The following is a 576,716-nucleotide window of genomic DNA, read 5'->3' as shown; positions in this document are numbered from 1 at the left end:
AAAGAATGTGATTTTGCAGAGAAATTGCATTATTTATTTTTTAAATCACACTGTTCTTTAGCTAAAATTAGAAGGGGGAGAGCATTTCAAGCTTAAGAATCACATACATGTCACAGAGTAGTTGAAAGATTTTCAATGGATGTGCAATATTGCCCAGCAATGTGGGATCAGTTGATTAGCAGATCAAGCCCTGATCTCCAGTGTGAGCTTTACATGCAGATTGTTATTCGTCCACTACAACCCTTTGGCCTATGCTTTCTTCAAGGCATCTTCAGTATTACTACAGGCACTTAGGCCCAGATTTTCACACAGTTGGAACGACTCCAGAACCAACTTAAAATGGTGGCTGGGAGCCGATTCCAGGATTCCTGCCTCCATTCCCAATGCCCCCTGCACTCCTGACCCGGCCGGCTCTATTTCAAGGGTAGGTATCTCCTGGCCGTCCACAATTTTAGTGGAGCGGGACCAGCTTTTCCACGACTGGTGATTCACTGCTCCTCAGAGAAGGTGTGAACCATAATCTGGATTCATGTTTTGAAAGGTAAGTTCAAAAAATCTTACCCATGCACCTCCCATTCCCACCATTCCCCTTCCATGCTAACTCAATGCCAACTCATGCCACCTAGCTACTCCCCATGGCTCCTGATACTGTCTATGCCAACTCAATGTCAACTTATGCCCATTCCATGTCCATTCATGCAGTATGCATTATGTAGATAACCAATGAGCCATATAATAACAATGAGCAATATAATAACATATAATAACAATGGCAAGCGTGGAACTGCTGAGTGGAAAAAAAACACCAATTCACAAATCGCCTTTAAAAAAATTGCTATTCCTAAAACCCTATAAAAGTATCAATCAGACAGAACATTAAAATATCAATAACAGAGGCTTTGACCACTTCACACTTCTTAATCATATTCAAATAAACACTGAGACATTGACAAAATAAATCATAGAAAGAATAAGTTATTTTAACCATTAACATACAAACATACCCATTAGGGCAGGAGTAGGCCAAATGGCCCCTTGAGCCTGCTCTGTCATTCAATAAGATCATGGTTGATCTGATTGTAGCCTCAACTCCAGATTTCCAGCTACCCCTGATAACCTTTGACTCCCTTGTTAGTCAAGAATCTAAGATATTAAAGATTTCAATCAAGCAAAGTCAAGAATTCACTTCAGTTGTCAAAACAGAACTCCCTGCTGAGCTAATGCTTTTAGTGGTCCGGGCTCACAGCCAAGCATGCACCTTACATGAAAGACTACCATTAAAATGTCACATGTTAAACCATTAAATCTATTTCAGCTAAATTCACTTCAGTGCGTTATTGAGACAATGTGTCATTGCTGGTCATGCTGCCTTTCAGATTGGGCATTAAATCAAGGTCCTGTTGACCTTATTAGGTTGACGTAAGAGATTCCATGGCACTATTTGAAGAGGAGTAAAGAATTCTTTTGAAGCCTCAACCCCAGGTGGCTGTGGATGCTCCTAAATTGGCTATATTTAAGGCTGGGATAAACAGACTTTTGGTCTCTCAGCAAATCAAGGGATATGGGGAGCAGATGTTAAAGTGGAGTTAAAACCCAAGATCAGCCATGATCGTATTGAATGGAGGGGCAGGCTTGATGGGTCATATGGTCTGCTCCTACTCTGATATCTTATGTCCCAGCCAATCCACACTGCTGAGCCAATTCCACACCACCCCACCCCCCCGCCCCCCCACCCCAAAGTTAGATTAATTGGTTAATTATCTTGTTTTCTGGTTTTAGGACCTTGCTACATGCAACATCTATGATGTATGCAAACGGTGAAGGAACTGCAAAGAGATTCTCTTTGTTTTTTGAAGTTACATCATGAAATCCACAATTTCCCACCCAATACAAGGAAAGGGCTACAGGTGTATGGGAAAAGCTTCACACCCAAGTTCCTCTCAAAGCCACACACAACTTTCTGACTTGGAAGAGTATTGATGTCACTTCATTGTGGCTAGATCAAAAGCTCAGAACTCCCTCGCAGATAGTACTGTGGAGCTACCTCGTGTAGCATTCAAGAGAAAAGCCTATCATCGCCTTCTGAAGGGCAACTAAAAATGAGTAATAAATGCTGGCCTTGCCAGCAAAACCAGTAACTAAATCATGGGGCAGAATGTTACGGCCCCATCGTGATGGGGACGGGGCAGGGGCCAGAAAATGCAGCAAGCCATTCAAAACTCCAGTGACTTTGCTGGGACTGGAAGATCTCACCAGCGGGAGGGGCTGTAAAATTCCACCCAAGGGTTTTGAAAAATTATTAATCTATCATTAAGAGTTTTACGTGTTAACCTCTTGCCAAATGTCAGCTGACGCCATTATCTCTTACTACCTGCTGTAGGAACATAGGAATTTCCAGGATTTTGAGCCGGTGACGATGAAAAAATGACAACGGATCTTTGCGTTTGACCTGGAAGGCAACTTGAAACCGATGGTGTTCCCATGCATTTGCCACTCTTGCACTTCTCGGTCACAGAGGTCACGGGTTTGGAAGGTGCTGTTGAAGGAGCCTTGGTGAGTTGCTGCAGTGCAAGTTGTAGACGGTACACACAGCTGCCACTGTGCGCCATGGTGGAGGGAGTGCATGCTTAGGTCATAGATGGGCTGCCCGCTAAGTGGGCTGCTTTGCCCTGGATGGTGTTGAGCTTCTTGTGTGTGTTAGAGTTGCACTCAGACAGGCAAACGGACAGGCTTTGGGGAATCAAGAGAAGAGTGACTCAGTGCAGAATTCCCAGTTTCTGACCTGCTCTTGTAGCCACACTATTTATGTTACTTGTCCAGTTAAGTTTAAGTTGCTGTTCCTGTGTAGTCATTTCAACAATCAACTTTATCACCCTTTCACACTGCTTCTGACGAACATTCATGAACAATGTGTCTGCTTTACATAGATAAAAAAAACAAAACTTGAAAAATGAAACATTTTGTATAATAACAAATGGGTGGTTGGAATGGGAAGCTTTAGTTCATTCAGCTAAATTATAAACTCCTCAAATTTCACTCAAACATGAATATGTTCCCCTTTGAATAGGAAGAAAGCAATATAAAGAATTTGCATTTATATAGCTCCCTTCATCTCCTCAAGATATACCAAATTGGATCACAGCAATGGATTAACTTTGAATTGTCACTCCTGTGAGCATTCTAGTAAACCTTTTCTGCATCCTCTGAGACATTGACATCCTTCCAAATATGGGATGCCCAGAATTGTGCAAAATATTCCAGCTAAGGCCTAACCAGAGGTTTATGAATATTTAGCATAAATTCCTTGCTTTTGAAGGTTATGCTTCCTCCCTTTAAAAAGCCTGGGATCCTGCAGGATTTTTTATACAACCCGTGAATGCATATGAACTTTCTGCAGGGATGATAGGGAAGTAATAAGGAGCGGGAACCCTCTGTTAAGAACTCAAAGAGTACAATGCTCTTAGTGTAATGTTTTTATTAGAACTGAATGTAACATGGCTGCCCCAGCCTGTGCCTCATGGCAGAGGTCACATGGCTACAGCAAGTCCAGTAGGACCTTTAGTACATGACTGCATTTCAATTGCAAACATCTTCCTTTTCATAATGAACAAAAAACAAATTTGCATGCACTATCATATATAACTGTGAGTTACCCAAGTTACTCACTGTTCTCATGCAATAACAAACCTTTCATTATTCTTGTCAGTCTCTGAGCATGCATTGGATACATAGTCATTAAATCATGCATGTCTCTTAATGGTAATGTTGTCATTGGCTGTTCACCTGGGTGATGTTCCCTCCCCGGGCAATGTTGTTCCTGTGGTACTTTTTGTTCCCTTGATAACTGTTGTTGATGTTCCATTTCCATTGTTGTGGACCTATGGAGCTCTGGGAGTGATGGTCGTTCTGTACGCTGGGCATCTGGTGAGATTCCATCTTCCTGGTCAGCTGCCTGCAGTGATGGAACAGCTTCTCTAGTTGTGCGTATATGACTGCGGTTGCACTGGTATGTTTGGTCGTTCACATCCACCATGTATAATCGAGGTGACAACTGCTCTACGCACGTCCCAAGTCTCCACGTGGGCTAATTCCTGTTGAGAGCATTGGAAGTTTGTACCCTGACTGGATCTCCAAAGCTCACCTCTGGCAGTGGTTTGGCAGTTTTGTCAAAATTAAATTTGGCATTCTGCCATTTCACCTTGATGTTTTCACTCATGCCTGTTACTGCTTCTGGCTTCAGTAGCTTTTTTGCTATTGGAAGAGTAGTTTGGGTGCGGCGTGACATTAGTCTTTGGACTGGACTGCTTTCAGTGCCTTCAGTCGGTGTTGTTAGGAAAACCCAAAAACATACCTTAGCTTTAGATCAGCAATCGGAGGCTGGAAACTCCAGATCCCAGCAGGCCTCAGGCCTTCTGCACATGCGCCAGCCGGTAAGTGGCCGCACATGCGCAGCTGGTGACTTGCACCGTCTTTAGGTCGGGAACTTGGGTCTCCTGTATATGCGCCGGCCAGGAAGTAGCCACGCACGTGGAGTTCATTTGTTTTTATGTCTTCAGGCCGGAAACTGGCCCTGCACAAATGCGCAGAGGAAAAGAAGTGAAATGGCACGAAGCTGCAGATAAGGTGGCCTGGGCCAAAGTGCCATTCGAGAGGTGTCCCAGGGAGCAGGACACTGGGAAGGGGAATAGGGAGAAGGTCCCAAACCAAGAAGATGGCCCCAAACCAGGGAGTGGGATAGAAAGAGGTCCCAGAGGAAAACCCCTGGCAGGGACAAAGTCAGTGATCGATCCCATTGAGTCAAGATAAGGAGTAGAGAAAAAAGCTCCAAGTTAAAGAAAGAGTTGCGGGGAGCAAAATTGATGCAAAGTGGGCTCGAGAGAAGCCCAGAAGATCAGAGAGGGCAGCCAAAGTTTGGTGACTCCATGCTGCAGCTGTTGGGGAAAAAAAAAAAACCCTTTGGGGCAGTGAGGATCTGAAAGCGTATTTGGAAGGTGAAATATGAGTGTACTCAGAGATCTCGGAAGGCGAGATTGAAACCTGGAGGTGGATTATTGTTGAAACGGTCCAAGTGGGGGTGACATTTGGAGACAGTTCTACAAATGGGGAGACTGGAAACCCTCATGAGAAAGACAGAATTTCAGTGAGACCGGTTGGCTCACGGTGTGACAAGAGCCGGGGTGGATTGCTCAGAAATCCATAGAATCTGCTTTGGCCGCATCTCTCATTTACTTTCGAGTGTGGTGTGTCTGACCACAGTTGACCAGTTGGTTCACATGCACCACATACTTACCCTGATTAGTAAAGTACAAGATAGATATGGTAAATAATTTTATCTTTCCAAATTTGTATGTGTCTGTAAAGATACAGCTGGGGTGAAGGAATCGTGAATCATTTTCTTGTGTTTGTATTGAGGTCTTTCCAACCTTTTTGTCTGGCGTAATATAGTTCATTTTTTCTTATATATCTATAATAGATATTTTATTATTTGTGTTAAAAGTTTATCAGCAGACTCCTGTGAATTTGTTTAGTAACTATTCTCCCTGGTTTCAAAAAAAAGTTAGGATCTATCAAGCCAGGTTCCCCTCTGGTATCTGACTTGTGCAGTAGTAACATCAGTTGGGATTGTAACAGTGTATTTCTCCACTCAAGGATTGCCTTGTATACATCTGTACCAGACCTGCTTGATTTTTTGATGATTCCTTTGGCAATTTGCACACCCACATCAGCCTTTCCATTTGACTGGGGATAGTGTGGGGATAATGTATAATGCTGACTTTCCTAATCCTTTGTGAAGCGGCAGAATTCTTGACTTGTGAACTGAAGGCCATTGTCGCCCACCATAATGTCTGAAATGCCGTAATGACTGAAGTGTGCTTTCAGGCATTCTATGATCTCACCGGTAGTTGTTGAAGTCAGCTTGTCTAACTCCCAGTAGTCAGAATAGTAGTCGACGGTGATAAGATAATCAGTTCACGCTAGAGTGAAGAGGTTTACTCCCAGCTTCATCCATGTCTGTTTGGGATGTCCTGCATCATCAGTGGCTCTCTAGCTTGCTTAGCTCGGTATTCGTTACAAGCACTGCACTGGCTGATGTGGTCCTTAATTTCATTGCTCATATTTGGCTAGTGGAGCACTTCTCTTTCAATTCCTTGATGACTTGGATGGTTGCACTTCAGCATGCCCCCTCTTGTCTCCTTTGGGACAATGACTCTATTTCCTTTGTACAAGATGCCATCTTGGGCTGTCTGTTCATCCCTATATGCCCAATATGCTCTTGTGACCATAAGTGTGTCCTTGATGCTCTCAAGTCATACTTTCATCGCTACGTCCTGTAGCACTTGGAGAGTTGCATCTTGTTGGATGGTTTACTTGGTTTGAGTAAGGCGCTGTCTGTCAGCTTCAATGTTTCTGTAGGTTTAATGACTTCCAAAACATGTCGAGCTACTGCTTCACATTGAATCTGGAAGATTTCACATTCTGTTTTAGCATCCTCAACTTTCTTTACAGGGAATGTTGCCCTCAACAGCATGTCAGAAATGTACATCTGTTTCACTTGCTTGTACGTCATGTCCGGATGATATCTCTGTAAGCGAAGTAACACTCTTTGCAGCAGACACTTTGGAGCAGATTTGGAGTGGTTTGAGGAAAATGCTTTTTAAGTGGCTTGAGGTCAGACTCCACTGTCACTTTGTCTCTCCCAAGCAGATATTGATGAAAATGCTCACAAGCAAAGGCGATAGCTAGGTGCTATTTCTTGCTACTGAGCGTAACGTCATTCAGTTTGCGTTAACGTCCTGGATGCAAATGCAACTGGTTGTCCTTGCCGCATTAGGGTTGCTCCGAGACCTGCCTCTCTGGTGTCACACTGCAAGGTGAATTCATCATTGATGTCATAGTACTTCAGCACTGGCATTGCTGTCACTAGTTGTTTGGTTTTAGTGAATGCTGCTTCTTGTTCTTTGCCCCAATTCCACTGTACCTCCTTGGCAGTGAGCTGGCGTAATGGTTCACATTCTGACAACAAATTAAGCAAACATTTCTCCAAATAGTTCACAAATCCAACAATTTGTTGCCCTGCTTTCGCATTTGTTGGTCGCTGCATCACTGCTACAGCTCTCACGATTTCAGAATCCAAGCTAAGACCTATTTTTCTTGACCTATGTACTTGACTTCTGGCATCTTCAATTGCAAGTTTTTCTTGGTCAGCTTCAGGTTCATCTGGCAAGTTCTCTCTAGCAGTCACACTAGATTCTGATCATGGTCAGCAATGGCTTCCTCCATTGTGGTCTCCACATTCATAGAGTAGTAGATCATCCACTATGGCTTTCACTCCAGGAAGGTCACTGGCTATTTCATGCTGCATTGATACTCTTCTGGAGCCATGGAAATGCCAAACAGCATGCACAAGCATCTGTATCTCCTGAACAGCATCCAGAATGTCGTTAGGAAACTGCTGCTTTCATCCAGTTTCACTTGCCAGCAGCCATCCTTCGCGTCAAGGGCAGTAAAGGCCTTTGCCTTGGCAAGTTGTAGCAAAATTCCTTCGATGGTTGGCATGGGGTAGTGAGATCTCTTCAGCATTTTAGTTAGATCTTTTGGGTCTATGCATACTCTCTGCTTTCCTGATTGTTTCACTGCTCCTATGCTACTAATCCAGTCTGTAGGAGTTGTTACTTTCTTGATTACTCCATTCTTTTCCAGCTCTTGCATCTTGTTCTTTAGGTTCGACTTGAGGGCAGCTGGAACTCTTATCGACAGATGCTGAATTGGTCTTACACTCTCATTTACTTTGAGATGCTATTCACCAGGAAGGTATCCAAACCCTATAAACACATCTTTGTACACCTCTAGGATTTGTCCGGTGGTCAATGATTTAGTGAGCTGCGACATGTTGTAAAATCTCTTTTGGCATGCTTAGGGTTACCACTCCAAGCTTTAGGCTTGTTCCAGCTGAGATGAGTCGCTTTTTCTTACCGTCTATGAACTGGGACTCTAGATCTTCATTTGTGCCTTTGCCTTGGGCTCTCAGATTAATTTGTCCTCTCGGTATGAGTATCATGCTATCATATAACTTCAACCTTACTTTTGAGGGCTTCATTTTTGGAGCACCATGTTAAGCCACTTCACACAGGTATGTGAAGGTCATGATGTTGCATAATGCACCAGTGTATATCTGACATTTCATGTTCACTTGATGCTCTCCTTCTGCAATCATCATTCTAACAGTCACAAACCACTTATCACCTTTAGACTTGATGGAGCCAATCTATCCCATGGTGTATAGTACTTCATCAGAGTCTTCAATTGATATCTCTCCAGTTGCCATCTGTATAGGCTTGTTTTGCTTCTTTTTAGCCAAACAATTGTGCGCAAAATGATTTGGCTTCTTGTATTTAGAATATTGCTTTCCCCATGGTGGACAATCCTTCTTTTCCTTTGCGTGATGTTCTCTTCAGTATTTGCAACCTGCCCTTTGTCCGTGTTGTTCTGCTCTTTCAGCCTGGAATGTCTATCAGCATAATTTAACTCCTGATCTGTTCTGCCAAAATATGTTCTAGCTGATGTTTTACAACCTCTGTGCTTTTGCACATGTCTATCAGTTTCTTGAGAGTAAGTTTCTCCTTTCTCAGTAGACTTGCTCTCACTGCAGGTTGTCTTATGTCAAAGACAAACCTATATTTAATGAGATCATTTTTTAGCCACCTGAATTCACGGGGTTCTGCATGCTGTGCTATTGCCATCACATGCTGATCAATAGACTCTTTTTCAACTTGAGCGCTAGTGTTGAATACATAACACTCATAAGTTACAGTCACTTGGGCTTAAAAGTGTACTTTCAAGGCTTTCAAGATCTCTTCCATCTGTTTTTGTTTCTTCTAAGAGATTTGGGGCGAAATACAATTTGTAGCAGTGTCTCCCCAGCAGTGTTAAAAGTGTTGCTACTTGTATTGGCTGTGGCCTACTAATTAAATCTGTTGCAATCTTGTGGTTTTGCCATTGCAAGTGGAAAAACTGTCAGTTCAGCCTCACATCACCTTTCATTTTGACAGGAGCTGGGAGAAGAAAATTAACAGCCATTTTGACTCAGTGATTTATTTGCAGTTTGTTTGCTTTCCTTTACAGTGGCTTTTGTTAAAGTAGCTTTCTGCAGCTCTGAGCATTTCTGTACTCCTCTTTCAGTAGTTGTGTCTTCACTCCACCTCTTCTAAACTCAATCTCAGCTCCACTTCTGTCACCATGTTATGAACTCAAAGGGTACAGTGCTTCTAGTACAATGTCTTTATTACAACTGAATGTAACATGGCTGCCCCCAGCCTGTGCATCATGGCAAAGGTCACATGAATACAGCAAGCCAGGTAGGACATTTAGTACATGATTGCATTTCAATCCCAAACAGCCTCGATGATTTGTCTTTTCCTTAACCAGGAGCATCAAAACTAAATATGCTATTATTATGGACTGCAGCTTAACCTCAGCACAAGCCAGGAATCAAACACGGAATCTTGCACAACTACAAAGCCCAGTTATTCACAACTGAACATCGCTGAGGTGGTAGAGGAGCCCTTGCCTCATCTTGCAAGGTTTTGAAATGCTGAACTAAATGCCAATGAACCTTCATAACAAATGTCCATTCTTTTCTTTAAAATTTGCGAGGCTTATGCCAGCCACAGAATCATTGAAGAAATAGGCATTTTGTTTCAAACCTGACAAGCCAGTGTAAGGATCAGCTTGTTACTCTGACTTGGCGCTATGTATTCAGTGAGCAGGAGTTAAATTGGTGGAATATCCGTACAATTAGGTCAGGTGATTTATCAAGGTGCAATATCCCATGACGAATTCCGCAATCGTTCACACATAGCCCGATTTGCTGTCCTGGTGCTGCACTATTGTAAAATAAGCCCTGGAGGTAGAAAATGCCAGTGCCCGAGAAATAACATATCACTCATCCTAATTGTTAGATAAGGGCCATCTTCAACATGGTTTGTGCAAGCAAAAGCCTCTGACCAGTATTGCGTGTTTTAAATCTTAAATTTACTTGTGCTCAGTCAGGATTGTTGTTTCTTTAGCTGGCTGGTACTATTCTCCTTTGTGGGTTTTTTTTTTCCCCAGCCATATCTGAATCCATTTCCAGAACCTTCTTACACAGCTAAAAATATCCTGCAGGACCATTTTGTGATTTATCACAGATTCACTTTATGGTTCCCCAGAGTCATGAGCGAGATGACGTAAGTCCTTACAACACATTATTTATTGGACATACTCAAAAGTATTAATGTCTTCCTTTTAAAATTTTTCTTTCTGTTAAGAATAGACCATTCATTGGTTCTGCACCCCAGGATGTGCAAACAATATCTAAAAAACATTTTCTGATCTCGTGCCTGCTATGCTTGAATGCTATTTTGACCACGTGATTAATGTTTTGACTACTCTGAATAAAGCCCCCAATGGGCAGGATTTTCCAGCCCCTCCTACCAGCGGGATCTTCTGGTCCCGCCGAAGACAACCGAATGGCTTGCCGCATCCATCGGGTTGGGGTGGAAAATCTCGGCCAATAATGCTGTCAGACCCCTCTTGGGCAGAGAGAAAAAAGAAACTAGCCGCTTATTTTAATCTCACTTTCCAGCACCTGGTCCATAGCCTTGCAGGTTAGAGCACTTCAGATGCAGATCCAGGCACCTTTTAAATGAGTTGAGCGTGTCAGCCTCAACCACAAACTTGGACAGTGAATTCACCACCACCCTCTGGGTGAAAACGTTTTTCCTCATGTCTCCTCTAATCCTTCTACCAATCACCTTAAATCTAATCCCCCTGATAATTGACCCCTCAGCTAGGGGAAACAAGTCATTCCTGTCTACCCTTCTGTCTATCAATTGATCACATAAAAACACTCCTCTGTTAAATTAATCTCTAAGAGGAAGCAAGTAAATGCAGATAAAACTTCCAAAGTAAGAAACCTTACACAAAAATTATTCATGACCTGTAAGATTCTAAGGTATCACTTTTATATTACAAATAAGAGTATATGAAACTGAATGTGATAGAGGCTTGAAGTTTCCACTAGATAGTGTTGCTTTTTTCTGTACCAGTCACTAAAAATCAATGAAGGGCAGCGTAAAAGATCATGACATTTTGGTGCAAGGACACTAATAGGCATATTTCAAAGGCTTTTTACGTCTGTCTTTAATTTTATAAGAAATCGACGATGGTACCCCAATATATCTAGCAAATGTGATATCAAGAAATAGCTGAAAGCATTGGATACAGCAAAACCTAAGGGCTCCAACAACATCCCGGCTATAGTGCTCAAAGGCTTGCACTCCACAAGTAGCTGTGCCCTGAGCCAAGCTGTTCCAGTGTTGCTACAGCACTGGCATTGACCTGACAAAGCGGAAAGTTTCCCAGGTATGAAAGGCAGGACAAATTCAATCTGGCCAATTAATTTCCCATCAGTTACTCTCAATCATCAGCAAAATGATCGCAAGTATCACTGGGGGGGAGGTGGTGGTGATGGTGTAGTGGTAATTTCAGCAAACTAGTAATTCAGAAGCCCAGACAAATGCTCTGGACACACAGGTTTAAATCTCACCATAGCAACTCGTGGAATTTAATTTAAGTTAATAAATCTGGAATTTAAAAAGCTAGACATAGTGACCATAGAACCATTGTTGTGAAAACCCTTCTGTTTCACTAATGCCCTTAGGAGAAGGGAAATCTGCTATCTGGCCTACATGTGACTCCAAACCCACAGCAATGTGGTTAACTCTTAAATGGCCTAGCAAGGCTGCTACAAAGCCAGATGAATCACCTGGCACTGGAAACAATGACGACAAACCCAGCCCTGTCCACCCTGCAAAGCCCTCTTGCTAACACCTGGGGGCTTGCCCAAAAATTGGGAGAGCTGTCTCACAGACTTGTCATGTTACAGCCTGACATAGTCATACTCACGGAATCATACCTTCCATTATTACAATGTCCCAACTACCACAATCACCATCCCTGGGTATGTCCCACTAGAGGTGGTAGCACAGTGACGGTGATGTACAATCAGGAGGGAGTTGCCCTGGGAGTTCTCAATATTGACTCTGGACCTCATGGTATGAGGTCAAACATGGGCAAGGAAACTATCTGCTGATTCATCTACTGCATCCCACACCCCACCTCAGCTGATGAATCAGTGCTCCTCCATGTTGAACATCACTTGGAGGAAGCACTGAGGGTGGCAAGGGCACAGAATGTACTCTGGGTGGGAGACGTCAATGTGCATCACCAAGATGCGCAATAGCACCACCACTGACTAAACTGGCTGAGTCCTAATGTGAGACTGGGTCTTGTTAGGAAATAGAGACAGTTTAAGTAAGTTATATTTGTATTTTTGGGTGTTAGGAATGTGTTTTGGCTTTGAAGTTTAAATTTTATTTGTATTGCTGTATTTGTGTGCTAAGAAAAGATCAAGTTGAGTTTTAGTTTCACACATGCACAGAAACTAAAAAAAACCCAGCAGTTTTGAGTTCAGTTGGGAGAAGGTGCCAGGACAGGCAGGGCATGAAAAGGGACAGATAGCAGGTACCAAACAAAAGAAGAAAGTCTCCATAGTCCAGGGGAGTGGAACAGGAGAAAGTCCTAAGAAGACCATTACCACCAAGCCAGGTTCAATGAAGAGTGCAGGAGCGCATGCCAGGAGCAGCATCAGGCATACCTAAACAAGAGGTTAAACCTGGTGAAACTACAACATTGGACTACTTACATGCCAAACAGTGAAAGCAGCACACGATTGACAGAGCTAAGTGATCGCACAAATATCCCCATCCTCAATGTCAGGGGAGTCCAGCACATCAGTGCAAAAGACAAGGCTGAAGTATTTGCAGCAGCCTTCAGCTAGAAGTGCCGAGTGGATGGTCCATCTCAGCCTCTACGGAGGTCCCCAGCATCACAGGTGCTACTCTTCAGCCAATTCGATTCACACCAGTGATATCAAGAAACGGCTGAGGACACTGTATAGTGCAAAGACTATGCCCCCCTCCCCAGCCAGGCTGTTTCAGTGCAACTACAACACTGGCATCTACCTAGCTATGTGGAAAGCTTCTCAGGTATGTCCTGTACACAAAAAGCAAGACAAATCCAACACGGCATATTTCCGTCCCTTCAGTCTACTCTCGATCATCAGCAAAGTGATGGAAGGTATCATCAACAGCGCTATAAAGCAGCACTTACTCAGAAACAGCCTGCTCACTGATGTTCAGTTTGGATTCACCAGGACCACTCAGCTCCTGACCTCATTACAGCACACGTCCAAAAATGGACAAAGAGCTGAACTCCAGGGCTGAGGTGAGAGTGACTGCCCTTGACATCAAGGCTGCATTTGACCGAGTGTGGTATCAAGGGGCCCTAGCAAATCTGAAATTAATGGGAATCAAGGGAAAAGTCTCCACTGTTTGGAGTCATACCTAGCACAAAGGAAGATGGTTGTGGTTGCTGAGGTCAATCATCTGAATCCCAGGACATCACTGCAGAAGTTCCTCAGGGTAGTGTCCTAGGCCCAACCATCTTCAGCTGCTTCATCAATGACCTTCCCTCTACCATAAGGTCAGAAGTGGGGAGGTTTGATGATGATTGCACAATGTTCAGCACCATTCACAATTTCTCAGATAATGAAGCAGTCTGTGCTTGTATGCAGCAAGACCTAAACAACATTCAGGCTTGGGCTGATAAGTAGCAAGTGTCAGGAACAATGTATAGCTTTAAGTTTAATTTATATTTTATTGGGTGTTAAGGAAAGTGAGCTGGGTGCTGGGACTCTGTATGCAAGCATTTTTTTAATAAGGTTTTACAACTTGCAGTGAAGAGATGGATTACCAAGGGGTTAGTAATTAAGTGAAGTTAAAAAAGAGCTTAAAGTAGGAAAAACTGTGCTGTTGCCAAGCGACAAAGGTCCAGAGATACACTGAGGGACAGGGAAACACAGAAGGTCCGTTAGTGTGTGCGTACCAGAGAGTGCAAGCAGAAGATCTAATCTCTCTAATAAAAAATCCTGTAAGCCTATTGGGGAACTGAACTTAGGGAACTCATGTTTGCTCTGAAATTGAAGTAATAGTGAGTTTAGATTGTGGTTTTTTGATGTCCCAGAGAGATACCAGCTGAAGAAAAGCATCTCATGAATACTCAAAGTCCACTGGAAGAAAACTGTTTGAAGCTGAGCTAACAGAAACCTTGGTGTTGAGACAGTGGTAAATCTTCACTGGGAATTTGTCTCCAAAGGTTTGCTGGGATAAAAAACAATTGTGTGAGTTTGAATCATTTTTTGGTACCTGTATTGAAATCTTTCCAACCTTTTAGTCTAGTGTAATATAATTAATTTTTTCTTGTTTAATAAACATTTTATTCTTTGTGTTAAAAGTATACTGGCAGACTCTTGTGAATGTGTTCAATAACTGGCCCTCACAGTTTCTAAAAAAACAAAATTAGGATCTACCAGCCAGGTTTCACTCTGGGATCTGAATCATCCTGTATTAACATCAGCTGGGATCATAACACAAGTAACATTCATGCCACCTAAGTGCCAGACAATGACTTTCTCCAATAAGAGAGAATCCAACCATCTCCCCTTGACATTCAATGGCATTACCATCAATTAATCCGCTGCTATCAACATCCTGCGGGGTTACCATTGACCAGAAGATGAACTGAACCAGCCATACACATACTGTGGCTACAGGAGCAGGTCAGAGGCTGGGAATTATGTGGCGTGGAACTCACCTCCTGACTCCCCAAAGTCTATCCATCATCTTCAAGGCACAAGTCAGCAGTGTGATGGAATATTCCCCACTTGCCTGGTGAGTGCAGCTCCATCAAGCTGAATGCTTGAAGAAACTCAACGCCTTCCGGGACAAAGCAGCCCACTTTTGGCACCCCATTCACCACCTCCAACATTTACTCTGCACGACCAGTGCACGGTGGAGCAGTGTGTACCATCTACAAGATGCACTGCAGCAACTCATCAATGTTCCTTCGACAGCAACTTCAAAACCATGCGACCTCTACCACCTAGAAGGACAAGGGCAGGAGGTGCATGGGAAGACCACCACCTGCAAGTTTTGCACCAAGCCATACACCATCCTGACTTGGAACTATGTCGCCGTTCCTTCACCATCACTGGGTCAAAATCCTGGAACTCCCTCGCAAATAGCACTGTGGGTGTACCTGTGCCCATGGACTGCAGCAGTTCAACCACCACCTACTCAAGGGCAATTGGGGATGGGCAATAAAAATGTTGGCCTAGCCAGTGGCACCCATGTCCTATGAAAGAATTTTCAAAAATTGACAGTCCTATTAAGTAGCACTGACTCAGCAATAACCTGCTCAATGGTGCTCAGTTTGGGTTCCACCAGTGCCAATCAGTTCCAGGTCTCATTACAGTCTTGGCCCAAATATAGACAAAAGAGCTGAATTCCAGATATGAGGTAAGAGTGACTGCCCTTTGTCTCAAGGCAGCACTTGACTGAATGCGGCATCAAGAATCCCTAGCAAAGTTTAGGTCAATGAAAATCAAGAGGCAAACTGTCCACTGGTTGGATTCATACCCAGCACAAAGGAAGATGGTTGTGATTGTTGGAGGCCAATTATTAGAGCCCCAAATCAGTATTGCAGGAATTGCTCAGGACAGCATCCTAAACACAAATCATCTTCAGCTGCTTCGCCAATGACCTTCCCTCAACCATAATGTCAGGAGTGAGGATGTTCGCTGATGATTACACATCAGCACCATTCGCAACTCCTCACGTCCTAAAGCAGTCCATGCCCGCATGCAGCAAAACCTGAATAACTCCCCCACCACTGGTACACAGTGGCAGAATATGTGTACCATACCTACAAAATGTGCTGCAGCATCTCCTCAAGACTTCTTTGACTGCACCTTCAGCCACCTCTACCGCCTAGAAGGTCAAGGGCAGCTGACGCATGGGAACAACGCCACCTGCAAGTTCCCCTGCAAATCACTCACTATCCTGATTTGAAAATATTTTGCCGTTCCTTCACTGTCTTGAGTCAATGTCCTGTATCTCCCTCACTAACAGTGCTGTGGCTGTACATACACCACATGAACTGCAACAGTTTGAGAAGGTGGCTCACCACTGTAAGAGTATGCTTAAGAATTTCTGTACAAGTTTGCTTAAAATAATGATGAGATTCACTATTAAAAAGTTATTGCTGATGAAGGAGCTTGCTGTGTTTGGTGTTCACATTTTTTCCATGATTCAAGGGCGAATGACATGACTCACGGGTAGTCGTACAACCACTTGCAAAAATAAATAAGGTCTTGAAGCAATAACAGATGGAAGGCCAGGCATCCTGTGGCTAAACAGCTACATGTAGGAGGGTCACTTGAGAAAACAAACCATATGGTCTAAATGCAGTGGGACATGGATCAATCAAAGACTGATCATGTACCCTGGAAATGAATGGCTCAGAAGGATCAGGCATGAGGGCAGTTACTGTGTAGCCAAAGTATCAAATCAGGCTGAAAACCTTCATCAGCATGGTGTCATCGGGAGCAAGACCATCAAGTGGAAAACTCTTACTGGAAATGTATCGGTTCTAGGCAGATTGGATCCAATTGACCTACAGTCAACCTAGTCTGACTAACTAGGGGGTAACTTTTTAAAGTCACTCTGCACTGTTTTCAAGTTTAAACTTTTGGAAATAAAGCTATTGGATTTGCCGTGAAATTGTGTCAGTTATGATTCTCAATCTCACAGACATTATACCATCACCTTCGCATATGAAGGAATATCGATATAAACTTTTATCTATTATCTTTTATAACTATTGTCAATTCACATAAGATAATCAATCACAGAAATAACTGGTGCATTCTCCATGGCAATGCCTTTACCAATCAGAGTTCACTTCCCAGCCAATCAGCATGCTCTTCTCATACAGTATAAAGTTGTTGCTTCCCCTGACATTGGTATTCATGTGATTGTCCTGATAAGTGCAAGACGAAAAGCTTTGACAAAATGTCTTCTTTCAGCAATAATCAAAGAAGTGGAACATTAAACATCACCTTTACAAAAGAACAGGTGCTATAGGTAAGTAGCCCCTGGTTAAACCATATATATTTATATATATGTATAAAAAATATATATAAACCTCTGGTTGAACTAGAGGAAATGAAATGACCATTTGTTAACCACTCTTTGTAAAAACTTAAAAACCTTTCTAAATATAAGATACAAATTATAACATTAAAAAACAAGTAAACAGAAGTTATAGCGCTTGTCACTGTAAGACATTACAAACATTTTTGACCAGATAAAAGCTCACAACTTCCTGATAAGAAAATTCTCGACAATTAAATAATTTACTAATAATCATGAATGATATAGCCCTATAATGAAAAGGGGATGAACCTACACAGAGAGTTAACACCTTAATCAGGTTAGAAACGGCATAAAAATAGGAACTTTGCCATTGAAAATTCAGAAGTATTGCAGTCCTCACTTTGCATTGGCACCTTTACCTTGAGAAGCGTTAATCAGATACTTCTCCTAATTGAGGAGAGATATCAAGCTAAGCAGATAGCATGTTACTCAGGAACTTTAAGGTAACACTGAAGATTTTGATGGATATTCTAAGATATTTTACTGTAACTTTGTTGAGGTTGAACTTTTGGATCCTGTATTCAAAATAAGATTCTGTTTTCCATCTGTTAATAATCTTTAATGTTGCAATATACTTAGCCATATAAAGTGTATTGCATGTTCTGTTCTTTAATAGATTCTTAAATAAGTTATTAAATATATCATCACACATAGAATTCTGTATAAAATTCCAAGAACCCCTCTTCGTATACTCCAAAGTGGGGAGATACATTATTGAAGCGAGATTCCTGGACCCTTATCACATCCAGGATATTTATAACCTAGCTGAAGCTTATTAAAGGCAGCTATATGGAAGAAGGTAATATTATTTTCTGATTCCTTTCCTTAAGAGAGATAGATCAGTTCTTCAGACCCAAACAAGTGTCTGTGAGATCTGGCTAGCTTAAACTTGGGTGAGAGTAATTATTGGAGAAATCCTCCCTATCTGGAATAGCCCCATAAGGGGTTAAGGTTACAAACCATTTCACTGAAGAAGAATTAGGGATGGGCAATAAATAAATGCTGGCCTTGCAAACAACACTCACATCCCATAACTGAATAGATAAAAGTTTATAAACTCTTTATCAGTTATTTAAGTTTCAATTATTCAGTTATTTAAAGTCAGGTTACTCAAGATAGTGGATTGACAATGTGATTTAAAATACTGGTTTACTGTGATAAACCAGTTTTTAGCCACAGTAATCAACTATATCAACATATCACTCTTAATTATATCAAGGAATATTTTTAAAGCAAATTTATTTTTTTGAAATCTTTAAAGAATTTACTAATGTTGTCTGATTGTACTGGTTCATTGCAGAAGTTGCATTCAGCAATTTGCAAAAGAAATTTGAGGAACTAAAAAGCACTTCTTAAAATTAATGTAAATTTGGGTGAAATTTGTGCTAAGGTCATCGATTATGCCCAAAGTTGAAAATCTACCCTAGTGTGTCAACCTGCCAACCTTTCACTCTGGATTCTGGGTTTGAATCCACCCTAGTCTCATGAGTTCAAAGTTTCTTTGTAAGGACTGTACCCCATCTCAACCCAGTTCCCAACACTTCCAGTCAACAGTACACAGTATAAATACTTGTTATTATTAAGCATCGACAAACACTAAAATAGGTTGAGCTGATAACTCATTATCAACTCAGGTACTTGCTCAATTCCCTCAGTTAAGATATGAATTGTATCCAAAAGCTACTGACCATGCATTCTGTTTCATGTTTGGCAGTAATTAAAATTGAACCGATTAGAGTTAGATGTCAATTTTAAATGGAAAGTATGTGTAAATTGAGATTTATTCTATTTCTGTCTTTATTCCTTCAAAGTCCAGTCAGTTTTTCATGGAAATTAATATTGTATGTCCTATGATATATACGTGCATATGTAGCAACCTAGATGTAACAATCCCATCAACCATAACTGTGGTATTCCATTGACCGTATAAACATTTACTCTTCTAAGTGTTTAGGTGGGAAAGTGCATTTGAGGTAATAAAAACAGTCATGGTCTTATTAAATGTCTCGAGGGGTCATATGACCTACTCCTGCTCCTATTGCTAATATTGTTATGTGTTAGCTCAAACATCTCTGACTGCATATTTATCCAAATTCAATTTAAGGAAGTTAATTATAATCGAAGAAATTCCAAAACTTCCATTATGACTTTTAATTTCTTTACAAATATTTTGATGTGTATTTTCAGACACCTTGTCAACTGGTGAAGCAGAGTTTATAAGGCAAGAATGTGGCTATTTGACAGCAGAAGTTCTAAAGTTGTTTTGCAACTGTAAACAGGCTAATTGCTCATTACCAATGCCAGATGTTCAAGTATTTAGGCAAGGTTGGCAATTTTTAGCAAGTTTTTTAAAATTTATTTATTTTTTCATGGGATGTGGGCGTCATTGGCAAGGCCAGCATTTGTTGCCCATCCCCAATTGCCCTTGAACCGAGTGGCTTGCCCTGCCATTTCAGAGGGCGGTTAAGAGTTAGCCACATTGTTGTGGGTCTGAAGTCACGTGACCAGGCCAGGTAAGGATCGCAGATTTCCTTCCTTAAAGGACATTAGAGGACCAGTTGGGTTTTTATGTCAATTGGCAATGGTTTCATGGTCATCTTTAATGAGTTGGATTCTTTAAAGCTTTTTTTTTAACCGCAATACACTGGAAAGCGGAGACACTTGCCCAAGATGTTGCATTTTAGTATTCATTTTACAAAAGGTTTCAAATATTAAACTTTGGGGGGCATGTATATTGCAGGGCTATGCTGTTGTAGTTCATTTAATGGAGGCCTGTGAGAATGGATGTTAATTTTTAAAATATTTTGGGAAATATTGTGTTATTCTGTAAAGCAGGCTGGGTGTGTGTGTATGTTTGTGGTTTAATTAAGCTGGGGCAGAGATTAATAGGAGTCAGCTTGTCTGGGCCTTTAAAACATGGAAAGGATCGTGTTAGGCTGAGGTACAAGTAAATAGGTTAGATCTAACATTTGTATTTTTAAATAAGTTGAGAGTTTGTTTGAATATCAAAGGGGAATCAGAGGTAGAAAGAAACATGTTTGCATCTTGCAGGAGTTCCACAGGTAAATAGTAATGGGGATAGTATATTTTATTGACCTGAAAGCAAAGACCAGATAGTGACATAAAAGATTTTATATTTGGAAGGACTTGAGTTTCAAAGAGGCGTGAGAACAATGGAACTGGAGATGAAAGGGGGAAAAAATGGTATTTCAGAGCTACTGTAGAGAGCTTAACAAGAGATAGCTGTAGCCGAGCTGGGAGCTGCTGGGTTTGGGCTGGGAGGAGGTGCAGTTTGAATCTACCATCCAGTCAAGCCAGAAAAGTCTTGGGCAGCATTGAGCAGTTTTATTCTGATGTTTGAATTCCATCACAGAATAGAAGAGGGTAGAGGTCATGTGGTATGCCTTTATTGAAGCTACAGAAGTTTGCCTTGGGTAATGTTACTGGATTTCTCTTTACAGTTAGCATCTATAAGGGAGCATTGCTTGGAGGTGTTTGCTTATGGATTTGTCCAAATATAAAGTTTTTTGGAGGGGAATGTTTTGTAAGACTAACCTTAACTGTGCAACTATAATCTTGTGTGCTTAAGTTTTCTTTTATTCTTGTTATTAAAACTTTTACTTTTAATTTTTTAAATCCCAAAAGTGTTACTGGACCTCTTACTGCTGAGATCGGTATGTCATTTTCTTGTTTTCAGAATACAAAGAAAGGGTATGACCCGTAAGCCAAATTTCCCTCTGGGCTTTGATTTGTGCAGAAATTAACACTGGCTGTGGTTATAACATGGCCCAAAAGAGATCCTTGTGAGTTGGGGAAATAAATTGCAAATTTACAAAAGTAAAGTTTGACAAGAACATTAAACCAGGAAGGAAGACTACAATTTGTTGAATCAGCATGTCACAGAGGAAGACAGATCTGTTTCCCCTTGCGCTATCAGGTCTTATGTTAAAGAACCAACTTTGTCAATCTTGTATGATAATCCCCAATGCTGTACAATATTAATATGCTGTATTAATTTGAATTCAGCCAAATTACAATGCTACTAGTCTGAACTATGTCCCATTCTGTGCTTTTGAGCTGGCCTCCCACCTCCATAATCTTCAGCTCCTGTGAAGTTCCTTGGGATGTTTCACTAGATGAGAGGCGCTATAGAAACTCTTGAACCAAAAGTGTTAAACTGGAAATAGTTAATGCTGAAGGTGAATCAGCAAGGAAATCTAACACTTTTGATTGTCCATATAACATTATACTACAAAGAAGCTTTAAAAGAAGTGGCTAATGAGATTGTTGATGCATTGGTTTTAATTTTCCAAAATTCACTCAATTCAGGGAAGGTTCCATTAGATTGGAAAATAGCCTATGTAACTCCTTTATTCAAAAAGGGAGAGACACAGAAAGCAGGAAACTACTAGCCAATTAGCTTAACATCTGTCATAGGGAAAATGTTAGAAGCTGTTATTAAAGATTTTATAGCAGGGCACTTAGATAAATTCAAGATGGTCAGCTAAAGGCAACATGGTTTTTTGAAAGGGAAATCATTGGTTAATTTATTAGAATTTTTTGAGGCAGTAACATGTGCTGTGGATAAGGGCGAACTGGTGGATGTGCTGTACTTGGATTACAAGAAGGGATTTGATAAGGTGCCACATCAAAGGATATTGCAGAAAAAAAAAGCTCATGGTGTAGTGGTAACATATTGGCACAGATAGAAGATTGACTCGCTAACAGGAAACAGAGCATAGGCATAAATGGGTCATTTTATGGTTGGCAAGATGTAACTAGTAGTGTACAACATGGATCAATGGTGGGGCCTCAACTTTTTACAATTTATATAAACAATTTTGATTAAGGGACAGAAAGTATGGTTGCTAAATTTGCTGATGATACAAAGATAGGTAGGAAAGTAAGCTGAGAAGAAGACATGTGGGGGATCCATAGGATATAGATAGGTTAAGTGAGTGGGCAAAGATCTGATAAATGGAGTATAATGTGAGAAAATGTGAAATTGTCCATTTTTTAATTCATTCATAGGATGTGGGCATCGCTGGCTAGGCCAGTATTTATTGTCCATCACTAATTACCCTCAAGAAGGTGGTGATGAGCTGCCTTCTTGAACCAATGCAGTCCATGAGGTGTAGGTACACCCACAGTTGTTGGAGAGGGAGACCCAGAACTTTGACCTAATGACAGTGAAGGAACGGCAATTTTTTCCCAAGTCTGAGTGGTGAGAGGCTTGGAGCGGAACCTCTGGGTGATGGTGTTCCCATGTGACTGCTGCCTTTGTTCTTCTAGATGGTAGTGGTCATGGGTTTGGAAGGTGCTGCCTGGGGAGCCTTGGTGAATTCCTGCAGTGCATCTTGCTGCTGCCATTGTGCATTGGTGGTGGAGGGAGTGAATGTTTGTGGATGGGGTGTCAATCAAGCAGACTGTTTTGTCCTGGACGGTGTCAAGCCTCTTGAGTGTTGTTGTAGCTGCACTCATCCAAGCAAGTGAAGAGTATTCTATCACACTTCTGACTTGTGCCATGTAGATGGAGGACAGGCTTTGGGGAGTCAAGAGATGAGCTCCCTGCCACAGGATTCCTAGCCTCTGACCTGCTCTTGTAGCCACAGTATTTATATGGCTAGTCTAGTTGAATTTCTGGTCAATGGTAACCCTCAGGATATTGGTAGTGGGGGATTCAGCAATGGTAATGCCATTGAATGTCAAGGGGCGATGGTTAGGTTCTCTCTTGTTGGAGATAGCCATTGTCTGGCATTTGTGTGGCACGAATGTTACGTGCCACTTGTCAACCCAAGTCTGGATGTGTCCAAGTCTTGCTGCATTTGAAAATAGATTGCTTTAGTATCTGAGGAGTCACAAATGGTGCTGAACATTGTGCAATCATCAGTGAACATCCCACTTCTGACCTTATGATGGAAGGAAGACCATTGATGAAGCAGCCGAAGATGGTTTGGCCTAGGACATTACCCTGAGTAACTCCTGCAGTGATGGCCTGGAACTGAGATGATTGATCTCCAACAACCACAGCCATCTTCCTTCGTGATAGTATGACTCCAGGAAGAATGAAAAAGAAGCATATTATCTAAATGGTGAGAGAGTGCAGAGCACTGAGATGCAGAGAGATCTGGCTGTTCTCGTGCATGAATCACACGATTAGTATGCATGTACAGCAGGTGATTAGGAAAGCAAATAGAATGTTATTATGTATTGCGAGGAGAATTGAATACAAAAATAGAGAGGTTATGCTTCAGTTATACAGGGCATTGGTGAGACCATATCTGGAGTATTGTGTACAATATTAGCTTCCTTATTTAAGGAAGGATGGAAATTGTAATGACTTGACAGACTGGACAGGTTTCAACAAGAAACATAAACTTTATTACAGAGAACTTTTCAGAGGCTGCATGTTTGACCAGGATTTTCATCAGGAAGCCCCCCCACCAAACCCTCACCCCAGATTACCCGCACTTAGGGCTTAACATTCGGAGCCTCCAAGAACATCACGTGACCCCCGATAGCCAACAGTACAAACTATGCCTTCAGTTACTACCTTTCCTCCCCCTTTAGTTTTTTTTACAGTTTCTATTTACAGAGAATATTTGAATATCCAACAACATGTATATACAGCTTCAGGTGATTAAAGATTAAGTCTTTACTCGGTTAGAGCGGCATAGCTCTACCACTTTAAGTTCCCCACAGGATCGACATGATCAGGAAATGCAGCACGAGATACTTCATTAGAAAGTGGCAGTTCAGGGTTTGGGAATTCTACAGAGACAACGGGCATGTCTATTCTAGGTCAATCTGTTACTTCAGGAATTGATGGTTTGACGTTAATCACAGGTGGAATAGTTGGTTGTTGGAATGTCTCTCTGTCACAAATATAGTCCATGTGTTTATGAACAATTCTATCTTCCACTTCCACCTGGAAGGATAAGGTACCAGTCTCTGAGTCAACGGTTCCAGTAACCCAACAAATTCCATATGAATACTGTGTTTCCTGCAGCGAATCTGCGGGCTTTGCTATGAATATTGTGATTCAATTTTTGATTACTCTGATTCTTCTCTACCTTCCCCTCCAAGTTTGGAAACATCAGGCTTAACCTTGTACATAGGCGGCATTTTATCAATAATTCAGACGATGTTGAACCTGTAGTTGAATGTGGCATTGTGCGATAACGGAGAAGAAAGTGGGAAAGTCGAGATTCTAGAGAACCTTCTGATAGCCTCTTCATTTCAGACGTGAAAGTTTGCACAGCTCTCTCAGCTAAGCCATTTGATGAGGGATGGCAAGGAGCTATTTTAATATGTCTGATTCCATTTAAATTCATGAATCTCTGAAACTCTGCGCTGGTAAAGATTGTAAGGATGATTTCCGGTAGGCCATGTATGCTAAACCAATGACGCAACTTCTCGATAGTTGCGCTCGACGTTGGTGACCTGGCTTTGTATAGTTCCATCCATTTACAATATGCATCTATGACCAACAACAGGGTACCTAAGAATGGTCCTACATAATCAATATGTAGTCTAACCCAGGGTCAACCAGACCACTCCCACGGATGCAGTGGAGCTGAAACAGGCAACTTCTGTTGTTGCTGACAATGGAGACAGTGCTTGACCATGCTTTCAATGTCACTGTCAATGCCTGGCCACCAACATAGCTTTCTGCACGCATTTTCACCTTTGATAGGCCTGGATGCACACTGTGAAGCTCTGTCAAGGGTGGTTCTCTTCCTTGTGAAGGGATGGCATCTCTTGATCCCCAAAACAAAATTCCATCTTGACAACCTAACACTTTTTTGGGCATGGAATGGTCTCATCTCTTCAGATATAGGTGAATTTGACCACCTTTGCAAAACAAGGTCTCTGACTTTCAACAAAATTGGATCTCTGTTCATCCAATTTCTAATTTGCTTTGCACACACAGGCTATGATTCCAAATAATTCAGTACTAGCACAACCTCTTGTGGCACTGGAGCATGTATAATGCTATCTGGTAGCGGAAGACAATTGAGTTCATCGGCATTTGCAACATGTAAGCCAGGAATGTACATAAAGGTACACTCATATGCAGATAATATCAAAGCCCAACATTGTATTCTTGCTGATGCTATTGGCGGAATGGTCTTATCCTCACTGAATAAACCCATTAATGGTTTATGGCATGTTTGTGGCATCCAATAAGCTTCATTCTAGCTCCTTGAGCTCCAGTGTCGGGATGGCCATTCCTAATCTTATTTCTGTCTTTTATTTTTCTGTTTGCCGCAGAGTTTTCCCTTGTCCTTCATCTTGATTTCACAGCCAGCCATGTTTCTCTCTGGTGAAATCTTAGCTTGGTACAGTTTGGTAGTTGAGCTACCCGTGTCTTCATTATCCACTCGCATCTTGGAAAGTTCTACGATTTTTCCTTCAATGCCTCTTTGGTCTCATTCAGCTGATTCTTCAGCTCTTCAGTATCTTTCTTGTATCTCTTGGCTTCCTTATGTAACACTGATCATTGTTGAGTCTTCTCTGCCAACTATTTCTTCAGTTTGTTCAAAGTGGCAATAAATTCATTTTGTTTCCCTTCAAGACTTTCCAGAGGAATCAACTCTGATCTGAGGGATCCTTGCAGCATTCGATGGTCCTTCAATTCTCCTAACTCATTTCGAAATATACTGTTGTATTCCCTCAGCTGTTCAGGAACTCTTCCTGTTTTCAGGTGAAATACTTCAGACCAGTTAAGCTTGATTTTCCATAACCAGTCTCGGCCCAGAAGACTGGGTCCTTCTCCTTTCACTATTATCACTAGAAGTTGGGCTGTCTGTTGCCTATAAGACACAGGTACTGTGGCGATGCCCTTTACCTGTATAGATTCTCCAGTGTATGTCTTCAATTTAGCAGTTATCTGCTTTAGATTCAGTGGCTGGGTACTTTCATTTAGGTATTTAAATGTGTGCTGTCCCACCACTGTGGCTGAGGCTCCCATATCTACCTCCATTATTAGAGGCTTCCCATTAACTTGAATTGTGACAGTGATAGGTTCAGTTTTTACAGCAGTGACGTTATACAGGGAATAGATCTTGGTATCGGCAGCTTCAGGTTCTGCTGTAGTTTTCAATTCAATCAAGTTGGTTTGCTGCTTTATGGGCTGTTTCAACTTTGCCCTGCATTGCCTTACTATATGTCCTTCCTTATGGAAGTAATGGCATTCTGCCTCCTTGAATCTGCAGGTGTCTGGTCCATGGTCACCTCCACATCTATAACAGATTAACCTTGGAGTCACTGTTGAAGTGTTTCTGCAAGGTCTTTTCATGTTTCTAACAGCGCACAACGGCTGTTGCTTCGATGTTGTGTCTCTGGTTTACGCGCCATGCTTGGCGGTAGGTTCCTGCTCCACGTGAAGAACGGCGCCATGTTGTATGTGTTGTGAAGCCTGCGAGTCTCTTGCAGCACTTTCCATGGGGAGGGATATTTCTAGGGTGCGCTTCAAGTCGATGTCGACCTCAGCGAGTAAACAGCGCTGAATGGCATCGTCATGAACTCCACAAACTAATCAGTCCCGCAGCGTATCATTTAGTGTGTCTCCGAAGTTGCAATGTTCTGTCAACTGCTTCAGCTTCGCTGCATATGTTGTGATGGATTCTCCTGGGGCCCTAAATCTGGAATTAAATTTAAACTGCTGCATTATTATGGATGGCTTCAGCTGGAAATGTGTTTTGAAGAGGTCCACTAATTCATTGAAGGACTTAGAGTTGGGCACATTTGGGCCCTCAGACTGCAGATGAGATTGCATGTCTTGCTACTTACCACATACACTCAAACGGATTGCTTTCTGCTTTTCCTTTGGGGTAATTTTGTTCACTACAAAGTAAAAACCAAGGCGCTCTACATACTGGCTCCAGTCATCCATAGTTGCATTATAAGGATCTATTCTGCCAAAGAGTGGCATAACTGGTGAGCAGACTTTTCTTTTTTCTTATGATTCGATGTACTCACAGTAACAGGGCAGGAGCTATTTTACGCTCGCCGCCAAATGTAATGACTTGACAGAGCAGACAGGTTTCAACAAGAAACAGATAAACTTTTTTACAGAGAGCTTTTCATAGGCTACATGCTCAATCAGGACTTTCATCAGGAAACCCTGCACCGCCCCTTTGGATTACCCACGCTTAGGGCTCATTGGTGAGAGCCTCCAAAAACATCAAGTAACCCCTGAAAGACAGCAGGAGAGCCCATATACCTTCAGTTACTACAGAAATGTGTTGGAAGAATTTCAGAAAAGGTTTATTAGACTTATACCTGGAATGGACGGATTGTCTTATGAGGAGATATTGGACAGGATAGGCTTGTGTCCGCTGGAGTTTAGAAGAGTAAGAGTTGACTTGATTAAAATGTATAAGATCCTGAGCGGTCTTGTCAGGGTGGGTGTGGAGAGGAAGTTTCCTCTTGTGGGAGAATCTAGAACTAGGGGTCATGGTTTAAAAATAAGGGGTTGCTCATTTAGGACAAAGGTGAGGAGAATTTTTTTTCTCTGAGAGGGTGGTGAATCTTTGGAACTCACTACCTCAAAGGTGGTTGAAGCACAGTCTTTGAACATTTTTAAGGCAGAGGTAGATAGATTACTGATAAGCAAGGAGGTGAAAGGTTATCAGTGGTAGGTGGGAACGTGGAGTGAGGTTGCAATCAGATCAGCCATGATCTTATTGATTGGCGGAGCAGGCTCGAGGGGCCAAGTGGCCTACTCCTGCTCCTAATCCATATGTTTGTAAGTATGTTTGTATGAAATCACTCATTTCAATATTTTGATAGAGAACTATGGTTTAAGCGTAATTATTTCTTTCCATCATATTATTCAATTGTACTCATGCCATACCCATTGCAGATTGATATTCACTATAAGATTTCTAAACCCCATGTTTGAACTGCGTTCATCCTGCGCTACATACTGGTGCTGACCCAGAAGATGATACAGATTGGCTGGCACTTTAGTCTCTCAAGAAGCATCCCATAGTTTAATTGTGAGCAGCTACAAATTATAAATTGTTGCTTCCTTTGAAATTTGGTATTCTTGCATCTGTCTTGATGAGTGCAAAATTAAAAGTTTTGACAGCATGTCGCTTTTTTCAGCAATACTTAAAAATCTTATTTTTTTTAAAACAAAGCTGGTAACAGTAACAGTGATCATGAAACTACTACTAGATTGTAATAAAAATCTATCAGGTTCACTAATGTAATATAGGGAAGAAAATCTGCCATCCTTACCCAATCTGGCTTATAAGAGACTCCAGACCCACAGGGATGCACTGGACTCTTAACTACCCTTCTGAAACTACCCTATAAGCCACTCATTTGTATTCATCTCCTTCTCAAGTGCAATTAAGAATGGACAATAGATGCAGGCAATGCCTACATCCTCTGAATTAATAAAAACAAACTCTTGCCAAAGCAAAAGCAAAATATTGCGGATACTGGAAATCTGAAAAATTAATAAAATGCTGGAAATACTCAGCAGGTCAAGCAGCATCTGTGGATAGAAGTAGAGGTAATTTTTCAGGTTGAGATGAGCTTTCACCAGGACTCAAATTAAAGGTTCTGATAAAAGGTCACCTTGACCTGGAACATTGACTCTGTTTCTCTCCACAGACGCTGCCTGATTTGCTGAGTATTTGTAGCATTTTTTTTTGTTTTTAGCTTGCCAAACCAACTCTAATTTATTGCATGATCCAGTGAATTAGTCAACAGTAAATTTCCTATTTCATGGTGGTGGCTTTCTGAAACAATCACTGAGAATTTTGCTTGAGGCATTCTGAAAGCTTTGTTTTATGGGAAAAGCGAAGTTCAAAACTGCTCTTCCTGCTAGGCTGACAGACAGCAAATCACACTGCATCAATTCCTTCATCAAACATTAATAACCTTGCACTGGGACTTTGTGTGGAAAGTGCACGGTCTGTTCCCTGAGACTTTGACCTTGATTTTACCCTGGAGACAAATTCTGTACCGTATGAGGAGGGAGGCTGTAATGAGGTCAGGAAACCTGGAAGAATGAGTTCCCCAAATATCCTGCAGAATTTAACTGCAAGTCTCCTTTCAGTGGGCTCACATCCACAGGCAGCTTGATTGATAGTGTGGGAGGCCTTTAACGTGGGAAGTCTGCTCTTTGCAAGGCTGAAGCAGGTACAAATGCAAATAGATGTATTAGGGAAATGAGAGAGAGTGGGATAGTTACACAAATTGTGTAAATATGCATTCCTATAAAAGCACATTTTTGAGGGAAACACACTTTTTATTGGTCTGCAGAACAATGCAGCCTAACATAATTTGCTTTGTAATTCCTATGGACTTCCCTCTGGCAAAAAAAGTTTTAGGCAGTAATAGGCATTGCAATTTGTAAAATTTATAATCTCTATGCATGATGTTTGGCCGATTACATGAAGAAATTCCCTGGAGCCAATTTGGAAACACTGATTATACAAATTGGTAAAGCTGAAATTTATATTACCAGATATGCCTCATTGCTGCTGGATACATAACTTGCCTTGGTCTAACGATAACATACAAATAGTGGTTACAGCTATCTTCCTGTTTGTAACAGATAGATCCAGGGAATTAGGAAATCTCCAAGTGATTTCAAATCTCTAGTCTGTAAATGAGATCGAGAATTTGGAAATCAATAAATCATTCACACTTTCATTATCACAGCAATGGGCTCAACTAACTCAACTAACTAGGATGCAGTCCATTTTCCCAGTCAGCCTCTTGTTCCAAGTTTGACAGATAAAACAAAGATACCTGCTGTAGAAGCTTTTCATCTTGCATTCACCAAGACAGATGCAAGAATACCAAATTTCAAAGGGAACAACCATTTATAATGCATGAGAAAAACGGTGCTGATTGGTAGTTAAGTAGACTCTGATTGGTTGAGGCATTGCCATGAGGAATGCATTACGGAACAGCTATCTGTCAAACTTTTGTTCAAAATCAAAAAAGGCCAGTCAACTCTGATTATTCTAGGCGTTGCTATGGGGAATGCACCAGGGAACAGTTGTCCCCCAAGTTTTTGTTTAATTGAAAAATGTGCAATGCCTGAACATGTTTTTTTTCTGCTTGCAAAGAACAGGGCCCTGCGTATGAATATATGTAGCTTCTAGCAAGCATAAGTGATCCATACTGCAAGCCAAACTGATAATCTTAAAATGATTGTTAGTGCAATTTTTAGCACTCAGGGTTGTTCAGTAAGTACTGTCCAATCATGGAATCACACCTGATTTCGGACACTATGTTCTGAGTTTTGCAAGCACGGGTTTGTTGAGTATGGTCAGTACTTTGCCTGTTGTGAACAGTTGAAGGGACATGCTTTTTGATCTGATCCATCAGTCATTGGACGTACAGCTACACACCTAGCATCATACCAACACTAAAATTCATATATCACATTATTCATTTGTGTGGTCAACAGAAGGTATTTTTGGCTTGACAGCAGCATCCTGTTAGTGGAGAATACCACTCATGTTGTTACTGCCTAGTAGCAGCATGTAATGGCTAGCTTCACCTGTTGCTCAAATTTTTGAGATGCCTAGGTTAATCTAAGATAGGCTCGGCACCTTTCAGGGCCAAAAGTGTTGGCTTTAGGCCCATTCATGAGTTTGCTTGATTGGTTAATCAACAGCACCAACTGCCTGATTGATTATCAGGTTGCTGAGTCTGTCACAAGTGAACTCCAGGTTCATCATCTTAGAGCACAATTTGATCCTATGTAGATGCACTCACCTCATTCTCCATTAAACAAAGGACAGCAGTCACTACCTGACACACTAGACAATTGATAAGCATCAATATGAGTACTGACTAGATGGGCGGGAATATCCAAGCATCACAACATGAAATGTGTGAGTGCATTCAACCATCTAATTGGCAAGGTTTCACACCACATCCACCAGTTGCAGAACCTCAGCAGTGATCACTTTGGTGCTTTGCAATACACTCACAATACCTATGGTCACGAGTGTATGTTTTCATCTTATTCATCCTTTGAGGTGAAGACATCTATATCTATCACCTGGGATGTTTGGTAGGGTTCCAGTGGGTACGTAGGTGACGACTAAGGCCAATTTGCACGCAGAAGATTCTGCTGCAGATGGGATAGGATACTGCAGGTGATTGAGTTTTGGATGAGTTGCTGGGTCAGTTTTTCCTCTCCTTGTGTTTTCTCTCTGCCTCTGATATGTTCTTGCTTTCAAAGGAGGCCACAACATTTTTTATTTGGTTGTGCCATGTGCAGCAATCCTCGGCAAGCTTCTCCAAGGAGTTGAATTGATATCAAAACTCTTAAGTGAAGCCTTCAGAGTGTCCTTGCAGCATTTGGTTTGGCCACCATGACAGCACATCCCAGACTCAACCTCTCCATACAAGATTCACTTTGGTAAGTGAGTGTCAGGCAGTCTGGCTACATGACCAGATCAACTCAGTTGTGATTGTCTTGTATGGTGTGGATGTTGGCATGCCAGCTCAGGTGAGCACCTTAGTGTCTGGTGTTTTGTTCTGCCAGCTGATCTTCAGAAGCTTCCGAAGGCAGGTCAAGGAAAGTTGTTGAGTTTCTTGGCATGGTGCTGGTGCACGGTCCACCTGCATTGAGCAGAGTGGGCAGGGCTATTGCTCTATAGTCATTCAGTTTGGTAGGCAAGTTTACTCATCTTCATTCCCAGACTGATGTTCGACTATGCTTGCTTTTGTAATTCTTGCATGTGTCTCATCACCAATATAGACACCTCCAGAGACTGCGCTGCTGAGATCAGTGAACTTATCTACTATCGACAGATTCTGGTCATGGACTTAAACCTTGGGCTCGAGATAGGGTTTCCCTGGAGCAGGGTGGTACATTACTTCAGTTTTCTTTCGTGCTGATTATAAGGCCGAAGTTGTTGCTTGCATTGGAGAGCAAGTTCATGCTACAGTGCAAGACCAGTTCTGCACTGGCAGCTAGTACACAGTCATCGGCAAACAGGAAATTGTGATGTATGCCCTTGGAAATCCCAGGAATGGATATGTTTTTACTCTGGCAGCAGCCAGCTTGACAGATTGATCAGTCGCTGGGTGGGAAAGTTGGTGGTCAAAGAATGTAGCCAAGGACTGTCGGGCACGATGCCTGGCGAACAGAAAAGAATGGGGCTTGGTGGGGAAGGGGGTCTAAGATTGCAATGGTGAGGAGGGAAGATCTTGCCCTATTGGGGGAGAGAAAGGGACCGGACGATCGCAGGAGTGAGGGGAGGCCATGATTAGCACAATATTTGCTTGAGTGGCTGCGGAGAGGGAGAAGCGTTCTGACTCATAAGCAGTGCTCTTAAAAAAAAATTACCCACTGAATTTGGTTGCTTCTGTCACCATTTAGCTGCTGGGTTTCTTGAGCTCTGGGAAACCCAGCCATTAAGCATTAAATTTAAATCAGGATCTCAACTTCACTGGGGGAACCTGATTTAAATATTATGATGAGGTTTCCTACCTTTCAAGAATAAGACTCAGACACGCAATATAACCTGTGACGTTAAAATTGTGACAGGTGCGTACCAATGGGTTGGAGTTGCCCTGGAGAATTTTACATTTTCAACCTCCCCCTAACCCACTCCCACTTGTTGTTGTGGGGATGGGATGGAGGGTACGGTGGTGTGTTAGAGTTCACTCAGGGACTCTGAGTTGCTGTGGCAGCGTGTATTTTTACATGCCTGTTGTAATCTGGAGTTATGGTTGTAATGGCAGAGGCTCCAATGTTCTTTCCATGATATGGAGGACCAGGAATCTCTACCACTCTTACCACCTGCCATTGGCCTGCATTGGAAGGATTTGGAAGTAGATCCTCAGCCTGTTTGGCTGCATAATGAGGTGAGGTGAGGTGTAATTGCCCTTGACACCAACGTAACATTTGACCAAGTGTGGCATCGGGGAGCCCTAGCAAAACTGGAGAAAATGGGAATCAGGGGGAAAACTCTCCACTGGTTGGAGTCATACCTAGCACAAAGGAATATGGCTGTGGTTGTTGGAGGTCAATCATCTAAGCTCCAGGACATCACTGCAGGAGTTCCCCAGGATGGTGTCGTCACCCCAACCATCTTCAGCTGCTTCATCAATGACCTTCCTTCCACCATAAGGCCAGAAGCGGGAATGTTTTCTGATGATTGCATAATGTTCAGCACCATTCTCTATTCCTCAGACACTGGAACAGCCCATGCCCAAATGCAAGAAGACCCGGTCAATATCCAGGCTTGGGCTGACATGTGGTAAGTAACATTTGTACCGCACAAGTGCCAGGCAATGATCATTTCCAACAAGAGAGAATTGAACCGTCACCCCTTGACATTCAATGGCATTACCATCGCTGAATCCCCCGCTTTCAACATCCTGGGGATTACCATTGACCAGAAACTGAACTGGACTAGCCATATAAATGCTGTGGCTACTAGAGCAGGTCAGGCACTAGGAATCCTGCAGTGAGTAGCTCACCTTCTGACTCCCCAAAACCTGATCACCATCTCAAACACAAGTCAGGAGTGTGATGGAATACTTCCCACTTGCCTGGATGAGTGCAGCTCCAATAACACTCAAGAAGCTTGACACCATCCAGGACAAAGCAGCCTGCTTGATTGGCACCACATCCACAAACATTCACCCCCCTCCACCACCGATGCACAGTGGCTTGTGTGGGTATTAGGTAAATATTGGATCAGAATTGGTTGTAATTTACCCCCATGGGGGAAATAAAAGGGCCAGTTAGGTGCGCATATGAAAAATACCCAATGATTAAACTAATAATCCAAACCACAGGCTATTGGAGAGGTGTAAAAAAAAATTAAAATAGCTAATGGAATGTTGGCCTTTACCTCTAGGGTGCTGGAAGTTATGCTCGAGTTACATAAAGCTCAGGTTAAATCCCATTTAGATTACAGGATTCTGGACATGGCTTTGGAGAGGGTGCACCGCAGATTCATCACGATAATACCAGGCCTAAAAGGGCTAAATTATGATGACTGTTTTCACAGGGCTTGCATTCCCCTGAGTACAGAAGATTAAGAGGCGATTTAATTGAGGTGTTGAAGATGATTAAACAAATTGATATGGTGGAACTATTTCCTCTAGTGGAAGCGTCCTGAATAAGAAAGTATTACCTTAAAGCTGGAGCTAAGCTGTTCAGGAGTAATGACAGGAAGGTCTTCTTCACACAAAGAGTAGTAGAAATCTGGAGCCTCTTTCCTCCAGAAAGCTGGTGAGACTCAGGGTCAATTGAACATTTCAAAACTGAGATTGATAGATTTTTTTTCGGACGAAGGTGGTAAAGGTTGCAGAACCAAGGCTCAAGGGGTTGAATGGCCTACTCCTGTTCCTATGTTCCCTTCTATGACATGGTTGCTCTTGTGGACCCAAATTCTAGCATGTCAAGAGAGAGTTAGGCGAGGAAAACAAAAATAACTCAGTCACATTTGTAATAAATTATGGTCATCGTCTACTTTGTCTAGAAATTGAGTCCTACTCATAGGTGTAATTTTGCTCTCACATTTAGTGTTACTTTTCAAATTCCAAGAGCAAGCATTGCTGCTACAGCCAACTGTTGAAGTTTTGCTAATTTATTTTTCAAGTGGCTGAACTCATAGTGTATGTTTTTTAATTGACCGTAGCTGTGGTCAAAGTATACAATTATCTTGCATGCGGTAAATACAGCAGATCTTAATCCTACAATCAAAGAAACTTACAGCACAGGAGGAGGCCATTAAGCTCATTTTGCCCATGCTGGCTTTTTAAAGAGCTATCTAATTAGTCCTACGTCCCTGCACTTCTCCCATTACCCTGTATATCTTTTTTTCATTTTGAATAATTTATCCAATTCCTTATTCAAAGTTACAATTGAATCTGATTTCATCACCCTCTCAACAGTGGCTTCCAAATTATAACAACTCGCTGCATAAAATAAAAAAAAAATCCTCATCTCTGATTGCTTTGCCAATCACCTTCATCTTGGTGACATTACAGTTATAGTAAGCTACAATCAGCAAGAGCTCCAACATCTCACTGCTTTGCATTATTATTATTGAACCTTTTCTCTCTGTAACACCACAGCTTTGACTGGGACAGGGCTGCTAACAGTGGTGTAAATCACCAGCCCCTGCATGGTTATTCCTGACCTTAATAGGCCGTTTACATTCTGGCTAGCGTGCAGCCAACTCCGGCACGCGCCTGCCGAATGAAACATATTTGCTCAGCACGATGATGTCGCGACACACACCTGACGTCATTGTGCATCATTTTACGTGTCGGCATGTCAGGCCCGCCCCCGCACACCGACTAAAAAATTCTGCCCATTGAGTGACATAGCGGGTATGAGGGGGCATGAGGTGGCATTGAGTTGGCATGGGGGTATGAGGGGGCATGGGATGTGGGTGGGGTGCATGAGTTGGGGTTGAGTTGGTATAGATAGTATGAGGGGCCATGGGACTGGTGCATGAATTGGCATTGGGAACATGGGGTGGGTGGGGGACATGAGTTGACATGGTACATGAGGGGGCATTGGGTGTGGGTAAGAACATGGGTTGGTATGGAGTGCATAAGAGGACATGGGGTGTGGGTGGGTGCATGATTTAGCATTGAGTTGGCATGGATGGTATGAGAGGCCATGTGGTGTGGGTGGGGGGCATGAGTTAGGAACATAGGAACAGGAGTAAGCCATTCAGCCCATTGAGCCTGCTCTGCCATTTAATTAGACCATGGCTGATCATCTACCTCAACATCACTTTTCCACACTATCTCCACATCATCTGATGTCAGGTAAGAGACAATTTGGCAACACCTGCTTAGTGACTGGGGAATTCTCATCCATTTTGTTGATCAGTGATAACTAAAAAACACTGGTTTGCATGGCCCCTACTTTAAGTGGCATTGTAATTGATTTTCCTCCAGTGCTGTCTGCCTGCCTTTCAAAACCACCAACATGACGATGGATAGTTTTGGCAGACCCAACTAGTGACTGGAGAATGTCCCACTGGGCTGCTGATCACTCAGTGCAGCTTTGGTGCAGTGTCATGCTCACCATGAATCCTTAAGCTTCAGAAATTCTTTCTGTATCTATAGGATCTCGGTGCCATCTTACGCTCGGAAACTTGCATAAAGGAATGATGATATATATCCAGTTCAGGATGGGATGTGACTTGGAGGGAAACGTAAAGGTGAAGGATTTCCTATTTAATTACTCCTGCACTTCACCCCATACAGGCGTTTCCTTCTGGTTCCTTCCTTGTCCACCCCTCTACACCCCTGCACCCCCTCATCCTTTTCCCTGTGCCTACCTTTGCTTAAAAGCTATTCATCTCCACCATTTTCCATCTCTGACAAAAGGTCATCAGCCTGGAATGTTAACTCTTTCCGCAGATGCTGCCTAAGCTTTTCCAGGATTTTCTGTTCTTATACCAAAAGCAGATGATCTGGTTGTCTATCTCGTCTGATGTTTGTGGGATCTTGCTTTGTGCAGAACAGCTGTCATGTCTGCCTGCAAAGTGGCAGTAAGGCACTTCAAAGCAATTCATTGTGCAATTCTTTGGAGAGGTTTCTGAAGGATGCGATAAGACAGCATTTGAACACAAGCTTGCTTTTTTTCAGTTATTAAGATTGTTATCTTCCATGAAGAACTGTTCACAGAAACAAATAAAAGACAACAGTTGGGGTACAAATGTAATCCATGAACCCCTTGAGATTTTGCCTCAGGGAAGGTGATGCCACTCAAATCCCTGAGGGTAAAAGATTTATTTCCTCCCTCCCAAACATTTATAATTGTTTTTCTGTTCCTGTAGTCCTTGAGGGGTTAAGGGATTTATTTGTGAAAATCTCAAGGTTAGATGTATGGCAATGCTGAACACGCCACTGAGGGTTTTCAATGGTCTGTTAAGATATCGCTGATTCTCCTCCTTCATGCCTTTCTCTTCCCTCATGTGGTGCAATGGGAAGTAACTGAACGAAAGTGCACAAGAGCTAAACAGAGAAATAGCTGGCTGAAGGAAAATAATTCTTTTTGTTCTTTTGTCAGGGCACACTCGTATAAAAGCTTCCTAACTCAAGCCCTTGACACGGAGATGAGATGCAGAAAAGTCTGTGCCCCTGTTTGTTCAATAGGTGCCCAAAGCCAGCATTGGTCACAATTTCTTTTATTATCCAAAACCAATCCTTATCGTTCACAGAAAAAATAATTAATAATTCTTATTTAAGCAACAATTAATCGCTGCTCCCCAATGGTTTCGTGGTCAAGCATCAAGCCTGAAGGCTCCAGATTTAGTGACTCTGCGTTGAATTAGCTGATGTTAGTCAGAGTCCAACAATTCTCTTTGCCATCGTTGGCATTGGGATTGTTCTACTGACATTTTAGATTGCTTTCCAGCTTCCCTTTCCTGAAAATTCCATATGTATGAACAATGACAGCACTGGACAGGATTATCATGACCACCCACCACCGTGTGAAGAACTGGAGCCTGTTGTTACTGCACCCCAACATAAGTATCAAGATGAGGGAGGGAAACCTTCCCTTGATAGTTGCATATGTACAAAATTACAAGGGGTCTTGATAGAGTACATAGGGAGAAACTGTTTCCACTGGTCGGAGGGTCAGTAGTGAGAGGAAAAAGATTTAAGATCATCGGCAAGAAAGCCAGAGGGGAATTGACAAGAAATAGTTTTTCTCAATGAGTTTTTATTGTCTGGAATCTATTGCCTGAAAGGGTGGTGGAAGCAGGTTCAATAGTAATTTTCAGAAGGGAATTACTATCCTTAAAAAGGAAAACAGTGTTATGGGGAAAGAGCAAGGTAGCGGGACTAATAGGTGGCTCTCTCGGGGAGCCAACACAAGCATGATTGACTGATTGGCCTCCTTCAGTGCTGCATGGCTCTATGATTCTACTTAACTGAATAACATCACTAAGTAAAAGGCTGTCATCAAGGATACCACTTCAAGGCAACTAAATAAATTAAAGACCTTCATGTGCCACTGGATTTCAGGATTTTAGGATCACTTTTCACAACTTAAGTTTGCTTTTCGGTAAATTTTTAAATCCTTTGTCAGCCTTCCACTTCATGAAATGATGGTTTGTGCCGTGGTGGTGAACTCAGAGTTAAACATTGCCTGGTGTGGCTCAGGAGCCCCACTCTGGCACGGAGGTCTCTGCTGCATTTTCTGGTGATGAAGACAATGGGCTGAGCAGTTTCAAGGTTCGTTGGTCTCTGTTTTCTCTGAGCTCCTCTTCGGCCTCTTCCAATGCCCTTCCAAGCTGTCAGCCTCCAGAGGTCATGGCCACCAGTGACTGTCTGCCAGTTGTCAGTGTCAACGTCTACCACCTTCATATCTCACTTGCAGGTGCCCTTGTCCAGCAGGTTATGCCCAAGGAGTCAGTTCACTGTACAGAAAGCCTTTGGGCTTTCAGTACTGTACAGAAAGCAGTTGTCATCCATCTGACGAAGGTGGCTGTGCCAAAGCAGCCATTGTTGGATTAGCAATGACTGTATGCGGGCAGAATTAGCATGCTCTAGCACCTCTGAGTTGGTGACCTTGTTCTGCCAAGAAAGGCTGAGGTTACATCTGAGATGGAAACTGTTTAGCCTTTTCTCCTGCTTAGTATATGTTGTTCAAGTTTCACAACTGTAGAGGAGTGTGCTGAGGATGCAGGCTTGATAGACTCGCAGTTTGGTGTTTTTGGTCATGTCTCAGCTTGGACATAACAGCTGTAGCTTTTGCAATGTATGTGCTGATTTCAGCACTAAGTGACAGATTGCTGGAGCCTAGATATGTGAAGCTATCAGTAACCTCCAGTGTGACACTGTCAATGTTGTTGGATGGTGATAATGCAACATCCTGGGCCTGACATCTGTCTTCCTGATGCTGATGGCCAAATCAACTCTTTACAGGCCTGATAGAGACTGTCCATTTGCTGCTGAAGGTGTTCCCCTCGTCAGCATAAAGCAACTCTCCAATGAAGACTTGGTCTTGGACCTCAGGCGGGTAAGGCGAAACATCTTCCCATCCATTCTGGTATGTAAGTAAACACCTTTTGTAGATGCACTGATGGCACGTGACAGCAGCAAAGAGAAGAATATGCCAAAGAGTGTCGGCACCAGAATGAAACCCTGTTTGACCCCACCATTGATCTCATAGCATTTCGATGCTGCCCCATCATAGCTGGCCTTACCCATCATGTTGTCCTGGAAAGAGATCACACTGAGCCATTTTGGAGGGCAGCCAATTTTCTCCAGAAGCTTAAATAGACTGCCTTAATTCACGCAGTTGAATGCATTAATGCAATCAATGAAGACAATATATAGTGGTCTCCTTTGCTCGTGGTATTTCTCTTGCATCTATTGGACTGAGAAGATCATATCAATTGTGGATCTCTCAGTTCTGAAACCACACTGGGGTTTGCGATAGATGTGTTCAGCCTAGATCTGCAATCTAACAAAGGCAACTTGAGCAAATACAACCCATTGGCCTCAAGTATAACCGTATCCAATATTCTATAAATTGTAAAACTAAAGTACACAAAGATGCCACATTGTAAACTGCCAATTTTTTGAGTGGACAACCATTTTTTTAACCCTTGTTTGTGCATTGCATGTAGTGCCTATTAAAATTGCCTTACTAACTCTGTTTGCCTCTTGGTTTCTGGTATGTGAGGAATTGTGGATAATAGGGTCCAACATTGTTCTCCATTTTAAAGAAAGGGAAAACATTTTTAAATGGCTGTCGGAACCCTCTAGCCCTCTGAGGGTGGCAATTAAATTGAGCCATGGGTGTGCTTCTTTGACCAATAGAGTGTGAGGCAAAGGGGAGCTTGGACAGATGAAGGCATCCAGGAGCTGAAGGACTATCTGGGAAAACACAGAGCTTGCCACGTCTGTCTCACAGTTAAAAAAACAAGACAGAACAATGCATTTATCAGCCTCTGGGACATATAGACCAGATAGGAATGTCTCTGACTGTGTCCCACAGCCCATTACACGCTGATCTGCCCCAGAGGCTACGCTTAAATGCCTTGCTCCCTTTCTCCCCAGATGGCCCCACCAGCTCGCAGGATTGGAGGATTCTGGTTGCCCTTCAGTGGTTGTCATTTTAAAATGGAGACTAATGGCGGCTCGTGCTATTCTAATCCACCATGTGCCAGAAGCCCCTTTATCCATGAGTCAGACAGAGCTAAAAGAGCCACTGTAGCTGAGCAGTGCAAGGGAGGGTTGAGAAAGCTTGGCTTTCTGCTCAAAATCCAGATTGCTGGCAACGATGAAAGTTCTGTTTCAATTTTAATTACAATATTAGTTTGGTATTAGTAGTTCTTTTTCTCACCTGCAGCTGGAGATACTCACTTGTGTAATTGTGAAATGGCTATAGTGGGAATGAAAAAGCCCACTGCAGACAGTCCAAACTACACCGTGATGCATGGAGAAAGACTGGAGTAGTTTAAAGCACTTTAGTGCAGTCAAACGATCAATGCCAAAGAGAACTGGAATCTTGGCCTGGCCTAGTAACAACTGAGTAGGTATCAGTACCACTGACTCTGTGATGCTGAGGCAAAGCTTCACCAGTACAGTGCAAAACGTATGAAAGTACAAAGCTGTGCCAATACATATTAAGAGAGTTTGAATATTTCTCAAGAATCCTTTAAGTTAGAAGGCTGTGGGTTCTAGGCTGACACTCCACCCCACTGAGGGAGTGCTGCACTGTCAGAAGTTGTGTCTTTCAGGTGAGATGTTAAAACGAGGCCCGGTGTGCCCTCTCATTTCATTCAATGGCACTATTTTGAAGAAGAGCAGAGGAGCTTTCCCCAGTATCCTGACCAATATTAATCCCTCAACCAATACTGCTAAAACAGATTATCTGATCTTTATTACATTGTTGTTTACAGGAGTTTGCTGTACCTAAATTGACTGTGTGTCTCCAACATTACAATAGTGACTACACTTTAAAAGTGCTTCCTTGGTTGTAAAGCAGTTTGGGGTGTCACAGTATCACAGTGTTATAGAACTGATCTTCAGACAACTTTTCTTAGTGGAAACATTTAACTTTATTTGTAAGACAGCAGCAGTAACTTCACATGAGCACCAAACTCCGTAACTAAAGAAGAACACCATCGTAGAGGTTCCCCGTGCTGCTAACACATTGGTTTACACAGATCTTGTAACACAGGATTATTCTTAAAGCTATAGTCCAACATTTCCTCAAACCATAATTATTATGCACAGCATCTTTGTAGTGCAGAACATAAGAACATAAGAAATAGGAGCAGGAATAGGCCATTCGACCCCTCAAGCCTGCCCCACCATGCAATAAGATCATGGCTGATCTGCCCCAGGCCTCAACTCCTCTTTCATGCCAGCTCCTCATAGCCCTCAACTTCCCTATATTTCAAAAATTTATCGACCTCCTCTTCAAACACTTTCAGTGATCTGACCTCCACAATTCTCTGGGGTAGAGAATTCCAGACATTCACTACCCTCTGACAGAAGAAGTTCCTCCGCATCTCAGTTTTAAATGAGCGTCCTCTTATTCTGTAACTATGTCCCCTAGTTCGAGATTCCCCCACTAGTGGAAACATCTTCTCAACGTCTACCCTGTCAAGCCCCCTCAGGATCTTATACATTTCAATAAGATCACCCCTCATTCTTATAAACTCTAATGAATAAAGGCCTAACCTGTTTAGCCATTCTTGATAAGTCAACCCCTCCATCCCAGGAATCAACTTAGGGAATCTCTTTTGAACTGCTTCTAATGCCAGCATATCCTTTCTTAAATACGGGAACCAAAACTGTACACAGTACTCCAAGTGTGGCCTCACCAACACCCTATAGTTGTAACAAGTCTTCCCTATTTTTAAACTTCAAGCTCCTAGCAATACAGGCCAAAATTCCATTTGTCTTCTTAATTACTTGCTGCACCTGCATGTTAACTTTATGTGCTTCATGCAGAAGAACACCCAGATCCCTCTGTGCTGCATTTTTTTGGAATCTCTCTCCATTTAAATAATAGTCTGCCTTTTGATTCTTCCTGCCAAAATGCATGACCTAACACTTTCCTACATTAAACCCGCTCTTCCAAATTTTTGCCCGCTCACTCAACCTATCTATACCCCCTTGCAAATTCCTTATGTCCTCATCACAACATGCCTTCCCATCTATTTTTGTATCATCAGCAAATTTGGATACATTACTTTCTGCCCCCTCTTCCAATTCATTAATACAGATAGTAAATAATTGAGGCCCTAGGACTGATCGTTGTGGCACTCCACTAGCTATGTCTTTCCAACCTGAAAAAGACCCATTAATCCTGACTCTCTGTCTTCTCTGTGTTAACCAATCCTCAATCCATGCCAATACATTATCCCCAATACCGTGAGCTCCTTTCTTGTGCTTTTATGTGGCACCTTATCGAACATCTTCTGGAAATCCAAATACACTGCATCTACCGGTTCCGCTTTATCAATTCTGCTTGTTATATCCTCAAAGAAATTTAGCAAATTTGTCAAACATGATTTCCCTTTCACAAAACCATGTTGACTCTGTTTGATTGTGTTAAGCTTTTCTAAATGTCCTGCTATTTCTTTCTTAATAATGGACTCTAACATTTTCCCAACGACAGATGTTAGGCTGTCTGGCCTATAGTTTCCTACTTTTTGTCTCCCTCCCTCCCTACTTGAACAGGGACATCACATTAGCAGTTTTCCAATCTGCTGGGACTCTCCCGGAATCCACCGAGTTCTGGAATATTTCGACCAATGCCTCCACTATCTCTGCAACCACTTCCTTTAAAACCCTTGCATGCAGGCCATCAGGTCCTGGTGACTTGTCTGCCTTTAGTCCTATTAGTTTGTCAAATACTTCGTCCCTCATGATAGAGACTGTTATAAGGTCTTTCCCCCCATTAGGTCCTTGCTTATCGGATATTTTTGGGATGTTTATAGTGTCTTTCACCGTGAAGACCGATGCAAAATATTGGTTTAAATTATCTGCCATTTCTCATTATCAAATCTTCAGTTGCATCCTCAAAAGATCCCATACTCACTTGAGCTACTCTCTTTTTATATACTCTTAGAAGCTCTTACTGTTTGTTTTTATATTTCTTGACAATTTACTTCCAGAATCAACTTTCTCCGTCTTTAATAACTTTTTAGTCATCCGCTGTAGGTTCCTAAAAAATTTTCAATCCACTGACCTACCACTAGTTTTCACCGCTTTGTATGCCTTAGTTTTTAATTGGATACCCTCCTTGACCACCTTTGTTAACCATGGGTGGTTCATCCTTCTCATCGAGTCCTTCTTTTTGAGTGGTATACATTTTTGCTGAGCTTTATGAAATATCTGCTTAAATGTCTGCCACTGCTCATTCACTGACCTTCCCCTTAGTCTATTTTCCCAGCCTGCTTTAGACAACTCTTCCTTCATACCTCTGTAATTGCCCTTATTTAAGTTGAGGGCATTAGTTTGAGACCCGAGTTGCTCGCCCTCAAACTGAAATTGAAATTCTACCATGTTGTGATTGCTAAGCCCTAGAGGATTCTTAACTATGAGACCACTTATTAATCTTACCTCATTACACGTTACTAGATCTAAAATAGTCTGTTCCTGGACCACGATAACGGGATCCTTTTCCTCCCACTCCAAGTTCCTCTCCAGCCCAGAAGAGATGTCCTTAACCTTGGCACCAGGTAGGCAACACAGCCTTCAGGACTCTCTGTCATTGCTGCAGAGAACAGTATCTATTCACCTAACTATGCTATCTCCTATTATGACTACATTTCTCTTTTTTCCCCCTACTTGAATGGCACTCTACCATGGTGCTTTGGTCAGTTCGCTCATCCTTCTGTGGCCTCATCCACACTGGGAGCAAGAACCTCATACCTATTGGACAAGGGCACTGGCTCAGGATGCTCCAAAGCTAGGTTCTGGATCCCCCATACCTACCTCACTCACAGTCACACCTCCCTATCCTTGACCATTGCCCAAATTTGATATAATTACACTAAGGGGTGTGACTATCTCCTGAAACACAAGAGATATCCAGGTAACTCTCCTTCTCCTTGATGTGTCGCAGCGCCTGCAGCTCAGACTCCAGCTCATCAACTCTCAGCCGAACTTCCTTAAGTAGCCAACATATGCTGCAGATGTGGTCATTGTGGATCTCACTGGCATCCACCAGCACCCACATTCTACAGCTGCAACACGTCGCCTGCCCAGCCATCTCTATTCTATTTAATTAATTAATTTGGATGTTAAATATTTTAAACATGCATTTCTTAACTGTAATCTTCAGCTTTAATAATGTCTCCTGATTTAGACCATTTGGCCAATTAAAAGAGACACGGAAGAGATACCCACCAATCAGCTACCTGTTTTCCTGTGACGTCACACTTTGGCCCTGAGAGGTAGAAACAGGTTGAAGGGGCTCTTTGCTGATGGTTTTTATCTCCCGCCACCGCTGCCCTTCTCAGGCAGGTCAGGTCTCCTCGCGCTCTTTTATCCTATATCTCCGCTCTCCTCATGCTCTTTTATCCTGTGTCTCCGCCACTCTCCTCATGCTCTTTTATCCTGTGTCTCCGCTCTCCTCATGCTCTTTTACCCTGTGTCTCCGCCACTCTCCTCGCGCTCTTTTGTCCTGTGTCTCTGCTCACCTCATGCTCTTTTATCCTGTGTCTCCACTCTCCTTGTGCTCTTTTATCCATTTGGCCCATCAAGTCTGCACTGGCTCCCTGAAAGAGCATTCCAACTGGTCCCACCCCCCCTGCCTTATCCCCGTAATCTTTTTTCAGGTAGCAATCAAATTACCTTTTGAATACCTCGATCAAACCTGCCTCCAACACCCTTTCCGGAAGTTTGTTCAGACTCCAAACACTCTCTGGGTGAAAAAATTTTCCTCACATCACAGTTACTCCTTAAGCCAATTATTTTGAACCTGTGCTGTCTAGTTCTTGATGTTCTCTTGAGTGGGAACAGTTTCTCACTTTTTACCTCGTGCATACCCCTCAGAATCTTGAACACCTCTAGCAAGTTTCCTCTCAGCCTTCTATTCTCCAAGGAAAACAGCCCCAACCTCTCTAATCTATCTTCATAGCTACAGTTCTTCATCCCAGGAATCATTCTTGTGAATAGCCGCCATACTCTCTCCAGTGCCTTCACATCCTTCCTGAAGTATGGTGCCCTGAACTGGATGCAGTACTCCAAATGAGGTCTAACTAGTGTCTTATACAATTCAACATGACCTCCTTACTCTTGTACTCAATGCCCCTATTAATAAAGCTTAAGATACTATATGCTTTATTAACTACTCTCTCAACATGCCCTGCCATCTTCAATGACCTATGTATGTATACACTGAGGTTCTCTTTGTTCCTGCACCTCCTTTAGAGGCTCTCCTTTTATTTAATAACGTATCACATATCTTTCCTGTCAAAATGAATCATCTCACACTGCTCTGCATTGAACTTCATTTGCCATTTGTCTGTCCAATCCACCAACATGTCTAAGTCCCTTTTGAAGTTCAAGACTATCCCCATCACAGCTGACAACATTTCCAATCTTTGTATCATCTGTAAATTTTGAAATCATGCCCTGCGTACCAGTCTCTCTCTCTCTCTCTCTCTCTCTCTATATATATATATATATTTAGAGAGAGAGAGAGAGAGAACACTGACATGTTGGTGGAATTTAAATTCAATTCAATTGAAAACTGGATTCACTAATGGTGACCATAAAACTATCATCAATTGTTGTAAAAACCCATCTGGTTTACTAGTGTCCTTTAGGAAAGGTCATCTGCTTTCCTTATATGATCTGGCCTACATGTGACACTAGATCTACAGTAATGTGGTTGACTCTTAATTGCTCTCTGAATTGACCTAGCAAGCTACTCAGTTAAAAGGCAGTTAGGGATGGGTAACAAATGCTGACCTTGCCAACAATGCCCACATCCCATGAAAGAATATATAAGAAAAAAACACATGGAATTTATCTCTATCAGTACCCTTTGAAAGGAACCTTTATGGAACAAAAGCACTTTTATATAAAAAAGTTATATAGGACTATAAGAATGTCCCAAATGCTTTACAGCCAATTAAATACTTTTAAAGTGTAATCACTGCTCTAATGTATGAAACAGTGTTTCTTCAATTTGTGAAGCAATTGACATCTGAGGACATGTTCCACTTTGTCCTGTGTTTGTCAACCAGCAAGTATCATGTTAATTTTAAGAATATAAGAAGGCATGGATCAATAAAGTGCCATTAGATCAATCAAGCCTCTTCCTTCCATAGGCTGTGCATAATTTTGTCTTCTATGGACTCCATTTAACGCTGGCCTGAAAGGGCTCATATATAAAACCAATGCTAGCTGGACTATTAGGACATCAGACACAAGGCCATCCCCAGCTTACAGGGAATCTGTCAAAGATTCTCTACTAGGCTCCTGAGTAATTGGACACTGATCAATTTATTAGGAATCAGAAGCTGCTTTTATATTGTACTTTGGGTCTGGGTAGACTGAATTGATGAAGCTTCTCTCCTACAATTAGTTTTGAACTGGTCAGCCAGTCTTCCTGTGAATTAAGTGCATTGTGGGGCCTGACATGTGTAGCCCTGGCCATGCCTTCATATGAAGTAGTCATGTGCCATGCTCATCATTACGGTGTTAATGGAAATGTTCATGGTTGATCATGACAATGATTATCGTCTTTGACGATGCAACATAATGATGTCACCACGCAATGTGTTGTTACCATGGCAACATAATATGCACTCATTGCTAGTAAAACTGGCAGCAACCAGCAAGTGAAAAATTGGTCTCCTCCTACAATGTTTCTAAAATAGAGTGTCGATCAACCAGTTTTACATTGGCATGGCCACCCATTGTTGCCTACCCATGCAATGGAAGCATGTAGCCTACTTACAATACAAAAGCAGCTATAAACACTCAGTTCTCACAGGGAATCAAAAAGTCACCGATTAATATGGCAGAAGTTTGTCCCTCACTCTTGGCCATCGATGTATTTGTTTTAAAGGGGGCAGCCAGAACCAAATACAAACCATAAATGTCTGCATTTGGTGTGTTTTTGAGTATTCAGTGAATTGACTTAAATGGTCATTTTGCAGTTACTTGCAGTTGGGAAATTGGATTGTTATCCCTGCCCAAAGTCAGAGCTACTCATTAACCTTTTGATATGAACAGTGACTTGTTTGTAACCAATCTCATAGACCTTCCATGAATGGTTTGAAATTACACTGTGCACTATCAATTACAAACCTGTCGTTGTAACAGAGCTGATAAACCATTTATCTTAAGTGAGTTAATACCTTTACTTAATTAGCAAACAAAGCAATTTCAGATGAACAGATTTATGGATTTGTCATTGATGTCAGATATCACAGTTTCAACCCATGTGCTTATTTTCTTTTGAAACCTTTCCCTCTCCATCCCATGTCAGGAAAGAATATGCAACACATTACCTGTAAGAGGTTGTGACAGAAAAATACAAAGCTTTCCAGTACATATAAGCACTAGTAATCCACATGCTTTATTGGGTTGACTTTCAAAGGAATATCTTTGTGACACCATGAAATAATTAGTGTGCACTCCTTTAGGAAGGATCATTGGGGGAGAAATGTCCAAAATGAGTAAAATAGATTTAAGAATAAAATTATAGAACCGTTTCAAATATTTTACAAAATCTAGTTATACGAACTTTCTGTTTATCTTCACGTTCACATTACAATGGTAACAACTCTATAGGAGGGGCTCTCTTCCAGAAGGGAGAGAACATGATCTGTGTAACTGATTCATAACACTGGCACTGCCTTTACAATGTTTCTAAAATAGAGTGTCGGCTCATGAAAGCTTTATCATCAGAATCAATCAAAAAGAACAGCAGCATTTTAATCTTCATATTTCATAAAAGCACAACAATCCCTCAGCATACTTTTCACAAAGAGCGTGCCAGTAACAACTTCAACTTGCATTTATATAGCACCTTCAAATTGGTAAAATATCTCAAGGTGCCTCACAGAAGCATTAACCGATTGTTAATTTTATTAGTTTTAGTGGGTGCTTCATCATCAGCATAGTGGAACCAGCAGCTCCAGTTGTGCCGACAAGTAACCAGTGAAAAACCTTCCCAAGTCCTGAAATGGGGATGGTTTCGAGGGACCATTTCTGGAAGCTTCTAAGTTTTGTTTTTGTGAACAAACTACACAACTGTTCAATATCAACAGAAGGATTGTGAAACAGAATTGACACCAAGATGCATAAGGCAATATTAGGACATGTCAAAGCTTGGTCAAAGATGAAGGTTTTAAGGTCCATTTTAAAGGAGGAAAGACAGATGGAGAGATTGAGGAAGGGATTTCCAGAACTTAGGCCCTAGGCAGCTGAAGACATGGCTGCCAATGTTAGAGTGGTGAAAATTGGGGATGTGCAATAATCCAGAATTGGAGGAGACTGCACAGAGATCTCAGAGGGTTGTAAAGATGGAAGAGTTTACAGAGAGAGGGGTGAAGCCCATGAAATGATTTGAAAACAAGGATGTAAATTTTAAAATTTTCAAGCAACATTTCTTCGTTATCCTGTGGAAACTGGAATTAACGTAAAATTATTGATGTATTATCGATTGCTAACTCACACCCCTATGGGCATGGATAATGCCTGAGAAGTTTCTATTCACCCTCCCCCCACAGTGCCCTGCAAATGATCAAGGTGAGCCAACAATGACACAAAATCTAAACAGTTGTGATCCTCACAACATCCAAACAGCTGCGACCCCCACAGCCACATCTTGAACATGTCCAACCATAGAAAACACTTCCAAGTCATCTACAACTATATGCCACAGTTCGCTAACTGCTTCTATGGAGAGCCTCATCCATTTTAAATGCTCCTCTTCAGTTCTGACCCAGTGGACCCTTTCCCCCTAAAGTGATCTTCAGCAAAGAGTCCTGCAACTGTGTGGCCTCACCTAGTAGTTATACTGCTTTTCCCTTAGAACTGAGAAAGGCAGGTCACATAGCAAGTCCTAAGTTCCTGCTCTCTTGATTGGTGTAGCAAAGTGCTCATTATTTCAACACCAGCAATGTTCCACTTGAAAGGCTGATATTTTTATGAAGCTTCAAGATAAAACCAGGATTGGAGCTTTTCTGGAGGAAGGATGTCAGGATGGAAGAGTGCTAAGCTAGTGTTCCACAAGGATCATCATTGAGATTCTTACTATTTCTATGTTACACTACAGAAGACTTGGTACTTAACATGTCCAAACAAAGATGATATTGTGCTGTTAATAAATCATCTAGGGAACTAATGTTCTTGATTCACCATCTTGAAGAAAGGGCGAAAAAGGTTGTAAAGGTTGTAAAGATCTGCCCTGCAATTACAGACCAATCAGTTTAACTTCGGTGGTGGGGAGACTTCTAGAAACAGTTATTCGGGATAGAATTAATAGTCACATGGAAAGATGCGGATTGATTCGGAAGAGTCAGCATGAGTTTGTTAAAGGAAAATCGTGTCTAACTAACTTGCTGCAGTTTTTCAAAGAAGCAACAGAGATTGTTGATGAGGGCAATGCTGTTGATGTGGTGTATATGGAATTCCAAAAGGTGTTAAATACAGTGCCACACAACAGACTTTTGAGGAAAGTTATAGCTCATGGAATAAAAGGGACAGTAGCAACATGGATCCAAAATTGGCTGAGGGATAGGAAACAGAGAGTGATGGTTAATGGGTATTTTTTGGGCTGGAAGAAGGTTTGTAGTGGCATTCCCCAGGGGTCCATATTGGGACCCTTGCTTTTCCATATATATGTAAATGACCTAGATCTTGGTGTGCAGGGGACAATTTCAAAGTTTGCGGACGACACAAAATTTGGGAGAATTGTAAACTTTGAGGAGGACACTGTAGAACTTCAAAAGGGCATTGACACATTGGTAGAGTGGGCAGATAGGTGGCAGATGAAGTTCAATGCAGAGAAGTGTGAGGTGATGCACTTTGGTACAAAGAACATGGAGAGATAGTACAAAATAAAGGATACCATTCTGAAGGGTGTGCAGGAGCAGAGAGATCTGGGTGGATACGTACATAGGTCAATTAACGATGGCAGGGCATACAGGTAAAGAGAGCTGTTTCTAAAGTTTACAGTATTCTAGGCTTCAGTAATAGGGGCATAGAGTACAAGAGCAGGGAGATTACGATGAACTTATATAGGACACTGGTTAGACCTCAGCTGGAGTATTGTGTACATTTCTGGGCACCACACTATAGGAAGGATGTGAATGCATTGGAGAGCGTGCAGAAGATATTTACGAGAATGGTTCCAGGGTTGAGACACTTCAGTTGTGAGGAAAGATTGGAGAAGTTGGGACTGTTTTCCTTGGAGAGGAGAAGGCTAAGAGGAGACTTGATAGACGTTTTCAAAAGCATGAGGGGTCTGGACAGAGTAGGTAGGGAGAAACTGTTACCACTCATAAATGGATCGGGAACCAGGGGGCATAGTTTTAAAGTATTTTGCAAAAGAAGCAAATGCAAGGTGAGAAAAAACTTTTTCACACAGCGAGTAGTTAGGGTTTGGAATGCACTGCCTGGAAGCGTGGTGGATGCAGGTTCAACTGAGGCATTCAAGAGGGCATCGGATGATTATTTAAGTAGAAACAATGTGCAGGGTCACAGGGAAAAGGCAGGAGATTGGCACTAAGTTAAAATGCTTGGAGAGCCTGTGCAGACATGATGGGCTGGTTGGCCTCCTTCTACACCGTAACAATTTTGTGATTCTGTGATATGGTAGTAGGTATCCACAGGTGTGACATTATGATCTTGCCCAGTTCAAGAGGGGGCCCTGAAGGTATTGAGAAACACAAGAGGCACAAGGGCCTGATCTTCCTTTAAAATTCCAGTGCAGGTTCATCTTCTGATGAAACAGGCAGGTGTCCAAACAATTCTGTTTGATAGGTTAGGACTTCTAGGCACACACTTCCAAACTTCATCTGCCCTATGTGCCGGATCTGGGACTGAGCTGCTGGCAAACAGAATTGGCTGTTGTATCGCTGATGGAGAAACACTGAGACTGCACTGAGACTTGCAGCAACAACTGCTAAAAGGCGTTGCCTGGAGGCCAGTCAGGAGAATGTCACTTATACGCCCAGCCCTTAACAGTCTATCATGATTGGCTTGCAGACAGGGAGGCAAATGCTCCTGAAGCTTTGCACCTCCAACTGGTGGAACCACCATTCAAAGGGATAAGCAGTATGTCCCTCCTGTGGTCAGGAGGTTCATGCATCTTATGGTGAGTTGTTTTGCACACCTTGACCTGCACTCCTAACATCTATTGTCTCGCCCAATGAGCAAATATTGACTCTGCTTCTTGGGGGCGGTAGGTAAACGAGGTCCCCTTGGGATCTAGGTGACACACTTGATGATATAATTTCAGAATCAAGTCAATCTTCAGTCATGAGCCAGCAACCAAATACCTGAACCATGAAGGACCATGGTACTCCAGGGCACTGTTAAGGATTCAACAGTCAGTAAGACTCGCTCATGTAAAGTTGACCTCAGATTTGGACTCATCCTATTGGTTCCAGCTCCCCCAGCAAAAGAATGGGAAGCTAAGATGTGACCTGTACTGCTAAGGTATAGAGCATTATTTGGTTAAACTCCAGCAATATCACTCCACATAAACTCTTTAGATTTAGGTCCGTAATATGCTTCTGTACATGGGGAGAGTGTTCACTCCAAATTTGGCAAACAAAAAGCCCACAGATACATGCAGATTTCTCAGTATCCTGATCTGGAGATGACTAAAGCATGGTGATGGATTTGTGTCTGAGTCAGGGACCCATCTGATCGAACAAAATGTGCAATTACTTCAGAGCAGCTATCTTAAAAGCAAAGGGAATGCTCATTGTACAGTCAAATCAGCAGGGCATAAGTCACAGTAATTCATGTCAAACCACTTAATGGTCTCATCAACACACCTCAAATGCCGAGTTTTACTCATCAAGATATAACAGATTTCCAAATCGGCGGTGGCTGAGGTGGTGAAGCAGGGAAAAAGCACAAGATTAATCCTTGCATCAGAGAACAGAATTATAAAGAATGACTGAAGAAACTAGGGCTGTTCAGTTTTAAAGAAAGTGACTGAGAGGGGATCTCGTAGAGTAATGTAAGATAGTAAATTGTACAAAGGGTAGCATTTATTCAAATTAAAAAAAGCCTTTCATGACATCCCAAAGCACATTTAATTAAATACTTTTGAAGTGTAGCCACTCTTACAATGTCGGAAACACAGCAATTTACAAACAGCAAAATCTCACAAAGAACAATGAAATAATGATCAGAAAGTCCCTTCACTTTAGTGATATTATTGGAGAGATAGTGCATTGGGCTTTTTTGCATCATGAAGTGGACAGAAAGCCCTTAGTTTAATGTCTCATATGAGAGATGGCACCTCTGACAACGCAGTACTCCTTCAATACTGCACTGGAGCGTCAGCATACTCAAGTCTAAAGTGGGACTTGAACACACTAGCCTTCTAACTTAGAGGTAACCACTGAAACACAGCTGTCAGTGACACTGGTATTGGAGGAAACATTCATGTCACTGAAAGAAAAAAATGGGATGCTGGATCATCGGAGTTTCAGTTTTTTTTCTAGATGATTGAGCGCAAGAGGCCATATATTGTGAATACAATTTCCAACAGGAGTAAGTAAATCCCTTAAGAAGTTGAAACGTTCAACATGGCACAATTTAATTGGAATCCAGCCACTTATTAATGGTCTTAATTGGTGTTTTTTTCTCTCACTGCTATGCAAACTTGCCATAACTTTGGTATTGTAATCAGAACAGACAGCTATGTTGGAATGCATTTACCAAACTGTCAGAAACATTAGCAGCACCTAGTAATTCAACCCAAAATCATTACATCAGGTGTTGCAGCAGAGGTCAGGTGTAGGACGCCCCAGCCCAATTTTTACTCTCCTAGCCTTGGAAACCCTAAGTCCAATGTAGAGCCTTTGCTATTCCCTAGCCGAGACAGAATAGAGCTGACACATAGATCTTTTTAGTCTAATGGCACAGCACTGTGGTACAGGGTACAGTTAGCCATGGAATGTCTCCCTATGATTTTTGTGTTGAAGAAGTTTAGGCTAATAAAAATTAGTAGTGCGTGCCTTTTGGTACTACCTAAAGAAAGAGTGCTACAACTTTGCCTGGTGGCATCATTTTGCTTTTGAAATGCAGAAAATATTGATTTATAAACTGGGATACAAGTTGTTCAACCTTGATACAACCAATATAAAAGAAACTCGGATTAGATTAGTATTAAACTAGCGAATTTAAAGAAAATGGAAAGTGCAAGCTGTTTTAGTTTGGGTATGAAGTACTGCCATCAGATAAATGCTGTGAGGAGAGTTGGACATGCGGAGAACTGGAACTTTTGAACCATTCCAGAAAATATACCAAAATATACCATTAAACCTGCATGTGGTACCCAAGTGACACCTTGGACAGGGTGGTGGGCTGTGAGGCGGAGAGGTGGGGGAGAAGGAAAATTAGCAGGGGAGCTGTATTGACATGACTCTCCAGTACAATCCCCCTGCTGGAGAAGCTCCCTAGCAGTGGGACCAAATACAGATCGACTGCCTGCTAAACGGAGGTGGGCAGCCAATTTAGATATTTATTGCCACTGTTAGGAATCGACGCCTTGGGCTTGCTGACATTTTTGTCCGTGGTCCAAGGAATCTCAATGGCCACTCATTGTTGGGGAAGCTGCCGGCTTCACAGAGGTGACCTGCCTGCAGCTGTCCAGTGAGCCATTGGAGCTGGAGGCTTCATGCCTCAAAGAGAGGGATGTGGGCAGGGAAAGTTTTACTCTGGCCTGGAACTGAACGCAGCACACCCAGCCCTGCAGCTCTGATGTCCTCAAGCATTCAGTCCATGAATATCTGTTCACATACGCCTAGAATTAATAGGCTTGCACAATCCCTTACGAGTGACTGGTGTTTTTATATCATTATAATGCATGCAACATGGTGTGCAGCAGTGGTTCCTTCTAAATGACATAACGCTCAACTTGGCAGTAAGATTCAGTACAGGTACGACTTGGTGAGCAGTCTTAGATTGTGCTACATGGCATGAGCGACCCTCGACATTCTGGTCAGACCACAATGAAGCCACAGCGTTAGAGAGTGTTGGAACCACAGAGTGGTGACTGCATAGCAAAGCATTGAAGACAGTGCGACTGCGCTCAAATAAAGAGCTGGTAAGCAGACAGCTCCCTGATGGTGAGATTGCAGCACATAGCCTGTCAGTTCAGTGAGTGGGACAGTGCGCTTAGAGGACCAGCACCAGGAAAGGTGAGTGACCAGGGTGTGGGCCAGATTAATGGTAAGTGAAGGAGAGTCAACCAAACAAAAAAGCATTGAAAATCAGGCCAGAGAAGGTTGCGATTATAACGGGTGGAGCTTCAGAAAAGCATGCGAAAGTGACCACAACAGCATCTCATCCCAGGTACTATAGGAGAAGGAAGATCAAAAGTTTAATTTATGTCACCCCCTCCAAGGCCGCCTCCACATTGAGGCAGCCTCCCATTCTCTTACCTACCTGAGCAGTGCCCACTTCTCTCAATGGGATTTCTGAGGCTCTGGAGCTGCCGGCCCTGTGATTGGGCGGGCAGTATGAGGAGATGGCCTGTCATCCTTAATTGGACAGCGAACCTCAAGGCGGCTAAAATTGCTGAGCCAGTCCTGCTGCTGTCCAGTGCGGCTTGGGGGCCCCATTTCATCCTGATGTTGCGTTCTAAAGCCTGTGGTACAATCCTGTCTTTTGCTATAAAGCTGGAACCTTATCTTTGGTGAGAACCTGAATGCTCTGAAACATTTTCATGACTTTTCTGTTACCCCTGCCTTTCCTTACATGACTTTGACATTGAATTTAAACTATTTTGTTTCCCGTCGATGAAAGTTTTCATGTTTTCACACTGATTTCCTCGGTTTGGACACTTCAGTGCAGCGATTCATGTCTGTTCCTGCAATTGACTGAACAGCTTATTACACACAAACGCTGATATCAATCTGTAGTGTTCTTCTGTGGTGAGCAAAATGGATATTAAAAAAGAGAGAAAAATACAGTCAAAGGTAAACTTACAATGCCACATCTATGGGCGGAATTTTCTGTGCCTGTTGGCGGCGGGTGTGTTTGGCGGTGTGAGCGAACAATATGGCAAAAAAGCCAAAAATCAGTTTCGCAATGTCATGAAATCAGTTTGCAATCGTCCGCTCTGCCCGTCAATGGCGTCTGTGTTTCTCGTTGTCGGACATTGGGAACTACATTGTAATACACCCGCATGTCATTGTAAGCCCAGCTCACCAGAATCATCCCCTCACGCTGGATCATCCGAGCATGTCAGTGTGTGTTTCACAACTGCGCATAAGTGACGTGCACCTGGTGAGCTGTAATTCGCTCAGGACTTCAAGGTTTGTTTGCTTACGTTGTTTTGGGCCGGACTCGCAGTCATCAGCACCAGGCTTCACAGGCAGCACCACATCACTTTCAGGGGGGGCTCACAGGCAGGTCTCTACCTACCAGGCCAACCATAAGGCGGGGAAGGCTTTTCAATGGTTGCAGGGCTAGGGCTTGCTTAGGGAAGGGGGAGAAGTGGCTTCAGGCATGGGAAGAGGCTGCAGGGTGAGGGCTGTACTGGGTAAGGGGGGTATTCCAGAGTATGTGTGGGGCACAAGATGATCTGTGCGAGTAGCCGCAAGATGGTGAGGAAATGAGGCCAGATGGAGGTGTGAGGGTGTGTGTGAGAGAGTGAGTGGTGATGACCCTTGAGCTGGCAGTGAATGAAATTCCAGTGAATTTGTGATGGTCTTGTGAGTTTAGAGTGATGAGATGGTTGCCTTACCCTGGCGGCACAGATGAGATCATTCATCCTCTTTCTACATTGGATGGCCAACGTCTTCTGTGGAGCATTGGCACTGACTACCATTGCCATCGCCTCCCAAGCCAGAGAGGTGGGATTTCTGGATTTCCTGCAGCCAGAGAGGGGGTAGAGGACTTCACGGCAGTGCTCCATGGCGTCAAAAAGGTGTTCCAGTGATGCATCACTGAATCGGACGGACTGCAGTCTTCTTGTCTTTTGGAGCCATGTCTTCTGTGCTGCAGCCCTGGGTTGGGAGCACTGAGAGGTGTGCGTGCAGCTGCACTTTAAATATGGCGCCCAGCATTAGGAAGCGACGAGGTGATGGCATTGTGGGCAAATGAGAGTCCGCCAGCGAAACGGCATATTACCTGGGAATGCATGATTAATGGGCGGGATTGGGACGATATGGTGTGAAAAGCTGTCCTTGTGGCCGGTGGGTAAAGCATTCTTTTTCCTGTCTGCTACTGCATTTAGTGTAAACCTGGGATGATTCTGCCCTATGTTTCATGCTTACAAATGGTTTTAGTATCCCAAGACCTGGGATGTTGTTTCAACATCAATACCACAGGCTGTAACTGCCGAGCTCTGGGCCATTGTAACTGGGAAAGGGGTACTCCAAAGATGCGCTGGTGTACCCACCCACCCACCCCCATGTCCTCAGGTAAAGTTGCATGGCAATTTCCTGGGAAGGTCAAATATCCGTTGGGCAATTGTCCTGCAATCAGAATCATTCGAAAGTATGATATAAATCGCAAACTTCAGATGGTCCGACTGTCCTACCAGAATAGTTACCCAGGAAAGGTTAGAATAATTAAAACCGCTTCTAACTCCGGGGTAACTAAAGTATTGCACCCCATCTCACACCCCGCTCAACCTCCCAACATGAACCCCCCATGACAACCTGGCTGCCCCCCACAACTGGCCACCCCTCCCTACTGACCACCACCCAACCATCTGACCCACTGACTGACCCCCACAACCAAGCCCTCACCCTTGCCCACCCAATACCCCCCACTCACCACCTGACTCCCACCCCCAAATAACCACCCGACACCCCCTACCCACTGATCACCCGACCCCCACCAATGACCCACCATAAAAATACTGCCATAAAAAAAGGGGGCATGGCTTCCTTACCTCTAACTCTCCAGCCCTCGACACAAGGCCTCAGGCACGGGCTGCACTAGACAGTTCTCGCTCGGCCTGAGTTGGGAAAGGGGTGGCTGGAAGTTTAGGCCCTACAAGTCATTCTGTCTACATGAGCCTCCTCCCACTCCGATTAGAGTTCCCCACTCTCTCCATCTATTCCCTACCCCCTCATGTAGACGGACAGGGTTCTTCTACTTTCTCACATGAAACAGGAAGAGCCAGCCCACTGGGACTGTGACTAACTTCTTAATCTATCGGCCAGTTTAGAGTATCCATCATTTTGTTTATACAACTGGAGCTGACTTAAAACAAAGCAGTTCCCAAAGTCAGGGCAGAATTTTCCCCATGAAAATTGAGGGTGAATGGTTTGCATTTGGGCCAGGATGAATAATCCAGAGGGCGTGAGCTCAAATCTCGCCATGGACAGTGGGAATTTAAATTCCTTTGGGAAATAGAACTGTTATCAGGAAATGTGGCCATGAAACTGTAAAATTATTGTAGCAATCCAACCAGTTCTCTAACGTGCTTGAGGGAAGGAAACCCAACCTTGGCTGAATGCGATTCCAGTCTCACATAAATGTCGTTGGCTCTCAGCTGCCTCCTAAAGGGGCCCAGCATGTCACATCGTTGTATCAAATGCTTCTAACAATTCAAGAAGTAAATCCGCCACCAGCTTCTCAGAGCATCTAGGGATGGGCATAAATGCCAGCTTTGCCAATGGTGAAATTTTAAACAAATGATCTTGCTTCTGAATTGATGAAAAAAAAGTCCTCTTATTTGCAACTAAGGTCAGATCGTAGTATCAAAATACGGAAAGCGTCAAAGATAGCGTGTGTTACTCAAAAGACAAGACTTCAGGGAGGACCTATATTCTGATCTCCCTTGTAGCATCGCGGAGGACTCTTCTGAAAACGATAGTCTGATTCTTTGAGTTCTGGCTTTAACTGAGCAAGGCACTTGATCAGCCAGGTCAAAGTTCAAATCTTCCCGAAGTGCGCAGCTGTGAAGAACACTGCAGACAATTACAATTCTTGAAACCCAATCCGAAGCATACGTCAGTCACCATCCCAATCAGTCCAGGCAGTGAAAGCATACCAACTGCACTCTGATGACTTTCTTGATGACCAGTCATTGTAGAACTCCCCTGCTGCTGTTTGAGTTACTCTTGTTAGGGTCATTAGCCACATGACCAGGAACAATGGCAATTAGTAGGCATTTGTTGATTTCTCTGAAGAGAAAAGAAGTAGAAAGGAATGACTAGCATTTATGTAGCACCTTTCACAGCCACCAGAAGCCCCAAGGTGCTTTATAGCCAATGAAGTGCTTTTGAAGCCTAGTCAATGTTGAAATGTAGGAAACACAGAAGCAAATTTGCTCTCAAAACACTCCCACAAACAACAATGTGATAATGATCAGTTAATCAATTTTCCTGGCTGATTAAGGGGTAAATATTGGCCAGGACACTGGGAAAAGCTCCCCTGCTTTTCTTCTTAATAGTGCCATGGGGTCTTTGACAGCTACCTCCGATGGCACCTCGAACAGTGCAGCAATCCAAAAATACTGCACTGGAGTGTCAGGCTAGATTGCTGTGCCCAGTTCCTGGAGTGGGACTTGAACCCACAATCATTACAACTTGGAAGTCAAGGATGGCTGAAAGCATCATGACAATTTCCTGCATATTGGGTGTTGATATGGAGGATTGCCTAATTGTTGATAAATGCAATCTGGACACTGAGAGAAATCCTTACTGTGCTTGTAATTGAACGAGCATCCTCAGAGCAATGTGGAGGCTTTTAATTGCATCCTGAACTTTGTGGAAGCCAGCAAAACTCCATAAAAACCGCACAGTTCAATCTTGCGGCTGCCTTGCAGTGATGCCAAAGGTGTCAAATTGGGCCAAAAATGTGCAGGTGGGTTGATGTTGTCAGAAACAGGTATTAGAGTTGAAAATTTTTTTTAGAAATCGAAAACGAAGTCTAGACTTGGAGATGGTACAGAGGAGAATTAATAAAATAGTTCTCAGGGATCGGGGCTTCAGTTATGCAGAGGCACTAGAGAAGCTGGGGTTGTTGTCCTTTAAGCAGAGAAGTTTCAGTGGGAGGTTCAATAGAGATGTTCAAATTATGAAGAGTTCTGATGGAGCAAATGAAGAGAAACTGTTTCAACTGATAAGAGGGTCAGTAACCTGAGGACAGAGATTTTAGGTAATTGGCAAAAGAAGCAGAGGGGAGGATGAGGAAAACATTTTCTTCAGTTGTGAGCTGTTATGATCTGGAATGCACTGTCTGAAAAAGTGATGGAAGCAGATTCAATAGTAACTTTCAAAAGGGAGTTGTGTATATACTGATAAAGGAAAACATTTGTAATGCTATGAGGAAACTGCAGGATAGTGGGACTAATTAGCAGCTCTTCCAAAGAACTGGCATGGGCATGATTGGCTGACCAGCCTCCTACTGTGCTATGTGAATAGGAACATAGGAAATAGGAGCAGGGATAGGCCATTTGGTCCATCAATGTGCTCCGCCATTCAAACAGATCATGGCTGATCATCTAGCTCTACTCCATTTTTCCCCACTACTCCCGTGTCCCTTGGTTTCATTAGTATCCAGGAATCTATCGATTTCTGTCATGACCATGCACAATGATTGAGCTTCCATAGCCCTTTGGGGTACAGAATTCCAAAGATTCGCCACTCTCTGAGTGAAGAAATTCCTCCTCATCTCAGTCTTAAATAACCGGCCATTCAATACTCTGGGATGTAGCTCATCTGGTCCAGGGGATTTATCAACCTTCAATTAATTTTTTTGAGTGCCATATCTTTATTAATACAAATTTCTTTCTGTTCCTCAGTTTCACAAGCCCCTTGATTCTCTACTATTTCTGGGAGATTTTCTGTACCTTCCTCCATGAAGACAAAGTAATTGTTTAGTTTCTCCACCATTTCCCTATTCTCCATAATAAATTCTCATGCCTCCACCTGTAATGGACCCACATTTGTCTTTGCTAATCTTTTCCTTTTCACATACTTAAAGAAGCTTTCACAGTCTGCCTTTATGTTACTTGGTGGCTTGCATTCATATTCTCTTTTCCCTTTTTTATCAGTTTCCCAATCTTCGGCCTTATCACTTTTTCTGGCAACCCTATAAGCCATCTTTGATTATCTGCTCCTATCACTGTTTGCTTATCTCCACAATCATCCCACCCTCAACTTCTCTCTCCCCCCGCCCCCCCCACCTTAGACCAGCTTATATTTTACCTTTCTCCTAACTATACTCAGTTCTGCCGAAGGGTCATGAAGACTCGAAACGTTAACTGAATTCTTCTCCACCGATGCTGCCAGACCTGCTGAGTTTTTCCAGGTAATTCTGTTTTTGTTTTCTATAAGCCATTTCCTTTGATCTAATACAACCTTTAACTTCTTTTGTTAGCAGCAGTTGATTCACCTTTCCTGTTGGGTTTTTGGGTCTTAGAGGAGTGTATATTTCAAATATACTCAAATATATTTGAAATGTTTCAAAAAAGTGTTTGCCAACTGCTGAAATCAGTGTATAAATTCTCCAAACTCTTCAGGCTCAAAGACTCTTCACTAGTGCCTTGATCAAGTGGTCCTGTCACTAGCTCCACCCCAGGCATCTCAGTCTCACTTACCGAATGCATATTAACAATGGAAATCCAGGACACTGCTATGTTTCTGGCCTCATACTGATCAATGAAAATTAGGTCAACGGAAAACTGCCAGGCAGATTGCAGGACAGCTGAAAAGGCCTGATGGATGATGGAAACATTTTAATGATGGAAATTGGGTGGCAGGAGTGGAGGAATGCCTTCCACCAAATTTTCTTGTAAACAAAGATTTCCTGTGCCGTTTTATGCAGTGCTAATGCACTGACAACGGTAAGAAAATTGCATCTCTATATGGAAAGTTTTAATCTTAACACAGGGGAATACAGGTAAGTGGGCAGTTAAAATGGTCACGACCACTTAACCTCATTTCGGAGGAGGCGATGGCATAGTGGTATTGTCGCTGGACTAGTAACCCAGAGACCCAGGATAATGCTCTGGGGGCCTGGGTTCAAATCTCACCACAGCAGTAGGTGGGACTTGAATTCAATAAAAATCTGGAATTAAATGTCCAGTGATGACCATGAAACCATTGTCGATTATTGTAAAAAACCATCTGGTTCACTAATGTCCTTTAAGCAAGGAAATCTGCTGTCCTTACCTGGTCTGGCCTATATGTGACTCCAGGCCCACAGGGATAAGATTGACTCTTAAATGCCCTCTGAACTAGGGGGAAAGTAGGGATGGGCAATAAATGCTGGCCTGCCCAGTGACACACACATCCCATGAATGAATAAAAAAAAATCAATCTACCTTCCCTGATTTCAAGCTGATATTTGCTACAGGCAAGAGGAACACATGCTGGAATATATCAGAGTCCTTCTTTAAATACACTGATTGGGCACTGACAATCTCATTGGGCTTGGCTGCAGTTTTTATCTGGAGTCTTCGTGTGGAAAGTGCCATGGTGTTCCCATCAAGCCAACTGAACATAAATAGGAACCAAGCCCTAGAGAGAGTAGTTAATTATGTTTTTGTTTGCTCCTTGAGTCCAGGAGGAGCATGAGTGCTCTACCGAGCCCTACACAGAAACCTTGGATACATGCTACCCACTCCTTCCCCAACTGTAATATATTGGAAGATCTGAGCATTTTGTTATATTGCCCTCTCTGCTGCCCTCTCTGTTAGGGGCATGTAAATAAAGTTAGTTCACTAATGCCTGCCTGCAGTTGAGCAGGTGCAGTGGAAAGGAGAGAGCACCTTGTTTTGGTCAAGAGCTATATCAAGTGGATAAATGTTGAGCCTATGCCCAATAACACAAGTGCCAAAATTATTGAGGTTTTGAGAAGTTGGTTTGCAGTTTATGGGTTGCCAGGAGTGTTACATAATGGTCCACAGCTTACATCAGAAGAGTTTGAAATATTCCCAAGGAAGAGTGGAGTCAAACACACTGCAATACCTCCATATCACCCAGTATCGAATGGTGCTGCAGAAAGAAGCATACAGATTGTGAAGAGGTCTTTGCAGAAGCATTTGTTAGGTGACAAGCTAGGCAGTAATTCCCATGTTTCTCTTCGGCACAGACTGAGCAATTCTCTGTTCTCTTACAGAACAACCCCACAGTCTACAAAAGGTTGACCACCTTAAGAATTAACTGTTTAAATACGCTCCTAGGCAAAGGTTTAGTTTGCTTAACAAAAACAAATACCTGGAAAAACTCAGCAGGTCTCATAGCATCTGCGGAGAGGAATACAGTTAACGTTTCGAGTCCGTATGACTCTTCAACAGAGCTAAGGCAAAATAGAAGAGAGGTGAAATATAAGCTGGTTTAAGCGAGGGTGGGATAGGTAACAATGCAAAAGAGAGAGGCGGAAATCCTGTCAGAGAGAAGAGCAATACTTCTTCAAGTTAGGCATTCCTTGAAGAGAAGTGGCAGTCAATTAAACACTAAGATAAAAGCAAAAAACTGTGGATGCTGGAAATCCAAAACAAAAACAAAAATAAAAATACCTGGAAAAGCTCAGCAGGTCTGACAGCATCTGTGGAGAGGAATGCAGTTAATGTTCGTATGACTCTTCAACAGAGTTTGCTTAACCCTGACATCAAAAGCCAAGTCAGAGAAAAGCAAGACAAAGTGAAGATGAGTCGTGATACAATAGGCATGAAACTTAGAGAATCCAGTGCTGGTCAGAAGGTCATGGTAAAAAACCATCAAGGTGATAAGGAGAGCATGTGATTAGAGAAATTGATAAAGAGACCAGGTGCATTCACATATCTAGTGAACATTGGAGTGAGACTCCGCCAGTATCATGTAGATCATTTGATTGAAAGAGAAAATCTGACAAAGGGAAAACAGGAGGGACCTCCCCTAGTCCGAATTCCTCCCACAGCCCAAAGTGAAAGAAAATGAAAGTCAAAAAGTAATTGAAAGTTTGTCGGTGTTACAGAATACACCGGTTGAGCAAAGTAAGTCAGGGTCTTTGATAAATCAATCAATATCTCAGTCTTGTCTATTAAGTGGAGTTGGTAGTCAAAGTCAAAGTTCAGGGTTGACACAGTCAGAGATGTTGGACAGCAGTGTCAAGCAAATGGAAATGGAAGGAGATATCCAAACAGAAAGAGAAAGAAGTCAGATAGGTTAATTGAAAGTATGTAGGAGAGAAGAAGGAAAGAAGTTGTTATTTTCATTATTTCTTGTCAAATGATATTTTTGTTAAATACATACTGGTGTTAAGCAAAGTCAATTTGTTTTTAAATGGAAATTACTCAGAAAGCATCGGTCATATATGTTTCAAGTATTGATGAAAAAAGAGACAGGTCTAAGCTTTTTGCCTTGCACTCATCAGGACACTTTGCAAGATGAGTGCAAGACAAAAAACTTCAACATGTCTCTTTTTGCATCAATATTCAAATTCTGTACTACCAGGTGACCATATATATGTTTTGCTTGTGATTACAGTAAAAACAAGAATGCAAACCAACCTGTTAAATTTTCAGGTACTGTTGATGCTGGTTTAGTCCTATTGTATTCCGGGAACTTCCATAAATATACCAGTTTACATTTTAATGTATAAGTTCTTTTAAATGGGGAGGGAGTGTAGCATGGTGCAATATTTGACCATTTTGTTACGTTGCCCCCTCTGCTGCCCTATCTGCTGGAGAGGTGTAAATAAAGTTAGTTAAATAATAGCTGCCTGCAATTGAGCATGTGTTAGTCTTACTCAGTGCAATGCACAACATCGACCTCAATACTCTTCCAACTCTCCTCCCCACCCCCCACAATTGTCTGATTGCAAAGGACTGTTCCTTTGGGTCCATGACAGTGGCCTCTCACCACTTGCAATCCTATGACTTCTCCTGGGTTCAGTTACGAGATCCTGGCCTCACATAAGAATATAAGAAATTTGAACAGGGGTAGGTGTCTCTGTCCTTTCTGCTGCTGAAGTGTCTTCTGCAGTCAGCACTTAAAGATTAAATAGGGAGACCAACGTGGCTTTTGTAGCTTCTCCCTTTTCCCAATATAGTCTTGGGTTTAAGTTCATTGGCTGCAACCTGGGTTATGGTTTGCAGACACTCACTCTTTTCAACAGAGGTGGTGTAGGGACAATCACCATCTTTGTTTCAGAATAACCCATTCAAATCAGGAAATACCTTTTGGATGGTCTCAGGAGATGGGTTGTGACACTTCTTGTTCTGGAATGTGTCCTTGTGTCCTTTCGAGACAATGTGGCAGTTTTGAATCCACAGACTATGTCAGATGACCCTTGGAAGCCATATTTTGCAGCATTTTATTTCCCATTTTTGAAAGAAGTCAGTTCCAGAATATTCCACACTGAGTATCGTTCATGTTTCAAAAGCTATGAATAGGACATGCCTTTACTGACACGGCCACTCAGAGCAGCTCCACCATTCAATAAGATCATGGCTGATCAGATCTCTACTTTCCTGACTGTTCCCTGTAACCCTTGACATTCCTATAGTTCAAAAATCTGTCTAAATCAGACTTGATGATATTCAGTGACTCAGCCTCCACCACTCCTTGGGGTAGAGAATTCCAAAGATTCCTGACTCCTGAGAGGAGAAACTCCTCCTCATCTCTGTCTCAAATGAGTGATTCCTCATTCTGAAGCTATGCCCTCTAGTTCTAAAACCCCAGTGAAGGGAAACACCCTCTCAACATCTACCCTGCCAAAGCCCCCTCAGAATCTATAACCTAGTGAACTTTCTTTCAGCTGTCTCCAGTGCAAGAATATTCCTCCTTAAAAACGGAGACCAAAACAGTATACCCTTCTCTAATTGTGGTCTTGCTAATGCCCTATACAGTTGTAGCAAGACTTCTCTACTTTTATATTCCATTCCCCTTTGTAATAAAGGCCAACATTCTATTTGCTTTCCTAGTTATGCACTGTTCCTGCATGCTAACCTTTTATGTCTCATCTATGGGGACACCCAGATCCCTCTGCACCACAACATTCTGTAGTCTTTATCCAAATAAATAATATTTTTCTTTTCCAATCTTCTACCAAAGTGGACAACCATACATTTTCTCACATTATACTCACACCAGGAAAGGCCAGACAGTTGCTTTCCCTATCCACCCCAATCTGCATGATTCCCACTGGGAGTTAAAATCCACCCTATTTGTTTTGGTGCAGGTAATGGCATTACACCATATAATTAGAAAAACATTACCAAAGGCCTTCAATTCTCCTTTATGTCTGTAACCTTGCTCAATTAACCAGCTTTCAGCAAACACTCGAGGACTTAGTAGGCACATATTTATCACAGAATTCTTTAAATGTTTACCATTGAGTGCAACCAGGAGATAGGCTGGGAAAGGCGGTGCTGTGTGCTAATAATATAACAAGATCCTTGAGGATAACCTTTGATGATTTACTTCTCTCTCAAGGCCATTGTACATTGAACCATACAGTTACAGATAAATGCACTGTTCTTATTTCTTTTCTCAATATTTACTTCCTATGGAATTAATTTGAACTGTTTTAGCTTCATACAGCACTACAGCTCTCCATTAACCTTTGAAGTAATAAATATGTGCAATCGAACAACATGTATAACTCAGAAATTCAGCAGTAACCCTCAACAGATAAGGGCATGTTTCTAATTAAAACTCAAGGTGATATTTCCACTATTGCAGGGGTGATAGCTATAAATCTGTTTTCAAATTTAAAAAAAAAATATATGCCTTCATGGGATATGAGTGTTGCTGACTAGGCCAACATTTGTTGCTTGTCTCTAATTGCCCTTGAGAAGGTGGTGGATGGCGAAGGAGAGGTAGAGTTCACAGGTTTGGAAGGTGCTGTCGAAGGAAACTTGATGAGTTTCTGCAGTGCATCTTGTAGAAGGTGCACACTGCTGCCACTGTGTGTCAGTGTTAGAGGGAGTAAGTGTTTAATTTGGTGGATGAAGTCGCTAATCAAGCTGGCTGCTTTGCCCTGGATAGTGACAAAATTCTTGAATATTGTTGGAGCTGCACTCATACGGGCAAGTGGAGATTATTCCATCATACTCTTGACTCCAAGAGTCTCTTGCCAACCAATCAGCACTCTTGTTGTGCAGTATAAATTGTTGTTCCCATTAGATTTGGGTATTCTTGCAAAACTGTCCTGATGAGTGCAAGACAAAAAGCTTTGATAATACATCTCTTTCTTCAGCAATTAATGACTATCTTATGTTATTGGCTCCTGGATTTGGACACCCCTCAAGGTTGTCTCTACATCTTTCCGTCAAAACTCTTCCCAATTCTTAAAGGCCTCTGTTAGGTCACATCTCAGTCTTCACTTGCCTGTTAAAAAGAGCCCCAGCCTGTTCAGTCTTTTCTGATAGTTATCACCCTTCAGTTTTGGTATCATTCCTGAATTGCAAGAAGGTTGGCAATGGATGGAGCATGTTTGGACACTAGAGTTGACGTGGATCTCCTATGAAATGGCAAGCCTTTGGATGGTGGTAGGGGAAAATTTTAGTTTACGAAGCAACAAAAAACTACCTGATAGTAAGTCAGGATGGCAAAATAAACTATCACTAAGGAAGCAAGCTGCAGCTAGCATGATATGTGATGATTGACAGAGTAATTAATCATGTATGTTATGGAGTTGTGGTTTTCAATGCACTTAACCATCCTAATGAAAAGATGAAAATCCGATTGTTCCAATTCATTATGAGTGTTTTTGCAAGAAGTAAAATAAAAAGAGAGTAAAATAGAATATTTTGTCCCATGTGTCCCATGAGATTCAACAACAGTGTTATATATTTACAACATTGGCACTCCTTGTTAAACTACAAATTCTGTAACCATGTCAGCCTTCGCTCAATGGGTAGCACTCTCTCACTCAGAAAGCTATGGTTTCGGGTCCCATTCCGAGATTTGAGCACAAATTTTAGGTTGACACTCCAGTGCAGTTCTCAGGGAGTGCTGCCTTGTCAGAGGTGGGCATAAAGGATCGCATAGCATGATTTTGAAAAAGAACAGGGGAGATCTTCCCAATTTCCTGACCAATACTTAACCAATAGGTTATCTGGTTGCTACCATATTGTTTGTTGTGCTCTAACTGGCTGATGTGATTCTTACATTAGAATGGTGAATACATTTCAAAATCACTTCATTGGCTGTAAAGCACTTTAGGATGTCTTGGTGTTGAGAAAGGCACTATACAAATGCAATTACTTCTTTCTTTAGCCCTGTATCAGTAGAGTCACTTTCAGTCAGTTCCTCACTACCTTGCTCGAACTATAAGTTGGTTAGCCCCCGCTAGATGGGTGTGAACATCCAATGCACGATTAAACCATGCCTGTAGCGTGGAATGTAGCCAACATGTTAATTTTGTGTTGCCTGTTATTTATAATGATTTCTGCATGCAGCCAGCACATGACACACTGGTCATTGGTTGCTCATATCAGCAGGGGGCCCAACATTGTTAATAACTTGCACTTCTTAAAGATAGCTTGCCCCTCTTAAAGGGGAGGTATATTGTGGCTGAAGCAGGTCCTAGGTGTTGTTCCGCAAATGATTCTGATCTGGGAAAGAGAGAAGATTGGCTGACCATGGGAGAATGAGGGCTGTGGGTGTTCGGAGCAAGACGGGATACCTTGGCGATGGAAGTGGAAAGGAGGAGAGATGTCCATCAGCTGCACGATGAGAAGGTAGTGGGAACAGAAATTCATGGCGCTCATAACCAGGAATGCAAGCACAAGGAGTTGGATGCAGTATCGGAAGAAATTTAATGACCTCACTCAAGTGGTCAAGGTCAGGGTCAGAGATTTGCACTAAGTGTGGTATCGGACGGGAAAAAGAATATTTTATCCGCCAGCCGCAATGGCGGCTTTTCACGCTGTATCATCCCAATCCCGCCTCATTAATCACACATTCCCAGTAAAGACACCATTTCAATGGTGAGCGGACTCTCAGTCACCTGCCACACCATCAGCTCACCGCTTCATCACATCAGGCACCATATTTGAAGTGCAGCCGCGCGCACACCACTCAGTGCTTCCAGCCCAGGACTGCTGCACAGAAGACATGGCCCCGAAAGGCAAGAAGACTGAGGCCTCCCCAATCAGTGGCGCATCCCTGGGATGACTTCTGGACACCGGTGGAGTGCACCGCAATGTTCTCTACCCCCGCTCTGGCCAAAGGAGGCCCATCAGTCTCACCACTCTGGCTTGGGAGGCGGTGGCAGAGGTGGTCAGTGTCAACGCTGTACAAAAGAGGTTGCAGAAGGAAACCCCTATTCCCCCTTTCCCAGTAAAGCCATTGCCCTGCAGCCTCTTCCCTTGCCTGATATCACTTCACCCACTTCTCCAGGCAAGCCATAGTCCTGCAGTTGTTGAAAAGCCACTCCCACCTTACGGTTGGTCTGATAGGTAGAGACCTGCCTGTGAGTCCTCCTAAGAGAGATGTAGAGCTGCCTGTGAAGCCTGGCACTGATGACAGTGAGTGTTGCCCAAAGCAAGAGGCAAACAAGCCTCAAAGTCCTGAGTGAAGTGCAGCTCGCCAAGTGCACGTTGCTTATGATCAGTTGTGCAATCATGCCGAGGTGCCTGGATGATCCTGTGTTGGGCGGGGTGGGGGGGGCAGGGTGATTCCGGTGAGCTGGCTTATAATGATATGAAGATGTATTACAATAAAGTTCCCGATGTGCGATGGCGGGGAACGCAGCCCGCCATCGATGGGTGGAGTGGACTGTTGCAAACATGTTTCCCAACAGCGTGAAACCAATTTTTGGTCTTCCCGCCATATTGTCCACTCATGCCTGCTGTGGTGCCCGATGCCAGTGGGCACAGAAAATTCCACCCTAGATGTTTACGTAAAACCTGAACAGAAAGGGCCTGTCTAGGTTGCAACCTCCCTTCCTCTTCTACTTCTTCCTCTTCCATCTCTTCTTCCTCCTCATGCTTCTCGATGTGCTCCTGCTCCTCAACCACTTGCAGGATAGGTGATGACACGGGCTGTTTGGTCATGATGACCAGGTTGTTCAGCATGCAGCATACCATGGCAAAGCTTTGAGACCCGCTCAGCCAAGTACTGCAGAGCTCCCCTAGTGTGGTCTCGGCAGCAGAATCATTTCTTCATGACAGAAACATGTCTGCTTTATTAGAATTCTTGTGGCAGCATGGCTCTTATTATATTCTTGCTGCACAAGTGTGTGGGTTGTGCACCAGAATCATGATACATGTCATTAGTGGATGACCTTTGTTGTTCAGGAGCCACCCTCTGGTTTGCTGTGGTGGTTGAAATACAGCTGACACAGTGGACTGCCACAGACTGTATGCATCATTGCTGCTACCAGGATAATAAGCATTGGCCTGCTTGATGTGACGTCTGTGAAAATGCATCAGCTGCACGTTGAGGGAGCGGAATCCCTTTCGATTCAGGTACATGGTAGAGTTAATATGACCAGCATGTAGTACAATGTATGGAGAGTCAGAGGCACCCTGCACCATGGGTAATTCTGTAAACCTTTCAAGGCCTTGTGCTCAGTCCACTTACTTTTCTCTGTTGGAGGGAATGAAATAAAGTTCTGTCTCCTCATATTGAGAGGCTCAGTCATCTTCCTTATGTAGCAGTGACCTGCAAAGTGAGGGGTGGTCCTATTATCTCCAGTGGCAGTTTGGAAGGGGCCAGAAGCATAAAAGCTCATGTCCACAGTTACCTTCACAGCCACTGACAACGCTGTTCTTGCCCTGTTCTAGGGTTGATGTTATGGCTGCAGCAGGTGGCGGATTTCAGTCATGACCTCTTTAGTGAAGCTCAAACATCTTAAACTTTGGCCGTTGCTAATGTTGAGCTCAGAGAATTGTGCTCTGAACACCTTGGACAGATATGACCTCCTGCAGAGATATGACTTCCTCTTCCTCCTTTCCCTCTCCTCCTCCTTCTTCCAGTACCTTGCCCTGCTCTATCTGGCCTCTGTTCATTTTCTCATCAAGATAAAGACCTACTGGGGCACCTGTGTCTAGGAGCAAATGGTTATGTTCAGAAGCCTTTAAAGTGGAAAAAAATGATGGTGGGCGCAGGTTGGTGGTGATCATGTCATTGAACATGTGTTCAGTTTTGGGAGGTTAAGAGAGGGCTTCAGTTGGAACATGGAGCTATAAAATCTCAGCGTTGCACCCTGACTAATGTCATGATCTGCCTGCTCTGCATACTTCAGCGGAGTTGCACATGCTAACTCCTTTACCAATATGGTGCCTGGTGCACTTCACATCAGAAGTGTGCACACAAACCATAGAAGCCATTTTGGATCCTAAAAAATTAGGCACTGGTGAGTGCATCTTTGGCCCCCTCAGCTCTATCTCAAAAGTCATAGGTAATCAATCGAGTCACTTGTGGATTATTGAGATAAATTTAGCTCAGCTTAAATGTCATAAGAGACAAACATAATTGCTTCAAAACAACTTTTAAGTTACCTAAGATAATTTGATCTTGCTTGTTGCACCTGCTCCATGATTCAGAAGGTGACCAAATCTATACAGTTCTTAAGTCAGATGTTAAAATACGGAAGTATTTTGTGTTGGGCTCTTCTCTGAAACTCATTTTGCAACATCTCTGTCCTTCTATTGATATGTTCATTATCAGTGTGGCAGAAATTGGGAACTAACTCATGTGGGAGATTCTGATGCATGGATAGGAATCAAGGACTTGGTTAAATGGCTGTTGCCAAGTTGGAAAAGGGTTGTAAGTGATATAATCCAGAGGTTAATAGTAGGTCCAGATATTTTCTCAGTATATATAAATAATTCGAACAGGCATTTTACTGATGATTCACAAAAAGGTGTTTGGTAATCAATGAGGAAGACTTTCTTGAAGACTTCAGGAAACTATAGTCTAATAGGTAATCAGACTAAATTTAATGTAAATAGGTGTGAGGTTAATATATCATGAGATAAAAAAAACATGGAATTGGAGTGTAAATTCAATGGAAAGACACTGAAGTGTCTGGATCAACAGAGACCAAGGGAGTCAAATGCAGAATTCTCTGAAGGTGTGAATGCAGGAAGACAATTTAGTAAAAAAAAATGCAAGGAGATTATGGCCCATAACTTCCGATCTCCGGGGGTGGCAACAGCAAAGTACCCCAGAGAACTACGCTGGCCACTGCCCCCCACTGGAAGTCCCTAGGCAAGGACTGCATGGGAAATGCTCATGAAGTTCAAACTTCTGATGCGCAATTACCCTGCACTGGGAACCATCTGAAACTCTGATTTAAGTCAAAGACTTTGGGTGGTTCTGATTGTACTACCAGAATAAGAACATAAGAACATAAGAAATAGGAACATGAGTAGGCCATTTGGTCCCTCGAGCCTGATCTGCCATTCAATAATATCATGTTCAATTTCTACACTCCCATCTAACCCCGATAACCTTTGATTCCCTTGCCTAACAAGAGTCTATCTTCCTCTGCCTGAAAAGTATTCAGTGACCCTGCCTCTACCACTTCCTGAGGCAGAGAATTCCAAAGTCGCACAACCCTCTGATAGAAAAAAATTTTCCTCACCTCTGTCCTAAAAGTGTGACCCCTAATTTTAAAACAGTGCCTCCTTGTTCTGGACTCACCCACAAGAGGAAACATCCTTTCCACGTCCACCTTGCCAAAGCCGTTCATGGCCTTGTATACTTCAATCAAATCACCCCTCATTCTTCTAAACTCCAGTTTGTCTAACCTTTCCTCATAAGACAGCCCCACTCATTCCAGGTATCAATCTAGTAAACCTCCTTTGAACCGCCTCCAATGCATTTACATCCTTCCTTAAATAAGGAGACCAAAACTGCACATAGTATTCGAGGTGTGGTCGAACCAATGCCCTGTATGACTGAAGCATAACATCCTCACTTTTATGTTCAATCCCTCTCGTAATAAAGGATAACATTCCATTAGCCTTCTTAGTTACCCAGGAAAAGTTAGAAGAATAAAAACCAGTTCTAACTCCTGGGTAACTATAGCACTACCCTGCCACCCCTCACAGGACCCCCTGACTACCTCTCCCACCACTAGATACCCATTCCCAATTAACCCCCACCACTCCGACTACCCTCCCGACCCCCGATTACAGCCCCCTGATTTCCCCCAACCCGATTACGCTCCTGACTCCCTGACTACCCTCCTGAACCCCCCCACCCCACTGACCACCCGACCACACCGACCCACTCAAACCCCTCACTGAGCACCCAATTCTTCCACCCATCCTACCCAATCCCACAGACCACCCGACACCGCCCCCCAACCCATCCTAACACCCCAATGACCATCTGACCTGCAACCCCCACCACCCCCCCACAACACTGACCGCCTGACCCCCTTCCCCTCCATCCTACCCACTTACCTTATACACTTAAGTTCTCCCAGGTTTCTCAAAGTGGCTGGACCTTTAAACCTACCTGCTCTACAGCAGCTAGTGTTGTAAAAAGGGGGTGCGGCTTCACTTCCCTCGACTCTGCTGCACTCGACTGAAGACCTCGGGTAGCCGCTGCACTGCGTATTTCTCACTCGGCCCAAGCCAGAAGGTCAGGCGAGAAAGGTGTAACTGCATTCCAGGGTAAGTAAATAGGAGTGAATTGGCAATTCAACTGTGATTGCCGCTCCTGGCAAGTTCTGGCCCTATAATGTGTTTTATAGATAAGATTATAGAGTACAAGAATAAGTAGAGAATGACTAAACCAAACGAAACACACCCAAATCAGGAGGCCTGAGGTGGGCTCAAAACTGTTTTGTCCTCCAAGGTCATCTGCCTAACTTTCAGTGAGCTGCTGGTGGCTGTACAGCCAGCTCTCCTGGCTGGTGAATCAAATGGTGGGCTGCCTCCCTCACTGGCAACAATCCACAACCCTCAGATGAGACCCAATGGTAGAGGGAGGCTCAGTTGTGGGCTGGCACAATCCCCCAGGAGGGTTGTGGCGTTAAAAGGAGCACTTCTATTCCTCTTGGCTCAATGGGAACATTATTAAAAATTAACCTTCCATTGCGGTAGCTGAATAATCCTGAGTGGGGTACACCTGATGTCTGCCTCCCCCATTGTGGACTAATTTTTGACAGGCCCGCAAAATATTATTTTGCTGACTTATTTATGTAAGGAGCCTAACACCTGTACTAAGCAGTTGCAAGGATGCCTGTCAAGTGGCCCAACCCAATATTGAATAGGACCTTTTCCAGGCATCCTAAAGAAGCAGGACATTGGTCCCTGCAATTGGGACGACCCTTTACCCCCACCAGTCTCCATGTTCAGACCATAAAGAGGTTATACTGTCAGACCCCTGGGTTGTGTTGTTTTATAGTTAGACATTGGGAACTCTCCTGAACATAAGACAGGTTGGCAACTTACAGAAGTGGCAACTACCGTTGTACCTGCAAAATGTCGAAGGAAAGCTCAAAACAGACAACAAGCACACTGTATGGATTTGCCAGCGCTGGAAATCTTACAAGGAGAAATTTGCCACACTGAGGCTATTTCCACTGACATAGAAAAGGGCAAGACAAGACTTAATAGTGTTTTTTTTTAAACTTATGAAAGGTATTGATGAAGTGAAAAGGAAAGATTATTTCCTCTGGTTAAGCAGTCAGTGACAAGGGGTCATCAATTTGAGTATAGGGAGAGAGATTAGGAGTAATTTCTTTCTACAAGGGGTTGTTGGAGCATGAAATTCTTTCCCAAAGTGAATGCCTGAAACAGAGACCATTGCATCTATTAAGGGAAAATTGGATAAATATTTGAAGCAGAGGATGATATTGGCTTTGTGGAGAGAATGTGAGAGTGTGTTTAGCTTTGGTCCTTTCAAAGGGCTGGCAAGGCACAATGGCCGCTTTTGTGCTAGACACCTCTAGGGTTCGAGGTATCCTATGCATATATATATATATATTTAAAAAATCGGGTGTAAGTTTCCAGATGACATTAATAAACTTATTGTGCTTGTTAAAACATGATGCAGCCTTTTGCTATTCACTCCTTCCTATTCCATTGTATGCACCAAGATAGGGAATAAGCTGCAAAATGATTCTCTTTGGTCAATCATGTGGTCTGTGCCATTAATATATGTCAACATAGGACCATGATATTGTCACACAATAAAGCATAAATGTAAGACATTCAAATAAAGATACAATATATTAGAAAACAGAAAGATTTGCATTTACATAGTGCCTTTCAAGGCCTCAACTTCTCCCATAATGCTTTACATCAAATGACATGCTGTCGAAGTGCAGTCACTGTTCTACTACAGGAAAGATGCCAGCCAATTTTCACACAGCAGAATCCCACAAACAGCAAGATGGTAATGACCAGATAATCTGCTTTTGTGATGTTCATTGAGGGGTCATTATTGACCAAGGTACTGGGATAACTGCTTTTCTTCATGGGATCTTTTACATTCACCTCAGAGAGCAGACAGAGTTTCAATTTATCTAATCTAAATATGGCATATCCAACATTTCAGCGCTATTGAGAGCATTGCACTCAAATGTCAGCCAGATTTTGTGCTCAAACCTCTGTAGTGGGACTTGAACCAATGATCATCTGACTCAAAGACAAGAATGCAACCCATTGAGCCATAGCTGACACAATGCAAGATTGGCATTGATGCATGGTAGGAGGCCATTTGGCCCATCAGGCCTGGGCCAGCTCTTTCAAAAAGCCATCCAATTTAATACCACACCCCTGTCCAATTTCTTCAGGAATCTGATTCAGGAAATGTTAGACTGAAAAAAACATGTCCAACTCCTGGGTAACTATACAATTAAGCCACCCCCACCCTGCTCCCAACTCCACTGACTCCCCATTGACCCTCTCCAACAAGTCCCGCTGACCCTTCAGCTCCCTCGTGACCCTCCAACTCCCCCGACCCTCCAACTCCCCCCACATCTCTTCAATACCTGACCGACCCTCCTGATCCTCTGACACCCTGAACGCCCACACCCTCCCCACCCCACCCCCTCCATCTCCCCTGACCCTTCGACTCCCACCAACCCTCCGGCTCCCCACCCCCTGATCTCACCACCCTGACTGCCCTGACACCTTCAACCATGCCACCCTACCCAATATAGGTCTTGTATACCTTAAAATGGAACACCAGTGAAAACTGGGAAATAAGAGAACTGGTCGAAACTGTTTTTTCCTTCTGGGTACGGGAAGGAAATGTCAAAGAGAAGCAAGCAAGAGTTGTCTGAGGCTGCTCTCACACAGCTCCCACCAGTCAGCTCAGAGACAGTCAGGCACAAAGCAGAATCCAATAGCTCGTTATCTGTCTTTCATCCTGACTGTGGATCACTTCGCAAGAAAGGAGATGTGATAGAGGGAGAGGATCTTTAAAAATTATTTCCAATAAATCTCACTTGGCCATCACTCCAGCATGTTAAGGATATCAGCTAATGAATGGAAGTGCTGCATTACTTCTGCCACTGTTCTGTGAGCTCATATTTTAATTCCTATGTGACAGTGCTACTGATACTTTCAGGCCATCATTAATTAGTGCAGCAGCGTAGAACTATCAAGGTTCTCCTGGCATCACAATTCTCATTTTTTCAAAATCAAAACTCTACGAGAGCAGTTGAATTCTACAGTGTTTTAAAGGGTAGAATAGCCTGCAAGGAAAATATTGGTCAAATGTTTTATTCTTCTCACAGCCACGTGCATACATTGAAAATAACATCAAGACACTTTCCTTGCAGGTATTGTTACAATGAACAAAATGAGACATGGGGAATGTAACGTATGCAATGTTTTTCAGCTATTTACTCGTGACAATTTTGCTCAATTGCAGTTTGTGGATTAAATGTTTTACCGAATTGTGAAATGTGCTTATTACAGATGAAACCTGGACGTGGTAATTTAGAGTGTAGAGTTTGACAAAGGGTGGTGGTAGAAGTTGACAGATTGAAGAGGCTGTTAAACACGATGGAAAAATTGACAATATTGTAATGGTGCAGAGTGAACTGGTTCGAGAAAAGGTTAATGGGTGACCTCTGTCTGTACAACCCTGTGGCACAAGGACTGCAGAAGCGATAAACTGATTATCAAACAGGTGCTGTGACTGGAGAAGGGAAAGGTGATTAACTTTAATTGATTAAAAAAATAAGTCAAGGAGAACAATCACAGGAGTTCAACCTTTGGCTCGAAATATGATTTTGTCCACTATTGTGTCAAGATAAAGTTGCAAAGGAACCACAGCAAAGACACAAGGCTATGTCAGCAGTGTTAACTATGTCAGCTAAATAATGACATTTTGAAGAAGACATGTGCCAGCTGACGAGATGTACAGCCAAGTGTGTACTTGAAGACAACAGACGCTGTAGTCGGGAAGAGAGTGGACTGGTCAGTGACTAAAGACATGAAGAGAACTCGGTCGGCGGACCAACCAACTGGGGATAGACACATGCACGCGAGGTTCCCACCTACCAGTATAGTGAGCGTATCTGTCGTTTTGAAACAGGATAAATAAACCAGATTGTGAGAAAAAATATGTGTTATGTGCTATTGATATCAAGAGTAAGGTAAGATCCTGGGATAAAGGGGTGAAGGAGCTACACATGGCATTTCTGGTTCTTGTGGAAAAAAAAGTTTTACCCAGTGACTTTTCCTGAAGGCAATGTCCCTTTAAGTTGAACATATAAGAAATACACTCATACAAGTTGGCAAATGTGATAGAAGGAAGATAATTGTTGGATGGAGCTGAACTACAGAGCTGTAATTCAATCAAGGAATCCTAATAATCTCATAAATCACAACAGTGGGGCCTGGGCAGCTTTTAAATGCCAGCAGTGCAATGATGTTGAGTTGCTGTTTAAGTTCACTGCCAGTAATGTGTTTTAATATAGGTGAAATAAAGAAAAAATAAATCTTCAGTTTGTTTAATCATTATCCACACTTTCAGCACAGTGTAGATGGCATTGTGTGCATGAAATAGGAATGAAAGGAGCATTGAAGAAGGCATTCAGGATGGACTCTTTACTTTGGATACAATCAGGAAACTGTAGTCTAAACGCACATAAAATTGTGCTGGTTAGTTTCCTGCTAAAATTCACTTGCGTAGCTACAACCATTAAGTCTTCCATCAGCCAATGCAATCAAACAGCATTAAAAATGTAAACACTTCTTTGCTTTCTTTCAATTAAAAACAATTTCTTGATGTATCTAAGAGGGTTAATCTGGTGGAGTTTTATTCATGCCGCTGAAAGTGGTCGGAATTTTTTGGCCCCGCCACAAGGCGGTGAGCCATTCAAATCTCCGCTGACTTCAGCGGGACTGGAAGATCCCGCCAATTGGAGGGGCCATAAAATCCTGTCCAATGTGTTCATCACCAAAAAAGGTGCTTGTGTAATAAGAGTGTCCAGTCCTCCACCTGTGTGCAAACTGATATCACTAAAAATGGCTTAAAAAAACCTATTAATAGTTTCATAAACTATGGGCCAAATGCTGGTAAATGGGATTAGGTAGGTAGGTCAGGTGTTTCTCACATGTCGGTGCAGACTCGATGGGCTGAAGGGCCTCTTCGGCACTGTGATTCTGTGATTGGTGCACACTAGTCAGCCTTAGTTCTCAGTATTTTTTGACGTGAATAAACCTCTAAAATATGCCCACTCGTGTCTGTGCAGCTAAGAAAATTAGCATAATTTGAAGAGCCTTCCCGACTAGTGCAATCAGTAGAATTTCACAATTTTGACCTGAAGGGCAAGGCCAGCTTTGTGGACGGGGCCTTATTTGGATGAATTAAATCTTGAATCAATGCAAAGGACCATGGAAGTATGACATTAATTGGTTCTAGTCGTAACTCATGGAAGAAATAGGAACCTTTAAAAAATGGTAATTCTTAGAATTGAATAGAACGCTAATGGGATTTGTTGCCTCAGCATTAATTCTCTCTCTCTGAGAAAAAAACATGAATGATTCTAAGGAGTCAGGGAGCAAGTCAACGTAGAGATAAAGGTCACAAAGATTGCGCTCCTCACATTGGAGTCACTGGACTCTACAACCATTCCTGAACCAATAGCAGGAAGCCTTCTGGCACCCTGCATTTCCCCTTTACCTAGCAAATTCCCTCCAGCATGAGGTAAATAAAAAAGTGACCTCAACCAAAATGATGAACAGGAGCAGGAGGATGACCACCCTGACATCTTGGGTATCTGTCTCATATTCATTGGTCAGAAGGGTTTGGAATTGGTCATTGACATAGGGTAAACTACCAGTCCCTAGAAATAAAGTATATTAATGAGTGCTTGGAAAACAGGGGCAGGCCTGATCAGGCAGCCACTTGCTTCAGATGGAAGATGGACAACGGAAGATGGAGGAATACTGAGGGAACACTTCAGTTAGAGATCAGAATGCTGCCATTACAACTTACTGAGAATAACCATCCGTTCATCCTCTGGGATCAGTGAACCGGTCTTATCTGTCATAGGTCAAATACTTATCCTGTCTATTTGGTCAATGAGTCATATCTAAACCGTTGCTTCTTAATGAACTACCTTAAAATTACTTACAAATACTCGACTGCCCATCTGTGGCTCCCTAACTCAAAATCTTACACTCATTTACTTTTAAAATTCCTTGACTTTAGTGCTGGCTTGGTGGATTACAGGTATATAATTAGTGGAGACAGATGGAAACACAGCTCCTTGGTGTCCATGATATCACCATAGTGCACCTTTGTTTCTTACAGCCCAACATAGGAGTTCAAGGTTTTTTACTATCAGCTGCTAAAAATACCACCAACACTGAAAATCAGAAGAACAGAAATTTCTGAAAATGCAATGAAGGTTAATATGGACACACTGGTCAATATTCCCGCTCCAGGTGGTAATTGGACAGATGTGCATTTTCAGCAGTTGCTGTTTTTGGATAAGATTAGATCACAAATATATTGTGGATTGTATAGTATATGCTGCCTGGATAACTGGCCAATAATCATCTCTTATTTAGTATTCAGTGAAGTTGCAGTGATTATGTACAATCGCTAGTCCTTATGTGTGTATATCATTGTACATCAGAAACATACAGCAAATATCTACTCCATGAAACTAATGAAGATTGCAAGGTTATTTGAGGCCCTTAGCTGTTAACTCCTTTTGGTAATAGCCTTTGTTAAATAGGTTAGGTTGACTATATTCTATATTTTTTCTATAGAGAATATATATGATGAGGGATTTGAATACTCAACACAGTGTTCCACAGTATTCAATGGAGGTCATACTCATTATTGAATTCCAGATCCTCCAAAGAACCTTTGTGAACAAAAGAGCAACTCCATCTCTGCATAGTCAGAAAGCAGAAAGCTATACATCAGTTAATCTAAGGTCTAACATTGGGGAAAAAAGCTGGAATCCATTACTAAAGACAAAGTAGGACATTTAGAAAATCATAATACAATCAGGCAGAGTCAAAATGGTTTCATGAAAGGGAAATCATGCTTGACACATTTATTAGATTCCTTTGGGGATGTATCAAGCAGAGTAGATAAAGGGGAACCAGAAGATGTAGTGTATTTGGATTTCCAAAAGGCATTCCATAAAGTACTACATAAAAATAAGAGCTTAAGGTGTTGGATGTGATATACTTGCATGCTTAGAGAATGGGCTAACTAACAGGAAACCGACAGTCAGGGTAAATGGGTCATTTTCAAATGCCAAGCTCAGACTAGTGAAGTGGCTCAGGGATCAGTGCTGGGACCTCAAACATTTATGATCTATATTAATGACTTGGATGAAAGGACCGACTGTATTGTAGCCAAATTTGCTGACAATACAAAGATAGGTAGGAAAGCAAGGTGTGAGGAGGATACAAAGAGTCTGCAAAGGGATTTGGATAGGTTAAGTGAGCGGGCAAAAAACTGGCAGATAGAGTATGAAGTGCGAAACTGTGAGATTGTCCATTTTGACAGGAAGAATAGAAAAGCGGAATATTATTTAAATGGAGCGAGACTACAGAATGGTGCAGTACAGAGGAACCTGGGTACCCATGTAGATGAATCTCAAAAAGTCAACATGCAGGTGCAACAAGTAATTAGGAAAGCAAATGGAATGTTAGCCTTTATTGTAAGGCAGATGGAGAATGAAAGTAGGGCAGTCTTACTACAACTGTACAGGGCATTGATGAGACCACACCAAGGGTACTGTGTACAGTTTACATCACCTTACTTAAAGAGGGACATACTTGCATTGGAAACAGTTCAGAGAAAGTTCATTAGGCTGATTCCTGGGATGATGGGGTAGTCATATGAGGAAAGTTAGAGCTGGTTGGGCCTGTACCCATTGGAGTTTATAAGAATGGGAGGTGAGCTTGACATGGTAGATGATATCAGGACGTTTCCTCTCATGGGGAATCTAGAAATAGGAGAGACCATTTAATAATAAGGGATCTCCCATTTAGGACAGAGATGAGAAGGAGTCTCTTCTATCAAAAAGTCATTAGTATTTAGAATTCTCTTCCACAGAGGGCAGTGGAGGCTGGGTCAGTGAATATATTCAAAGCTGAGTTAGGTCTTTGATTGGCAAAGGAGTTGAAGATTATGGGGTGTGGGAGACAGGAAAGTGGAGTTAAGGCCTCAACCAGATCAGACATGATCTTGGTGAATGGCAGGACAGGCTCAAGGGACCATATGGCCTATGCCTACTCCTATTACTTAAATTCTTATATTTTGGAAACAAGAATTTTGGAACATAAATGCTACGACCCCTGCTTAGGATTTAAAATTCCAGAGGTATTCTTTTAACTCCACTTCACTAATTTCTGGGGGAAGGTAGGGAAAAGGAGCTTAGTGTCTTTAGAGTAGGAGATTAAGGGCTGAATTTTCACTTTGGGGGCAGAAAATGGAGCTGGGACTGTTTCTGGGTTCTGAACCCCCTTCCTAGGGGGGGGAAGGGTAACAATCACCCGTCGGAATTTTGACTGGGGCGCCCCCTTAATGGGCATTGAGGCAGGCTCCCTGTCCAATTAAGGGTGACAGGCTGGCTCTCAAAACTGGAGGGCCAATCAGAGGCCTTTGAGCTTCAGAGGAACAGCTGACTGTAGTAAAGGGTAAGCAACTGAGGGAGCACTTCAACATGAAGGTGCCCTCTCAGCAGCCAAAAAATGTTATTTCAAAATACGAAAAGCAGCCAGGCCTTAGCACTGTGGGCGGAGCAGGAGTGGGGGAGGGAGGGCGACCTTTGGCTGCACTCAAACCCAGGCAGTCAGGGAGCCACCTAAGCCTGTTTGGAGCGCTGGCACCTCAGTTAACTGCTGGGGATTGAACCGCTGCTGCCTGATATATTGAGAAACTGGAGGCTGACTGGAAAATCCTGCCCTTATTGTAGGTGGTGATCAAGAAAAATAATGTTTAAGAATAAGATGGACTTGGCCACTGAGTCTGTTATGTAAAGGCGAGCATTTCCGTTATCGGTGATACCTGTCAATTTTTTTCACTTTCAAATACCATCAGAATACTCAGGAGTGACAGCTGATGGTCTCTTTGATGTGTGTCACTCTCCCTTTCATTACAATTTCTACATAGAAGTTTGGTTAAAAGCTTATACAAGTGGGTACATCTTTGTCAAAATATATTAGTGTTTCAACAGCTGTGACATGGGATGACGGGGCATACATTTTGCATTGACAGATCCCTGCTATCCAATCTGAATCATGACAGGGATGTGTCAAACAACTTACTGGCTACAGGGAGGAAGGGAACTCAGGTAATCCAATCTATATTTCATTGCATACCCTTTTTGAGGTTTGTCACGCAATTCTGTTCCCAGAACTCAGGGAAAGGTCATCCAACCTGGTTCCTGTGTGGCAGAATTGTGAAGCCATGAAAGGGAGGACCTGAAGATGAGGGAAACAGGTATATTATAATATAGAAAATCTCACTCAAGATTTCACATTTTACTTACTGTCCAAGGACGCAACCTGAGCACTATCTCTCGTGTGGTTCGCGTGTAATTAGTATTTAATGTCTGTGAGAAAAATGGGCAAGTGAATTCTGCCATGGTTGCAGTGTGCTTATAATTACTCTGGCTGAAAATATGTCAGAAATGGTAAAGGCCAGAAGATTCCCATGAATATAATTTTCCATGCATCAGCCTTTGCTCGCCCGCTGTACTAATTATTGTTCCAACATTTTGAATGAATTCTAATACATTTTGAAGTGTATTTCTATATAATGGACCTGATGGTGATATTTTCAGGACAAGTATTGAGTATGTTTCATAGAAATGAATACAATTGAATCAAAATGGTATTTTGTGTAACTGGTAAATATTAAAATGCTGAAGAGTAATTTATGTCATCTATGTCTCAATTGGTAGCACTCTTGCCTCTGAGTCAGGAGGTTGTTGGTTCAAGTCCCATTCCAGGACTTGAGCTCCAAAATTTCAGCTAACATTCAATTGCAGTAGTGAGGGAGTGCCTCACTGCTGGAGATGCTGTCATTCAGATTTTTTAAAAAATCATTTAGGGGATGTGGGCGTCGCTGGATAGGCCAGCATTGATTGCCCAACCCTAATTGGTGGTAGTGAGCTGCCTTCTTGAACAGCTGCAGTCCATGTGGTGTAGGTACACCCACTGTGCTGTTGGGAGGGAAGTTCCAGGATTTTGACCCAACGACAGTGAAGAAACCATGATATAGTTCCAAGTCAGGATGAGACCCTCTCAAGTGAATGTACATGATCTCATAGCTTTATCTTGAAGAACAAGAGGGGAGTTACCCCCAATGCTCCGGCCAATGTTTATCTATTAATCAACATCACAAAACAAGTTAGTCAGTTGTTTTTGCATTGTTATTTGTAGGAGCTTGCTATGTGCAAATTGGCTATCACGTTTCCTACACGGCACCAATTGCTACTCTTTAAAGGTACTTCACTGACTGCAAAGCACTATGGAATATATGATGGTTGTGAAAGATGCTACCTAAATGCAAGTCTTTCATTTTTGCTTTCTATTTTCCATGAAAGGTGCACATATATTTAGTTTGTTAGCTATCTCCACCTATTGTACTGGGATGGTAGAATAGAAGTGAGTGCAAGTTTGGGAACTACATTTAAAGAGTTTTCTCCTACTTTGAAAAACAGAAATGAAAGACCAAGGCTCACAATGCAGGATAGCACCCAGACTAAAACTAAAGTAAAATGACGACAATGGCTTATGTTTCAAAAACCTGTGGATTGGAGGAGGAGGAGGAGATATTGAGGGAGATCATAGCTTGTATTTTTCTCTCAGCAGTGAAGGAACAGTGCTCACTATTCACCTTTCTGACAGCTTCCTACGTACTTTAACTGGCCTGTCAGCAGGAATTTCCACTCATCCAGCGACGATGCTGGAGCAGTGACATCTTCCGGGGGTCTGTTGCATGAGCAGAAAAATAGCAGGGATCTTCAACCAATTTTTAAAAAATGGTTTAATTTTTTGAAATTGAAATTTAAAAATAAAAAAAAACTTCACCAATTCCCATAGAATTCAAACCAGGTAGTATGAAAGGGGAAATAGAAATTGTATTTAAATGATGTACCAAGAGTGAATTAACAATTGCTAAATACAGATAGGACTCAGAGACTGTTAAAGAGGCAGACAGAAAAGGAAGAAACAGAGTTATTTTAATTTAATTGATTTTAAATCTCTGACTTTCTTCTGAGGGAATGTGATTCCACAATTGTAAAAAAAATATTTTTACAGTCAGAGAGGTTGTTCTGCAGTAAACATCACTTATGTCACCATTGAAAACTCACTTGCTCCTGGATATATTGGCCCAACTTTTTCAGCTGTTTTTACTGTGGAATGATTGGTAAGTAAAGCAAATTCACTCCCCTGCAATCATTTCCGTGTTGAGTCTATTGGCGAGGACTGTAACAGTACACCCTGTGGAGGAGTAGTGTATCACTGACAGCAATTTGTGGATTTCTGTGTTTAACTGGGCATGTGCATACTCCAGAAGTTGCTGTCAAATTATAACGTGAGCACTGAGAGCTTTATTAAACTGCTCATCGCAGTTTCCAGACCCTTGACATTGTGCGATAGTGAAAAATGGCTGACAGCAAGTCAGCATCCCACTTTACATCCCTTAGGAACATAGAAACAGAAGTACAGCATTCAGTCATTGGAGCCTATTCTGCCAATCAATTTGATCATGATGATCTGTATTCTAACTCCATCCACTTGCCTTGGCTCCATATTCCTTAATGCCCTCGACTAGTATAAACAACCTTAGATTTTAAACTATTGATCAAATTAGTATTTACTGCTTTTTGTGAGGGGGAGTTTCCATATGACCATCACCTTTAGTGTGAAGAAGTGTTTTCTAAAGGCCTGGCTCCTGTCTTTTTGTGCTAGACTCCCATGCCAGGAGAACCAGTTTCTCTATCCAACCCTATCAATTCCTCCCAAAATCCTAAAGAAAACTCAAACCACTCCCCATTTGTATTTCTGCTGAAGCCCACAGAAATTGGATGGCTGGTGAATGTCCATCATTGAAATATAAGCTAAATACGGTTGATGCCGGAAATCTGAAATAGAAACAGGAAGTGCTGGAAATACTCAGCAGGTCTGGCAGCATCAATGGGGAGAGAAACAGTGTTAGTGTTTTGAGTCAAATAAGACTCTTCTTCAGAATGTCTATTGCTATCTCTTCATTCATCTCATTCCTATTTGTCAGATCTTGGCTGCTGTATTTGCCTAAACATCAGAAGCCATTACAATTTGAATGTAATCCACTCTGTAAAATACTTTGAGGTGGGATAAGTTATTTGATATTTAAACCCCTCTTGTTTCACTTAAATTACCTTTGTGTCACACACCACCATTAAGCCAAGGAACGGGCCAGTTTACTTGCGTTAATATCATTGCCAATGCCAATTTGTAATTGGCTCCTGGTTGAGCACCATAGTGATTCTGTTTCTAATCATTTTCCCCCTAACTTCTGAAGTGCTTCTGAATGTAGACGAGGCATGTTCCCCACGTAGAGACAACTGATGGCTTACTGCCCAGAAATCACACATTCAAAACTACATCATGCCTTGCTCAATTAAGCATTGTTTGTCAGAAAAATCCTTCAAGGCTAGAAAGGCAATAGAACCTTTCACATCAAAGTATTGTAGTAAAGACATTTAATATTCAATTACTTCCACTGACTGATCACATTCAGATAATTATGCCAGAAAAAAATACTACAATTCCTGGCTTAAAATTAGCCTTCCATTAATGGCGCCTTACTTTAATTCATTACCGCCCTTGGTGAATTTGAGTGCAGTGGCTCGGCAAAGTGCCATTGATATGGGTAGGGACAAATACATAAATGTTGGTGAAGGCAATGCTGGGATTGAACCACAGTTAGATTTCCATTTCTCCATCTTGCTGCCATTTGAAAGCATTTGTAATCCTCCCCATCATTGGAAACAAAACACTGATGTGAGTGACTCCCTATCATCAACAGCATCGACTGAAGTATGAGGGACAACACTCGCCTCACCTTGTCTCACATCCTTTTGGTTCATTAGGCTTCAACAATGAAGTCCATGATACAACAACAGCAGGTAAGCACTGGTGGGAGACTCAGTGCAGCCATGCCATAAACTAAGACGTGCCACATTTAAATGATGAAAAGAAAATACCTGGGGTTACTTTCTTTAAACATGTTCTCCATTACAGTCCAGTCATTAAAATATAACTTCATTTTTAAATTAAAAAACTTACCTCAATATAGACCAATCATGTCAGACCTTCTTGTCACCGGGCAACCCCAGAAGGCCCCATGCATCCTAGAATATCTATCATAATTGCAGTGGGGTTGTGAATTCAGAGCAGCCTGAAAGTTAATGTGGAACCGCCTGATATCTGGAGTATCTTTCCTCTTCAAGAACCAGAATACATAGAAAATATAGGCTGTAATGTTTTGGAAAACTATGCTGCAGAACACTTGAAACAACCTCGTCTACTTTGACTGCGAAAGACAAGCAATCATGTGTATATTAATTAAATGTTTGTACAGGAACAGCACTGCTTGAAAACTATACCCCACAATACCAACTTCATTGTTATCTTAAACAAAAAAGCCTTCAATAGAGTACATACTTACACTCGGATAAACTTGACACTGTGTACAGTCATCAGGAACAGATTAACATCATTAAGAAACTCTAGAGTGGAATGTTATGTTAAAGTAGAGCATAGGAGGACAAAGAGATTTGAAATAAAGACTTGTGTCTGGCAAGAATGTTCCTGCTCCTGTTACTTGAGCAGGACCCAAGCAAAGTGAAGGACGATAACAATGGACCCAGATGCAATGACAACAAGCACTTGGCAATTTCGATTTTCTGAATGATACAGCAGAAACGGGGCAAGGGGAAGAAGAAATGGAAATAAAAATAAGCTCCTCGTGCCTCTGGACTAAAATCTTCGGTGACAGGTCTCTCTGCATATCAGCACCACCAGGCATCTGAATTCATTTAAGTGGAATCATTTCACTTGAACAGAAAGAATAAAGATATGCTCTGAGTATTCTTGTGGTAGTCATCTAGTAATACCCCAAAGCAGCTAATGAGTCTAAAAGACTGCATCTGCATGGCTAACCGATGGTGGGCAGGTCTGATATGAAATGGAAACATCAACTACTTTTGTATTTACACACTTAAATATGTAAGTGTAGTTCAAAACGCAGTCACATTCTATTCCTTTTAATTTTTTTCTAAGGAAGTGACATTCCAAGTGGATGATAGCCCTAGAGTTCAGTGCATCTGGATTCCAAGAGGCATTTGACAAAGTTCCATATGAAAGGATACTAGTTAAGCACATAGTACCACATCATAGAGTAGTTAGCATAAGAACACAAGAACAAAAGAAATAGGGACCAGAGCAAGCCTGCTCCGCCATTCAATAAGATCATTACTGATCATTGGCCTCAACTCCACTTTCCTGCCCGTTTCCTATAACCCTTGACTCCCCTATAGTTCAAGAATCTATCTACCCCTGCCTTTGAATATATTCAATGGCTCAGTCTCCACAGCTTTGTGGGTTAGAGAATTTGCAAGATTCATGACCCTCTGAGAGAAGAAATTCCTCCTCATCTCTATCTCAAATAGGTGATCCTTCTGAAACTATAGGTGGAATCATCCCATTGCCAGATGTGAAAAAAGACATTTTACCTGCTGGCTGCAAGGGCAGGATTTCGCGCCCAATTGCCCCCACCCCGCCTCATTAATTATGCAGTCACAGGAAACACGGCATCTCACAACTGTGCGGCCTCTGATTTGCCCGCCATGCCGTTACCTCGGCACTTCCTCAAGCCGAGCGCCATATTTAAACTGTACGGGGGTAGGGGACATCTTGGCTTGCCTCCACGGCATCCAGAAGGCATCCCAGGGTTGCATCACTGAATTGGGAGGCTGCACTCTTCTTGGCTTTTGGGATCATGCCGCGCATACAGTTCCCAAAACTTGCAGCCCAGGACTGCTCTGGTGGCAACATGATCCCAAAAGCCAAGAAGGGTGCAGCCCCCCAATTCAGTAATGCAACCCTGCGATGCCTTCTGGATGCCGTGGAGGCACGCCACAATGACCTCTACCCCAGCACTGGCCGCAGGAGGCCCATCAATCTCATCACTCCAACCTGGGAGGTGGTGGCAGAAGTGGTCAGTGCCAACGCTGCACAACAAGAGGTCGGCCATACAGTACAGAAAATGGATGAATGATCTCATCCATGCCACCAGGGTTAAGTCAAGCATCTCATCACTCTAAACTCACACACTCACAAGGCCATCACACATTCACTGGCGTCTCACTCACCACCAGCTCAAGGGACATCACTACTCACTTCCTTACACATACCCTCACATCTCCATCTGGCCTCATCTCCTCTGGAGACTGCCTCCTCAGCCCTCACCATCTTGAGACCACTTTCACAGATCAACATGTGCCCCACCATACACCCTGGGATACCACCCTTTCCCCAGTACAGCCCCCACCCAGCAGCCTCTTCTCTTGCCTGAGGCCACTTCTCACCCTTCCTCAAGCAAGCCTTAGCCCTTCAGCTGTTGAAAAGCCATCCCCACCTTACGGCTGGTCTGGTAGGTGGAGACCTGCCCATGAGCCTCCCTAAAAGTGATGTGGGTGCTGCCTGTGAATCCTGGTGCTGATGACTGTGAGTGCTGCCCAAAGCAAGGTAGGCAAACAAACCTCGAAGTCCCGAGCGAAGTGAAGCTCGCCAGGTGCACGTCGCTTATGTGCTGTTGTGAGATAGCTCGAATTGTTTTCCTTATAGCTGAGAATGTTAAGAGGAGATTTGATAAAGGTATTCAAAATGATGAATGGTTTTGATGGACTACATAAGGAAAATTTGTTTCCAGTTACAGATAGACCAGTAACCAGAAGACACAATTTAACTTCATTGGCAAAAGAACCAGAGGCGACGTGAGGAAACACTTTCTACACAGTGAGTTGTTATGATCTGATATGCACTGTCTGAAAGAGTAGTGAAAACATTCAATAGTGACTTTTTTAAAATAGGACAAATACTTGAAAGGAAAAAAAATACAGGGCTATGGGGAGAGAGCAGGAGAGTAGGATTAATTGAATAGATACACCACTTAAACAACATGCATGATGGACCAAATCCCCTCCCTCTATGCTGCATCATTCCATGATTCTATAAAAGTGGCGGTGCTTCAGGTAAATAGAAAAGAAATTGGCTAATGGATACTTACAAAAGGAATTATGTTGGGAGGGAAGGAATGTTGAGTTGGATATCCCAAGGCACAGTTTTCAGCCATTATTGTTTCTCATTTATGTCAATGATTAGTATTCGAAGACAATAACTTGGAGACACATTTGCAGTTGATTTGGGGAATCTTGGTTTGGCATCTCAACACTTGAAGTCCTGGCACACCACTATATCAATTCCTGTCCAGTCATTGCACCCACATCCTGCCCAGTCATCACATCAAGTGCTGCCCGGTCATCACATCATGCTCCTGAACCACTGAGACTACAAATTGTACAGTACAGAACCCATGTCTTTGTGTTTAAATTCTTCTGCATCCTTGCGTAATGTTATCTGTGAAATCTCTTTGAGTTCTACATCTTCTCACAAGTGCTCCATTGTTTTGATTCCAGCTCAGGGTAAATTCTCCTTTTGCCATTTCACCCTTACATTATACTCAACAATCATATGAATCTACAATTTGACATTGCCTGTCTGAACCACTCTGCCATTCTCTCCACCTTTTTGTCACCACTCCTAATCCCTGACTTCTGTTTTTCATTCCTCACACTTATTTGTGAGACACCCTGGAGCATATTGTCACCGAAACGCCAGTTGTTGTTCTTGGAAGCAGCTCAGGAAATGCAAAATAGAAAAATAAACAAAGTACAATACATGTCTGTCAGCAAAGCAGCAGGGAAAATCAAAATGAATAAGTGTTAAGTGCTGCCAATAGGAAGAAAAATTGAAAATTAAACTCCAAGGATGGTGTTCAAATAGCCAAGGATGAAATTGTGAGAGTCCAGGAAGTCTTAGCTGACTCAACATTCAACATGCCCAAAGGCTGCAGAGCAATGATCAGCATAGCAAATAGAATGCTGAGCAAAAAGGTAAAAGGGCAGGCCTCTGATCAGATCACGCCTTCATGGAGTACTGTGTCCATTTCTGGCCACTAAGACATAAGCAAGACATTTATGCACAGGAGGAGAATCACGGGGCTAATTCCTAGTTTTTGTAGGCTGGAGAAACCTAGATTTTTCTGTATTAATATAAGAGCATCAGAATTAGAGTAAGCCACTCAACTGCTCAAGTCTGTTCCACCATTCAATTCGATCCTGGCTATTTGTTTCTCAACCTCCTTTATCTTTGGAAGGAAGATTCTGAGAGATGGGCCGAAATTTTACAGCCCCGTCATGGCGGGGATGGGCCGTAAAATGCGGCGAGCATTCTAAACACCATTGACTTCGGCGGGGCTGTAAAATCCCGCCATCGTAAATTTCCACCCATGGTCTTATACCAGCATCTAAGATAACCTTGCATCTACTAAGAATGAACGCAAAGCCAAAGAAAGAGCTATTAGTTGGCATGACCATAAAGCTAGGGCAAAGAGATGGGTTTCTGAGGAGGGTCTAAAAAGAGGAAGGGGAGGTGGAGCGGTGAGAGGTTTAAGGAGAGAATTTCAAGTGGCTGAAAGCATGACTGCCAATGGTGGAACGGTGGGTAAAGTGAGGTAGAAACATAAGATGTCAGAGTTGGGGGAATGGAGAGTTCTAGGGGAATTTGAGGACTTGAGAAGGTTACAGAGATAAGGAGGGTCATGGCCATTGAATGGTTTTGACCAAGAAGATGAGAATTTAAATTGGATGCATGGGCGGGATTTTGGTGTGAGTCAATGTAGATTAGTAAGTACATGGATAATGGATGAGCAGGAATTGGTGCAAGCTAAGCTATGAGTTGAAGAGTTTTAAATGAGCTTATAAAGTATGGAGGACTAGAGGCTGACTAGGATAATGCTAGAACAGTCAAGTCTGGCAGTGATGAAGGCAGTATGTAGGCAAAGTTAGGTGATGCTCCAGAGGTGGGAAATGGAGACAATATAGGGTTAGAAGCTCAGCTCAAGGTAAAATAGGATACTGAGGTTACTGTAGCAGGGCTTAGACCTCACAATATATTTGTATGAAATATATATATATTATACATATATATGTATCATCATGACTAATTCCTAAAATTTAAAAACTGGACATTTAAAGTCATTTTAAAATGACTGATGCCACGTCTGGCTGTGATCTTTGAAAAATAGGAGCCAATCTGGCAGTATCGAAGAAATTTGTGCCTCACTTCTCTGAAGGGATGCTAATGGCCCCTGTGGGCTGCAGAGACCAAATTCAAACAGAATTACATAAACACCATCTACATTTGATAAGCCGGGCCTGGCCAACTGGAAACTACTAGTCTGCTAGGTCAAAGAGCCCTGCCACCTTTCTTTCAAATTTGAATGGTTGGAACATTAACAATCTCAGGAACCCACGCAAAGGAATATAGACCCTTTGTTAAAGCCAAAGTGGAGAGGTGGGAGTCATGTGACATCACCCCTCCCCTAGCTGGGAGAACTAGTTATATTGTCTCGCTGTACTGCAAATCAGTCTGCTATCTTCCATCTACCAAGCAGAAGCTCAGAAAAGGGCCTCTGTCCAAGTTTGAATACCTTCCCACATCTACACTGTTTCTACTGGAACTTCTGAACTTCTATATCATCACCTTTAACACTAATTAATCTCTGTATGCCCATCTCATCATGGAAGTCACCTCTACGGGAAAAGTGAATTATCCAGCATCAGTTTTTAGCCTGCCAGCCTCTGCAAAGGAATACACAATTGGACTTTGATTCCGGACTCTGGACTCACATGAAACAATTATTATTTGCTCTGTGCTCTTTGCCCTGTAAATCTTTATTTCTCTATCCCTCATTTATTGTATGAATACAATGGGGGCTACGTAGCAACGCCCCCTCCAACATTTTGAGTGGGTGCAAATAAACTAACCCCCTAACTTCACCCTATCTTGAGTTTGCTGTGGGGTTATTGATAGAAATTGGACTGCACCAAAACTGAGGCGTTCAGAAATATGCCACTGCTTATAAAGGAGGAAACCAAAATCAAAACACCTTTCTGTTTGCGGACTGGTGGTGAAAGGAGAAATCAGGGCTGTTTAAATTAAACCCCTCCTGTCCGTAACATTGTAAAAAGACTGGTTCAGTCTGAGACAGTGGTCAAGTAGAGGGATGGAATCAATGGAAAAAAGCTATGGCAAAGATTAAGTTATTTTAAACTGACTTACAATAAGAGGATAAAGGATATTGGATCGAACTAATAAATGAGTAATTTACAACTGATGCCTGGAAGGATTATTTTGAACAAAAAATTGATTTGCACAGAGAGCAATAAAAGAAAAATCGCTGGATTTATTTAAGGAACAATCGGATGTTGTAACGGAAAATCTTTCTGGATAGTTATGTTTATTTTACTTATTATTCTTTTAACACAGAGACGCCACTTCTAAGAGTATAGTTAAGGTTCATTGTTGGGTGGCATAAAGTAAACTTAACTGTGCTTCAGCCCATGCCACACTTGAAGCCTGGGGATGATTGAAATGGGATGCAAAGTAAAACCTTTTTGTTTAACTGTTATTGACATTGTCCACTTTGATCAGCTTAAATGCAGGTATTTTGGCGCTGGTAATCATTCCTACGGAAATGATAAACATAGCAAAAATGCTATCACTCTCATGCTCTCTTTCACTATGTATGAAGGATACCCATGAAATTTATAACACATTAATACTACTCTTTAAACATTTGCTGTTAATTTTCTGTTAATAGTGCACAGTTCAATTCCAAAGCAAAAAAGTCTCTGTGACTGCAAAGAAGAAGCCAGTGATTCCGGAGTCACTCGAGGACTAGCACTTTACGCTTAAATAAGGGCAATTATGAGGACACCAAAGCAGAGCTAGCTAAAGTGAACTGGCAAATGAGGTTAAGGGATATGTCAATAGAAGTTCAGTGGCAAACATTTAAAGGGCCTTGTAGATGGTGGACAGGCTTTGGGGAGTCAGGAGGTGAGTTAATCATCGCAGGATTCCTAACCTCTGACCTGCTTTTGTAGCCACAGTATTTATATGGCCAGATTCTGATCAATGGTAACCCCCAGGATGCTGATAGTGGGGGATTCAGTGATGGTAATGCCATTGAACATCAAGGGGCGATGGTTGGATTCTCTCTTGTTGGAGATGGTCATTGCCTGGCATTTGTGTGATGCCAATGTTACTTGCAACTTGTCAGCCCAAGCATGGATATTTTCCAGGTCTTGCTGCATTTGGACATGGGCTGCTTCAGTATCTGAGGAGTCCCGAATGTTGCTGAACATTGTGCAATCATCAGTGAACATCCCCACTTCTGACCCTATGATGGAAGGAAGGTTATTGATGAAGTAGCTAAAGATGGTTGGGCTGAGGACACTACCCTGAGGAACTCCTGCAGTGATGTCCTGGAGCTGAGATGACTGGCCTCCAACAACCACAACCATCTTCCTTTGTGCTAGGTATGATTCCAACCAGTGGAGAGTTTTCCCTCTGATTCCCATTGAGTCCAGTTTTGTTTGGGCTCCTTGATGCCATACTCGGTCAAATGCGGCCTTAACGTCAAGGGCAGTCACTCTCACCTCACCTCAGGAGTTCAGCTCTTTTGTCCATGTTTGAACCAATGCTGGAATGAGGTCAGGAGTTGAGTGGCCCTTACAGGACACAAACTGGGCATCAATGAGCAGGTTATTGCTAAGAAAGTGCCACTTGATAGCACTGTTGATGACTCCTTCCATTACTTTACTGATGATCAAGAATAGACTGGTGGAGCGGTAATTGGCCAGGTTGGATTTGTCCTGCTTTTTGTGTACAGGACATACCTGGGCAATTTTCCACATAGCCGGGTAGATGCCAGTGTAGTAGCTGTACTGGAACAGCTTGGCTAGGTGTGCGGCAAGTTCTGGAGCACAAGTCTTCAGTACTATTACCGGAATATTGACAGGCCCCATAGTCTTTGCACTATTCAATGCCTTCAGCCATTTCTTGATATCACGTGGAGTGAATTGCATTGGCTGAAGACAGGCATCTGTGATGTTGGGGACCTCCAGAGGAGGCTGAGATGGATCATCTGTTCGGCACTTCTGACTAAAGATTGCAGCAAATGCTTCAGCCTTATCTTTTGCACTGATATGCCAGGCTCCTCCATCATTGAGGATGGGGATATAGGTAGAGCCTCCTCCTCCAGAGAGTTGTTTAATTGTCCACTGCCATTCATGACTGGGTGTGGCAGGACTGCAGAGCTTAGATCTGATCTGCTGGCTATGGGATCACTTAGCTCTGTCTATCACTTGCTGCTTACGCTGTTTGGCACACAAGTAGTCCTGTGTTGTAGCTTCACCAGGTTGGCACCTCATTTTTTAGGTATGTCTGGTGTTGCTCCTGGCATGCCCTCCTGCACACTTCATTGAGCCATGATTAATCCCCTTGATTGATGGTAATGGTTGTGTGGGGGATATGCCGGGCCATGAGGTTACAGATTGTGTTTGAATACAATTCTGCTGCTGCTGATGGCCCACAGCACCTCCTAGATGCCTAGTCTTGAGTTACCAGATCTGTTCGAAATCTATCCCATTTAGCATGGTGGTAGTGCCACACAACACAATGGAGGGTATCCTCAATGTGAAGGCGGAACTTCATCTCCACAACAACTGTGTAGTGGTCACTCCTACCAATACTGTCATGGACAGTTCCATCTGTGGCAGGCAGGTTGGTGAGGATGAAGCCAAGTATGTTTTTCCCTCTTGTTGGTTCCCTCATCACGTGCCGCAGACTCAGTCTAGCAGGTATGTCCTTTAGGACTCGGTCAGTATCGGTGCTACCGAGCCACTCTTGGTGATGGACATTGAAGTCGCTCACACAGAGTACATTCTGCGCCCTTGCCACCCTCAGTGCTTCCTCCAAGTGGTGTTCAACATGCAGGAGCACTGATTCATCAGCTGAGGGAGGGCGGTACATGGTAATTAGCAGGAGGTTTCCTTGCCCATGTTTGACCTGATGCCATGAGACTTCTGGAGTCGATGTTGAGGACTCCCAGGGCAACTCCCTCCTGAATGTATACCACTGTGCCGCCACCTCTGTTGGGTCTGTCCTGCCGGTGAGATGGTGTTGTGTTGTTTGGGACATTATCTGTAAGATATGATTCCGTGAGGATGACTATGTCAGGCTGTTTCTTGACTAGCCAATGAGACAGCTCTCCCAATGTTGGCACGAGTCCCCAGATGTTAATAAGGAGGACTTTGCCGGGTCAACAGGGCTGAGTTTGCCGTTGTCATTTCTGGTGCCTTGGTTGATGCTGGGTGGGCCGTCCAGTTTCATTCCTTTTTTGAGGCTTTATAGCAGTTTGATACAACTGAGTGGCTTCCTAGGCCATTTCATAATCAATCACATTGCTGTGGGTTTGGAGTCATATGTAGGCCAGACCAGGTAAGGATGGCAGATTTCCTTCCCTAAAGGACATTAGTGAACCAGATAGGTGTTTACAACAATGTTGTCACTGTCATCATTAGACTTTTAGTTCCAGATTTTTATTGAATTCAAATCCATCATCTGCCGTGGCAGGATTCGAACCCTGGTCGCTTGGGTCTCTGGATTACTAGTCCAGCAACAATAACACTGCACCATCACCTTGGGAAAGGGGAAAAGCAAAGGAAAAATGAAAAACTATGTACAGTTCAGGGAGAAAAAAAATCAAGCAGGGCTCGAAGAGTCTCTTGCTACCAATGAGTTAAACTTGCAATGCCATCATTTGGAAATCAAGTAGAACTAGGAACCTGATAGAGGTGTGCCTGTACAATCTGTGCCAGATAGAAAATAGCATTACCTCTAACAGACGCATTAATCATCAACCTCTTTCCTTTTGTTGTTCTTGCATCATGCAACATGCAAGCGCAAGCCAGCTGAGTATGTGGAACAGACTTTATTTGTGCAGTATAAACGATCAGCCCATGTAATAGAAGGGTAGCACTTTGTGTTTCTTCCTGCCTCCATCTAACTGGTTTAGTTCTGCATCTTTTCCCCTATATGTATACTGGTTGTTTACCAGAAAGAATGCAAGGAGAGGAAATCCTGAACCAGCAACTCATCCAAAGCTCAATCGTCTGTGGTATCCTGTCCTATTTGCAGAAGAACCTTCCAGGTAGCCAATTAAGTACCCACTGGAACATTATCAAACATGCCATATGATGAACATGGTCATCTTCACCTTAAAGGACGAACAAGACCAGAAAGATGGTATGTCATGCGTAGACAGAGCTTCATACTACTAGCTCCTTTATGAGGTCACACTGCTTGTTTATTTCAATGCCATGGATTACAGTGCTCCATTAAGCACTCATGGTTGATGTCTACTCCAGACGGCACTTCTCCTGCCTGCCAATTAATGAGCAGGCATCTGGCATGGAATTGAACCCATCTATTCATGTTCTCTTCTTGTGTTTCCCAGGCAACCAACCAGTCCACTGACCAATGTGTTTGCTATAGGGCATTATAGTGATTATAGTTCAAGTTAATTATTAATTCACAACTTGCCATCATGCCCAACACAAAGCCTCTAATCCTTGTTATTATCATTGCCCTCTGTATCCCAACACACACAAAAAAGTCAAACCACACAATTAATGATTGAATTTGCTGGGAAGATGGGAGATAGAATGATGGACAGATTTTCTCAAGTTGTCTGTTCCCTTTCAACCTTTTGTTTTTTTGGAACATCTGTTATCGATTTACTGTTGAATAAAGTTAAAAGAATAAAGTTGCTTCTCTGAGCAGTTTTAAAGCAGGGCAGGGAAGTACAATTACTTACATTCTGCTTTAATTTGTAGGTAATCGCGTCTGAACAGTTTATTTTCTAGGACACCTTATGCTTATACTTGTGATACATTTTCAATGCATAAAAGGGAACAGCTGTACACGATACTGTCATGGAGATAGCTTGCGTGAGTAAGATTTAGCAGACAACAGAGTGTCTGACAGGCTTAACACAGAATCCATTTAGTATAGCTCTTGCAAATAGCATTTCAGAAGGGATTTTATTTATAGCACAGTATAAGGAACCTTATAGCTGATTGATGGGATCTTTGAATTTTATAATGCTTTCTTTTAATTCTGATATATTTAGAACAACAGAATATTCGTACCCAGTGGAAATAAAAGGAGGCAATGCCCTCAGATAAAGGGCATGTTATAACTGAATCTCACTAAACACAGTGATGATTCTGTAAAATCCTTTCCAGGGCAATTAGGTCCATCCCATTGTACAAGCTTCTTGATAACAGTTAAAGCACCTGCCAGTCATTCAGGCTAGAGAGAGACAAGTCATCCTCTTCAGTGTTTGAAATTGTCTTCACTACAACACACACGTGCATCGCTGATCACTGTAACTGGCTTGAAGAAGGAAGAAACTAAAATCAGTTGCCAATCATTAGATGTCATTCCTAATGGCATTCTTGGCATCACAAACAGTGTAAGGTTTATGTATTTAGTTTGTTCAGAGGATTCAGGTAGAGCAATGCAACTCTACAACTGGAGGTTTTTCTTCCATTGGATCGACTTGAACAGGAGATGCAGCATCAGGGACATCCTTAGACAACGGCAGTTCAGAATTATTTACTTTAACAGAGACATCCGATATGTCTTTTCTTTGTCAATCTAGCACCTCAGGAGTGGAAGTTTCAATTTCGATTTCAGGTGGATTAACCGGTTGTTGGAGGGTTTCTCGACTTCTGAGGTGATCCAAGTGTTTCCTAATAATCCTGTTTTCCACTTCTACTTGATAAGATAAAGGTCCTGTTTCAGAAACGATTGTACCAGGGACCTATCTCGGTCCAGTTGCAAAATTTCGTACAAAAACTGTCTCTCCCATTGCAAACTCGCGACTTTTATTGTGAACATCATGGTTCACTTTCTGACTACCCTGGTTTCTCTCCACCTTCCCCTCTGAATTAGGGAATACTAGACTCAATTTTGTACGAAGTTAGCGCTTCATTAACAATTCTGAAGGTGTTAAACCAGGGATCGCATGAGGAGTTGTGGGATAGCTGAACAGAAATCTTGAAATTTGTGTTTACAATGTTTCCTCTGTTGGTTTCTTCATGGCTGTTATAAAGGTTTGGACTGCTACTTCTGCTAACCCATTGGACGAGGCATGATACGGTGCTGTTCTGATGTGTTTAATCCCATTTCAGTTTATGAATCTTTGGAATTCAGTGCTAGTGAAAGCCGTAACATTGTCTGGTACAATAACTTCAGGTAAACCATGAACACTGAAACTCTGGCACAGTTTTTCAATGGCTGCAGATGAAGTAGGTGATCTCACTTCAAACACGCCCATTCTTTTGGAATGTGCGTCGATAATCACAAGAAACACAGCCCCTAGAAATGGACCTACATGGTCTATATGTAGTCTGACCCAGGGCCGACCAGGCCACTCCCATGGATGCAGTGGAGCTGAAACAGGAACTTCTGCTGTTGTTGGCACTGGAGACAGTGTTTCACCATTTTTTCTATATCACTATCTATACCTGGCCACCAGGTATAACTTTGCGCGAGTATCTTCATTTTCGAAATACCAGGATGTGCACTATGAAGTTCTTCCAATAATGGTTCTCTTCCTTGCACAGGGATTATGGCTCTTGCTCCCCATAACAGGATACAATCTTGACAACTCAGCTCAGATCTACTTACAAAAATTGGTTTTAATTCTTCAGAGACTTGTGCATTTGACCGTCCTTGCAATACTTGTTCACGGACTCTTGCTAAAATTGGATCCCGATTTGTCCAATTCTTTATCTGTCTCACACAGACTGGTGAGGAGTCCAGGGAATTCAATGCAAGTACCACCTCTTGAGGTACAGGGACACAAGTAATACTTTCTGGCAAAGGGAGATGACTGAGGGCATCTGTATTTGCTATACGTACACACGGTGCATAAAAGTGTATTCATATGCCGACAAAATTAAAGCCCATATTTGAATTATAATAGAGGCTATTGGTGGGGATTGCCTTATCTTCATTAAACAAACCTAACAGTGGCTTGTGATCTGACACAATGGTGAAGTGTTGACCGTGCAAATATTGATAGAACTTTTTTACTCCAAATAAGTCCTCTTTTTTAATTTGTGAGTAACCCTTCTTGGATGCAGAAAAGGTTCTGCGTTACATAATCCGACTGGCTTTTCAGCTTTGATTTCTGTTTCTTCTTCTCGAGTTTTCCGCAGAATCCTGTCTCATCCTTCAGTTTGATTTCACAGCCGACAAAATTTTTCTCAGGTGAAATCTTAAATTGGTTCAGTTCGGGGTTTGAGCTACCCATTCGCATCTCGGCAAGTTTGATGGCTTTTCCTTCTAATGCCTCTTTTGCCTCAATCAACTGATTCTTCAGTTCTTCTGTCTCTTTTTTGCCTTCCTTCTTGGAACACTGAACATTGTTGGGTTTTTTTTTCCAACTGTTTCTTCAGTTGGTTCAGAGTGGCACTGTATTCGTTTCGCCTTTTTTTCCCAAGGAACCAACTCTGACCTGAGGGACCCTTGCTTCCTGTGAAGGTCCTTCGGTTCTTTGATCTCATTCCAAAGGACAACATCATATTCCCTTGTCAACTCAGGATTTCTTCCTGCTCGGACTTGAAAAACTTCTGACCAGTTTAGTTTGATTTCTTTCAACCAATCACAGACCAGAAGGCTAGGTCCTTCACCAGTTACAACAATTATTGGCAGCTGAGCTGTCTGTTGCCTGTATGGCACAGGTACAGAGGTGATGCCTTTCACCTGTATTGCTTCCCCTGTATACGTTTTTAACTGAGCAGTGGTTTTTTCCAATCTCAATGGCGGGGTACCCTCTCAGGTATTTAAAGATATGTTCTCCCATCACTGTGGTCAATGCTCCTGTGTCCACCTCCATGGGCAGAGGCTTTCCATTTTCTTGAAGAGTAACAGTGATTGGTTCAGTTTTCCTGACCTGCAGATTGTGTAGGGAATAAACGTCAGCTTCAGTAGCTTCTGGCTCTTCTATATTGTGCACTTCATTTACCTTGACCTGATGTCTGAATGGCTGCCTTGATCAAGCACTTCACTGTTTAACAACATGCCTTTTTTGTGGCAGTAGTGGTATTCTATCTCTTCAAATATGCAGACTTTGGGTGCATGATTTTCCCCACAACGGTAACACTTTAACTTCTGGATTACCGGTGAGCTGCTTACAGTATTTCTTTTTAATTTTCTAGTAGTAGGGACCGCATCCCGCTTCGTGGTAGCCTCCCTGATCTTCATGCCACGCCCAGGGGCCAGTTCCCATCCTAGTTGCAGAATGGAGCCATGTTGCACTCTCTGCAAAGCCTGCGAATCCTCTCAGTACCCTCCATTGCTAGCACTACCTCCATGGCGCGCTTCAGGTCTATCTCAACTTCTGCAAGCAAAAGGCGCGGAATAGCATCGTCGTTTATGCCGCAAACCAAATGATCTCGTAACATGTTGTTTAAAGTATCACCGAAGTCAAAATGCTCCGTTAACTGTTTCAACTTCGCAATATACATTGCGATCAACTCACTGGGGGCCCTTACTCGAGAGTTAAGTTTGAATCTTCTCTCATAGTTTGTTATTACCAATTGTGTCTCACAAAAGGAAACTATACCATTACACTACTGGGTGTATTCTATAAACCACCAACTCATGAAAAAGATGTAAAGGAGAACCTTTAAGTAGCAACAGCTACTTAAATGGAAGAGGCCACTTAAAAGTAAGTCATCAAATGTGACAGGAAAAAATATATTCGGCAAACTAATCAGTCACTAGCAATGAAAATGAGGAGATATACAATGGAGTCCTCCAATGATGGGGCAGTACAATATCCAAAGGCCCCTCCACATTTTGATCAATAGAGAAAAGACAGTGCTGCTGCATACAATGCAGCAATGCCCCATTTGGCATTTAGTAGGAGGGCAGAGAAGTGTGCCAGGCAGGTGATCACATCCAAGCTCAATGCTGTATAAGAGTTGGAAACAGATGTGGAAAAAGATGACTAACTTATGAATCTAACAAGGCAAGTCTACCCAAAAGAGGCACAAACTGGGTACTTGGCTTCGATCTTTATTACATGCCACAAGTGCTCCCTTGCAACTTGCTGCACATAGTGCTATCTCATGCCAGACATTGATCTTGCTTTTTCATTGCTTATCATGCATTTCCACAGTCCAGCAGGGCATGTAATCAAGCTGAAATTCATAATTGATGCCCTTGGAAAACTGACATCTTGATAGGACTTCACACAGCAAATTATTTTGACACAGCCCAGTCCTAATGCACAGAATGGGTGTACCCTGAATGTGCATTCTCATCCCAATTAATCCCTATTTCTTTATGAATAATATAGCAGTATAACAATGGGCTCCTAATTGGACACAAGTCTGTCACTTAACATGCTTTTAAAATTTGCAATGTCAAGTCGATTCTCTGCTTTTAGGGCACACAACAGACCCAAGCTGTCTGTTGGCCCAGGGGTGATTTTGATGAGGTCACAACTGGTATCTGTGCCGATTTAAGAACTGAGGAACAATGAAACCTCGGCGTTGCCCCAAACTCAGGGCTGCTGCCATCCTACTTTTTCTGTACCTTGTTTCTCTTCTCAGCCACTGATGCACAAGGCATACCGCACAACCATAAAATCATTGCACATTGTCAAGGTCCATCTGAAGATATACCTTGAAGCCAGCGTTGTTAATACACGTTCCACTTCTCTCATTGTAGATGTGTAAGAACAACTTTCCAGCATTGCCGATGCCCAGAACAAGGCAGCCCCTCGCCGCACTCTGTGCCCCTCTCATCACACGTCGGCACATAGCAACTTTGTTACACATTCCTTGAAGGATATAGATAATGAGGTTGAATGTTTGGTGCTGCATGATTCTTGATGATACCAGAGGGCTATCAGCAGCTGGCTGCCCAGATGGCGACATGATTGGCATCACTGATTCCTTCTATTTTAGATAACCTCTCCTTTGTGGACCTGTCTGAGATAAGCAGTCTTATAAATGCTTCGTTTTCAGTTATCTCTTCAATGATTTTGGGGAGAATATTCAGCAATTTTCTATTACGTTAAACATTTCTTTATAGAATCTGATTTAAAGCCACAGATCTAAAAGGAAATCCATCAGAACATAAGTAAACTGATAAAAAAAACATCCTCAGATCCTTTATATTTTTAAGAACTTCTTTCTGTATGGTCTTTTCTTTTTTCCTTACTATATACGAGCTCTTTCCATGCACAGTGCTATTCTAGTAAAAGGAATGATAAATTGTGTGAAGAAATGTGGAGAAGCTTGACTCCAGAGACCAGGCTCAAAATATAGGCTGACTCTATAGTGCAGTGCTGACGGAGTGCTGCACTGAACAAACTACAGTCTGTCAATTGAGACATTAAACCGAAGCCCGTCTGCCCTTTAATGTGGATGTAAAAGATCCCATGCCCTAATCTGGAGATTGGCAGTAGAGCTCTGAAAAATATTTAACATTGAGCAAACTTCACTGAAACATTGGGCGAGATTTGTTTGGTCAAATTCCCGCCCAAAGTCAACGGAATTTTGGCTGCTCTCCAAATTTTCCAGTCCCGCCTGCGCCATGGGCAGGACCAGAAATCCCAGCCATTATCAGGTCATTATCACATTGTTTGGGTTTGTGGGAGCTCGTTTTGTGCAGATTGGCTGTCACTTTTTCTACAGCGACTAAAGCTCAATTGCATTTCATTGGCTGTAAAGCATTTTGGGATGTCCTGAGGTCATGAAAGGCACTGCATACATTAAAACTTTGTTATATGTCTACATAAGATTGCATATGTTAATAGAGCTCCCACACAAAGTGCAAGAGCACTTTACGCTAGCCTGAAAGCCATAAATTGTGCAGGCACACTTTTATCAGCCTTTAAATGTTCTGCAATTTTAGAAAGGAAACATGGAGTTCCCAATTCATGCACAGCAATTTAGTATTCCCACTGACTGGAAAATCTGCCTCAGGGAATAAAGCCTTGTACTATTTTATTATCCCTTGCTATTTTTTAATGATTGATTGTCATTCCACTGCATATTCCTGGTTCTGTTCCTTTTGTTTCATGTCTTATTGATGTGCAATTGTCTCTCCATCTTCTCTCCAGTAATTGGTAATGCCAATTTGGCACACTAGTGGAAAATATACCATTATGCTAGTGGATGTATTCTATAAACCGCCACTGAGTTGGAAAGATAGAGGAGAACATTTGCAGGGAAAGATAGAGGAGAACATTTGCAGGGAAATTACAGAGTGGTGCAAAAACCCTAGTGAAGTGATAATGTGGTCTTCAATTATCCTAAGATAGAGATGGGAACAGTAATAGTATAAAGGGTAAAGAAGGCGAAGAGTTTCTGAGTTTCAGTTCAGGAGAACTTTCTCGATCGGTATGTTTCTGTTCCAGTTTGGAAGAAGGCATTGCTGCATTTGGTTCGGGGAATGAAGTAGATCAAGTGGATCAAGTGTCTGTAGGAGAATATTTAAGGAAGTGATCATTGTATGAAAAGGTTTTGGGTTAGCTATGGAAGGGGACAACGAGCAACGTACAGGGAAAAAAAAGCAAATGGAGAAGGGCCAATTTCAGTGATATGAGAATGGATCTCGAGAAGATGCTGCCCAAGTCCTAGCGAAAGAAGAGGTAGTTGGGATACTGGATGTACTAAAAATTGATAAAGAGGAAGCATTAGAAAGGCTTCCTGTACTTAAGGTTGTTAAATCGCTAGGAATTGATGGGATACATCCAAGGCTACTGAAGAATGTAAGGGTGGAGATTACAGAGGCATTGGCCATCTTCCATTCCTCCTTAGATATAGGAGTGGCGCCAGAGGACTGGAAAATGAAAAGTGATACACCATGCTCAAAATATGGTGTAAGGAAATACGCAGCAACTACAGACCAGTCAGTTTAACCTCAGCGGTAGGAAAGCTTTTAGACACTATAATCCAGGACAAAATTAATGTTTTCTTAGAGAAGTGTGGATTAATTAAAGAAAGCCAACATGGATTTGTTAAAGGCCAATATATTCAGTTATCTTGTTTGAGTTTTGTAATGAGGTAACAGTGAGGCTTGATGAGGATACTGTGGCTGATGTGGTGTAAATGGGCTTCCAAAATGCATTTGACAAAATGCCACATGACAGGCTTGCCAGCAAAGTGAAAGCCCATGGAATAAAATGGGCACAGCAGCATGGATATGAAGTTGGCTGTGTGACAGGAAACGAAGAGTAGTGTTGAATGGTTGTTTTTAGAACTGGAGGAAGGCATGCAGTTGGGTTTCCCCAGGTTGTATTCAGTGTGCTATTCGTGAAAGCCAGTTGGTGAAGGATAGAAATGGAGCTAATCTTTATCTATTTCTCTATTTATTTGTAGAGTTAAACATTGTAAGCACACACCTCCTAACCCAGCCAGTACAGTTTTAGTCTGCTCCCATTCATAGAGGGCCAAGTGAATCCCCAATTAATGCCCACCACCTGGATACAATAAAGCACAATTAATATGCAATTAACAGACTCCCTTCTCCCTCTTCTTAAAAAAAGTGTTAAAACGTACAAACAAAATTTCAAAACAAATTTAATCAAAAACCACTACATTCCATGCAAAGCTACATTGTGAAATGCCCCTCCTCTAGGACCTTTCACAATTGGTTTATGCATGCATTTCATTTTGTAAAGTAATCAGACAGTGAATGAATTGTATCCACCCATTTAGTTTTAGAGATTTCTTTTCTCTCCAGCATTTGTTTCAAGCCAGCAAAGTCAATCTGTAACATTTTCTCACTTAAACATATCAGATTCTGAGACACTTAACAGGTGAGAGGATGAGTGGAATTTTCCGTTCTGGGGACTATGTGCAGTGGCTGGTGGGAAATTCGGCTTGATTCCCGCTGGGCAGCAGGGCGGGTAAACACGTGCGATCTGCCAGTCTTCAGCTCATTAATTATTCATTAGAGAGGAGCTCGGCAAATTTCATGGCAGGGCGGACAGGACATCACCCGCCTCATTGTTACCTCCTGCAGTTGAAGTCCTGGCACAATATTCAAAGGGCACCCACACACACATTCACTCATTGCAGGCTAGGAGCTTCTCATTATTCCTCAAGGGTCCTTGTGTCTGCAGCTCGTACTGGAGAAGCTTGTAGACATGAGCAACCACATCCTGGGACATATAAGGGCACCCCTGCATTGTGCTTATCTCTGGACAAGAGCACTGCTGGCGATACACCCATGGTTTGGCCAATGCTCACGGTTACAGTGGTCCATGTTCACCAGTCTCTTGGCCTTATAGGGACCCTCCTGACTCTTGCTGCTCAGGCCCTTGCTCCTCATGGACCTGTGCTAACCAGCAACAGGCCCTCCATCTCCTCATCCGGAGACAGCCATTACCAAGGCAGGGTTGCCCGCAGTCTGCATCATCGACACCTCAGTGGATGTGTGAACAAATTAAAGTGATAAATTTAGTGTGCATGTCTTTTACAGGTTTCCCTCCATCTCCAAGCCAACTGACAAGTGCTAAGTCCTTCACCTGGCCTCTGCCTAGACACAGCATCCCCACCCCCACCCCTTCCAGGTAAAGGATATCCTGGAGGACCAGAGAAAGGTATTCCTCCCATTCATACATGTAGCTTATGAAGACATTCCTCTTTGAAAAAGGTGATGAGGGCCATGAGCAGGAAGCCTTATGCGGACACTTTTCTGCTTGTCTCCACTACCCTCGAAACTCTATGGAGAGACCATTGCCTTGGCAGCACAGAAAGACTAACTGCATGATTCTTTGTCAGCCATAACCATTCATCCAGGAAGATTCCAGAGTTGTGAACTGGTTGCCCTCTATCAGCCATGTCCCTTGGAGGCATCCACCTCCCTCCCTCCCTTCATCCCTCTCTCCGACTGCAGCCAGTGGCAAATGACACAGAATGAATGGCAACTTGCTGGGATCTCAATGTTATGAGACCCATGAGTAGGGAACAACCTGCTGCAATGCAGCCTTCACCACCGAGAGGAGAACACAACTGAGCATATTTGACATCCAGTTGCCTCTTCATTATTAGGGTGTCCCTTTAGCCGGATACTTATGCTGACTTTGTACTCCACCCGCCCGAAAAGACCCTCCTTCCATTTCAAGGATCCACATGTACAAAGCAACTGTGTTGTCGGGTGCAGCCATGAGAAAACGGGGTGAGCAAATATTAATACACGCTCCTCCTCCTTCCACCCTCCCACTGTCACCCACCAAATTCTAGCCACCACCATAGACCAACCCAATATCAGCATTCCTCTCTGTTCTGTCACACTTGAACCTCCTGCCGATTCCCTGGACCATACAACTATCCATTTCCACCTGCCATTCCTCCCCTCAAACCCAACACCTGTTATGTCACCATGACCAGCCCTGCTCTGGCCCCCTCCTGTCATCCGAGCCACCTGTCTTGTCCCCGTTTGAGAGCCACCTGATGACCTAATTCCTGGGAGTTGGGCTTTTAATGAGCATTTAATGAGATGGAAATGAATGCAAATGTGGTTCCCGACATAGGTCAGTGGGAAACTTGACCTGTCTTCAACCTGCCAACAAAGTCAGGAGAAAAAATTTCCAAACGGCTTATCCCCTGTCATAAAACTGACTTTTTCCATCACACCAAATTTAGTGCCCCCACCCACCACGATTCCCACGGCTTTTGGGAGTGGGAAATTCCATCTGATATTTCCTCTCACTGGGGAATCAAGAACTAGAGGACACACTTTCAAAATGAGGGGTCTCCCATTTAAGACAGAGATTAGGAGAAATTTCTTCTCTCAGAGGGTGGTTAGTATTTGGAATTCTCTTCCACAGAAAGTAATGGAGGCTGGGACATTGAATATATTCAAGGCTGAGTTTGATTTAATGCTAGACCTACAATGCTTAACATCTGAATCCTTATGTATATAAAAGCTCTACAAGTCTGACGCTAATTTTTAGATTCTGCTCTAATCTTATTAATAACACATTTCTCAAATTCTGCAGTGCCACCCTGAATGAAATCATGAACATGCATCATGAAGGTGTCTGAAAGTTTTCCTTTATGATACCAATAAAACATTTTGGCATCTGCTTTTAGCTGAACACAGCCTATTTCCAGCAACAAGATCTTGGTCGAAAGCATCACACCCTGGCTGTGTCATTCAGCCCGTCGATGCATTTCTTTAGTTTCTATTGCTTATCTTTTGCATCTGCTGCCACTTTAACTGATTTCAGAACCACACCCTGCAGAACTGCAGCTTTTGTGTCAATTGCTGTACACTCCCATGAATTTGCAGCAAAATGAGCTTAAAAGACGTTCAAGATTACTTCTCCAGGTGGGGAGACTCCACTCTAACATCTGTGACACCCAGTCGCTCTTTAAAACCACGAGCAACTAGACTCACTTTAGCCTTATAAAACACATTTGCAAGGAAGTGAAGCCAAGGCCACAATCAGATCAGCCATGATCTTATTGAGTGGCGGATCAGGTTCGATGGGCCAAATGGCCTACTCCTGCTCCCATTTCTTATGGTCTATATATCGAGTCATACCTCAATTGCCTATTAATTTCCTCCGGCATTTCTGGGATTCATTCACCAATTGTTGCTTTTCCAATTTTGCCTTCCATTATGTCATTATAATCATATAACACCATGGGCTTATTTACGGTACAAGACACAAGGCAACAATCACTCATAAGGAATTAGGTAAACACTTTGTCAGTTCATTTATTAAAACTAGGCACATGGGAACAGTAAAACTTGGGTATAAAACTTGAAGCATCAGGCCTGTGTGGCTGTGCTCTGCTCAAAGCAAAAATGAAGCTAAGACTGTATCACATGACACACTACCTTTCTATTGATGTCATACTTATATACCTTAAAGGCATATTACAACACCTTCTGCTGTGACAGATACTCTGTCCTTTGTTCTCAGGTGTTAAACCTGGCATGTGGACTTCAATAGAACTTGACCTTGGCTCCCTGTTTCCATGGTTACCAGGCCACACAGGTTTGTTATTAGGCAGAACTAGTGAGAGATCACATACTCCCTTTTTGTCTTAAATTAAAAGAGACAATTAAAACATAACAATCTTATAAAACCTCGCATTTGTAACACACTTAATTCTTCCCACCGATCATATGGCTCATGGCCCGGCAATTTACATCTACTTTCTGCCATTTTCCTCAAGGCTCAAGCTCTGAAATTCTCTCCCTGTACCACTCTGCCCTTCAACCTCTCTTTCTTCCTTTAAGACACTCCTTAAAACCCACCTCTTTGACTAAACTGATCACCTGACCTAATGTCTCCTTATATGGCTTGGTTTCACATAAGGACACTAAAGAAATCATAGTTGTTGTTGTTGTTGTAAGACTGAGAGGAGATTTCATATAAGTATTCAAAATCACGAGTGGGTTGAGACAGAATATAGAGAGAGGAACTGTTCTTATTGGCGGAACTGTCAAGGATTGGAGGACATCGATTTGACGTTATTGGCAAAAGGACAAATGACGACATGAGGAAAAAAGAAACTCTTTATGCGGCCAATGGGTTAGGATCTGGAATGCATGGTCTGAGAGTGTGGTGGATTCAATCACAGCTTTCAAAAGGGAATTGGATAAGCGCCTGAAGAGGAAAATATTGCAGGGCTACAGGGAAAGGGTGGAGTGTGAGACTAGCTGAGTTGCTTTTGCAGAAAGACAGCATGGACACAACAGGCTGAATGGCATCCTTATGTGCTGTAACCTTTCTATGATTCTGTAAGAGATAATGAGCTCTATATTAATTCAAGCATTTGGCGGAGGGGTGGGGGGAGAAGGGATTGGGAGAGGGGGTTGGCGTGGGTTCCCGTGTGCCTAGTCTTAATAAATGAACCCACAGATGCTGCGTTGAGTGAGTTAAAATCTCACCCAATAAAATTGTGAGCAGCGCAATAGTAGCCTCTCAATTTTTTTGTTGGGGGAATGCTAAGTTCACATAAAACAAATAAAATATTAACTTTCAGCAACAGGTTTCCAAGCAAACAGAAATGCCGTCGGTTTCCCAGTGGAATTACAGAATTACGGCCTCTCTGGGCTATGACATTTAAGAGGTAAAAACAAAAAACTACTGCGGATGCTGGAAATCCAAAACAAAAACAAAAACAGAACTACCTGGAAAAACTCAGCAGGTCTGGCAGCATCGGTGGAGAAGAAAAGAGTTGACGTTTCGAGTCCAATGACCCTTCAACAGAACTGAGTGTAGTTAGGAGAGGGGTGAAATATAAGCTGGTTTAAGGTGGGGGGTGGGGTGGGAGGAGAGAAGTTGAGGGTGGGGTGGTTGTACCTACAACCACCCCACCCTCAACTTCTCTCCCCCCGCCCCCCACCTTAAACCAGCTTATATTTCACCCCTCTCCTAACTACACTCAGTTCTGTTGAAGGGTCATTGGACTCGAAACGTCAACTCTTTTCTTCTCCACCGATGCTGCCAGACCTGCTGAGTTTTTCCAGGTAATTCTGTTTTTGTTTTTGTATGACATTTAAGTCCCATTCCAGGAAATGGAGCACAAGTTTAAAGCTGGAACTCCAATGCAGTATTGAGGGAGCGATGCATAGTCAGAGAGGGTGAGATATTTCATCATGCGGAAAGACTTCCTCTCTGAGCCCTATGCAAGTGAACCTTTTCAAATGGATCTTCATTTTTTTTTTACAATATAAGGGCAGAAGGATAATCTTTTCCCATTGCTTCTTAAAGATTAACCTTTTCTCCGTTAGAAAAGAGGTCAGAGTTGAGGGTGGGGGGGGGGAGGGTGGGTTGGGGGAGGAGGGTTAATTTACTTTTGTGCAATATTATAGAATGGGTTAGACAGAATTGGAAGCCCAATTTAAAACTCTCCTCCCATTGGCTGCAATCAGGAGAAATGTAAAATGGGCTACTTACTTCTTATAACTCATCTTACATTATTACATACAATCAAAATTACCCTTGTTTTTTAAATTTCTACATTTTCTGTGCTTGCTAATTTTTATTTTATAATTTCTGTATTGAGTTATTTTTCTACGCCATCCAGTTATGACGGTAGAGGGAACTACTACTAACCTAGAAACTGTCTAAGGTGCTACCTGCGTGGATTAACCAAACTGAATATTCAGAGTAAACTTAAATGTTAGTGAGAGGGGAGGAGAGATAAACTGAAACCCCAAGGAAAACAGAAAATGCTAGAAAAACTCAGCAGGTCTGACAGCATCTGCGGAGAGAAAAACAGAGTTGATGATTTGAGCCCATATGACCCTTCTTCAGAGCTACAGAGGAGTAGAAATGTGGTGAAATTTATACTACTTAAGGTGGGTGGAGCAGGTGAAGCAGGATAGAAAGGCCAGCGATAGGTGGGGGCAAAGGAAAGGTTGACAAAGATACCATGAAAAAAAGGGCAAAGGCAGTGTTAATGGTAGTGGTAAAGGCTAAACAATGGTGCTTGTAGTGGCATAAAGGTACAAAAGCAGAATGTGATAATAGCAGAACAAGGGTAAGCACTCTGGAAAGAACAACATGAACAAGTAACAGATGGCCCTAGTGGGGGTGGGGTGGGAGGAGGGGCAGTGGTGGGAGAAAAAAGGGTTGAAAATGGGATAAAAAGGAGGGATAAAAAGGGGGAATACAGCCTTTACGGCCTTCCGGAGTTAGCATTAAGTTCAACAACTTCAGATCATGAACTTTCACCTCCATCTTCACCCCTTTTTTATCTCTTTTTTCAAATTCATTTTTTATCCACTTATTTTTATTTTTATTCATTTATTCATTGTTTCATCCCCTTTTTTATCCCTCCTTTTTATCCCTTTTTTCCCCTCCACCACCCCTCCCCACCCCCACAAGGGCCATCTGTTACTTGTTCATATTGCTCGTTTCAGAATGCTTACCTCTGCTATTATCACATTCTGTTTTCTTACCTTTATGCCACTACCAGCACCTTTTTTAGCCCTTACCACTACCATTAACACTCCCTTTATCCTTTTTTTTCATGATATCTTTGTCAATCTCTCCTTTGCCCCCACCTATTGCTGGCTTTCTATCCTGCTTTATCTGCTCCTCCCACCTTAAGCCACCCTGGTGGTGGGGGGAGGGGGGTATTGCACATGGGTAGTATGGGTATTAGAAGATTAGCAGCCCATCACCCACCAGCAACAATCTTCTTTTCTCTGACTTAATTGAAATGGAAAACCGGACCAGTTAATGTTGAATTTCACTCCCACAGCTGTTATTAATCTATAAAAAAAAATGACCACACACAATTTCAATGAAATAAACGCTTTCAGATACTTCTGAATGACTCCATTATGGAACCGTGGGACTTTACAGCACAGAATAAAGCCATTCAGCCCATCAAGCCTGAGGCCAGCTCTTCTGAAAAAGTTAGCCCCTCCCTGGTCCCCTTTCCAACATCCTTTTTTTTTTCTTCTTCAAATAGTTATCCACTTCCTTTTTAAATGTTATTATTGTAGATTATGCTCAGACAAGAGGGAGCTGTTCATACTTAACTTCAACCCATTAGGCTCCTGAATTTCTCCTGTGTAAGTACTAGGGAAAGACAGTTTTTGGAGAGCATGCAAGATAAGTTCTCTAATGAGCCACTGCATTGGCACAACTCTTCAAAATTGACACAGTAGCTCAAGGGGCTGAGAAATTCATATAAACAATATGAGGGTGATGTAAAGGATTTTGGACTTTCAATATGAACTTTTAATACTTGCTTTTAAAGAAGATTAAATGATGGACTTGAAACTTGAGCAAAATTGGAATGCTGGGCAAATAGACCATCGAGATGTCCTGTACTGGACCATGGATGTATTTACCACAGTACTGACAGGATGCCGTTTTGCTGAGACAGTAGGTAGGCTGTATCAGCAAGTCTGACCTTGAAGGAAGCAACAATGCTAACAGTTACAAAACCAGAAAACAAGACGTGGAATCGATAAGAGATTATTTCTAGTTAGAATTGGGAAAAAAATCTAAACATGGTACAATGGCCAATGATAGACTCTGAAGGGAAACCAAATAAAACAGCCCATTCTACAAGAGTTCTCAAGAGAATCACAGGTGCCCTCAGGACAAGATGACAAAGGAGAGGAATGTTTCTATTCTCCCAAGAACAAAGAACTTGATCAATCCTTTATCATGAGTTGTCCCCGCTGCAAAATGGTTGTATAAGAATCTGCAGGTTAAAAGCTGTCATGTTTATTTGGTATCTCAATTCTTTACATGCAGGAAATAACTGAAGTGTCTTCCTTGATCCTTGACCTTCTGCATTCTGGGCAAGAGAGAAGAGAAATTCTACAAAGTAAGCTGATGACACGTTTTATAAAGGATCGCCAATACGTGAGAATTATTTTTTGTGAGTGATGACGCCGGAATAACAGAAATCCGCTTTTCCTGTCTGTTGCAAACTCTAACAACTGTAGGTCTTCTGGCAACTCTCAAGCTTCTCAACATCAAGAGTCTGCGCTTGTACTTAGCAACAGCACAGTATGATGACAACCCGCTGAAACGTGGTTTTCACCCATGTTTTGTTACTTTCTTCAGCTCGGCAATGTTCTCCAGGTTCGGAAACAGCATATCGCGTGCAATGTGCAAAGGGATGCATTAAAATTGTTACAGGTCCCTAAGTGACCATAAAGTATTCATGGGCTGCGTAAAATGGAGCTAAAGACATTTTCGCAGAGCAAAGCAGCTGTCCTGTGTTGACTGACGTATTTGCTTGACAAGTAACAGCTCATGGACAGACTCTGAGAAGAGTTAGCCATGATTTAAACAATGCAAATCACATACTATGGCAGTCTGGCTGAACAAATTTGTGGCAAATACTGATATTAAGTAGACATCAGTTTATAGTGCCATAGGTGACTACAAATGTTTTTATTCATTTCTGGGATGTGGACATCACTGGCTAGACCATCATTTATTGGCCATCCTTGTTCAGAGTGCATTTAAGAGTTGCTGTGGGTCTGGAGTCATATGTCAGCCAGACCAGGTAAGGACGGCAGATTTCCTTCCCCAAAGGGACATTACTGAACCCGAAGGGATTTTACAACAATCGGTAATGGTTTTGGGGTCATCATCAGACATGTAATTCCAAATTTTTTTGAATTCAAAGTTCACCATCTGCTGTGGTGGAATTTGAACCCAGGTCCCCAGAGCATTACCCTGGGTCTCTGGAATACTAGCCCAGTGACAATACCACTATGCCATCGCCTCCCCCACAAATAAAAACGACTGATATGTGTTTTTCAATGAATTGATGTTGGAGCCCAGCCACTGGTGCAGGCAAGTCAGCAAGTGTCAATGCTGATCCCCAGCATGGATAAATGAGGAGGGTTAGTGGCAGGAAGGGCACCTCGCTGTAAAAACACCTGCCAAATCCAAAAGCTGATGGTTCATATGAAGGTGATCTACCAGCATCGTGGCGACACCTTTAACATGTGAAAAGCTGTAAGGGGAATGAATCTCAATGGTCACCATTAGAGGATAGACACTTTCAGTTGCCAATTGCATTTAGAAACTTTACTGCTTCTCAACTATGAAAGAATTTTCACCCACCGATAAAAGTGCGAACAGAATTGTGATGTTTGTTTCCTGTCAAGTGAAGGTTGGTTGGAACGCATTTGGTACAAATAGTCACCTTAATTCTGCAGCATTATAGACCATTATAGAGCAATATTTTAAACCTTATCTTCAAGTGCTATAGGTCACCAAATTACATTACAAATGTGGTATTGTTTGTTTTTTTTTTCGCTGGTGCACAACATCCTTCTCAGGGAACAGTAACGTCATAGTGCTCAGTAAATCTAATAGCGAGCTGGCACATCTAGAATCCCCAAAACACCTGTACCATAATATCTACTGTTACTTAAGCCATTCGGGCTACTTTGAGAATACGTAGTGACGGTTTTGCTATTAATAAGTCTGAACTGCAGTTTCAATCATAGTGAAAGAGAACCTTGTGAATATTATGAGGGAGAAGCAGGTGTTGGAATGTGAGTCACATCACATGGCAGAAAGAACCGGGTAGTTAGCTGAGGCTTGTTGCTGCACAATTTGTGCCTCTCAACAGAAGCATGCCATGAGCCGTCAGAGAGAAAGGCTAAAGGATTTTCCCCCTTTGACAGGGATGTAACAGCATTTGACAATATATTTGGCAGAGTATTGGTGTTTAATATCAAGTGCCAAGCTGACATGGATCACATTTTTACTCAACATGGTTGTACCAGTGCAACAGCCTGAATTGATTATCATTGTATTTAGCAATATTGAAAACCTGTACCAATTGTTTGAATCATGTTATATGTTGAAGGGTAAGGAGGAAGTACCCCTTATTAGAATCATTCTGATTTAGGTTAACAACAGAAACAACCTGCATTTATATAGTGCCTTTAACAGAATAAAACATCTCAAGACATTCTTTGGAAGGTTATTGTTGCGGTAAACCTTTAAGTGAATGTTTTCTGTATGCGTAACTAGTGGGAAATGATGCAATATATCATATAATTCAGACTTTGCCTGAATTTTCACACAGACAGAGAGGCACTCTGGCTTTGTGAAACCAGCGGACCCCTGTTCTTCCTCATGTAAAAGATCCCAAGGCACTATTTGAAGAAGAGCTGAGGAGTTGGCCTGCCCAATATTCATTTCTCAATCAACAACAGGAAAACAGAATGCAAAACCTAGGCTGATACTTGAGTACAGAGTCAAAAGAGTGCTGCATTGCGGAAGGTGTCACCTTTCAGATGAGCCACTGAAACTGAAGCCTTGTCTGCCTCTCAGATAGACATAGAAGGTGCCATCGCCCCCTTTCAAAAAAGACTTATGATACAGCCAATATTTAACCATCACCCAGCGTCACTGAAACAGGTTTTCTAATCACTTACATTGTTACTGTTTTTGAGATCTTGCTGCATGCTAATTGGTTGCTACATTTCCCTTCATTACAACACTGCCGAAACTTTAAACTCAATTGGCCATCGAGGGCTTTAGAATATCCTCAATGTGTTTTGTGCCTCGGAGATTTACAGGGATGATACACTCCAGGTTGTATATGTGCAACAGGAGTTTCATTCAATTCTTTAAAATGTCTGCTCTCATGCTTACAGCAGCTTGCCTCAGTTTAGATTATTTTTTCTAAGTGCCTGCCCACAGGCTTATCTAATCAGACACAGTGAACAGAGAACAGATACCAGATACACATAATCAAACATTGAACAATTGAACACTACACTGAGGATACAAATGAAAAATAATTTTCTTCCTAAGAATTTGTTATCTGGTTAAACAGTAATTGCCTAATGTAATAAAATATAAGTGGCTGAAGAAACAAGAGAAGGATTAGGCCATGCGGCCTCTCAATCCTGCACTGCCATTCAATATGATTATGGCTGATCTTTTTCAACTCCACTTTTTCACCCTATCCCTCAATTCCATTACCACTGAATCTACTCTCACCACAATGCATTCCAGATCACAACAATGCACTGCTTTCAAAAAAAAATTCTCCTCATCTTCCATCTGTATCTTAAATCTGTCCTCTGGTTACTGATCCTCCTTCCAATGGAAACGTTTTCTCTCTACCTAATCCAATCAAAACCCCTCATCATTTTGAAAACTTATATTAATTCATTGCAAATTAAGGCTTTAGGCATTTCTGCAATCTGTGATTAAACAGCTGGTTACATGAAACAATATGTTTCCATGTTCTAATTTCTATGTATTTTCAGTAACAGAAATGCTCTTTGTTCCCTGCTCTTTCCAGCTTTTTCTTTCAAACCATTTTTCCTGATTAAACTCAATAATTTCTGAAATCAAATATTATCCTAGTCAATACCACAGATGCACATTTTCAGGTCGCCATTTTGAGGCCTTGGGAGGCCATGTTGCACCTGAAAAATGTGTGCTATTTGACCCAATTTCAAGGCCAAGGAACCTAGTGATCAATCCAGCTATTTGTAACTTCTGTTGTTATATTGTTCATCTGTCAGTGTCAGAAAAAACATTCAATTATGACCGAAGGAAATGCAGTAGCAGCTCAATGAACTGTTGCCACAGACTAAATAATGATAGACTAACTTTTGTTTGATCCTTCAGTATTTGGCCTTCTGTTCTGGCTGCTGTGACAGTCACAATATGTAGTTAACATACATCTTACACAAGGTAAATAAAAAAAAATAGACTGAATATTTGACACGATACTGATTGTTGAGCGGGTGGGAGTGATTACACAGGTAATGGCCAAATGGGCTCAGGGGTTGATCTATACAATGGGAGTTAAACTCCTAAGGCTGAGATGAGATCATACACATTATCTGTCAGGCATGACTCAGTTCTTGCTGCTGACTCTTAAGGTTGTGTGTTCAAGTCCCAGTCAGGGTTTAAATACAAATATCAAAGTTGATTCTTTTGTGTCGTACTGAGTGCTGCACAGTTGCAGATGCCGCCTTTGGATGACATGTTAAACTGAGACCCTGTCTATTGTCTCAGGTGGCCGTGAAAATTCCGATTGCAATATTTTGAAGGAGAGTAGGTGAGTTCTTCCCAATGTCCTCGCTAATATTTATCCCTCAGTCAACATCACAATAATCATTGTCTGACCATTGTCACATTGCTGTTTGTGGGAGTTTGCTATGTACAAATCGGTTGATACGTTTCCTACATTACAACAGTGACTAAACTCCAAAATAGTTCCACATTGGCTGTAACGCACTTTGAGACATCTGGTGGTTCTGAAAGGCCCCACATGAATGCAAGTCTTTCTTTTTGTTATTGTAGTGCGTCTTGCTTAACCCTTATGTTGGTTCCAGCAATGTTACAACAGTGGTTACACTCCATAAGGACAGTGATTATAAAACACTCGGGTGTCCTGGGGTTTGGATGGCACAATAAAAATGTAAGTCTGTCTTTTATTATGATCCCAGCTGATGTTAACACTAGAGAAGTCAGGTCCCAGAGTGAAACCCAGCTGATGATCCCAACTTTTTTATTTTTTTTAGAGGAGGAAAGTTACTGAACAAATTCACAGGAGTCTGCTGATAAGCTTGTAGCATAAAGAATAAAATATTTATGAAAGTAGGAAAATGAACTATATTACACCAGGCAAAAAGTTGGAAAAAAATCCCAATACCAACACAAGAAGATGATTCAAGTATTCACTGGCCAGGATTTTTCATTGGTCGGGCGGGCTCGGTGGGAGCGAGCGGGGGCAGTCATGGTGCCACCCGCGATCAGCTCTGCAACGTGGAATGTGAGCGGTAGCACTGAGTGCTACCTGTGCGGGCGGGGGGAGGAGGGAGAGTCGGGTCTAGCGCTCTTTTGTGCGTAAGCACGCGAAAGAGTGCTTCAATCTCCCTGAGGCACAGAGCTGCCTCAGAGATATTAAAGCGATTGTTAGAAAAAAACTGAAAACATTAAAAATTAAAGAAACATGTCCCCTCATGCGGCTGTGTCACATGAGATGGGACACATTTTTATTTTTCAAAGAAACTTTTCATTTAAGTTTTAAAAGCTTTAGGAAACCTCATCCCGCTTTTGGACGAGGTTTCCTAAAAAAAAGTAAAGGCTGCTTGGCCTTTTTGCCTGTCCGCCAAGTGTTAGGTTGGACGGGCAGCATAAATATGAAATTAATTAGTTCGTTAATGGCCTTTCAATTATCGGCCGGCATGCACCCGCCGAATGAAATATCGCGAGACAGTGCGATGACATCGGGACGCAAGCCTGACGTCATCATGCATCATTTTACGTTCCAGCATGTCGGGCCCGTCCGCGTGTGCTGAATGTAAAATTCTGTCCACTTTTCCTTCACCCCTGCAATATTTTTACAGGCACAAACAAATTCAGAAAGGTAAAACAATTTACAATATCTATCTTATGCTCTACTATTTAGGATAAGTATGAGGTACACGTAAATTAACATGCAAACTGGTCAGACACACCACACTCCAAATGACAGATGCGACCAAATCAGATTCCATGGATTTCTCAACAACCCACCCACACATGTTGGCCAACTAGTCTCTATGAAACTTTGCTTTCTCATAAGGGTTTCCAATCTCCACATTTGATGAGTTTGCCTTGAAATTCTCTTCAAACTTTGCTCCTAACTCAGGCGGCTTCAACAAGGAGCCACCTCCAGGGATTCAATCTCACCTTCCAAGATTCCTTTCCACTGGATCTCCAAATACACACAAGCGTCACCTTCCAAGCACGCTTTCAGATCTTCAGCCGTGCAAACAGAACACCACTACTCCAAAAGCTCATAGTATGGAGTCACCAACTATGGGTTGCCTCTTCGGATCTTCAGGGCCTCTCTCAAGTCCATTTCACTTCAAATCTGCTCCCCGCAGCTCTTGATTTAACTTGGAGCCTTTCTTTCTGCTCCTGTCATGTATCTTGATTCAATGGGATCCATCTCTGATCCCTGTTCTTGTCTCTGCCTAGGACTTTCTTCTGAGATCTCTTTCTGTGCCACTCCCTGGTTTGGGACCTTTTCCTTGGTTTGGCACTTTCTCACTGTCCCCTTCCCTGTGTTCTGCTCCCTCGGACACCTTCTCTCTAATGTCACCTGACCTGCAGCTTCACACCGTTTCACTTTTCTTCTTTTCCTTCTGTGCAGGCACACAGTGCTAGTTCCCATCCTTAAGAAGGTAAAAACGCTAACTGCACATGGGCCAGCTCCTGGCCTAAAGAAGGTGAAACCAACGAACTGCACATGTGCGATAATTTCCCAGCCAGCGCATGTGCAGGGGGCACAAGACCCACTGGGAACTGGAGATCCTGGCCTCCAAACTCCCAATCTCCGACTTCCGCCTCAATTTAAGGTAATTTTTTAACAAGTTTAATCACACCTTCTCCTCAGAAAAAAGCAAGCTTCGCTACAGTGAAGGTTTCTTTACAATGGCTTTACACACTTTCTTTACAAGAACTTATCATAAATTTCTAACAAATAGCTTATTACACACTAAACAGATAATCTGTTCATTTTATTTCACAACTACGCTTCATACTACAAAGTTAAAAAGGTTGAACCAAAACATAGATCAATACATGTAATAAGTATGGTTAGCAGAACGTAAACAGCATAGAATTATCATACCTCAGAGTCTGCCTTTTCCCCCACACTCTTTCTAGGAACTCTGAAAAGAACACCAGCAATTACATGGTTTTTCACCATAATACTTTCATGGTCAACCAAATATAGTGAATATACATTAAAGTTTTCTTTAGCAACATATTAACCAGTTTGTATTTCTATTTTGTACTAGGGTTTCAACCTTGACCAAAACCAACACTCTGGTCTTTCCCTCTTCAAATATGATTGATACGCATCAAACACGATTGACATACATCTATATTTATGTGATACAAATGACTTTTGCCTAGGTTTCTCAACTTTAAAATGGAAGAACATGAGATTTTTCTTACTCTTCTTCTCGGTTAATGGAAACATGCCTTCAATAGGCCCTTGATATTTGCAACGCAAACCGTGTAAGTCTGGTTGGCAACCAAGTTCAAAATTATTTTCCTCACTCATTTCTTCCATAACAGATTTTCCCATTTCATTGTTTTGTCGACACCAGATGAATAAACTTGCACCAAGGGACTTTTCCTCTCTTTACTCAAACCATTTTCTGGCTTATCCAAAAGAGTACCAGTCTTTTTTTTTATTCACTCATGGGACATAGGTGTTGCTGGCTAGGCCACCATTTATTGCCCATCTCTAACTGCTCCTGAGAAGGTGGTGGTGAGCTACCTTCTTGAACCGCTGCCCTCTTGAACCGCTACAGTCCATGTGTTAGTCCAGTGCTGTTAGGGATGGAGTTCCAGGAGTTTGGCCCAGCGGCAGTGAAGGAACAGTGATAAATTTCCAAATCAGGATGGTGAGTGGCTTGAAGGGGAAATTCTAGGTGGTGGTGTTCCCATGTGTCTGCTGCACTTGTTCTTCTAGGTTTTTTAAAATTATTCGTTCATGGGATGTGGGCATCACTGGCTAGGTCAGAATATATTGCCCATCCCTGCTTACCTTGTTCAGAGGGCATTTAAGAGTCAGCGTCATTTCTGTGGGTCTTGAGTTTCATGTAGGACAGACCAGTTAAGGGCAGCAGATTTCCTTCCCTTTAGACATTAGTGAACCAGATGAATTTTCACAACAATTGCTCATCATCAGACTTCTAATTTCAGGTTTTTATTGAATTCAAATTTCATCATCTGCTGTGGTGGGATTCAAACCCGTGTTGCCAAAGAATTACCCTGGGTCTTCTGGAATACTAGTCCAGTGATAATACCATTATGCCACCACCTCCCCATATCTAGCAGTCGTGGGTTTGGAAGCTGAACATATTCATATTCTTCCCGTTGATGTTTCAAAAATGGGACCTTCATTTCCACTTTCACAGTTTTATCTAAGTAGTTGTTTACTCTTTTCTTTTCCAATTCTTTCCCAAGCTTGTTAATCTTTCCATTCAGCTCAGAAACTACTCTGGTGATTTTAATTGTCTTTATTTCAGAGTCATTTGTGGAAACCGTAAACAAGGTTAACAACATCACATGGACATTCAGTTCATTTCAGAATCTTTCTTCCATGGTCACTGACTTCTTTAGACTCCTTCAATTCACTCATTAGATCCTCAATCTGTTTCTTAATATTTTCCTTGTCTGCTTTTAAATTCTGGATCTGCTTTTCCAAAACCAGACATCCCATCTTTCATATTCTCCAGGTTACATCCACCTTGAAGAATCCCATTGCTCTTTTCATAACATAGTTCTAACAGTTCATCAGTTATGGTTTTTAATTCTGCTTTCAATCAACTGTTCTGATTCATCAGCAATTCCTTTTCCTGTTCAAGACATTTTTCACAATACTTCATAGAGACTTCTGCTGCTTGAAGTTCATCAAGTTTTAACTGAAAATCTATTTTTGTTGAATGTGCTTCTGCAAGTTTATCATTTAGACGTTTCACATCCTCAAGCAAGTGTTCTACTTCCTGTGACTGGTGCTCAATTGTTCTCAACAATTCTTATTTTTCATTCACAAACTCATCCTTCTTGCATGAAAGTTCATTCTCCACATTGTTCAAGTTTTCTCTCAATGGCTTATTATCAGCAATAAGCTTCTCATATTTGGCTGCAGTAATTTTTTGGAGCTTGGAAAGATCAGCACGATCAAATGCCTGCTGCCACACAGTAATTGCCAAGTAACTGTCTCCGCTAACCAAATAATTACCCAGAATAAAATTTTCCATGTCAAAAGATAACTTAGGTACAACTCCCACCATCACAGTTCCATTTACTAAGTCATTTTGTAAATTTATTTTACACAAAGCAACAGGTTTATAAAGTCCATAATTATCTCCAATTAATACCTTTTCCTTCATCAAGTTATCAGGAACACAAATTGTATCATTAGATACCATTAAGGGCTGATCTGCCCCAGTGCCTATCAAAATTTTAATTTGTTTACTTATTTTGTTGGAGGAGTTAGGGAACACTTCTCCCTTCGACATAAAGCATACAGAACTTCCAGTAGCCTGACTCCCTTTACCAGTAGTCAAAGAAAAATTCTCTTGACTAGCTTGAGCCATATCCCTCTTTCTAACAGGTTCTGAGGGAACACATTTCACCCGTACCACTGCTACAGTTTTAAAGCCTTTTCTGAGGATTCCATAAGCATTTCTATGACTGCCACCGGTTTAGCATTCAGCTTCCAACAATGGGCTTTGAGCTGTCCTGTCTTCTGGCAATAAAAGCATTCTGGTTTATTTTCACCACTTTTATTCTCTACATTATCATTTTTCTTGACTGGAACATCTTTTGTCCTCTCTATAAAGCTAGACTCTTTCCTCTTCCTCCAGTTTCCCTGTGGATTCCCATCTAACCATTTCTGCACATAAAACTGCCCCTCTTGGATCTTCACTACTTGCCACTCATCATAAGTCTTAATGGTTACTGGAATGCCATTTTGGAATTTTTCCATAATCATAATTTCTCTCACTTTCTCATTTTTTTTTCTAATTTCAGTGACCAAAACCACTGATCCCACAGCATTCATTTCTCCCTAGCAAATTCTACAAATGTCTGATTAGGTTTTTTCCTTACCATCCTAAATGTTATTGATAAGCTTCAGGGACAAGCCCCACAGTATTGCCCTTTTAACCACTTCACAGTCTGCAGATTGCTCTTCTGACAGACTAGTACACACATTCATAGCTGTACTTGTCAGGACACTTTGTAACATTAAGGTCCAAGCACCCTTTGGCCATTTCAACCTCACAGCTATCTTTTCAAATGAGGTGAAATATCTTTGAACTCCATCTTCTGTAAACTTAGGCACTGAACAAAGATTTTTCTTTGAATATCTAGCCAGTTCATAATGTCTGATTTACTTCTCTCTTTGAAACTTGAGCTTTCACATTTCCAAACCCACAACTTCTACCACCTAGGAAACCATGGGCCGCAGGCACATGGGAACACCACCATCTGCAAGTTCCCCTCCAAGTCACACACTAACCTGACATGGAAATATACCACCATTCCTTCATTCTCGCTGAGTCAATATCCCCTAACAATACTGAGGGTAAACCTACACCACATCATTGCAGCAATTCAAGAAGGCAGCTGAATTTCTCAAGGGCAATTAGGGCTGGGTAATAAACCATGGCTTGCTAATGATGCTAACATCCATGGAGGCAGTTCAGGGAATGTTGATTAGGCTGATTCCTGGAATGCCTTATGAGGAAAGATCATGCAGTTTAGGCCTATCTATGCTCATTGCAGTTTAGAAGAATGCAAGGTATTCATATTGAAACATTTAAGATTCTGAGGACGCTTGATAGGGTAGATGCTGGGAGGAAGTTTCTCTCTTTGGAGAGAACCTAGAACTAGGGAGAATAGTTTCAGAATAATTCACCCACCTCAGCTTGAGATGAGGAGGAATTTCTTCTCTTAGTGGGTCGTGAACCTTTGGAATTCTCTACCCAGAGACCTGTGGAGGCTGAGACATCGAATATATTCAAGGCTGGGATGGCCAGGTTCTTCAAATATAGGGGAGTCAAAGGGTTACGGGGGAAAGGCAGGAAAATTGAGTTGAGACCAAGGTCAGATCAGGTATGATCTTACTGAATGGTGGAGCAAAGTCGAAGAGCCCATATGGTCTAGTCTACTCATATTTCTTATGTCCCTATGAATGAATGTGTTTCTGATACTCTTTCCATGCCTCTCTGGATTTACCCAGTATGTAGCTGAATGAAATAAACCAGGTAGATCTTGGGTTCAGACTCTGTTGTAAATTATCCCATCTCTATTAGATCACCAAAATAAAAACACAAAATGTTGGAAATGGCCAGCATTTTGTTTCTTCACTTGTCCCATTGCCATTTCCTTTTGCCTTGCAACGTCATTCCTTTTGTAATTTAATCTCTCCTGGCTTTCCAACCCATCACAGAGCTTCCCTTTTGTTCATTCCTTCCCTCCCCACCTCACCACTAACCACCACCCCCCCCACCCCTTTCCCTTTTCCCTGTCTCCGACCCCTTTCCCTTTTCCCTGTCTCCGTACTTGCTTAAAATCCTTTCCGCTGCTAGAGAAAGGTAATTGACCTGACGTTAAATCTCCACAGACCTATTGATTATTTCTAGCATTTTCTGTTTTTAGTTTAAATTTCCAGCATCTAAAATATTTTGCTTTTGGTGTCAAGTACTGTAGCTGAACTCAGTATCCTTAGATGTGAGAGAGGAAAATCAGTCAGGATTCACACTAATGATTGTTGTTCAGTGATTCCTACAAGTTTGCATGTAAGATCGTTTATTGGGAATCAGACTTGTTTGTGATATCTTATTAAAAAAATTGGGAAGATCTATAGGAGGACCTCAGGAGCCACGTGGAGGTGAAAAAAAAATGTATCTTTAACTTTTTAAGAGAGCTTTCACTTACACATTTGACAGTAAAAAACAATCTATCATGAAACACATACAAAAAAATTAAATACCCTCAAGTGGTCAACCTGATGTAAAAACAAACTTATTTTCAGTAACCACATCAAAGGCTCTTAAAACAGTCAATAAAAATGTGAGGCCAGCAACCCCTCCACCACCCCCAACCCCATTCAGATAAGTAGTTTTGGAGCTTTTGAAACTCAAGCATTCAGTTGTAATAACAACAATGAAGTCAATTGAAGCTGCAGGAACTGGTGCCTAATGTTTTTTTCAAGCTACACCTTGGTCTGTAAATAGATGCAATCCAGCAGCGGGTGTTTTTTTTTAACTCTAACTGAAAGCTGCAGTCTGTCTTTTTTCATTTTAAAGGGCTGGGGATTTAAATTACTTCAGATAAAGACAGTTAAATAAACTTTATCCATCCTTCAAGAGCGTTTACACCACCTCCATAAAATGGTGGTTCCTACACTGCAGGTTAAGGCCCTTGAAGCAGTGAAATGGGGTCTGTTTGATCTCAGTACTAATTTCAAATGGCCTTGCTGAGTTTCTGCCTTTGTGATTCATATCCCACCCACTTCCCGATGCTGGCAAAAATGGGATCTGCCAGAAATGGGGGTGGGACTCCGTATATGGGCCCTGCCCACCATTTTTAAAAGTCTCCAGAGCCAGCCTGACTCCACAAAAATCCACCCTCAGTGTCAATGCTCGTGCTTAAATAATGGCCATTTGGGAGAGGTGTTAGAAATTGATGCATGCCAGTGGAATTGGACATCAAGAATGAGTCAATAGGTCGCAAGGGCCAAAGAAGTATTGGGACTAATTGGATAGCTCTTTCAAGAAGCCAGCACAGGCAACAATGGCCTCCATCTGCACTGTTAACATTATATGATTCTATGAATTCTAGATACTTGACACTGAAGTAGGAAATGTAAATGACACCTGGCCTATCACATAGAAACTACTGGTTGTGCAAACATTTGCATCTGCTTCATAAAAGATGCTCATTAACTACATGGCCATCCTCTACATTCTTTTAAATTGACCTGATTTCACTTAATTCACGTTCAAGTGATAATGTCAATGTATACGCATTATACACTGTAATAATAATAATAATCACATAGATTAAATACAGAAACTGCACTTAACAAATTAATTTTAAGACCATCATATATTAAAAATTATATCCTGTACAAATTCAACTATTTCTGACCCATCAGGCCCACGCCATCTATTATAGATCCCCCCTCAACCAGTTCCATTTCCAAGCTTCCTAATTAAACCAGTCCCATTTCCTAGCTCCCTAATTTAAAGAAAACAAATGTAGTTATTAATATTTCTAAAACACTGAATCTCCTTACACAACAGAAATGATCCAGTCCTGTTCAAAGGTCCAATTAAACACAAATTATCTTTTGTTAGAGTCTATTCCACATATTCACTATCCTGTACAAGGAACATTCCAGTCTTGGAGACTGAGGCTTGCATATATTGCATTTTATTCTTTTATTTCAAAGCTCCTTTGTCAAATTAAATTTCTTTTTTACTTAATGTACATCGTTCATTATTTTAAAATCCTATTGAGAACTGCAATATTGTTAGTTCCATCCATCAACATATTTTCTAGTAATTCAGCAGTCGTTCTACAGCCTAAATGCCGCCTGACCCTCACATATGGACCAGAAAAGGAAAATTCTGCCTTTAATGTCTAGTAAATCCAACTCTCAATTTACAGAAGAAAGTTTTGCAGACAGTGAAACATTAAAAAGTTGCCAGCAATTCAGAGTGCTTACTCCTTGGAAGCTCCAGCCTTCAAGTAGGACAGTAGTTAGCTGATGAAGGAGCGTTTGTCATGGATGTAATGCAAGGGTGGTTTGGGCAGAACAAGGATTAATATGGAACTGGGGAAACACCCACAGTATGATGCAGAGTCACATGATGGTAGACTTGTGTAATGGAGTCTGAAACCTAGGAGCCAGCACGGAGGCAGCGCCCATGCGTGGCAGTACCTTGGATATGTATATAGTTATGAGTTGTTAATAAACACTAGATGTGCAACCATACAAGCTTCTAGACCTCCTAGTGAGACACAAGACAACCATACAACAACAGGCTTTACAAATGCTGAACATCAACCTCAGGATCATGATGGCCTAGAATTTGCTGGAGCAGCGCATCTCACAGCATACTCCATTAAAAGGCATTTTCCCTAACTCTCCGGCTTGGAAACCTTTTGTGTTGCACGCTTTAAGTACCAGCCCTAATGTAAGGCAACATTGCTTGATTGGCAATTATTGTGCAAATACAGCAATTGATTGAAACGCACAATAACAAGAGTAGTTGACAGGGGACATCACTAAATATCAACCACATGGATCCATCCAGATTGCTGTAAATGTAACATAATCACAAAGTATCAGCTTTCATAAAGTACAACGCATAATAATGCTGCAACAAGGTGTGGCGAACTTGTGTCTAATGCTGGGAGTTATTAAATAGAGACCTAACAATAAGTGAGCCACCGATGAAAGACTTAACCATTTTAAAGAAATCTATGAGAACTGAAGGATGTTTTCAAAGAGAAACTTGCATGAGAGATTATTAAGTATTCATAGAAGGCTAAATAATATTGTTCGTTATTGTCAAATAGCATCCAGAACTGAAATTTTAAAAATGGTTTGAAATATTTTTTTCTTCAATAAATAGCTAAAATATTTGTCACTGTAGGTTATTAGCTTTAAGTTTAGATTTGACTAAGTAAGCCATTGCACTTCATTTTATAGGTGTTTTAAAGATAGTAGCCCCCATCATTGTTTGCTATTATGTTGCGTATTGTTTGCAGCACTTTATGTGTATCACTTTTGATAGAGTTACAGAAAGAAGGGTGGAAGGAGGCTCATGTGGAGGCTCCCTTGTTTCTGTGTTGTAACACAAAATATTCCATGTAACATGCAATTAGAGTGGAATTTAACAATGTCAAATCAGAAGGTGTTCAAAAAGGTACATGCACCCAAACTGTTCTTATCCTGAAGTATTAAAGCATAAGGCACAGTCATAAAGAGAGACCGATTCAATAAAATGGTAAATTTGGCCTTGCTGAACAGGATCTGAGATTGAGATAAGACTATTTACACTGCTGCCTGACTAGCAATTACATTCAGCAAGACTCCCTGCTGGGAGTACAAGATCTGTAAATAAAACCTAGAGTTCCTTGCAAATTCTTTCTTTCTCCCTCTTGCATACATACACAAATATGGCCTGGCAGGTATCCTACTGCAAATTTGCAATATGTCAATTTGCACAGAGAAATGGCATTTTTAAACTGCAACTGTTCACATTTAAGATGCTTGTTTTTGGATTTTGAAAATGGTTCCCGGCAGAAGTTTAAAGAACTTCAAATTAATATGTAAACTAAAAGACCAATGGTGCAGATTGCACCCCAGGTGTTCCTCTGTCCAATTTGCCTTGTCTTGGTTTGCTTTGCTCCTCTGTGTTGCTTTCTTTTGGCAAAAGCTGCTTTTGGGCCTCCTTCTTTTCCTGTGACCCGTTGCTTTTCCTCTCTGTTGTCTTTCTTCCTGTTACCCTGGCTTCCCTGATTTGATCTTCATCTGGCCACTGTTTTGTTCATTTACTTCAGGCTCCTTCTCCTCCTCCACCTCAAGTTTTTTCCTTCTCAATGATGCCTTGTTCCCTCTCACGTAGTCAGTACAATCCTCTTCAAGATAAAGACTTGCATTTATATAAAAACCTTTAATTACCTCAAGAACTCCCAAAGCGCTTTACAACCAATGAATTAGTTGCTTTTGAAGTGCAGTTACTTTTATAACATACGATGTACAGCACCCAATTTGCACACAGCAAGGTCCTACAGGTACCATTGAAATAAATGCCCAGTCAGTCCTTTTCTTTCAGCAATGTTATGATTGAGGGATAATTATGGGCCAAAGTACCAGAGAGAACTCTCCTACTTTTCTTTGAATGATGTTGTGGGGTCTTTTACATCTAATTGAGAGCTCAGTTTAACATCTCATTGGGAAAGCAACACCCGTGTCAGTGCAGAAATCCCTCAGTACCTCAGAGAGTATCAGTTTAGATCATGATAATGCAGATATACACAAATAAAGCAACCTAATTGAGAAGCTGCTTCTTAATAAAGAGAGAGAATTAGCAACCATCTTTTTCTGAGGGCTCAGACTTGCTATTAAGCATTGCAGATAAAGCTCAATGCATCAGTACAAAGGGATGGATTTTTTTCTTCAGTGCTTGGGTGCAAGAGATCAATGGGTCTAAAGAGCTTATTGCACACTGCACATAATCTTTCCATTAAAATGAATGGAAGGAAATCATATGAGAGTATGTGCCTAAATTTACCATGAATCTTTATGTCACACTCAGTTCTTAGAGTTTGAGGCTGAAAAGGAAAATTCACACCACTACTTTATGATTACACTTCCATTCTAAACATGGCGCTATGTCCAAACATGACAACAAGGTCAGGTAAACCGTGCAAACACATTTCAACATCGCACCTCTGGAGGCAACCAAATCACTCTCACCAAGAGTAACCTATTTAGAACAAAAACAAAAATACCTGGAAAAACTCAGCAGGTCTGACAGCATCTGCGGAGAGGAATACAGTTAATGTTTCGAATCCGAATGACTCTTCATCAGAACTAAGGAAAAATAGAAAGGAGGTGAAATATAAGCTGGTTTGGGGGGGCGGGGGGGAAGGTGGGACAGGTAGAGCTGGATAGAGGCCCAGTGGTAGGTGGAGATTGCCAAAAGATGTCATAGACAAAAGGACAAAGAGGTGTTGACGGTGGTGATATTAGCTAAGAAATGTGCGAATGATGACATTAAAGGTAGAAAGCAGGACGAGCAAGGTACTGATGGCCCTAGTGGAGGTGGGGTGGTGGGAAGGGATCGAAATAGGCTAAAAGGTAGAGATAAGACAATGGATGGAAATACATTTACAAATAATGGAAATAGGTGGGAAAAGAAAAATATATATAAATTATTGGGAAAAGGGGGATCGGAAAGGGGATGGGGATCGGGGAGAGAGTTCATGATCTAAAGTTGTTGAATTCAATATTCAGTCCGGAAGGCTGTAAAGTGCTTAATCGGAAGATGAGGTGCTGTTCCTCCAGTTTGCGTTGAGCTTCACTGGAACATTGCAACAGGCCAAGGGTGGACATGTGGGCAGGAGAGCAGGGTGTTGTGTTGAAATGGCAAGAGACAGGGAGGTCTGGATCAAACTTGCAGACAGACCGAAGGTGTTCCACAAAGCAGTCACCCGGTCTGCGTTTGGTCTCTCCAATGTAGAGGAAACCACATTGGGAGCAGCGAATGCAGTAGACTAAATTGAGGGAAGTGCAAGTGAAATGCTGCTTCACTTGAAAGGAGTGTTTACTAAGCTACTTAGGTTGGGTCTGCTTGATTACAATGAAATATTGGGGGGAATTTTAACCTGACCTGTCTATGGGTGCAGCATTGGTTTTATGCTGTAAACAATTTTACTCACCACTGAAATCAACAGAGAGCAATATTGGTCAGGGTGTAACATTGGTGTTCTACCCAATTTCATTGGCTTCCCACTTGAAAAATTAGGTTAAAATTTCCCCATATATATCTTGGTCTGTTTTCCTTTTACACACTTCTGTTTTTCCTTGCACGCTAATCTCAATTTCCTCAGCTTTCTCCACACACTTTGCCCCCACTGCTCAAATAGGTTTCCAATTCCTTTTTATAAACTTGGACACTGTAGCATTCTGCAATAATTCCTCCACTTCCCAAAAGAGCAGGTTTGATTGAATTTGCTTTTCTTTAACCAGTTCAATTTGAGTCATAAGGTTCTGGCCTCTTGGTCTGGATTTCCCATTGCAGCAACAACAACAACAACAACTTATATATACTAATTTTGGCAGAGGTCAAGTGAATTGGTGGCTTTGTCATCATCGTCTGATTTTTGGGGAGAGGGTTAATAAACTGGATATATAGCTCTTTGTCTTTCCTTGGTACGGCCGATAATTAACCCTAGGATTTCTGAGTTTGGAACGGTGTTAGGATCGGTCTGTCAATCGAGGGGAGTTCTGCACTCCTTCCACTGATGTACTTATTCTGTTGCATTCTAGTTCACACCTTCAGCAGCGGATATCAGCCCATTAAAATGTTATTAGCGAAGCTGCTTGTCTTGCCAATAGCTTATGAAAAATTTGAACCCTGGTAGCAAAGCTCAAACGTTCGCCGAGATTTCTCTGTGGCCATCAAAATTGCAAAATCACATTTCTTGATCTGCTTATTTTTGTAAACATCGAGCAGTTTGTTCAGGCAAGCCAGATGAAAAGAAAGCAGCTAAAATCAAGACAAATGAACAACATCTCAGCTGGGTTCAGTTAGTTAAGTTGAAAGATGTTACACTTGAAAACGATTGCTGCATCTTTATCTATTACAGTCCCTACAAAATAACAGAGTGAGGACTCTTTATGATTGCATCACCCCTTTTAAACTGGTTCTATACATGTTTAGATTGAATTCCAGGAGAATGGCAACCATGCTCCCAATGCTTCCACACTACGAACATCAGCTATTTGCTGAAAAGAGAGGCATGTTGTTGAAACTTTCTGTCTCGCACTCATCGGGACAAATGCAAGAATGCCAAATTTCGAATGATCACAACAATTTATACAACTAGAGAAAAAAGTGTTGATTTGTTAGCAAGTCAATTCGGGCCAGTTGAAGTGTTGCCTTGGAGAAGGCACAGGGAACATTGGCTCCTCAAGCTTCAGGTAATTCAATGATCTCCTGCACCCGGGAAGGGTGAGTACCATGTTGCCTCAAGTCACTTAATGCAGCCATCACCCTTTCTCCTTTACCCCCCCGCCAACTCTGAGTACAGTAACGTCTTTGAATCCCTCACGGTATGTATCCCTCGCTGGATGTGACAGCAGATATTGCCCATGCCCAGTTCACCTTCAGAGGGTTGAGCTAGGATGCGTTCCGCATCCGCAGCATGTGTGACACTGACACCCAAAGTATAGGATGGGGTTGAAAGTCAAGGGTCTGCACCTAGGCAGAGTGTTGGAACTGTGAAGCATGTCAAAGTCAGGGTGCTAACGTGCTGGGAGGGGAGCTTCCAGTTGGCGGGGCACCAATCCATTTCTGGTGTTTGTGCTCCACGTGCTTGTGCCTCCTTGCTTAGCAAAGTGGCACCTTGTGGTGCCACATGTGAAGGAAGCAGCATTTGGCCAATGAGGGAGGGGGGTGTTGGTCAGCCCTGGCTTGTATGTGTGAGTGTGCGGCAGCTGCAGGGTGACGAAGAACTGGAGCCCTGCAATGTCCAACTCTGGCTGGGTTGGCGGGGATGTGATGGGAATTCAGGTGCAGGCTGGACTAATCAATGCTCCTCTCTCCTTATCAGGAAAAGACTGCGCACAATGCGTCGGAACGAACGTAGACTGGCAGAGTGCAGGCCCAGTTGGCCATTCCTATGGCTTTTGAGCAGCAGGCCATGGATGTTAAGAGGCGCCATGCCCCCAGGTTCACTGGTGGTGGTGAGGCTGGGGAGCCATGGGGAGGTATGTTTGGCGAGCACTCATGTCACCATGTGTGTCATAGAAGCTATGGCAGTGCTGAATGCTCAGTGATTGAACTTAGCAACATGGGTTTACCCTTGATTATGGAAGGATGAGCGTATAATGATCTGGGGGAGCGGCATGCAAGTTGACATTGTCTGCATTGTAACTAATCAAATGTCCTTTTCCTTCCTTTCAGCATCACCGGAGCAGGGCTGGGAGGAGGAGGCAGAGGGCCCACCTCTCACCCCTGAAGCCCCCGAGCAAATGCACTCACCAGCATCATACCATCTCAGCCAGGCAGGAACCAGCGCAGACACTAGCACCTCGGTGGGAATTAGATCTGCAGCTAGTGTCCCAGAGCATGGGGATGAGGGTGCTCCACACTTGCTTGAGGTGCGGGCAGAGACAGAGAGTGCCCAGGGTGCCGTCAGTCAGAGAACTTCAGGGGACCAGGTACTTGCTCGGTCGGTGGCTGATGATGTGCCTCTGGAATCGTCTGTGAGGCAGCAAACGCTGGAAGTGCAGCAAGGTATGCGCGATGATCTGGCGGAGATACATGAGGCTATGGATGGCATGGTGCCCATGCTGGAGGAGTCCACGTGGAGCATCACCAATGCAATGAGCCTCATGGCTGAGCGTCATGCTTCCTCCATGGAGAGAGTGGCGACTCTCGTGGAGAGGCTCCTCCAGGACCTCCTCAGGGCCTCCTGGTGTTGCACTCAGACCTGCAAGCCCTCCCAGCGGCATTGGCCACAGCTGGTCAGTGCCAATGTGGGAGATGGTCTGGGCACCAAGTTCCCCAGCTCGGTGCCCATCCATCGACGGTGAGCAGGGAGGTCTGAAGCGACCTCACGTGGGTGCAGCAGCTACCTGTCGTCTCTGTGGGCTCCTGTCAGGGCACTCCAGATGAGGGCAGCAGCTCCTCTGCCCCTTTCCCAGTGACCATGGCACCCGATGAGGCTGCGGCGACTGGGGAGATGCCAGCTGTGGAACTGGCCGCTCCCTCCCAGCCGGAGCCATCAGTCCAGCGGACATCTGCCAAGGTCATCGAGGCAGGCTGTCTCAGATGCCAGAGCCAGCGAGGGGTCAGCACCCAGACGTATCACCCGTAAGCATAAATTTAAGGCACCTTAGGCACACCACGGGTTTCTCACTGATGCACATAATACTTAGTCGAAGACTTGGTGTGATGTCCAACAACGTTTTTGTTTTGCCTTATGAATTTACTTTTGTTCGCTCAATAAATTTTGACATGTTGCCGTGCCTCAGGGTGATTCCATTACTTCTGCATGTGTACATGATGTTATGAGTGTGCTGTTTGACATTGAGCTTTATTGACAAGGGCCTTAGTTAATGTTATTATCCAGGCTGATTTAGCACTCAGGTATCGAATGTGGAGCCTGCAGCCATGGCGTGTGTTGAAGGTCCATCTGTGGCGTTCTAGCTGAAAGTTCTTTGGATTAAAGCCTCCCAGGTCTCCCTGCCTCTCTGGAGTATGCCCGGGTCAGTGTCTACCCCCTCAGCGTTCTCCTGTGTGTGCTCATCCTTGGACTCACTGCTGGATTCATCGTGTGCATCCGGAGCAACTGCGTCCACATCTTCCTCATCCACTGCGTTGCCCCTTTTCAGCATCAGATTGTGGAGAGCGCAGCATGCAACCACTACCAGCGACACATAATCTGGGGGGTATTGCAGTGAGCCCCTGAGCGGTCGAGGGATCAGAAGCGCATCTTAAGAAGACTGATGGCTCTCTCTACCACAGCCCTTGTAGAGCCGTGGCTCCTATTGTACCGCTGCTCAGCTTCTGTTCTTGGATGGTGGAGAGGCGTCATGAGCCACCTTTTCAGGGGATAGCCCTTGTCACCCAGCAGCCATCCATCCAGCCGGGCTGGAGCACTGAAGAGCCCCGGCACCTGGGAGTGTCTGAGTATGTAAGCGTCATGGGAGCTGCTTGGGTACCTTGCACAGTTTTGTAGAATCTGCATCCTGTGATCACACACAATCTGCATGTTCATGGAGTGGAAGCTCTTCCTGTTGGCGAAGGCACCAGGCTCACCTCCTGGTGCCTTGATGGCCACAGGTGTACAGTCTATTGCACCCTGGACACAGGGGAAGACAGCAATGGCTGCAAAGCCTCTGGCCTGCTCTGTCTGACTGGCATCGTCCCAGCTGTAGTGGATGAAAGTCAATGCCTGAATAGGGCATCTGTCACCTGCTTGACACAAGTGTGGACAGCTGACTGGGAGACTCCGCAGAGATCACCCACCAGCCCTTGGAAGGAGCTGGAGGCATAGAAGTTGAGGGCAGGTGAGACCTTTAGATCCATTGGCATGGGGTGTCCACCCACACAGTTAGCGGAGATCTCAGGCCCTATCATCTGACAGATATAGTTGACTGTCTCCCTTGAGAGACGAAGCCTCCTTCAGCACTGCACCTCAGACATATTGAGGTAGCTGCTTCACCACCTGTAAACCCTGGCAGCAGGATATTGGCATCTTCTGTGGCCCCTTCCCCCTTGCACTTCCTGTTGGCCCTGTGCCCCTTGTGGCTGCGCCTCTCCTCCCGAAGGTGGCTCCCCTGGAGGCTGAATGTGCTCTCCTGTCCTCCTCCCCCTTCTGGCCCTCTCTTCCTCCTCAGAGGAGGTGCCTCCAGTGGGCAGTTCAGCTCCCATTCCCAGGCTAAGGGAAGGCTTCCTGAAAGCTGCAGGCCCCAGAAATGATCTTTATTGTAGAGTCCTGACCAAGGCTTTTTCTCCTGTCCTAGCAGCTGGTAAGAGTTTTGAAGTCTTCCTGCTCACTCAGGCAAGTATAAGTTACTTTCACACCTAAATCCCTCAAACATCACATTCGCGACCCCACTCACCCCTCTTACCCCGCCCGTGGATGAGGTTTATACAAATGTCTCCTACCCGCCTGCCTGTTGCGCCCGTGCGATGTCCTGAAGATCGCACGGGCTGCAAAAAATCAAGATCAATTGCTGCCTCAAGGGCCTTAACTGGCCCATTAATTGATGGTGGGCACGCATCTGAACTTATAGCACACCCGCCTTCCGAAATATTGCGATGGCGCGTGGTGATGTCGGGAAGCTCGCCCGACATCACCGCGCGTCATTTTACGTGGGGGCGTGCGGGGCCTGCCCCCACAGCCAACAGGAAAATTCTGGCCAAAAGGCATCTTCCAGCTGAAAAGGTGCTAATTACACACATCCTGAAATGAAATCAAAAGACATTCCTGAATTGAATGGGTCCATTGAAAACGAGTAATTGTTTTAACCCATCAAGGATGTCTTAATCGATGGGACAGTAATCCAGCAACAATGGGCAGAATCGTCCCAGATTTGCACTAAGTGCAGTAGCGGGCCTGCAAAAAGACGCTTTACCCGCTGGCCGCAAGGGCAGGTTTTCGCGCCATATCATCTACTTCCCGCCGCGTTAATTGAGCATCTGCAGGAAATACGCTGGTGGGCAGCCTCTGAATCGCCCGCCACATCATTGCCTGGCCGTTTCCTCACTCTGGGTGTCATATCTAAACTGCAGCCGCGCACATAGTTCTCAATGCTTACAGCCCAGGGCTGCTCCAGTGAAGCCATGGCCCTGAAAGCAGGAAGAGTTCAGTGACCCATCACTGGAATGCATTTTGGAGGCCCCCCCCACCCATGATGACCTCTGCCCCGGCTCCGGCCACAGGAGGTCCAGTAATTTCACCACTCCGGCTTGGGAGGCGGTGACAGGGGTGGTCACTGACAATGCTACATAGAAGAAGTTGGCCATCCAATGCAGTAAGAAGATGAATGATCTCATCAGTGCCGCCAGGGTAAGGCAGCCATCTCATCACTCTAAACTCACACACTCAAGCCCATCGCACATTCACTGGCATCTCACTCACTGCCAGCTCGAGGGTCATCACTACCCATTCTCACACACACACACCCTCACATGTTCACCTGGCCTCAACTCCTCTGGAGACAGCCTCCTCAGGCATCACCATCTTGAGGCCACTTGCACGGATCAACATGTGCCCCCAAACATGCCCTGGGATACCCCCCTTCTCCAATACAGCCCTCGTCCTACAGCCTCTTCTCTTGCCTGAGGCCACTTCTCTTCCTTCCGCAAGGAAGCCCTTGCCCTGCAGCCATTGAAAAGACACCCTCCGTCTTACAGCTAATATGGCTGGTTGACCTGACCGTGAGCCCACCTAACAGTGATGTACCTGCCGAATTCTGGCGCTGGTGACTGCGAGTGCTGCCCGAAGCAAGGTAGGCAAACAAACCTTGAAGTCCCGAATGAAGTGCAGATTGCCAGGTACACCTCTCTTATGTACAGTTGTGAAACATGTCAGGCAAACGTATCCAGGTGACCCAGCATGGCGGTTGATTCCAGCGATCAGGGCTTATAATGAGATGCTAAAGTAATTAAATTAGGGCCAAGATTTTGCCCTCGTTGGGCAGGATCGGCGGGGGTGAACGGGAGAAATCGTAAAGCCGACTGCCGCCCGCGATCAGGTCCCAACCGCGGTTTCATGCTTGCGGGCCAATTACGCGCCCAGCGCTGCCTGTGGGGGGAGTGATGGGGTTGGGGGGGGGGGGGGGGGTGCGGGCGAGTGCACAGTGACCACAGAGCTGCCTCAGGGAGTTAAAGATTTTGAAAACTTAAAAATAAAGACTTTTAAAATGTTAAAAAAAACCTGTTGCCTCATATCACATGAGCAGGGACATGTTATTAATGAAATTTAAACATTTTTATTTAATTTGTATTTGCTGTTGGAAACCTCATCCCACCCACAGATGAGGTTTCCTGAAAAATCTAAAGGCCGCTTGGCCTTTTCGCCTGCCCGCCAACCATAAGGTTGGATGGGCAGCGAAACATTGACCTTAATTATTACTTACTGACCATAATAGGCCTTTTAATTGTTGGCGGGCGCGCTGCCAGCTCCCACATGTGCCAGCCGATCAAAATATCGCACGTCATTTTACACTCGAGGGGGTTGGGCATACGCCTGCCAACTTTTTGGCCTTCTCACCATATTGTCTGCTCACGCCTGCAAACATGCCAGCCACCAACAGGAGAGGAAAATTCCACCCAATAATGTGGCTCATACCACATTTTGTGAAGAAATCACAATTGTGAGGAGTCACATAGAGGAACAGCCATGTTTGCCCTTATGAATCGTTAAATAAGAAATGCTGTCGGCCGAAAAAAGACTCACAGGGAAGACAGGAACAACTGGGGGTAACATCGAACCCCTAACCCAAGCCTGTGCTTTCTCTAACCAGCAGATCTCAGTCCCAGGACATCACTGCTAGAGTTCCTCAGGGTAGTGCCCTAGCTTCAACTGCATCAATGAACTTCCTTAGCTCCATCATAAGGTCAGAAGTGCGATGTTTGCTGATGATCACACAATGTTCAGCACCATTTTCAACTCCTCAGATACTGAAGCAGTCCATGTCCATATGCAGCAAGACCTGGACAACATTCAGGCTTGGACTGATAAGTGGCGAGTAATTGTTATGAAGCCATGTCGTATAAAAAAATATATTTTTTAAAAAAGCTACTGTCTGTAAACACTTAATTATTTTTAAAAAAATTCAGGCCACATTCCACTGACTTGAAATTGCAGTCTCAAAGATGGCTGAACATTTGCAACCTTCTACATTCCAAAGCCATTGAAATCAAGATGACCTGTCTGCAAAGCCTCACCAGGAATAATTACCTTGAAAGAGTATGAATAGGGGCCCTCTCCCACCCCATCATCAAAGCATCCCAACAATCAGCTGGATATTCAACTAGGTGGGGAAAATGATTAGGCGTAATCAGTTGGACAGTGGGATTCTGAAAGGAATGTGCCCATAAGTAATCTAATCATGTAAGCCAGGCAACTGGAATCCACTATCCATGAACATATTTGGGTCACTGGGCAGTTGGGGAGAGAGAGAGAGTCATGTGACAAGCCAGCTAACTCTTTGTGCGTTTCAGCATCTGTTTTCTCTGCAGACCAGGACACACACAGATGCTAAAAAAGCAAGATCATGAGTGTGTTCCATCTCTCTATCTCTCTTTCTCCATTCAACTTGCAAGTTCTAAACCCTGTCTGCTGTTTGACTATCCATGTGTCACAGGCAGAGAGCAAAGAGGCAACCTAGCAGCTGCTGTCTTTGGAAGAAGAGATAAATCCACCATCAACATCTTTACCACCTTGGTATGACAAACCTAGAATGATCATCGAGTTCAGCTTGAAGCCAGCCAAGTCACCAACCTTCAGAACCTGTATACCCAAGTTAACTTTACTAGACTTTAAATTGCTTAAGCAATCCTCCCACCCTGTAATCTATTTGTACATATGTGAATTTCAGGTGTGTGTGTGTGTATGTAAACATGTGAAAATTGGAGCATTTTATTGTTATTATATTTAGACTGGGTTAAGTGCAAAACATACGAGTCCCCTTTCTTTAAAAAAACACAAGGAAACCTATCTCTGTGTGTCTTTTACAGTTGCGGCACATAAGCAGTTAAACATTCATTGAATTGGCAAGCATATCCTTCTTTAAAAAAAAACCCTGTTGCAGTTAAACAAGGAGTGGGAAAAGAGGGAAGCCACCCTAACCCTCCTCACCTAGTCATAAGACTAAAGATTTAGCATGGAGGCAGATTATCCCAATGACCAATAGGAAGTCATCAATGATGAGTGGTGATTTTCCATCCTGAAGGGGTTGGATGGTGAATTATGTTAAGTAACATGAGAATTACTGAGTGAGATGAAGGGATATTGGAATTGTGCGAAAGTGCGTGTGAATTTGACGGCATTTTCTGATTATGCATGTTTCAGAGGTTACCCAATTTCTCTTGTTTAAAAGTCTGTCCTTAAAAGTGATATTAATTTGATTGTCAATGCTGCCCATTGTACTGTGTACAGAACTAAAAGCTTATTGACCCTCTGTAGACCTATCTTTAATGTTAGAAGTGTACAGGTCTGTGCTGCTTTAAGTTGTTTTATTTGCTGTCTCTATGTGTGTATGCACATTTGCGCCACACAAGTGCCAGGCAATGACTACCTCCAACAAGACAGAATCCAACCATCTCCCCTTGGCATTCAATGGCATTACCATCACTGTATTCCCCACTATCAACATCCTGGGGGCTTACCATTGACCAGAAACTGAACTGTATCAGCCATATAAATATTGTGGCTACAAGAGCAGGTCAGAAACTGGGAATTCTACGGACAGTAACTCACCTCCTGACTCCCCAGAGCCTGCCCACCACCTACAAGGCAGAAGTCTGAAGTGTGAGGGAATACTCTCCCCTTGCCTGGAGTGCAGCTCCAACAACACTCAAGAAGCTTGACACCATCTTAGACAAAGCAGCCTGTTTGATTGACACCCCATCCTCCACCTTCAAAATCAACTCCCTTTACCACTGATGTACTGTGACAGCAGCGTGTATAATCTACAACATGCACTGCAGCAACTCATGAAGGATCTTTCAACAGCACCTTACAAACCCACAATATCTACCACCTAGAAGGACAAAGGCAGCAGATGCGTGGGAATACCACCACCTTCAAGTTCCCATCCAAGTCACACAGCATCCTGACTTGGAACTATATCACTGTTCCTACACTGTCGCTGGGTCAAAATCCTGGAACTCCCTTCCTAACAGCACTACTTACACCACATGGACTGCAGCAGTTCAAGAACATGGCTCACCACTACCTTCTCAAGGGATTTTAGGGATGGGAAATAAAAATGTTGGCCTAGCCAATGACGCCCACACCCCATGAAAGAATAGAAAACGCATATTATTGGTAAGAACATTGAGTCAGGTCTTTAGTGTTGAACTGGTTGAAACTTAGTGAATTTTCTTTAGGCTTGAGACCTGGGATTATCATATACCATTTGGCACTTTGAGTTCATAACATATTACAAGGTTCAACATTTCTTATGTCTTGGTACAGGGGCATGTTTTCTGGTACAACAAAAAAGGGGCCAGAGAAGGGGTCAGTGGTCAAAAAATAGATGATAAGCAAGGAGGTTTGAACATTAGTAAGCTAAGACATTGTATATGTGGCACCTTTTATAATTGGATAACAGGATTTGGTTGTAAACTAGTGATAGGTTTAGTGGGTTTTTGATCCACAGTAAGCGTATGAAAAAATGATTGCGTGTGAGAGAGAGAGATTCGGCAATCGCTTAGCCTATGCATATGCCTATGCATGGTATGTAGGCTCTGTACCTTCTGCCTGAGAAAGAAAGAATTGTGTATGTAACTACTTTCAACATGTTCATCCTGGCAACGGAGGGGTTTATCGACCGACAACACCAATTCTCCAGGATTGCCATACGGCCATCAGGAATTGAAGATTAATCTCCAGGACGCTGTGTGAACAATCCTGGAGATAAAAACATAGCCACAATAAAAAGTAATCCTTTCTTTCTCATTTTCTTTGAACACATAAGCTTATTAGTTATAAAAATATTGGAGATGGAATAAATGGCTCCTTGGCTAAGATCGAGAATTGTCCGCTCACTTTCAAATAGGCTGGGAAAGCTGAGTGGGTGAGAATGGGCACGTCAGGCAACCAATGATAGAGACGCAGGTAGAGGGTTATTGGATGCAGGACCTCATGTGAGGAAACCTCCAAGGTCAAGTCCAGCCAGAGTTGCTGACACCTGCTTAGAACAAGCCTTGTTACTTTGTCAATGGGCCTTTAACTTACGGGGTTTACAGCAGCTAGTGCCGTAAAAAAGGGGGCATGGCCTCCCTCCCTTCGACTCAGCTACACTTCGATTCTAGGCCCTGGGGGCACGCCGCACTGTCTGGATCTCGCCCAGCCTAAGTCAGAAGGTTGAGCAAGATAGGGTCGAAAAATAATTAAGCTAAGAATTGGGCAGGGTGGCAATTCGACACCGATCGCCAATCTGGGGATGTTCAGACCCATTATATTTTGCCTTTCTAAAAAGTTTCAGTCATCTCAGAATTTCACATTATGGAATCAAGATGTTCATCAAGAAGGAAGGAACTTACATTTACATAGCGCCTTTCATAATCTCAGAAGTCCCAAAGCATTTCACAGCTTAGTCATACAGGAAACACAGTAGCCTATTTGCAAACAGCAAGTTCCTTCAAATAGCAATGAGCAGTTAATGCTGATATTGATTGAGGAATAAATATTGGCCAAGACACAAGGAAGAACTCCCCTGCTCTTCTTTGAAATAGCGACATGGGATCTTTTAGGTCCACCTGAAAGGAAAGACAAGGCCCCCGGTTTAAAGTCTCATCTGAAAGGCAGCACTTCGGACAGTGTAGCACTTCCTCAGTACTACACTGGGATGTCAGTTTCGGTCTTTAGACTCAAATCTTTGGAGTGGGATTTGAACCCACAACACTCTGAATCAGCAAATAAAATGCTCCCAACTGAGCCACAGTTGCTACTTAAAGTACAAACAAGGTTCGTGCTAAAAACTGCAGAGTAAACATTTAGTTAATTAGATGATTCTTTCAAGTTGACAGTTTTCTTTTGAAAGACATGACTGGCAAATATAGCAGTCAAGAAAGATTAATATTGAGGCACACAGGGAAGCAATGAAACTCCCTTTGTAAAGCATCCAGAAACTTGCATAATTGTTGTGTGACCATTGCGCTGCTTGGAAACCTGGGTACTCTGGCTTCAGGGAAATCTGTTTCTCCAGATTTTTCCTTTTTAAATTCACATTTACATTGCCTTTTTAAAGCAATGTGTACAAACACACAGAAGGTGTAGATAATACGATGGATAAAGCTTAGAAAACTTTGTTAAATAAGGAATGGATACAGATTGTGAATAATAAATGGGGTGTGAATAAATATGGAAAAGCTGGGTAAACTACAGAATGGGGGATTATGACACAGAAGGGAAAGATTTGGATAATACACAGATGTTTAGGTAAGGGTTCCAAATACCATTCTGGGATTGTAAAATGTTGAGGGTGTGAACAATATAAAGGATGTAGGGAATGTACAAGATGTGTAACCGGAAATAGGATATGGATAATACACAGGAGATAGAAAGTGTGCACAATGTAGAAAATGTACACAATATTGATAAATTAAGGGTATGGAAAATATACAGCATGTCGATAAAATAAGGATGTAGATAATGTACGGACAATCAATAATGCACAGGGCAAGCAGAAGAGATCAGGGTGTGGAAAAGTAAGCAGATTGTGGAAAGTGTGAAAAATATAAAGGAAGTGAAACTGTACAGAGTGCGAAGCGTTTTTACAGGAGGCTGCGAGCAGATAATGTAAGTGTGGATTGCGTGCAATATGTGAAAAAGAACGGTTGTAATAAACTTGGATTACCAGGCAGGTTTCTTATAAGAAACAGCAAAGTTTATTTACAGACTGCTGATGAGGCTATATGCTCGTTCCAAGGCCAAGGCTAAAATGTTTTGCCCTAAGATTCCGCATGCTTAGGGCTGATTTGTCTGTACAGTCACATGATTCCCACAACAGTAAGAAATGATTTAACTTACAATGACTACATTCCTCCCCTTTTAACTTTGCTTTACCCTCATATTTACAAAAATATCTTAAACCACATTATATACAGTTCATGCCAGTATAAATTTAGTCTTTGAGGAGGTTTTTGGATTCGGGTACAGCGATGCAACTCCACAACTGGAGGTTCTTCTATTGGAACGACTTGCACAGGAACTGCAGCATCAGGGACATCCCTAGACAATGGCAGTTCAGAATTATTTCCTTCAACAGAGACATCAGAGGTCATATCTGGCCAATTTGATTGAATTTTTCGAAGAGGTGACCAGGTGTACAAATGAGGGCAACGCATTTGACATAGTGTACTTGGACTTCAGCAAGGCTTTTGATCAGGTCCCGCATGGGAGACTGATAACGAAGATAAGAGCCCATGGGATGCAAGGCAATTTGACAAATTGGATCCAGAATTGGCTGAGTGGCAGGAAGCAGAAGATGATGGTTGAGGGGTGTTTTTGTGACTGGATGCCTGTGTCCAGTGGCATTCCACAGGGATCGGTGTTGGATCCTTGCTGTTTGTGGTATATATAAACGATTTAGACTTGAATGTAGGAGGGTTGATCAGTGAGTTCGCGGATGAAACAAAAATTGGTGGGGTGGTAAATAGTGAGGAGGATAGCCTTTGATTACAGGAGGATATAGACGACCTGGTCAGATGGGCTGATCAGTGGCAAATGGAATTTATTCTGGACAAGTGTGAGGTGATGCACCTGGGCAGGACAAACAAGGCATGGGAATACACAATGAATGGTAGGACTCTGGGGACTACTGGGGATCAGAGGAACCTTGGTGTGCATGTCCACCTTAAGGTAGCGGGACAAGTAGATAAGGTGGCTAAGAAGGCATATGGGATACTTGCCTTTATTAGCCAAGGCATAGAATATAAGAGCAGGGATGTTATGCTGGAGCTGTATGAAACACTGGTTAGGTCACAAGTAGTGTATTGCGTGCAGTTCTGGAATCCGCATTATAAGAAGGAGAGTGCAGAGGAGATTTACCAGGATGGGATGGAGAGTTTTAGTTATGTGGGGAGATTGGATAGACTGGGGTTATTTTCCCTGGGGCAGAGGATATTGAGGGGGGACATGATTGAGGTGTATAAAATTATGAGGGGCATAGATAGGGTAGACAGGAAAGAACTTTTCCCCTTGGTGGAGGGATCAATAACCAAGGGGCATAGATTTAAGGTAAGGGGCAGGAGGTTTAGAGGGGATATGAGAAAAAACGTTTTCACCCAGAGGGTGGTGGGGATCTGGAACTCACTGCCTGAAAGGGTGGTAGAGGTAAACCCTCATAACATTTAAGAGGTATTTGGATGCGCACTTGCGATGCCATGGCATACAAGGCTGTGGGCCTAGTGCTGGGAAATGAGATTGGAATAGTTAGGTACTTGTTTGACTGGTGCAGATTCGATGGGCCAATGGGCCTTTTTCTGTGCTGTAGGCCTCTATGACTCCATGACATCTGGTTTGTCAATTGTTTGTCGATCTGGCACCTCAGGGGTCAAAGTTTCGACGTTGATTTTGGGTGGATTAACTGGCTGTTGGAGGGTTTCTCAACTTCTGAGATGATCCACGTGTTTCCTAACAATCATGTTTCCACTTCTACCTGATAAGATAAATGTCCTGTTTCAGAGACAATTGTACCAGGGACCCATCTCGGTCCAGTTGCAGAATTTCATACAAAAACTGGCTCTCCCACAGTAAACTCTCGGCCTTTATTGTGAACATCATGGTTCACTAACTGACTACTCTGGTTTCTCTCCACCTTCCCCTCTAAATTAGGGAATACTAGACTCAATCTTGTACAAAGTTAGTGCTTCATTAACAATTCTGAAGGTGTTAAACCAGTGGTTGCACGGGGAGTTGTGCGATAGTTGAACAGAAGTCTTGAAATTTGTGTTTCTAATATTCCCTCTGATAGTTTCTTCATGCTTGTTTTAAAGGTTTGTACTGCTCTTTCTGCTAACCCATTGGACGAGGGATGATACAGTGCTGTTCTGACTTGTTTAATTCCATTTAGGTTCACAAATCTTTGGAATTCAGTACTGGGGAAAGCGGTACCATTACCTGACACAGTCACTTTGGGCAAACCATGAACACTGAAACTCTGGTGCAGTTTTTCAATGGTTGCAGATGAAGTAGGTGATCCCATTTCAAACACATCCATCCAATTGAGTGCCGATAATCACAAGAAAGATGGTACCTAGAAGTGGACCTACATAGTCTATATGTGGTCTAACCCAGGGTTGACCAGGCAACTCCCATGGATGTAATGGAGCTGAAATGGGTAACTCCTGCTGTTGTTGGCACTGGAGACAGTGTTTCACCATTTTTCTCTATCACTGTCTGTACCTGGCCACCAGATATAACTTAGCGCGAGCATCTTCATTTTCGAAATAGCTGGGTGTGCACTATGAAGTTCTTCCAATAATGGTTCTCTTCCTTACGCAGGGATAACAACTCTTGCTCCCCATAACAAGGTACCATCTTGACAACTCAGTTCAGATCTATGTACAAAGAACGGTTTTAATTCTTCAGAGGCTTGTGCATTTGACCATTCTTGCAATACCTGTTCACAGGCTCTTACTAAAATTAGATCCCGAATTATCCAGTTCTTTATCTGTCTCGCGCAGACTGGTGAGGAGTTCAGGAAAATCAATGCAAGTGCTACCTCTTGAGGTACTGGAACATGCGTAATACTATCTGGAAAAAGGGGACGACTGAGGGTGTCTGCATTTGCTATAGGCACACCCGGACAGTGCATAAAAGTATACTTGTATGCCAACAAAATTAAAGCCCATCTTTGAATTGTAGCAGAGGCTATTGGTGGGATTGCCTTATCTTCACTAAACTAACAATGGTTTCTGATCTGACACTGTGGCGCAGTGTCAACCATGCAAATATTAATGGAACTTCTTTGCTCCAAATATGATAGATGAGCCTCCTTTTCCAATTTGTGAGTAACCCTTCTTGGATGCAGAAAGGTTTCTGGATACATATCCCAACAGCTTTTCAGATTTGATTTCCGTCTTTTCTTCTTGTCTCTGCCACAGAATCTTGTCTCGTCCTTCATTTTGATTTCACAGTCGACAAAATTTTTCTCAGGTGAAGTCTTAAATTGGTTCAGTTCGGGGGTTGAGCTACCCATTCGCATCTTGGAAAGTTCGATGGCTTTTCCTTCTAATGCCTCCTTTGTCTCAACCAACTGATTCTTCAGTTCTTCTGTCCCTCTTTTGTACCTTTTGGTTTCCTCTTGGAACACTGAACATTGTTGAGTTTTTTTCTTCCATCTGTTTCTTCAGTTGGTTCAGAGTGGCACAGTATTCATTTCGCTTTTTTTCATGATTTTCCCGAGGAATCAACTCTGACCTGAGGGATCCTTGCTTCCTGTGAAGGTCCTTTGGTTCTTCGATCTCATTCCAAAGGACAACATCATATTCCCTTGTCAACTCAGGATTTCTTCCTGCTCAGACTTGAAAACCTTCTGACCAGTTTAGTTTGATTCCTTTCAACCAATCACAGCTCAGAAGGCTCGATCCTTCTCCAGTTACAATTACTGGCAGCTGTGCCGTCTGTTGCCTGTATGGTACAGGTACAGAGGTGATGCCTTTTAACTGTATTGCTTCTCCTATGTATGTTTTTAACTGGGCAGCTGTTTACTCCAAACTCAATGGCTGGGTACCTTCTCTGAGGTATTTAAAGATGTGTTCTCTGACCACTGTGGTCAATGCTCCTGTGTCAACCTCTATGACCAGAGGCTATCCACTTACTTGAAGGGTAACAACGATTGGTTCAGTTTTCCTCGCCTTCAGATTGTGTAGGGGATAGGTTTCAGTATCAGCAGTTTCTGATTCATCCGTAGTGTGCACTTCATTTAACTTGGCCTGCTATCTGAATGGCTGCTTTGATCTTGTCTTGTGTTATTTAACAACATGCCCTTTTTTATGACAGTAGTGCCATTCTGCCTCTTTAAATTTGTAGGTTTTGGGTACATGATTACCCTCACATTAGTAACACTTTAACTCCTGGATTACTGGTGAGCTGCTTCCAGCAATTCTTTTTGTTTTTATAGTGGTAGGGATTGTGTCCTGCTTTGTGGTAGCCTCCCTGGTCTTTGCGCCATGCCCGGTGGCAGATTCCCAACCCAACTACAAAGCAGCGCCATGTTGCACACTCTGCAAAGCCTGCGAATCCATTTCCACACTCTCCATTGCTAGCACTATCTCTATGGCGCGTTTCAGGTCTATCTCAACTTCTGCAAGCAAACGGCATCGTCGTTTATGCTGCAAACCAAATGATCTCGTAACATGTTGTTTAAAGTATCACCGAGGTCACAGTGCACCGTTAACTGTTTTAACTTCGTCATGTAGGTTGCGATCGACTCACCAGGGGCCCCTTGCTCGAGAGTTAAACTTGAATCTTTGCATGGTCACTGAGGGTTTAGGCTGAAATTGTCCTTTCACGAGATCTACTTCGGAGAATTGTCTGTTTCTCCTCCGCCGTTATTTTGTTAGTCACAAAGTAGAAACCTAATCGCTCAACGTACTGACTCCAGTCCTCTACGGATGAGTTGGACGGGTCAATTGTGCCAAAGAGATGCATTGCTGGTGAGTACACAGCTTTTATTTCTTCCCTTAAAAAATCAAAATACTCACAGTTGCCAGGTGAGGTGCTGCTTCGGAGCTATTTATCCTCATCGCCAATTGTAATAAACTTGGATTACCGGGCAGGTTTCTTGTAAGAAACAGTAAACTTTATTTACAGACTCCAGATGAGGCTACATGCTTGTTCCAAGACCAAGGTTAGAAAGCTCCGCCCCTGAGATTCCCCGCGCTTAGGGCTGATTCGCCTCCTGCACAATCACATGATTCCCATAAAAGTAAGAAATGGTTTAACTTACAATTACTACAGTAGTTGTGAAAATGTCATAATTCTATTCCATATTTTTTGCAGATCCTTCGATAACCGATTCCATAGTCCTGGATCTGTCTCCTGACCAAATCTGAACCTCCATCTGCACTGCTGTCTCTGGCAGATTGTTGGGTTTGTAACTTTTCTGGGTGGTGCAGCAGTTGAGCGGGTGCCAGTAAACATGTTAAGTAGCTCTTCTCTCTTCTTACTTGTCCTCCTCCATTAAATCAAATTGGCATTAAAAGTAATCCCCATTGAAAGCACTTTCCACCTGCATAAACTGTGTGGAATTGTTCCAGTTCCCTTGTGATTCCAGACATGAGATTCTGCCTGAGCTGTAGCTCCAGCTCAATAAGGGAAGAATTAAGCATTACAGAAGCACCACATGAGAGATGGGGTTTTCTGTGATTACCCTCCTTCAACCCGCCCTTCTGAGCATGATTATAAACTTAGTAGTGGCATAGTTGTCAGCACTTTCACCTCTGAGTAAGAGGGTTATTAGCTCTTGAACTCACTCCAGAGACTTAAGCACATAATCGAGGCAGACACTCATTGTAGTACTGGCATCTTTTGGATCAGACATTAAATAAAGGGTCACATAAAAGATCCCCTGGCACAATTTTGAAGAAGTGCAAGACAGTGCACCCTGTGTCCTGGTAACTCTCAACCAGTACCAGAAACAGGTGATCTTGTATTTATTTCATTGCTGTTTGTGGGACCACTTCCTCAATTACAACAGTGACCACATCTCAAAAGTACTTGATGATAGGTTGTAAAGTGCTTTGGGGTGTCCTGAGGTTCTGAAAGTCACAATCATAATTCAACTCTCTCAGTTAATGGGTATAACTATTGTATAGCATTGGTGCTATAACACATCATAACCTTCAAACATTTCAGCGATTTCATGACAGGCATGTAATGGGTAGGAATGGCGTGAGGAGGAATTGAATAGATTAGACCTATATTCCCTATAGTTCAGAAGAATGAAACACCTAAAGCTCTTAGAGCTCTTGACAGGATAAGTGCTGAGGCTGATGTTTGCCCTGGCCGGCAAATCTAGAACTAGGGTTGACAGTCTCAGAATTGGGAGCTGGGCATTTAGGACTGAGATGAGGAGAATTTTTTCAATCAAAGCGTTTTGAGCCTTTGGAATTCTCTACTCCAAAGGGCTCTAGGTGCTCAGTCCTTGAGCATGTTCAAGGCAGAGATTGATAGATTTTTGGATACTAAGGGCAGAATTTTACATTCTGCATGCAGGGATGGGCCCAATAGGCCGGAATGTAAAATGACGCACAATGATGTCAGGCTTGCATCCTGACGTCATCGTGCTGTCTCACTATATATATTAAGGCCATTAACGTATTAATTAACTCCAAATTTATACTGCCGTCCAACCTAACGGTTGGCGGGCAGGCGAAAAGGCCAAGCGGCCTTTACGTTTTTTAGGAAACCTCATCCACGAATGGGATGAGGTTTCGCAAAGCTAATACTGATTATATAAAAACTTCATTTTGAAAATAAAAACATGTCCCATCTCATGTGATACAGTCACATGAGGGGACACGTTTCGTTAAATTTTTAATGTTTTTAATAATGTCTTTAAAAAACGCTTCAATCACCCTGAGGCAGCTCCTTGCCTCAGGGAGACTGAAGTGCTCTTTTGCGCACATGCGCGAAAGAGCGCTGGACCCGACTCTCCCTCCTCCCGCAACCGCACATGTAGCCCTCAGGGCTACCGCTCGCGATCCATGCTGGGCGGGCCTTAATTGGTCCACCCGCGTGAAATTGCGGTGCCGTGCTGATCGCGGGCAGCGGTCGGCTCTGCAACCGCTCATACCCACTCCCGCTGAGCCCACCTAACGCATGGAAAATCTTGGCCCAAGAGAATCGATGGATATGAGAAGAGTGCAAGCAGGTATAACTGAGTAGAAGATCGGCCATGATCTTATTGAATGGTAGGTATGAGGGACAGAATGTCCTACACTTATTTCTTATGTACTTAAGAACAGACTCACCAAATTGCTGGCTAAAAATGCTGAAGTTCTGCTGGCACATATCTTTATGGCAGAGCAATTTCAAGTTTTAGGTGTCCACAAGCGATGTAGCATACCCCAGCTGATTGAACAGGCCCACGGCTTGCTCAAGAGCTTCTGGCAGTGCTGCACTGTCAGTAGATGCTTTGACCCGATCCCACAGGCTGAGGCCAGGTGGCAGTGGCACGACAACAGTCATGAACCTATCCCACACCACTTTACTAAGGCAAGTGATACAAAGAGGATGTGACAGGACTGTGAAGTTTTACAGTGCTTTATAATACCCAACAGTAGAAGATGATGTGCACTTGAACTTTGACAGCTACATCTGACTTTGGTTGGTTACTGAAAATTTCTGTCATTTGAACGAAAGAAACACCCCAGGTTTATTCGAGTATAAGTCATGGTGCACAGGCTTGGGGGTCGTTAGGTTAAACCCTTTCCACACTGCAGAAACCGCTAGGTAAATAGTTTACTTAACGGTTCAGAATGCAAACTTTTCATGCCATACATTCCTGATTTTAACCTCAAGGGTTAAATGAGGTGGCTACCTACATTCATGGAAATTGTGTTTCTGTTTTACATCAATAGGACATTGATTGGATTTCCACTGGGGCCTGTGTGCAGGGGGAAGAGTTTTCTCAGTTAGGCTAAAGCAGATCTGTAGCTAATCTGTGATGAAGCCCTGAAAGGTAGGTGTGGAGTCTTTCCTTTGTGGGTCAGGAGGAGCAGAAGTGCCACTTGGTCTGTGCCAGCCTTTCTGTCCCTTCTAAATGGGAAGTGGATCAGGCAGCATTCAAAATGAGGCCTGAGATTTAAAATATTCTGCCTCAAATTTAACCCAGTGAGTGTCTTCTAAGAGAAAGGTTGGCATTTATAGAGCACCTTTCAAAACCTCAGGACATGCCAAACTATTTCACAGCCAATGGTGTACTTTTGAATTACAGTCACTGTTGTAATGTAGGAAGCATGGTACCAATTTGCATACAGCAAGCTCCCACAAACAGTAATGTGTAACGGTCAGATAATCTGTTTTTTTTTTAATCATGTTGTTTGAATGCTCAGTATTGGGAAGGGATAATTCTCACTCTAAATAGTGTCATGGGGTCATTTGTATTCCCAGAGTGTGGAAGTAAGCCTGGGGGTAAGGTCTCAGCTGAAAGACAAGGCTTTCAATAGTTTAGCACACCCTCCACTGGAGTGTCAACTTGGACGTTGTGCTCAAATCACTGCCCCAAATGCTGCCTCACTTATGCACAGGTGGCCAAAACTAAAGAGGGGGAAGCAGATGAAATGTTTAGTGTCACTACCACCGAGGACACTTGCAACCCTCCAACCACCAAGGCCTCCAACGAGCACAATGGGACAGAGGAGGACACAGAGAGAGAGAGACAAGACGAAGGAAAAGATTGAGGCAGCCGACAGCCAAACAACTGCACTGCCCCCTGATCCTCCCACTCCTCAGCAGAGTGAATCAACGGAGGAGGAACCAGCAGAACATCAATCGGGGGAGTGGCAGCTGGTGAAGAGGGCCTAAAAGAAGAAGGGGCTAAGAAGGGACCAAGCCACTTCCCAGACAAGTGGCAAGAGGCATCTCCCATCCGACATGGATGACAAGGGCTGCTGCTCTTCGGATGAAGAGGGGCAAGGGCCCCTACAGAAGAAGCGGCAAAACTCTAGGGAGGTGGAGGAGGAGACACCCGTGCTCCAGAACATTGGAGAGAATGAAGAGACCAACACACACCAACTTCACCCTAAACTTGAAGAGGCCAGCGCACCCCAGCCCCAGGAAGCTGGGAGCAGCAAAGTGTTCAGTGAACCCCAGCTCCGGGATGCTAGGAGCAGCAACACCCCAGACGGAGAATGGATCTGAGAGATTTCTCCAACAGAGGACAATTCAAACCTCGCTCCTTGCACAAACCCCTGATGCCACCTGAGCAGAACATCTCCAATGGGGTGGTTCAGGACAGTTTCCTCAGCCCATCCTAAGTGAGACAATTTGTGAACGCCATGGGCATGTATGAGCAGACCAAAGGTCAGCAACTCTCAAAGACAACAGGTTTGGTAAGCGACAAAATATTTTTAAAATGGGGATAAAGATTGTATCCATAAATGTGCATGGCATTAAATCTACTACGTGATGTGTTGCGACCTTGGATTACCTTGCCAAGGTCAAAGCTATTTCTGCAAGAGTGTGCGATACCGCATCTCAGCTCCTACAGGCAATGGTCACGATGGTGGTCCCATGGGCCATCGATCTGGTCGGGAGGAAATGACTCACATTCCTCCGGCCTGGATATTCTGCTGCGGGGAGGCAACTTCACCGTCTCCGAGGTTAAGGAGGTGGTGGACGAGCGCCTCCTCGTAGCAGTCGTAATGTACAAGAATGCTGCGCTCCGGTTAATTAACGTGTATGCCCCAGCACAAAAGGCCGAGTGGCTGGCAATCTTTCAGCAGCTCCCACTGCTGCTGGCGACCTCCAGGCTGGTCATTCAGGGTGATGACTTCAACTGCATCATCAATGCGGCTGGACGATCCGGCAGGGCCGTCAGCAGATTGGACGCCATGTCCAGATCCCTGATGGAAACAGTAAAAGATGCCAAGCTGCACGACATCTTCAGCAACCCTGCAGACGGAGTGCAGCATAGATACACCTGGTCACGGCCAGACGGGTCCATCCGTTCCAGGATAGACTTCCTGTTTGTGTCCCGTGCATTCGCAGTCAGATCCACCGAAGTCGAGCAGGTGTTCTTCTCTGACCACTGCCTCCTACTGGCTGACTGTCATTTACAGGAAGACCAGAGGGTTGGCAGGGGGACATGGAAGCTGAACATGCAACTTCTGACCCCAGAGAACATTGAAGAGCTCAAGAGGGATTACAAAGTTTGGAGAACCATGAAGCCCCTTTTTGGGTCCTGGACACACTGGTGGGAAGCGATCAAGGGAAACATCAAGAAGTTTTTCATCTTCAAGGGCATCCAGGAAGCTTGAAAGGGACAGAGGAAAATGCCTTGACTCCAGAAAAACATGCAGAACCTGCTCCAGCTGCAGTCAATGGGGGTCAATGTCAAGGAGGACCTCCAAGAGGTGAAGAGCCAGCAAGCCTTGCTCTTTGCCTCAGAAGCCTCCAAGATCATCTTCCGGTCCAAAGTCCACTCCGTGGAGCAGGATGAGATGTGCTCATGTTTCTTCTTCCAGAAGGTACACAGAGAGAGCTCTGTGATCAGCAGCCTGAAGCAAGGCTGTTAGAGATCTTCCTGCCCGGTGCAGCGCAGGTCTGGTCAGGGTGGATCACCAACTCCAGAGCAGACTTGACCCGATTGGCGATGACCTTGGACAGAATCTTATAGTCCACATAAGGCGGCTCAGTAAATGTCGCAGTCTGACATTTTGAGGATCAGAAAATCCTTTTATGTCGGATTATATGACGTGAAGTCCACAGACAGCGCGGCCTCCCAGTCCTTCCTGTCGTCTATCATGGAGGTCTTAGATGACAGTACATGGGAGAGTGTGGACAAACTTGTAACTCCTGATGAACTGACTAAGGCCCTTGAGTCCTTCGAGAAGAGTAAGACTCCCGGAAGCGACGGCTTGCCGACGGAGTTGTATTCGGCTCTGTGGGATTGGATTGGCCCAGACCTGCAAGAAGTGTACGAGAGTATGCTTCTGGCCGACAGCATGTCAGAATCCATGAGGAAAGGCATCATCACCGTCATCTACAAGCGAAAAGGGGAAAGGGAGGAAATTAGAAATTGGTGACTCATTTCACTGTTGAATGTGGACTCTAAGATTCTGTCCAAGGTTATCACCAATCGGGTCAAGTCTGCTCTGGAGTTGGTGATCCACCCTGACCAGACCTGCGCTGTACCCGGCAGGAAGATCTCTGACAGCCTCGTGCTACTCAGGGATACGATTGCCTACGTACGGGACAGGGGTGTGGACACCTGCCTCATCAGCCTTTGACAGAATATCACACACCTACATGGTGGATGTGACCTCCAAAATTGTGTTTGGGGAGGAAATCCAACTGCTCTACACTAACAACAGTAGCGCAGTCTCAATCAATGGGTGGGAATCAGAAAGCTTTCCAATTAAATCTGGAGTCAGGCAGGGCTGCCCTCTCTCCCGTCCTGTTTGTGTGTTGCATAGAACCCTTTGCAGAGTCCATCAGGAAGGATCCGGGCATGAGGAGTGACGATCCCAGGCAGTGGAGGCACTCAGGTCAAAGTCTCACTGTACGTGGACAATGTTGCCGTCTTCTGCTCAGATCCGCTGTCAGTGCGCAGACTGATCCACATCTGTGACCAGTTTGAACTGGCCTCAGGAGCCAAGGTAAATTGTGGCAAGAGTGAGGCCATGTTCTTTGGGAACTGGGCTGACCGATTCTTTGTCCCCTTCACCATCAGGTCTGATGGCCTGAAGGTGCTGGGGATATGGTTTGGAGGGACCGGGGCATGTGTTAGAAACTGGAAGGAGCGAGTGGCTATGGTGGAAAGAAAACTGGGCATGTGGGAGAGAGGCTCCCTCTCCATTGCGGGTAAGAACCTGGTCATCAAGTGTGAGGCACTCTCAGTGTTGCTCTATGTGGTGCAGGTGTGGCCCATTCCTCACTCCTGCTTGATGGTGCTCATCCAAGCCATCTTTCGCTTTATCTGGAGGTCGAAAATGGATAGGTGTTCGCAGGGACATGATGTACAAGCCTCTAGATAAAGGGGGAAAAAACGTGCCCAATATCGTCCTCATTCTGATGGCCACCTTTGTGTGCGGCTGCATCAAGCTGTGCGTAGACCCTCGGTACGCAAACACGAAGTGTCACTATGTGCTGAGGTTCCACCTGTCCCCGGCATTGCGAAGGATGGGTCTGGCCACGCTGCCACAGAATTCTCCAAGTAGTTGGACCGTGCTGTACCACCTGTCGCTCATGGAAACACTTATGCAGAGAAACACCTTTGACCACAAACCCATCAGGCAGTGGTTGGCACGTAATGTCCTAGAGGCCCTAAAGGAAATGGTGATGGTGGATCCTGTCAGATGGTTCCCCAAGCAGACTGTCAAGGTCATTTGGCAGAATGCCTCATTGCCAGAACTTTTCAACAAGCACCAAGATATAGCTTGGCTGGTGGTGAGAAAGGCCCTCCCCGTCAGATCCTTCCTAAATGCCAGGAGTCTCACCCCCTCTGCACGTTGCCCTCAAGGAGGCTGTGGTGGGGAAGAGACTGTTGTTCACCTCCTTGTGGAATGTGCCTTTGCAAAGAAGGTCTGGAGAGAGAAGCAATGGTTTTTGTCGAGGTTCATCCCGAGCAGTTCTGACACGTCGGACTCTGTGCTCTACGGGCTGTTCCCAGGGACACACACCGAGACAAACATCAACTGCAGCTGGAGGATCACCAACTCAGTGAAAGGCACTCTTTGGTCTGCCTGAACCTTGTTGGTCTTCCAGTGCAAAGAGTTGTCCCCGACCGAGTGTTGCAGACTGGCGCATTCCAAGGTCCAGGACTACGCGCTGATAGACGGACTAAAGCTTGGGGCAGCTGCCGCAAAGGCGCAATGGGGAAAGGTCGCTGTCTAAGACCTTTCTGCCATAGTGCACCAAGTGGCTGGGAACTCTATAGATGCTTCGGGCTGTATGACTCACAATGAATGTAGGCAGTGAATGCTAAATGTATTATAATTATATTGAAGCACCTCAGAGTGCAACATGATGTATGTCGATAACTCCAATACCATTGCACTGTCTGACTGCCTGTAATGACCATGTTGAAATGACTGTCATATTCATTGATTGTATTGAAGCACCTCGTGATCCATGTGTAAGAGTTGAATCTGATTGCACTTTTTGTGATGGCCATTTAGAAATATTTTGTAATGTTCTTTCAGATATTTTATGAATAAAATATATTTTTCCAAAAAATAGGAGTGGGATTTGAACCCACGTTCTGCTGACTCTGAGATGAGAGTGCTATCACTGAGCCACAGCAGTCGTTACTCTCCCTGTCCAGGTTTTCCTGAAGCCCAGACAGGGTTAACATCCACCCCATTTTCCCAACCCAGGCTCCTACACAACATTGCTAATTCCCTAGTGTTCTAATTAGGCTCACTGTTGTACAGGAGAGCAGCCCTTGATTAGTTCACAGCAATCCAGTTCAAGTCTAATGTACAATTGGGCCTAAGGGGTTAAATACCTATTCATTCGAATAAAAAATAAGCAAGTATTAACAATCTGAGTCACTTGCTAGCTGTCGTAAAATATTAATCTTCTTAAATCATTAGAGAGTAGCTTTAGAACCAGGTTTGAGAGTTTTGGAAGCATGCTTAATTTTTTACTATATATTCTTTCCCATTTCACTATCATATACACAAGGAGTTGGCGATGTAAAAACAATTAGAATTCTGATAACAAAATGATTTGATGGTTTAAAGACAGCATGTGTAATCTCAGTTGAGAAGACTCAAAACAGATAGGTAAGAGCTGATAATCTTGTGATACTGCCCTCTCTGCTGGGAGTGTGAATAAAGTGTATGGCAACATGGTCAATTAACTAGAGTCTCCATGGAAGATATTTCCAGTCTAAAACACTACAACGTGACAGGGTGTCAAACTGTCCAAACCCCAACTACTTGCTGTAGTTTCTATATAAAAAATAAACCTACCATATATGTTTGTCTCACATCTCTTTTTTCTTCAATTTTCCCTTCTTTATCCAGCCAAGCTCTCCTGGGTTCACTGCTCCAATTCTGTCATACACTAGCCTCACAACCCCATTACTGCAAGACCCCAGTACACCCATTTCAACTTTCAGGCCCTGGGACTACTTTTCCAGTACTTCTAAAACCCTGAGCTTCAATAAGTTAAAAACAAAGGTTAATAGGTAATGGTAAGGGCTTAGAACCTTAGATCTTCTTCAGTATTCAAAGTGTCTACTCACATCACCCCACTACTCCCCTCTCAATGTTGTCAGATGTTGGACTACTCCTGAATGTTACTTAAGATCCCACCATCAAGTTTTCACGAACTCTTGCATTCAACTTCTCACTCCTCTCAGGCCTTGGGATCCACCTCTTCATGCTTCCAGATCACAAGATGTTCCTTCGCATGGTTCAAGGTGACATGCATCCCTTCTTAATGCCTCCAGGTGCAGACCCATCTTTCTGTATTATTGCAAGGTATAGGACTTCAATTCCTGAATTGTCATACTTCATGACTCTGTCCCTCTCAGAATATGCACACCAGGGATTTTTCCTTCCCCAATCCCCAGTATTTCAAACTCCACCAACCTAACCTCACCCATTGCTGCCATACCCTGGGAACCTCTGTCCATGGTTACTGACAGACCCAGAATGCTACAAAAACACTGACGCCCCTTTCCTGGAAGTACAGCCATTCAGTACATTAGTAAAAGAAAGTACAAGTGTCGTATTCAATCCCCCCAAAGCACAAGTTAATAAAAGTACATTGACCTATTCAGTTACTTTAAACCAGTGGCCCTGGTAACATATTGTGCACTGTGTGACGTAACAGCCCTATTGTTAGAAAGCCTTGTTCCCTTAAGTAAGCACAGCTCAAGAGATCTGCATTCAAATCAAAAATGCTGCAACAGTGAGCTCAGATGTCATTCTCCTGACATAATTTAATCTTTTTTAAAAAATTGCCAGTCACCTTACTGCTGGTAGCTATTGACCCGCACCTAATATAAATGCACCGCTTTGTAATCTACAAAATTGCCTCACTTCAGCTTCTGTTTGTTTCACAGTAAGAGTTGTGACCTGAATTTTTTTAGACCAAGAACGGAAATTGGAAACAATCAGGAACCACAACCTGACCAGGGATAACAGAAAGCACTTGCACCTGTTAGTCTTATGTTCTTACAAAAGCATTGCAACATTAATACATTACAACAGGGGCTACACTTCAAAAGTACTTTATCATTTGTAACACACTTTAGGATGTCCCAAGGTTGTGAAAGGCACTACGTGAATGCAAGTCCTTATTTCTTAGGACATAGCAGAAAACTCAGACTTACTGTGGGAAGTGTCCTGACAGATCTGTTAGTAATATAGTGCATCCATCACACCTATCTATATGCAAATTTGTTTTCAGTGTCACATTGAAAACTACTTATTTTTATAAAAAGAGCCAACTTAATGTTTAATTGACTCGTACGTTGAATTCAAGATAATACCTTAGCAACTTTAAAGGGACACACGTGTACATTGCAAAAACAAAACAATACATTGAATATTACATATTATATTCCTCTGATTCACCATGGCAAATCCATTAGAATTTATGATTTTGATGTAATTTTAAGATTGTTGATTCTTTATTCCGGTTCTGTATCACTTTTCCTTCACAATGTTAATTGACATGTATTACATATTGAATTCATGACATTCATGTATCATGTTGGCAAAGGGCTATATGAGTTTTCAATATGCTATTGATCATTATAATTTACTATACAACAGCGACTACACTTCAAAAGTATATCATTCACTTGAAAGTGCATAAGGACATGTTGACGTTGTCAAAGGCACTATATTTTCAATTGATACATATACAGCGAGGAATAGAAACGTGCAAGTGATTACAAGCAAATAATCTCAGAGGACATCCATTGATATTATAAGCCACAGGAGCTCAAACTGTTTGTGTTATTTGGAATCTGAAATGAGTTCACCTTAGTATTAAATTATCTATTATTCTTGTATTGTATATTTAGGAGATGGTAGGTAGGACATTTCTGTTTCTTGTTTGTTTACTTCCTTAGTGGTTGATATAGTGAGAGTAATACTCTACAGAGTTGATGCACAAAACAATCTAATTATCAGAATTTAATTTAAAGTTGATTACTAGGAAAGAGCTTTCCAGATTATCCCATCATGTGTTAATAATCCATTGCTAACAGCAACCTTGTGTTAGGTGATAAGAGAATATAAAATTGGCTCATTGGGCTGTACTGCAGGAGATTATGCACAATGTGTGTAGATCGTTATGCCAGTTTACTTCTCTTTAATGTTAAACATGTTATTAACACCCGTTGTTAAAAAAATCCCAATAGTTTGTTGATTCTCACTGTTGCTTTTTATCAAAAGGAATTTACACCTAGTTGCCAATCTAATGAAGAAGCAGTTGTAACGATATCCTAGAGTGCATCAAACTCCCAGTTTGATGAATCTGCATTGTGCAATACTGGTAGAAATGCATTTGTCAGTAATATCATGCAGCACTCTTTTAGCCTATGAATTGTTCCTTTGGCTGTACCCCGTTTGGAGTGCATGAGGGCTACACAGCCAAATGTTACCTTACATGAATATTACCACAAGAGGTCTACTGCCTATCTGAACCCTTATAGATTTAAACTTATTCATGAAATGTCAACACTGGCATCTAAATAAGAAACAAAATACAAATACAAAATTTTAAAACAAAGGTGAACTTTTAGACTCATCAAGATGGGAAATGCCAATGTTTGGAAATGAAAGAGATTTCCATTTTTGACATCTATTGTCCGCACTCCTAGAACAAGTACAACCACATTAACAAAGCAGCTTCTACTGTGCTTCAACAATGTGACAGAACCGCAAAGGTACAAAGAAAGGAAATTTAAAAAGCTGAAAGACTGAAATAAAATCAGAGCTTGCTTGACATGCTGGAGGTGCTTCTCCAAGAATATAGTGCCTTAATTCAAGTTTGTAAAGTAGAGCCCGAAGTGAAATCCATTTCACACACTAGTCATTCCTATTTGTCTGAGATTGTCAGGTTAATGCCAGCTAGCATTGAATTCTAATCAGGTTTGTGGAGTGATGTTGCCTTGTTATGAATTTGGAGCTGCAGTAAATACCTTCCCAGTCCTGTGGCATCTATCTTTTCTGTAAATGATTTGAGTGTGTTACTTTGGTAGAGCCATTCAAACTACCCTAGGCTTGTACAATGACAGAGGCGCACCTCTTGTGATCTGAAATGGATCTCCATGTCTTTGGCATATGTACTTATTCAATCTTTCCAAAACGCCCCAAAGCCAACACCGGACGAGGAAAAGTTTGCTTCAAAATGTAAGCTGCTTTATTCCACTGTTAGCAAACTGTGCAGGGCATTAGGTCTGATCAGAATCAAGTAATGTTACAAAATAAAGAAACTACACTGTTACCCCCTCCCCCTCCCCAACTCCACCCCCCAAGCTAGTGGGTCATCTTACTTAACTTAATAATCTTTCCGTATTCTGTTCAACAGTTATGGGCACAAATAACCTTCCACAGCTTTTGATCTCTGAGTGTTACATGGCCAGGATTTTATAGCCCCCCCCCACCGTGGGATATTATGGTCCCGCCGAACTGAATGGAGAGTTAAATGGCTCGCTTCGTTTACCGGGGGAAGGCACGCCACGACGGGGCTGTAAAATCCTGGCCATCATTCTCGCTATTGTTAGATTAATACAAAATACCTAATGGACCAGAACTTCTGAGGAGTGGCAATCATAATTGGGGTAAGATAAGTTGGGTTAGGGTAGGTTGTGGAGGGGGAAGGGTGGTCAATCAGAGAGGGGGATAGGATGGGTCAGGGGTGGGCAGGGGAGGATGGGTCAGGAGATTGGGTGATCAGTAGAGGGTGGGGGCTAATCAGGGTTCAGTAAGGAAGTCGGGGTGGTAGGTGGTAGTCGTTGGGTGGAGGGGTAGTCGTGGGTGGGGTGGGGTTAGTCAGAGGATGGGGTTTGTAGTCAGGGGGTCAGGAGGGTATTCGGGGGGGTAGGAATGTAGTCGGGGGTATTCGGGGCTGTCAGGACGGTAGTCGGGGGGATGGGGAGTAGTTGGGGGATGGGGTAGTTTGGGGTAACTAGAGGATGGGGGCAGTCAGAGGAATGGGGAGCAGGAAGGTAGTCAGGAGGGTGGGGGACTGGTCAAGGGGTAATTGGGTGCTGGGGAGGGTAGCCGAGGTGAGTAGCCTGGGGGTTGGGGGTGTAGTCGGGGTGTCCAGTGGGAGTTCCAGTACTGTAGTTACCCAGGAGCTAGAAGTGGGTTCTAATCCTTCTAACGTTCCTTGGTAACTATTCTGCTAAGAGAGTTGAAACCATCCAGAGTCTCTGATTTAAATCAGAATATCGGATGGTTCCCAGTGCAAGGTCTATTGAAAGTTTGAACTTCCCAGTGGGTCCCCAGTGCATCTGGATACCTCACAGGTACAATACACTGGAGGTTGGAAGTTCTGGGCCAATGAGGCCAATAAGTCTACAGAGGCAAATGAAACAGGAGCTTTACTGGAATACACCCTACTGCTCTGATTACATCTTCCACGAGGCTGTACGAGAGACCAAATCATGTGGTGTGGCATCACTGACTGTGATGATGTACACAGCATATGATTAGCATATTAAATAATTAGAATTCACCCATTAACAACCCAAGATCCAATATAAGACATTACGCTAAAAGCGTGAGAGCAATTCCGGGGAGTCTTTTACGGTGTTTGTGTTTAAAGAAAAGGCTTGACTGAAGTGTTAAACTTTAGACCTAATCATCTACTTCCACATCAAGAGTGGTGTCCATCACCAGCCAATTGGGCAATGAGAATGGCCGAATTCAAATGTCTCAGGTTGTCCTGTATGAATGAATATGAATGTCCATCTATCTCTCAATGTCCCCAAGCTAATGGATTTAGATAGCCCATCTGAAGCCCAATACACACCTACTAGCCTGGGTTGCCTGTGGGTTTGATCCCTTCAGAACCAAGTTTCAGCTTAAAATACATCGAACAAATCGTATCCAACTCATTGTCATTTTAAAGACCTTTATCAGGTCATCCCCTTGGCCTTCTCTTTTTTGGAGAAAAGAGAACTGACTCGATCAGTCTTTCATTATAGCTACAACCGCTCATCTCTGTTTGGAGTTCTATCCCTCTAAAAGTAGCCAAACATCCCAAAATGTGAAATGAGTTGAAGATTTTCCAATTGTTACAGTTATCAAGGAGAACTGGCTCCATTTCTCTTAGGTAGGATTTGTATTCGAGTCCCAGGAGTTGAATCGTAATATTCCAATTCACTTATCCCCTCTTGAACTTGGATCAGGGGGTTCCATGGTGTTGTTTGATATAACAGTTATGCATTCACATTTTCAGGCTTCATTCAGAAGCGATAGCAGAATATTAGAAGATGTAGTCATTTTTGTTAAGAGATATGCTATGTCCCATTAATGGGAAACTGGATTGAGCATTACTATTATCTTGCTTATCACCCTGTCTGAAATAAGATTGATGAAATGTAAAATAATTTGATTTACTGGATATCCTTTTCTTTCTGTTCATTGGGTTATAGCAGCTGGGGAATTTTCCATTTCCCAACACAATCAAACCTCTTCCAGTCAGATACAGCAGGCTGTACGTTGGTTGTGAATGACAACAATTCTTTTACAATATGATGTGATCCCCCCGCCCCCCCGGCCATAAACCTTAAAGAATCCCAACCTCCTCCCTACTGTGACATTGTAGCCTTAATATTTGAAAACTTATCTTTCAGAGCCACATCACCAAGTGAAATGCCTGTGATTTTACTGGTAGTTGTGCTCTGTAACGTAACTCCCCTTCCTTCTAAGCAGAACCTGCAGCACAGCTGTTAGTGAATAAAGACTTTCACCCCATCTGCTTGCACTGGACGTGAGCCCATGTGTAACACATGAATGAGCAATGTTGTGATAAATATATAACACCCACTCCCCTGGTTATTAATCCAATGAGTTCTTTTCAATGGATATTTTTTGGATTATTTGACTGCGGTATGACTGAATAAAGTACCGAGTGAGTACCTGCAGTTGCCTACCAGTCTCAGCAAGAACTCAGTTTAGCTGTTGGCACCGGGTTCTCTATGGGATGAATAAAACAGAAAATGCTGGAAATACTCAGCAGGTCAGGCAACATCTGTGGAGAGAAAAACAGAGTTAACATTTCAGGTTGATGTCATCCAGTTTTGACAAAGGGTCACTGATCTAAAATGTTAGCTCCATTTATCTCATGAGATTGCCAAGTATTGGCAATCTGCCAAGTATTTCTCACATTCTCCATTTTTATTTCTGTTTTCCAGTATCAACGGTATTTTGCTTTTATATTCTCCCAAAGTAAAATTGTTAACACAACCAACCCAAATAAAAGGAGTGCCTGCTCCAAATATTGAAATTCTAATGTACAAAACTACTTGCCAATGTTGTCCTTTCTAAACACTTGCTGATCTTAGCTTAACATACAACTGCGATGGCTTTCAAATTAAGTACAGTAAATATATCCAGATCATCTACCAAATATCATCTGAAGACCTTGGTGGCAGAAACACATCTTAGACAGAAGCACAAAATGAGTGACATTGCATTGCCCCCCCCTCCGACATACACCGCAGACGCCATGTTATATTATATCAACTTCAATGGAACTAAATATTGGCCGGGGCTTACTGTTTTACAATAATAACCCAAAGAAATTTCTATTCCCAGGAATCAACTTCTGGGGCGAAACATTTGTTTTTGTGATTAATTAATTCACACCGCTGAACCAATAACTAAATGGGTCAGTAGTATAAAGATGTCCATGAAAGGCAAAAAGGCTACAGTCCCCAGGTTTAATGACGTGTCACTGGAATGCCTTTTGGATGCCGTGGTGGCCTGCCGCCATGTCCTCTAGCCCCGCTCTGGGCGTAGCATGGGCAGCAGCGTGATCAACCAGGCTTGGGAGGCAGTGATAGTGGTGATCTGTGCCAATGCTGCACAGATGTGGTTGGCCATCCAATGCAGCTAGAGGATGAATAATTTCATCCATGCAGCCAGGGTATGGCAACCATCTCACCACTCCAAACTCACACACTCACGCCCATCACACATTCATTGGCCTCTCACTCACTGTCAGCTCAAGGAACATCACTACCCATTCTCACACATATACCCTCACATGACCATCTGGCCTCATCTCGCCTGGGGACCGCCTCCTCCCACCATCTTGAGGCCCCTTGCACAGATCAACTTGTGCCCCCACATACACCCTGGGATACCCTCCTTGCCCAGTGCAGCTCTCATCCTGAAGCCTCTTCCCTTGCCTGAGGCCACTTCTCCCCCTTCCCCAAGCAAGACCTTGTCCTGCAGCCATTGAAAAGCCTCCCACATATGGCTGATCTTATAGGTAGAGACCTATCTGTGAGCCCCCCTAAAAGTGATGTGGTGCTGTCTGTGAAGCCTGGCGCTAATGACTGAGAATGCTGACTGAAGCAAGGTAGGCAAACAAACCTTGAAGTCCTGAGCGAAGTGCAACCTGCCAGATGCATGTCACTTATGTGCTGCTGTGAAACACATCAGCATGTTTTCCTGCCGACGTGGGCGGATGATCCGGCGGGAGGGATGATTCCGGCGGGCAGGTGGCATAATGATATGCTGAGCTATTACAATGAGGTTCCCGATGTCCGGTGGCGGAGAACATGGCCCGCCATTGGTGGGCTGAGCGGACGGTTGCGAACAGGTTTCAGGCTGTCGTGAAGCCGATTGGGTCACATTGCCTGTTCATGCCACCGAGCATGCCCGAAGCCGGCAGGCACAGAAAATCTCGGCCACTCTGTGTGCAGAGCAGTTGAGCACTTTGAAAATATTTAAAATCACATTTTACAGTTGTAATTTTGTGGCACCACTATTGATCAAGCAGTCCGAGTCCTTAAAGATATAACTGTCAGACTTTGCCTGTTTCCAGTGGTGAAAGAACCAATACAAGAGGAAAACACATTTTACTTTGTCCTCACCAACCTACCTGTTGTAGATGCATCTGTCAATGACAGTATGGAAAGGAGTGACCACTGCACAGTCCTAGTGGAGACAAAGTCCTGTCTTCATTTTAAAGGTATGTAACCCTTCATTATATTGCAGGGCTCTACCATTGTGCTAAGTGAAACAGATTCAGAACAGATCTACCAGCTCAAAACTGGGCATCCACGAGGTGCTGTGGGCCATCAGCAGTAACACAATCGAATTCCATCATAATCTGTAACCTCATGGCCCAGCACATCTCTCACTCTACCATTACCATCAAGCTTGGCCTTCAACCCTGGATCAATTAACACTGCCAAGTGACATGTTAGAAGCAGCACCAGATACATCTAAAAATGAGGTGCCAACATCGTGAAGCTATAACATAGAACCATATGCACGCTAAGCAGCATAAGCACTGTACTATAGACAGAGTGAAGTGATCCCACAATTAACAAATCAGATCAAAGCTTTGCACTCCTGCCATCCAATCATGAATGGTTTTGGACAATTAAGCAACTAATAGGAGGAGGAGGCTCCTTGAAAATCTCCATCCTCAATAATGGTGGAGCCCAGCATGTCAGTGCAAAAGACAAGGTGGTAACCACCTTTAATCAGAAGTGCTGATGGGTGATCCATGTCAGCCATCCCTCAAGGTCCCCACCACCACAAATGCTTCATGATAATAAAACACTGCTGAGCACAATGGATACAAGGTAAAGACTATGGGCCCTGACAGCATCCCAACTGTAGCGCTGAAGACTTGTGCTCCAGAATGAGCCATGCCCCGAGTCAAGTTGTTGCACTACAGCTACAGCTCTGTCACATGCTCAACAAAGTACAAAATTGCCCAAGCATGAGCTGTGCGCAAAAGCAGGACAAATCCAATTTGGCCAATTAACGCTCCAGGAATCTACTCTCAATTGTCAGCAAAGTAATAGAAGATGTCATCAACAGTACTGTCGAGATGGACTTGCTCACCGACAGTCTGTCTGGGCTCCCCTGGGATTACTTGGCTCCAGGCCTCATTACAGCCTTGGCCAAAACGTGGACAAAAGAGCTGAATTCCAGAGGTGAGGTGAGTGTCTGCCCGAGATATCATGGAAACGTCAAGCAGTCCTAGTAAAATTGAAGTCAATGGAGAAAACTGTCTGCTGCCTGGAACCATAGCTCATGTAAAGATGGTTGTGGTTGCTGGAGGCCAAGCATCTCAGTCCCAGGACATCACTGCAGGAGTTCCTCAGGGTTGTGTCCTAGGCCCAACCATCTTCAGCCGCTTCATTAATAACCATCCCTCCACCCTAAGATCAGAAATGGAAATCTTCGCTGATGATTGCACTGTAGTTCAATTTGCAACTCCTCAGACAATGAAGCAGGATGCCTCCATGCAGCAAGACCTGAACAGTATTCAGGCTTGGACTAAAAAATAACAAGTAATATTTGTGCCACTCAAGTGCCAGGCAATGACCATCTTGAACAAGAGAGAATATAACCACCTCCCTTTGACATTCAACAGCATTGCCATTGCTAAATCCCCCACAGTCTGTATGTGGGAGTTACTAGTGACTCGAAACTTAACTAGGCCAGCCATATAAATACTGTGGCTTTAAGAGTAAGTCAGGGGCTTGGATTTCTGTGGCAAATAACTCACCTCCTGACTCTCCAAAGCATTTATATCATCTACAAGACACAATTCAAAAGTGTGATGAAATACTTTCCATTTGCCTGGATGAGTGCAGCTCCAACAATCCTAAAGAAGCACAATACCATCCAGGACAAAGCTGTCTACTTGATTGGCATCCTATATACCACCTTAAATATTCACTCTCTCCACCACTGGTGCAATGTGGCAGCAATGTCTACTATCAACAAGTTGCATGTGCTATTCACCAAGGTTCGGTCGGGAGCTCTTTCCAAACATGTGACATCCACCACTCAGAACAAGAGCAGCAGATGCATGGGAACATGATTGCCTGCATATCCCCCTCCAAGTTACACACTCTCCTGCATTGTAAAAACACCAAAACATCAAAATCTTGAATCTCCCTTCCTAACAGCACTGTGGGTATGCCTACACCACATGGAGTCCACTGGTTCAAGAAAATGGTTCACCACCCCCTTCTTAAGGGCAATTAGTAATGGACAGTAAATGCTGGCCTTGCCAGTGATGCTCACATCCCATGAATGATTTTTTTTTAAAATTGGTGTTGCTCAGTATTGCCATTCCTTTTGTGAGTCAGGGAGTTATAGGTTCAAGAGTCCCATTCCCGATAATTGAATAGAGAATCTATGTTGACACTTCAGTGCAGTATCCTGGGAGCATTGCACAGCTGGAGGTGCTGTTCTTTGGATGGAACAATAAACAAAGATCCCACCTGTCCTCTCAGGTGAACATAAAAAAATGACATTGCACTATTTCAAAGTGCCGGTGCAGTGATCCCAAGTGTCCTCACCAATATTTATCCATTAACTATCTTCACTGAAACAGGTTATGTGATCACTATCTCATTGCTGTTTGTGGAACCTTATGGGCAAATTGAGTGCTGCATTTCCAACATTGCAACAGTGACAACACTTCAAGAGAACTTCATTGGCTGAAAGATGTTTTAAGGTATATCCTGAGATTGTAAACTACAATATAGATGCAAGTGTTCTTATCCGTCCTTTTGTGTCCTCCCTATCCTAAAGGCAGCAATTTATTCTGTGCTATGGTTCATAGGTGCTGGCAACCGAGAACAAATGTCACTTCTTATTTAAAAAGCTAGATGATTGGTTTTGGCTCATTATTGGAACAGGGAGATTGGCATTATGAAGATGCATTTGACCCGCGGAAGGAGCTATTGTTTAGTGCTTAATAGGAATCTTAACAGTTATCTTTCTCTCCTCTCTAGCCCAAGGTTTTGAAGCCAATTTTGTGGCTGTCACTGCTGAGAATGATGAATTCATGCCAGACCTGGGGTTGAAACTGGGAAATGTTTCAGCACCAATGCATGCACCTTGACTTCTTTGAACTATGGACATATAAAATTTCTTGGTCACCAAAGGGTTCAATTTGCACATTAAATTAAAAATCATTGTGTTCTTTCACTTCTGTGAGCTCACTTGCAGGAAGCTCACAGAATTATTCAAAACACACAGCTGAGAGTAAAAGTGTTACAAATCGAATTACTACCTTGTGGCCAATCAGAACAAAAATACAATCATGGTGCTACATTGCTTATTAACACCTTTAATAGGCAAATAAATGCTACAAATGATGCTAACTGTTAATCCAGCTGTGGAATACACAAACATATGTGATGATGGATGAGATAAGATGGATAAAGGCCCACATTACCGATTATGATCTATAGGGGATTGTGACTGGCAAAATGGAACAGAAAATAAAGATCTCTGAATAGTTGAATGGGCAGCCACCCACTAATCAGATTGCCTGGCAGACATGGCATGACAGGTTCTCATATACCTTCCCTCCTTGATAAGGCGTGATTTCCTTGCTGAGGCACAGATGGGTATCATATCAGCTGGACTCAAAATGCTGTGGGTTATAGAAAGACCTCTATATATCACTCTGTTATATCCTGGAATTTCCTTGTAATGACTCGACGGAGTGGACAGGTTTCAACAAGAAACAGCTAAACTTTATTACAGAGAGTTTTTCAAGTGCTACACGCTCGACCAGGACTCTTGTCAGGAGGTTCCACCCCCCAGATTGCCTGCGCTTAGGGCTCATTGTTCAGAGCCTCCACAGAACATCACGTGACCCCGATAGACAGTAGTCTTTTTTTTTCCTGAAGCTGCATTTTATTCAGATAAATCCACTGGCAAAGATTTGTCTCCCAAGAGGCAATGTTCTGTTCAAAGGATCATGCCAGTTGATGAAAGTACAACAAAAGACAATTGATTTTTTAAAATCAGTATACAGTTTTCAATAAATGAGTTTAAAACAAAAGACCAGTTTTCTTTCAAAGAGTCTTGAAATAAGTTACATGAAAACGTTGCTGCGAAGGGGGATCTTTCATTACTTTCCAGCGGCAAGGAAAATGACTCAAAAGGAATCGGGCACATTGCTGGCAACATTCAAATTAAGGTTTCCCCAACAAAAAATAAGTTCCTAGAAGTCCCATGCCAATTTTCCAAGTGAAGATGTTTAAATTCATTCAAAGCCACAGGGCTTAATTATTTTTTTTAGAAATGTTCAATCCTCATAATGAGTTCATTTGAGTCAACAAGTGGATAGAACGGATTCAATGAAAATCAGTTGATTAAAAGAAAAATAACTCGAGTGATCGTATTCTTGGAGACCAGTCAGTCATCTTAAGAATGGCAGTCCGGGTTCCCAAAGATAAGATGGTGCCGAAGGACGGGCCAGACAGTGGGAGTGAAGTGCTTTTCCGCGCTCTTTCATTCTTTGCACCGCATGGAATTGCGGAAAAATCTCACCAGAAAGCAAAACGATTTCGACAAATTCCAAAAGGAGCTGACGAAAGGAAACTCAGTGGCGATTTAAGTCGCCAATATAAAGTCCAAATGAACATCGGTCTTATTTTAAAATAATATAGAAAACGACATGGTATTTGAGGTTCAGAGTCGAAAGCCCCGACAAAAGGCAGTACTCCAGGCTAAACAACAGGAAACAAGATTAAATCATGACAATGGTGAAAATGGGTTTCTAGCATTTTAACATAACAGGCAAATCAAATTCATCAGATACTGCTTTCTGCGGTTCCAAGACAGTAGTCTCCCTCAGTTACTATATTCCTGTACTATTCTCCTGCTAATGCACTTTCTCTTGCAACGTGTTGTAGCATCAAGCAGGCACTCACCTGACAGATGTGCTGTAGAATTCACTTAAAGGTTCTTAATTACTTATATTTCCTGTTCAATTTACCAATGGAACACTGCTGAATCCTTCTAGTGTTTTAAAGCCAGCTTTAAATGGGAAAATGTATACAATGGGGAATTAAATAAATACTGACTAAATTTGCATATGATGTTAACTGCAGTTTCATAAGTAATAAACAAACACAAACATGAAGGGTTTATGTGCTAATGCATCTTAAGAATGTTTATTATTTTTCAGCCATGGCTCAATGAGTATCATTCTCAACTTTGAAGCAGAAAGTGGTGGGTTCAAGTCCCATTCCAGAAACCTGAGCATCGAAATCTAGGACTTCTATCGCGGGAGTGCTGCACTGTCAAAGTGGTGTCCGAGGCATTTAGCAGAGGCCCTGGTTTCCCTTTCAGGTGGACGTGAAAGATCCTGTGGTACTATTCAAAAAAGAGCAGGGTAGTTCTTCCTTGTGCTCAATATTTATCCCTCAGCCAATATCACTAAAACAGGTTATCTGATCATTATCACACTGCTGTTTGTGGGAGCTTGTGTGTGCAAATTGGCTGCTGTGTTGCCTATGTTACAACATTGACTACATTTTTAATGTACTCCATTGGCTGCAAGGGCCTTTGGGATGTCCTGAGGTCATAAAAAGTACCATATACATGTAAATCCACTCTTCCTTTAGGAACTGATGGGCTTTTATTTTGCACAGTAAGATTGCATATTCAGTTGTGATTTGTTATTGTTGCTTTATAGTGAAGTATAGACTCAAGAGATTAAAGGGAATGAAGAAAGGGTGCAAAACCATAATTCCATCATGTCCGCGTCGGTCATCAAGCCCCTCTTTACTCTAATCCCATTTTCCAGGACTTAGCCCGTAGCCTTGTATGCTATGGCATTTGAAATGTTCATCTAAATACTTCTTAAATGATGTGAGGTTTCCTTCCCCTACCACCCTTTCAGGCAGTGAGTTCCAGATAACCCCCACCCTCTTGGTGAAAAAATGTTTCCTTAAATCCCCTCTAAACCTCCTGCCCCTTTACCTTAAATCTATGCCCCCGGCTATTGACCCCTCGTAATTTTGTACACTTCAGTCAGGTCCCCCATCAGCCTACTCTGCTCCAAGGAAAACAACCCTAGCCTATCCAGTCTCTCTTCATAGCTGAAATGCCCAAGCCCAGGCAACATCCTGGTGAATCTCCTCTGCACTTTCTCCCGTGCAATCACAGCCTTCCTATGGTGTGACAACCAGAACTGCACACAGTACTTCAGCTGTGGCCTAACTAGTATTTTATACAGCTCCATCATAACCTCCATGTTCTTGTATTCAACATCTCGACTGATAAAGGCAAGTATCTCACATGCCTTCTTAAAAAAAAACCTCTGAAGGGTCTCTTTCCTTGCTGTAAACTCTATGACACCTCCCTAGAATTTGACAGCACAGAAAGAGGCCATTTGGCCCAACAGATCTATAGTGCTTATGCTTATGCTCCAAAAGTGCCTCCTCTCAATTCATTTTGACAAAAAGATAAAAACATAAATAGATGCTGTGCTAATAAGGCATGCCTGTTTGAAAGTATAGCTTTAACACCCAATTTTGGTTCTAACTGCTGATAGCCACAAGCTGTACATGCCTGGAGGCAGTAAACAGACACCTGTAGCTTTAGCATTAAAGTGCTGATTAGCTGCAAGTTTCATGGAGCAGCTTATTTGAGCTACACATCCACTGAAGGTGTGGAGTATTCTGGTTGATACGCAGCATCACATTGCAGGGTGGCTCAGGGACTGAGGGAGAGGGTGCACAGGTTCTCAGATGCACCACTGGAGGTCCTGGTGGAGGAGAAGGAGCAGGAATGTCCTGTGCCTACAGGAGGAAGGAGTCCATCTCACCACTCACCTACAGTTCTGCCTGGTCTCATCTCCACCTTAAATCCTCCTTCAGACCAAGCAGAACCCCAAAGAAGATACTGATGGCTAAGTTCTCCCTTCAGCTCGGCAAATCCTATAAGGTATCCAATAATATAGAGTAGCACAGCACAAAATCCTTTTAGGTGATGTCGTCAGAGACTTTCTAGAATAGATGTTGCTCGAGCGTGAGCCAAGTCTTGATAAAATATCTCAAAAAGTCTCCTGATGTGTTTCAAAAATCTTCTTCAAACCTCCAGCAGCAAGCGTTCCTCAACAGGTGATAAACCTTCAAGTGGCACTCAGGATCCTCTGCACCAACTCATCTGCTCACATGTACTGTACTTGTTAGGAAGAGAGCATCAGGTCAAGTGCTCTTCATCAAAATGGTGTGCAACCTCCTTAATGAGAAGGCAGTTTAAGTGCCTATCAGCCCCTTAACAATTCACCAGGCAGCCATTCCTAGCACAGGCTTCAACTCCTTTACCAAGATAGTGCCATGTGTTAAATGAGAGCTAAACCAATATTTCAGCTTCAGAGCCTATCTTGGCCATTTCAAAGGCTCTTCAGTACCTACAATGTCCAGGGAAAATCACCCCCTATATACTTATTATTCTCATCCAGGAAAGTGACAAGCATGGTGAATGCAGGAAATAAAAGTTCTCAGGGAATTTCTGGAATAGGTATTGATAGAATATTGATGAAGTCTTGACAAAGTATCTAGGATACTTCAGGTTTCAAAAGTCCTCTTTAATCTTCCAGCAGCAAGTGAGCAGTAAAAGGTAATGTATCTTTAAGTAACAATCAAAATCCTGCTAAACAATTTGTTTGCTTGCTTAAAAGCATTGTAATAATTTTAAGACGTTGGGGTTGAGGTATATTATTAAGGAGTAGCGAGTGTTTCACTCTGCAACCGACAGTGCTACACCTAACCCAAGATTGTGTGATACGTCTTTGCCCTTGTTGAACACAGATTTCAAATCTCACGAAAATCATTTCTGGAAAAAAAGTAGTGTTTTTTCCATCCAGCTAAACTATTAAACAACAGGATGCACTATATTACTGCCTTTAACGTAGGGAAACATCCCAGACAGTTCACAGAGACATAATCATACAAAGAAGGATACCTGACAAAGAAAGAGGTATTATGATTGACGATCAATAACCTGGCCAAGGAGGTAGCTTTGAAGGATAAGGAGGGGGTGGCAAGGTGGTAGGGTATCAAGAGAGAATTCAGAATAGTGTTCAGAAGGTATGGGTTGGGGGCGAGGGCAGGGCAGATGGCTGAAGGCACTGCGGCAGTTTGTAAATTTTTCCATTCATATTCGAGATGTGGGTTCCACATTTATTGCCCATCCCTAATTGCCCTTGAGAAGGTGATGGTGAGCTGCCTTCTTGAACTGTTGCAGTCTGTGTGGTGTACTTCCACAGTGCTCTTAGGTAGGTATCCTGGATTTTGACCCAGTGACAATGGAAGAATGGTGATGTACTTCCAAGCCCGAATCATTTGTGATTTGGAGGGGAACTTGCAGGTGGTGGAGTTCCTATGCAACTTGTTCTGCTCGGCTATAGAGGCCACGGGTTTGGGAGGTGCTTCGAAAGATCCGTTGGCAAGATGCTGCAGTCCACCTTCTAGATGATACTCATTGGAGTTATGGTGCACTGGTGGTGGAGGGAGTCATTGTATAAGGTGGTGAATAGGGTTCCAATCAAGTGAACTGCTTTGTCCAGGATGATGTTGAGCTTCTTGGTGTTGTTAAAGCTGCACTCATTCAGGCAAGTGAAGAATATTCTATAACACTCATTGTGCTATGTAGATTGTGTAACGGCAGTCAGGAGTGAGGAAGTGAGTTACTCTTGGCATAATTCCCAAACTCCAACTTGCTTTTGAAGTCACAAAGTTTATGTGACTGACCTAGTCAGGTTTCTGGTCAGTGGTAACCTCCAGGATGTTGATGATGGGGAATTCAGCAATGGTAATGTTATTGCATATAAAGAGGAGATAATTAGATTCTCTCTTGTTGGAGATAGTCATTGATGTGGTTGACCACATCAAAGCAGAGAGGTAGAGAATAACAGGATGGGATATTTTCATTTGTAACTTTGATTTAGACTGTTTCAGTGTTACAGTTGGAATATTTTTGGAGTTATTTTAGAAAGTAAATTTACAAAATCCATGAAGGGATATGTAAATTGCACATCAGGGTATGTTTGAGATTGCCACAAGTTTAAACCAAGGCGTAAGCTTTTAAGAGCAACGGTGTCCTGCTAGTCTAGATTTAAGTACATTACTCTGATGTTGATGGTTGCATACAATAGATTCCACAGGGACGTAGGTACGAAGGGAGAATGATATTGTTATTGGAGAGTGGCCATGAGGGGGAATTAGAGGAATGTTTTTGGGAACAGCGAGATGGAAAATAGAGCCCTTTCCTGTTTCTTTTCTTTATTTTCCCATCTTCCGAAATGCAGTTTGTCATTTCAGAAATTAGAAATAAATTTAGGTACAATGCAGGGTATTGCTATTGAAAAGGACAAGAAAGGACTCAAAGTAAATCTAATCTCAGGGTTAAACACTGCGAAGCATGGCTTTTAAAAGCCCAAAGATCATACAGGAAAGGAAAGGGTTGCTACCTTCTGAACACTATACTTGTATCCTTTATCCTCAAGAACGTATATGGTTATCCTGCCTTAAATTGCTGTGTCTCTTTCAATATAACCTAATGTTCCACAGTGTAGAGCTCCTTTCACTTTTACAAATTGTGCCCGTCTTCAAACTGATTTATTTTGCTAAGATTTTCAATTCACAGTTACACATCCTGAATGAATTTATTCACCTCCTGCTAGGTGCAATTTCCTTTATGATAGAGACGAATGTACACCAGTTTTTTTCTTGGGATATTATAGTCCTATAATTTTGTCTGAATAAAATCTAATCTCTTCAAACAAAATAAAATTGCTGTTTGATTTAAAACTGGGAAGAGTGGGTGGGGATACACTGTTTGATCTCACCAGAAGGATCATGCCGTCATTAGAAGTGTGGCATCTATAGGCTACAATTTGCATTTCTAGTGTGTTAACTCCAAGGCGAGAATTAAACCCCCTCCTAGCGGAGGGTTTGGAGTTGGGGGCGGGGGCGGGGGTGGGGGGGGGGTGCATTTAATCAGGCATCTTCCCACATCTGCCCAAATATGTCCAGGACGGGAAGGCTCAGGGAGGCAAGGGAAAGGAGTGTGGCTTTCAGTGGAACCCACCTCCCAATGCCTGGTCCCTAGATTAGGCACTAAGTGACTTTGAACAAAGGAACACCCCAACCCATCTGGCCACAAGTCGTGTGGCGATTCCCATGCCAGCTGCTGGCCACATAAATACAGCAACAGGTCAGAGGCAGGGAGCTCTGAGGTGAGTAACTCGCCTCCTGACTCCCCAAAGCCTGTCAACCATCTACCACTCTCCACTTGACTGAATGGGTTTGGCTCCAACAACACTCAAGAAGCTTGACACCATCCAGGACAAAGCCACCTGCTTGATCGGCACCCCATCCATCATCCTATAGATTCACTCCCTCCACCAATGCACATTGGTAGCAGTGAGTATTATATTTAAGGTGCACACAATTCACCAAGACTCTTCCGACAGCAATTTCCAAACCCATGACCTCTACCACCTAGAATTACAAAGGCAAGAGACATATGGGAGCCCCACCACCTGCAAATTCCCCTCCAAGCCATCACCATCCTGACTTGGAACTATATCACCATTCCTTCATTGTCGCTCTGTCAAAATCTTGGGACTCCCTTCCTAACAGCACTGTGGGTGGACTGCAGTGGTTCAAGATGGCAGCTCACCACTACCTTCTTAAGGGCAACTAGGAATGATAGTAAATGCTGGCCTTGCCAGTGATGCCCACATTCCATGAAAGAATATTTTTTTTAAAAAGCTATGTTTAGACCCCATTTAGAGCAATACATGCAATTTTAAGAACTGCACTTCAGGGAGGATATCTTGGCCTTGGAGTATCAGCTCTGTAGCACAGAGTCACCAGAAAGAGACTGGTGTCAACAGGATTAAGTTATGAGGACATGTTCAATAAACTTCCCTTTGGAATAAAGAGTCAGTGTCTAAAATGATGAACTGATTCAATCGGCTGGATAAACAGGAGCTATTTCCTCTGATTGAGGAATCCTGAATAAGGGATCATAATCTTAAAATTAGATCTAAGCCATTCAGCAGTGAAATCAAGAAATACTTCTTCACACCACAGGGTGGAAGTCTGGAACGCTGCCCTCCAAAAGACTGTGGATGTCAGGGATCAAGTGAGGCTTGATTTCTGTTACGTAAGGATATCAAGGGATTTGGGAATTAAGTGATTTTGGGGTGCAGATCATTGATGATCTAATTGAATGGCAGGACAGGCTTGAAGAGCTGAATGGCCTATTCCTGATCCCATGCAGCAAGAATCCAGGGGATAAAATGCATAAAATGGTACATAAATTAGAAACAAAAAGGGAGACTACAGTGATAGGACTGTGCTCCATTTGGTACAATCGCCTGTGTGTGCCTCAAATGTTGACATCAGTTTGAAGTCCATTAGTTACAATTCTCCACATGATAAAGTAGAACTGATGGGTGGTACTACACAATTCCATTAACACTGTAACATTGTATTGCGAATGAATACGCACATCAACAGATTAGCGCATTATAAACAGGACTGCCAATTCGGACTAAAAGTACTGACATTCAGCCTGCCCTTGACATAAGTGGAATTGTGAATGAGATGCAGGGATTCAATTTCAGGTCACAAAAGCAACGCCTGATCCCCGATACATTTACAGGTTGTGACTTTTTCTGAAGTGAAAACAGATGTAGTTGTATTTTGTGAAATGTGCGTGGAAGGAAATTGGTGTCAAAATCGGCATGCATCGCACCTGACTCCTGACCACAAAATCAGGGCAGTGGAACCAGTTTCGGGGCAGTGCTATCCTGTGCCTGATTTAGTCTCTCTCCCTGCACCTTCTGCTGGAGGCTAGCAACTTCAGAGTGCCAATCGTGGACCTAATGCCTGTTTCAGAAACCAGTGCCAAGCTGGGCACTGAGGGGAACACACTCAGTTTTTCCCTTTTGATGACCACCTAATCGATGATGCTTAAAGGTACTGCTGGGGGCTGCTGAAAAAAAAGAGGTAAGTTTTCTTTTTATTTGGCTAAACATGGGTCCAAGGGGAGCTAGAGGTCTCCTTCTGGCTTCATCATACTACACTGAGTCAACACTGCAGAAGCCAGGATTATCCACTCACTCAGTCATTTGCTTTGAATTGGGTTCCCATAAATGTCTGCATTCTAAAGTTCTCAAATTCGCACAAGTTCCATTGGATGAAATGATAAACTGAACTGTGCCAGATATACCTTGCAAAGTTCAAACATGATTTACACTTTCCCCAAATTTAGCCGACAACGAGGAAAGTAAATGGACTATAGTCTTGAACACTGCTTGAAGTCAACATGCTAACCAAGTAAGTTAGTTTTATTTCTGTGAAACTACCAGTAAAATATTTGATGCTCAACAACATGCAGTATTATACTCTTCACTTTCCATGAAACCTGTCACAGAATAACATTAGAAACGTCATTGAGACTAATTAAATAATAATAATAATATAGTTGATTCAAATGTAAGAACATTGCTGTGCATCTTGAAAATAGCCCTCTTGGGTGGCATGTCACCCAGATGGCATGTCAGTGTCCCGATGTTTTGGGGATGTGCTGGTACTTTCAGTGTAATAGTGGGAAAGTGGGAGTGTGGGGGGAATGAGCCAGGAACCTGCTTCTCTCCACTCAATGGCCCGTTAACCTTTTTGAGGAGCTTGATAACAGGCCGGGGAGGGCCGGAAGTTGGTTTTCAATTTGTAAATGGCCAAACCCACACATTAATGCACAACTGTCAGGTTCAATGCAGGCAGAAGTTAAGGGTTTCTTCCACATGCTGAAAAGTTTTGGGGCCTGAGGTATTTTGCTCCAGATCTGGTGCATCACCTTTCACTTGGCCATTTGTTCACTTTTTTTTGCATTGAGGCTGCTGGCTCTTCAAAGCGATGCCTTCTCTCCCCCACATCATGGCTGCCATCTGCCCTGGCCGCAGGTAGCTCTCATGTCCTTCTAATGCTCAGTGCCACTAACTAGGTGCCAGGCTCACCATCTGCCCAATTAGGACATTTATATTTGATGATTGCATCACCCAAGCAACATAGATGCAGCACAGGTTAGGAGGCTCAGGAATTATCTGACCGTCAGATTCCTGATGCCTGAAGTGCGACTGGCATTTGCAAAATCCTGAAGGAAGTAGAAAATTCACAAATTTTTCAGTTTGCCTAGGTGTATTAGTCAGATTTTCTTTGGGGTCTTAAATGCCAATTGTGAGATCTGTCAAAATGTGAGCATTCCCACTTTGAAAACGCACGCTAAAAATTTAGTCAAAAGCATTGGTTAATGATATATATGTTATAAATAATAATGCATCTTCACCCCAGCACTTTTTGAAGGTCATGAACACTTTGACTCATGTTGATATTTTGATGTCATACATAATGAATGAATCATTGTAGTTTGCATGGGCTAAAATGTTAGCATAGCACTCTTGGTATGTGAATGATATTAGCAAACAAAAGATTGTATATAACTCATTTCGGCAGAATTTTGCCCTCATCGGGCGGGCTCGGTGGAGGGGGTGGGCGCCGTCGGGAATCCAACCCCCGCCCGGGATCAGAGCCGGGCCATGGTTTCAAGCCGGCAGGCCGATTAAGGTCCACCCGGCGGTGCCTGTGCAGGCAGGGGAGATGGGTGAGCGGGGCGAGCAGGAACTCAGCGCATGCGCACGAGTGAGCGCTTGAAAATCTCCCTGAGGCATAGAGCTGCCTCAGGGAGATGAAGAAATTTAAAAATTAGAAATAAAGATTTTAAAATGTTATAAAACATGTCGCCTCATGTGACGGGAAATGTTATAAATTAAGCTTTTTAAAAATTATTTTATTTTTATTCCCATCCGTGGATGAGGTTTCCAAAGAAAACCTTTTCGCCTGCCCGCCAACCATAAGTTTGGACGGGCAGTGAAAAATTCAAGTTAATTAATACTTTATTGGCCTTAATAGGCCTTCTAATTGTCGGTGGGTGTGCTGCCAATCCCCGCGCGCGCCCACCGACCAACACCCGCCCGCCAGCCAACCGAGGTGAAAATTCTGCCCTTTATGTTTTAAACTGAAGAGCTATTCCGTTTATTTTAATCTAGGAGTCAGATGAATTTTACATGAACAGAATGATGTTTGTACACTGAAATCATACAATGCATTTCATCTTACAAGATATAAATTTTATATATTAAATACATACTAAATTATATACAAGATCTTGAAGAAGTAACCACTTTATAATTTAATTTGTGCAATATTATATCAATAGACTTGACTATTACTATTTGCTTTCAGCAATGTCGTTTTTGGAGTTCACCAATTATTCAAGTTAGATACTGAAACACATTTTCCTGGCTTGAGTTTAACTGTTACATACTAGCTCAGTGGGTAGCACTCTTGCCTCTGAATCAGAAGGCTGTGGATTTAAACCTCACACTAGAGATTTGAGCACATAATACAGACAGACACATCAGTGCGAACATTATCTTCATCGGTGCCATCTTTCAGATGAGATGCTAAACCAACATACCACTACTCTCTTGGTGGGCATAAAAGACCCCAAGTCATTCTTCGGAGCAAAGCTGGGAAATTCTCCATGTGTCCTGCCCAACATTTATCCATTAACCGACACTTAAGACAGATGATCTGCCTATTTAATTTGTTGCTTTTGTGGGATCCTCACGTGACTGAATTGGGCTGTGGTACGTAAGGGAGAATTTTCTCCCCGTTGGGCGGGCTGGGCGGGAGCAGGCGGGCACGCAGCCAATTACCGCCCGCGATCGGCTGCATGCCACCCTTTTACGTGACGTGCACCTGGAAGCTCTCAGCACTACCTGTGCAGGTGGGTGGAGGAGGGAGAGGCGGGGCCTGCACTCTTTCGCGCATGCACGCGAAAGAGCGCAGAAATCTCCCTGAGGCAGCTCCTTGCCTCAGGGAGATTAATTGATTTTGAAAACTTTTTTTAAAGTTATAATAAAAATTTGTTCAGACGTGTCCCCTCATGTGACACTGTTACATGAGCTGGGATATGTCAATGAATTTTAATAAACATTTTTATTACAGTTATAAACCCTTCATGAAACCTCATCCCATCCGTGGATGAGGTTCCATGAAAAATGCAAAGGCTGCCTGGGCTCTTCGCCTGCTGCCAACCTTAAGGTTGGACGGGCAGCCCTGACAAATACTTCAATGAGTTGATTAATGGCCTTCATAGGCCTTTGACAGTTCAGCGGACGCGCAGCCGGCTCCGGTGTGCATCCGCCGAATTGAAGATCGGTGCGGCGTGCAGTGACGTCGGGACGCGCGCCCAACATCACCGCAGGTCATTTTACGCGTCGGCGTGCGGGGCCCACCTCCGCGCACCAACCAGAAGATTCTGCCCATAGTGTTATTCCCACTGGAATGGTAATCCAGAGGGTTTGACTGATAATCCAGAGATGTGACTTCTTAATCCCACCATGGTAATTGTGGAATTTAAATTCAGTTAATTAACTAAATCTGGAATGATAAAGTTAATTTTAATAATAAAGTCATAAAACTACCAGATTGTTGTAAAAACACAACTGCTTCTCTCATGTCCTCATATGTGATTCTAGACTCACGGCGATGTTGACTTTTAAGTGTCCATTTTGGCATTGGGGACACCCTTCCATGGCACTGCCATAGTGTTAAATGGGAGAGATTCATGACAGGCCTGATAGGACAGTCGATACCTGCCTCTCGCCTCTTATTTTTTGACATGCTGTCCAGAAGCATGTGTAGCCTGCTGAAAGCTCTGAAAGAAAGCTAGCCCTCCGCTCATGGGTGAGCTTTGCTTAAGGCAGCAACGTCTATATTGTATCATGATAGCTCCCTGCCAACCAGAGCAAGGAGGCCGGGAGCAGTTGTTTTTATCAAGTAGAATTTGAGAGTAAAGTTCCCATTTGTTCTTCTTCTCATCTTGCCCACAAAATACTTATCAAGTGTGGGTGAAAACTGAAGGAGTGAATTTTTGGAGATAACAGGATGTGTATGAGCGGGTTGGTCAGGTGTGCACATAAGAAACTTCTGCGCGTGAGTTGAGCACAGTGGAGTTGGATTGCGTTTGGCCAGACCCAGACTTTTGCACAATGGTTCCTGTTGGCTTGACAAGTCAAGGGAACTGGAGATGTGGTCGACTGTGATCTGCAGCACTTTCTGTGCCCATGCTGATGAACTTTACAGCTGTCCACAAAGCTGTGCTAGGCTGCTTTCAGTACAATGAGAGAATACCATTACCTTTGCTACATCCATCAAGACAGTTTAGGTTTTTGCACTGAACAATACACACACACACACACACACAGACACACACACACACGCACACACACGGGGCATCAGCTCCAAGTTCCCCTCAAAGTCACATACCATCCTTTACTGATGTTTTTGTGACTTAGCACCATTCCTTCTTCATCACAAGGTCAAATCCTTCAAACACCCACTGCCACCGCCCACTTCCTAACAGCACTGTGGGTGTACCTACCTCACACAGACAGCAATGGTTCAACAAGGTGGCTCCTGCCACATTCTCAAGGGCAATTAGGAATGGGCAATAAATGCTGGTATTATCCATACTTCATGAATGAATAAATAATAAAACTAATCTGCTGCATTTAGTACATTACAAGCGCGTTTACACTTCTGAAATACTTAATTGACTTTAAAGCACTCTGGGATATCTTGAGGTTGTCAAAGGGACAATCTAGGGCAGAATCTTCTGTTTGGCAAGCAGGGGGCGGGGCCCGCTCGTTGATGCGTAAAATGATGCGGGGAGACATCGGGCATGTGTCCCAACGTCGCTCCGCGTCATTTAGATTTTCAGTTTGGCGGGTGCGCAGCCGAATCGACTGTGTGCCTGCCAAACTGTCATAGGCCTAGTTAGGCCATTAATAAAGTAATTAACATGATTAATGGACCTGCCTGTTCAACCTTAAGGTTGGCGGGCAGGCTGGGAGCCCAGGCGGGCTTCTGATAAAACATGAAACCTCATCCATGGCGGGATGAGGTTTCATGAGAGTATTAAAATTTTTATAAAATGTTTAAATAAAAGAAATTGACATGTCCCAGCTCATGTGACAGTAGCATGAGTGGACATGTCAGTAATTTTTTCCCCCTTCTTTATTGAAATTTTCAAGCCAGAGCCGATCTCCCCGAGGCAGCACTTTGCCTCAGAGAGATCTGTGCGCTCTTTCATGCACACACGTGAAAGAGCGCATTGCCGGCTTAGGGAATCTACCCCCCACCCCCACCCCACCTGCACTGGGAGCACATAGAGCTTCCTGGCGGACGTTACACTTGGCGGGCCTTAATTGGCCCACCCACATAAATTGGTGGCGCCGATCGGGAACCCGCCCGCTCACGCCCGCTCCTGCACCTCCATGACAGGGTGGGGGAAAATGTTGCCCCTAAATTTCTTTTTGAAGTCAAGAAAGAATGTCTTCAAAGTTACTATTAGTGCCTATGCATTGATGCCCAGGCATTTATTTGCTCGAATGGGTTAGAAAATAAGAAGGAGGAGCATATTTTGACTGGTAGTGAAGGGACATGTTCACAGTGCTCAGGCTTCATAGTGATCACCAGCCATTGAGGAAAACTATGCTGTCATATTCATGGAAGTTTCCAATACTGAAGTATTTCCCTCAGTCAAAATATTTTGCATAGGGACAGGTTGATATATTACCATGGAAAGACATGGTGATTATATTAACATCAAACTTCAAAAGGTATCTGTGTGATATGTTATATCTAGTGATCAAATATTGGTTGCCTGTGTTGCTATTTTGACGTAGGAGAAGAGGTAGGCCATTCGAGCCCTCGAGCCTGTTCTGTCAGTCAGATAGATCATGACTAATCTGTGCCTCAGCTCCATATTCCTTACTACCTGTAACAAATAAAAATCTATCAACCTCCACCTTCAAAGCTTCAGCCATAGTCTTTTGGGGGAAACGGTATCAGATTTCCATTAAACTCTGCGCGCAAAAGTGCTTTCTGAGTTGACTCCGATTTAATAAGCCTACCACTATTTTGTTATTTCTATTACATTTAAAAAGAACATGTGTTTACATAGTCTCTTTCACAAACTCAGTATGTCCTAAAGTACTGCCAAGGCAGCAACAATGCATTTTCGAAGTGTAACCACTCTTGGAATGCAGGGAAATGTAGAAAGCATCACGTTAAACATAGTATAATATATGGTTAGCAATGAGTTACTTACGGATTTGGATACAGTTTGCATACCTAATGTTGCAGTAATATTGCTACCTCTCGTTACACGAATACTTCACAGAATACAAATGGCTCCTTTGTTGCTGAGAGCAAGATTTCAGCTTTGGAACAAAGTTGAATTATTGTGAAATGGAGATTGATGGATATAGTTTTGCTTAAATATCTTTTAAAATCAGAGAAAAAATGCCTCATTAAATTGGTAAACATGATGTTGACATAGATTAATACAAACCAGTTAATATTCCATGTGTTTAGTGGCAAAACGTAACTGCTTTTCTCCCCTCGCTCTCTAATCTTTCTGTTTTTCTTGTTTTTCCTTCTCCTCATCTTCTGTTATCCTTTTTCACATTACTGCTGTTTCTAGGTAGACCTCTTGGTGACGCTGCCTCCTCAACCTCTTCCTCACTGTCTGTGTCCAGACATTGTCTCAATGCCATTGACTGCAAAACAATACCCTTTATTCCTCTTTAATAGTGTTATGATGCCTGTGGAGATGGATAACTTTTTTAAAAAGATGTATTTCCCAGTGACCAATGGAAATTACTGAGGGATAAGATTTCACATTTGAAGACCTTTACTGTAACAAACAAACTAAAAGCAACAGAGGTCAAACATTTAAAGGCAACTAATACATCAAACTAAAGAAAAGGTTCTTTCTCACTAAGTAACAGAACTGCATGATGTCTTATGAAACTCGTTTACTGTGTGCTGTGCTCCTGGCAGATGTGTACTATTAACGGAACAGTTGCACAGTCACTCCCAGCTCCCCAGCAGAGGTTCACTTCTTCTTGACATGACAAGTCAAAACTTCCAGTGTTATTCAATAACCATTCTACTCAAACTGGGTTTTCCCATATATGATTATCACCAGCAAGGCACACCTCGATGATTCCTCATTCCTTAAATCTTCAAGACGCCTGTCAGTTCTGAGCCCTTTCTTTTGGACAGAAACTAAACTCTGACACCATGTTGCTTGATTGTTAATGCAAAAACCATTCTCCCTGCTTTCCCACAGCAGGTGCTCCTTTGTTTCTCTGGATCTCAAACAGCAGCTGTCCCTTTCCTATTAGATTTTGCAAAAAAGATGTTAAAACTGTCACCCTCCACCTCAATGGGTTTCCGTTTGAGTTTCTCCCCCATGTCAACCAGATCATATGGACATGTCTCCAAACTGAGGTGTTTGTGCAACATTCTCTTTTTTACTTTGAGTTAAAGGTACATTTCAAAACATAACCTTCTTGTAAAGTTCAGCATTCATGACAACAACAAACCTCATGAAGCACACACCAAATCTGTTTATCATTGTGCAATTTACCCTTTCTGTGCCGTACTAGTGTCTCCCATCTATCCCTTTATGTCTAACTCCTATGTATTTCCCTCTCCTGATCAAGTTGACTCATACTTCCATTAAACCCTATAGGGAGTGGCTTATACACTGAGGTCCCAGCAAAAGAACTGCTAGGTTCTGAAACACTATCCACTATTACCAGACCCTGAGGCCATTTTCATGTGCTCTCAGAATACAGTTATGCATCCAATTTTTATTATTAAGAGTCCATGATAATATTATTTGTAATAACAACATGACTTACCATGAGCGCTGCACCATGATATCAGCTAACATATGTATCATATGTATCACACTTCAAAAAAGAGAGTATGTATGATTTGCAAAATAGAGAATCTCCACAAACAGCAAAAAAATAATCTTATTGGCATGGTGCATTGGCACCCTCTGACAAATCTTAGCAATTGTACTTAAATAAAGAGACAATAAATCATTTCATCCTGGATTCTGGCATTTACAGGAAGATGTCAACTTGCAAATGTGCCTCACTAAAAGTCGATGGAACTCTGAATTTCTCCTGTGTTTACTTCTTAGCAATTAGACTTTGGAGCCTTAAAAGGATACAGCATAAAATTAGCAATGAAATGATGCAAAACTCCATTCTTATGGAACAGCTAATCATTTACCTTAGATGTCAACTGTGGCTCAGTGCATAGAATTTTTGCTGTTGATTTGGGAGGTTGTAGGTTCAAGTCCAACTCCAGAGACCTGAGGAAAATATTAGGCTGGTTGTCCAGTGCAGAACTAAGGAATTGCTGTATGTGTTATCTTTCAGATGAAATGCTAAATGGAGACCCCATCTACACTCGCAAGTGGACATAAAATATCCCATGGCACCATTTTGAAGAAGAGCGGAGGAGTTTGTCCCAGTGTCCTGGCCCATATTTATCCCTCAACCAAAACGTAAAAGACAAATCATCCAGCCACTCTGACACTGCTGTTTGTGGGTGCTTGCTGTGCGCAAATTAGCTGCCAGGTTTCCTCCCTTCCAACCACTTCAAAAAAGTACTTAGTTGGCTGTAAAGTACTTTGGGGTATTCTGAGATCATGAGAGATGCTATATAAATGCAAATGTTTCTTTACCATGAGCAGTGTGTGGGAAACCCACATGTGCGGCACTTTATATTGTGCATTGAGTCTATCACACCAGACCTCACATAATAGTGTCACACCAGTTGTTTGATCCAAGTTCATATTCATAAAAAGGACAGCTCACAAAATTCAGCAGACAGAAAATGCATCAAGTAGCAAGTAGGGATGGAAATCACCAATTACAAGGAAAAAAATAATCCAAATGGATCATCTAGCAAGGAACAAAAGGAGAAGGCTAATCACTCAAAATATTTTTTCTGAAAAGTCTTTTGGCTGTCATCTTGAATTGTCATGGACTAATAAGTTTGGATTGGAAGCAAGGTTTGTGTTGTGTATTAAAAATTGTATCATTGTGCATTTTGAGGCTACCATATAAATATGTACCAGCAGAGGGAGTCTGCCAGGAAGCAATAATAAAAGAGCAAAGAGGGGATATGAGAAAGCTCTGGCTGGTAGAAGTAGGAAAAATCGCAAGATATTCTATAAGTATATCAATGGGAAAAGGATAACCAGGGAAAGAGTAGGGCCCACAAGGGGGCAATCTACGGGTGGAGCCAGAGGACATCGCCAGAGCGTTGAATGAATACTTCACATCCGTCTTCACCCAAGAGAATGAGGATGAAGGTATCGAACTCAGGGAGAGAGACTGCGAGGTTCTAAGCAAATTGATATAGGGAGTGACAAGGTATTGGAGGTGTTGGCAACCTTAAAAGTGGACAAATCTCCAGGTCCAGGTGATTTGTGTCCCAGACTGCTGAGGGAGGCAAGGGAGGAGATCGCAGGGGCTCTGACGCAAATTTTTAATTCCTCTCTGGCCACGGGGAAGGTGTCAGAGGACTGGAGAACAGCTAATGTGGTTCCGCTATTTAAGAAGGGTTGTACAGATAAGCCAGGGAACTACAGGCCAGTGAGTCTCACGTCAGTGGTAGGGAAACTATTGGAGAAAATTCTGAAGGAGAGAATCTATCTCCACTTGGAGAGGCAAGGTTTAATCAGGGATAATCAGCATGGCTTTGTCAGCGGGAGTTCATGCCTAACAACTTTGATTGAATTTTTTGAGGAGGTGACCAGGTGCGTAGATGAGGGTAGTGCAGTTGATATAGTTTATATGGATTTCAGCAAAGCCTTTGACAAGGTCCTACATGGTAGACATATAAAGAAGGCAAATGGCACATGGGATACAGGGTAATTTGATAAGGTGGATTCAAAATTGGCTTAGTTGTAGGAGACAGAGGGTGATGACAGAAGAATGCTTTAATGACTGGAAGCCAGTGTCCAGTGGCGTACCACAGGGATCTGTGCTCAGTCTCCTATTATTTGTCATTTATATAAATGACGTAGATGACTATGTGCGGGGTAGGATTAGTAAGTTTGCGGATGACACAAAGGTTGGCCAGGTGGTTAATAGTGAGGTTGAGTGTCTTAGGCTACAGAAAGATATAGTCGGGATGGTCAAATGGGCAGATAAGTGGTAGATGGAATTTAACCCTGAAAAGTGTGAGGTAATACACTTTGGAAGGAGTAATTTGACAAGGAAGTACTCAATGAGCGGCATGACACTAGGAAGTTCGGAGGAACAAAGGGACTTTGGCATGTGTGTACATAGATCTCTGAAGGCGGAGGGGCACATTAGCGGCGTGGTGAAAAAGGCATATGGGAGACATGCCTTTATCAATCGAGGCATAGATTACAAAAGTAGGGACGTCATGTTGGAGTTGTATAGAACCTTGGTGAGGCCACTGCTGGAGTGCTGTGTGAAGTTCTGGTCACCACATTATAGGAAGGATGTGATTGCACTGGATGGGGTGCTGAGGAGATTCACCAGGCTGTTGCCTGGGATGAAACATTTAAGTTATTAAGAGAGGTTAGATATACTTGGGTTGTTTTCGTTGGAGCAAAGAAGACTGAGGGGCGCCCTGATCGAGGTGTACAAGGTTATGAGGGACATGGACAGGGTGGATAGGGAGCAGCTGTTCCCCTTAGTTGAAGGGTCAATCACAAGGGGACATAAGTTCAAGGTGAGGGGCAGGAGGTTTAGGGGGGATGTGAGGAAAAACCTTTTTACCCAGAGGGTGGTGACGGTCTGGAATGCACTGCCTAGGAGGGTGGTGGAAGTGGGTTGCCTCACATCCTTTAAAAAGTACCTGGATGAGCACTTGGCACGTCATAACATTCAAGGCTATGGGCCAAGTGCTGGTAAATGGGACTAGGTAGGTAGGTCAGGTGTTTCTCACATGTCAGTGCAGACTCGATAGGCCGAAGGGCCTCTTCTGCACTGTGTGATTCTGTGATAATAGCTTGAGCAGTTCTAACTCTAAATGCGTCTGCTTGAATATATAACTGGTTCTGTCCCAAGAACTTCACAGTTTGCAATATAAAATATTAATTATTACAGAATACATACAGAAGTGATTAATTTAACTATAAAATATCATTTTCTGTGTTTATAATGTGTCTAATAAAGTTCTTAATTCAAGGCTATGCATCTTGATGAAGCCTAGGGCTTGGGTTCATAGTTTTCCTGGAGCCATTAGCTAAAGAGGCAACAACCACAATTTTCAACATGCACCTGTTACCCACAATTTCTTGTCTCCTGGATCAGAACTGAGGTCAAATCTTCCAGTATTCATTAATGTGATTTTCTACAAAGGATCTGTAGAGTACAAGTTGAAGCCTGAAGATGGCTCATAACAATACTTCTGAGCATGCTATTCCTAAAGACTTCAGAACAGGTAAAACACCAAAGGCGTTAAAATTGAACAGGCGGTGGAGAAACAAAGCAGTTGAGGTTGCATTGGTTATACACCCTACCCTATACATTATATATTCAATTGACTGGAATCGAGTTGAATGTCAGGCCTGTTGTGTGATGGTTAGCAAAATGTGATTCCGCCTGTTTTGGGTCTCTGCCCGTGTCCAATGTTGAGCTAAGTTTTGACAAGAACGCTATTTATAAAGGTATTGGCTCAGATTGTGTGGTGTGTTGATGGCAAACTACCAGGTAGAATACCATTTCATGACGATATAGCTGAAATCCTCACCAGAGAGATCACCAGGTCTCTCAGTGAGGATAACTTTGTGGCTTTGAGTTCAGCAACAAGTACCCCTCCCTCATTGCTGACGACAAAATCTGGGCCATTATTTTTTATGGACACAGGCAATACTTGATTCAGTGTGAAACATGGTCAGCTGGTTATCACACAACAGCCTGACATTCAGCTCTATTCAAATCGATATTGGACTAGTGTATGGCAGGCAACCAAAAACAGGCAAGTGAGAAGTTATATGAAGGGCAGTGAACTGGACATAACAAAAGAAAAACATGCATACAAAGAGAAAAAAAGGAAGGAAAGAGGAAAAAGGAAAAGGTAAGGGAAGGAAGGAACTATGTGAAAAAAGAAGGGAGGAGATAGAACTTAAAAGAGGTTAGCACTAAGGTAGGATCAGAGGCAGACCTAATTTTAACCCTATTTTATAATGTGTTGCACCACTCTCAGCTGACCTAACTTTGAAATAGCTGTCCAGGTGGTTACTGCAACAGCTGGCCGTAGAGTTGGCAAATACTAGGCTCAAAGGCCCTCATGCAAATTAGATCTAGATCAGATTGTTGGAATGCAAAGCATATGTCAACTGTACAGCTAGCTGTCACTTGAATTACCTAGAAAATGTCTTCACCCTTGGGCAGGCTGAAAGGCACTTTCATGCATAAGTCTGTGAATTACATCTATTGCTACTAAATGATGAACTCTTGCTATATAACTGAATAAACTCTGAATAGATACACCAATAAAATGTAAGGCATTTATATGAACAAACAAAGGAACAAGAGAAGACCATTCAGCCCCTTGAGCATTCTCCATATTTCAATTAAACTGCGATTGATCTGTATCTCAACTCCATCTGCCATCTTGTTCATTAATCTTACAAAAATCAATCTATCTCAGTTTTGACATATTTAATTGCCCAAGCCTTGTCTATTTTCTCAGTTACGTAGGGTATGAAAGTTGGCAGCTTCATCTGGTAAGATGTTGCTTGTTTGTACTATGTTTCTGAGAAGTTGCAAAATTTCTTCCAGATTCAACATGTAAGGGGTGTGTTCAAGGTTTCTCATGGGAGGGATTGGATAAGCTCAACCTGCAACTCAGCTACACTGTCACTGCTCAGATATACAAGGCACTAAATGATGGGAATCTGAGAGGTCACTTAACTAAGATGGTCGCATTTAGGGATAAGTATCTTCACTCATGAGTAAAGAGACTTAAGTTTTTCCATAGGCTTCAGGACACTGATATCTGGTCAAATCAGGGTTCTGAGCCAGCAGAAAAACCAGCTCAGCAGTCTTCTAATGGAGGACTTCAGGTGAACTCTCAATGCTGCAGGCCCAAACAGAGGTCTAGCAGCCACACCAGGAGAGGGGGAGAGGGGGGATGGGGGTGCTGCTGAAGCAGGTTGAGGACCACGAGGGCACCACAACATGGGTGCTCCCTTTCCAAACTGTGCAGCAGCGAGGAAATAAACAATATCTAGGCCAGCAGGTCCATCAGAATGGAGGGGAAACCATCCTCTGGGTTGGGCTTGGTCAAATTTGCAATATTTTGTGCTTATGGCCCTGTACTTGGGCCATGGAGCACATGGCGACGGTGGTGGTTGGCATCTGCCAGTGGCAAAAAAACCAGTGAAGCCACAAAATCACCATACAGTGGGGCCTTAACCAGTGTAATTGGCTGCCTAACTCCATGGCATTGTCTTGTTAGCACAAAACATGAAAGCAGGAGCTGTGAATTAAGGCAACTGAAATAACTGGCTGTTAAAACAATCTGCTTTTGAAAGTTGAAGAAAAGCTCTGCATTTGCTCCTCTCTATTGATTGACAGGCATTTGCTTGGAAATGAAAACGGAACATCATTCTGTTCTGTCAGTTTCAGGCAATGTAGCTGGAATATTTTGTTATGACACTTGCATCCATTATGATGCTTGGCTGGGTTTCAAAACCTGTAAAAACTTCAGCTCAGCACGTGATCTATTGATCAAAGGGCAATTGAAACATTTAAGAGTTTTAATAACATAATTTGCCTTTTATGTGGTTTACAAACCTAATAGGCAGTTATAGGAATACTTTTTGTTTGCACTGGAATTTGTTTTCTTTCCAGTATCAATGATGGTGTGTTTGAATTCAAGGTTTTATTAGATTGTTAGAAGTTTCTTTTCCTGAAGATTTTAAAATAATTCCCATTGCTATTGTATGACTCCTGAGGGCTGTACATAATGCATACAATGTGAGCGGCTATGGAGTTTACATAGGAGAAGAGGGGGCATGGAGGTAGCATGGGACATTTGAAAGGATGGGGGGTGGGGTGAATAGGGGATGATGGGTGAGGTTTAGGGGTCATTAAACAGCATTGGGATAAAAGCAAAGTACTGCAGATGCTGGAAATCTGAAACAAAAACAGAAAATGCTGGAAAAACTCAGGTCTAGCAGCATCTGTATGGAGAGAAACAGAATTAACGCTTCGAGTCTGTATGACCCTTCTTCAGAGCTGGAGAAGTGGAAATGTGGTGAAATTTATACTGTTGGGGGGGGTGGGGTGGGGTGGGGCAGGTGGAGCTGGATCGAAGGCCAGTGCTAGGTGGGGACAAAGGAGGGATTCACAAAGATGTCATGAACTAATGGACAAAGTGAGTATGAATGGTAGTGGTTAGTACTAAAAAAAAGCGCTGATAGTGGCATAAAGGTATAAAAGCAGAATGTGATAATAGCAGAACAAGGGTAGTATTGCGTGAAAGAACAACATGGAACAAGTAACAGATGGCCCTGAGGGGGATGGGATTGGGGGGAGGGGCAGTTGTGGGGGGAAAAAAGGATAGAAAATAGGATAGAAGGGGGATAAGAAAGGGGATAAAACTACAGATAAATGAATGAAAATAAAATAAAAATGGATTTAAAAAATGTATGTAGAAGAAAGGGGATAATAAAAGGGGGTGAGAGTTCATCGTCTGAAGTTGTTGAACTCGAATGTTGAACAATGCTGGGAGCTTGGCCACTGTGTTGCAGAACTGGGTTGGACCTTCTAACTGGCCTGCCTCTGTACCCACATGCCAGAGGAACTCCATAATGGCACACAAAATGCATTGCGTTCCCGGCCCTGTGTGTAAAGACAAACATCCCAGGTGAAGTCACATGTGGCTCCAGTATGCATTTTGGAAGGCACAAAAATGCACAGGTCAGAAGGAAAGTTTGACTGCACATTTTAAGTTTCTATAGTAGAGTTTCTATAGACATTTACATAAGAAAAGAGTTACCAAAGTGAGCTTTGGTCCGATAGAGAGTGCATCCGGAGAATTGATAATGGAAAGTAGGGAGATGGCAGATGAATTAAGCAGGTATTTTGCTTCGATCTTCACTCTAGAGGACACAAGTAACATTCCAGAAATAGCTGTAAATCAGGAAATGGAAGGGAGGGAGGAACTCAGGGAAAATTACAATCACCAGGGTAGTGATACTTGGCAAATTGTTGGGGCTGCAGGCTGACAAATCCCCAGGTCTGGATGAACTTTACATTGTCTTGAAAGAAGGGGCTAGTGAGATAGTTGATGCACTGGTTTTAATTTTCCAGAATTCCCTAGATTCGGGGAAGGTTCCATTAGTTTGGAAAATAGCAAATATTCAAAAAGTGAGGGAGACAGAAAACAGGAAATTATAAGCCAGTTAACCTAACACCTGTCATAGGGAAAATGTTAGAAACTATTATTAAAGTTGTTATGGCAGGGCACTTTGAAAATTCAAGGTAATCAGGCAGAGTCAACATGGCTTTGTAAAAGGCAAATCAAGTTTAACCAATTTATTGGAATTCTTTGAGAGAGTCAAAGTTCATGTGCTGTGGATAAAGGGGAACCGGTGGATGTACTGTACTTAGATTTCCAGAAGGCATTTGACAAAGTGCCACATCAAAGGTTATTGCAGAAAGTAAAAAAAAAACTTATGGTGTAGGGCTAACATATTGGCATGGGTAGAAGATTGGCTAGCTGACAGGAAGCAGAGAGTTGGCATAAATGGGTCTTTTTCTGGTGGGCAGGATGTGACAAGTGGTGTGCCACAGAGATCACTGCTAGGGCCTCAGCTTTTTACAATTTATATAAATGACTTGGATGAAGGGGCCGAAGGAATAATTGTTAAATTTGCTAATGACACAAAGATAGGTAGTAAAGTAAATTGTGAAGAGGAGGTAAGGAGGTTACAAAGTGACATAGATGGGTTACGTGATGGGCAAAGATTTGACAAATGGATTATAATGTGGGCAGATGTGGAATCATTCCTTTTGGCAGGAAGAACAAAAAAGAAGTTTATTATCTAAACGGTGAGAGATTGCAGAGCTCTGGGATTCAGAAGGATCTGGGTGTTCCAGTGCATGAATCACAAAAGGTTAGTATGCAGTTACAGCAGGTAATTAGGAAAGCTAATAGAATGTTATCATTTATTGTGAGGGGAACTGATTGCAAAAGTAGAGAGATTATGCTTAAGTTGTACAGGGCATTAGTGAGACCACATCTTGAGTATTGTGTACGGTACTGGTCTCTTTATTTAAAGAAAGATGTAAACATGTTAGAAGCAGTTTAGAGAAGGTTTACCAGACTAATACCAGGAATGGGCAGGTTGTCTTATGAGGAAAGGCTGGACAGGATAGGCTTGTATCCACTGGAATATAGAAGAGTAAGAGGCAACTGAATTGAAACCTTTAAGATCCTGAGGAGTCTTGATGGGGTGGATGTGGAAAGGATGTTTCCTCTTATGGGAGAATCTAGAATTAGGGGTCACTGTTAAAAATAAGGGGTCGCTCATTTAAGAGAGAGATGAGAAGAAATATTTTCTCTCAGAGGGTTGAGTCTTTGAACTCTCTTCCTCAAAAGGCAGTGGAAGCAGTCTCTGAATATTTTTAAGGCAGAGCTAGATAGATTCTTGATTAACAAGGGGGTGAAGGGTTATCGGGAGTAGGCAAGGATGTGGAGTTGAGGTTACATTCAGATCAGCCATGATCTTATTGAATAGCGGAGCAGGCTCAAGGGGCCGAGTGGCCTACACCAGCTCCTAATTCATATGTTCGTATGCAGCATCTTCCCTGTTTTTATAATCTAAGGATTTCAGGGGATTAAATGTTCTCATTGTGCAAATTATGCATTTGTCATGCAGATATTTTACATAAATAAGTGACTTATTGTTCCAAAATCCATAACTTATGGCATAGCCAGATCAGTCTGCCTTCCAGAAATGAGAATTCACAAGACTTGTTATGGTCCGTGGATCAAGCTAATATTTATCTAATTACGTAGGAGAGAAATTGCAATTCGGATTACATGGTTTTTACCGACAGGAGTGAGGCTCAACTCAAAATAATATCCAATATTAAAAAAGTCAATGATATCAGTTCTGCCTCTTTGCACGTGAATACCATCTAGCAAGAATAAGTCCATTGATTAAATGCAGATTTTAACTGGCTGTCTGCTGGTATTGCGATTGTCCAAAAGCTCCTTGAACTGGGCATTGCAAGTTCCCTGAATACACTATGCTGGCTGAGTAATGCCTGCGTGTTTATAGGCATCTCTTCAAATTCCTACATGGTCTCACTCCTTCCTGCCCCAGGGACGTCCTCCAATACCAAAGATCTCTGCACTCTCCAGTTCCAGCCTCTTGCACATCCCCAATTTTTATCGCTCCACCGCTCACGCTGTTCTTTCAGCTGTATAGGCCTGAAGCTCTGAAAATGCCTCCATAAACCTTTACACTCTCTCAGTCTCTCCACATTTGAGGCACTCCTTAAAACACTTCATTTTGACCAAGATTTTGGATGCCTGTCCAAATATCTCCTTATGTGGCTCAGTGTCAAATTTTGCTTCATCAAGTAAGTGCCTTGGGTTTTTTAATATGTTAAAAGATGTTGGTGTGTTACGGATCCCTCAGGGAGTCCAAGTTGCTGCGGCAACATGCAATTTTACAAGCAAATTGTAGTCTGGAGCAAAGGGTAGTGATGGTAGAGGCTTCAATTTTCTGTCCATCACATGGCTGACCAGGAATCGCTCCTGCTCTTACCACCTGCCATTGGCACATGTTGGGACGATTTGCAGGTGGATACTCAACCTGTTTGGCTGCATTATAAATGCACCTTCCTTGGTCATCAAGTCCTTGGAACTTGAATATGGAACTTCTGACTCAGAGACACATTGCGCCACAAGACCTCCTTTGTAAGAGAAGCAATTGTAGTTGCCACTGTTGCTACTTCCTCCCAGGTTTCTCCCAGGTTAGGATCCCTTTCCTATAAAATATACTTCCTGCAGCTGAAATGAGCAATAATCCCATCAGTTATGGCACCTCTGAGTCAAGATTGTCTGTTGTTGTGTGCCTGCTCTGGCTTGACTTCTTGCAAAATGATTTTTAGTGCTTGGTCAGTAAACAGGCTCATTTTACTCTACAAATGCCTTAGTTTACAGCAATTTTGTTGAATAGACATCTAGCTTTGCCTTTGCAGAGTTATTTATGTTGCACACCTGTCTCCTAATTTCAGTTTGTGGCTCATTAAGCAGATTGGAACTCCTTCATTTTCATCACACAGGCAATAGGAATCTGCAATTTTAACTGAAAACAACTAAATCGTGAGTAAACCAGCAGGTTTAAAATCTCTCGGTGAGCCATAGTTAACCTTTGAGTGGCAGGCCAACAGCAATTTCCCTGCGCAGGTGGATCATTTTTGAAAAAAAAACTGGGCTAAATAAAATTGTTACAGGTCGAGTATCCTTTATCAGTAAATCCAAAAAACAAACACGTCCAAAAACTATACTTTTTTTGAACCTCATCGATCTTTAGCGCAGGAAGTCTGTGGCTGAGTGGACACCACCCAAGCCGACACAAAACTCACCGACTGCACCAAACCTTTAGGGCAGGAAGTCTCTGACCCGGGCCAACACGAACCTCGCCGACCACACCCAACCTTTAGAGTGAGAAATCTAGTTGTTTGTCTGCACTGTTTACCTTGCAAACCCTCTCCTACAAGCGGAATTGCAGATGGCGCCACGGGCTGGAACTTATTACACGTACCCTGTATTTATTATTCAGTGATACACCTTGCTTTTGTTTTTGGCAATTTTTCTGACTTTAGACTATAGCTGGCCAAGACTTCAGCCATTGCGACATAAGTAGGTCTAGACCTATTTGCTGTATACGTAAACCAAAATTATCTGAAATCCGAAAGGCAATCGGCCCTGAGAGTTTCCGATAAAGGATACTTGACCTGTAGGAGATGGACTGATGAAAGCAGCAAGTGAAACAAAGAAAGAACTTACAGTTTCATAGTTCCTTTCAAAACCTAAGGCTATCTCCAAAGCACCTTATGGCTAATGTAGTTCCTTTTGAAGTGTCATTATTGTTGTAATGTAGGAAACAGGGCATCCAATTTTCACACAGCAAGATCACACAAACAACAATGTAATAATGGTCAAATAATCTGTTTTTGTGATGTAGGTTAAGGGATAAATATTGGCCAGGACAGCAATGCATATATATATCAGATCATGCTACATGATAAGAAAATGATTAGAGTTTATTCAGGGAGATGGCGGTGTAGTGGTAATGTCACTGGACTAGTAATCTGGAGGCTCAGGCTAATGTTCTGGGAATATAGATCCAACATGGCAGCTGGCAAAATTCAAATTCAATTAATAAATCTGGAATGTAAAATTCATCTCAGTAATGGCAAGCCTGACAAATATCATCGATTGTTGTAAAACCCATCTAATGTTCTTTAGAGAAGGAAATCTGCCTTGCTTACACAGCCTGGCCTACATGTGACTACAGCAATGTGGTTAACTCTTAACTGCCCTCTGAAAGTCTAGCAAGCCACTTAGTTCAAGGACAATTCGACAAGGGCAACAAATGCTGGCCTTGCCAGTGACGCCCACATCTAATGAAAGAATATTAAAAATTTGATAAAAGACGAAGCTTATTACATAGCACTGTGCCTCAAACTGAAATACCGGAGTCTTGTTTCTGACTCACGGTATCCATATAACAACGCACAATCATTTGATACCAACATTGTCCAAGAACAGATTTAGTTTTCTCTAATGTTGGTAGAAGAGTTCCCCTGTTTTCTCTGCATTGGCGACACTGTGACCATTTCCTTTGCCATTTCTACTTATATTGAAAATCCATCCCTTCAGAAAGCTTTTAAGATTTTCCAAATGATCCTTCTCCCCACCCTTATTTACCTAACCTTATTAGCATCTCCCTCTATTCCTTTTTCCATTATATGTTTTTCTGGATTCCCTGCAAATGCATCTATGCTATTTACCTCAACTGCTCTTTGTGAGTTCCATATTCTAGCCATTCTGTAGGAAAATAAATTCCTCATGAATTCTCTGTTGGGTTTATATGACTGTCATATATCTAGTTGTCCTAGTTTTGATCTCCTCCACAAATGGAAGCACCCTCTCTCTCTGTCTACACTGTCACCCCTTCCATAATCTTATCTGTCATGTCCCTCATGTCCCTTTCCTACGTCAAATTGAAGTTTGACAGTACACTTTCAAGGAATTGGGCATGATGGATACCAGCTTACCCCAATATTACCTAATGCAGCATCAATGTCAGTGTCTGAGAGAAAAAAAAAACATTTCTATTCTTAGACCCAAGGCTGCCATTGCTGTACTACGTACAAGTGTGCAGTGGGGCACAAAGCTGGTCTAAAGACACAGAACTCATTTCATTTATGACCCTTCATAGCTAATGGTGAGAGATTAATCTATGGCTGGGTTACTCCAGGGTGGATGTAAAATTGATTTCCCCACAAGGGTGAGGCACAAAGCAAAGACACAGAGTAGACATGATCTTTTCTTAAGGACTAACTCCTCTGATGTGTGAGGGTGTAATAGGTGTCTATGGTTTACAATTTAGATACACTGGAGCTGACATTCAGACAAGCACTGGCTGCAAGTTCCCAGGTGTCAGTAAATTGCCAGCATGTTACACCGTGTTCTGTACCTAAACCGTTTATTTATTGAATAGGAGTAGGTGCTGTGGAATTCACAAACAAAAGTCAACAATAAGATGCTGCCTTTTCATTCACATTAGTTACATTTGACACAAATTTCCAAAATACTCATTCTTAATAAAGCCCCCTTTCCTTAGAAAAAAACTCTTTCAACAAAAGATGGGGCAATTAATTATTTTGGAGACATCTCCTGCAGAGAACATTACCTCTTGTGCTTCAGAATAGTCATGAAAGGAGCTGACCTCTGAATAAAATCCAAGCTGACAGCAGTTCCGAGTGAAGTTCAAACACAGGGGACCTACCCGCCACTCACAGGGTGAGGAAATGACAGTGTTAATGGCTTGTTATTGGGCCTGTGAAACCACTGCATCCTCCTGCTGGTGGTTAGTTACACAAAGAAGCAGCTTCAGCATGCCATGTCTCCGCAGTGAGGCAAGTCAGGCCCACAACCTCAAAGCTCCGCACCTAGATTTTGCCATCAGAGGCAAATGAATAGTGGTTGGTGCTCATTACGCTTACAGTAAATTGTGGAAGATTGGCTGGCTGTTATATCAACAACAAGGAATCATGGACTCACTATAGGAGTAAATGTGGGAAAATGGGGTGGGGGGCTGCATGGAGGATGTATCCTTCACACAGAGCTTATTAGATTTGAACTTCTTAACCACAAATGGCTAACATTTCAAAAGGGATTAGATAGATACTTGAAAAGGGAGAATATGAATTTGAAGGAAGAAGGTGAATCTTGAGGCAAAGCAGAGAAATGGTATCAGAAAGGTCCATCTGAAGTGCAGTTCGCTGTGGCTCAGTGGGTAGAACTCTTTGCCTTTCAGTTACTAAGGTGGTGGACTAAAGTTTTACTGCAAGGGCATAAACACAAAAATCTAGGCTCACACTCCAGTGTTGTACTGCAGGAGTGCTGCACTGTCAGAGGTGTTATTTTTGGATGATATGTTAAACCCTGTCTACTGTCTCAGGTAGGTGTAAAGGATGTTCCCTCAAGGTAGTCTTGAAGAAGTGCTGTAGCGTTATCCCTATGATCCTGGCCAAATTGATTCCTCAATCAATATCATAAAAAGAAACAAAGCATTATCAAATGACAGTTTGTGGAACTTGCTTGGCTGGATTTAATGTTCCTGATGCAGGTCCCACCTATCGGTTGCTGAGCCGGTGGAAGACTCACATCGTTTCGATGGGGGAGGCCTGACATTTAAGTGCTTGTCAGGCATGTAAGTGGCCAGCTTCGGGCCCTCCTTCGGATTTATGGCTCTGGCAGCAATTAGAGGCCAGCAGCTCTCCAGTGCAGGCAGCACAATTGGAAGTGGTGGCTGCTGCCGGTGCTATACTAAGCCCCACACTTGAAATCATCATGTGATCCCTGAAGAGAGGTGAGAGTCTCTCAGTGGGCTCCCAGGTCTCTCAATCAGGCACTAAGTGCCTTTGAAAGGCACGCCCCCACCAACCCCTCAACCCCCCCCACCCCCACCCCCCCACCCCCAACTCCCGACATAGCCTTCTCAGGGAAATCCCTGAGCCGCCACTAAATCCCAATGGGCTATGGGATAATGACCGTTAAGGGTCTCGTTAAAATGAGACTAATTAGCCAGCGAATGGGTTCCCCGGGTCAGTCCATTCTCAATGATTGCTTAATGGTGTAAGTTATCCTGCCGATGTGAATGGGATGCACGGCTTCCCCTGTGATTGTGCGGGTCCACCCACCACCTAGCCCACTCCGATGAGCTCCATTAAATCCAGTCCACTGTGTGCACATTGACTGCTTTCCTACATTACGCCAGCGACTACACGTCAAATAAAAGTATCTAATTGGCTGTAATGCACATTGGGAAATTTGGGATGTCTTAATGTTGTGAAAGGCTCTTACCAATTGTTGGGAGAGTGGTCCAGAAACTTGGGATAACTATGCCTTTAATTTTTCTTCTCTCCCTCTCCCTATTGTTGTAGGATGTTGGATACTGTTTGGTAGGTCTTAGTGAAGTCTTTGTAGTCTGAAATAGGTTAACTGTATGTATTTATTAAGTACAAGGACTATGTACATACAGTAAAGAGTTCAAGCCAGGAGATATCTCCATGCTTGCTTGTACACATGGCTCTGTTCAACACTAGACTGACCCCTGGGTGTAGGTCATGCGTTTGCATACATTACTGTGTGGGCAGTACTGTACTCAGCCTCACATTAACCCTATATGTGCCTATATATAACCCTTATATGACACCAATAATTATGAATAAGGCTGGGTAGATTGGTGCACGAGAGAGAGAGGGAGATTGTGTTCCCTGCATTCTTTTGAAAGAGGATCTCCTTGTTGCTTAGTCGGAAGATGAAAATCAAGTCTTGAATTCACAGGAAAATGTAGACACTTCACGTGTCAGTATTGGATCTCTCGATATTGCTCTATGAAAAACTGTCACCAAATATAACTTCTGTTCCAACATCATCTCAGAGCAAGAGGGTGACCCGAGTGCTGAACAACATTTGCAAATTGAACACATTCTGTCAGAAAGCTGGAAGTTCTCAATATCTCAACTGTCAAAGGACACAATCTTATCAAACTCGGGCTTGACAAAGCTTCTTCTCTGTACTTATAGACGAACGCACAAGATTTTGGTACAAACCATATTGAAATGCATCAGTTACATGTGTTAGGAAATAGAGATGGTTTAATTAAGTTATATTTGTATTTGTAGGTTTTAGGAATGAGTTTTAGCTTCACTGCTTAAATTTGGTTTGTTTTTCTGTATCTGAGTGTTAAGAAAGGTCAAATTGAGTTTTAGTTTCACTTTAAAAGGGTGCCTGCATTTCTAATGAAAGGTTTATGACTGTTGCAGCTAAGTTAAGTGAACAAGAATAGAAGAATTGGGCTGTTACCTAGCAACAGGGGTCCAGAGAGGCAGGTCCCTCCCATAGACACACACACACAAAAGCTAGAAAGCAGCAAATTGTTTTGGAAGCTGTTGGAGTTCAGCTGGTTTTGGAGATAGCTGCCAGAGAAACAGCCTAGAAAGAGGAAAGATAGCCAGTTCCAAGCTAAAGAAAAGACCAGGGGAGAAACAGGGGAAAGTCCCAAGCAGACCTTCTAGTCAGAGAGAGGGACCTGAAAAAGATCCTGTTAATGAAGTTAAGAGCGAGGGGCAGAGGGATAGGCTTCAAGCTTCAGGTTTAAAGAGACAAAAGCTGTAGAAAGCAGATTTAAAGTGAAAACAGCTTGCAAGGGGCAAAAAGGTCCAAAGAGATAACTGAACATCTGTAACTCTTTACTATTGGCATGTGATGCAGTGGTACACTGTTGACGGCTGAGTCGGTGAGAGACTGTGTGTGAAAGACAAAATGAATGCATGTGGTGACCCAGGGAAGAGAAACATCAGGAGAGCTTGAAACCCTGGGGGTGAACCCTTGCAGAAGGCATCTGAGAGAAAGTGTTGGTTCAGGAGAAGATTCCAAAATGAGATCTTGGAGAGTGGAGATTGGAAATCTTCATGTGAAAGAAGGAATGCAGTGAGCCCAGTTGGTTCACAGTGTGACAAGCACCTGGGGGGAGTTGAGGAGAGATCCATAGCATTTGGTTGAGGCGGCATCTGTCAGTTGGTTTCAGAGTATCTGACCACAGGGTGCCTATTGGTTTACATAGACTGTGTATTTACTGTGAACATTAGAGTATAAGATAGCTTTTGTAACTTGTGTTATCCTTACAAATCTGTATTAATCTGTAAAGATATAGTTGTGGATGAAGGAGCATTGTAATATAGTTCATCTTTGCTTGTTTAATAAATGTTTTATGTTTTTGTTAAAAGTGCATTAATTGACCCCAGTGACTCTGTTCAGTAGCCACTCTCCACGTGTCTAAACAAACAAATACATTTAGGATCTATCAAGCTGGGTTCCACCCTGGGACCAGACTTGTCCAGGGGTAATCTCAGCTGGGATCATAACACATGCATGCATAGCTTTCCCTCACAAACTTGCAAATATTAGTAGAGCACTATTTCCCCTTTAGAATTATGTATATTTTTGGAGGGGGGCGGAGGTCAGATGTGTCCAAAAGCCCCCAGATATGTTATCTATATGTAGACTAACCAACCGTCCTTAAAGTGACTATTGGAAACACCCAACAGTTATTCATTTCCGAATATGGAGCCCATTGGATCAGGAAGTGTGGTTCCTGGGTCCACTGCAGTGATAAAGACTCCCATGCATCTGCTGTCCTTGTCCTTCTAGATGGTAGCGGGTTTGGAAGGTTCTGTTCAAGGAGCCTTGGTGAGTTCCTGCAGTGCATCGTGTAGGTGGTACACACTGCTGCCACTGTGCATCAGTGGTGGAGACAGTGAATGTTTGTGGATGGGGTGTCAATCAAGCGGGCTGCTTTGTCCTGGATGGTGTCGAACTTAAGTGTTGTTGGAGCAGCACTCATCCAGGCAAGTGGAGAGCATTCCATCACATACCTGACTTGTGCCTTGTAAATGGTGGACAGGCTTTGGGAAGTCAGGAGGTGAGTTACTCATCACAGGATTCCTAGCCTCTGACCCACTCTTGTTACCACAGTATTTAAAAGGCTAGTCCAGTTCAGTTTCTGGTAATGCCCAGGATGTTGATGGTTGGGGGATTCAGCAATGGTAATGCCATTGAATGTCAAGGGATGATGGTTAGATTCTCTCTTGTTGGAGATGGTCATTGCCTGGCACTTTTGTGGCACGAATGTTACTTGTCACTTGTCAGCCCAAGCCTGGGTATTATCCAGGTCTTGCTGCATTTGGACATGGACTGCTTCAGTATCTGAGGAGTTGTGACTGGTGCTGAAAATTAAACATAGAAACATAGAAAATAAGAGCAGGAGTAGATCCTTTGGCCCTTCGAGGCTGCTCCATCATTCAATATGATCATGGCTGATCCTCTATCTCAACACCATACTCCCGCTCTCTCCCCATAGCCCTTGACATCTTTTGAGCTGAGAAACCTATCTATTTCCTTCTTTAATATACTCAGTGACTTGGCCTCCACAGCCTTCTGTGGTAGTGAATTTCACACATTCACCACCCTCTGAGTGATGAAATTTCTCCTCATCTCAGTCCTAAATAGCCTATCCTGTCTCCTGAGATTGTGACCCCTTGTTCTAGACACCCCAGCCAGAGGAAACAACATCCCTGCATCCAGTCTGTCCGGCATTGTCAGAATTTTATACATTTCAATAAGATCCCCTCTCATTCTTTTAAACTCCAGTGAATACAGGCTCAGTCGGCCAAATCTCTCCTCATATGACAATCCTGCCATCCCAGTAATCAGTCTGGTGAACCTTTGTTGCACTCCCTCTATGGCAAGTGTATCCTTTCTTAGGTAAGGAGACCAAAACTGCACACAATACTCCAGGTGTGGTCTCACCAAGACCCTGTACAGCTGCAGTAAGACACCCTTGCTCCTGTACTCAAGTCCTCTTGCAGGGAATAGGCCAACATACCACCTGCCTTCCTAACTGCTTGATGCACCTGCATGCTTGCTTTTGATAATTGTACAAGGATATCCAGGTCCCTTTGTACATCAACATTTCCCAATCTATCACTATTTAAATAATACTCAGCCATTCTGGTTTTCCTACCAAAGTGGGTAACTTTATACTGCATCTGCCATGTATTTGCCCACTCACTCAACTTGCCTAAATTGCTTTAAAGCCTCTTAATATCCTCCTCACCACTCGTATTTCTACCTACTTTTGTCTCATCAGCAAACTTGGACTCAAAACGTTAACTGTATTCCTCTCCGCAGATGCTGTCAGACCTGCTGAGTTTTTCCAGGTATTTTTGTTTTTGTTTCAGATTTCCAGCATCCGTAGTATTTTGCTTTTATCTTGGAAATATTACATTTGGTTCCCTCATCCAATGGACGGGAGTGCCACTTTGTGAGTGCATACTATAGATTTTGGATGGCATGGTAACAGGTTTAAGTTTTAATAATTTGGAAGAAGTATAATTAGAGGATGGTATGCACTCTTGTTAATTAAGGCCAGTGAAAGCTAATGAACACTTACCTGAAGGGCTTCTGCTGGAAAAAAATTGTGTCTGAGCTCTGGCTTTCTCTTAAAACTCAGGAGGGTGGGAGTGTGGATTTGAGCCTTACATGATGAAAGTCAATTCTTTCTGTTTGCTGCAAGGGTACTAGCTGAGCTTGGGAATACAGAAAAAAAAACCTCACAATTCAGCACTAAATTTGTCAGAGCCACTTAGGAAACGTGACAGGATGACTGGTTTGTGAAATGTTAACAGGGAAGTAGTTGGGGCGTCCTATTGGGCTGAGATGTTATGGGTCAACTCTGAATGTTGATGTGGTGCATTTATTGAAGAAGTATTAATACTCTGAGGACCCTTCACCTTGATGACACAGCCTACCGTGCACACACACGCCCGTGCACACACACGCACACACGCCTAACAAATGAAACGCAAACTTGCACCAAAAGTTAAAAAGAAACACTTGTCATGCAATGTTCGTTTCTACCACAATTAACACCTTTCATTTATAGACCCCCCTTGTGTGTGTGTGTGTGTGTGTGTGTGTGTGGGGCTTTAGGTTCAGTAAGAAATATCATCTGTCAGTCTGTCATAGATCTGCAGATGTTTTAATGCAGCCTGCCCACACAGACAGAAGCAATTCCTTTTCCCACCAGTGCAATGATAACGGCGAGGCGGATGTCACATTGGCACTTTACATCTATAATGTATTTCACTATGTAGGCAGACAACTTGATAGCAATTATGTGGAATTATTGTACTGTGGAAAGACAGAATGCCACCTGTGCACACATTTCTCTTCTGTTAAACACTGATGATGACAGATGTACGTTAGGATACCGCACATAGCAAGGCTCTGAAGGGTTTGGATTCAGAAGAAGAGGACCAGTTTAAAGCAAGGGTAAAAGAGAAAGAATGTTGTCACTGTGCATGTTTGTGCAACATGGGTCTGTGTGTATAATATGCACATCTGCTGGAGTTTATCTCAGGGGTCACGCACAATACAAAGGGTACATGAATCACATAAGAGTACAATCCATGCGTACTGATGCTTTGTTAATGAACACTTATGTTAAAATTATAATGCAGGTCTACTATTGTCTGTAAAGTGTCTTTCAACCAGGGCATGTTTTAATCACGTTTCACCTCTGTTTTATCATGGCCTCTCCTCTGCCGTTCACTGTTATACTCATATAGATTGTTAAAAGATGAAAAAAAGCATTTTGTTGTAATTCGGGGACAAGTAAATGCTTCCCATGGTATGGACCCAGCCATTCAGTCACCCATGCAAGGCATATCATCCCCACAACACACATTCCTGGCACTTCAGCATCTGTACTTCTATAAGCAGCAAAGCTCTATTCCAGCAATTGACCTCTCATGTACCCCATAAAAATAGAATCTTAATCAGATCCATTTACACAAGGTGACATGTGCCTGAAACTCATACCTCTTACATGCTTTTAACTAGACAGAACTAACCCTCTCATTCTAGTGTGCATGATGAAGAAAAGAAAGAGCTTGTTTTTTTTAATCTGGCACCTTTCAGGTACCTGAAATGTCCCAAAGTGCTTTACCATCAGTGAAATACTTTTGAAATCTAGTCAGTGTCGTAATGTAGGAAACGCAGTAGCCAGTTTGCGTACACCAAGTTCCCACTAATGTGATAATGACAAGACAGGCCATTTCTTCTAGTAATATCATTTGCAAGAAAAATGCTGGCCAGGGCAATGGGGAGTCTTCAGAAATATTGCCATATGACCTACTACGTCCATCCGAGAGGGCAGACAGGCCTTGGTTTAAGAACGTCCCCTGGTACTAGACTGGAGTGTCAGCCTAGATTTTATGCTTTAGTCTCTGGAGTGGAATTTGAACCTTCTGATTCAGACGTGAGAATGCTCCCACTGAGCTATAGCTAACACCTCTAGACTATGGCATAACTCTAAAATGGTATAAGCTAGCACAGGTCATTAGAAGTAGCTCAGAATGTCTTGATAATTTTGGTTCCAATGACCAAACCAGGTTAGTTTTTCAGACAATGCAGTTTACAGAGCATCAAAATCTTAGGCAATCACAGACATGGGGAAATCACTGGAATCTTAGTCACAGCTTCGGACATAATTCATTTCTCCCAAATTACTATTTGCACAAAAGGCAATATCAAACATTAATATTTCTGTAGGTAAATATGGTTGGCTGCAGAAAACTAGAGCAGTGCAATATTGCCCTGTGGATGATAAGTTTTCAATCATGACCTGGTTTCCAGGCTGTCGGCACAATAACTTGAAGTAAGCCCCTTTTGCCCAATTAAGATGGGGAGCATGGGTGGGTTGGGGGGAAGGTGAGTGTGGGGTGGGGGGGGAGGGGGGGGGGGCGGGGTGATGGGGCGATGGTTTACAATGGAGGCAACAACTTGCCACCTGGCTTAGCACTGCATTCAGGTTGGCTGCTATTTTAACTCCCAGGATGATTATGGAGGTTTTTTTGAGGTCTTCAATGCAGGTACATGAGGGCTTCACATAAATGCAAATGGCTGGGTCTGATCACATAACTCAGCTGCTGATGATATTTTAACCTGTGCTCCGGCTATCACAGAGCAGAACCGCAAGAAGGTGAATTCAATATTGTTGAAGTTTTTCTGTGGGCTACAAGGAACAGGAGTGGCCCCACAAGGAAACTTAGGTCTCTACTGTCCAAGGTTTCTCTTCCCTTCCCCAACAGCCACCCCATCTGGTATCCACTTCCACTGTAGACTCAGTGGAAAACCCTAAACTGCCAGTGCTGGAAGAGAGAAAGAAAGAAGACAGGTAGGTTGGTGCAAGCATTGTCTTTGGATGATGGATTCAAATGTCAATTGGTCGCTTTGCCAAGGAACCAGTGACCTTGCACATTGACAAGAACAACAAGAAAGCTGAAACGATGACATGCATCCAATGTCACCTACGCTTATGCTCTTTATGCACACACATAGGTTGTTCATTCCCTTTCAGGATTCTAGTTCTAGAGAGGAGAAACATATCTCTATAAACAGACCAATATGAATGAGGATAGACTCTCAGTTCACCCTATTTTTGTCACCTCGGTTCTGTTATGTGCAGTCCCTCCCACACCCAACCTCAACCACCAGCTTAGGTTCCTGTTAATTGATGAGACATTGTTGCTTGACGTTTTTTCCACACGTTTAAAATGAGCCTTGTTGCCTTTGTTTGATGGAGTAGCTGTCATTCAGCTTTCTGACTCAAATGCTTCTTCTCTGTTACTCATGGAGACACTGCATCAGCAGTTTTCTTTTGCCAAAGCAGTCTACAATTATAAATTTAACTTACAATTTAAAGTTTTCGCCTTTTTAGATCTTTCTTCTGGTGAATTTGGTGCTCATTAGTTGTAGGATGTTAGTTTTAGGGGATGCAACATTTTTTTTCTCCACTTGTCACTCAGCATCAGCTCCCATGTCAGCTTCAGTGCATGTTAGAGAGCAGCCACCCTACCACTCTGCCCTGACCTCAATCTCAAAAATACTCTCCACTATATAGTCTGACATTTTAATTTCTATAATATCACTTGGGATTCAAATTACTACTTCTGGGTCCAATTAGAGGCAGTGTTACAGTGATCTAAGAATGCAGAGGCAATTTACCAGGGGTGTGGGACTTCAGTTACGTGGAGAGACTAGAGAAGCTGGGTTTGTTCTCTTTAGAGCAGAGAATGTTACATGGAGATTTGATAGGTGTTATGATCCCAGCTGATGTTAATACTGGAGAAGTCAGATCCCAGAGTGAAATCTGGCTTGATAGATCCTAACTTATTTTTTGCAAACCGTGGAGGAAAATTACTGAACAAATTCACAGGAGTCTGCTGATGAACTTTTAACACAAAGAATAAAACGTTATTAAAACAAGAAAAATGAATTATATTACGCCAGGCAAAAAGGTTCGAAAGATCTCAATGCAAACACAAAAAATCACTTCAAATTCACACTATTCTTCTACCCCAGCAATATCTTTACACGTATATAAACCAATGAAGAGTTACCACTAGCTTCTCGCGAATGGTTGCAAATCGTTTTCTTCCAGTAAATTCCTGAGCATTCATTCGATGCTTTTCATCCAACTTGTATCTCTCCCCAAGACACCCAACAACCGCACTCCAAACTCACTGTTTCTTCAACTGCAGGTCAAACAAGTGAATTCCCTAAACTCAATCTTCCAGCAGCACCTCTGCTAATCTGATCACTTTACTGAGTTCTATAGCTGACTATTCAGTCAACTACTGTCCCCAGTAGCCTTGTAGTCTTTCTCATCAGAAAGCTGAACATTACTGTCCCTCTCTCCGACACAAACTGAACTCTCTCCATCTCAACTCCTGTCTTGTTTGTGTCTGCACCTGTACCACTGTTGCTAGGCAAGAGTAAAGGTTTTTCTACTTTGTGGTTCCTCACCACAATCACTAAACTTTTAACCCCTTTTGACCCATTTCTTTAACTTCAGGGGTTGTAAAACCTCATTATAGATGTATATGTACAAACAAACACAAAATACCTGATCTTTAGTCAGGAGTCTATCCAGACTCCCAGCACCAAGGCTCACAGACAACCTAAATTAAACTAAAACCATTTTACCTTTCTTAACACACAAATATACATGCATTCAACTTAAATATTATACATTGTTCATAACATAGGGCATTCAAAATTATGAGGGATTTTTACATAATAAATAAGGAGAAACTGATGCCACTGGCAGGAGGGTCGGTAGCCAAATTACTTAGATTTAAGTTAAACGGCAGAAGAACCAGAGGAGGGAAGGGAAGATAGTTTTTTTTTATTATTATTACTTATGCAGTGGGTTGTTATGACCTGGAATGGACTGCCTGAAGGGATGGTGCAAGTAGATTCAGTAGCATCCTTCTAAAGGGAATTGGATGTATACTTGAAAAGTAAAAATGTGCAGGGTGTCACGACAATGGGGAATTGTGACTGAGTGGTATCTACCTATAGCTTCACCAGCTAACCAAAAACATACTGAACTGTTTAAAAAGGACATTTTTTTTAAAGATAAGAAAATGCATTGACTAAAGATGGCTGCTATGAGTCACCTGATGTCTGGAATTGTACGTCGACATTTTCTGGAAAGTTACTATATGGATCGCACTGCAGACATATCCTGACATGTTGCTCATGGAATTCCACACCTGGGGATGTCAAGGTCTACTTCAAAAAGGATGATTCAAATGAATGCTCATGTAATTTGCATCTTTATGAGCTTACTGTCCAACAGAGACTGAGAGTCCATCAACACAATGGTGAACTGCTAGTCAGCCAGGATATACAACTAATAGACACTCAACCCCCTGTGGGGGATGAAAGAACCCTCTCTCCTGTTGGTTCCTGCTATCTTGAAATGTGTCAAAAGTTTCTGAGATGAAATATTGAAATGTAATTACTTGTTCTACAACAATGACTAAAGTAGGCATGTTAATCGAAATTGTTTGGAATATACAGCAAGCAGGATTTTAAGAATTGGGTTTACCAAGCAGAGGCAGAGGAATTTGGAGAAGCTGCTAATGAAGCAGTAAGGAATCTCTCTCTCACTCTCTTAAGTTATGTAAAGCTCTAGCTCTACAGTCTAAAAATCAAACAAACAAGAGAGAGTGAATCGATTTCACCTGGAAAAATTTATTAATTTTGCTTCCAATCTCCACCCCGCCATCATTTTCACATGGTCCATCTCTGACACGTCCCTTCCCTTCCTTGACCTCTCTGTCTCAATTTCTGGTGATAGACTGTCCACCAATATCCATTACAAGCCTACCGACTCCCACAGCTACCTCTACTACAGCTCCTCACACCCCACTTCCTGTAAGGACTTCATCCCATTCTCTCAGTTCCTTCGCCTCCGTCGCATCTGTTCTGATGATGCTACCTTCAAAAACAGCTCCTCTGACATGTCCTCCTTCTTCCTTAACCGAGGTTTTCCACCCACGGTCGTTGACAGGGCCCTCAACTGTGTCCGGCCCATCTCCCGCGCATCCGCCCTCACGCCTTCTCCTCCCTCCCAGAAACATGATAGGGTCCCCCTTGTCCTCACTTATCACCCCACCAGCCTCCGCATTCAAAGGATCATCCTCCGCCATTTCCGCCAAATCCAGCATGATGACACCACCAAACACATCTTCCCTTCACCCCTGCTGGCGGCATTCCGTAGGGATCGTTCCCTCCAGGACACCCTAGTCCATTCCTCCATCACCCCCTACTCCTCAACCCCCACCTATGGCACCTCCCCATGCCTACGCAGAAGATGCAACACCTGCCCCTTCACTTCCTCTCTCCTCACCGTCCAAGGGCCCAAACACTCCTTTCAAGTGAAGCAGCATTTCACTTGCATTTCCCCTAACTTAGTCTACTGCATTCGTTGCTCCCAATGCGGTCTTCTCTACATTGGAGAGACCAAACGCAAACTGGGCGACCGCTTTGCAGAACACCTGCAGTCTGTCCGCAAGAAAGACCCAAACCTCCCTGTCGCTTGCCATTTTAACACTCCACCCTGCTCTCTTGCCCACATGTCTGTCCTTGGCTTGCTGCATTGTTCCAGTGAAGCCCAACGCAAACTTAAGGAACAGCACCTCATCTTCCGACTAGGCACTTTACAGCCTTCCGGACTGAATATTGAATTCAACAACTTTAGATCTTAAACTCCCTCCCCTATCCCCACCCCCTTTCCGTTTCTTCCCCCTCCCTTTTGTTTTTTCCAATAATTTATATAGATTTTTCTTTTCCCACCTATTTCCATTATTTTTAAATCTATAACTGTAATACCTTGTCAGTCTTTCCACCCCATCCCCTCTAGAGCTGTACCTTGAGTGTCCTGCCATCCATTCTTAATTAGCACATTTTCTTAGATAATATCACCACCTTCAACACCTCTTTGTCCTTTTGTCTGTGACATCTTTTGATTATCTGCTCCTATCACTGCTTGCTTGTCCCTACAACCACCTCCCCCACAAACTTCTCTCCCCCCACCTCCACCACCTTAAACCAGCTTATATTTCACCCCTCTCCTAACTTTACTCAGTTCTGCTGAAGGGTCGTGAGGACTCAAAACGTCAACTCTTTTCTTCTCCACCGATGCTGCCAGACCTGCTGAGTTTTTCCAGGTAATTCTGTTTTTGTTTTGGATTTCCAGCATCTGCAGTAGTTTTTTGTTTTTATCAAGAGAGAGCGAATGTCCATCGAGACACCATCAGGAGAGTTTGGAAAAAGGATGGCAGCAGAGAAACAGGCTGAAGATCTCTGTCCCCCTCTCACTCTCTCTGGGAATAAGAACAGCAACCAGTTCAAGAAATCGATATAACCAAGATCTACCAACGAGCCAAAATCTTGTAAGAATTGCGATATCTTCTACATCTACCTGCTCCAAATGTTACAATCCCACCTAGTAGTAGTCAGATCCCAGAGTGAAACCTGGCTTGATGGATCCTAACTTTTTTTTAAGAAACCGTGGAAGTAAGTTAGTAAACAAATTCTAAACAGGAGTCTGTTGACTTTTAACACAAAGAATAAAACAATTATTAAACAAGAAAAATGAACTATATTACTCCAGGCAAAAAGGTTGTAAAAAATCTCAATACAAACACAAGGAAATGATTCAAGCATTCACCATTCCTTCACCTCAGCTATATCTGTACAGACACATACAAATTCAGAAGACAAAACAATTTACTATATCTATCTTATGTACTGCATACTTAGCCTGAATATTAGAGTATGTGAACCAAATAGCAAACTGTGGTCAGACACACCACACTCCAAAGTAAATGACAGATGTGACCAAAGCAGATGCTGTGGATTTCTGAACAACCCATCCAGATGTTTGTCACAATGTGAGCCAACTCACTGAAACTCTGGCCTGAATTTTTCAGGCGGCAGGTGGGCTCAATGGGAGCGGTTGTAGAGCCGATCGCCGCCCGCGATCAGCTCCACGCCGCCATTTTATGTGGACGGGCCAATTAAGGCCCACCCAGCGTAAGACGCAAGCCGTAGCGCTCAGTGCTTCATGTGCAGGCGGAGGGAGGAGGGAGAGTCGGGGCCAGCACACGAAAGAGCGCTTCATTCAACCTGAAGCACAGAGCTATTGTAATTATTAAATAACTGGATGTAAAATTCAATTAAACATGATGGGACATGTTTTGAATTTGCAGAAAAAATATTTATTTATTTAATAAAAGCTTTAGGAAACCTTATCCCGCTCATGGATGAGGTTTCCTAAAAAATACAAAGGCCACTTGGACTTTTCACCTTTTTGTTAGATGGGCAGCGTTAACATTTTAATCAGTTACTCCCTTAATGGCCTTAATAGGCCATTTTAATATCGTTGGGTGCACAACCGACTCCGGTGCACGCCCGCCGAACGAAATATCGCGGGACTACGTGATGACGTCGGGATGCACGGCCGACATCATTGTGTCATTTTACGCGTCGGAGTGTCAGGCCCACCCCCGCACGCTGACCGAAAAATCCTGCCCTCTGTCTTTCTCATCAGGGCTTCCAATCTCCACAGTTGAAGATCTCATCTGGGAATGCTCTCCCAATGTCACGCCCACGCGGACAGCTTCAACAAGGATCCACCTCCAGGGTTTCAATCTCGCCTTCTGAGATTCCTTTCCTCTGGATCTCCATGTACACTCACTCTTCACCTTCCAATCGCAATTTCAGATCTTCGGCCATGCTCCAAAAGGATACCTTTGCCCTTAAGGCCAGCAGCATGGAGTCACCAACCTTTGACCACCCTCTCAATCTTCCAGGCTTCTCTCAAGCCCATTTTTCTTCGAGTCTGTTCCTCACAGCTCTCTCTTTAACTTGGAACCTTTTTCTCTGCTCCTTTCATTTATCTTGACTCAATGTGATCTATCCCTGACCTCTGCCTTTGTCCTTCCCCGATTTGGGACCTTCTTCCTGCTCCCCTCCCCGTGTCCCGCTCCCTGGGACATTTCCTCTTGAATTGCACGCCTGTTCTGGTCACCTGACCTCCAGTTTTGCACCCTTTCACTTCTTTTCTTCTGCGCATGTGTAAAGGGCCAGTTCTCAGTCTAAAGAACGTAAGAAGGGCCAAGTGTGTGTGTGTAACAGTCCGAGGCCTGCCAGGAACTGTAGTTCCCAAACTGCAACTTTGATTTAAACTCAAGGTAGGTATCAGAGTTCATTACACAAGGAACTAGGTAACTTCAATCAGCTGCAACGCTTAACAATCTACGCCTCAAAGATAAGCAAAGGACTTCTAACCGTATATTATTTTAACTTTTATTTGGACTCTAACTTTCCTTACTTTTGAAATCTGTGTGTGTGATGTCACGTCTTTTATTATTTTAACCCTCGGGCCTAGTAGCAAATAAACTTGCTTTTTCTTTGACTCAAGAAAACCTCGTGATTGGCTCCTTATCGTTCACTGCATAGATAGTAAAAAATACATTTGGATGTACCTTTGTTGTGACCAGCCGAGGAGGCTGAATAGAGGGGAGCCAGTTCACTCCTCCTCACCTGATCACACCAAGGGCTAAGGCGAAAGAGTGGCGGAGTAGGACTAATTGGATAGCTCTTTCAAAGAGGGCCAACAGGCAAGATGGGCTGAATAGTCTTCATCTGTGCTTGCTGATTCTATAATTCTGTGAATCTATGAACGCTGTAATGCGGATTTCTTGTGTAATTGTGGAAGATTCAATTTCCCTTTATATCTCAGAGTATCGGTTAACCACAGGTCACACGTAATACAGCTGTTTCACAACCTGTTTAAAATGAACTGGGGAGTACAACGCAGGAAGAATCAAAACTTTCAAAACAATTTTTCCAATCACATTATAGAACTGTAGAACGAAATACAATGGAGACCATTCAGCCCATTGTGCCTATGCTGGCTCTTTAAAAGACACATCTAATTGACCCCGACTCTTTCCATGTAGCCTGACAAGTTATTTTTTCCCCTTCAAGTATTCGTTCAATTTTCTGTTAGAAAATTAACATTGAATCTGCTTTCACCATAACCTCAGATGGTGCATTCCACATCACAATAACTTGCTATAAGCAATAATAATAGCCTTACTGAAGGTGCTGAACACAGTTCCACAAACTCACTCCGGAGGCTCAAGGGGTAACCATTTTTCATCTGTGAGGGCGTCACAGAACAACCTGATTTTGCTCTCAGTCAATTGCACTTTCAAGCAGTTCATAAACCATCATAGACAGAAGCCTGGTTGTTATTTCCTTGCTGAACCCAAGGCACGAAAGGAAACTGTAATTCCTTTGATACTGCCCCAGAAATGCTCATCTAAGCTTGTGAAGACCATAATATCGAATCATAATATATTCCGGCAGGATTATTACAGTGTATTATCTACTGGCAAATCTGTTTGATGGTGAAACATACTGGCACTGTTATCAGAATGTAATCAGTGATTGCAATGGAATTGGAATGCAATGAAAGCTGATAATTTTATTATATGCGTATACTAGCAATGCTACTGAAATGTAATATGTACTGGCAATGCTATTAGGCTGACGTTAGCAATGTCATTAGAGTATAAGGTACTCTGGCAATGCTACTGAAACGTGATATAATGTGACAAAAAAAAAACACTGTACGGTATTCCGGCAATGCTATTAGACTGATATATGCTGCCGCTGTGAGTAGTTTGTGATACATATTGGAATACCAATCAAATATGACATATACTTTCAATCTTATTCATATGTAATGCTAATGAAGTGTAATGCACACTGGCTGTGCTATTGAAATGTTATATATGTTATTTGAATGTTGTACACAATTGCAGTGATATATAATGGGAATGTTAATGGGAATTGGCATAAAATAAAGGTTATTATGCATTCACAACCTCAGGGCATTGCAAAGTGCTTTTGAACAGTACAATAAAGTGCTTCTGAAGTGTAGTCACTGTTGTAACACAGGAAACACGGCAGCCAATTTGCACTCAGCAAGGTCCCACAAACAGCAATGTGATAATGACCAGATTATCTTTCTTTAAGCAGTATTGGTTGAGGCAATGGTAATGTTAATAGAGAGTGGTGTAAAATAGGGATGGTAATGGTAATATTAACAGGGAGTGGTATATTTGGCAATGTTATTAGAAAGAGCTATATGCAGGTGAGCTATTAAAGTGTGATGCAACATACACTACCAAAATGAATCGGAATGTTTTGTATATAAGTAACATACAATGTTATTAGGCTATGATACATACTTGTAATACTTCTAAAATGTGACTTAAATAGGAAGTGGCATTGGAATGTTTTATATACCGTCAGTTATAGGATTGTGATGTATATTCGCTATGTTATTAATTTCCATGCATTTTGTCAATGTTATTTGATTGTGATACCTGCTAGCAATGTGTTTAAAACATGATATGTCCTGGAAAAGCTGCTAGAATATAATAAGTACTGACAACACTATTAGGCTTATGTTGGCAATGAGATTAGACAACGAGGTAAGCTGGCAACGTTATTAAAATCCAATATTTGTGATTAAAATTGTATATATGCTCCCACCAGGAGTAGAATGTGATAAAAATTGATAACATTAATCAAATCTGATATATACTTGCAATCTCATTAGTGTGTGATTCTATTAGAATGCTATGCATGCTGGCTGTGCTATTGAAATATTATATACATTATTTAAATATAGTTTGTCATGGCAATGTTAGTTAAACTTGCCCTCACATGTTTCGGCTTGTACATGTTTTTGCTGGTATGTTGTGAGCTGATAACATCACAGCAAAGGAAAGAGGGTATCTGGAACAAGAGTGGACTGAGAAACCAGTTGTGTGTCTCCATAGCCAAACAGATTGAAGGATTAGGAAATTTATGGTACATAGACTGAGAAGGAAGTTTAAATTAGAGTGGACAAATTCAGTGACAAATCAAATGGAGAAAGGGAAATAAAAAGAGAGAAATAAAGATTGTATAGTAACAAAGAGACAATAAAATTAAATAAAAGCTAATTCAATTTTACAACTAAAACTTGAAGGAATGAGACTCCACACTTGTAATATTTAACTTTCATTGTCAGAGAGGTAGTAATTAACACTTATCAAATTGTTAAAAAGGATCCTTAGGATAAAATGGACAGACTTAACTTTCCGTGGTGAGTTTAATTTGTAACTACTGCATAAATTACTCAAGTTGCTCAATTCATTTCATGATGAGGTAGGCAGCAAGATGCCATTTTCACAAAGCTAACAGCAGAACACAAGTTTTTTTTCATGGAAAGCAACTTATGAATTTCCACATTTAATCTTGCACCTGACCTCACATGAAATTGCTGTAACATTTATGCATAAATAACAGGGAGTGCCATCAGCTTCACTGTTATTTTGACCATTTTTATTATGAAGTTAGTAATTCAGAGGCCTACAATAATAATTTTGAGACTTGAGTTCAAAGTCCACCTTGGCAGCTGAGGAAATTAAATTCTATTAATTAAATACATCTGGAATAAAAAGCTATTATCAGTAATGGTGACCATGACAGGATTGCCTTGACATTAAAATCCATTTGGTTCACTGGTGTCTTTTAGGGCAGGACATCTGTCACTCATACCCATTCTGACATATATGTGACTCCAACCCACAACAGCCGCTCAGTTGTATTCAAGAAGGCAGCTCAGCACCGCCTTCTCAATGACAAATCAGGGATGGGCAATAAATGCTGGCCTTACCAGCAATGCCCACATGCTGTGAATGATTAAAATAAGTGTGATTGCTCATAGCACAAGGGTTACATCATGCACATTTTGGAAGATCAGGGAGAAATTGTGGACGCCATCTTCTCTTTGATCAACCCGCACATTATTTAGATACTGGGCAGATTAAGGCATTCTCTGAGTCATGGTGGATGAACACTTATCCATGGAAAGGGCCTAAGATGCTGAACCAGAGAGAAATAACTTGAGCAAATGCCAAAATATATAACGATGTTATTTACCATCAATATAGATCTACAGGAGGACAATTACAATATAGAATAACAAAGCATTGTATCTTGAAACCCTCAGTGTATGACAGCATCCAAAACTCCTGCTATTATTCTTGCTTCCTAACTCTTCACCTAATTAGCTTGGCAAAAGCCAATATTCGATCTGTTAAACATGTGTAAATCCTCCCTCCCTGCCTTTCCAACATTAATAAGCCTTGGTGTCCAAACTACATCTGTGCAGTAATTATTTTGGGGGTTATTGAATTGCCTCTATTTCATTTGTAATGCTGGTGATAGAACCCCATCGAAATAGGAAATATTGATTGTGCAATGATGATGAACAGCAACAAAAGTTGAAGTCCAGACAACCTGATGAACAGGGATAACTGAGTGACTTTGGAAATAGAATTAATAGCAAAAAAGATAAAATAGAAAGAAAGAAGAATTGATTTTTTTTCTTATTCACCTCCCCCTACAACCGTTCCCATTTGTTTAGGTAATGGAAAAATCTCATGACAGGATTAAGGGTGTACGCGTGTGTCTCTGTGCAAGTGTGTGCGTGCATGTGTGCATATGCATGTGTGCACATGTGCATGCATGTGTGCACACGTGTGTATGTGTGTGCATGTATGTGCATGTGTGTGCATGTATGTGTTCAGGTGTGTGCACATGTACGCATGCAATGTGTGTGCATGTGCGTGTTTGTGCATGATGAATTAATTTATGTAAATTAACATGATTGCTGAAGGATGAGGTTAACAGCTTTAACCACTGATGTTAATTTAACTCTCCGTCAACTCCAGAATCCATTGAAGATCAGCTTCATTTTGTATCATTAGCACTTGCTGTTTAGAGAACAAAACTTAAAAACCCAATTGTTTCCCGCTCGTTAACTTCTGTTTTCTTTCCTCCACGTCACTCCCTTCAGAGTGCTGAGATATGGAAACAAGGGTGCCAGGCATGCTCTCTTGCTCTTCCTAAATGACTGCTTTCAAGTTAAAGTCCAGGCGGGAACTGTGGGAAAGCTAATTGCTCAGGAAAGCATCACAGCCCAGTGTTTCGCTGACCTTTGACATTTATAACAGTATGCTCTCCTGCAGGAGTCATAGGTTAGCATTAAGCAGGGACAGAAATCACAGCTAATGTCCCCCCCACTTCCCCTCACTCTGGTCCATTCTAGCAATATTCATTCCAGCTCTGACCAGTTAATTCATCACATTGTATACGTCAAACCTGTAACCTTTATGGTCTATTTGTCTCAATCACAAAGCATGCAGCATAGTTACCAACTGAGCCATCAGGGATCTTAACTGGCTCATTTTTAAAATGTGCAATCACCTCAGCCCTCTTCTTTGACGTGCTACTTTAGATTTAGCAGGCAGCATTTAGTTGTATCCCAGCACACACAGATGTACATGAAGGGTTAACATAATGAAAGAGCATGGCATGGTAATAAAAAAAGAAATGCAGATACATACCACTGCAAACTGAGACCATTCTTGATTCAGGTGTTGTTCAGTATTCTCAGAGTGGACACCATCTTCTATCTGCTCTGGCCAAAACAGAGAATTGAAGAATAAATCTGTGTTGCTGATATTATCCAATTAGTCCCTTCTTTAACCATCAGCAATATTTGGAGTGCAAGATTTCTACCTTCTTTAAAACACTATGCTTGCTGCTGATTCCATCTGACACTCTCTTCTATGAGAGATTCATCAGTGTCTGAGCACTGCCGATGTGGGTTTATACTTGTTAAATTATAACAAGTGGCAGCCTCTGTTTTTCCAACCCATTCGTTGAACTTCAGGTATGAATTATTTTTCACAGTACATGGTGTCTACTGTTTTATTTATCTTTCCCTCTGTACAATTGGCAGCTTCAGACTGCACATAGGCAGAAAAGTCTCCTGTTAGATGGCAAACTGAGGCTTTTAGTCGAGCATCCGTTTGAATGTTTCCTGCCAATCAGATTAACAGAAGAGTGTTAAATATGGGCAGGCAAAAGAGTCAGGAGCAGGAGTGTTATGTTGGAAAAATAAAATAATACCAATCAAACCTTTTTGACACAAAGTGCTTTTTGGATCGAGTACAACGCCAGATTTTGTAAACTCTGATATTCTTGTAACATTGGCTGCAAAACTGTCAATAGATGTAGAAGGAGAACAAAAATGCTACAGAAATGTGTTGATTATTTTCTGAAGGTTTTGAAAAGCTATATATTTTATATATATATATATATAATATATACATTTGAATTTTGTGACATTCCCTATTGTGGTTAATAGTTGCTATAGCAACAATCATTGCAGCAGCTGCTGACTCAAATATACAAAAATGTTGACTCTAATCCAACAAGCTGCTTTGTGTATCTGCGACATTTATTACAAGGTAGGGGTAAAAATGTTGCTATAACGCCTTTGTATTTTCTGTAGTGCCGGCATTGCAATGGAAAGATCTCTTTCCATTCCCTCGTGTTAACCCATCTACATGTTCACATCACCTCCCCTTCGTGCCCGTGGCACACCAGTTCACAGCTTTTCCAAATCAAATATTTCCTGGTGGAGCCTTTGAGATCACTAGTTTAAAACAAAGAGGAGAGAATTGCTAACCTACTGTTTAGCTTCCTGACAGGCATTCCATGTGGCAGGTAGCTCTGTAAAATGTTGCTGCAACTTTGGCTAAAGAATTAGCTGCAGCCATTGCAACACTGTGCTCTTTCAAAACTTGCAATCTGCAGCTAGGGAGGAAGATGGACAATGTGTTGAACCAGATTTGTTGCTGGCCCTGTCATCATCGTCACCACAAGAAAGAAACAGTTACACTGAATTGCATAGAACTTAAAGCACAGAAATAAGTCCACTGGCCTAACAGGGCAATGTTGGTGTTTATGCTTCACGCAGGCCTTCTCTAACCCTATCATCATACCTTATATTTCCTCTTACATCATGGCCTTTTCGATCTACTTAAAGGTTTCCATGTTATTTGCCTCAACTGCTTCATGTGATAGCAAGTTCCACATTCTCATCACTCTCTGGGCAAAGACATTTCTCCTGAATTCCTTATTGGGTTAAGTTGTGACTATTGTATATTGATGAGTCTTAGCTTTGGACACCCAACAAGTGGAAGCACGTTCTCTGAATCCATCCTATCAAAGCCCTTCATAATTAATGACTGCAGGTGTGTGTAACACAATTAAGCTAAGCTTTATGCATACTATTATCTCCTAGGACTCAACTATTAATTCTGGCTAAATTACCAATTGTTACTCATGAACAAGTAGATTAACAGAAGAGTGCAGTGGTCATTAGCATCATGCCTCATGTTCCCTGAAGGTAATAGGAGGGAACCAAACAAAATACATTTCCAAACCCTGACAGCATATATTTTACTAATAAAATGGCAATATAGCCATGCTTTCAAGGCTTTAACTTAAACTCTGAATTTAAGAAGGAGGTACAAAATCAGTCATTCTTTTCATATTTTTGCTTTCAGTCAGAGTGGCTCATTATTCTGCCATTCACACTCACTCTGGACACATGCTTTGTTTCTTATTACTTCCTTTGCTTTTTGTTCTATAACATCTTTGTTATTTAATCTCCGTACCCTTTACCCTATCCCAGACCTTTCCTTTTGTACTTCCTCCCACCTCCCCTCTGCTCTTTCGATGCCAGAAAACCCATCACGTTTCTATCTCCCTTCAGTTCTGAAGAAGTCATACTCGATTTGAAACGCTAACTCAGTTTCTCGCTCCACAGATGCTGCCTGACTTGCTGAGTATTTCCAGCATTTTCTGTTTCTATTTCAATCTCATTCATATTATCTTTCTCATGCTCAAGTTTTAATTTTCAGCCATCTGTTCGTTCTCTGCTTGCCATGTTTTCTGTAAATAATGCAAGGCACATTGTACATCAACCAGCCATTTTTTGAAAATTCTGTTAATTGTTAGGGAAGTACTTTTGAGAGATTTACCACAAAAAAGTTAGCTCCTGTGAGCAACAGTCGACTGTACCTTCACGAGCCAGTCACTTTGCACATGGAAAAAGTTTCAGTGATAGAATCTTGTTAAATGAGAGGTAATTTTCTGTTGTGGAATGTGTCATGTCCCAAGGAACCTGATTTACGATTCACTAGCATCTGTGTTATTTTTAGCATGTAGGTTGACAGACGTCTTTGTGAATTTCTAGTACTTGGAAATTGTTCTTGCTCTACACATGTTGAAAGATAATGGTATAGGCAATTCCAGTGCATGACAGGTGTGCAGCAGGATTGATCCACTTCTCAGGAGGGTGGATTTAATTCATGTATACTGAGGTTGTCTCAAAAGAGTTACGTTTTATACTGAGGTTGGATACAATTTTATTTCAGAAAATTCTGTTTTGCACTTACACCAATGGATTACTATAGAAGTGCTAAAAGAGCTCTGCATTTGATTTTTTACAGCAGTAGTTCTCCATTACACAGATCAATATTCTTCATTAGCTTTTCGTTGAATGATGCAATTCCGAATTGTGTCTTACTTGAGGGTAGTTCTCATGGAAGCTTAAGCACGCAACATGACGGAGTGATTGGGCATTCCAATCCACAGTATTGATTATAGAATATTAAGGGGTCACCTAATTGAAGTATTTAAGATGATTAAAAGAGTTGATGGGGTGGACAGAAAGAAATAATTTCCTCTGGTTGGGGGAGTCCAGAACAAAGTGGCATAGCCTTAGAATTAAAGCTAGGCCCTTCCAGGGTGATGTCAGGTAGCAGTTGGGTGTAATCTCTCCTCTGAAAAGTTGTTGAGGCTGGGGGTGGTGGGGGCGGTGGGCAACTTGTGGTAATTATGGTTTTATGTAATGTGTGGTATACCTTTAAGAGGGATGTTATAAAGGAAGGTCACATGATCTTATGTAACCAATAGAGGAGTAGTGCGGGCTATCTCTGTACTCATAAGTCTGAGTTAGTAGTCAGAAGTATGGAGACAGGGTTTGAGTTGAAAGCGCACAAGTGTGGCTGCTAAGTACCTTTGTAAATAAACAGAATGTGTTCCCCCTAAGAACTATCTGCTGATCAACTCTGTCTATTGCACCAACTTGGCCATCCCAAAACAAGAATGCAACCCAGATCCATAAGCCCCAACAAACTGGTGACCAGGATCCAACACAACTGAAAGTTTCAAACTGAGATTGATAGGATTTTGTTAAGCATGTGTATTAGGGGTTACAGAATCAAGGCGGGTAGATGGAATAAGGATACAGATCATTCCTGATCTTATGAAATGGTGCAACAGGTTCGAGGGGCTGAATGACCTGCTTTTGTTCCTATGTTCCAGCATGCTTCTGTTGACCTTGACTGAGTTAAGTCAAGTACTTTCCTAGTGGAAGAGGAAGAAATGCTACAGGTCCTTTAGTTTTAATAGGCCTTTGCCTTTCTTTGTGGATGTTAGGACAATCCTGCTCCCAGTAACATGCCTGAGCATGGAGCCGCAGGTCTATCAAGAGTCAAACAGGTGATGGGAAAGTGGTTTGTGAGTGACCAGTATGCTGATTTATGAGTGACAACGAGTAACTAGTCAAGCAGAGCTTGCAATAGTGTGCAGAAATACGCTGCAAACATGCAAAAATGATGCACAGGTACATCGTGACTGCTCCACAGAGAGGGAGGCCAGCCAGGCGAGTATTGCAATATCTGAATTTGAAGCTGACAAAGGCACGGATGAGGGATTCAGTTGCAGATAAGCTGAGGCAAGGATGATGGCAGAGATGTTACAGAGGTGGAGGTGGTTATCTTTTTGATGGAAAATATGTGGCACTGGAACCCCAGCTTGGAACCTCGCGGTCATTCCATAGCTTCCATCCACCCTTATCTACCTCTGCATTTGTGTTAAGCCCTCTGATTTAGAACACAACCTCAATTCTATCCATCATATGCCATCTAAGCCCAACACCATCTCCCACCCCCCAATCCACAGTATTATCGGCAGTAACGGCATCTGTCACTGTGCCTCAGCACTCTTAAATTTTAATGTCTAGTATCCATCTGCAGTATCACCTCCAAAAGTGCCGTCTAAGCTTACCTGGTTGGCAAAATTTTTAAGTGACCACATTTGATATTATCCTTACTTGCTGCGTGATGTCCTTACCCACTCTGAAGTGAATCTCGGGATATTTTATGACTTGAAAGAGGCTATAGAAATACAAATTGCCACTCCTGCAATAAATGCACTGAACAATGAATTATAACAAGAAGATATCATGCCAATTAATAACAGGGGAATATTTCTATGATCAGTCATACAGCACTGAAATGGAGGTAATGAATTTGCCCACTACATCACAATTACAATTCAGATCCAATGAACAGTAAAATGGGAGGAATGATTTTGATAATCAATCAGAGACACGATAGCAGAGTGGCTACATTACTCGACTAGGAATTGAGAGGCCTAGGCTAATGATCTGAGTTCAAATCGCACCACAGAAGCTGGGGAATTTAAATGCCGTTTACTAAAGACACATTTGGAATTTAAAAAGCTAGTATTAGTAATGGTGATCATTAAGCTACTGGGTTGTAAAAACTCATCTGCAATGTGGTTGGCTCTGAACTGCCCTTTGAAACAGACTAGCAAGTTGCTGTATCAACATTACTACAAAAATTACTGTAATAAACATAAAATTGAATGGACAATCCAACATCAAACTAGGTATCGGATTCAGACACGGCAAAGGCGCACCCAGCCCCGTTGACCTTGCAAAATCTTACTCACTAACATCTGCAGATGTGTACCAAGATTTGGAGAGTTTACCTGAAGCAACCGCCTGTTTATACTCACAGGATCGTGCCTTTGAGCCACTATCAAGCCATCAGCTATGGGCCATGAGCAGCAACAGAATTGTATTCCACCACAATCTGTAAACTTAAGGCTAACATATCTCTCATTCTACCATAACAATCAGGCCAAGGGGCCAAAGCTGGTGCATATAGAATATAGAAGAGCTTGGCAGGAGCAGCACCAGGTGTATCTACAGAAGAGAATCTAGTGAAGCTACAACAGCGATCTGCATGCATGCTAAACAGCAGAAGCACCATGCTACAGACACAGAGTTAAGTGACCTCACAGCCAACAGATCAGATCAAATCCTGCCATAATCATTTGTGAACGGTGGTATGAACTATTGGGAGGAGACAACTCCATGAATATCCCCATTCTCAATGTTGGGGGAGTCCAGCCATGAGTTCAAATGACTGAAGAATTTGTGATTATCTTCAGCCAGAAATTTTGAGTGACAGATCCATCATCCCCTCCTGAGGTCCCCACCATCATGGAAACCAATTCGATTCATTCCACGTATTATCAAGAAATGGCTGAGAACAGTGGATTAAAAAAAGAATATGGGTCCCAACAACACCCTAGCTGTAGTGATCAAAACTGTGCTCCAGAACTAGCCAAGGTGTCTGTTACAGCTACAACGCTGGGGAAGTTCAGGAGCAGGCGCGTGGAGGTGCGCCTCCAATCGGCGCCCCCGATTGGGGGCGCACCGCCATTTTACGTGGGCGGGCCAATTAAGGCCCACCCAGCGTGATGTCCACAGGAAGTGCTATGCGCTCCCTGTGCGGGCTGGGGGGGCTTCCTTGAGCCGAGAGTGCACTCTTTCGCGCATGCGCCTGGAAGAACACACTCATCTCCCTGAGACTAAGTGCTGCCTCAGGGAGTTCGGCTCCACATTAAAATTGTTAAAAACAGAAAAAAAAAATCCCTGACATGTCCCCTCCTGTGACACTGTCACACGAGTTGGGACATGTCCATCACTTTTAGTTACACTTTTATTAAATTTTTCAAAACCTACATGAAACCTCATCCCGCCCATGGAGCCTGCTCGCCATGGATGAGGTTTCAGGCTTTTTCTAATGCCCGCCAGGGCTCCCGGCCTGCCCGCCAATCTTAAGGTTGGACGGGCAGGACCATTAATTACGTTAATGACTTTGTCAATGGCCTCATTTGGCCATTGACAGGTTGGCGGACGCACAGCTGATTCGTCTGTGCCCCCGCCGACCTGAAAATCGAAATGAGGCGGGGTGATATCGGGAGTTCCGCCCGATTTCATCCCGCGTCATTTTACACGTCGGCGAGCGGGCCCCGACCCCCGACTGGGAAATCCTGGTCCTGAGCTAAGGGATGGAAGGAGTGTCAGCAGTGCTATCAAGCAGCACTTTATCATCAATAACCTGCTTAGCTTTGGTTCTGTCAGGACTGCTTGGTTCCAGACCTCATTACAACCTTAATCCAAACATGGATAAAATAACTTAATTCCAGAAGTGACTGTCCTTGATATTAAGGCAGCATTTTATTGAATGTGGCAACAGGGATTCTGAATAAAATTGAAATAAATGCAAAACGAGGCGAATAACTCTCCATTGGTTGGAGTCATACCTAGCACTAAGACAGATGGTTGTGGTTGTTGGAGGGACAATCATCTCAGTCCGCGCTATTGTTGCAGAAGTTCCTCAGACATCTTTCTAGGCCCTACCATCTTTGGTTGCCTATCAATGGCCTTCCCTCCATCAACAGGTCAGAAGTGGGAATGTTTGCTGATCTTTGTACAGTGTTCAGTTCCAATCGCAACTCCTCAGATACTGAAGCAGTCCCTGTCTGCATGCAGCAGGACCTGGACAACATTCAGGTTTGGGCTGCTATGTGACACGTAACATGCACACCGCATAATGGCCAGGCAATGACCATATCCAACATGATAGAGTCTACCCATCGGTCCTTGGTATTCAATGGAAATACCATCACTGAATATCCCACCATCAAAATTCTGGGGTTACCATCGACCAGAAACTTAACTAGGCCAGCCACATAAATATTGTGGCAACAAGAACAGGTCTGAGGCTGTGAATTTTGGTTTGAATAATTTACCTCCTGACTCCTGAAATCATTCCACCATCTTACAAGGTCTCCAACTCTGGCGCATCTGGAGGTTTCATCAAATGACCTAAACCTTCCAACCAGCCAAATAGCATTCTACCCGAGCTCCAATGTTTCGATAGCTAATAATTAAAAGTGTTCTATGATTAAAAAAGAGCAATTTTTTAATGCCCCTTGTTTTTTTTTTGCTGTGGCAAGATTAGAACCCATGTCCATAGAGCATTAGCCTGACCCTCTGGAGTAATATGGTGCTGCTTCCAATTTCCATCCCTCCATCACTTTCACATGGTCCATCTCCGACATTTCCCTTCCTTGACCTCTCTGTCTCAATTTCTGGTGATTGACTGTCCACCAATATTCATTACAAACCCACCGACTCCCATAGATACCTCGACTACAGCTCCTCACACCCTGACTCCTGTAAGGACTCCATCCCATTCTCTCAGTTCCTTCACCTCCGTCACTTTCCAAAACAGTGTTTCTCACATGATTTCCTTCTTCCTTAACTGAGGTTTCCCACCCATGGTGGTTGACAGGGCCCTCAAACGTGTCTGACCTATCTCCTGCACCTCTGCCCTCATACCTTCCTCTCCCTCCAAGAACCATGATAGGGTCCCCCTTGTCCTCACTTTTCACCCCACCAGCCTCCGCATTCAAAGGATCATCCTCCACCATTTCTGCCAACTCCAGCATGATGCCAACACCAAACACATCTTCCCTTCACCCTCCCCTGTCGGCATTCCATAGGGACCATTCCCTCCGGGACACCCTGGTCCACTCCTCCATCACCCCCAACACCTCATCCCCTTCCCACAGTACCTTCCCATGCATTCGCAGAAGGTGCAACACCTGCCCCATTACTTCCCCCCTCCTCACTGTCCAAGGCCCCAAACACTCCTTTCAAGTGAAGCAGCGCTTCACTTGCACTTCCCTCAATTTAGTCTAATGCATTCACTGCTCCCAATGCTACATTGGAGAGACCAAACGCAGACTGGGTGACCAATTTGCGGAATACCTTCGGTCTGTCAGCAAGCATGACCCAGACCTTCCTGTTATTGCCATTTCAACACTTTTTTTCCACTTATTTTCATTACCATTTAAAAAAAAATTATATCCATTTTCATTCATTGTTTTATCCCCAGCTTTTAGCCTATTTTTGATCTTTTTCCCCCCACCCCACCCCCACTAGGGCCATCTGTCACTTTCCAGAGTGCTCACCCTGGTCTGGCCATTATCACATTTTGTTTTCTTAATGTTACCATTAGCACCTCCTTTAGCCAGTATCACCACCATTAACAACTCTTTGACCTTTCGTTTATGACATCTTTTGCCATCTCTCTTTTGCCTCCACCTTCTGGCTGGCCTTCTATCCAGCTTCACGGGTTCCACCCCACTTAATCAGCATATATTTCACCGCATCTCTTCCTCCCTTTAGACCTGAAGAAGTCATACGGACTCAAAATGTTATCTCTGTCTCTCTCTCCACAGATGCTGCCAGACCTGCTGAGTTTTTCCAGTATTTCTTGTTTTTGCCTCTGGAGTAATAGCCCAGTGACATTACCACTGCACCACCATCTCCCCAATTGCATCCACAACTGCTGTGCCTTCAGTTGCCAAGGGCCTAAGCTCTGGAATTCTCTCCCTAAATCTCTCCTCTCTTTCGTCCTTTAAGTTACTCGTTAAAATTTACCTCTTTAACAAAGCATTTGGTCCTCTGGTCCAGGTACATGGCTCAGTGTCCACTTTTGTTTCATAATTCTTTGGACCACTTATTACTCTAAAGGCATTATATGAAGGTGTGCTGTTGCTGTTGTTGTTGTTGTTGGAGACTCCCTGGACAATCCTATTCTCAATCCCAATGAGGAACAACAGTAGGCAGCCTGCTCCCTATCTCTGTCAACACAATTTCTGCCGCTCTTGACATTACTACCAGGTGCAGGGTGGTGATCCACTGTCCTCCTGACTTTGATTTCTCCTCCAGTTCTAGGTGAAAAGTACTGAGAGCTTGCTCTGCACCTCTGTGCCCTGCCAGGATTGCATAGCCCTTGGCAGCTCTATATACAGGGAAGTATGGGTATGGATCCATACCCTTCCATCCTGGCTGAGCTGGGCTCTAGGATTTCTAGTGTGAAGAACACTCTGCAAAAAATGTTGAGAAAACAGTCTTGGCAAAGTGGGTATTCCTAATTGTTCTAAGGTGCATCGGTTAATCATTAGTGCTTTCATGCTCTATGCACTCACATCATAAGGTGCCAAAGTCTGTAGTCTTCCCCATGAGGTAAAGAAACATGAACTGGTGGCCAGATAGGTTCTTTCTAGCATATCATAGATTCATACAACACATGAGCACTTGCCAGCTCTTTGAAAGAGCTATTAGTCGCGACTGTCTGCTCTTTAACAACAGGCTATGGCATCCATCATAAATACAAAAATAAACAAGCAATTGTGCACAATAAACTCCCAAGATTCTAGCTGCACCATTCTAATTCTTCCCGAAAAGGACATTGTAGCCAGGTGACCTTGACCTTTACTTGCTAAGTAACACGTGACCTTTCCTGTGGGGCACCTTTTTTAAACATATGGAATAAGCCCATTACTGATGCAAAATTTACATCAAACATTAGGTTTCTAATAAAGAGTGAAAACTTGGCAGATCAAGTTGCAATTTTGCTTTCAATTACCTTTGTTGCATTAATTGTGGGTCACCAAGTTCAGGGCTCAAGTCCCACTCCAAGACTTGGAACATAAAGATCAAGGCTGGCACTCCAGTGTAGTATTGAGGCTCCCTCAATACTGCACTGTCAGAGGTGCTGTATTATGGATGAGACATTATACTAAGGACCCATCGGCCTTCTCTGGTGGATGTATAAGGTCCCATGGTGCTATTGAAGAAGAGCAAGGGGGAGTTATCCCCAGTGTCTTGGCCTATGTTTATCCTTCAATCAACATTACAAAAATGAGATTATCTGGTCATTGTCACATTGCTGTTTGTGAGAGTTTGCTACATATAAAATTGGCTGTAGTATTTCCAACATTACAACAGTGACTACGGGCAGGATTTTCTGGCCCTACCCGCCACCAGAATTGTCCAGTCCTGCCGAAAGTCAATGGACTTTTGGCTGGGCCGCTGAATCTCCCACAGCGGGTCCCACCATGACGGGGCCAGAAAATACGGCCTACAATTCAAAATTATTTCACTGGCTTAAAGTGCTTTGATATGTCTAGTGGCCATGAAAAGAATTATAGAAGTGCAAGTCTTTCATCCTTCTTTTATAAGACCATGGAATGCTACCACAAGAAAGAGGGCTGTCTTGCCTCTCAATTCATTGTAGTTCCCCACATAAGCTGCCTAGTTACATTCCACCTGCAGGACACACCAGTGAAAATAGCTTCACTTTAGCATGAAATTAAATTTAGACTTTTTTTGACCAACACACACTAAATTGGTTCAAATGGCAGATGCTTGTCGTCAAGCCCAACAGCAGAGTTGACAAGCAGCTACATCCATTTGTGTGGCCATAAAATTGGTGCACCTGCATTCAATTTTAAATCTGCAGTCCTTTTTGTTCTTCACCCCTTCGGTTAAATGTCAGCACAATATTGCAATGTTGAGCAGTTGTTTCAGAGAATTGGCCAATCTCCATTTGCGAGCTGGAAGTGTACATTGGCAGGCTCTTAAGCTGTGCCGGGAGGCACAGCTGAGATCAGTGCTATCATCACTGAAGAGCCACAAATGCAATCTCCAGCAGATGTCAATGATTAAAAGATTTTTCCCTTTTCCAGTACAGGTCCCAGTGAATTCTCAGTCAATTGTGAGGCCCCTCCACCTTTACCACTGACTGAAATCAGATAAGGCGGCTCAGCTCATAGGGACTAAACCATTGACTTTCCTATTCTATTTGAATCAGCTCCTCACCAGACAGTGCACTTAACTGCTGAAGAAAAGAAAGGACTTGCAATTTTACCATCACAATCTCAGGATGTTCCAAAGCACGTTACAGCTAATGAAATAATGTGGGAAATACAGCAGTCAGTTTGCACACAGCAAAATCCCACAAACATCAATGTGATAATGATCATATAATTTGTTCTCAGCGATATCTGTTGAGGGATAAATGTTGGTCAGGACATTGGGAGGAACTTCCTTACTCTTCTTCATATCTTGTCTTTTACATCGAGCCAAGGGCGAATACGGGGTTTCGGTTTAACAACTCATGCAAAAGGCTGCTCCTCCATCAATGCAGCACTCCCTCAGTAATGCACTGTAGCATCAGCCTATATTTTGTGCTCAAGTCTCTGAAGTGAGAGTTGGATCGGCGCACAGCCCTCTGACTCAGAGGTGTGAATGCTACGCACCAAGAAAGCTGACGCTTGGACACTGAGTAAGCATTCCCATTGGATTTTCAATGAGTGAGATGTTTGTCGCAATCACAGTTATAAATTAATTACTCCTGTCACATGTCTAGATCTGTCCAGTGAATGAATCCTAGAGCAGACAATGTGTGTTGACGATTGATTTCATGCAACAGTGCATAATTTGGTAGCAGAATCAAGAGTTCACATTTTATTGGAGCCCAGTGGTTGTGAGTGTAAGAGCATGTGGTATTTTGAGGGTTTCTTCAACGAATATAATAAAGGATAACTGTTTTGAAGATTTGGGCAAATATGAATATGAATGTAGTGATCAAAAATTTAAACACTTCAACAGCAAACATGTAATCCAGATTTTCAGGTAATTCCAGCTCCAGTCCGTTACCCAGGCATAAACTGAACAAGTCAGTTGTCAGGAATTTGCTCAAAGCTTCTCCAGCTTTTTAAAAAATTCATTCATTCAAGGTCTGTGGGCTTAGCTGGCTGAGCCAGCATTTATTGTCCATCCCTAGTTGCCCTTGAGAAGGTGGTGGTGAGCTGCCTTCTCGAACCACTGCAGTCCATGTGGTGTAGGTACACCCACGGTGCTGTTAGGAAGGGAGTTCCAAAGAAGAGTCAATTTAGACTCAAAAACTTGACTCTGTTTCTCTCTCCACAGGTGCTACCAGACCTGCTGAGTTTTTCCAGCATTTTCTGTTTTTATTTTGGATTTCCAGCATTGGCAGTATTTTGCTTTTATTCTCCAGTTCCCGCTGCTATAACTTTGATGGAACCTCGGTGGACTCCCCATGTCACACGTAAACAGGGTTTCTCTTATAGTTGCAGTGGCAGAGCCCAAGGTAATTTCCAGTGCACAATTCGTATCCTGTCATCATTCACATTAGTGAGGAGCACAGACTTGAGCAGAAATCCTTGTGCGGTCTGTGAGCCAGGAATCCAAGGTAATTCAACTGTTCTGGTCCTCAATATTGCACTGATGTTTGTGTGGTAGGTTGAAAAACCAAAGTACTGGAGGTTCGCATTTGTAACCAGGTGCCCCTTCAGTGTGGTCATGAACTGGTGAGGCTGACAATAGCCTTTACTACAGGATTTGGAGTACAAGCAGCTGCCATTAGAACTTCCTTGCAATATTCTTATCCGCACAGGTGACAGACAATCGAAATTCAGTTTGGAGGATACAGATTTTGGACTTGAGTAAATTCAAACTCGATGCTGAACTTACCCAAACATTTCTCTCTACTTACCCTTCATAACAACACAGGTTACCTTTTAGATTTACTTATTTATTCTGATGTGGTTGAGATCAATCTTAAAATGATAACTCTTATGCTGATCTAGACTGTTGGGTTATCCGTTGGTATTTTCCATTGTGACTTGGAGATATATCGTCATTCTATTACCATTGCTCAGCCAAATTCCGGCAACTCTGTACCCAACAGCGCAGTGGGAGTAACTCCATCACATGAACAGCAGCAGTTCAAGGCGACGGCCCACCTCCACCTTCTCAAGGGCCACTTGAATGGGCAATAAATGATGGCTTTGCCAGCGATGCCCATCATCCAAGAATGGATTTATTTTAAAAAATGAATTAGAGGTGTGGAAATCATTATAGTGTACAGGCACATGATTTGGTTTTGAAATCTGTAAGATTAAATTAGTGTCATTATCCAACATGCTTTGGACAAAGAGGTTAAGTTAGGAGAGAAAGTGGTCCTAGAATTGCTTATGACTAAAAGCAGCCAATATGGCACTTTGAAACTGCCATCCTGGGAGCTTATACAAGGGGTAACTGAGGTCTGTTGTGCTATCAATTTAAGGCCCACTCTCTGAAACCTAGTTCAATCACTACCGTTTGTGACAGCAGGCTCTGTGGATGTAAAGGATCCATTTGGTTGGTGAGATTATTATACCTTCAGAAACGGTACACCAAATTCCAGATAAGAATTGGGAGAATAGTCTCCGTAGCAAGCCTGCTGTTGAGGAGAATGAAAGGGGTTGTTGACAACTGTGCAGTTGGGCAGAAAAAGACATTAAGGAAAATCAAGCATACCAGTCAGGGTGAGCTCTCAGTCCCATCTGTGATGCTAGCGCCATGAACAGGAGAGACACTGATCACATTTGCTTTAGGGCACAGGTGAGCCTTGAGGTTGTACTGTTTATATCTGTGTAGGTTAAATATTTCTTGTAATTGATAATATTCATGCTTAAGTAGGCCAATAAAACTGACACTATTGAGTTCAGGGGCTGAACTCTTAATGTAATCGATAATAAATAGTCAAGTAAGTTTAAACCATTCCCACATTAGTTTTTTTAAAAATTATGATCAGTGCTGTTTCCTTTATACTACGACATGATGTTGAATTGGATATGTTTATTTTCCACGTCACCCACACATCAGATGAGGTTCTGCCCTGAAACACTCAGGTCAACAAAAAAGAACAAACATAGCTAGGCCTGTGCTTGTTTTCGTTGATGCTTCTATAACAACTTTCACATGAGATGTTAAACCAAAGCTCTGATTGGCGGCTCAGGCAGACATAAAAAGCCCGGTGGCACTATTCAAAGGAGAAGAGGGGAGTTGTCCCCACAATGTCCTGGCCAATGTTTATACCTCAACCAGCACATAAAAAAAGATATCCTAGTCATTGTCTCAGTGCCGTCTGTGGGGGCTTGCTGTTGTAAATTGGTTGCCACGTTTCCTACGTTACAACAGTGACAACACCTCAAGAAGCGTTTCATTGGTTGCAAAGCACTTTGGGGCATCCTGACGTCATGCAAGATGCTATTTATGAGCAAGTCACTGCTTCTTTCCCTCATGATGTACTTCAAATGAAATATTCACCCAGAATCACTTCTGAATTGAAGTTGCTGGACTAATTCAGATGTATTGTGGACTTTTTTCAAATTCACCTCGCTCAGAATCCAGGTGTTGTCCACACCCTTCAAACGGACTGTGGAAACAGGTCAGCTCATTGTGGAGGGAATGTTGGACCTTTGTAGAAAAGGAATCTGATTCAGCCCAAGACCACATTGGATGTTTTAAAAGGATGCTGTATCATAGAAAAAAATTCCGCTCTAACTCCTACCAATGCTGCAAAGTATGGTCTGCACACACGCAAAGTTTACGCATGTGCACATTGAGCACCGTGTCATCAGGAACGCACCTGCACCCTTTTTTGCCAGTATCCGTCCTGCACACTTGTGCAATAATGTCATCATGTGCCATGTAACATCAGAAGCAAAGGGAGCGGAGGGGGGCAGTGAAGAGAGCAGGGGAGGTGGCAAAGGGAGTGAGGAGGAGGGGGGAGCACTGCATGGAGTAGGAGGAAATGAGGGGAAACAGCAAAGGGAGCAGGGAGAAACAGGGCAGCTTGTGTTTTTCCACTGTTTTTCAGACATTGCGCAAACTGGGCTTTGCCAAGGCAGAGTTTTTTTCTCTCTTCCATGTTTGTTTGGGCTGTGCCATCTTAAATGTGGATAGTTGCATGGGACATCACTGGCAATGACATCACAGGTACTGAGGCTGCATGTGGGCATGCGCGGGGCCTGCCCCCTCAGTGCTTGCAGTGTCAACAAACGCAGCCAAAAATATTTGCAAACAGAGGGGGCATAAATGACTCCCGTCAGGTCAAGACATATTCAAATGATGTGTTGATATGTTTTGAACAAAGATATGTACCTTTACATTGCATAATTGTAGATATATATGCCAAACATATTTCATGATGAGCAGAACCATTTCACTATCAAAATGGGTAATAATTTTTTTACAACAGTTAATGAACAGTGGCGGTAACGATCGCCATGCTAACAATTATTGCTAATCAAGTTATGAAGCTACAACTTGAACTGTAGCTTTAGGATCACATATTTGCCATGTTTTTTTTTGCTAAGAAGTTCGAGGCAAAAATAGACAAGAACGGAAAATGATAATAGATGCATTTCAAAGTTTAGACCAGAGTGTGAGCCGCAGTCGTGCTGAATTCTCATAACCTGTGATGTGCTGAAAACTGCCTTGTTTAATTCCTTTTCATATTGTCCCTCCATTTCTGCCTTTCGATTTTTACTTCATTGTCAATCGAGGCCAGAGTTAGTTCTGTTGTGGGCTGATAACGTCATCAAAGATTTTAGGATGGCCTTCAAATGTGTTCAACGTGGCCTGATACAATCATGTCTGCCAGATAACAAAGGGTGTCTAAAAATGACAGCAGAGTTGCCGATTTTTACTTTTTTGAAAATAATCTTGATTTCTTGAACAGCAAGTAGATGCTAATCTAATTTGACAAACTCCTGCTTAACTCTTGTCTTTCTAGCCACACTGTCAGACTGATCGACATTAGTAAGGGAACTTCCCTGACATCCTTCAAATTGGCATCATTAACAGCATTTTATCATTTTTACTTAAAACACAAACAGAAATTTTATACCTTGTGTGAACGTCTGCACTGGTTTACAGCATAGTTACTGTGCCATATAAACTTCTTGTTCACTGTTGTTTGATAAAATATATTTCCTGACCTAAAGAATGTAACATTTTAGGATACATTGGATGAGTAATTTGAGACTCGACACACATGTAGCACGTTTGCAACAAGTGACTCTAAACCTGTGGTTATTCTAAGATCTGTTGGAGTTTTCCCCACGTCGTTTCTGGTTCTGTTGTAGGCTAATTGATTGATTGCCATGATTAGTCAACAACTCCTTTACCATTGTACCATGTGACTACTAGAATGAAAGAAGGCAAACTAAATTAAATGAACCATAGCCATTTTGCATCTAACAATTCCTAAGTTACACATGTTTGCTCACAATTCAACAACAATTATGCAGTTGTTGGAAGCAAGCAATGTAAATAAAGCAACACACACAACTGTACTTGCTCTATCATTACAGACAGCTAATACCAAATGGATTACACAACTCTCACATTTATAAGACAGAGGTCAATTTTAGCAAGTGTGCATTGCCTGATATAAACTCTTCAGTTTTCAGTAAATTTGCTGTTAGAATCATAGAGACTTACAGCACAGAAGGAGGCCATGCAGCCCATCTTGACTAAACTGAGTCCCTGAAAGAGCAGCCGTGCTTAGTCCCACATCCCCACTTATTGTCCATAGCTGAAGCAGTCCGTGTCGATATACAGTAAGACCTGAACAACATTCAGACTTGGGCTGATATGTGGCAAGTTACATTCATGCCACTCAAGTGCCAAGCAATGACCATCTCCAAAAAGAGAGGATCCAACAATTTCCCTTTGACATTCAATGGCATTACCATCTCTGAATCCACCACTATCAACTTGCTGGGGGCTACCGTTAACCAGAAACTGAACTGAGCCAGCTGTATAAATTCTGTGGCTACATGAGTAGGTCAGAGACTGGGAATTCTGAGGAGAGTAACTCACCTCCTGACTCCCCAAAGCCTGTCGAGCATCTACAATGAACATATCAGGGGTGTGAAGGAATACTCTCCATTTGTTTGGATGAGTGCAGCTCCAAAAGCACTCAAGTAGCTCAGCACCAGGGCAGACAGTAGCATAGCGGTAGTGTCACTTGACCAGTGATCAAGAGGCTCAGGTTAATGCCCTGGGCCACTGGCTGATTCAAATCCCACCAGAGCAGCTGGTGGACTTTAAATCCAATTAAAACATATGGAATTGAAAGCTAGTCTCAGTAATGGTGACCATAAAACTATAATCAATTGTCATAAAAACCCATCTGGTTCACAAATGCCTTTTTGGGAAGGATATCTGCCGTCCTTACCTGCTCTGGACACATGAGACTCAAGATCCACAGTAACTCTTAACTACCCTCTGAAATGGTCTGGTAAACTACTCAGTTCAAGGGCCATTAGGGATAGACAACAAATGCTGGCCTTGCCAGTGACACTCACATCCCATTAAAGAATAATGAATAAAAACATCCAGAAAAAAACAGGCTGCTTGATTGGCACCCCATCCATCACCTTAAAGATTCACTCCTTCCACCATCAATGCACAGTGGTAGCAGTGTGTACCATCTACAAGATGCACTCCAGGAATTCACCAAGGCTCCTTCGACAGCAACCTCCAAACACACAACCTCTACCACCTAGAAGGACAAGGGCAGAAGATGCATGGGAACACCACCACCTGCAAGCTCTCCTCCAAGCCATACACCATCCTAACTTGGAACGATATCACCATTCCTTCACTGTCGTCAGATCAAAATCCGGGAACTCCTTCCCTAACAGCACTGTGGGTGTACCTACACCACATGTGCAGCGGTTCAAGAAGACAACTCACCTCCAGCTTCTCAAGGGCCATTAAGAATGGACAATAAATGCTGGCCTATCCAGCGATGCCTACACCCTGTGAACAAATAAGTAACTCTGTAAGTCGCCATCCTCAACTACCTGTCTAATTACGGAATCAGTTTGCACCTTTACAACATCTTTTCAGGGAGTGTTCCAGCTCCTGACAAATCTCTGAGTGAAAAAGTTCTCTTCAACTCCCCTCTGGATCTTTTGCTAATGATGTTGAATCTAAAATCTTTCATTATTGACCCACTCCCAGGGGGAGTAATTCTTTCTTCTCCTATCAAAACCTCTCATCTTGAAAACTTCTATTAGGCCACCTCTTAGCCTTGTTCCATGGAGAACAGCCCTAATTATTCCAACCTCTCTTCATAACTGAAGTCTCTCATCCCTGGGAGCATCCTGGCAAACCTCCTCTGTATGCTCGCTAAGGCCCTTACATCTTTCCTGAGGTGTGGTGCTCAGAATTGTCCACAATACTCCAGCTGAGGCCTAAGCAATTATTAATAAAATCCTGATCACATTGCTTTAATATTTGATTCCTGTGTTTACAAACCCGTAATCCATACACTTTTCTTAAATCACCTTATCGATTTGCCCTGTCACCTTTCTGCAATTGTGCAGATGATCATCAAGGGATTTTTGCTCTGCTACAACCTTTCAAAATCGTACCATTTATACTATACTGTCTGATCAAAGGATAAAATGTTCATGTTAATATGCTTTCCATTTTAGTCATCAATTGTCAGCGTCACACACATGTACCTTAGTATCTTTCAAGGGAAAGTAGAACTCTCTCCACTTTAGCCCAGCAATTGCCTTCTAATTCCCGTGTGGCAGGGATATAAAGTGAGGACTTGCTTCGCAGATTTGTGCTTTTGCTTCCAAATGGAATCCAAATGAAATCATCCATGTTTTCTGCTGGGAGTGATCCTTTGGTGTTAACTGGAAGTCTTGTCACTCCTCACTTACCTGCAGTGAAACTGGCTATACATGTCTCAAGTGGATAAGCAGTCAAGGTAGCTGGTGTGTGTATCATCTGGTGGCATTAAACCAGCTACAGTTCTGGCACTGCTATTCTCAGTTGCACGCGACTAATAAACTTGCAGATGTAGTGCAGGGAAAGGAGAGAGGCTTTTCTTGAGACAGTGAGTGTTAATGCTGCCAATACTGCCACACTGCCACGCTTCTTAAAGTGCAGTGTCATAAAGAGATTAATGTCTATAATGTTATTGGAAATTATTTTTTTAAATAGAGTTTAGTGGAGTCTGTATCTATGTATGTGTGTGTGTCTTAATTGGATTAAAACCAGCTGGTCTGGGTGCTTTGATGTTTTGTAGTTTGAGATGTTAATTAGATAAACATGAGGAGGAAAAGGTAAAGTGTTAATTTGCATTTGTTGAATAAACCATTCAAAAGAACGGGTAAAATATTGCACCTAACTGGGAGACGCCAAACAATGTGTTTATATTACTAATAAAATTAGAAAATTAGTGGGATAAAAATGTTATTGCTAGAAGATGTGATGTTAAAAGCCTAGAATACAATGGGAAATTTACTTTCAAAGGAAAAGCTAGGTATAAACAGAAAGGAGTTTGTGTGTGTAAGTCAGAGGCATTTAAGATCTAACCAGCCTGCAAGCCCTACAACCTTGTCTGCAAAGGAACCACATTGAAAGGAACCTCATTTTTGAATTCATAAGGTAAAATGTGCTTTGCCTGGTACCTGTTTAAAGTCCATAGGTTACTGTTGCCTTGATGAAGATTTACCTGGGAGTGATTAATTTGGGAATTTGTTTAAAAGTTATTATGGTAGTAATTTGTAGACATGGGGAAAATCTTTCCCCCCATTGGGGGGGGGAGTGTGGGAGCGGGTGTGGGCAGGCATGCCTCCAGTCGGCGCCCCCAATCCGGGGTGGGGGAGATTCCTTTAGCCGAGTGTGTGCTCTTTTGCGCATGTGCGTGAAAGAGCACACTGATCTCCCTGAGGCAAAGTGCTGCCTCAGGGAGATCGGCTCCAAATTAAAAATTGTTAAACAATTGTTTAACAAAAATTGTTAAACAAATGATAAAGATTTCTCTGACATGTCCCCCCCATGTGACACTGTCACATGAGTTGGGACATGTCCATAACTTTTGTTGAAACATTTATTAAATATTTAACTATCCTCATGAAACCTCATCCCACCAATGGATGAGGTTTCTAACTTTTTCTGAAGCGGGCTCCCGGCCAGCCCGCCAACCTTACAGTTGGACGGGCAGGTCCATTAATGATGTTAATTGTTTTGTCAATGGCCCCAATAAGCCGTTGACAGATTGGCGGGTCCACAGCTGACTTAGCTGCACCCCCGCTGACCTGAAAATGGAAATGACGCAGGGTGACGTCGGGAGTTCCTCCCGACTTCATCCCGCGTCATTTTACGCATCGGTGAGCGGGCCCCGCCCCTGCTCGCCAACTGGAAGATCCTTCCCATGTGTTTAATTTTTTGTTAAATTAATAAATGTTTAATTTAGTTTTATATAAAAAAAACCCTTTCAAGGCTCGGTGGTCTTGCTCCTGAATTCAGAGCTGCATCTCAAACATACCAATTGAAAATATAGGTCATGACAGTTGTTCTAGTTTCCTTGTGGGATTTAAACAACTCATCCTTTGCCAAATGCTGTGGCATAACAACAGGTAATGGAATTACCTGTGATGGTTACTCTCCACTTTCCTGGACGAGTGCACCTCCAACAACTCAAGAAGCTGGACACCATCCAGGACAAAGCAGCCCACATGATTGGCACCCCATTCACCAAATCCAACATTTCTTTGCTGCATCACCGATGCACAGTGGCCACAATGTGCACCATCTACAAGTTGCACTGCAGCAACATACCAAGGTTCCTTTGACAGCACCTTCCAAACCTGCAACCTCTAGCACCTGGAAAGACAAGGGCAGTAGATGCATGGGAACACCACCACCTGCAAGTTCCTCTTCAAGTCACACGCCATCCTGACTTGGGACTATATTGCCGTACCTTCACTGTGGCTAGGTCAAAATCCTGGAACTCCCTTCCTAACGGCATTGGATGTTCCTAAAATACATGGACTGCAGCAGTTCAAGAAGGTAGCACACCGCCACCTTCTCAATGGCAATGCGAGCAATAATCGCAGGCTTAGCCAGTGACACCCACATCCCAAGAAAGAATAAAATAATTAGAATTGTTGCAGCACACGAGGCCATTCAGCCCATCGTATCTGCACTAGCTCTCTGAATGAGCCATGCACCTAGTGCCACTCCCCACCATCTCCCTGTAACCCTGCACGTTCTTCCTTTTCAAATGATAATCCAATTCCCTCTTGAATGCCTTGATTGAACCTCAACCACACTCTCAGGCAGTGCATTCCAGACCTTAACCACTCGCTACATGAAAAAGTTTCTCCTCATGTCTCTATTGCTTCTTGTGCCAAACTTCTTAAAGCTGTACCCTCTGGTTCTCGATCCTCCCACCAGTGGGAACAGTTTCTCCCTATCCACTCTGTCCTGACCCCTCAATGATTTTGAATACCTTGATCAAATCTCCTCTCAATCTTCCCTTCTCAGAGGAAAACAGTCCTCACTTCTCCAATCTACCTAAGCAAGTTTAGATCTTCATCCCTGGAACTATTCATGTGAATCTTTTCCTGCACTCTCTCTAACGCCTTCATATTTTTTTCAGAAAGTGTGGCACCCAGGATGGGACAAAATACTCCAGTTGTGGGTGAACTAGTGTTATGTAATGACCAACTGCTTCCCCTCACCCCTCCCCTCCAGCCACAGTCACTATTCTCTGACCCATGATGCATCTGGTGTGACACACTCAATGTCATTAACTGCATCCTCCAGAATGTATGTAACAGTGCTGATGCTTGCAAAAGAGGTAAAGGAAACCTGCCCCCAACCCCTGTTCTGAAACACTGGAAGCGGTGAAGAGCATTGAAGGGCCCAATGCTCCTCAGCTCAGGCGTCAATGAGGGATCCAGCACACCCCAACTCCACGAAGCCAGGAGAAGCAGCATCCTCATTGAGGAGCAGAGCAAAAAGAAAGAACTAACTAGAGGCACCTCAAATTACATCCCATTGCCCCCAGCCCAATGTCACCCCGGCAGAATAACCCTCCCCGTGGGTGACCAGGACAATTTTCTCGACTGGGTGATAGTGCAACAGTTAACAAACTCTAATTGTATGTAGGGACATGCCCAAGGAGTGGGGCCATCATCAACAATCAGATTGGTGAACTATACAGTTTAAATGGGATTAAAAAGTGCCTCCATTAATACACGCAGTGTAAAAGCCACTGGGTGATGTGTTTCCACATTTGAGTTTCTTCCCAAGGTCAAATTCAACCTGCTGTTTCTGCAAGAATGAGGAATACTTTGTGTGCAGCGGTCTCAGGCTGTGTGGAAACCCTCAGTGCGCAAATACCAAGGTGAAATTTAACGTGCCCGTTGGCATCGGGTGTCATGGCGGGCGTGAGCAGACAATATGGGGGGCAAGGCCAAAAATCAGTTTTACAACGTCGTGAAACCAGTTTGCAATTGTACTTTCCCACCACTGGATGTTTAATGCATCTGCATAAGCCCTGCTCAACAGAATCATTCCCCCCACGCTGGATCATCCAGTCACATCAGCATGATTGCACGTCAACGTGTTTCACACCTGAACATAAGCGACATGCACCTGGCGAGCTGCACTTCATTCAGGACTTTGAGGCTTGTTTGCCTACCTTGCTTCAGGCAGCACTCGTAGTCATCAGCAGCACCAGGCTTCACAGGCAGCACCACATCACTTTTATGGGGGCTCATGGACAGATCTCTACTTACGAGACCAGCTGTATGGCAGGGCTGGCTTTTCAATGGCTGCAGGGCTAGGGCTTGCTTGGGGAAGGAGCAGAAGTGGCCTCAAGCAAGGTAAGAGGCTGCATGGCTAGGGCATCCCTGAGGAAGGATGGTGTCACAGGGTGTGTGTGGGGGCACATGCGGATCTGTGCAAGTGGCCTCAAGAGTGTGAGGACTGAGAAGGCAGTCTCCAGAGGAGATGAGGTCAGATGGAGATGTGAGGGTGTGTTAAAGGCAGTAAGTGGTGATGTCCTTTGAGCTGGCAGTGAGTGAGATGCCAATGAATGTATGATGAGCTTGTGAGTGTGTGAGTTTAGAGCAATGAGATGGTTGCCTTACCCTGGCAGCACGGATGAGATCATTCATCCTCTTTCTGCGCTGGATGACTGACCTCTTCTGTGCAGCGTTGACACTGACTGCCCCTGCCACCGCCTCCCAAGCCAGAGTGGTGACACTGATGGGCCTCCTGTGGCCAGAATGGAAGTAAAGGACATCGGGGTGGGCCCCAACGGTGTCTAGAAAGCGTTCCAGGGAGGCATCACTAAAATGGGGGGGGCTGCAGTCTTCTTGCTTTTCAGGGCAATGTCTTATATGCAGCAGTCCTGGGTTGGAAGCACTGAGGGGTGTGCACACCGCTGCACTATAAATATAGCACCGATCCTGAGGAAGCAGCGAGTGATGGCGTGGTGGGCGAATCGGAGGCCACCTGCTAGTGAAACAGCCTATTTCCTGGGAATGCTCGATTAATGAGGCAGGACTGGGATGATATGGCGCGAAAACCCACCACTGCCATCAGTGGGTAAAACGTCCTTCTTCCCGCACGCCACTGCACTTTGTGCAAATCTCGGACGATTCTGCCCTGCGTGCTGAGGTTCTATCACTGGTGTTGCGAAGGATGGGTTTGGCCACATTGCCTAGGAACGCTCCATTCAGCTGGACAGTGCTGTACCACCTGTCTCTCTGGAAAAGTTTGTGCAGAAATCACCTTTGACCACTAGTCCATCAGGCAGTGGTCTGCATGTAACGTCCTCAAGGCCATGTGGGAAACGAAGATCGTGGACTCTTGTCAGCTGGTTCCTGGAGAAGACTGCCAAAGTCATATGGCAGAATGCCTCATTGCCAGAACCTTTAAACAAGCACTAAAACATAGCTTGGCTGGTGGTGAGAAGGACCCACCCTGTCAGAATCTTCATGCGCACCCAGAGTCCCAAAGCTACTGCAGTGGGAAAGAGAGCAGCAACCACCTCCTTCTGACTTCCGCCTTTACAAAGGAGGTCTGGAAAAAGATGCAACGGTTTTATTAAAGGTTTACCCCGAGCAACTCCATAATGCAAGACCCTGTGCTTTACAGGCTGTTCCCGAGGGTACGCATCAAGGCAATTATCAACTGTTGCTGGAGAACCATCAGCTTGGTGAAAGATGCTGTTTGATCTGCCTGAAATTTGTTGGCCTTCTAGTGCAATGAGCTGTCCACGCCTGGGTGCTGCAGACTGGCACATTCCAAGGTCCAGGACTGTGTGCTAAGGAATACACTACTGCAAAGGCTCAATGGGGGAAGGACAAAGTCTAAGGCCATCATACATCGAGACGCTGGAACTCATGCATCAGAGAATGTTTGATATGAAATCTATATTGTAAATATAACCTGTAATTGTAAGCGTAGTGAGGCATCCCAAAGAGCCACACACTGTATTGAACGATAAATTAAACTATATTGCACTTTATGCAATGTTAAATTTGAACATTTATGTTATGCACTTTTACAAAATTTCAGGAATAAAGTATATTTTTTGAATAAAAAATGTCCATAAATTTGCATGGGTATAAATGAGAAGGAAGCAAAAGCAATACAGTTGGAAACAGCTCAAAGCTTGGGGGAGGCCTCACATTCTTTATCTCCAAGGTGGCCTTTAGACTAGATTGTCCAGGGCGAGCACCTCAAAGGCAGTCAAGAGTTTGCAAATTCAGATTCCTCTTCCTCCTACTCAAGTTGGTTGTCTTGATTTGATTTCACCTTGTACACATTGAAAGAGAACATATACAGTGACAGGCATGTGTCAAAGCTGCTGCCCATTTTGAATGTTATTAAGGCACCATGCACCATACAGTTAGGTTGTCTTACAGCACTTTGTAAGCGAATGCCCTTTACAGATGTGAATGTGACCAGGCTTTCAGTTCCAACTTACATCAGTGATGTGCGCCTATGAGTATCCAGGGGTCGCATTGATTAGTTACGTTGATATCTTACACAAAGTTATAATGGGTGTTTTGTATTATTTATATGCGCTCACTATTTTTCCTTCCTCTGTGGTCTCTTTCTCCCTCTCCTTCCCATGGGAGTCAGACTTGTTTAACTCACCTGAGTAATTTCATCAGTTTGACCAAGCTATGATTACCGAATAAATATAGTGAGAAAATCAGTATTAGGAAATGGATTTAAGAAAGGTGAATAGAAATTATAACATCCCAGAAATTCTTGGAATAACTATCTCTTGAATCAAGCTTTTGATCACCTGACCAAATATCTCTTTATGTGGCTCAATGTCATGTTTGATAACGTTCCGGTGAAGTGGAATGTTTTCTTACGTTAAAGGTGCTATATAAATGCAAGTTGCTATCTTGTTGCATTTTTCCCATGGTTATTTTGCCCAGTGCAGTAGAACTTATGACTTATAGGTCTAAGGCGCAGACCCCATCCCAAACTACAAGGCCTTGTGCCATTTGCATGGCTGTGGCAGGCCAATCACACCTGTAAGGGCAGTTCACTCATGCCCGACCTGCACTACCAGTCAAAATGTCATGTGGCACGAAGCTGCTCCTCAACTGTAGAGGAGGTCCAGCAAACATCCATTGAAAATCTTCCAGTTCTTCAAATCTCCTACTCCTAATGTAATCTTTGAGGCCACTGCTAGCCTTACTCAACCGCACATGTGTGCACTCCCAACAGGAGTCTTTGGATATCAGTCATGAGTAGGAACAATGGTTGATTTTGATCCCCCTTATTGAGGCCACAAGGGCAACCCAGCTGTTCTCCCAGCTGAGTTTAGCTACTTAGAAACACAATCAGGGTTTCAAAATGACAGTTTCTGGCCTGTATGCTTCAGCAACTCACCTTCTTTAACATTTGGGCAAATCTTAGAAGAAATGCCAAAAATATTCTGACCCTTCGTTAACCCTGTAATATTGAGTGGGTACACAGGAGAGGAATTGAAGTCCAAAGTTTTTTTTGGAATCCATGCCAAGAGTCTAATTAGCTTTGCTGAACTGGCTCCAAGCTAGTTAACTACAGTCAACAGACCCAACCTTTTTTAAGTCTTTAAATTTAAGCTACTCAGCAGGCTGGTGGCATTGTGCCCCTTTCTACCTTTGTAACTGAGTAACCAGAGAGAAAAGAGAACTATAGTGATCAATATTGCATATTCATTTTGTTTTTTATAGCCAACACATCTGTAATCATCTCAGCTCCACTTAAAGCGTTGAGTTGATAAAGCCCTTTGGCACACATCTAGGAGCCAAACAGTGAGAGTGGTTGGCTTCAGTTAATGCCTGGATACTTTGCTTGGAGCCAACTCTGGCACCTGTTTGGCACCAAGAACCGTTCTGTTTACCCAATGCAGCATGTTGCATGTAATTAATCCTTTCATTCATGGAGAAAATGTAGGAATAAGTGACCAGAGGGACAGAGATGCAGAACACATCTGTGGGGAACAGTAATAAGAAAAAAATACAACAAATGCAAAGAGAGGGAAGAATTAAGTACAATATAACTCATAGCCTGAGGTTCATGAGGAACATTGTTTGGCAAGCTGGCAGGGTCTCCAGCATCACAGATGTCAGTCTTCACACAATTCAATTGACCCCGCGCGATATCAAGCAACGGCTGAAGGCACTGGATACGGCAAAGGCTATCGGCCCTGACAACATTCTGGCAATAGTACTGAAGGCTTGGGTTCCAGAAGTAGGTGAGGCCCTAGCCAAGCTGTTCCAGTACAGCTTCAACACTGGTATCTACGTAGCAATGTGGAAAATTGCCCAGGTATGTCCTTACACAAAAAGCAGGACAAACCTAACCCGGCCAATTACCACTCCATCAGTCTACTATCAGCAAAGTGATGGAAAGTGTCGTCGGCAGTTCTATCAAGCAGCACTTACACAGCAATAACCTGCCCACTGACGCTCAGTTTGGGTTCCGCCAAGGCCACTCAGCTCTTGGCCTCATTGTAGACTTGGTCCAAACATGGACAAAAGAGCTCCGCTCAAGAGGTGAGGTGAGAGTGACTGCCCTTGGCATTTGGTCAAGTGTGGCATCAAGCAACCCAAGCACAACTGGAGTCAATGAGAATCAGGGGGAAATTTCTCCACCGGTTGGGGGTCATGCCTAGCACAAAGCAAGATGGTTGTAGTTGTTGGAGGCTAATAATCTCAGTTCTGCACGTTGCTGCAGGAGTTCCTCAGGGTAGTGCCTTAGGCCCAACCATCTTCAGCTACATCATCAATGACCTTCCTTGCATCATCAGGTCAGAAGTGGGGATGTTCGCTGATGATTGCACAATGTTCAGCACCATTCGCAACTCCACAGATACTGAAGCAGTCTGAGTCCATATTTGGACAATATTCAGGCTTAGGATGATAAGGTGCAAGTAACATTTACACCACACAAGTACCAGGCAATGACCATCTCCAACAAAAGAGAATCTAACCATCACCCCTTGACATTCAATGGCATTACCATCACTGAATCCCCCACTATCAACATCCTGGGGGTTACCATTGGCCAGAAACTCAGCTGGACCAGCCAACTATATAAATACTGTGGCTACAACAACAGATCAGAGGTTAGGAATTCTGCAGAGAATAATCCAGCTCCTGACTCCCCAAAGCCTGTCCACCATCCACATGGCACAAGTTGGAGAAATTGTTTCAACTCGTGAATGGATCAAGAACGAAAGGACAAAGGTTTAAAATAATCGGCAAAAGAAGCAAAAGTGATAAGAGGAGAAACCTTTTTACACAGTGAGTTGTTTAGGGTTTGGAATGCACTGCCCAAGAGTGTGGTAGAGGCAGGTACAATTAAAGCATTCAGAAGGGAATTGGACTGTTGACTGAAAAGGAAGATTGTGCAGTGTTACGGGGAGAATGCTGGGGAATGGTACTAGGTGAGTTGCTCATTTGGACAGCTAATACAGACATGATGGGACAAATTGCCTCTTTCTGCGCTGTAACATTTCTGTGGTTCTCTGAAGGCAGGAGTGTGATGGAAGACTTTTCACTTGCCTGGATGAGTGCAGCCCCAACAACACCCATGAAGCTCGACACCGTCCAGGACAAAGCAGCCTGCTTGATTGGCACCCCATCCACCACCTTAAACATTCACTGCCTCTATCACCGATGCACAGCGGCAGCAGAGTGTACCATCTACAAGATGCACTGCAGCAACTCACTAATGGTCCTTCAACAGCACCTTCCAAACTCGTAACCTCTACCATCTAGAAGGACAAGCGCAGCAGATGCATGGGAGCATCACCACCTGTAAGTGTCCTTCCAAGCCACTCACCATACTGATTTGCAAATATATCGCCGTTCCTTCCCTGTCACCGGGTCAAAATCCTGGAACTCCCTCCCTAACAACACTGTGGGTATATCCACACCACGTGGACTGCAGTGGTTCAAGAAGGCAGCTCACCACCACCTTCTCAAGGGAAATTAGGGATGGACAATAAATGCTGTCTTAGCCAGCGAAGCCCACATCAAAGGAATGAATAAATAGAAACAAATTTGTGTAATGGGCTATTTTGTCATGAATGTAATTATCTCTGCTTTTTGAGGTTATTGGTCTATTCAGGTGCTTGCACCTACTACAGGAAGATATTTTATAAAGAGGCTATAGCAAAATTATTAATTCAATTATGTTTTTCTTTCAATCAAACAATGATAGTTTGCAATGCTATGAATAAAGCTTTGATACCTTAAAGGAAATGTTAATTAGATGTTGAGTAAATTAATTAAAGTTGCTCATTATCCACCTACTTTCCGCCCACCATTGCATATTCCTGTGGAATTTACTTGTAAGATTCAAAATCTTTGCTGTCTGTATAGAATGATAGAACCTACAAAAAAATGCAGGTGTAGATAAACTGGGCAAAAGTGTTTGTAAACCTAAAATATAAAATTGAAAATTTTGCCAATGAATAACAGATTGAGCAATGTCTGGTTAAATGTACCTGCATTTATTGCCTTATCACAACTTTGAAATGCACCTTGAAACACCATACAGTTCATGTTCTGTGTCACTCTGCTTAAATAAAAAGGCATAAAAAGACTTCTGTTTATATAGCACCAACCATGACCCCAGAACATCCCAAAGCTTGTTACAGGCGATTTCAATACTTCAGAAGGGTAATCACTGTTACAATGCATTTTGTGTGTGACTTTCATCACAAATGACCAGAACTAATGAAGGTCGGAACCAATGAAGCATTGGCAAATCTTTCTGTTCCAGGTGTTGGTAGACCTGCTGAGTTCTGTTTTTGTTAAGAGTCTTAGATAAATCTGATAAATATGTAATATCTGCTGAAAGCATTTTTGCTTACTTCAGGATTCTGATAGATTGTTGGTGAATAAAGAAAAATCAATGTTCACCTGTAATATCAGTGCCTCATCCTCTACATTCACTCATACTACAAATAGGTACCTGTACTAAAAGCCAGTGCTGCCGATACTTGATGAAGAGTTGTGCCTGAAATGTCACTTCTCTCCATAGATGCTGTGCCTGATTTGCTGAGTATTTCCAGGATTTTCTGATTTCACTGCAGACCGTCAAACACTATCTGCCATGACCCAAAACCGTACAAATTCATCATGATTATTTGAAAATGCCTATAACTTGACAAAGAAATTATGATGGTTTAGCTGTTAACCATGGCTTTATGTGTAGCATTCCCACCTCTGGGTCAGAAGCTTGTGGTTTCAAGTTCCATTCCAGAGACCTGGGCACAAAGTCTCGGCTAATATTCCAGTGCAATACTGAGGGAGTGCTGCACTGGTGGTGGTGCTATCTCTCGGATAAGACATTAAATAAAGGCACAGTCTGCCATCTCATGTAGATATTAAAGATTCCACGACATTTCTATCGAGTGAGGCAGTGCATTTTGGTCAGATAAATAAGGGGCTACTTACTCCTTGGAGAATTTAAAAAAAAAACAGGGTAAGGGCAGCAAAGGGCTTTAGGGGCACTAACACATAGGGGAGAATTTTCTCCCCGTCAGGTGGGGTTGTGCGTGGGCGGGCACAAAGCTGTTCGGCGCCCCCAATCGGCTGGGCGCCGCCATTTTACGTGGGCAGGCCAATTAAGGCCCGCCCGGCATGATGCGCACCCGGAAGCGCTGACCGCTCCCTGTGTGGGGCGGGGGGGGGGGGGGGGGGGGGGGGGGCGGGCAAGTCAGTAGTCACATGCGCTCGAAAGAGCACAGAAATCTCCCGGAGGCACAGAAGTGCCTCAGGAGGATTAGTTTTAAGTTTAAACAGTCTAATAAAGTGTTGTAAAAAAATTTATGACATGTCCCCTCATGTGAAACTGTCACACAAACTGGAACATGTGCATTAATTTTAATTAAAACATTTCTGAAAATTTTAAATCATTCATGAAACCTCATCCCACTCGTGAACGAGGTTCCATGAAAAATGCGAAGGCCGCCTGGACTCTTCGCCTGCCCGTCCAACCTTAAGGTTGGACGGGCAGCTCAACTGATTGCCTTAATTGCTATTTAAATGGCCTTAATAGACCGTTGACAATTCGGCGGGCATGTAGCTGCGAACTGAAAATCTAAATGACGCGCGGTGACGTCGGGACGTATGCCCGACGCCACCCCGCGTCCTTTTACGCCTCGGCGAGCAGACCCCACCCCCGCTCACCGAGCTGAAGCTTCTGCCCATAAATCCGTAAAATCCGAGACACAGGTTAATAAGGCCATAAAAAAAAAACAAATCACTGATGGTCATTGCTGGAGGAGTCGAATTGAAAAGCAGGTTATGTTAATTGTGCGTACAATCTTAGTAAAATCACATTTTGATTACTGCGCACAATTCTGATCTCCATATTAAAGAGATGATTGAGGCACAGCAGAAGGCACAAAAAGGAACATGGAAGGATCAGGTCACAACTGGGAGGAATTGGGACTCTTTTTTAAATTGCGTTTCCTACATTTCTGAGCTTCGTGTCATCTACAAGCTTCTAAAGGTCATGAAAAGCTTTGTATAAACGCAAGTTAATTTTAAGAAGACAGCTAAGATGTAAAAACTGTTACTGATAAATTTTATTGGAAACAGATGACCGTGCAACGTCTAGAAATTGGACCAATTAAGAGGTTGCGTAGCTAGGATTTTGTTAAGAAAAAAAATGAAGTTTTGTACAAAACCCATTTTATGTTCAACTACCTTCATTTATGCCAAGGAAATTTGATTCCAAGTTCCCACTTGTAATATTTCCACAAATGGAAGTAAAAGCTGGAGTAATATGTAATGGATAATGTCTGTTTATGTACAAAATGAATGGTCTCAAGAACTGTAAGGGAGGCACCAGAGAAAGTGCCTCACATAAAACAATAGCAACTTATTATACTCTCAGCCCAGTTTTTAATTGTGTACATAGCAAAATAAAAAGGCATTGTGGAGAATATGTATAAATACAGTAAAATTCAAGTTTTATATTTTAGCTACCTTGCTACCATTTGTGGCAGTGGGAATGAAGTTATAATTTTCCAGAATTTAAATGGGGTTAAATTACCACATCTGTTTATGTGTGGTCAGATTTTGATTTGCATATGAAAAGGATTTCTCTTCCGCCAACAATCCGAACTTATTTTAAAGGCACAATCTAAGCAATTGCAGGCAGACACTCTCGTCCAACAGTCACCCATTAAATCATCACGTGGCTCAGTCAGGCAAGAGGTGGCAAAGTTGTCCTTTTTTCATCTACCTACCTTGAACTAAGCAGAAATTTTACATGGTTGGTTGGAGATCTGAACATGACAGCTAGGAAGATTCAAAGCAGGGCACATTTCTACCTGCTTCGAGAACTTGCTAAGAGGCATTTACTGAGAACATGGGCATTTTCCAGAGTTGCACGCTAGTGCAGATCAACCCTCTCGCCCCACCACCGCTGATCCTCCCCCCACATGCAATTGTGGAAAGCTATTTCCGAGATGTACTGAAAATATCCCATAGATTGTTTAATCGAAACAGATTTTCCCAATTGCACTCAACTTGTTTATGAGCGTGACAGCACTGGGAATGCCCATGGTAAAGAAGATGGAGGGCTGCAATGAAACTAGTTACTGTGCTGTTTTGCACAAGATGGTAGATCATGTACTTTGGGCTAAGTGTAGGCACATTCTTTATTCTGTACATCCCATTGCAGATTTATTTTTCATTTTCTGCTGTGGGCGATTTAATATTTTTCCTTTTCTAAACAACCTAACAACGTATTTCTTTTTCTTTTCTAACTGCCTGCCATTTCTAAACCCCAAGATGATTGCACAGCCATCATCTTGATACTTGTTGGGACTTTAAAGTGTCAAGTCACCTTTGGTCGCCGCTGACAGCATTTTAAAATTTTATTTTTCCACCAGAAATGCAGAAAGCAAAGAAAAATGCAACCACATTTTTGGCCTCATTTTGCATGGAGTTTCTATCATTTTGGTGTACGGGTCAATATAACAAGAACAAGAGTGATGCCAACTTCAGCGGGTGGCAGGAATAGAATCAATAGAGAGAGTGAATGAATCGAACATGGGTAATAGGACTACACTTATTTGGCTTGCTCGATATCTGCAGGTGGGGAACACTGACCAAGAGATAAGAATGAGAAGAGGGAAACACTGGGCAGGATTTGGGCGGGCACGGCGGGCGGGCCCGGGAGCTTTCGTGAAACGCACCGCTGCCCTCGATCAGGCCCTGGCCGTGATTTCACACTGTTGGCCAATTAATAGCCCACCAGCGTGAATCGTGCGCTGAGAATCCTCAGCACTGCCGGGGAGGAGTGCGAGCACTGAAGTCTGTGCATGTGCAGGGGAGTGCGCACTGAAAGCTCCCTGAAGGCACAGAGCTGTCTCAGAGAGCTGAAGAATTTTACAATGAAAAATAAAGATTTTAAAAATAAGGAAAACATGCCCCCCATATGTGACTCAGTCACATGAACGGGGATATATTAAAAATGATGTTTCAAAATTATTAATTTTTTAAAAATGACTGTTGGAAACCTCATCCCACCCATGGATGAGTTTTCCCAAAAAATGCAAAGGCCACCTGGCCTATTCACCCATTCGCCAACCGCAAGGCTGGACAGGCAGCGAAAAATACAAATCAATTGCTAGTTTAATGGCCTCTTAATTGTCGGCAGGTGAGCTGCCGACTCGGGCGCATGCCCGCCGACAAAAATATCGCGCGACGCTCGCCTGACGTCAGCACGCACTATTTTACTCCTGGTCGGGTCGGGCACACGCCCGCCCATGGGATGTAAAATTCTGCCCAGTAAGCGCATTCCAGTCACTGGGGAAAAAATGTGGAAGGGGCAGGATACCAGTGTCAAAGTAAAACCGAAAAACTTACACATGAATCATCAATAATGACTGAGTTGGAATTAAAGCTACATCATTAACCAGGCATTTCGTTATGGACTTTTTGCAGTGATAACAGCAATCAAAAAGAAACGAGCAAAGATTTAATGGTGACCATTTTAATTTTAAGTAATAGTTCAAGATAAGCATTACTGGATAGCTGCCCACTATAAACCTCTCTCTATTTTCCTTCGCATTGAGTTCATCTATGTTATACTATCACCAAAAGTCAAAATCACCTTGATGTTTAAATAATGTGTGTGCATCATATCCCATGGAGAAACAGTAAGTTCTTGTAAAAGGTTGTGATGATGACTAAGAGATCAGTAAAGTTGGCTGCCCTCACATGCAGGTAGAGAATCACTGAATCATAGAATCTAAGAGCACAAAAGCAATTCAGCCTTTTGTGCTTCTGCTGGCTCTTTGAGAGCTGCCCAATTTAGTCCTACGTCCCAGGTTTTTCCACATAACCCTTCAAATTAATCCTCTTGAAACACATAAGCTTTTCAGGAGTGATCAACACAAATCAACAAGATCAGAAGCTAAGGATGAGATACAGCCAGATTCCATTGTTAAGGCTTCATTTCTAAGCCTAATATGGGGAGCGAGCTTGCAATCAATTCTTAATGGGACCTGACTCTGTAAATGCTGGACACCATCCCTACTGGTTGCTGATGAATCTTGTGCTAGTTGTGAGGATAATTGACCCATAGCATCTTATGATACCTCTTAGAAATGGTCAAAGCATTGAATAAACAATGAAAATGTCAAACCTGTTATATAGGCACTCAGATTAGCCATTTTTTGCATAGCAAGTTCTATGTCGTGTCCTGGGTCCAACCATCTTCAGTTGCTTCATCAATGACCTTCCTTCCATCATAAGGTCAGAAATGGGGATGTTTGCTGATGATTGGACAATGTTCAGCACCATTCGAGACTCCTCAGATACTGAAGCAGCTCATGCCAAAATACAGCAAGACCTGGGCAATATCCAGGCTTGGACTAGCAAGTGGCAAGTAACATTTGTGCCACACAAGTGCCGTATCCAAAAAGAGAGAATCTAACCATCGCCTCTTGACATTCAATGGGATTACCATCGCTGAATCCCCCCAGGATGTTGATAGTGAGGTTACCATTGACCAGAAATTTAACTTGGCTAACCACATAAATACTGTGGCTACAAGAGCAGGCCAGAAGCCAGAATCCTGCAGTGAGTCACTCACCTCCTGACGCCCCCAAAGCCTGTCCACCATCTATAAGTCAGGAGTGTGATGGAATACTCTCCACTTGTCTGGATGAGTGCAGCTCCAACAACACTCAAGAAGCTTGATACCATCCAGGACAAAGCAGCCTGCTTGATTGGCACCACATCCACAAACATTCACTCCCTCCACCACTGATGAACAGTGGCAGCAGTGTGTACCATCTACAAGGTGCATTGCAGCAACTCACCAAAGCTCCTTAGACAGCATCTTCCAAACCCACGACCACTACTGTCTAGAAGAACAAGGGCAGCAAATAAATGGGCACACCGCCACCTGGAAGTTCCCCTCCAAGCCACTCACCATCCTGATTTGGAAATATATCGCCATTCATTCACTGTCGCTGAGTCAAAATCCTGGAACTCCTTCCCTAACAGCACTGTGGGTGCACCTACACCACAGGGACTGCAGTGGTTCAAGAAGGCAGCTCACCACCACCTTCTTTTAGGGGTGGCCAATAAATGCTGGCCCAGCCAGCGATGCCCACATCCTGTAAATTAATAATAATAAAAAAGAACAGCCATGACAGAGAATATCGAAATGAATATATTAATACTGCTACAGGTTCTTCTAGCCTTCAAGGTTTCCTTCTAACTGTTTCTGGAAGGATTGATAAATTATGCTTTTAGTTCATTCTGCTAAAGGGAGATTAGGTAGGTGCTTGATGGCCAGCACAGACATGATGGGCCAAAGGGCCTGTTTCTGTGCTTTATAACTCTATGATCTTGACCCAAACATCAGGAGAACTTTCGGATTTGTTTAGAACAGTGTTGAGGGATTCCTTATAACCTGAACCTCTCCAGAATGGGCAGATAGTTACCTCCCTGAAGAAAAGCACCTTTTAACAATGTAGAACTTCCTTGTGAGTAGTTGGTATAAGGTACGGCATCAAACGCCATGATACTGAGCTAAAGTTTAGACTTGAGGCCAAAGTGCAACAACTGGTGCCAACTGAGACGTGCTGACACACAAAATAATAAAAAAAAAATCAGTGCTTAGCCAGGATTCCTTAATGTTTAATACATTTGAAAGTAGTAGAGGGAGTAATTTAGCTCTCCACATTCTGAAATAAATGGAATTTAAAATATTCTGGCAGCTCTTCTGGAGAAAAATAACTCCTCATAAAAAATGCAGTGCGGTAACTGTCAGGAGCTGAGTTCAAATTTCATTGTGAAGCCATGTTTCAAACTTTTAAGGTTGAGGAAACAGAAGACAAAAAACATCAGAAAACATGGAATTGGGAGAAGCCCATTCAGCCCATCAAACCCACTGAATCCACAAACCATGTACAATTTTTGCAGCTCATGTTTTGATGGATTTGACCCAAGGAATGCTCTGCAAAGTTTCACCCTGGCCCCCAGAGAGAAACTAGCAAATCTCCAGAATGTCCAATCTTCTGTTCTTAATTGTTCTTTCAAAGTCTGTTGGCCATTCCTTGGGCGATTGTATAGCCAGTTCCCTATATTTAAACTGTTCAAAATCATTGGGGATAGGAATAAACCAAAGATTGTTATTTTCCATAACGCTGTAAATCCTTGTTTAAAAAATGGTGACATGCACATTGTACATAACAGAGATGCAGCTCCCATATTTAGTTAATGTTTCTATGCTTCTGAGGGGACCAAAAGAAGCACAAAGAGAGAAGCGGAAAGCATGCCCGTCTGTTTGCAGTCTACTTTAGTAAGGACTCTGCATGGGCCTAGATTGAATATCTGGCACACTAATCCTAGAATAGAAACTTAGCATAAACTATAGTTTTCATGTTTGACTCTTTTTTTCTGATTTCTGCTTGTGAAGCTCCCCATCACATTTCCATATTCCAGAATATACTTTTTGCCCACTGATTTTGTGGAATGATTTGCAATTAGTAATCACATTCCAATTCTATTTTGAGTTTTTGTTCTTTTTTTTTAGATATGCCAATCTACAAATGCCAGTCCTCTGATGCTACATACTGATTGAGGACTGTTCCCATCGAAGCCATTTAGTTGCCAGTTATTCAATGGCAGATGCATTGTAAAAACCGAGCCCGTTTAGCTGATCATCTCTCATCATTGCTGCCTATTGTGAGACTGCAATGCAGGCATAGAGAAAGGAGAGCCCAGATTGTTATCAAATACACATTTTTGAAGCAGTGCAGCTAACTTTCAAGGCAACTATGAGCCTTACCTGTTGCATTCAAATTCTGTGACTAAGATGGGAAGGGTTTTTATCCAAAATTGCAACACAATGAATTCAGTGAATTGAATGGATTCAATTTACATCAGTCCAGAAACATTCAGAAGGAAGCTTTGCAGGCTGGAAGAACCTATAAAAGTATCAACGTATTCATTTCAATGTTCTCCCTCACTGGGTGAGTGAGTGGTTGGGTGGGTGTGTTGGGTGCACAGGTGAGTGGGTGGTGGATTTTGGAGTAGGTCGTCGGGTTGCGGTGGGGGGCGTAGTCTGGTCGGGTCAGGGGGGATTAGTTGGTTTGGGGAGGTCAAGTTTGGGGCTTAGTCAAGTCAGGGGTTGTTGTGGGAGAGAGTCGGGTTGGGAAAGTGTAGTCGGGTTGGGGAGTCAGTGCGGGGGGTAATCAGGTCAGGTCGTTGGAAGTAGTCAGGGGGTCTTTTTTCATTCTTTCACAGGATGTGGATGTCGCTGGCTCAACCAGCATTTATTTCCCACTCCTCGTTGCCCTCGGGAAGGTGGTGTTGAGCTGCCTTCTTGAACCACTGGAGCCCATGTGGTGTAGGCACACCCACAGTGCTGTTAGGGAGGGAGTTCCATGGTTTTCGTCCAGCGATAGCGAAGGAACGGTGATATAGTTCCAAGTCACGATCATATGTGGCCGAATGGGAACTTCCAGGTGGTGGTGTTGCTATGCATCTGCTGCCCTTGTCCTTCTAGGTGGTAGAGGTTGCGGGTTTGGAATGTGCTGGAAGGAGCCTTGATGAATTATTGCAGTGCATATTGTAGATGGTACACACTGCTGCCACTGTGTATACATGGAGGAGGGAGTGAATATTTAAGGTGGCGGATGGGTGCAAAGCAAGTGGACTACCTGGATGGTGTTGAGCTTCTTGAGTGTTGCTGGAACTACACTATCCAGTAAGTGGAGAGTATTCCATCACAATCCTGACTTGTGCCTTGTTGATTGTGGACAAGTTTTTGGGAGTTAGGAGGTGAGTTACTCACCGCAGAATTCCCAGCCTCTGACCTGCTCTAGGAGCCACCATATTTATATGGCTAGTCCAGTTCAGATTCTGGTCAATGGTAACCCTCAGGATGTTGATAGTGGGGGATTCATTGATGGTAATACCATTGAATGTCAAGGGGTGATGGTTAGATTCTCTCGTGTTGAAGCTGGTCATTGCCTGACACTTGTGTAGTGTGAATATTACATGCCACTTGTCAGCCCAAGCATGGAGGTTGCCAAAAGGTCTTGCTGCATTTGGACATGGACTGCTTCAGTATCTGAGGAGTTGCAAATGGTGCTGAACATTGTACAATCATCAGTGCACACCTCCACTTCTGACCTTATGATGGAAAAAAGGTCATTGATGAAGCAGCTGAAGCTGGTTGGGCCTAAGATAATACCCTGAGGAACTCCTGCAGTGATGTCCTGGATCTGAGATGATTAACCTCTAACAACCACAACCATCTTCCTTTGTGCTAGGTATGACTCCAACCAGTGGGGAGTTTTCCCCCTGATTCCCATGGACTCCAAGTTTGCTAGGGCTCCTTGATGCCAAACGTGGTCAAGAGCTGCCTTGATGTCAAGGCCAGTCACTCTCTGGAGTTCAGCTCTTTTGTCCATGTTTGGACCAAGGCTGTAATGAGGTCAGGAGCTAAGTGACCCTGGTGGAACCTAAACTGATAGTCTGTAAGCAGGTTATTGCTAAGTAAGTGCCGCTTGATGGCACTGTTGATGACCCCTTCCATCACGTTACTGATGACCGAGAGTAGACTGATGGGCTGGTAATTGTTTGGGTTGGATTTGTCCTGCTTTTTGTGTACAGGTCATACCTGGGCAATTTTCTTCACTGCCAGGTAGATGCCAGTGTTGTAGTTGTACTGGAACAGCTTGGCTAGGGGTGCAGCAAGTTCTGGAGCACAGGTCTTCAGTACAATTGCTGAATATTGTCAGGGCCAATAACCTTTGCAGTATCTGGTGCCTTCAGCTGTTTTTTGATATCAAATGGAGTGAATCAAATTGGCTGAAGACTGGCATCTGCGATGCTGGGGACCTCCGGAGGAGGCTGAGATGGATCATCCACTCGGCATTTCTGCTGAAGATTGTGCAAATGCTTCAACCTTATCTTTTGCACTGATGTCCTGGGCTCCTCGGTCATTGAGGATGGGGATATTTGTGGAGCCTCCTCCTCCAGTGAGTTGTTTAATTCACCATTCATGACTTGATGTGGCAGGACTGCAGAGCTTGGATCTGATCCATTGGTTGCACATTCACTTAGTCTATAAATTGCTGCTTATGCTGTTTGGCATGCAAGTAGTCCTGTGTTGTGGCTTGACCAGGTTGACACCTCATTCTTAGATATGCCCAGTGCTACCCCTGGCATGCTCTCCTGCACTCTTCATTGAACCAGTGTTGATCCCCTGGTTTGGTGGTAATGGTAGAGTGGGAGGATATGCCGGGCCACTAGGTGACAGATTGTCATTGAGTACAATTCTGCTGCTGCTGATAGTCCACAGCCCCTCGTTGTTGCTCAGTTTTGAGTTGCTTAGAATTATGCAGGATGACCCTGAAAGTGACACCCTGCGTGGACAAAACATGATTCTCCAATGCATGTTTTAGTGAGAGAACACATTAGATTTTTAACACAAAAACTGCGAGTGATAATAGCACAGTTCATATTTCATGTAATCAGAACCCCATTGTTGTTTGGTATCAATTAATTACAGTGGCGTCCCTGAAAACAGTTATTTATTTATCAGACGGTTGCCATTTAAGATTGTATTTAGATTCAACTGATTGGCGCTTGGGTTTCATGTGGACTCCAGCAAACAGGAAACTATTCAAGGTCTTCAATGCAGAACCATTTTTAGGTAGGGGAATTGTATCGTGAATTTTTAACTCGTCAGCTCAGATTGAAACGCGCGTGTATTTAGAGGAGACGGGAGCAGCTGGTAAACAGGGGAAATGGGTTACGAGTTTGCCTTGCCTCTGTGAAATCAAATCCTCACAGCTGCTTACAACGCTGATGATAAGAATTCCTCTCAGGAGCCGTATCCTGACTGGTTAGATTGAAATCAGGAAAGCCTAGGAGCTTTTCAGAAAGCACTGCCATGGTGGCTGTTTTTTATTTTTTATTCTTTTGCAGATCGTGAGAAGGCAGAACTATCTTCAGCTCCCAAAAGTTCATTTCAAATTACCAACAGTTAGGAGAAAATAGGGGTCACTGTGGTGGAGAGCTGAAGGAAATTGTATCGAATTTCATTGGCGATGTACCTTTTTGGATTTGGCGAAGAGTCATTTTGTTTGTGCTGAAATAATGTCATGAAGTTGATGGGTTTTGTTTGTAGAAAGTAGTCACTATTTTTTACATAGCAAGAAGCAACACTATTTCTGACAAATCAGAATGGAAAGGAAGCTCTTGAGTATATGGAGTATGAAACACATTGTGGGAAGCTCACTGTCAACTTACGGTATGTACAAGCAGAACTGGACGATGTAATGAACCGCAATGATGTTTTCTCCCAATTGGGATGTCATTCCAAGCTTAACCTGAGGATGAGATAAAGAAAGCCTCGAGTCCTTGTTGGTTAAAAGGATCTTACTAAACAAAAGAAATCTGGGTGTCTCAACCTGCTTACTGGTGAATACAAGTACCCAGGGAAGAGACCTTTAATACTCTTTCGAGTTATCAACAGTCACAGATTGCAACTCTTTTCGAGTACAATCACAGTTCTTGGTTTCCGGGAGTGGGACATGAACCCACAACCCTCTGATTCAAAGGCAAGGGTGCTATGAACTGAGCCACAGCTGACACCTCAAGAGACCTTTAATGTTGGACTGACATTACCAGTTTCAATCATGAGACCAAATGAATAAGGTTAATGCTGGCATGATAGTGACTTATTAATGAAGCACACTGTCATTAATGCATAAATTGGCTAGCAGGTTTGGGTGATGAAGAGATAATCTGAAACAACAACAACTTATATTTATGTAGCACCTTTATGAATAGTCCCAAAGCATTTCACAGGAGCTTTAAAAAACATGACACCAAGCCACAAACCAGATATTAGGTCAAAGGACCAAAAGCTTGGTCAAAAAGATAGGTTTTAAGAAGTGTCTTAAAGTGGGAAAGCAAGGTAGACAGGCAGAGGGGTGCAGGGAGGGAATTCCAGAGCTTGGGGCCTGTGCAACTAAAGGCACAGTCACCAATGGTGGAACCATTATGTTTGGGAATGTACAAGAGGCCAGAATTAGAGGAGCACAGGTATCTCAGAGGGTTGTGGGGTTGGAGAAAATTGCAGGGAGGGTTTTGAAAACAAAGATTTAGAATTTTAAAATCAAGACATTGCTTGACCAGGAGCCGATGTTGACCATCAAACACAGGGGTGATGGGGGAAGGGGACTTGCTGTGAGTTAAGACATGGGCAGCAGAATTTTGGGTGACCCAAGTTTAGCACGGTAGAATGTAGAAGGCCATCCAGAAGTGTGTTGGAATAGCCGAGTCTAGAGGTAACTCAGGCATGGATGAGGGTTTCGCAGCAGGTGAGCTGAGACAGAAGCAAAGTTGAGCAATATTATGGAGGTGGAATAGATGGCATGAATATGAGGTTGGAAGCTCACCTCAGGATCAAATATGACACCAAGGTTGCAAACAGACTAGGAGTTGTAAATCTCCAGAATTTGCTGGTTGACTTATGCCACTCTGCTATTTGCTTTGTGCAAACAGCATCTCCCCCTTAGGGCGGGAGTTTCCAAGCATCGTTGTGGGCGGGGGAAGGAAAATTTGGAGAGCGGCCAATAAAATGTTCCTGTCCCGCCCACAATGTTGCTTGCTGCTGGCAGGGCCGGATACTCCCGCCCTGAGGGCGAGATGCTGTTTGCACAAAGCAAGTAGCAGAGTGGTAGAAATCAACCAGCAAATTCTAGAGATTTGCAACTAATGCCTACTAAGGCCTTCAGTCTTCCTGTTATTTTTAAAAACGTGCTGAGTTTTCATATTAATTGTCCATTAGCTGCAGAAATTTGCAGCTGGTAATTAAGAGCTTAAATACACTTGCATAGAGATATATAACACAGAAACAGGCCATTCAGCCCAACTAGTCCATGCTGGCATTTGTGCTCCACTTGAGCCTCATCCCATCTTTTTTCATCTAAACCTACAAATGTAGCCATCTATTCCCTCAAATGCTTATTTGACTTCCCCTGAAACGCAACTATACTCCTCCTCCTTCAGGTACCATCCCCTAAGGGGGCATTGGTGACCATGGACTAAATTGGATTGGTCCATAATTAAGCTTGGCAAAGTGTAACAGTGGTTTGCTATTGCCTTCTGCAGTATGGCTGACCAGGAAACTCCTGCTCTTTCCTGCCTGTCATCAGGCGTATCGGAAGGATTTACAGGCTGATAGTCAACCTGTTTGGTCAGGTTAAGAACTGTGGCCATCAAGTCCTGAATTGGGACTTGAACCTGGAGCTTCTGACCCAGAGGTAAGAACGCTACCATTGTGCCACAAGATCTCCTTTTTGCATCTGTACTATTTGCTTCAAACACTCCCTCTGGTAGCGAGTTTCACATTCTTACCACTATTTGGATAAAACCGTTTCTTCTGAATTCACTATTAGATTTCTTATTGACTATCTTATGTTGATGGTCACTAGTTATGCTCTTACCCGCAAGAGAAAACATTCTCTCTGTATCCATTCTATCCAAACCTTTAATTTTAAAAGCCTCTATTAGGCCACTCTTCAGCCTTCTTTCTTCAAGAAAAAAGTGACCCAGCCTGTTGATCCTTTCCTGATATGTATACCTGCAGATTTCTAAGATCATCCTTATAAATCTTCTCTGCACCCTCTCCAGAGTCTGTGTATCATTTTTATAATATGGCAACATGGTAGATGTTAATATTAATGACAGGGTCAACATTAAAGCAATGCCAATCAACTTCTCTGGCCCAGAAAGAGAACAAATTTGGTTGTCGATTAATTTTTGCATGCAGTCAATTCTTCTCAGAGATTATAGATTTTTAAAAATGTTTCTTTTCTATCTTGTTATTTTCTCTCTCTTTTAATCCAATCTCTTGTTCCCTCTATTTTTGCACCTGCTTTGGCTCCAATTCTCCCACTTTAATTCAGAAAGGATAATTTTGCTCTTGACCCTTGTTTCTTCAATTAGTTCTGTTACATATTATTGTCAGCTCATTCAATCCCTTGAGGGCAATTGAATAACCAAAGGTAGCATTTCCAAGATAAATCCCGGTCTGATCTCTCCCTGACCCCCTGAGGTAATCAAGAAAACCTGCAGGAGATCAGTCTAATGTTTCAATCTGTTCAGATTGAAGAGCGCTCAGCTCATACATGCTTGTTTTCTATATATGACAGATATCTTAATGCTCCAAGGAATGCAATAAAGTGCTCCACAGAGGATTTGATCACCTATATCAGTCTTTATCCTGCAGTCTTCAATTCTGTTCTTAACCAAACATTCATCCAGCTCGTCTTTAAAGGACTGTTTGACTTAGCATCAAGTGCTACTGCTGGGAGAGTGTTTTATATATCCAATCCTCTGTTGGGAGAACATTTGCTGCTAATATTTAGTTTCATTTCCAGATTGTTGATTTTGTCTTGCCATTCTGAGGTTACAGTCAAAGGTAAATAATCCTTGTTAAATACACTCCTCGGCATTTGAAAGATTGGAATCATGTGGCCTATTTTTTTTCTCCCATAAAGCTGATAAATTAATTTCTGTCAACCTCACTTCAAAAGTCAGGAACCCTACAAGAGGTCCTCCATCTCCTCTCTGACTCCCTCTGAACCCAGCTTCTAATTATTCGAATAATGCTCCTCAATGCTGTGCTAGCTAGCATCATCAAATGCCCTCTTCAAAACTACTGGGATCATTCCTTCCTTAAAAAGCTCACCCTTGACTCTTTCATTCTCACTAACTATCCTCACCCAATCTCTAACCTATCCTTCTTATCGATGGTTCTCAAATGTGTTGTTGCCTACAAGTCAATGCCAACCACACCCTGTGCAAATCCCTTCAGGCTGATTTCTGTTACACTTGTAGCACCAAGATCTCTGTGGTCAAATTTACCAACAATATCTTATAGCACGTTATCCTTCCTTTACTCCTTTGGCAACCGTTAATATGGTTTGTCACGTCACTTCCTCCCAATTCCCCCCTATATTCCAGCTCCATGGCATAATTCCTTTGTGGCGCTGTTGCCTGCCCTAACATAGCCAGTATGTTTCCTGCAATGGTCACTTCCATACCTGCGTGCTTCTATCAGGCCAAGCTCCATGGCTTCATCCCTGGACCCAACTTATTTCTCATTACATGCTAACTCTTGGCAACATTATCTGTGAAGGTAGAGTTAGTTTCCAGCTGTACACAGTACCTTGAGTCCAAGGGGGAATTTTAAAGACTTAAAAATCAGATTGCTGTCCCCACCCTGGCTCCAACCGTTCACTTCTGGCTTCAACTGAGGCTGGTAGGTGAACAGGCAGCCAATCTGATTCAAGGAGGCAGACTGGTGCTTTAAACATATTAATGTGGTTTTGTGCCTTATTGTCTTTCAGTTTTTCAACTTGAGCTCTGGTAATGAACCTCAGGGAACCCAGCAGCTGTATCCAGGCAGAGTCAGTGGATTAAGGAGGTGAGAGCTTTACGCATACATCCTAGATTCAGCGTGTCTGTCTGAGGATCCTCTGTGATCAGGAACCCATGAGGCTCCCAATTGCCTCTCCTCATACCTTCAACCTCCCTACTCACCAGGCCTCAGACTTCCTCTGCCACCAGGCTTCTGATCTTTCCCCTCCACCACCAGGCTTCCGATCTCCTTGCCCCCCCAACTCCCTCCTGCTTCGCCCACCATGAGAACCCAGGATTGGTAGTCCACTCACTCCAACACAACCAGATCTGCACTGCTCGCATCTTAACCCATCTCAGGTCCTATTCATTCATCACCCGACTTTGCTAACTTGTGCTGTGATAAGTTGTCATAAACCACCAAGCAAAACTAAAGCATCTGAACCCTTTTTTTTTCACATGCTTAAGTTTTGTTAAAGCATGGTTTTCATTCTTGTTAGAATCAGAGTACCACACGGAAGGCAACCATTCGACTCATTGATTCCATGCTGGCTCTCAGCAAGTGCAACTCAGCTAGCCCCACTGCCCTGCCCTTTCCAGAGTAAATTTTTAAAAAATCTCTTCAGATGATTATCCAATAACCTTTTGAAAGCCACCATGGAATTTGCCTCCTCCACACCCTCAGGTAGTACATTCCAGATTCTAAACACTTGCTGAATAAAAAATAAATTCCTCATGTCGATTTTGGTTCTTTTGCCAACACCTTACATCAATGTCCTCTGTTTCTGGACATTTTGTCAATGGGAACAGTTTCTCTCTACCTTCTCTGCCCAGGCTCCTGATTTAGAATACTGGAAGCTTAGAAGCTTCCAACAACAACAGCACCATTGCAATACCTTAGGCATGGCAAAATATTCCAAAAGTAATCCTAATAAGACAACTATTACCTATATGTTTTGCTGTTGTCTGCGATTTAGTAGGCGTCACTAAAACAATTAAAATTACTATAAAGAAAAATTCTAAAGGGAGGACCCATGGTCCGTGATTAACTAAGGAAATTAAGAAAAGCATCAAACGTAAGGGGAAAGCGTATAATGGTGTAAAGATGAGTGGCAGGTCAGATGATTAGTCAGAATATAAAGAATGGCAGAGAATAACCAAAAGGTTAATAAAAAGGAATAAGAAATTAGAGTATGAGAGGAAGCTAGAAATTAAAAATGGATAGCAAGGGTTTCTACAGGCATTTAAAAAGGAAAAGAGTAAGTAAAGTGAGTGTTGGTCCTCTAGAGAATGACAATGGGGAGTTAATAGTAGATAATAAGGAAATGACAGGTGAAATTAACAAATATTTTGCTTCTCTCTTCACTATAGAAATGCAAAAAACATTCCAGTAATAGCTATAAATCAGGAGGTGGGAGGGAGAGGGGAACTTCGTGAAATTACAATCACTAGGGAAGCGGTACTGAACAAATTGATGGAGCTGTGGGCTGACAAGTTTTCTGGTCCCGATGGGCTACATCCTAGGGCCTAAAAATAGGTGCCTAATGAAGTAGCAGATGCATTGGTGTTACTGATCCAAAAATTCCTAGATTCTGGAAAGTTTCCATTAGACTAGAAAGTAGCAAATATAACCCGTCTATTCAAGAAGGGAGGGAGGCAGAAAACAGGAAACTATAGGACGGTTAGTTTGACGTCTGTCATGGGGAGGGTGTTAGAATCAATCATTAAGGAGGTTATTGCTGGGCACTTAGAGAAACGCAAATTAATCAGGAAGAGTCAACATGGTTTTGTGAAAGGGAAATCATGTTTAACCAATTTATTGGAGTTCTTTGAAGGAGTAACAGGTAACGTGGATAAAGGGGAGCCCATAGACGTGCTGTATTTGGATTTACAAAAGGCATTTGATAAGGTGTCACATCAAAGGTTATTGCAGAAAATAAAGGCGCATGGTTTAGGAGGTAGCATATTAGCTTGGATAGAAGATTGGCTGGCAGAGAACAGAGAGTATGCAAAATGGGTCTTTTTCTGATTGGCAGGATATGACGAGTGGAGTCCCGCAGGGGTCTGTGCTTGAGCTTCAACTTCTTACAATTTATATCAATGACTTAGATGAGGGGAGTGAAGGCATGATAGCTAAATTTGTAGATGACACAAAGATAGGTAGGAAAGTATGTTGTGAAGAGGACATAAGGAGGTTGCAGATGGATATAGATAGGTTGAGTGAGTGGGCAAAAATATGGCAGATGGAGTATAATGTGGGAAAATGTGAAGTTGTTCACTTTGGCAGGAAGAATAAAAAAACAGAGTATTACTTAAATGGAGAACAGCTGCAGAATTCTGAGCTGCAGATGGATCTAGATGTTCTCGTGCACGAGTCACAAAAAGTTAGTATGCAGGTACAGAAAGTAATTAAGAAGGCTAATGGTATGCTATCCTTTATTATGAGAGGGATTGAACATAAAAGTTAGGATGTTATGCTTCAATTATACAGGGTATTGGTGAAACCACATCTCAAATATTATGTGCAGTTTTGGTCTCCTTATTTAAGGAAGGATGTAAATGTGTTGGAGGCGGTTCAGAGGAGGTTTACTAGATTTGTACCTGGAATGAGAGGATATGTCTTATGAGGAAAGGTTAGACAGACTGGGCTTGATTCCACTGGAGTGTAGGAGAGTGAGAGGTGAATTTATTGAAATTTATAAGATCCTGAACAGTATTGACAAGGTGGACGTGGAAAGGATGTTTCCTCTTGTGGGTGAGTCCAGACCTAGGAGGCACTGTTTTAAAATTAGGGGTTGCCCTTTTAGGACAGGGTTGAGGAGAATTTTTTTCTGTCAGAGGATTGTGCGACTTTGGAACTCTCTGCCATAGAAGGTGGTGGAAGTGGGATTATTGAATATTTTTAAGGTGAAGGTAGATAGATTCTTGTTAGGCAAGGGAATCAAAGGTTATCAGGGGTAGATGGGGATGTGAAATTCGCAACACAAACAGATTAGCCATGATCTTAATGAATGGTGGAGCAGGCTCGAGCAGCCGAATTGCCTAGTTCAGTCCTATTTCTTATGTTCACATGTCCATACGTAACTGCTGTTGATCAATGCTGGGTTCAAAGATTAAGGCGAGACAGGCATTTGTTAAGTTACTTGGTTCTGCTGCTAATATTCTAGCCTGTGTCTGACAGGTTACTGGGATTGGCATTAAGTAAAACACTGTTACATATCCTTGTCACCTCGTCAGTCATTGTATCAGATAAGACCAATTGCAGTAAGTAAAACATCATTACATGTCCGACTAATCTGACATTTTCCTCACATTTTAATAAATCACTGCTGTACCCCTGCATATTGCGTATTCAGAGAGAGTGCCCAGAGTCACAAAACCATCAAAGGCTTGTCACGCATTATTGCTTCATTAAAACCTGCGTGCATGCTGGCACTTTCAATTCAGGGCTGACAGGATGCTTGAGGCAGTCAGGAGTATTCTCCAAACTCGCTTGCTCAACGGCCTGCACACGGATTAGCAGATAAACTTCGAGACTGGCTGAACATTTGTTTTTTTCTAAGTGTAAAAATGTACCCTTAATTCTTTGTTCCTTGGATTTTCTTGGATTTAATGGACAGCTTGTGTTTTCAATCCTGGGAGGAGAGAGGAAGAGGATAGGAGGGTTACTGTTTGCGGACACTGACAAAGTAGTAAGGACTGGAATATCCGGATATCTGGGATTGAAATTGGAAGTTTTGTTTTTGTTCGTTCATGGGATGTGGGCGTCACTGGTTAAGCCAACATTTATTGCCCTTGAGAAGGTGGTGGTGAGCAGCCTTCTTGAACCACTGCAGTCCATCTTTTGTAGGAACGCCCACAGTAATGTTAGGAACAGAGCTCCAGGATTTTGACCGAGCGATAGTGAAGAAATCATATGATATTAGTAAGAAACCCATTATTTATTTTGTGCTCTGCTGCTACTATTTTAATAAAAGTATTAGTCCATGAGTTAGCAACTTGTTGTGTGGTTGACAGAAATTTCGTAGAAACAAGTTCGCACATTCATTATGAATATTGTACTGTGTGATTCAAACCCTTTGTTTTAAACATGAAGCTGGAAAATTTAATAGCTGCTGTCTTCCAAATGATACGTGTTAATTTTCAACATGTCATGATGTTGTCATGTAAGCGCAAGTAACTTCAGTGTAATCCGGAGGGAATGCTGTCCTTTGGAGGTGCTATAAAATGGAGCCTTATCTGACTGCTCAGCGAATGCGAGGGATCCTAAGAATATTAGATATTTGGAATTCTGTCCAGCAAAAGATTTTGGATGCTGGGACAGCTGGAGTTTTCAAGATTGAGTTTTTTTGTTAGGTAAGGGATAGGGGGCTACAATAGGTAAATGGAGTTGAAATAGAGATGAGCCATGATCTGCTTTAATGGCAGAGCAAGCTCAATGTCTAAATGACCTAGGCTTTTCTTATGTTCCCAGCACCTTTCAAAGAATACTGGAGTTTTCTCCTGGAGTCCTCAACAGTTTTTCTCCCTCAATCATTGCTACCAAAAGCAGATTATCTGATGATTTATTCATTTGCTGTTGGTGAGATGGTTGCTGCGCAAAAATGCCTGCCACATTTACTCGCTTAACAATCATCATTACTTTTGTAATATGCCTTTAAGGGGTTGCAGCATGCCATCACTAGAAGGGAAGTGTGTCATGTGATCCAGCCTCAGTTTCACTTTGGCTTGTGAGCAGAACACAGCACACACAGCTCTGCTGCTGATGCCTTCAAAATTTCAGTCTTTGTGTAAATGTTCCTATGTGCATAGTCTTAACAAAGAAACCCATAATGTGTTTACACAACCCTTTATGAGTGATTGATGACTTTATATCATTATGAAAACACAACGTGCTGTTTAGCAATGCCAAACAGCTGGCAGCAGGGTTAAATACAGGTACGGCATGGTGTGCAACCTTAGAAAAAGCTACATGGCATGAACCAACCCTTGACATTTTGGTCAGACTACAAAGATTTTGCAGCATCGAAGAGTGTTGAAATCACAGAACAGCTTTGAAGACACGGTGCTGGGATAATACTCAAGGGAAGAGCTGGTAAGTGGACGGATCCCTGGTGGTGCAATTGCAGTGCATAGCCTGTCAGTTTAGTGAGTGGGACAGTGCATTGAGAGGACCAGCACAGAGTTAGCTCAGTCAAGAAAGGCGAGTGAGGGAGAGTCAAATAAAAACAAAAAAAAATCGGGTGAGAGAAGTTTGTGCTTATAACAGGTGGAGCTTCGGAGTGACACTCATCCCAGATACTATAGGAGAATGAAGGTCAAAGGGATATTGTCAAAACATCCACAAATTTCCCCAGTTTGAACTGGGATACAGCTGGCCTATTATCTGTATTCAAATTGTTTAACAATGTACAGAGCTATGGTTTCCTGATTTTCCTGATTCATGTATGTCTGAACCAGACATGCAAGCCATAAAATTTCACCTAGCAACAGGGAATGAAGGTGTACACAGGCTGAACACATCAGGATTAACAAAAGAAGAGCTAAACGGTCCCCTAATGTGGACTACATTGGAAAAATTATTAATTTTTGACTAAAGTGAGGCCATGTGAGACAGAAGTGGCTGAATAACAGGGAAAGTGTTACACATGTTCTCACCTTTTTACCTCCTCCCCTGTTCACGCTGCAAGCATGACCCCTAGCTTCTAGTGGCCTGTCACTTTATTTCTCCACCTTGCTCTCATGCTGACATTTCCATCCTTGGCCTGCTACGCTGTTGCAGTGAAGCTCAATTTAAGCTGAAGGACCAGCACCTCATCTTTTTCAATTAGGCACGTTACAACCTTCCAGGCTCCACATTGAGTTCAACACATTGACTGTAAACTCTGTTCTCTCTTTTTGTTTCCTTTTCTTTGCACGTTTTGGTTTTTTTCTTCTTTTCGCTTTCAGAGAGTAGCACACCTGCTCTTGCCCTATCCTCATTCCCTTTGGCTCTGTAGGACAAATTCTTCTGTCATTCAATCTCTCCTGTCTTCCATCCTATCACAGACGTTTTGCCCTTGTCCCTCCCACTCCTTGCTCAAAACATATTACATCTCTAGCTTTTTCCGAGTTCTGATGAAAGGTCATCGATCTGAAAAGGTAACTCTGTTTTTCTCTCCATTGATGCCTGCCTGATTTACTGATAAATATTTCCAGCATTTTCCGTTTTTATTCCATATTTCCAACATCCACACTATTCTGCTTTTCCACTTTCTCAACAGGCCATTAAAACATCTAAACTAAGCAATGGGCCATGCATTGCTGCAGAAGAACAAATTGAGAGCAGATCTGCCACCATTCGACTTCACACAAATACTGATGGGATTTTTCTTTCTGAACTCACTATTAATTATCCTGATGGTCATAAGAAATTCAGACGAGCTTAGTCCTCTGGCAGAACTAGTTAAACTTTTTCACAACAACTGATTGGCTTTCAGTGTCGTATGACCAAATTACGTAGGTCTCACATTAAGTTGCCATTTGGCTAAATTATTATTGAATTTTTTCCTTAGCGCGAGAAAAAAAAGTGAAGCAGTGTCTGTGGCTTGAAAAACTTATGTTGCCAGCTTTATGATTCTTCATATGATCCTATTAATGTGGAGAGAAGATTCGGTGGTAATGATTGTATATTGACTTTTTCTATCCACAATTCCACATTTAAAAAGGCAGTTTATTAAAAGAAAAGGGCCAAATGGCATTTCAGTACTTTACAGCCAAGAAAGAGTAAAATAATGGTTATCAGACAAGCTCATAATTTGGTCCTTAGAATGATGTATCATTTTGCGGAGAATTTCTATAGCTCAAAGAAAATGTGACAAAACAACATGAAATTGTTTATAGGTGTTCCCTCTGTTGTCCAAAAGTTTGAAATGGTATTGGAACAGCTAGAAGTCAATGCCACAACACTGATTTCAGTAACATAGATGGTACTGAGGCATTTTGCAATAAATCCACTATTATTGCAACTGGAGAAGGTCGGGGAGAGTGTGTATATCAAGTTGCACTAGCCCAAGACCACAATGAGGTCTGGAGGGTATCGCCATCACTTTATTGGTGTAGCTGAAGTGTAAGCTACAAAAAGTACATGCAGGTTATCTGAACTTCTTTCTCTTGTTCTTCCTAAATTTTAACTAAGCCACTCTACACATTCATCCTCTGTTTTGTTTCCAAGTACGACAGAAACACAACTGATTTTTTTTCTAGAATCTTAAAATTTGTGGAACCCTTCACTTTTTCCCACCGGTCTGCCCTTCCTCCTCCAACTAATGATCTTGAAAACTCAATGTTTCACAGCACCTGAGAGAGGCAGCTGTTGCTAAGTGGGTAGCACACTTCCCTCTGTATTACAAGGTTCCAGTACAGAATTGAGGGAATGTTGCAGGTACTGTCTTTTGGCTGAGGTATGAAACCAAAGAACAGTCTGCCTTCTGAGGTGGGTATAAAAGTTGTTTGAAGTTCGCCCTGGTTTTTCCTAGTCAATATTTAGCACTCAACCAACACCACAGCTTTACCTAGTCATTGTTTCATTGCTGTTTGTGTGAGCTTGCTGTGAGAAATTTGGTTGCCATGCCTCCTACATTAAAACAATTACTACACTTTGCAGACAGCAGATGTCATGATTCTGCCATTCGCACCTCCTCTAGACACATCTTTGGTTTCTTTACTTGACCCATAACCACTTCCTTTGGCTTAGCACCATGAAAGCTTTTGTCATTTAATCTCTCCCACCCCTCCACACCATCATGTACTTTCCCTTTTGCTCTTCATCCCACCCTCCAACTCTCCTCTTCCACTTGCTGGAAACTTGTTACATTCCTAACTTTTCCCAGCTCTGATGAAAGTTCACCGGCCTGAAATATTAACTGCTTTTCTCTCTCTGCATACGCTGCCGGACCTGCTGAGTGGCTCCAGCATTTCACTTTTTACTTCAAAGGTAGTTCAATGGATACAAATCTTCCCAAAGTTGGGAAAGGTGCCATGTAAATGCAAACCTTTCTTTCTTTAACCTCAGTTGTGATGAAGAATTTCTGGCACCTGCTCCCTTCGGAGAGGTGTCATAACTCATTGGAGAATGAATTTGGCTGTGTGTTCTGTGCTAGTGTCAATGAAAGCCCCAGTAAATATATGGACTATTCATGAAGGGCGACACTCCTAGGCTCTGACCTTTTGAAGGATTACTTACATAGGTCTCACAGATAGAACAAAGCATGTGTTCTCTTCATTTAATATATTCACACCTAGCATCAGAAGCTACTTGCATAGCCAGAGAGTGGAACTTTGAAGGCAAAAAATACACTGAAATGTCTAGACATCTAAAAGACCAAATGGACATGTGGATTTAAGCCTCACACAAATTGAATTCTGCTTGATCTTTAAAAAAAGACATTTATGGTTGATGTTGTGTTCAATCAGCGCAATGTGCAAATAATCAGATTGACACAACCTTCTCAGTAAATAGAATGGAAGTTGGATGGTTTATACAGATTCTTTTTCACGGCTTCTCTTCCTCCCACCTAAGTGTGATTACAGTCTCAGACTGAGGCTGGCAAAGAACTGCCAAAACTTTCTGGGCAGGATTTTCCACTCATGGTGCGGGTGCCTGCCTGACACCCTCGAGCGTGAAATAGCACACGGTGATGTCGGCAAGCGTCCCGATGTCACAGGGCACTCACGCGATATTTCGCTCGGCAGGCGCATGCAAGAGCTGGCAGCGCACCGGCGGACAGTTAAGAGGCCTATTAGGGCCATTAATCAATTAATTAAGCTGTATTTTCTGCTGCCCGTCCAACGTTACAGTTGGTGGGCGGGCGAATCGGCCAGGCGGCCTTTGGACTTTTGAGGAAACCTCATCCACGGGCGGAATGAAGTTTCCGTAATCAAATTTCAAAAAGGATAAAAATGTTTTGACACAATTTTTATTATGTTTATGTTCCTGTGAGTGAGTCCTATGCGGGGACATTTTTTTTCAGATTTTCAAGATCTTTATTTTTGATGTTAAAGTGCTTCAGCTCCCTCAGGAAGCTCTCGGCCTTCAGGGAGCTTTCAGTGCGTGATCCCCCTGCCCCTGCACTGACTTCAGCGCCCGCCCTCCTCCAGCCCACCCGGGCACTGCTGAGCTACTCAGCGCGCCTTTCACGCTGGCTTGCCGTTAATTGGCCAGCCAGCGTGAAATCGCGGTCGGGGGCCGATAGCGGGAGGTGGGCCATTTCCTGCCCGCTCCCTGGCCCGCCCGCCCGCCAAACTGAAATTCCTGCCCTACGAATGAAAACAGGGGCAGAATCTTCCGGTTGGTGTGCGGGGACGGGCCCAACTTGCCGACATGTAAAATGATGTCCGATAACGTCGGGCATGTTTCCCGATGCCATCGCAATATTTCCTTTAGTGGGTGCACGCCAGAATCGGCTGCGCATCCACCGAAATGTTAAGGGCCTGTTAAGGCCATTGAGAAATTAATTGAAGTACTTTAGGGCGAAAAGCCCAAGCGGCCTTCGCGTTTTTCAGGAAACCTCATCCATGGGCGGGATGAGGTTTCCTGAAGCTTTTATAAAATAAATAAAAAAAATTTCCCACCTTCACAAACATGTCCCAACTCATGTGACACTGTCACATGAGGAGCCATATTTCAATAAATTTTTACATCATTTACTCCATTACTGTTTTATTCTCCATTCAATCTCTCCGAGGCGTCTCTGTGCCTCAGGGAGATTGCTGCACTCTTGCGCACGCATGCGCTAAAGAGCACTGGCCCTGACTCTCCCTCCTCCCCCCACCCGCACAGGTAGCGCTGAGCGCTACTGGCCGCACTTTACGCTGGGCAGGCCTTAATTGGCTCACCCGCGTAAAATGGCAGCGCACAGCCGATCGCGGGCGGCGATTGGTTCTGCGCCCGCCCCAGCCCGCCCGCCATAGGAAACATCCAGACCCAGGTGAACTCAAAACTTCAGTATATTGGAGTTTGACCCCTCAACCTCCTGGAAGTGTTGTGGGGAGAAGACAACACACAGGCAGCACACACTAACAACACTTGAGCTTGAGATTTTCGTATCAGAAAGTCGGCACGTGAATTCCCTCATGAAGTGAGTTTTTTTACAGCACTCCTCCTGGGCTTTAAGTAGAGCACATCACAACACTGGCACACTCTATTTGAATGAAAATTTTAAAAAGTAGAAATAAGTGCAATTATTTCTTACAAAGGTAAATTCCTAATAGACAATAATCACAGACAGGAAGGTTCAATGACCACAGCCTATAAGATCACAGGAACATAAGAAATAGGAGGAATAGATCACTTGGCTCATCGAGTCAGCTGCACCATTCAATAAGGTCATGGCTAACCTGATAGTGACCATAACTCCACTTTCCTACCTTCCCCCCATAACGCTTGACTCCCTTGTCAAACAAAAATCTGTCTAACTCTACCTTTCATACATTCAATAACCCAACTTCCACTGTTCTCTGGGGAAGAGAATGCAAAAGACGAACAACCACACAGAAAATAAATTCCTCCTCAGCTCCATCTTAAATGGGAGACCCCTTATTTTTAAACTGTGATCCCTAGTTCTAGATTCAAAAGGAAACATCCTCCCAACACCTACCTTGTCACAGCCCCTCAGAATCTCATGTTTCATCTCATGAGATGACCTCTCATTCTTCTAAACTCCAATGAGAATAAGCTCAATCTGCTCAACCTTTCCTCATAAAACAACATCTTCATCCCAGGAATCAGCGAATGAACCTTCTCTGGACTGCCTCCAATGCAAGTATGTTCCTCCTTAAATCGGGTGACCAAAACTGTACAGAGTGCTGTAGGTGTGGTCTTACCAATGTCCTGTACAGCTGTAGTAAGACTTCCCTGCTTTTATAGTCCATCCCCTTTGCAATATAGGCCAATATTCAGTTTGTCTTCTTAATTACTTGCTATACCTGCATGCTGACGTTTTGTGATTCATATACAAGAGTACCTGGTGGTACCTGGTCCCTCTGTACTGACGCATTCAGCAGTCTAACTCCATTTAAAATAATATTCTGCTTCTCTATTCTTCTTGTCAAAGTGGACAACCTTGCATTTTCCTACATTATACTCCACCTGCCAAATGTTTGCCCACTAACTTCATATATCTATGTCCATTTGTAGACTCTTTGTACCATCCTCACAACTTGCTGTCCTATCTCACTTTGCATCATCAGCAAATTTGGCGACAATACAGTTGATCCCTTCTTCCAAGTCACTAGTATAGATTGTAATAGTTGAGACCCCAGCACTGATCCCTGCGGCACTCCACTAGTTAGTTTGCCAACCTGAAAATGACCCATTTATCCCAAGTCTTTGCTTCCTGTTAGTTAGCCAGTCCTCTATCCATGCTAATATATCATCCCCAACATCCTATGCTCTTATCTTGTATAGTTATCTTTTATACCTTATTGAATGCCTCTTGGAAATCCAAATATATCACATCCACTAGTTCTCTTTTATCCACCCTATTTGGTACATCCTTAAAGAACTCTAACAAATTTGTCAAACATGGTTTCCCTTTCACAAAACCATGCTGACTCTGCCAGGTTGTATTATAATTTTCTAAATATCTCTGCTACTACTTCATTAATAATGGATTCTATCACTTTCCCTATGGCAGATGTTAGGCTACCTGGCCTAAAGGTTTCTCTGTCTCCCTCCTTTCTTGAATAGAGGTGTTACATTTGCAGTTTTCCAATCTGCAGGGATCTTTCCAGAATATAGGGAATTTTGGAAGATTACAACCAATGCATCCACTACCTTTGTTGCCATTTTTTTTTAAACCTTAGGATGAACCTTCAGGGAACCTGTCAGCCTTAAGTTCCATTCGTATTCTCTTTATTTTTTTTTTCTCTAGCGCTAGTTATTGCTCTAAGTTTCTCCCTCCCTTTTGCCTCTCGATTTTCAACTATTTTCAGGATGTCTTCTACAATAAAGACGGACATAAAATATTTGTTGAAATAGTTTGCCATTTCCTCATTTCCCGTTATTAATTCCCCAGTCTCAACCTCTACTTTCGCAACTCGTTTCCTTTTTATATACTTGTAGAAGCTTTTGCTCTTTGTTCTTGACTTTTTTGCTAGTTTTCTCCAATTCTCCCCCTTTAGTATTTTTTTAGCCGCCCTTTGCTGGTTTCTAAACTTTTCCAATCTTCTGTTCTAGCACTAATCTTTCAAGCATTTTTCCCTGCTCAACAACCAGATGGGCTCAAAATAATGGGGACGGTATGCAGTTGAATGTGAGAATATTGGGAAAAGGATCAAAGCACCATGGATGGCTAAGTTAATAACCTCACTGTTCCATCTGGAATATAAATTATAGGGCAGGAAGATCCAAGGTTTGGTCTGTATGGATCTCAAATGCATTCCATGCTACTAGGCCAGGGAGTGAGAAATCAGCCAACGTTTCTTCCTTCTGGTGATTCTTTTGTCACCTCAAACATTTATGTGAATAAGCAATGAGGACAGAATGGGACTTGACTGTAATGTTCCTCCTTTACTCCTTATGGTAGACTCTCAATTTCATAGATTATACATAAATAAAGGCCTGATGGATAACATATGGAAGGATGCTCAGTGCCTGTGAAACCTATACCTCTTCAAGAGTCCACTTCAAGAGAATATTAAAAAAACTTATATTTATATAGCTGTTACATAGCACTTTTCACAACCACCAGATGTCTCAAAGCACTTTACAGTCAATGAAGTATTTTTAAAGAATTGTCACTGTTGTAATGTAGCAAACACAGCAGCCAATTTGCACACATCAAGCTCCGACAAACAGCAATGCGCTTAATGACGGATAATCTGTTTCTTTGTGATGTTGATTGAGGGGTAAATATTAGCCAATGCAGTGGAAGAGGAAGTCTTGTGGCACAGTAGGTAGCGTTCCTACCTCCAAGCCAGGAGCTCTGGGTTCAAGTCCCACTCCAGGACTAGATGGTCAGGGAAGGTGCGTTTATAATGTAGCCAAACAGGTTGAGGTTCAACTTGTAAATCCTTCCAACATATGCCAATAGTAAACATTAAGACCAGGAGACATTCCTGTGATGGAAAGAAAATTGGAGCCTCAGCCATCACTATTCATAGCTTCAGACTATATCATGATCATAAAAGTGCATGTTGCCACAGGAACTGGGACTCCTTGGGGGCTCAGTTAGCTGGATGACCAGTGTGGATCAGATTGGTGCAAACAACAAAGATTTTCCCTGTGATTGATTCAGGACCTGTCTCCTTTCCCTACCCCTGGGGGAGGTCAGGGTCCTGTGGGTCAGACCTGCTATCGCAAGGAACTGGTCTTCTTCAAAATAGTGCTGCGGGCCATTTTATATCCACCCGAGCCCTTGTTTTAACATTTCATGTAAAAGATGGCACCCCCGACAGTGCAGCACTCCCTTCATACTGCACTGGAACGTCAGCCTGGACTTTTGCACTCAAGCCCTAGAGTTGGACTTGAACTTGGAGATTTGCGATTTAGAGGTGTGAGTGCTATTAATTGAGCCAGGGCTGATACTTAAAGTGAGATAATTGGGACCTAAAATAAAATCCAAATATTGCTTCCTCAGAAAGAGATAATACTCTTTATTATCCGTATTATCAACGGGTAAAACTTGCAAATTATCTGACCTGAAACAGATCCTGCTCCCTGCCCCATTTAAGTAAAAGTTAAGCATTGGCTACTTAGCGCACCATACTTACTTTGTAGAAGAGATAAAAACAAGCTGAATGAAATATTCACTGTAGAGTGCATTCCAGAACCACTGAAGCTGTAAAACTTGTTAGCCTGAACACTCATCTCTTCAAAATATAGTGATTCTTCTAATGTTAAAATAAAACTCATTTATAATTAATAATCATTTTCATGCCCACTCTGCTTCAGAAGATGCTATGATTTATTTAGTGTCTTATTCAGATCTTTCACTGCACATACCATCTGAAGGGCAATCTTTTCCACAGAGAAATGTCCCTGAAATGCCTCAAAAGTTTGACACCTATTTCTAATGTTTACTTTAGCATCTGCCAGGGCCTGAACTTTAATCTCTGCAGAAAGTAAGCATAATGACAATTAATGCCTCCTTCCTGCACTGCTTGTGTTCAACAAAGCATTTCTCTCCCTGGTATGGCCCAGATGTATAAAATGCACCACAGACCTGTTTAAAATATAATCTATAATGTCCTGTGCATAAAAAAGTGGTATTTTATGTAATATTTTAATGCAGAAAAGAGAGATATGCTGCTGGAACTTTTCATCTTGCACTCATCAGGACAAACTCAAGAATGCCAAATTTCAAACGATCACGACAAATTATACTGCAGGAGAAAAGGGTACTGATTGGTTGGGAAGTTGACTCTGATTGGCCAAGGCATTGCCATGGAGAAAGCATGGGGGAACTATGGGCTCCCTGAGCTCCTGGGCTGTTTAAAGAAAAAAAGGGTGCAATGTAGACCAAAGGAGGCCAATTAGCAAAGGAGGCCTCAAACAGCTTTCAGACCCGCTGTTTGCATATCCAAAGGGCTCAAAGCCTATTTCAGGCATGGGCCCTAAAGCCCGATGTTTCTGCCTTTGTCAATATGTCAGGCAGTTCATTTCCAGTGCAAAATTTGTGCGTGCATCCCCCCCGCCATGTTTTAGCTCAGGCGCCTATTTCATTTCTGAAAATCCAATTCTAGGATGTAGATCCCATTTTCACCTTGGCTACTTAAAGAGCTTCAGAAAAGTTAGAGATATTTAACTTTCAACAGATCCGATGTCAAAGTATGATCATGTTCTCATCCATGATGAGAAAATAGACAGCAAGCGAATCTTTTTTCTGTGTAGTGTTTCCATCAGTGCAGCTGACCATGTCATGTTAATGACATAGCTTAGGCTACAGATAGCACAGACCCAGCAATAACACTTTGTTTTGGGATTGGATGTTCTATGAGCTTTGATTCACAATCCACAATTAGTCTTAAAACTACAAGACTAATAAATCTTTTCTTTGTAATAACTTCTGTTTAAACCTAAGGTAGCTCAGGATACATCTTCCCTTTGGGAGGATGGTGTAAAATGGATGATTGTGTGTAAGCAGCCTGTTTCACATCTCTTCTGATAGGAAAAAGGAGCAGGAGCAGGTCACTTGGACCTTTGAGTCTGCTCTGCCATTCAATGTGATTATGGCCAATCCTCTATCTCAATGCTGTTCTCCCGCGCTCTCCCCACACCACTTGATGCCTTTAGAATCCAGAAATAAATCTATTTCCTTCTTAAGTATATTCAGTGGTTTGGCATCCACAGCCCTCTGTGACGAGTATTCCACAGGTTCACCAACCTCTGAGTGAAGAAATTTCTGTTCATCTCAGTCCTAAATGGCCTACCCCGTACCCTGAGATTCTGACCGCTTGTTCTAGACCCCCCAGCCAGAGGATACAATATCCCTCATCCAGTCCGTCCAGCCCTATCAGAATTTTATACCTTTCAATGAGATCCCCCCTCATTCTTCTAAACTCCAGTGAATACAGGCCTAGTCAGCCCTTATTTCTCCTCATATGACAATCGTGCCATCCCAGTAATCAGTCTGGTGAATCTTCGTTGCACTCCCTCTATGGCAAGTGTATCCTTTCTTAGGTAGAGACCAAAACTGCACACAAAACTCCAGGTGTGGTCTCACCAAGGCCCTATACAGCTGCAGTAAGACATCCTAGCTCCTGTACTCAAATCCTCTTGCAATGAAGGCCAACATAGCATTTGCCTTCCTAACTGCTTGATGCACCTGCATGCTTGCTTTTGGTAATTGTTGTACAAGGACACCCAGGTCCCTTCGTACATCAACATTTCCCAATCTATCACCATTTAAATAATACTCAGCCATTCTGTTTTTCCTACCAAAGTGGACAACTTCACATTTATCCAGGTTATACTGCATCTGCCATGTATTTTCCTACTTACTCAACTTGTCTAAATTATCTTGAAGCCTCTTAACATCCTCACCACTCGCACTCCCACCAAGTTTCATGTCAACAGCAAACTTGGAAATATAACATTTGGTTCCCCCATCCAAATCATTTATTTATCTCCACTGAGTTCAATCAGGAGAGATATAAAATGGACTGCCAACTTGTTATAAAACCATTTTACACAATCGCTCAAAATTGAAAGTGTCCTCTTGTGTTACATTTCTATATTTTCTGAGCTTGTTCATTTTTTCTTATAATTTTAATCGAGTGAACTGTTCCTCTATACTATCTGGTTCCTCTATACTACCTGTTGAGGAGCACCGTTTTTCAGCTAAATAATTAAACTGAGGCCCCATGTAGCCTCGTAGGTGGATGCAATAGATCTTATGGCACCAATTTGAAAAGGGGCAGGGAGTTGTTTCAAGATATATCCTTCAACCATCATCAGTGAATCAGCATATCTGGGGTCATATCACTTGCTGACTGTGGGACCTTGCTGTGCCCTGATAGGCTGGCATGATTAATACATTAGAACAGTGGGCAGAATGGTCCCAGATTTGCACAAAGTGCTGTAGTGGACAGGAAAAGGGTGTTTTACCCATCTGGCGCAATGGCGGGTTTTCGCGCCATATCGTCCCAATCCCGGTGCATCCCGCCTCATTAAGAATGCATTCCGGGGAAAGCCGCCTGGTCACTGGCGGGGAGACCACTAATTTGCATGCCCCACCATCACCTCAGGCTGTCAGTAATCTGGGCGCCATATTTAAAGGGTGTCCCTGCACAGAACTAGCACTCTCTGGGGTTTCAGGAGCTGCTGCAAAGTCATGGCTGCCAAAGAGAGGAAACATGCTGCCCCCAAGCCTCCCTCAGGTGCTTACTGGATGCAGTGGAGGGCTGCCATAAAGTCCTCTACCCCCGCTTTGGGTGAAGACTGGCAAGCATGGTCACCAATCCAGCATAGGAGATGATGGCAGCGATGGTCAGTGCCAACGCCCTGCAAAAGAGGTCAGCCACCCAGTGCCGAAAGAGGATGAATGATCTCCTCTGTTCCACTCAATTCACACGCTCACAAACCTATCACACATCCACAGGGATCTCACTCACCGCCAGTTCGAGAGACATCACCATTCACTCTCTCACACACACCTTCGTCTGACCTGAGGATTGTGTCTTCATCCCATACAGGGCATCACTCACCATACACATGCCAGACATATTTCTCATCTGGCCTGGCAGATGAGAAGTCCTGCTTAAACTCTCCCCATCTGTATTCAGGCAGGCTCAAAACAAAAGGGAGGGGTCGCAAACTGATGGAGGAATGCCTGACATCAAGGTCCTCTCAGACTCGGAAAATAGAGTCATCCAGCTGACCGGTGATGATCTGGACCATTCCTATGCTGACGGTGAGGTCGTCACTTGGTGTGCTCTACCAAGGATCCAGCAGTGCAACATCTATCAAACAATCATGCTGTGAGTCAGTTCCCCTGTTCCACAGTCCCCTGCTTTGCACTAATTATCTCTCCTTGATTTTGCATGCACATCTGGGAAGCAGCCAACAAGGTCCATGAGCCAGGTCAAAAATAAAATACTTGGAAAAACTCAGCAGGTCTGACAGCATTTGCGGAGAGGAACACAGTTAACGTTTCGAGTCCGTATGACTCTTCAACAGAACCTTGACACAAGCCCCAAAGACACCTTGGAAGTTGAATCTGATAACACCCTGAGGACCCATCACAATGCTCATCTACACCCTCCACCAGCGCAGAGACACACACCTTGGTGGGACCTAATTCTGGAGTAGCCTCGAGGTCACAATCTGTTGAGCACATCGCACAGTCTAATCCACAGCAGGTGGTGACAGGGACTGCCCAGGTTTCCAGCACTCAGAGGACTGCTGGAGACCAGAAGTTTGCTGAGTCTGTGTCAGATGATGAGTCACTGGACTCGGTCATGTCACAGTTCCTGGAGCTGCAAAGGCAAGCTCGGGAACATCAGGAAGGGATGTCCGCTGCACTGCTCAGATTGCAAGGCACGATGGAGGAGTCCATCCACCTTCCGTCTGTGGTGATAGCACCGGCATGCCAACCGAGGTCAACACTGGTAGGATGGCGGCTGACATGGAGACCTTGGTCCAAGACATCGCTCCTGCACTGCTGCGTGGGATGAACTCCATCACTGATGCCATAGTTGGTCTCCAACAGTGTCAATGTGAGAGAGGTGAAGGGCAGCTTGATCTCACCCCAGCTTCCCCTTTTCCTCAAGGAGTCAGCCAAGGGCCCTCGGGCACCCATAGGGAGGAGGATCAGTAGGTGCACACCCCGAGGCCATCCATCCAAGTGACCCCGGAAGTGTCCGGCTCATCTGAACCCCCCTTCCTGTTTCCCCGAGCAGCTCCAGCTCCACGGGACGAGGACGGTGCCACTGCCACTCAGCAGGACACCGGAAGCAGGCCGGGGCCCAACAGAGGTTGCCTGCCAAAGGGCATAGCAGTCAGCAGGCTGCCTCCACCTCCGCTGTGGATGTTGGGGAGTACCAAAACATAGCAGCAGGGTTAGGAAGGTTAAGAATATGTAACTCTTTCGAGTACATTCACAGTTCTTGGTTTTTTATTTCCGGGAGTGGGACATGAACCCACAACCTTCTGTTTCAAAGGCGAGGGTGCTATGAACTGAGCCACAGTAAGAAGATGTAACTCTTTTGGAGTCAAAACAATAAACTAAATTAACAAAAACAAGGGAGAAATCAAGCACAGCCCCTAAGTCAGGTCAGCTGTAAAATCAAGGAAAAACTTTAAAGGAACCTTACAAACTTCAAACTAAGATGTGATTAAAGGGGTCAACAAAACACCCCAGTCCCCGCGGTGCCCACCGTGCACGGAAGGCCTCGATGGTGCCGGCAGACACCGCGTGCTCCCTTTCCAGGGACATCCGGCCGCGAACGTAGCCGCGGAAGAGGGACAAACAATCGGGCGGGACTCCCCCGTCGATCGCCCGCTGCCTGGACCTGTTGATGGCCAACTTGGCCAGGCCCAGGAGCAGGTTCACGAGGAGGTCCTCCTCCTTCCCGGCCCCCTTCCGCACCGGGTGTCCGTAGATCAGGAGCGTGGGACTGAAGTGCAAACAAAATAGTAATAAAAGATTTTTTAAATAACTAAAAAGGGAGTGCAGCCTAAGACACCCTATATATGCATGGTCCACGGACTCCACAAGACCGCAAAAAGGGCAAGTGTCCTGGGAGTCCGTGAACCTGAACATCCTCCTATTGTAGGGGACTGCTGCAACACACAGGGAAACTCTTTCGAGTTATCAACAGTCACAGATTGCAACTCTTTCGAGTACAATCACAGTTCTTGGTTTTCCGGGAGTGGGACATGAACCCACAACCTTCTGATTCAAAGGCGAGGGTGCTATGAACTGAGCCACAGCTGACACCTCTAAGAAGATGTAACTCTTTCGAGTTATCAACAGATCGCATGTAACTCTTTCGAGTACATTCACAGTTCTTGGTTTCCAGGAGTGGGACATGAACCCACAACCTTCTGATTCAAAGGCGAGGGTGCTATGAACTGAGCCACAGTAAGAAGATGTAACTCTGTCGAGTTATCAACAGTTTGCATGTAACTCTTTCGAGTACATTCACAGTTCTTGGTTTCCGGGAGTGGGACATGAACCCACAACCTTCTGATTCAAAGGCGAGGGTGCTATGAACTGAGCCACAGTAAGAAGATGTAGTTGCACAGCTTGGGCACAGGTGTTAATCACTTGTACTTAATGTTCACTATTGTCAATAAACTCCCAAGAATGTCTCCTTGCTTATGGCTCTTTTATATTTTTGGTTATCAGGTTTGCTTTGTCCAGCGAACGCTAACTGCACCCTTGATAGTAACACATTAGTTGGTGCTTGAAACAATATAGGCAGAAAGACCGATTAACTGAACAAAGACTGGTGATTTATTGGAACTAAGAACAGAGCGCTAACGCTATGTGTGCTTCTTCAGTTACCTCCAATTCTAGACTTACAGAAACCAAAGTAGCCTGCACTGTGTAGCAATTGGTCAATATAGTCACATGGTCAATTAACTACATTCTCTTAAAGGTACATAGCATTCCACTTTAGTACATCCCTCCCCCTTTATTTGAAAGTACAATTGACAAGCTTCACAACATCCCAATTGTTTACATGAATAACTATTCACAAGTCAAGTCTCTCAGGAGGCTTCCTCGGACGTGTCGAGGGTCGTAGCTCAATGGCCTCGGCTGGTTTTTCTAACAACCCCTTCTCAGGGGTCAACTGTCCACCAGACTCTTCAGTGGAAGTGGGCAAGTCTGTGTCTTCGACCCTCTCGGGTCCAACAGGCCCCACTGGCACTTCCAAATCATGTGACATTTCTTCCACGTGTGGTGCAGATTCGAACGCAAATGATGCCGGCATTCCTTCTTGTGGGACTGTCTCTCTTCTCCAGAGATGATCCACGTATCATCTAATTATTTGGCAGTTTACCGATGCATTATAGGAGAGAGGTCCTGTCACAGCACTCACTTCGCCTAATGGCCAACTGAGCCCATCTCCAAAGTTCTTCACAAGGACTGTGTCTCCCACCGTGAAATTTATTTCATGATTATGGCCATCATGTCTAGCCTTCTGTACCTCTTGGCTTCTCTTCACCCTCCCCGCTAAATTCGGACTGATAGGAGTTAGACGGGTGTGGAGACGTCTCTTCATTAATTCAGTGGGCGCAATACCGGTGGTTGTGTGTGGTGTCATCTGATATGCGAATAGGAACTGTGACAATCTGGTGTTGATGGAATCCCCATCCAGATTTTTCATCCCGGACTTAAAAGTTTGGACCGTCCGCTCAGCTAAACTGTTAGAGGCGGGGTGGTAAGGTGAGGTTTTGATATGAGTTATTCCGTTGAGGGTTGTAAATTCCCCGCTGGTAAATGCAGTCCTGTTATCTGATTTGAGCACCTCTGGAAACCCATGAACTGCAAAACTCTGTTGCAAACGGTCTGTGGTGGCAGCAGACATGGGTGACCAGACTTCGTAGACATCCATCCGCTTGGGAGGATGACTATTTGTGAAAGGAACATCATGCCCAAGGAGGGCCACACATAGTCGATGTAGAGGCGCACCCATGACTACCCCAGCCATTCCCATTGGAGGTAAGGGGAGGGGTAGCTTTTGTACCTGCTGGCATTGAAGACTACTTTTGACTAGGGTTTCGATGTCCGTGTCCATCCCTGGCAACCACAAGTAGCTGCGCGCGAGCATTTTCATCCTACTAATGCCAGGGTGAGTGCTAAGTAATTCAGCCAATTATAGCCTTTGCCCTCTCGGGGGTACGATAACCCTTGCTCCCCAGAGCAATATGCCGTCCTGGCAATTGAGCTCATATCTGCAATTGAAATAGGTCTTCATGTCATCAGACTTTGGCTCGCCTGACTATCCATTCAAGACCTGCTCACAGATATGAGAATAAAGTGGATCAAGGCTTGTTCATTTTTTGGCCTGGAAAGGTGAGGAATCCAAAAAATTTAGTACTAAGATAAATTCCTGGGGAATTGGAACATTCACGTTGTTATCTGACGGGGGGAGGCGGCTCAGTGCATCAGCATGTGCGATCTGGCTTCCTGATCGGTGAATAAAAGTGTATTCGTAAGCAGCCAACATCAGTGCCCACCTCTGGATGCAAGCAGATGCAATCGAGGAGGGTATCATCTTATCCTCTCCAAAAAATCCTAGCAGGGGCTTGTGGTCGGATAGAAAGTGAAAATGGCGAGGAGGTTTTGATGGAATTTCCGAACACCAAACACAACAGACAAGCCTCCCTCTCAATGTGAGAATATCGTCGCTCTGCAGCTCTGAGCGTGCGAGATATATAACCAATGGGTCGCTTGGAGCCATCCGCCATCCGATGTGAAAGTACAGCCCCTACTCCGTAAGGAGATGCAAGTTAAAATCAATTCTTTCTTTGGGTCAAAGTGGATCAGTAGGGCCAATGATCTTAACAATTGCTTTACCTTCAGAAACGCCTCCAGGTGCGGAGCTTGCCAAATCCATTTATGGTTTTTCTTAAGCAATGCCTATAAAGGAGCCAGTACAGTTGATAGATTTGGGAGAAATCACCCACAGTTGTTTATCATGCTGAGGAAGGCCTTTAGTTCTGTAGTGTTTTTTGGTGCAGGTGGTTCGCGAATAGCCTTGACCTTTTCTTCCACAGGATGCAGGTCCTGCGCGTCAACCTTATGGCCCAAGTAAACCACCTCTTTGGCTTGGAAAAGACATTTTTCTCGCTTCAGGTGGGCCCCCGCTTGTGAGAAGCGTTTCAGCACCTCCTCCAAATTAGCTAAGTGTTCTTCGTCAGTTTGTCCAGTGCCTCAGACATCATCCAGATAAACAATAACATGGGGCAGCACCTGAACTATATTTTCCATGGCACGCTGGAAAATAGCACACGCTGATGAGATCCCAAAGGGTCGTTGAGTAAATTAATACAATCCTCGATGTGTACTTATGGTCACAAGTTCCTTAGAGCTTTCTTCCAACTCTATCTGCTGGTAGGCGTGGCTCATGTCGAGTTTTGAATATGTGATGCCCCCTGCCCATTTCAAACATATTTCATCAATCTTCGGTATCGGATGTCTATCAAGTTTGGCCACTCTGCTTACAGTTGATTTATAGTCACCGCATAAGCAAACACTTTGGTCTGGCTTCAGTACGGGTGCGATGGGTGCCGCCCACTCGGAAAATTGCTCCGGTTGTAAGATATCCAACTTTTCCAGCCTGTTTACCTCGGTCAGGATCTTGTCCCATAGAGCATAAGGGACTGGTCTGGCTGTGATAAATCTGGGAGTTGCATTAGGGTCTGTGTGGATTTTGGCTTGTAGCTCATAAATCCTTCCTAGCTCGTCACTGAAAATGGAAGTGTACTTTTGTAACAATTCCTGAAAACTTTATGTTTTGAAAACTCTCGACCCATTGCAATTTAATCTTTTTGAGCCATTTGCGACCAATTAAACTGGGGCCCGCCCGAGCTACTAATATAAGGGGTAAATTTGTAGACTGATCCCCATACTGTACCACGACTTGACATATCCCTTTCACTCTTATTTCTTCGCCTGTATATGTCTTTAATTTAATATCTGATTTTTCCAAACTTAAAGGATGGACTCCTTTATTCAAGTGTCTGAACGTACGTCCTCCTATGACAGGCATTGATGCCCCAGTATTGACCTCCATCTTGACGGGTTGTTCATTGACTCTAATGACTACCTGGGTTGGCTCAGTACTACACGCTTTCAGGTTGTATAATGAATTGATGTCAGATTCTGCTTCCTCTGGTTCTTCAACGAGACAGGTTTTGCGATTTCTACCTTTGTTTTTAAAATGCTGTCTCAGCCGATCTTGACAGTGTCACATTAGGTGACCATTGCAGTGACAGAAAAAGCATTTGATATTTCTGAACTGTCAATCGCCTGCAGGATGCCTGGAAGCATTTCTCTCATTAATGTTGTGGGTTTTCAGTGTAGTACTGTTGTTCTTCAATACATAGTGTTCTGCACATAGTGGGCGTTCCCCACCTTTCTGCGGAGTCTGACATCTTCGCGCCTTTTATTATCGGCCCTTCCTGCCCTAAAAGATGGACGGTGCCATTTTGTGTATCTTTTATTGCCTCCGAGTCTCTAACAGCACTCTCCATGGCTGTTGCCAATTCTGATGTCTTACGGAAGTCTAGATTAGTCTCAGATAGCAATTTTTTAAAACATTTATTCATGGGATGTGGGCTGGACCAGCATTTATTGCCTATCCCTAACTGCCCTTGCTCAGAGGGCATTTAAGAGTCAACCACATTGCTGTGGGTCTGGAGTCACATAGGCCAGCAGATTACCTTCCCTAAAGGGCATTAGTGAACGAGATGGGTTTTATAACAACGCTTTCATGGTCATCATCAGACTTCTAATTCCAGATTTTTATTGAATTCAAATTCCAGCATCTGCCGTGGCGGGATTCAAACTCATGTCCCTTGAGCATTACCCTGGGTCTCTGGATTACTAGTCCAGCAACAATACCACTACGCCACTGCCTCCCCGAATAGCATCGTCCCCGATTCCATATCAATATCAATCGGTCTCTCAACAATTGAAGTTCCGAACTCTCAATATGCCGTTAATTCCTTTAAAACAGCTACATAGCCAGCGGTTGTTTCTCCTGGAAGCCTATTCCTCAAATTGAATTTAAAACACTGCATAGTGAGAGGGTTTTGGCTTCAGGTGTTTTTTACAATGTTTACTAACTTGCTGAATGTCTTTGTATCGGGGGTGTTTGGTGACGTGAGGCTGAGGATCAACCCATATGTTCTGCTCCCGCATGTGGACAAAAGAATCGCCCTCTTTTTGTCCTCCCCCCGATGCCGTAAGCAGTAAAGAAGAGTGCTAGGCGTTCGACATAATGAGACCAGTCATCAGAAACGGGGTCGAATGGTTTAAGATGCCCAAACTGCGGCATACTCGATGGCTAAGGAGACTGCGCTTTCAAACAGCTTTCAACGTAGTGGTGAAGTAATATAGCTGGCTTACCGCGGCTTTCTTGATTGCAGTCAATTGATCCGGTTTATCTTCATCGCCAGTTTTATGTTTTTGGTTATCAGAGTTCACTTTGTCTGGCAAACGTTAGCTGTGCCCTTGATATTAAGACATTAGTTGGTACTTGAAACAATATCAGCAGAGAGACCGATTAACTGATCAAACACTAGTAGTTTATTGGAACTAAGAACAGAGCACTAACACCATGTGTGCTTCTTCAATCACATCCAGCTCTAGACTTGCAGTTACCCAAGAAGCCCACGCTGTGTAGTGATTGGTCAATACAGTCACATGGTCAATTAACTAAATTCTCTTAAAGGTACATAGCACTCCACTTTAATACAGGCTCCTTGTTCTGAGGAGCAGTGTTTGTGTCACTCTGATGTGAAACCTTGGTTCCTGCACAAGATAAAAGGCAGGTGTCTCAGCCCAGGCCTTCTTCCCTGTGCAGCATGTAACCTTCAGAACAAAGTGATGGTCCGGCTTCACATTCACTGGACAGAGTGATGCCTGCACCTCGACCGTGCTTGTCATTGCTGCCAGAATGTCATGGCAGGCATCATTAAGTCCGTCATTCTCTCTGTGTGCTCTCAGCATCTTTGATGTGGGGCTGGCCCCCATCTCTTCAGCATCTGTGATGGGTGATGCTGTGCTCCTGAAGGGGTCAGGTGCTGAAGGCCAACAAAGGATCAGGTGCATTTGAAGTTTCACAACTGCATCTCCATGATAAGTTCCTGATCACAGAGCTCAAACGAGCTGCCCTCAGCCAGACAGGAGTCAGACATTCTCAGATGCAATGTGAAGATTTATGGAGTGTCCTCACTGCATGTTGTCATCATCCTCCTGGAATCTAGCAACTTTTAGGTCCTCTACTGTGTCTCCATGACATGAGCCTGAGCGCTGAGGGTATGTGCGCTACCATCAACTACACAGGAGTCAAATGTTCACAGATGCAAGGTGAGGATGTCAGGACTGTCCTCACTGCATCTCGTCATCATCCTCCACAAATCTTGTGGCTCGGAGGGCCTCCTGAGCACGCCAGCCTCGTCTGGCCAGTGCGATGGCCTCATCGCCGGCATCCTCACCTTCGAGGACCTTCAACCCCTTCGACATCCTCCTCAGCAGAGGATACCTGCAGCTCTTCCATCTCCTCCTCAGCCAGGTCCTCCCCCTGCTGTAGCGCCAGGTTGTGGAGCACACAGCAAATGACGATGATGAGCAACACCCTGAGGACCTGTTGATGCATTGGAGCCTCATTTTCAAAATACCTATCATTTGCTCCACCAAAGTCCAGGTCGCCGCATGAGCCTCGTTATACCGTCGCTCTGCTGCAGTCTGAGGCTGCCGCACGGGTGTCATCAGCCACGTTCTCTGCGGGTAGCCCTTGTGCCCGAGGAGCCAACTCTGCAGCCTCTTTGAACCCTGGAAAATATGAGGGATCTGAGACCTGCTAAGGATGTACGAGTTGTGAACGCTCCCCGGGAATCATGCGCAGACCTGTAGGATGTGTTTGTGGTGGTTGCAGACCAGCTGAGCTTTCAGCAAGTGGAAGCCCTTTCAGTTGACGTACTGGACGGCTTGTCATCACAGAGATCCAAGCGCCACGTGAGTGCAGTCGCTTGCACCCTGCATCTGTGGAAAACCAGAGGTCTGTGCAAATCCAGTGCTCTTGCTTCCTGGATTTCCTGCTACTGGGCAAAATGCACAAACTTCTGTGCCTTCGCGAAGATGGAGTCCGTGACCTCCTGGATACACTTGTGGGTGGAGGCTTGCGAGATCCTGCACAAGTCAGCTGTGGAACCCTGGAAGGAGCCACTGGCGTAAAAATTGAGCGCCTCGGTCACTTTCAGGCCACTGGGTGTCCTCCATGCCCCTGTGGTGCCAAATCCTGCAGCAGGTGACAGATGTGACCGACCAGTTCCCTAGACATGTGCGGTCTTCAGCGACACTGGTTCTCGGTCATCTACAGGAATGACAGGTGCCGCCTATAGACCCTGGGTCTAGCGAGGCACTTGCGAGTGACGGCTCTCTGTGGATTTTCAACTGCGTGCACAGCAGGCCCTGTCATCCCTTCATTTCGGGGGGGAAAGGGGGGGGCGGGTGCTCCTCCTTTTTGCCAAGCCACCACTCCCTTCTCCTTCTCTGCTCCCTGTAAGCCAAGAGGCATACTGCTAAATCACCAGGCTCCATGATCCTGATGTTCTCCTCCTGCAGGATCCAAGAGAGAGACACGTGGGTTAGCATGGGTGTACTAAGAGCCTCTCTTGGTTAAGCCTGAAGGCCCCTTCACGCATACAGGAAAATGCTGGCCACCACTTGAACGGCCAGCGTGTAGCACACTCATTGGCTGTCCGAACCCCACCCACCTCCGGCCTACTCCACTTGACCGATTGCCAGCAGCTTCGGCCATTGGACTGCATGCTGTGCTCTCAGCGTCGCACTGAAAGCCAGCTAGGAAAAAGCGACTTGCCTGTGTCCCCTGCGAATGTGCGGTGTCTCTTCCTTAGTTCTCCAGGCGATGCTCGCGATCGCTGCGCAAGGCTGTGTGCACTCACCTCCAAGTTCCCCTCCAAGTTGAGCTCGCCAGGTGCATGCCTTTTAAAGACAGTCGTGAAGCATGCCGTTCATAGGCGGTAAATTTGACCTGGTGGATGATTCTTGCGAGCAGAGCTTATAATTAGATACAAATGTATTAAAATGATGTTCCTGATGTACAGCAGCGGGAAACACTGCCTGCCATTGACGGGTGGAGCGGGCAATCATAACCTGGTTTCACAACGTCGGAAAACCGAATTTTGTCTTTCTCGCCATCTTGTCACCCCCCCCGGCTACCATGACTCCCGATGCCAACGAGGTGGGAAAATTTTGGCCCATGGCTATACTTCAAAAAATACTTCATCAGCTGTAAAATGCTTTGGCACATCCTGAGGTCACGTAAGCCATTTAATAAATGCAAGTCTTCCCTTAATATCCTGCAAGAATAGCCATCAATGATTCAGAGGAGGAAGGGCCTACCTGACCAAATTTTCTTTAAAATAAATATTTTAAGGTGATGACATCTCAAGAAGCTGGCACAGTGGTGCAGTGGTCAGCGCTTCTGCCTCACAGCTCCAGGGGCTGAGTTCAATCCTGACCTCCAGTGTTAGTCTGTGTGGAGTTTGTACATTCTTCCCGTGTCCGCGTGGGTTTCCACCAGGTGCTCCGGTTTCCTCCCACTGTTAGGTTGATTGGCTACAGTAAGTTGTCCCTTACTGTGTGTGGGTGCATGTGAGCGTGTGTCCTACAATGGACTGGTGTCCTCTCCTGAATCTACCCCACCTAGTGCCCATTACCTATCGGTATAGGTTTTGACTCCCTGCGACACTGAAGTGGGTGAAGCGGTTCTGGAAAAGTGAGTGAGTGTGTGACATCTCAAGATAACTATGGAAGGCATCTAGAACATCATGGTGTGGCTAGATAAGGAAAAAGTTCATAATGAAAAATTGCTATTTAACTTTGAAATTTTAAGATTCATGGTGAAACTTGTCAATCAATGAGACATGGGAAGAAGGGTAGGAATTCTGAGGTAAGGATTTCACCTCCTGACTCCCCAAACCATCTACAAGGTACAAGTGAGGAGTGTAATGGAAAACTCTCCGCTTGTCTGGATGAGTTGAACACCTCCTGTGGACTGTCTCAGTCTGGTGAAATGCTGTCAACACCATAGCAAAGCTGCAACTGCCTCTGTCAGTTCCCCAAACTGCACTGCCTGTTTCTGCCAGCAAACACACATAGATACATTTAACAAAGGAACCTTCCACCTCCACAGCCCATCTCTATGACAACATGGCATGCTTTGGGATGTTCTCAAATAGAAATGTAAACAAATTATTTTACCTTCCATGCTACTTTTTGATTAGGTAACCCATATGAATAATTCATATCTCAAGGGGTTTTACCACCCTTTCTCCAGAATCCCTGAGTCCACAAAGAAACTCCATGTTTTTCAAAGTTGCTCTCAGCTTCTTTTCATCTGTAAACTGCAGACATAATTTAAACCTTTTGCTGAGGTAAGGGCAGACTGGCTGGTTCTATTAAACTAAGATCCCCTATTATTTATTGCCTTTACAACTCTACCAGTGAACATGAAGATAAACAAAGTTACTTTATTCATGTAAATAACTCCAATCTTGTTTGAACTGTCTTTACATCAGAGTTATTACCAGTTTCTCAATCAGGATTTTCCACTTATTTTACAATTAACACTTTAATTCCTCAAACTAAAAGTTATATTCTGAAACATATAAACCACGAACCAGATTTTTGCAATAGAGTACAGTGCAGTTGCTGTGCCTACAGATCTACAGTGGACATGATCTTCCCCATAAGCCAGCTACTAGAGAAGAGTGGGGAACAGGACTCTACTACACTGACGATGCCCTGCTATAGTTGCTCACACAGAAACTCAGCTATACAGATCCATGGATTCTCTCTCCAATGCCTGCAATATGTTCTTTCTTATTAGAAGGGCCAGAAAGCTGTGGTTATAGGACAGGGAGTCACATCTCCACCCTCGATCACACTCGACAACGCAGCTGGAAGTGGTTAGCAAATTCTGCTACTTTGGGTCTACAGTGATAGACAATCTGCCTCTTAGTACAAAAGTTGACATACGCATAGGGAAAGCAGCTACCACTTTTGGCCAATTTGTGAAAAACAGCAAGGTGACCTTTAGGACCAAGATGTTGATTTGTGAGGCCTTTATTCTCAACTCATTGTTATATGGCCATGAAGGATGAATGGATTACAGGTAGCAAGAAAGGAAGCTCAACAATTTTCATTTTTGATGTCTCACCATCTCCAATAAGGACAACATCATAAATGCTGCAGTCCTGTCAAAGGCAAATCTACTAAGTATGCTAACACTTACCAAGCGGAGGTGACTTCGCCTCCGGGGCACATTCAAAGGATGGACACATTTCTAAGGATATTGTATATGATGAGGTTGCTGGAGTCAGGTGACCAGTAGGCGCCCAAAGCTCCGCTTCAAGAATGCTTGCAAGCATGACATGAAGGCCCTATACATTTATTTTCACATGTGGGAGACACTAGCCAACAGCAGAGGAAAGTGGCAACATTACCTGTGGCTGGTGTGCACCTCCATGATGATCAGTGCTACAGTAGCTTGACAACAGACACCAACACCGAAAAGAGCAACTCACAACAATACCTGATAACATATACAGCACTTGTGGCAGAAGCTGCCTCTCATGGATCAGTCTCTTCAACCATCAGCAGAAGTACATCATGTAAAACTTCCCCATTGCCAATGGATTTGCTGCATGTCCATCATCTCACATAGATGGAAGGATGCCGATGATAAGCGCTCTACAAATGGTGTTGGAAATAACTAAGATCAAAATTGAAACAGATCAAAGAAAAGTTCTCCTGCTGCCCTGGTAAATGCTTATCCCTTACCAAACATCATTCACCACTACAATAAGGTCTGTTCATTTCACATTACCATCAAAGTACATTGCTATGCACAAGGAGGCTGCCATATACCTCTACATTACTTTAGTGATCACGTTTCAGACAGTACTTCATTGGCTTTAGGCAATTTGGGATGTCTTGAGGTTATGAAAGATGCTTATATGAGTGCATGTTCTATCTTGCCATTAGTTGCTTGGGTGTGCAGTGTGACCAATCACTGCTTGGAGCATCAAACAGCAAAACAAATGGAATGCTGAAGTGTATAGCCAAAGCACTAGAGTCAGAACAAGTCATTCTGAAACTGTAGAGTGCAAAGTTTAGACTGTGGCACTATTGCTATGCTAAATGGGATTGATTCAGAATAGATCTGGCCATTCAAAACTGGGCATCCATGAGGTACTGTGGGCTATCAGCAGCAACAGAGTTGCATTCAACCACAATCTGTAACCTCATGTCCCGGCAAATCTCTCACTCTGCCATCCAATGGGAGGACCAACCCCGATTCAATGAGGAGTGTAGGGGGGCATGTTAGGAGTAGCACCAGGCACACCTAAAAAATGAGCTGTCAACCTGGTGAAGCTGCAGCCCAGAACTACAAGCATGCTAAACAGTGGAAGCAGTAAGCTATACACAAAACTAAGCGATCCCACAGTCAAAGAATTAGATCAAAGCTCTGCAGTCCTGCCACATCTAATCGTGAATATTGGGGGACAATTAAACAACTAACTGGAGGAGGAAGCTTCAAAAACATTCTCATCGTCAATGATGGGCGAGCCCATCACATCAGTGAAAAAGGCAAGACTGAAGCATTTGCAAACATCATCAGCCAAAAGTACTGAGTGAATAAGCCATGTCGGTCTTCTCCTGAGATCTCCACCATCATAGATACCAGTCTTCAGGCAATTCAATTCACTCCAGGTGATATGAAGAAATGGTTGAAGGCACTGGATACAGCATAGTCTGTGTGCCCTGACAACATCCCAGAAGCAGTGTACTAGGCCCAACCATTTTCAGCTGTTTCATCAATGACCTTCCCTCCATTGTAAGGTCAGAAGTGGGGATGTTTGTTGATGATGGGGTGATGCCATGGAAGGATTTGGAAACAAAGATGAGACTAAGTTCAGAAAATCCCTTATCCCCACCTAATTTCGGAGGTAGATACTCCCCGCCATGGCCAGAATAATTGAAACAACTCAGAGATTTGGCTAAATTCAACCTGGTAAGGTGAAAAACGGAAAGGTGCTGATGTAGCCCTATTCCTTAGATGGTTCGGGTCCGTAATGAAATACATAAATGATCTAATCTTTATGTACTTCAGGGCCTGTAATATAGGAACGGTGTATTGGTTTGTAATTTTAATATAACTGTAATTCAATATTTCTTCTTTTAATATCTCACCCACCACGTCCCTGTTACCTGCTGAATTTGTTTGTCTATTTTTCTTACTACATTTTAAACTTGATTTTCTAGTCTACCTATGAAGTTTTCAATGTAAGTTACAATGCAATTCAGCCTTTGGGCAGCAAACGTGTTTTTGAATAAAATATTATTATTATTACTTTTAAAATCAGACGTTGCGGGACTGAGAATCAGTAAAGGTCAGTGAGCACAGGCAGATAAATTTTTATTTGAACTCTATCAGATTTACTCCAAATATAATTTGCCAGACTGTTATTCAATTAACAGGAAATCATATGTCACTTCTTAGTTTAATAAATACAGCAATCTATTTTATATGGTTAGTAAATGGCTAAACCAATGATATTAATGCAACACTGGCATTTATTACTGTATAATAGATTTACATCAGTTGAGCACCTAATGGAATCCTCATTTCCTTTTTAAAGCCATAATGATTCTAAGCAATATTTTATTTTTGTTAATGTGCCCTGGACCGTATAAAATTTTACAGTTACCCCAACAGTCTGAGGAAAGACCCATTAACACGTGCTTTTCAGATAATATGTTTTTAAGGATGAAGTGTGGCACATTCCTAATTGCTGCAAATAGTACATAGATTAGTTAAACAAATGCCTAAATCAGCAGATACTCTGCCCGTGATATTCTTTGGCATTTCAAATCGTGACATTTTCAAAGAAAATTGGAGCAATATACTATATTCTCCTGCTCTAGTGTATAGAATATTCAACTGGTGCCATTGCTGAAAACGCAGAATTAGGAAAGGCCACTTAACCTTGCAAATCTATCCCACAACAGGTTATGTATAATGATCAACACTAATCAACCTGTTCAATTAGCTGAAGCAGGGGCAAATCTGAAGGTAAAGTTGTGTGAATTGTTTTTGGCCTGACGGGAAATAACACATAGTAAGCCATATTGTTCAACTCCAACCAATTACAGATGTTCTATAATGTCAGAGAAATATTAAGTTTATAGAGTATAAGATCATCTAACATACTATTACTTTACCATAATACGTTGATGTGCAAATGAACTGGTGTCAAGGAAAAGGTGTTGCTGACAGTTTGGATCAAGATCAACAGCATAGTATTTTCAGAGAATATGACAATGGTGAACGATGGAATCTCAGTTAGAATGGACATGGACAACCCAGAGAAACCAGGTCTGCACCAATCACCGATGGTGTAATTCTCTTCAAAGTTATCATATGTGAACAGTCACTCCCAAGCTCAACATATGTCTGCACCCATGCTATTACCGTCATTTTCTAAGCTGTCCATTTTCTAAGTGCACATCTTGGCTAATTACCTGCCAGCAGTGGGTTATGGATAACATTGGCAACTTCTTTTGTTAAAATGACCAGGAGGAATTAGAACAACTTTTCTACGGATTAGCTACCAATCTCAACAGCATGCCGTGTAAAATCACTTCCAAGTATGAAAACTGCTGCCATTAATCTGACCTATAAACGTTCCTTCAGCACAAGACTTAATCATTGCAGGTAAATATTATGACATTCAATGACAAGGTAAATAGCATCACATGATTGGTACTGTAATAATTTCAGCTGCTTTGTTCTTGAAAATCAGCAAATTTCTGGGAAATATTCCCAGCACAGTATATAATCTGAAGATAGTAAATAATTAAGTGCATTAGAAACCTTTCTTCCTGTGTATTGCCAAGTACTGCACTTTATTGACACAAGTCACATTAAAATTCACCACTGCACCCCAGGACTGTCTTTGTATCATTGCTTATGAGAAATTATATATCGCGTTGTTCTACTATTCTCAATCCCCGGCAGCCCATTCACTGACATTTGAACAGAAACAAATAAGTTGTACAAAAAGGGAAGCAGAAACAGCACTGGAGAAATGAATATAAAATATGGATGATGGACGCCTTCTTAAATAATGAATTGGTATCCAGAGAGTTGCTTGATTTTATGTATCGTGCCTATCTGAAGCAACTGTTGGATCAGCAGTTCTGGCCTACGTGTGATTATTACATGCCAAAGACAAAAACTGCTTTTGGCGAGGTATTCATTTTCTGGTTGCTGTGGGGGGATTGTTAATGAATTGGGGTTATGATCACATATTGTAAACCAAGAGGTCAGTCTCAGAAAATGAAAGGTGCGCAAACTGTGCCAACCAATGTTAAAAGAAAACTGTGCATTTATATAGCACCTCTCACAGCCTCAGGACACTCCAAAGTGCTTCACAGGCATTAAAGCACTTTTGATTTGTAATCGCAATTCCAACATAGGAAACGCTGCAACCAAATTGTGCACAGCAAGATGTGTAATGAGACAACAATCAATTTATCTGTCTGGTCGAGGGATAAATATTGGCCAGGACATCGAGGAGAGCCCCCGTGCTCTTCTTTCAAAATAGTGTCATGGGATCTTTCTCCACCTGAAAGGGAAGGTGGGGCCTCGGTTTAACATGTCATCCAAAAGATGGCACCTCCTACAATGCAGCGCTCTCTCAATACTGCATTGCAGTGTCAATCTAGCTTTTCTGCTTAAGGGGGATTTTTGATGTAGAGTCAAGAGAGCTGCCACTGATTCAGGGACAACAGTACTACCACTGAACCAAGGCTGTGACACCTTACTGATGTTCTATAGTCCCTTAAAGCTGTCAAAAAAATCGCTTGATGAAAGTGTCTCCTGTGTCACACACCAGAAAGCAGATGTGTGCTTAAAAAAAAATCAACATGCAGTAACCCAAAGGATTTCACTCTATAACTAATCTTCCAGACCACTAATAAGGCCAACATTGCTGTCTCCCTCAATTGATCGAGCCCAGTAAAAGCAGGTACTTTTATGACAACTTGCTGCAGCAACATGCACATTAGATAGTGCTTTATTCCTTTAATATTACACTTGTTAATACTAATTAAAATTGCCTCCTGTTTTATGAGTGTCTTCTATTGGTCGGGTTAACTGAGAAGTTTTTAAGAAAAAGATAAATATAGCCTTAATCACGGCCAGAATGGTCACTTGGTCTAGTTTTCAGTCACCAAAGGGAGTAGGAAAGGAATTTTCCAGCTTTTCTTCCCCCTAATTGGTCTGGGTTTTGAAGAATCCTGCTTTGGATGCAATGAAGTAGGCTTCATAGTCTTGAGCACATTAACAGCGAGTCTTTGTTAACAACTCATAACAATGTACATATATACAGTGGAGGGTACAGGCATGGAGCTGACTCCATCCTAGGTCTTCACACATCTCTGTCCATCTTTAGACTGTCCCCGGCTCTGGGTCATGTGCCTTCTTACATCAGTGTGTAGGCGGTACTATACTCAGTCCCACATTAACCAATATTACCAGACCTACTACTACAGGTTTTCGCTTCTACCAGGGGATTACATGACTCTGGGTGAGGTGGTAAGTGTTTGTATTCTGTAAGGTCTGCGGCTGGAGTCAGGCCAGTTTTCAGAAGGAGGCTGACGCAGTCTCTCCAAAGCCACTCTCCCCTCTCCTGTGTTTAAAAGGCCATTGTAAGAATCCTGGTTGAACTGGCTTCTATCTCAAGTTCTTCCCCGCCGCCCTTTTGAAATCTTCTTCTCTATCCATCTTTTAATGGTGGCAATTTGAAGCATAGGTCTTTTGGGAATAGTAAACATCAACTGGGACAACTAAACTGGCCTGATTTCATCAATCAATCCCACTTAACCATCTTTTCACCCTAACACTCACCTATCTGTTTGTACTGCCCATTTAGTATCCTTCTTGGTAACTTGTTCCACAACTCAATGGCCCATTTGTATTAAATGACCTGACACCCATTCTGAAATTCCCAATTCATAAATTGTGTTGCCATAATTTTAAAAATGTGTTAGAATCATAGAAAAGGAAGGAGGCCATTCAGCCCATTCTGTCTGAACTAGCTGACAAGGAGTATTCCAGTTTCATCCCACTTTCCAGCTCTTGGTCCATAGCCCTGCAGGTCACAACACTTCAAGTGCGTATCCAAGTACTTTTTAAATGTTATGAGGGTTTCTGCTTCTACCACTTATAGTTTTCAATGGTTTAGTTATTCTGAGAGTCTTGTGACTCATTTACGCTCACTGTGCTTGATTGGTTAAGCCTGGGTGTGGACTCAGGGATAAGAGGACAGAAACCACAGAAGCTGCAGGAAGTTAGAGCTGGGTTCAGACATTTTGTGATTGTAGAGACATTTTAAAACTCTTGTAAATAGGCCTGCTGCATACTTAGAAAGTAGAGTCATCTTGCATTTCTCTAAAATATATAAAATACACAACATTTCACTTTCAGGCAGTGAATACCAGATCCCCACTACTCTCTAGATGAAAAGAATTACCCACCCCCCTCCCCTCCTGACTCCCTTCTAAACCTCTTACCTCTAACCTTAAATCTGGTTATGGACCCCTCAACCATCTCGACACCTAATAATTTTATACACTTCAATTAGGTCTCCCCTCAGCCTCCTCTGCTCTAAAGAAAACAAACTTAACTTATTGAATCTTCCCTCACAACTAAAATTCTCCTAATCAATCTATGTACATTAGCCATTGAATGTGAGCGGGCATGTTGCGAGTATGGTTGATATGGCATGTGGTATCATGTGCATTATTGATGGAGGCATTGAGTACAGGAGTTGGGTGGTCATGTTGAACTTGTATAAGGCATTAGTTAGGCCTCATCTAGAGTACTGCATCCAGTTCTGGGCACTATACTTAGGGAAGAATATGAAGGCATTGGAGAGTACAGAGAAGATTTGCAAGAATAATTCCAGGGATGAGGAACTGTGGCTATGAGGGCAGCTTGGAGAGATTGGGACTATTTTCCATGGAGAAGGGGGTACTGAGAGGAGACTTGATAGAGGTATTCAAGATCCTGAGGTGTGTGGACAGGGTAAATAGTGAGAAACTGTTCCCACACAAGGAAGCATCAAGAACTAAAAGGCACAGATTCAAAATAATTGGCAAAAGGAGTCAAGTTGATGTGAGGATTTTTTTTTACCCAGAGGGTGGCTGGAGTCTGGAACAAACTTCCTGAAAGGGTGGTGGAGATTGGTTCCATTGAGGTATTCAGAAGGGAACTGAATTGCTATCGGAAAAGAAAGAATGTGGAAGGTTACGGGGATAAAGCAGGGGAATGGGGCTAGGTAGAATGCTTTTTCAGAGAGCCAGTGCAGACTCGATGGGCTGAATAGCCTCCTTCTGCACCATAAATATTCTGTGGTTCTGTTATTCAATCCTTGTAAATCTCCTCCCTACTACAATCACATTTTTCTTATAGGGCAGGGACCAGAACTGTGTGCATTACTCCAACTGTAGAGTAACTGGTGTTTTATCGTGTTCCAGAATTATCTCCCAGCTCTTATTTTCTCTGCCTTGGCTACTAAAAGAAATTACCCTGTATGCCTTCTTGACCACCTCGTCTGCCTGTCTAGCTGTGAAGTTCTTGAGAGGAAATAGTAAGGGCGGGATTCTCCCTCTAGACTCCCTCTGCTGGTATAGATGTATGGTTGTCTCACGTGTACAAATGCACAATGCAATTTTGCATACACTACAACAGCCACCTTCAGGGATCCCTCTGTTCCTCCTCCCTTGTCAGTATTTTCAGTGTATTCTGTGCACTTTCTTGCCTTGTTAGCATTCCCAAAAGGCATTACCTTACACTTCTCTGGATTGAACTCCATTTGCCACTGTTCTACCCACCTAATTAGTCCAATGATATCTTCCTGTAGTCTTCATCTTCACTATCAATCACATGACCAATTTTTGTATCGTCTGCGAGCTTCTTAATAATACCCTCCTACATTCAAGTACAAACTATTGATATATATCATGAAAGGAAAGGGATTGGGTACTGAGCCTGTAGAATACCACTGGAAACAGCCTTCCAGTCACATAAAACCCATCAACCATTAGCTTTTGCTTCTTGCCTCTGAGCCAAATTTAGATCCAACTTGCCACTTTGCCTTGGATCCCATGGGCTATTACTTTTGTGACCTACATGACAGTCTGTCATGTGAGACCTTATCAAAAGTTTTGCTAAAATCCATACAGAGACCCAGGGTAATGCTCTGGGGACCAGGGTTCGAATCCCACCATGGCAGATGGTAAAATTTGAAAGCAATAAAAATCTGGAATTAAAAGTCTAATGATAATCATGAAACCATTTATAATTGTCATAAAAACCCATCTGGTTGTCCTTTAGGGAAGGAAAGCTACTGTCCTTACCTGGTCCGGCGAACATGTGACTCCAGACTCACAGCAATGTGATTGACTCTTAAATGCCCTCTGAACAAGGGCAATTAGAAATGGGCAATAAATGCTGGCCTAGCCAGTGAGGCCCACATCCCATGAAAGGATAATAATAAAAAAAAGACTCTACAGCCAGTGGTGGAGCATGGCAAATCAGACAGAAATTTTCACATTTCCATGTTTAACTGCACATGTGCTATAGTCTTGGTTACTCTGAATTCAAAATCCAGGCCTCCACTAAACCTGTTCAAATTCACATGAAGAATGGGAAGAAATTGTGAGTGGTGGTGTTAGACATTGAAGTGGGCATCATGGGCCAAATAACTTTTTCTCTTTCCAAGTTTGCATAAGCGTTTTGTGCAGATTTGATTCTAGTTTGAAGTGTCTGATACGCAGGTTCTGAAATTTTTTTTTTCACTGTATAGCGTGCAAGCCAAAATGGCTGCAGTTGTTACTGATGCACCATGGTGTTGGAGTAACTGTAATGTGACTACACTGTAACCTTTCCAGTCTGTTAATCTATTGTATGGAAACACCAGTTCTCCTGAAGTTTTATGAGCAGGCCCAAGCAACTCACGGCATCATTTTAATACAGTTTTGGAGAGGAAACATGGAAAGTACAGTATTTGGGTGAGTAAAACAAATTTTATTACTGGTTTTAATGTTTTATCACTTTTTCATGTTTCCAGTAAATATTTATATTTATGGTATTTTCCAGTTCACACACTTGTGTTTATAATTTTATAATCCATCATTTTATAATCCAGAAAATTCCAAATCCAGAAATAACTTGGTCCCAAGCAATCTGGACTGGAGAGGTTGCAGTGTATTGAAAATCATTTCACTTGTGCTGAGGAAAATGGTTCATATGACTTCTATTTTGAGTAAGCGATTTCAGACCAGATGGATGTGTAGGTGACAAAGGCCTCCTTATGTATTCTCCATTGAGGCACCAAAGATGGACAGAAGGTCATATATAATGACAAAGATGTCACCTTCCCTCCACAATAATACCAAGGATGAGACAGATATGCCTATCACATCAAGTAATTTCCTTATGAAGGGAAAAGTTGTCACTTATGTAAGGAAAAAGTTAGCTTAAATATGCAATGGATTAATCAGCTACTGAAGCAGTGCATATCCACATGCAGCAACATTCAGGCTTGGGCTGATAAGTGGCAAGTTACATTTTCATCACACAAGTGTCAGGCAATGACCATTTCCGACGAGAGAGAATCCAACCATCTTACCTTGACATCAATGGCATTACCATCACTGAGTCCCCCACTATTAACATCCTGGGAGTTACCATGGACCAGAAACTGAACTGAACCAGCCATATAAGTACTGTGGCAACAAGAGCAGGTCAGAGGCTGGGAATTCTGTGATGAGTAATCACCTGCTGACTTCCCAAAGCCTGTCCACCATCTACAAGCCACAAGTCAGGAGTGTGATGGAATACTCTCCACTTGGATGAATGCAGCTCCAACAACACTCAAGAAGCTCGATACCATCCAGGACAAAGCAGCCCGCTTGATGGCATCCCATTCACCGCCTTCAACAATTCACTCCCTCCACCACAGTCGCACAGTGGCAGCAAGATGCACTGCAGCAACTCACCATGGTTCCATAGACAACATCTTCCAAACCTGCAGCCTCTAACACCTCGAAGGACAAAGACAGCAGATGCATGGGAACATCATCCCCTTCAAGCCACGCACCATCCTGACTAAGAACTATATCACTGTACATGTGTCAAATTCCTAACAGCACTGTGAATGTACCTACACCACATGGTCTACAGTGGTAGAAGAAGGTGGCTCATCACCACCTTCTCAAGGGTAGTTAGGGATGGGCAATAAATGCTGGCCTAGACAGAGATGCCCACACCCCATGAAAGAATTTTTTAAAAATCAGTCTCTGTGCATGGAATCATTGTTACTTTTACAGTTAGAGACATGCATATGATTAAAGCATCATAACTGGGTCAAATTACTAGTCCTGTTCAGGTTCATGTTAGGTTTATAATTAAGTTTGTTCCCTCAGAATGGGATTGTTGGCATGTGAAAAATGAATATTTCAGGTGGTACCACATACGATCGAAGAACTCTTTTATCTCTCCCCTTAAAGGTATTACAATGGAATAGAGCAATGATCATTATAAATGGTGCTTCAAGCAGTCAAAAGAAAGCTCACCATGTTACAGTCTGGTGTCAGCACAGGTTCAGTTGTTCCTTTCAATCTTGACCGGCATCATTAATTGAGGCTGTGTTGGGTACAAGGTTACTGTTGTAGGGTGGCTGAGTTGTACTATTAGTGATAGAGTTGACCTGCAGACAACTTTCTAAGCAGAAACATTAAGTTTATTTACAATATGCTCAGGAGCAACTGCACGTGTACTTTCAACTCCAATTCTATCTCTACACTGTCTGCTGAGGTAGCCCACTCTACTCTCCTTTTGGTTACTACAGATCATGTGATCTATCCTAATAAGTAAGATTCTTAAAGGTACATTACACACTAAAAAAAACTATAATTACTACAGTTATAGAACAGTGAAGATGCTAAAATCTCAATGGCATAAACAAAGCATGAAGACAAATATATTCCCAAGCCTTCCTCTGCGGTTAGAATCTGTGCCCCTGATGTTTGCGGGCAGCCAGTAAATGGGCCAAGAACCCAGCAAGGCTGGGGACGTAAAAACCTTGCCAATCTTAACAGCAGGACCTTGTTAGAAAATGTTATTTTGAACCCTGCCCACCAGCCAGCCACATTGACAGCTTGGCAGATGGACAAAGAAGGAAAGCTCAAGAAGCCACAGTCAGAGAGCCGTGGCAAGCCGAGAACTCTCCTCACTTCTGTTGTACATCTCACATTTTGGATCAATGCAGAGATGAAACTTGTTTCCATGTGTATAATAGGCTTTATTCACAGTGTTTTAAAATGTCTACTGCATGGGCAGAATCATCCCCGATTTGCACTAAGTGCGGTAGCAGGCAGGTAAAATGATGTTTTATCCACCAGCCACAATGGCGGCTTTTCACGCTATAATGTCTCAAACCTGCCACATTAATTACGCATTGCTGGGAAACACGCCATTACCATGGCGGGCTGGCTTTCATTCGTGCCATCACCTCGCTGCTTCATCAGGCAGGGCGCTATATTTAAAGTCCAGCCATGTGCGCACATTTCGGTGCTTCCAGCCCAGAACTACTGCAAGGAAGATGTCCACGAAAGGCTAAAAAACTATAGGTTTAATGATGTGTCACTGGAATGCCGTTTGGACGCCGTGGAGGCCCGCCGTGATGTCTGCTACTCCCGCTCTGGCCGCAGGATGGGCAGCAGCATGACCAATCAGGCTTGGGAGGCGGTGGCAGTGGTGGTCAGCACCAATACCTTTCAAAAGAGGACAGCCACTCAATGCCACAAGAGGATGAATGATCTCCTCCATTCCACCAGGTAAGTCACTCTTCTCATCACTCTCAACTCACACACTCACAAACCCATCACACATCCACAGGGCCCTCACTCACTGCCAGTTCAAGGGGCATCACCATTCACTCTCTCACACTCACCGTCATTATCCTCATCCCATCTATGGGACCACTCACCACCCACACATGTCAGGCATATTTATCATCTGGCCTGGCAGACGTCTTGCTTATTCTTTCTCCATCTCTATTCATGCAGGACAAGCTGGCACACAACAAGAGGGAGAGATCATAGGCCAGTTGAGAAATGCCTGAAATCAAGGTCCTCAAGGACTTGAAAACAGCCATCCAGTTGGCTGCCAACGATCTGGACCATTCCTGTGCTGATGATGAGGTTGGTGGTGCTCTACCAAGTGAGGATCCAGCAGTGCAACATACATCAGACAACCATGCTGTGAGTGATGTGTCCTGCTTCACAGGCCACTGTCATGCACTAATTATCTTCCCTTGCTTTTGCAGGCACATCCGTGAAACAGCCAAGGGAGTCCATGACCCAGGGGCTCCAATCGAACCCCAAAGAAACCTCTTAAAAAGAATCTGGGGGCACCCTCCTTGAAGTCCCGTCACAGCGCTCACCCACACCCTCCACCAGCGCAGAGACACACACCTCGGTGGGACCTAGCTTTAGAGTAGCTTAGGGATCACAATCTGGTGAGCACATTGTACTGTCTGATCCACAGCAGGTGGCAGCAGGGACTTCCCAGTTGTCCAGCACTCAGAGGACTGCTGGTAGCCAAAACTTTGTTTGGTACAAGTCAGATGACGAGCCTCTGGTCTTGGCAATGTCACAGTTGCTGGAGCTGCAAAGGCAGCCTCGGGAACATCAGGAAGGGATGTCAGCTGCACTCCTCACAATGGAGGAGTCCCTCCACCTTCAGGCCGAGTTGAAAGCACTGGCATGCCAACACACCGAGGTCAACACTGGTTGGATGGCGGCTGCCATGGAGACTTTGGTCCAAGACGTCACTCCTGCACTGCTGTGTGGGCTGAACTCCATCGCTGGTAGCCTAGCTGGTCTCCAACAGTGTGTACATGAGAGGGGTGCCAGGCAGCTTGATCTCACTCCAGCTACCCCTTCTCCTCAAGGTGTCAGCCAGGGGCCCTTGGGCATAGGGAGGAGGATCAGCAGATGCACACCCTGCGGCCATCCATCCAGGTGACTCCAGGAGTACCCGGCCCATCTAAACCCCCTCTTCATGTGACATCAGCAGCTGCAACTCCACAGGCTGAGGAGGATGCAACTGCCACACAGCAGGACCCCGAAAGAAGGCCAGGGGCCTCCAGGTTTCAGCCCTCCAGAGGACACCCGCCAAGGGCATCACAGACAGGATGTCGCAGTCAGCAGGCTGCCTCCACCTCTGCTGTGGATGTCTAGGGAGCACCAAGATGTAGCAGCAGGGTTAAAAAAATTAAGAAGATGTAGTTGCACAGCTTGGGCACGGGTGTTAATCACTTGTACATACTGTTCACTATTGTCAATAAACTCCCAACTATGTCTCCTTGCCTATGACTCCTTGTCCTGATGAGCACTGTTCGTGTCACTCAGATGTGAAATCTTTCTGCACAAGATAAAGGCAGCTGTTTCAGTCCAGGGCTTCTTCCCTGTGCTTTGTGCAGTCTTCAGACCAAAGTGATGGCCCAGCCTCACACTCCCTGCACACATGCATCTCGAAGGTGCTTGTCATAGCTGCCAGAATGTTGTGGCAGGTGTCACATAGTACCGTAATTTTCTCTGTGTGCACTTAGCACCTTTAAGGTGGGGCTGGCCCCCATCTCTTCAGCATCTGTAACCAGTGATGCTGTGCTCCTTAAGGGTTCAGATGCTGAAGGCGGACAAAGGGTCAGGTGCTTTTAAAATTTCATGGATGTGTCTTCACGATATGACCCTGATCACAGAGTGCAAGTGAGCTGCCCTCGGCCAGACAGGAGTCAGACATTCTCAGAGGCTATATGAAGATCCATGGAATGTCCTCACTGCATGTCATCATCATCCTCCTGCAATCAAGCGACTATTTGGGGCTCTGCTGTATCTCCATGACAAGAGCATTATCGCAGAGTGTATATGCATTGTCATAAGCCAGACTGGAGTTAAACATTCACAGACGCAATGTGAGGATCTATGGTGTCTCCTCACTGCATGTCATCATCATCCTCCACAAACCTAGCAGTTATGAGGGCCTCTCGAATGCACCAGCCCCATCTGACCACTGCGAGGACCTCAGCCCCGTCAATGTCACCTTTGGGGACCCCCTCACCTTATCCACCTTGGCGTCCACCTCATTGGAGCAGACCTCCAGCTCCTTCATCTCCTCCTCAGCCAGCTCTTCTGCCTGTTACAACCTGGCGCTGCAACGGGCACAGCAAGTGACGACGATGTGTGACACCCTCTGTGGAATATATTGTAGGGCTCCACCAGAGCAGTCCAGGCACTGGAACCTCATTTTCAGTGTCCCAATGCTTTGCTCCACCAAGTTGTAAGTTGCAGCATGAGTCTCATTATACCATCGCTCTGCTTCAGTCAGAGGCGTCATCACCCACGTCCTCTGCGGGTAGCCCTTGTCCCCGAGGAGCCATCCCTGCAGCTTCTGTGGAACTTGGAAAACTTCAAGGATCTGTGACCAACTGAGAATGTAGGAGTCATGCACACTCCCTGGAAACTGTGTGCAGACCTGCAGGATGTGTTTGTGGTGGTCACACACCAGCTGCGCATTTAGCAAATGGAACCCCTTGTGGTTGATATAGTTGACCGCACATTGCGACAGAGACCTGAGCACCACGTGAATGCAGTTGATGGCACCCTGCACCTGTGGGAAAATCCAACTGCACTTGCATCCTGGCTTTCCTGGTCCCAGGCAAAATGTACAAAGTTGTGTGCCCTTATAAATATGACATCCATGACCTCATGCTTGCATTTGTGGGTGGAGACTTGTGATATCTCACACTGGTCACCTGGGGAGCCCTGAAAGGAGCCACTGGTGTAGAAATTGAGCATCACAGTCACTTTCACAGCCACTGGCAGTGGGTGCCCTCTACGTCCCCATGGTGCCAAATCCTGCAGTAGCTGCAGATGTGACCAACCAGTTCCCTAGACATGCGCAGTCTTCAGCGACACTGGTTCTTGGTTCTCTGCAGGAATGAAAGGCAGCATCTATAGACCCTGGGCCTAGCTAAGGGCTGACCAGTGATGGATCACTGTGGCTCTTCAGAAGCATGTGCTGGAGCCCCAACCACCCCTTCTTCCTGCTGCTCCTTCCTCAACGCAGCCAGGCACCTCAGTTGCTCTCATCTCCATTGTCTTCGCTCTCTGCAAACTACAAGGCATACATCTCGGTCACCAGGCTCCATGACCCCGATGTACCCCTCCTGCAGAATGAAAGGGAGAGACACGTGGGTAAGCATGGGTATACTAAGAACCTCTCTTGGTTAAGTCTGAAGACCCCTTAACGCACCCCAGAGAGTGCTGGCCACCACTTGGATGGCCAGAGTTTAATGCGTCTGCATGGCTGCCCGAAACCCTACCCACCTCTGCCCCACTCCTCCTGACCGATTGGCGGCTGCTTTGTCCATTGGCCTGCATGCTATGCTCTCAGCTCAGGAGCAGGCATTCTCCTAACCTGCGCTGCAAGGCTGCACTGTTAGCTTGAACCATGGGGTAGACTGGTCCAAACTGAGATGATGACATTGCAAGGGGCTGTGAGCGCCTCCACCAGTGACTGCTCCATGGCCAGCTTTAGCGACGAGATTGTACAACTTGCCCAGTCGTTCTGCGGTCCACTAAAACGCTCATTAGTTTGCAGTCTGTGCCTGAGCGGTGAAAATCTCTGGAGCACTTGGTGGCACTTTCATGTCTCTGCGTTGCTTGAGTGGGCAGAGAAGCTAGAGACCTAACTCCAACCATATCAATGTGGGAGCACCTGAACTGTCTCAGCTGCAGAGGAATGGTCACTTTAAACAAGGTTTCCCTAACGCGCAACCACTTCCCTCGCCCACCTCCCTCCCCCGCCCACACGCGTGCTTGTGTTCTGCCTTCTGCCACAGGGCAGTCCTTGTCCCCCTCCAAGTCACCTCAAACCGCTGGGAAGCCCTTGCCTCCCTCTCCTACAACGCGCCCCAGCCTTGAAGACTAACATGCCACCCTGGTGAGCACTCCACCGCGTTATTGTGTACTGATCTCCAAGTTCCCCTCAAAGTGCAGCCCACCAAGTACACGCATTTTATATGCTGTTGTAAAACACGTTGGCATAATTGCCTGACGATCCAGCAAGTGGGGGTGGGGGGGGGGGGGGGAGCAGGGGTTGGGGGGGTGGGGAGGGGGGCAGGGGAGTGGGGAACGATTCCAGCAGGCTAGCATTATAATGATATGCAGATGTATTACAATGAAGTTCCTGACGTCCAATGGCGGGAAATGCGGCCCGACGTCATGAAACCGATTTTTTTGGCTTTCTCGTCATGTTGTCCGCTCACACCACCAAACTTATGCATGACACCAGCGGGCAGGGAAAAACCCCCATGTTTCAGCCCCAGCTTCCAGCTTTCTCTCCAGCTTTGTTTACACACCCAGGTTTAACCAATCAAACACAGTGAACATCAACAGTAAACAGACTTACATAATCAAACACAGAACAATTAAGCACGTCAACTTCCAATTCAGCTCAAAGTTACAGCACCGATGGCATCAGGCAGTGGTTTTGGTATGTTACTTAGGTCTGCCTACATTTTGCAGGAACCTCGTCAATGTCCTGATTAATGTAAAAGTTTAAACGGGTGAGAATGGAGTCATCGTGTTCAATCCTGAAGCTGTAATTTCTTTCCTCGTTCCCACATCAAGGTGGGGGTGAGACAGGAAAGAGTTAAAATTGAGGCCTGTGTTTAAGTACAATGTCTGAGTTGATCTCTTGACTTGGCCAGCAGATATAAAATAGCTATCAGCCAGATGCTGTCTTCAAACAGTTCCAAGATCAATAGTAAGGGTATTATTATCTCATTTGGCATTCCTCTACATCAGTTTGATGTGAATAATAGATTGCATTGATTCAGCTTAATTGTTTGTGAGCATCATGTTTATTAACATCTAGAGAATGGCTACTAATGTTTCAGTTTGTTAACGGTGCCATGTGCTGAAGAGCTCAAGAGGGAATGTTCTCTTTCAAATTCCATTGATGCCCATGGCTACTGTATCCACTTAGATCTGTTACCAAATGCAAATAGTTTGCAATGCATCAATGACTCAACTCACAGGGGATCCAAAAACACACAAAAAACAACAGTAGCGTACTCATCCTCTCACCAGGTTACAAAACACCTTATAGATTCCCTGGAAAATCAGCTTATTTAAAAAGCTAGTCTTTTAACATGTTTAATACTAACAGAAAGTGCTGGAAATACTTGGCAGTTCTGGCAGCATCAATGGAGACAGAAAAGTTAACTTTTCAGGTCGATAACCTTTCATCAGTACCTGGCAGGCTAACACCGTTTCTCTCTCTCCACAGGTGTTGCCTGACCTGCTGAGAATTTCCAGCATTTTCCGTTTTTATTTTAGATTTCCAGCATCTGCAGTGTTTGTCTTTAACATAGAGATAAAAACAAAAAGCTAAAAGCTACTGCGAATGCTGGAAATCCAAAACAAAAACAGAATTACCTGGAAAAACTCAGCAGGTCTGGCAGCATCGGTGGAGAAGAAATCAGTTAACGTTTCGAGTCTTCACGACCCTTCGGCAGAACTGAAGCATAGTTAGGAGAAAGGTGAAATATAAGCTGGTTTAAGGTGGGGGGTTGGGGGGAGAAAGAAGTTGAGGGTGTGGTGATTGTGGAGATAAGCAAGCAGTGATAGGAGCAGATAATCAAAAGATGTCACAGACAAAAGGATCAAAGAGGTGTTGAAGGTGGTGATATTTGTCTAAGAAAAATGCTAATTAAGAATGGAAGACAGGACACTCAAGGTATAGCTCTAGTGGGGGTGGGGTGGAAAGACTAACAAAGTTTTAGTTTTAGATTTAAAAATAATGAAAATAGGTAGGAAAAGAAGAATCTATATAAATTATTGAAAAAAAAAAGGGATGGCGGAGAAACGGGGTGGGGATGGGGGAAGGGGGAGTTTAAGATCTAAAGTTGTTGAATTCAATATTCAGCCCGGAAGGCTGTAAAGTGCCAAGTCGGAAGATGAGATGCTGTTCCTCCAGTTTGCGTTGGGCTTCACTGGAACAATGCAGCAAGCCAAGGACAGACATGTTGGCAAGAGAACAGGGTGGAGTGTTAAAATGGCAAGCGACAGGGAGGTTTGGGTCTTTCTTGCGGACAGACCGCAGGTGTTCTGCAAAGCGGTCGCCCAGTTTGCGTTTGGTCTCTCCAATGTAGAGGAGACCGCATTGGGAGCAACAAATGCAGTAGACTAAGTTAGGGGAAATGCAAGTGAAATGCTGCTTCACTTGAAAGGAGTGTTTGGGCCTCATCACTGTCACTGACCTCATCTCCTCTGGAGATCTTCCTCCCACAGCTTCCAACTTGATAGTCGCCCAACCTCGGACGGCCCGCTTCTACCTCCTACCCAAAATCCACAAACAGAACTGTCCTGGCAGACCGATCATGTCAGCCTGTTCCTGCCCAACGGAACTCATTTCTCGTTATCTTGACTCCCTTCTCTCTCCCCTTGTCCAGTCCCTTCCCACCTACATCCGTGATTCCTCTGACACCTTACATCACATCAACAATTTCCAGTTCCCTGGCCCCAACCGCTTCTTCTTCACCATGGATGTCCAATCCCTCTACACCTCCATCCCCCACCAGGATGGTCTGAGGGCCCTTAGCTTCTTCCTTGAACAGAGGCCCCAACAATCCCCATCCACCACTACTCTCCTCCGCCTGGCTGAACTTGTTCTCACACTGAACAATTTCTCCTTTAATTCCTCTCACTTCCTCCAAATAAAAGGTGTGGCTATGGGTACCCGCATGGGCCCCAGCTATGCCTGTCTCTTTATGGGGTATGTGGAACATTCCTTGTTCCAGTCCTACTCCGGCCCCCTCCCATAACTCTTTCTCCGGTACATCGATGATTACTTCGGTGCTGCTTCATGCTCTCGTCGGGACCTGGAAAAATTTATTAATTTTGCTTCCAATCTCCACCCCGCCATCATTTTCACATGGTCCATCTCTGACACTTCTCTTCCCTTCCTTGACCTCTCTGTCTCAATTTCTGATGATAGACTGTCCACCAATATCCATTACAAGCCTACCGACTCCCATAGCTACCTCGACTACAGCTCCTCACACCCCGCTTCCTGTAAGGACTCCATCCCATTCTCTCAGTTCCTTCGCCTCCATTGCATCTGTTCTGATGACGCTAGCTTCAAAAACAGCTCCTCTGACATGTCCTCCTTCTTCCTTAACCGAGGTTTTCCACCCATGGTCGTTGACAGGGCCCTCAACCGTGTCCGGCCCATATCCCGCGCATCCTCCCTCACGCCTTCTCCTCCTTCCCAGAAACATGATAGGGTCCCCCTTGTCCTCACTTATCACCCCACCAGCCTCCGCATTCAGAGGATCATCCTCCGCCATTTCCGCCAACTCCAGCATGATGCCACCACCAAACACATCTTCCCTTCACCCCCCCGACGGCATTCCGTAGGGATCGTTCCCTCTGGGACACCCTGGTCCACTCCTCCATCACCCCCTACTCCTCAACCCCCACCTATGGCACCTCCCCATGCCCACGCAGAAGATGCAACACCTGCCCCTTCACTTCCTCTCTCCTCACCGTCCAAGGGCCCAAACACTCCTTTCAAGTGAAGCAGCATTTCACTTGCATTTCCCCTAACTTAGTCTACTGCATTTGTTGCTCCCAATGCGGTCTCCTCTACATTGGAGAGACCAAACGCAAACTGGGCGACCGCTTTGCAGAACACCTGCGGTCTGTCCGCAAGAAAGACCCAAACCTCCCTGTCGCTTGCCATTTTAACATTCCACCCTGTTCTCTTGCCCACATGTCTGTCCTTGGCTTGCTGCATTGTTCCAGTGAAGCCCAACGCAAACTGGAGGAACAGCACCTCATCTTCCGACTAGGCACTTTACAGCCTTCCGGGCTGAATATTGAATTCAACAACTTTAGATCTTAAACTCCCCCTCACCCCATCCCCACCCCGTTTCTCCCCCCTCCCTTTTTTTTTCAATAATTTATATAGATTCTTCTTTTCCCACCTATTTCCATTATTTTTAAATCTAAAACTAAAACTTTGTTAGTCTTTCCACCCCACCCCCACTAGAGCTGTACCTTGAGTGTCCTGTCTTCCATTCTTAATTAGCATTTTTCTTAGACAAATATCACCACCTTCAACACCTCTTTGATCCTTTTGTCTGTGACATCTTTTGATTATCTGCTCCTATCACTGCTTGCTTATCTCCACAATCACCACACCCTCAACTTCTTTCTCCCCCCACCCCCCCACCTTAAACCAGCTTATATTTCATCTTTCTCCTAACTATGCTTCAGTTCTGCCAAAGGGTCGTGAAGACTCAAAACGTTAACTGATTTCTTCTCCACCGATGCTGCCAGACCTGCTGAGTTTTTCCAGGTAATTCTGTTCTTGTTTTGTCTTTAACATGTTTGACTGATTAAAGCGGCTATGTGAGAAGAAGGGAGAAGGCAGTGTCCAAACTGTGAAATTGAGATCAATTTACAATTAGCTCTTCCCTCACTTACAACACAATCCACAATAAATCACAAGTGCAATGTTGTTGAGCATCAACTTGTAAGCCAACTTTTGGCAAGGCTTAACTCCTGACCCAGATGCAAACTGGCTTAATACGGGCACCTCTACAGAATTTGATGCAGACAACAGCCTGAGTTATCCAATCATCTCTGCTTGATAATTAGGAATAAAATGGACACACACCAGTAACAAAAAGATGCTGCACTAGACCAGCAATCATTCAGAACTGTATTCAATTACCAAATAGAACTGTTTGAGTCTCCTCAGATGCCCTCCAAACTGCCAGCAGATTTGAGGCCATTTTGAGATCATTTGCTTGTGCACATGGTTTGCTGATGTTCATGTTGATGTCAGATTGATTCATCTACTCAATCCACATAGAATAGGTATTCAGGATTACTCAGGTATCTGTCATTTACATAAGGGATTTAGCAGCTTTTAACAGTTTATTTCCCTTTTATTTCTTCTTCTTAGATGGTCAGGGGCCATTGCACCTTTTTTTTAAATATCATAGCACAATGTGCTTTTCCTTTACTTGATCTTTTTGGATGAGTGAGGGGCCCAACAGAGAACTGCTAGACAGGTCAATCTGTGACTGAGACATTATGTGTCCACCATTATTACCACCACTGCCGCACCTACGGGCACAAGTAACTCATCTGTCAGAGCAGCATGCCTCAAAAATGTGCAGATATGGGAGGGAATTGTTGGGGAGGCCCAGATCTGTTGATACCTTCTGCCCTATCTAGCTGTGCCACTGCTGCTGGTCACTGCCACAACATCGCTATTAATCATAGTGCCAACAGACATGGCAACATCAATGAGATGAGTGAAATTCTACCTTGTGGTTTCTTTACCCATTTCTTAAGGTGAAATGTATAGTCCACTCCATCTTGGAAGACAAAGCCTGTATGGCAGCCTTCTGTGTGAACATTCACAGGAGATGCACTACCTAGCCAGAAGTGCCATAAGCCACATGGGTAGGGTGATCTGTTACAGGTGTGCCTGGAGCTGCTGCATACTCCTCGGTGGACTGCTGTGTTTTGAAACCATTTAGCAAGACTCTAAACATATGGTTAGTGAACCCCCCTATGTGAATGGCCATCTCCAGCGTACTGCTTGACACAATCCCCAATAACTGCACCAATGAATGATAAAAAGAAAACATCCTTCTTTTAAAAGAAAGAAGGAAGCCTGGCATTTATATTGCGCCCGTTCACAACCTCAGGACATCTCAAAGTGCCCTGCAACCAATGAAGCCCTGTCGAAGTGTAGTCACTGTTCTATTGTAGGAAACATAACACGCTCCCACAAACAGCGATGTCACACTGACCAGATAATCTGTTTTATTGATATCAACTGCGGGATAAATGTTGGCCAGGATATGAGGGAGAACTTTTTTGCTTTTCTTCAAAATAGTGTTACTGGATCTTTTACATCCACCTGAGAGAGAGGAGCCTCAGTTTAAAATGGTGTCATGAAGTTTACAATTCCACAGCTCAACAGCTGAGATGTCCCACCAGGCATCAAATTCCCGCTTCTCAGCCAAAATCTTCTGCTCTATTGTGGTGTGTCAGTTATCTGGTGCACTCCCCTCCAGCTCATTCCCTTGGGATGAATATACCTGAGCAGGTGATTGTGTGAGTGATAGCAACTCTTCAACCAGTGAAGCTATGTTACAGTGGTAAATGTTTTACAGGAATCTTTGATCAAGTTACTCAAAGTTCTGGCTCACAGTGAATAGATAGATGTTATTGTGATTCAGGCTTAAGTAAGCAGCTGCAAAAGTGCCAATTAGAATAGCCAGTATTCTTCTCTCCATTCACAGAACAATAACATCATTGAAATCTTACAGAACAGAAGGAGACCACACACTTTCATCATGCCTATGTCAGCCCTTTGAAAGAACGTTCTAATTAGTCCCACCATCCTGCACTTCTTTATGTAGTCCTACAACATTTTCCTTTTTAAGTATGTGTCCGATCCATTTTTTGAAAGTCAGTGCTTCCCCAACCTCTTCAGAAAGAACATTCCAGATCATAAAAAACTGCCTGCAGGAAAAAATAACCTGTTCATCTCCATACTGTTTTTACTGGCAATTACCTTAAATCTGTGCCCTCTAGTTAGTGATTCTCTTGCCAGTGAAAATGGTTTCTCTTTACGTGTTCGATCAAAACCCCTCAAAATATATTAAAACTCTCCCCCCACCACCAACACCCCCCCGCCACCCCCCAACCTTAGCTGCAGTAAATAGAGCAGTATCAGTTTCTCTCATTTCTCCACATAATTGAAGGCTCACATTCGAAATGGCTTCCTCCTCATCTCCGAGCCCCTGCTTGGTGAATTTTGGTTTATTTGTTCATTAGTGTAAGCGTCGCTGGCTAGGCCAATATTTGTTGCCCATGCCTAACTGCCTTTGAGAAGCTGGTGGTGAGCTGCCTTCCTAATTCGCTGTGGTCCATGTGGTGTAGGCACTCCCACAGTGCTGTTGGGGTGAGGAAGTTCGCTGCTTTTGATCCGGTGACAGTGAGGGAATAGCGATATAGTTCGAAGACAGGATGGTATGTGGCTTGGAGTGAAACTTGCAACTGATGATGTTCTGCATCTGCTTCTCTTGTCGAGAGTTTGGAAGGTGTTGTCAAAAGATCCTTGGCGAGTTGCTGCAGCATATTTTGTAGATGGTACGCACTGCTGCCACTGCGCATCACTGGTGGAGGGAGTGAACTTTTAAGGTAGTGGATGGAGTGCTGATTAAGTGGGCTGCTTTGTCCTGGATGCTGTCCAGCTACTTGAGTATTGTTGGAGCTGCACTCATCCAGGCAAGTGGGGAGTATTCCATCACACACCTGACTTGTATCTTATAGATGGTGGACAGGCTTTGGTGAGTCAGGAGATGAGTTACTTGCTCAGAATTCCCAGCCTTTGACCTGCTCTTGTAGCGACAGCATTTATATGGCTGGTCCAGTTCATTTTCTGGTCAATGTGGGGCATACAGCAATGATAATGCCGTTGAAGTCACATGAGATGGTCAGATTTTATTTTGTTGGAGATGATCATTACCTGCCACTTGTGTGGCGAGAATGTTATTTGTGATTTATCGGCCAAGCCTGAATGCTGTCTAGTTCCTGCTGTATGCAGGCACATACAACTTCAGTATCTGCGGAGTCACAAATGGTACAGTTGTGCAGTTATCAGCAAGCATCCCACTTCTGACCTTATGATGGAGGGAAGGTCATTAATGAAGCAGCTGAAGATGGTTGGTCTAAGACTCTACCCTGAGGAACTCCCATAGTGATATCCTGGGTATGAGAATGATTGGCCTCCAACAGTTTAAACTGTCTTCCTTTGTGCTAGGTACTCCAACCAGTGGATACTTTTCCCTCTGATTCCCATTACTTCAGTTTTGCTAGGGCTCCTTGATGCCAGATCCGGTCAAATGATATCTTGATGACAAGGGCAGTCACTCCCACCTCACCTCTGGAATTCAGCTGTTTTCTCCATGTTTGGACCAAGACTGTAATGAGGACTGGAGCTGAGTGCCCATTGTGGAACCCACAGAATTGTTATGGTGCAGAAGGAGGCCATTCGGCCCATCATGTCTACACCGGATATCTCTGAATGAGTATTATGACTCAGTGCCATTCTCCTGCCTTTTCCATGTAACCCTGCACATTGTTTTTGTTTAAATAATAATCTAATGTTCTCTTGAATGTTTTGATTGAACCTGCCTCCACCACACTTCCAGGCTGTGCATTCCACACCTGAATCACTTGCTGCATTTACTTCTTTTGCAAATCACTTTAAATCTGTGCCCTCTCAGTCTTGATTCTTTTACAAGCCAGAATAGTTTCTCCCTATCTACTCTGTCCAGTCCCCTCATGATTTTGAACACCTCTATCAAATCTCCACTTAGCCTTCTCCTCTCCAAGGAGAAGAGTCCCAATCTTTCCAAACTATCTTTATAACTGAAGTTTCTCATCCCTGGGACCATTTTTGTAAACCTCCTCTGCACTTTCTCCAATGCATTCAAATCCTTCCTAAAGTATGGCTCCCAGAACTGTACACAATATTCCAGCTGAGGTCTAACTGGTGTCCTATACAAGTTCAGCATAACGTCCTTGCTCTTGTACTCTATGCCACTATTAATAAAGCTTGGGATACCTTATGCTTTATTAATTGCTCTCTCCACCTCTCCTGCCACCTTTAATGACTTATGCATATATACGCCCAGATCCCTCTGCTCCTGCACACCCTTTAGAGTTGTACTCCTTATCTTACATTGTCTCTCCATGTTCTTCCTACCAAAATGAATGACCTCACACTTCTCTGTATTGAGTTTCATCTACCACCTATCTGCCCATTCCACCAACTTGTCTATGTCCTTCTGAAGTTCTACACTGTCCCCTTCACAGTTTACAATGTTTCTAAGCTTTGTATCATCTGCAAACTTTGAAACTGTCCCCTGCACACAAAGATCTAGATTATTAATATATATCAGGAAAAGCAAGGGTCCCAATACCAACCCCTGGGGAACTCAACTACAAACCTTCCTTCAGCCCGAAAAATACCCACTAAGCATTACTCACTGTTTCATATTACTCAGCCAATTTTGTATCCACACTTCTACTGTCCCTTTTATTCCATGAGCTATCACTTTCCTCACAAGTCTGTTGTGTTGCACTGTTTCAATTGCATTTTGGAAGTCCATGTACACCACAGCATTACCCTCATCAACCCTCTCTGTTACCAGCAAGTTAGTTAAATATGATTTTCCCTTAAGAAATCCATGCTGGCCCTTCCTAATCAAACCACATTTTTCCATGTAACTATTAATTCTATCCTGAATAATTGCACCTAGAAGCTTCTCCACCACCAAAGTTAAACTAACTGGTCTGTAATTGCTGGGCTTATCCTTACAACCTTTTTTGAACAAGGGCATAATATTTGCAATTCTCCAGACCTCTGGAACCTCCCCTGAATCGAGGGAAGACTGAAAGATTATTGCCAGTGCCCCAGCAATTTCCACTCTCACTTCCTTCAATATCCTTGGATGCATCCAGTCCTGGTGCCTTATTAACTTTAAGTACTGACAGATTCCTCCTCTGTCACAATGGTCTGTGTAGCGTTTGCTTCCTTGGTAAAGACAAGATGCAAAGTATTCATTTAACACCTCAACCATACCCCCTGCCTCCGCGTGTAAATCCCCTTTTTGGTCCCTAATCAGCCCTATTCCTCCTCCTACCATTTATGTGCCTACTGAAGACTTTGGGATTCCCCTTTATGTTGGCAGCCAGTCTTTTCTCATAGTTCCCCTTCGCTTCTCTTATTTGCTTCTTAACCTTTCCTCTGAACCTTGTGTGTTCAGCTTGGTTCTCAATTATATTTTCGACCTAACACCTGGCAGAAGCATACTTTTTCTTCTTTATCTTAATTTATATCTCCTTTCTCATCCAGGGAACTCTGGATTTGTTTGTTCTATCTTTCCCTTTTGAGGGAATATACCTTGACTGTGCCAAACCATTTCTTCTTTAAAGGTAGCCCATTGTTCAGCTACAGTTTTTCCCACCAACCTTTGGTTCCAGTCTATCCAGCCTGGCTCCGTTTTTGCCCCACTGAAGTTGGCTTTCTCCCAGTTAATTATTCTTACTCTGGGTTGCCCATTGTCCTTTTCTACCATCTTCCTAGACCTTGTGATGCCAATATCATAGATGTTCCCCCACTGACACTTGATCTACTTGGCCCACCTCATTTCCAAGAACCAGGTCTAGCAATGCCTCCTTTCTTGTTGGACTGGACACATACTGCTTTAGAAAAGTCTCCTGAACACACTCTAGGAACTCTTGCCCCTCACTACCCTTTACACTATCGTTATCCCAGTCTATATTCGGGTAATTAAAGCCCCCCATTATAACAACTCTATAATGTTTGCACCTCTCTGTAATTTCCCTGCAGATTTGTTCCTCTACATCCTTCCCACTAGTTGGTGGCCTATAGACCACACAGACCAATGTAATTGTACCTTTTTTGTTCCTTAGCTCCAGCCAAATTGATTCTGTCCTTGAACCCTCTGGAACTTCCTCTTTCTCCAGCACTGAAATGGTCTCCTTAACCAATACAGCCATCCCTCCTCCCTTTCTTCCTGCCGCACCTTTCCTGAACGCCTTGTACTCAGGAATATTTAACACCTGAAGACTGTCATTTGTGATGCTGGGAACCTCAGAAAGAGGCCGACATGAATCATTCACTCAGCAGTTCTGGCTGAAAGTGATTGCAGATGTTTCAGCCTTGTCTTTCATACTGATATTCTGGGCTCTAACTTCACTGAGGATGGGGCTGTTTGTAGAGCCTCCCCTCCAGTTAGTTGTGCAATTGTTCACCATCATTCACAACTAAATGTGGCAGGACTGCAGAGCTTTGTTTTGATCTGTTGCTTGTGGCATTGCTTTGCTTTGTCTATCACATACTCTTTCCACTGTTTAGTATGCGTGTAGTCCTTTTTTTTAGTTTCATCAGTTTGACCCCTCATTTTTAGTTTCGTTTGTTCCTGGTTTGCTCTCCTATATTCCTCATTGATCCAGTGTTGCTTCCCTGTCTTGATTATAATGGTAGGGTGAGGAACATTCTCGGCTGTGAGGTTGAAGATTGTGGTGGAATGCAGTTCTGCTGTGGCTGATGGCCCACAGTGCCTCATGGATGCCCAGTTTTGAGATACTCAATGTGTTCTGAATATATCCCATTGAGCACGGTGGTAGTGCCACACAACACAATGGAGTGTAAAGATGCTGGCATTTTAATTCATCATTCTTTCTCTGCTAACAATGGATGTAAACCACCCCATGGCATTATTCCCAAAAAGATCTGAGGGGTTGCCTCCAGTGTCCTGACCAATGATTATCCCTTAACTAATATCACTAGAAAGATTACCTGGTTATCACAGTGCTCTTTAAGAAAGCTGCCCATTTTTACCCCACACCCGAGCTTTGTGCTTATAATCCTAGAAATTAGTCCTCCTGTCTGTCAGCCAATTTTGTACCAAGTTTATCAGTATTATGCATTGCTATTTTCTGAATAAGTCTGCTAACTTAGCAAAAATATCTGTTTGGCATTGATCTGAGACCAGGGAAAGACTTGGGTCCAGCCCAAATTCAATGGAAACGCTTTGGCTATGGTTAATGAACGTGTATGCTGCTCTGCTCTTAATTATATTCAGCAAGACGTTGTTCAGGGACAGGGGGGAGAGGTAGGGCTTTGCCCAAATTCAAAGTAATTCATCTCAGAGTATTGAACATCCTTTGAGCTTTACTCCATTCCATTTTATTAGAAGACTCCCAGAGTGCTAAAAACCTGAGGCAAATGATACTGAAGGAATCAAGCCAGCAACACTGAAGAAAAGAAGATCTTGGAAGTCTTGGAGAGTCCTCACTGTATAAAGATCCTCCCTCTTCCAAATATGTCGTAAATTGTTTAACTGGACGATGAATATAGAAGCAACTCTATTCAGATTCTTTTAAGGTTTTGTGTCATCAACAATTACTGTACAGCATTTAAATGCATAACAATGGTACTGTTGAGTAAACAGGCAGCTGATAAAAATCCGAGTGAAAGGGGAACAACGCTCTGAAGGAGACTTAATTTCAAACTGTGGTATTATGCATTTTAAGATGGGGGAAGTCATTTCAAGGTCCAGGGATTCATTGGCACTATGCCCATAACAGAGACATGAAACAGGCACCTAAGCAGGCTGCATGTGCATTCTGCCATCTGCCATTTTGATAAAGGCTCTAGTATAGGCATCCAGGCTCCACACCTGAGACAGGTGTTAATCCCTTTCCAAATGCCTGCTCGAGGCCTTCCCAAAATTGAGCTACCTGAACACATTAGGCCTGCTCCATTCAGGATAATCAAGTCGATATGTGGCCTAAATAGAGATCTTTCAGGTACCATTGGAGGTTGCCAACAAAAAGGTATGTTTTCTGAAAAAAAAATGGCTAACTGTGGAGCCGGGAAGAGTAGGAATACTCCACCCTGCTTCACTGCAGTCTCAAAGATTGTTGCTGGTTCCTGGATAGCCCCTCTCAATATCATCTTGTCCCCAATCCACCAGGACTTCACAGCTGCCAAAAATGATGTCTGCTTTGCCAGAGAACTGTCTAGTGTCCACAGCTCATTGCTCTAACTTAAGTGAGGTCCAATTGTGACTGAGACTATATGGCCAGGGTAAGGAATTTTCAATGTGCTAGGTTCACACTGTCATTTAAGTGCAGTCCAACGTCTCACCCAAAATATCTTCTCCACTGTGACGAAAGTACAAGAATTTGCATAGGCCTGAATTTTTCCCTCGTTGGGCGCATGCTCCCCATCGTGATCGGCTCCCAATGCCATTTCACGTTGGCTGGCCAATAAAGGCCCACACAGTGTGAAACACATCTTCTGAATGGTCGGGAAGGGCCGGGCAGGGTCGGGAACCTGCCGGGCGCCGGGTCCAATGATGACCCGGTGGGCGCTTTAAAACCGGCAGAGGCAGCTCCCTGAAGGCTGCCGGGGAGAATCTTCAGTCGGTCCGGAGACTGGGACAATGGCCTCACCAGTGGCAGGAAACATCAGGCGGGAAGGCAGGTCGGGTGGGCACTCCACCCCTCGTTTCTTGGACGAATGCCTCGCGGTCCTCGTGGAGGAGGTTAGTGTCAGGTGGGACATTCATACCCAGGGATGGGAGGAGGAGGCCATCACACCAGACCAAAAAAGCTTGGGAGGAGGTGGCAACCGAGGTCAGCAGCTACGACGTTGTGAGGCACACATGGGTGCAGTGCCGCAAATGGTTCAACAACCTGCTGCGCTTGGGAAGGGTGAATATCAAGTTGGCTTGGAACAGTGTAGAGAAGTGTTAAGGGCTGGGCATCCCCCCGTGGAGCTCAGGGGTGTTAGAGCCTGAGTGCCAACTGTTAATGATGCCAGAGCTAGCCAAGGGGGTGAGCCCTGGCTGCTTGGCCTGAGTGCCTAGTGGCTCGAGGGCTATGGCTCAGATGTGTCCTGCGAGGTGTTCCTCAGGTGGGGTTGGCCAGGCTGCAATGGTGCTGCAGGTAGAGAGTGAACTAATCAATGCTCCTCTGTCCTTTCAGGAGAAGCCAAAACAACATAGAGAGGTCAGAGACTGGTGGAGCCCCAATCAGGCCTCCTCATTCTGATGAGGTATGAAGTGGATGCTTTGGAGCTGGAGAGCCGCCACCCACCTCGGTCAGCTGGTTATAGAGAGGCAGGGGTCTCTGATGAAGGTAAGAGTCCAGTGCACGGAAGTGAGTGTCAAATTGTGTAAACATTCTTGTGTAGTCTCATCATGAACGGGAGCCTCAAACCTGGAGACCCCACTGATCACTGAAAAATGATGGTACCATAATGCAGATCTCCATTGTCTCACCAGGACGTCTGGCATGCACAGTGACAGTGTGATGACTTAAACTAATGACATGTCGCTGTCCTTCCTTAGATTTGCCAGCACGAATGCAGGACCCCAAAGAGCCACGCTTGATGCCAGAAGACCTTAGATCTGGCACCAGGCAGCCAATCTCAGGACCTCTAAGAGCTACCCCGACACCGGAGGACCACTAAACTCCATATGCACCTGCGTCACACCTGCCCTCTGAAGCAGGCACCAGTGCAGATACCAGCACCTCAGTGGGCATTACATCGGCAGCTAGTATCTCGGTGCACATTGGTGAGGGCACTTCACACTCGCTTGAGGTGCAGGTGGAGACAGAGAGTGCCCAGGGCCCTGGCAGTCAGAGGACTACTGGAAACCAGGATGATGCTCAGTTGAAGGTTGATGATGAGCTCCTGGAGTCGTCCATTAGGCGGCAGATGCTGGAAGTCCAGCAGGGTGTGCGGGAGGATCTGGCGGAGATACATGAGGGTATGCATCCCATGGTCTCTGTTGTGGAGGAGTCCATGTGGAACATGAGCACTGCATTGACCCTCATTGACCCGAGCACACTGCCTCCTCCATTGAGAGAGTGGTGACTTTAATGAAGAGGCAGCTCCAGGGACAGAATCAGGGGTTCCTGGGGTTGCACTAGGACCTCACATAGGGAATGACCTCAGGTGGTCAGTTTCAATGTGGGAGATGGATGGGGCACTTAGTATCCCAGCTAGATGCCCGTCCATTAATGGCAAGCAAGGAGGTCCAGAGCTACCTCACGTTGGCGCACTAATTGCTTGCAATCTCTGCAGGTTCCTTTCAGGGGGCTCTGGATGACGGCAGCAGCTCCTCTGTCCCTCTGCCGGTGACCATGGCATCTGATGAGGCTGTAATTAATGGGGAAATACCAGCCATGGCACTGGCCGCTCCCTCTCAGGCGGGGCTAGCACAGGCTCCACTGGACAGAGGACAACCACCAAGATCATCAAGGCCAACAAGACAGTCAGCAGGCTGCCTCTAATGCCGCTGCCAGTGAGGGTGGGGGGAACAACAAGACACAGCACCCGTAAAAGGAAGTTTAAGGCACTAAGAGCACAAGAGAAACTGTTCACGGGTGATGTTCTGTTCTGCAATGTTTTGCCCATTTGTTTACTGGTGTGGCCATTAACACCAGATATACTTATATTCATTTGTTCTGTGTCAAAATGGCATAAATTTTGCTTTTGTCTTAATGGCCCGAGTATGCTTCATCCTTTTCTGTGTAGGGCATGCCATTATCTCATGCTGGACATGAGTGGCTCTAAATTTGATTGCACAGGCACTGAGTGGACTTTGTGTTCAAAGGAAAGGGTCATTTCAGACATCCGGGTTGGAGGCGGCAGCCCTGGCATGAGGTGGAAGCAGATCTTTGGCAGCATATCTGGAGGAGCATTGGATCAAGGCCTCCCTGGTGTCCCTGCCTCCCTGAAGGATCCAGAGGTCTGCCTCCATGCCCTCAGCATTCTCCTTACCGTGCTCCTCTTCTCTGGATGTGGCCTTACCACTGGATTCATCCTCTGTGGCATGTGGAGCTGCCTCAAGATCCTCTTCCTCCAGTGGGTACCCCCTTGCAAGTGCCAAATTGTGGAGAGCACAGCATGTAGCCACTATCAGTGACACCCACTCTGGGGGATATTGTAGTGCTCCCCTTGAATGTCCAGGTATCGGAAGCACATCTTCAGAAGACCTATGGTCCTCTCTATCACCACTCTTGTAGAGGCATGACTCGTATTATAACAATGCTCTGCTTCTGTTCTTGGGAGGCAGAGAAGTGTCATGAGCCACCTTTTCAACAGGTAGCCCTTGTCACCCAGCAGCCATCCATCCAGTCGGGCTGAAGCAGTGAACAGCCTCGGCACCTGGGAGTGTCTGAGGATATAAACATCCTCAGGGTACCTTGCACAGACTTGCAGAATCTGCATTTTGTGGTGACAAACTATCTGGACGTTCATTGAGTGGAATCCATTCCTGTTGACAAAGGCACCCGGCTGACCCGCTGGCGCCTTGATGGCTACATGTGTGCAGTCTATTGCACCCTGGATGCAGGGAACCCAGCAATTGCTGCAAACCCTCTGGCTCACTCAGCCTTGCTGGCCTCGTGCATATGGAAATGAATAAATGTTATTACCTGTCTAAACAGAGCTTCTGTCACCAGTTTGACGCAACCATGGGCAGCTGATTGGAACACTCCACAAAGATCCCCCACTGACCCCTGGAACAAGCCAGAGGCATAGAAGTTGGGGGCCACTGTGACCTTCAGAGTCACTGGCATGGGGTGTCCACCCACACAGTTGGAGGTGATCTCAGGCCCAGTCATCTGACAAATGGAGGTCACTGTCTCCCTGGAGAGGCGGAACCTCCTTCGGCATTGCATCTTGGACATATTTAGGTAGCTGTATCACCGTCTGTAAACCCTGGCAGCAGGATAGTGACGTCTTCTGCGGCCCCTTCCAACTTGGGCTACCTGCTGGCCCTGTGCCTCTTGTGTCTGTGCCTGTCCTCCTGAAGGTCCCTCCCTTGGAAGCTGCATTGGGACACCTGGCCTCCTCTCCCTTCTGCCCCTCTCTTCCTCCTCTGAGGAGGTGCCACCAGCGGAGAGCACAATCCCCATTACCAGGGTTATAGAAGGCTGGCTAATACCTGGAAGTGTCAACACCATTGAGTCCTGAAATAAAGCCTAGAAATACTAAGAATGAAGCTCAGAACAGAGATGAAGCTGTCAAGTTCAAATAAGCAACCGGTAGCAAACTATCTCCTAAACTCCTCACTACTCACAATGGCAATGTTGCAGACCCTTTTTATCCCACCCTTGAATGAAGTTTCATTAAAAGTGGGCTGCCCATCTGCCCGTTTAGCCCATGCGATGGGCGCGAAATCGCACGGGCAACATGGAATTGCGAACAATTACCTTTTTAATGGCCTTAAGTGGCCTTTTAATTTCTGGTGGGTGCGGCTCTGATGCCCACACACGCTTGTCGACCTGAAGATTGCTCACGTGCGTCATGACAGCGGGACGCTCGCCCGACATGATCTCGCACTATTTCACGTCCGTTCGGGTGGAGCTCGTGCCCGCCCATGAGGCAACAAATTCTGCCCATAATATTTTTCTGGTTTCTTCTGAAGTAGGTTTACAGGGGTAAGTATAGTTGGGTCTGTCTATGTGATTTAAGTACATTTGGAGTCACGTAGACTGCAAGCTTGAAATCATCAAAAGAAGCTAGGTGCTTGACATGCTAATGGATGCTAGCTTAGCACATAAGGTGTGAAGGGATTGTTGGATTTCAAAGGGATTTTAGTCTGTTTACAACTAGCCAGATGAGCAAGGCTAAGGAGTGTGTTTATTCTTCCCAAAGATTACTGGCAATATTGGCAATATGAACGTTTTTATATTATGAGGAAGGTACAGTTTCAAAGACAAATGGAACAATAGAATTTACATATTAAAAAGAGGAAAACATATATAAAGGAGAATGAAAGGCTATGTGGGAGAAGGCCATGTAAGTTCTAATAGGACTGTGTGAAATAACCTTAATGGAGCCTCTAGCCATTTGTGCATAAATCTGCTATATATCGAAACTGAAGTTGGGGAAAAGCCATTTGGAATTCCACTGTCAAGTGGGTATTGTGTTAACTTGCTGGTTGTTTTAAATCTAAAACCTATTTTGCGCTATTGCCTTAAAGGGGGTGTAACTGGGGGGTCAGGTTAATTAGGAATTTTAGGAGTTATTATAATAGTAGGTATTTGTAGTTTTATGTATGTGTTTGAAATCTTTTAGTTTGTTAACTAATATTATAATTTAATGTTTAAAATCTCTAAAGGTCTTGGTGGACTTAGTACTCCTGAATTCAGTGCACACATCTTACAATAAAACAAATTGCAAAACCGTTGTTAGAGCACGACCAAGTTTCCCTTGTAGATTTGGTCCGCCTGGCACACATCACCTGCCATGTCATAACACCATAAAATAATGTAGTCCCATTAATGCCCATCTGAAGACATCTACTGGGGATTTACCATTTTTTTGTTTTGGGCATCTAAAAATGCTGAACAAGTGAAATATATACCTAGCATCTGGTGTTTTTAAGATTCCATCTCTATACTCTTTCACCTCTCCACCTCCTTCTCTTTCTTCAAGGCTCTTCTTAATATCCTCCTCATTGACCAAGCGTTTGGGCACCCATTCCTAAGAACTCATTCTTTGGATCTGTCTCAAGTTTACTTACTCCTTTGTTCAGCCCATTCAAAGTTTCTCCAGACTGGGGAGATGTGGGATGAATGCAAGTTGCTGTTGCAAGTGAGAAACCGATACTGAGTACAGGAAAAGCTATTTGCTGATGCAAAAACTGGTTTCAATGGCCTGTAATTACGGAAAGGGACAGCAACCTTCTATGGAAATGACGGGTCTTTGTGGCAGAATGATGCACAGTCCGCATGCAGTATGATTGTGGTCGCATCTGTGGATTGTGTTTTAAACAAAAAAAGTGAGAGTGTTCTATTTTGCGTAACGTTGAGTGTAGATTAGGTTCTCATAAATGAGTAAGGTAGAGCTGGCATGATTGAAAAGTAGATGAAAAGGATTTTGCCTTAGCTCCTGCTATTGCCACACAAGAAATCAGTCACAGAGATTTCTGTGGGGGGCTTTTACACTTCATCCTGTAATGAAGATCTGATGCTAGGGCTGGTTAAATGACTGACTTGTGATTCCTCAGAGTGCTACTGCTGATCTAGACTCATACACAATCTTAATTGTGTTCAACGCTAATGGTTGGATAAAGTGCTTATATTATTTGCACTGGAGATGCTTCCATTTAGAGATTTCTGCTGCATGAAATTCATTGTTGGAGGTGGGGTGTGAGGGGGGAGTGGGGTGAGAGGGGTGGGTGGAAAAGTGCTGGATCCTGGCAAAGTGACAGTCATCTTTAATGTTCCTCAACATGGTGCTCTCTGTTGCTATGTTATTATGACACAACGCCAATTTTGTAGATAGAAGGAAACGAGCATTCAAGCCATAAATGCAAATCAATATAAGAAGGGAATAACTGCTTTCAACACTAGCCGAGGCACGTCCCTGGAGACCCCCTGTAGCTAGAGAAAGTTAACGTCACAACATATTTCTGATCTGCCAATCAACTGGAGTCAGTTGCCTTACAAATTGTAAGGATCTGAAATAAATTCACACTCAACCTGACATCCTTGTATGTCATGGTATTCTACAATCACAAATTAACAATGTCCATAAACTTAAGCTCATCCAAATCTCTGCCATACATATCCTAACTTGCACAAAGTTCAATTCACCCATCATCACTGTGCTCACTGACCTACATTGGCTTCTACTACATGAAATTCATTGTTGTGGGGCAGGGGGTGGGGAGTGGGGAGGCGGTGATGACTCATTTTTAAATTTCTCATCCTGGTCTTCAAACGCCTCCATGGTCTCACCCCTGCTGTACCTGAGTCACCTCCTTCAATGCTTACAGTTCTGACCTTTTTGCACAGCCCTGATTTTCCTGATTCCACCATTGGCAGCATTGCTTTTAGTTGCCTAGGCCCTAAGATTCGGAGCTCCCCCTCCCCCTCAACCGTTCCACGCCTCTCTCTTTTCTTTAAGATACCTTAAAACCTATCTCTTTGACCAAGCTTTGGTCACCTGTTCTCTCCTATATGGCTTGGTGTTAGATTTTGTTCGATAATGCTCCTGAATGTTTTACTACATAAATGCAAGTTGTAGTTGTGACTGCAAATGGTGTTCATTCAAAATTATATATAAGTGCAAGTCAAACCATTATTCTTGGTATACTACAACAACTTTTATTTATGTAGCACCCTTAACAGAATAAAATGTCCCAAGGTTCTTGACAGGCACATAATAAATCAACAATCGACACTGAGTCACGTAAGAGGACATCAGTGCATGGTCCAAAACTTCGGTCAAAGCAGTGGGTTTGAAGGAGCATCTTGAAGACAGATAGAGAGGTAGAGAGACAAAGAGGTTTAGGGAGGGAATTTCAGAGCTTAGGGCCCAGGCACTTGAAGTCATGGCTGACAATGCTGGAGTTATTAACATTGTAGGATGCTCAGTAGACCAGAATTGGAGGAGAGCAGAGATCTCTGAGGCCTGTAGAGGTTGACGGAGATTACAGAGATAGAGAGGGATGAGGCCATGGAGCAACTTGAAAACAATGATGAAAATTTAAAAATTGAGGCGTTGCTTGACTAGGAACCAATGTAGGTCAGCAAGCACAGGGTTGATGGGTGAATGGAACTTTGTACGAGTAGGTAAGTGCAGCAGAGTTTTGGATGACCTCAGGTTTGAGAGAGAGAGAATTTGGGAGGCCAGCCAGGAATGCATTGGAATTGGCCTGTTTAGAGGTAGGATACCAGGAATTATTTTGGTACAATACAGATTAAAACTGCAATATCCACATCTCTTACTCCATTTCTAGCCTCAACATGAGTGCATCATTAATATTTGTGCTCAGTAAGAAAAATATTAAAACACAAGACATGAATAGAAAACAAAGACATTTCAATTGAACATCAGATCCAAACTTTCTCAGCCCTCACCACAGGGATTTTACATAGTTTTAATTACTGCACTGTTCCATGTGCTGTTGTACAGCATTGTGCACTGTTATATGGTGCGCTGTCTGTAATTTCAATTGATTATATTTGACATTCACTATTTACTTATTCTTCCATGCAGTCCATCTCCTAATCTCTCCATCTGCATCCAATTCCTAATCAATCAGATGAGTTTCATGACTGCATGATTACTGGAACTGTTAATGGCCCTCTTTTTTTAATTCATTGGATGTGGGCATCACTGGCTAGGCCAGCATTTATTGCCCATCCCTAATTGCCCCTTGTTTAGGGGGCATTTAAGAATCAACCACATCACTGTGAGAATAGAGGTGTCAGCTGTGGCTCAGTTCATAGCACCCTCGCCTTTGAATCAGAGGGTTGTGGGTTCATGTCCCACTCCTGGAAAAAACCAAGAACTGTGATTGTACTCAAAGAGTTGCAATCTGTGACTGTTGATAACTTGAAAGAGTATCACTGTGAGAATGGAGTCACATGTAGACCAGGCCATTTAAGAATGGCAGATTCCCTTCCCTAAAGGGCTTTAGTGGACTGGATGGGTTTTTTTTAATGACAATCAGCAATGTTTTAGTGGTCATATTCAGGTTTTTCATTTCAGATTTTTATTGAATTCAAACTTTGCCATTTGCCAGGGCTTTGAACCCTGGTCCCCAGAGGATTACCCTGGGTCTCTGGAATACTAGTCTAGTGACAATGCCCTCACGCTACCACCTCCCCTGTTGAAGTTAAATTCCACCTGCTGCCATGGTGAGATTTGAACCCATGTTCCCAAAGCATTTGTCTAGACCTCTGGATTACTAGTCCAGTGATATTACCACTGCACCATCTTCTCCCCTTAATTCAGGAACTTTTCATCTCCTTTTCAAAATTACTGTCACTGACCACCCCTGTTCATACCCTTGACCCATTTATTGTCCCCAACCACCATCCATCTACAACCACCCTCTTCCTCTCCAATATTCTTGAATTCATCATCACCTCCAGCTCCATGCTCACCCATCCCAAAATTTCCTGCTAATATCCTTCAGTGCAGCTTCCATCCTGCCTGCAGCACTGCAACTCCCCAGCTCAAAGCCATGGATAATATGTGATTCATACATTATATGTATACAGTGTTTTTCCTCAACTTCTCCAAGATAATGGATCATTCCATCCAGCTTTAGCACTCCTCCACTGCTGTTCAGCACTATAGCACTAACTTTGCTGGGTCCCATCCCCATATCTGCCGATGTAGCCAGCACATCTCCACTGAAGCTCAACAGTCGCTTCCAGAGTTCCCCTCCCCTTTCTGAATCATCTGAATCTCAGGGTCTTTCCTGAGAAAGCCTGCCCCTTCTCAACTGCATCTACAAGCTCCTCAGTGACACCACGTGCCAGCACAGGTCAACTTCTGTCCTGCTCTACATCTCACCACTTCCCACGACCCCATGGCCACCTCCGTATTGTCAGCCTCTGCTTGTCTGACATCAAGTTGGATGAAACAAAATATCCCCCAAATGAATATTTCAGTATCCCAAATTAGCATTTCAGCCTTTGCGGTAAACACCACATCTTTGTCACAACCCAGGGTGAATCAGGACATGTATACCCTTAGCATCCCATTCAGCCTGGGATGTGACGAAGATGTGGTGTTTATCGTGAAGGGGGAAATACTGGTTTTGGGGTATTCACTTAGGGCCAATTGCGTATCCCCATTCTCAGATATTGATTTACAAATGGTGTCTGCCATATAAATGCAGTCTTAATTTCGATACACTTGTGTGTATTTTGTCTGTTTTTTATTCCTTTTTTATTTCTATATGCTAGATTGTACATGTGTGGAGTTTAATTGGAACACTCTGCACAACAGCATCAATTTTGACTTGTTTCAACCAGTGTTAAACAGGGTGACTGCAAAATGGTGTCTATAGCTTTACTGCCTCATTTACCACGACATTGCAATTAATTACATAAATTGGGCATGTTCTCAGCGGATAAGAGAAGGTTGAGAAGTAATATGTCTGCTGCTTTAGGGTTCTAAACACTCTCACACAGGTAAAGTATATATACATTTGGTATATACATGGAGCTGAATTTTCTGTTTGGCGGGGTGGTGGAGCGGGAGCAGGCATGGGCGAGCACGGACCCGATCGCTGCCCGCGACAGGGTTCACACCACCATTTTACGCGGGCATGCCAATTAAGGCGCGCCCAGCGTAATGCAAGACTGCTCACAATGTCAAGTGGAAGGGCTCACCAGAGGGCTTCTGGTGAACAGGCCAGTCCGGAGGGGAGGCCAGCGGAGCAGGCGAGGCTGGAGGGTAGGGCAGCAGGACAGGACAGGCCAGAGAATAGGGCAGGGGGGCCAATGTGCCCCTTGTTTCTCAGATGATTGCCTTGCTGCCCTCCTCGAGTAGGTGGCAGCATGGTGGGAGGTGCTGGTTCCCCAGGATGGGAGGAGGAAGCCCCCCTCCCCACATGACGAAACGTGCCTGGCGGAGATGGTGAGCTCCTGCGACATGGTGCGGCGCACCTGGATCCAGTGTCACAAGCGCTTCAATGACTTGTTTCACTCTGGCAAGGTAAGTACCATGTTGGCATTGGTCATGTAACCCAGCAGGTCAGCTTACCCCCATGCTGCCGCCTTCCACAACACCCATCCCCCCCAAGACTGAGTGTGGGGACTGCATTGAATCATTGACGGCATTTGTCCTTTGCTGGGTAGGCAAGCAGATATTGCCCATGCTGAGGTTAGCCTGAGACAGTGATGAAGAGATGTGTTTTGCCCCCGCAGCATGTGGTACACTGAGACCCACATGACTGTTTTGGGAGCAACCTGGAGGAGCTGCACCTAGGCACTGTGCTTGAACTGCAGGACATGTCCAAGTCAAGGTGATGACATGCTGGGAGGAGAGCTTCAAGGTGGCGTGACAACGAACCATCTGCTGCTCTCTGCACTCCACGTGCTTGCACCTCCTTGCTATGGAAGAATATACCGTGTGTTGCCTAATATGATGTAGACAGCATGTGTCCAAGAGGGGTGTGGAGCAGGCCTAGTATCTTTGTGTGAGTGTTTGGCAGCAGTGGGGTGAGGAGACTCTGGAACCCTGATATGTCCCACTCTGGTTGGGGTGGGCCATGCGTAAAGAGAGTCTTTGTGCAATTTTCACTAATCAATGCTCGTCTCTCATTTTCAGAAGAAAGCTCATAACGCGGCAGAGCATTTGAGGACTGGCAGTGGCCAGGCGCAGATCACCATTCTTAGCCGCTTCAAGCAGGAGGCCCTGGATCTCGAAAGGCACCATGCACCAAGGTCCACTGGTGTCGGTGGGGCTGGGGTGCCAGGGCCAGGTATTTCTGCCCAACAGTGAGGTCACCATCATTCTCCCAACAGCCATGGCAGTGCTGAATGTTAAGTGATTTAGTTTTGCAACATGGCTTGACCATTGCTTATGGAAGGATGAGCGCATAGTGATCCGGGGACAGGGATACACTTTGACATTGTCTCCACATTAACTGATCCACTGTCCTTGATCTTCCTTTCAGCATCATCGGAGCAGGGCCAGGAGGAGGAGCAGCAGAGGCCCCCTCTCACACCTGAAATCTCACCAGCGTCAAACCATTTCTGCGAGGCAGGCACCAGCGCAGATACTAGCACCCCGGTGGGAATTAGAACATCGGCTAGTGTCCCGGGGCACAGTGGTGAGGGCACTTCATGGTCACTGGAGGAGCTGGCAGAGACAGAGAGTGCCCATGGTGCAAGCAGTCGGAGGACTGCAGGGGACCAGGCACATGCTCAGTTGGTGCCTGATGATGTGCCTCTGGAGTTGTCTGCGACGCAGCAGGTGCAGGAAATGCGGCCAGGTGTGCGGGAGCATCTGGGGGAGATACATGAGGCTATGCTTGGCTTGGTGTCCGTGGTGGAGGAGTCTATGCGGACAATCACCGAAGCAATGAGCCACATGTCCGAGCGCCATGCGTCCTCCATGGAGAGAGTGGCGACTCTCGTTCAGAGCCTCCTCCAGGAGACCCGTCAGGGCTTCCTGAGGATGCACTCAGACCAGCAAGCCCTCACATCGGCATTGACCTCAGCTGGTCAGCGTCAGTGTGGGAGATGGTTTGTGCATTAACTTTCCTAGCTCGGTGCCCATCTATCCAAGGTGAGCAGGGAGGTCTGAAGCGACCTCACGTCAGCGGAGCAGCTGCCTGTCATCTCTGCGGGCTCCTCTCAGGGTGCTCCAGATGATGGTGACAACTCCTCCGCCCCTCTCCCAGTGACTGTATCATCCGGTGAGGGTGCGACGACTGGGGAGATGCCAGCTGTGGAACTGGCAGCTCCCTCCCAGGCAGGGCCAGCAGAGACTCCACGAGCCAGAGGATGACCGCCAAAGTCACCAAGGTCAACAGGACAACAGAGTCAGCAGGCTGTCTCAGAGGCCACTCCGAGCAATGGGGCAGCACCAAGACGTAGCACCCGGAAACGCAAACAAAAGGCACCTTAGGCACAGGTTTCTCACTGGTGCTTTTGTGTTGGCCTGAGATGGGGTCCTTATGATTTGTTTTCTTTGGTAACACTAATCTCTTTTTTTTGGAATACGTTGGTTTGCTTGACAGAATAAATTCAGATATGTCACTACGACTGAGGGTGCCTCTTTTCTTCTGCATGTATATGTTTCCAAAACTGTAATGAGTGCTTGGCTGGACATTCAGCTTTATTAACAAGGCCTTACTGACTCTTCCTAACCTGGCAGATTTTGCACTGAGGTGTCGACTATCGAGCTTATAGCCCAGGCTTGTCCTGGAGGTCCATCTGTGGTGTGCTAGCAGAAGGTTCGTTGGATTAAAGCCTCCCGGGTGTCCCTGCCTCCCTGGAGTATGCCCGGGTCAGCGTCTACCCCCTCAGCATTTCCCTAAGCATGCTCATCCTTGGACTCACTGCTGGACTCATCATGTGTAGCCGCAGCCACTGCGTCAACGTCTTCATCGTCCACTGCATCCCCCCTTTCCAGCGCAAGATTGTGGAGAGCGCAGCATGCAACCACGATCATCGAGACACAATCTGGGAGATACTGGAGTGCGCCTCCTGGGCGGTCCAGGCATCGGAAGCGCATCTTGAGAAGACCAATGGTTCTCTCCACCACAGCCCTTGTGGAGGCGTGGCTCCTATTGTACCGCTGCTCAGCTTCTGTTCTTGGACGGCAGAGAGGCGTCATGAGCCACCTTCTGAGGAGACAGCCCTTGTCACCCAGCAGCCATCCATCCAGCCGAGCCGGAGCACTGAAGAGCCTCGGTACCTGGGAGTGTCTGAGGATGTAGGCGTTGTGGGAGCTGCCTGGGTACCTTGCACTTGTAAAATCAACATCCTGTGATCACACATTCTGCACATTCATGGAGTGGAAGCCCTTCCTGTTGACAAAGGCCCCGGGCTCACCTACTGGCGCCTTGATAGCCACATGTGTACAGTCTATTGCACCCTGGATGTGGGGGAAGCCAGTAATTGCCACAAAGCCTCAGGCTCGCTGTGTCTGGCTTGCCTGGTCCCAACGGAAGTGGATGAAGGTCAATGCCTGTCTGAACATAGCGTCTGGCAAAAGAACTTGAACAGAGCTGAGTTTTTTCTTAAATGCAGTGAGTTGTTGTGGTCTGGAATGCACTGCCTGAAAGGGTGGTTGTTAGCAGTTTCAATAGTAACTTTCAAAAGTGAATTGGCTAACATTTCAAGGGGAAAAATTGCAGGGTTATGGGAAACGGGCAGGGCAGTGGAACCAATTGGATAGCTCTTTGAGGAGACAGTGGAGCCACGATGGGTTGGATGGTCTTCATTGCAGTACAATTCTATGATTCTATAAATTTTATCGTTCTAGCCAGATTTCTCCTTAACGTTTACTCTTTCCCCTTAAGTAGATCAGCCTTACTATGAGGAGCTATAAATTTCAGATGGGAAGAATAAATGAATTTCAAGGGTAATATTGGAGACTGAAAGCACATGCATTTACAGATTACAGGATCATGTGAAATCAGCTACTTACTCCTGACAAAAAGGGAAAACGAAAGCTTTAGAATTATGGTGGCATGAAAATTTCTTTGATTAGAACATTCTGTGCAAAGTGTTGCTAAGATCATAAAGGCTCTCCGCAGGGTCAGAGGCTGAGCATGGGAAAGGGTTAGGTTAGAGACTGTGTACAAGGGGTGGGATTCAATCAGAGATTGAAAAATTGGGACTATAATATCAGTGACTGCTTCTTAGAGATTGTGAAGCATAACATTTTACACAGAGTAAAGAGTGGGCTAGAATTTGGTAGAACAGCAGCTTGCCTGTTTAGTTAGACTCATTCCTGCACCTTGAGCTCAATTTTTGATGCCCTGTACATCGCTGGAAGTGTGCGTTTATAAAGGTGCTGTGAGGGCCACTGGCCACTGGACATATGGGACCATGACAAACAACGTGACTATTAGTCTGTCATGTTAAGCAATGAGATTTAACAACTGAGAAATAAACAGACGTAGCACTGAGAAGGAGATTGAATTATATTCCAATCAAGTACAGAAAGACGATAAAGAAAGGAAAAGGGATATTGCATTATGAAACAGAAAAAAAGGAACAGAAAGGAAAAGTAAGGAAAAAAAAACTTTTTTCAAAGTCCCTGCAACAATTCATTATCAGAAAGAAAGAGATTTGATACTTCTAATTGCTCACTTTCTGGGCCAGAGTGGTTGACTGGCAGTCATTAACAATGGTCACATCATTAAAAGGACAATATTAATTACTAGGCTTAATTTTCCATGACAAGTTTAACCAGCCATTAATGTGCAAATGCAGCAACTTCATACAACTCACAGGGAGGTTATGGGTGACAAATAAAATGCATTTTCAAGAGAATCCCCAGGCAGATACATCACCAGAACCATTCATCCTGCAGTTCAATTGACATCCAGTTATTCGTTACTATTGACACTGATCAGAATATTGATTCAGGGCAGAAAAGTATCAGTCAGTAATTTGTGACAATTCGCAACTCTTAGGGAAGAATTTCCCCCCCGTTGGGGGGGATGTGCAGGAGCGGGCGCCTCCGATCAGTGCCCCCAATTGGGGGCGCGCTGTCATTTTATGTGGTCGGGCCAATTAAGGCCCACCCAGTGTGATGTCCGCCAGGAAGTGCTATGTGCTCTCTGTGCGGGCGGGGGAGGAATTCCCTCAGCCGAGAGTGTGCTCTTTTGCGCATGCGCGTGAAAGAGCGCACTCATCTCCCTGAGGCTAAGTGCTGCCCCAGGGAGATCGGCGCCAAACTTAAAAATGGTAAATGTACAAAAATAAAATTTCCCTGACATGTCCCCTCATGTGACACTGTCACATGAGTTGGGACATGTCCATCACTTTTAATCAAACTTTTATGAAATTTTAAAAAACCCTTGTGAAACCTCATCCCGCCCGTGGATGTTTCATGTTTTTTCTGAAGCCCACCAGGGCTCCCAGCCTGCCCACCAACCTTAAGATTGGACGGGCAGATCCATTAATTACTTGAATTAGATTTTAAATGGCCTCAATAGGCCGTTGACAAGGTCGGCGGGCGCACAGCTGATTTGGATGCACCCCCACCGACCTGAAAATGGCAATGACGCGGGATGACATCGGGAGTTCCGCCCGACGTCATCCCGCATCATTTTACATGTCGGTGAACGGGCCCCGCCCCCCGCTCGCTGACCTAAATATCCTGGCCTTAGTGTATCTCTTCATTGCCACAGGATCTTGGTTAATTTGCACATTGGTTATAACGTGCGTCAGTCACACGTCAGTAGTTTTTCAGCAAATTCTGGGCCATTATAAGGTCAGGAACTGACCATCGGGGATTATGAGGTCAGATTGCACAGCAGGGATTTTGCACTTGGACACTGACAGCAGACTGATTGGGTACAGTTGCTGGAGCCATGGCACTGGATTGGTAATCCTGATACTGTGATCCCAACATGGCAAATTGAGGCGAAATTTAGTTTGGAAAACAACCTGTGGGTTAGCATCGGAATATAATCATCAAACCTGCCACATTGTTGTAGCAACTCAACTGGGTCACCAATTGGAACCCCTATCCAGACCAGCTTAAATATGGTTACAGTTCCACACAAAAGGCATTTAAGATTCCCTCGAGATGGACAGTAAATCCAACCCTGCCCGCAACAAAAACTGTCATTTATATGGCACCTTTAATGCAGGACAACATCCAATGCGCTTCACAAGAGAGTTAGAAATCAAATGTGACACCGAGCGATTTAAGGGAATATTGGGACAGATTTGGTCAAAGTGGTAGGCTTTAGGGAGTTCTTAAAGGAGAGGAGAGAAAGGCACCTAAGTGGAGAGATTTTACAGAAGGAATTCCAAAGCTTAGGGTTTCGGCAGCTGAAGGTAAGGCTGCCAACAGTGACACAATGAAAATTGGGAAGGCGCAAGAGGCCATGTTGAAGAGTGTAGAGATCTCAGAGGGTTGTCAGGTTAGGGGAGATTACAGGGATAGGGAAGAGTCTAGACTGTAGGGAGACTGAAAACAAGGATGATAATGTTAAAATCAAGGCGTTGCTGGATCAGGAACCAGTGAAGCTCACAACATTTTTTTAAAAATCCACATTAGGGATTGTGAGTGCCAGAGACTAGATATTATCAATAAAAATAAATAAGTGAATAACATAGATTATGATGCAAATGATAATTGCAGCCAGATCTGTGCCCATTAAACAGTGTTCAAGGTAGTATTAAAGCCTGTACAATGTTCTTATCAGTGTCAGTGGTATTGAATAGCTGGATATCAGTTGAACTGCAGGATGAATGGTTCTGGGGATGTTTCTGCCTGGGGATTCTGTTGAAAATGCATTTTATTTGTCAGAAATGTATCCTGACGAAGCTGGGAACTGGAATCTGCCATTTTCTACAAAAATGTTAATGAATTATGAAGCATTTTGAAATAACAATGCAGGCTAGGTGAACTATTTTGGCATAGTTCCAAAAGATGACAAGAGCCTGTACACTCAGTGTTGCTTTGTAATTAGTTATTGCTGAGGAATTTTAAAGGTTTCTGCTATGGCTCAGGGGTACAACTCTCACCCCTAAGTCAGGAAGCTGCAGGTACAAGATCCACTCCAGAGATTTGAGCACAAAATCTAGGTCAAAACACACCAAAGTGGTATTGAGGCAATGCTGCACAGTTGGAGGTGGTATACGCTGCTAAATGAGGCGAGATGTACCCTTTAGGTGGATGGCATTATTTGGGGAAGATCAGGGAAGTTCTTGCCAATGTTTATCTGCCAACCAACAGCACTAAAATAAATATTTTCCTCCCATGGAAATAGACAGCATGCATTGAACATGCAACTGCTTCTTTCTGATGAGATGTCTACACATTCTGGTGAATATGTAAGATCCCATGACACAGTTTCAAAAGAGAACAGAGTAGTCCTCCGTGGTATCCTGGCCAATATTTATCTGTTAACAATAACATCATTAAATCAGATTACCTGGCCATTATCACATTGATGTTTGCATGTGCACAAATCGGCTGCTGTGTTTCCTCCAATACATAAGTAACTACACTTTAAAAAGTACTTCATTGGTTGTAAAGCATTTGGGGACACTCTGAGGTCATGAAAGTCTTTCTGTTTTAAAGGGAGAGGGAAGTCTAAGGGAAGTACTTTCTGCACAAACTTGGGACACTTGCTCGGGCATGCACTAACAATGCACATCACAGCTAAATGAATGGCTTCAATAATTAAAGCAAACATATGTCTGCTTTGCAGCAACAAAAATACTCTTGCTGATGAGTTAATCATAAGGTGCAAGGTCAAGTGGACAAGAGGGAAACCTTAAAGCAACAATCTGAGTATAATACCTTGGGGAAATTAACTGCTAATAACTGCTTCCGAAGAGCGGCCAGTGGTCATCTTTCCTCGGGTGTTGCCTCTCCTTGAACTTTTTTGTCTTGGTACCAGTGAACCGCATATGGATGTCAATACAAATGGCAATGTTGTAGAGTGCACAGTGAACCATTATTTGGGTCATATTTTCAGGGGCACATCTGAAGTAGCCACCAAAGCAATTCAGGCACCAGAGGTGTCGTTCCATCACATGAGACAGCCTGTTCAATAAATTCCATGTTCTAGATATGGCCTTCAGCTCTGATGCACATGTTTTATAGAAGTGTCTTGAGCCATTTATGTTGCATAGCTTATTTTGATCATTAGGCTTTTACGAGTTTTCCCTTCTCTTGGGTGTGGATCAGGAATATATTGACAGGATCAAGGGTTATTCCCAATATGCAAACATTGAAATGCATAATCTGACCACCAGGTTGTTCAATCTGCCATTGGGATCCCACCTTTCTCCCAAAGTGCTTTCTGATTGGTTTCCTATTTATATTGTTTTCCCAGTAACTGAAAGTTACATTTCCCAAAATAAGAAGGTGACCAAAGTAGAAAAATTTAAAAATGCAAATTTTACAATAACATGATTACATTTATCAATTAAATTGTCTTTGGTTCTTTTAATGCTTTAATAAAAGTTTTTCTTTTGCTCCCTTAGAAAAATCTGAACTTGGGGTTAATATTTTGCCCAGAACTATTACGCTAAGAGTGGAATTTGTATTATACAGTCTGACCATGTGCAGCATAATTTATTTGGAGTCATCAAAACCATTCAGTCAACTATGCTGAGGAATATGTTGCTTTGGCCTCTAGCAGTTCCTGCACAACAATTTTTTTTTGCTGAGAAAAGTAACTTTTTTTGGTCAAATCTTCTCGTCTTGCACTGATCAGGATAATTTGCAGGAAAATACCAATGTCGGGGCAACAACATATTTATACTGTCTGAGAAGAGAGCATTTATAGGTTGCCAAATGGACTCTGATTGGTTGAGATGTACAGTATAAATATGTTGTTTCCCCTGACAGTGATATTTTCTTGCAAATTGTCCTGATGAGTGCAAGGTGAAAAGCTTCGACAATCAAAGTCTCTTTTTTCAGCAATACTCGATTTCTGTACTAACAAGCACGTTTTTTTTTTAAACTGAAGTTGAACTTCTGGACAAATTTTTGAACTTTTACTAAGGTAGAATTATGCTTTGTGTTATTTTTCATAAGGATGATTCTGAGTTGGAGAGAGAAAACATGACATTTTTCTAATTATGCACCTATTGTCACTTCGATTGTTCGTTCTATGCATTTTAGAAAGTGATAAAGGGCAAAAGCTGTGACAAAGAGTGAGGTGAAAGGGAGGAAGGTGATTTCTTTCTCCATATGACATTACTTCAGATTCCAAACAAAAAAAAAACATTTTTAAAGCTAAATAATTGCTTTACACACGTTTTCTTGGCAGAAAATGTCAACATGAATTATTTATGCCTATGAGATCGTATGAAAGACTCAAATTGAGAAAAAAGTACATAGGCAGTTTCTATCCTCATTCTAATCTGAGTTCTTAAAATAAAAGTTGAGAGCAACACACCTTTTTTGAAAAAAAAGTAGGGTGAGGGTGAGGGGGGCTCTGACCTGTCCCTATCTCTACTTGGGGAGTGGATGGAGTTTAAGGGTGAGAAGTGTAGCAACTGAGAGAGGCAGTGGAGGGTACATGGATTGAGCCGATAGTTTAACGGGGAAAAAGTAGTGGTAGTAATTGGAGTGAGGTTGTGGTAGAAAGAGGAATTTGTAGGAGTCAAGAGGGGAGGGGAGAGGGGAAGCCTCTGGGTGGGGATAGAAAGGGATCTGCGAGGGCCACGTCAACTTCGAAGACAGTCAAAAACCATTGGTGCCCTCTTTCCCTTCCACACCACATCATATGTTTCCCTAGTTCCTAGCTGGAAAGAGGGAAATCCAAAGAGAGAAGTGAAAATAAGAATTAAGAGGTGAGAAGTAGAATAGAGAAATTAGAGAAGTAGAACAAGTGGCGGAAAGACAGACAAAGAGAAACAGAAACATGAAGACAGCAGAAACCATTAAGAACGAGACATTAGGGTATCCAATAGTTTGGGTGGTTGCACTTAAATATCCTTTAGAAAAGGAAAGCAAAATTATTCAATGTGTGATGGGCAGCCATTTCGCTGGCACGCATTTTTTACCGCTAACCAAGATGATCTAATAGCATCATATTCTCCAACTTACTGTGTACCACATGAGTACAACTACCATACACCAATAAGAGTCATAGTGACTGTGGTTGTAATCATTTTATCTTAGGATATTGAGATATCTAACACATGAAATGTTTGTTGTCCAACAAAAAACATACTCACGTGAAAAACCCTGTCACGGTAAATGTGTTCTCTGAACTAAAGTCAAATCTTCCTCGCTTGAGCATACAGCACAAAGTGCGTAATTCTGCAACAAAGAATAATAAGCCGCGTTGAAGCTTGAAAAGAGCAGTGCTACACTGAACAGCTTGTCAGTTTTAATAGACTGCAGACCAAATGGATGAATTAAAATCTTAGAAGTGTCTTTCCCTTGATTATAGCAGACAGATTTATGGCAGAACAAGCATTTCAGAGTATTTATTGTACTAAATAGTTGTTGCTCAGTGCATTTTAGATAAATAATTCAAATTGAAAAGCAGCTGCAGTAATTATATTTGTATTGTGGGTCCAAGGCATTAATCATTTCAGAAAGCCCCTATTACAGTACTTTGTTTATAATCAAATGGCACACCCATTGAATGTACATGATAGTAATTACAGGAACAGTCTTGTAGCCTATTCATTCCTCCTTAATTGTGTTAAAGTTTCATTTATATTACTTTGAGATTTTTTTTACTTTTGCATCAAGCTCTAGGGTTTATTTGTAAAGAGAGAGTTGGAAAATGGAGAAGTTATGCTATTGAAACTTGGTTAGACCACTACTGCATCCAGTTCTGGTCACCACATTATAAAAAGGATATAGAGGCACAAAAGAGGGTACAGAGCAAATTTACAAGGAGGATATCAGAAATGTGAGGGTATACATATCAGGAAAAGATTGACAGGCTGGGTCTTTTTTCTCTTGAAGAAGGCGGCTGAGGAGTGACCTAATAGAGGTCTTTAAAATTATGAAAGATTTTGATAGAAGGGTTAAAGAGACAATGTTTCCACTTGTGGGGAAGAGCATAACTAGAGGCCATCCATCTAAGACAGTCACCAAAAATTCCAATAGTGAATTCAGAAGAAATTCCTTTACCCAAAGAGTGGTGAGAACATATAACTCACAAACGCAAGGTTGAAGCTAATAGTATAGATTCGTTTAAGCTAGTCAAGCATATGAGGAAGAAAGGAATAGAGGGTTACAATGATAGATTTAGATGAAGGAAAAAAGGGAGTCCAAGATTATAGGGGGCCAGCAGGAAAGCTAAGGCCCCAATCAGGTCAGTCATGATCTTATTGAATGGCAGAGCAGGCTTGAGGGGCTGAATGACCTATTCCTGCTCCTATTTCTTAAAGTGGAGTATAAATGCCTGCATTGACTGGTTGGGCTGAATGGCCTGTTTTTGTGCCATATAACCTTTGTGATCCTAAGCTGGCTACTCATCTCAGGCCTCAAACAGGTTGTTTTTTTCTCTCAAGGAGATTGGGTAACATGTTCCGTCTAGCTGCAGGCTGGTGGCCCATCGGGACTAGATGGAAGGAAGGGGCTAGGGGAAAAAGGTAATTCTGATTTTGTGTGATGGTGTTAATAAAAACAAAAAAACTAGAAGAGATGCAAAATAGGCTGCCAATTCACTATCATCCCCCCCATTTTCTTGGGGCTTTTCAGTGTGTCTTCTTCTAAATTGAACACGCTTCAAATTTCAAAACTCCAGAGGCATTGGATTTTATTGTGTTATCTAGCTTTTGCATTGAAAATGTGCTGCATTTGTAACCTCTACTGATGTTCGAATATGCATGAGCAATTGCAAAGGAGTCTAAGTGTGGGAATGACAGTGATATTAGAATCCTCCTCCTTCTTCAGATACCATGTCCTAAGAGAACGCTGGCGACCATGGACTGCCACTGGACACATCCGTGATTATGCTTGGCAAAGTACTGTAGCGGTTTGCCATTGCCTTCTGCAGAATGGCTGACCAGGAAACTCTCCTGCTCTTACCACCTACCATCAGACATGTTGGAAGGGTTTAAAGGCTGATAATCAACCTGTTTGGACATGTTACAAGCACACCTTCCGTGGCCATCACGCCCTGAAGTGGGACTTGACCCCAGAGGTTCTATCCCAAGGTTAGGGACACTACCACTGTGCCACAAGATCTCCTCAATATTAGAATACATAAGCTTAGCATGATATTCACTTACCTACCACATTGATGAAGGCTTTAACTCATTAAACATGATATAGATCAATTTATAATACACATATTATACTTCAACTGGGATAACAATTAATGTCTAATTAACATATTAAATATTTCTATATTAAAATTATTTTTTCAGTTAAAAACCAAGTCCTGGGTATTCAAATAGTTTGAAATAAATTTGAAATGAAACATTTGTACTCTTAACTATAATCCAAATCTTTACTCCAGTCACAAAACAGTTCGCAAATTATCTGCATTCTCTGGGGCCCAATGCAAGTGTCTATGGTTAGGAAAAAAATTACAGGAGCTACAGGCTACATTTGTTGCTGGGGTGTGGCTAGGCCAGCATTTATTGCCCATCCAGGATTGCCCTTGAGAAAGTGGTAGGGAGCCTTCTTCTTGAACTGCTGCAGTCCATCAGGTTTTAGTACACCCATAGTGATTTTAGGAAGGGAGTTCCAGGTTTTTAACCCAGTGACAGTGAAGGAACAGCAATATAGTTTCTAGTCAGGATGGTGTGTAGCTTGGAGAGGAACATGGAGGTGGTGGTGTTCCCATGCACCTGCTGCTCTTGTCCTTCTAGGTGGTAGAGCTTGTGTGTTTGGAAGGTGCTGTTGAAGGAGGATTGGTGAGTCACTGCAACGCATCTTGTAGATGGTACACATTGCTGCCCCTGTGTGCCCTAGTGCAGTGAATGAATATTTAAGATGCTGAATGATGTTAAGCTTCTTGAGTGTTGCTGGAGCTACACTCACCTAGGCAAGATGAGAGTATTCCATCACATTCCTGACTTGCACCTTGTAAATGGTGGACAGACTTTGGGGAGTCAGGAGCTGAGTTACCCGCCACAGAATTCCCAGGCTCTAACTATTTGATTAAAAAGGCAATCAAAAAAAAATGAAGGGATTAGTTACAATAATGTCCTACCAAGTCTATCAGTGGCAATGAGGTTATATTTTTGAATTGCAGGCAGGAGTATTTAAATTGGCAATTTTTATGCATCTGTACAGTTGTGCCAACAGAATTCCTCTCCTTTCTTTTCCTTTCATAGAAAACCTAACCTTTGTTATATCTTACTGTCCATCATTTTAACAGGATGGCATTTTCTAGAGATTTATGCTGTTGGGATGTTGCATCAATGTCACAAAAGTCAATGGGCAGGATTTTACATCCCACGGGTGGGCACGTGCCCAACCCGATCGTAAAATAACACATGGTGACGTTGGGTAAGCGTCGCGACATCATCGCGCACTCGCGCGATATTCCGGGCGGCGGGCACACGCAAGAGTCGGCAGCGCATCCACCAACAATTAGGAGGCCTACTAAGGCCATTAAAGTTTCAATTAACAGCGATTTTTCACTGCCTGTCCGATGTTACAGTTGCCCAGGCGGCCTTCGGATTTTTCAGGAAACCTCATTCAAGGGCGGGATGAGGTTTCCGATACCAATTAAAATAAACATTTGGGCAGAGTTTTTAATCATCTATATGTTTAGGTGAGTGAGTCCAATGTGTGGACTTTTTTTTCCTGCGGTTATACATCCTCATTTCTTGCTCTTAAATTCTTCAGCTCCCCGAGGCAGCTCTCTGCCTTTAGGGAGCTTTCATTGAGCGCTTCCCCGTGCCCTCCTCCCACCCCCAACCTTGGCAGCGCTGAGGGGTGCACCTTTCACGCTGGCTGGCCGTTCAATTGCGGCCGGGGGCCGAATGGTGGCGATGGACCGTTTCCCGGTTGCTCCCAGGTCCGTCCACCATGCCCGCCCGACGACCTGAAAACCCTGGCAGCTGGACATGATAGTGCCAGTAATTTAAACCATTACTTATATAGCTCCAAAATGTCCCATTTCGCATTTCCCTACTGAAACAGATGTACGGTTAATTTTCATACCCCTCTCTCCATTAAACCCAACGGTGAGGTCAAGTTTGATCAATAAAAGCACACAGAATATTGCCGAATGGCTGAATCTTAACAAGGACACACTTCAAAGAAGCAACATCAGGCTGGATCTTATGGTGCTCTGTGGTCCACACACCCCCAACTGCCGCCATCATCCCCCCCCCCCACCCCGCCAACCACCCCACCCTATGCAACCCACCAACACGTCAGGACGGAGCTGCCCACCATCTAATGCTGCCCCCCTCCCCTCAGCCATTTAACATGGGAGCAACATTAATTGCTTTAAGGCAAGATTTCTGCCTCTTTCTTGGGAGTAAGTTCCACCTCAGAGATCTGCCAGCCAAACGGATGGTCAGCAGCTCTGAAGTCCCAGCAGTGCCAGCCAGGAAGTGGCGGCTACTGCTGGAACTATAGGCAGTTCCACCGTGCCAGCGAGCCCAGGAAAGTCCGGGGTCAGGGGTCTTGGCAAGGGGAGTGAGGGAGGTGGGAGGACTATGATGAAGAGGCTGGTGGGAGGGTTAGTTGGGGGGGGGGGGGATGACCTTGGGGAGTGTGCCTCCTTTAAGTCAATGGGATCCACAAAGAAAGTTTTTTGCCCCACCAGTCCCTACCCTCCACACCCCCACCACCCCCACCAACAGCACCCCCCCTCGACCCCCGCCCACCCTGCCAACTGCTCAGCACGGCCTGCATAGCTAAAGCTGTTGGGCTTCCCACATCCTTGGAGCATCCTCCCACTGCGGGTAAAATACTGGTGATGGGATGAGACCCCTAAATGGCCATTAAATGCCCACTTAAGGGCCTCAATAGGTTCCAAGGTTAGTGGGTTACCCAACACCTCCCCCATCCCTCATAAAATTTCAGACAGGTTAGGGGTGGACGTTTAAGTGGTGGGATGGCCACCCACCCCTGCCCCCTCCAAACCCGGGCTTCAAACCCACCAGCAGGCGGAGTGTAAAATCCAGCCCATTGCTTCTGGGCATCACAATACACAATTGCTGTTTCTGTTTTTAAATTGATTGATTGAAGCAGAGCTCATGACTGGGATTTTCAAAGGACCGGTTAGCCGGGACCTGATGCCGGTGTCTTGATCCCGATGCTTTTTTGTGGGGGGGGGGGGGGGGGGGTGAAGTTGCTTCTTGGCATAATTGTTTTCTGCTTTGCTTCTGAAACACTTATCAGCCAAGGCTAAAGTGCAGTAATATTAAAATTCACATTTCCAAGGCTAAGTCTCATGATACATAGTAACATAGCAATCAGTTCCTTCAGTCAATTCCCCCGTTCACTTAGATCTTGGCTGATCAAGTGTGGGAGTAACAGAAGCATTCTTATTTTCCTGCTTTTTATTTATTATCTTTCCCCATTTATATCTTTCAGCAATTTGTTGCCTAATATAAATAGATGTACAAATAAATAAACTTTGTTGAAATTCATGCTTCAATCAAGGAGCACAATTAATTCTAAACTGTCCATTAGGCGCACCATTTCCAATCCATTGCTACATGCACTGCGGCATATTCCAATTATTTTTTCAGTTAATTGTGCTGTGAATACAACAATGACGGATTGGGAAGAATAACGGTCTAACTTATAGCATCTGTTGGCAAGATGGCTATTACAGTGAATTCTAGGCTTGTAATTTTGTTAGCTTTTCTTCCTCCCTGCCCAACCCCGTTTCCTTAATTTGTTTCCCCTGCTCCTTTCCCCAGCTGCAGCTTTATAGATGCCAGGCCCCCATTCAGTACCACTCCCAACTGTCTTTTGCAATCCACAAGTTCCATTGGGAGAATTTTCTCCCCGTCAGGGGAGTGGGGGGAGGGCTGGGCGGGAGCAGGCGCGGGCAGACAGATCGCCGCCCACGATCGGCTGCGTGCCGCCATTTTACGTGGGCGGACCAATTAAGGCCTGCCCAGCGTGACATGCACCCAGAAGCACTATGCGCTCCCTGAGTGGGCGGGGGGAAGAGGCTGAGTCGGGGCCTGCACTCTTTCGTGCATGTGTGCAGAAATCTCCCTGAGGCACAGAGATGCCTCAGGGAGATTAGTTTGATTTTTGAACATTTTAATAAAGAAAAAACAATTTTAAGACATCCCCTCATGTGACAGTGTCACATGAGCTGGGACATGAATTTTATTTAAAAATTTTATTAAACTTTAAAAACCTTCATGAAACCTCATCCCGCCGGTGGATGAGGTTTCATGATAAATGCGAAGGCCGCCTGGGCTCTTCGCCTGCCCCCCACCAACCTTAAGGCTCAGTTTATTAGTTTAATTGATATTTAAATGGCCTTAATAGGCCTTTGATGGTTCGGCGGGCGCGCAGCCGACTCCGGTGCGCGCCAGCCAAACTCAAGATCTGAATGACGCGCGGTGACGTCGGGACACACGCCCGACATCACCGCGCATCATATTACGCATCGGTGAGCGGGCCCCGCCCCCGCTCGCCGACCCGAAGATTTTGGCCCATGTGTTATCTGTCGCCTGGTACTCAGACTGTCCCAACTTGCCATTCATGCATGTGCATCTTCCAACTAAAATGGTTAGATCATTGGCTGGGATTTTCCAGTACCCCCTGTAGCGAGACTGGAAATTTCCGCCCGAGGTCAAGGGACCTTTGGCTGGTCTGTCAAATTTTCCGTTGTTTCCAGGGATCGGAAAATCCCAGCCATTGTACACATTCCACTCAAGTACTGAAGGATGGAGGTCTTGCGGCACAGAGGATAGCAATTCTTCCTCTGAGCCATATGCTCCGGGTTCGAGTCCCACCCAAGGACCTGCTGGCCAAGGAGCGTGCATTCACTACACGGCCAACAGGTTGAGGATCAACCTGCAAATCCTTCCAACACACACCAATTGTAGGCGGTAAGAGCAGGAGGGATTCCTGGTCAGTGATGGAAAGAACGTTTGAGCCTCTACTATAGCTATCCAGAGCTCCAGACTACAACATGCATGTAAAAGGGCATGTTGCTACAGCAACTCAGATCCCTGAGTGAACTGTAACCATGATGAAGTACTGCACTATCAACAGGTGCTACCTTCTTCAGGTGAATATCACTGTTTGGAAAGAGCAAACAGTTCTGCAAGGTTCTTGACCAAAATTCCTCCCTTAATGATAAGAAAAACTGGTCAACCTCCATGTTCCTACTAGGGAGATCTCACCATTTCCAAAATGGCAGCTTTATTTGCCCGCACGCCAACTGCACTTCAAAGTAACCCAGAGTGTGAAGCACGATATCAATAAAATAACTAAAACTCAGGGGAAATGGAGCTTCAGCCAGCTCACAGGTCTTCGCACTCACTACACTGAATTGTGGGGTCTCAGGAAGCAGAAATGGGAGTAAAAGCAAGGGAATGGAACTAACTGGATTGCTCTACATAGAGCTGGCATGGATTTAACGGGCCGAACAGGCTTCCTCTGTGCTATTTTCACTCTGTGGCCAGAATCATCTTGCGGGCGGGCGCGTGCCCAACCTGAGCGGGTGTAAAATTGCGCAAGATGACGTTAGGTGATATATCACTCGGCGGGCACGCGCAAAAGCCAGAAGCTGACAATTAAGCAGGCAATTAAGCTCATTAACGGCCTAATGGTAAGCGATTTTTTGTGGCCTGTCCAACCTTACGGTTGGTGAACGGGCCAATCGGCCAGACGGGCTTTACATTTTTGATGAAACTTCATCCAAGGGCGGGATGAAATCTCCGTTAGGATTTTAAATAAAGAGAAATATCTGGGGACTCATTTTTTTTAAAATGAGGTATGCTCTCAGGTGCTTGATTGTGCTGCCTGGGCATTTTTTGCAGCATTGTTGCGCCATCTTCTGGTATTTGGAGGTTTGCAGCTCCCTGAGGCATCCATCCGCCTTCAGGAAGCTCAGTGGAAGCGCTCACCAGCACCCGCGGTGACGTCGGTGCCCACCCTCTCCCCGTTAGTTGGCCAGCCAGCGTGAAATCACAGTCGGGGGCCGATCATGGTCGGGGGACGGTTTCCCGTCTGCTCCCTCCCGCCGATCGTGCGCACCCGACGAGCGCCAAATTCAGGCCTATGAGAAGCCAGGCCAAATAAAAATAATTGGGGCAACTGCTGCTCTGGAAACCTCCGCTCCTCGAACCTGGCAATCATCCCAGCCTGAACGTGAGACCTCAATCAAGTCGTTCACTTGAGGAGTCAGGGTGGGCAGAGGGGGTGGGGTGGAGTGGTGGGGACCTCTTTTCCATGTAAATGGAAGGCTGAGCCGAATGTGCTCCACCAGTGGGTCGCCCAGAGGTCACATTAGACCTTCTCCCATGGCTTCTCTCTTGTGACTGAGGCTGGAATTTTCCATGCCCGCTGGGCATCGGGCTTGATCGGTGGCGTGAGGAGACAATATGGTGCAATCGGATTCATGACGGTGTAAAACCAGTTTGCGATTGTCTGCTCTGCCCGCCGATGGCAGGCCATGTATTCCTGCCATAGGTCATCAGGAACCTCATTGTAATACATCTGTACATCACTGATAGGCCTGAGCACCAAATACGTCTCCCCGCTGCTGGATCATTCGCCCACGTCGGCAGGGAAACACACTGACGTGTTTCACAACAGCACATAAGCAAAATGCGCCTGATGGGCTGCACTTCACTCGGGACTTCGAGGTTTGTTTGCCTGCCTTGCTTCAGTCAGCACTCGCAGTCATCAGCGCCAGGCTTCACAGACAGCACCACATCACTTTTAGGGGGGCTCAAGGCAGGTCTCTACCTACCAGATCAGCCATATGTGGGCAGCTTTTCAATCGATGCAGTGCTAGGTCTTGCTTGGGGAAAGGGGGAGAAGTGGCCTCAGGCAAGGGAAGAGGCTGCAGGGCGAGGGCTGTGCTGGGGAAGGAGGGTATCCCAGGGTGTGTATGGGGGCACAGGTTGATCTGTGCAAGTGGCCTCAAGATGGTGAGGGCTGAAGAGACAGTCTCCAGAGGAGATGAGGCCAGATGGAGATGGGAGGGTGTGTGTGTGTGAGAATGGGTGGTGATGTCCCTTCAGCTGGCAGTGAGTGAGATGCCAGTGAATGTGTGATGAGCTTGAGTGTGTGAGTTTAGAGTGATGAGATGGTTGCCTTATCCTGGCTACATGGATGAGATCATTCATCCTCTAACTACATTGGATGGCCAACCTAGTGGCAGCGGGTGGGTAAAACAACATGCAAAATAAAACTGCTCTGCAATTTTGCAGTATGATAATAAATGATATAAAAAATGGAAACATGAAAAGTCACATTGCTGGCTGTTACCACTTCTCCGTGAAGAGTGAAACCCAAACTCATCAATCTCTTCAACAAAGCGCCAAAAGTTCAGAAGAAAAGAAAGAAACAAAGTTTTGTAATGATGTAGTACTTTTCATGATCTCAGGACACTTCACAGCGCATTAGAGGTGGTGAAGTACCTTTGAAGGATAGTCACCATTGACACCCAGGAAATACATCGGGCCAAATTTTGCACCTCAAGATCCCAGCAAAATCTGATAACGGCCAGATAATCTGGTTCAAACATATTATGGTTGAGGGGTAAATACTGGCCAAGACACCAAGGATAACTCCCTTGCTTGTCTTTGATTAGTGCCATGGGATCCTTTACATCCGCTGGTGAGGGCAGACAAGGCTTTGGATTAACATCTCATCTGAAAGGGAGTAATTGTTCAATAAATTTCTGTTTCCATGGATACTATATGTTTTACATGCACACTGAACAGAGAGTGATCTAAGCTTTGTGCTGTGAAAAGAATTATGTCACTGAGAACCAATGACATATATTGTCATCTAATGGTTGGTAGAAAGTTGCAAGATACAATTTACATGGCTCAGTCTTGTTTCCATAGTGAGATTAATAGATAGCCAATAGATATTACAAGGCAGTGATCTCAAGTAAGCCTTCCAACAGCATTATAAATCAAAGTTGAAGCAGTTTATGACCACCATCTGAGCCCTGAAATGAGATCACAACCTTGAAATTACTCTCATATTTCCATTTTTTGATACCATTTATTATCACACTGGAAAGTTGCGGAGCAGTTTTATTTTGCATTTTGGTCTATTTTTGGGCTGCAGAACAGCCACATACTGGCCATAATGTCCTCTTGGTTAACAACACCTCCACTGAGAGGTTAAAGAATGCATCAATGGGCAAGGAATAAGAAAATGCCATTTCCTCTAGGCAGCAGCAATAATCTGCTTTATTATGGATTCTACCCAAACATTTAATCTACCAAGTTAGAATTCTGTACAAATATTGCCTTGAACCTCTCAGCAAAGATCTAGAATATCATCATCCATCACGGCTCCTCTATTCAACCTTGTCTACTATTCAAAGGTCATCTGTGGCCCTGTAATAACTCATCCCTCAGGATCTGAAGGTTCTGGGTTCAAGATCAACTCTAGTGACCTTGGAGTCACACGATCTTGGTTGATAATTTAGCGCAATACTGAGCGAGTGCAGCATTTGGAGGGACTCTCTTTCAGCTGAGATGTTAAACTGAGGCCCTGTCTGCCCTCTCAGGTGAATGAAAGTGATGCTATGGCACTCTTTGAAGGACAGGGCTGCCCTCCCTGGTGTCCTATCCAACATGGATCCCCCAACTAACACCTGAAAAACAAACGATCTGACCATTATCTCATTACTGTTTGTGGGAGTTTGCTGAACGCAAATTGGCGACTGCATTTCCAAGATGACAACAGTGACTACATTTCAAAATGTACTTCGTTGGTTGTGGAGGACTTTGGAATTTCCCACATGTGAACAGTATTCTATAAATGCAAGTTCTTTCAGCAAAACTGGAGACCATTCTATCAGAAGGAAGAAGATTAAGAGCGCATCTGATAGATGTGTTAAAAATTATGAGAGGATTTGGTGAGGTAAATAGGGATCATTTATTTTCTATTGGTTACAGTGGTAACTGAAGTTGTAAAATTATTTGAACAAATAAGTTTTGTTTCAAAATATTAGAACATGGGTTTCCTTACCAAAAGCAGTGGAAGAAGCAAAATTAATAACAACATTTATTTTCTTTATTCTTTCATGGAATGTGGGTGTTGCTGGCAAGGTCAGCATTTGTTGCCCATCCCTAATTGCCCTTGAATTTCAGAGGGCAGTTAAGAGTCAACCACTTTGCAATGGGTCTGGAGTCACATGTAGGCCAGGCCAGGTAAGGACAGCAGATTTCCTTCCCTAAAGGACATTAGTGAACCAGACAGGTTTTTATGACAATCGATGGTAGTTTCATGGTCACCATTACTGAGACTAGCTTTATATTCCAGATTTATTAAATGAATTCAAATTCCACCAGTTGTGGAGATTTGAACCCATGTCCCCAGAGCATCAGTTTGGGTCTCTGGATTACTGGTCCAGCGACATTACCATACGCCACCCTCTCCCCCATTTTAAAACAAAGTGGCTAAGTATTAGAAAAATAAACATTTAAAAGATTGTGGAAAAGGATCAAAAAAGCATATTCCTTCACTCCACCGTAGGCAGCCGTGCCTTCAGCTGTCTTGGCTCAAAGTTGTGGAGTTCCCTCCCGAAACCTCTCTATTTTTTTTCTTCCTTTAAGATGTTCTTTAAAACCTACCTCTTTGACCAAGTTTTTGGACACCTGTCCAAATAACTTCTTTGCTTCAGTGGCAATTCTATTGTCTGACTACGCTCCTGCATGAATCACCTTAGGACATTTTGTAGAGTTCAAGGTGCAAGTTGTTTCTATTGAAAAAGTTCAAGAGCTGAAGTCACTCACCAGCAGCTTTGCTAGTGATTTGGAAATTAAACTCCTTCAGGGCAGCTGGTGAGTCAAAACGTTTCCCCTTGCCCTCAGATCAATATTTCATTGGTTCAAAAGAGCCAACATAATCATTCCTTGTTTGATACAAGTGTGTGGGTGTGTTAGATAAAATATGCCTCAGCAAAATTGTTACCACTTGAAATGCTTTCAGCGGATTATCCTGGACTGGAGCACCAAGTTATCGAATGTTGTTAGAGAATAAGCTTACATAATTAGACCTTTGAGGTTGCAGTACATAAGGTACACCACTTTGGGGCAGGAGTCATGCATTTCTTAACTACCGATCGCTTTCAATGTGTGTTTCAATAATCTGAACCATGATTAATTTTTGGTTATTATGCAATATCAGAATTATTGTTTCACAGAAATCAACACATTCTATTACAGGGTGTGCACAGTGAAACAGTCCTGGGAGTAAGGATGACTGCAGTAGAGCAATCAGACAGAGAAAAGACAGGCTGCTTCAGTGTAAAAGTGCTATCATTTGGTAGATATTAAAGAGAAGAAATAAGTGACATTGAGAAACAGATACAATTGGAAAATTATTTAATATTTCAGCAGAGCTTGAGGCAAAAATTTGCTTTACACTGTCAGTAACACAGGGATTCTAACCTCACACTGCCATTAACACAGAGACTCTAACCTGACACTGTCAAAATACAGGCACGCTAACCTTACACTGTCAGTAACACAGGGATTCTAACCTCACACTGCCATTAACACAGAGACTCTAACCTGACACTGTCATTAACACAGAGACTCTAACCTCACACTGTCATTAACACAGAGACTCTAACCTCATCCTTTCATTAACACAGAGACTCTAACCTCACACTGTCATTAACACAGGGACTCTTACCTCACACTGTCATTCACACAGACTCTAACCTCACACTGTCATTAACACAGGGGCTCTTACCTCACACTGTCAAAATACAGAGATTCTAACCTATCACTGTCAAAATACAGGCACTCAAAACTCACACTGTCAGTAACACAGGGTCTCTAACCTCATCCTGTCATTAACACAGAGACTCTAACCTCACCCTTTCATTAACACAGAGACTCTAACCTCACACTGTCATTAATATAGGGACTCTAAACCCACACTATTATTAACACTGAGACACTGACCTAATCCTGTCATTAACACAGGGACTCTAACCTCACACTGTCATTAACACAGAGACATTAACCTCACACTGTCATTAACACAGGGACTTTAACCTCACACTATCATTAACACAGAGACTCTAACCTCATGCTGTCAGTAACACAGGGACTCTAACCTCACACTGTCATTAGCACAGAGGCTCTAACCTCACACTGTCATTAACACAGACACTCTAACCTCACACTGATTAACACAGGGACTCTGACCTCACACGGTCATTAACAGGGACTCTAACCTCACACTGTCATTAACACAGGGACTCTCACCTCACACTGTCATTAATACAGAGAATCTAACCTCACACTGTCATTAACACAGAGACTTTAACCTCACACTGTCATTAACAAAGAGAATCTAACCTCACACTGTCATTAACACAGAGAATCTAACCTCATGCTGTCAGTAACACAGAGACTCTAACCTCACACTGTCAATAACACAGAGACTCTAACCTCACACTGTTATTAACACAGGGACACTAACCTTACACTGTCATTAACACAGAGACTCTAACCTCACACTTATTAACACAGGGACTCTAACCTCACACGGTCATTAACAGAGGGACTCTAACTTCAAACTGTCAAAATACAGGGACTCTAACCTCACACTACCATTAATACAGGGGCTCTAAACACACTGTCATTAACACAGGGACTCTAACCTCACAATGTCATTAACACGGGACTCGATCCGCAGACTGTCATTAAAACAGTGACTCTAACTTCATTCTGTCAAAATACAGGGACTCTAACCTCACACTGTCATTAACACAGAGACTCTAACCTCACACTGTTATGAACACAGGGACTCTAACTTCACACGGTCATCAACAGAGGGACTCTAACTTTAAACTGTTAAAATACAGAGACTCTAACCTCACACTACCATTAATACAGGGGCTCTAACCAGACTGTCACTAACACAGGGACTCTAACCTCACACTGTCATTAACACGGGACTCGAAACTCACACTCTCATTAACACAGAGATACTGACCTCACTGTCATTAACACAGAGACTCTAACCTCACACTGTCATTAACATAGAGAATCTAAACTCACACCGTCATTAACACAGAGACTCTAACCTCATGCTGTCAGTAAGACGGGGACTCTCACCTCACTCTGTCATTAACACAGAGACTCTAACCTCACACTTTCATTAACACAGGGACTCTTACCTCACACTGTCAGTAACACAGGGACTCTAACCTCACACTGTCATCAAGAACATAAGAACTAGGAGCAGGAGTAGGCAATTCAGCCCCTCGAGCCTGCACCACATCAATTATGATCATGGCTGATCTCATTTTGGCCTCATCTCCAATTTCCTGCCCTCTGCCCATAACCTTTCAACCCGTTTCTAATTAAAAATCTGTCTATATCCTCCTTAAACTTATTCAGCGTCCCAGCATCCACTGCACTCTGAGGTAGTGAATTCCACAGATTCACAACCCGTTGAGAAAAGTAATTCCTCCTCATCTCTGATTTAAATCTACCACCCCTTAGCCTAAATCTATTGCCTCTAACCTCACACTGTCATTAACACAGTGACTCTAACCTCACACTGTCATTAACACAGAGACTCTAATCTCACGCTGGTACGAACACAGAGACTAACTTCACACTGGCATTAACACAGACTCTAACCTCACCCTGTCATTAACACAGGGACTCTAACCTCACATTTCATTAATACACAGAATCTAACTTCACACTGTCATTAACACAAGGAATGTAAACTCACACTGTCATTAACACAGAGACTCTAAACTCACACTGTCATTAACACAGAGACTCTAACATCACACGGTCATTAAAACAGGGACTCTAAACCCACACTATTATTAACACTGAGACACTGACCTAATCCTGTCATTAACACAGAGGCTCTAACCTCACACTATCATTAACACGGAGACACTGACCTCACACTCATTAACACAGAGACTCTAATCTCACACTGTCAAAATACAGAGACTCTAACCTATCACTGTCAAAATACAGGCACTCTAAACTCACACTGTCATAAACACAGAGACTCTAACCTCACACTGTCATTAATACAGGGACTCTAACCTCACACTGTCATTAACACAGAGACTCTAACCTCACACAGTTATTAACACAGAGACTCTAATCTCACACTGTCATTAATACAGGGACTCCATCCTCACACTGTCATTAACACAGAGACTCTCACCTCACACTGTCATTAATACAGAGACTCTAACCTCACACTGTTATTAACACAGGGACTCTAACCTCACACTGTCACTAACACGGAGACTCTAACTTCACACTGTCACTAACACAGAGACTCTAACTTCACAATGTCATTAACACAGAGACTCTAACCTCACACTGTCATTAACACAGGGACTCTGACTTCACACTGTCATTAACACAGAGACTCTAACTTCACAATGTCATTAACACAGAGACTCTAACCTCACACTATCATTAACACAGGGACTCTAACCACATTGTCATTAACACAGGGACTCTAACTTGAAACTATCAAAATACCGGGACTCTAACCTCACACTAACATTAATACAGGGGCTCTAAACACACTGTCATTAACACAGGGACTCTAACCTCACACTATCATTAACACAGGGACTCTAACCTCACACGTTCATTAACACGGGGACTCTAACTTCAAACTGTCAAAATACAGGGTCTCTAACCGCACACTGTCATTAACACAGAGACTCTAACCTCACACTATCATTAATACAGGGACTCTGACCTCACATCATTAATACTGGGACTCTAACCTTACACTGTCATTAACACAGAGACTCTAACCTCACACTGTCATTAACACAGAGACTCTAACTTCACACTGTCACTAACACAGAGACTCTAACTTCACATTGTCACTAACACAGAGACTCTAACTCCACACTGTCATTAACACGGAGACTCTAACTCCACACTGTCATTAACACAGAGACTGTCAAAATACAGAGACTCTAACCTATCACTGTCAAAATACAGGCACTCTAAACTCACACTGTCATAAACACAGAGACTCTAACCTCACACTGTCATTAATACAGGGACTCTAACCTCACACTGTCATTAACACAGAGACTCTCACCTCACACTCATTAATACAGAGACTCTAATCTCACATTGTCATTAACACAGGGACTCTAACATCACACTATCATTAACACAGGGGCTCTAACCACACTGCCATTAACACGGAGATTCTAACCTCACACTATTATTAACACAGAGACTGTAACCTCACAATGTCACTAACACAGAGACTCTAACTCCACACTGTCATTAACACAGAGACTCTAACCTCACACTGTCATTAACAAAGGGACTCTAACTTCACACTGTCATTAACACAGAGACTCTAACCTCACACTGTCATTAACACAGATACTCTAACCTCACACTGTATTAACACAGAGACTCCAACTTCACAATGTCATTAACACAGAGACTCTAACCTCAAACTGTCAAAATACAGGGACTCTAATCTCACATTGTCATTAACACAGGGACTCTAACATCACACTATCATTAACACAGGGGCTCTAACCACGCTGCCATTAACACAGAGACTCTAACCTCACACTGTCATTAACACATGGACTCTAAACTCACACTGTCATTAACACATGGACTCTAAACTCACACTGTCATTAACACATGGACTCTAACCTCACACTGTCATTAACACATGGACTCTAAACTCACACTGTCATTAACACAGAGACTCTAACCTCACACTCATTAATACAGAGACTCTAATCTCACATTGTCATTAACACAGGGACTCTAACATCACACTATCATTAACACAGGGGCTCTAACCACACTGCCATTAACACGGAGATTCTAACCTCACACTATTATTAACACAGAGACTGTAACCTCACAATGTCACTAACACAGAGACTCTAACTCCACACTGTCATTAACACAGAGACTCTAACCTCACACTGTCATTAACAAAGGGACTCTAACTTCACACTGTCATTAACACAGAGACTCTAACCTCACACTGTCATTAACACAGATACTCTAACCTCACACTGTATTAACACAGAGACTCCAACTTCACAATGTCATTAACACAGAGACTCTAACCTCAAACTGTCAAAATACAGGGACTCTAATCTCACATTGTCATTAACACAGGGACTCTAACATCACACTATCATTAACACAGGGGCTCTAACCACGCTGCCATTAACACAGAGACTCTAACCTCACACTGTCATTAACACATGGACTCTAAACTCACACTGTCATTAACACATGGACTCTAAACTCACACTGTCATTAACACATGGACTCTAACCTCACACTGTCATTAACACATGGACTCTAAACTCACACTGTCATTAACACAGAGACTCTAACCTCACACTGTTATTAACACAGGGACTCGAACCTCACACTATCATTAATACAGGGACTCTGACCTCACATCATTAATACTGGGACTCTAAGCCCACACTATTATTAACACTGAGACACTGACCTAATCCTGTCATTAACACAGAGGCTCTAACCTCACATTGTCATTAATACAGGGTCTCTAACCTGACACTGTCATTAACACAGGAACTCTAATCTCACACTCTCATTAACACAGAGACTTTAACCTCATACTGTCAGTAATACAGACACTCTACCCTCACACTGTCAGTAATACAATGACTTTACACTTGTGTCCCAGATTTGCACTATGTGAGATAGTGGGTGGGAAAAACAATATCATTCTCTCCAGCCGCAATGGCGCGTTTTCGCCCAAATCTGCCTCATTCATTATGCATTCCCAGGAAACACGCTGTTTCGATGGTGGGCGGGGTCGCATTCACCTACCATGTCATCATCTCACCACTTCATTCACGCCGGGCGCAATGTTTAAAGTGTAACAAGTGCACACCATTCAGTGCTTCCAGCCCAGGACCACTGCACCAAAGACATGGCCCTGAAAGGCACACAGATTTCAGCCCCCTGGTTTCATGACGCATCTCTCGAGTACCTTTTGGAGGCAGTGGAGGCCACAGAAAGGGCAACAACATCACCAATCCAGCATGCGAGGTGGTCGCAGCGGTGGTCAGTGCCAATGCCCTGCAAAAGAGGTCAGCCACCCAGTGCCGCATCAGGATGAATGTTCTCATCCATTCTGCCAGGTAAGTCACTCTTCTCATCACTCTCAACTCTCACACTCTCAAGCCCATCACACATCCACAGGGATCTCACACCTCAAGGGACAACACCACTAACTCTCACACACACCCTCACATCTCCATCAGGCTCATATCCTCTCGAGCCCACATTCTCATCCTGTCCATGTCTCTGCTCACCACACAGACATTCCACGCAGTGCCATGTGTCCTGCTCACACTCTCTCCATCTGTTTTCATACTGGAGAAGCTGGCTCACAACAGCACGAAGAAGTCCCAGACCTGGGGGGTGGGGTGGAGTGGCCCACATTAGACCCCTCATTCACTTTGAGGAGTGCACCAACACACTGACTGGTGAGGATGTGGACCGAGCCTGCAGCGACGGTGAGGACGGTGAATACTCTCATGAGGATCCTGCACCACACCATCCCTCTCTCAACGCAACTGTGAGTGCTCTCTCTCCTGATTTTGACTCTCCTGCCATGCACTAATTATCTCTACTTAGGTTCACAGGGAGCTCTGCCTAGCGACCAATGCCCTCAGCCAGCCAGTCCCTCAGCTCTGTCCACATCCTCACCTCCAGCCAAGAGGACTCCTCCTCCATTGAACAGCTGAAAATAAGCAGCTTGGGAGACCTGTCACAGCGCTTACCCACACCCTCCACCAGCACAGAGAAGCATACCTCAGTGGAACCCTGGATCTAGAGCACCCTCGGGTTCACAGTTTGGTGGTCACCGCATGGACACGTGTCCGCAGGAGGAGGAGGCAGGTTCAGCCGAGCTCCCCGGAACTCGGACGACTGCTGGGGAAGAGGCATCTGTGAGATTCGATTCAGATGATGTGCTTTTGGGATTTGGCCTTCCCACTCATCGTGGAGAGTCAGCAGAAGGTGGAGGAACATCTCGCAGAGATAATGGAAGCCTTCAGCCAGAATGTGTCCGCCTGCTCTCTGATGAAGTGGTGCTCACATGTACATGTATTGAGGCCTCCATGGGAAGGATGGCAGACACCATGGAGACCCTGGTCCAGCAGAACACGGAGATGAGTGCACCTGTATCGCAGTAGCCATGAGTGAATTCCTGCAGCGGTGATGTGAGGGGGAAATAGGGCACTGCAATGTCCCCCCAGGCGCTCCTTCTCCTCAAGGAGTGAGGCCAGGTCCCTTGGGCACCCAAAGGGAGGAGGAAAGGCAGCTGGACATGCCTGGGTAACCCACTCAGGAATCTCAATGGCTCCCTTTGAGTCCCCTTTGCTGTGACCCCCTCATCCTCATTCTCTGTCACCGCAGAGGGAGCAACTGGCCCACAGGAGGACAGCCAAAGCAAGCCAGGCCCCTCAAGGCCTCAGCTCTCCAGAGGACCCATGCCAAACTCATCAGAGGCAAAAGGGCCAAACATTGTACAGGCTGTCTCCGCCCCTGCTGCGGATGTCAGGGGAGCACCTAGAAGTCTAAAGCGTTCAAAAGTTAAAAAATTCTGATCACAGTTGGTTGCACTGGTGAAACATTTTGTCACTTTACAATCTGGAAATACATTTACTTTCACTGAATAAGGTGTAATGGTTCTTTCAGTTTCAGTGACAGGCTTCACGAGTCCTCCCATTGCCCCACCCCACCCCACCAGCAGCCCAGACACACACAGCCGGCCCATGAGTGATTCTGGGGGAGAAGTGTGTGTGCGGCAGGGTCTTTTGGAGACTCGTGCAAATATTCTCCCACGCACGTGGATCCTTCTCCCATCACACTCATCTCACAGCCCTGAGCATTTTCAATGCTGCCTGCTGGGGTTCGCTTTCAGTTGTCCATCTGAGCTGACCCGCATCTCTGCCCACCCACTGATCACACTCCCATGCAGCACCTGTTCTCACCCACCACAACTCTCATTTCACTTTCAATTTGGCAAGCATAGTCCTGCTACGTTTTTTCCTGTGTTCCTCATCCTTTCCCCTCCCCCAGTCACTCATTTCCTTTCCCCCATCACTGTTGAACCTCCTGACATCACCTTCCACCTCCCCTCCGTGATGGACCAGCCAAAAACCATTTATTTCGGGGATGTCCAGGTGAACGCGCACATTCCCTTCCTTCCTGAAAATCCACATTAACCTCCCCGGCCTCCTCCTTTCCACCCCCAGGGTCGTGTCTGCTTCTGAGTCCCAACTAATTGCCCTCGCCATCCCTTGTACAGATGCCATCGCACCCTCACCCTCCCACCCTCCCACCTCACTCTGCCCTCAATCATTCTCACCATTCCCTCATATCATGCCCACCCTCAGTTCGCTCCCAAGCAGGCAGTCATGGACTCATCAGAGCCCTCCCTTGCATGTTCAACTGGACATCCCCCCCTCTGGACTCCTTCCCCCATTGTAACTCCTAACCCCCTCACTTCCCCGCCAATACTCCTTCCTCCACCTTTAATCCTTCCCCTCTCCGGACTCCTTCAGCTACCCTTACTTCTTCCACCCCCACCCCCTCCACCACCCCCACATTAGATTCCTCCCTTACCCTGGACTCCTTCCCCTCTCCACACTCCTTTCTGCCACCAGACTCCTTCCTCCCCCTGGACTCCTTCCCCTCTCTAGACTCCTTCTCCCCTGCAAACTCCTTCCATTACGCCTTCCACCCTCCCTCACACCTAACTACCTAGTTGCCATTTTGTCCCCCGTCACCCCTTCTCCATTCACAGTCGCTCAACGCCCCCCCCTCCCAACCTCACACCTCCAACACCTTTGTTCACTCCCCAACCTCATCCCCCCGACAACTTTGTTCACCCCCCAACCTCACCCCCTGATCTTTTATCCCCCCTCCCAAACATTCCTCAACCTCACCCCCTCCCCAACACCTTTGATTCACCCCCCCAAGAACTCACCTCCCCCCACATCTTCTTTTCCCCTGCCACCCAACCTCACCCCCAGCACCTCTTCCTCTCCCAGTCAAACTGGACTTTCTGCTCCCACACCCAGCACCTCTTCCTTTCCCAAACACAGATAGACCTTCCTCTCCACCTCCTTAACCATCATCCGTTGCGAGCAGACCCTCAACGGTGATTTTCCAACTTCCTTGAGCTGCTTCGTAGCCCAGCCATGTCCATGAGAATCCACCCAGCATGCCAAGGACATTCCTCCAGGATCCTGTTGCTGCCGCGCTGCAGCATCTTCTGCTCCTCAGATGTCTGCAATGTGAGCAAGGCCATGGCGGGTAAGTCCCAACTTCAGCACGTCACACTTGTCAAGGCGTGTTCTGCACTGGCGTGTTTTCGATGTGGGCAGATATCCAGTGTGGGGGGATGGTTCCGGTGGGCTAGGCTTATAATGATACGCAGATGTATTACAATGAGGTTCCCGACGTAAGACGGCGGGAAATGTGGCCCGCCATTGATGGGCGGAGCACACAATTGCAAACAGGTTTTACGACGTGAAAACAATTTTTGACCTTCTCACCATACTGCCCGCTCACGCCGTCAAACATGTCTGATGCCAGCGAGCACAGGAAATTTCATCCACAGTCATTAAACCAGAGACTCTAACCTCACAATGTCATTAAACCAGTGAGTCTAACCTCACACTGCCATTAAACCAGAGACTCTAACCTCACACTGCCATTAAACCAGAGACTCTAACCTCACACTGTCATTAATGCAGTGACTCTAACCTCACACTGACATTAACACAGAGACTTTAACCTCACACTGTCATTACACCAGCGACTCTAACCTCACACTGTCATTAAACCCGAAACTCCAACCTCACACTGTCATTAAACCAGAGACTCTAACCTCACACTGTCATTAAACCAGCGACTCTAACCTCACACTGTCATTAAACCAGAGACTCTAACCTCACACTGTCATTAAACCAGTGACTCTAACCTCACACTGTCATTGAACCAGAGACTCTAACCTCACACTGTCATTAAACCAGAGACTCTAACCTCACACTCATTAAACCAGTGACTCAAACCTCACACTGTCATTAAACCAGAGACTCTAACCTCACACTGTCATTAAACCAGTGACTTCTAACCTCACACTGTCATTAAAACAGAGACTCTAACCTCACACTGTCATTAAACCAGAGACTCTAACCTCACACTCATTAAACCAGTGACTCAAACCTCATACAGTCATTAAACCAGAGACTCTAACCTCACACTGTCATTAAACCAGAGACTCTAACATCACACTGTCATTAAACCAGAGACTCTAACCTCACACTCATTAAACCAGTGACTCTAACCTCACACTGTCATTAAACCAGTGACTCTAACCTCACACTGTCAGTAACACAGGGACTCTAATTTCACACTGTTATTAACACAGGGACTCTAATTTCACACTGTCATTAACACAGGGACTCCAGATTCACACTGTCTGTGTCATGAAGCTGTGAATGTATATAATGTTATTAGAATTTTAAAAATATAAATAGGGGTTTATTCTGTGTGTGTGTTAATTGGATAAAAGCCAGCTTGTCTGGTTGCTGTGATGTATAGTAGTTTTGACATATAAACAGAGAGGTAAAGAGTACAGTTGCATTTTGTTGAATAGAGCATTCAAGAAGGGGAGTGAAATCTTGCACCTAATCTTGCACCTAGCTAGGAGACACAAAGAAATGTTTTATATTACTAATACAATTGGTACTATGGAAGAAGTCTTATTGTTAGAAGAGGTGGTGCTCAAAGGACCTGGTGATACAATGAGAATTTGCATTCAAAGGGTAGGCTGGGTATAACCTGACAGGAGTTTTTGTGTGAAAGGCAGAGGCATGTATGATCAAAGTCTGTAATGCTACAACTGTCTGCAAACGAACCAAATTGAAAGGAACCTCATTTTGAATTTGTAAGGTAAAAATGCATTGCATGATGTCCATTGGCCTAGTGATTATTGTTGCCTTAGTTGAAGTTAATTTGTGCAATTGGTTAAAAGTTATGATAGTATTAATGTGTAGCCATGTGTATATGGTAAATTTATTGTAAATTAATAAAAGTCTCATTTAGTTTGATATAAGAACCTCTTAATATCTGGTGGTTTTATTGCTGAATTCAGAGCTGCAACTCAAAAAGCAAGAATTGAAATTAAAGGTTATGAAAGTTGTTAAAGATTTCCCTCTGTGATTTTAAATAACTCAGCCTGTAAAAGCTGCTGTGCCGTAACAGTTTGTAACACAGGGACTCTAACCTCACATTGCCATTAACACAGGACTCAAAACTCACACTGCCATTAACACAGGACTCTAACCTCACACCTCCATGAACGTAGAGATTCTAACTTCACACTTTCATTAACACAGGGACTCAAACCACTCACTGTCATTAAACCAGAGACTCAAACCTCACACTGCCATTAAACCAGCGACTCTAACCTCACACTGTCATTAAACCAGTGACTCTAACCTCACACTGTCATTACACCAGAGACTCCAACCTCACACTCATTAAGCCAGTGAGCCAAACCTCACACTGTCATTAAACCAGAGACTCTAACCTCACACTGTCATTAAACCAGAGACTCTAACCTCACACTGTCATTAAACCAGAGACTCTAACCTCACACTCATTAAACCAGTGACTCAAACCTCATACTGTCAATAAACCAGAGACTCTAACCTCACACTGTCATTAAACCAGAGACTCTAACCTCACATTGTCATTAAACCAGAGACTCTAACCTCACACTCATTAAAGCAGTGACTCTAACCTCACACTGTCATGAATACAAAGACTCTAACCTCACACTGTCAGTAACACAGGGACTCTAACGTCACACTGTCATTAAGACAGGGACTCCAGCTTCACACTGTCTGTGTCATGAAGCTGTGAATGTATATAATGTTATTAGAATTTTAAAAATATAAATAGGGGTTTATTCTGTGAGTGTGTTAATTGGATAAAAGCCAGCTTGTCTGGTTGCTGTGATGTATAGTAGTTTTGACATATAAACAGAGAGGTAAAGAGTACAGTTGCATTTTGTTGAATAGAGCATTCAAGAAGGGGAGTGAAATCTTGCACCTAATCTTGCACCTAGCTAGGAGACACAAAGAAATGTTTTATATTACTAATACAATTGGTACTATGGAAGAAGTCTTATTGTTAGAAGAGGTGGTGCTCAAAGGACCTGGTGATACAATGAGAATTTGCATTCAAAGGGTAGGCTGGGTATAACCTGACAGGAGTTTTTGTGTGAAAGGCAGAGGCATGTATGATCAAAGTCTGTAATGCTACAACTGTCTGCAAACGAACCAAATTGAAAGGAACCTCATTTTGAATTTGTAAGGTAAAAATGCATTGCATGATGTCCATTGGCCTAGTGATTATTGTTGCCTTAGTTGAAGTTAATTTGTGCAATTGGTTAAAAGTTATGATAGTATTAATGTGTAGCCATGTGTATATGGTAAATTTATTGTAAATTAATAAAAGTCTCATTTAGTTTGATATAAGAACCTCTTAATATCTGGTGGTTTTATTGCTGAATTCAGAGCTGCAACTCAAAAAACAAGAATTGAAATTATAGGTTATGAAAGTTGTTAAAGATTTCCCTCTGTGAATTTAAGTAACTCAGCCTGTAAAAGCTGCTGTGTCGTAACAGTTTGTAACACAGGGACTCTAACCTCACATTGCCATTAACACAGGACTCAAACCTCACACTGCCATTAACACAGGACTCTAACCTCACACCACCATGAACATAGAGATTCTAACTTCACACTTTCATTAACACAGGGACTCAAACCACACACTGTCATTAAACCAGAGATTCTAACCTCACACTGCCATTAAACCAGAGACTCTAACCTCACACTGTCATTAAACCAGAGACTCTAACCTCACACTCATTAAGCCAGTGACCCAAACCTCACACTGTCATTAAACCAGAGACTCTAACCTTACACTGTCATTGAACCGGAGACTCTAACCTCACACTGTCATTAAACCAGAGACTCTAACCTCACATTCATTAAACCAGTGACTCTAACCTCACGCTGTCATTAAACCAGAGACTCTAACCTCAAACAGTCATGAACACAAAGACTCTAACCTCACACTGTCAGTAACACAGGGACTCTAACCTCACACTGTCAGTAACACAGGGACTCTAACCTCACACTGTCATTAATACAGGGACTCTAATTTCACACTGTCATTAACACAGGGAATCCAGATTCACACTGTCTGTGTCATGAAGCTGTGAATGTATATAATGTTAATAGAATTTTTAAAAATATAAATAGTGGTTTATTCTGTGTGTGTGTTTTAATTGGATTAAAGCCAGCTTGTCTGGTTGCTGTGATGTATAGTAGTTTTGACATGTAAACAGAGAGGTAAAGAGTACAGTTGCATTTTGTTGAATAGAGCATTCAAGAAGGGGAGTGAAATCTTGCACCTAATCTTGCACCTAGCTAGGAGACAGCGTGTGAAGAAATGTTCTATATTACTAATACAATTGGTACTATAGAAGTGGTCTTATTGTTTGAAGAGGTGGTGCTCAAAGGGACTGGCGATACAATGAGAATTTGCATTCAAAGGGTAGGCTGGGTATAACCTGACAGGAGTTTTTGTGTTAAAGGCAGAGGCATGTATGATCAAGGTCTGTAATGCTACAACTGTCTGCAAACGAACCAAATTGAAAGGAACCTCATTTTGAATTTGTAAGGTAAAAATGCTTTGCCTGGTATCCATTTGGCCTATTGATTATTCTTGCCTGAGTGGAAGTTAATTTGTGCAATTGGTTAAAAGTTATGATAGAATGACTCCAACCACACGCTGTGATTAACACAGGGACTCAAACCTCATACTGTCATTAACACAGGGACTCAAACCTCAGACTCATTAATACACAGATTCTAACCTCATACTGTCATTAACACAGAGACTAACCTCACACTGTCATTAAATTGGCGACATTAACTTCACGCTATCATTAACACAGGGACTCTAACCTCACACTGTCATTAACACAGGGACTCTAAACTCACACTGCCATGAGCACAGGACACAACCCTCACGGTGCCATTAATACAGAGACTCTAACCACACACTGTCATTAACACAGGGACTCTAACATCACACTGTCATTAACACAGGGACTCTAACCTCACACTGTCATTAACACAGAGACTCGAACCTCACACTGCCATTAACTCAGGGACACTAACCTCACACTGCCATGAGCACAGGACACAACCCTCACACTGCCATTGACACAGAGACTCTAATCTCACACTGTCATTAACACAGGGATTCTAACATCACAATGCCATTAACACAGAGACTCTAACCTCACACTGTCATTAACACTGGGGCTCTAACATTACACTGTCATTAACACAGGGACTCTAATCTCACACTGCCATTAACACAGAGATTCTAACCTCTCACTGTCATTAACCCAGGGACTCTAACCTCACACTGTCATTAGCACAGAGACTCTAACCTCACACTGTCATTAACACAGAGACTCGAACCTCACACTGTCACTAACACAGGGACACTAACCTCACACTGCCATTAACACAGGGACACTAACCTCACACTGCCATTAACACAGGGACACTAACCTCACAATGTGATTAACACAGGGACTCAAACCTCATACTGTCATTAACACAGGGACTCAAACCTCAGAATCATTAATACACATATTCTAACCTCACACTGTCATTAATACAGAGACTAACTTGACACTCTCATTAAATTGGAGACTCTAACTTCACGCTATCATTAACACAGGGACTCTAACCTCACAGTGTCATTAACACAGGGACTCTAACCTCACACTGTCATTAACACAGGGACACTAACATCACACTGTCATTAACACAGGGACTCTCACCTCACACTATCATTAACTCAGGGACTCTAACCTCACACTGTCATGAGCACAGGACACAACCCTGACACTGCCATTAACATAGAGACTCTAACCACACACTGTCATTAACACTGGGGCTCTAACATCACACTGTCATTAACACAGGGACTCTAATCTCACACTGCCATTAACACAGAGATTCTAACTTCTCACTGTCATTAACCCAGGGACTCTCACCTCACACTGTCATTAACACAGAGACTCTAACCTCACACTGTCATTAACACAGAGGCTCTAAGCTCAGACTGTCATTAACACAGGGACACTAACTTCACACTGTCATTAACACAGAGACTCTAACCTCACAATGCCATTAACACAGAGACTCTAACCGCATACTGTCATTAACACAGGGACTCTAACCTCACACTGTCATTAACACAGGGACTCTAGCCTCACAATGCCATTAACACAGGGACACTAACCTCACACTGTCATTAACACAGATACTCTAAACTCACACTGTCATTAACACAGAGACTCTAACCGCAGACTGTCATTAACACAGGGACTCTAACATCACACGTCATTAACACAGAGACGAGAACCTCACACTGCCATTAACACAGGGACACTAACCTCACACTGCCATTAACACAGACTGCAACCTCACACTGTCATTAACACAGGGACTCAAACCTTATACTGTCATTAACCCAGGGACTCTAACCTCAGAGTCATTAATACACAGATTCTAAACTCACACTGTTATTAACACAGAGACTAACCTCACACTGTCATTAAATTGGAGACTCTAACTTCACGCTATAATTAACACAGGGACTCTAATCTCACGCTGTCATTAACACGGAGACACTGACCTCTCACTCATTAACACAGAGACTCTAATCTCACACTGTCATTAACACAGAGACTCTAACTTCATACTGTCATTAACACAGAAACTCGAACCTCATACTGCCATTAACACAGGGACACTAACCTCACACTGCCATTAACACAGGGACACTAACCTCACAATGTGATTAACACAGGGACTCAAACCTCATACTGTCATTAACACAGGGACTTAAACCTCAGAATCATTAATACACAGATTCTAACCTCACACTGTCATTAATACAGAGACTAACTTGACACTGTCATTAAATTGGAGACTCTAAAAATCATGCTATCATTAACACAGGGACTTTAACCTCACAGTGTCATTAACACAGGGACTCTAACCTCACACTGTCATTAACACAGGGACACTAACATCACACTGTCATTAACACAGGGACTCTCACCTCACACTATCATTAACTCAGGGAATCTAACCTCACACTTCCATGAGCACAGGACACAACCCTCACACTGCCATTAACACAGAGTCTCTAACCACACACTGTCATTAACACCGGGACTCTAACATCACACTGTCATTAACACAGGGACTCTAATCTCACACTGCCATTAACACAGAGATTCTAACTTCTCACTGTCATTAACCCAGGGACTCTAACATCACACTGTCATTAACACAGAGACTCTAACCTCACACTGTCATTAACACAGAGGTTCTAAGCTCAGACTGTCATTAACACAGGGACACTAACCTCACACTGTCATTAACACAGAGACTCTAACCTCACAATGCCATTAACACAGAGACTCTAACCGCATACTGTCATTAACACAGGGACTCTAACCTCACACTGTCATTAACACAGGGACTCTAACCTCATAATGCCATTAACACAGGGACACAACCTCACACTGTCATTAACACAGATACTCTAAACTCACACTGTCATTAACACAGAGACTCTAACCTCAGACTGTCATTAACACAGGGACTCTAACCTCACACTGTTATTAACACAGAGACTCGAACCTCACACTGCCATTAACATAGTGACACTAACCTCACACTGTCATTAACACAGAGACTCCAACCTCACACTGTCATTAACACAGGGACTCAAACGTCATATTGTCATTAAAACAGGAACTCTAACCTCCGACTCATTAATACACAGATTCTAACCTCACAGTGTCATTAACACAGAGACTAAACTCACAGTGCCATTAAAACAGTGATGCTACCCTCACTCTGTCAGTAACACAGGGACTCTAACCTCACACTGTCATTAACACAGGGAATCTAACTTCACACTATCTTTAACACAGAGACTCTAACCTCACACTGTCATTAATACAGAGACTCTAACCACACACTGTGAGTAACACAGGGACTCTAACTTCACGCTGTCTGTGTCATGAAGCTATGAATGTATATGTTGTTATTAGAATTTTTTTTATAAATAGGGGTTTAATCGGTATGTGTGTTAATTGGATTAAAGCCAGCTGGTCTGGTTGCTGTGATGTATAGTAGTTTTGACATGTAAACAGAGAGGTAAAGAGTACAGATGCATTTTGCTGAATAGAGCATTCAAGAAGGGGAGTGAAATCTTGCACCTAACCTTGCACCTAGCTAGGAGACACAAAGAAATGTTTTATATTACTAATACAATTGGTACTATGGAAGAGGTCTTATTGTTAGAAGAGGTGGTGCTCAAAGGACCTGGCAATACAATGAGAGTTTGCATTCAAAGGGTAGGCTGGGTATAACCTGACAGGAGTTTTTGTGTGAAAGGCAGAGGCATGTATGATCAAAGTCTGTAATGCTACAACTGTCTGCAAACGAACCAAATTGAAAGGAACCTCATTTTGAATTTGTAAGGTAAAAATGCTTTGCCTGGTGTCCATTGGCCTATTACTTTTTGTTGCCTTAGTGGAAATTAATTTGTGAATTTGTTAAAAGTTATGATAGTATTAATGTGTAGCCATGTGTATATGGTAAATTTGTTGTAAATTAATAAAAGTCTCATTTAGTTTGATATAACTACCTCTCCATATCTGGTGGACTTATTGCTGAATTCAGAGCTGCAACTCAAAAAACAAGAATTGGAAATATAGGTTAAGAAAGTTGTTGAAGATTTCCATCTGGGATTTTAAATAACCCAGCCTTAAAAAATTGCTGTATCGTACCGGTCTGTAACACAGGGACTCTAAATTCACATTGTCATTAACACAGAGACTCTAACTGCATACTGTCATTAACACAGGGACTCTAACCTCAACACTGTCATTAACACAGACACTCAAACCTCACACTTCCATTAACACACAGATTCTAACCTCACACTGTCATTAAACCGGCGACTCTAACCTCACAATGTCATTAAACCAGCGACTCTAACCTCACACTGTCATTAAAACAGGGACTCTAACCTCACACAGTCATTAACACAGAGACTCTAACCGCAGACTGTCATTAACACAGGGACTCTAACATCACACGTCATTAACACAGAGACGAGAACCTCACACTGCCATTAACACAGGGACACTAACCTCACACTGCCATTAACACAGAGACTGCAACCTCACACTGTCATTAACACAGGGACTCAAACCTTATACTGTCATTAACCCAGGGACTCTAACCTCAGACTCATTAATACACAGATTCTAACCTCACACTGTTATTAACACAGAGACTAACCTCACACTGTCATTAAATTGGAGACTCTAACTTCACGCTATAATAAACACAGGGACTCTAACCTCACACTGTCATTAACACAGACTCTAATCTCACGCTGTCATTAACACGGAGACACTGACCTCTCACTCATTAACACAGAGACTCTAATCTCACACTGTCATTAACACAGAGACTCTAACTTCATACTGTCATTAACACAGAGACTCTAACTTCACACTGTCAGTAACACAGGGACTCTAACCTCACACTGTCATTAATGTAGGTACTCTAACCTCACACTGTCATTAACACAGAGACTCTAACTTCACACTGTCATTAACACAGGGACTCTAACCTCAAACTGTCATTAACACAGGGTGTCTAACCTCAAACTCTCATCATCACAGAGACTCTAACCTCAAACTGTCATTAACACAGAGACTCAAACTTCACACTGTCACTAACACAGAGACTCTAACCTCACAACGTGATTAACACAGAGACTCTAACCTCACACTGTCATTAACACAGAAACTCTAACCTCACACTGTCATTAATAGTAGACTCTAACCTCACACTGTCATTATTACAGGGACTCTAACCTCGCACTGTCATTGACACAGAGACTCTCACTTCACAATGTCATTAACACAGAGACTCTAACCTAATACTGCCATTAACATAGAGACTGCAACCTCACACTGTCATTAACACAGGGACTCAAACCTTATACTGTCATTAACACAGGGACTCTAACCTCAGACTCATTAATACACAGATTCTAACCTCACACTATCATTAACACAGAGACTAACCTCACACTGTCATTAAATTGGAGACTCTAACTACACGCTATCATTAACACAGGGACTCAAACCTCACACTGCCATGAGCACAGGACACAACCCTCACACTGCCATTAACACAGAGACTCTAACCTCACACTGTCATTAACACAGGTACTCTAACTTTACACTGTCATTAACACAGGGACTCTTACCTCACACTGTCATTAACACGGGGACTCTTACCTCACACTGTCATTAATAGTAGACTCTAACCTCACACTGCAATGAGCACAGGACACAACCCTCACACTGCCATTAACACAAAGACTCTAACCTCACACTGTCATTAACACAGGGACTCTAACCTCACACTGCCATTAACACAGACACCCTAACCTCACAATGACATTAACACAGAGATTCTAACCTCTGACTGTCATTAACACAGGGGCTCTACTCTCACACTGTCATTAACACGGAGACACTGACCTCACACTCATTAACACAGAGACTCTAATCTCACACGTCATTAACACAGAGACTAACTTCATACTGTCATTAACACAGAGACTCTAACTTCACACTGTCATTAACACAGGGACTCTAACCTCACACTGTCATTAATGTAGGTACTCCAACCTCACACTGTCATTAACACAGAGACTCTAACCTCACACTGTCATTAACACAGGACCTCTAACCTAAACTGTCATTAACACAGGGTGTCTAACCTCAAACTCTCATCATCACAGAGACTCTAACCTCAAACTGTCATTAACACAGAGACTCAATCTTCACACTGTCACTAACACAGAGACTCTAACCTCACACTGTGATTAACACAGAGACTCTAATCTCACACTGTCATTACCATAGAGACTCTAACTTCATACTGTCATTAACACAGAGACTCTAACTTCACACTGTCAGTAACACAGGGACTCTAACCTCACACTGTCATTAATGTAGGTACTCTAACCTCACACTGTCATTAACACAGAGACTCTAACTTCACACTGTCATTAACACAGGGACTCTAACCTCAAACTGTCATTAACACAGGGTGTCTAACTTCAAACTCTCATCATCACAGAGACTCTAACCTCAAACTGTCATTAACACAGAGACTCAAACTTCACACTGTCACTAACACAGAGACTCTAACCTCACACTGTGATTAACACAGAGACTCTAACCTCACACTGTCATTAATAGTAGACTGTAACCTCACACTGTCATTATTACAGGGACTCTAACCTCGCACTGTCATTAACACAGAGACTCTCACTTCACAATGTCATTAACACAGAGACTCTAACCTAACACTGTCAGTAACACAGAGACTCTAACATCACACTGTCATTAAGACAGAGACTCTAACTTCACAATGTCATTAACACAGGGACACTACCTCATAATGTCATTAACACATGGGCACTAACCTCACACTGTCATTAACACAGAGACTCTAACCTCAAACTGTCATTAACACAGGGTGTCTAACCTCAAACTAACATCATCACAGAGATGCTAACCTCACACTGTCATTAACACCGAGACTCTGACCTCACATTGTCATTAACACAGAGACTCTAAATTCACACAGTCATTAACACAGGATCTCTAACTTCAAACTGTCATTAACACAGAGACACTAACTTCAAACTGGCATTAACACAGAGACACTAACTTCACACTGCCATTAACCCAGGGACTCTAACCTCACACTGTCAGTAACACAGAGACTCTAACCTCACACTGTCATTAACACAGGGACTCTAACCTCACACTGTCAGTAACACAGCGACCCTAACCTCACACTGTCATTAACACAGGGATTCTAACCTCAAACTGTCATTAACACAGGGTGTCAAACCTCAAACTCTCATCATCACAGAGACTCTAACCTCACACTGTCATTAATACAGAGACTCAAACTTTACACTGTCACTAACACAGAGACTCTAACCTCACACTGTCATTAACACAAGGTCTCTAACCTCAAACTGTCATCATCACAGAGACTCTAACCTCACACTGTCATTAGCACCGATACTCTAACTTCACACTGTCATTAATACAAAGACTGTAACTTCAAACTGTCATTAACACAGAGACACTGACCTCACACTGTCATTAACACAGAGACTCGAACTTCACACTTTCATTCACACAGAGACTCTAACCTCACACTGTCATTAATACAGACTCTAATCTCACACTGTCATTAACACAGAGACTCTAACTTCACACCGTCATTAACACGGAGACACTGACCTCACACTCATTAACACAGAGACTCTAATCTCACATTGTCATTAACACAGAGACTCTTAACTTCACACTGTCATTAACACAGAGACTCAAACTTCAGTCTGTCACTAACACAGGGACTCTAACCTCACACTGTCATTAACACAGAGACTCTAACCTCACACTTTCATTTGTGCAGGTACTCTAACCTCACACAGTCATTAACACAGGGACTCTAACCTCAATCTGTCATTAACACAGGGTCTCTAACCTCAAACTGTCATCATCACAGAGACTCTAACCTCACACTGTCATTAGCACCGATACTCTAACTTCACACTGTCATTAATACAAAGACTGTAACTTCAAACTGTCATTAACACAGAGACACTGACCTCACACTGTCATTAACACAGGTACTCTAACCTCATTCGGTCAGTAACACAGAGACTCTAACCTCATACTGTCATTAACACAGGGACTCTAACCTGAAACTGTCATTGACACAGAGACTCTAACTTCACACTGTCATTAACACAAAGACTCTAACTTCAAACTGTCATTAACACAGAGACACTAACTTCAAACTGGCATTAACACAGAGACTCAAACTTCACACTGTCACTAACACAGAGACTCTAACCTCACAATGTGATTAACACAGAGACTCTAACCTCACACTGTCATTAACACAGAGACTGTAACCTCACACTGTCATTAATAGTAGACTCTAACCTCACTCTGTCCTCTTACAGGGACTCTAACCTCGCACTGTCATTAACACATAGACGCTCACTTCACAATGTCATTAACACAGAGACTCTAACCTAACACTGTCAGTAACACAGAGACTCTAACATCACACTGCCATTAAGACAGAGACTCTAACCTCAAACTGTCATTAACACCGAGACTCTGGCCTCACACTGTCATTAATAGTAGAGTCTAACCTCACACTGTCATTATTACAGGGACTCTAACCTCGCACTGTCATTGACACAGAGACTCTCGCTTCACAATGTCATTAACACAGAGACTCTAACCTAATACTGCCATTAACACAGAGACTGCAACCTCACACTGTCATTAACACAGGGACTCAAACCTTATACTGTCATTCACACAGGGACTCTAACCTCAGACTCATTAATACACAGATTCTAACCTCACACTATCATTAACACAGAGACTAACCTCACACTGTCATTAAATTGGAGACTCTAACTTCACGCTATCATTAACACAGGGACTCTAACCTCACACTGTCATTAACACAGGGACTCTAACCTCACACTAGCATTATCACAGGGACTGAAACCTCACACTGCCATGAGCACAGGTCACAACCCTCACACTGCCATTAACACAGAGACTCTAACCTCACACTGTAATTGACACAGGTACTCTAACATTACACTGTCATTAACACAGAGACTCTAACCTCACACTGTCATTAACACAGAGATTCTAACCTCACACTGTCATTAACACAGAGACTCTAAATTTACATTGTCATTAACACAGAGACTCTAACTTCACAATGTCATTAACACAGGGACACTACCTCACAATGTCATTAACTCATGGGCACTAACCTCACACTGTCATTAACACAGAGACTCTAACCTCACACTGTCATTAACACAGAGACTCGAACTTCACACTGTCATTCACACAGAGACTCTAACCTCACACTGTCATTAATACAGACTCTAATCTCACATTGTCATTAACACAGAAACTCAAACCTCACACTGTCACTAACACAGAGACTCTAACCTCACACTGTCATTAACACAGAGACTCTAACCTCACACTGTGATTAACACAGGGACTCTAACCTCACCCGGTCATTAACACAGAGACTCTAACCTCACACTGTCATTAATAAAAGACTCTAACCTCACACTTTCATTAATGCAGGTACTCTAACCTCACACTGTCACTAACACAGAGATTCTAACCTCACACTGTGATTAACACAGAGACTCTAACCTCACACTGTCATTAACTCAGAGACTCTAACTTCACACTGTCATTAACACAGGGACTCTAACCTCACACTGTCATTAAGACGGAGACTCTAACCTCACATTGTTATTAACACCGAGACTCTGACCTCACATTGTCATTAACACAGAGACTCTAACCTCACACAGTCATTAACACAGGGTCTCTAACCTCAAACTGTCATCATCACAGAGACTCTAACCTCAAACTGTCATTAACACAGAGACACTGACCTCACACTGTCATTAACACAGGTACTCTAACCTCATTCGGTCAGTAACACAGAGACTCTAACCTCACACTGTCATTAACACAGGGACTCTAACCTGAAACTGTCATTGACACAGAGACTCTAACTTCACACTGTCATTAACACAAAGACTCTAACTTCAAACTGTCATTAACACAGAGACACTAACTTCAAACTGGCATTAACACAGAGACTCAAACTTCACACTGTCACTAACACAGAGACTCTAGCCTCACACTGTGATTAACACAGAGACTCTAACCTCACACTGTCATTAACACAGAGACTGTAACCTCACACTGTCATTAATAGTAGACTCTAACCTCACTCTGTCCTCTTACAGGGACTCTAACCTCGCACTGTCATTAACACATAGACGCTCACTTCACAATGTCATTAACACAGAGACTCTAACCTAACACTGTCAGTAACACAGAGACTCTAACCTCACACTGCCATTAAGACAGAGACTCTAACCTCAAACTGTCATTAACACCGAGACTCTGGCCTCACACTGTCATTAATAGTAGAGTCTAACCTCACACTGTCATTATTACAGGGACTCTAACCTCGCACTGTCATTGACACAGGGACTCTCGCTTCACAATGTCATTAACACAGAGACTCTAACCTAATACTGCCATTAACACAGAGACTGCAACCTCACACTGTCATTAACACAGGGACTCAAACCTTATACTGTCATTAACACAGGGACTCTAACCTCAGACTCATTAATACACAGATTCTAACCTCACACTATCATTAACACAGAGACTAACCTCACACTGTCATTAAATTGGAGACTCTAACTTCACGCTATCATTAACACAGGGACTCAAACCTCACACTGTCATTAACACAGGGACTCTAACCTCACACTAGCATTATCACAGGGACTGAAACCTCACACTGCCATGAGCACAGGTCACAACCCTCACACTGCCATTAACACAGAGACTCTAACCTCACACTGTAATTGACACAGGTACTCTAACATTACACTGTCATTAACACAGAGACTCTAACCTCACACTGTCATTAACACAGAGATTCTAACCTCACACTGTCATTAACACAGAGACTCTAAATTTACATTGTCATTAACACAGAGACTCTAACTTCACAATGTCATTAACACAGGGACACTACCTCACAATGTCATTAACTCATGGGCACTAACCTCACACTGTCATTAACACAGAGACTCTAACCTCACACTGTCATTAACACAGAGACTCGAACTTCACACTGTCATTCACACAGAGACTCTAACCTCACACTGTCATTAATACAGACTCTAATCTCACATTGTCATTAACACAGAGACTCTAACCTCACACTGTCATTAACACAGAAACTCAAACCTCACACTGTCACTAACACAGAGACTCTAACCTCACACTGTCATTAACACAGAGACTCTAACCTCACACTGTGATTAACACAGGGACTCTAACCTCACCCGGTCATTAACACAGAGACTCTAACCTCACACTGTCATTAATAAAAGACTCTAACCTCACACTTTCATTAATGCAGGTACTCTAACCTCACACTGTCATTAACACAGAGACTCTAACCTCACACTGTCATTAACACAGGGACTCTAACCTCAAACTGTTATTAACACAGGGTGTCTAACCTCAAACTGTCATCATCACAGAGACTCAAACTTCACACTGTCACTAACACAGAGATTCTAACCTCACACTGTGATTAACACAGAGACTCTAACCTCACACTGTCATTAACTCAGAGACTCTAACTTCACACTGTCATTAACACAGGGACTCTAACCTCACACTGTCATTAAGACGGAGACTCTAACCTCACATTGTTATTCACACCGAGACTCTGACCTCACATTGTCATTAACACAGAGACTCTAACCTCACACAGTCATTAACACAGGGTCTCTAACCTCAAACTGTCATCATCACAGAGACTCTAACCTCAAACTGTCATTAACACAGAGACTCTAACCTCAGACTGTCATTAACACAGAGACTCTAACCTCACACTGTCATTAGCCCCGATACTCTAACTTCACACTGTCATTAATACAAAGCCTCTAACTTAAAACTGTCATTAACACAGAGACACTGACCTCACACTGTCATTAACACAGGTACTCTAACCTCATATGGTCAGTAACACAGAGACTCTAACCTCACACTGTCATTAACACAGGGACTCCAACCTCAAACTGTCATTGACACAGAGACTCTAACTTCACACTGTCATTAACACAAAGATTCTAACTTCAAACTGTCATTAACACAGAAACACTAACTTCAAACTGGCATTAACACAGAGACACTAACTCCGCACTGTCATTAACACAGGGACTCTAACCTCACACTGTCATTAACACAGGGACTCTAACCTCACACTGTCAGTAACACAGAGATTCTAACTTCACACTGTCATTAACACAGGGACTCTAACCTCACACTGTCAGTAACACAGAGACTCTAACCTCACACTGTCAGTAACACAGAGACTCTAACCTCACACTGTCATTAACACAGGGACTCTAACCTCACACTGTCAGTAACACAGAGACTCTAACCTCACACTGTCATTAACACAGGGACTCTAACCTCACACTGTCAGTAACACATAGACTGCAGCCTCACATTGTCACCATCATGAACAGTAACAACTCATCGGCAAGGATTTTGCCCTCGCTGGGAGGGTTCAGAGGGGGAGAACAGGAGCGGTCGGGAAGCTGACCGCCGCCCACCATTTGGGCCTGGCCGGTGCAATGCGCGTCCTGCAGCGCTCAGCGTAGCCTGTGTGTGGGTGAGTGGGGGAGCAAGGTGAGAGCACAAGCTGCCTCAGGGAGATGAAGATTTTTAAAAATTACAAATGAATAATTTTATAATGTTACAAAGATACGCACCCTCATGCCACTCTCTCACATGAGCAGGGTTATGTCATTAATGAAATTGAAGCATTTTTATTTGCTGTTGAAACCCTCATCCCGCCTATGGATGAGGTTTCCTAAAATATCCAAAGAACTTAATTAATACTTTATGGGCCTTAATAGGCCTTCCAATTGTTGGTGGGCACACTGCCTAGTCCCATGTGTACCCGCTCACCGAAATATTGCGCGAGTGCATGATGACATCGGGAATATCGCCCAACATCATTGCACATCATTTTACGCTGCGAGTGAAAAATTCTGGTCATAATGAATTTGCACCTTGAACATTGTATAACAATTCAACAGGGTAACAGCAGCTTTACAGGAGTTTTATCAGACAAAGGTTGATACCGTGCCACATGAGAAGGCATTACAGCAGCTGAGGGAAAGCTTGGTGAAAGAGATAGATCTTAAGCAACCTTTCAAAGGACAAAGAGATGAAGAGAGGAGGAGAGGTTTCTGGAGGGGATTCCCGAACTCAGGGGCTAAGCAGTTGAATACACACCCACCTATTAAACGGGTTGCTCCCAAGGCCAGGACTGAAGAGCGGCAGATATCCTGCAGGATTGTTGGGCTCGAGGAGATTATAAAGGTAGGGAGGGGTGAGCCCATGGAGTATCTGAAAACACAAATTAGAATTTTAAAATTGAGGCACTACTTAACCGGGGCACAATGTAAAACAACTAGCACAGGGATGATTGGTACATGAGATTTGTTGCGAGTTAGTGTGAGCAATCTGCCGGTTTTAGTGAGAAAACAGTGAGAGAGAAAGTGGTAAGGCAGAGCTGGGTGTCATCAGCATACATATGGGAACTGTGCTGTGTTTCTGGGTGGCAGGGTTGTGGCAGGCAGCCCATTCTCACCCAGGAGGTGAGTTTTAAATTCATATATTTTAATGAGGCAATTTGCCCCATTTTTATCTGGCATTTTAAAATTAGTTCTGAGAGCCTCAGGAAACCCTGCAGCTACAGGGAGACAAGCACTGTTGGATCTAGAAGGTAACGTTCTTTATACTTATCTATTGGATCCAATGTACCTGTCCCACCAACACCCAGCAACTGGACGCTATCCACAATCTTTCTGATCTTCCGCCACCACCCCAGTGACGTCTTGGACCTTTCCACCCACCCTACTGAGATTCACTAGTAACTGTTAGAAGGACTTTATATATGAAGGAAAAATGGTAACAGTGTTATGAGGAAAAGAGCAGGGATAAATTGGATAGTTGGAGAGCCAGCACAGACATAATGGACCGAATGGCCTCCACCTGTGCTGTATGATTCTTTATGTTTATTTTATTCTACCTACGACCTTCCCCAATGTCCCAAGTCCTTCAATACCACCATCACCCTTGAGGCCTCCAATCACATTTCCAAGGACTTTGATCTACCCCGAGGTTACCAAATGGTCACCTGCAGTCTCTTTGTTGGGGCTCCAATACCCACTTTGCTCTCTGAGCTCCCCCAAAGAGGTCTCTGATCTGTGTCCCAAGGCCTCCGTCCGCCCCATCACCCACACCACTCAATGACGTCTCTGACCTCCAATCCCCCCCACAACGCCATAGCCCCCCAACTCCCGAGATTGGATACCACCACCTCATCCCCGTCGGACTCTGACCAACACTGATGCTGTGGCTGCTTCTCCAGCATGTTCCACCCAAGTGGATGCCAAGCTGGTCAATCAGGCTGACTTCTGGGTGGGGAACCTGCCAGCGATTTCTCACAAATACTGTGTATTTAAATTTCCACCGCAGTGGGAATATCTTGACACCCTGGTAGCCCATGCACCCCTGACAACTCCTTCCCTGCCCCAACCTGCTTCTCGGTCATAAATTCAAAATTTCCCCCTGAAATTCTATCCTTATACTGCCATTAACACAGTGAATCGACCCTCGTCCTATCTTTAACAAACTGCAGCCTCACACTGTTATTTAAATAATGATTTCAACCTCACACTGTTATGAACAGACTCCAGTCTCACATTGTCATTAACACAGCGACTTGAACCACCCCCCCCACCCCCCACCCCCCCCACCACTGCCATTAATGAACTTACTCCCTTTGCTTTTCTATTTATACTGTCACTTGTGTCATGTTGTTTTCATGATTTGAACACCAATTACTCATAAGGGATTGTGTGAGTACATTGTGGGTTCATTTATTTAGACTAGGCACATGGGAACATTTACACATAGGTAGAAAGCTTGAAGACATCAGCAGCAGAGCTGTGTATATGTGTCCCGTCTCAAAAGCAAAAATGAAACTAAGACTGGATCGCATGGCACATTTCCCTTCTAGGGATGTTACGCTGCTATCCCTTAAAGGCATATTCTAACATCCCCATTTATTTTTAAAGATACTTTCCCCCTTGCCAAAAAAGTATTTAGGAGACACATTCATGTTTAGTTACCATTACATAATGTTAGGAAACTCAAAAGTACGTAGCTTGAGTTTAGGTCAGGAGATCGGAGTTTGGGAACTGCAGATCTCAGCGGGCCTCTGGACTTCTGTGTATGCGCCAGCCGGAAAAGGGCTGGGCATGTGCAGTTCCTCCATTTTTACATTCTTCAGCCGGGAACCAGCTCTGTGCACATGCACCGGAGAAAAAGAAGAAAGGTGAAAGAATAAAACTTCAGGTCAGGTGACCTGAGGAGGAGTGCATTTGAGAGAAGGTATCCCAGGGAACAGGACACAGGGAGGGGGACAGGGAGAACGTCCCAAGCCAAGAAGAAGGTCCCAAACAACGGAGCGGGACAGAAAGAAGTCCCAGAAGATAGTCCCAGGTAAGGGACAAGAACAGACATCACAAACAAATCCTGTTCATTAGAATTGAGGGAAAGGGGTAGAGGAAAAGACTCTAAGTTAAAAAAAAAGAGCTGCAGGCAACAGACTTGAAGCAAGGTAGACTTGAAAGAAGCCCAGAAGATCCAAGGAGGCAGTCGACGGTTGATGACACCTTACTGCGGGCCTTTGGAGCAGTGGTGTTCTGCTTGAGACAGCCAAAGATCTGAAAGTGTTCTTGGAAGATGAAGCTTGAGTGTATGTGGAGATCCAGGAGAAAAGAATCTCAGAAGGCAAAATTACCATTCTGAATCAAGCCGTCCGAGTGAGAGCAATATGTGGGAGAGAATTCCCTGGCAAGTTTCAAATGTGGAGATTGGAAACCCTTGTGAGAAAGACAGAGTTTCAGTGAGCTGGTTGGTTCCTGGTGTGACAAGCTTCTGGGTGAGTTGTTGAGAAATCCATGGAGCCTGCTTTGGTTGCAACTGTCATTTACTTTGGACTGTGGTGTGTCTGACCACAGTTAATCAGTTGGTTCACGTGTACAGCATACTTACCCTGAATATTAGACTATAAGATATATATGGTGAATTGTTTTATCTTCCTTAATTTGTATGTGTCTGGTTATCTTCTATGGAATCCTGGATGCAAACGTTTTGTCCCAAATCTAAACTTGGCAATTCTGTACCTGCAATTGTATTGTGCACGCTGGTTTTCTTCTCTTGTAGTTTTAAATGTTGCTCTCTTGTTTCTGATAGAGTAGAATGGATAGGAGTAGGTAATTTGGCACACACAGCTCTGCCAAACATGAGCTCTGTCGGTAATAGAATAGTTGCACTTAAAGGTGTCGCTCTCAGTTGTAACATTACAATGTATAGATCTTGCTTGGTCTGTCTACATTTAAGAATGAGGGATTTCACCAGCGAATCATTTGTTCAGCTAGGCCATTAGACCTCGGGTAATGAGGAGAAGAAGTAGTGCGATCAATATTCCACTTCTCAAATATACCCAGAAATGGCTAACCAATAAATTGCAGACCGTTATCCAGAGTGATCTCTCTGTGCACATCAAATAAACTGAAAATAGCAGTTTGAGTGTGCGTGACAGGTGTTCTTGACATACTGTGCAATTGTCGAATAATAGGGTACCTGGCAAATTAATTGATAATGATGATGAAGTCGGTATCATGGGCATGAAAGAGGGCAGATGCGATTTTGAACCAAGGCTGGGAAGGAACTTCATGTGGAATCAATGGTGCTTTGTGCTGACTTGGCATATGCTCTTGACATGCCTTGTAATTCCTGATGATGATTTCAATGTCATTTTTCATACCCGGTGAATAAACTGCCTCTCCTATGAATCTTCTCATCTGATCTATGCCCAAGTGATGAAGTTGTTGAAGAATATCAGGTCGCAAAGATTCCAGTATGACCTGTCTGCCTTTAAAATGACTCCTTGGCTGAAGCCTAGCTCATCCCGGTAAGGCCAAAATGGCCTCACATGTTCATGGACATGCTGAATTGAATCAGGCCATGATAGTTTTCCAGTTTCCATGGTATGGAATCTTCTGCTGTTTCTTCTTGTAGCTGTTGGCATTTGCATTGTGCAAAATGTACCAGTTTAATTAGGAGAACATCTTAAAGTTCGATGTCAACAAAGTCAACTTGTAGACCTAAGGAAATAGCTTCTCTTTTCACTGGGTTTGGCAATCTGCTAAGTATATCTGATGTGATCATCAAGTTACCTGGCTTGTACCTAATCTCACAGTCAAAACCTTGAATCTTGGTCAAGAGATGTTGCAATCTTGGTGGTGCACTGGTTAATGGTTTTCACCAAATCATTTCCAGTGGCTTGTGGTCTGCCTCTACCACAAAACTTTTGCCAAATAGATAGGAATGAAAATGCATGATTCCAAACACTAAAACTAATGTTGGATTGTATAATGGACAGAGATTTTGAAGCAAATGCAATCGGTGTGTCTTTTTGTAGTATGCATGCTCCCAGACTTTTCTGCAAGGCATCTATCTCCAGGGTAGTTGTCTCCCTAGGATTGTAACGTTGATGCTTCTGATAATGACTGTGTCAGTGCTTCGAAGGGGTATTAGTGGCCTTCATTACACAGGAAAGCCACATCCTTTCTCCACAATTCCCTGAGTGATGAAGATTTTTGAGCAGAATTTGGATTGTTTGGAGGCAAGGAATTAAAGAGACCTAGACACCTTCAAAGACTGTCCTTATCTTGAGGAGTTGGCATGACCTTAATATCCTCTATTTTACTTGGATCAGGACACATGCCAGCACTAGAATAAATAGATCCAAAGAAATTGATCTGCCATACATTGATGGCACATTTCAGACTATTGAACACCAATCCTTCACTACACCCCTCTTGCATCAATAAATACAGATTATGATCATAGCCTTGCTTTGTTCTTCCTACAACAGCAATACTATTGGCAATACAGATGCTTCCTGACAGTGCATGTAATGCGCTACATCTGAGCTTGAAAGAGATCCTGGCTAACAGGTGGCCCGAGAGGAAGTTGTTGGAAACAATATTGACCGCACGAGATATGAAATGTAGTGAACTCTTGGGATTTGGCCATGAGATGTACTGGTCAGTAAGCATGTATGGCATCAAGCTTCGAGAACAATTATGTACCTGAAAATTACAGACTTAACTTTTCTAATGGGGGTATTTTGCAATGTTTCAGAGCTGCATTTAAACATCACAGATTCCCTTTTAATGATGTCATGTTGATATCTGTTAAACGCATATTACAACAATTTGCACAAAAACAAAGAAGGATAAAAGAAAAATGAACTTGCTTTGCCCCTTTCATGACCTCAGGATGTCCCAAATTGCTTTACGGCCAATGAGATAATTTTGAAGTTTAGTCACTTTTGTAACATAGGCCTGAATTGTTCAGGTGGCGGGCAGGCTTGGCGGGAGTGGGAGGGGGCGCTCGCGGAGCTGCCAATTAAAGACCGTCCAGCATAATGCGCGAGCCGCAGTGCTCGGTGCTACCTGTGTAGGACGGGGGGGAGGAGGAAGAGTCGGGGCCAGTGCTCTTTCGCTCATGCGTGCGAAAGAACGCTTCAATCTCCCTGAGGCACAGAACGGGAGATTGAATCGATATCGAGACAATTAAATAAGTAGTTTTAAAAATTTATTTAAATATGTTGCTTCATGTGACTGTGTCACATGAGATGGAACATGTTTTGATATTTAGGAATTTTAAAACATTTATTTAATAAAAGCTTTAGGAAACCTCATCCTGCTTGCGGATGAGGTTTCCTAAAAAACGCGAAGGCCGCTTGGCCTTTTCGTCCGCCCGCCAACCTTAAGGTTGGACGGGCAGTGTTAACAATTAATTCAATTATTTTCTTAATGGCCTTAATAAGCGATTTAAATATCGGCGGGCGCGCAGCCGGCTCCGGCGCACACACGCCGAACGAAATATCGCGGGACTGCGCGATGACGTTGTGATGCTCGCCCGACATCATCGCGCCTCATTTTAGGCGTCGGTGTGTCGGGCCCGCCCCCACATGCCAACTGAAAATTCCTAACCATAGGGCTGAATTTTACATCCCGAGGGCGGGCACGCGCCCGGCTTGATCGGGCATAAAATTGCGCGAGAAAACGTCGGGCGATATTTTGCTCGGCAGACGTGCGCAAAAGTCAGAAACGTGCCCGCTGACAATTAAGAGGGCAGTTAAGCCCATTAACAGCGCAATTGTCTCCGATTTTTTGTGGCCTGTCCAACCTTACGGTTGGCGGATTGGCCAGGCGGGCTTTGCATTTTTCATCAAACCTCATCCAAGGGTGGGGTGAGGCTTCCGCTATGAAATAAAATAAAAATAAAAATCTGTGGACAGCATTTTATCCTCTATATTTTCAAGTGCCTGTTTGTGATGCATGGGCTTTTTTTTTTACAGCTTTTTAAAACTTTATTTAATCATTTGAAGGTCCGCAGCCCCCAGAGGCAGCTGTCTGCCTTCAGGGAGCTTTCACACAGCGCTCACCCACGCCCGTGGTGACATCATCGCCCACCCTCTTCCCGCCCCCACCCCGGCAACGCTGAGCTCTTCAGCGCGCATTTCATGCCGGCTGGCCATTAATTGGCCAGCCAGCGTGAAATCACGGCTGGGGGGGCCAATCGCAGTCAGCAGTCCGTTTCCCGGCTGATCCCGGGCCCGCCGATCATGCCCGCGTGCCAAAGTTAAAATTCAGGCCAAAGGGAACACGGCAGCCAATTTGTGCACAGCAAGCTCCCATAAAGAGCAATATTATAATGGCCAGGTAATCTGTTTTTGTGATGCTGTTCGAGGAATGAATATTGGCCAGGCCACCAGGGGAAACTCTCCTGCTCTTCTTTGGAATAGCGCTATGGGATTTTTTTTTTTTACATCCTCCTGAGAGGGCAGACAGGGCATTGGTTTCACATCTCAACTGAAGGACAGCACCTCCAACAGCACAGCAATTTGTTAGTAGAGCACTGGAGTGTCAGCCTTGATTTCTATGTGGGGCTTAACCTTCTAACCCAGAGAAAAGTTTGCCACTAACTGGCCGGAATTTTCCAGCCCCACAGCGGCCAGTCAAAAGGCCATTGACTTTCGGTGGGACTGGAAGATCCCAGCGGCAGGTGGGGTCGGAAAATCCCGGCCACTGACACTAAAAACATCCCAACTTCACAGTTTATCAATATAAAGTTTCCAACTTCAGTATTTGCCAATAAGGCACACTCTGCACTGATATTAACAGACAGAAGGCATTCTATTCATTTTTAAACCAACAGCGTTTCAGTTTGAGATTTTATAAAGCTACACTGCGATGCTACACTGTTATGATTACACTGAACTTATCTTCAAAATGACCATGGAATGTATTCATTGTTGCATATTTAAGTATATTGCTGAATAGAGAGAATTACAGTAAAATATAGATTTTCTTTACGTTTAATTCTCATCATGCGAAAACCATTTTTTTAATGTCATATTTTATTTGCAAGCTTATTTCTCTTGCAGCTTTTCTTTGAATCCATTTATTTTAGTGCAGAAAAATGGGAAGAGTTGATTCATATCATTGTTTTTAGCAAAGTAAAAAGTGAAAAACTGAATAACGCAATAATATTATTTTGGAATTCCAATTCATAAATTTTCAAAAAAATAAGTGTTAACTTTTATACCTGCAGCTAGGTTAGTATTATGGCAGATGACGTGCATACCTCAAGGTTTGTAAGACATCAGGAGTCAACTTAATTTACTACTGAACGAGATAATGTAGGGCAGGACTTCATGTCCTGCGGGCGGGCACACGCCTGACCCCATCGGGTGTAAAATAACACGTCATGATGTCGGGCAAATGTACCAACATCATCGCACGCGCCCGTGAGACATTTCAATGGGCGGGCGCGCGCCAGAGTCAGCAGAGCACCCGCCGATAATTAAGAGGCCTATTAAGGCCCTTAATCAATTATTTAAAAGCGCCTTTTCTCTGCTCGTCCGACATTATGGTTGGCAGCTGGGCGAATCGGTCAGGCAGCCTTTGGATTTTTTTAGGAAACCTCATCCATGGCAGGATGAAGTTTCTGAAATTAGTTTTAAAAACTGTCTTCACACAATTTTTACAACCTTTATGTTCATGTGAGTGAGTCCTATGTGGGAACATTTTTTTTCACATTTTCCTGGGATGTTTTAACAATTCCTCAGCTCCCTGAGGCAGCTTCAGGGAGCTTTCAGTGCGCCCTCTCCCGCGCACGCGCAGACTTTTGAACTCGCAATCCTCCCGCCCCCAACCCCGGCAGCGCTGAGCCTCTCAGTGCTCCTTCTAGGCTGGCTGGCCGTTAATTGGCCAGCCAGCGTGAAATCTCGGTCAGGGGCCGATCGCCGGCGGTGGACCCTTTCCCGGCCGTTCCCGGGCCCGTCCGCTGTGCTGGCCCAACGACCCGAAATTCCCGCCCGTAAAAATGAAAGGCTAATAATATCATTTATTATTTCCTACTTTCCATTTCTTCCCCCCACCCCCCCCACCCCACCGCCCCCAGCACTTGCAGCTAGGAAGGTCATGCGCCGATTAAGCAAGTGAGAAAAGCTGTGACAAATGGGAGTTCAACGTGGCAAAGCGTGAGGCCACCTGCTTCAGATCCAAGGAAGACAAATCTCTCTGAAGGGTGAGAAACCTGGACTGTGCAGGAGCAAAAAGATTTGTCGTCCATTGACACAAATCACTAAAAGCTAGTGGACAGCCATAAAAAGCAATCATTAAAGCTAATGGGATTTTGGCATTTGTCTCAAGGGGTCTAGGAAACAAAGTGGTAGAAGGTATGCTTCCGCTGAATGGAGTTCGGCACTGCATTCAGATCTGAGCACAGCATCCCAGGGAGGACATATATGCCCTTAAAGGTGTAGTGCAAACTCACCAAAATTGTATCTGGCTTAAAGGGTTAAATTATGAGGACAGGTTGCGTAAACTTGGCCTGTATTTCCTTGATAGCAAAGATGGACGAATGATCTATGGCATTTGAAACGATTTTTTTCAAGTTTGATAAAGTAGATAAAGAAAATCTATTGCCTCTGGTGGAGAAATCATGACCAATTCAGTATAATCTTAAAATTAGAGTTTGAGGTAAAATCAGGAAACGCTTCTTTATACAAAGGGCAGATTTTTTTCTCTTGTTGGGTGGGCGCATGCCCGACCCAAACGAGAGTAAACTAGTGCTCAATGATGTCAGGTGAGCGCCCCGACATCATCGCGCACTCCCGCGATATTCCGCTCGGCAGGCCACGCGCGAGAGGCAGCAGCACGCCTGCCGACAATTAGGAGGCCTATTAAGGCCCTTAATCGATTAGTTAAACTGAATTCTTCACTGCCCGTCCAACCATTCGGTTGGCGGGCGGGCAAATAGGCCAAGCGACCTTTGTACTTTTTACGAAACCTCATCCGCGGGCGAGATAAGGTTTCGACCAGTGATTAAAACAAAAGTGAAAACTTTTAAAACTCATTTTTAACACGTCCCTGCTCCTGTGTCAGAGTTACATGAGCGGGGACATGTTTTCCTTATTTTTAATTTTTTTATTTTTAATGTTAAAAATCTTCAGCTCTCTGAGGCAGCTCTGTGGGCCTTTCACTGAGCGCACCCCCGCGCATGCGCACACTTCAGTGGTCGCGCTCCTCCCGCTCCCACCCTGGCAGCGCTGAGGCTCCCAGCGCGCATTTCACGTTGGCTGGCCGTTAATTAGCGTTAATTAATGAAATCGCGGTCGGGGCCGAATCGTGGGCGCCGGTTGGTTTCGCAGCTGCTGCCGGGCCCACCAGCCCGACGAGGTAAAAACCCTGCCCAAAGGGCGGAAGAATCTGGAACTCTCTTCCCAAAAGGCTGTGGATGCTGTGACATTTGAAATAAACTTTCAAGACTGAGATCAATAGATTTTTGTTTGGAAGGGTATTAAGAGATATGGATCAAAGGTTTGTCAATAAGGTTGACATACAGATCAGTCATGATCCAATTGAATGATGGAGCAGGCTTGAGGGACTGAATGGATTACTCCTGTTCCTATATTCCTAGAGGTAAGGCAGCAAGAGTTGTCTTATGATTCCTGTCAGTGATAAGTTGTGAACTTCATTGAGTACAGCTCTCCCCTCCCCATCATCATCACACATACACAAGATAGAGCGTCCGATGTCTGCCGCTGTACTCTATCCCCTGGGCTGAAAACCGATTAAGCTCATCCAACTGAAGCAAGACAGGTTGAAGCGATAGACTCCCAAAATCTGAATTTATGACACCCTCCTCCCCCACACCATGTGGTATTAAATGCCTAATCATTGCAGGTTTCACTGTCCACTTCACATGCATCAACAGGTCATTTTTATTTCCTCATTTTTTTTCTCAATGTTCCCATGTGTAAAGCCTGGAAATTGTATGTCATTCAGAAGCAGGGATGAGGCATCCATTTTCTGGAAATTTAACCTGTGGAAGGATCAACACTTAGGCCCTTATGAAGCTAATGCTATCTTACTGCGAGATTAGTGATTACTCTACCAACTATCTATACTGCCATTAGATCACTAGACCGCCAGAGCAAATATCACCAGCATGTATGCAGGGATCACAACCATTTTTAAAATTTGGGAGGCAGTGGTGTGGTGGCATTGTCACTAGACTAGTATTCTAGAAACCCAGGGTAATTCTCTGGGGACTCGGGTTCGAATCCCACCATGGCAGATGGTGAAATTTGAATTTAATAAAATTAAACCATTGTCGTAAAAAACCCATCTGGCTCACTGATGCCTTTTAGGGAAGGAAACCTGCTGTCCCTACCTGGTCCGGCCTACATGTGACTCTTATGCAATGTGGTTGACTCTTAAATGCCCTCTGAAATGGCCTAGCAAGCCTCTCAGTTCTCAAGGCAATTAGGGATAAGCAATAAATGCTGATTGAACCAGTGATGCCCCCCCCATCCCATGAGCGAATAAAAAAGATCAAACATAAGAACAATTACAGATAAGAAAAGATGCTCTGATCAATCCTGCACAATTGTAACACTCTGTCCTCCACAATAAATAGGTGGATAGATAGGAGGAAAAACAGATAGAAAAGAATCTCAAATTCTTGTTCATAAGCCACTGCTACCAATTCCCACAATGGCAAAAATAAAACCTCATGCACAGTTCAGAAATGACCTTGTTTAGAGAGGAGGGTGCAACATAAAATGTGTTCTGCATAAGGATTCTTCCCATACCAAGTCAGTAATGCCTGCTGGAAAAGAGTATCACTCCTGCTCAAGAGTAATAGACATTCATGATCCAGAAGACATTTTCCTTTGCACACAATATAAATGATCGCTGAATAATATCCAACTGAGAAAAAGCCATATTTGCTCATTATTTTGTAAAATTGCACCTCAGCTGCAACATTACACAGGTTTTTAAAGCTGTGTTTGATTGTTGACTGAACAGAAAAATGCTTAAAGCTGTACAGGGATATTTAAGTAAAGGATAGTTGAGTTGAGAAACCGTCCTATGGTGTGACACGAAACATAGGGCAAAATATTTACCTCAGCGGGTGGGAGCGCGCCCGACCCGCTCCAGCATAAAATGACGGGCACTGATGTCAGGCGAGCATCCCAATGTCAACGCGCAGTCACATGATATTTTGGTCGGCGGGTATGCCCATAGAATTGCACCAACAATTTATTCTACAAGTGTATGTACCAGCCAAGATGAAATGATGCAAACTGGATCATCTTAGTCTTTATTTCATATTTGAATTGTAACTTGGTCTTTATGCAAGATTGACATTGACATCATGGATGGCCAGTTTATGCCAATACACATTTCCTGAAGGTTAACTTCTCTGAGGTTTCAGAGATTATGAGAGAAATTCCCCCTTCATCCTCCCAACCTTCACCTCAAGGTCCTAGCGCTGGGTCATGGCTCCGATGGCATTGGTGGCCTCCAATACTTCAGCTGGTGGTGAATGAATTCTGGTCATTTTGAACTGCTATGGAGTGGAGAATCAGGCAGGAGGTAAAGCCAGTATTGCACCCAGTTATGCTGGTTTCCTGCCAAATGATTCAGGTTAAAATTGGCCCCAGTGAGTTTTCACAAACTATTTTATCATAGAGACCATCACACTTAAGCCAAATTTTATTCCCACACTTCATCTACGCACAAGCATTTGTTTTTCTTTTAAATCGGAAGATACTAGTTATTAATCAGGTGTGGAAAGCACTGGTAACTTTTTGCCATTCCTAATCCAGAGGCAATGAGATGAATTGTAGTATTTATGCTGTCACCTATGAACATACGAATTAGGAGCAGGAGTAGTCCATTCGGCCCCCCTCCATTCAATAAGATCATGTCTGATCTGATTGTGGCCACAACTCCGCATTCTGCCTACCCCCAATAACCTTTGACTCCCCTGTTATTCAAGAATCTATCTACCTCTGCCTTAAAAATATTCACTGACCCTGCCTCCACTGCCCTCTGGGGAAGAGAGTTCCAAAGTTTCACAGCCTTCTGAGAGAAAAAAAAAATTCTTCTCATCTCTGTCTTAAAGGGGAGACCCCTTATTTTTAAGTGCTAGTCTCTCCCATATGAGAAAACATTCTTTTGCAGTCCATAAAATTCCATTAGCTGCTGTGGCAGGATATGAATCCACACTCCCAGAGCATTACACTGGGCCTTTGGAATGCTCATCCAGTGACATTACCACTACGCCATTAGCTCCCTCCACCTAGTGTGAGGTCAGTTAAGATCAACAATGAAACATGAAGCTTCTAGTCCACATGACTCAGTGGCACACTAAGCAGACTATTCAGCCATTGTGCCATCAGGGAATCTCTGAAAATATACTTTAATCATTTGATAGCTTCATCATTTTGTTCTGGTTCCATTCTGGGAAGTAGTCATTTTAGTTTGGTTAGATGTAGGTGGCAAAAGCAAATATGAATGAATCAGTAACTAATGTGGGTTCATTCTGGCAATGTAAGTAGGTGCAAAATCAACTCCCTCCCAGCACAGGTTCTGTTCCATTAATGCCGTCACCAGATATTCCTCTTTGCTTTTGAAAATCCTGCACTTTGCACTCTGCAGAGACATACTGAGAGAACAGATTGATAGTCACCTTCACCAGCAGTGAAAATTCTTTTTGGTGGATCTGAAAGCTAATACCCTGCAGAGCTTGTACGTGACTGCCTCCAGCCTCCTCTCAGCGCCATTAGCTCCTTTGAGTCTAGCTTTCCACGGAAAAATTAAACAAATGGCAAGGGGGGAAAGGAGGTGACGTTTTGTGCAGTCTTGGGGGCAATTTGCAACAGATACATGGAAGAACCTTGTCATGCACCGATTGACAAGGTCATCACCTAATGTACATAAATGACTCCCTGTAGCTCAGTCAGAATTGATTCACTAATCACGCCAGCGTTATATATTTTATGCTCGCTCCTGAGTCAAATTTCCATAACAAAGGGAAGTTAACCTATCCATTAATGCATTTGGAATATGGGTACTCTGCAGATTAAACATCAGAGTCTCCATATCATTTTAAAACATTAGCGAGAAGCAACAGCGTTTATTATTTGTTTGTGAAATATGCAGTTAATGGTTACCATCTGGAAAATGCTTCCCTTTTTCTCTCAGGCTGCAGGTCCTAGTAACTGCTTGAAGGGCAAAAGTTACAAGTTCTTTGGGAGAGAGTAGGGGAGTGGGATTGACTGGATAACTCTACCAGAGAGTTGACACAGACACAATGGTCCAGGTGGCCTCCTTTGGCGCTATGATTCTATGATTTTATTGGAGGGTGGCTCCACGGGTGCCACTGGGGGTGTGGGCCGATGCTTGTTGGGGGGGTCCTCTATCAGGTGGGACGGTTTGCACCTTCATTTCTCCTCCCACAATCCCAGTCACAAGAGCCTTCTCTTTTCTGCCATATTTCCCAAGCTTCCTTCCCCCTCTGCTGTTCACATGTAACTATTTACTCACCCTGCACCTCTTTGCTGCGCCCCCACCCCCAAAAAAAACCCTTCTTGGCTGTTGTCCAATTATCAGCCTGAACTCACAGATATTTCACTTTATACTTTTGCTGAAACACAACCTTCCTCCATTTTCCCTGACTCCATACTTATCTAAAAACTGTTTAATCTCTTCCTCCTTCCAGTTCTGATGAAACCTGAAACGTTGACTCTGTTTTTTTTTCTCCGCAGAAGCTGCCTGATCTGCTGAGTATTTCCAGCATTTTCAGTTTTCGTTTCAGAATTCCAGCACCAGCAGTATTTCGCTTTAGTTTTTGGAAAACTTTCACGTCTATTTTGAAGAGAAAAGGCATTTTTTCTTAGGCCTTTTAGTGGACTTCAAGATCCGTTTGGATGTGTGTTCCCTTTCATACCAATCTAATTTGGAATTTTGTGAAGTTTTATAACACTCCTCCTAAAGAGAGGGATCATGCATACAACAACGTTTCTGGAGCTTAACAAACTATAAATGTAAAAACTTTTGACCCACTTCAGAACTGTCCATTGTAATGAGTGTCAGTTTGATTTATTCCTACTGTTTTGACTGCAGAGAGCAAACATGTCCCATTGTCATAGTTAATGTCTTATGGTCAGAGTGTTCTTCATCCCTGATTCTGGGCACATCTAAGCACCAAGTATTAGAAAAAATGACCAGTGTTTTGTAAATCCTCTTATTTCCCCTTCCGGGAATACAGTCGAATGGACGATTTTGGATTGAGATTCAAAGCAGCTTCATAGAGAGTCTCAAAGTCTGACGCAGAATGGCATGAAATTCCATCAGGGGGACTGCAGCCGAATTTAACTCCCCACACCCCTGCCCCGAACTGAAACCAGGTAAGGAGACACGCTTAAAATAGAACGGGGACCGACTTACTCTATTTCCACACGGATCTAGCCAATTGTAATCCTGCACGCAGCAAGGATACCTGCCCTAAAATGCTGGGCTTTTTCTTTAAGTATGCAGTTCAGGGGTCAACGACAGCATCCTGCACAATGCTATTTTTGCCCGAGTCCCATGGCAAACAACAGATTACTTGCTCATTATCTTATTGCTGTTTGTGAGATTTTGCTATACGCAAATAGACTACCATGTACCTACCTTAGAACCGCGACAGCACTTCAAAAAGTACCTCATTGGCTTTAAAGCTCATTGGAAAGCCCTGTGGTTGTAAATGGCACTATACGAATGCAAACGTTTCTTTTTTATGAACTTGGTTTGTAGTCTGATATTTATGTTTTGCCATTCCACAGAGTCCTCCTGGGTCAACACCGCTATAAAGTTGAAATTGACCCTGTCAACAATTTTACTGAAAAGCCGAAGGCAGCGGCAATTCCCACAACCCATATTAAGGAAGGAAAGAAAGAATTTGCATTTATACAGTACCACCCACAACCACAGGATGTCCCAAAGCACTTAACAACTCATGAAGTAAGTGTAGTCACCATTGTCATGTACAAAAATTTGCACATGCAGGATACTCAAACAGCAACATCATAGTGTCTGGATAATTTGTTTTGTAACGTTGGTTGAGGGGCAAATATAGGCCAGGACACTGAGGAAAAAACACTTACTGAATATTCTTGTGGTGGAAAGTCTTAGTTCTAGAGTGGTTTAATACACCTACTGGAAAGGAATTGCACTAAGGGATGTTTATTCTACAGTAAGCAGGAGGAACTTGTATTGTTACAGCACTATAGCACAACATCAGGAGGTTGGGGGCCCACAACATTGGAGGTCAATCATCTCAGAACTAGGACATCACTGCAGGAGTTCCTCAGGATAGTGTCCTAGGTCCAACCATCTTCAGCTGCTCCATCAACGACCTACCCTGCCTCGTAAGGTCAGAAGTGGAGTTGTTCGCTGAATATTGCACAATGTTCAGCAACATTCACAACTTCTCAGATACTGAAGTGGTCCATGTCCATAACAGCAGGACGTGGACAACATTCAGGCTTGGGCTGAAAAGTGGCAAATAACATTTGTGCCACACAAGTGTCCCAGGCAATGAACATCTCCAGCAAGAGAAAATCTAATCATCGCCCCTTGACATTCAATGGCATTACCATCACTGAACCCCACACTATCGACATCCTGGGGATTATTATTCACCAGAATCTAAAAGTGACCAGCCATATAAATACTGTGGCTACAAGAGCAGGTCAGAGGCTGGGAATTCTGTGGTGAATAACTCATCTCCTGACTCCCCAAAGCCTGTCCACTGTCTACAAAGCACAAGTCAGGAGTGTGATGGAACACTCTCCATTTGCCTGGATGAGTGCAGGTCCAACAACACTCAAGAAGTTTGACACAATCCAGGACAAAGCAGCCCGCTTGATTGGCAGCCCATAAACAATTATCCACTTTAAACAGTTCCTCCCTCCATCACCAATGCAGCAGTGTGCGCCATCTACAAGGTGCACTGCAATGACTCATAGAATAAAAGGGACAGTAGCAACACAATCAAAATTGGCTGAAAAACAGGAAGCAGAGAGTAATGGTCAATGGATATTTTTCAGGCTGGAGGAAGGTCTGTAGTGGATTTGCCAAGGGCTAGGTATTGGGACCCTTCCTTTTTCTGATGTATATTAATGATCTAGATCTTGGTGTGCAGGGGACAATTTCAAAGTTTACAGATGATACAAAGCTTGGGAGTGTTGTGAACTGTGAGGAGGATGGTGTGGAACTTCAAGAGGGTTTAGACAAGTTGGTGGAGTGGGCAGATAGGTGGCAGATGAAGTTCAATGTGGAGAAGTGTGAGGTGATGCATTTTGGTAGGAAGAACATAGACAGACAATATAAAATAAGGGGTGGAATTCTGAAGGGGGAGCAGGAGCAGAAAGACTTGGGTGTATATGTGCATAGATCATTGAAGGTGGCAGGACAGTTAATAAAGCATATGGTATCCTAAGCTTTATTAATAGGGGCATAGAGTACAAGACCAAGGAGGTTTTGCTGAATTTAAATAAGAACCTAGTTAGACCGCAGCTGGAATATTGTGTACAGTTCTGGGCACCATTTTATAGGAAGGATGTGAACACATTGGAGAGAAAACAGGAGAGGTTTACAAAAATGGTCCCAGGGATGAGAAATTCCAGCTATCAGGATAGATTGGAGAAGTTGGGACTGTTTTCCTTGGAGAGGAGAGGCTGAGATGAGACTTGATAGAAGTTTTCAAAATCATGAAGGGGCCTGGACAGAATAGAAAAGGAGAAGCTGTTCCTACTTGTAAAAGGATCAAGAACAAGAAGGCACAGTTTAAAGTGATTTGCTAAAGAAGTAAATGTGAAGTGAGAAAAAACCTTTTCGCACAACCAGTGGTTCAGGAATGGAATTCACTGCCTGGCAGTGCGGTGGAGGCAGGCTCAATCGAGGCATTCAAGAGGGCATTAAATGATTATTTGAATAGAAACAAGGTGCAGGGGTACGAGGAAAAGGCAGGAGGATGGCACTAGGTCATAATGCTCATTGGGCCGAATGGCCTCCTTCTGTGCCGTTAAGATTCTGTGATTCTGTGACTCCCCAAGGCTCCATCAGCAGTACCTTCAAAACCCATGACCTCTACCATCTAGAAGGGCAAGGGCACCACCTGCAAGTTGCCCGCTAAGCCACACGCCATCCTCTCTTGGAACTATATCGCCACTCTGTCACTGTCACTGGGTCAAAATCATGCAACTCCCTTCTTAATAGCGCTGTGGGGTGTGGCCACACCACAGGGACTGCAGCGGTTCAAGAAGATGACCACCTTCTCAAGGGCAATTAGGAATTACATGCTGGCCTTGCCAGCGGCGCCCCACATCCCATGAAATAATAATTTTTAAAAAAATCATTAAGTTCCAAAGTGATTCGCAATCAATTAACTACTTCTGACTTGTAGTCCCTATTGTTAGGCAGATGCAGTACTGATGGACAGAGAACGTGCAATGAATTTATTAAATGCAAGTTAGTTATGGTTCCTCTTTAAGGCATCGGTAGGTCTTTACTCAGTGCATTTCCTGCAAGTTTTTGCAAAGGCACAACCAAGAAGCCATTGACATTGTACATATAATAACATCCTGAGCGACTTGTCAAGGCCATTAAAGCTGAACTTAATGAATTTAACTCTGCTTGAGTTACTAATATGCAGTACACCTGCCTCCAATGTTTATTCTGTTCTGATTGGCTCAGGTGAAAGGACAGGAAACCCAGTATGCCCAAAGGACTGGATTAGCATTTGTGCATGTGATGTCACCGTTCTGCTTTCGATTTAAACATGAAAGCTCGTGCTAAACTAATTATTTTAAAATAATGACTTGCCCTTTTTATACAGCAGTTAAGAAAATGTGCAGTTGTCTCATACTGGTGGAATATTTGTGTGGGTGAAATCATGCAACAGGGATCAACAGGAGAAAGGAGTGTAGCACTTTACCCTGTATGGATTAAAGTACGTAAAAAAGGAAAACATTTAAAATACTGAAAACCTGAAACAAAAACACAAAATGCAGCAACACAAAAACAAGAGCAGCAAGCCTGTCAGTCTCTGTAAGAAAAAAACATAGGTTAGTAACTATAGTAAAGACCCAGACTGAGAAAGGGTGCTGGTTGCTGGAATATGCGTGGTCAGTGAAAGTCACCACGTTTGAATGGGCCTGCCAGGCACTCACCCTAGCAAAGCATGCACCCACTTGGTTCAGCATAAAGCTGACAGATCCAGAGGGTGTTGGCCAGTCCTCTTTTTTAACCACCCTCACCAGGACACATATCAAGGAGAGCTACGTGTGCTGCTACAATCTTGCTAAGTACCCGAATGTACTCTGGGACCTCCTGGAGATTCTGGTAAAGCAGCAACCCCTGACATTAAAGTCCTGCACCCCTAGTCCCAGCCACCCTGCCCTCCTGCATCAATACCTTCTGAGGGGCAGGCAGAGGTTCCACCCCTTAAGAGGCCCTGATGAATATTCCTTGCAGGCATGGACCCGGCACATTTGGCTTCTGTTCTCCTTTCCAGTCTCTTCCTCAATTCCTGCTGGAATTACAGTGGGAGTGCACCAGAACAGCTGAGCATTCTAAGTCCCTCCCAATCTTTATTTTTACATCTGTAACACCTAGGCCATATGAGAAAGTTATTTCCAGGCTGTGCCAGCAAGTGTCGCACATTTCAACAGTACTATACTCAAGGCTAGATAGAGAGAAAAAAAAACTTGCATTTATATAGCTCTTTCACAGCCCCAGGACATCCCAAAGTGCTCTGTAACCAATAACACACATCAGGGTGTCATCACTGTTGTTGTGTAGGCAGACAAGGCTATCAATTTGTGCAGAGTAAGATATCAGTAACAGCAATGAGATGGACACCCGGTTAATCTGCTTTTGTTGCTTGATGAATAAATGCTGGACTGGACACTGGGAGCATAACCCCACCCCTCCTTGACCTATTCTTTTTCAGATAGTGCCACAGGATCTTTTACATAGGAACATAGGCGATAAGAGCAGGACTAGGCCATTCGACCCCTTGAGCCAGCTCTACCATTCAACTAGATTGTGGCTTATCTTCTACCTCAAAGCCATTTTCCCACACAATACCTTGATATCTTTAGTATCTAGAAATCTATCGATCTGTGTCTTGAACATGCTCAATGACTGAGTCTCCACAGCCCTCTGGGTAGAAAATTCCAAAGATTCACCACGCTCTGAGTGAAGAAGTTCCTCCGCATCTGAAACCTGAATGGCCGACCTCTCATACTGAACTATGCCCCCTGGTTCTAGATCTCTATCTAGGGGAAACATCTTTCCTGGATCTGCCTTGTCAAGCCCTGTAAGAATTTTAAATGCTTCAATGAGATCACCTCTCATTCATCTGAACTCTAGAGAATAGAGGCCCAGTCTCCTCAATCTCTCCTCATAGGATATTTCCTGCCATACCAGAGATCAGTCTGGTTAACCTTCGTTGTTTATGTCCCTCTACACAGGTAGACGAGGTCTCAGTTTGGCACCTCATCAAAATATGCTACTTCTTTCATCTCAGTGCTCTCTCAGTGGTGCACTGAACTGTTGATCTAGATTAGGTGCTTAGATCTTGGGACCTAAACCCACTACTTTGTGACTCAGAAGAAAAAGCATGATCAGTGAGTCACACTGACAATTAGTGTGTAAAATTATTTGCAATATAGTCTGAATATATTTGTGCAACTGTGTAACATTGCTGTTTGACCTTGCATTGTCATATGAAGTTATGCAGTATCAGAGAAACATAACTGATATCCTAGCCATCAGGTACACCGATATGGATTCAGATCCGCTTCAGATAGGTTCAGTAGCATCAGGCACGGCTATAAGTGATTTAAACATTTTACGATTATGGGCGTTGACTCATGTTGCTCTGCAATTTCGTGTATGATAAAAATACCTGAGGGAATATAACCACAGAACCACTTTGCAATCTAAATGGAATATCCAGGCCCTTCGTCAATTTCTCCAGTGTTAGCGTGAAATGAGTTGAAGTTTTGCTCAATTTGCAAACCGTTATATTCCCCATGTAAGACGAAATGCAAACAGAATTAACCAATATGCTGATTTAATTAGTATAACATGTTCATGTAATGATGCAAAATGTTGCTATCTCACCTTAACCTTTCCTATCTCTATAACCTCCTCCAGCCCTATAGTCCTCTGAGATATCTGTGCTCCTTTAATTCTAGCAGCCCTGACTTCAGCTGTCTGGGCCCTAAGCTGTGGAATTCTCTGCTTAAACCTCTTCACCTTGTGAACACTCTTTCCTGCTGGAAGACATTCTTTAAAAGCTATGCTCTTGTCCAAGCTTTTGGTCATCTACCCTAATGTGACCTTCTATGGCACAGTTGTCAAAGTTTGTCTGAAACACCTTGACACATTTTACTATGTTGAAGATGCTATATAAATGCAAGTTGTTTTTGTTGATGTTATAACCTCACTGCTTGCTGACCGAGAGCTGAGCTTGGAACCCCAGACCACTCTTTGAGGCAGTAGACTCCAGATCAGAACAATACGCTGCATAAAAAAGTTCCCTCATTCCTCATGTTGTCTTTGGTTACCCCACCCCCGCAAATACCTTCAACCTGCATCTTCTGGTTACCAATCATTTTACCACTGGAAATAGTTTCTCCTATTTACTCCATCAAAACCCTATCGTAGGCTGCCCGCCGTCGGGATCATCTGGACCGCCGAAAGTCAAGGGGCTTTTGGCTGGTCCGCTGCATCCCCCGTGGTAGGTCCCACCATGGCGAGGCCGGAAAATCCCAGCCTAAGATTCCGGAAACCTCTTTCAAATCTCCTCTTCTCTGCTCTAAGGTGAACAACCCCAGTTTCTCTATTCCTGTAACTGATCTTTCAGCCCTGCTGCCAATCTAATAAATCTCCACCCTCTCTAAGCCGTGGCACCCATCTTAAAGTGTAGTGCATAGAATTAACCACAATATACCAGCTAGGACCTAACTGGTGTTTTATAAAGTTTTAGCGTAACTTCCTTGTTATTATTACTCTAGTCCTCTACTTTGAAAGCCAAGGTCCTGTTTGCCTTTGAACAGGCTGCTCAACTCATTCTACCACCTGCTAAGGCATGTGTATGCACACCCCGAGGTCTCGCTGTTCAACTTGTGGTTGTGCCATTTTGTTCATTTTGCCCCTCCTCATTTTCCTACCAAACTGAATCTCCTCACAGCTCTCTACATTAAATTTTATCTGCCATATGTCTGCCCATTGCACCATTCTGACTCCCCCTGAAGTCTGTAACTGTCGACTTCACAGTCGATTATTGTATTTTCAAGTTTCACATCATCTGTAAACTTTGAAATCATCCTTTCTATACCCAAGTCTAGGTCATTAATGATTTTTAAAAGAGCAGGGGCTCCAACACTGACCCCTGGGACTCCACTGTACACTTCCCTCCAATCTAAAAAATAATTGTTCACCATTACTCTGCTTTCCGTCTCTTTCATCTTTCTCTCTTAATCCATTTTTAGCTAATTTTGTATCCATGCAGTCAATGCCTCTTTAATCCCATGAACTTCAATTTTGCTAACAAACCTATTATGTGTTTTTTTTAACTAAATGCCTCTTGAAAGTGCATATGCACAACCTTAACCACCCTAACATCTCATTAACAGTACTATTACTTCAAAGAACTCAATCAAGTCAGTCAAACACAATTAGCCTTTAACAAATCAGTGCTGCATTTTATTAACTAATTGATGCTTTTTCAAGTGCCAATTCATTTTATCACAGATGATTGTTTCTAATTTTCTTTCCCCACCACTGATGTTAAGCTGACTGGCCTACAGATGCCTAGGTTATATCTCACCCCTTTTTTGAACAGGGGTAAACACTTGCAATCCTCCAGTCTCCGGCACCCCTCTCATAGCTAAGGAAGATTAGAAGATTGTGGCCAGATTAGTTACTTGGAGGTGACCCTGAACATCTTTTCAATCTTTGAAACATGTGGACTTAACTGGTAGACATCTAAACAAACGGACAAAAAAGTGTTGGAAACAGATTGAAACAAAAAGTGGTGGAAATACACGGAAGTGCCAAGATCCGCAAAGATACAAGATTGCCTAACATTTCAGGTGCGGCAGGGCCTCTGTTTTGAAGGCCTGACCTCAAACTGAGGAAGGTATCTTGAAATTGAAGAAGAGTCTACACTCAAAGGGCAGAATTTTCCACTCCCGAAGTCGGCAGGCATGTTTAGCAGCGTGAGCGGACAATGTGGTAAGAAGGCCAAAAATCGGTTTTACGCTGTCATAAAACCGGTAGGATTGTCTGCCCTACCCATTGATATTGGGCTGTGTTTCCCACCCTCGTATGTCGGGAACCTGATTTCAATACTTTGGCATCTCATTGTAAGTCCTGCTCGCTGGAATCATCCCTCTCGACGCTGGATCATCTGGGCACATGCTTAACAATTGTACATAAGCGACGGGCATGTGACGAGCTACACTTTGCTCGGGACTTCGAGGTTTGTTTGCCCCACCTTGCTTCGGGAAGCACTCGCAGTCGTCAGCACCAGGCTTTGCGGGCAGCACCACATCACTTTTAGGGGGCTCACGGGCAGGTCTCTACCTACCAGACCAACCATTAGGCAGGAGTGGCTTTTCAACGGCTGTGGGGCTGAGGCTTGCTTGGGGAAGGGGGAGAAGTGGCCTCAGGCCAGGGATGAGGCTGCAGGGCGAGGGTTGTACTGGGGAAAGGGGGTATCCCAGGGTGGGGGGGGGGCGTGGAACACATGTTAATCAGTGCAAGTGGCCTCAACATGGTGAGGGCTGAGGGGCAAGTCTCCAGAGGAGGTGAGGCCAGATGGAGATGTGAGGGAGTGGTGATGTCCCTTGAGCTGGTAGTGAGTGAGATGCCAGTGAATGTGTGATGGGCTTGTGAGTGTGTGAGTTTAGAGATGGTTGACTTACCCTGGCAGCACGGGTGAGATCATTCATCCGTTTTCTGCACTGGATGACCGACCTCTTGTGCGCAGCATTGGCACTGACCAACTCTGCCACCGCCTCCCAAGCCCAAGTGGAGGGATTGCTGGACCTCCTGCGGCCAGAGCGGAGGTGGAAGACATCACGACAGGAATGCATTCCAGTGACGGGTCTCCGAACTCTTCTTGGGTTTCTGGGTCATGTCTTCCCTAGAGCAGCCCTGGGCTGCAAGCATTGAGAACTGTAAACTGCAGTTTAGACATGGCACCTGGAGTGTGGAAACGGTGAGGTAACGGCATGGCGAGCAATTCCAAGACCGTCCGCCAGCAAGACGGCATGTTTCCCGTGGCTGCATAATTAATGAGGTGGGAAGCGGATGAGACGGCACAAAAACCTGCCATTGCAGCCAATGGGTAAAATGTCTTTTTTTCACGCCTGCTACCCCACTTAGTACAATTCTGGGACGATTCCACCCAAAGTGTCTACACCTGAAATATCGACTCATGATTTGCTGGAGTTGGCTATTTCGTGCCATGCGCAGATGTTAGATCTCCCTCGCCACCCATCAGCTTGAATTAGTTTTTACTGCAAATCCCTGAACCTGCAAGTTGATAACCGTACAGAAAGGGTAACAGGGCATCTGGGAGCTTGGTGAACAGTCTGTCTCCTGAATCATTTAAATTTAAAGACAGAGGAGGGAACAGAGGAACAGCAGAGATGGAAATAGGGTGAATTGGAATCCAATTCGATACCGAGAGGGAAAGAATTATTGCACTGAGAGAAAAAGGCAACAGAAAGGACGTTTAAGAAAATTGTCCTAAACATTTAAATTTATAAACCCGTAAGAGCAATTTACCACCTACGGGCATAAGATGCCATACTTGAAATTGTTCCTCTCTAGTTGAATGGTATTTTAGGCACATAAATCTCATCATTAAAAAGGTTCTTACACTGTTTTGGACAGACCTAACTTTTGGTATGAGCTTAATTCATTTTGGTAAGAGCAGGTGCAAGAATTTCATGAAACTCACGCTAAGGTTGAGGGCAGACTCTTATTTTGTGAAGCTAACAGTGGAGGAGCACAAATCGCCACTCACAGTGGTTGGGAATTCATAGGGTATTTCGTCCTCACCACAAATTGCTGGGCTATTTACACACTAATAACAATGTACGCATTAAACTCGCTGTTAATTTCCCAGCGAATTCCAGGCCAATGACTTGGCAACAGAAGCTGCGAGTCACAAGATTTTCTATTCTCTAATATAATTTTCAACATTGTCAAATGCATACATATGGCCAGCTAATGTTGCAAAAAGTGTTGACAGGGGAGGCTAAACATTGTGTCAGTTAAATCATTCCAACCTCACAAAATAAGCAGCAAAGTTTGCTGGGAACCTTCATTGCTTTTTTCTTTGGAAGTACCTTGTGTGCTATATTTCAAATAAAATGTCAATTATGCTTCATGTTTCATAAATAGGTTTAAGAGTTCCAGTGCCCTCCAGCGACCCTGATGCACTAGTGCAGTGACTATGGAATATAATTGAAGTGGCTGTTATCTGATTTTTTTCCCCCCTAATTTTCTTCTTACACAGTGAGTTGTGATCATCTGGAATGCACTGCCTGAAAGGAGGGTGGAAGCAAGTTCAATTGTCACATTCAAGAAGGGATTAGATAAATGCTAGAAGAAAAAAATTACAGGGCTTGGCAAATAGGGTTGGAGAGGGGGACTAATTTGATAGCTCTTTCAAAGAGCTGGCACAGACATAATGGCACGAATGACCTCCTTCTGTGCCATATTACTTTATGATTTACAAAATAATAGCCATGTTGCAAGAGTCATTAAGTATGGAAACACAATGCATTTGCTGGAACAAGAATTGGATCATGTCATGCATATGGTGTCAGTGACAACTTCTACAAATGCAATAACAGAAAGTGCGCTACACCATGTAAAGTATCAAGCATGGCGTATAAACCGACACTATAAACTGTAAGTCTGTTGCATGTTAGAGCAACGTACAGGCGTAGAATCTACCATAGGAATGGTCTTTTACATTCTCTTATAGTTCAACCTCCCTACACATTAAGGTTTATGTGGTACAGTATGGTATTTAAGGCATAAAAACAAAAAAACTACTGCGGATGCTGGAAATCCAAAACAAAAACAGAATTACCTGGAAAAACTCAGCAGGTCTGGCAGCATCGGTGGAGAAGAAAAGAGTTGACGTTTTGAGTCCACATGACCCTTCAACAGAACTGAGTGTAGTTAGGAGAGGGGTGAAATACAAGATGGTTTAAGGTGGGGGGCGGGGGGAGAGAAGTTGAGGGTGGGGTGGTTGTAGGGACAAGCAAGAAGTGATAGGAGCAGATAATCAAAAGATGTCACAATATTTAAGGCACACTGGAACAAGTAATGAAGCTGCCCTGGCACCAGTCTGAGACCAGTATGCTCTTGTCACACAGCTAGAACTATTGTTCACTAGGACCAGACTCAAGGCCAAAACAATCTTGCTTGATTTTTGCTGATTTTCAAAAAATACTATATGGCAGAGAGGGGACTGCATACCCTTTCCAAGTTGCATCAGCTGATGTAGAACATTACTCGATCGTTGCATCCTCATGGGAATATTATTGTGCATGTCCCCTCAGGCACTTGGCTACCCTATCTAACCTAGGGATGTAAGAGCACTGCTGTTTTGAACCAACACTCTGTATATGCCTAGATAGAATGTTCTTACTATCAAGATAGCCTTTCGAGAAGTGAATTCCTTAACCAAGTTCCACAAAGAAATTATGTTAAACCTGTATAAAACACTGTTTCGGCCTCATCTGGAGTACTGCCTCCAATTCTGGGCACCACATTTTAAGGAGGATGTGAAGGATGCTGTGAAGTTTCATAAATAGGGTTCCAGGGATGAGGAACTTCAGTTACATAGATAGGTTGGAGAATTTGGGACTGTTTTCCTTGGAGAAAAGAATTGGGTTAAGAGATATGATAGAAGTATTCAAAATCATAAGGGTTCTGGACAGAGTACATAGGGAGAAACTACATTCCCATTGGCGGAAGGTTCGAGAACCAGAGGACGCCAATTTAAAATAGTTAGCAAAAGAAGCAATGGTGACATGAGGAAAAAAGATTTCATGCAGCAAGTGCTAAGGGTCTGGAATGCACTGCCTGAAAGTATCAGGTAGAGGCAGGTCAACTGAGGATTTAAAAAGGGAATAGGATCATTATTTGAAAAGGAAACAATTGCAGGGCTATGGGGAAAAGGCAGGGAAATGGTACCAGGTGAATTGCTCCTTCAGAGAGCCAGCACGGACATGACAGGCTGAATGGCCTCTTTCTGCGCTGTAACCATTCTATGATTCTATAAAAGGAGAACATCATACAAATAATAAGGGGATGTATTTTCCACTTAATGTTTTTATCTGTAAAGAGTTGCCAGAATGAATTCGTAATTAAAAACAACATTGATATTTGTCAGTTTTTTTTAACTGAATTAAACAAATTTGTAATCTCTATCAGCTCTTAACAATTGCAACTAAATGCAATTGAGATGTTCCTGATGTGTAAAGTTGTTGGAACAGTGAACTAGGCAGCACTGAGGATACAAAAAAAAATAATTGCCACATTTTGGTTTTGTGACTTTCCTGATAGCGGGAAAGGTGATCAAAAATAAAAGCGCCTCAATGTTTTCAGCAAGCTCACACACTGCTGCTTATTGTCTCACATGCCAGACCATTTGCAAATCAATAGAAAAGCCCAGATCAATTGCTGCTTGTGCACATCTCCGGCGCAGCAGCCTGATCACGGCTGTCACATCTGATATCCCCCCAAGTGACATTCAGTCGACAGTCCACGCAAAGAGATCAAACCACTATTGATTGCAGCACGTGCGTGTCTCGTCCTCTATATGAAGATTAATTGCTTCTGCCGCTAGTCCTAATAGGATTCTGGTGTGGCTGATGGCCTTTGGACCCCCTGCTTTCTCAGCCTCCTTCATATCTGCTCTGAGACAGGCAGGAAATCATGTGAAATTCAGTAACATTTCAATCCACCCTGCAGTTAATGCCTCAGCTTTGCAGATGTGTTATGCTCACATTGTGTTCTATTTAATTCCAAGACTTAAAGAATTATTTATAGCATACTTTGTAATATATAAATATAATCAGGTTGGTCGTCTCGCTCTCGAACAGTGCTGTTAATGGCAGGGAGAGCAGGAAAGCGGATCATTGTTGGTTTGGTTACAAGCTGCTCAAACAGCTGCTACATGGAAGTTCTATCTGAGAAACTTCAGCAACAGCACAATCTTGCATCAGGCTTTCTGGGCTGTGGAATATTGAATAGCTGTTCCCCAGTTTACTAAAAGAATCATAAGAGTGTATTTGACAAGAGAATACAGATGCAGTAGTTCAGAACTTTCTGAAAATGTTTCCTTTATAAAGGGGCCATTTTTTAGACATTGCCTCAAGTTCAATCAGGTCTTTTTAAACAATTTGAAAACCATTTGACACAGATTCTGATTTTTAAAATTGTCTTTTCATTAGAAGTGCCTGGTGAAGCTGTCTTAAAGACTTTGTTAGCGTGCGGAGTGTGATTTAGCACTGGAATGAACAGTCTCCTCCACTTGTCACATCACTCCATATATTCATCCTTGCCTCAAGGACTTGGCTACACCACATAGACCACTGGGTGCCCAGAACTGGGCAAATCATAGGCCCATCCTTTAGCTGCAATTGTTCTGGTTACAATAAAAGCCACGGCTGGTGCCCAGAGGTAAATGGACTCATGATTTTGAGAGAAAAATGTGACATTTCATGTCTGTATGAAATTGATAAAACAGGAGAGAAAAAAATAGTCACAGAATGCTTTGTATTTTTCCATTTGTTTGCAGCGAGAATGACGACATTTAGAATTTGCAAACATAGTTCCTTTGAACTGAATAAAAGGTTGTTATCGCTTAAACACAATAGATTATACAAAAGGTTAAAGGTTATTGGGATAAGAATATACAGAGCCAAACCAATATTCAGTGAAACAACAACTTGTATTTGTGCAGTGCGCATAACATCAAAACTGTCTGAGGGTGATTCTGACGTGGTTCTAGTCCTATTGGGACGATGGCAACCAAAATGACTTTAATAATGTAGATTTTGTTAGTAGGATTTCACTCAATTACCTTCAGCGTGGGGAGTGGGGGTATTTTGAGAGATAGATTCACAGCCTGGCTCAGAAGTTTAAACTAATCTGGAAACTCTTATAATCTTGCAGAGTTTTTTTTTACCTTTTTTTTCTCTTTAAAACCTCCTTCAGGGGAATATGTAGCGATGGGCTGCGCAAACATTATGGGCAGCATTTTCCGGTCGGCAAGCGGGGGTGGGGCCCACTCGCTGACACGTAAAATGACGCAGGATGACGTCGGGCGTGCGTCCCGATGTCACCACGCGTCATTTAGATTTTCTGTTCGGCAGGCGCGCAGCCGGTGTCAAAGGCCTATTAAGGCCATTAAAAAAGTAATTAAAATGATTAATGGACCTGCCCGTCCAACCTTAAGGTTGGCGGACAGGCAAAGAGCCCAGGTGGCCTTCAGAAAAAGCATGAAAGCTCATCCATGGGCGGGATGAGGTTTCGTGAGGGATTTAAAATGTTCGGAAAATTTTAAAATAAAAGTAATGGACATGTCCCAGCTCATGTGACAGTGTCACATGAGGGGACATGTCAGGAAATTTTTTCCTTATCTTTAATAAATTTTTAAAACTTCAGCCATCCTCCCTGAGGCAGCACTTTGCCTCGGCGAGATCTGTGGGCTCTTCTGCACGAATGCATGAAAGAGCGCACAGACCTGCTCAGGGAATCCACCCCCCACCCGCACAGGGGGCACACAGCCTAATTGGCCCGCCCGTGTAAAATGGCTGCGCGCCCCCAATCAGGGGGTGCCGATCGGGAACCTGCCCGGCTCGCGCCCGCTCCCGCTCCCGCACAACCCCCCCCACCGGGGGGGGAAAATGCTGCCCTATGTGTAGTTTAAGTTGTGTCTGGGGAAGACTAGGCCGGATTTTCCTGAAGGCCTCTTGCATTCGTTTGTGTGGAGACGGGTGCAAAACGATTTTCTTTATCGCTTGCAGCGAAATTCCATCGAAAATACTTTTCCACTGAGGAAAGAAAATGGCTGATTTTACACCCCCACCTCCATATTTCGGGATTGGGGAGTGGGGCAGGGAGCAAGACTTTTGGGTGGCTGGCAGCAGGTGGATCACACTGTGTCCTCACGCTCCAACCGTTCCCCCTGCCCAATCATTTTCCCTTTTTATCTTCAGGCAGTGAATGAGCACACACCTCAGAGAGGCAGGGGTCTGGTTCAAATGGCGGTATTGTATCTGTGGGTTTTACTCAGGCTCACCAGAAAAGCTGGTGGCAACGGTAAAGATACAGACCCAGGTAAGTAACTTTATTTTTTTTAAACCTGCAATATTCCATATGGACCCAGGAGGAGCATGTATTCCTCACATGCCCCCTTTGATATTCTCTGTCCCAAGTTGCCCTGCCCCATCCCTTCAATTGTGGACTTGACACCCCAGCTCCTATTTCCCCCAATCTGTACTTACCTTAAGAGACTGTGTCCTCTACAATTGCCTGCACACCTCGCACCCTGACATCATTTATAGAATGATAGAATAGTTCAACACAGGAGGCTATTTGGTCCATCAAGTCTGTGCTGGCTCTTTTGACGAGCAATCCAGTTAATCCCACTCCCTGGCTCTTATGCCTGCAATTTTCTCTCCTTCAAGTATTTATCCAATTCCCTTTTCAAGGCTACTATTAAATCTGTTTCCACCAACCAATCAGATAGTGCATTCCAAAATCTAAATACTTGTTGCATGAATGTTTTCCCTCATATTGTCTCTAGTTCTCATGCCAATCACCTTAAATGTGTGTTTTTTGGTTATCGATCCTTCAGCCATTGGAAATAGTGTTTCTTTATTTATTCCATCTCAAACCTTTCTTGATTTCAAATATCTCTATCAAATTTCCTATTGGGCTCTTATTGGCTTGAATGCCCAAATTCCTCTTCAGGATAGTACCATGGGATCTGAAAAGAGACATTGATTTGATGTCTTGTTCAAAGCATGGCACCTCCTACATTACAGCACTCCCTCAGCACTACACTGGAGGGGTAGTCTGGAATTTGTGCTCAAATCTATGTATTGAGTGGTACTTGAACCAAGAACCTTCTGAATCAGAGGCATTGGTGCTATCACTGAGCCACAGCTGACACCAAACCATGAGGCACAGATTGAAATGTGCATCTCATTTTCCAAATTGAGGTTAATGTTCCAGAAAGCAGGTCCAAATAATTGTGGCTTTTGTGGTGGACAAGTGCTGTAACTCTGGCAGAAGTCCAACAGGTAAGACTACTAGTAAGTGAATAGTCCAGTTCCTAGTCTTCCCTACCATGGATGTGGGGCCTTTACTAGCTGGAGCTTTCACTTACTCTTAACAAGACTTGTGACAAGGGGTGGGGTGCATAGTTGTGGAATGGGGAATACTAGATTAGGGACTCACACCTTCACGTCCTGGTAGAACATGATGGGGAGTTGGGGGGGTAGCTAAGCTGGGTGAAAGGAAGTAGAGTGCCTCAAAAAATGGGGCCCAGTCGTGGAAAGAACTACCAGCACCAGATCAATAGCTGTGATTCAAGAAGGTGCTCACCATCACCTTCTGAAGGGCAATTAGGAATGAGCAGCTGGATGCTCACATCTGGGCAATGAATAAGAAAAATAAACCCAAATGAGTGGCAATTAATTTTTCAGCCCCTGGTAAGGGGATCAAAGTGGGTAGGTATGAACACAGTCCTGGTGGGAGATCCAACATCCACCTGGAAAGGTTGTTACATTGAACTGCAGCTTGCAGGCAGGTGCATGGACTGCAATTCTGGTGCATGAGTAACCCCTCATTTTAAAAAGCAAGACAAACTTGCATTTACATTGCGCTTTCCACAACCACCAGGTGTCTCAAAACGTTTTACAGCCAATAATGTACTTTTAAAAGTATCGTAATGTAGGAAACACAGCAGCCAATTTTGTGTACAGCAATGTGATCATAATCAGTGAATGTTTTTGTGGTGTTTATTGGGAGATAAGTATTGACCAATACAACAGGGATAACTCCCCTACTCTTCTTCAAGGGATCTTTTACATCCACCTGAGAAGGTAGTTGCAGGGCCTTGTTTTCACCTCTCATCCAAAAATTGGTACATCCGACAGTGCAGCACTCCCTCAGCACTGCACTGCAGTATTAGACTTGATTTTTGTGCTCAGGTCCTGTAATGGGATTTGGACCTGGAACCTTGTGAGATCAAGGCAAGTTTGTGACTAACTGAGCTATAATTATTAAAACCTTCTTAAAATTTTATTGAAACTGGGTGCTATACCCTTGGCCTATGACATATGATGGGGTTTGTGTAGGAAATGACGAGTGGGCATGTCCCAACCTTTATGAGGGTGTTAGACCTACTAATTCTCACCAATAGCTATAAAATCCAGAGTTACCTTTACTTAAGAGGAATATTTTGACCTTAAACATTGTTCATAAAATTTTCTAATGGCCAATTGTTTTACATTAAAATAAAGGCACCAACCTGAACTGTTAACATTTTTCTCTCTCCAGATGCTGACTGATCTGCTGCGCATCTCCAGAATCTTCTGCCGATGTTTTACATTTACAAACCATTTTAATGTTAAAAAAATAGCCCAAGATGCTTCACAAAGATGTTTGTCAAAAGATGCTGAGGCACAAGGAGATGTTAGATGGGGTGACTAAAAGCTGAGCCAAGGAGTTGGGTTTTGAAAAGGGTAACTTAAAGGAGGAAAGGGAAGAGAGCAAAAAATTTACAAGTGGAACTTGAAAGAGTTGGGTCAAATATAACAGAAACAGGAGGCAGAGGAACAGAGAGTATGGGGAGGGAACACTGTCCCAGTGGAAAATGTGAAAGAGATAAGGAGCAACAAAACCATGGAGGAACATAAGCAGAAGACCTGAGAATTTCACATTATGCCATTAAAGCAATATAGGACAGCACGGATGGAGTCAATGGGTATCTGGGAGTTGGTGCAGGATAGGATATAAGCACCAGAATATTGGATGAGTTGAAGTTTATTGAGGGTTGAAGATGGGAAGCTGACCAAGACAGCATAGGAACAGTCGAGTCTGGAGGTGGCAAATGCATGGAATGAGGGTTCGGGCAGGTGATAAGCTGAGTTAGGAGAGGAGGCAAGAAACGTTACATACATTGAGGTAGTCAGTCTTTGGGAGAGAGAGGATTCGGAGTTGGAAGCTGAGTTTGGATTTGAATAGGATACTGATGCTGTGAACATTCTGGTTCAGACAGTGGCTTTGGAGGGGAATGGAATCACTGGCTAAAGTCCAAAACTTGAGATGGGGCCAAAGATTTGATCTTCACAGTGAAAATATTTCAGCTCGTGCACTGTCCAACATTAGGAGCTGCTGTGCAAGTTCACTGTAGTTTGAAACAAAAATCGAGGCAAAAATTGAATAGAACCATATCATCTAAACTCCTCGCTGCGTTACTGCATTATAAAACAATCCAACATCTGCTTTATCCTTTATGTAACCATTTACTGCTGGGTTGCTAATGAGTTATCACATCTTCTGCCTTGAGTGACAGAACAGATTTTATTCCAGCATTCCCTATTTAAAGTTGCTCTGTTTACTAAGGATGTTGATGAGGCTTTGTATGGTATAAAACTAAATCTCAACATACAGTGAACCAGCAAAAAGTCCCATTTGTGAGCTACCTGCTTAGGCATTCGCAACAAGCCATTACACAAATACTTTGGAGACATTTTTAACCACTGACCGATCAAAACCATCTTTAATGGAGCAAGCTATCTTCCTGTAAATGTATGGGTTGCTCCATTGAAGGGGAAATCACATTCAGAGGATTCTTTTCTCAAGGGCATTTGCCCCTGCATAGAAGCTTCTTTTTTCAAACAGCAATGGCAAAACAAAAATGCAGAGGCCTTTTTGGAGCTTTGTCAATGGCCTGATTGAGTTTGTAAAAATATAAAACTCCAAAAATGGAGTTAGGTTGAAGTTGGGATGGGTAAGGAGAGGATACAGTGGCCAGGGGCTGGTGATTAAAATCAAGGTTGTTCACTCAGTTTCTCCCTCCAAAGATTTGGCCTGACCTGATGTGCATTTCCTGCATTTTCTGAACTTATTTCAGATTTTCAGCATCCGCCATATTTTACTTCTGTATTAAGGTAGGAAACCTGTGTTTTTTATAATGTTTTAATTTAAAAAACAATGAACCTCAGATCAAGCAAAGTTGAAACTTTTGGACACTTCTCTAAGTCATGTACAAGTTGGAAGTTCAGTTTTCCTTCCTTGGACTGTCCTTCTGTAATTGTCAATATTTCAAAGACATGCAAGGGAGTTCTCACAGCCAACATCAGGAAAAAACAGGCTGTCTGGTTATCATTTCATTGCTGTTTGTGGGAGCTTGCTGTGTGTAAATTGACTAGAGTGACTACACATTACTTCATTGTTTCCAAAGCAATTTGTAACACTCTGAGGTCACCCTGAGATCACGCATTGTATGAATGCAAGTTCTATCTTTATCTTTTGATGTCACAGACCTCCCTAAATCCAATTGAAGCATTATGTAATTTGTAAGATAGCCAGTACTCCAACATCTGGAATAATTCAGCACCGCCTGGCCACATTTCCTACAGGTTTGAAATCCTGTGAGATTATGTCCTCATTATTAACCCCTATATGCGTAAAGGGTGGGAAAGGATTGGGGGGTGTTAACGAGTTAAACACGGGGGACACGTCTCTGACATCTCACACATGCACCCAGTGCTTGTGTACAGCAGTGGATATCATGACACCTGATTGGTCTGCAAGAAAAAGCAGGACACTTCATTCACATATTTAAATTGGATTCCTACAGTCCAATTGGGAACAAGATTTCAATTGACTGTTGATGCCCAAGTTTCCGAGGGGTTGGGAAGTCAGCAACAAAAGGAAGGTAGAAGCTGATGCCTCTTCAGCACTCCTGTGGGCCAGCAGCTGTGGGACTGCTTTCCAAAGGTCTCTCAAGGAAGCCTTCACCCACTTACATTCTTATGTTGTTGGGTTGGAGTAGTTTCAATAAATTCTCAAAGACTGGTGGCTGCAAAACATTCTAACTTTATTATAGCATATCTGCAGTAATGAGAATGCCCTGCACTAGCTTGTCACCATGCTTATTCTCCTCGAGACCCAAATCACATGAGTCACTGTCACTTTCTTCCATGGCATCACAAACTGTTACAGTTAATCCTTAATGGGGCTTAGTCTAACATACTCCATTATACTACATCTCTCCCAAGTCTCTGTTCGAACTTCAATGCTCTCTGACGTTTCTGGAAACTCAATACTTCAGTCTCCTAGTTATTCTGAACATTTCAGTATTTTGTAGTCCCAAAGATAATATAGCCTCTTTTTGCTCTCTTAGGTAAATGTTGCTTTTCTTTCTCTCTCCATGTTCTCTGCTTGTTCTCTCTCCTTTATGTTGTCTTACATTGATAAGTGTTATGGTGCCTTCCTGAGTCTGTTGTACCTAGTTCTCCTCTCATTTGTACGGGGTTAGACATTCACATTCTGATGTCAGTCTTAATAAGCTGTTGAACAGAATTTGAACTAGTAAATGGTTCACAATCACCTGCTTTGATGTCTTCTTTCATTTGCGATGATTGCAACTTCTCTGGTCTCTTTCACACTGTTGCTGCAATCAAAGCTTTTCTGTTTCTTCTTATTGTGCTCAGTTCCATCTGGACAAGGTAAGATCTTGGGTATGGTGATTTCTCCACTATTTCTCCATATCTCGATTCACCTCTGATTCAAACTTGTTCTCCCAGTTGAAGGTCTAGTAATGCTCTCATTCTGAAATGAATATCATAGTGTTTCATTGGCTTAGCTTGCTAAATTTCCTCTCTATCTCGTAGTTTCTCTTTGACCTGCGGCATCAATGCATGCAGAAGGGCAAGACTCCGTGTCCGCAACCTTCTTCCCATTAAAGTTCGTAACTCCATAGTGTTCCTTGAAGCTGGAAATTCTTTTATGGCTCTGGTCTTCAGTGGATCAACCTTTATTCCTGATGCACTCACAATAAGACCAAGAAACCTGATGGTTGGCTGTGAAAAATCACACTTACTGTTGAGTGTCAATCCTATTTCTTGTAGTCTTCTCAGCACTGCTCTCACTCTCATGTCGTGCTCAGCTTCAGTGGACCCATGTATCAACATGTTATCAATGTGGCAAACAACTTCGTGTAAGCCCACTAAAAGATTTGGCATTGTTCTTTGAAAGATCTCTGGTGCTGGTATTATTCCAAAAGGTAACCCAAAGAGTTAAAACAGAATCTTCGAAATGGCGTTATGAAAGTTGAGACTTCTAGTGGTATTTGTCAAAATCTGCAGTTAGCATCTAACTCAGAGAATATTGAGCTCTCCCTTAATTTAGCTAAACTTTCATCTACTGATACCATTTGATGGACTTATCTTTCCACAGCTTTATTGGGTTGTGTAAGATCAACACCTATTCTTATGAAACCATTTGGCTTCAGAACCAGTACCATCCTGAATACCAACTCATTGGCTCTTTTACAAGTGAAATGACTCCTTGTCTTACCATTGAGTCAATATCTTTCTTTACCTTTGGAAGTAAAGGGTGTGGAACCTTTCTGGGTGTACATAAACATGTTGGTTTTGCTTCTGGGCTAAGTGTTATGCGATACACTGTTTTCAGCTTTCCTAAACCCGTAAACAACTTCAGGAATTCTACTCTGAAATCTCCTGATTGACCTTCACCATTCTATATCTCTTCTATTCTGTGAATCAGATTCAATTCCATATATGCCTTTCTACTTAAGAGCAAACAACTCTGAACTTGAATTATATACAGTACTTCAGTAATTACTTACTCTCTGTGCTTTAAAGTAAAACAGCTAACAAGTAGCTGTTGGTTCTCTCAGAATCTTCAGCTCCGTTCCTCCTGGTCCATGAAGCTTTTTGCAGGATGGTTGAAAAGCTCTCCTTTAACCATGGTTCAGCATCTGGAAAAGCTGAAACTGCTGCTCCAGCATTTAGTTTAAAGTATGTCCTGTGACCTTCGACCTGGATCTCTGCACTCCAATTTAATTCTAAATGTCACTTAATTCTTTAATCTCTCCTGATAAGGGTATTTCAATGGTTTGTGACTCTTATACTTCATGGACTCTGTTTCCCTTTAAAACTTTCTCTTTCTGAATGTTCTGCCCATTTTTTCTACTGTGAAATACAGCCTGAAAATGCCCTATCTTTTTATACCAATGGCACTGTGCATCTTTGCCAGAAAAATTCCCATACCCGTGTCTTTCTCTTCTGCACCAGCAATAGCTGGTCTAGGATGCTGCCATTGCTTCTTTTGCTGCACATGCCTCCTTCTCTCTATTTACCCTTTATTATGTCTGACAAGTTCAAACATATCCATTACTTTGGGATTCGGGCTGTTTCCTGCTCCTCTGACTACTGATCAGCTTTCCCTTCTGATCTCTACTTAATTGAATTGCCTTCACCAGGGTCAAGTCAATTATCTGTAAATTATCTGATAATACATCATCCACTACTCCAACAACGATTATATTGCAAATTAACTTCTCTTTCGGATTATCATACTCAGAGCCTTCTTCTAATCAGGACAAATTATTAATAAATGTATTGATGCTTTCCCCATGTCTCTGGGTATGTTTATTGAACTTTGCATGTTCCATGATGGTGTTTTTGTGGAGATTGAAATATGTCTCCAATGCATGAACAACCTCAGCATATGTGACTTTGCCCTTAGTGATCCCCAGGGTAACTCGGATGTCATCCACACAGTCACCCATCATGTACACAAGTGTACTGCCTGCTCACAGTCTGGCTTCACTGCGAGACCCGATGTGGTGCAGAATCAAGTGAATCCCCTCTACCACTTTGGCCATGTTTCAACCTGATTTGCTCCTGCAATTGTCTCAAAGCATTCCAGAAGAGGTAGAGATCTACCTCTTTTTTTACAACAGTCACCATATATTATTGTGTTGTTGGCTTGGAGTAGTTTCAATAAATTCTCAAAGCTGCTGGCTGCAAAATGCTAACATTATTGTAACATGTTTACAGTTATAAGATTACCATACACTAGCTTCTGGCCAAGCTTACTCTCCTCAAGTCCCAGGTCACCTGAGCGTATGTCACTTCCTTGCATGATATCACACACTGTTACAGTTAACTCTTAATGGGACTTAGTCAAATATACTCCATTATACTACACCACCCAGCAGCCTACATCCCCACAAGACCTGTGGACTACCTTCCCCGCCATGTCGTCCTGCCCACAGCCTCTTCCCCCCTTCTGATTTCTCTCTGACCCTCTATTCACCAGCATCTTGTGGTCTCGTGCTGCTCCTGCTTGATGGTCCATTCAACCCGCTCTCAGGCAGGAAATGGAACTAAAAAAAGTAAATAAGATCCTGCTGCTAAGATTGGCAGGAACTCTATGTCTCCGGCCTTGCTGGGTTCTTAGGTCATTGTTGGCCTCCTGCAACCTGTAAAAACTAGGGCCTGTGTATCACTCAACGCTATCCCATAATATGAAGTTTCCCTGATGACCAAACAAACATATCCACTGAGCACGAGAGCCAATCAGATCATGAACTTTAGTCCCGGTCGGTGCTGGGCAGGGAAATCAAAGAAAGGTTACAATTGGCCTCAGAACTTGTGCAAGTGGATCAGACTGAATTAGTTAGGAGGAAAAAAAGTCTGCCACTCTGTATCTGCTATGCAGTAGCCCCGAACTGAAGCTCAACAGAGCTGATACTCTATAAATATGTCCCAGCATTTGACCAAACAGACTTGCCCATTTGATTTTGAAAGGCAAGTTTTACACCATATGTAATTATTTTCATATTTATCAATTGTGACAGAATTGTTTAAGCTAAAGAATACCTCAGCTAAATTTTAGGCCAGCAAATCCTTGTTGAAATGAACAGCTGCATTTAAAATTGAAACATACCTGTCTTTTGCCAATGAATCTTCAAAGAGTAGAAGGACAAAAAGAGAATGTGTTAAATATTCAGATGCTGTTCAGGAAATTCAGAACTCAGTTAAGTTTATACAAGTTAACCTGCTGTTCCATGCAGAATTTTTGGAAGAGAGGAAACTGGAGTCAGAGCAAAGAACCTCCTCAGAACAATGAGAGAGAGAGTCGATCTGTCACCAGGAGGTTGGGTAACCTTGTTATGGAGTCATGGATGTGGGCCTAGGTGAGGTTTACGATCATCCACTGTGGGCTCCTTTGGCTTTCCTTCACATGGCCACTTTGAACACTTGCAAGGATGAATCTTTTAGCTGTTCCACCCTTTATGCTGAATAATTTACATGAACAATGTGCTTGGATTCCTAAATACTCCCAGCATGAGTCAGTGAATGATGTACAGGCAACATTTTATATTGCCCTACTATTGATTCACTATTGATTCCCCGGAGTGGATAATTTTAGCTATAACTGATGTCTCATGATTGAAATCATCTGTACGCACAAGTTCTAAATGAAGTTTCGATCCCTCAAAAAGCACTTATCCAGGTCATTGGAAACATGAGGAAAGAGACAAAATTTCCAGGAACACACTGATGCATAATTTGAAGTTCATCAAATTTTTTTAAAAATCAACTTGGGAAAACGGTTGGATCATTAGCTCACATTCACTGATGAGTATGGCTCCTGGTTAGAATAATTACTGGCTTAGCTGAGGTAATTGAATGTATGCAGAGCAGACAGAAGGTCAGTCGTATTTCCCTCCAAGATTAAAATTAATAGCACACAATACTCTTGAATTTTCAACGTCTTAGCATCTTCTTTGTGTATTTGTCACTGAAGCTAAGGACAAAGTAACCAACAGCATGTTTGAAAATGAATCCCTTTAAAGACCCTTTCTCACCCGATGGTCATAGCAAAATACAGAGGCTGTGCCCATTCACTGGGTCTCAAGTCTTGGTTGAAACGTGAAATTCAAGCAGAGGGTCTGCACAAAGATTATAAAACAGGGTTCTTTACTCCACTGGCATTAAATCTTTTAAACACTAATGGAAAAACTTAATTAGAGGAATGTGCTATTTACAGTGGATATTCATGGCCGATGCTCCAAATCCACCGAGAGTTTACCTCGATTTAAATGCCGGTTCTGTATTTTTTCTCAAAATGCCCAAGCAAGAATTGTGGTCTCCCTTTGTTAAGCCTAGACTACATTCTACAGCTGTCATTGCATAATATATTCAGAATCAACCTCTAAGCAATTAGAGCTCTTGACCTAAAAAAAAAGGACAATAAAATCACACTGTGTGATGTTGAAACCAATTATATAGATTCAGGAGTTCCAATGTGTTGTCAACACAACCTCCTTCATTGCAATGCAGGGAAAGAGAGCCTTGAATGAATCTTTATATGGTGACTAGTGAGCTCCTGGCAAACGTACTACAATGGTTAACTTCAGAATGGACAGTTTGTGACATGGCAATTCTCTCCACGGTGACCAACCGTCCTGTGTTTTTAGGGAACTGTCCCGTAATTTGACCGATTGTCCCGCATCCCACATTTTTATTATTCCCGAGATGCCATTTGTGCAGCGATCTGGGAGACTGGTCGGAGTCCCCCCTTGCCACTGCCTGTGGGTTTTTGTCATGTTCACTGTGTTGCTGCCATTACCCACAGTAGGAGCCCCAGGAGAAGCCGACAATACCGTCACGAGCTTAATTCCTGATCTCCAATCAGCTAAGTAGCACAGTTCAGTTGCTGGAGCTCCTACTGCTGAGTTCCCACGACCAGGTGACTCAGGTTACCTTGTCTTCCAGACATGAAGGGGATCTCCCTCTTCTCGGGGCCTTTCAAACTCGATGGTCCACTTAGGTCTTCTGCAGCTGTTCATCCGTTGCACTGCCACTTCCCGGTGCTCCTGCCACCATCAGAGGCTTAGGTTTGCCCTACCCGTGGCCAAGGCTCCTTGACCCTGTGACTCACCAGCCACAAACATCTGCTTCCGCTCCTTACTGCTGCGTTTCTCTCCCCTCACTCTTCTAGGCTTCTGGCCTCCCAGCTTCTCCAGCCCACACTCTGGGCTCCAGACTCTGCCCCCACTCTAAGCTTCAGGCTCCACCCCCAGCTTGCCGAGGGCATCTCTTCTCCTTGGAGCAGGGCCAACAGGGCCGACCGAGTTCCCTGCCGAGCATCCTCCCAGGCTGACGGCATCCAGCCCTGCTCCACAGCTGGGAGTTTGGATGCCGAGGTCCCGCTCGCCTGCCCCGCCACGTTATTTTTTTAGCAGGCCTAACATGAAAAGAGACGAGAGGCGTGTGGTTTTTGGGAACACACTTGATTTTGAAAGCATCAGGACGGCCAGCTCTGAAAGGATTCTTCAACCTCGTGACAGGGGGAGGTGAGGGATGGTTGGGAGAGTGGGGGAGGGGGTGATGGGACTGCTGGCAAGAGCAGGTGGAGGGCGGTGCTTAATAATTATCCAATCGATTGAGGGATAACGTTCTATGCACACTCCCAGTCTTCCAATTCGGCTTCTCCTGGGGCTCCTACTGCAAACTTGTAGCTGACGGCAGCAACACAGTTGAACATGACAAAGACCCACAGGCAGTGGCAAGGGCAGACTCCCAGCAGTCACCCAGATCGTAGAAATTGGGGAAAAATGGCATCCTGGGAATAAAAGAAGTGGGAGGGGAGAACCGTCGCCAAATTCTGGGACGATTCCCTAAAAATCAAGATGAATGGTCACCCTGAAGAGGATTGCCATATTAAAATCTGTCCATTGTGATGTTAACTATTGTACTATGTTTGCCAGAAGCTCACTAGTCATCCCAGTAAGATTCATTCAAGATTTACTTTCGCTTCATTGCAATGTACAGGGTCACACAGTATTGGCAGCACCTTGGAAATCCTGAATCTACACAATTGGTTTCAACATCACCCAGTGCAATTTCATTGTCCTTTTCCTTTGGCCAAGGTTCAATTGCTTATAGGTCGATTATGAATATATTATGGAAGGACGGCTGTGGAATGTAGTCGTGACTTAACAAGGGGAGAGCACAATTCTCACTTGGATACAACAAAAATACAACAGTTCTATCGTGCTTCAGGTGTGGTAGATTATCCCAAAGCTTCACAGGAGATTTTTTAAACAAAATTTGATGCCAAGCCACGTAAAGACAGGTATAACCAAAAGCTTGGTCAAAGAGTAGGCTTTAAGGAGCAACTTAGAGGAGGAGAGAGAGGCAGAGAGGTTTAGGGAGGGAACTCTGGAGCTCAGGGCCAATATAGCTGGAGGCAGCACCATCAATTGTGGGTGGGAGGAAACTGGGGATGCGCAAGAGGACAAAATTTGAGAAACACAGAGTTGGATGAGGGTTGGAGGGGGTTACAGAGAAAGGGAGGAGTGAGATCATGGCGGGATATAAACACAAAGATGAGAATTTTAAATTCTCCCAATTTACATGGATCCATGGTAATATACTAGACATTTTTCTCTTGCACAGTTACAATCTTTAGCATAAGCTATGTATTTCATTACAAATTAAGATATTCGTTAACTAATTAGAATGGAGAAAATGCAAGTACTTTGAGAATACAGCACATGCCTCAGAGATGGCCTTTGTATCTTGTCTGATATAAATCAGACTTGATTAGGCTCCCAGGGTATCCCCCAATGGGTCAATCAGGTCATCATGTAATTAGCTGAGGTGAACAGAGCATGATTATCCCATGTTTAATTCCCCATTCTGTGTTCAGGTTAAGTGAGGTGACTGTAGGAGCTTTATAATTAGTCTCAGTTATGAAGTAGAAAAAATTGACTAAGGTGTCTGTTCCTATCCAACAATCCTTGATGACAGTAAACCTTGGTTCCCCACTATCACAATTAAATAGCCAATCACTGCTCTTATGGTTCACACATCGAGTTGGGCAATTGGCACTCACAGAATTGTATCAAAGCCTGAGTGAACTCCTTTTTGCGGGGGTGTGGGGTGGAGATAAAGATCGATGAGGAAATAAAGAATTATAAGTTAATCTTCGTAAAGAAAGCATGAGTTATTGCAGATCTGTAATGGTATAGTGGAGTACTGTAGACAATAGCTCTGTTGGGTGAAATGTTAAACCTCTCAGGTGGATGTAAAAGATCCCATTGCACTATTTGAAGAGGAGCTGGAGAGATTTTTCCTGTGTGCTTCCAATACTTAACCGCAAATAACATCCCTAAAACAGATCATCTGGTCATGAACACAAAGCTATTTGAGGGAGCTGGCTGTGCGCAAATTGGCTGCCACATTTCCTGCAGTACAACATTGAATATGACGAATGCAAACACATATTGCAAGCTGTAAACCAGGTTAAACCATTTCAAGAATATAACACCAATGTTGGAGAACACATCAGTGTTCACTTACCTCCAACCCTTGCGTACCTTTCTTCTTGCAGAAGTCAAAAAGAGTCACTGTCGGTTCCAGAACTCATCTGGTTTCATCACACATACTAGCGACCTTTCAGCAGGGATCATATTCTAGGTAACAGAAAAAAAATCTGTATAACTTTCACATATGGATGTTTTTACAAAAATACATTTGTTCTCCATAACCTCAAGATACCAGAAATATTACGTACACCTCGTAGTTGCTGTAAAGAGATTGAAAGCATGATTAATTGTGATGACTCAATGCAGCAGACAAGTTTCATAAAGAAACAGTAAAACTTTATAACAGAGACATCTCGGACTGCCTGCACCTGGACCCGATCCTTTGTCCCAAAGCTCCGCCCCATGATTGCGCTAAGAGCTCACTGGTCGAAGCCCCCGCAGTACATCACATGACCTGCGATTGACGGGAGGGAGGGACAATGCATGCAGTTACCACATTAATGTAGTTCAGTTCACAGTGGCCATGTTTTTTTCCCCCAACATGGCCACTGTCAATTGTGACTGCAGAGTGAAGTCCAAGGAATGCCTGATGCACAAATGTTTAGAAGCATCAGGGAGTTAACTTTTCTTGATTCATATATAAATTAGTGGATGGAAGCCAAATGCTATGTTCATTTAACTCTTGCTCACTACTATAAATATACAGAGAGGCAACCTTAGACAAGAGTCAATACTTGAACTTGGACAGTATTATAGTCATTTCCAACACTTCAAAAGTATTTCATTGATTATAAAGGGCTTTGGAATGTCCTGGAGTTGTGAATCCAGTGATGTAAATCCAAGTCTTTCTTTTTATCTTTATTGCCTTTGAGTAACTGCTTTCCTTCCACTATCAGAAGGACTCAGTTGATATTTGATCATATGCAGAAGTTAAGGTAGGTCACTTTGTGACTGTCTTCAAGTCACAGTGAAATTAATTCCTAGTAAGCTGGGGAGTTGAGGTTTAGACAGGTCTGAATTAGGAGAAAGTCCATAAAATAACTTCTCCAGTCAGCCTTCCTTTCACAAATCTCAGTGGTAAAGCGTAGACAGAGCCCATTAAGCTGTGCTTTTTTAATGTTCACTGGAGAGTAAAGTCACAACCATTTGCTCTTTTGTGGACTTTAGAGGCTTGATTTTCAATCATCCACGCACTTTAAGAACTGCACTCCCGGATGGTATGCCTGTGTCGCAGCGCCTCTGGGATGCACTGGAATTTTCAAAGTGGGGTGTGGGGCGCCAAGAACTCTCTTGTTACTGGGCTGGGAAGGGCCAGAAGACAATTTTGAAATCACAAATTGGTGAGGCTGAACAATCTGGTGCACATTGATGCACAGCTGTTGGATATAATGCATGGAGCCATCAAGTCACATTAATGCTGAAGAAAACTTTTTTGGTGAAAAGGGTTAGAGCAGGTAGGAAACCTTCTCTTTGGCTGTTTGGCCACTTCTTTGAGCCATGAGACTGCTGGCCCTCTGATCTCCTGCCACCTCTATATTGCAAGACAGCAGCAAACCCAGTCTTGGCTGTCATCTGCCTTTAAGGATTGCACTCAGGAATCAAGTTCTTGCCTCCTGGAAATGCTTGGTATCACTAATTGGGCACGAGTTCACTTCTGGCCCAATTGTGTGATCTGCATTGAAGACAGCTACAGAAGAAGGGTACGGAGTCGGGACACAAAACTGATCCAGGAGTCGGGCTCCTGACCCCGGATTGAAAGTCCAGCCCTAGAAGTTTGCAAACGGATTTCTCCTGTCTCCTCTGGCAGCGTTCATGCTGCGAGCTAAGTGGGAGCATCATTTTTAGTCATGTCATGTATTATCTCTTTGGGTTGTGTCCATTTGTTAGAGGTTAATGACTTATTTCTTATTTGAGTGGCACCGCCCTTCAGAGAGATGAAAGAAAGTCCTGGAGGGAGGGCTAGGGGTCATTTTCAACTTGGCTAGCTGAGCATATCTCCCATTGGAGAACCTGACTGATTTTCATTCCAGTGAATTCAATGGAATGGAAATCAGGCAAGTTGTTCAACAGGCAGATGATCCAGTCCAGGTAATGGCCCAGGTGGTAAAGTTGAGGATGAACAGTGTGGTGATTCCTTTGACGATACTGAAGGTACCTAAGAACAGGGGTGGCTCAGATCTATTGAATATCTGGGAGAAGCCCTGAACAGGCATTAGACCTCTTACATACATTAATGAGGAGCAAGTAACTCAACAACACTCAAGGATCTCAACATCATTCAGGCCAAAGCAGCCCACTTGATCGTCATCCCATCCACCACCTTAAACATTCACTTCCTCCACCACTGGCGCACAGTGGCTGCAGTGCATAATACAAGGTGCACTGTAGCAACTTGTCAAAACTTCTGCAACAGTACCTCATAAACCCACGACCTCTGCCTCCTAGAAGGTCAAGAGCAGCAGATGCATAGGAACACTGCTATCTGAGCATAGTTGGGTAGATGAGAGGAGCCATCAGTGAGGTGTCGAATAGATAGACCTTGTCATGCAGCCGCCACCTTATGGTGTGACACGATGGCTGGAAGATTATTGGAACAGGTGACTGGCGCAGAATGAACACATCATGGCAGCTGAGAAGATAGTGGGGCATTCACCAGCTCGGTTTCACACCAACTGCACATTCAGCGAGTGGTAAGCTTTGTGTTTTCAGTACAAGTCAGCATAGAGATGCGGTGCCCATGGAGCCACGTGTGTGCAGTCGATGGCACTCTGCAAAATCAGGAAGACCGTTATCCTGGCAAAGCCACGTGCATGCTCCGCCTGTCTCTCTCTGCTCAGAGGGGCCAATGAAATCCCCTCTCATGGCACACAGAACCTATGTCACTTTCCTAATGCAGTGATGGACAGTGAGCTGGGGGGTGTTAGCGACACCATTGGTTCAAACCTGGAAGAATCTGGTCACAAAGAAACTGAGGCCCACGGTTACCTTCACAGTCAGTGATAGTGCTGTCCTCAACCTGCTCTGAGGCTGTAGGTCTGGTTCCAAGAGGTGGCAACGTTCTGTGTGACCATCTCCTTCATGAATCAGAGATGCTGAGACCCTGTTTCTGGCTTAGCTGGGAGTAGGAGAAGTGCTCTCGGCAAACCCTAGGGGGGTAGGGCCTCCCTCTGAGGGCCTTTCTCCCCCTCTGTCAGCAGCTTGAAATTTTATTTGCTGCTTCCGCACCATTTCCTTTTCGTGCTGTCATCATGGGGGCTACTACTATATAGCCCGCATGGCATCACCAAAACCCTTGCAATCACAAAGATCACCTTCTCCCTGCAGACTTCGCCAATCGTTAACGACTCCTTGGAACACCTAGCACTTCCACATACTCAAACAGAGCCAGCAGAAAGCAAACAGCCATGAACCTGGAAAATGCTGATGATTCCTCTAAATAACATTGGTGGTGGAACTTTTGTGCTGGTGAACACTGTTCAGTTGTACATAATTAAGAGGGAGCATTAGTGAGAGCAGTGAGGTCCAAAATAGCAGGTCTGACATCAAAACTGCATTAAACGTGAATTGACATCATGGCCTGCCTACTCTGCACACTTCTGGTACATGCCTGTAACACCTGAACTAATGTCTTCCCCAAGATGGCATTTGGCACAGGCCACCCCAGAAGTGAGTGGACGTGTTTTTTTAATTTATTCTTTCATGGGATTTTGGCATCACTGGCAAGGCCAGCATTTGTTACCCATGTCTTATTGCCCTAATGGCTTGCTATGCCATTTCAGAGGACAGTTAAGAGTCAACCATATTACTATGGGTTTGAAGCCACATGGTAGGCCAGACCAGGTAAGGATGCCAAATTTCCTTCCCTAAAGGGCATTAGTGAACCAAATGGGTTTTTAATGACAATCAACAATGGTTTCATGGTCACTATTATGTGAGGACTCACACTGTTTCGATACTAAAACAGTACCCGCAGAGCCAAAGACACTAGCACTATGGATCCAAATTTTCCTACCTTGGATGTTGGCGTATAAGTTGAAATTTGAAGCCTCAAAAAATCCCTCAAGGCCTGGGGGGGTGGATGGGTAGGGCTGAACTTAAATGCTGAGAATAATAGTGAAATGCCAGCATGGGTGTTCACCATTTTTAAATGTCACCTGCTTCCGGCGCAAAGAGTGGAGGTGTCATAAACTCCCATTGACCTTGCAACATAGCCTGTGTTGCCTGCTTGATCTGTTGGGCCCAGTTATAAGGTACCAGTAAGTAAAACATGCATTTGTGAGGAGAAAAATTGAAGGTCATCGTTAATGCAAGTCTCACATGTTGTGGCTGAAAATGAGGGCCCACTTATACATTGAGTGTAAGCAAAAACATGATATTCGGGTCCGTAATAATGGGGTCCCCTGATGCGCTGGGTTGACTTATACTCCGCGGTTTACATTATGTTTCTAAACTCTCACCAACTCATGTTCACCTAGCACCTTTGTACTCATTGATCTATATTGGCTGGTGGTATGGCAACACCTCAATTTTAAAATGTTCATCCATATTTGGAAATTCTTCCATGTCATATGCCCTCCCTATGACTGAAACCTCCTGCATCCCTACACCATCTGAGATCTCGATGCTCTCCCAATTCTAGCCATTGACTTTTATTGCATCAGCGTTGCTGGACATACGCATCAGCTCTAAGCTCTGAAATTCCCTCTCTAAACCTCTCTGCCTCTCTACCCCTCACTCATTTCCTTAAGAGGTTTTGCCAAGATTTTGGTCACCTGACCTTAATCCTTCTTATGTGGCTCAACATCAAATTCTGTTTGATGATGCCCTGTAAAGTGCCATAAGATGTTCAACAACATTAAAAGTGCTATATCAATACAAGTTGCTGCATTGAGCATTCATTATCAATGTATTCCAGGTAACGACTGGGAAGCTGTTAATCATGAACAAATATTTTTGAGGCTAATACAGCACAATCATCAGTAAAGGATATTCGGCTGCACTGAAAATTTGTGTTCTTGTGCTAGAGTGGAAGATAGCTACATGTCTAGATCTCTCCGGTACCCCTTAAGTGTAGCATTGGCTTAATGGCATCATAAAAAGTGGCACCAGAGGCAGACAAGAGTGGTGCCATGTCTCGTAAAGATATCATATTCCAGGCTTTCAAAAAAGTCCACATTGTATAAATTGACCTTAAAAATGTGGACAATGTGCTGCAAAGGTGGCTGCTGAAGGTCAGGTGACTTTTTGTGATTTCTGCACAGACAAAGAGTTATCTCAGGTCTCTGGAATGTTTTTAAAATGTAAGTGCCTATGGGTCCAGACCCTCCATAGAAAAGACAGGCAAAGGGTGAAACTACTTGTGGAATTTACAGGCCCATTGTCTAGGTATGAACAGGAACTCAAAATCAATGCACTTCCAGGTTTAATGGCTCCAAACTCGACACTTAAGAGAGATGCAGAGAAACCAGTTTATCACAAGCAGGTGTGAACAACCATTATTGACTCCCCCATTGTGTAGCAATGGCTTCTGATTTCGAATTGTTTGCATGGACAATAGAAGTATTAATCATGTGGTCACATGACTAAAATTGACATCAGATGAAAAACCTTATTACTCCAAGATGCAGGCAGGGACAAGGCAGTCTGGAAACCAACAGGATACAAGAGGGACCATTCTTCCAGGAGAAAGCACAGAACCATGCCTGAACAATTAGTCAACCCAAGCAGAGAGAGAGAGAGAGAGAGAGAGAGTGGGGGGCTAACTTGGCTGCACCTTCAAAGATTCACTACTACAGAAGCTTGACCACGACTTCACCTGGAAACCCAAAGGCTTCTAACTTCCATCCATCCAAGGCACCATGAGAGAGAACTAATCCATGCACATTAAAGAATTGAAATTTGAACACATGATTTACTGCTTGTATTTCTGCTAATAACTTAAATGCAAGCTTTGTTTCTAGAATCCCTCTTTACGTGTGTATGTGTGTGTGTGTGTGTGTGTGCGTATGTGTATGTGTGCATGCGCGTGCGGAGTGAATGTGTTTCATTGCGTTTATATTTTGGGGGGTTGTATGAATAAACATCATTTCTTCTGATTCAAACTTACCTGAAAACCTGCTCTGTGTTTATTACTGAAACTCACAATGCTCAAAAGGTTTAAAGCACTTCTTCTAAACATACATCTTGTTGCAGTTGCCCGAGGGGTGAGGAGGAAGTTATCCCACTCTCTCTCCTAGTCCACGATGGTGGGTTGAGAATCTTAGCATGCCTCTGTGGGTTATTTAGGCATTGCAGTTCCTTGTCTGTATGTACCTTCTGCAGCCACAGTGGAATGACAATAAAACATCGAACTTTGTGCCAGAGGCTAAGGCCTCATGCTCTATATTTATATAAAATATATAGATATCCTCCTGGCTAATTTCTAAGATGTTAAAAACTGGACAAAGACTTTAAAAAGTCTGAATCTATGTCTGCCTGCGACCCTGAACAAAAAGAACTTTCTGGAAGTATCAGAAAAGCTGGCACCTCATTATCTCTGAAGAGACATTAATGACCCTATAGGCTGCAGAGACCAAATTCAAATGGAATTATACAAAGGCCATCTACATTTCATAAGCCAGGGCTGGCCACCGGAGTCTACTGGTCTGCTAGGAGAAAGGACCCTGCAACCTCCTTTCAAATTCTTAATGCTTGGAACATTACCAATCTCAAGAACCCAGACAAAGGAATATACACCCTTTGTCAAAGCCAAAGAGGAGGGGTGGGAATCATGTGTCATGATCCCCTAGCTGGGAGAACTAGTTATACTGCCTTGCTGTACTGCAAAGCTCATCTGCCATCTTCCATCTACCAAGCAGTACAGAAAAGTGCTCTGTCCAGGTTTTAATGCCTGGCCCCACCTACACACTTTCTACTGGAACTTCTGAACTTCTACACCATCACCTACAAGATTAGATAATCTCTGTGTGCCTATCTCATCATAAAAGTCATCTCCACTAGAAAAGGAAATTATCCAGCATCAACTCTTAACCTGCTGACCTCTGTGAAGGAATACACCATTCAATTTTGATTCTGTACTCACGTAAAACAATAATTTTTTACTCTGTGGTCTTTGCCCTGTAAATATTTTTTTCTTTATCCCTCTCTTTTATTGTATGAGTGAAAGGGAAGGCCCATTGCTACCCTCTTCCCATTTTTGAGCATGTGCAAATAAACTAACCCCCTGAGCTTACTCTATCTTGAGTCTACTGTGGCGTTGTTAATAGAAATTGGATCACACCAAAAACGAGGGATTGGGAAATGTGCCACTGCTTATAAAGGGGGAAAATCAAAATCAAAACACCCTTCTGTTTATAGACAAGTGATGAAAGGAGAACTCAGGGTTGTTTAAATTAAACCCCTCTTTGTAGCATATGGCTTCAAAACAAGTTCACATGCACAGTTGTTTTTTTTTTTCCCTTTTCTGTGGCACTAGAAAAGTTTGTTTTCCATGGCACTGGGATTCTGAGGTGTTGTGATGAACCTTTAAGGTGATGCAGCATGACTTCACGAGAAAGGAAGTGTGTCATGTGATCCAGTTTTAGTTTTATCTTTGCTTTTAAGCAGAGCACACGCTCTCAAAAGGTTTCAAGGAACAAAATGAACTTTCTGGAAGCATCAGAAAAGCTCACACCTCATTATCTCTGAAGAGGTGTTAATGACCCAATAGACCAAATTCAAATGGAATTATACAAAGGACATCTACATTTCATAAGCCAGGGCTGGCCATCGGAGTCTACTAGTCTGCTAGGAGAAAGGACCTGCAAACTCCTTTCAAATTCTTACTGCTTGGAACATTACCAATCTCAGGAACCCAGATAAAGGAATATACACCCTTTGTCAAAGCCAAAGTGGAGAGCTGGGTGTAATGTGACATAACCCTGATATTGATGCGTCTTCAAGCTTTACAGCCATGTATAATTGGTCACATGTGCCTAGCCTTAATAAATAAACCCATAACATGTTTACACAATCCCTTGTGTGATTGGTGCCTTTATATCATTCTAAATGCATGACATGAGGCACCACTTCATAAACAGTTGTATCATTTAAGTCCTTTATTATTACATCTGGCAGCATTTAAGAACTGTGTAAGGACAGATGTTCCCTCCAGATTTTCACTTGATGAAGAGTATTCTGCCCTGAAATGTCAAAGAAATCAGCCTCCAACCTGTCACTCTTGCACAGTGATTAAATTGTTCATACCCAGACAATGGGGCTGTAAATTCTTCAAGCAGTTTGGCATTTTGAATATCTTTTCTAGGGAGGGTCTTCACCCATGTTCATTTACATTTTAAGAACTTTCTGGAAACCTGAATTAACTCTTCGTCTGTGCAGAAATCACAAAAGGTTGTGCCTTTTACAGAACTGTTTTAATAAAGGAATGAGAGAAGGCGCAGGGCATGAAGGCTGGATCCTGCACTCTCTCTCTTGTTGCACTCCCCCGTACCATTGATTAGGATCCCTTTGGTTATGTATTTAACCTTGTAGCTTGCAAGTGGACAGGAGGTGATAATCTCAGAACATTAAACATCACTGAATGTTACAATTCCTGCTTGTGATTCTTCTGGAACAACACTTTGATGTCAATTCAAATTATTTTTTTGATTTATTCATGGTTCATAGGCATCAAGACCAGCATTTATTGTCTCTCTCCAGTTGCCTTGAAAAGCTGCCTAGTACCCCGGCAGTCTGTGTGGTAGGGTGCAACATCAACAGTGTACAGCATCAAAACGTTACACGCAGTTGCCTACCAACCAACAGTTTTAAAGCATAAAACACGGTAACATGAATTAACCAAGAAACACTTCAACATTTGGGAATATGTAATTATTCAGAAGAAGACACCTCCCTTTAGTATGAAGAAGAATGGGCTGTTTGCTAGCTAATTCTTATTATGCCACTAAATATTTATACTAACAATTAACACTTTACTTTTGATGTGTTTGCAGAAGCAAAGTATGAATCCTATGGGCTGATGTCACCTGTTCACTGAACATAGTTTATTTTACACATTCAGAACCATGGCTGGAACTTAAAGTTTCCTCCAAATGTTGTTATATTGTTTCTGAATTGTTTCGGGGAGATTGAAAACAGCGCGAGAGGAGAGTCAGTCGTGAGATTGAAAACAGCGCGAGAGGAGAGTCAGCCGTGAGATTGAAAACAGCGCAAGAGAAGAGTCAGTCGTGAGATTGAAAATAAAAGGAGGGGAAGCTGAAGAGGAGCGGCCAGTGTGTGAGTGGCCCAGTGAAGGAGTGGAGCTTTGAGGCTTTGGCTCGAGAGGCTTCGGCGAGCAGAGGCTGAGGACGAGCTTGCTCCCAGTGAGGTAAGGCCGGGTAAGTTCCTTTAATTAAATTAGGAGTAGGTAATGGAGGCAGCAGATAGGGCAGTCGAGTGCTCCGAATGCAGCATGTGGGAAGTCTGGGACAGCACAATTGTTCCTGATGACTACACCTGCAAAAGATGCATCAAGCTACAGCTCCTGACAAACCAAGTTAGGGAACTGGACCTGGAGCTGGATGAACTTCGGATCATACGGGAGGCAGGGGCGGTAATAGACAGGAGTTTCATGGAGACAGTCACCCCTAAAAGTCAGGAGGCAGGTAGCTGGGTGACTTTCAGGAGAGGGAAGGGGAATAGAAAGAAAGAGCAGAGCACCACTGTGGCCGCTCCCTTCAACAATAGGTATACCGTTTTGGATACTGTTGGTGGGGACGACCTCTAGGGACAAGTTGTAGTGGTTGAGTTTCTGGCACCAAGACTGGACCCTCAGCTAAAAATGGAAGGAGGGAAAAGAGGAGAGCAGTAGTGATAGGGGATTCGATAGTTAGGGGGACAGACAAGAGGTTCTATGTGAGAGATCGAGAATCCCGGATGGTCTGTTGCCTCCCTGGTGCCAGGGTCCGCGATATCTCGGATCGAGTTCTCAGTATTCTCAGGAGGGTGAGCAGCCAGATGTCGTGGTCCATGTAGGGACCAATGATGTGGATAGGAAGGAGGAGGAGGTCCTGCAAAGAGAGTTTAGGGAGTTAAGTGCAAAGTTGAAGGACAGGACCTCCAGGGTTGCGATCTCAGGAGTGCTACCCATGCCACGTGCTAGTGAGACTAGAAATAGGTAGATAATGCAGCTAAATACGTGGCTAAGGAGATGGTGCAGGAGGGAGGGCTTCATGTTTCTGGACAATTGGGCTCTATTCCAGGGAAGATGGGACCTGTTCCGACGGGACGGTTTGCACCTGAACTGGAGGGGGACTAACATCCTTGCAGGTAGGTTTACTAGAGCTGCTCCGGGGGGTTTAAACTAGATTTGCAGGGGGAGGGGAACCAGAGTGTTAGAGCAGATAGTGAGGTGGAGGAGGATAAAGGTCAAGCGAGGAATGCATGTATAGACAGAAATCAAAGGTTTGTATGTGATAGAAATGTTCTCAGGTGCATCTATTTCAATGCAAGAAGTATTGTCGGAAAGGCAGATGAGCTTAGGGCATGGATTGGCATGTGGGATTACGACATTAACGACATTATTGCTATTAGTGAGACTTGGTTGCAGGAGGGGCAGGACTGGCAGCCCAATGTTCCGTGGTTCCGTTGTTTCAGACGTGATAGAGGGGGAGGAATGAAAGGGGGAGGAATGGTATTCCTTACTAGTCAGGGGAAATATCACAGCTGTGCGTAGACAGGACAGCCCTGAGGGCTCATCTACAGAGGCCGTATGGGTGGAGTTGAGGAAAGGGAAAGGTGTGACCACACTAATAGGGTTGTATTATAGACCGCCCAATAGTCAAAGAGAATTGGAGGAGCAAATCTGTAGAGAGATAGCAGACCGATGTAAGAAACAGAAAGTTGTGATAGTAGGAGATTTTAATTTTCCACATATTGACTGGGACTCCATTACCGTAAAAAGGCTGGATGGCTTGGAGTTTGCCAAATGTGTTCAGGAAAGTTTTCTAAATCAATATATAGAGGTACCAACGAGATAGGATGCAATACTTGATCTCCTATTAGGGAACCAGACAGGTCAGGTGACAGAAGTATGTGTAGGCAAACATTTTGGGTCTAGTGACCACAATGTCATTAGTTTTAAGTTCATTATGGATAAGGATAGGTCTGGTCCTTGAGTTGGGATTCTAAATTGGAGAAAGGCAAATTTTGTGGAAATGAGAAAGGATCTAGGAAGAGTGGATTGGGATAAGTTGTTTTCTGACAAGGATGTGTTCAGTAAGTGGAAGGCATTCAAAGGCGAAATTTTGAGAGTGCAGAGTTTGCATGTTCCTGTCAGGATTAAAGGCAAAGTTAACAGGCACAGGGAACCTTGGTTTTCAAGGGATATTGGCGATCTGGTTAAGAAGAAGAGAGAGGTGGATAGCAGGTATAGGCAACAAGGAGCAAATGAGGTACTTGTAGAGTATAGAAAATGTAAGAAAATACTAAAGAAGGAAATCAGGAAGGCAAAAAGAAGACATGAGGTTGCTTTGGCAGATAATGTGAAGGTAAACCCAAAGGGTTTCTATAAGTATATTAAGAGTAAAAGGATAGTAAGGGACACAATTGGTCCCCTTGAAGATCAGAGTGGTCGTCTATGTGTGGAGCCTCACGAGATGGGGGAGATCTTAAACAGTTTTTTTGCATCAGTATTTACACAGGAAACAGGCATAGTGTATAAGGAAGGTAGGGAAACAAGCAGTAGTGTCATGGAACATATAGAGATTAAAGAGGAAGAGGTGCTTGCTGCCTTACAGCGAATAAAGGTAGATAAATCCCCCGGGCCTGACATGATATTCCCTCGGACCTTGAGGGAGACTAGTGTAGAAATTGCAGGGGCCCTGGCAGAAATATTTAAAATGTCCTTAGCCACGGGTGAGGTGCCGGAGGATTGGTGGGTAGCTCATGTTGTTCTGTTGTTTAAAAAAGGCTCCAAAATTAAACCAGATAATTACAGGCCAGTGAGCCTGACGTCAGTAGTAGGGAAATTATGGGAAGGTGTTCTGAGAGATCGGATATACAATTATTTGGACAGCCAAGGGCTGATTAAGGATAGTCAGCATGGCTTTGTCCGTGGTAGGTCGTGTTTAACGAACCTTGTAGAGTTTTTCAAGGAGGTTACCAAGAAAGTAGATGAAGGAAAGGCAGTGGATGTTGTCTACATGGACTTTAGTAAGGCCTTTGACAAGGTACCACATGGGAGGTTAGTTCAGAAGGTTCAGACACTTGGTATCCATGGAGAGGTTGTAAACTGGATTCGGAATTGGCTGTGTGGGAGAAGACAGAGAGTGGTAGTAGATGATTGCTTCTCGGACTGGAGGCCTGTAGCTAATGGTGTGCCTCAGGGATCTGTGCTGGGACCATTGTTGTTTGTTGTCTATATCAATGATCTGGATGATAATGTGGTAAATTGGATCAGCAAGTTTGCTGATGACACTAAGATTGGAGGCATTGTGGACAGCGAAGAAGGCTTTCAAAGCTTGCAGATGAATATGGACCAACTGGAAAAATGGGCCAAAAAATGGCAGATGGAATTTAATGCAGAAAAGTGTGAGGTGTTGCATTTTGGAAGGACAAACCAAGATAGGACATACACAGTAAATGGTAAGGCACTGAGGAGTGCGGAGGAACAAAGGGATCTGGGAGTTCAGATACATCATTCCCTGAAAGTAGCGTCACAGGTAGACAGGGTTGTAAAGAAAGCTTTTGGCATACTGGCCTTCATAAATCAAAGTATTGAGTATAGGAATTGGGATGTTATGGTGAGGTTGTATAAGGCACTGGTGAGGCCAACTTTGGAGTATTATGTGCAGTTCTGGTCACCTAACTACAGGAAGGATATCAGTAAGATTGAAAGAGTGCAGAGAAGATTTACTAGGATGTTGCCGGGTCTTCAGGAGTTGAGTTACAGGGAAAGATTAAACAGGTTAGGACTTTATTCTTTGGAGCGTAGAAGAATGAAGGGGGATTTGATAGAAGTTTACAAAATTATGAGGGGTATAGACAGAGTTAATGCGAGTAGGTTCTTTCCACTTAGATTAGGAGAGATAAACGCGAGAGGACATGGCTTTAGGGTGAAAGGGGAAAGGTTTAGGGGGAACATTAGGGGGAAGTTCTTCACTCAGAGAGTGGTGGGAGTGTGGAACGAGCTGCCATCTGACGTGGTAAATGCGGGCTCGCTCTTAAGTTTTAAGAATAAATTGGATAGATACATGGATGGGAGAGGTCTGGAGGGTTATGGACTGGGTGCAGGTCAATGGGACTAGCGGAATAATATTTCAGCACAGAGTAGAAGGGCCGAATGGCCTGTTTTTCTGTGCTGTAGTGTTTTATGGTTCTAAGTCTGTAATCTAAGCATCTCTTCTGTTATTTCCTGCTTGAAGATTGGAAATCATACTTTTACAAAAAAAAACCTGTATTTATATAGCCATGACCTCAAGGCATCGCAAATCACGTCACAACAAATTAAACAATTATCTTGTGAAATGAAGGGTGAAAACCTTTGTAGAGGCGTTGGGGGCGGGGGTGGTTGCCAGTCAGAGCACCGAGATCAGGGTGACCAGCCGTCCTGGGTCTTACAGGGCTGTCCTGAATTTGAAGTGGGTGCCCTCGTCTTGGGTTGTGGTCAGGAAAATAGCCTTTGTGCCGTATTTCAATTTTTCCAGCAGAAGCGTGCTTTGCTACCAATGTCCTGCTCCCACAGCCCTGACTGCTTACACCCCAATTCCCACATGCTCATCGTCTTCCCCACCCCCTGCTCCCACAGTCCCAACAGCAACTGCAAACCAGTCCGCCAACTCCCGTGTGCTTGCCAGCAACAACAACCCCCACCACCTATCCCTGGCTCCCACAGTCTGGACAGCCTTCCTTCCTGCTGTCACAATTTAACCAGCATCCCTACCCACCCCCTCATAGGGCCATACAGTCCCCTGTGCCAAAGTGTCCCTTATTTCTCCTAATGGTTTCTCCCCCCGAGAGTCGGTTACCCCCAGCGAGATCCCCACATTACCTCATTTTGGGAAGGCCCACTGTATCTTGTTCCATTCAGGCACTTAACAGGCCAGTAGTGGACTTTCCCTGGGGATCAAGGACCCTGGGGCCTAAAGTCCCACCCACCAAAAGTTGTCAGTCAACCAAAGGCTGGCAGCTCTTCTGTACTCAGCAGTGCCACTGGGGAGGGAGAGGCTGTTGCCAATATGATACCCATGTGAGTCATTGGATTGAGGAGAGTCCCAGGCACAGATAAGTGATGGTGGCAGCAGGGGATAAACAGGTGAGTGGTGGTGGGGGAGGAGGGAACAGGTGAGTGATGGTGGGGGGGGAATAGATGAGTGATGGTGGGAGGGGTAATTAGGTGAATGATGGTGGGGCGGGGGGGGTAAACGGGTGAATGATGGTGGGAGGGGTAAACGGGTGAATGATGGTGGGAGGGGTAAACGGGTGAATGATGATGGGAGGGGTAAACAGGGGAATGATGGTGGGAGGGGGGGAAAAGGTGTGTGATAGTGGGAGGGGGTCATGGGGTGGGGGGAGTAGGGTCAGCAGCAAGGACAAGGGGTGCCTCACAGTAAGCCCCTCCTTCCCAATGCTGGGTCCCTCGAGCAAGCACTGAGTGCCTGACAATGGAGGACTCTCCCCTGGAAGCCCACAAGCAAACACACCAGAGTTTACTCTTGAACTCCCTGGATGGCAAGTCCCATGCCCACCACTGGGTTAATACCATGCTGGTGGGATAAGGCTCTTAAGTGGGCATTAATTGCCCACTTCAGGGCCTAAATTGACAGCGGTGGGGGAGGGGGGAGCAGGGTGGGTGAAGGTTGTCCAAGGGTCCTGCCACAGACTTAATCAGGCTGCAGGTGGAAAGGTGGTGGCACCCCTAACATCGCTCACTCACCCAATTGAGGGCCCCCTGCCACCAAACCCGCCACAATGGAGGGCACAGATTCTGTCCTTAGTCATTGTTATATAAACGGCATGTGGCAACCAATTTACACATGGCAAAGTACGCAAATAACAATGAGGTTATGGCAAGGTAGTTTGTTCTAATGCTGTTGGTGGATGAATAAATATTAGCTGGGACATGGGAGATAATTCCCCATTCTTCTTTGGAATAATGTGACTGGATCTTTTACAACCAGCTGAGAGAGCAGACAGAGACTTGGTTTAACGGCTAATCCAAAAGACATTAGCGCCGACAGTGCAGCGCTCCCTCTCTGAAGCAGTGGGGCGTCAACCAGGATTGTGAGATCAGGTCCCTAGAGTGGGACTTGAACACACAACCTTTTGATGCAAGAGGCTGGTGCCAACTGAACTGGCATGCTATTCCATGCAGGTCATAAATCCCGTCATGCAAACTGTGTCTGTAGTCGTTTGGATTCACATCAGCAATATTACTTTTCTTGCTCTGCCTTATAATTTCATCAATGATGCAATCAGCTTCACTCTGGAGAGAATTGGCAATGCTCAAGATAACTTTAGTGCAAATGATTATTGTCTTTGAAATCTCCTCTCTACAATGCCACACATCTTAATATATCTGAATTGCAGATGCAATAAGTACAGCACAACAGGGAGGAAAATCATGTTCCTTGGCCTATAATAAAGGCCTTTATTCAATCTCATTATGTAACATCTTATGGCTTTAATTACGATTTACAGCTGACGTAAAATTATCTCTTCACATTGAGGAAATTAAATGTGACTTGTAGTGTTCCACCAGGATCTGTATTGGGGCCCCAACTATTCACTGTATTTATTAATGACAGAGGTAATGAGATAGAGAGTCACGTATCCAAATTTGCTGATGACACAGATAGGCAGGCTTGTAGGCAATGCAGATGGAAGCATAACATTACAAAGAGCTCTGAATAGATTAAGTAATTGGGCAAAACCGTGGCAAATGGATTTCAACGTAGACAAATGTGAGGCCATCCATTTCTGACCTAAACAGCATAGATCACAGTACTTTCTCAATGATGGAAAGCTAGAAACAGGAGAAGTCCAAAGAGACTCGGGGGCTCCCTCTAAGTGGATCATTAAACTATCATGAACAAGTACAGAAAATAATGAAAAAAAGACTAATGGAATGCTGTCCTTTATTTCTAGAGGGCTAGAATACAGTAGGATATTTTGTCTAAAAAAATTTTGTCTTCTGATCCTATGATCATAATTTCATCATAATATTCAACAAGTGGGTAATTCCAGTTTTTCTGTACTCATTAGCATCCCCAAACTTAAGATGCTCCTTAAAACATACCTCCTTGAATAACATTTTGACCACCTGACCCGATAGTTCCTTATGTAGCTGGAGCCAAATTTGTCTAAAAAAGCATTCTGGGATGCTTTCCTATACTAAAGGCACTATATGAATGCAATTTGTTGCTTTATTGTGCACAATGAAGGTAAACTTAAACTTTGCGACAGCTGTGATGATATTTGCTTAATGGGGTCCAATATGTGGTGAAGCAGACATTTTTGAAATATACTTGTATTGCTCACCAGCGTGTGTTTATCTGTGTGAAATGTCTAAATGCCTGCGTGTAGTCTTATGATGAGTACCGCTGAAGTGTTCTATTAAAGCCTGGAAGCAAGAACTCAACTAAGCAACACAAAAATAGTCACTGAACCTCAGGATTGCTCTTTATTCCAGGAGGAAACTAAGGCCTAATTCTTTGTCCCACTCCAAAAAAAAGCCAAACACCGCTGATGAACAAGAGAAAGCCATGAGCTCTCTGAGGCAAAAAAAAAAATCATGCAGAAGATGTAATATAACTAGATTTCCAAAAGGCCTTCAATAAGGATAATAGGTAATAGACTGATGAGTCAGGTAATCAGAGGTAATAACGAAAATGGATAACAAGCTGGCTTTCAAGACAAAGAAACAGAGGTTGGGGTAAAGAGTAGCTATTCAGAATGGCAGAATGTGGGATGTAGGGTCTCAAAAGAATCACTGCTAGAATCACTACTGCTCACAATTAATATCAACTTAGAATTTGGAATCAGAACACAATTTCTAAGCTTGTAGCAGACATCAAGTTGGGAAAGATAGTCAACACGAAGACAGACTTCAACAAGAAGATATTAATAGACTTGCAAATTTCAATATAGATAATATCATATCTATCATATATGATAGATCTGACATTATCTATATTGAAATTTGCAAGTAAATTCTGCCCTTGGAGTGTTGTGTGTGACTCTGGTCACTGTGTTATAAAAGGGATATTGAGGCATTGGAGAGGATGCAAAAAGATTTACAAGGATGATACCAGAACCACAAGGTTATTCCTACTGGGAAAGAAAATCAAATAGATAGATATCATATTATCTGTATAGATAAATGTGAGTTATTACATTTTGGTAAGAAAAATAAGGAGGTCACATGTAACTTAGAAAATAAGAATCAAAATTGGGTAGAGGAGCAAAGGGTTGGTGAAGCAGAACTACATGAATCATTGAAAGTAGTAACACAGGTTTAATAAGGCCATTACAAAAATAGACCAAGCGCCAGGAGAGATAGAATTGAAAAGTGGAGAAATTATGCTACACCTCTATAGAACCTTGGCTAGACCACACTTGGGGTAGAATTTTTAGGTCAGCAGTTGGATGCGATCAGCTGGTCCAGGATCGGGCGGGGAACGGACTGCCGACAGCAATCAGCCCCCAACCGCGATTTCACGCTGGCTGGCCAATTAATGGTCAGCCAGTGTGAAGCACTCGCTGACAAGCTCAGAACTGCCGAGGTGGGGGCAGGAGAAGGGTGGGTGCTGATGTCAGCGCGAGTGCAGGCGAGCAGAGAGCTGCCTCAGGGAGCTGAAGACCTGAAAAACATTAAATAAAGTTTTTTAAATCAGGAAAAAAATGTCCAAGCATCACAATCAGTCACCTGAACATATACATGATAAAAAATGCTGTCTATAGATTTTTCTTTTTCTTTCATTAAATAACGGAAACCTCATCCTGCCCTTGGATGAGTTTTCATGAAAAATGCAAAGTCCACCTGGCCAATTCGCCCATCTGTCGACTGTAAGGTTGCACGGACCACAAAAATTCGGAGACAATTGCACCTCTAATAACCTTAATTGGCCCCTTAATTGTTGGCGGGCGCACTTCCGACTTTTATGCGTACCCACAAGCCAAAATATAGTGCGAGCGCGGGATGATGTCGGGACACTCGCCCCGATGTCATCTTGTGCGATTTCACATCCAATCGAGTCGGGTGCGCGCCCGCCTGATCAGCGTAAAATTCTGCCCTTGGGAGTGTTGTGTGTGACCCTGGTCACTGTGTTATAAAAGGGATATTGAGGCATTGGAGAGGATGCAAAAAGATTTCCAAGGATGATACCAGAACCACAAGGTTATTCCTACTGGGAAAGAAAATCAAATAGATAATTCAAAAGAAACTTCATTATCCAGAGAGTGGTAAGAATATGGAAGCTTCTACCACAGGGAAATGGTATAAATGCATTTACAGGGAGGATAGTTAAGCTTATGAGGGAAAAGAGAATAGACGGTTATGCTTTTAAAGTTACATGAGAAAGGATGATAGGAGGTTTGATTGGAATATAAATGCTGGCACAGACTATTTGGGCTGAATGGCCTGTTTCTATATAATCCTTAATTAGGGTCTAGCGAAGTGAATGCTCGTAATAAAGTTAGAATGTTGAGATGGAGAACTGTTGTGAAGCACATAAATAAAGAACTTATTCTTAATCCCTATTCTCTCTGTATGGCACCTTATTACTATGTACAATATCACGACAAACACCTTAAGGATTTAGGAAATCCAATTATGGGTGAATTTTTTACTGTAGAGCAATTAGATGATCTTCATTAGATCTGACTACCCAGGGATAATTTTTAAGGCAAAAGAAAAATTGAAAGGGATTCTATTGAATTAGACAAGCAATAGTCTCATTGATTTTAGCATCAGGAGTTGTTCATAGGACATAGGTAGAAGAAATGACAACAATCCCAATGATCCTGTGCAAAATACTACTAGATCATCATTGCGGGGGTTGGGGTTGGGGGGTGGTACCCAACAGGCTGTCAAACTCAACTGAAAGATTGGAAAATTGGGCTTGGAAGTCAGGGGCCCAACTCATGACCCTTTACGGATATTATTTTTTAAAAAGTCAGGAAGACTGTAAATCAGTGGCATTGCCTCTGCATGTGATTATCCAACTTGTTTGGCAAGGCACTATGCTGAGATCGCTGATGCAGTTTACCCCATAACCTTCAAAAACTTCCTGCTCAAGTTGCCCATCACACTGATACCGCCAGACAAAACATTATGTTTGAACACATATTCAATATGTACATATAGAACCCAACTACAACCAGAGGACAATAATGTATTGTCACAAAGGAGTGACGTGCTTTCTACCAAGGTTGACTTTAATCAGAGTTGAAGCTGCTCTCCAACATATGGAAGGAAAGATAAAGCTGGACATCAGGTGGGCTCCTGCTTGCAGCCCAGGCAAGTGAACCCCTGTTGTAAATTCATGTCTCCCGTAGATGCCCTCTTGGGTTCAATCTTTCCACTAAGTGGTCTGAACATCTTACTCTAATGGGAGATACCTTATCCTGTCTTAAATCTACTAATATAACAACCTAACCCGGAGATGTAACAGTAGCACCGCCTTGTGATCAGGACTGGATGTTTGTGGCTTTCATAAAAATGCTCCTTCAACCTCTCTAAAGGTAGTCAAGCCAACACTTGGCAAGTGATGGGAAACAATCAACTGTTTAATTTCATAGCAAGGTAAACATAGAGAACAGTTGTTACAAAGCTGCTCACTTAATTAAAAGAGCACAACTTCTCTTTGATAATTGATACCACATCAGTGAGTCATCTTATTTGACTTTTCGACAATGTCTTCTAGCTAACCTCCATCATCCTGATCTCTTCACTTCAACTTTCTTCACAAATCTGACTGGCCTTGTAGCCTTTTTTTTGTTTCAAAACATCAGTTTGCCCATGTTCCTATGTCTCTCTTTTATCACCCTCGACACAGGCAGACAAGGATCAAAAGGCTTCCGAATAGAATGGCGGATAAGGTGCTTTTCAATTTCCTTGACAACGAACAAACTTAACAGTGTTCCGTCTCCATGAAAGTAAACTTCCCCTGAGCTGACTGAGGTGGAATATGTTCACAGATGGAATTTGCCATTGGTGACCCAGTTGGTTACATTTCCTTTTAAACCTGTGAACTTGGGTCTCTGTCCAGACTTTATGCTCACCATAATTGAAAATGCTCTGATTGCTGTTTACAATTGGTGAACTGAAGGTAGAATATACGGTGCATTGGTTGGAGAATAGGGAAAAGCAGGCAATCAAATAATGATTATTCATTATTCTTCCTCTCTGTTAACTCAACTAACTGTGTTCACCTCTGTTAAATACATTAGAATTAATTACTATCATATTTTGCAATGAAAAATGCAGTCGCACAGCTACCTTCTGAAAAGATTAACATGGAATAAATTAAGTTGCTTGAAAAATGACTACATTGTTTCTACATAACAGTGAAATATTTTCTTGTCTAACAAAAAAACTGTATATAAAAGCTGGAATTATCATCCAATAATGTAGAAAGTCCATTTGTGTAGGATTATGCTTAAGAATGTGGAAAAAGGATAAACAGACAAGGTCAAATTGTCCGAAGCATTGACAGGGGTTTGTGCATGTTTTGAGCTGATGACAAGGTCTAAGAAGTTGATGTTTAATTACCGTGATACTTGCCCAAAGCCTGCTTGAGGAGGCCAGAACCACTTCCAGGTTTTCACAAATGCATCTGCCAAACATCTGGCGCCAAACAGACACTCTGCTGCAGCTTGCTGAGTGCAGTTGGGTGGGAAATCTGCCAGCATCTATTCTGAGCCAGCTCGCAGAGAAGTCTGGGTAGAGGAAGGAGAAAAGTCTGGAGAGAGGCCAGCATGGGCCAGCAGCTGGCTGCAGTACTTTTGTGAGCCCACAAAAGGAAGACTTGCTTGGCTACAATACTCACCAGCGACTGCAAGGAAAATGTCTTTAAATGCTCCTTCCGGCTTGACCTGATGGAAGCTTTAGTCATTGCTGAAGATGACTGCCTCCCAACATTGTATGTCTAATGGTTGGTGGAGGGGAACAAATGAAAATGGTGTTGGGGTCTAAATTGCATCATTGGACCACTATTTGTATGTACGCATAAAGCTTTCACTTGTTTCGAACAGTGGTGTTATAATTTGCTGCTCATTCACTGAACAAAAGAAGAATCTGGAGCCATTTTTTCTCAACATAGGTTTATTCACAAAACCCAGAGAACACAGGCACAGGCCCACTTTTCCCCCTTTGTCTGCTCCCCTTTTCTCCCTTTGTCTTCTCCCCTTTTCCTCTTTCTCTCATCCCCTTTCCCCCTCTGTCTCCTCCCCCTTTCTCCCTTTGTCTCCTCCCCTTTTCTCCTTTTGTCTCCTCCCCCTGCCCACAGGTGGAAACCAGTTCTTATGTATACTTAAGAATAATGCCCTAACCTTTCCCCAATTAATAACAGCTGCTCTCACTTACAACTAAAGCAGGCACTTCATTGTGAGAGGATTGCAACATTGACATGTAGCACATTGTACAGAATTCCTGACCATTAGGACAGATGTCAACACAGTTGTGAATCAAGATAAAAGCAAAATACTGCGGATGCCGGAAATCTGAAACAAAAATAAAAATCGCTGGAAAATCTCAGCAGGTCTGACAGCATCTGTGGAGAGAAAGACAGGGTTAATGTTTTGAGTCTGTATGACTCTTCTTCAGAACTAAAGAGAAGTAGAAATGTGGTGAAATATATATTGTTTAACGGGGGTGGGACAGGTGAAGCTGGATAGAAGGCCAGTGATAGGTAGAGGCAAAGGAGAGATTGCAAGAGGTTCCATAAACAAAAGGTCGAAGGGGTGTTGATGGTGGTGATACTGGCTAAAGGAGGTGCTAATGGTGATATTAAGAGTATAAAGCAGGATGAGCCAGTGACAGATGGCCCGAGAGGGAGTGTGGTGGGGGGAGGGGAGAGTATGGGAGCAAGGATCAAAATAGGCTAAAAGGTGGGGATAAAACAATGAATGGAAATAAATTTTTAAAATAATAATAGAAATAGGTGGGAAAAAAATGTATATACAAAAATTTAAAAACAAATATTTGAAAAAAGGGGATCAAAAAGGGGTGAGGATGGAGAAGCGGGTTCATGGTATAAAGTTGTTGAACCCAATGTTAAGTCCAGAAGGCTGTAAAGTGCCTAATCGGAAGATGAGGTGCTGTTCCTCCAGTTTGCATTGAGCTTCACTGGAACAATGCAGCAGGCCAAGGGCAGACATGTGGGCATGAGAGCAGGGTGGTGTGTTGAAATAGCAAGCGACAGGAAGGTCTGGGTCATGCTTACGAACAGACCGAAGGTGTTCCACAAAGCTGTCACCCAGTCTGCGTTTGGTCTCGCCAATATAGAGGAGACCGCATTGGGAGCAGCGAATGCAGTAGACTAAATTGAGGGAAGTGCAAGTGAAATGCTGCTTCACTTGAAAGGAGTGTTTGGGCCCCTGAATGGTGAGGAGGGGGGAAGTAAACGGGCAGGTGTTGCACCTTCTGCGATTACATGGGAAGGTGCCATGAGAGGGGGTTGTGGTGTAGGGGGTGATGGAGGAGTGACCAGGGTGTCCCGGAGGGAATGGTCCCTACAGAATGCCGACAGTGGTGGGGGGGGGGGGGGGGGGGTGAAGGGAAGATGTGTTTGGTGGAGGCATCATGCTGGAGTTGGCAGAAATGGCGGAGGATGATCCTTTGAATATGGAGGCTGGTGGGGTGAAAAGTGAGGACAAGGGGGACCCTATCATGGTTCTGGGAGGGAGAGGAAAGTGCGAGGGCAGAGGCGATGGGTCGGACATGGTTGAGGGCCCTGTCAACCACCATGGGTGGGAAACCTTGGTTAAGGAAGAAGAAAGACATGTTTGAAGCACTGTTTAGGAAAGTGGCATCATCGGGACAGATGCGACGGAGGCAAAGGAACTGAGATAATGGGATGGAGTCCTTAAAGGAAGCAGGGTGTGAGGAGTTGTAGTTGAGGTAGCTATGAGAGCCGGTGGGCTTGTAATGAATATTGGCAGACAGTCTATCACCAGAAATTGAGACAGAGAGGTCAAGGAAGGGAAGGGAAGTGTCAGTGATGGACCATGTGAAAGTGATGGAGGGGTGGAAATTGGAAGCAAAATTAATAAAATTTTTTCAGGTCCAGACGAGAGCATGAAGCTTCAGAAGAATGAGAGTGGAGATGGGGACATTATTTTTACTGTAACGAATTGTGGTCTGGATTGCACTGTCTTAAGGGGAGGTGGAAGCAGATTCAATGATACATTTCAAAAGGGAGTTGGACATATACTTCAATGATAATTAAAGCAGCCAACCATCTGCTCCCAATATCTATCCTCCAAACCATTGAGCCAGTTCCATTCATCAGCCATATGCAATTTGCTCCATTATGCACTTTACCTAATCTAACCATTCACTTGAGGGAAGGAAATTATCAACCACATGTACCAACAACATAAGGATAGAGTTGTTATGATCTCGAATGCATTGCCTCAAAGTGCGGCAGAAACAGATTCTACAGTAACTTTCAAAATCAAATTACTAAAAGAGGAAATTTTGCGGGGCTTTGGAGAAAAAACTGGGTGTGACACTAATCGGATAGTCAGCACAGGCATGAATGGCCTCCTTCTGTGCTGCAACATTGTGATTCTGTAGGGCACCATTTTCATGCTGAAATGTGTCTTAGTATCAAATTTTGTCTGATAATGCTCCTGTAATGCATTACTATGGGAGGCAGTGGCATAGTGGTATTGTCACTGGACTAGTATTCCAGAGACCCACCATAATGCTTTGGGGACCCAGAGTCAAATCCCACCAGGGCACATGGTGAAATCTGAATTCAATAAAAGTCTGGAATTAAAGTCTAATTTTAACTATGAAACCATTGTTGATTGTTCCTCTAGGGAAGGAAATCTGCCATCCTTACCTGGTCTGGCCTACATGTGACTACAGAACCACAGCAATGTGGTTGACTCTTAAATGCCCTCTGAACAAGGGCAATTAGGGATGGGCAATAAATGCTGGCCTAGTCAGTGATGCCCACATCCAATGAATGAATAAAATAATTCAAAATTGAAAAGCCCGGCTTTCTTCACTTTTTCTCCTTTGGCATCAGGCTCATGGTTCTGCTTTTGTTCCATGGCACGAACGTTTTGCTTGGTCGCCACAACTCAGTACATTGCTCAAGGTGTGCTCTGACCAGAGTACTTTTGGCGGAATGGGTAGATGCAATTTGCGGCAGAACAGAGAGATCTAGGCATTTAAATGCATAACAACTTGCCAACATGACTGTAGATAGATGAAGCCATTAAAATGTCTAACAGCATTTTGGGTTTTACAAATTGAGGTGTAAAGTGCAAGAGCAAAGAAGGAATGATAAATTTGCACGGAACAATGGTGAGGCCAAGGGTTAGAGCAGCTCCAGTCATCCTCATTTAGAAAAGACATGAAAGATATAGGGAGAGTGAGGCTAAAGGTTAGGAGATTTGATTTTTACTCAGAGGATTATTGGAGCATGGAATACATTTCCATAGGGAATGATTGAGGCATGGACCATTCAATCTTTAAAGAGAAGATTGTTGAAGCAGTGGAAGATACAGAGTTAAGGGGGAAGAGCATAGCTTTTTTTATTCATTCATGGGATGTGGATGTCGCTGGCTAGGCCAGCATTTATTTCCCATCCCTAAATGCCCTTGATAAGGTGATGGTGAGCTGCCTTCTTAAACTGCTGCGGTCCATGTGGTGTAGGTACACCCACAGTGCTGTTAGGGAGAAAACTCCAGGATTTTGACCCAGCGACAATGAAGGAGTGGTGATATATTTCCAAGTCAGGATGGTGTGTTGCTTAGAGAGGAATTTGCAGGTGGTTGGTGTGCCTATCTATCTGCTGCCCTTCTCCTTCCAGGTGGTAGTGGTCGTGGGTTTGGATGGTGGTGTCTGACAAGTCTTGGTGAGTTCCTGCAGTGCATCTTGTAGATGGTACACACTGCTGCCACTGTGCATCGGTGGTGGAGGGAATGTATGTTTGTGGGTGGGGTGCTAATCAATTGCTTTCTACTGCTTTAGCAAAGACTCAACACAAACATGATGGGCTGACTGGCCTCCTCGTGTCTAGTAAACCCAACATATTTCTGTGAAATGTTGTAAGGGTTTGTCCAATACGTCTCACTAAGAGGTTCAGAGACCTGTGTTTATTAGTAACACATAACTATTTACATATGTACAAAGTATAGCCGAAACTAGGAGACAACACCATGTTGACTCCAACTCAAGTTTCTCCATATAACTCTGTGTCCTGTCTACTGTCATGTGTCTCTCTACGTCACAATGTGGGTGGTACTGCTTTCCAATCCCACATTAACTCTTGTTATGCCGGACACTCTTATACTACCAGAAAGTTTAGAAAAACCATGACCTAGGTCTTCTAAAATGTTAATTGCTGTCGACGGTGCAAACATGAGCAGATCATTTCATTGAACCTATAAGCAGAGAATAGTAAACACAGGCTTAAAATAGCAATACATCGAGTGAGACTGAACCATTTTGCCTTGGGCAGATAGGCTTTCAGTAAAAGCTATTCAGGCCTAAATTCTCCGAAATGGAGCTGGGTGGATATCAGGTTGAAAATGGGAGTAAATCTTAGGTGTGAACAGAATGGAGATCCTGGAAGATGAACATAGTGGAGCATTGGATGATCATTTTTGGAAATCTCAGTATTTACCACTAAATGTTTCCTCACAAGACAACAGATCAACATCACAGAAACACCTTTTAGTTGACAATCTCATACAGGGAGGCGAGGCAAATAGTTACATAGGAAAATGTTCTAGTCGTCAGTAATGACTTGCATTATCATGAGGTGCACAGCTTTTTAATTAAAACAAGAAAAGTTGTAAAGATTTTCAGAGGTACTTTCTTGGATGCTGAAGAGGGAGAAGAATTATATATTGTTTCTCACATGGATTTGTCAAATTAAAATTATCAGATAAACCACAGAAAAAGGGGAGGCAATGGCATAGTGGTATTGTTGCTGGACTAGTAATCCAAAGACCCTGGGAAATTATCTGGGGACCCGGGTTTGAATCCCACCATGGCAGCTGGTGGAATTTGAATCCACTAAAAATCTGGAATTAAAAGTCTAACAATGACCATGAAACTACTGCCGATTGTTGTTAAAATCCATCTGGTTCACTAATGCCCTTTAGGGAAGGAAGTCTGCTGTCCTTACGTGGTCTGGCCTACAAATGACTCCAGACCCACAGCAAGGGCCCTCTGAAATGGCCTAGGAAGCCACTCAGTTGTTACAAAGCGAAACCGGATGGACCACCCGGCATTGACGTTGATCTAGGCAGCGGAAACGACAATGGCAAACTCAAGCTTGTCGAACATACTAGGTCCTCCTTACTACCATCTAGGGGCTAGTGCCAAAATTGGGAGAGCTGTCTCACAGACTAGTCATGGAATCATATCTTACAGATAATGTTCCAGACTCCACCATCACCATCCCTGGGTATGTCCTGTCCAACCGGCAAGGCAGAGGTGGTATACAGTCAGTAGGGAGTTGTCCTGGGAGTCCTTAACATCAACTCCAGACCCCATGAAGCCTCAAGGCATCAGGTCAAACATTGGCAAGGAAACTTCCTGCTGATAACCACGTACCACCCTCCTTCAGCTGATGAATCACTCTCCTCCATGTTGAACACCACTTGGAGCAAGAACTGAAGGTGGCAAGGGCACAGAATGTACTCCCCCTGAGATCCCCTGCATCACAAATGCCAGTTTTCAGCCAATTCAATTCACTCCATATGATATCAAGGAACAGCTGAAGACACTGGATACTGCAAAGGTTATGGGTCCTGACAATATTCCAGCAATAGTACTGAAGACTTGTGCTCCAGAACCTGCCGTGCCCCTTGCCAAGCTGTTCCAGTACAGCTACAACACTGGCATCTACCTGACTATGTGGAAAATTGCCCAGGTATGTCCTGTACACAAAAAGCAGGACAAATCCTACCTGGACACCCCAGAGTCTACTTTCCATCATCAGTGAAGTAATGGAAGGGGTCATCAACAGTGCTATCAAGTGGCACTTGCTTAGCAATAACCTGCTCACTGAGACCTAGTTTGGGTTCCACCAGGGCCGCTCAGCTCCTGACCTCATTACAGCCTTGCTTCAAACATGGTTAAAAGAGCTGAACACCAGAGGTGAGGTGAGAGTGACTGTCCTTGGCATCAAGGCCTCATTTGACCGAGTTTGGCATCAAGGGGCCCTAGCAAAACTGGAGTCAATGGGAATCAGGGGAAATGCTCTCCAATGGTTGGAGTCATACCGGGCACAAATGAAGATGGTTGTAGTTGTTGGAGGTCAATCATCTCACCTCCAGGACATCACTGCAAGAGTGCCTCAGGGTAGTGTCCTGAGACCAACCATCTTCAGCTGCTTCATCAATGACCTTCCTTCCAGCATAAGGTCAGAAGTGGGGATGTTCACTGATGATTGCACAATGTTCAGCACCATTCGCGACTCCTCAGATACTGAAGCAGTCCATGTCTAAATGCAGCAAGACCTGGACAATATCCAGGTTTGGGTTGATAAATGGCACATAACATTCGTGCCACACAAGTGCCAGGCAATGACCATCTCCAAGAAGAGAGAATTGAACCATCACCCCTTGACATTCAATGGCATTAGCATCAGTGAATCCCCCACTATCAACATCCTGGGGTTTACCAATGACCAGAAACTGAACTGGACTAGCCATATAAATACTGAGGCTATAAGAGCGGGTCAGAGGCGAGGAATCCTGCGATGAGTAACCCACCTCCTGACTGCCCAAAGCCTGTCCACCATTTACAAGGCATAAATCAGGAGTGTAATGGAATACTCTCCGCTTGCCTGGATAAGTGCAACTTAAGAAGCACTTAAGAAGCTTGACACCATAGAACCATAGAACCATAGAACATTACAGCACAGAAAAACAGGCCATTCGACCCTTCTAGTCTGTGCCAAAATATTATTCCGCTAGTCCCATTGACCTGCACCCAGTCCATAACCCTCCAGACCTCTCCCATCCATGTATCTATCCAATTTATTCTTAAAACTTAAGAATGAGCCCACATTTACCACATCAGATGGCAGCTCATTCCACACTCCCACCACTCTCTGAGTGAAGAACTTCCCCCTAATGTTCCCCCTAAACCTTTCCCCTTTCACCCTAAAGCCATGTTCTCTCATGTTTATCTCTCCTAATCTAAGTGGAAAGAGCCTGCTCACATTTACTCTGTCTATACCCCTCATAATTTTGTAAACTTCTATCAAATCTCCTCTCATTCTTCTACGCTCCAAGGGATAAAGTCCTAACTTGTTTAATCTTTCCCTGTAACTCAACTCCTGAAGACCCGGCAACATCCTAGTAAATCTTCTCTGCACTCTTTCAATCTTACTAATATCCTTCCTGTAGTTAGGTGACCAGAACTGCACACAATATTCCAAAGTTGGCCTCACCAATGTCTTATACAACCTCACCATAACATCCCAACTCCTGTACTCAGTACTTTGATTTATGAAGGCCAGTATGCCAAAAGCTTTCTTTACAACCCTGTCTACCTGTGACGCCACTTTCAGGGAATGATGTATCTGAACTCCCAGATCCCTTTGTTCCTCCGCACTCCTCAGTGCCCTACCATTTACTGTGTATGTCCTACCTTGGTTTGTCCTTCCAAAATGCAACACCTCACACTTTTCTGCATTAAATTCCATCTGCCATTTTTTGGCCCATTTTTCCAGTTGGTCCATATTCATCTGCAAGCTTTGAAAGCCTTCCTCGCTGTCTACAACGCCTCCAATCTTAGTGTCATCAGCAAACTTGCTGAGCCAATTTACCACATTATCACCCAGATCATTGATATAGACAACAAACAACAATGGTCCCAGCACAGATCGCTGAGGCACACCACTAGTCACAGGCCTCCAGTCTGAGAAGCAATCATCCACTAACACTCTCTGTCTTCTCCCACACAGCCAATTTCGAATCCAGTTTACAACCTCTCCATGGATATCAAGTGTCTGAACCTTCTGAACTAACCTCCCATGTGGGACCTTGTCAAAGGCCTTACTAAAGTCCATGTAGACAACATCCACTGCCTTTCCTTCATCTACTTTCTTGGTAAACTCCTTGAAAAAATCTACAAGGTTCGTTAAACACGACCTACCACGCACAAAGCCATGCTGATTATCCTTAATCATCCCTTGGCTGTCCAAATAATTGTATATCCGATCTCTCAGAACACCTTCCAATAATTTCCCTACTACTGACGTCAGGCTCACTGGCCTGTAATTACTTGGTTTACTTTTGGAGCCTTTTTTAAACAACGAAACAACATGAGCTACCCTCCAATCCTACAGCACCTCACCCGTGGCTAAGGACATTTTAAATATTTCTGCCAGGGCCCCTGCAATTTCTACACTAGTCTCCCTCAAGGTCCGAGGGAATATCATGTCAGGCCCGGGGGATTTATCTACCTTTATTCACTGTAAGGCAGCAAGCACCTCCTCCTTTTTAATCTCTATATGTTCCATGACACTACTGCTTGTTACCCTTCCTTCCTTATACACTATACCAGTTTCCTGAGTAAATACTGATGCAAAAAAACTGTTTAAGATCTCCCCCATCTCGTGAGGCTCCACACATAGATGACCACTCTGATCTTCAAGGGGACCAATTGTGTCCCTTACTATCCTTTTACTCTTAATATACTTATAGAAACCCTTTGGGTTTACCTTCACATTATCTGCCAAAGCAACCTCATGTCTTCTTTTTGCCTTCCTGATTTCCTTGTAAAAATGTATTTTTTTACATTTTCTATACTCTACAAGTACCTCATTTGCTCCTTGTTGCCTATACCTGCTATACACCTCTCTCTTCTTCTTAACCAGATCGCCAATATCCCTTGAAAACCAAGGTTGCCTATGCCTGTTAACTTTGCCTTTAATCCTGACAGGAACATGCAAACTCTGCACTCTCAAAATTTCGCCTTTGAATGCCTTCCACTTATTGAACACATCCTTGTCAGAAAACAACTTATCCCAATCCACTCTTCCTAGATCCTTTCTCATTTCCACAAAATTGGCCTTTCTCCAATTTAGAATCCCAACTCAAGGACCAGACCTATCCTTATCCATAATTAACTTAAAACTAATGACATTGTGATCACTGGTCCCAAAATGTTTGCCTACACATACTTCTGTCACCTGACCTGTCTGGTTCCCTAATAGGAGATCAAGTATTGCGTCCTCTCTCGTTGGTACCTCTATATATTGATTTAGAAAAGTTTCCTGAACACATTTGACAAACTCCAAGCCATCCAGCCCTTTTACAAAATGGGAGTCCCAGTCAATATGTGGAAAGTTAAAAATCTCCTACAATCACAGCTTTCTGTTTCTTACATCGGTCTGCTATCTCTCTACAGATTTGCTCCTCCAATTCTCTTTGACTATTGGGCAGTCTATAATACAACCCTATTAGTGTGGTCACACCATTCCCGTTCCTCAGCTCCACCCATATGGCCTCTGTAGACGAGCCCTCTGGGCTGTCCTGTCTACGCACAGCTGTGATATTTCCCCTGACTAGTAATGCCATTCCTCCCCCTTTCATCCCTCCCCCTCTATCACGTCTGAAACAAAGGAACCCCATAACATTGAGCTGCCAGTCCTGCCCCTCCTGCAACCAAGTCTCACTAATAGCAATAATGTCGTAATCCCACGTGCCAATTCATGCCCTAAGCTCATCTGCCTTTCCGACAATACTCCTTGCATTGAAATAGATGCACCTGAGAACATTTCTATCACGTACAAACCTTTGATTTCTGTCTATACATGCATTCCTCGCTTGACCTTTATCCTCCTCCACCTCACTATCTGCTCTAACACTCTGGTTCCCCTCCCCCTGCAAATCTAGTTTTAACACCCCGGAGCAGCACTAGCAAACCTACCCGCAAGGATGTTAGTCCCCCTCCAGTTCAGGTGCAAACCGTCCCATCGGGACAGGTCCCACCTTCCCTGGAACAGAGCCCAAATGTCCAGAAACATGAAGCCCTCCCTCCTGCATCATCTCCTTAGCCACGTATTTAGCTGCATTATCTACCTATTTCCAGCCTCACTAGCACGTGGCAGGGGTAGCACTCCTGAGATCGCAACCCTGGAGGTCCTGTCCTTCAACTTTGCACCTAACTCCCTAAACTCTCTTTGCAGGACCTCCTCCTCCTTCCTATCCACATCATTGGTCCCTACATGGACCACGACATCTGGCTGCTCACCCTCCCTCCTTAGAATACTGAGAACTCGATCCGAGATATCGCGGGCCCTGGCACCAGGGAGGCAACAGACCATCTAGGATTCTCGATCTCTCCCACAGATCCTCTTATCTGTCCCCCTAACTATCGAATCCCCTATCACTACTGCTCTCCTCTTTTCCCTCCTTCCTTTCTGAGCTGAGGGTCCAGTCTCAGTGCCAGAGACACGACCCCTACAACTTGTCCCTGGTAGGTCGTCCCCACCAACAGTATCCAAAACGGTATACCTATTGTTGATGGGAAAAGCCACAGGGGTGCTCTGCTCTTTCTGTCTATTCCCCTTCCCTCTCCTGGCAGTCACCCAGCTGCCTGCCTCCTGACTTTTAGGGGTGACTGTTTCCCTGAAACTCCTGGCTATTACTGTCTCTGCCTCCCATATGATCCAAAGTTCATCCAGCTCCAGCTCCAGTTCCCTAACTCGGTTTGTCAGGAGCTGTAGCTTGATGCATCTTTTGCAGTTGTAGTTACCAGGGACAATTGTGCTGTCCCAGACTTCCCACATGTTGCATTCGGAGCACTCGACTGCCCTATCTGCTGCCTCCATTACCTACTCCTAATTTAATTAAAGGAACTTACCCGGCCTTACCTCACTGGGAGCAAGCTCGTCCTCAGCCTCTGCTCGCCGAAGCCTCTCGAGCCAAAGCCTTAAAGCTCCACTCCTTCACTGGGCCGCTCACACGCTGGCCGCTCCTCTTCAGCTTCCCCTCCTTTTATTTTCAATCTCCCAATCACCTCTCCTCTCGCGCTGTTTTCAATCTCCCGACTGACTCTCCTCTCATGCTGTTTTCAATCTCCCCATCCAGGAAAAAGCAGACCACTTGATTGGCACCACGAACACAGACATTCACTCCCTCCATCACCAATGCACAATAGCAGTAGAGTGTAACATCTACAAGATGCAGGAATTCACCAAGGCTCCTTAGACAGTACCTTCCAAACCCACAACCACTACCATCTAGAAGGACAAGAGCGACAGATAGATGGGAACACCACTATCTGGAAGTCCCCCTCCAAGCCATTCACCAGCCTGACTTGGAAATATATCGCCGTTCCCTCACTGTCACTGGGTCAAAGTCTTGGAACTCCCTTCCTAACAGCACTGCGGGTGTACCTACACCACATGGACTGCAATGGGTTAACAAGGCAGCTCACCAGCACCTTCTCAAGGACAACTAGGGATGGGCAATAAATGTTGGCCCAGCCAGCGAAGCCCACATCCCGTGAATGAATAAAAAAAAGTTAACCATATTTTCACAAAGGCTTTGTCCGTTTAAAATTCAAGCAGTGACTCTTGCTATGACCCATCTGCGACATTATGCTGAAAAAAAAATACCATTAATTATTCTCCTTCACATTACAGGACCTCAGTAATGTGGCAATGTGCTGTCACTAATTGCAGGCAAATGCAATTAGCATCAACTCTTACTAAACTGGTCGGCAGTTTGTTGCAGTGATGTGCTGTACAGAGCGTAAAGTGTAAGACACCTAAGGAATGGTTTTTTCTGTCAGGAGAACAGGATATTTACCAGACAAGGGAAAAACTTGCACTCTGAGTGATGGGCTTTCCTGAACACTTTACCGCATAAACCAGGATGCAACAAGGAGGCAGTCGAGGTCAGTGGAATGAGCTCTTACAACACCACTGATTTCCAACATAATAAGAAGCCTTTAAACAGAATACAAACTGACAGCATGTTCTTTCAGTTACCTCGCATTCGATTTCGGGCAGACGCAGCCGGAATGTCTTATCAGGGTTTAATTTCAGCTGCATGGTGCCTCTGCATTTTTTGCACTGATGCTCTTTGCTGGTCAAGGCAACATCAATCCTCGTTTCTTTATCTGCCCACAGTTTCTAAAATCATAAGCGATGCATATTGTTGGCCACCCACGTGTCACATTTTGGAACCAAAGGAAAACAACATGACCTTCAAAACCAGCACTTTATCTGTCTCCACATGGTCAACTGTTGTACACCTAGGCATAAATCATTTGTTAAGGAAGTCAAAGGCCTAAAGGTTTATATTGTCATCAAGAAGAGTTTGAAGCTCTAAATTTTCAAGAGCAAAATTTGAGCACGGGTTAAATAATTTTAATTGATCTATCCTTTCTATTTGTCTTTGTATTCCACTCCACCACTTAAAGCATTTACTTTTTAAAGCAGGAAGTTAATTATAAGCAACAGTCATTAACCACATGCATTAATGGCATTTCAAAGTCACCGGATATGGCGTCTAAAGTCCTCTGTTTGTTTCAGGAAGAAGGAGCTGTGCTTACTCACTACTTTGCACCTCACAGTATAGGTCTACAACATTCTGGTTCATTTTTTGCATTTTCATGGTTGCAAGCAGCAGAACATCTTGAATTTTTGCCTCGGCCTTTGGATCAAAGGCATCTACAGTGTGTTAGTGGATCAATTTAGCGGCTTGCACAATGTTGGGCCACGTTTTACAAGTTAATGGCAGTGAAACGGTCAGGGTTTGCCATCATCACTCCGCTGAAACCGACAGCAACTTCTGCAGTCCACACATGCAACAATCCAGGAAGTTGCAGTCAGTGATTCCATGTTTCTCCAGAAGGTGCACTATTGAGGCACCTTCCCCTGTCCCCGCAGACAGCAGCCAGTTGACTTGATGAGAACTTCCACCTTTTATTCTTATTTTAGTCTCACTATAAAAGCCCTTAAAGCAATTGTGAGACTACCAAGAAATCATCTCCCATTCTTTTTGTTTTTCTTCATATATCACTTATTCAATATCGTTATGCTTAATATGTAGTTGGTTGCAAATGTACCTTCTGTTAGTTTTTTTCTCTTAAAAGCTAATTCATAACCAAACACCCCTTTAGAGACAAAGGACCAGTCCACAACCGCATGAGTCTCTAAGTCACAGCCTGAGTTTATTACTGTAGTTTACATGAAATGTAACAATCTTGTTCTGACTTTATCACCTTAAAACAGATTCAACTTTGTTGCTAGTCTGTTCCCATAACTGTAAGGGGACTCAGAACCTGTGAAGATTACAGTATTAACTGCATAATTGCTGTTGAACACTTCATTGGCTCAAGAAGCTAATGTTATACTTTTGGAATGTCAAATTTCTCCTTGTCAATAGAAAACTGCCACATATCTTTAAAGTTTGTTTATATTTTAACTTGCATCTTAATCCAAACATAATAATATATTTTGCTACCACACATGCTCCATGTGCTATTTTCAGTTTATTTGGTATGCCCGGAGAAATCAATACAGATAACGGTCTGCAATTTATTGGTAAGCTATTTCAGGGTATTTGTGAGAAGTAGAATATCAATCACACTACTTCTTCTCTTCATTACCCTAGATATAATGGCCAAGCTAAACAAATGATTCACATGGCCAAATCCCTAATTCCCAAATGGAGACAGCCCAAGCAAGGTCTACACAATACCATGTTGCATCTGAGAGCGACATCTTTAAGTGCAACCATTCCCTCACCAGCAGATTTCATCTTCTCATAGACTCATGGACCCATAGACATTTACAGCACAGAAGGAGGCCTTTTGACCCATCGTGTCCATGCCGGTCAACAAAGATCTGGCTAAACTAATCCCATTTTCCAGCACTTGGCCCACAGCCCTGGAGGCTATGGCAACACAAGTGAATATCTAAATACTTCTTAAATGTTACAAGAGCTTTTGACTCAACCACCCTTTCAGGCAGTGAGTTCCAGACTCCCACCACCCTCTGGGTGAAAAAAATTCTCCTCAACTCCCTTCTTAGCCTTCTACCTCATACCTTAAATCTATGGCCCCTGGTTATTGACCCCTCTAATAATGGAAAAAGTGCCTTTCTTTCCACCCTATCTATGTCCCTCATAATCTTATACATCTCTATCAGGTCCCCTCTCAACCTTTGCTGCTCCAAGGGAAACAACCCCAGCCTATCCAATCTTTCCTCATAGCTCAGACACTCCAGCCCAGGCAGCATCCTGGTAAATCTCCTCTGCACACTTTCCAGTGCAATCACATTTGTTTGGAACTCTAGTGCGTGCCAATTTACCTACTCTTACCCATTTAACTCTCTCAGAAACTGGAGAGCAACTTTTAAACTGCAAGAGAAGATGACCAACATGCACAATAAAAATTGGGGTACAGAATTGCCAAATTTGGAGTTGGGATAACAATTTTGCATCCAGGATGCCACAGAATGTACGTGGTAACCAGCCAAAGTGACAAGGATTTGTTCGGAACCAAGGTCCTACGAAGTGTTTACACACAAAAGGCACAATGGTGAGGCAGAACTGAGGACAAGTCAGACCTATTCCAGCTCCCCAGCCACTATACAGTCCTATTGCATTAAGGAGAAGATCACAAATGCAACCAGGAACAACATCTAAGAATGAAAACCCCATCGTTCACTGTAAGCAACTAAAGAAACCTCCTGACAAGGTTACCGTCACAAGATCTGGGCATACCAGCAGATTACCTTTATGCTCTAGAGACTGATAGATTCATCAGTTCTATACACTTATGTAACAGTAACTAAACATGAACATGTATTGTAAATAGTTGTACTTCCTTGGAAGGGGTGGTGGGGGCAGGGGGAGAGGGGGGGGGGGGGGGGGCGGTGGGGGGGGGGGGGACGCGGATGCGGGATGTATCTTTAAAAAGAAAGGGGGATGTTGTAATAGGCCTTTAAGGAATAGCAGCCCAGATAGGACAGTAGGACTTTATGGTGGCTGGGGAGCTGGAATAGGTCTGATTTGTCCTCAGATGGGAAGGGAGGAATCATCCAAGATTTGCAAGAAGTGTGGTAGTGGGTGGGAAAAAGAACATTTGGCCCGCTGGCCGCAATGGCAGCTTTTCATGCCGTATCATCCCAATCCCACCTCATCAATCAAGCATTCCCGGGAACCATGCTGTTTTGATTGCGGGTGGGCTATCATTTGCCCACCACTTTGTCACCTCGCCATTTCCTCACACTGGGTGCCACATTTAAGGTGCAGCTGTGCGCACACCCCTCAGTTCATCCAGCCCATGACTGCCCGAAAGGCAAGAAGACTACTGCCTCTGATTCAGTGATGCATCCCTGGAATGCCTTTTGGAGGACTGTCGTGATGTCCTCTACCCATGCTATGGCCGCAGGAGCTGGAGCAATCTCACCACTCTGGCTTGGTAGGTGGTGGCAGTGGTAATCAGTGCTAATGTTGCACAGAAGAGGTTGGCCATCCAATGCAGGAAGAGGGTGAATGATCTCATCTGTGCAGCCAGGGTAAGGCACCATCTCATCACTCTAAACTCATGCTCATAAGCCCATCATTGGCATCTCACTCACTGCCAGCTCAAGGGACATCACCACTCACTCTCTCACGCACACCCTCACATCTCCACCTGGTCTCATCTTCTCTGGAGACTGCCTCCTCAGCCCTCACCATCTTGAGGCCACTTGCACATATCAACTTGCGCCCCCACACACACCCTGGGATACCCCCTTTCCCCAACAGCCCTCGCCCTGCAGCCTCTTCCTATGCCTGAGGTCACTTCTCCCCCTTCCTCAAGCAAGCCATAGCCCTGCAGCCATTGAGAAGTCACCCTGCCTTACGACTGGTCTGGTAGGTACAGACCTGCCATTGAGCCCCCCTAAAAGTGATGCGGTGCTGCCTGTGAAGCCAGGTGCTGATGACCGAGAGTGCTGCCCGAAGCAAGGTAGGCAAATAAATCTCAAAGTCCTGAATGATGTGCAGCCCCCATGGTGCATGTTGCTTGTGTACAGTTGTGAAACATGTCAGCATGCAATTACACCGACCCTGCTCGGATGATCCAGCAAGGGGGATGATTCTGGTGCTGGGCTTATAATAATATGCGGATGTATTACAATGAGGTTCCCAGGCGTGCGGCAGCGGGAAACACGGCTTACTATTGATGGGTGGAGTGAACGGCTGCAAACTGGTTTCATGACGTTGTGATTTGTGGCCTTCCCGCCATATTTACTGCTCATGCCCGCCATGACACCCAACGCCAGTGGGCACGGAAAATTCCACCCAAAGTGTGTCTTGTAATCAAGTCTCAGTTTCACTTTGACCTGTGAGCAGAACACAGCACACACTGCTGCTGTCTTCAAGCTTTCTATCCATGTATATATGTTCTCATGTGCATAGTTTAAATAAATTAACTCACAATGTGTTTGCACAATCCCTTATGAGTGATTGGTGTCTTTATATCATTATAAAAACATGACAAAAGCATTCCATGCTTCAACAATCCACTACATGAATAAAATTATCCTACTATATGAACATATGACTTAGGAGCAGGCCCCTTGAGCCTGCTCCACCATTTGATAAGAACATGGTTGATCTGATTGTGGCCTCAACTCTATTTTCCTGTCTACTCCTGATAACCTTTGGCTCCCTTATTGATCAACAATCTATCTAACTTAGCCTTAAAAATATTTAATGACCCTGCCTCCACTCCTCTCTGGAGAAGAGAATTCCACAGCCTGATGACACTCAGAGAAACAAATTCTCCTCATCTCCATCTTAAATGGGAGACCCTTTATTTTTGAGCTGTGTCCCTCAGTTCTAATCACTCTCATAAGGGGAAACATCCTCTTGGCATCCACCCTGTCAAGTCCCCTCAAGATCTTTCAAGTTTCAATAAGATCACCTCTCATTCTTTTGAGCTCTATGGGTACATACCTAATCTGTTCAACCTCTCATCATAAGATAACCCCCTCATTTCAGGAATCAGTCAAGTGAGCCTTCTCTGAACTGTGTACAATATTCCAGATGTGGTCTCACCGAGGCTCTGTACAACTGTAACAAAGCTTCCCTACTTTTAGACTCCATTCTCCTTGAAATTAACACCACCATCCCATTTGCTTTCCTCATCATTTGCTTCATCTGCATACTAACCTTTTATGATTCATGTACCAGGACACCCAGATCCCTCTATACTGCAGAGTTTGGCAATCTCTCTCCGTTTAATTAATATACTGCTTTCTATTTATTTTACAAAAAATGGACAAGTTCACACTTTCCCGCATTATACTCCATCTGCAAATTTTTTGCCCACTCACTTAACTTATCTACATCCCTTTGCAGACTCTTTATATCCTCCTCATAATTTACTCTTCTACCTGTCCTTGTGTCATCAGCAAATTTATCAACCATAAATTTGGTCACTTCATTCAAGTAATTGATACAGATTGTAAATATTACTGATCCCTGTGGAACTCCATTAGTTACAGCTTACCAAGCCGAAAATTACTTATTTATCCCTACTCTCTACTTCCTGATAGTTAACCAATCTTCTACCCATGTTAATGCATTACCCCCTACACCATGAGCTCCTATTTTGTGTAGTAATCTTTGGTGTCATACCTTATCAAATGTCTTTTGGAAATCCAAGTACACCACATCTACAGTTTCACCTTTATCCATGTTGCTTGTTACTTCCTCAAAGAGCTCTAATAAATTTGTCAAACCTGATGTCCCTTTCACAAAACAATGTTGACTCCACCTGATTGCATAAAGATTTTCTCAGCTATAACCTCCTTAATAATAGCCACTAGTATTTTCCCTATGACAGATATTAGGCTAACTGGCCTGTAGTTCCTTGCTTTCTGTCTTCCTCCTTTCGTAGATAGAGGAGTTACATTTGCTAATTTCCAGTCTGAAAAGACCTTTCCAGAATCTAGAGAATTTTGGAAAATTACAACCAATGTAACTACTATCTCATCAGCTACTTCTTGTAAGACCCTAGGATGCAGGCGATCAGGTCCCTGAGGACCTGTCAGCCTTTAGTTCTAATAGTTTTCTCAGTACCCTTTCCCTAGTGATTGTAATTGTTTTAAGTTCCTCCTTCCTGTTCACTTCTTGATTTACAAGTCATCTATCGTCTCTCCTCACTCTGTCAGGCAGTTATAAACTGACAACTTCTTGACATTCACTTCCCTTAGAGGAATAGTCATTTCCTATTCACTCTATCAAAACCTTTCATAATTTTAAAGCCTTTATTAAGTCTACTCTTTGCTTCACTGCTCCATTGTAAATAATCTCAGTATCTCACATCTATCTTCATAAGTATACTTTTCCATCCCTGGTGCTACGCTGGTGAATTTTGACAGCACCTCACACACTGGCAGCCTCTACCAGCTCAGCGAACAAGTGCAGCAAACGCATAAGAACGCCATTGCCTCCAAGTTAAAAACCATCCTGACTTGGAAAAACATTGCCATCCTTCGTTGTTGCTGGATCAAAATCCTTCAACTTCCTAATATAAAAACAAAAAACTGCGGATGCTGGAAAACCAAAACAAAAACAGAAATACCTGGAAAAACTCAGCAGGTCTGGCAGCGTTGGCGGAGAAGAACAAAGTTGACGTTTCGAGTCCTCATGACCCTTCAACAGAACTAAGTAAAAGTAGGAGAGGGGTGAAATATAAGCTGGTTTAAGGTGGAGGGGTGGGGTAGAGAAGTGGGGGGGGGTGTGGTTGTAGGGACAAGCAAGCAATATAGGAGCAGATAACCAAAAGATGTCACAGACAAAAGAACAAAGAGGTGTTGAAGGTGGTGATATTATCAAAAAGAATGTGCTAATTAAGAATGGATAGCAGATAGCTCTAGTGGCGGGGGGGGGTTGGGGGGGGGGGGTGAAATAAGACTAAAAGGGCATAAAAGGTATAGATTTAAAAATAATGGAAATAGCTGGGAAAAGAAAAATCTATATAAATTATTGGAAAAAATAAAAGGGAGGGGGAAGAAACGGAAAGGGGGTGGGGATGGAGGAGGGATTTCAAGATCTAAATTTGTTGAACTCAATATTCAGTCCGGAAGGCTGTAAAGTGCCTAGTCGGAAGATGAGGTGCTGTTCCTCCAGTTTGCGTTGAGCTTCACTGGAACAATGCAGCAAGCCAAGGACAGACATGTGGGCAAGAGAGCAGGGTGGAGTGTTAAAATGGCAAGCGACAGGGAGGTCTGGGTCATTCTTGCAGACAGACCGAAGGTGTTCTGCAAAGCGGTCGCCCAGTCTGCGTTTGGTCTCTCCAATGTAGAGGAGACCGCATTGGGAGCAACGAATGCAGTAGACTAAGTTGGGGGAAATGCAAGTGAAATGCTGCTTCACTTGAAAGGAATGTTTGGGCCCTTGGACGGTGAGGAGAGAGGAAGTGAAGCGGCAGGTGTTGCATCTTCTGCGTGGGCATGGGGAGGTGCCGTAGGTGGGGGTTGAGGAGTAGGGGGTGATGGAGGAGTGGACCAGGGTGTCCCGGAGGGAACGATCCCTACAGAATGCCGCCGGTGGGGTGAAGGGAAGATGCGTTTGGTGGTGGCATCATGCTGGAGTTGGTGGAAATGACGGAGGATTATCCTTTGAATGCGGAGGCTGGTGGGGTGATAAGTGAGAACAAGGGGGACCCTATCATGTTTCTGGGAGAGAGGAGAAGGCATGAGGGCGGAAGCGCGGGAGATGAGCCGGACACGGTTGAGGGCCCTGTCAACTACCGTGGGTGAAAAACCTTGGTTAAGGAAGAAGGAGGACATGTCAGAGGAACTATTTTTGAAGGTAGCATCATCAGAACAGATGCGATGGAGGCGAAGGAACTGAGAGAATGGGATGGAGCCCTTACAGGAAGCAGGGTGTGAGGAGCTGTAGTCAAGGTAGCTGTGGGAGTCGGTAGGCTTGTAATGGATATTGGTGGACAGTCTATCACCAGAAATTGAGACAGAGAGGTCAAGGAAGGGAAGGGAAGTGTCAGTAATGGACCATGTGAAAATGATGGAGGGGTGGAGATTGGAAGCAAAATTAATAAATTTTTCCAGGTCCCGACGAGAGCATGAAGCAGCACCGAAGTAATCATCGATGTACCGGAGAAAGAGTTGTGGGAGGGGGCCGGAGTAGGACTGGAACAAGGAATGTTCCACATACCCCATAAAGAGACAGGCATAGCTGGGGCCCATGCGGGTACCCATAGCCACACCTTTTATTTGGAGGAAGTGAGAGGAGTTAAAGGAGAAATTGTTCAGTGTGAGAACAAGTTCAGCCAGATGGAGGAGAGTAGTAGTGGATGGCGATTGTTCAGGCCTCTGTTCAAGGAAGAAGCTAAGAGCCCTCAGACCATCCTGGTGGGGGATGGAGGTGTAGAGGGATTGGACATCCATGGTGAAGAGGAGGCGGTTGGGGCCAGGGAACTGGAAATTGTTGATGTGATGTAATGTGTCAGAGGAATCATGGATGTAGGTGGGAAGGGACTGGACAGGGGGAGAGAGAAGGGAGTCAAGATAACGAGAAATGAGTTCCGTTGGGCAGGAACAGGCTGACACGATCGGTCTGCCGGGACAGTCCTGTTTGTGGATTTTGGGTAGGAGGTAGAAGTGGATCGTCCGAGGTTGGGCGACTATCAGGTTGGAGGCTGTGGGAGGAAGATCTCCAGAGGAGATGAGGTCAGTGACTGTCCTGGAAACAATGGCTTGATGTTCAGTGGTGGGGTCATGGTCCAGGGAGAGGTAGGAGGAAGTGTCTGCGAGTTGACGCTCAGCCTCCTGCAACTTCCTTTTTAACACACTGCGGGAGTGCCTTCACCTTACAAGGTGCAGTGTTTCAAGAAGGCGGTTCAGAACATACCTCTCGCTGCTCGTGAAGTTAAGATATATCCCTGAGCAAGCTTTCGATCATCTGTACTAATATCTCCTTATGTATCATGTCAAATTTTGCCTGATAACTCTCCTTTGAAGTACCATGGGACCAATGACTATGGGCGGAATTTTTGGGTCATCGGTTGGGCGCGGTGGGTGTGCCCGGGAGTGGCCGAGAAATGGGCTGCTGCCTGCAATTATCTCCCGACCGCGATTTCGCACAGGCTGGCCAATTAACGACCAGCCAGCATGAAACGCGTGCTGAGAAGCTCAGCGCTGCCAGGGTGGATGTCAGCGCGGGTGCGGGGCACAGCGCACTGAAAGATCCCTGAAGGCAGGGCGCTGAAGACTTTTAAAATAAGAAATAAAGGTTTGGAAATTCCGGGAAAAAAAAAATGCCCCACATAGGAGTCACTCACATGAACATATACACAATAAAAAAATTTTTTAAAAAATTAATGTCGAAAACTTCATCCCGCTAGTGGGTGAGGTTCCCTCAAAAATCCGAAGGTCGCCTGGCCAATTCGCTTAATTAATGAATTTATGGCCTTAATACCAACCGAAATATCGCACAGGTGCACGATAACATTGGGACGCTTGCCTGGCGTCATTGTACGCTAGTTTACACCCGATCGGGTCGGGCGTGCGCCCACTCGGGGGATGTAAAATTCTGCCCTATCTTAAAGGCAACACATAATTGTAAGTTGATCTTAACAAAGAAGGGATTTACATCTCATTACACTAAGTGCACAGCTGAACTTCCCCATCCTGGCTCACGAAGCGTCATCTACATTTCAGCCATTATTTTCTTCATGAATGAGACAGCTCTAAGTCGGCTGTTCTTCCGCGTAACATAATCTCAAAATCAATAAACAGCAAGTAAATTGCAGATGTCCATATTTTACTGCAAAAACCATGATAAAGGTCACCATTGTGCCTTATCATTTCATTCAATTTAATTTAATATGCCCTGGACCCCTCTTTTTCGGCCTTTAAGAATTTGGCGAATGCCGCAACACCAGCGTGTACTGACCACGTACCCCAACCACCACATTGGTTGCTAAGGTGTCCATTTCATGCCTGAAAAATGGGCTCATGATGCCATCGAATTTTTAGGCTCCACTCTTTTTTTGTTTGTGCTGGCAGCAGTGGCTTGCACCAATAATGGACAGGAAGGGCAAAAAAAAAAATTCTCAAAAGCTCTCAAGCATAAATTTTGACCCAGTAAAGGAACATGCATGCTGAGAGGAAGACCTGAACAAAATATTATTTGAGGTTTCACCTGCTCCTAATTTAACCTGGATACTCGTAGGGAGGGAGAAAGGAATAGAAGAATAAGCTGGGGTGAGTTTCATAAGAGGAGCATAGTAGCCTCGAGCATAGACATCAATGTGGAACTGTTGACCCGATGATTTGTCTCTGTGCTGTAAATATCTGCAGGATACTGAAAATCAAATGCCTAACTCTCCAATCCAACTTCTGACATTCCCTAATATGCCAGTAAACTGAAAGCATAACACAGTGAGCACGGTAGATCAATTGCCCTCACAGTTTAAATTACATTTTCTAGTTTCCTTGTTTCAGCTAAAGCTCTCATGTTGTCAGTTCTTTCTGTTTTTAAGAAGAGTATTTGCCTGCATCCCCGATATGGGTGTTCTTAATGCATGCACATGGGGAAATCCACTTTAATGAAAAGTTTTTTCCTTCCCCAGCAGATTGCTTTTTAAATCCTGCTGCCTAAACCTCATTTCTTATACAGAACTTCCCCTCTGGCTGTGGTAAAGCTGTTTCAGTAAAATTGAGAGTTGCCGACCTTCTGTATAAGTCACATCTGAAGTCCTCCATTCAAACCTTGTATTATCTCCAAAAATGTTGCCCATTTTAATTAGAACAACTCTCACTATTGGATCTTTCTAGCGTTTAATATACGGCTGCCAGAATGACAGTGATAAAACTCCTTTCTTCATAACAGAGGAAAGGATCCATAGATAATAGCAATAATGCAATGTTCTTCTTGATAGGTGTGATCGAGGGCAGCAACGTGACTTGAATAGAACTTCAAGCCAAAAATCTATGTCTGTCTGTATAAATTGTGTTGGGTATTTTGACCAAAAGACAGTGTAGACAAGGTCTAGAATGTCCCTCCAGTAAATTAGCTAAAGGTGCCCAGTGTAATTAACCATGCATATATGCATCTTAAGGTAGGGATCAGTGTCAACTGTGTCACAATGACAAGGTTTTGTTTCTTTTGAATGATCTCCATTGACTTTCCTTAGACTAAAAAACAGTCATGTTACAGCTACAATTTGATACATATATAACATGCAGTTAGTTCTTTTTGCAATGTAACAAAATTGAATTTCATTTACAGACTGCACATTCCTTCTTGCGCACAGTTTGAATTTTTTACATGTATTCTACATGCATTTTTTTTCGTTAATTTATGCATCTTTCTTTTCAAGTTTAGCCTTGTCCTCTACTCTGTATTATGCCTCACTGAAGAAGCTGGAAGCTAATCGTCCCCCTGGTTCTGCCAATAGTACCTTTACTAGGATGGGCATAGTAGAGGTAGGTATTCATTTGCACCCTGGGTCTTCCTTTACCAGAGAATAGTGAACTTCTGTTATGTGTTGGTGGGTGTTGACTCTCTGCATCCCTTCAAGAGGAGCTGGACTGATTCTTGACTAGGGCAGAGATCATATCATACAGAAGGCAAGCATCTTCATAGCCAGTACTCAGTCCATTTGATCTCCTGGTGGTGTCTTACATTTCACTCAGGGAGTCAGAGCTGCTGTGGCAACATACACTTTTTACATGCATGTTGTAATCTGGAGCTATGGATAGTGATAGCAGAAGCTCCAACTTTCTTTCCATCACATGGCTGACCAGAAATCTAACCCGCTCTTGCTGCCTGCCATTGGCATGTGTTGGACGGGTTTGCAGTTTGATACTCAACCTGTTTAACCATGTTGTGAATGCATCTTCCTTGGCCATCATGTCCTGAGTTGGGACTCAAATATGAAGGTTCTGGCTGAAAGGGAGGAACACTACCCACTGTGCCACAAGACCTCCAGAATCTCCTGGATTTGTTCCAATTACCTAAGAGAGCTGGAGAGGAGTTTTTTCAGCTTATTTATTTCTCTTATTGACCCTAGATTCTTCTTTGTCTCTTTTTGCTTCTCTCAGGAGGTTACATAGCAGTGAGAGGGAAAGAAGGGAAGAGAAGTATCTAGTCATGGTATTCTAGCCACTATGTTGTATGGGGCAGGTTTGATGGACTAGCTGATATTTTCCTGCCTATCATGTACATATGCTCATCATATTCAATCCTTGTAGTGTTACATCCATGCAACTCTTTCCTATCTGGCAGTGTCTGAGAATAGGAACCTATTTTATGGTTAGTCACATCCTTTAATCTCTGCACTGGTATTTTGTGGCATATATTGAATCACCATGCACAAGACCTACCTATATTTATTGTTTCATTCGTCGCTGAAATGTGGGGGATAAATAAATGGAGATCTTACTTTGGGTGACAGATTAACCTAGAAGGAGGTATAGCAAAATAAGGAAGTTGATAAAGAATCACAGCTGCCTTGCGTTCTGAAAGCTAATGCTATTGTAGCATTTATTTTTGGCCTTGCACACACTTGCATCTCTAATGTTTTTAAAGATCATCAATCAACAACTCGCATTTATTTTACACATTTAACGGATTATTTTTCTTGATTGTTTCACGGAATGTGGGAGTCACTGGCACGGTCAGCATTTGTTGCCCATCCCTAATTTCCCTTGAGCTGATTGACTTGCTAGGCCTTTTCAGGAGGGCAGATAAGAGCCAACCACATTTCTGCGGGTCTAGAGTCATATATAGGCCAGACCAGGTAAAAATAGCAGATTTCCTTCCCTAAAGGACATTAGTGAACCAGATAGGTCTTTACAACAATTTATGATTGTTTCATGGTCACAATTGCTGAGATTAGCTTTTAATTCCAGATTTAATTCACCATATTTAAATTCCACCAGCAGTCATAATGGGGTTTGAATCCCTATCCCCAGGGCATCACCTTGGCCTTCTGGACTGCTAGTCTGGGAAGTAATAGTGCCAGATCAGGACACAGATCAGAACCAGCAGGAACATCCCAGGAGTCAAGGCTAAAAAAATTGCTTGACTCTTCATAACACCTTGGTCCTACTGTGTGCACAACTAAGCTAAAAGTCCATTGTTAGCACTTCCAAATCAAACTCCACAATGGCTAAAAGCATTTTTTTGAAAAACACAAGGCTTTAAAGGCCGCATAGTTTGCTGTTATACCTTTATTCAATAACTATGTCACAATGAGTCTTCTAATAAAGTTTTAATTGTGAGAGCATGTACTGCATAAGGCATTTTAAAAGTAGAACACTCGATTCCCAAACCAACCAACTAGAGTTCAAACCTCAGTCTCAATTAGTTTTCCAGCTCATCTGTCATTATCAGTCAAGATTCACGAGCTCCTAGGCACTTGCTCCTAGACACAGCATTGCCTGAAGCATCATAGTCACAGTGTGAGGAAGCTGTAATCCTCAAATGACTCAGGAGCTAAATACACTGCCCAATGTTGGACACGAGGCATATGAACCAGGAAAGTCCAAATTTCCACCTCCACTGTTTGAATTAGCAGATTTTTGTCAGGTTGGTGGTAGTCGGACAGAAGAAGGTCTCAAGAGCCCAGGGGGAAAGGGGCGAAGGTGTTTACTCCTGATCCTTATCCACCAGCAGGTGTTCATTTGCCCATTGAATTAGCTACTCCCAAATATCATTTTTTAATTCTTTCTTGGGATATCTGGCCAATGTTAAACAATGTTGATGGTAAGGGATTCAGAGACAGTAATGCTGTTGAATGTCAAGGGAAGATGGTTAGATTCTCTGCTGTTGGAAATAGTCATTGCATGACCCTTGTGCGACACAACTATTACTATTAGTCCAAGCCTGAATGTTGTCCAGGTCTTGCTTTATGTGGGCGCAGATTGCTTCAGTATTTAAGTCATCACAAATGGTCTTGGATATAGTGCAGGCATCAGCAAACACCCCCACCTCTGACTTTATGATGGAGACAAAGTCATTAATGAAGAAGCTGAAGATGGGTGAGCCTTGGACACTACTCTGATGAACTCCTGCAGTGACATCCACTTTTGTACACTTAATGTACACTTAACTGTGAACTTCACCTAACTTGCTCCATCACTTGAGGGAGGAAGTTTGTCAATCACACGTAACACGAAAATAAAAATAAAGTTGTTATGATCTGGTTGAAAGGGCAGTGAAAGCAGATTCAACAGCAGCTTTCAAAGGGACCTGGTGCAGACACGATGGGCTGAATGGCCTCTTTCTGTGCCGTAGTTTTTCTATGATTCTATAGTTAATGTGCTCCACCTGCAAAAGTTTTAACACAATTAATTTACTGCCTCCCCACTGCAAGTACAGGACATCCCTCCACCCGTAGACCTCCTCTACCAGTACCTTCAGTGTCGTGAGTGATAACCTGTTACCCTTTCCCTCATTCTGTGAGCCATCCTGCAGCATGCAGCTATGGACCAGCCAGCACCTACCACCTCTTCAGTGGAAGTAGATGTAGAGGTCACACATTCATGAAAATGACCTCTAATCAGCATTTGAGTGTTAAAGCCATGGGTGTCTGTTTAACATTTCCAGGCAGATTCAAATTATGGTAATCAGAAATTAGGAACAAAGTTGTGCACTAAACCTGGACTTTCGCACAGTCTTGTCTTATGAGCACTGCATCTACTTAGTGCCTGTTTTCACCCTATGGTCAAAATACCCCCCTAAATATCCCTTAGGCTATTGTAAGGAATTTCTAAAAAAAGGGAAAGAAATAATGGGCCATAACTTCAGAGCTCCCCAGTGTCAGATTTCGGGGTGCCCCAAAGATGCATTAGGGCATCTCTCTCGGAAGTTTCCAGGTAAGGGTTTGCATGGCAATTGCCCAGAAGTGCACACTTCCTCCGGACAATTGCTTTATACTGGGAACCATCCGAAAATGTGGTTCCAATTTTTGGGTCTCTCTATCCGTTTGAGCTGCTAGCTCTGTTTCTCGGAGCTGGAATTCTTCGCTCTCCCTTTCTCTCTCTCTTGTTCCCTTTCTTTCTCTCTCTCTCTCTCTTTCCCTTCCTCCCTGTCCTGAAATTCTAGCTGCAATTTGAGCTTCTCCAGCTCGAAATTGGCTGGGGGAGGTGGGGTGGAGGGAGTGGGATTCAGATTTGTGGCTGAGCTCTAGACCGAGCTGCTCTGCAGGCGACGTGAGACCCAAATGTTCCAACAACAACTGGATTAGTTTGCTTCTTTTCATTTTGCAGGGCAATTTTAACTGTTCCTCCCTAGCTAGAGATTTCAATTTTACTGTGTTAAAAGGCATCAACATTTCACTGTTTACATTCCCTTGCTGGACAAACACCTGAGCATCAAATGTTGCCATTTTCTTAGCATCAGTTTAAAGGAATTTGCTGTGGTAAGATACTTGTGTTTTAAAATTCATTCCAGCCACCAAGTTCTCCCCCTTTGGCTTCCAATTGACTCTTCTGTATCAGATTTGGCTCGTCTCTTAAGTTGGACTCTGGTCAAATCCAAATTGGATTTTCCCCGGATGAGCTCCCAATTTCTGTTATGGACAGGAGGGGGGTTTAATTTAAATAGCCCTGATTTCTCCCCTCACCAATAAAAGTGTTTTGATTTTGATTTCCCCCTTTATAAGTGGTGGCATATTTTCCCAACCCCTCAGTTTTGGTGTGATGCAATTTCTATTAACAACTCCACAGCAGGCTCGAGGTAGGGCAAACTCAGAAGGGTAATTTGTTTGAACACACACTCAACCTGAGAGGATGAGTCGCAATGTAGCTTCCTTTTGCAGTGATACAATAAAAGAGGGGGTGGTGGGGGGGGGCAGTGGGAATAGAGAAATAATGGGGCTTACAGGACACAAGGCACAGAATAAATAATTATTGTTTCACGTGAGTCCAGAATCAAAGTCCAATGGCATATTTTTCAGAGTCAGCATGCTGAAGACTGAGGCTGGATAATACACTTTTCCAGTAGAGATGACTTCAATGATGGGAAAAAAATGTAGCGATATATTAGTTTTGTAGGCACTGGTGTACAAGTTCAGAAGTTCCAGTAGAAACAGTATTGATGGAGCCAGGTAGGCAAAACTGGACAGATATCTGCTGCTGAGCTGCTGCTTGCTAGATACAGATGGCAGTCTGAGCTTTGCAGCTCCACAAGGCAATATTACAGTTCCACAACTTGGCAGAGGAGCAAGGGGTCATGTGACTCCCACCTCTTCATTTGGCTTTGGTCAAAGGATGTATAGTCTTTAGTCTGGAATCTTGAGATTAATAATGTTCTAAACATTACCAATAATTTCAAAAGAGGTTTCAGGGCCCTTTGTTCTATCAGATAGGTAGTCTCAGACAGTCTGGTGTGGCCTTAGAAATGTAACTGGCCTTTGTACAATTCCCTTGGATTTGATCTCTGCAGTCACAGGGGTCATTAGTGTCTCTTTAGAGATAATGAAGTGTCAGCTTCTCTGAATTCCAGAACATTCCTTTTGTTTGAGTCATGGCTTCAGTCATTTTAAAGCTTTTGTCCAGTTTCTTTTTAAATATTTTATAAATTAGCCATGTTGATATTTTATATATATACATACAAATAAAATTTTAAAATATAGAGTGCGGTCTTAGCCCCCCTGGCAGGTGAGAAGATGCATGCTTGTAATGTTTAACCCTGTAAATAAATATAAAAGTGTGTAAATACTGGCTCTAATTTTATCCTTCACAATCTTGCTATCTGGAATAGAACATGGTAACAGACAATGGTTACAAAAATAGACAGAACATTACGATCCTAGTAGTCATTGTGAAAAATGACAGAAAGCAATTGTAAATTGTTGGTAAACTGGTCTGGTTGGCTGATTGTTGGTATGATTACCCCCTGATGTTCTCAATGCTACATACTTGGCAAACAGGAAACAAGGTTTGGTGTTGTCAGTTCGAACAAGATGTGAAATCAGAAGTAAAATATTTTATGTGGTGGATGTCTATCAGTTAGATAGTGAGGGTTTGGGCCTTCTAGTAGAGTTCTCAGATGAAATTTACAAGGTGATATTTTAAAAGTCTATGAGGCATGGTTAGACTTTGATAGATTTCAGAAAACAGATGGTCATTCCTTAAAGAAATATATCATGGACTTTAATAGGCTGTATAAAAGATTGAAATTCAATTTGGGGACCCTTGGATCAGTACCAGCATATAAATTACATGATTGTGCTAAGGCGTTTCAAATGGACAGGCTCCTGGTTCTAACTGGTCTTCCATTCTCGGAGAATGAGACTCTGTTGGATCAGATATCTACTGCCTTAAAAATATTCCTGGGGAAAAGGTTATTTCCTTTATCCTTCATGGGGTAAATGGAACAATCAATGGTGACACAAATGGTAGAAGACAACGACTGCCAAATGTTGTAATGGTTCAGATGCTGACACTCGAGTCAATATAATTGATGGGTTAAAGACAAACAGAATGAGGGTGAAAGCACCTTTAGCATATGTGGATATTACAGCAGAAGGCAGAATTGGTGAATGAATACATGGAAAGCACAAGGAACAGTTAATTGGTGCTTCAGTTGTGACTCTAAGTATTATTATACAATGAACTTTTCAAAGCAGAGAGGCAGGGTCCGCAAAATAATGCATGGCACAGAGAAATCTGAGGAATAGGATGAAGATGATGATTAATCCAAACAAATTATATGGGTCGCAATGAGTTTTAGCCCTGCGGTGGATCTGTTAGTTTAAATGTGCAGTGCTAGATAGTGTTTGCGCTTCAACAGAAGGTGGAACAGGTTGGTTAAATTGTTACCTTGGTGCAACATGAAGGAATATAATGGTTCTACTTGTTTTAGATTTGGTGATGACAACACATTAAGGTCACTAAAGAGAGTTGTAATTCCATGTAAAATAGCTGGAATAAGCCATTTTATAATTACTTGGGAAAGCCAGTAGATCTGCAGTTTACCCAGACAGGAAATGATTGTATCCCCATAACAAAATCTGATGTTTCTTATCAGAGTGTTAGACAAGTATTAAATGGCATCAGGTGATAAGAATAAGAATAAATTGCCTTAAAGCTACATAGACAATTTTCTCACCATACTTGTAAAAGGTTAAATATTTTTCTAAAATATTCTGGTATGCTTGATGAAGAGTATATAACCATAATAAGAGACATTAGTGCAAAGTGTGGAATCTGTAAAGGTATTGGAGGAAGTTGCCACATCTAATTTCAAGCCTTCCACTGGCACAAGTTTATCAAGTTAGTTGCCATAGATCTAAAGGTATGGACAATGACAGAACTATTTTCATTCTACATTTTGTAGACCAGGCAATAATACTTAGGAAGGACAAAAGGGTTATTACAGACAAAATCAGGGACAAATGAATAGGGATCGGGCTTGAGACACTAGCAATGTTTCTAATCAATAATGAAGAGGAATTTGCCAAAGATGAGTTCAGAGACATGTGTGAAAACATGAACATGATGGTCATGTATACATGAGCTAAAAGTCCTTTTAGCAATGGATTCTGTCAAATAAATTGTACAGTGATTGATGAAATTCTGCATAAAAATTTAGCTGATCCAGCAGACTGCAAGTTGATAACCGCTTTGGCATGAATTCATCCTAGATGGTTAGAGGGTATAGTCCCTCTCAATTAGTCTATATGTGAAATTGCAAATTACCTTCTGTGCCGTGTGATAGTCCTCCTCCTCTCGAAGGTTCTACAATTAGTTCCAGTTTTTCTGTACACTTGAATGCCTTGCATGCAGGGAGATGAACTTTCATCAAGACTAAGGTCTCAGAGAAAATTTTGAGAGCTCTGAGGCATCATATAAGGTCACCTGAGAAAGAATTTAATTTCGGAGATTTGATGTATAATAAAAGAGAGGGTCATGGAAAATGGAAAGGCCCTGGTAAGTTAATAAGTTATAATGGGTCAAACATGGCAATCAAACCATTAAGGTTCATTTTTCACACAATTAATTGGAATTAATTACAAAATCTTGGACACTATGTAGCTGACAAAAGTAAACAAGGCACATTTTACCTCGAATGTTCGCATGTTTTGTGTTGAAGATGCTGAGGAACAGAATAAAGTAGATCAAGGAATGTATAATGGTCATGTGAGTGATCATGTCACACTGGACAGAGCTATCACACATCCAAAAGTCAGTTTCCCACAGTGGGTAATTGGGTGTCATATATACGAAAGGGGTCTACTGAAAGGAAGAATACGAAAATTGGGGACATGCCAGAAACTTACTGATAAGTTTAAAGGTTGGTTCAATATTCAGGATGATGGCCAAGAAGCGAGGTCCATGGCCTGGCATATTGGGTGACAGTCTATGGGTGAAATTGCAAATTGCCTTCTGTGCTGTGTGATAGTCCTCCTGCTGTAGAAGGTTCTACAATTAGTTCCAGTTTTTCTATACATTTGAATGCTTTGCATGCAGGAAGATGGGCTTTCATCAAGACTAAGGTCTCAGAGAAAATTTCAAGAGCTCTAAGGCATCACATAAGGTCACCTGAGAAAGAGTTTAATTTCGGAGATTTGATGTATAATAAAAGAGAGGGCCATGGAGAATGGAAAGACCCTGGTAAGTTAATAAGTTATAATGTGTCAAACATGGCAATCAAACCAGAATGTAAGAGTGGAGAGTAAGAACGCGCTGTGCAAACACTGATAGTGGGTCCCTAGGTGACTTCTCTGTCAGAAAATGATCACATATCAGAGAAAGTGATCTGGCAGTAGCACTCCCAACAGACATAAAAGCGTAAATATAGGTCATTAAGTCATAGAACAGTCTCAGAACAGAAGTTTTGTTGGCCTCTAATAAGCTAATAAAGGAGGCAAAACATAGGGAATTAAGTAGTTGGAGAGAATTCAGAGTTTATTCTGAGGGACCAGATAAGAGGCAGCCAGCTTTGTCACATAGATGGCATTGTACTGAAAATGCCCTTGCAGATGGGACTTAAAGGGTTAAAACAAAGTTAGGTACTAAGAGTTTTGAAGAGCGGTTGAGTGATGTAGCTGTAAAAGTAGTCTCGGAAATCTTTTCAGCTTGCCTTTTGGTCACATTTTCACGGGGGCATTAATCAATCGACATAAAAGCCACGTTTCTGCAGGGCAATACTTTGAAAGAAGTATTTCTGAAACTGCCAAAAGAGGCAGCAGATGCAGTAAAAAATGTATGGAAACTAAATAAATATGTCCATAGCTGAATGATGCTTCCAGGGTGTGATATGTTTTGGTGGGATCTGTTTTGCTGAAAATAGGTTGTGCTCAGCTAAAAGCAGATGCCAAAATGTTTTATTGGTACCATAAAAGAAAACGTTCAGGCATCTTCATGATGCATGTTTATGATTTCTTACTGGGTAGTGTAGAATTTGAGAAATGTGTTATTGATAAGATTAAAGTAGAATTTGAAATTGAGAGTCAGGCTTGTGGAACTTTTACATACATTGGTTGAACCATTAAGCAGAGTAGTTCCAGATTAACTCTGAATCAACAACCTTAGAGAGTGTTACTCAAATCTCGGGAGATTGAGCTATATCATCACAGAGGGAGTATGTTATATCTAAAGAACAGACAGAGCAATTGCAAAGCTTGATTGGTCAGTTGAATAAGTTAGGCACTCAATGAAACCAGATGCCAGTTTTGATGTAATGGAGTTAAATACTATGATGTAGCACTATAAAGTAGAGAAAGTTAAAGGCAAAGTAAACACTGGAAAAAAAATACATTTGGAGAAACGCATACTTAAGTTGTCATCTCAGGTGACCCACAGGCCATAAAACTAGTCATTTTAGTGATGCTCCAAATGCTAATCTTCCTGATGGGTATTTTAGTACAGCTGGTTTCATAATATTTCTTAAGGATGAAAATGGGAAATTTTGACTTTTAGCTTGGGAAGATAAGAAAATGAAAAGGGTTAAAAGTACTATTGCTGCTGAAACACTGGCTCTTTTGGAGGCAATGATTTCTAGATTCTATTTACCCAATGTGTTAAGCAAGATTCTGTACAAAGCGAATGCTGAAGAAAGTATACCCATTGAGGTTATGAAGACATTCTTTGTGGACTAATGCGAACTCTATGAAAAGTGTGAATGAGAAAACTTTACTGATTGACCTTCCTGACTTTAAACACATTCTGAGAGAAAGGAAATTTCAAATTAAATGGGTGGATGCAAGTCAAACTTCCTGATTGATTTACAAAATTAACTGTTTGTATTAAGAAAATCTTAGGTATCCTAAAGGAAAGGCATCTTGCAAAATAATGCTTTGCAAAGAAAGCATATAAAGTTTTAGATTTCATTTGCTTTCAAACTTTGGTTAACTCGATTTTTTATTTAAAGAGTGAGAAAGGAATCTGTTAATTTGTACACAGTATTGTGCCTATTTGTATGCAGGTGGTGGGCATTAAGCCCTGTAAATAGACACATGCTTACACTATGGTTACTGGGTTGGGAAGTGTATACTTGTAATGTGTTACTCTGAAACCAACCAAACAAGTGTGTAAAGATTGGATCCAGTTCTGTCATTCATCAACTGGCTTTCTGGAGTAGATCAAAGGGTGCCAACTCACACTCCTGCCCCTCCCTCTCCTGGTACTGCTTTGCCTGGCCTCATATCCTGCTCCCTATCCTCATCCAGAGCAAGGTGTACCCCCAGCAAGATGACCGTGACCAAGAACTCCCTTTCCCCTGGTGACTCCTATAAACTGGAATAGCACAGGTAAACAGCACCCTTCTTCAACAATCTGATTTGTGATACGTCAGATGATTGTGCGTAGAACAAAATACAGAAATCACAGTTCTCTCCCCTGGAGGATGGGAATTCCTATTGTATGTGGAAGCTAAATTTAATTTAGGAAATCATTTAGCTATCTTAATAGTAAAAGCGCTTTTGTAATTTAATATAAATTATAAATGTTTCATTTGTCACATGAAAGTGTAAGAAACCATCAAATAAATACCACTACTGACCGAGCTGTCTGAGTCCTAAAGGACATAACTGCCAGGCTGGGTCTGCAGCAGGTGGAGGGAACCAAGGGGGAAGAACCTACCTGACCTCATCCTCACCAACCTGCCTGCCGCAGATGCATCTGTCCATGACAGTATCGGTAGAAGTGACCACCACACACTGCTTGTGGAGACAAAGTCCCATCTTCACATTGAGGATACCCTCCTTCGTGTTGTGTGGCACTACCATAATACTAAATGGGATAGATTTTTAATAGGCCTAGCAACTGAAAACTGGACATCCACGAAGTGCTGTGGACCATCGGCAGCAGCAACCACAAAGTGTAACCTCATGGCCTGCCATATTCCCCACTCTTCCATTACCACCAAGCCAGAGGGTCAACCCTGGATCAATGAAGTGTGCAGGGGGACATGTCAGGAGCAGCACCAGGCATACCTAAAAATGAGGTGTCAACCTGGTGAAGCTGCAACACGTGACTACTTGCAAGCCAAACAGTGAAAGCAGCTTGTGATAGGCAGAGCTAAGCAACCCCACAACCAATACATCAGATCTAAGCTCTGTAGTACTGCCACATTTAATCATGGATGCTGGTGGACAATGGAACAACTAACTGGAGGAGGTAGTTCCACAAATATCCCCATCCTCAATGATGGGGGAGCCCAGCACATCAGTGCAAAAGACAAAGCTGAAGTATTTTCTACAATCTTCAGCCAGAAGTGCTGAGTGGATGATTGGCCTCCTCCTGAGGTCCCCAGCTTCACAGATACCAGCCTTCAAAAATTTGATTCATTCCACGTGCTATCAAGAAACGGCTGAATGCATTGTATTCTGCAAAGGCTTTGGGCCCTGACAACACTCCAGCAATAGTACTGAAGACTTATGCTCCAGAATTAGCTGCGCCCTTAGTCAAGCTGTTCCAGTACAGCTGCAACACTGCAATCTACCGAGAAAACTGCCCAGGGATGTCCACAAAAAGCAGGACAAACCCAACCCAGCCAATTAGGGCCCACTTATCTACTCTTGATCATGAGCAAAGTGATGGAAGGGGTCATCGACAGTGTCATCAAGCGGCACTTACTCAGAAACAATCTGCGCACTGATGCTCAATTTGGGTTCTGCAACAGCGACTCCACCCCTGACCTCATTACAGCCTTAGCCCAAACACGAACAAAAAACTTGAGGTCGGTATGACTGCCCTTGATCGAGTGTTTTTTTTATTCACTCATGGGATGTAGGCGTCGCTGGCTAGGCCAGCATTTATTGCCCATCCCTAATTGCCCTTGTTCAGAGGGCATTTAAGAGTCAACCATATTGTTGTGGGTCTGGAGTTACATGTAGGGCAGACCAGGTAAGGATGGCAGATTCCATTCCCTAAAGGACACTAGTGAACCAAATGGGTTTTTACAACAATCGGCAAACCTAATTCCATGTTTCTATTAAATTCAAATTCCAGCATCTGCTATGGTGGGATTTGATCCCAGGTCCCAAGAGCATTACCCTGGGTCTTTGGATTACCGATCCAGTGACAATGCCACTATGCCACCACTTCCCCTGTGGAGCCCTAGCAAACTGAATTCAATAGGAATCAGGGGAAAATTCTCCTTGGGATGGGCAATAAATGCTTGCCTAGCCAGTGAAGCCCACATCCCATGAGTGAATTAAAAAAAAACTCGGTCAAGGGCAGTCACACTGACCTCAGGTTTTTTGTTCATCAGGAGTTCCTCAGGGTAGTGTCCTAGGCCCAACCATCTTCAGCTGTCGACCTTCCCTCTATCATAAGGTCAGAAGTGGGGGTGTTCGCTTATGATTGCACAATGTTCAACACCATTTGCGTCTCCTCAGATACTGAGGAAGACTGTGCCTATATACAGCAAGGCTTGGACAACATTCAGACTTGGGCAGACCAGTGGCAAGTAACATTCATGCCATACAAGTGCCAGGCAATGACCATCCCCAACAAGAAAGAATCCAGCCATCGCTTCTTGACATTCAATGGCATTACCATTGGTGAATCCCCCACTTTCAACATCCTGGGGGTTATCAGTAAGTTGCCTTCTGACTCCCCAAAGCCTGTCTACCAACAACAAAGCACATGTCAGGAGTCTGTAGGAATACTCTCCACTTGCCTGGATGAGTGCAACTCCAGCAACACAAGAAACTTGAAACCATTCAGGGCAAAGCAGCCCACTTGATTTGTACCCCATCCACCACCTCCAACACCAATGCACCATGGCAGCAGTGTGTACCATCTATCAAAGCTCCTTCAACAGCACCTTCTAATCCTGTGACCTCTACCACCTAGAAGGACAAGGGAAGCAGATGCATGGGAACACCACTACCTGTAAGTTCCTCTCCAAGCCACACACCAATCTGAGTTGGAAATATATTGCCATTCCTTCACTGTCGCTGGGTCAAAATCCTGCAACTCCCTTCCGAAGAGCACTGTGGGGTGTACCTACACCATGGACTGCAGCGGTTCAAGAATGAAGCTCACCACCATCTCCTCCAGGGCAATTAGAGATGGGCAATAAATGCTGACTTAGCCAGCAATGTCCACATCCTGTCAAAGAATAATACAACATAAATAAATGGAGGCCATGTGATCAATCAAGCTCTTTCCTCTCAGTTTGCAATTCAATTGACTCTACTCAATTTGTTAAAATACCTGAGGGAAAGTACACTTCAAAGATGAAGAGACTGAATTTTCTTTCCCGATTTACGAAAGTGATTGAGCAGAGTTCCAGAATATTATTCTAATATTTTACTTTAATATTTAACCCTGACCTGTTGTAATCCACAGACAACATCTTGACAATTTCAGACACACCTTATTCCATATATATTTTGCTCTCCATCCACACCTAACTTATAACCTTCAGTACTATTGCAAACAGATCTGCTGGATTTAACTACTGTGGCATTAACAAATTTTGTTGGGAGTCTGTAGGACTCCAGAGAAAGCGTGAAAAAAACCTTCTAATTTGCAGTTTTACTTAAGGCTTGTGACTACTGTCTCTAGTTCTGAGATCACAGACCATGTTAAATAACATTCTTACATCTACATTATCTATGCCTCACAGCATACTGAAACTTTGTAGATTAGCAAGCTCATTTAGACCAAATAAATGAATGAAATGGATTTGGGTTTATACTGATACAACAATTTAAATACTAGGAACATGAGAACAGGAGTAGGCCATTCATCCCCTCAAGGCTGTTCTGTCATTTAATTACTACATGGCTGATTGTAACGCAACTTTACTTGCCTCTGCTCCATATTCTTGATACCCTTAACAAAAATCCAATCTCAGTCTTGGAAGCTCCAATTGTTACTGCAGCCACAGATGTTTGAGGGAGAGAATTCCAGATTTATGCTACCTTTTGTGTGAAAAATGCTTCTTTCCTAAATGGCATAGGCCTGATTTTAATGTTATGTTGATACCAGAGGAAATCATTTCTCTGCATCTACTGTGTCAAATCTTTATAACAATTTAAACATTTCAATCAGATGAACCTTCAATCTTCTATACCCAAGGGAATACAAGCCAAGTGTATGCAACCTGCCTTCATAATTTAACCTACGGAGCCTTAGCAACCTTCTGTTGAATCTGCACTGCACCTTCTCCAAAGTCAATATAATCCTTCCTGAGGGGCAGTACCCAAAACTGAATGCAGTCCTGTACACAGGGTCTGACCTAGGCTCTATAGAAACATCAAGTCATTCCAATTTTCAAACTGTCTTTCAGAAATAGGATTGCTGAACAAGCACGTTATTTACCCACTGCGGGTTGGCCTCAAACTGCCAGATCTCAATTCAACTATAGCCTTGTATAATCAGCACTAAAAGGCCTCCATCTCTCGCAGGAAGCTTTTTTTGAACTTAGGCCTCTGCAGCAAGAGGGCAGGACGTACAGCAGTGTTTAGCACGGTGCCATCCCCAGTGATTCACTGCTTCAAATAGCACTGTGAACATTTCATTCTTTGCTAAATATTTTTACTGTGTATGTGTTGATGTAAGTGAGTTAGTGTTAATAGGCTAAAGAGAGACAATGGATATCAATGGCATGGGGAATTCAAATTGCAGAAACGATATAACAGAGTTCCCATTAAAAAGAACAAGTTAAATGCCTCAAAGTGAATTCATTCTGGAATACTGGTACCTTCTACTGGAAGTAGGTTTTCAATTCTGAAATGGTTTCCAATCACCGAATACTGTTGATGGAAGTTTCTGAGGGAAGTTATTCTAAATAGTTAGATGGATTTGTACCATTGATGGAAGTTTGGTTACTTGAACATAAAAATGTCAAATGAGTTACGGTGAAAGGACTTGGCTGACCAATGTGCCACCTAGGGCTTTAACTTTAGAATGATTTCTGAAAGAGGATTTGTCCCACTGCTAGGCCAATTGTTGTTGTGGAAGATTTCCAGTAAAATCGCTCACCAAGCAGTTAAGTCCTCAAACCATCCTCTCCATCTTGGCACAAAGAAGATAGCTGAAGGTCGCAACAGGGCCTACTCCAAGGGTCATGGTCTACTATCACTTTTAAATACGAAATAAGCCAAACTGAAGTCAAGTTGTGTTATCTATGGTTATATCAATGAGTTGTTTGTATGCGCTACTCGCCTCCTACAACTGAATTGCAATCTTTGGGGGTTACTGTTAGAAATTTTGTTTAAATCCATGAAATTTAAAGAATCAAATGGATAGTCCTGTATTAATGTGCAGCTTCAAGCAGGAGAAGGATATTGAATCCGTATATATCAATGTGGTTGAGAAGAAATTATTTCCTTTTTATTTTATTTTTTTCACTTTTTCTAAAAAAAGATTCATGTTTATTTGAGGGTTTCAAGTTGGTTTCTTTTAAAATTCATCCCCATGGTCAAGCTCATTGTTCTCTTTCTCTAACTAGAGCATAGAATCGTTGACCACAGAAGGCTGCCATTCAATCCATCGTGTTGAATTTTTGAAAGAGCTTTCCTCTATTCACCCACTCCCTGTTCTTTCCCCAGGCCCCTGAAAATGCATCCAATTTCCTTTCGAAAATTACACTTGAAAGTCTTCTTCCACTAGCCTTCTAGATAGTGCACAAACCCTCTGTGCAAAAAAGAAACCTCATCTCCCCTTGTTCTTTTGCCAATTATATTAAATCTGTCCCTTTTGGTTACTGACCCGCCTGCCAGTGGGAACTATTTCTCCTTAATTACTCTATCAAAACCCTTCATAATTTTGAGCACCTCCACTGAATTTCCCCTTAACCTTCACTGCTTAATGTGGAACAATCTCAGCTCCTCTGGTCTCTTCACCATCGCTCCTTTTTTTTATCACAAACAAAAACAGAAAATGCTGGAAAAACTCAGCAGGTCTAACAGAAACTGTGGAGAGAAAAACAGAGTGAACATTTCGAGTCTGTATGGCTCTTCTTCAACATTTTCTGTTTTTGTTTCAGATTCCCAGCATCCGCAGTATTTTGCTTTTTGCTCCTTTTTTAAAAATAATTGTTTGCTCTGTAAAGCTCTTGGGGAAATTTTTCTCTATTAAAAGTGCAATATAACAAGTTGTTGGCATGTGTTCTTCTAAATATTGACTAAAGATTGACAGCAGAGAGCTAATGGAGAGTCATGTAGTGCATCGGTCAATCGAATCAATGATGTAAATTAGTTATTACTTTGCTCTGAGGTCAAAGTCATTTTAAAGTTTGAGATGCTCTTGAAATTCATGATAAGATGCCAAGTAAATGTGTGAATTTCTACATCGTGTGAAATGGTACACTCCAAATGTGGTCTAAAATTAGTGCAGCATCACGGAATCATATCATTGCCTTTACAAGCTGCGACTGCATTGCTCTCATTCTCCAATGCTCAATGGTGCCAGTGGCTCAGTGATCTGACGGAATCGGTTTTTGAGACAGACTCGAATCGAAAGGGGGGAAAAATGAAACGGAAAGGGGGCAAAACGAAACAGAAAGGGGGCAAAACGAAACAGAAAGGCGACAAAATGAAACAGAAAGGAGGGAAAACGAAACAGAAATGGGGGCAAAATGAAATGAAAAGGGCAAACTGACCCTCTCAGTTGCTAAGGGAACTAACACCGAAACTGAGATTGGAAACCAAAATTTTTGGTTGAAACTATCTAAAAGGAGACAGAGCCATCAGAGCTCAGCTGATGAGTCCAGTGGTGCAGTACAGGCTGGCTGAAGAAGACAGAGGCTAGATCCAGAAGCTGTGAATAAGCAAAGTTGGTGCAGCTGTTTCTGCTACTTGAAAATAACATTGGGGGATCTACGTTATCCAGACCGAGTTGAGGAAATATTGCAGACGTGTGCCAGTCAGGTCAGTTGTGCACTGCTGTCAGCTGGGGATCTGGCTATATCCTAGAAGAGGAACTGAAATTCTTCATAAGGAAGGCAGAGTTTTCAAGATTTTGTGACTGGGTTTGATGACCCATGTGCTGAGTGGACTGCTGAACCAATTCTTATGATCTGTCTTTGTTGTCTCTGCCGTTTAATGTGCAATTTATAGTTTTTTGCTTGTTAATTCATGTTTAACTTATATTAATTCTGGGTTTGAGTATAGGAGGTTATCTAAGATGGTATTTGGTGTTTGCTTTGTTCGATTCTTGTATAGTAAAAATTTTTCTATTTTAAATCGTGGAACCTTGTGATTTCATTCTGTTAGTAAATAACTGGGATTTCAGATGATTACATTTTTTAAAAAAAAGTTATTGGTCTCTAATGAGATCTTAACAATGAGCAGAACTCTCACCGCTGAGACAGGTGGTTGTAGGATGAAGTCATGCTCCAGATAACAAAAACACAAAATATGCAGCGTGGAGCTTAAGAAAGCAATTAGGAGAGCAAAGAGGGGATATGAGAGCGCTCTGGCTGGTAAAAGTAGGGAAAATCCCAAGATATTCTGTAAGTATATCAATGGGAAGAGGATAACCAGGGAAAGAGTAGAGCCCATTAGGGACCAAGGGGGCAATCTATGGGTGGAGCCAGAGGACATTGGTAGAGTGTTGAACGAATGCTTCACATTCGTCTTCATCCAAGAGAATGAGGATGAAGGTATCGAACTTGGGGAGAGGGACTGTGAGGTTCTTGAGCAAATTGATATAGGGAGTGACAAGGTATTGGAGGTGTTGGCAGGCTTAAAAATGGACAAATCTCCAGGTCCGGATGATTTGTGTCCCAGACTGCTGAGGGAGGCAAGGGAGGAGATCGCAGGGGCTCTGATCCAAATTTTTAATTCCTCTCTGGCCACGGGGGAGGTGCCAGAGGACTGGAGAACAGCTAATGTGGTTCCGCTATTTAAGGAGGGTTGTAGAGATAAGCCAGGAAACTACAGGCCAGTGAGTCTGATGTCAGTGGTAGGGAAACTATTGGAGAAAATTCTGAAGGAGAGAATGCATCTCCACTTGGAGAGGCAAGGTTTGATCAGGGATAGTCAGCATGACTTTGTCAGAGGGAGGTCATGCCTAACAAATTTGATTGAATTTTTTGAGGAGATGCCCAGGTATGTAAATGAGGATAGTGCAGTTGATGCAGTTTATATGGATTTCAGCAAAGCCTTTGACAAGGTCCCACATGGGAGACATATAAAGAAGGCAAATGCACATGGGATACAGGGTAATTTGACAAGGCAGAATGAAAATTAGCTTAGTTGTAGGAGACAGAGGGTGATGACAGAAGGATGTTTTAGTGACTGGAAGCCTGTGTCCAGTGGCATACCACAGGGATCTGTGCTGGGTCCCCTATTATTCACCATTTATATAAACAACAGAGATGACTATGTGGGGGGTAGGATTAGTAAGTTTGCGGATGACACAAAGATTGGCCGGGTGGTTAACAGTGAGGTTGAGTGTCTTGGGCCACAGGAAGAAATAGACGGGATGGTCAAATGGGCAGATAAGTGGCAGATGGAATTTAACTCTGAAAAGTGTGAGGTGATACACTTTGGAAGGAGTAACTTAACAAGGAAGTATTCAATGAACAGCATGACACTAGGAAGTTCTAAGGAACAATGGGACCTTGACGTGTGTGTCCATAGATCCCTGAAGATGGAGGGGTATGTTAGTGGGGTGGTGAAAAAGGCATATGGGACACTTGCCTTTATAAATCAAGGCATAGATGACAAAAGTAGGGAGGTCATGTCGGAGTTGTATAGAAGCTTGGTGAGGCCACAGCTGGAGTACTGTGTGCAGTTATGGTTGCCACATTATAGGAAGGATGTGATTGCACTGGAGGGGGTGCAGAGGAGATTCACCAAGATGTTGCCAGGGATGAAACATTTAAGTTATGAAGAGAGGTTGGATAGACTTGGGTTGTTTTTGTTGGAGCAGAGAAGACTGAGGGGCGACCTGATCAAGGTGTACAAGTTTATGAGGGGCATGGACAAGATGGATAGGGAGCAGCTGCTCCCCTTAGTTGAAGGGTCAGTCACGAGGGGACAGAATTTAAGGTGAGGGGCAGGAGGTTTAGGGGGGGATGTGAGGAAAAACATTTTTACCCAGAGGGTGGTGACGGTCTGGAATGCACTGCCTGGGAGGGTGGTGGAGGCGGGCTGCCTCACATCCTTTAAAAAGTACTTGGATGAGCACTTAGCACGTCATAACATTCAAGGCTATAGGCCAAGTGCTGGTAAATGGGACTCAGTAGGTAGGTCAAGTGTTTCTCATGTGCTGGTGCAGACTCGATGGGCCGAAGGGCCTCTTCTGCACTGTGTGATTCTGTGAAAATCAATGGAGCGCTGTACTGCCAGATGTTAGCTGCAAAATTTGGCTCCTGAGTATTTACCTCCAAAATGGCATCCATACACAAGAAGTGTCACACCGAGTGTATGCAGTCTAGGAAAATTGCAATGTCAACCAGTGTTTAATCCTTCCAGTGCTGCCATTTTGGAGCTGAACCCTCCAAGTACCAGCCTCCCTTACCTCACACAGCTGAACATGAGTTCAGCAGCAGGAAAGATTGCCCATTAGTATGTTTAAATATATCATCCACCACTTTTAGATTAGTCCCTGATTGATTTCTACTGCCTGTTGCTGTGATTGTAAGTGTTTGGCGGTCTCTAGAGTTATGTTAAGTTGCTAAAGTCTACACTGTGTGAGTGATGTGGCAGTTAAATCTGGAATAAAAAGCTTGCATCAGTAATGATGACCATGAAACTACCAGATTGTCCTAAAAATCCATCTGGTTCACTGATGTCCTTTAGAAAAGGAAATCTGCTGTCCTTACCCAGTCTGGCCTATGTGACTCCAGGCCCACAGCAATGTGGTTGACTCTTAACTGCTGTCTGAAATAACCCAGGAAGCCACTCAGACATTTACAGGAAAATAGCTCATCACCACCTTTGAAGGCAATTAGGGATGGGCAATAAATGATGGCTTTTCCAATGATGTCCATATCCCATGAACAAGCAATTTAAAAAAATGTGCTTATAGAGATTTATCCTGAATTCAATGGTTCTGCATAAGCAACTTGTTCCCAGACATGGGCTCAGTAGTATACATCCCACTTAAGCTACAGTATGACAAGGAGAATAATCAGAGGTGACATAGAGCAGGACAAACTACTGGAAGGTGGAGGAGGGGGCAAAGAATGGCTCTCTGCAGGTGGCCATATCTGTTGAGGGTGTTTAGGGAGCACCCAGGAAGTCTGCATCAGATACTTGAAGGCAGTCCTCACTGAAATCCATCACCTGCTATAGTCACAACTACAGTTTCCAAGCACGGTAAGGATGGCATTGTCAGTGGCTGTGAAGCTGACCATGGACATGAATTTTTGTGTCTTGACTCTTTCCAGGCTGGAGCAGGTGATACTTGTAACATCTCACAGTCCGCATTGCATAAGGGAAATCACTGAGGCTTTTATTCAGAAAGAACTGCCTGCATTTCATTCTCTCTTGCCAGAGAGAAACAGGCAGAGTGAGCATACAGCTTTTTTTGCTGATTGCAGACTTTCCTACGGAACAAGGTGCTATTGGCTTCTGCTTTGTAGGCGCAGCACATCAACCAAGTGATGTACTCAACCAAAAGGGATCCAACTTCCTTAACGTCCAGCTTGTGTGCAATCATGTGCAGTGTATCATCCCACTTTCCTGGTAGCAGTCATGATACCTTCATACTGCGGCAGTCCATGGTATACCTGCATTTGTGCCATCACAACCCATCAGAAGGTGACTTTTAGACAACAAGGGCTTTCCTTTTACTACATGGCTCATGCTGTCTAACCCACACATATGGGGGCAGCATGCATAATTTAAAATTCTTGCTGATGCATGTAATGTCATAAAGAAGACCATTGAGATACTAAAACAATTCTTTTCTGCCTGGACCTCCCTGGAGGAGCCTTGCAGTACTTTGCAGTGCACATATTGGGAGGCAGTGGTGTAGTGATAATGGAGAAATTCAGAGGCCCAGGCTAATGCTCTGGGAACATGGGTTCAAATCCCAGCATGGCAGTCGGTGGAATTTGAATTCAATTAATAAAATCTGAACTTAAAAACTGGTGTCAATAATGGTGACCATGAAATTATCGATTGTTGTAAAAACCCATCTGCTTCACCGATGCCCTTTAGGGAAGGAAAGCCACCCTTACCTGGTCTGGCCTACATGTGACTCCAGACCCACAATAATGTGGTTAACTCTTAATTGCCTTCTGAAATAGCCTAGCAAACCACTCAGTTAAAGGGCAATTAGGGATGGGCAATAAATGCTGGCCTTGCCAGTGACACCCACATTCCATGAAAGAATTAAAAAAACAACACATCAAGATTGGTGGTTTCTCTCTGGGAGTGTGAAGCATGCTGAACAACATCAACATCATGACAGCACAGCACTTGACACCAACTATACAATGACCCAGCTGAGGATGAGGGCAACAAACACAGCCTCTTTCTGTCTGGGCTGTCCATAAAGCCCTCATCTGACTGCGATATCACTAAACACAATCCCAATTCCCCAACAACAGTTCCACACCCTACCTTCCTCATTTACTGACCGCTGGGCCACAATTCAAAATTGAAAGCCACAATAAAATAAACATTCCAAACCTAATTTATTAAAGCACACATTGCATACATACAACAACTAATCATCGTTGTGATTCTCTTAGTACTTATCTTGTGGATGCCCTAACCTGCCCTAATGCTCCCATGCAGAGTTAGCCCTGTTGCTGTAGCATGGCTGGTAAAAGGCTGCTGACTTTCAGTGGTGGAGATTGCAGATGGTCTTGAAGGATGACCTCGAGGAGCTCTGTCCCTAGCACGTCAGACTTTTGACTGCATCATATCATTGTGGGCTGGAGCAGTCTGGGCTGGCTGGCTGGCTGCCAGACAAAGTCAAGGGCACTGGCAGGGTGGAAGAAGGACAAATGCCATCATCCTGAGAGAGGACAGTGGGTCTGCATTCCATGGAGCCAGTGCCGCGCCCTCAGAGTGGCACCTCAGCAATCCTAGAAATCTGTTGGAGGACAGATTTCTGCAAGGCCCTTTAAGCAGCGTTGAACACTAGTATCTGCAGCTATGATGGTAGCATTCTGAGCTAGCATACCAGCAAGCTGAGTTTGCATGCCCTCAGCCTGAGCTCCCACTGCAGCACACAAATGTTGGATGCCTTCTGCTTGTGCCGCAATGGGAGCTGAGACATTGGCCATCAGACGCTGCACCATTGTTGGGTCCACAAGTGTGCAGATGGAGTACGCCACCAGTTTCATTCTGGAGAGGTTGGGGTCCCAGCTGTGCACAAAGGCCTGTGCCAAGTTGGCGCTGGATTCTTCTACGCCCCTTGACATTGATCGCTGGCAAACTGTCAACACACCAAGCGTTTCATTGTGCACATCCATCAGCATTCTAGTGGGTCACCCCATCAAAGTATTGACCTGAGTCCCTCCGCAGCAATACTCCCGTGCAACCTCGCCCTCCAGTGAGCTGACACCAGTAATACACTTGACTCCTGCCCTGTCTTGAGACAATTCATGGGGGTATCGGAGCTGCTGGCTGCTGGTGTTTCTTTTGCATCACAGTATTTTTCCTTTTCCACTTGTTACTTTTCCTCCATTGGCTGGCTGGAAGTTCTTCCGTATCTGAAAGGAGTGAAGCAGTTAGGGTAGGGTGGTGAGGGGAGGATGGGAAAAGCAAGGGGTAGGTGCTTACATCATGTGGAAATATCAATGGACTAGTAATCCAGAGGCCCAGCCTCCATTCCTGGGGACATGAGTTCAAATCCCGCCATTGCAGCTGGAGGAATTTAAATTCATTGGGGAAAATTCTCCCCCCCGTTGGCGGGGAAGTTCAGGAGCGGGCGCGGGCAGGCACGCCTCCAATTGGCGTCCCCAATTGGAGGTGCGTCGCCATTTTACGTGGGCGGGCCAATTATGCTATGCGCACCCTGTGCGGGCTGTGGCGGGGGGGAATTCCCTAAGCCGAGAGTGTGCTCTTTCGCGCATGCGCACGAAAGAGCGCACTCATCTCCCTGAGGCTATGTGCCGCCTCAGGGAGATTGGCGCCAAATTCAAAAATGTGAAATATAGAAAAATAAATTTTCCCTGACATGTCCCCTCATGTGACACTGTCACATGAGTTGGGACATGTCCATCACTTTTAATTAAACTTTTATTAAATTTTTAAATACCTACATGAATAAATACATACCTCACCCCGCCACGGATGAGGTTTCATGCTTTTGGACGGGCAGATCCTTTAAGTGCTTCAATTAGTTTTTAAACCTCCTCAATTGGCCGTTGACAGATCGGCAGGCGCACAGCTGATTTGGCTGTGCCCCCCCGCCAACCTGAAAATTGAAATGACGCAGGGTGACGTCGGGAGTTCCATCCAACGTCATCCCGCGTCATTTTACGCGTCGGCGAGCGGGCCCCCCCCCACCCCCCCACCCGCCCCCCGCTCGCTGAACTCAATATCCTGCCCATTGAGTCTGGAATGTAAAGCTAGCCTCAGTAATGATGACCGTGAAATTATCATAGCTTGTTGTAAAAGCTCATCTGGTTCATTAATGTCCTTTAGGGAGGGAAATCTGCCATCCTTACCTGGTCTGGCCTACATGTGACTCCAGGCCCACAGCAATGTGGTTGACTCTTAACTGCCCTCTGAAATGGCCTAGCAAGCCTCTCAGTTAAAGGGAAATTATGGATTGGCAACAAATGCTGGCCTTACCAGCAACAGCCACATCCCATGGAAGAATAAAGAAAAAAAGTGCAGCTTATAAATCCAAGGAGATTGTGGGACGAAGGTGAAGTGGGGTGTGAGAAGAAGGATACCATTACCTTTGATGGTGTCAACCCCATAGCTGGCAATAGCCTCAGCAATGGCTAATCCAGTGATAGTGAGCACTGTCTCCTCTATTGGGGTAAGGACATGCAGCCATGGTTAGCTTCTGCTGCCTCTGGTTGGGCACCACGTTGTCTTGCAAGAGAGAAAGAAGCACATCACTGTGTGTGGTGCGATGTATTTAAGTGATGTAGCTGTTATGGCTGAATAGCTGGCAGAGTGTGCAAGCTGAGAGATGTCAGTGGGAGTCTTACACTAACACACTAGGCCCTGCTGCAAGGTGAAGCTATGAATGTGAGGTATGAGCCAAAATTGATAACGTTGTTGGTAGGTGAGTGATAGAGGGGCGTAATGCATTAGCCAAGTTTGAGGATTGTGGTGAGGTTGGTAGAATATGAAGATGCATTCGCTGACCTTGGCCATGTGGGAGGTCCCTGATGTTTGCATCCAGGTCCTCAAGACTAGATTCCTGGCATTGAATACCATGGCTAACTGGTTCCATTGCTTTTGCAAAGTTTGTCTGAAGGGCCTCCTGTGGTGATGATATCTCTGTTCCTCTCTACCTCTTGCACCATGGCCTCCAGTAGTGCAGTGTCAGAAAATCTTGGTGCCCACTTTTTGCCATGATGCGCCATTCTTTTGTCTTTCCCAGGTCACACTCAGTTGCAGTGTGACTTACAGCAACAACTTCAGCCGCAATGCACCTCCCCTTTATGAGGTGCAGGCTTGCTTTAAGTAGCACATGTTTGTTTTAATTTGTGCTTGACTCTCTCAATTTTGCGTGGCCAATGAGCTGTGCAGCCACTCAACACTGCACTTAATACCATCTGCATGCTACAGTTATTCAAATGAGCAGACAGCACAATGTTTGCGTGCTAGCTATGTTGGAAGCAACTGGCACCAGGTAATCTTGCATGCAAACCTCCTGCCACCGTTTTTGGACTCTGTCCAATTTCACAGCCACTGCCTTCCAGATGTACACAAAAACATCATGGCCAGAAATTTGCCCTCGTCGGGTGAGGTTTCCTAAAAAACTGCAAAGGCCGCTTGGCCTTTTCACCTGCTCGCCAACCATTAGGTTGGACGGCAGTGTAAATTTCAAGTTAATGAGCTTGTTAATGGCCATGCCTGCTAAACGAAATATCCCACAACTGCACAATGATGTCGGGATGCACCCCCAATGTCATCGCGCGTCATATTGTGTTCATGCATGTTGGGTGCACACCTGCATGCCGAACATAAAATTCTGGCCCATGCCACCATTTTGAAGAAGAACATGGGAGTTCTCTCCTGACCTATAGGGTCCATCAACTAACATCACTAGAGCAGTGATTTGTCATCCATTGGTCATTTATCTCATTGCTCTTTGCAGGAGCTTGCTGTGTGAAAATTGACTGTCAAGTTTCTCATATTACAACAGTGACTGCAATTGAAAGTATTTCATTGGCTGTAAAGCCCTTTGCGATATCCTGAGATCATGTTGATGCAATATAAGTGCATGTTCTTTATCAATATCCATATTGCCATGAACAATTTCTTATACTTAAAAGCTAGAAAACCTGGCTGAAAAACATCAGAGAGTTAAATAGTAAGAGTGTGATGTGCTTATAAATTTGGCTATAAAGACACATTTGGACACTTTTGAAACTCCTGTCAGGTTCACAGATCAAGATCTCTCAGGTTCCACCATTTGATCACTGCAGGGAATAAACACTTGGACCATGTTACAATCTTCAATTGTACCCCTGTAACAGTTTACATACATGATATTCTAGGTTGCAAGCCCACTCCATTTCTGATAATTGTCCAGTTATTTGTATTACATTTCATCACAGACACATTATAGGCAATTTTAGTTATATGTTTGCAACCAAAGCTCCGAAGCTTTCCTCAGTTAGAAAATTGGTTGTGCTTTTATCTTAAATATAATGCTGTTCTGGGAGGAGCTGAGGTACAGATGTATAAAGGTGATTGATATCAGAGTGACAGGTGCAGATGGTCAAGTGTCATCAAGGCTCTATTGGGCAAAGGCCTAAACCCATACAGTTCTGCAGGTCTGCATTGACTTGGCTGACAGCAGTTAGAGTGTGACAGTTTATCCCACAGGCCTGAGCTGGGAAACCGAGAAGTCAGCCAAGGTTCCTGATCCCGATCGTTATTCCAGTGACCTTTGCTGACAAGCGCGCATCTGTAGACACTGAGTGGGAGCATGAACAGGTTGGGTTACAATTCACTGCATGTGTCAGCCTAGTACGTGAGGTATACTCACTTGGGAGAGGTAGCAGAAGGCTGTTGGCACTTACCTCAGGCAAAATCCTAGCCAGGCCCGTCACATCCAGGAGATGAGGGAAGAGTGATTAAAAAAAATAAGAAGGTCACTTTGCCTTTGGTCATGGAGAAGTGAGACATGTCACACATAACTGCAGTGAGGGTGCCTTGGAATTCAGGGACAACATCAGGGAAGGTGCTGAATACAAAATGCTGTTTTCAAAAAGGTAGGTGAGGAGATAAAGAAAGTAAACCATCGCAGTCTGTTCTGTTGCCAAGCCAATGGCAGAGAGTTGAAAGGAGTTGTCTGTTTATTGGGGTAATTTTTAATTGCACTCCCCACCCCAAAAAACAGATGGGTTATAGTCAGATCAGATGCTAAAATTAAAAAAAATATCAACCTTATCTCAACTCAGCTCCAATTTACTCATTCCTGAGTTTAATGGAGGCAGGTCCTTAGTAGGAACCAACCTGCTGCTAGGAGGTGGGTGAACTATTTTAATATTGTTAATGATACTGATAGTTTCTGGTTTAACCCTAGTGAACTGGGTTTCCCAGGTCTCAGGAAATCCAGTGATAGAAGTGGGATGGGGGGTGGTGGGGGTGCAGGGAGCAAGAGCACTTTATGGAAGTAGCTCAGTGCCTTTACAGCACTGCTTGTGGGCCAGGAGGAACATAACTGCTTCCCCCCGGTCCCCAAAGCTTCTTCCATATGAGGCACACAGCCTTATGCAGAGACCTGGAGTTAAAACCATACACAATATAGGGAAATCTGTGGTTTCTGCCCAAAACTCCTCTCCCAGCTTATGCATCTCACAGAATCACAGTGCAGAAGAGGCCCATCAAGTCTGCACCGACACGTGAGAAACACCTGACCTACCTACCTAATCCCATTTACCAGCACTTGGCCCAGAGCCTTGAATGTTGTGACGTGCCAAGTGCTCATCCAGGTACTTTTTAAAGGATGTGAGGCAACCCTTTTAATATCCAGTCCACTCTCTCTGATGTGCATTGCACTTGCTTGTTTGTGACTGAACACCAGAGGGAACCTGGATGGGAGTAAGCATAGTATAGCAATTACATTCCTGGGTACCCTCTCATGTGGAGAGGCGATGGTGTAGTGGTATTGTTGCTGGACTAGTAATCCAGAGACCCAGGGTAATGCCCTGGAGACCCGGGTACGAAGCCTGCCATGGCAGATGGTGGAATTTGAGATCAATAAAAATCTACTATTATGAAACCATTGTTGTAAAAAAAAAATTCCATCTGGTTCACTAATGCCCTTCAGAGAAGGAAATCTGCTGTCCTTACCTGGCCTGGCCTACATGTGACTCCAGACCCACAACAATGTAGCTGAATCTTAAATGGCCCAGCAAGCCACTCAGTTGTAGTAAAGTCACAGAAAAGGAATGAAACCAAACAGACTACCTGGCATCGACCTAGGAACTGGAAACGACAACGGCAATTGCAGCCCTGTTGACCCTGCAAACATCTGAGGCTAGTGTTGGGAGAGTTGTCTCACAGATTAGTCAAGCAACTGCCTGACAGTCATCCCATGGAATCATACCTTACAGATAACGTCCCAGACTCCAAAATCACCATCCTGTCCCACCAGCAAGACAGACCCAGCAGAGGTGGCAGCACAGTGGTATACAGTCGGGAGGGAGTTGCCCTGAAAGTCCTCAACATCGGCTCTAGACCACATGAAGTTTCATGGCATCAGGTCAAACATGAGCAAGGAAACCTCCTGCTGATTACCACTACTGCCCTCCCTCAGCTGATGAATCAGTGCTCCTCCATGTTGAACATCACTTGGAGTAAGCATTGAGGGTGGCAAGGGCACAGAATGTACTCTGGATAGGGGACTTCAATGTCCTATCAACAGCTACTGAGCGGGCTGGCTGAGCCCTAAATGGCATAGCTGCTAGGCTGGGTCTGCGGTAGATGATGAGAGGAAAACATATCTGGCCTCATCCTCGCCAACCTGCCAGCCACAGATTCATCTGTCCATGACAGTATCAATATCAGTATGAGTGACCACTGCACTGTCGTTGTGGAGACAAAGTCCCGCCTCCACAGTGAGGAGACCCTCCATAGTGTTGTGTGGCACTACCTCCATACTAATTGGGATAGATTTTGAACAGATCTAGCAACTCAAGACTGGACATGAGGTGCTGTGGGCCATCAGCAGCAACAGAATTGTACTCGAACACAATCCGTAACCTCATGGCCTGGCATATCCCCCACTCTACCATTACCATCAAGCCAGGGGATCAACTCTGGTTCAATGAAGAGTGCAGGAGGGCATGCCAGGAGCAGCACCAGGCATACCTGGTGTCAACCTGGTGAAGCTATGACACAGGACCACTTGTGTGCCAAACAGCATAAGCAGCAAGTGATAGACAGAGCTAAGCAATCCAATGGATCAGATTTAAGCTCTGCAGTCCTGCCACATCCAGCTGTGAATGGTGGTGGACAATTAAACAACTCACTGGAGGAGCAGGCTCCATAAATATCCCCATCCTCAATGATGGGGGAGACCAGCACATCAGTGCAAAAGAGAAGGCTGAAGCATTCGCAACAATCTTAAGCCAGAAGTGCCGAGTGGAGGATCCATTTCAACCTCCTCCACAGGTCCCCAGCATCACAGATGCCAGCCTTCAGCCAATTTGATTCGTTCCACACAATATCAAGAAATGGCTGAAGGCACCGGATACTGCAAAAGCTATGGGGCCTGACAATATTCCGGCAACAGTACTTAAGACTTGTGCTCCAGAATTTGCTGTGCCCCTAGTCAAGCTGTTCCAGTATAGCTACAACACTGGCATCTACCCAGCTATGTGGAAAATTGTCCAGGTATGTCCTGTACACAAAAAGCGAGACAAATCGAACTCGGCCAATTACCACCCCATCAGTCTACTCTCAATCAGCAGTAAAGTAATGGAAGGGGTCATCAACAGTGCTGTCAAGCGGCACTTGCTTAGCAATAACCTGCTCACTGATGCCCAGTTTGGGTTCCACCAGGGCCACTCAGCTCTTGACCTCATTACAGCCTTACTTCAAACATGGATAAAAAAGCTGAACTCCTGAGGTGAAGTGAGAGTGACTGCCCTTGATATCAAGGCAGCATTTCACCGAGTGTGGCATCAAGGAGCCCTAGCAAAACTAGAGTTTTGGGAATCAGGGGGAAATCTCTCCATTGGTTGGAGTCATACCTAGCACAAAGGAGGATCATTGTGGTTGTTGGAGGTCAGTCATCTCAGCTCCAGGACATCATTGCAGGAGTTCCTCAGAGTAGTGTCCTAGGCGCAACCATATTCAGCTGCTTCATCAATGACCTTCCTTCCAGCATAAGGTCAGGAGTGAGGATGTTCACTGATGATTGCACAAAGTTCAGTACCATTCGCGACTCCTCAGAAACTAAAGCAGTCCATGTCCAAATGCAGCAAGACCTGGACAATATCCAGGCTTGGGCTGATAAGTAGCAAGTAACATTCGCGCCACACAAGTGTCAGGCAATGACCATCTCCAAGAAGAGAGAATCCAACCAATGCATCTTGATGTTCAATAACATTACCATCACTGAATTCCCTGCTATCAACATCCTCGGGGTTACCATTGACCAGAAACTGAACTCGACTAGCCATATAAATACTATGGCTACAAGAGCAGATCAGAGGCTCGGAATCGTGCGATGACTAATGCAACACCTGACTCCCCAATGCCTGTCCACCATCTACAAGTCACAAGTCAGGAGTGTGATGGAATACACCCCACTTGCCTGGATGAGTGCAGATCCAACAACACTCAAGAAGCTGGACACCGTCCAGGACAAAGCAGCCCGCTTGACTGGCACCACATCCACAAACATTCATTCCCTCCACCGCCGATGCACAGTAGCAGCAGTGTGTACCATCTACAAGATGCACTGCAGAAATTCACCAAGGCTTCTTAGACAGCACCTTCCAAACCCATGACCACTACCATGTAAAAGGACAAGGGCAGCCGATAGATGGGACCACCACCACCTGGAGGTTCCCCTCCAAGTAACTCACCATCCTAACTTGGAAATATATTTCTGCCCCTTCACTGTCACTGGGTCAAAATCCTGGAACTCCCTTCCTAACAGCACTGTGGATGTACATATACCAAATGTACTGCAGCGGTTCAAGAAGGTAGCTCACCACCACCTTCTCAAGGGAAACTAGGGATGGGCAATAAATGCTGGCCCAGCCAGCGACACTTACATCCCGTGAATTATTTTTTAAAAAAATGCTTTTTGGATATAATGCTCAGTGAGCTCTAGAGAGTTTGAAATAAAAGCAACTATTTTTAATGAAGGTCATTCATTGGACATCTTTGTCCAAAGTTGTGGTCTATCTTGTCACTGCAATTTTCTTTCATCATGTTATCATTGGGTGAAAACTGTGCAGAGTACTCAAGAGGGTCCAGCTGGAGTGAATACGTCGAAAGACTCAATTTTTAATTTTGGGCAAAGTAAGTTACAATGGATATCAAAAGGAAGCAGATTGGCTTATTTTCTGCAAACCTGCAATGAACACAATGATTAAAAAGTTGATGAGCAGACTAGAGACAAAATGTAGAATTATAGAATGGTTCCAACACGGGGACAGACCATTTGGCCATTCTTGTCTGTGCTAGGTCTCTGCAAGAGCAATTCACCTAGTCCCGTGACCCTACCCTTTCCCTGTAGCCCTGCAAATGTTTTCTCTTCAGATAATTATCCAATTTTCGTTGGAAGGCCTCAGTTGAATCTGCCTCCATCACCCTCTCTGGCGATACATTCCAGATTGTAAGCACTTGCTGTGTGTAAAATTGGTTACTCCTAATGTTGCCAATAACGAGTTAATATGGGGAGGGTTTAAGAACATCCAAGCTTAAGACCCTTGTTATGGCAAAATTGTTTGAATTTAACCAGAGAAGGCAAAGGAATTCTGAAACTGTTCTCAATATATGACAGAAATGAGGAAAACATGGAGCATGCGGGTATAATCAATACAATCAAGGTTCTGCTTGTAGTGAAATCTGAGTGTGCTACAAGATATTGTGGTGACTATCTTAGTTTGCAGCTTCATGAACGTCCTCTACCCAGGGCTGACGAGCTACTCAATGGTAGCCAAGAATATTCTCCAATAGATCTTACTTGCAATTGGAAATCTCTGAAGAAAGTTGCAATTTGACAAAAAATACAAAGGTTGTTGGTATTGGCTCTGCTCCACTAATATTTCTGAAAACTGATGGAGACAATCTTAGCTCGCCTCTAGGGCATTTAAGCATTCCTACTTAATCTCCTGGGTACTGGAAGATTAGAGGATGAACATTTTGAAGCAGCTTTCCGCCATTCACATGAATATGATCTCTGACTAAAGGGGTTTATACACTCTCTGTTACAAGACTTGGAGAGTGCCTTTTTTCCCTTTGCTAACAAGTTTGCTTCAACTTCTTTGATGGCTGAATACCAATGACGGCTGAATACCAATGACGGCTACATCTGCTCCAATGATTGTGAAAGAGATCCAGTCATCTCTGGGTCTAGTCATTTGTTACTGGAACCTTCTTCCAAGCATGTCAGCAGTCACATAGCCACTGAGAGGTTCCTTTGAAAGAAGTTAAAGCATAGGTGGTCAAAAGACATTCAGAGCAGTTTGGATGGTAACTCTTTGAAATCTAATGGCTGAGACATTATCAGTCCTGAAATCAAAGCCAGTTCCAGACACTGAATAAACATCGCGCTTGAAATCATTGTGGAGAAAGAAGTTCACATGACTCCAGTGACCATTTTGAAATCTCTATATTCCTTTAAGAATTGAGAAATCCTCGGTCTGTTGTTTAACATCGAGCCAGTGAACCAAGAAGTAGAACTTCAGGCTGAACAATAGCCTGCTCCCCGAAGTCATTCTCTGCTGGAAGGTTTCCTACCAGGGCCTGTAGAACTGACCCAGTCTCTGTCTAACAACCTCACCTTGCAGTATCAGCACCAACTGTAAAGAAAACTCTACAACTCTGGTCTTCAGCCAGCTGAATTCGAGCTCCTATGTGAACGAACTCTTCATTGGACTCTGACAATCATGTAAAATAACATTCATCTGTGATTCTTGCACTGTTGCTATCCATAGTGGCAAAACTTTTTTCTTTCCCCCCCTTGCTGTGTTTGTGTGTCATGGAGTGGGATATTGCGAGCACTCCTTTCTCCCCGCCCCCCTGTTTTGAATGTGAATAAACTAACCTTCTGAGTTAATCATGATGCGAGTTCTTCATAAATTGGATCTCACAGACTGAGGGTTTGTAGAAACACGCCACAGCATACTTTAAAAATAACACAAAACACTTTCTGCTTACAGGCAGTTGGTGAGAGGAAAAAAATTACAGTTTGCCTGCCTATCCTGTCTGTAAGACAAGCGAGGGTTTGCTACACTGATATAGAATTATATCTGGTCTAATCAACAGCACAGAAACAGGGCATTCTGCCCACTTGGTGGTTTTTATATGCCACATGAGCCTCCTCCCTCCCTATTTCATCTAACTCTATTAGCATAACCCCCTATTCCTTTCTCTGTCCTGAGATGATTTAGCTTCCTCTTAAATGCGTCTATATTAATCATCTTATCTACACCACATGGAAGGGAGTTCCACATTCTAACAAGTAAAGGCATTTCTCCTGAATTACTCTTTGGAAAGGATTGATTGGAGTTTAACATGGATGGTTGACCACAATAACACTGAATGGTGATCATGTGAAGATCTGAAGAAATGTAAGACATCATTTGTACGAAGAGTTAATGGAATCATAGTGCTAGCAATCCACTTCTCCATTTCAGCTGCACATAGCTTTTAAAATAATACATGCCATAGATTAGTGGTGACTTCTCATGGTGACCAAATACAATGAAGCTGGATTTTAAGAACACATTCTTCGTCAGGTGTATTATCTGAAGGTATTGTTACTTTGCCACTTTGCATCTGAGAGTGGGAGGGGAGTTAGCTAATACGCAAATGAGAACTGAGAAAACAGTCAGTGGATCTAATAGAGATTTGTTTGCAGTTCAGTTGACTGTGAACTGATTAGAAGCAATTGTATTCACTGCTTGTATCAAAACTCAACACCAACGTTAAATTCCCAACTAATTTATCCACTGTGACCTTATTTACATAAAATAATTTTACTTCCAATGTCTGGAATGGCCCTATTTGCAAGGATTCAATTCAATTGCAATATTCTTACTAGCCCAATTTGCATGTTAGAAAATTGCATCCTGTTGCTTGTCGTTCATGCACAGATTTTGGTGAATTAATTTGCGGAAGGAAAGAGTTTGAATGCGCTGGCAATTATTGTGTTTATCAATAAATTAGGGGGCAAAATTAATAAACCTGCCCACAATCTTTCTGAAATAATTCAGTGGCAAACTGTCTTAAAAATTGCACATCGCTCTCCCTGATGTTCAGTAAGAGCTTGTGGTACAGTACAGGGCCACATAACCCAGAAGAGACCCAAAATTTAATTGCTAACCGCTGCTATTTTGGTTAGTCTCAGCCAAGGTCCTGACAGAATTACGGGAGTGGTGTCAGGGGTGGGGGAGAGGGTGTGGTTGTTGGGGACAGGGAGGGGGAGGGAGCAGAGGAGGTATTATGATATGCCACACTGTTTTAGACCATTGAGGGATATAATCAGGCATGGTTCACATTCCTGACTGCTGTCCATTGGATTCCCAGCACCATTAACCATGCCCAACCCCAAAAACTGTACCTCGAGATATCTTAACTGTGATTTCTTTCGTAGTTCAATATGAAACTGGGCAAAGTACCATAGTGTTATGGAGTTGATCTTCAGACAACTTTTCTTAGTGGAAACATTTAACTTTATTTACAAGACAGCAGCAATATCTACACATGTGCATCAAACTCCACAACTGAAGAATAACTCTCCTGTAGAGGTTCCCGACACCGTTAACACATTGGTTTACACAGATCATGTGACCTTACAGCGCAAGATTATTCTTAAAGCTACAGTCCTACATTTCTCAAAACTATAATTACTACATATAGTGAGGACAAATAATGAGTCACTGTCATAAGCAAAGGAGAGAGAAATGATATAAACAGCTAAAGATGGGCTGAATGGCCTCATTCTTTGCTGTGGTCATTCTGTGATCCTATGCAATCTAAAGGGGCACAAAGAGATCACGACATATTTGCCATCAGTCCATATTTGTTTTTTTCAATATTGGGGAAAAGCCCTAAGGCCCATGTGCAGTAGTGACCTTTAGCTTCACATTGCATTGAAGTTAAACAACTTACATTTTTCAGGAAGCAATTTAACTGGAAAGAGATGTGATGGTGAGGACACAGGGTGATTTATTTCTGAGCATGAGCTGTAGGCAGGAGGTCTCATTTGAGAGCTATGCATCAGAGGATGGACAATCAGGGCAGCTCACCCACAATTTCCCAATCTGCCAGTCATCAGAAGGGCACCATCATAAACCAGACAAGTAAGAGGTCCTTGACAACATGGTTGGTCGGTGTTGTAAAAATAGAACTGTTCCTCAATGGAGGAAAGATATTTGTGTTAATTTGCATTTATTGGGTCACTTAAACCATAATTAAACGCTGTCCTGTTTGGTGCTGCTGCACACCCTCTGTGAAATGATTATTGTCTTGGGAGAGCATTTTATTATTTAATTAGTAAACAAGCAGCAGTTTCTCCTCCTTCACAGACTGTCTTGTTTCTGTATTGCCCTCAAATATGTATTACCCTCATATATATTTCTATGTAAATAGAATTAACTGGTGCACTGGTAAAAGGTCATATCTTGTGTTGAAAGCATTGAGATTAATGTGACCAATTATTCAGATTGTTGCAGATGGCAATGTCTAGTAAAGGAGTGCTACCAGGATGTGAAAATAGATCAGTTTATAATCTATAGCTTGCTCTGTTGTGAATTAGGCAGGGAGCTGCAGCAAGACATACGGGTAGGCACTTGCATATTCATGCAGCTAATTAAAAATCCGTATAATTGGACAGGGAGATATTGATATGCAGTGGGAAGCATTCCTGCCTCTGAGCCAGAAGCTCCAGGTTCAAGTCCCACTCTAGGACGTGATGGCCATGGTTCATAATGTGGCCAAACAGGTCGATTATCAACCTGCAATCCTTCCAAAATGCCTACGGCAGGCAGTAAGAGTGGGGGAATTTCCTGGTCAGCCATGTTTGATGTGGAGTGGCAGCCCCCCCGCCCCTCCACCCCACCTGCCCCTCCACCCCCCCCCCCCCCCCCGTCCCTCCACCCCCTCCCCGCCATTCCACCCCCTCCCCCCAAGCTACAGCCTCTGGCTTCAGGATAGCGACCTGTTCCAGGAGCTAACAACAGCCATAAGCGAGTGCTTCATCTGTCTTATGCGTCTCCAGATGTGAGGAGAGGGAAGAAGAACTGGACACCCCTAGAAAACAGACATCTGAAAAATAGGGGTTCGAAATAACTCCCGTGCTAAGATGTACAAGAGGCACTCTGAAACAACAGACACATCCAAATCATGAACTATGGACAGCCTACAAAGCACCAAGGCCTTGTACAAATTAAAACACAAGATGAGGCCTGTTACAAAGCTGCAGAACCTGGAACTTCCACTGGGCCAGGATCATTGAACCCTTACAGCTTCCTTGCTTTCTGCCCCCCCCAAAGACTTATGGACTCTGTGTCTGCCAGTCAGCAGTGAGTTTTGTGAAAGAAACAGCTTTTGTGGAATGGGAAGCATTTTACCCAGCGTTTATAGAGCAATGTCTTTGCTGTTATTTCCAGGATGCTTGCACAGCTCTGCCCCACAGATACAGTGGTTTCTCTGCCACGGTGCATGCTGGGTAAAGAGCTCCCCGTTGTACTGAAAATGCTTACAGTACATAGAATTGCCATTTTGAAATGAGAACCTGTAGTAACTGATGTTATAGCCTCTCCTGCTGTCTATCAGGGGGTCACGTGATGTTCTTGGAAGCGCCGACCAATTAGCCCTGAGCGTGGGAAATCCGAGGGCTTCCAGACGAAAGTCCTGGTCGAGCGTGCAACAGTTGAAAAGCTCTCTGTAATAATGTTACCTGTTTCTTGCTGAAACCCGTCTGCTCCACCAAGTCATTCAATTTGACGGCGAGGGAAAAATAGCTCCAATGCTGCACTTCACCTTGTTACCGTGAGTACATCGAATCTTAAGAAAAAGAAAAGACTACTCACCATTCATGCCACTGCTCAGCAGAATCAATCCTTACGATGAGGCTATGGAAGACTGGGTACAGTATGGAGAGCACCTTGGTTTTTATTTAATAGTAAACAAAATTACCGCAGAGGAAAAGCAGAAAGCCATCCTTTTGAGTGTATGTGGTAGCCAGACCTACAATCTCAGTCTCAGCCTGATGGCTCTGAATTTATTTTTTATTCATTCATGGGATGTAGGCATCACTGGCTAGGCCAGCATTTATTGCCCATCCCTAATTGCCCTTGTTCAGAGGACATTTAAGAGCCAACCACGTTGCTGTGGGTCTGGAGTCACATGTAGGCCAGACCAGGTAAGGATGGCAGATTTCCTTCCCTAAAGGACATTAGTGAACCAGATGGGTTCATTACACTTTTAGTTTCAGACTTTTATTGAGTTCAGATTTCGTCATCTGCCATGGCGGGATTCAAACCCAGGTACCCAGAGCATTACCCTGGGTCTCTGGATTACCAGTCCACATTACCACAATACCACTATGCCATCACCTCCCCATATGCGCCCAATTCAAAGTCCTATAATGAATTAGTGGGCCTCGTGAAAACACATTTCCAACTGAAGTCAATTAATTCCAGAGTTAGGGCTGCAGGGGAGTCCATAGCAACCTATGTAGCGAACCTGGAGCATTTGACAGAACACTGCGACTTGGGGGACACATTAAATGATACGCTGCGGAACCGATTAGTTTGTGGAGTGCAGGATGACGCCTTTCAGCGCTGTTTACTCGCTGAGGTCGACAGCGACTTGAAGCGCCCTGGAAATATCCCTCACCATGGAAAGTGCAGCGAGAGGCTAGCAGGCTTTGCAACATGTACAACATGGCGCCGTTCTTCATGAGGGGCGGAAGTCTACCACCGAGCGTAGCATGTAAACCAGAGACACAACAGCGAAGCGAGAGGAAATGTACACTGTTAGAAACATGAAAAGGCCTAGTAGAAACACTTCAGCAGCGACTTCAAGGTTAATTTGTTATAGATGTGGGGACCACGGACCGGACACCTGCAGATTTAAGGAGGCAGAATGACGTTACTGCCATAAAAAAGGTCACGTAGTAAGGCAATGCAGGGCAAAGTTGAAACAGCCCGTAAATCAGCAAACCAACATGATGGAATTTAAAAATACAGCAGAACCTGAAGCTGCTGATACCAACATTTATTCCCTGTATAACGTAATCGCTGTAAAAACCGAACCCAACACTGTCACAATCCAAGTTAATGGGAAGCCACTAATAATGGAGGTGGAAATGGGTGCCTCAACTACAGTGGTGGGAGAGCACACTTTCAAATCCCTTACTGAAGGTAGAAAGCCACTAAACCTGGAGCGGACAACCACTAAATTAAAGACTGGAGAATCTATTCAAGTAAATGGTATCGCCACAGTACCAGTGTCTTATAGGCCATACACAACCCAACTGCCTTTGATAATAGTGAAAGGAGAAGGACCCAGTCTTTTAGGCTGAGACTGGTTACAGAAAATCAAGCTTGACTGCTCTGAGATATATCACCTGAAAACAGGAGGAGTTCCTGAACTGCTAAGAAAATGCGATAGTATATTTCGGGGTGAATTAGTGAGGTTAAAAGGCTTGCAAGCAAAAATATAGTGGATCCTCAAGCGAGAGGAAATGTACACTGTTAGAAACATGAAAAGGCCAGACCTGTGCCTTATGCGTTGAAAGAGAAGGTGGATGTAGAACTGTGTCGATTAGAAAAGCTGGGCATCATCCAACCTGTCCAGTTCTCGGAGTGGGCAGCACCCATATTTCCAGTGGCTAAGCCTGACCAAACTATATGCATTTGTGGAGACTATAAATTAACTGTAAATAAGGCAGCAAAACCTGTTAAATACTCCATTCCAAGGATAGACGACTTATTTGCAAAGCTGGCTGGAGGCAAGTCCTATACAACATTAGATATGAGCCACGCCCACTAACAATTAGAACTGGATAGTACATCGAGAAAAAACGTGACTATTAACACACACGAGGGTCTGTATCAATACACTTGCCTACTCTTTGGAGTATCGTCTGCATGTGCAATCTTCCAAAGAACAATACAGAGCCTTTTGCAAGGACTTCCCCGAGTGGTAGTATACCTAGATGATGTTCTGATCACAGGGTCAACTGAGACCGAAGACTTGGCCAACCTGGAAGATGTGCTAAGAAGGTTTATGGGAGCCAGCATACGATTAAAAGAACAAAAAATGCACATTTGCAAGCGCTAGAAGTTATTTACTTGGGTCACAGGGGTGACCATGGGTTTGCATCTGGTAGAACTGAAAATTCGGGCAATAAAAGATGCACCCTCACCATCTGATGTAACAGAACTTAAGTCCTTTCTGGATATGATCAGCTACTGTAGCTGCTTCTTGTCAAACTTATCAACTGTGTTGGCACCATTACGCTTGCTAAAAAAAAAATCATTATTGGTCGTAGAATTCGCAACAGGGATAAGCCTTTGTGAAAGTAAAGAAGCTGTTGCATTTGTTTTGTTTATTGGTACACTACAACCCATCGAAAGGGTCGGTGTTAACATGTGATGTCTCTTGTTGTGGTGTAGGAGCCGTGTTATCACATAGAATGGAAGATGGATCAGAAAGGCTATGTCTCGAAAACCCTCTCCACAACCGAGAAGGGTTATTCCCAGCTGGAAAAGGAAGACTTAGCGGTGATATTTGGAGTGAAGAAATTCCACAGTACCTACGTGGGCGACATTTCATCATTGTGTCGGACCATAAACCACTAATGGGTTTATTCAATGAGGATAAGGCCATTCCACTAATAGCATCAGTAAGAATACAACATTGGACTCTGATATTATCTGCGTATGAGTATACCTTTATGTGTCGTCCTGGCTTACAGATTGCAAATGCGGACGTACTCAGTCTTCTCCCATTACCAGATAACATTGTACATGCTCCGGTGCCACAAGAAGCTGTGCTGGTACTGAATTTCTTGGATTGTTTGCCTGCGTGTGTGAAGCAAATTAGAAATTGGATGAACAGAGATCCAATTTTGTCATAAGTCAGAGACTTGTTTTGCAAGGGTGGTCAAATTTGCCTGTACCTAAAGATTCCAGACTATTCCTTTCCAGAAACACAGAGTTAAGTTGTCAAGATGGAATTTTGTTGTGGGGGCTAAGAGTTGTCATCCCTTCACAAGGAAGAGACCCACTATTGACAGAGCTTCACAGTGCACATCCAGGTGTATCGAAGATGAAAATGCTTGCACGAAGCTATGTCTGGTGGCCAGGCATTGACAATGAAATTGAAAGCATAGTCAAGCACTGTCTCCATTGTCAGCAACAACAGAAGTTGCTTGTTTCAGTTCCCCTACATCCGTGGGAGTGGCCTGGTCGACCCTGGGTTAGATTACATATCGATTAAGGAGGACCATTCTTAGATATCATCTTTTTGTTGATTGTAGGTGCACATTCTAAATGGATGGATGTAGACAAAGTCAAATTGCCAACATCAAGCGCAACTATCAAGAAGCTGTGTCACTGTTAGCATACATGGCCTACCTGAAGTCATTGTTTCTGATAATGGTACAGTCTTTACACAGCAAAACTCACACGTGTAGGTGACACAGTATTCATGCAAAATTTTGGAAGTGGACCTTGTTGGGTTCCTGGAACCGTTGACTCAGAGACTGGTCCCTTATCCTTCCAGGTGGAAGCGGAAGATAGAATTGTTCATAAACACATGGACCATATTTGTGATAGAGAGACATTCCAACAACCAACTATTCCAACTGTGAGCAACGTCGAGCCATCAATTTCTGAGGTGACAGATCGACCTAGAATAGACATGCCCGATGTCTCTGTAGAGTTGCCAAATCCAGAACTGCCAATTTCTAATGATGTATCTCGTGCTGCAGATCTAGACCATGTCGATCCTGTCGAGGAACCTCAAGTGGTAGAGCTATGCCACTCTAGCTGTCTAAGAAGAGCACCTCAGAGGCTTAATCTTTAATCACCTGAAGTTGTATATATGTATATATTGTTGGATATTCAAATGTTCCCAGCAAATAGAAACTGTACAAAAAAACTAAAGGGGGTAGAAATGTAGTAACTGAAGGTATAGCCTCTCCTACTGTCTATCGGGGGTCACATGATGTTTTTGGAGGCTCCAATCAATGAGCCCTGAATGCTGGCAATCCAGGGGGTGGGGCTTCCTGACAAGGGTCCTGATTGTATATGTAGCACCTGAAAGCTCTCTGTGATAAAGTTTATCTGTTTCTTGTTGAAACCCGTCCACTCTGTCATTACAAAACCCTTGCAAAACAAGAACAGCTGACTCCAATCCCAAGGTTAATGAATTAACTCTACTTAAAAACTTGCTTTTAACCTCAACGATTCACAGGGCAACAAATTGACACAGGTGTTAGCATCACCCGTGATCTTTGCTTCTGATCCTGCCAGATTACATGTGGTCAGGGGGAGGTCATCTCACCTAGACTCTGTTGATGTGTGCCCTCCCTATGAATGGCACACCTCCTTTCATTGGTCATCGTGTAGCCACTGCCAACCTAACTGCTGGCCCTTCCAACCAAACTAATGGAAGGGATGCACCAGAAGGCCCTGGCCCTTCATCCCTCACATATCCTAGGTTAGGCCCCTGAGTGTTAGTAATACCAAAACACAGTGGGAGATTCCCTTTGGTCACCACATGTTAGTAAAATCTAACCACAAAGGGGAAGACTTCCTACTAATCACCGTGGGATAAAATGACCAAAGTTTCCACTGCGCGTTCAAAGGAAATACTGGCTACGGGACAAATGCTCATTGTCTGTTCTATACTTCTTTCAAGCACAGCTTCCCATTGAGAGGACAGGGGAATCTACTTATGCGGCTTCATAACATGCATACATAATTGCAAGATTTCCTCTAATGATTATGGCTCTACAAGAAAATGAGACATTTTTTTAGGATCATTTAATGATTTTGGTAGAAGTAGCACGCTGTAGGAATCATCATATCATGCTCGTTGTCTTAACACATCAAAAGCACCAGAAAATATTCCTCCAGAGGCAGGGCCTTTAAACGTTCAGGAATAGGCATTGTCTGTGGGTCTGACCATAAATAAGATATGAACCTTCCAGTACTGGAATAAGTGCATGATTCAGCCATGCAAAATCCTAATTCTATTTAGTAAGCTTCTGAAGTTATGCACACAAGTCTAGTACATCCACTTAGAAACCCAGTTCTTTTTGTGTGGAATGTTTTTGTTAAGTATTTTCTGCTTCTTTTGTGTTGCTGAATGAATAATTAAAATGGTTGCAGTGCAAACATGTACAGATTGATGAATTCCATCCCTTCATTTGTAGAAATCCTCATCCAAATATAACTTAACTGGCAAGTTGGCTACCATATGATCAGTGCAGAATTATAGAATGGTTACAACTCAAAAGCAGGCCATTCAGCCAGCCATGTCCATACCATCTCTCTGTAAGAGCAATTTGGCTAATCCCACTCCCCCGACTTCTCCCTGTAGCACTGCAGGTTATTTTCTCTTCTGATAGTAAATTGATTCCTTTTGAAGGCCATGATTTAATCAACCTACACCAGACTCCCGGGCAGTGAAACCAGATCCCAACCACTCGCTGCATAAAGAAATTTTTCCTCATGTCAACTTTGGATCTTTCATCCTTCATCTTAAACCATCGTTCTCAGGTTCTAGACCCTTCCACCAATAGGAACAGTTTTTCTCTTTACCGACTCTGTCCAGACCCCAGTCAAATCTCCTCTCAACTGCCTCCTCCCCAAGGAAAACAGCTTCTCCAATCTATCCATGTGACGGAAGTCCCTCATCCCTGGAAGTATTCTCTTGAATCTTTTCTTCATCATTCCCTAATGCCTTCACATCCTTCCTAAAGTTTGGTGCACAGAATTGGACACAATACTCCAGCTGAGCCTTAATCTGTATTTTATAAAGATTCACCATAATTTCTGTGCTTTAGTGCTCTATCCCTCTATTTATAAAGCCCAGCATCCCGTATGCCTTACTCTCACCACCTGCCCTTCCAGCTTTGATGATTTGTGCACATATATCCCCAGCTTCTGCATCACCTTTAGAATTATACCCTTTATTTTATACTGCCTCGCCTCAATCTTCCTACCAAAATGAATCACTTCACGCTTCTGCACTTTAAATTTCATGTCTCATGTCCGCCCATTCCACCAGCCTGTCTATATCTCCTTGAAACCTATCACGCTTCTTCTCACAGTTCTTCCAGGTTTTGTGTCATCACAAATTTCGAAATTGTGCACTGCACACACAAGTCTAGGTCATTAGTATGGATCATGAAAAGCAGGAGTCCTAAGACTGACCCCTGGAGAATGTCACTATATACTTTCCTCCAGTTTGTAAAACAACAGTTCACTATTACTGTTTCCTGTCATTCAGCCATTGTTGTATCCCTGCTGCCAGTGTCCCTTTTATTCCATGGGATTTACTTTTGCTGACAAGCCTATTATGTGGCAGTTCATCAAATGCCTTTTGGAAGTTCATGTACACCACATCGACCGTATTGCCCTCATCCACCCTCGCTGCTACCTAAAAAAACTCAATCGAATTAGGTAAACACAAATTGTATTCACAAATCCATGCAGGGTTTCTTTAATTAATCTGCATTTGTCCAAGTGACTGCTAATTTTGTCCCACATTGTCATCTCTAAACGTTTTCTCACCACCAACATTAAACTGGCTGGCATGTAATTGCTGGGCTTATACACCCTTTTTTAAACAAGGGATTTGCAATTCGCCAGTTCTTTGGAACCACCCCTCTATGTAAGAAGGATCAGAAGATTTGGCCAGTGCCTCCACAATTTCCACCTTTAAGTCTTTCAGTATCCTTGGATGCATCTGATCTGGTCTTGGTGACTTATCAACTTTTAGTATAGCCAGCCTTTCTACTACTTACTCTTTGTCAATTTTTAGCCCATTCAGTATCTCAACCACCTCCTTTTTCATATGACTTTGGCAGCATCTTCTTCCTTGGCCAAAACGGTCTCAGCCATGTTACCTGCCTCCATGCACAAATCCCCCTTTTCATCTCTAATCAGTCCCATTCCTCCTTTTGTCACTCTTTTACTATTTAAATGCCTAAATACAACTTTTGGGTTCTTTTTTATGTCAGCTGTCAGTGTCTTCTCATGGACTCACTACTTTCTTCATTTATTTTTTCACTTCCTTTCGGAGCTTTCTATTTTCAGACTGGTTCTCATTTGTATTATCAAGCTGACATCAGTCACATGGACCTTTTTTTCCTGATTTTCTACCTCTTTCATCATCCAGGGAGCTCTGGAGTTGATTGTCCTACCTTCCCCCTTGTGGGAATGTACCCTGACTGTACCAAACTATCTCCTCTTTAAAGGCCGCCCGCTGTTCAACAACAATTTTACCTGACAATCTTTGATTTCAATCTACCTTGGCCAGATGTGTTCTCACCTTGTTAAAATAGACCTTCCCCCATTAATTATTTTACTCTGGATTACTTGTTGGACTGGAAACACACTGATCGAGAAAATTCTCATGAACGCACTTCAGATACTCTTCCCCTTCTTTGCCCTTTATGCTATCACAATCCTGGTCTATGTTATATAATTAAAGTCCCTCATTATGACTAGTCTGTAGTTTTTTCACTTCTTTGTAATTCCCTTTCAAGTTTGTTCCTCTATATCTTTCCTACAAGTTGGTGGCCTGTTGAATACACGTAGTAGTGCAATGGTTCCTCTATTGTTTCTTAGCTCTTGCCAAATAGACTCTGTCCTTGATCCCTTTAGGTCATCCTCTCTCTCTCTCTCTCTCTAACTATATTTCGACGTAGCCGACATTAGGCACTAGGTGGCTCTGAACAAACTAGCTTGTGAGAGAAATGAATTATTGGACAAGACTTGGCAGGTTTTACAATAAGCCTCACATGCAGGCAAGTGTTGAGATTTGGCCATTTCTTCACAGGGGCTCAGTATTGGTAGTTTATCACTCTAAAATTACTGTTACCGTAGGCATGAAAAATCACTGCTAACTGAGCCTTGTTGCTCCTGATGACAAATTGCTTTGAAAGTTTATATTGATCATCATAGTAGGACAGATAAGGGAGGAAGAAAAGAAAACAGATGTGATCAGATGAAGGCAGTTGCTAGCTGGTTAGTATTATGACTTCTATCACTGTACAGAGTTGACAAAGTAACATGCAACAATTTCCACATTATTCATCTCTGAACCCCTCATCTAAAACATTGAGCATTGTACAATTTACACTAAGACATATGGCGTAAGGGCTGTCTATACAGTAGCGGTCAATGTAACATGTGATTACCTTGCTCCATAACTCATTTAAGATAACATGGAAGACTGGAGCTCAGAATATTTTGCCTCACAACTATGGGCCAAATATTTCAATCTCAAAATCACCTGAAATGCACATCGGGGCCCTGTGGAAGTTTCAGCTTCCGATAAGCACTCACCTGCTGCCCTTGACCCTCTGTGAATGTCTCCAACATGCAGCTGGAGTCAGAGACTTTGGGCAGTTCTCTGGTACTTACTTGAAATGTTCGATAAATTGATACCTAGTATAACTCCTGGCTAATTGCACAACTGCCCAACCCATCACCCTTATCCTCACCTCCCGACCCTCTGGCCACCCCTCTGACTCCTAGACCCTAGAATCAGCACCCCCCCCCATCCCCCCCACCCCCCCACCACAAAACACCCTCCCATATGTCCTGTGCTGGTGACAGCAATCAAAAAGCAAATGAACTTGATCCACTAGGACTAGCTGCTAAGATCATTCTGATTTTCTCTGACCTGCCTTATTGACTGCAGCAAACTTAACTGCTCAGAAACTATACTTAGGGAACTGACAGTCCACACCACATTCTATAGATGCTTTCAATCTAAGTTGGTCAAATATTCCAAAGCACACAATGATTCCTGTGCTACAGACCTTGCTTTGTGACCCCCCTCCTGGATATCTTGTAGTCTCTTATCATTTTCAATGAACATCGGAGGGCGGGGATAGTTGCTGGAGTAGGTAGAATGGCCAGTTAAACATTGCCAGTGAACTATATGTGAGTTTCCAGCAGATCTCATTGCTTGATGGCCCTGAGCTATGGCATCTAAGCGGAGGTTTCTTTTCAATTGTGTTTAGAAAATATAATTTTTCTTATTTCCTGAAAAGACTCCTGCCAGAGTAGCCCATTTCTGTGTTGATGCTATTGAGGTGCTAATGAAGCAGCGAAAAACCAGGAAGAACATCCACTACCCTACGGATGGCAGGTGAGTGTTGAGGCAACACAATCAACAGCTATGAAATGAGATGGCTCAGCACCAGCATTATTCCAAGGGCCTGGCCATAGCACTGCAACAACATTTCAATGACCTTACCCAGACAGCAAAGGTGTCTTATTTTGTGTATTTTATTCTCTCTGAACAAAGCCTTGCTACATCCCATCTTCCTCCAAAACTCCTAATGCCTACAGCTCACAAAGATTCATTGGCAGCAGCCCTAATGGATCCAGTCAATGTCACCCTGTATTTGGATGAAGCCTGCATTGTGTGCTTCCTCTGGCATGCCAAAGGGTAAGTAATGAACTGGTTAGATTTTTTTTTGCAAACAGGGTATAAGTCACCTGCTTGATGTGAGTATGGAGTGCAGGCCTATGTTCCCTTGTTGCAGGCCTGTTGCTTTTGTCACCGCCACAGGCAATACGCTGTCAGCTGAGATGGTAGGTTGCAGGTCTTGCTGTAAAAGGCTGAATAAGTCTATGGGAGCCACTCTGGAAAAAGACAGCCTTCCTCTACACTGTCTTTTAGAGAACTGCAGAGAGGAAATTCTGGGACTATAGTTCCTCGGAGAAAGGTAGGGATATTGGCAGGCTGCTTGAAATAGCACTCTCTTGTGGCCATTTGTTTATGTATATAAGCAAACTGGAATAAACCAGTTTCAGTTGGGTACTTGACTTCTATATGCATGTACCAGCGTCACCTTGTCCTGCAAAGATATCACGCTGACCTCCTCTTTCTTTCAGTTCCATCTACAGTTCTATGAGGTCCTTGCCCCATTCCCTGTCACTGCTGCACTCCTTACAGCTAGAACGGAGTAACCAGGATGATTCCAATAGTTCTCTAAGCTTCCTGGGAGATGGTACAGCAGCATCAAATAAAATTACAATGAATTTCCATTCAAAACAAGAGTAATGTACTGTAAACCATTCTCCAAAAGTTCGAGTGATATGACTAATTTCAGATCAGTGCTCCTTTAAACAGCACTGGGAATAATTATCAGGAAAGAACAGGATGGGACTCTTTTCTATAGAAATGTGCGGCGGACAACTTTAAGATGATGAAGGGGTTTGATAGGTGGAAACGGAGAAAATGTTTCTGCTGGTGGGAAAATCCAAAGCTAGGGGTCATAAATATGTAAGTTAGTCACTGATATATCCAGTGAGCAACTTAGAATAACCTTCCTTGCCCAGAGGGTAGTGAGAACGTGGAACTTGCTACCACATGGAGTAGTTGAGGCAAATAGCATTGATACATTTAAGGGGAAGCTAGATAAGTACATGAGGGACAAAGGAATAGATTATGCTGATAGGGATTAGGTGAAGTCAGTTGGGAGGGGGTTTGTAGGAAGTTTAAACACCAGCAATTGATAAATTTAGGCTTCATACATTGACAACTTACACTTACACAGGAAGAACTCTTTAAAAGGATTTGCATTATTAGAACACATTTCACAATCTCACAATTTTCCAAGGCACTTTACAGCCAAAGAAGAACCTCACCAAATGCAATCGCTGATGTAATGCAGGAAAACAGGGATCATTTCTGCACAGGAGGATCCCGCAAAGAGCTTTGAGATACTGCTGCTCCTTTTCAAAATCGTGTCACAGCAACATTTATGTCCTCCTTAAAAAGGCCATCAGTTTAACGCCTCCTCAGAAAGACAGCAATTTTGACAGTGTCGCACTCCCTTGGTATCAAAATAGATTTTAGTGGGCTCAAGTAGGACTTAAGCCCATAGCCATCTGACTGTGAGGAAAGACTGCTCCCAATGAGCCACTGTGTGCATTCATTGGCTTTGATGCAGATTGTAAGTGATTTACATTAGATTTGGTCTGTGATACTCAGGCACTAGAAAGGGCCCTCTGCTGAAGAATATATGTTTATTATGCTTGTAAAAGAAACAACAATGCAAAAGAAGTTAAAACTCAGCAGTGACAAAGGAATAGATTATGCTGATAGGAATTAGATGAAGTCAGTTGGGAGGGGCTTTGTAGGAAGTTTAAACACCAGCAATTGATAAATTTAGGCTTCATACATTGACAACTTACACTTACACAGGAAGAACTCTTTAAAAGGATTTGCATTATTAGAACACATTTCACAATCTCACAATTTCCCAAGGCACTTTACAGCCAAAGAAGATTGTTGAAATATAAGCTGATAAATGTATGGTGTTTCCAGATGATCAGTCTATAATTGTCTTACCTTGAGCATGTCCAACTCCATCTGAGAATGTTCTAATAATCTAAAACATTACATCTTCCTTAAATACTTAAAACAAAACCTCAATCCTGATCATCCTTCTTCCCCCGAAAGGACTCCCAACAATCATAAAAAATTGGAACAGGAGTAGGCCTGTTATGATCCTCATGAACCAAAATAACCAACTTAAATGAATGAGCCCCAACTGAAGAAATTACCAACAATATTTCACTTTTTGCAACTTTTACTTTAACACAAATCGGATCCAACGTAAATGGAATATGAATTAACAGGCAAATCTCAGGATGAAGCATCAGCAGACAATGAGCCAAGGGCCTGGCTTCAGGCAGAGCATACATGCAATGAAATGAAATAACAGCCACTCCAAATAAAAAAGAAAATAGTTGATGCACTAATATACATCTTACACAACCATAAGTACCTGCATCACTCCACACAGACATGTGGCACTCTGTAGCTACACAGTTCCACAATATGCTATTCTTTATTTTCACAGGGTAGGTCAGGGGCCCTAACCAACAACACGTTTCCATGGGTATGATTATTATCAGCAAGGCACATTTCTATGAACCCTCTTCCCCTTGGCACATGGCAGTCCTGATGGTCTAGCTTTCCAGAGTCCCTTTTCAACCTACAACCAATAAATCTTGGCTTCACGGTTTGGTCCCTTTTCTGAAAAAGCCCAGCTCTTTAGTATCTCTGAGCTTTTCACAAAGGTTTCCAGATTTTAGACCTTTTTAACCAGCTCACAGGAGCTCGTGTCTCCCTTTCTGCCAAACAGGAAAAAAGTCGTCTTGCTGATAGAGGTTTGCTTCTTCTTCCCACCATAATTTGATGTCTTCCCATATTTTTCTCTATCTACCTTCTCTGTGTGTCTGCTCCTCTGTGCTGATCACCTTTACCCTCCAGCTCTCCTACTTGTGGCTCTCCTCTGTCTGGCAACCACACGGCATCCATATCTTAACTTCCTTCCTGTTGTCATTGCTTCCAGGTCAAGGGTCAACAGGTCATGTGGACCAATATATCTTATTATCCAAGAAAATTACAATTTATCCCTTTCAAATTGATGCAAACTCTTAAAAGTTCTTTTCAAACATTCTTAACAACAACTGCAGATTCCACAGACGTTTTAAAGAAATTACAAATTTGCCTCACTGTACTGCTTCTGGATCAAAGATCATCACATGGCCCTAAGGCCTCTTTAGCCTGCTCTGGTATTCAATAGCTGAACTTCTACTTCAACTCCACTTTCTCAACCTGTCCCCAAATCCCTTGATTCCCTTGCAACCCAAAAAAAAAACTATTGATCTCAGTCTTCAATATACTCAGCAACTGAGCACCCACAGATTGCTGGAATAGAGAATTTTGAACATTAACAATCCTTTGAGTCAAGAAATTTCTCTTAAGCTCAGCCCTAAATAGCCGACCCCTTATCCTGAGACTATGACCCCTTGAGCTGGATTCTACAATCATTGTCTTTGTCTTAGAATAACAATAACCATCTGATTTATTACCTTATCCAAGATTACATACAAAGTACCTGACTCTTCAGCATTCCCTGAAGCCATCCTATAAAACATTAGATAACAAGAATGGATGAATGCCTCCCCACTTAGAATGCTCCAAGGACAGGCTTAGTTGCCTAATGTTAATATTACAATGTCTGCATAGAAAGCCTTATTCTAAATGGATGCCTGTAAAAGTACTTCTCTCACACAAATGTCTGCAGTCATCTTGCAAGGGATGGTACAGAACTTTGTGACAGCCTATTTTGTGAAATGAAGGCAATGAATAGAAGCCTCTTCTGACAGCTTCAGGAACTTGTCAAAGGATTTCTTAAGTGTTGCTCGTGAAGCAGTGTCGGTATAGTCTTATCATCTCATGCATCGGCAACCTGACAAAGAATATTCCTGCTCAATATTTTCTCCAGTGCTTTCTAATTGTTCGTGGCAACCAAAGATGTTCGAAGAAAACACCGACAGCCCAAAAAATCCCAAACAGTGGAGTTCCCAGCTACAAAGAAAACTTTCATGGGACAAAACGCAATAGGAATTGTTCTGGAAATGCGAAAAAAAAAGAATCTCCAAGACATTTACTGATCTTTAAAAGATCTGCTTCAGGACACAGATTCCCTTATACTTCCATATAAAAGGATAAGAAGCACATTTTCGGTTGTGTTGTCAATCCTCCAGGATTGTTCTAGAATCCCCAGGAATTAAAGATTAATCTCCTGGGTAATATTTGCTGCAACCCTGCCGAAAAATCTAAGGAGTGTTTAAAAAAAAAATGTTTTTTTTTGCCATTTTCTTTGAACACTTTTGATTTCTTTAAAAAAATATCGGAAATTGGGAGAAAATCTGCTTGACAGTTAAGAATCAGCCAACCAGGTAACAAAGAGATTGTTCGCTTACAAATTAGAGCGGGGATCTGGTGTCTCGAGGATGGTAATGTCAGATAATCAATAAAGATAAAGGGTGGGGGTGGAGCAGTTGGAAGTGGGGGGTGGGGTCATGTGACAATACCTGTAGGTATATATGCGACCTTAACTGGGTGGTCCATCGCCTTAGTCGGGGGTTCCAGTGAGGGATCCCATATATACAAAATGCAACTCATTTTCCCTACTGAAATAATGGATGGTAATGTCAGCACACCATGAATCAGAGTGTGTGTGTGTGTGTGCGCGTGCACACGCGTATGTGTGTGTGGCCATGTCCTCTCAGGCAGAGACTTGTAAGATCAATAGTCCAATTCTAAACAAAACCAACAATTTGCAACTGATAACTCTCTTTAGGGCTACCAGATCTGCTTGGACACACTCCTGAGATGTCATTGAACAGTGCATAGCATTTAGAGTGGAGAAACAAGCCATTCGGCCCAACAGCTCCTTGCCAGAGTTTATGCTTCACATGCCTCCTCCTACCCATCTTCATCTTATTCTATCAACATATCTTTCTATCCTTTCTCCCTAGTGTGCTTATCTAGCTTCCCTATAAATGTATCTATGCTATTCATCTCAACTATTCCTTGTGGTAGCAAATTCCAATTTTAAGTTTCTCCTGTATTCCCCATGGGACTTATTAGTAACTAATTGTGTTTATTATCCCTGGTCCTGATCTCTTCTGCCAGTGGAACCATCTCTGCCTCTATTCTATCAAACTCTCTCCCAACCTTAAAGACCTCTATCATGTCACCCCTCAATCTTCTCTTTTTTTTTAAAAGAGAGGAAAAGACTCATCCTGTTCCATGTTTTCTGATGGGTAATGTCCCCCAGTTCTTGTATTACTCTTGGAAATCTTTCTTGCACCTTCTTTAAGGTTTTTACATCCTTTTTTATAAAATGGAGAGCAGAACTGTTTACAATATTTGAAGTGTAGAACCTGGGTTAGGCCACACAAGTTAAATACAATTTCTCTGCTTTTCAGTTCTTTTCCCTCCTGAAATGAACCCGTGTTCTGCTTGGGGTTCTGCCAAAGATGCCAGCATGTTCAGGAACTTGAGAGGAAAGGGGGGTTGGAGATGGGATGATTGCTTTCAAGGACAGTGGAGAGAGGGTTTTTTTTTGAGGGGAGGGGTGACAATGGTAGATTGAAAGGAAAGCGGGACAACATCTGAAGAGAGAGAACCATTAACAATATTAGCTATCATGAGGTGCCAGGAGGGGAAGTTGGGTGATCAGCAGTTTAATAGGTAGGATCATAGGAACAGGACGGGAGTTTCATGGGCAAGGTGAGCTCACAAGGGAGAAACTAGAGAAAGATGTGAGTTCAGGGGAGGAGAGGGAGGAGCATAAAAGGAAGTTTGGCCAGGTGGGCTAGTGGAACGGGGGGGATGCAGTCGAGGCAGCTAATCGATTGTTTTTTTCATTGTCCTTATTGATCTGCTTTACTGCTTTTAGTGATTTGTGTATCTATACCTTCATATCCTTCTGTTCCTCGACCCAATTTAGATACTTATTTTCCAAAGGGTATGTGACTTTGGTTTTCTTCTTAGCAAAATGCACTACCTCATATTTATCTATATTGAAGTTTATTTGCCAATAAAGGCAAGAGGTCCTCATAGGACCGTCTACATTCAACCGCCCCATCCCATACTCTGACAGTTGGTCACCCAGCTCCACCTTCTCGTGGCCAACTGGAATGCAAATCAATTCTTGGCCATCTGATTGGGTGATTCTTGACCATTCGCCAAGCAGCTTTTTCTTCCCACGTCAGATAGTTTTGGCATCAATAAACAAAAGTGCCCAAAGCAATATTTAAATAAAGCACAATTTTTTTTTGTGATTTTTCTCTTAGGCTGCTCACAGAAATGTCCTTGAGACTAGACATTCATTTCTGGAGATTCCAGGGCAATGCTGGAGGGGTTTGCAACCAATATGCCCTCTGAGAACTCTTTCCTCCAGATGATAGACACTGTTCCAAAGAATTTAACATCAAACTCATAATGAGATGTGATTTTAACAATTAAAATGATACTATTGTGAAATATTGCCTCCACTATCATTTTAATATTCACACAGTTACATCAATAATTCAAACACACATCCTCATTATTCTATGTTTGGCGATGGAAGCTAGATAAATCAAGATAATAGTCCATGTAATTAACATGTTTCAGCTTTATAAAATTAACTTAATTATTGATAAAGGCAAAAGTGGACTGGCACAGAGGAATGATCAATCAGCTGTGTTGCACATATCTGGGAAAGAAAGTTCCAGAAAGTAACACCCACTGTTTTCTCTAATTTGGAAATGCTCATTTGTGGACTCGGATGTAAATTTTACCAGTTAATGCTCCCTCATGTACTCTCACCAGCATCTTGTGAAATATTCCTTCTTTAACCAGCAAGTACCACAGACAGATAAACTGGTCATTCACATTTATGTGCTGTTTTGTGGAACCATATGTGCAAATTGGCCATCTTGCTTGCCCACATTGCAGTCATTCATTGCCCAGGAGGTTCCTGAGATACACAGATAAAGTATTGGAGAAATGCACGTTCTCTCTTTTTAGTACACAACACCATTTTTCAGTGGCTTTTTACTGCTTGGACCAGGAACCCAGTGACCAGAGTTCGGTCACCTTCTTGGCAGCATTACTCTGCAAGTTTTCAGGTTGGAAAATGTACTTTAACAGGCATGGCGACTTGCTCCACAAGTGGACCATGGGAAATTTTGACTGTGGCCATCCAAGTCAGACCATTACCCCCATACTGAACTATCGCCCCAAGAGATCCATTCCTGGTGGCATCACAACAATTCAGATTGCATCAGCTGAAGCCGTTGGACGCATTGTTAAGCTCAACGTCGAACTATAACTGCCTCCCCAGCCATACAAATAACCAACGCCAACACCACCAATGCCACTAAAAGTTGGAGCAGAGATGAGCTTGGTCAAGATGTTGTGATCAGATGCCACCAGGCTTGGATTTTGGATTGTAAGAAGAAATGATTTTGGGTTCAAGGGAGTTATGAGTTAGAGAAGGAGCTAACTCTGAGAGTCTTCACTTCAACACATTCAAAATGAAAAGAGGTAGAGGAATGTGTCAGCGTGTGTATTTGAAGCTCAGGAATTGTTAGACAGAGAAAGATCAAGGGAAGAATTTTCCAGTCGGTGAGCGGGGGCGGGAAATAAGGTGGTGCGTGGGTGAATAGGCCAGGCGGCCTTTGCATTTTTCATGAAACCTCATCCACGGGATGGATGAGGTTTCATGAAGTGTTTTAAAATTCAATTAAAATTATTTTAAAAATTCATTGACATGTCCCAGCTCATGTGACACTGTCACATAAGGGGACATGTTTTAAAAGTTTTTTTTTCCCTTATTTAAATTTTAAAACCTTAAACTGATCTCCCTGAGGCACCTCTGTGCCTCAGGGAGATTTCTGCGCTCTTTCACGTGCATGTAAAATGGTGGCGCTGACCCAATCAGGGGCGCTGATCAGGTTTGCGCTCGCTCCCGCCTGTCCCCGCACAACCCCCCCGACGGGGGGAAAATTCAGCCCCAAGATCCATACAGTTTGCCTTCTACCTTCATGGTGGTTGCATGCCATGACAATAATAGACATGAGAGCAAGCAATTGAGCCAAGATCTCCCCACAAGATTTCTCACATGAGGCAATTAAGGGAGCCCGAGGAGTCTGGACCACTGTTAATAGGGAGTATCAACCTGCAAGAGTACATTGTGGTTATGCAGCAAGGTTATGACTCTTCAACATAGGAATGCACACCTAGAATAGACATTTTGTCTTGACAGATTAAAATTGCAATTTCAAAAAAATGCCATCAAATCCAATAGCCACTGTCAAACTATGGTATGTTCCTTATTTCTGCCCACTTATCCATTTAGTGTTTGATAAATCCATCAGATGGTTCATATAAGGCAAGGATATTGTGAACTCCAGGAGGATCACATGAGGGAACATGGGCTAATTAGTGTGCGGAAATATTGGTAATGAAGATTTTCTGGGCTTACCGCAAACCAATTAGGTGCTGGGCAGGTAAAGGGCCAACTTATGGGTGAACCCAAGAGCAAAGATCCAGCCGCACAACATGCACCACCAAGGACAGGAGGACCCATCAGATGTGAGGGATAATCAAGTGGGATTTAAACTCATTACATTTGGAAAGAAGTGCAAGTTCTGGACACTACTTTGTGCTTTCAGTTCTGGTTCTGGGAACTGATACAGATCTAGGGTTATCTCCTGTTGAGCCAGTGGCCTAGATCTTTCAGCCAATGGTGAAGCAGAGGTGTTCACCACTGAATGCTAGAAGAAATACGACCTTTCCTTTTTTGTAGGCTGCAGCAGGAACGTGCTCTCTTGGCTACAGCATAGGTCCAGTAGTGAAGTTGGTGCAGAGACCTGGCAGCTCGGCACATTGCTGGTGAAGCCACGCATCATGAACTAAAAACATGCCCCCACCCCACCCCCCAGCAACTCGTGCTCCTGGGTCTCACTGATATTGGAAATAGCGCTTGGAGTGTTATTCTCTTCCAAGTGGTTTCCAACATTGGTGGAACTGAGGAGCTGTGTGGAGAGGAATAGGGGGTGTTGCAGTTGGGGTTAGGGGAGGGTAACCAGGGGTGCCAGGGTGCAGGCAGGTGATGGTGGGGAAGCTCAGCAGAAGTGTTTTAACACTCTTGGTTTAAAGGGATGTGCTCCTGAGCAGGATCTGTGCCATCTAGGAGCAGCGCTAAAACAGTAAAGGTAAAAAGAAATGTAATTGCTGGGCAATTAGCCCAAGTTCCTGAATGACTGGTCCCAGCAGAACCATCAGCATGGGCCATTCAGGCACACCACAGCTTCCAGATTTGAGCGTAACTAGGATCCCCGGAAGTTGGAATTGCGGCCTTCAATAGCGGCCAACGTCTCGGCATTCCCTGTTATTGGAATTGCAAGATCTGGACCATAGTCTCTGTGCACGCTGCTTTGTACTGTGCTCGAAGCAGCTGGTACTCACAAGGCATCAAATCCTGAAAATTCAGCTCCTGCAGTCTTGGACCACTGTTTCCATTAACATATTTAATTTATCATCTGTGTTGCAGACTTCACTGGAAAACACCTCTTTTTGTCATTATCTGTTAGTTAGTTCACCAGTGCGGAACTTTGACTTCCTCTGGTGCCTTAACACCAACTTCAACAGGAACAAATTAACACAGCGAGCAGAACCTTCTCTACTTTGAGGCATGGGAACCATTTGTGGGTCCTAGCCCTGCTTATATTGGAGGTGGGCCCTACCGGAAACAGCCAATTAACAGGCCATCTCCCCGTTCGCCACCTAATTAAGGATGACGGGTGGGACATGGACACAGGAGGCCCAACGCGGAGGGCCTGAAGGACTGGCACAGCTGGCAGCCCCACTGGGAGAAGCGGGTGCTGCTGATGATGCAGATGGAAAGTGCGAAGGTGTATCAAAATGGAGACGCTGTCAAACGGCTTCAGGAAAATGAAGGCCCAGATCTGTTTGAGCCAACATAGAGGAGAAAACCCTCCACAGGTATGCTTCTGGGCATGGCTCTGCCTGTCTCAGCCTTGCAGCTCCATGGCAGCAGCATGGACAGCAACCAAAACGTTCCTCTGATCTCCTACCAGGAGTTTGCCTCCGATTTGCTGCTGGGGTCCGCACATCTTCTGTAAAATTGCACTGCTGTGCACAGTTAAAGGCTAATTGCCCTTTTGAATGCCTGTGTTGGCTCCCCAGCAGGGACCATCACTGCAAGGAGCCCGCCTCCAGGAAATTCTCCTGAGTTGGGAACACATCAAGAAGCGGAATGGGTGCACCTTGGTCCAACTTTCCATGCCCCCACCCACCGCCCACCTCTAAAGCCATCTCCATGGGCCTGGGAAAATGTTGCTCAACGTGGAAGTAAATTTGGATAAATAGGAACATTCCCCCATTAATTGCTACTTACCAAACAACAGAATTAATGTACAAATGGGTGCGTGCGTTAATGTTGATCGGAACTATTCACGCTCACAAGCAAGTGTTGGAGTGTGGGCAAACATTGGTGCCCGCGCAATTGAGACAGAAGTCACAAAAACACCAGCCCCTGGTGCTTGATTGCTGTGAGCGGCACTTCTCGTGCCCACAGCCTGCACAATTAGGCTGTCTAGTTGGATGCACACTAGGCCTGTCAGTGAATACAGTAGCAAGGAGATGTCGCGGCCACAGTGATACAGCCTGATAACTTATTGGTGACAGGGTTATGATAAATCGGGGATTCTGTAAAGAATAATAAATGTTTCTGGATAATGGCAGTGCCAAAGCATGAACAAGGCTTTTTTGGATGAGATCCTGTGTGAGAATGAAAAATACAAGTGGATTCGGAATGTCTTCCGAGTCCCAAGAGTATGTTAATGTATTGAATCTATAGGATTTTTTTCGGTGTAACAGCTCACATTTTCTTTTCCATAACTGTATTAAGGTTTTCCCATTTGAGCTTTCCTTTTGGAAGCTCATGCTTTTGCTGATGCCCTGGGGATTTACCTCCCTCTGTTAACCGTCTTCTTGCAGTCATTTATCTTTTACACCACAGCCAGGATTTTTACCTCGCCCGGCAGGCGCGGCAGACGGGCCCAGAGACGGTTGCAAAGCCGACCCGCTACCTGCAATCGGGCCCCGACATCGATTTCATGCTGGCTGGCCAATTAACAGCCCGCCTGGCATGAAACATGCGCTGCGACGCTCAGCGATGCCGGGACGGGGGGGGGCGAGAGGAGGGAGAGCGTGGAGGTCCGTGCATGCGCGTGGGCGTGCGTAATGAAAGCTCCCCGAGGCACAGAGCTGCCTCAGGGAGCTGAAGGTTTAAAAACACAAAAATAAAGAATTTACCACTGATAAAATAAAAATGTCCCCTTATGTGGCTCTGCCACACAAGCAGGGACATGTTATGAATGAAGTTTAAAAACTTTTAATTACTGTTGGAAACCTCGTCCCACCCGTGGATGTGGTTTCCTAAAAAATCCAAAGGCCGCTTGAAGGCTCTTTCACCTTTTCGCCAACTTACGGTTGGCGGGCAGCGAAAACTCTGTCAATTATTACTTTAATGGCCTTAATAGGCCTGTTAATTGTCGGCGGGCGTGCTGCCGACTCCCACGTGGGCCCACTGACCGAACTATCGCGCTAGTGGACAATGACATTGGGACACTCATCTGACGCCATCGCACATCATTTTATGCTTGAGCTCGAGGTCCAAGCTTGCGCCCGCCTGCTCAGCACAAATTTCTGCCCCGTGTGCCTTTGTATCATGTGACTGGCAAATTATTACTAATTTTTGCCGAGCAGGGTTCTTGCATCACCTGATCGATTAAAAATCATCTGTGGGGTAAAATTCCGTGGACAGGCAATCACAGTTGGAATGCCACTCCGCTCCCTTTTACTTATCTTAATCTGAAACTTCTCATTTCTCGTGCAGACCTCCAACCTGGGCCCGCTGAGAAATGGGCAGCGTGCCTGGTCTCCGAGTCCATCCAGCGCAAGGCAGCAGCATTGGGAAAATGAAAGCTACACCCACATTTTAAAGCCATAAACCAGGTAATTTTAAAGGTACCAGCCACTTTGAGAAGCCGTGGAGAAGGTAAGCGGGTGAGGGGTTAGGGTGTTCGGAGGCTGGGATTGATCGGGTGGTCAGAGGGAGGGGAGTTTGGGGGAGTTGTCGGAGGAGGGGGTGGTGATGGTAGTAGGGCAGTGGAGGGCAGGTTGATCGGGAGGGTAGTCAGGGGGGTGGTCGGAGTTGCGGGGGAGGGGTGGGTGTGGAAGAGGATTGGTACCATAGTTACCCAGGAGTTAGAAGTGGTTTTAATCCTTCTAACTTTTCCTGGGTACGTATTCTGCTAAGAGAGCCGGAACCATCCAAAGTCCCCGATTTAAATCGGTGTGTCAGATGTTTCCCGATGCAGGGTAATCGCCATCAGAAGGGTATTCCCGTGCATTTGCTGTGCAATCGTTGCATGGGGACTTCCGAGGAGACCCCCAGCGCATCTTCTGGGCACGTCCGGGAAACAACCGCCTGGAGATCAGAAGGTTTTTTCTGAAATTCACATAGTGGGTAGTCGGGGTAGATCCAGGGGGACAGTGGGGGCAAGACCGGGGGCGGGGGGGTGCTGACTGTCGTTACTCGGATGTTAGACTAAGTTTTTATTCTATCTCGCATTTCCTGGGTAACTATTCAGGTTAAGTACCGCGGAACTGTCAAAGTCTCTGACTCTAGCTCAGAATCAGAAACTCCCGCAGGGAGTCCTGGGAATCAAGGGAATTGTCCATTGAAAGCTGAAACTTTCCAGGCAATTCCCACATAGGTCAGGCATGTGAGGACTTCCACAGGGTCCCGGAGACCGGAAGATTTGGCCTAATATTCTGCACCCCAGAACACCTGAAAAAGCCTTTTGACCCAAAATTGGGTTGGCCCATTTTTCAGGCATCCTGAACAGATGCTCAAAGGAGACACTAGGCCTCTTATTGGTGCTAGTGAGGGGCATAAAGCCTGTTTAAGGACCTTTCCCAGAAATAGGGTTGCCAGGAACAGACTAGGCTTTGGGCATGAGGCTTTTGGCTGTGGATGTGGCCTAGCGAACGGCTGTCAATGAAAAGGTAGGGTAAAATTATATTTCAAATTTTTGTTGGGCTAATAGGATCAAAAATGTGTCTCGCAGCTCTAAAGGCCATTCAGCATTTCCTCCCGCTATCTACCCGACTCTTCTTCCAGGGTTTACCTGAAGGCTCGTGTGGGCATGGGAGGCAACCCTAAATTGCATCCTTCCATTGGGAGCTTCTTGTGGAGTGTGACAGGTGATGGGCGCTCATCCTGAAAACTTACATGAGGCCCAATGGAGACCTATTTCTTCCAATTCTCAGGCTTCCATCATCAGGCTCTGTATTCATTCAGTGATTTAAAGATGGCCTAAAAGTATTTCTTGGCAGGGAGGCTGTTGGTGCATGCATTACTTCAGATGTAGTCTCATCAAAGCCAAATACCGATCTGGATAATATAATGCATGCCTTTTGCTTTGTGCCCCAGCATTTGGAAAGGAAGATTTGATGATGGTGTTAGTGACAATTGTCTGTTAAAACCTTAAGTTCTTTCTCCTGGTCCAAAAGCTCAAGTACGTAGAATACAATACGCATCAACCCTCCCTTTTCTAAACTTACATGTCCCTGTATTAAATTACATCTGCTCTCTCTCTCCCCACCTATACATTGAGCCTGTCAAGATGATTTTATAGTTGTGCACATTGATATTCATCATTTGCCACCATTTTTAATTGTGAAAATGTGGACAGTCACATTCCTTTAAATCTTCTATTAAAAAATTATGCATAACAGTGGCCAATCACTGAACGTCGTGGCCTTCCACTTGTAACTGGCAGCCGACCAGATAATACCCATGCAACACTAACCACTGTTAAACGTAGAGGACCCATTTTTTTTATTTTTTTAGTCATCTCGAATGGATGCCTAAAAAAGGCATCAGGCTCTTTGAATGTGTAAATTAGGGACCTTAAATATATTACATGACCCTTTTCGAAAATCTGTTAGTGACGTATGTGGCCAAAGAAAGAGAAGTTAGAATTTTCTTCAGCATCTTTTTAGGGAGTGAGAAGAAACAGGCCAGTTCCACAGCAGCCCCGAGACTGCTGCCCCCCGCCCAATCAGCTTCCCATTCACCCTCTCAACTCTCCCTCTCTTTTCCCTCTCGCAATCACAACCCTCTCTCCCAATTACCTCCTCTCCTCCCAGAACATCTCCAAGGCTGCTATAGTGTCACAATTACCTGGCATCAAAATCCGCTTCACTGGCGGGTCTGCCTGGGGTCACAATGGCGGGTCTGCCTGGGATCACACTGGTGGGTCTGCGCGGGGTCACACTGGCGGGTCTGCCTGGGGTCACAATGGCAGGTCTGCCTGGGGTCACAATGGCGGGTCTGCCTGGGATCACACTGGCGGGTCTGCCTGGGGTCACACTGGCGGGTCTGCCTGGGGTTACAATGGCGGGTCTGCCTGGGGTCACACTGGCGGGTCTGCCTGGGGTCACACTGGCAGGTCTGCCTGAGGTCACACTGGCAGGTCTGCCTGGGGTCACACTGGCGGGTCTGCCTGGGGTCACAACGGCGGGTCTGCCTGGGGTCACACTGGCGGGTCTGCCTGGGGTCACACTGGCGGGTCTGCCTGGGTTCACACTGCCCGGCATCTGCAGCACGTCAGTCTGATTTATATGAGGCTTGAGGCTCAATTTTGATCAATCCTCGGGCCGACCTGTTCTGTCACAGGGATTATATTCTGTTTCCTATTTACTCCAGCAGGATGGCTCTCTGCAATTATCATCCCCCTTTGTAATTTTACAGTTGTTCATTTGACATTTCGCTTTTAAATTGTACCCTCAGTTTTGACATCTCTTCCTCCATTCCTTTTTACCATTGAATGCAGTGGTTAAAAAGCACAGCAATATTTCTATCTTCAGAAGCCACTATCTTACTAAGACAAGCCACTTGCCGTCTTTTGTTTACCCCTGATATTCTTCTACTTGAACAGGCAGATGCCGCTTCGCTTTAACATCTTCTCTAAAAGACAGCACCTCCAACATCACAACACCGGTTCAATATTGCATGGAACTGCCAGCTTTGAGTATAGAATCAAGTTTTGAAACGAAGCTTGAAGTGACAACCTTCTGACACAGAAGCGAGGACTGGAGCTCCAATATAAACACAACTGTTTGGGTGCGTGCTTAAGGCTCGAGGATTTCATGAAAAGAGATCACGCTCTCCCTCGGGTTTCTATATTAAGAGTTTTGATGAAGGGCTCTGCACGACAGGTCATCCATCTTCTCTCTGACTGACCTGGTTCTGCATTACTGTCTCTCAGCGGCGATCATTTTGGCTTTTGGCAATAGGTGTGAACTGGGTGATATTGATTCCGCCAGCTGTTACACCTTGCTCCTGATTTAAATTTCTGCTGAAGCCAAATGAAATCTAAAGAAAAATCAGGAAAGCCGGATAAGGTGTGGCTGAACTAACGTTGCCCACCTTACGCCATCAACAATAACAGTATTGTGCACTGTGTGCAGGGTTGATGGAGCAGTGGTATTGTCGCTGGGCTAGAAATCCATAGACCCAGGGTCATTGTCTTGGAACCCTGGTTCAAATCCCATTATGACAGATGGTGGAATTTGAATTCAATAAAAACCCGGAGTTAAAAGTCTAATTATAACCATGAAACCATTGCCAACTGTTGTAAAAAAATCCATCTGGTTCACTATTGTCCTTTAGGGAAGGAAATCTGCTGTCCTTACCTGCTCTACATGTGACTCCAGACCCACAGCAATGTGGTTGACTCTTAAACGCCCTCTGAACAAGGGTAATAAATGCTGGCATGGGCAGTGACATCCACCTTCCGTAAACGAATATAAGAAAAATTTTCGTGGCAGTAAACCCAATAAAAGGACCCCCCAAGAACAAAACTACCCCCATGGATTGTAGAACCATAGGCATCAAAATTATGCTCCATTTTGCAGTGGGACTGGAAATGCTGGCTTTCTGCTGGAGGCCTTATCAATAACATTTCCATGTAAAAAAACATTAGCACCACAGATCCAGTTAAGCGCAGACCTTAAACGGTGCTTTCTCTCAAAAATACTCACCAAAATCGGCATCCAATCAAGAGTTTGTTGTAAGCAGAGCAAGTAAAAAATATATACTTTTTGGGAAGCCATAACTGCTCTCTCTGCTCATGGTTGCCATTCCCCCTTCAACAATTCCCTCTGCTATCCAGCTCTCCGCTTCTTCCTCGAACAGAAGCCCGAACAATCCCCATCCACCACCATTCTCCTCCATCTGGCTGAACTTGTTCACTCACTGAACAATTTCTCTTTAAACTCGTCTCACTTCCTCCAAATAAAAGGTATGGCTATAGGTACATGCATGGACCCCAGTTATGCCTGTCTCTTTATGGGGTATGTGGAACATTCCTTGTTCCAGTCCTACTCAGGCCCTCTCCCACAACTCTTTCTCCAGTACATCGATGATTGCTTCAGTGCCACTTCATGCTCTTGTCAGGACCTGAAAAAATTTATTAATTTTGCTTCCAATTTCCACCCCTCCATCATTTTCACATGGTCCATCTCTGACACTTCCCTTCCCTTCCTTGACCTCTCTGTTTCAATTTCTGGTGATAGACTGTCCACTAATATTCATTACACTCCCACAGCTACCTCAACTACAGCTCTTCACACCCTGTTTCCTGTAAGGATTCCATCCCATTCTCTCAGTTCCTTCACCACCGTACCATCTGTTCCGATGATGCCACTTTACAAAACAATTCTTCTGACATGTCTTCCTTCTTCCTTAACCGAGGTTTTCCACCCACTGTAGTTGACAGGGCCCTCAACCGTGTCCGGCCCATCTCCCACGCATCCGCCCTCACACCTTCCTCTCTCTCCCAGAACCATGATAGGGTCCCCCTTGTCCTCACTTATCACCCCACCAGCCTCCGCATTCAAAGGATCATCCTCCGCCATTTCCGCCAACTCCAGCATGATGCTACCACCAAACGCATCTTCGCTTCACCCCCTCCTGTCGGCATTCCGTAGGGACCGCTCCCTCCGGGACACCATGGTCCACTCCCCCATTAACCCCCACAGCACAACCCCCTCCCACGGCACCTTCCCATGCAACCGCAGAAGGTGCAACATCTGCCCCTTTACTTCCCCACTCCTCACCGTCCAAAGGCCTAAACACTCCTTTCAAGTGAAGCAGCATTTCACTTGCACTTCCCTCAATTTAGTCTACTACATTCGCTGCTCCCAATGCAGCCTCCTCTACATTGGCGAGACCAAACACAGACTGGGTGACTGCTTTGTAGAACACCTTCGGTCTGTCCGCAAGCATGACCCACACCTCTGTCTCACTGGCCATTTCAACACTCCACCCTGCTGTCATGTCCACGTGTCTGTCCTTGGCCTGCTGCAATGTTCCAGTGAAGCTCAACGCAAACTGGAGGAACAGCACCTCATCTTCCGATTAGGCACTTTACAGCCTTCCGGACTTAACATTGAGTTCAACAACTTCAGATCATGAACTCTCTCCTCCATCCCCACCCCCTTTCCGATCCCCTTTTCTCTAATAATTATTATATATTTTAAAAATATATTTTTCTTTTCCCCCCTATTTCTATTATTATTTTTAAATTTATTTCCATCCATTGTTTTATCTCCACCTTTTAGCCTATTTCAATCCCTTCCCCCCACCCCACCCACACTAGGGCCATCTGTCACTTGCTCGTCCTGCTTTCTACCCTTAATGTCACCATTAGCACATCCTTTAGCTAGTATCACCACCGTCAACACCCCTTTGACCTTTTGTCTCTGACATCTTTGCCAATCTCTCCTTTGCCTCCACCCATCACTGGCCCTCTATCCAGCTCCACCTGTCCCACCCCCCTTCAACCAGCTTATATTTCACCACATTTCTCCTTCTCTTCAGTACTAATGAAGAGTCATTCGGACTCGAAACATTAACTCTGTTTTCCTCTCCACAGATGCTGTCAGACCTGCTGAGTTTTTCCAGCTATTTTTGTTTTTGTTTCAGATTTCCAGCATCCGCAGTATTTTGCTTTTATCCCTACTCCTTAGTTGGCTTTAATGACCAGGATTTTCTCTTAAGGAAAATGATTCACGGTGGCATCGGGTGTGCGTTCCGAAGTCACCGCGCGTCATTCCGATCTTCCATTCGCCGGGTGCGCTCCGGAGTCGGCTGCGCACCCGCCAAACTGTCAAAGGCCTGTTAAGGCCATTAAACAACCAAGTAAACAAATTGTCAGGGCTGCCCGTCCAACCTTAAGGTTGGCAGCAGGCGAAGAGCCCAGGAGGCCTTCGCATTTTTCATGGAACCTCACCCACAGGCGGGATGAGGTTTCATGAAGGGTTTATGAATTAAATAAAAATTTTCATGAAAATCCATAAACATGTCCCAGCTCATGTGACACTGTCACACGAGGGGACATGTCTGCATAATTTTATTCTTTCTTTTTTTCAATGTTTCATAAGGCAGATCCGTGCCTCAGGAAGATTCCTGCATGCTCCTGCACGCATGTGCGAAAGAGCGCAGGCCCCCACTCTCCCTCCACCACTCCCCCCCACCCCGCTCGCACCACAGGTAGCACTGAGCACATGTCACGCTGAGCAGGCCTTAACTGGCCTGCCCACGTAAAATTGCAGCACACAGCCGATTGCGGACGGCGATCGGCTCCGCGCCCACCCGTGCCCGCTCTCCACCGGCCCACCCGACGGGGAGAAAATTCTCCCCTTTATTACAGAGAGCTTTTCAGATGCTATGTGCTTGAACAGGATCCTTGACAGGAAGCCCACCCCCCTCCACCCCCCCGCACCCCCTCCCCCCAACCCATCCCTGGATTACCCACGCACGCTTAGGGCTCATTGGTCGGAGCCCCAAGGAACATCACATGACCCCTGATAGACAGTAGAAGAGGCTATACCTTCAGTTGCTACATCGGCCCATTCTCCATCGGTGGCACAATTGGAAAACTGCCCGTCAGCACTATTAGCAATAACAGCAGCTTGTACTTACCTTTAATCCAGTGAAAATGTTCCCAGGTCCACCCCCAAACTCAAAAACATCCCCATACAAGATGCTCACCAGTTTATTACAATGGAAGCCTGGCCATCAAAAGAATTTAGGCCTCAAGGTTCAACGAGCTTGTAAAAGAGATAGCATAGCAATGAAGTGACCTGTACTGAGGAGGGATGTATTGAGGTTGACTGGATGAATGAACTACTGGGACTACCAACCAGCAGAGTCCAGTGGTTGGCCAAACATTGCCGCAACTTAAAGTTGCCTGTGATTTTGAGGCCTCATTTAAACCTGACAGGTGAGCTGCAGGCCTCTGGATTGGGCCATCAGAGAGGTGTGTGAATAGATCAAGATCACAGAGGGTGGAAGGTACCTGGAGCAGCAGGGACGCAGGTGATGTCTGTGGCCTTTGGTTTCTCAGGGGCCCACAACCATAACTCAACTCACTCCCTTTTGTGGGCCTCTTTGGCTCTATCGTCAGTAGAACTGCACTGGCTCTGGCTAGCCCTGGCCTTAAAATGGCATTCTGAGTCCGATTTATGCCAATGGAGCCCATTTCCATGTTAAAAGGGGCCTAATGTTTGAGTTAGGCCTGTGCTTAGTGGTATGCCCCCTTTTGAAACAGTGACAACCACATTGTTGGTGTTAGCGTGGCGACTGAGTGCCAATTTTGGAACCATCAGACAGTTCCAACCCTTTTGTGTTCTCACCGAGTGTGATGTACACGAGGGCTTATGGCGTAATTTGAAACTTTAATGGTTCTCAGCCATCAATTGATTGCAATAGCTGATATATTGTCCTTCCAGTAAGCTGTGATACTCAAATTTATAGCTAAGGAACAGTTACACTCCAGGAAACAGTGTCATACTGTTCAGATTTCAAGCTTCAGAAGTAGTATTCACATTTAACAAAGTTACAGTGCAAACAAGTGGGGAGGGAGGGGTAAAAAATTGCCAAGGACAAAAATTAGAATAAAAATAGAAAGTAGTGGACAGACACAGCAGCAGCAACCATAAAAAGATGGGTTAACGTTTCAGATCAGTGTCCTTTGTCAGTAGATGGACAAAGTGAATGGGAATAAGCGAGGAGCCCTTCCAGGGACCCTGCACTGGGTTCAGTTGCTTCCTTCTGTGGCGCAAAATTGAGGTCTCAATTTTCTTGCTGACACTCCCACCCACCCCCCCCTCAACCAGTTTTGGGTCAAGCACAGGGATTTTGGGTAACAGGAGGCTGCAACATGGGATACCATGAGAATGGACTCTCGCCCATTTCTTAAGTGGTGCGGGTATGGGGGGGAAGTGAAGGATGCAATGCAATGGAAATTCAGGCAGACATTTGGTTCCTTCACTCATGACCACTGTCATTTTCCTCTCAAACAGGTTCACCCAGCGTTGCCTCTGTTGAATCAACTCAAGGTTGGTCCAAAGAAGCCCAACTCAATCCATTCTGGCTTCAGAAAGTGCACTTCGAAATATAAGTTCTCCCTGTCGTAGGAAAGAGGGATGGTGATGCAAATCAATCTGTTTGCAGCTGTACAGGCAACAACTGCATAATCATCTGGAGGCTAAAAGTGGCGATATTTGAAAACAGACACCAAATGTCACGTACTGCCTATGACTAAAGTGGTCCTCTTCAATCAAAATGCAACATGGAAAATTTGCTGCAGCAATTCTGTAGTTTCACTGATTTATGCTGTCACGGGAGTGTTTTTTGAAATGTCATATTGCTAACATACTACCTGTTGTTGGAGGTTTTTTTTTGTGCCAGTTCTGACCTTTGTCAATGTTCTATCACTCACTTTTTGACAGCTATAAACTACACAGAGCAGATGAGCCCACCTCTGTCTCCTATCTTTGAAACTAATGATGACGTAATTATAAATCTATTCGGAACCATTTTTAATTAAACTGAAGGAAACATGGCTGTATTTATCATTGCTGACAAGCTGGCAGAGAAATATAAATTGAAAAGCATTGCTCATATCCCGCTTGGAATTCTGCAGCCCCTTATGTTATACACTTCAACCTCCTTGGAGTTCTGATCAACTGAAAATGGGGCTGTTTAATTTGTCTTACTTGAGACCAAAAGGATTTGGCCAACTCGCTAGTAAATAAAATGTTTGTTGCATTCTCTTTCATGAAGCTATTATTTCACACATTGATATTATACCAATGGGTATATATAGCTTACTGTCAATTTATACTTAAAAATAGTGCAAAACCATTTCTAAATGCTGCATTTGTTTGCATTTACCACCTCCCCCACGAATATCTACAATTTTAAAAAAAACCTTGAAACTTAGCGGTAATAAACGCACCGACAAACATCCTAATTAATCCAACATGTCACATTACCAGCTCGCATTATGAAGTTCAGCAACTATGCTGCCCTGAAATGAAAAGAAACTTTGTAGAGTTCATTATTTAGAACACTCATTTGACTAATTAGCTAACTGATTATGCTGGCACAGCCACAGACATCATTAATACATTTGAACACTGACTCATACATTATGAGCCAAGTTATAAGATGTGCATCATAATTCATTAAGGAGATAGCGGAAAGGGCATCATAGGTACCTTGACAGTTTCTCTCAGCTGTTAACTCATCCTGTAGGAGTATGTTTGCTTTTCACACTTAACATTGGAATTGCAGAATTATGTTGCCAGAATGTAGTTTCTCAGACACTTGCATCCTCTACCATTTCACCCAAAGGCCTTTATTTATCTGTGGGCCGACATAGTGCACATCAGCATAGTATGTAGGGGAGGGACCAGATTGAGGGTTAGGGTTAGAGTGATCAAGGTGTTTAGAACATTGAAAGGATTTGTCAAGGTAGTCACAAGATCTAGATCATTAATACATACCAGGAAAAGCAAGGGTCCCAATACAGACCCCTGGGGAATTCCACTACAAATCTTCCTCCAGCCTGAAAAGTATCCATTGACCATTACCCTCTGTTTCCTATTACTCAGCCAATGTTGTATCCACGTTGCTACTGTTCCTTTTATTCCATGAGTTATACCTTTTCTCACAAGTCTGTTGTATGACACTGTATCAAGTGGCAGGGAGGTGGTGGCATAGTGGTATTATCACTGGGCTAGTATTTCAGAGCTCCAGGGTAATGCTGTGGGTTCAAATCCCACCACAGCTGATGGTGAAATTGAAGCTGGCATGGACAAAATGGGTCAAATGGCCTCCTTCTGTGCTGTAACTTTTCTATGGCTTTTGAAAGTCCATGTACAGCACATCAACAGCATTATCCTCATCTACCCTTTCTGTTACCTCTTCGAAAAACTCCAGCAAATTAGTAAACATGATTTCCCCTTCAGAAATCCAGGCTGCTGCTTCCTAACCAACTCACATTTTTCCATGTGACTGTTAATTCTATCCTGAATAATTGTATCGAGAAGTTTCCCCTCATTTGGCAGCGGGGCAGCAAGGCCATTCATGGGCTTTCCCACCCCACAAGCCGATTAAGTCTGCGGTGGGAAGCTGGTTGTCAACGGTGCACTGTTCCTGATGGCATATCGCAAACTGTGCGCCACTTCTACTCTGTCACGACTCACTGGGCTTGGCGCTCTGTAATATCAAGCCCCGCTGTCCTCCGAGCCGCAACAAATGTGAAAAAGTTTGATCAAACCACCAGATTGCCATAATTCTGCCTAACTGTTTAATTGAGGTTAACAGAATGTGAGCACCAGGTTTGTAAACATAGGTAAATAGCTATTTATCCGTTATTAGCCAGTGGCAAAAGAAATCAATATGAAATGCTAATTTCTAACACTATAACTTAAACTCCACCCCCTTCTTAAATCTCTATACACACATAAGACATGCAAAAACATGGATTTTAAGGGTGGGATAAAACAGTTCAATAGCACCAATTCCGGAGTACAGGATTCAATGGGTTGATTTAGATTGATGTCTTCCAAATTCCTTTCAGTTCTTGTTGATGACACGAGGTGGTCTTCCAGCACTTTCAGTATTTAATTCACTGGTTGAGCACTTGCCTTTCAATGTCTCTAATAGTCATTTTCCCATTTACCTCTTGACAGAGGTTTTCAGAGAGAGACCAGGTTATAGAATATGAGGAGAAAAAAAAAACATCTGGCTGTTATTGTGGAATTACGGGAATCTTACACACACAGGAGAAAGAGGTTTTAGGTCTTGTTCCTTTCAGGCTAGGAGCTATTCAGCTGCACTGCTTCCCACACAAAACCTGGTCACCTGGTCAGGAGCCAATTAAAATGCTGTTGTCAGGCAACTCCCTTGGTCCAGGAATCCTTTCTAGCACCATCCTGTCTTTCATGGCACACTCTGTTCCAAGACTGCAACACTGTACATATCTCTTATCCTGTCCCAGTGGACAGGTCTTTCAACCTGCAGCCATTGTAATTCTAATCCACAGTCCCACAGAAAATAAAAAAATATATGTCCTTTAGAACAGTCCAACAGAAATAAAACAAGGTATGCTCCTTACAACTCTCATTTTTTTCCCCCATTTCCCACGCGATTACAATTAAAATTTAAAGTATCAGCAATATGCACTTGACACTAGAAAATCTGAGGCAGGGGAAGCTTGTCAGTAGTGAAACCCACTGCCAGCTGACAATGTAGCAGATACAGGTGGGCGATAAAAGAGCCACCTGGTGAAATGGGGAGGATCTGCATCATAGCCAAAACTTTCCTGCCCAACTGCATTGCCATTAACATAAGGATTAGGGGCACAAAGGTGTCGCTGGTGTTGGTCAAAATTAAATTGAATTTGTAAATATTTTATGTCACATTGGTTTCACTTTCTTCTTGAGTGCATCATTGTTATTTGTTGGCACTAGCTTAGTCAGAGAGCTAAATGTACTGGCATATCTCATGCTGTGCCCGCATTGATGGTTACAGTGAAGTTAAGGACATTTCCCTTATTGTGGAAGGAACAATGTGTTTTTTTTTTGTTCGCTCTTTATTGAATGTTCATGTTAGAGTCCAGGATTGTACTCTCCACCGTGGGGCATGGCTGAACTTGCAGGCTCAGCTGACCCTCCCTTCTATTCATTATAAAGGACGTTGTCTGAGAGCAATCTCAGTAGGGATAATTGAAATGTTGTAGGTGAACTCAAAGCATTGAAAGGACTCTGCCAGACAATAGCCTGAGATGGACACACATTTGGACAATACTGACACCGCCCTTTAGGCCCCTCATTTTCTTACCTTGACTGACTGTCCCCTCCACCTTCCCTCAACACTCCCAGGACACCAGGCTCCCACTACACTTTTCTCTATCCCCTCAACCTCACCCTCTGTCCTCCCCTCAATCCCTCTTCCAATTCTCCAAGCCCCTGATCCCACTCCACAACCCTCGTCATCCCTGACTCACCTTTGCCAGTCCTGAGTCTCCATGCAAGCTGGCATTCTCCTGCTCCCCTGCCTTGTATCATAGAATTAGACAAGGGAAACCACTGACTTTACCCACAACTGCACAGAGCCGATTGGTACATGCCACCTTTAGACAAATGTGAACCAGGTGCCATGTGATTCTCATGTGTTGCTGACTCTATCCTGAAGGTAGGCCTTAATTTTAAAAAGGTTTTATGAAAATGAGTAGTTACAGCATGCAAATGTATTCCAAGTACGAACTGCTTGACACGTCACAAACACGCCATTGACTTTATCTCTGCATCTCAACCTGATGTCACAAAATTGACATTTTTCATCCCACCTAATTAAGTCATGCAACATGCCACATTTTCCACTCTTGCAGGCTCCATGCAATCTCTCCCTAAGCTTGAGGTTTTTGTTAGGTGAGCATGTCAAGGGATAAGGTACCAAGGTGATAAAATGGAGTTGGGATGCAGATCAGCCATAATCTAATTGAATGACAAAGTGGGCCAAAGGACCAAATGCCTTTCTCCTCTTCCAATGTTGCTATGTTCCTATGACCACTACCAGACCTGGGAGTACTCTCTCTGATTTAAATATGTGCCCTTTCCAACAAGAATTGCTATTTATAGCTAGGCCCACGACTCTGATCTGATTTTCACCCACAACCAAAACCGCTGAGGTTCATTCTAACTCACAACAAAGTGGAGATTAAACCTTGGGCTTTTCTGCTCTGTATAGCTCAAGCCCACTTACTATAAAATTTAGAGTGATCTGTCAATAATATCAAGCTCAATATCATGCAACTGGTACCAGTTCATTAAGACAGGGTTAATTCTCCTCATTGTTAATCAACAGCAATGGGTTAACCTCACAAGGCAGCATGATATAAATAATAATATATATCAACAGCAAGACTGGGAAACATGTATTCCATGCCGTAAAAGTCTGGCCCTTGAAGGGGGAAAGATTTGCAGGGCTATGGGGAAAGGACAGGGAGGGGTACACATACGAAGGCCTGAATTGCCTCCTTCACTGCTGTATCATTCTATAATTCTAAGTGCAATGGACAGCTGATTTATACATTTTACAGGGGGATGTATTCTTGCCCCCTCCATCTGTAGAAAAGTTGGTTGTGAGCCGACCAACTTTAAAAAAAGCTGCCCCACAGGCTGGAGGCAGCCTTCACGAGGCGAGTCTGGGACTTCCACCTGGCAGGGAGTCCTGCCCTCGTGAGCTATCGGCCAATCTTACTGGCCAACAGCTGAGTAGTCCCAGCAGCACCAGGGCTCAGTATTGGCGCAGCTGGGACTATACTTAGCCCCCAGGAAGAAGACACTTTGGATGTTGGACTCAGGTAACTCAGGGGGCTTTTTGGGTAGGGAGGGATTAGAGGGGGTGAGGCGGGGGGTCGGTTTTGAGGCCTGGGGGCAGTGGGGGAAGGTACAAATGCAGAGGGGGTGTAACAACATCAACATCTTGGGTGGGCGAGTGGGGCAGGGTGGGGGTTCCCTAGTGCACAGGGTGCAGCCCAGGGTGGGGGTTCCCCGGTGCACAGGGTGCAGCCCCAAAGGTACTTCCTTCCTTCCCACCTTCCCACCAAAAAGCGGCCTGCCCACTCTCATCTGCCTTCCATCCCCCACCATATCATGGTGGCAGATGCAGAATTAGGCCCTTAGCTGTTTAGTTCAGGGCCTCAAAAGGCTTAAGGGCAATGGGCTGGCAAAAGTTTTACTCCCCACCACCCCCCACTCACCATATTAAGGAGAACAGCTCGGTGGTGGGCAGGAAGGAGGGTGGCCAGCTACCCATCCTATTTTACCCCCGCACCTCAAACATGCCCAGTGGAGGCTGTAAAGTTCAACCCCATATCATCCCTGCTACACTATTACCCACAGCCAAAATTAGTCTCCTTGTGTTGGTTAGACCAGGTTTTTAAAATAATTTTACGATGTTAAATTTAATAAAAATAGAAGCCCCTCCCCCAGTCTTTTTTAAATTTGGTACATAACTAAAACTTATTAAAATTGGAGTTGGTACCCACAAGTTACCAGAGACAAAGACAACCAATGCTAAGTGAAAAGTTCCCATGTTATGTTTCCTTTCCCTCCATTATCCTGGCAAGCTTATTCAGAATGTGCCGCAATTTACTTTTCAGACACGTTAAAGGTTGATGGTTGATGTCCCAGCAGCTGCTGTGTAGAATAATGAATTATTATTATGAAAAAGCTTTTACATGTAATTATAAGTCAGTATTGGTTAAATGTCATCCATCTTTTGTGCTTTCTTTCTGAGGAATCAGTCACATGCACCGTTCAGGTACAGGTGTATTGCTGAGTTAGGATTTGGCAGCAATCCTCAGCTATTCTGGCTTTGTCTTCCTAGATCTGTCCAAACCTGAAATTATTTGCTATACCAGCGCTCACAGCAGTCTTAAGCATCCATGAAAGAAAACATTGCCACTCAATTTCATACGGTTATAATCTCTCTCCACAATAGCACTTCCCATTGGGTTAATCCTCTAATTGCGCTATTACTGGCAGTAGGAGTAGCGACAGTTACTTGTTCATTAGACTCCAAGGGGGTGAATTCAATCCAGATTCTTAACATTAACCCTTTAACACTCTTGTTCATGTTCCATTTGCCAAAAATGGAAAGCATATTCACAAATTGCTTTTGCCTTTCTGGTCGTTTGTTTTGGTACCAAGTGCAGTTAAATAAGGGAGAGTAAATGTCTCAGAGATGGGAACTAAAAGTGAGTTTGTGTGTCTCAAAAATGTTGATTTGACACCAATGCAATAATTGTCTGCCATAGCATTGTAGTTGTTTTTGCTTAAAGTACAGGCCTTTCCTGTTCTAAGCATGTTAGTTGTGCACCTGCAATCAGTGCCAGCCCAGTTAATTGCCAATCCAAGTTTAAATTCCACTTGGAAAACATTTCACAAAGCAGTTAGGGATTTGGATCATTTCCAAGAAAGTTCATTTCGGAACTGCAATTAACGGTTCCTCCTTGATCATTGAAAAGAGAGGCCATCCAATAACAAACAGTGAGCACAAAGGATACACATACCGCATAAAGCAATTATTGATGCGGTAAAACCTCGCAACACTGACTGCCACCATGTTCTCTATTGCTTGAGGAAACCCAACTTACTTGCATTAATTCACAGACCTTGATCCAGGTCTCCCAAGTTTCCTTACATGTTAGTATAATTGGTCAAAAGATAATGTTATTTTTTGGGTGCAGTGGTATGTAGTTACACATTGAAGAAGCAATATGCGGCTGAATTTTACGCTGATCGGGCGGGTGCGCACCCGACCAGATCAGGCGTGAAATTGCGCAGATGATGCCGGGTGAGCGTCCTGACGAAATGTTGCGTGAGCGCGGGATGATGGTCGGCAGACGCGCACACAAGTCGGAAGCACGCCCGCTGGCAATTAAGAGGGCAATTAAGCCCATTAACGGCGCTAATGTCTGTCATTTTACGTAGGCAACCTAACCTTACGGTTGGTGGACAGGCGAATCGGCCAGGCGGCCTTTACATTTTTCATCGAACCTCACATAAGGGCGGGATGAGGTTTCCGTTATTAAATAAAATAAAAATAGAAATCTGTGGACAGCATTCTTATCATCTATACGTTCAGGTGCCTGAATGTGATGCTCGGACATTTTTTTCCTGATTTTAAAAACTTTTATTTCCTGGTTTTGGGTCTTCAGCTCTCTGCCTTCAGGGAGTTTTCTGTCAGTGCTCGCCCGCACCCACGTCCGTGTTGACCTCATCGCCCACCCTCCTCCTGCCCCCACTCTGGGAACTGACCGTGGTTGCTGGTCCGTTTCCCGGCCGCTCCTGGGCCCACCGATCGTGACCTCCCTCCGAGCTGAAAATTCAGGCCATGGAAACAATCCATTCAGCTCAACCAGTCCATATTGCTGTTTCCCCTCCACAAAAGCGTGTAAAGAAGCATCTCATGATTTTTGTTCTAAGTTTCTTACCCTTTGGGGGGCTGGGAGTGGATTTTACAGAGCCCACAGATACCAGAAACATGGCATGTGTGATGACCTAATTAAGCGAGATGCAAAATTCCAATTTTCCAACTGCAAGTTACAATGCAGAGGTTAAGTCAGCCGTGCACATGTGGCATGTTGAGCATTACATGAGAATCTCATGGCACCCAGTTCATTATTGTATAAAGGTGGTGTGCACCAATCCACTTTGTGCAGTTGTGTGTAAGGTCAGCAGTTTTCCTTATTTAACTCTATGGCACAAGGGAGTAGGGAGCAGGAAATTGGACACATACATGGAGGCTTGGGACTGGCAATGGCAAATCAGTGATGAGGGGGGTTTTGGGGTGGGGTCGGCGGCATGGAGGAGTGGAAGAGGGATCCTGGAAAGTATAGAGAGCGTGGTTGGGGGTTTGGAGGAGTGAAATGGGAAGGGCCTGGTGTCCTGGGGACAGTCAGTTAAGGTAAGATAATGAGTGGCTTAAAGAGAAGTGTCAGCACTGTCCAAATGTGTTGCCAGCCAACAGCTTGAGATGCAAGAGTCCTCACAGGGCTTTGAGCTCACCTACAACATTTCAATTAACCTCGCAAGAATGATCTCAGACAATGTCCTTTACAGTGCATAGAAGGGAGGGCCAGCTGAGCCTAGAAGCTCAGCCATGGCCACAGGGCGGTGAATACCACACTGGACACTAACATGAACATTCAATAAAGAGTGAATGAAGAAAAAACACAACACTGTTTCTTCCACAATAAACAAAATGTTCCCAACTCCCCTGTGACCATCAATGCCTGCCAACCATGAGGAGTGCCAGTACACTTAGCTCTCTGACTAAGCTAGTCCCAACAGATGATGTACACTTGAATAAAGTGAAACCAATGTCATGTGAAATATTTACAAGCGAAATTTAATTTTGAAAAATAGCAGTGCCACCTTAGTGCTCTCAAGTAATGTCACTAGCGTTGAACAGGAAGGTTTTGCCACGATGCAGTGCCTCCCTGTTTGAACAGGAGGCTCTTTAATAGGCTGCCCTTAGCTGCAATATTGTCAGCTGATGGTGGGTTTCACCAATGAAAAGCTTCCCCCTGTTTTGCATGCAAGCCGCTAGCACTTAGAATTTTAATTGTAATCGCATGGAAAAGGTCAAAGAGGAAGATGGTGAAAGTGCTGCACAATTCCGATTACAACATTGGCAATGTCATACTGTTGACAAAACCCCAGCCTTAATGTTTTATTCATGAACCCTAATTCTTGACTACCTGCCATCCTTTAATAATTTTAAAACCATTCTATCATCTGACTCAATAATCTGTATTGGTCTAATGAAAATAACTCCAATTTTTAGTCTTTATATCTCTAGTTCTTCATAGCAAGCAGCTTTCTAAAGTCTCTGCAATGTGCTCTCTCAAATCCATGTGTGAAACCCAACACTGCACACATTGGGCAAGATTTTACGCTGATTGGGTGGGCGCGCACCCAACCTGATCGGGAGTAAAATCAGGCGAGAAGACATTGGGCAAGTGTCCTGACATCATCCCACGATATTTCAGTCGTCGGGCATGCACGAAAGTCGGAAGCACGCCCACCAACAATTAAAGAGGCAATTAAGCCCATTAACGGAGCAATTGACTCTGATTTTCATGGTCCATCCAACGTTACAGTTGGCGGATTGACGAATCAGCTTGGACCTTATTTTCCTGATTTCCAAACCTTTATTTCATGGCCAGAATTTTCCCGTAGGCGTGCGGGAGCAGGCCCTGCACGCCGACGTGTAAAATGGAGTGCAGTGACGCCGGGCAAGCGTCCCTGATGTCACCGCGCGCCATTGTGATATTTAGGTGGGCGGGTGCACAATGATCTCGGATGCGCGCCCGCCATTGATTAATCAGGTGCTTAAGGCCCTTGAGGTAGCAATTGACTGCAATTTTTTGGGGCCCGTGTGATCTTCAGGACGTCACACGGGCGCAACGGGCAGGCGGGTAGGAGACATTTGTATAAACCTCATCCGCAGGCAGGATAAGAGGGATGAGTGGGGTCACGAGTGGTATCTGTTAAATATTTAATTGTGAAAGTTAATGATACTTGCTTGTGTGAGCAGGAATACTTCAAAACTCTTCACAGCTGCTCGGGCAGGAGTAACAGCCTTCAGGTCAGGACTCTATAGTAAAGATCATTTTTGGGGCCTGCAGGTTTCAGGAAGCCTTCCATTAGCCTGGGAATGGGAGTTGCGCTATCCACTGGAGGCACCTCCCCTGAGAAGGAAGTGGGGGCCAAAAGGGGGAAGAGGCCAGGAGTCCACATTCGGTCTCCAGGGGAGCCACCTTTGGGAGGAGAGGCACAGGCACAAGGGGTGCAGGGCCAACAGGAAGTCTAAGGCAGAAGGGGCCACAGAAGATGCCACTATCCTGCTGCCAAAGTATACAGGCAGCGAAGCAGCTACCTCAAAAAGCTGAGGTGCAGTACCGAAGGAGGCTCCATCTCTCAAGGGAGGCAGTAACCTCCATCTATCAGATGATAGGCCCTGAGATCTGCCCCAACTGTGTGGGTGGGCACCCCATGCCAGTGGTGCTGAAGGTTATGGCTGCCTGCAACTTCTATGCCTCTGGCTTTTTCCAGGGCTTGGTGGGTGATCTGAGCAGTGTCTCCCAATCAGTTGTCCACACTTGTGTCCAGCACATTACAGACGCTCTGTTCAGGTGTGCATTGACTTTCATCCACTTCCGCTGCAACCAGGCAAGTCAGGCAGAGCAAGTCAGAGGCTTCGCAGCCTTTGCTGGCTTCCCCTGTGTCCAGGGTGCAATAGACTGTACACATGTGGCCATCAAGGCACCAGCAGGTGAGCCCGATGCCTTCGTCAACAGGAAGGGCTTCCACTCCATGAACGTGCAGATAGTGTGTGATCACAGGATGCTAATTCCGTGCAAAGAACCCAGGCAGCTCGCATGACGCTTACATCCTGAGACACTCCCAGGCGCTGGGGCTCTTCAGTGCTCCAGCCTGGCTGGATGGTTGGCTGCTGGGTGACAAGGGCTATCCCCTCAAAATGTGGCTCATGACACCTCTCCGCCATCCAAGAACAGAAGCTGAGCAGCGGTACAATAGGAGCCATGGCTCCACAAGGGCTGTGGTAGAGAGAACCATCGGTCTTCTCAAGATACGCTTCCAAAGCCTGGTCCATTCAGGGGGCGCACTCCAGTACCCCCCAGATCGTGTGTTAGTGATAGTGGTTGCATTCTGTGCTCTCCACAATCTTGCGCTGGAAAGGGGCGACGCAGTGAATGAAGAAGACGTCGATGCAGTGGCTGCGGCTGTACACGAGTCCAGCAGTGAGTCCGAGGATGAGCACGCACAGGGAAATGCTGAGGGGGTAGGCGCTGACCCGGGCATACTCCAGGGAGGCAGGGACACCTAGGAGGCTTTAATCCAAAGAACCTTCAGCTAGCACACCACAGATGGACCTCAAACATATGCCAGGGCTGCAGGCTCCATACTCAATACCTGAGTTCAAAATCTGCCTGGATAATAACATTAACTAAGGCCTTTGTCAATAAAGCTCTATGTCAAACAGCTCATTCATAACATCATGGATTCCTGTCCACCTGCAGAAGTAAGGAATCACCCTAAGCCATGCTTACATATCAAAATTTAATGATATAACAAAGTGAGGTTTGGAAAACCAAAAAAAAGGTGTTGCACACCACACCAAGTGGTCATGAACTAATAGTGGGGCAACATAAAAGCACCAGTGAGAAACCCGTGGTGTACCTAAGGTGCCTTAAATTTATGCTTACGGGTGCTACACCTAGGTGCTCCCCCCCTCGATGGCACTGGCATCTGAGCCAGCCTGCTCACTGTGCTGTCCTTTTGGCTTCGATGACCTTGACGGTCGTCCTCTGGCCCGTGGAGCCTTTGATGGCCCCGCCTGGGAAGGAGCTGCCAGTTCCACAGCTGACATCTCCCCAGTCGCCACAGCCTCATTGGATGCCGTGGTCACTGGCAGAGGGGCGGAGGAGCTGCTGCCCTCATCCGGAGCACCCTGAGAGGAGCCGGCAGAGACGACAGGCAGCTGCTGCGCCGACTTGAGGTCACTTCGGACCTCCCTGCTCACCGTAGATGGGTAGGCACCAAGCTGGGATACTCGGTGCCCAAACCATCTCCCACATTGGTACTGACCAGCTGAGGTCAATGCCGCTGTGAGAGCTTGTGGGTCCGAGCGCAACCCCAGGAGGCCCTGATTGGTCTCCTGGAGGAGCCTCTCCATGGGAGTCGCCACTCTCTCCATGGAGGAAGCATGGCGCTCGGCCATGAGGCTCATTGCAGCGGTGATGCTCTGCATGGACTCCTCCAGCACGGGCACCATGCCACACCTAGCTTCATGTATCTCCACCAGATTCTCCCACATACCCTGCTGCACTTCCAGCATTTGATGCCTCACGGACGACTCCAGAGGCACATCATCAGCCACCGACCGAGCAAGCACCTGGTCCCCTGCAGTCATCCGACTGTCGGCACCATGGGCACTCTCTGTCACCGCCCGCACCTCAATCGAGTGACATGCCCTCACTGCTGTGTCCCAGGACACTAGCTGATGTTCTAATTCCCACTGAGGTGCTAGTATCTGCGCTGAGGCCTGCCTGGCAGAGATGGTGTGACGCTGGTGAGTCAAAATGTTCAAGGCTCTCAGGGGTGAGAGGTGGGCCCTCTGCCTCCTCCTCCCGGCCCTGCTCCGGTGATGCTGAAAAGAAGAAAAAGGACATTTGATTAGTTACAGTGCAGACAATGTCAACTTGCATGCCTGTCCCCAGATCATTAAGCGCTCATCCTTCTATAATCAATGGTCGACCCAGTTTGCTAACTTCAATCACTGAGCATTCAGCAGTGCCATGGCTTCTGGGACACACATGGTGACCTGAGTGCTCGCCAAATATACCTCCCCGTGGCACCCAAGCCTCACCGCCACCGGTGGACCTGGGGAATGGCGCCTCTCCAGATCCACAGCCTGCTGCTCGAATGGAGTCAAGATGACCAACTGGGCCTGGCCTCCGCCAGTCCGCATCTGCTCGGCGGCATTGTCTGCAGTCTTCTCCTGAAAAGGAGAGAGGAGCATTGATCAGTCCACCATGTACCTGGAGTCCCATCGCATCCCTGCCAACCCAACCACATTGCAGGGCTCCAGTTCTTCGCCACCCCACAGCTGCCGCACACTCACACAAAGAAGCAAGGGCTGACCCCCTCCATTGCCCAAATGCTGCCTCCATCACATTTGGCAGCACAAGGCGTAACCTTGCAAAGCAAGAGGGCACAAGCATGTGGAACGCCAAGGGCAGCAGATGGATTGGTGCCCCACCACCTGGAAACTCCCCTCCCAGCATGTCAGCACCCTGACTTTGACATGCTTCCCAGTTCCATCACTCTGCCTAGGTGCAGATCCTTGAAGTTGCCCCCGAATCTATCTTCTGGGTGTCAGTGTCGCACATGCTGTGGGTGCAGAACCCATCTCAGCACAACCCTCTCAGGGTGAACTAGGAATGGGCAATATCTGCTGGCTTACCTAGCGAGGGAAACATGCCGTGAAGGATTCAATGCTGTAACTGCACTCAGAGTTGCTTGGGGGAGGGGGTTGGGGGGTGTTGGGGGGAAAGGCTGACGGCTGCATTAAGTGACCTCTGCCAACATGGTACTCACCCTCCCCAAGTGCAGGAGGTTGTTGAATCTCTTGCGGCACTGGACTCACATGTGTCGCACCACATCATGGGGGCTCACAGTCTTGGCCACCTCCTCCCAGGCACGTTTGGTCAGGCGCCTCCCGTCCCTCGAAAGCAGCAGCTCCCACCGTGCTGCCACCTCCTCCAGGAGGGCAGCTAGGTGCTCATCCGAAAAACAAGGGGCACACTGCCCTGCTTCCCTACCCTCCGGTCTGGCCTGCTCCGCTGGCCTACCCTCCGGACTTGCCAGCTCACCAGAAGCCCTCTGGTGAGTCCTTCCACTTGCCATTGTGAGCAGCCTTGCAAAGGCCTCCAGCGCTTCATTTAAACAGGCCGCCGGATTGCCATCGGACCCGGCGGTCAGTGCATTCCCGCCGCCACCCGCCCACTCCTGCTATCCTCGGGAGTCGCACATAACACTGGGTGGGCCTTAATTGGCCCACCCGCATAAAATGGCGGCGCAGATCCGCTCCCACCCAGCCCGTCTGACATGGGAAAAATTCTCCCCATGGTTGTTGTGTCTGCAGCTCCCTGAGGCAGCTCTCTGCCTTCAGGGAGCTTTCTCTCAGCGCTCGCCCGTGCCCACGGGCCTGCCCTCCTCCCACCCCCCTCCTGGCAGCGCTGCGCATTTCAGTGCACGTTTCAGGCTGGCTGGCTGTTAATTGGCAAGCCAGTGTGAAATCGCGGTCGGAGGCTAATCGCGGTCGGCAGTCCATTTCCCGACTGCTCCCGGGTGCATTGATCGCGCCCACCCGCCGAGCTGAAAATTCAGGCCATTATATTCTCGTCAAGTTTTTATTAAGATTCTATACAAGCTCATCATTACGTCTTGTCTTCCATATTCTGCAGCTCTCGTGATGAAGCCTAGAATTCCATTAGCTTTTTTTCTAACCTCATCAACCTAAGGTACTGTCTTCCAATTCCAGCGAACCTGTACCATCAATTCCTTCTATTCTTACACAGCATTGAACCAACTTCTATTCAGCTTATAATTACAGTGTTTTTATTAACAGAGCTGCATCACCTCAGATTTACTGACACTGAATTCCATTTGGCATTTCCCGATCTTGTCAATATCCATTTGTAGCTTCCTTTGATGTTCAAAAGAGTTAACTCAGCCTCCTATTTTAGCGTTCACTACAAATTTCAACACCTCTCCTTCCAGTTCAATATCTAAACTGTTGATTGACACAGTGATCAGAACTGGCCCCAGAATTGAACCCTGTCAGGCACCATTATTGATTCTCATTCACTCTGAAAAATGCACCTGATCTCCTACTCCCTGCTTCCACCCATTTAACCAAATGATTAATCCGGTTTGCTACCTTCCCCCTTAATCTCAATCTCTACTTTCCTGAAGTCTCCCTTCTGAAAAACTTCCTGAAGTCCATGTATACTGCATCTGCTCCATGTCCCCAGTTGCTGTGTTTGGTTACCTCCTTAAAGAATTCCATGAGGTTTGTCCTGTGCAATCTGTCCTTTACAAATCTTTGCCGGCTACTTCTAACTATTTTCTCTTTAGCTAGGAATGCAGTAGTTAAATCCTTAAATAAAGAATACTCTTAAGACGTTCCTTACCACAGAAGTTAACTGGCACTGTATTTGCCCAGTTTAGCTGTATATCCCTTCCTGAAAATGGATAACATATTGACTACTCAATAGTCCTCTGGCATTCTTCCAAACTCAGTAGAGTCCTGAAATTCAATAGATAAACATTACAGATGATGGAAATCTGAAATAAAGACAGGCGTTGGAACTATTCAGCAGTGGATTTTATGGAGGGGTAGGGGAGGGTGAGATCCCCATGCCTGGAATAAAAGCTGGGGGCGGGCTCACTTCCGTCTGGCCAGTGGGGCTTCCGCCCCCATCGGGGGAGGAGGTCTTACCTCTGAGAGCTGTTGGCTAATCAAGTGGCTGACAGTTTCACTGGGAGCAGTGGCCACTGCTGGGACTACAGCCAGTCCCGAAGAAGGCATTCGGCAATGGAGCCCAGACTGTAAGGTAAGTCTCGGCTCATACCAGGGCCAGGCTTGCAGGCCCCAAACGAGGGGACTGAAAAGGGCGAGGGGTTGCAATAGGCAGGAAGATGGGGAAGGAAAGTACGTGGATGGGAGGACCTTGCGGGGGGGGGGGGTGGGCCTCTGATGGGCGTGGGGGGCCCAAATAGGAGGCATCACTCCCCATCTTGACCAGCCACCCAGCTGCTGGGCTGCACACTAGGCATAGGTTGTAGTATCAGGGTGTTCGGCAGATCAGGGGTTAACATGGGCCTGGAGAACAGTATTGCCCACAGTATGATGTAGAGTCAAGTGATGGTAGACTGTATGCAGAGAGAGTTTGAGAGAAGCGAGTATTAAGATAGTACCTAGTTAAGGCAATACCTGGGAGATATGTATTTAGTTGTGTGTTAACAATAAACAGTTGTTGTTCAACCACACAAGTCTCCAGGCCTCTTCGTGGGACACAAATTGATGGCATCGAATGAACGACACATAATTTCAAAGAAGCTGGGAAAGGACCCAGAATCTTAAAGCATGAAAAAGTAAAGAAGTGCAGTCTGGCCTGTGAGAAGAGTGTGCTGGCGCTAAAGGCACAGCTGGAGATCGCCTAAAAAAAGCTCTATTGCCAGACCTTGATTTAGTGCAGAGCCATAGGGCCTAGACAGATAACAAAAGGCTGAACAAAATTCAAAAAGAGAGAAAAAAGCAGAGGTTTAAAAGCCTCAGCTAAAACCGGGAATCGATCGTGCACCCAAAAATCTTCCGAAATCGCGGGGAAAGCCCCAAATGGTTGAATAACAAATCACCGCATAAGAAATAAATACCAAAGAAGTTGGAACCACATTCACAGCGGGAGCCCGCCAGGACCCGGCAAGTGCGGAGAGAAAATAAAAGGCTGCTGCGGCGCTATTTTGAAGAAAAGAAATTAAAGAGGTGCTCCGCTGTTATGAAAAACAGCCATGGATAGCAAACTAAAACTACCAGATCAGCTTGAGCTGATACAAGGGCCAAAACACTTGCAAATTTGGGCACCATGGAGAAGAAAATGTTTTAATTACTGGAACGGATGACACGAAAATTGGTAGGGCGGTAAACAGCGAGAAGGATAGTGGTAAACTGCAGGAAGATATCAATAGACTGGTCAGTTGGGCAGAGCAGTGGCAAATGGAATTCAACCCATAAAAGTATGAGGTAATGCATTTGGGGAGGGCTGATAAGGCAAAGGATTGCAGTATAAATGGTAGGACCCTGGAAAGTACTGAAGATCATAGGGACCTTGGTGTGCATATCCATAGATCCCTGAAGGTAGCAGGGCAGGTAGATAAGGTGGTTGAGAAGGCATATGGGGTACTTGCCTTTATTATCCGAGGCATAGGATACAAGATCAGGGAGGCTATGCTGGAACTGTATAAAATGCTGGTTAGGCCACAACTAGAATACTGTGTGCAGTTCTGGTTACCACATTATAGGAAGGATGTGATTGCACTGGAGAGGGTGCAAAGGAGATTTACCAGGATGCTGCCTGGGCTGGAGGGTCTGAGCTATGTGGAAAGATTGGATAGGCTGAGGTTGTTTTCCTTGAGGCACCAAAGGTTGAGAGGGGTCCTGATAGAGGTGTATAAGATTATGAGGGGCATAGATAAGGTGGTTAGGAAGGCACTTTTTCCATTAGTAGAAGGGTCAATAACCAGTGGGCATGGATTTAAGGTATGAGGTAGAAGGCTAAGAGGGGAGTTGAGGAGAAATTTTTTCACTCAGATGGTGGTGGGAGTCTGGAACCAACTGCCTGAAAGGCTGGTTGAGTCAGAAACTCGCATAACATTTAAGAAGTATTTAGATATTCACTTGCATTGCCATAGCCAGATCTTTGTTGGCCGGCATGGGCACGATGGGCCGAATGGCCTCTTTCTGTGCTCTAAACGTCTATGAGTCACATCAGGTCTACGTAGGAAATCAGGGGAGGAGCAAGTTAATACGTTCTTGTACTTATTTAGCGAAATGGCAAGATATAGGTGGATCCTCAACCACATTTGGTGAGCTATTAACAGCCTTTGACAAGTATTTTAAACTCCAGTTGTGCAGTTGCGAAGAGCGCGGACCTTAAATAAAAGGTATAGAACAAACCCAATAAAGCACCAAAATGGCAAAGAGACCCCAGATGAGGGAGACAATACCCAAGCAAAACACAAGATGGTGGTAGACCATGTCAGTGCAATGATCTGCACAAGCTGAAGCCTTAAGCGCAGAAGAAGGAAGAGACTGAAAAGCAGTCAAAAGGCTTAAAAGTAGAGCTTTTTAAAAATGCTGACATGTTACCCAAACTGCAACAGCAGGTAGCAATGCAGAGTGAGCAGATGGCTGTGAATGAAAGAAAGCTATCTGATGTAACTCAGAAGAAACAAAACCTGCAAAAAGAAAATGAAGCTATCCCATGGGAAAATTTTTGTATCAAAGCAGAGTTGGAAGAACTCAACCAAAACCACAGCCAAGCACAACAACAGGCAGAAAAGGTATTCAAAGAAGTCACTGTCCTGAAAAATCTTTGAAGAATCAATACATGGCCCTAGAAAAACATAGGGCAGGATTTTCCCCTCGGCGATTTGGGGGCAGGGCCCGCTCGCCAACTGAGGCCATTGACAGGCTCATTAAGATAATTAAAGACCTGCCTGTCCAAGCTTAAGGCTGGGGGGGCAGGCCAGGAGCCCCAGCGGGTTCCTGATTATTCATGAAACTTCATCCACTGGCGGGATGAAGTTTCATGTCCGTTTTTTAAACATTTAATAAATTTTATGGGTTTATTATTAACATGTCCCATCTCATGTGACAATGTCACATGAGATGGGACAAGTTAATAATTTCAATATTTATCTATTTTTAGACTTTACTTACCTGTCACGAATCTTCCTGAGACAGGACTTTGCCTCAGGGAGCAGTCGCTCTTTCGCGCGCATGCGCACGAAAAAGCGCACTTTGACAGATGGGGATTCCCTCCTCCCCCCGGAACAGGAAGCACATAGCGCTTCCTGTCGGGCAGGTGGCTGGGCGGGACTTAATTGGCCCACCCTCTCAAAGTGGCGGCGGGCCCCATTTCGGTGGTGGGGGTCGGCTGTCTGCCCGCCGCCGAGCCGGTGGGGCCTGCACGCCATCCGAGAGCAAAGTTCTGCCCGTAGAGTTTTAAAAAATGCCATTCAATACTACTTCAGAAAAAGCTTCATTGGAGCTATCAGTACTGACAAAGTAGTGCACTGAAGCACAGTGCAATTTGCCAAGAGGTTAACAAGAAAATAAACTTTCGAAAGGACAGCTTATCATCCGTAAAGGTCAAATGCAAAAGCAGTGCATAACCCTCCAGCTGCATGAAGAAATGAAGACTGTCTTGAACAGCAGAATGTAAGAACAGTAGAACAAAGTCATGGAGACAATGTAGAATTACAAAAAAAAACTCAAAACAAAATGATTGAACTTCACAAAGGATCACTCAGGTCAAAGTTTATCCCTCTGGAAAATTAAGAAGAAAAGCAAACTGAATTTAATGTCACTTCTGAATGAACTGAAGAACCATTTGGCAGAGAAGACTCGGCAATGTTCAATATTCCAGGAGGAAGCCAAGAGGTACAAGGAAGAGACTAAAAAACTGAAGAACCAGCTGATCAGAAAAGAGAAGGTATTAAAAAGAAAAGCTGTAGTGTTTTCAAAGCTGCATCACTACACTTAACCCATAGGACTCATATCACATATTTCTTCAGGAACCTAATTGAGGTTTGTCAGTTTAATTTAGGGAACTGGTTTGTTGCTTAAAAATAGTCTCTCAGTTGCCCCATCCAACTTACAGCTGAAGTACGCATGTATGGTGACCCCCACAGAGCATCAAGGGTATTGGATAAATTGTGTGAATTTGAAGAAATTATTGAAATCAAGTCCAGGTTTTCTGAAGAGGACCATTTTATATCGGTGGAAAACCTGAGAGTGCATTACTGCCTTCAATTTGCTGCCAATATATCTATATTGTTGGCAATATATAAGGATATGTCTTTAAGAATCAATTTTCAAAATGCTACCATGTCACATTTCTGCTTCCAAATGCATGAGGTGAAGCATTATTGACTTTGTCACACGATTCGAAGATATGTTGAATTTGTTATGTCGAAGCTGAAAGAACTTTGAAGTGGTGGCAGAGCCGTGTTGTTACCAGGTTTATCTTGGCAGTAGATTAAAGAAAAATTCACTACCTCATCTATCGTCTTCTTCAGGTAGCATCCTCAAATATTCAAGGGTCACCAAGTAACTGCTGTGATCTTACTATGTAACAGGCCCCAACTCTACTTCAGCCAGAATGGGGATCAAACCTCATTATGTTGGCATTATCTTGAACCACACAGCAGCCGTCTAGCTAACTGAGCCAACAGGCCCCCCAGCTCAGCTATATCACAAAATTAATATGAATGAAGCACTGGACAGGCTCTGGATAACCCAGGGAAACTATAGAGCTATTTCTTTTTATTTATTTCACTCACCAAGCAAGACAATCAAAAAAGAAAGCAGAACGATCGGATCCTGTTCTTCAAACACAAATATCCCTAAGCCAGTTGGTACAAAAACTATGAATAATGAGGAGTGATATTTTGACTCCTCACACGGTTAAGAGCAGATGCATTGTTGAATTTACTTTCTGGAATGTTATCCTCTCTTAATGGACAAGTTCGACTCCAGATGCTGACAGGACACCTTCATAGAAATTTCATAAATTGGAATCAGAAATAGTGCTGTTTAAGCAGTTGGTATAGTGGTTTATTAAAGGAATTCAGCTGACTTATATTTTAATTGACATACCCACTTTGAAGTTGATGGTAGTGAGAGGAAAACTCAGTCTTAATTGGAAGAATGGACGAGTCAAGGGGCCACATTATCATTTTTTGATCTTTTTTTAAAAACGTGAATTGATGGTGACATGCAGTCGGTATCTGTAAGCAGCTAGCCCAAAATTTTAAAATTGCATGTTTGAATCCTTTAGTTATGAGTTGTGGTTTTCCCAGGGCACAAACACAAGCCTTATATGATTTTCTTTTAGCACTCCTCGCAAGTATATTGAACATTATGTATGTGTTTAAAATTGTCTCCATCAGAAAAAATAACATGGGGCAGTGAATTCTCAGCTGGGGAATAAACAACCTTTGAATAAAACACAAATTATTTAAAAGAAATAACATTGAGACTAGTGATGCTTCTGAATATAACCTTTCCATAACCCCAACCATTCTCTGACTCCAGAATCAACCTGGCGACAATCCAGCAGCGTAGGGTGAATAATTCAGAGAGCAAGAATTCAAATCCCGCAACGGCAGTTCAAGAAGTTGAATTAAGTTTAAGGTATCTGGAAATAACAAAATAAGAGTTGCTATTGTGATTGTCAGGTTGTTACACAAACCCAACTGGTTCACTACATCCTTCAGGATGTGAAACATGCCGTTCTTACCCAGTCCAGCCTATACGTCACTCCAGTCCAACAACAATGTAGTTGACTCTTAATTATCATCTGAAATGATCTAGTAATCAGGAGAGCTACAAAGAATAAGAAGGAACAAAAAAGGGCTGGCAGTGATTCAAGAATCTACCACCACTTTTTCAAGGCAATTAGGGATGGGAAACAGATGCCAATCTTGCCATTGCCGCCAACATCCCAAGGAAAACCAACAACAAAAAAGAGATAGGGAATGAGACATTCCCATTTCTAGCCCCAATGTCAACAAATACCTGCCTAAATATTGATTTTCTGCAGTAACAAGAGGTTGGTCCAACTCATCCTGCTTAAAACATACTGGAAACATTCATGGTGCAGTCTTTCTGCCTTCTTAGCATTTTAGAATATTACAACACAGCAGAAATTTCAAATCCAACACTCTAAGATGTAGGGTCACATCACTGCTATTCAAATTCCTGATGTTTTTGTTATCTCGCAAGTGGATGCAGCTTACAGAAATTGGTTAACCCTCCATAAAATGGAACTTGAAGGAAACCCAAAAGTACTTAAATTTATGAATTAAGATGAACCAAGTTCTACCAATAAAAGCACAAGATATTTGTCCGAGCAAAGTATATGTGCAAAACATGCTGAATATTGTTAACATTGCACATGTGAGTGACCTCGACGATTGGCTCCTGAAATTAATAATGCATAATGTTCACTCTGACTTGTTTTACAAGTGACACTCCTCCTACTGGGGTGAGGTGGAGGAAAGAGATTTCAACAGTCCAGCAAACAGCTCTTTGCTTTAATATATCTATCATTTTGAATTTAAGGATTTTGTCAAGTTCCTACCAGAACATCAGTCCAACTTCATACACTAAGTTAATGGCCCTTGATTGCTTCTGGTCCATGGCATGACCCCACAATGTTTCCTTAGTCATTGTGTTACACATGTTGTTCTCTATCTAAACTTGCCCTCATAACTCTCAATCCTATAATAAACCAATTTGAATTAAAGGTGTTGGGTAACACTATTACACAAATACTCCACACTGTGGGGAGAGAAAGATATTTCTAATGAAACTCTTTGTCTCATTCGTGCCCATTTTACACTCTTTATATTATGGAAGTTCGAAACCCACAATGCACTTATTTCTATTAGCGTTAGGAAAACTTGGGTCAAGTCTTATCTTAGACTTGCTTCTTTCATTCTCTGGATTTCTCTTCATAATTTAGACGCCTAAACTATTGAAACATCTTTGTCATTCTTCTGTGAAGAATCAACATAATTCAAATTGGGCTTCAACAATGGTGTATGCAAATCTGTTAATAGTCCATTTTGAGTAATGGTCAAAAGCCCTTGAAATACATCAGGAAACTAATTAGCCTCACTGATAACAGCTTCATGATGTATGCAAATTTCATATTTTGCACATGACTTTTCATTTACCAACATTAAAATCCATCTACCGCTCTCATGTCAGTCCACTTAATGGTCTGGATCCTTTGAAAACATTTGGTCTCTGAAATTTATTGCCTAGGCACATGTTTTAGTGTTAATTTGCATCAATGATTCACTGCCTGTGAGACACAACTCCCCATACAATGGCAAACACTCAGTTATATCCATTGCAGCAGTTTATGCAGTGTTAGTAATCACTTGTTCAGAAAATTAGTTGACATGTACCATCTGAACATTTTGACACAGCTCTCTCAGAGAGGCATTTGTCAAATTTTGTTTTGTCCACCTAAATAAACTTGACACTGCAGTGCAATACTGAGGACATGCTGCACAGTCAGAGGTACTATCTTTCAAGTGAGACATGAAACTGAGGCCTCCTCTGCCCTCTCAGCAGCATGTAAAAGATACCACAGTACTAAATAAGCAGGGGAGATCTTGCCAGTGTCCTTGCCAAATTTTATCCTTCGAGCAACCTAAAAACTGATCCAGCCATTTATTTCATTGCTGTTTGTGCAATCTTCCTGTGTGTAAATTGGTTGGCCTGTTTTCTACACAAACAGCATCGACACTTCATTGCCTGTAAAGCGCTTTGGGCCATCCTGAGGTAATAGGGTCATGAGGTCACGAAAGACACGACAGAAGTGCAAACATTTTTTTTTCTCATTCAGTTCATCATGAAAAACTCATCAGATTTTACCAAAATGATATTACCCACTGATCTAGATTTGACTGAACAGCTACAATAGGCTTCGTTGTAGACACAACACAAGCCATTCATGTAACTAAGCTGCTGTGCTCCCACCTGAAGGAGTAACATCAAGGACAAACTGTGTGTTAATCTTTTATGCCAAGTCACCTTCACAGTTTCTTGTTTCATTCTTAGCTGGCAATCATTAAATATTCACAAGTGCAGACTGAAGATTGCAATCAATTGTTTTTTCTCTCTGAGTAGGGATCCAGATATGGAAACATAGTGCACTAGATGGCTATAAAAAGATAGATCAAATGTTTCTGGAAGTCTAATAAATGTATTTATCATGGTCTTCAGATAAGGAAATTAAACTCACTCTGTACAAGAATAGGATGCAGGAAATCTGAAAAAAAAACAGGAAATGCTGAAAATACTCAGTAGTTCCCGCAGCATCTGTGGAGGGAGAAACTGAGTCAAAGGTTAATGTTGCACCTCAGTTCCTTTTGTCAGTTATCTTTCCAGCCACCCACCCTATCCCTTCCCTTTTGTTCTTTTCCCACTCTCCCCTCTTTCACTTGCTCAAAACATATTACGTTTCTAACTTTTCCCAGGTCTGATGAAAGGTCACAGATCTGAAATGTTAACTCTCTTTCTTTCCCCAAAGATGCTGCCAGACCTGCTGAGCATTACCACCATTTTGTGTTTTATCCCTCTTTGCTATTCAGGAATATCCAACTACACCCCTGGCCTTCATGCCTTTATCTGGAACATTTTTTTCCACACCACTCTTTTATATCTGCCTCACCTTAACTGCCATTGTTTCTGGTTACGATAGTTGCATTAGCAAAATGGTAACTGTGCTGTTCTCAGTATATCAGTAACTGGAAATTCATATCTGAATTAAAAGTGCATGTTCCATGTTTAAATCAATTAGGTTACTTGAAGGAATTTAAATTTTCTTAATAAACTGGCAAGTTGTTCGATATCTGACAATCGATTTGCCTTCGTCTGAAACACAAATATTTGGGACCTGAACACTACATCAAATTGAACATTTATATTTTTAGATGCAGCAACTTAAAGATGTAAATAAACTCAAGCTTCAGGAAAAAAAAAGACAATTGGCTAAAAGGGAGTGGATAATGTACATCACTGAATTAGTCTGGAGTACCTTAGGGGAGTCCATAAGGTTGAGGCACACTATACACAGTGGTTTCAATAACTGAAGTTATTTTCAAAAACAGAATACTACTCCCCAGGGCCCCTCATTACCACAGCCCTGGTGTATTCATTTCTCCTGTGATTTATTTTTAAAGGGATCTTTTTCTGTTTTTTTTTTCCCAAATAGATTTCACATTTTTTTCCTCTGCCACCATATATAACTGTATCTAGGAAAACGCTTCCTCAGGCTATTAGTGTTTGCTATTTCTAAGGAAAACTTTCCACATGGCTACATAAGCACTGAAGGAGGATATGAACTTCAATTTATATAGCGCCCTTCACAACTTTAGGGTGTCCAACGTGCTTTGCAGCCAATGGAGTACTTTTCGAAGTACAGTCACTCTCATAATGTAGGAAACCTAGCAGCTGATGTGTACACAGCAAGACACCACAAATAGCAATGTAATTATGCCCAGTGCACCTATTTCAGTGATATTGAGGGCTAGCCAGTGGTCAGGACCCCAGAGAGAACTCACCTTCTCTTTGAAATAGTGTAATGGGATCTTCCACCTGAGGGGACAGACTGGGACTTGGTTTAACGTCTCATCCGAACACCAAGGTCTCAGACAGTTCTGCACTGGAGTGCTAGTCCAGATTTTGTGTTCAAGTATCTGGAGTGGGGCTTAAACCCACAAGTTTCAGACTCCAGAATGCTACCAACTGATCCAAGGTGAGAGGGATAGAATGTGAGGAAGATTGTTCATTCTATTTATCTCCAGGGTGAGATGTTCCCAGGTTTGTTTCGAGCTATATTTTAAGATCGTACCGGTCACATCGTGTTTGGACTCTTTAGAATACAACTGGAGCTATTGACAAGGGAAGAGCTTATAGCGATCAACTGGGGATGACATTTGTCTGCCAGGCTTTGGAACCATTTGATCCAGAAATATCAGGAACAATTGCACAAGCACGCAGCGATGGCATGATACATTACATTCCTATGTTAGAAAGCTTCCATCTAAAAACATTGAATTGTAAAATTTGTTGAATGTAAATGGCTATGTTTTTGAACAATCAATTTGCTTAAATTCTAACGGAGGGAGAAAAAAAAGTAGGACCAGGGACATACAAGTGATCTGGAACCACCTAAAACTGTTGTAACATAATAACTCTATTTGGCTTTCAAAATAATGGTGAGCTTAATGGTGCTCACCATTATTGATACGCACATGGTACAGCAACTTCAGGTGAGGAGCAAATCCACATTTAAATGTGGAAATTGAGAATTTGCTATCTAAGTGGCATCACTCCACTGTTAACTTTGCAAAATCACCAGCTCACTGCCTCACCACTGAAATGCATTGAATGGCATGAAGTTATTGGATATGCGCGGTTGATGTAAACTAAACTCGCCACAGGAAGTTAAGTCAAGTCATTTCAAGCCTAAACAAACTTTAAATGATGAAGAGTCATATGGACCCGAAATATTAACTCTGCTTCCCTCTCCACAGATCTGCCAGGCCTGCTGAGATTTTCCAGCATTTTCTGTTTTTATGTTAAATGCTGTGGTAGCTGTTAATTACTGCCGATCAACCTCTCACTTAAAATTAACTGTTAGACTATACTCCTTTCAGCATTAATTGCTGTTGGGCTGTTGGAGATTTCTCCTTTTTCTTCTTGAGTTCTCTACCCAAAGATGCCAGGCTCTCCACCATGGCTAGGGCAAGGAGGCAGGTCTCGAATCCACCCCCGCCAGAACGGGGATCAAAGCCCATGATGTTGGCACCAATCTGATCCGCACCAGCCATCCAGCCAACTGACCCAACCAGCCTCACACCACCCCCCACCCCCCCACCCCCCAACCCCCCCACCGAGGATTCAGAGTTGCTATGGCTACATACACTTTTTCATGGATATTGCAGACTGAAGCTATGGACAGTGATGGTAGAGGCTGCAATTTCTTTGTATCACATGGCTTACCAGGAATCTCTCCTGCTCTTACCGCCTGACAGTGGCATACATTGGAAGGATTTACAAGATTCTCAACCTGTTTGCCTGCGTTGTGAATAAACCTTCATTGTCCATCAAATCCTGGAGCTTCTGGCTGAGACGCAGGGATGCTACCACTGCATCACCAGACCTCCTCTTGTGAGAGATTTAAACAATGTAATTCCTTTTCTGAGTTTCCTTTTTCTTTCTGCTTCGTTACTCTCTCTCAATCCAACCCTCTTTCCCGCTGATTCCTTTTTAAAAATTCTTTCATGGGGTGTGGGTGTCACCGGCAGGGATAGCAATTGTTGCCCAATCCTAATTGCCCTCTAATTGATTGGTTTGCTAGGCCATTTCAGAGGGCAATGTCAAGACTCAGACCAAAGGAATTTCTGGCCTTCAGAACAGCAGCAACCTCGTTATTTCTAAAACAGAACTAATGCACCCTGTACTTCAGAGATCAAATCCCCAGAATTTGTATAAAGGCCCTTCATGTTTCTAAGGCCAGGCCTCTGGTCGATGGACATGATCCGTCTGCGAGGACAAAAGGACCCGGAAACCTCTGTTGAACTTATGGTTGAAACATCAAACATCTCAAGAATCCAGGCCAGGAATAGACATCCTTTATCCAAACCAAGGTGGTGAGGTGGGAGTTATTTCACATGACCCCAACCGCCACCAAACTCCTCCCCAACCCCCTCCACCCTCCCAAGTTCCCAGAACCTGTAATATTGCATTGTGGAGCTGAAAAAGGCAGACTGCTATTTTCCATCTAGCAGGCAGCAGCAGAAAAAGGGCTCTGCCCAGGTTTTTGAATATCTAGTTCCCTACCTGCACTGTTTTTCCTGGAGCTTCTGTACCAGCGCCTATAAGACTCAATCATCTCTATGTGCCTATCCCATTGTGGAAGTCATCTCTACTGGAAAAGTGGACTGTCCAGCATCTGTCTCTAGCCTGCTGACTCTATGAAAGAATACACCATTGGACTTTGATTCTGGACTCGCAGGAAACAATAATTCTTAATTTGTCTGTGGTCTTTGCCCTGTACCTCTTTCTTTTCCTTTTCTGTCTTTTATTGTGTGAATGTATCGGAGGCTATGTAGCGACAACCCCCTCCCGTGTTTTGAATGTGTGTGAAAAAAAACACCCGTTTAGCAGATCCTATCTCAAGTTTGCTGTGAGGTTATTAATAGAGAATTGGACCACACCAAAACTGAGGGGTTGGGAAAATACACCACCGCATATAAAGAGGGAAATCAAAACCCAAATAACACCTTTCTGTGAGAGAAGAAATCAGGGCTGTTTAAATTAAACCCCCTCCTGCCCATATCAGCAGTTAAGAGTCAACCACATTTCCATTAATCTGGAATCTCATGTAGGCCAGACTAGGTAGGGGTGGCAGAATTCTTTCCCCAAAAGACATTAGTGAACTAGATGTTATTTTTTACAACAATCAATGATAGTTGTCATGATAACCTTTATTGAGGCTAGCTTTGTATTCCAGGCTTATTAATTGAATTTAAATTCCACCAACTGGTGGGACTTTGAACCCATGTCCCCAGAGCATTAGTCTGAACCTCTAGATTACTAGACCAGTGCCATTAGACTGCGCCACCACCTCCCCTTTCAGTACCTGATTGGGCATTGAATTCAACCACTTCAATTTTCATTTCCTTCTTTGTCCTGGCATTGTTAATTTCTTATCTTTAAATTTGATTGGCTAAGGAGACATGCAGTTGCTTGCTCTGTTCACTGGGTTTTCTGTTGCTCTCACTATACCGTTATCAGCTTGCGCTTTCAACAACTTACCATGCAAAAACCTTTAAAAATCTAAATGTACAAGGGCAAGTCTAACTAACGCAGACACCATTAGATGCGCTGGTAAGCAAAATATGGTCCAATGTAACTAATGGTGCAATTTTTCTAGGGGGACCTATTTACAAGTGTGTAATATTGACTTCATGACAGCTGTGAAAACAGTTGAGCTACGTTAGAGAATAGGGAGGAAAATGGATGAATGAAGAAAATGTGTAGCTTTTCTTCATTATCTTTCTAGCCCAGTCATTTTGCAGATCTTTCCTCTAGGAGATAAAGTGGACCCCATGATAAGGTGTGGTGTGTGGCGTGTTTGATGGATTGCATGACATTTGTTTTTTTTTCTGTGCTTTCTTTTGTACTTATTTTCCCCTTTGATTTTGTAAACTATGGACTTAATAGGCTCAATTTCAACTCATTCAAAATCCACTCACTTAGAGTTAAAATCAGGCACATTTTGTCAGGTATTCATGGATCAGCTGGTAGCCCTCGCGCCCGAGGCAGACACATGTGGGTTCAAGTCCTACAACTGGACGAGTACAAAAATCTAGGCTGACGCTCTAGTGCAGTACTGTAGGAGTGCTGCGCTGTCAAAGGTGCAGATAAGATGTTGAATTGAGATGTCTGCCTTCTCAAGTAGATGTTAAAGATATCATGACACCATTTCAAAGAAGAGCTGGGGAGTTATTGCTGGCCAATATTTAGCCTTTAAACAACATCACAAAAACATGTTATCCAGTCATTGTCATATTGCTGTTTGTAGGAGTGTGCTGTGCGCAAATTGGCTGCTGTGCTTCCTGCACTATAACTGCGTCTATACTTCAAAAATGCTTCATTGGCTGCAGAGCGCTTTGAGATGTCTGGTGGTTGTGAAAAGAACTAAATAAATTCAAGTCTTTCTATGTATTAATTTCAGAAACAGTGAGATGAAAGTGGTATTGGGGGGTCAATATGAAGGTTGTGTTGCATTTCTTCCTCAAAAGAAACTGCAGAGCATGTCATCAAATGATAATCTAACTTTCTCTAAGAAACTGATTCTGAATAATAAATCTAATTAGGCCATTTTTCTGAGAGAAAATATACTCAAACTGAATATTGTTACTGCACTGCGACTGGACAAGTAAAGGCTCAATTTACTGGATGTCTCCTTAGCTACTAAATTGAAGCTATCTATTGCTGTTCCATAAAGCTTACTCCACAAATAACCAAGACAATTGTGCAAATTCCATGAGGAGGAGATTTTGCAGGGTTCTTCCAGTCTCATGCCATAAACCCTGGAGAGATGGTGTAAATAGTGATTTATACTGTTTCTGCAGGTGTTTTTTTTTCTGACCTCTTGGAGTTACAGCAGACATTCTCCTGCTGAAATTTCAGGCACATATTTATCACGTCAGGACAGCATACCAAGCTATAGTGCAAATGTTTTCCTCCCACCCCACGCCACTGTCCTGCATTACATTGCGAGTAAAATGAAAAGAAATGCCATAAGGGGAGGTTCAAGCTTTTATGTCCTGGGTACTTTGGATAACATAAGCAACTGATTAAAACAAAAATAGACTTTATACAAATTTTCAAATCACTTGTAATTACAGTTCAGTAATATTCTATTTGAATACCAATTGCCTTTAACTTAAGATGCCCTTGATTTCCAATGGGTAATTCAGCTTAATTATAGATACCCTGTACCTTGATAACGTCTTTGGCCTACACTTGTTCCTTTTAGCTCTTTGAACCTGTTACTCCGCCTTTCAATGTGATTATGGCTAAACTGTATCTCAATTCCATTTACCCACCTTGGTTCCATAACCTTTAATACCCTTGCCGAACAAAAATCTATCAATTTCAATTTTGAAATGTTCAATTGATCCTCAGCCCCAACAGCTTTTGGAAGAAAGCGTTACAGACTTCCAATACTGTGTGTGTGGAGGAATGCTTCCTTGTCTCGCCCCAGAACAGCCTAGCTCTAATTTTAAGGTCATGTCCCCTTGTTCTGAATTTTCCCATTGAGAAAATTGTTGCTCTGTATTTGCCCTATCAAATACTTTAATTATTTTAAACACTTCAATTATGTCATCCATTAATTTTCCATATTCAAGGGAAAGCAGCCACATTTATGCAACTTGTCCCTTATAATTTAAACCATTTATGACAATGACATAATAATGGATTCAAATAAAAACTACAATTTGTCTGCATCTATGTATCAAATAGTACCTGATGACTGCAAGTGCAGAGAATTTTTTTAATGAATTTTAACACAGGAATTACCGCATTAACCTTCAATTAGGGATTTATGGTCCTTTATGGTTTTATCTGGAAGGCAGTAAAACATATGCTTTAAAATTTGTTGCAAATAGACATTATAGTGGTTAAAGCCATATAACTGCAATGTAGGTAAGATTAAATTATTCTTCAATATTCATACAGTCGAGAATGGACTGCTGTAGTTAAAACAAAATTGCATACTGCTTTTGATTTTAAAATTCTTATCTTTGTTTTCAAATCTCTGCATGGCCTTGCTTCTCACAAGCTCTGTAGCTTCCTTCAGCCTTACAACCCTCTGAGAATCAGACGGCACCAATTTAAGATAAAAGCAAAATACTGCGGATACTGCAAATCTGAAATAAAAACAGAAATTGCGGGAAAATCTCAGCAGGTCTGGCAGCATCTGTGGAGAGAGAAACAGGGTTAATGTTCCAAGTCCATATGACTCTTCTTCAGAGCTAAAGTGGAGTAGAAGTGTGATGGGTTTTAAACTGTTTAAGAGGGGGCAGAGCAAGATAGAAGGTCAGAGACAGGTGGGAACTAAAGAGAGGTTCACAAAGATGCCATGGACACAAAACTAAGGGAGTGTTAATGGTGGTGGTAAGGGCTAAAGAAGGTGCTGATAGTGGTATAAAGGTAAGATAGCAGAATGTGTTGATAGCAGAACAAGGGTCAGTGCTCTGAGAAAGCACAACATAGAAACAAGTGACAGATGACCCTGTGAGGGGAGAGGGAGTTGGGGAATAAGGATAACAAAACAAATAAATAAATGCATAAAATAAAATAAATAAATACATGGAAAATATATAAATAAAAAAATGGATTTAAAAAAGAGGTCAAGATGGAGAACTCAATGTTAAGTCTGGAAGGCTGTAAAGTGCCTAATAGGAAGATGAGGTGCTGTTCCTCCCGATTGCGTGAGGCTTCACTGGAACATTGCAGCAGGCCAAGGATGGACATGTGGGCATGAGAGCAGTATGGTGTGTTGAAAGGACAAGTGACAAGAAGGTCTGAGTCATGTTTGTGGACTGAGTTAAGGTGTTCCGCAAATCGGTAACCCAGTCTGAGTTTAGTCTCCCCAGTGTCTAGGAGGCCGCATTGGGAGCAGCGAATACAGCAGACCAAATTGAAGGAGGTTCAAGTGAAGTGCTGCTTCACCTAAAAGGAGTGTTGGACAGTGAGGATGGAGGGAAGTAAAGGGGCAGTTGTTGCATCTTCTGCGATTGCATGGGAAAATGCCGTGGGAAGGGAATGAAGAGTTGGGGGTTATGGAGGAGTGGACCAGAGTGTCACAGAAGGAATGGTCCCTATGGAATGCTGACAGGGCCGGGGGGTTGAGAGGAAGATGTGTTTGGTGGTGGCATCATGCTGGAGTTGGCGGAAATGGCGGAGGATGATCCTTTGAATGCGGAGGCTGGTGGGTTGAAAACTGAGGACAAGGGGGACCTATCATGGTTCTGGGAGGGAGAGGAAGGGGTGAGGGCAGAGGTACAGGAGATTGGGCGGACACAGTTGAGAACCAGAAGCACCATTTTGGAAGGTAGCATCATCTGAACAGATGTGACAGAGGCAGAGTAACTGGGAGAATGGGATGGAGTCCTTACAGGAAGCAGGGTTTGAGGAACTGTAGTCGAAGTAGCTGTGGGAGTCGGTGGGATTGTAATTAATATTGGTGGACAGTCTATCACCAGAAATGGAGACAGAGAGGTCAAGGAAGGGAAGGGAAGTATCAGAGATGGATCACGTGAATGTGAGAAATTGGAAGTAAAATCGATATTTTTTCCCAGGTCCAGCCGAGAGCACGAAGTGGCACCAATACAGTCATCAAAGTACCAAATAAAGAGTTGTGGGAGGGGGCCTGAGTAGGGCTGGAACAAGGAATGTTCCATGTGCACCACAAAAAGACAAGCATATCTGGGGCCCATGCGGGTACCCATAGCCACACCTTTTATTTAGAGGAAGTGAGACGAGTTTAAGGAGAAATTGTTCAGTCGAGAGAACAAGTTCAGCCAGGTGGAGGAGAATGGTGGTGGATGGGGGTTGTTCAGGCTTCTTCTCAAGGAAGAAGCGGAGAACTCTCAGACCATCCTGGCAGGTGTTGGGGGTGTCCAGGGATTGGACATCCATGGTGAAGAGGTGGCAGTTAGGATCAGGAAACTGGAAATTGTTGATATGACATAGAGCATGAGAGGAAACATGAATGTAGGTGGAAAGAGACTCGACAGGGGTAGAGAATGCAGTCAAGATAGAAAGAAAGGAGTTCCGTGGGGCAGGAACAGGCTGACACAATGGATCTAATGGGATAGTCCTGTTTGTGGATTTTGTGAAAGAGGTAGAAGCGGACTGTGCAGGGTTGGGGAACTATGAGGTTGGAGGCTGTGGAGGGAAGGTCTCCAGAGGAGATGAGGTCAGTGATAGTGCTGGAAATGATGGCTTGATGTTTGGTGGTGGGGTCAAGGTCAAGGGGGAGGTAGGAAGAAGTGTCTGAGAGTTGGCACTCAGTCTCTGCGAGGTAGAAGTCAGTATGCCAGACAACAACAGCACCACCCCTGTCAGCAGCTTTGATAACAAAGTCAGGGTTGGACTTGAGGGAACAGAGTGCAGCAATTCATTTTAATGCATTTTACGGGATGTGGGCATCACTGGCTGGGCCAGCATTTATTGGCCACCCCTAATTGCCCTTGCAGAGGTGGCGGTGAGCTGCCTTCTTGAACCACTGCAGTCCCTGTTGTGTAGGTACACCCACAGTGCTGTTAGGGAGGGAGCTCCAGGATTTTGACCCAACGACAGTGAAAGAATGGCGATATATTTCTCAAGTCAGGAAGGTGAGTGGCTTGGAGGGGAACTTCCAGGTGCTGGTGTTCCCATGTATCAGATGCCCTTGTCCTTCTAGATGATAGTGGTCGTGGGCTTGGAAGATGCTGCCTAAGGAGCCTTGGTGAGTTGCTGCAGTGCATCTTGTAGATGGTACATATTGCTGCTACTGTGCGTCAGTGGTGGAGGGAGTGAATGTTTGTGGATGGGGTGCCAATCAAGCGGGCTGCTTTGTCCTGGATGGTGTCAAGCTTCTTGAGTGTTGCTGGAGCTGCACTCATCCAGGCAAGTGTAGGGTATTCCATCGCATTCCTCATTTGTGCCTTGTAAGTGGTGGACTGGCTTTGGGGAGTCAGGAGGTGAGTTATTCACCACAGGATTTCAAGCCTCTGACCTGCTCTTGTAGCCACAGTATTTATATGGCTGGCCCACTTCAGTTCCTGGCCAATGGTAACTCCCAAGATGCCATTGAATGTCAAGGGGTGAGGGTTAGATTCTCTTTTGTTGAAGATGGTCATTGCCTGGCACTTGTGTGGCACGAATGTTTCTTGCCCCTTGCCAGCCCAAGCCTGAATATTAGCCAGGTCTTGCTGCATTTGGACATGGACTGCTTCAATACCTGAGGAGTCGGGAATGGTGCTGAGAATTGTGCAATCATCAGCGAACATCCCCACTTCTGACCGTCTGATGGAAGGAGGATCATTGATGAAGCAGCTGGAAATGGTTGAGCTAATGTTCAGAAGGAGACATGTTGGACTAGACGAGAGGAGCAGAGAAATTAAGTTGCTGATGTCATGCCGACAGTTCTCAATGAAAAGATCAAGAGCAGATAAGAGGCAAAAGGGAGGGGTTCAGGTAGAGGGAGAATACTGGAGGTGGGCGAAAGGATCCATTGACCTGGGGGAGGATTCCTGTCCAAAAAATTGAGCATGAAGATGAAGGTGATGAAGAAGAGCTCAGCATCATGTTGAGCCCAAAATTCATTCAGGGGACAAAACTGAGCACTTTGCTGAATACAGAACATTCAGCATCAGAGAGGGGAAGGTCAGAGGGTATGGTGAATACATGGCAAATGCTGGGATTAGAAGAAGGGATGGATTCAGAGGGACAGGAAGAGGTTGAGGGTCTTGGATGAGCACTGGTATCAATTAGATGATTGGCAAAAGAATCAGAGATGACAGGAGGAAAAGCTTTCCAACACAGAGATGGATTTGGATCTGGAATGTGTTACCTGAGAGTGTGGTGGAGGTAGATTCTATCATGGCATTCAAATGGGAATTGGATATTTGTCTAAAGGGAAAATAAATGTGAGGGCTGAGGAGAAAAGGCAGGGGAGCGGGACCAGCTGAGTAGCTCTTACAGAGAGCTAGCACAGACATGAAGGGCCGAATGACCTCCTTTGGTGCTGTAGACATTCTTTGATTCTACAAGATCTCTGTACTCTTCCAACTATGGCCTCTTGCAGATCTGCAAATATAGGACTTAGGAGCAGGAGTAGACCACTCAGCCCTTCAAGCCTGCTCTGCCGTTCAGTAAGATCATGACTGATCTGGTTATCAAAACAATCTGTCTAACTCTGCTTTGAGTAAATTCAATGACCCAGCCTCCACTGCTTTCTGGGGAACAGAATTCCACATACTAACAACCCTCTGAAAGAAGAAATTTCTCCTCATCTGCATCTTAAACAGTAGACCTCTTATTTTTAAGCAGTGTATACTAGATCTAATCTCCTCCACATGTGGAAACATCCTCCCATCATCTACCTTACCAAGTCCCCTCAGGATTTTATATGTTTCAGTAAGATCGCCTCTCATTCTTCTAAACTCCAATGGGGTATAGACCCAACCTGTCTTCATAAGATAAGCACCTCACCCCAGGAATGAGCCGAGTCAAGTGAACCTTCTCTGAACTGCTTCTAATGCAATTATATCCTTTTTCAAATAAGTAGCTTAATAATTTGTATATTCTTCACAACACCACTGGCTGTGCCTTCAGCTAGCAAGGGCCTAAGTTCTGGAAATCCCTCCATAAATATCACCATTGCTCTAATTGCCTCTTCATATAAACAAATACTTTGACCAAGCTTTTGCCATCTGTCCCAATACCACTTTTGGAAGCTCAGTGTCAAATTCTGCCTTATAACACTCTGGTGAAGCACCTCAAGACACTTTACTACATTAAAGATGATAAATAAATCAAAACTGTCATGGTGGCTTTTAGTATTAATAGCTAAAAAATTGTTTTCACTAATTCTCAGGCATGATGATCATGATCTATCCACGCCCATTCCCACTGAGGCAGCCAGCGCACAAACCTTGTGTTGACTCCTCATTTCCATGATTTTTATGTGTAGCCCACAGCAACTCATACTGTTGGTTGGCTGCATAATTGGGAGTCTAAAAATGTGCAGGGCTAGCATGTGCTGCAGTTAGTCTGCTGTTCTTAAAGGCCATCTTCCCCTCTTAAAGAGGAGCTGCACTGAATGAAAGGAGGATGCTGCTGACTGTCAGTTCTCCAATTGGAGAAAAGGAGGAGGAGGCAGGGAGAGTGCTCTGCAATTCATGGATGTTGTATTGTAGGCCTTAGTTATGGAGGTGGGCAAGAGAAAAAAATGCCAAGCTTCTGTAGGCAGCCAGGAGGCTCCTAAGGAATGCTACCACATCATCTCTCTCCCTGGATGAATGGGAGCAGGTGTGAAGGGAACTGAACTCCCTAAGCCTGGCCCTGTGGACCTGGTAACAATGCCACAAGAAGTTTACTGATCTCATTGCAGGTGGTAAAGGTCAAAGAATGCATCTTCAGGTGACAACTCCTATCCACTCCTCCACCAACCTCCTGCAGCAACAAATGCATCATGCCTCCATCACTCATCAGCAGTCACTAGTACCGAGGACTGGCACCTAAAATTCAGATACTCCACCTCAGTCTCACATACCTTCCGATGATGCCAGCCTCACACCAATTTCTTGATGCCTCTACATACCCCCAGCTTCTCAGCTATGGCAGGCGTATCAGCCAAGCAAAGTGCAACATGATCGCTGACATTCTGCTCTCTCTCTCTTAGTACAAGGTTACCCACGATAGAAAGAAGCAAAATTAAATCAGCAGGGAACAGGTATGCCTATATCTCCTAGGCCCAGTGGAGGAGATGGTCCTGCACATCATGCTGCCGACTATGATGGAGCTCATATGATTTGGCATTACCATGACCCTTCATGGTGATAGTATGTTACTGCCTCCTATGCCTTTTCAATAGTGGTCCAGGTGATGAGTAGCACTACTCAGGAGCACCAGGACAGGCAAAGGCACTAAAGGAATGATCTAGTGCAAATTTCTGCTTGCATAAATGGATCTGGTTATGGAAGTTGGAAAGGTTATTGTTGGTAGCTTTCGTTGTGGGAGCTTAACCAAGGTAACAGATTGATGGAGTGTCATTTATGGATGTGAAGGTTGTGTTGGGTTCCCCATGACATGAAATGAAATCCAGAACTTTATTCTTTTGCCATTTGTTTAAAAATAGATTTTTATTTGAACCAACAATGATGGCTGCTACAAGTCACTTGACCACAGGGTTGGCCCTTTGTTCTGGGAGCTACCACCTGGAGTAATAAGAACAAAATAACTCAGCCTGGGGAATCTCACACCTCATTGTACAGAGCCCTTGTAATCAACAAAAGCAGAGGTACTCCCAACCTGAACTATCACAAAAGAGAGAGATTGAAGCACATACTGGGAGAGATGCTAATAACCACCTTGTCTCTCCCCTAAGGGGGAGCAATGGAATTCTGGCCAGAAGTATAGAAACTGATTGTTAAGCTGCTATGAACCCTTAATGGGCTATGTCACATGACCCAAGCTTTTAACATTACATTTTTGGCCTCACATCCAACTGGTGAATGACCAAGAAGCAGTCCTCCAGGCAGAACAACAGCATGCTCATCAAGCCTGTCTTTGCTGGAAGATGTTCTGCCATCGCCTGTAGAACCAACCCAGTCTGTGTACCTACTTCATCTTGAAGTATCAACACAACTGTAAAGTGAACTGTACAACTCTGGTCTTTAGCCAGCTGATTGCGAACTCCTAAGTGAAAGAATTCCTCATTGGACCCTGATTCTGGAAATCACGTGAACTAATATTCATTTCTGTGATTCTTGGACTGTTACTATCCATAGTTGTAAAACTCTTCTTTCTATCCCACCTTTTACTGTGTGTGTGTGTGTGTGTGTGTAGTGGAGTGGGAAGTTACGAACACTCCTCCCCCAGGTTTTGAATGCAACTTTCTGAGTTAATCATAATGCCAGTTTGCTGTGGGTTTGCATTAAATCGGATCACAGAAACCGAGGCTTTGGGAAAACATGCCACCACATTCTTTAAAAATAGTTCAGAACACCCCTGCTTATGGGCAGGTGGCGAGGGGAAATAAGGACAGTTTTTTTTACCTGTTTCCCTCCTCTCTGTAACAGTGGATCATAGTGATAGAGTAATGGTACCCTGGGGATGGAGTCTGACCATGCACTCTCTGACAGCCAAGAGTGAAGGTGTTCCGAGTGTCTCCTTCCTGCTTTTCTCTTATTCTCCTCCCGAGGCGGCTTCTGGCTTTTTGGAAGCAATGGTTCTATCCTCATATGGAGAACAACAGATAGTGGGCACCCTCTCCAGCAGACACTGGAGGGTCCTCCCCCACCACCCCCCACCCCATCGACATGCCCTGCACTGATGACCCCACACCTCCTGCAGAATACAGGTGAGAAAATCCTCTACCCTCCCTAACCGAATGCACAAGCACACCAACAGACCTCTCCCAGGACCAGTCACAGTACCTCCCATCACTTTACAATTGCTGCAATAAGACAAGAGCACCTCCCCTGCAAGATGATTGCCTGGTCCTTTAAATGACGCTAGTCAGGCTGGGAGATGGGGGGGGCGGGGGGAGCTGGTGGCAAGTCCCTCATGCAGCTGATCTCTTTGTACCTAGTGGGTCTGCGCATTTCACGCTTCAGCAACGTGTGTCAAATTAGCCCGATCAACAAAATCAGCATGTACATGCTAGCATCCTTCCCAGCATTGGATGCACGTGGCTTGCACCAGGAGTGGCTGCAAGTGCTACCTTATAGCTATGGGGGTCCCACAGCATCAGCACCAGCAATGCTACGAAGCTCAATTTTGTGGTCTAAATGTTTTGTAAGGAATCAGTATTTTTATGTGTTGTGGAATTCTGCAAATAATTTGCTCTATTAAGCAAATCTCCTATTCAGAGTCCTTATAATCCACCTGCACCTAAGGAGAGGGCACCTGGGCTGTGCTCACTCTCATACTGTGCTGCCTCAATGCAGAGTTCACCAGGCTGGCACATGCGAGGGAAATAAAATGTGGTCAGCAGAGGGTGCTGTTTTTAGGTTGAGATTTTCAAATACTGTTGTCAGGGCAGAGAAAGCTTTAGTCAGCTAGAGGCTTCTCCTGTATCTACAAAGAAAAAGGAGCCTGATTTAAATTAAGACCCTCCAGCAACATGAATATTTTCTAATTTTTTTTTTTGTAAATAGGTCAATTGAACATAAGAGCATGTTATGCAATTAACCCTTTCCTGCAGTGTACGCCAACTCATTTTTCTTCAGTTTATCGGTTACAAAAAAATAAAAAAGGGGTTGTCATGAATTTTAGTACAGGGGTTTTATTACTAATCTCTATCATTTTACCCATCCCCCATCTTTTCTCTCTCTGGTTTGATCCCTGCCTAGCATTTGGGCTTTCAACAATAACAACTACGTGCATTTATTAAGCACCCAAATATTCCAAGACCACTCCTGGATTTGCCCTAGTGTTTCAGACTACCTTCAGGGCCAGCTCTGGTGCTAACGGTTAGTTTCCAGGCTCCAATGTCCTAGCCCCACCTTGACCAGGGAAAAAATTTCTGCTCCTCCTTACAGTGCATTGAGTATTGCCAGAAATGATGTGTTTGTGGAACTTGGAACAGGTTAGGGGATGGTTGTGATGATGCTATGGTTGAACAGCCAACCACCACTCACTGTTTGGGCAGTGCTAATGCTAAAACAAAAGGCATTTGGCTAAAATATTAGAAGGTGACTGAAACTGCACATCAGACGAGGAAAGAAGAACACTTGGAAAGAGAGATCCACCCAAACTTCCTCTGTGGATGGGTCTGCAGACCATGTGAGATTGTTTTTCTTTCAAGAAGTGCTTAAGAAGAGTTGTAGAAGGTTAATCCTCCTAACAATGTGAGCAGGCTTCTGGCCTGTGTGGGTGGGTTCCACGTGAGATGGTAATTGTCACTAAGGAGCCCCCAGGTTATGAGCATCCACATTCTTCTTTTGCCACTTCAAGGCTACTTTGAAAGGAAATCCATGAAGATAAGCCCATTCAGAACAAGTCCGGAGCACTACAGACCAATTCAATTAATGTCAGTGGTAGAAAAGTTAATGGAATCGCTGCTTAAAGTTAGAATAGAAAAACATCTAGAAGTAAACAATATAATAAAGGAGCAGTCAGAACTAATTCCAAAAGAGAAGGTCATGCTTGGCCAACCTCATTGATTTCTTTAAGGAAGTAACAGAAAGAGGAGATAAAGGTAATGTAGTTGACACCAGTACTGAGATCGAAAAGGCTGGGGCTCTTTTTTCTAGAGAATAAAAAGGACCTAGTGTGACCTAATGGAAGGCTTCAAGATTTTGGAAGGGTTCAACAGCGTATATACAGAGAAGCTGTTTCACACTGTGGGGGAGACCAAAACTAAGGGCCATAAATATAAGATATTCATTAATAAATCCAATAGGGAATTCAGAAGGAACTTCTTTACCTAGAGAATGGTCAAAGTGTGAGACTTGCTACCATAAGGAGTAATTGAAGTAACTGGCATAGATGCATTTAAGGGGATAAATATATGCAGGAGAAAGGAATAGAAGGTTATGTTGATACGATGAGATGATGTGGCATGGGAGGAGGTTTGTGTGGAGCATAAACACCAAGGTTGGGGCAAATGGCCTGTTTCTGTGCTGTACATCCAGGGTCATTTTATGTAATATAGATTTGGAGTGGCTCTGTCAACTGGTGTGAATATACTTAACAACATATGAAAAAGGTCTCAATAACACCATTATGCAAGTTTATGTAATCATCAACTGCACAATGTTGTCTCAGCAATGTGAAGTGCTCTTGAGGCACAATAACTTCATTGGCCCCTTTAAGTGTATTTAAGCCTGATTGTTATTCACTATCTATGGCCAAACCACCTAACTATAAAAGTAAAATTGGTCCATTTCCAGCAGAATATGAAGAACAGTTTTCAGAATAGGGTCGGAGCCAGACTGATCATTCCTAATGAATGGAATGTGTAATTACAATGAAAAATAAATTGTGACCACATTTCTGATTTGGCAACCATGTGCAGATACATTAGCAAACTATACTTAAGATTCTAGTGCAAGGGTGTAATCAAAAATAGGTATGAATTGATCGATATCTGTAAATGCCAACACTGCAATAGAATATAATCGAGTCCTTGCTAACCCTTAGTTTGTTGATTAAACCTAAGTGAAATCAATTTAATTTCAATTGAGTCTACTCATTGTGGAGTATTACATTCAGATAACCCAGGATCTCTAACAGTGCATTGCTCACTGTGAAAGTGAGATACAAATATCAGCAAGATGCCAAGTTTGTTAACCCATCTCAGCCTTGATGGTCAGTATGAGCATCAAAATTGGCCTTAACTTCCTTAGGTTCTGGGGGCAAGCAAGTTAGCCAGAGTTCCCAATCCGTTCATTGTCCAGTGGCTCCAGTTGGGAATTTTGTGCATGGACATCTGGCAAGGAAAGGAACAGGCTTCCCAGCTGCTTATCCTGGCAGAATAACCCAGTGATGAAGGTTTTCAAAGCCCTGGTTCTGACCTTGGGACCTTAATCTAAAGTCAAACTTTAGGAACAGGGACATTGGAGGAGTAGGCCATTTGGCCCTTCGAGCCTGCTCCACCATTCAATAAGATCATGGTTGGCCTGGGTGTGGTCTCAGCTCCACTTTCCTGTCTGCAGCCCCCTTGACTCCCTTGCCTAACAAAAATCTGTCCAACCCTGCCTTGAATAAATTCAAAGATCCAGCCTCCATTATCAAAACACATTTTATCAGAACACATTTGTAAATGAGATTCAAAACGAAGATGCTTCCGTTCATTTGTCTGAGTATTAATGGAACTCCTGACAATTATTTTTGATGGGCTCTTTACTTGAGTGAGAGGAATGAACAGCCTGCATTACAAGACTAGAATAGAATCCCTCCTTTACAACATCAACGGCAATTCAGAAGTGCTGTAAATCACTTTGGAACATCGAGGTGGGGAAAGGTGCTATATAAAATGCAAGTACATTCCTTTTAAGGGGTGGATAAAAGTGGAATAAACACCATCGACACTGCTTCAATAATACCTCTTGACTTCCAGCCTACAAAGAGCATGCTCTCCACCCTAACTGCACCAGTATAATAGTTCCCATTCAAGCCACATCTGTGTCCCCTCTAAAGAATGTTCATTAATCAGCAGTAAATTTTTCAATTTTTGTTTTGCCTCTCTTGAACCTAGAACTAGAAGTTAGATTACATTATCTTCAGTATATCCATCTTCAGTTCCCTTACAAACAAAGCAAATATCAACCTGACAATATGGCCTAGATTCAAATCCCTGAGATGAAAGGACAGCAGATGCTGGAGATCTGAATTAAAAACAGAAAGTGCTGGAAATACTCAGCAGCACGTGCAGAGAGAAACTGAGTTAACATCAAGCCCAATGTGACTCTTCTTCGGAATGCATTATCATATACTGGGGTATTTGCCAGCTGGTTCTGCTAGGTGGAAACAGAGCAGTGTCTCTAAGATGATCGGGAGAAGTACGTCTCCCTCCACCCCTGTTTCTGTTCTCAAGCTAACCAGCATCCATTTCAGAAGGTTCTTACGGTTAGATGGCCAGAGCCTGTATCTGAATCAGGCACCAGGCCCTCATCACATGCAAGATCGGTGTTCCACAACATATGCCACACTCCAATTGCCATTTTAGGACTCCACTAGGTGAGGGTCATGCTCCGAATGGTTTCAGCTGGTGGTCCAGCTGAAGAAGAAGCACCATTGGGTACGTTTCCATTCATTCTTTGTGAGCTTTCTGATCCACAGAAAGAACCTGGGCCACTATCACTCTAGGGCTGACCACCCATCACCACCCACCCCCCACCATCCACCTCAAACCCATCATCTCACAATCCGCAACACATTGAGCAAAAATTAGCCTGCTAATTACAGGGATTACATTTCCAAAATGGGGATGGGTAATGATTGGGAGATCCCCAAGAGAGTGAACCAGATTTGCCTAGATGGACCCAGAGCTAAAGGAGGAGAGAGTGTTGGTAATCACAGGGTCAGCAAAATACAAAAATTTAAGTGGAGTAAAGAAAAAAATCAGACTGTGGAAATAACTGGCAAATTGAGAGAAGCAGAGAAGTAAAGATGGCATAAGAAATTAAAGGGAAGGAACAGAAAAACAGGAAAACGTAGGGAAAATAAATAGCTGGCAAGATGTTGATTTTGATCAGCCAAGAGTCTGAAACCATGGAGATATTTTGATTAATTTAAACCCCATCCACCCTGAGTTAAATTCAGACCCATATGTGACTCCAAATTGAGCGACTGAGAAATCTATACCCATCTGTGCAGTTCTCTGTTTGCCCAGTTGGGATTGCAAATTTTCTCTTTGCAGTATCCTACCTACCCAAGTGCAGAGAGCTAACATGCAGAAGGTAAACCAATGTTTAAGAACTGTTTGCTGGGTGAAGGCTAACTTTGTCATTTAGCCAACTAAATTCACATAACTTACCAGAGTTGCTTCTCAAAGCTTGCCCTGCTGGGACCAGCCCATTCATTCAGGTATTGACTTACAACATTATCTGGAGCTGAGTGGGGAAATTCCCTGTGCCCAATAACAGGTCCACCCTCTAGTTCTTTTTTGAGGTTGGTTGGACACTCAAAGATGGCTGGAGTACAGATTCAATTTCTGAGTTACAGATCCTGCCACGAAACGTTGACATTATTTTGAGCTTTGGTCACCAGTCATGGCCCCTTGGAGTCTCTTCAATGCCGAAGAGAAGTTGCTTACCTCCCTCTCCCAGTAAGGGGAATAGTCACTGACTGAGTGCGAGATAATGGACAAACACAGGTTTGAGTTCTCTCTGGGTGGAGAGCAAATACCAGGCGCAGTGTGGTGAACAGCAACCACAATAATGCTCTACATGCCAACAACTGCATGTTCAGATGTCAACGATGAAAACATTGGAGAAAGTAAAGAAGCAACAATAAGACCAATAGAAAAATCAGCAGAAAAATGGAGAAAGGGGATGAAGAACAGAAGAAAATATACAGCAGAGGGGATGAATAGATCAAGGAAAAGAATTGTGGGTGGGTTATACTTCAATTTTTCACAAAATTTAAACTCACAGCAGTATAAAACAGGTTGCAAAAATATTGGTGAGCCTCACACAGATTTGGCAATATAACTCCCAGATAGCCTTGTAAACTAATGCCTGAATGGAAGAGTGCTCTATCTGAGGTTATTTAATGACAATCAAATTTGATGTTATAGACATAGCGAAACTATTTCCTCTGATGAGGCGAGTCCAGAACAAGGGCACATAACCTTCAAATAGGAGCCAGGCCATTCAAGGGTGACACCAAGAAGCACTCCCTCACGCAGAGCAATAAGACGTCTTGAACTCTCACAAAATTGAAAGTTTCTAAGCTAACTTTCGTAGATTTTTGTTTGGTAAGGGTATTAAGGAACACTGGCAGGTAGCTGGAGTTAAGATACAGATCCACTGTGATCTAATTGGATGAGGGAACCTGCTTGAGGGGTGGAATGGCCTGCTACTGTTCTTACATTCCTATGATTAGTCACAAGCCTGATACTCTGAGCAGAGCATGTACTAGAATC

At 43.6% G+C, this 576,716-nt stretch overlaps 1 long non-coding RNA gene across 1 annotated transcript; it reads right to left on the bottom strand.

Moving 5' to 3' along the window:
- Positions 1-246,423: 246,423 nt before the first annotated feature.
- LOC144690773 (uncharacterized) lies at positions 246,424-533,702 on the bottom strand. The gene is made up of 5 exons (XR_013578958.1): positions 533,572-533,702; positions 515,459-515,487; positions 421,454-421,559; positions 264,951-265,009; positions 246,424-246,538 (listed from the first exon to the last, which is right to left on the bottom strand). It is a non-coding gene; the product is annotated as an uncharacterized LOC144690773 (long non-coding RNA).
- Positions 533,703-576,716: the final 43,014 nt, after the last annotated feature.

The sequence above is a fragment of the Cetorhinus maximus genome, chromosome 2 (assembly GCF_964194155.1).
Source record: "Cetorhinus maximus chromosome 2, sCetMax3.hap1.1, whole genome shotgun sequence".
NCBI lineage: Eukaryota > Metazoa > Chordata > Chondrichthyes > Lamniformes > Cetorhinidae > Cetorhinus > Cetorhinus maximus.
Note: the sequence above shows the minus strand (reverse complement) of the source record. Positions and strands in the feature narration are given on the sequence as shown.